General features: G+C 31.0%; 2 protein-coding genes across 7 annotated transcripts; one reads left to right on the forward strand and one right to left on the reverse strand.

Annotated features, from left to right (window-relative positions):
- Nucleotides 1-63,431: 63,431 nt before the first annotated feature.
- Nucleotides 63,432-456,025, forward strand: LOC148236572 (uncharacterized). 6 transcript variants are annotated; one of them, XM_088182114.1, is made up of 13 exons: nucleotides 63,432-63,934; nucleotides 382,505-382,816; nucleotides 385,949-386,211; nucleotides 390,333-390,379; nucleotides 412,165-412,313; nucleotides 439,691-439,852; nucleotides 442,932-442,988; nucleotides 450,385-450,451; nucleotides 452,482-453,050; nucleotides 454,117-454,309; nucleotides 454,377-454,540; nucleotides 454,615-454,993; nucleotides 455,178-456,025. In XM_088182114.1, exons 1-13 carry the CDS (start codon nucleotides 63,518-63,520, stop codon nucleotides 455,948-455,950), a joined length of 3,552 nt encoding a protein of 1,183 aa, XP_088038240.1. In that variant the 5' UTR covers nucleotides 63,432-63,517; the 3' UTR covers nucleotides 455,951-456,025. The 6 variants fall into 6 exon arrangements, with proteins under 6 accessions (XP_088038240.1, XP_088038241.1, XP_088038242.1 ...); XM_088182115.1 differs by lacking the exon at nucleotides 439,691-439,852; XM_088182117.1 differs by lacking the exons at nucleotides 63,432-63,934; nucleotides 439,691-439,852; nucleotides 442,932-442,988 and adding exons at nucleotides 111,516-111,752; nucleotides 111,838-113,196.
- LOC148236573 (uncharacterized) lies at nucleotides 307,366-310,293 on the reverse strand. Its single transcript, XM_088182261.1, has 2 exons — nucleotides 309,558-310,293; nucleotides 307,366-309,485 (listed from the first exon to the last, which is right to left on the reverse strand). Exons 1-2 carry the CDS (start codon nucleotides 310,163-310,165, stop codon nucleotides 308,918-308,920), a joined length of 1,176 nt encoding a protein of 391 aa, XP_088038387.1. The 5' UTR covers nucleotides 310,166-310,293; the 3' UTR covers nucleotides 307,366-308,917.
- Nucleotides 456,026-576,716: the final 120,691 nt, after the last annotated feature.

Raw genomic sequence — 576,716 nt, forward strand, 5'->3', positions numbered from 1 at the left:
TCATATTTACATACTAAGCGAAAATTACGTTAAAACTGCGCCAAGATTTTCGTTTCAATCTCGTATCAACGACGGCCAACTATTATATGGGGTGGGGCAGTAAGGCAGCTAAGGATGTACAAATTTTATCAATTAATAGTATTTTTTTAAATACAAAAGTAGCAAGAAAAGTTCTACAATATATTGCCCTGTAAGGTATAATAATAAAAATCACCAAATCACTGTTTCAATCATTTTGTAGATTATTTCTCTTTACTAGATAATATTTATTTTTATTAAATCTTCCATTGTAACAAGGTAGGCGTAAGCCCAATGCGTTACAATGGGCAAATATGTAGCAACTGAGTAAGTCAATCAGATATAATGAATACATACAAGTAAGTATTAACCACCAGAAATAAAGTCTAGGAATCGGTGACATATACATATATTATTAATTATTATGTGCTATACAATTTATAATCAATAGATGTGACTGCAGCTAGGGCCGATTTTATTAATAATAGAACATTTTTATAAATAAAAATTTGAGTGCCGCTGTCGGGACTCGAACCCGCAACCTTAGAGTTACTAGTCTGAGATGTTACTAACTACGCTATTCCGTCCTTGATATGTATCAAAATATCATAATTTATTCTATACTTGTCAAATGTGCTCTTCTGTTTCTGTATATAAAAAACATCTGCTGCGAATTTTAGGTCAACGACTATGTTTTATAATATAAGTAATTTTATAATTATAGTATATTGTAATGTAAATTTAACCATACATAATTTTTAACAAGTAAATTATCTCAAGCAAAAATCTACAAGTTATCTAATTGAGTTACTTAAATCAAGGTGTATTATCCCAGCACAGACCAAATAGATTTTCGTAGCAAAAAAATTAGTGTTTATATCTATATTACGCATTTGGATCCTGTGAAATTGGGCAATAGAATGTAGTTGCTTTTAATAAATTAAACACATGTATGATTGGAACTACGATTGTAACAAATACATTTAAATAAGATAATCTTTCTTACTTTACAGAGCTATATGTAAGATTAAAGTCGGAATAGCGTAGTCCACATGGTATCACACTAGTAACTCAGATGCCGCGGGTTCGAGCCACAGCAACAGACTCGAATTATTAAAAAAATAATTATTATCAAAAAGCAGCTCATTTGCAAAGTGACATATAAAAAACACTTAGTTTATAACCTTTTACATGTTTACAATTTTATTATGAGCTACATAATATAATCAAAATAAGGGTATAAAATATAACATTTGTTGTTACAAAAGCTTTACTAATCAAGGAAAAAGAATTTTTTATTTTTCAAATTTTTAATGACGCTTAAAATTGGGGAAGAATATTCGGATCATGTAGTGCACTATTCCGCTAGCGACAGAAAAGTTATATAATTAATTAATATGCCTTTAAAAAACATTTAACAGATATTTTTCAATTTGATAAAAACTTTTATTAAACTAATCGTTGGTTATATTTATTATGGAATTTTCAATCATAAAATTAACTTTACGTTATTACTATTTTTTATTTATTATGTAAATGCATGGTAATAATAATTCCCCAACGATTTTGCAATTATCCTACGTCATAACATATGCATAAACCAGGCGGTATGAGCTTCCCCTATTTCTTATGCTCCTGCAACCCGCGTAGTTCCTTAAAAGCGGAATGGAAGTAGCTCTATAGGTTTTTTGCATCCCCGGCGATATATTTTCCATGTTTATCTTTCATTTCGTTTTAAATTAAATAGCTCCAGGGTGATTTTTAGTCTCTTCTTTGCGGTTAATATCACTAAACCGAAACGGGGAATTTCCGGCGCACACATAAATTGGTATTATATTAATATATGTTTGTATATACCTTAAATAATATGTACATATAGTACGAGTGTACTACCGCTTTTGAGGAGAGCGCGCCAGAGGAAAATAATTTACATGCAGTATCTTAAGATATAGTGTGACGTAAAGGCCTGACTCAAGGATTAGGTATTTTGTCATTAAGGATATCTACAATAACCTTCGCGACCCTTATCCGAAACATTAATTTACCGCTACATTAAAAGATCAGGATGGGCACGACGTGTTCTTGTACATGGGTCTAATTGCGAAACCAAAAATTAAATTAAATTCTGAGCTATCTCTGCGCGTTTAATTATTGTGCGCATTATATAACATGATAGTAGATTGTTACAAAATAATCGATATATCTAACATTATGTAAAGTGAAGTGAAACTTCACTAACATGATTAAATATAAAATAAAAAAAAATATCGTTTTATTAAATTTAGAATGTGATAAAATAAAAAAATATTTAATAATAATACTATAAGATTCACACGATATGAAATATATATATATATATATATATATATATATATATATATATATATATATATATATATATATATATATATATATATATATATATATATATTTATATATATATATATATATATATCTTAAAAATTAAGAAATTAAATTTTAACAGCGATTGTATTGAATTTTTATATAATTTTTTAGGAAGCATACAGACGGCCTTAAGTGAAAATAGGTTAATTTTGATATGGGTCTAAAAAAGGAATAGTCGATACTTATCGCTAAGTAATTTATAAAAAATTCAGATTACACAAATATAAGTAATTCTAAAAACAAGGTTTTTGAGAAATTTATTGCTTCCACTGTTACTTTATGTAATGTTGAAAACATGCAATTTGTTTCACAGAGACTATGAAATTAGTAAAAAACAGATGAATCTAGAAACAGCCAAAATGTTTTTTAAACTTTCCTGTAAAATTAATAATAATGGAGCTTGTTGATTTACACCTAACAAGATGCGACAGGAAATTAGCACGTTAAGAATGCCATAAAAAGCTAATGCATTTTATCTATACACGTGCATTAAAGCACAGACATTAAAATTCGCCATCAGAGAAGCAAGTGCATTTGAATATTAAAAAATCACAGTAGTATAAATTAGCGATATGACGCTAAAAGTTTATTTCGGCACAATTAAGGATTTTTTATTGTATGCCTGACACGTATTTGAATGCAAATAATGAAGAAGTGTGGCCTTTTAAGACATCCAATAATTTAACAGCAACGGTCAAGTACACTTGGGAAACTAGATACTTTTACAGCATTCAACCATTAGAACAATTATCGAAATAAAAAATAAAATATTTTCTTACAAAAAATTATTGATTTATTTATATTATGCCATTATAATTGCTATAATAAATATTCTTGAAAAACTTGAATTGTGTCTAGTTAAGGCGTAACAAATGATTCCATACAAATCAATATACTCTCAACATAGTCCTGTATAGAATTATAAACATTGGGAGATGTTTAAAAACCACCCCGCTACATAAAAAAAGGAAACTCAAATAAAATGTATTTAAAAGCAAATATAAAAAAGGTAAAATAAATAACTCTTTTTAAAAAATGCTCTGTTTCAAAAAATATATTTTGATATTTAAAAACATTATTTATTAAAAAATAGAATATGATTTTCAGTTTTTATGAATATTATTTTTCAGATACGTAATAATGAAAAGCTTAAAAACGCCGAGGACACGGATAGGTAGCATTAAGTAATTATTTCGATTTACCCTCAATTGCCAAAGCGGGTGTCGTACGAACGAATTGTCATCCGGGTATCCGGCATATAAAATGACATGAAATAAAATTACCAAACCCCACTCCCGGGGGCTTGTGTAAAAATTTAATTATAAGGGCGGACCAAGGGTGAGTTTCTCGTGTATCAAAAAAATGTCGTTCCCTTCGCCGCGGGGAAAATCGTTGACATGTGCCAGAGGCACGTGGCACGGAAATGGACAAACCGCCACTTTTCCATTTTCTGCGTTATAGTATGCGTGTATTGTTGTACTGTATGGATACATATATATACGTTGCAGAAGATCAAAAAAGTGCGGTTTGACCCTAATTCGTTCGCCCCGTGTAATTTCGTCTTGCCGAATTAAAAACGACCTTTGCGAAGGAGCGGAGCTGAATTGCTAATTTTGCGTACTTGCATCGCTTTTTCTTTGCCAGAGATTTTGTTCAACTTTTTGATATTTTTTTGTAATGAAAAAATTTAATTTCGAGACAAAATATTAACATCTTACAGGTGAAATTATATTTTTAATTCTAAACTTTCGTTTTGAAATAAATTTATATTTTTTCCATTTACTGAAATTTTGCTCTTGAGATCGTGTCAATACCGAGTAAGAATTGTAGATTATATTGATTTTTTATTTATTAAATGCAATATGTCTATTTAGAAAATGAGCAGTTCTTATAATAAATATGCTTGTAGAGTAGTACTGGGTGTTACATTTTGTCAAAGGCTTAAGTTATATCTAAGAATATGGCTGATCCCCAATTTATTTAATGTACTTCTAGATAACTAGACAGGTATTAAAGTTTATAAAGTGAACGTTACATTAATTAATAAAAAATAATTTCTAAGCAAGCAATTTCAATAGGAACTTCTTACTAATAAAGCAAATTAGGAAAATGGTTATTATTATTCTAAGAAAAAAATAAAATTTAAAGTGTTTTAAATTTTTGTGATATTAAAAACTTAAATCAAGTTTTGAGGCCGAAGGGGCGTGATTTTGCAGACGAAAGACGTCTGAAAAGCTAGTAACAGTTTATTTTATAAACATATATAGATACTTGTAGATGCCGTTATCAAGCGTAGAATTAAAATGTCAGGTCTTGAAAGTCAGGAAGTCTTTGCTGGTGTGTCGAGTTGTATTATTGCCGGCTGTGATTTCGGTGAAGAAGCTGGGATCTGTCGTGATGTCTTTTCGTGATGATCTCTGGACGATCCGCTGATGTCTTTCGTGTCGATGCAGTCTCCTGGTTCATCTCTGCTGCTGTGACTTCGTGACATATATCCAGCGTCGTGCCCCCTCTGACTAAGTATCACATATATTATAATGCTGGTTCAAGACAGCTCTGGAAAATTATAAGTGAACATGTTTGCGAGCATATTACACCCCCCCCCCTCTCCGAGATGTGTTCACGTCTAAAGAGGAACGTTACAATAGCCACTCAGGCGATCGGTGACCAGAGTTGAATAACAATAGTAATATGCGCAAGGTATAAAGTATTGTTTAGCGCGTTTCTTTCCGAACATTTATATTATTATACGGCGGTATGTATGGGTAAATGACAAAGTGGTCCATGCAATATTTTACTAAAAAATATTTAATACTAAAAATATATAAAAATAAGTATGATATCATATAATCTAAAGTCAAGATTATATTATTTTCATATAGAAAAGATTTTTAAATACTACACGTTTAAAATTAGTTTTTTCAAAATAAAATAACAACGCAAAGCGATTTAATTTTATTTTGAGAAAAAATTGTGTAACTTTTTCAAAAAATAAAGCTGATCTGTTCTTCTAAATTAATATTATTGACTTCACCTAATTCAAAGAGTTAATTTTGAATTGTAATTTTGAAAGCCTTAGGAATTTTGTATATAATAAGTCACATAGCGAGTCATATGAGAAATTCTCTCGGGAGTAATTATCCTTAATAACATTATGCTATTTTATATCCCCGATGTACAACAATTCATATGACTTATATATTCACATCAAATGCTAATAATACACACAATTAATTAATTTATACACACGCATCTAAAGCAGTTTTGAGCTGTTTAATTATTGGCAAAATGGAAGGCGTTCAAAATTATATTAGGCTTGAACATCCTTGAAAAGTTTTACTTCGGTTTGATTTTGTGCGAAATTCGCGCAACAACAATTCGCATGAATATTCATACGCGTCTCAATAGTTGTGCTCTCTAAATTGACTTGTAAATTGATTTCGTAATATAGTTATTACCCTAAGCATAATTTCATCCACATGGTAAACCGTTTTCCTATTAATTAAGCAAATTTTAATCAATCCATGCGCGCCGTACGCGAATCTGTTTCATTGACTAAGCTGAAATGTACATAAACTAAATTCTGGGCATTTCATTTGAATGTTAAGTGAACAAATATGCTTACAGATTTATAGTAAGGTGACCATATTTTCAATACGATTTATTATACTAGTTTATTCACGTTGGCAACGAAATTTAAATCAAAAGCAGGATGTTAAATACAATACTCAAATGCACCTCATAAATATTTTTATACAAAAACTATATTTTAAATTTTTCTTTTGCATAAAAACCATTTTAAAATACATGTATTTATTACAAATATAATATTTAGCTATTATAAATGCATTATCATTATGCAGAATTTATATATAATTTAATATTCTTAACACTCAATAAAAAGCTGCGTGAATGTAAATGTTCAACGTGTGCAAATCTAATGTGCCTCCGGCATTTAGAGCTCTCTACGGGACTATATTTACATACTTCTATATATAATATATGGGGACAATGTCTGCTAGTACTATAAGGCAGACTTATCTAATAAATATTTATTAGTGATTTGTATTTTTGCTCATATGTTTTATGAATATGTATTTTTTTATGTCTGCTGAATCATTTTTATTCGCATCACTTAGAGGTGAATACTTTGAATAACTATAAATATATAACCTTTAATTAAGTATATTAATACATGTTTTAGCAAATATTAATTATTGATTTTTTAATAATATATCAATGACTTGAATAAGTGTAAATTAATCTAATTTAAATGGAAATTATTTACTAATGCCACTGTTCTTTTATCGTTCTGGTAAATATTCTACAAAATCTATAAAATAGGAAATAATTATAAATAAGCGGCTCGTGATTATTTTACATTGTCACTGAATGCAACAGTAAGATATAGAAATATGTATACTATATTTATCAATAATACAATTTAAATAGCAATATAAATTGCTTTAACAATAAGCAATAGCTTTTATAATACTACTTTATTTTACATTATTGGACATTTACGTGAATAAAGAAATATATGTCCTGGCCTATTTCATGTGTAGAAAATCAGGAGCAAAACATTTATTATTTTTTTTAAATTATAGTTGTAATCATCATTGTATAACGAAGTATATTACAATATTCTGAACGTATTTTAATATTAGATTGAACACTTAAAAAGCAATCAGATATCAGTATAGTTTATAAAAAAATAATAGAACGTTAATTTCTATGAGTGATTAACTAATTTTTCAATTGGTTACGGATCCATGCAAAGATGAAATTTACTCTCCATTCTTGAATAATATATGTAAATGTATATTTTAGTCGCACATATATAACACGGTGTGAAATTTTAAGCATAACATTAACCGTGTATGTAGCTTTATGTGGTTATTACTAGACGATAAATTTAAATGCCTGCCACTAATTCAATTTTGAGCAATTATTACCATTTCAAAGCATTCCCGTCTAATTGAATACGGCATCAAAGGATGCGATGACTCTGTGCGAGAAACTATTGAGAAAATGTCGCACCTACGTGCTATTTCCAAGATTATAACAATCTACGATTAATTATTTTCTCTAAACGACAATGGTGTTTAATTTGGTTAACTGTTAATAAGCTGACAATAATCTGTTATACGCATTTATAATGTACAAGAGACTTTGATGTGATATTAATTTAAATTGATTTATAAAATTTAATGCGATAATTAACCATTGCAAACATTAGCTAATTTCTACATTCTACGTCCCACGTAGAAGCGTAGAACCGTAACCTGGGGCCATCGCGTCTACGGGGACCCCACTAGGTGGTAGTAAAACATACCGAACGATAAATTGCACGTAAGTTGGAATTAATCATTCCCAGCGTCTGTCTACGTAGGTATGTATGTAATGTAGCAAAACGGACCGGCAAATATTATATCTCTTTTTTCGCAGTACATCGGTGCAATTTGTAGCAATTTGCCAGGAGCCGAATGACAAATTCCACATTTCGTGGTTGTAAAATTTTCCAGAAAAAAATGTTTGAGCCGAAGGCGAAATACGCGCTAATTGGGTGAAAATCGAAGATCGTATGAATAATTTGATTTATTCTTTTAGGGTAGCATATTTTTTTATTACTAAGAAATAAGAATAATTGTTTTTTCTGAAAATATATTTCTTCTGAAAAATTATGAATTGTATTTGTCCTTTCCTAGAACGTTTGCTTTATTTATAATTATAAAAACACTTGTGATTGAAGCTTGGTTCTATATTTGATTTGCTTCACATATTTGATTTAATTTTATTTCATGCAATGTTCCAACTATTAAAACTTTGTTCTAGTAAAAAAATTTTTACCAATTTTAACCCCTATTATACCGCAAATCAATCGTTGCTTTCAGATCTTAAAGATAACCACATATGTTTATTTGTCAGAACAACGTATTTATGGTTCAGTGACAATTGCTCTCAGGGATTATTACTCTCTTAATAATATTATTTCAAATAATTTATTTGAAACTTTTAATATGTTTTAAAATATTTTACTAAATGACAGCAATAAGCTATTGTTTCATTGACTTTTGCTATTGCGTCATAATGGTTCACCCAAAAATTAAAAAATAACCTATTATTTGATTCTGAAATCATACTTGGAACATACATACTAAATGTATATATTCAAAAATGTACATGTTTACTTGTATTTTATTAGAATTTTAAGAATGAAACATATGCCTCTTGGTGTTGTCCTTGCCTCAAATCATCCGCTCTGAAAAAGCACACTAGGGACGAAAATTCCCTTCGTATGCAAACATAAGCGCAAACAAACATCTGTCATTTTAGCGTGGGGGCGAAAATTTTAACACAATTTTCCACGCACTCTCAAATTATCATATAATTTACGTGAATTGACCATATTTTTTCAGCCTTTAATTTGCTACCTCCCGCTATGCGGCAAACCTTAATTATAACAATATAGTTAAACATATGACTTTGAAACTTTATTTATCAGATGTAACAGAAAAAATAAAAAAAACTTGGATCCAAATGAATTTTATTTAATATTTTTGGGGCTATTTTATGTGGATTAAAACCGTACAATCTGTAATATTATGTGAATGTGATTTTAATTTGGTAGCTGTTAAAATGACATATTTTAATTAGAGATGATTTTTTTTATTAAAAATCAGAATTGTCCAACATCCCTAGAGGTGGTTTTGAAGTAATTAAAAAAAATTAAAATAAAGAATATAAGTAAATAATTTTATATAAAATCAGATACTTATGTATGATGTGACATTTTTAACAAAGAGCAAAAAATATATATATGGCAAATAATGAGTAGATGACTTTTATGTTTTATTTATACAAGACAACTGTTTTTACTTTTGTTGGTCTTACTTCTTAAATATTTTTTTTAAATTACTGTTAAGTTTGATAAAAGGGTAATATTTTGTTTGAATTAAATATAGATAAAAACTTTATGTCACTAGATTGGATAACTTTGGCACCGATTTTCCCTTATCACTCTTGTGAGTGTGAGTGTTTGAGCAATACGGGTGTGTGAAACAATACGCCTCAAATGAAATACGAAGTGTAACGCAAGGCACGCCGTCGTATAGGAGGAATGGAACTACCCTCGTGTAAAACAACAATTTCCATATATTTTTAAACATATTTTCGCACTTTTGACCCGACCGTTATATTTTTTATTCACAGTATTTGTCATATTTACCTTGTTTTGGTTACGAGCGCGTGCAATATTTCAAAGTCGCATAAACCATGCCGCCGCGCCGAGTCCGGTGTAAACGCTAACCGAATAAATGAAAAAGTTTGCATGTACGCCATCATTGTAACAAATAGCCGTAAAAGGAGGACGAGGCGGCGGCATAACCGAGTTTACCTTATAAATAAGAAAGTTTTCCCCGGGCTTTACGACTTGTGTCCCTCATACTTCTTGCCCGTTCATACAGAATGCGTCTTTATATCACCTAAGAGACTTTGTGACGGACGGAAGGAATTTCACTCCCCCTACCCCCTCCACTCTCCCACACGAAAAACGCACAAAAGCTTCCCTTATTTATTTGTCATACACAGTGTCTTCGGGGACGAGTATTAGGTGGAGTCAATCTGGATATACCTACCCAGACTTATGAGTTTTGCGGCGGCTAATCTAAGAGACAGACAATGTCCGAAATGTGATATTTCCTTCAGTGCCGAGAAGCTTTTATGCGTCTAGCCAAGTCTGTGTCAAATGCCAAAAAGTGTAAGAATCGCTATCATAGAGCTTTTCATCGTTGACCGAGTGTAAGGGCTCGATAATGCTTTCGAGAGGAAAACAATAACTAAGATAGAATATTGTTTTGCTATATGTAATTTCCTTTACTTATTTTTATACCAGTTAGTTTGATCTAAAAATAAAACGTGACGAATAATAATAATTCTGGTTCATATTAAAATTTATTTTCCTGATGACGCTAAAAAATATTTTAGGCGAAACGTTGAGAAATCTCAAAAAAATCACATGTACACTTTTGTCTCATTTCTAGCATTGATGATGTTACTTCAAAATATGATAATATCATACGCGAGTAAAATATAACCAAAAATAAAAAAACATACGGCCTTTGCCATAATAATGGGGCACCCCTTAAAATGATGTGTAGCTCTTTACAAGTGCATAGTCTGACCGAAATATTTTATTAGGTAGTTTTAACCGTAATTCTGAGAACTGTGTAAAGGAATTTGTCGTTTTTAATTGCTCAATGAGTTTTAAAAAAATATTGCAGGTCAAATTGTTCAGTCTCGCTTAAGTGACCATTATGTTTAGTTGCACGATTTCAATGTTTATTTGTCGTTTTTTTTTATTTAATATTTTTTTTATAAATATTATATTAACATTTAAAAATGCTAAAAAAGAACATAATTTTATTGCATATGTCGGAAATTAATATACACAGTAATTTTTCACAACACGCTGGTGGTTCTTACAAATCAAAGGCAAAAACTGGATGAAAACGAAAGACAACTGCCCGGAAAAATCGAATGTTGGTTAGCGAGTCCCTTAAAAATCGTCGAAAAACGTATTCAAAGCTAGCTGCTTAAGTCTCTGCAAGCTGATGGCCATCCGTTTCTTCGCGGACGATGAGAATGAGGGACTCAAAGGTTGTAAAGCTCGATACAACCCGTGTTTTTTAGAAATAAATAAAACTCGAAGGTTAGAGTGAGCCCAAAAACACCGAGATTTGGCGAAAATCATTTGGTCCGATGAATTAAACTTTGAGGTAATTTTAAACTAATATTGATTAATGTAAAAAAATATTAAGAACTTAATTTATTCTGAAATTTCTAAAACAATAATTTTTTAAATAATCATATTTTTTCAATATTTTTTTTGAGATTTTACGACCCTGCTAATATCATGCGTTGAAGAGTCAGAGTAAAATATTTAGCTAATAGCGTAGTACCCAAAGTCAAATATGTTGGCGGAAATGGTCTAGGGTTGCATGGCAGCAGCACGGGTAGGAAACCTGTACATTTGTTAGAGTAGTATAAATAGCGACATTATAAGCCACTTTGCAAACAATCTCGATCAGTTTTTTATTTATATATTCACGATTTTTTAAAAGATATTACACATTTATTGGGGTGCCCCATTATTATGTCTATAGAATCTAATATCACATGTGTGCTTAAAAATGCACAGAAACCATAAGGTGATTCTTAGAAAGAAAAAAAAATATATATATATATATATATATATATATATATATATATATATATATATATATATATATATATATATATATATATATATATATGTATATATATATATATATATATATATATATATATATATATATATATATATATATATATATATATATATATATATATATATATATATATATATATATATATATTTCAATTTAATTTTTTTAAAAACATAATCATAATTGTAAATGGCCCGTTGTTGAGCAGCTGTGATCCCGGATAAAGTCATCGAAACTATGTCGCAATTGACATATTTTTAGTGATTTTTTAACTTTTATATTGTATAATGGCATTATTTAATTTCAATAAAAAGTTTGTAAATTTAAAAAAGCTCTAATTGCGCCTGATTCCCACGAATTCGAAACAACCAATTTACACTGGTAGTACTATTATAATTTCAATTGGTTATTAAAATGCACTTTTTAATTATTGTATGTAGCAGTAATTTTTATAGTTTTTAAAAACGTTTTATTTATATTAATAAAATTAAAAAGTCACATCAAGGCTGAATAAACACATCTAAGTACTCAATAAAAAACTCAGCTCTTAAACATTATCGCTCATGAAAGCGATAACATCCACCATAACAATAAACCATATGCGTTATTGAATATCAAATCGAAAAGTCGATGACCGTGGCCAATAGTCCATAAAAATGCACACATGAAAGCACATCGCCACTTGTCCGAATGGGGTTCCAATATATTATTATATAATATTATATTAGACGTTTCGTACTGTTTATGATTTGAACCCTCAAACACTAGGCAGGGGTTGGACAGGACGCGGATACAATTGTATTTATGTAAATTAATAATATGAAAATATTTTTCCTCTCTTCGCCGTTATTATTGCACATGAGCAGCCATGACAAGCTCCCTTATTATTCAAGCGGAGGGGTGAATCGAAACACTCAGAGCAACTCATTTTACGCTCCGTAAACCTAATATGCCATAGGACGGATTCAATATTCACTATTGGCCGACTGATGCGACTACAATCAAGCCATGTGGGTTCGGCCACCTTATGTTTGTCTATGATTTTAAGGATTGGGGATGGAACAATGCGAGGGGATGAGTCAGTGAATAGGTGGGTTTTCCGATCTTTGATTGATATTTTTTTTTGTTAAATATATTCAGTATCTCAGTTAAATATATTCTTAAAAAATTGACTTTAAATATATGTGAATAATAATATTTTATTATTTAATCTATTATTGTGTACATTCAAAGACCTCGATTTAAGATCTCAAAATAAACTTATAATTATATAAAATGTAGGTACTAGTCAGATAAAATTCTGTTAGTTAAATGACAAACATGCACGTATATATTGTACATACAGACTGAATCTAAACGAGTAATGACTTAAACTCTCTCATTCCCAAGACCTACCCCAATTGCACATTATACGCGCGAATAAATAACATCTTCTACCCTAGACCGAGTCAAACTCTCCCCGACGGTAATACGAAGTGAAAATCTTCATGAAAAAATACATCACCATCATAGCCGAAAAAAATCTCACTAATCTTCGCCAATATACGAGTGTTCATTTCTCAAAGGAAATGTGGCCCCTTATCTCGTCCTGTGAGGGCAAAGCCTCGGATAACGACCGAGCTCACCTTTATATACGGAGAAACTGAAAAAAAATGTTTTTCCGTTCCCATACTATTCCTTCTTTAGGTATAAGCGCACTCTTACGTATCAATCAGGCGAATGTTTCGCATAGATATCGGTACAGCTATCGAGGCTGTTTACTGGCGCGTTTTTTAGAGATATTTTCAATAAATCTACATATATTATAATATTAAAAATAAATAACTTTGAATCTAAGCTGTATTGAGTATTTATTATATGATGTCACAATTTGATTAAGCATTGAAGCTTGTAAAATGTATATCGTACTTATGAAATATTGATTTGATCGCGTAATCTCATGAAATTGTCACAAAATATCATTAAACATATCGGTAGACGAATTGAACAGCAAAATTAATACGACATAAAGAGGTACAGGGTAGTTGGTTATACGACTATATAGGTATATTATTATATTTATTAATATACCACCCAATTTGTAGTGACCGTTCGCCAAGCACGATTATATTTCTCAGAACTACTTTGAAACATATTTTAAAAAATATAAGAAAAAATACTAGTCCTTTCCGAGTACATATGGTAACTGTAATTATCAAATACAAAAAATAAAATATATACCTACAAGATAATAATAAAAAATAATAATTTACTCTTATTACGGAAAATATTTCCAAATTATGAATTAAATAAAAAATTGTTTTGTGGGTCAATGGATTTTAGCAAGGATGGACTAGGATTGCTGCGACGAAAAAAATAAATATTCTATTCGATTCAGCACCTGAAGATAATTGCCATATTGCGATTGGAAGCATTCTTGCAAATTTTCGTGTGGCAAATTCTTTTCCTTTTTTTGGAAAAGAATTTGCCATACGAAGTATAGTTAGCAATGGATAATGCTCCTGCTCATTTTCTAGATCTTAAGGACGACTTACTAGAGCAGGGTTTCCCAAACTTTTTGAGCGACGGAACACTTGGGAAATCCAAAAATTTTGGCGGAACACTTAGCTTATTTTTTAGGTTGGGTAATTCATAATAGTATAAATAAAAATAAAAAATGTTATTAAAGAAATATCATAAATTAATAAACATAAAAATACAAAAAAATAAAACTCCTAATGACTGATGATTTTGGGTTGTTAAATTATTTTTTTTTATATCAGGCACAATATTATCATTTCTGTCGTGGCATCAAGTCTATTTCTGTATTTTTTTTTTGTTGCAATATATTTAGAAAATCCCACTTCGCATAAATACGTCGTGGAAAACGGAAGTAAACAAACCAGAGCTTGTTTTGACACATTGGGGAACTCTTCAGTCAGACCATAAATCATTTAATGGCTGATCTTTATATTTTTGTTTCAAATCAGTCATTAATTAAATCAATTAAATTCTCATAATCCCTTGCGCTTACGCCCACTGGTTTAACTGTCACGGAAAATGTATTCCGAACCCAGGAATCGTCCTTACTAGTTTTCGGAAAATATTCCGAAAGAGTAGTTTTCAAGTTATTTAGGTGTTCTAAAAATATTTGTGAAACTTTTTTATCAACTTGAAAATTCAATTCATTTAAACATTCATCCAAGACAGGAAAACAATCAAAATTATTAGATTCAACTGATAAAATCCTAAATTGTATTTTTTTATAAAAAAATTCAATTTTATCTCTCATATTAAAAATTGTAATTGTAAACTTTTTCCTTGTAATGATAAGTTAACACCATTGCACTTTGTAAAAATATCCACCAGATATGCAAGATGTATCAACCAGGAAGGATTTGTTAAAAATTTGATAAAATGATGTTGCAAATTATTTTGTGCCTTCAAGAAGACTAATAATTCATTTCGAAGTTCATAATCTTAATTGTGCTTTTCCTCTGGATAGCCATCTCACTTCAGTATGTACAATTTTTATGTATTAGCAAGACTGACAATTTTTTTAATTTACTCTAAATTTTTGTGAAATATCTATTTTGGCTCCACGGAACACCTATTTTGGATCCGCGGAACACCAGTGTTCCGCGGAACATAGTTTGGGAAACCATGTACTAGAGGAAGGTGAGGTCTCCTCCTTCCATCACCAATCCATTATTCCATTATCACAGCAGGTTATTTCAAATTTCAAAAAGATTTACACTAAATAAATATTTCAGCGATGCTTTAAAGTGACCGAAGAAACAAATCTTAGTCACAGGTGATTTTGGAAAAATCATTTTCACAACGTGAGCTGCCTCAAGATCATTGACAAAGCATGGGGTTATCAGCAGACCTACCGAGAGGGGACAAATTCCCGGGGCCCGTTCCCTTTGAGGGGCCTAACTTTGGAAAAAATCATAGCAAGAATATATTTATAAAAAAGTAAAAACTGACCTGAAATAATGAATCTGAACTAAACTATAATTGTTTAAGATGCACCTCTATACTGATGTATTTCAGATATTATTTCCCTTTAGCCATTTTTTATACATATTATTCAAGAAATAAAAGGAGCGGAACATTGCCTTCAAAAGCACCCATTTTCTATGTAGTGCTTTCACAATAAACATTATTATTCAAAGGGACAGATTGTAGTTTTTTGACGTGGTGTTAAAATTTGTTGAACGCTCGTTACCACTGCGACAGCGATGGCACGATTTTATTGCTTTTGACGTGAATTTTTGACTTCTGAGAAAGGATAATTGTTTTTGCGCTCTCCTATTGGTCAAAATTTGCTTTAGATGTGCTTCATTTGATTCTCACTCGCAATATTGTTTTAAGAAGTCGCTTGATAATCGAGTGTTTTCACTGTGATGACACGATTTTATTGCTGTTGACCTGGATTAGTCACTGAGCAGCAAAAAAAAAACACGACTATTTATCAGGTAAATATTATGAGTATATATTTTTAATAATTTTTAATGCTAAATTAAAATATTGCGCATAAAACATTATTTTAGAAAATATATCAATTTTTATATTTATTTGTAGCATAGAAAGGGTTAACTCGTACATATTATTATTTATTCAATAAATTATATTACGATGTTAAAAAATACATAAATGCCATTTTTGTTATTAGGCCCGGAATCATGGTTTTCCTAGGGCCCTGGTTATAAAAATAACCATTAATTCTGCTTAAGAAAAACTATGCCTAATTGCGTTGATGGAGCATTTTCTCAATGAATTTTTGTACTTGGGGAATAATATGAGACTGAAAGTGAATGAGGACGATTTCGTGGAGGAATATGGCAAGGAGCTGACCATTGAAGAACTAATAGATCTGCATCGCAAACAACAGCACGAGGCTACAGAGAAGATCTCGTCTGAGAAGGAGGAGAAAGTGCCTGAGAAAACCGTCACATCAAATAAGATTAAGGATACCTGTTAAATGTGGAAAATAGTTCAAAATAGCACCACTCGAGTAAGGCTCTATTAAATGACAATACAATGTCATATTTCCTGCTAATTCTCCAAAGTAAGTAAAAGGAAGTAGCATTTACACAAAAAGAAATATGTCACTAACAGTGATAGACAGCAGTGATTCCGATATAAATAATTAATAAATTCAATAATTTTTTAATAAATTTGAATAATAAAATTTAATAAAACATACGTGTATTTTGTATTAATCATTTTCTGTGTTCATATATATATTTTTTTTAAAGGCGTTAGGAAAATGCGTTACAACGGGATAAACACAATAAACTACTAAGTAAATAGAAATACTAAGTGAAACGTTAGACAACAAAGTTTGTGTAATAGTGACATATTTTTGACTAATTATAAACTTTTATTGGGGATCCGACAAACCCGCGCCGGACAATCCCGCGCCGACTAAGCCGCCCCGACATAGCCGCGCAAGACAATCCCGCGCAATACAACCTCGACATTGCCGCGACGATAAAGCCGCGCTGACATTGCCGCGCAAATCAAAATTATAAAATTGAATAAAGGAAAGAAAATGATTTCTTAATTTTAATTATTTTATTTTGTGGACAGCTCTATCACTAGTGATTCGCTTTTTGAACAGTTAGTCATAGATTGGATGATGCTGGACAGTTACAAAATATACCGAAATGAAAATAAATCAATACAATATCATTAAAAAAAAGGTTAGGTTGTTTGGTTCTACAGTGAAAGTCGGCGCGAGCGGTAGCGAGACGCCTCCCTTTTCCTATATATATTTGTAATTATTAATAAATAAAAACCATGTTATAAAATTAATTTTGTTTTGACTTTGCGCGGCTTAGTCGGCGCGGGATTGTCCTGCGCGGCTTTGTCGGGGTGCCACTTTTATTAAAGCTTAAAATTGAATACAATCAGACACTATAGAAAAATCTGTCGTGCTGATTTCACATACAAGCGTTCAGTAAAAATAAAAAATGTGGTTTCGGTCGGTTTCTATCAAGAACCAAGATTTCATTAAATAAATATCAAGCTAGTTATGAGTTGTGAGTAGAATAAAAACGGTTCAGATTATTTAATATATATAGTATTACCTTATATACATATATAAATTTATTCGTTAGTGCACATAGTTAGTTATAGAGAAATTTGCAATGAGCTTATTATAATGCGCTCATTCTAAGACTTGCTGGATCGAATACAGGTAAAGATAAGTAAAGCCGTCGGGACCACTTTGGTTTAGATAGCCCTGGTAGGTAGACGCGTATCAAGACACGAAACTATGATATAATATGTTACAACGGTATAGAATATAATTAATTATAATAAACCAGTACGTTGAAGCGGTGCTGTAAGTTACATATTCTATAATATCTAGGGATTCAGGATATATTAATAATTAATTATAATTTAGACATAGAATACCTAAGATTAATATTTTATTGATATTCCTAATCTTAAAAATCGTTAATAAGATGATAAGTTTTATTTAAAAACAACATATATACAAAAGATATTCGAAAAAGTAAGGATACTGAGTCCAGAAAATATTTATGATGGATTTGAATTATAATACCCCTTTCTTTATTTTGCAATAAGAACTCAATGCACTCGGTTAGCCTAGAAGTAAGTTTTTGACTCCAACGTCATATAACTAATTTCGCGTGTTCTTTTTTTTGCACCCAACGCACGCAGATTTTTTAATAGTTAATAGATCGTTTTATACCAAAATAACGAATTTTTTTTTATAAAGAGTTCATCAGTGTTAATGAATGGTTTATCGTTCCTTTTCGCTATGTACGTCACAGCATTATATTCAGTTAAAAATACATGTATCGATGTATAGTATTATATGTATGATATTTATCAAGATTGAAGTAAATTAAGTCGAGACGAAGCGGGACAAACTTTGATGAGATTTCGTGTTGAACCCACCCTTAAATAATTAATATAAGAAATTAATTTCGGTGTTACACAGCACAGCCAACTCGGGTTGGTAATCTTTGATCTCGCATAGCCGAGCATAGTTTGAAATGCAAATGCGAAACGCTTCACTGGTTCGTTTCTGAAAAGATAATGTAATTTTTCCGAGAACTTTACAGCGTGCGCATTATTTATGTGTTTATCTGAGAGTTAATTTGGTGGTTGCTACGAACGAAATCTACGATACATCTAGTCACTCTAGAGATATGAAAAACAATTTGTAAAAATAGCAACAAGAATTTTATTCAAATTTCATCTGATATTTCAATGAATGTTACAGTTGTTATATAAAGAGTGCTCTTGCATTTCGATACAGCGATCGCTTCGTGTCTATTTAGTAAGTAGCAGAACGGACGTCTTACATAATGGGAGGGAATAAGTGCCAGGGGTGATTTCCATCGCCTTCCTATGGGAGGGTGGGTGCAATTAATCGCATGAATTGTTCCCACTTACCGTTGCTACCTTGTTTTGTTCATGCCCTATCTTACATTTTGGCCCTTCACCTTTGCTCCGTTCGAGTGATCTTCTCACAACTCTGCATTTTATGGTGCCGCCAGTGATCCAGACAGAAAGGCTTTCATTTTGATAATACAGAAAAAGTATATTCTATACATAACTATATAATCTATTTTTTGGTTTATCAATATAAACTTTAGTAACCAGTAGTAACCAATAACAAATTTAAACAGGATATTTCAAAAAGATAAGTCGCTAAAATTTATGATAATATAAATTATATTTTATGTGAATAGAAATTTTATTCAATTTACTACATTATTCTTCCTTCATTCACCGCAAGACTTCTATGCCCTCAGGTGTTCACTCTATGTTCCCTTAGCGTCTAAATAAAGTCTTTAGTGGCTTGTAAAAAAGTGCAGGGTTGCCATGTATCGAGTCCCAATGATTCAATGAATAAAAAAATCAAATTCCATCTCTAAATAAGCGCAGTTGGTGTACACTTCGAGAGGAACGTATATAAGCAATGTATTGCCAATATTCACTTCCGATAAGAACCTTCATCATTGGTTACTCCAACTTGGGACACATAAGAGTTCATTTAAAATTACACGAAGCGTCGATTAAAACCGAGAAAGTAACCGCTTCCCTCTTCACGTTGACTTTCGGAAACCAAAGTTCAACCCGATTTTCGTAGAGGACTTGGTTTTTAGAACGTCCCGTATTTATAATATTTTCATAAGTTGTTATAACAATTTAATAATAATTAATAACTAAATAACTTTACTTTCATAAAAATAAACATACTGAAAGCTGTGTCAAAACAGTAATATTAAACAGTAATATATTATTAAGGTAATAACTTAGGTTAGGTACATAAATAATGTATCACATATAAAAATTATGAAACTTATATAGTAATAAATAAAGAACTTCTCATTAATTTACTATAAAATACAATATGACAAAAACTGTACTGTTTTGAAATGTAAAATATACTATCATAAAATTAAACAAATTTAGATTAAAAAAAATACGTGTACGTTCATATTTATCTGATCTCATGTATACAGTTTTCTAACTATTTATATTTATCATGATAACCAATAATAAAATGACGGTAAAAATCATTCACAAACTTTTTTAAAATCTGTTTTTTTTTTAAAAATAAGGTATTTAATAGTTGTTATTTTGATTGGAGAAGACTACTGCGGTAAATTAATTATATTCTAAGCAAATACGTTTATTTTTAAGAACTATTTTTCACATATATGAAGCTAATTTAAGATAAATTGTTTATTAAAAACTGTTGCATATAATGCATATATTTGAAGAACATGTGTCTTTATTAAAAAATCGATAAAGGTCAAATGATATCAGGATTTTGGGTCACGTTTCTCGAATGCCATTTGGCATGATCTCCATTTCGTATAATTTAAACGCCGATGTGAACAATAGACAAATGCTAACCATCGTGTGTTCTCGCACATGGGATAGCGGATTTCAGCCAGGCGATAGTTCAATCAGCTTGTCAGGGGTAATAAATTGACGGTCGGACTCGGCTCACGTCCCCGAACGATAAACTCGACGGAATGCGAGCATATTTATCTAGCAACCCCTTTTGAAGAAGCATCTTGGCTCGACCGAAAACTTTCACCTGCAAAGTTTTCAGCCGACGTGCTCTCAAATGCAATTTTCAGCAATGAAACGCGAAAAGTGTTTGCTTTGACTCTCGTGACATTGTTATTCGTTCTTGGAGTGGTAGTAGAAGTAAGATTATAAAGGCATTATTTCTAATAAAACCAAATCTTATATTAGATAGTTTGGCAAATTCAATAGTAATAAATGCCTTAAAAGCAGAAGTCGGTTAATCTTATTTAACAATAGCAACGGTAAGAGAGGGAGTCATATTTATTTTGGTAGTACATATTGTAAAGTACAAAGTACGAGTCTTAAGAAAATTATATTAATTACTCCCTTGAAGGATCTTGATTCATTTCCAGTGCAACTTTTCTACTAACTCTGCGTTAACTTTTCCACTTTTGCCGTAATCTCAACTGACAATATTTCGAATGAAATTTCAAGGCATTCCTTTTTATATGTAAAGCTATTTTTAGGTACGAGAAAACGAATTTAAAATTTTATTTAATTGAATATAAAATTTAAAAAAATATATTTTATAAATAAAATATTATGTTCTTGTTGTAAAATGTTAATAATTAATTTTTATTTTTGTAGAAATATTCATATCCCTGCCCTTTATAATAATATATATAGAGGTCGGCAGTGGCTAAGTTTTCACTAACGTAGTCTAAAATAGGCCTGTGAGTTCATACTTATGTACATATGTACTACATCTAAATATATCAAAGGGACCAATATACTTTCTGAACAATCTGTACTAGGTGCTTTGTACCCAGACCGTTGAGTTACGCTTGTCACGTCTCTTTATGCCCGAGGAGGAAGTTTGCGAAACCTTTCTACTTTGAAAAATTACTCGGCACTTTGGTCGGTGCGGTGGTGGTCTAGTTGCGTCCTTAGACCTCTAACATACTATACGTATAATTTTTTTATATGGTTATATATGTGTGTTAGAGTGATTTCACATGATTTATCTCACCCCAGTGATGCTCATTAAAATTAAAAACAAAAAAATTAACTCCAGACTTGCTGAGTCTGAAATTTGACGATGAGCAAAATTGCGATTAATCTGAGCCGTGATTGAAGACGGCAATTTATTTCGAGCACAATTGAAATTTATAGCTCGCCTAACGATAATGCATATTCAGGCGTAATGTGAATTATTAAATTATGACTTGAAAAAAATTAGCCTCGTTTCCTATTCTCGTTAATTATAATTTGAGTGGTCTCGTCAACCAGGCAATCCAATAATGATATCCCTAGCGAAGTGGTATCTCTCAGGCGAATTTTAGTTAGTTCGCCCCTTAATGTTGCGGAATTTGAACTAGTTTCGCCCGGTTACTTAAAGTGACTAACACATTTTATGTGGAAAGTTTCAAGATCGTACCAGTAAGTTTCCCTATATATGTACGCAGGATGTATATTTTTTTCAAAGTCACTTGTTGTCATCTTTCATAAGTGTCATGAGTTTTTTTGAGGTCTCGCTAATCGAATGGCAGACGGTGTAAATTAAAGGGTTCGCGAAATCTTCGCAAGGAGTAAATTGCTCTTGTGATATTTTTTGTGGTAATGATATTATATTACGGCCGCAGAGCAAATGAACTGTGCATTGGACATGACACGTTCCCATTTTTTTCGACGAAATGTGTCGACGCAAATCCGACCACCTGCTCTTTTAATTTTGAAACTAAATAAATAAAAAAATATCATTATTAAAAATTAATAAGCAATTAATTATGCACAGACAAGAATATTTTAGATAATAAATTTTAAGCTAGCATTTTATGGTAGTATAAAGGTCATTTTGATTGATTGAATGTCTTTGTAATAAATCATACTGTACATTACGTTTTCTTCTGTAAAAATACAATTATCCTATGTTAATTAAGATATTGTCATTAGTTTTCTTCTACCACTATTTAACTTTGGTTTTGCAATGTTTTTCGTATTTTTCTTTTGATAAAATAAAAAGATTAAAAGTATACTTAACATCAGTTTTAAAAATATTAAATTGGTTATTTTTTTAATTGTTGTAAATACATATGTATGTTTTTATTTCTAGTAGCATATTTCTCTAGAATTATTTGTAAAAAAAATGAAACAAGTTATAAATTATCCCTGCTTAAAAATTTATATTATTAGATTTTCATCTGAGAATTTATCTGAGAATTTATTTATAAAATTATGAATTTATTTCGTATTTTTTAAAAGCTATTGAATAAAAATAGAAACCAAAAGATAAGGTAAATCAAGGAGCTAGTATAGTGTCCCCTTTAATGATTTAATTGCTATTTATGCTATATAAATATATGGTTATTTTTTATTGTCAAACGTTACTCTTTGTTTTCTCACAGTAAATTGAATTGATTTCTAAAATATCCCATTCCAATTGCGTACTACATCATAACACAAAAATGCGCGAAATCGTCAAAGAAACATTCGTTAAACGGAAAAGTTATACCCGAGGAAACATTATTAAGTGAAATTCTTAGACGAGAGCAAGATACATGATAAATTTATCGACGCAAAACTTTTCCTTGAGGGGGACTCCATTTGTAAGCATTAAGAATTCAAGGAAACCGGCGAATTTATTTATTATATACATACACCAAAAACTTTTCCATTTTCATTACGAGTGATTAATATGAAACTTTTGGCAGAATCGCAACCGATTGTCTGCGATCGATCAAGACAAAATTAAATTGTGATTAATTGCCGCGAAATTCGCGAGCGGAGATTTTGCTTTGTATCGTTCGATTTTAATCCCAGGCACCGATTAAAATACACCGCCGAAATATAATGGGTATTTTAACTTAATTGTTACAGTCTTTTCGAGTGCTAATTGCGAGTACAAACGTATTTAATTGGGCGCGACATAAAAGGACGTCGCGCCCTAGCGACTTTGCTTGCCCTACATTTAATAAAGACAGCTTTCGAGCTTTATACATATATACTTAAATAATGTATATATACACAGAAATTAAATTAGTAAAAAAGCTTGATTTTTCTTCTAAAAAGTTCGTAAGGGGATTATTTTTTTAGCGAGACGCTAACGATCCGACAAAAAAGGTAAAATAAAAAGAGTGCTTTACTCATTACCGATACTGCTATATGGAATTTTTGCTATTCAATTAATTAAAAACATGCTTTATTAACGTCACAGTTCCAGACACTTGTCTGCCTTGTTTTTATTTTTTTATGCTAATGTAAATAATGGTGTGAAAGTTTGAAGGTTTAAGTGTTGTCGCAATTAGTTTCATCGTGGCGTTCGAATTGAAGTGTCTAGTAGAAATTTTTGTAAAAATTTTTCATGTTATTCAATTTGGTACTATGATCGAAACTCTGGTTTTCCAATTAGAGACCACTTTTAACCTGAGCGACAGCCGAGCTTAAATTCATCAAACCGAATACATTATGGTCTGCAAAAAATGAAACCTGGATTGGAGATTAAACAAAAACATCGAGCTTTTGGACCTAACAAGTATATGATTAATGAATCATACGTTTATTATTTACATATATTATATATAAAAAAGTTTTTTATTGAAAAATGTTTTTCAAAGATACATGCACACAAATTATTTTTTTTGAGAGATTATTTAATTTGATTATTGATTTGAAGTTAATTTCTATAAAAGCTGATTTAATATTTTGTAAAAAAGTATTTTATTGCATCTAAAATAGAAATTACATATGTATTAACACCACTTTTATAATAAAATAAAAATTGCACAATTATGATACATATCAAATTACTCAAATAATTTTATATAAAGTGTCTCAAATAAATTTATTTGTCACTGATTTTAACAATGAACAATGTGTAATTTTACCAGTTTATTCGCCGACCTATCAAGTGGATAAACTGATTACAAATTATATTCCTTGTAGAAATAATAGAATAAAAAAATATTCAGTTGAATCTAAAAAATTTTGTAATTTTTACAATGATGTAATTTAAACAATATATTCAATAGATATGTTTTGTATATTTTTAAATATAGTTTAAAAATTTCAATAAATATCATGTTGATAAATATTTTCAACAATTAAAATAATTTTAAAGTGCAATACGATAAACTTATAAAAAAACTAATTATTAAATCGATAAAACTATACCCATAATTATGTATTTTTTTAAATTTTTTCTTTGGAACATCTTAAGAATCATACATTGGAGTACAGACTAACATGTTTTTTTTACGAATTTAAAACATATTTTTATGATACTAATTTAAAATATATTGTCTAGGTATGTTGATGGCATAATAAAAATGAATCTTAATTGTGATTTCACGGATTTATTCAATTCAAAATAAAAATCCATTATTTATTCTGAAAAATAAAATTCTTAAAGTTTCACTAGCCATTCAGGCATTTTTTTATCCCATGAAAGACCTGGCTGGCAGCACAAGAAAAGGCGTCGGTGTGATTCCTCGTCCATAAAAAATGACACCGCGACGCCGTGACGCAAAAGGAAACGCTCCGATTCTGGCCCTCTCGACGAAATCAGATACGATTCATTAAAGAAATGGCTTTTTAATATTTCACATGGCCGTTGATTGAAAACTATTCTAAATCTCGCGGCGCCATTATGTTCTTTGAGCGCTGAACACCGTTTTTGCTCACCTGCAATGCTTAAAAAGCGGAAATTGCCCAGCAGTTACGGGAAGCGCCATTGAAGACTGCGATAGTTTCTTTTTAAACGCCGAAAAAAAAATCAACAGCTCTCAGACACAAAGCTAGATGTAAAAGAAATGAATGGAAAAGAAACAGATAAAAAAACAACGACAACTACGAGGCACCAGACTTTTTAACTAAAGCGGTTACTAATGGTCCGAATCGGCATTAAAAATGTATTATGGATAGAGTTTCATAATATAAGTACGTAAATAATGTATGTAATTTTCTATAAGCAATTTAAAATAATCATAATATGAATCTTCATAGTGGCAAAAAATATTTAAATGCTTATATATCATATAGTTTAAGATATAAAGATATTTATCTCTTTACATTAAATAATTTCAATTTATTTCAATGGAGGAAATCAAACTTCGAAAACACGTAACTTCCCTAAATCTAATGTCATAATTGTATCATTTCACAATCGATGAATTATGCATTGTATTATAAATTCAGGTTAATTTTCCTATTATTATATATTAGACATTGTGCGACTATTCAGTGATTGCTTATATAAAATAATCACGCTTCGGCAATACTATCAATTATAAGAGTAAACAATACTATGTCTAGTAATATAGGTCTCTGTAATAATTCTGTTTGAAAAGGGTTTGCACAGTTACAATAAGAGAGCTACTCGCTTTAAAACAAAGTTGGCGCTTTGATAAAGGAAGACAAATAGACGGTACATCTAGGGATTTCTGCCTTCTATTGTTTCACGGCTTTAGTGTTCATTAAAAAATACATTATTATATTTTTGGGAGTGATTGTATTATATATAATAATTTAATATTTTATGCGTGAAATAAAACCGTTAAAAATTCTTATCGCATTTCCTGAATACCTTTAGTTGTAATTGCGTTAATTTTCTTTGAATTCCAATGAATTTTTCCATCAGCGACGCTTCGATGAAAAGCGCCTTGGAAGGAGCTTTCAACTAATGGATTTTTAATTGTGAATACGTATTCATAATTCCTGAGAATATTTTAAATTATGTATAATATAAAAATATATAATGTTGAATTTATTAAAAAATATATTTGACAACATATGTTATATATATAACGTAATATTCAGATTTTAAATAAATAATTTAATATACGTTCATTAAGAGATTGATTTAGTAAAGTAGGGGAAAAGTTAGTAATTTGGACATAGCGACTCAAAATATTGATTTAACTATATAGTTATTATATTATATTATCTTTCTCTACTAGCTTTACTTTTGATCAAGATTGTCTTATGCCATATATAGTATTCAATGTAGTAATTTTTTTCCAGAAATTGATCAAGCTATCGTCTTCTTTAAAAAGAGTTTTAATAAATATGACCAGACCGGTAAAGTCGTTTTAATAATGATTAAAAACACATTGGTCTGTTTTTGAAAGCGTAGCAGAAATAATCTGTCCTAAAATCATACAAATACTTTCAAGTATTATTTCATAGCTTTGGATAAAAGCACTGATGTAATAATATAAATGGTTTAACTTTTTTCGAAGAAATAACTGAATTTAATGTAACCGAATGACTGTTTTCAGCAGAAAAGAAGTAGACGAAGCAGAAAAAGCAACATGTAATCAAAATCAAAAGGATTAAATACCCATAAAGTTTTTTAATTAATGGATTAGAATGATTTTGATTTATTTTATGGTAATTAATGTTTACTTTATCGAAGTGGTCGCGTAAAATATTATTTATTATAATAATTATTATAAAAACTATAAGCAAATAAACATAAAAAAGTTGCTAGTTAATGATTGAAACGCGGGATAAATTAATTAGTTACCCAGGTTAATAACTCATGCCAAGAAACTGGGCAATTAAATATTAGACACTATATATAAATAACCACTAGTTTCAGGTAATTACATTAACACAGTTCACTTTGATACACTGTCTTAACAAAACCACTTAAACGTAAAAAAATATGCGGTTATAATTGCTATTTTAATATATGACTTTAAAATTTCAGAAAGCAGCAACTGCATTTCAGTGTATTTGATACTATATTATTAGTTGACATCAACATGTCTGCAAATTTGCAGATATAATGTATAGATTTGAATACAGATATGTAATTTTAAGAATTATTTAATAACGTGTCATAAGTTTATAACTTTGTAATAAAAAAATACCAACCACTCTAACAATATGCTCTGATGTTAGAATGAGGTAATAAAAGAACTTTCTAAAAGAGGCCTCATTTGAAAAGTACTTTTATTTTTTACCGTGTAAAAAATAAAAATACACATGAAAAGTAAAATTAAAACAAAAATTTTGAATGAACATTTTTTAAATTTTCTGTGTCGCTACTTATACGTTATATCATTACTAAACCATATATTTATGCACTAATATCGAAAGAAAATCTCTATGTTCACAATAAAAATAATATTAATGAAAAGTGAAGTTGTATCGACCCATTGAAAATATGAGTTACAATGTAAAAATAAATATATGAAATTCTAAACGCGACCCTTGACAATATTTTGTCGGGTGATGCGTCCAGAAGATCGAAAAGGTTAATAATAATACACCTGCTGTATATAATTTTTCAACAATTTATACAGCTTTTAAAAGTACTCAAAATATTTTTTTTTTAAATACATATAATATGATAGAGTTACGATGGGTCAAAACATGATTTTCGTACTAATATGATAAATATTATTATTACAAAAAGCGAAATATCTATTAAATCCACTGTGTTATTCATTAGAAATCTGGCATAGAAGTTTGCGAATTAAACATATCCGCGTTTTGATTTGCTCTGCGAATCTGTTTGCCATTCACTCAAATATACGTGCGTCATCATGAAATTAATCCATAATCCAAATACTCTATTCACCGAGCGCAGTTTATTAAATTGTTTGGTCATAGAACCGCGATCGATTGGTTATTGCCTTTCCTTTGTATGTTTATATAATACAATACGTGCTCTGTATACATTTTGTGCAAATTTAAACGAACTAATCACCGTAGATTATTAGCGTTTACGTGATGGACTATTTCAATATTTAACGTATGAAAACATAATATTTTACCATCGTATTATACAATCAAATGGATATTACGATATTATCATATTAATATTCTGAAATTGATTGAAAATAATTACATATTTTTTAATATATTGAAGCAGAGTTATTTTTTTAAATAGTTGTCTTGTTGTAATGCTCCCCTTACAAACAAGTGTCCCCATAGTTTGGCAATCAACGATAATAATCACCCTTTGGCTTCATCCCTAATTGTGCCCAACGAATGGTCAGCTGGGGGAATTAGCTGACAGTGACGGACACCCTTCATTATATCTGAACAATATTCCAAAAAAGACGTCGCTTTGATTATTCACTAATATGTCATATTCGCAACTCGAGCGAGAGTAGATTGACTGTAAATTTTCAAATTATAGTATGTATTCGTTAGGGATTTCGCCATCTGAATATAAATTTAAAATCACACTATACTGTGTAGTTGACAAAAAATATATTTTGGACTAGTTATATTATTTTTATATAATTATTAAAGGTATCGTATTAAAAATAAAATATTTTTTGAGACATCTGATGTCAGATTTAATTTTTTTTAAATATAAAAAAGTATGTATTTTGTAATATTTATGAAAAAAATGTTTTTTAAAAATAGGAGATGCTCTCGATTTTAATTTATATATTATATCGAATTTTAGTGATAGATTATAACTTTTTTTTATTTAATGTTTTTCTAAAGACATTTCAGTCGGTTTTTTTTATGTATAGATTTGTTTTTATTCGAGAGTGGCCAGATGAAAGATTAGATTATTATCTAGATTTAGTATATTTAGTTATTATATATTCTTTTAAATATAAATAACAAATTATATATTTAACATATATTATTGAATTATCGTTATCGCTATCATAGTGATTTAATTTCATCTAAAAATATAAGTACTGTTATTTCCAAATATTTTTTATTTTTATTTAATATTTAATATTTTTTATGTTTATCTAATTATTTTTATATACAAATGGGACATAATAATTAGATTATTTTTACTACGATTAAAACTCATAGATATAATTATTTTAATAGGTTTAATTATATATTATACATTATATAATGATAGTAAATCAACCCTCGAACAGCCTCGTAATTATTTCCTTCGGGCATATTAATGCATAAAAAATTAAGTCATTTTACCGTCTACTCGGCGGGGAATGGACATTTTTATTTTTATATTAATTAATTAATAACATGAAGTACCTCATGTGTAATTCACAATATAATGTACAAACTATTAGAATTGTAGAGTACGATCACAACACATACATGGGTTTGTTTTTTCTAAAGGTTTATATGAATTTACCGATATAGATTTTTCATTAATCACAGTCAATGTTCTTAAACTATTTCCCAAGAGCTTTTAGTATTTATCGCCCATGGAAAAATAACGGAGAGCAAAAATCAAGGGGATTCGGGGACCGACACGAATTTAATATGCTACGTGCGCGATTAGCCTAAGACAAATATTAGTATCGGCTGAGGTCCTGGATAATAGATAAGTACAATGGGACCCCTGTTAGGTTCCAATATGTTTCATTTTCGTCTGTACTACGGCAGAGGTTAAAGGGATTAGACTAGTTAAAGGGATTAGACAGGACACGACTTACGCTTGTCAATACAAAAAATACATTGAATCAAAACTCATTAACTTATCACCTCGTATATTTGTAGTATAGAGAGATATTGCTGTTTATCTTTTGTAAAAATAGTACTTAAACGTGACACTATTTTATAGCATCGTCAGTGTGAACGGTCTATAGGAGAAAGTATTTACTATAAAGGAATAGATTTCGAACTGATCTAATAATTGAAATAAAAATTTACACCCCCAAGTCTTTGTTTTTGTTGAAATTTACTTATAATTTTACCCACTAGAGAAGCGAGCGTCACAGCTTCCAATTTTTATCCAAAATACACGCACGCTGAACTAACACTATTTTTAATTTTTTTGTACAAAATGTACCGAATTTGTCCATTTGAAAGTAGACTTTTTTTTCTTTTCAAATCCTTGATCATCATCTGCGTGGACATAACAAAAAGCTTGGTCTTAAATGATTATGAAAATCAGTTTTTAGTACGCTTTAAAAAAGTAATTGCCGCACTTTTAGTCTCACGCTTAATCACAGAGTCAATTAATTATTAAAATACAGGTAATATAAAGTATATAGTTAAAAAAATATATAGTAATTAGGGATTCCAATCCCGGGCCAAAATTTTGATCCCGGGATTTCGGTATTGCAATTAGTCGATCCCGGGATCCCGGGACCAGTCCCGGGATAATTTTCATGTTATTTTATCAATAAAAATAATTTAAAATGAATAATACAATATATTTTTACATCTGTTTTTTATTACGTACAATGTATAAAGTACGTATAATTTTAGTCTTGGACTTAAAATAGAAAATAATATAATAAAAATAAAAAAGGAAAGGTCTTATATATTTATTTGAGAAGAAAAAAATGTACTTTTGACAATGTATGTACATACTATGTACAATCATAGACACAATTAATTGAAAACCTTATTTTGAATAAAACTCACGAAGTAACATCAAAGCATCAAGTGTTTTATCATTTAGCCTTGATCTGATTTTGGTTCCTAAGCAGCCTGCTGCTGAAAAAGCACGTTCAGACTCACAGCCTCAAAGATTCACAGATGACACGTGCAACTCGCGCAAGTTTGTACACGAAATATAACGATGCTGTCAATAATAATTCGATTGTGCTTGATAAATCAACCAATCCGAAAAATTCGGGATTATGTTTTATAATCCCGGGACTCATCGGGTATTGAAAATCGTCCGGGATCCCGGGATTCGGGATCCCGGGATTGGAATCCCTAATAGTAATGTATATAGTTTTTAATTAAATAATTAAAAACTATATACATTACCTAAATATGTAAACTAATTTTCTTGCAATATGAATGAATTATTTTTGATTTGCAGATGTATGCTGTAAATAAATTTAAATTTATAGATTCTCTTTATATTTGTAACAGAAACCATATGAGCGTATTACTTTCATTATCTGGTTTTTCCTTTAAGGAAAAATAAAAAAAAAGCTTTCAGATGACATCGTCACGCCCAGCTTGTTTTCCAATATCATTTAATCTTACTCCATAATCAAATATAAATTTACTAGTAAGCTGCCTTATCAAATAGCCGATTACTGGATACGGTATTTGGCAAAAGGTTTAAGATAAAAAAAATGGCAATACTTTGCGAAGCTCGGCGGTTGGGTATAATGATTTCGGTAATAAAACCGTATATTATCGGGGCCACGCAATTCAAAGTTTCGGTGTATTTACTGTTGGGGTCTTAGGGGAGCTATACCAAGGAATGGTTAGCTTTGAATGAATGCTTTGTCCAGTTATTACAAGGCGAAGCAACTCTCAGTTGGCCGATAAAACCGGGAGAAGTGATCTCGGGCTTCCTGCTCGGTCGCAGCATCCCGCGGTGGTGTACGTGCTTAGAAATATGGGGCAATCTCGCAGTGGCTCACAGTCTAGGAAATGAATTTAAAAAAAGAGAAAAAAGCAATAAGGCAACAAGTAAGATTAAACGAAGTCATTTCTCCGCCCGCTGAGGTGCCGCGAATTTATTTGAAACATTTGGTAGCGTTTTAAATTCCGGGTAGATAGTCTATGATGTAACATTTTAAATTAACGTGTAAGATACAAAATATTTATATTTAATAATTACAAAGTATATATTCATATTAAATAAAATTACATGAAAGACCTGCGTTTCAATCGAATAGGACCTTAGGATTTTTTTATGTTTTCTAATCTCACAGTTAATTACGCTGCTAATTAAAATAGAGCAAGGTCGTACATATTAGCTATTAAAAATATTTAATAATGAACCACTTCAGCTCATAAAAAAATATGATATAATGTAGATAGAGAAAAAATATGGAAAATAATATTGTATATTAAAATATGCTGCCATTTTTTAAGGCGTTACTGTCAGTAATTTTATATCTTTGCATAGTAGAAAATTACAAAATTTGTCATTAGAGAAACTAAAACGAGAATAAATATAATAATATATTTCAGGCTATAATACGCGTGACGCACACAAATATGTAAAGAGGAAATGTAATGTTTGTAGATAAGCACAGGTCGTCTGTCCCTACAGACTTATAAACTTGTAACTTGTAAACCCATTAAATTTTTATTTCTGTGAATTATCCTTTGAATACTATTACATAAACCCACACCTTTCAACAAAATTACCTAAGCCGTACTAATTTTCATTCATAACTACGTTTAAAGAATATTCCTATTAACTACTTAAGTAAAATAATTTTATCAAAAAAATCTCCTTGTAACCATAAATTAAATTGATTCGCCTTAAAACTTCCAGATGTGCAAAAGGTGTACACTAAAGAACTAAACTTATATGCTAGTAAAGTCAAATACCACAAACAGTGGATCCAGTGTTAAAATGTAATAAATCAAGCAGCCGAAAAAGCAGTCGAATAGATAAGATTGGTTTGATAAAAAAATTTCTGAAATAACAAAGCAAAAAAACTTAGTGTACAAAAATGCGCTACAAAGTCATTGCACACATAGTACCCAAAAAGCTGAGAAGCAAAACGAATATACGGGAAAAAATATATGATAATATTGAGCTTGATGTGTTGCAGTAATATTAAACTTTAATAATAGAGCAGAACTTCTATAAAAAAAATATTGAAGCTCGTAGATACTTCAAGCCAAGAATATCTTAATGCGTATCAACAGCGACATTCTGAATACACCCAAGAAGCGATTTATGAAGCAACGTTCAAGGAGGTGTTGAGAGCCGAGTCTATGGAGTAGTAAATTACCAGGAAATGACGATATACCAGGATAACTTCTGAACTACAGTGGAGGTAACTTTCTTTTAAATAGCGTCATGTACATATAATACTTTTCGACAGACTCCTACTTCACGTCTCATCGATTGTGGGAAAATATTGGTGTAGGTTTGTACTAGACCGCTCCATAAACGACCAGATTCACCCACTACGACAGATATTAGTCACATCTTTAAATTAAAAAATTATAAAATAACCCTCCTAACTCAATTTTTTAATGTGACCCGCGGCCAAATTCTCATCCTCAATGTGGCCCGGCAGCAAAAATGTTTGCACACCTCTGGCCTACACCGATAATATTGATCTAATGGGACGCTCAAAACAAGCCGCATTGAAAGCATTTAATGACCTCAAGAAGGCGGCTGAGCGGATGGAGCTAAAGGTCAATATGCAGATGACAAAGTATATGCTCATCACAAAAACAAAAATACACCAAGACCATATACAAATTGGTGAGCAAACCATAGAGAAACTGAATGCATTTCGTTGGTCAATTCCTAGAATAATGTCGTACGTATATTTTTTTATTTATTTAGTATACAAACGTATTAATTATTAAGGATAATTTTACAATTAGTTAATCTATTTTATTGAATATGCCTCGGATGACTTTTCCTAAATTCGAATCCAAGATCATGTACGTTTTAAAACCAGAATTTCATTCCATTTTTAATTACATTTTATATAAAAAATAATATGTATGTTCAATTTAAATACAATATTTATTTGCAATTACTCTATATATGTAATAAAATCTTAAGATAAACAAATATATGGATACATGTTTTTCGCAAAGTAATAATAAGAGAATAATATAATGCTTTAGATACTATGCACATAATGTTTACATTTTACTAGATAAGCATTATCTGATGTTTAAATTCGCCATGGAATATAAACATCGATATGCATGTGCATATTTAGATGTAAAATAACAAAGGATGCTTTTGTAATATTTTTGTTATAAAATTCTTCGTATATGCATTGTGCTCTGTGAATTTTTAACGTTCTATTGAAAATATTATACGCGATATAAAGAATACATAAATAAAACGCACGAAGTGTGTTAACCGTACATGTATAAAAAAACTATAATATTATATAATATATGAGCGAAAAAGTGTGATAAAATATTTATACGCGCACAGGTAGAAAAAGGCGTTATTTTTTAATTAAATTTATCATTGAAAGCATTAATAAGTTCTTGAAAGCTTTCCTTATCGCCGACTATAAAGCGCGGGAAAAGCGCCACGAAAACACAATTAACGTTCCTTAATACGAATGGGAGTGGATGGAAAAAAACGCATTAACGTAATATAAAAAGAAAATATTGGACACGTTCGCAATCTTCATGAACGTGTCTAAATAAGATTTATTCAATATATACAAATGCGTTCATATTTTTTATATTTTTAACTCCTAATTGATTGATCGGTTTTGAGCGTATAGATACGGTGGAGAGAAAGAGAGAGAAAGTAGTATTACGCATTCACTCGTAAAAGTTCAATTTTTACGACTCTATTTTGCGTATGTTGTCATATGTTTCTTGCCAGTCATTCCCTGGGGGGTGCAGGAGGGATATATCATTCATCGAGTGGACATCGAAGGACAAGAGGAGGACAGGCGATAAAAGAAGGATTTATTTCTGAGAGGATTTGAGCAGTTCTTTGGAGAAATCGGCGATGGTAAATTGAGGCTTTGAAATGGAATATTCTTTATTGGATAGTATTATATTTATCTGTATGCATACATATATTTTGTTATATAAAATTAAATTACTAATGGTATCTAGAACATATTTTTATTCTATATTTATATTTTACTACTCCATTCAATTTATTTTTAATGTGTATGATTAGTGTTTCTAATTTCTCGAAAAATAAAAAAAAAATATCGCAAAGAGTTGTATACATATATATGTAAATGTGTATAAGATAATATCATAAATTTGACTAAAAGTAAAACGGTCCCTTATCATCACATGATAATTTCCCTGGTATTTTGCAACAAATGAGATTTTATCGTACGACCTTTATAGTATTTATATAAAAATATTGCCTCTTGTTTTATTCAGCCGGCAAAGAAATTATTGCTAAAGACTTATAAATATAATCATTTCAAAGGCATTTGTTTAAGTAAAAAAAAATGTTTGGTAATCGTTATTAATAGTCTGTCATAAAACTTATATTGTAAACAATAATTTGGATTAATAATTAAAACTTCCTGTGTCTTTTCTTACTACCTGCTCTGAATGAAGCTGTGAATTTAGGCAATTAAACTAATTGTTTTAAAAAGCGGTTGTAGAGCATTTATATTTTTGTGTGTAAATTTAATTTTGATGAAAATTTTGATTTTATTAAATGAAAAATCGGAATATTAGATATATATTATAAATATAATATTTCAAGGATGATAATAAATAATAATCGAAAATTACTTCTATTTTAAAACAAAGTTTACAAACAAAAGGTCTTTTCTGATATATAATATTATTACAAAAAGTAAAAATAAACCTTGTTACTCTCTGTTTATGAATTCAATATTAGTTATATATATAATATAATAAAAGGATAACATTATTATGTACGTTTATTATGAACTTTTTCGCTAAATATAGAATTTTTATATTATTATATAAAAATAATATTTTAAAATATTACCCTTACGTGGAAAAAGCAATGCGATATATTATCAACATTGAATTATTATATTTACACGTTAACCTGATTTATGTCGTAATAAATGCGTAACAGGAAAGGTGAAAATGGGAGGTGAGGCGAAAAAAAGAAAAGGTATATGAACATAAAAATGTTTAAACCTGACATAAATTTAATCGCGTGTGTTTGAAATCCCTGGTCGAATGGGGATACCCAGTCGAGCTGAAAATAAAGCCATAGACTTTATACTTCAAAAAGTGGGTATTGATAAAGAATGACCATGGAGGGCGCCTACCCAAACTATCAAGCCGACGTGTCAGGAGTAATTTGCCGCACAACTAAGTCATATACGACGAAGATTCGATTTATGAATTTGAATAAAATATTGAAATATTGCTTAAAATTGTTTAAACATAAAAGTAATGGTTTTAAATTGTTTATTAAACGTATAATTCAAAACATTTAACCTACATATACTAAAGAGCTTATTTTTAGTAATAAATTACTATTGAGACAGACAAACAACATTGATAAATCTTAGCGATTTAGCATGTCTTTACATGCAAGTAATACTTATAATTTTCTAACTCACGATTATAAATCTCGATATTTATTTGTAATGAAATAAACTTAGATTTTTATGATAAATAAAAATATTTTTATAATATTTTCCATCTAAGAAAATAGGGATAGTAGATGATTCTATACAGAGGTAAGAGATTATGAACATATGTAAAACTAAATGCTGAAATAAATATGGGAATTCAAATTCCCAAAAAATCATAATTTAAATTATGTATAGTCCATCCAAGATGTTAACGCTCATCATCGTTGTGTTGGAAATAAGGGTGCGTGCATGCATGCATGCATATACAGTTTTCCACGAATTTGTTTACACCTAAAGGAGAACGTTACCAATACTAAATCAAGGCTGTTTTAAGGATAGGGTGACCATACGTTGGATATTGAATTTAAAATTATAACGTGTTATATTTTTATTATAAATTATTGTTGTGTTTTGTTATTTTGTAATCAATAAGACAATTCATGTAATATTATATTGGTATTTTTTTTAAATATGATATTCAACCTGGAGAGTGATTCCAAAACTGCTATCATGTTTTTGAGTTAAATATGTATAAAATAAATAAAATAAGTAAGAAAGTGATATTTTACATTATCTTCAACAAATTAAATTAAAATAGGAAAAAATAATTGATTGAATTAATTAATATTCTCTCACCAATACTGTAGCAATGAGCGTTCATATCTTGGATGGACTGTAAATGTGTATTTTAAATAATAATTAGCTATGTGCTAAAATTTAAGATAAAAATAATGTTTTTTAGTTAAATTTAAATTCCAGTTTTCCGTTTTGAGATATTATTATTAGTGCAATTAAATCAGGGTTAAGTTGCACTTTCACCACTTTTTTAACTCAACTACATAATCACCGCTTGTAAATGCAAATTTAGGTGGTGAGCGTTGCAGCTATCGATATTATCAATGCACGTTTTAATACGACACTTTGGCACAACAACACAGGGGCGTTTCCCATACCATCCTCCTCTGGTAATAGCACACAAAACAACCGGTTCGTTTTAATGGCTTCCTAACACGACTCGATGTTTGCATTGCGAACGCATGATTTATGCGGAATTACCTGCCACTTGCCATTTTCGCTATACCGAGTAGTAGTGCAAAACCTGACGAACGTTCGTGTGTAGCATTAGTATTATGCAAAACGAAACTACAATTCCGAAACAGCAGCGAAAAGGGGCCAGCGGGTGGAAAAGGAATTTTCTCAGCTAACCGATGCGATGTGTTTTCCCATTACGGGTTGTATGAGTGAAATCCCTAGAGTGGTTTAAGGACCCATTCTAAGACACAAATCTTAAATTAACATATAAACAGACGTCAAGGATGGAGATATCCCTAGTGCGTGGAAGAAAATCGCGTGTAAGACATGGGACGTTACGAGCAAGAGGCGCAAGAAAAGCATGGAGGAAAATTTATAGAAAGGGTTGAAATTTTCATTAGTGTGGAAATGTATTTTGTCGTTGCATACAGGTGCTGCTATAATTGTACGATTAACAGATGGTAACACGTTTGTGATTTAAAATTTATTTTAGGTGTAGGACATTTAAGATTGCAAACATTAAAATATTATTATATGAGGTGTGACAGTTTAATTAACACAAAGAATGCCATAATGAAAAGAAACAATATCAATGTAACACGATAAATATTTTTTTTAATTTTCATTATTATTTTCGTGGAACAAATAATTTAATTTATTAATATTTTTGTGGAACTTCAACTAGGAACCTATCTAATGACGGCTTTTGGCTCTTTTTGAGGATTTGGTAAAAATGTGACATTACAATGTCGTTGAATAAATTTATCGCTCGCACTCAGGTGGTGCTTTTTCTCGAAATTAAGCAGTTTCTCATAGTTTATAGATATCCCTAATCGTATTTATAGTGAGGGGCATTTCTCTCTTCCTCTTGAATAAAATCTTATTCATAGCCTAGTGTTGTTGCTCGCGATGTAGATCTATAATAATTTATCAAGTCTAAATTGCTTGTTTACTCACAATCTAAGATTTGATTTATTTTATAAAAATACATATAACAACCTGCTTCGATAATAATATAAATTGATAACAAACACGATGTGAATATTTTGATACGTTGTTTCGCGATCGACCGCGATTGACTTGATGGCTAGGCCTGATATATAATATACAGTATTAAAGCATCAAGTATAAAAGTCGTTTTTTATAAAATCACAACTCAAACTGTTAATTGAAGGAATTATTGTTTTCGCTATAATTAGTTTTACAATACATTTTTTAGTAATAGTTGATTTTATACATGGAATAATCTAAACAATATAAATAATTTCTAGTTAATGATTGAAACGCGGGTTTTTTATTTTTGCCCTCAAAAATAAAAAGAAGAATAATTAAAATAAATGAAATAGTTACCCAGGTTAATGGATCATGCCAAGGAACTGGGAAATAAAGTATCAGTCACTATATAATCAAGCAATACAAATATATACATTTATTATATAATGTGCAGTATATTAGAACCAAAATCATAATTTTATTATGATTTAATTATCTATTACAAATTATCATTATAATCCGTGTATGAAAAAGTTTTATTTAAAATTTCATACATATTCATATATTATGGCGGCCGGTCAAAAGAGCGTGCGTCAAATGAGCGCCGTCATATGAGCGCTACGCTATAAGAGCGTTTACTAAAGTAGCGCTGTAACAAAATAGCGTACGTCAAATGCGCAGACAGTCATATGAGCGCTTGACAAAAAAGAGCACGTCATAAGAGCGCAAAAATACTTGGAGAAAATCAAGTAATGAATATTTTAGGAATTAGGTATACAAAATATAAGTAAATTGTGAGTAATTTACAAAGAATAAAAATTCACGAGATATAGGCGGTAAAATTAGTACTTTATGTGCCAGACCGTAATGACGATTAAAATAATTAGACAATGAAAATATTATTATTTATTAATTATTACGTACATACGAAAGTATGGCTCCCCATCCCCATACATATGATATATGCGGTGACTTTGAAACAGGGCATGCGGATTAGGGGGGGGGGAACAAAAACTATATTTTAAAATTTATTTATTTTATTTTATAAACATATTATTTATTTATTTTTTAAAAATTAATTTTATTTGACGCTCCTTCTTACAAAAGTCAGCAATAAGCGCAACATATAATATATTGTCTTTCTTTAATTTGTCTAAATGTGTTATTTCGATTGATATTAATGCAAGAGCTGACAATCTATTCTCAGTTTTTAAAAAAGAATTAAATTTATCATAAAAAATGATTACATTAAAAGATTAGTCTAAAACTTGAAACTTATAGAAGATTTAAAATTAGTAGAAATAGTCTCACCATGAACGTGTCTAAAGCTGATGTTGAACGTTCGTTCAGGTCGTTGAATCGCATTAAATACATATGAGAAATTTGATTTCCTATGATGTACTAAGTGCCCTTGCTGCACTATCAATCCAGAAAGTGTATAAAATAAATCAAATTAAAAATTAAAATGAAAATTATATTGAAAAAATTGTAGAATTAACAATTTTAAAAGGGCACCATATATAAATATGTTTTAGAAACAATATTTTTATTAGCTTACAAATAATAATAATAAACTATTATGCTAATTTCTCTCAGTAAATCGATATATTATTCTATAGTTTCGGGTCTCTGGGTATCTGGACAGTAAACGGATTTCTTGGTGCAGAGGTTTTATGTTAGGTTAACAATATTTACTTGGCGCACCATACCAATGAATTGTCATAATATTAAGATTATAATAAGATTCGTATTCATTATTTGCATCAAATATTGGCATAATCCATCTTTTTTTAAGTGGTTAAACACGGTTAATATCAAATTCATCGTCACTTCCTTAAACATCCATTATTATATCGTCGTTCGTAATTATATGGATAATTTCTAAAAGTAAATCAATATATGTATTTATAAATAATTAAAACACAGATTACTAATTCTGTTTTACATAACTTAGTAATTTACTAGCTCGAAAAGACTAAAAATGTCGATAGTTGGCAATCGCTGATTTGAATAGTGCGAGCGTAATAGCGAGCTCTGCTTGCATCTCGCTCTTTTTTTCTAATCGTTTTTATTTGATAATAGACACACAATATTAAGTAAGAATTATGCACAATTAGAGCATATAGTCCCGTTTCATCCCATATCATAAAAATATAGATACCCATTGAAGGAAAAAATCAGTTTAGGACGAATAATTGGCGACGTAAAATTGTCAAGTAAGCGTTATGCGATCTTAACACGGCTCATTCCGGCCATGTTCCGATGAAAAATTTTACAATAAACTTACACTCGTATTGAGTTATTTACATAAGTTTAAAATTGAATATTACTAAAATGTGTTTACCACAAGTTTTTTTACCATTAATAAATTGAAATTGGCAAAATTAGCTTCAACACAAAGCCAATAAATGCATTCAAAGTTTTGTCGACGTACGAGTGCAACGCTTGGAATACACTCGGATGTCGACACATTGTCGACTTACTAGCACAAAGGGTTAACTATATTCGAAAGACACAAAAAATTACAAAGACATTACCTTGTCAACAGCATGATTGTTAATAGAATTGTTAATAGCCTCGCGCCTTCGGCGTCACTCTCGCGAGGCCCGCGGAAGAAGGGACGCTTCGGTTATGGACGGCGTGGACACTCGCACTCGCACACTAATTTCAATTATACACTGCTTAATTCTACACATACACTAAATTACACTATCACTTTATAATTAAAAACATCGAAAGGGATATTATTATAAACGAAAACACTTATTCGACAAAAATGTAACGAAACAATGTAACGCGCCCGTTGACGCATAGCTACTGATTTTTTTTAAATATTTCGAGATGCATAAACAAGTTCAAACGAGGCTATGCAACCATAAGGATTAAAATGTCGTGCATCTCAGATTACATAAAAAATATTATTTATCAAAGGTTGACAATTTGTCTATTTTTAAAATATTTATCTCTAATTCGAATTATTTTAATGCAAGTTGTTTGTTTATTTTTAAAATATCTATCTCTCATTCGATTTATTTTAATGCGAGAGTGACACGAAGGTCACCTTTGTTGTTGTGTTGCTATTTTGACCTTCTAAAAGTATAATGTCGATGATTTCAAGTTTTATATTATATAAATCTAATTTATATGTGCCAAATTTACCACATTTTCAAATGACGTTCTTCCGTTGAAAATAGTGAAAAAAATATATATTTTATTACATATTGATAATATGGGGGTTAGAGGTTAGGTTAATTTTCTTTATTTTATAAACATAGTATGTATTTATTTTTTGAAAATTAATTTTATTCGATGCTCCTTCTTACTAAAGTCAACAATAACCGCATCATATAATATATTGTCTTTCTTTAATTTGTCGAAAAGTTTTTTTCGATTGATACCTATTAATGCAAGAGCTGACAATCAATTCTCACTCTGACTATTCTATTGAATGTTTTAATTCTTTTCATTGTCGAAAATGATCTTTCTACAGAAACACTTATCGCCGGTATGGTAAAAAATAATTTTATTAAATTAAATACTTCCGTTAATGGCGGCCGGCCAAAAGAGCGTGCGTCAAATGCGCAGACAGTCATATGAGCGCTTGACAAAAAAGAGCACGTCATAAGAGCGCAAAAATACTTGGAGAAAAACAAGTAATGAATATTTTATGAATTATGTACACAAAATATAAGTAAATTGTGAGAAATTTACAAAGACGGTAAAATTAGTATTTAATGTGCCAGAGCGTAATGGCGATTAAAATGATTAGCCAATGGCAAATATTATTATTTATTAATTATTATGTACATACGAAAGTATGGCTCCCCATCCCCATACATACGATGTACATATATTTTATACTAAAATGAAACGCTGATTTTGAATTTAACATTAAATTTGTTCTATAATGTTAACAATTGACAAATAATTATCGACTCGACTTGCAATGAATGCGTACAGTTATAGGGCAGGTATATGGCCCGCCAGACTTCTTTTTCATTTATTTTAGACTATTATGCCTGCACTTCACTCTCCGGAAGTAGGCGATGGTTGGCCAAGGATGGAGAATATAATGTGTTAATTCGGGGTTACTTCGGTCGAGCTCGGTTCTCCCCGCTCTAAAATCTCTCGGAAGTTCTCCGAGGTTACCGCGAACGGGAGGTAAAGTGGGGGTAATTTAAGAAAAAGTATTTTACTAGCATTTTATCATACTCGGTATCGTTTTTTTTAAATATGTGTATATTTGGTGATTCTAAACAAATTTTTATTTTATTTTATTAGTACGCGATCCACAATTTGACGTTTACTGATTTTACCACGGTAACCATATTATTAAAAAATTACAATCATTACAAAACTGTATTTTAAATTTGACGTTAACACGTTACCTATTTAAAAAGTTATAATGGTTTAAAAGGTTTAGGTCCTAACTTTCGCGACTAAGCCCCGTCCCATTTTTAAGAATAATGCATTTTTAAGGTATGCAATGTGTTAAAAACCGCAAAAATCCGCAGTCAATTTTACATGTATCATAAAGAGAAAGACCTAAGCTATATATTGTATATAAAATCTAGATTAAAAAGTGGTGGGAAATATAACTAATGAACTCAAAATTAAAAAAAAAATATAGGAAAAAGTACTAAAAAATGGTACTTATTCAAAATAATATTGTGTGTTTAATATGACAGCTATTGCAAGAAAGAGCTATGAAACGTAGAAACACTTACATGCTTTATCACAATCAATGGTTTGAATTTTTCACTGTACTCAAATAAAATAATAATAATTACGCAATGTACGAGTTGCGAAAAATTATCAGCTATATAGAGCAATTTTTTTTTATCTGCGCTTAAATTTTCATAATCGATTTTAATCGAAATACCACACCGTGCGCAATTTATACATTTTGGGGGCAGTGTGGATGCTACTCGGAAGTCGGCGACCTTGACCATATTCGGTAGATCTTTGGGTTCGGTAACTTCCAGAGATTGAAGAGGAACCATAAGAAAATTACTATTGACTTTCTAGGATAAAATATTAAAAGACAAACAGCAGTGATTTGGCAATTGAAGATATACATGCCAAAGTTTATTAAACATATTACAATGGTAGTAATAATGAAAAATCTCATATTAGTGTAAACAAAAAGTTACATTTTACCCACTATATACTATCGTTTACAGTCAATTTTCAGAATCAATGAGAGATCTAATAACATTTACATATGGCAAACAATTAAAATACGACGTACAATTTATCAGTTTAAGAAGTGATGCCAATCTACGAGTTTAATCCTCTACGGTAACTTCCGTCAATTTTGTTCTTTGGTTGTCGTTTAAATTTAATTTATGGATTATATTAATAGTAATAATGTGTTCAATGTTTACTCTTATTTTTTTTTAATTATTTTTCAGAAGCAATAATGGAACATTTTGTTGTCAACAACAATTGTTGTTAGCAATTATTTGCTGTTATCATAAACAAAGATATATCATTGTTTAGCAGCCAAAAGGTTAAGCTAAAAACCTAATAAATGTCTGACAATTTATGAATGTTTTTTTCAAGAACGAGATATATTTTTCAACGTGCCATGTGTTATTTGTCACATACACATCTTAAAACTATGACCACTTAAACCAGAACACGCTATCTTTTTAATTTTATCCATCTACCACCATTGTATGATCAATGATCATATTTTGCCACTATATTTTATTTTGAAAGATCTCTTATGTTCATATTTAAAACTGTTAAATCATACTCACTACTTTCCTTAAATATGCTATTACAATACAGAATTTAAAACAGTTACGTTAGCCTAATTTGCAGTAAATTTTAGTATTGATTTATTGACGTCTTCTCAGAAAAAGCGATGTACGTGCCAACAAACTAGGCAGGAATCGACAGCTGGTTGATATTTGATTGACTATCCTATGATGATTTATATTGATAAAACTGTTATCTATCATATGCCGTGTTATTATTAGTATAACTTCATGTAGCTTTAGCATAATTCTGAGAATTCGCCAGATTGTATTATATTTATTAAAACATATATGATTTTTATATGATATTGTTATAATAATTATATATGTAATATATGAACTATATTAATATTTAATTAAAGAGAAAAGATAATGATATAAAAAAAGATCTCTATCACACTTGGATAAAATAGAATTTGGTCCGTACGTTACGGAGCGAGCTTTCTTGTCCCTTTGAAGTGCTTTCTCCCCCTTTACTAAAACCTATAGGTATTTATACGTATTTTCTGAATAATTATCGTAATAAGTGAACGTAAGAACACAGGAGAAGCGTGAGCTGAAATAATCTTTTCAATTCATATTTGTTTAAAGGGACCGTCTGTAATTTTGGGGGAACGGTTTTCAATCGTAATACGATTTTAATGCCTTTTAAATTTGCGTAAATTACACCCAAATGGCGCTAATGAAACTTCTTGAATGTAAGTATAGATTAAATTGTATTTTGTTGGGATAAGTTTAATTATTTGACACGTCGCTGTTGGAATATCGAAATTCACACTAAGAAAGAAATATGAAATTCGAAAAGAAAAGTGAAAAATGGATAATTTTTTTTATATAAGTATTATGATATAGCTAAAAACGCAATCGTTTTAAATTTAATTGAGTAGTGAGATAAGAAAATCACGAACTCTTATATTTAGTTTTTAAAATATTAACAGATTTTAATGTATCATACGTTTTCGTATGGCCACTTCTGTTGTTAGTTATATTCAGTGTTTTTTTCTGAAATAAATATATTTTATCAGATTAGATACATATGTAAAAATATTTATCAGTACAATCTATTTATTTAGGCATTTATTATTTACATGATACGTTATTTTAATAACTGATATATTTTTTCCGCTCAAACTGAGTGTATATTCGTAAAGCGAATTGTAAACATTTCCATACGTTCGTGAATAATTCATGAATACACGTTCACGAGTTTTGCGGTGTATTTCCGATATCGAAATCGTACTTTATTATTTTCCGCGAATCCAGAAAATCATAAGTTATGATTGACGTTCCAATTTCGTCAAGTTTTTTCGTGCGACGGATTTTTTTTTCGTGTTACTCACTCATTTATACGCTTTTTATATTTTCATTATTGTATAATATATACATACAAAAAATGTTATAGTGTCTTGAAAAGTTATTTTTACATAATACAAACATATCACTTTACCTTTGGAATTAAAAGTAAATTCTACCATTGAAAAATGTTTAAGAATTATAGTAGCTTGTTGAATGTAACACAATGAGAGAGTTTTAAATGTGCATGATGCCATCTCTTTTTAGGTTTTGTTGAAATATATTACGTAATAGTGATATTTTTTATAAGTGCACCATAGCAATTTGTTCAGTTCAGTTCAGGACCGGCAATTACACGACTGAGCACTGTATTGGAAGAGATTTAATTGTGCAGAACGTAGCACTTCTCGTGCAGTATATATTCAATATAGTTAACGTACTATGTGCAAAATGTCATTGTCGAATCGGTCAGCTAAAATGGAAGCTTTCGTTCAAAGACAATTATATTACGAAATTTAAATTAGTCTCGTTTGCTTTCAGTATATTTTATCGTCCTGGAATACTTTTTATAAAAGTTTCGAATCCCATGTATACCATAATCGTCTTTGTTAGATCGGAATTAGAAATTATTATATGATTATAATTTCTATTGATTAGGTTTATCTAAGTATTACTAATCTCAGGGTTGAAATGATTAATTAAAATAAATCCATGTCGTGATTTTTTTTATTAATTAGCTACTGTTTAATTAGCTTATGAAAAATATCTTAAAAGTATTAAAAAATAAATAAAATAATAGTTAACACTTTTTAAGTAAATAAACAATTATTAAGAAAAAAGTTTTAAAATAGATCCCCATCTCATAAAAATCATTTTTAAAAGAAAATATAGTTTTACTTGTAATATATATGTTAAAATTTACTGAACGTACATAAAGGTAATTTAAATTATTAAGAGATTTTTATTTATATATCCACCTAATAGTTATAATGCCTAACAATAATATTGTTGAATTTTGTCAAATCGGATATGAAGTTATTACTATATAAATAAGAATGTAATATAATATAATATAAAATAATTTAATTGTTTTTAATGTATAGTAACTAAAAATATCAGAACATTATTAGTCGAATACAGCTAATAAAAATCTCATATAAATTTAAAATGACTAATAAATATAATCCTATAATTTACTATAATTCTTAAATTGCTACTAGGGATTCTGTAATGAAATTTCCCTAAAACTCGAAAAATTCATTCTCACTAATGTATATTATGTTGCAATCAGCTTAGGTTATATTTCACAAATTAAATATAGTAAATTGCATATGCTAAAATGAAGACTGATGATTTAAAACTAGCGTTATGCCTGCACTATACTCTCTGGAAGTTGGCCAAGGTTGGCCAAGGACGGAGAATATAGTGGGTTACTTCGGTCGAGCTCGGTTTAAAATCTTTCGGTAGTTGTCCGAGGTTACCGAGAGCGGGAGGTAAAGTGGGGGTAATTTAGTTGACTTGGCCAGCTTCGAGCGCTTCCGAACATTGTCGGCAAACGGACCGAAGTCAAAGAAACCTATGTCGGAGCTGCTCTTTCGAGCGCGAGCGGTGAGATACTTCCCCTTTCGCTCTCTCGCGTGTTAAGTGACGAGAGTGAGAGAAATAATGATATGGTTTTTTACAAACTGAGATAGAATGAGTAGCTTGGTTCAATTTCAGTATGCGCGTAGGCGTCCTATGGTTAACACGCACGTTGAGCACTGCATCGTTCAAGTTATAATACCACATGCTTATCGGGGACTTCAACAGACTCTTACTTACATCTTTGAATATTTTAGGGCACCAAAAGGGATTAATTATATTTTTGATAGTATATTCTTCTAACAGATATCGTTATTATATTTTTTTTCGTATAAAATTAAATAATTAAAAAAGAATTAGTGGTACTTGATTTTGTTAAAAAAAATCGTTTCGAATATCCTTATGTATTTTTCTATGTCAGTTTATATAAATGTCACACCATAACGAATTCTTATTTAGAATCGATGACGACAAATTCTAGGATAGTCACAGATGTGGTGTTCGTATTCTGAAGTATCATTTTTATGCCTTATGGCATTTTGCAAAAGCCGACAAATATTTTGCGTAAATTGAATATTTACGACCGAAAAGTTTTCACTGATATTGTATTGGTGAGTGCCCACACAAACTTTTATAATTATCAGTAGCGTAATATTAATAATATGACAATTTAAAAATTGCGATTATTTGGCACATTTTTTGATCGCGCGCAAATATGCCAGCTTTACATGACAGCAGCCACCGTCCGGACGGCATATGAAATTTGTGGCAGAATTGTGACGTCATATGGTTTAACAAAATACTACAATATTTAACCTAAACGAATTCACTAAATGAAAGTGCAAAAAGTACAGTTGGTTTTCGATCTTTCAGAAGGTCAAGTTGGGTTTGATTAATCCGCTTAGGTCAACTGTCACATTGAGTTTTTTTAGAGCAGTATATAATTTCACTAGCGCCTATTACTTTTATGATATTTTCGTTAATAGAAATATCTATATATCTTTTCGTGAAAATTTATTTCGATATGATTTCACTTCACTTGTAGCATATAGTATTTCTAAATAATATTATTAATATGAATCTCTATCTTTTTTTTTCGGAATAATTGTCATTTTATTACTAAAATATATTTGTTTTTATGGCGAGTTGTAAAGGGTAAAGGTTTAATTGATCTTGGTATAGGAAATAAATGAGAGAAAGCTAATAATAATATTTTAATTATAATCTATTATTAAATAGATTACGATAAAATTTAAGAATGTAAGAAAGGTATCATTACTTTGCTATTTTTTTTAAGAATCCACATGATGACTCACTTTCTAAATGCTCTAAATTGATTAGATTAATTATTAAAGATCTAAAGCTATAACTTCAATGATTTTTTATTTATTATTGAGAATCCAGTTGAAGGTATTGCATAATGCAATTGAAGTATATATATATATATATATATATATATATATATATATATATATATATATATATATATATATATATATATACATATATATATATATACATATATAATTAACAACACTGAAGAAAATACGCTTTAAATAGCAATTATTTTACTTTTAAAAATAAAACATTATAATGTTAAAAATACCTTGTAATTAATCAGAATGAGTCTCGATTCTCGTGATTTTAAAAAAAGCTGAAAGTCAGAATCCCTAATTGCTACAGTAGAATTAAATTTTAATTACTCCAACAAATCAGTTATTTTAAAATATATAACAAAAACAACGCGGAAGTATATATTAGATATATTATAATATCTTAAATTGTGTTTGTAGCTATAAAGTCCACATATCAGATATCAAGAATATAAATAAAAGTTAACATCTTTATTTTTAAACATATTTATAAATTCAAGTACAAATGCTTGTATTGAAATAGGTATTAATACATCAATATGACGTGATTGATTGATAGCAAATCGTAATCATAAATCGTTTGGCAAAAATTACGTATGATATTTATTTATGGCATTGATTTCTGGTCTCCACCGAGTGGAACACTGTACAGGAGTGTCCTTTGACGTCCGATTGACACGAAGGCGGATGGAGAGCGTCCGGCTGTCATTCAGTACGATTATTGCCTCTAAGTGTGGACAATCAATCATCGATCAGGTCAATGCATTTGAAAATTTCGCCTCTCTGCGCCGAAATGTGCCAAAACGTGTCAAAGGAAAACGGCGTCAAAAGAATGCTAATGAAGGGAAGAATACTCTGCTGTGTGTAGCGTTTGAAGTGTTAAATCTGTGCTAATTAACAAGGATGTCTTGTCAACATGATACACTCGAGTGCGGCAATAAGCGTTCACGCATTAATGCTACCTTGTTTGTACTGTCTTGAAATGTTTGTGCAAGAAAGGCAAAATAAAATGTTGCTGTTGAGACGTTGGTTATTTTGAGGACAAGGAATGTCTTTTTCAATGGTTTATAATGTTTCATCATAAACATATATTTTTAAAACTGCCACATAAATTGAGAATGCAAGTAGACGTCGTATATACGGATTTTGAGAAGGCCTTCGATAAGGTTTGTCATGAGTTAAAATAAAAAAATTGTCGATACATATATGTACATATGTGCAGGAAAATGAAAATGGTTCAACAAAAACATAGCCCCTGGTGAAATGTTGAAGGATACTATACAACTGAAAACAGAACACTGGCGAAGCTGGGTACAAAAGATAATACATAAAAAAATCTACAAAAAATGTCGTGTAAATGCCAGAGCTTAAAATACACAATATATTACTAATCCAACATGTTTTATGAAGCGACCTAATAAATTTATAAAGCACCATAATTTGTCTACCCGGTTTGAAATTTTTGCCAAAGTTTAAAACGCCGTATCCGATGAATTATAATAACTTTCCGGCGTGCCCGTAACGACCCTTTGTTGTTTGACACGTACTCACAAAGTCTTTAATTATGCTAATAAATATGGCCCGCGTTAACGAAGACAGTCATGGTTAACGAATTAACGCTAACATAGTTGACAGATGGCGAGACCACCTTTGTATTATTCACATACGAATACTACCAGGTTTTATTGTCCAGTTGCACCTTTTGTCGTTTTTGTTATGAGTAATGAGATTAAACAAGGATGACCCTCTTTGACCAGAAGCGCGGTGTATAACAACATTTAAATGGAAATTTACGAACGCAACATATGGAATTAAACGCAAAAGTTTTAGAGCTTTCAGGGAAACGAGTCGCAGAGGGTGACTTTATTAATTTGCGCTATGTTATGTAATTTTAAAGGTATATTTTTAAGTTAATATTGTTATAATACACACTGTATGTATTTTACCACAAATATAAGATTTCTCTAGAATATATTAGCCGGTATACATAACACAACATTTAGCCTTTTAAATTAATTTTTGCGGTGAGCTTAAAGCTTTAACACTTTAAAGCTTAAACACCGATTCAATGAACAAAGTTAATACGAATATTAACATGATGGATTAGTATTGAAAATTAATTATTGTATCGTGTTGTATACAATCAAAACAAGATATCTATATACGACACAATATAATACGTATAACGCACGTCTCAACTTGGGTCTATTGGACCCCAAAGTTAACATTTGTACGAGACGAAATCTATTACACGCTAATTCGACGTGACGTCGTCGAACTTTTGTGATTTGTCCTAAGTTGAAATGGATTAAATGGAAATATTTCCATTCGAATTCATCTCCGGGAATCACTTGGACCTGTGGTCGCATTTAATAAAATAAGTTTTGTCCCAAAGTTGGCGAGGTGGTAGCGAAACTTCGGGAATAATCTTATTCAAACGGATATATTGTTTTCATAAACGCATTGAGGACACTTATGTAAGAATGATATCCAATATGTTGCAGTCGTCCATTATTTTTGATTTTTTACAGTTAGTACGTTATTTTGATTCATATAAATATATACATTAATAATATCTATATTATATAAGTTTATATTATAAGTAAAAAATAGTGTTTTAAACTCACTTTTTTATTAAAATTCATATGCATATTTTAATATTTTTTAAATAAAAAAATCAACACTTATTTAAAAATGATGTTTTTCGTATCATCATATATTTTATCTATTTTTTTACATATTTCATAACCAGCATGATAGACCGGTAGTATTAATCAGTGATTAATACATGAAAAGATACGTTCTCTAATTTCATATGGATTTTATCTTTCGTGTTTGTAAAATCGGAATTAGTGATTATTTGATAATTATAATTTCGATCGATAATCACAGATTAAAATCGTTCGAAATAAACATCAAACTGGATCATGTACAAACATATATCATTGATTGGATTTAATGATTCATTTAAGGAACCCAAAAGTGAAAAATAACTTTTAACAATGAATTGAAAAACTTGAAGACAATAGCGTAATATGAATCTAGATCTCAAGCAAATGATAATAAATGGTTTTTAACAATGAAAGAGTTCTACCATACAACAAAAAAGGTTTGGTAAAACAATGAACACAGAAATGTTCATTGTACAATAACACAAACTAGGAAAAGTCATTATTAATAATTTTTCTCTAGTACTTTTTTGTAACTGCAGATAAGATGTATACTCATAAGCATATATTTAGTCTATAAAATACTGAAAGAGTGTTCTTTTTCTTTTATATTATGAACAGGGTCATTATAACAGGGTGTTTAAACTAACCCATTCTTAAATTAAACACATGTCACAGAAGAGCTTATTTTGCAAATAATTATCATATGTGACATGTGTTTCATTTAAGAATGGATTGAGTCAAACAACCTGTCCCTACAAACTTGTTTATAAAAAAATCACAAGAACGTCTGTCAAAACATTTTAAATTAAATGTGACATTAGGAGCAAGTATAAATAGTATTTTAAATGGATATTAAAAAAAACGACAATATGATTAGAAGACGCTAGACTATGAGATCCTTAAAGGAAACTTCAATATTTTAATAGTAATCTAATAAATTTTACTAAGGTTTTAAAAAATAATTAAATGATATATGGAAAATGAACTTTAAATTAAAAAATAATTACTAATTTATGTGTCATTAACATACAAATACTTTTATTCTATCTTTATGGTATTTGGGTCATTATATCATCTCTAAAAACCCATTCGCCACGGATGACTCGTATGCGAGTCTTTGCGTACGTTGAACTTTGAACGTAAAAAAATCGGTCAGAGCAATATTATTTTTAAATTTTGCTCACAGATGCCAATGGAAGGATATTAGTAATAAAGAAAACTTTTTTTTACCTATTTTTATTTAAATTATTTTGATAATCAGTTTTTTTTTCAAATTGAGGTCATATTTGCACGTGAAACCAATTCTTTAGAGTATATTATTTATTCCCATATACGATCTTGTAACGTCGATATCTCAATACTGAATGTTTTTGATAGTTAATCAAGTACATAGAGGCGATACTAATGTGGGCATTTGCAATGCATAGGTCGACTTTCACGTTCAAATTCAGTCAATTTTATGTGTGGTAGATCACAGGGGGTAAAGGCAGGACAGCAGACAGATAATTTATAGGTGTATATCCTCTTTGTGGGTTTTTTGGTCTTGCTTGTGAAAAGTTTACCCGACCCTTGGCCTCTTATTTTTTTATAGCTATCTTGGTTCTACACTTCTATTCATTTAACTAAATCAAAATTATATATAACATGTGGCCCTGATTTTTTTGTACTATTGCTGCCCTTGATCTTGCTCCTTGGCTCATAAAAAACGGTGACTGACCCCAAAACATGTGTTTATTATTTGACAATATATAACTGTTTTCAATAAGGAACGAAGTCGTTGGACGAAGGCAATCCCAGCTAGATTATAAAATATGGTATTATAAATAGAATAGTTTATGAATCAAAAACCGGATATATATGAAATTTTAGTTTGTATGCAAGAAAGGGCACCAATTTAGAAAATACAACTTTAAAAGTTATGGATCCATACTTAAACAAGTGGCACTACCTTTTGTTGATAATTTTTATAACAGCGTAAAATTAGCATCAACTTTATTAGCTAAGAAAGATAGAATTTGTGGAAAAATTCGATCTTTAAGAAAACTTTGAAGAGGCCTAGAAAACTTGTTTTTTTTTGTGATAAGTATGTTAGTTTTTAAAAAGTTTTGCTAATAACAATAAACACAACTGTGACATATTTTTAAAATTAAGTTTTATCTAAAACATGTTTTTTGTAATATTTCGCGAATTTAAACCGTTTCATAATAAATGAAAGATACTTTGCATTATCAAACTTTATACTATTTTGAGAGTTTCTCCAAAAATATTCCAAAACAACATAGCTTGAGAACCATCGTTAAAGTAATTTATTTAAATGCATCAATTACGAATACGGATTTCTCAGCTTTTGCGTAAAAACTCCAAAAAGTTTAAATGCAACCCACAGATTAGGAACCATCGATAAATTGATTTATTGAAAAATATCATTTAAAAATATGCACTAAGCTGTTTGTAAAAAATAAATAAGGAATATGTATTTTTATCAAAATTTAGACTATGTTGCCATTTAAAAAAAATACAAAGCAATTTAAAAAAACACAGATTGAGAACCACAGATTTTTTATATTTGAATACCTCGGGTTATAAAGAAATATCTCTGAAATTTACGTTTTAAATTGGTTTCACAGCTTTTGCGTAAAATCTCCAAAAAGTTTAAAAGCAACCCACAGATTAGGAACCATTGATAAATTGATTTATTGAAAAATATCAATTAAAAAGATGCATCAAGCCGTTCTTAAAAAAAAGAAGGAATATGTATTTTTATCAAAATTTAGACAATGTTGCCATTTAAAAAAAATTACAAAGCAATATAAAAAAACACAGTTCGAGAAACACCAATTTTCTTAAATTCCTCGGGTTATAAAGAAATATCTCAAAAATGTTTGTTTTAAAATTTCTACTAGGTAGTTTAAAAGTTATGGGCATTTTTCAAAAACAATGCAATATTTTGGAAAATGTGCAAAACTGCCCTGTCACAGTAGTAATTTTAATACAATTTGTACCCGACGCAAAGTGTTAAAACTTAAGGTATGTACTGGACTTTATATTGAATATTGTACAAATAAAAAATACTTTTGTATAAAAATACTGTTACAGTAGAATCGACCATCCTTGTTTTTTATTTCGTTAGGAATTTTTCAGTGGAAAAAATTTCTGTGAAAAGCTCTCACACATTTTTGCAATCTGCCAATGCTGACGCATAATGTTATTTTCTTATCTAATTGTTATTATAATTCTTAGTTTAGTAAAGCAAATATAAGGTTGATTAGAGTAGATAAGAAAATCGTAAAGATTTTTTTCCAATAAAATACCGACCATTATTATAAGCTGAAGAAACATCTGGATCAGACCCACCCACTCTTATGTAGTGGTTTAAAAAAATGTAGCGGCTGTAAAACAATTAAAAATATTTGTACAAATTGAATTTTGAACCAGAAAGGCTCTATGACAATTCTCGAGAAATTTAAGTTTTTTCGTTATTCCCAATAAATCAGAATCAATAATTAATATGCTACATTAACTATTATAAATTTTAAGTCACTTAATACTAATTAAAATATGTATTCAATTTATATAATAATCATAAAATTGTATACTAAAATATTTTTTTATCTTTGATAATAATCTATATCAAAGAATTTGATTATCCATTCTGGATTTATATAGTTTTAATATATAAAAAACAAAGTCAAATAGCAACTAAAAATATATTATTTAAGTTGTAATTTGAATTACTATTAAGAAAACCGATTACTCACTTTTTAAATTAATATTTTTTTATATATTTATTAAGATAAATACACATTTCTGATATATACATAATACATACATATGTGTCACATATTTTTGTATGTACATATGTATGTATTAAATATTACCTTTATTATCCTGAATATAAAACGTTTTTTATGTTGGTAAAATATATAATATTTTCGTTAATAAGAATATACACGACCACACACCTAGTGCGCGATTTTAATTCAAGCGATTAAGTGTCATAAATCAAGGGATGAATCGAATGCCGAAATTACAACAGGTATGTATTTTACCTGTTAAAAACCGTTCGTAATATCTCGCTTAAACAAATTTATAGACGGGGCAATTTGTTCCGCATTTTGATCGAAATATGTAGATATGTAGAGATGTATGAATATATAAATGCGATTTTTTTACTCGCATACAGTATGGTAAATATAAATACGCGAAAACATAAATATTTCGATGCTAGTAATTAAAAGTGCAAATGCGGTCGGTTGCAATTTTAATTGTTCAGCTATTGATTAAACACACTTGAATAATTCATGTTTCACCTATGTAGTCAAATATAATTGTAATTACATATTATTGTAGTTCATAATATGAATAGGCATTACATATTAAATTTAATCTTATGAAGCGAAATGTAATCGAACGTAATTATATGTAGCAATGTCCATGCATTCTTTGTACATATCGCAATGAAAATATCTGCTAATTTATGTTAAATGTACTTATTCATGTGCCTAAATGGGTTAAATAAAATATACATAAAACATTACGTTTTCATCGTATCCTTTTAGGCTTTAAATATTTGATTATGCGTTGAAAAATTAGATTCAGCAATGAAAGTGAATTATTAAAAAGGGGACTACTTCAAAACGAAAATATGTATGTATGTTATAATTACGAGTTATTCATTTATTATATTTAAAATGTTCCATTTTGACATCTCTGTTATGAATCATTTTAATACAAGGCAGTGTATTTTTTATACACTGCTTTTTACTAAAATAATAACTGGATTATCGTATTAATAAAATTATATCTGTATTTTTAATAAAAACAAGATCTGCAAAGTGATTCTGATGTAGCTTTGTATATTATGTTTATCAAAATAATATATTTATTACTCAATTAATATGATATTATGATGTAATACGAAACAAAATTATCACATGTCATTTATACATATGTCTTTAAGCTTTCTAATTATATTAGATAAAATATACGACACTTATTAATGCAGAACTTCACTGATGAATCCAAGAATGTACCGCGTAATCAGAGACGTCTGGTTACCTGAGTTTAACTCCATAAACTGAAAACACAAGTGAAAAGAAAACCAACAATAAAATCAAAAAGTTATCGGGGTTCAAAATAACAAAGATTCACTCCATGCCGAGTTTCGGGTGCGCCTACACCGACCAAGTTCCGATGGAAACTCTAAGAGCCTTAGTTATATAAAAGAGGCGAACGTTCAAATCCCGTTGAAGAAAATTACACGGGAAACTTTGATTTAGAAAATTGTGGCGTTCGCAGGCCATGGAAGAACAAGAGGTGGAATAGGATTCGAGTTATATTCCCTGGGCGGTCAAAAAGTTTTAAAGTATTACATATGCTCCCCGGCGTGGTATTATTATACTGCGCCACGAGTGCTAGACGTTTATCGGGAATTTTATGTACCTAGACGTGTGGTGGATATTCGATATAAGATTAAACAATTTAGTAGTGTCATACGTGGAGTATGTATTTTACTATTATTTTGTACGTTTGGAACATCCAACTTTATAAACTCAGCCATCTAGAGGATTTGCATAAGACGTGATGGAGTTTAAAAGCGCAGTGTATGAAAGTTGAGGTTTTAATTTTGTAATTCTGGTTTTGCCAAAATAAATATTTTTGTATTTTTTAAATAGTCTTGATGTTTAGTTATCATAGATTTTACATATATACAGGCAGACCTGTATATATGTTCTAAAAACTATATGTAAAAGTATGTAAAATAAAAATACTGCATTTTGATTTTATTATTATCAAACATTTTTGAAAACTAAGAAAATATTTTGCTGATGGCGTTTAACGATCAATGTAAAGTGTATTTTTATAAAACGGTTGAAGCGTACAGGTCGTACATAATCTGCTTCTTGTCGTTAACATTTATTCTTGATCGTATGTCCCGGAGATGATGTTCCTCACTTGTATCTTCCCACCTTGTACGTTAAAGGGGATCGTAAGAATACGGGCGTAGATGGCTGCTAGGTCCGCGGGCACCGCTTGCGGTACTTCAAACGTGCGCGAACAGTGTCTCTTGACTGTCTATATGTATGAATCGCTACACGTTTATCAATATATTGTACTATCAGATATTTTTCGCACGTTGGGTGCAGAAAAGAGAGATTTATATAATAATTACTTGTTTCATTGTATGAAATATTATATAAATTCTTGGGCTGAATACACGCACCTGATTCATTTATATATAAAATAAGTTATTTTGCAACTGCTTTCTAAAGATCAAGAGTAGCATTTCTTGGTCGCGTTCGAACGGCGTTAACGACGACTTCGTTAACAAAGTAGCCGTCACGTCCCTAGCTCCTACCACGAGGCCATGTTGATTATGATGTCACGGCGCCCGGTGCAGTGGATTCGTGATTCCCGAACGGCGCCGGGACGCGGGCGTCAACTTATCTTCGTTAGTTTTAACCAAGTACGTGATTCGTGATTGCGCCCCGCTCGGCACACTGTTTGCACACTCGGATGGCACAGACCTGCAAATGCAGTCACACGTTCAACACTATCATACATTTTGCACACCGGACATCCCAGGTATTAAAAATACGTAAAATGTATATTTAGACTAGAAGCCAAGTTTCAATTCTGACCACCCAAACACAAGGGACCGCCTGCTTTAAAAGTGGAACAAATCGACTATGAATACAGTTAAATATAATTTAATTTCAATAGCATGTCATAGTGCAGTGTGAAGCCAGATAAACGTGTATAAAAGGTGTACTAATAACAATCGTGTGGGTATAATAAACATATAACCTTTCACCAGCACGATATACCAGTAGTTCAAGTCGGTGACTAATTAACTGGGTTCAAGTCCTATATGAACCTTAAAGTTTTTTAATTTCTATCGTGTCAGTGAGATCAGAACAGATGATTATAATATTTATTTATTTATTTATTAAAATTATAACCATCGTGACCTGACAGGCAAACCCAATGCGTCACGATAGTCAAAAGTACAAATACATCATAATACATACAAATATAAACAAGACAAAACAACAGACACAAATCACCTCAACAGGTGTGCATTGTCCCATACGAACTGAACCAAAACTCCATATGTGCAAGAGAAAATGTCAATATTTCTATGGACAGAATTGAGCAGATGAATAGCCTTGACCAGAGAAGAGTTGGCAAGTGCTCCAGTTCTAGACTTTACAGGCAAGAATAGTGGACGCGACCGAGAACTATAACCACCTTCAGGAGCCCACATTTGAAGCCGCTCGAGCACTGAAGGATTGTCTACGATGCCCTTGAGCAATTTCCAGAAGTGTTTAATTACATAAACACTTCTGCGAGTCGACAAAGAAACGTATCCCAGGGCTCCCAAAATAAAAGCACTGGGAAACAAGAACGGATAATACCCGTATTCCTTCAAGTATAAATATCGAAGAAATTTACGTTGTACTTTTTCCAGCTTCAATTCATTACATTGATTCATTACGTCTGGGATCCAAATGATGGAGCTAGTTTCTAGTATGCTGCGGACTAGAGTATCATAAAGAGTGCGCAATACTAAAGTATTCCTGAAGTAACGCGCATTTCTCAAGATAAAACCAAGCATTTTTAAGGATTTGCTATGAGTCTCTGCAATGTGCTGGCTAAATTTCCAACGTTCTTCGAAAGTCACTCCTAAATCCTTAGTTGAAGAAAATCTTTCCAGAAAATATCCGCCTAGATGGTATGAATATTTTGCCGGATGGTATGAATATTTTTTAATAATATTTAAATATAAATATTATTCCAATCGATCATCACAGTTAATGTAAATATAGATTTAACTAATCTTGCGGATGATTATCGTTATGAAATTTGAAATGAAATCGAGCTAGATCGTACACAGTGTTATATATTAATTGTAAGATGTAAAACTTTATGATTGTAATAGCTTATAAATGATATAATATATAAGTAATGCTGTCACTCTACTCACATAGTGGTTATTGATTGTGTTTACATCGTCGTGATGCTTCAATAAATAATTAATACAAATTCTAGTCATAGTTGCTTTTTAAACATAGGGCGGAATTTCGTACCACCTCATTAATATAATTCGTATCGCCCCGAATTGTTTACAAATATTCCAACAGAATCTTTATGGTCCTGCCCTTTAGGCAAGTTAATGATTTAGTCGCGTGTCACCTGCGATATTTTGCATTGCGCATAAGAAAACTTTCGTGCGTGAAACCCTTATCGCAGTGGGTCAAATCGAACACTGCTAAGTAATATTTACAATATTAAAACTCATAACACAACAAAACCTTCGATTGCGATTGCTTTCCGAGAGCAATCCAAGAGTCGTGCCATATCCATATATTTTTACAAAACTTAAGGGGCGTAAAAGGGTTTAACGCGTACGCGCCCGCACATAACAAGAGTTAGGCACATCAAAGTAGTATTTTGGAGTGTTCCCCGTAGAGTAGGCTTTAATTGCTGCAAGAGAGTGGTAAGATTATCAGGGTCAGACATAATGTCATCCGCAGAAAGGAGCAGTAATGGAGAAAAGGGCTGCAGCTCTCTCCTCCTCGGACAGACATCAATGAAATAGTTTTGGCGGTCTGGCTAGGGAGCCGAAATCTTGGAAAAGGGATGCCGTTCGCAATTAGAGTTTAGGATTATTGTTTCGTATATTTGTACATGTGCGTGTGTGATGGGTGTGGGTGCAATCGGAAAGTAACCCACAAAATGGGTTGACGCTAAAATTAAACGGAAAACTTGCGAAATTGTTTCTAACAAGTCGGATACCCTCGGTGTCAGTTAATATTTAATGTGTACACTGAATTCGAACTTTTCCGTTTTGGTTCTGTTACTTAGTGAAGTATTTTTACTTAAGGAAACATAAGATTTTGTTGATTACATTTATAAAACGTTTAAAAATATTCTTAAATACGATTTTATTCATACAATTATCAGGCATCAACCAAAGAAAATAATCAAATTTATAAATAATTTTATTCTATAGAGACTCATATTTTGTAGACTCCACTACACAGTGATATTGGTTTTGTAGTATTGGATTACGATGTTTCTAACGTGAAAGATATAATATAAGAAGATACAGATACAACCAAAAGTTCGTATAAAGAGAATATTACAAGTGATGCAAATATGACATATATACGGCTATATTCATTTAAAATTTATGAGAGTTAATTATTAAAATATAAATGACCTTAATCAAAGAAAACAAATTAAATGGAATTGTCACCATATTTCATAAAATAAAATGTAGATAATCGCGAAAACATTGGTTTAAACTATCACAGGCAAAACATGGCTTTGAACTATAATATATAATAAATTTACAAATAATATTCCTCCTTTAACAATCAGCTATTCAGTGACCCAAGGGACGAGAAACAGATAAAGAATTTGCCTCAGAAATGGGGGCAGAAAATCAAGAGCTCGCTGCATTGATAGTAATAAATCAATTTGTGTGGTGCTTAGACGTCAATGTAAAAAATACTATCCTGATAGCAATCTTTCATGGTTAGTCACGTTATCTTTCGTAATTATGTCATATGTATTTTGAATTGACCGCTTTTTATAATTAACATAAATTCAATATCACAGTAAGTTCATATTAAATATTAAAATATTCGTATTATTATTATTATTATTGGTTATTCAAAATAAATACACAGTATTTAAATAAAATGTTCAGTAATCAAAACAAAATGTACTGGATTTCATATAAAATGATCGATAATTATAATATTTTTTTTTTAATTATTGACAGTTGCCTAATTTAAACGATTCGTACGTTCGGGACATTTTGGCTATACCAGTTGATATTAATGCCCTACAACTATTTTTCTAAACAAAATTCGCTAGTACAGAATTTAATAATAAATGATCATTTATTATATCTACTGATATTCGCGATATCATTAATATTATTACTAAATATAAGAAACATTAATGAGCCTTGAGGAATTATATGTGACAATTAGAGATTGCAATACCGGTAGTACAGATATCAGTATTAGGGAAAAACTTGACATTCAGTACTACCGGTGTTACAAAATGAAATACCGGTAGTAACGAAAATATATTTTTATTTTTTTTTTGAAATCCGTGAATCTTATTTGTATAAAACGGTATTTCCATGGCTAAGCAATACGAAAACGACGATGTCCATATTGCTTGAAAGTAAGAGTTTAGAATAAAACGATGCTCATTGTAGGGGATTAGCCTAAATATGTTTTTTCGGGGTAAGATATCCAAATAGAATAATATTATCCCTTTTGGTTCAATAGGGCAGTAACATTGGCACACCCGGCTTATGAAATTTTTTTTTATTAAAATTAAAATTTAATATGTTTGACTTTTGTATATGCGCAACGTGTCAATATATAATATAAGGAACATATTTTATTTATCTCATGCAAATCTTACGACACCTAGCAGTTACCAGTAATTATGTTATGTAACAGATAAATGACTGCGCCCGTTTTAATGATAGGGATAGCTGGCGAAGTGAGATAAAAACAGGTATTGCATACACGAAATTCTTTATACTATTTGTACATTTTTGCCTACATTTAGACATATTTTATCCAAATATTCACGGAATATGCTTCACTAAACTTTGGTGTTAAATATTAGCGATTAGTAAGTCGCAATAATTATATTTAATTACAAAACGGGTTTAAAAAAATTGTTTTTTTTTTAAAAAAACTCTCATTGGAAAATAATGCAATGATATTTTTCTTTCTGTTACCAACTAAGGACAAGTTGTACTAGACGAAATAATTAAAATATGTTGACGGGAGTTTTTTTAACCAAACTTGCTTTATATTCTATTTTTTAGAGCAAATAAAAATGAAAAATATTTCAATTGTTTTGTTGTAAGAACTTATTATTATTGTTTTTCATTACCTCACAGCATTAAGAGTACAAACAATTTTAAAAACACCATTATGGGGTCCTATTTCTATTTTCATATAGATTTTTGTTAATGCTAAAACTTGGCTGCACTCGGTAACACTGACGTGACGGAGTCGGTCGAGTGGATTCAAATCAATGAGTTTTTCAAAAAATTGCCCATTTCATGCCAAATTGTCATGAACTATAAGGGCTATGCAGTATTTATAAATATTTATTTTATAATATTTGCATAAATATTTATTGAGCAAAATTGTAATAAATGTTTAAATTACTGCATTGCTATTCCGACACTCGCAGCGCATGAACGTCTTCATATAATAAATTTTTGATCTTGATAGCTTATAACTTTCACTATTTTATAATAAAAAATATATTAACTTTTTTAATTCGTCTAAATTTGTTCAAAATATAGAAAAGAGTAATGATAAGTATATCGAACGTATATCTGCATTCTTGTACTTTGGGGCGCACACCCAAAGTTGTCGTCTCTTTTTTACTTATGAATAATGACCTCAAAGTGCCTCTGTTGAAAGAAACAAAGAGTATAGATTTATCGTTCCAAATGAATAAAGATTTAGGGCAAGTATTTTCAAAAAAATTGCTTTAATTAAAATAATTTGCAATTAAATATATCAAAATATTTATATTTCCGAGATATTCGAATGCTTTGGTTTTGCTAATCATTAAACATGTTAAATCATGCGAACGGTACTTAGTTTATTTTTGCGGTCAATTAAAAAAAAATATATTGTCTATGCATTTAAATGACACGTGTTACCCATATAACATATTGGCGAGGATTTGGTGTGATTCAAAAAAATATAATAATACATGGGAGAACCCTAAGCTATCCATATAAAAAAAATTAAGACATGATAAGCTTTATCAAAATCCTTTTCAAAACCAGTGTAGATGACATCTGTTTGTTTGCTTGTATCGAGATTTTTGGTCACAAAATTAGAAAATGTTTCTATTTAGCACTGTAGTCCGACTTTGTATTGTTTATTTATTAGTGATATAAATATATATAATGAATCTGAGCTTCGAAAACGCGGCTTCGAAAATCTGCCTGCAACCGCGAAAACTTTTGAAAAAACCCTTGGAAGTGCGCATGCGCTCCTTGTGCTACATCCCCACCGCTTTCCTCTGCCCGCGTGTACAAATTCAGTCAGTGTAGTGCGGACCGCGGACGGGGAGGAGCGCGCGCCGCGCGAGCGCGCTCCGCTATCATACGACACACGCGAAAACATGCCGTCCAATAGCAACATCGTCGTCGAGTGGCTGCGTTCGCTGCATCTTGCGCAGTACGCCGAGAGCTTCATCGACAATGGTTACGACGATCTGGAGATATGCAAGCAGGTCGGAGAACCCGATCTGGATGCCATCGGGGTGCTCAATCCTACCCATCGCACCAGGCTGCTGGCCTCTGTGCGGACCCTCAGGGAGGAAGGAGCCGCCTCCGTCTACTTCACCCTGGAAGAAGCGGCAGCAGCCCAGGACTGGGCCAAGGAGCAGGACCGCGACCAAGAGCCCAGATACAGGGACGAGTACGAAGAGGGAAAGGCCGAGCTGGTCAAGATACCGAGGGTCCAGCTGCGCGTGCTGCTGAGGGACAAGCTCGCCAAGGACGGCATCAGGTTGAGCCTCCAGCCCTACTCAACAACGGTGAGTTGTGCCCTAGTGTTTAAAAGTGGCAAAAGTTTGTTGTTGTTGGTATATGGAACAACAGTTATGCGCGCTCGTGATTGTTGTAACCCAGATTGTTGTGTAAAAAATCGTGATTTGACTAAGCGCTCTCAGCAAATGATAAATGGAAATTGTTGCAAACTATTGTCATATTAAATTCTAAGACATTTTCTCTATATATTACATTTTCTACCGCACTTGTTAGATTCTCGTTGGAGTCTAATAAAGTTTTAAAGTACTGTGTATACATGTAGTGAAATTACCTCTCATTGCTAACAATGATCGACAAAAGTGAAGTAGTTAATAATAGCCTAGAAGAAAAATAAAATTATGTTGTAGATGTAATTTTTATGTACTTCTACCTCTTTTCGGCGCTATAACTTTCTGCAGGAATGCATCGGCATTGTTTCTACAGTTACAACTTGCACTGCAGTACCCACTTTAATAATATCTTAGGTGTAATATTTATTCCGGTAAGCTAATGTAACTTGCATTTATACACAATACATTAAAATGGAAAATCTTGACAGAATCTAAATATAAAATATAGTTTACTTCCAGAGAATATAAGGCTTTGATTTACAAATTGAGAAAAGTCGATCGAACTTATTTACGCCTGCACCATTTCACGTTTCAGAACAGCATGAATGCTAAAACTAGTTATGAAAAGCGTTAAACTATTCAAGCAAAAGAGCTCTTTCAAAGACCAATTTAAATACAGATAGAAATGATCCGTTTTATTCTCAACGTTCGCAACATTTCATCAAAACGTGAAAACTAATTAATAAATTTAATATCGGGTATAAATAAAACTTCTGGCTTTCTTTTCCTAGTTTAGATAAAAGTTTATAGTTTAATATTAATTATATAGAAATTATATAGATTTTATAACTGATTTAGAACTATAGTATACGTTCAACTTAAAAACATGAGATAAGTCGTACTTTCTACACTTATTAATTATAATATTGATTCATAAACTCCGCTATATACAGAAAAAAAATTACTTTACATGTTATGGCTATTTTTTAGTTTGGCAAAACGTTTTTCTAGCATTCATAGGATTTAATCAGAAAATTTTAAATCATTTAAACTAATAATTCTCAATATATTAACTTATATCGTTATTACAGTTGTATCAAAAATTATAGTTATTTTATAAATAACTATAATTTTTGAATTACGATAAAATACACATTAATCATAGATTTTAATGATCCGTCGGTAATTTAAAATATGTTTTTCACAGAATTTTGTAGATTAGTTTATTTTTGTTATATAGATTACTTTTTTATATTTATTTTAATTATGTGCTATATTTTAGATAACATTAACTGTACTTAATTATTAGATTAAACGAATATTTTAGATTTTATATGTAATTTAAATAATAAATTATATATTTACATATACCTATATGAATCCTTAAAAATCAATGTAAAGGTGAAGTAAAAATTATTAGTTATTTACACGCTATTTACACGCCTTTTAGACCATCCAGGTATTAGTTTGAAATATTATATTATTTTTTAAATTTTTGAAAAATCCGGAGACAGAATTTTCCATGGACATGTTTATTATATTAATTTTATAATTCTTTTGCACTGCAATATTATTTATATAACATCATATTTAGCAAAATGTTCAAGAGAAAAAGAGTGAATAATTTAGATTACATTATTTCCTAAGATCTTGTTCTTAAATTAGAACACTAGCTTTTATAGTACAACAATTTTTTCTTTATCCGCTAATTAATTGTATTTTTTTATGAAAAGTCTAGTACTCTCGATACTGTAAACTTTCACGAAGGACGAAAATCGTTGCTTTTTATAATTAATATACATAAACCGTATATTAATAATAATATCATTTATTATTTTTTTAGTGCTATATAAATTATGTATTATAAGCGTAGTAATGAGTTTTAACTTTAATAAATATTCGAAATAACTGTAAAATTGCTCTAAAATATCTTGGATTAAAATATTATTTAGGCATACTATAAATTATTTAATATTTAAAACACTAAAGCCGTTAATTTTATTTTTGAAAAAAATTCGAAGTCGGATTTGTAAAATATCGATTTTTTTATGTGTTGCACATAAGTAATACAGATAGGATGTTAAAAATTCATATTAAAAATATTTGTACGTTTTGAAAATAGTTACAGCAATTTTATACGCTCGAAAAAGGTTAATTTTATTCAAATTGGAGTAAGAGCATAGAAAAGTCGAAGAAGGTAAATTTGAAATGACTCAGCCTTAAAAAAATATTGATTATACATATTAAATTGATTTAAGGCTGAGTCGATAGATTAAAAAATCATTATCCTATTAATATACGTATTTTTAATAATCTTTGTTAAAGTATAAATTTGATGTGGAATGTATTATATAATACAATAAGTCTGGGATTCGGCTTGATTACATTTTTTTGCCTTTTTGAGATTCAATAATCTGATTTTTATGTAAAATTATGCTCCTATTTTTTATCTATACTGTTGATTTGTAATTTAACAATAGCGTGTAATTTTACATATAAGTCGATCTTATCCTCGTGTAAAATATTAAAAAAATATTGTAGTGTTATTTATCGCTAAATATTTTTCATAATACGAGATTCCGAATAAGTGAGGTCATGATCTTATAAACTTCACACGCTTCTTATCAACACAAATAATTATGTTTAATATGATAACTTGTATGTTTTCGTAACGTAAAGGTGTTCATTGTTAAATTCCAATTACCATTCTGATCCAAATTACCATAACAATACATCCATCTCTATCAATCGCTCGTACAAGACACTATAATACAATTTTAACGTTGCTCCAAATTACTCCATGCTCCAAAGGCACGATTTAAGACGTCGTCAAAGTCTTCTCCCAAACAAAAAAGAACGAGGTGTTCTTTATTGTCTTCCATTGTGACCGAGTCCATTAAGTGCCTAACTTAATTAGCGTTTATTTCTACTTCCCCGAAAGTTATGTAACGTTTTAACGCGACGTAAAAGTTTCCCTGATTAACGTTCGGATTTTTCAATACTAATAAATATCGATTCAAGGCGAAAAAATGCGATACATTGTTGGCAACGATCGCATCGGGATTAGGCAGTCCCAATTCGAGCAATTATACGTTCTCTCTCGTATTCTCGTATATGTATAATAATATAGGTATAGGGCGAGAACGCCGAGCATTTGTCCATTAGATCGGACCAGGATGATAAAGCGATCCTTCGGTGCTCAGAGAATCCTTTCGCCTATAAACGGATTTAAATTAAGCCTCATTAGTCGGATTCCTATGAAATGTCCGCTCGGCCACTCGCGAGGAAAGAGTGAATTGAGAGGTTGGTCATGCGACTATGACAACTGGTTTCCGATCTAGGTATTATTTATATTTGATTTTTTAACTACTACAATCAGACTTTATGTCTGACTATTGTGTTCAAAATAGTAACTGTCTTATATTATATTTGCAACAAATAATGAGTGAACGATGACGCGTGTATAAATAAGCTTCTATGATGCGTCAGGTAAACGTTGGTTAAAAATGAACGAGTTATTGTGTGCCTGTGGACCAATTACCTCGCCATTAGCCGGTGATGCGTTACATCCTCAATAACTTCACAGACAGGTGCGAATGAATGAAATTCCTAAGCGGACCGAAAGGTGAGGGTAATTAAAAGCTTCGGCATATTCCGAGGTTGCTGCTAGATGGTATCTCTCGGGTCGCTTCTGTCTTCTGGCAAATTTATGGGTCACTCGTGTAAAGAGCGCGCGTTACGAAACGAAACGTTAATTTACCGCATCGAAAGAAAATTTTTCAGATTATGCTATTAGCATTATGTACATACATAAATATGTACCGTGAGAAATTTATGGTTTGATTTAAAAATTCATGGCGTCATTCCTGCCCGCGCGTCGTAAATTCGTACGAAATAAACGAATTTAACTTTACGATCGTTCATAAAGCGATTCGTTGTCGATTTTTAGAAATTTTCATTCTGGCGTGGCCATTTTATGGTTGTCGTAAAAATTAAAGTATGAATAATCAGATTTTTTGCTTGCACAGCCGACGATCGGTCATGAATCAAACCGAGATTGATTCAATATTTGGTGTACAATTAATGCGATTCATTAAGAGCGGTGCGTCAGTTGATTTAGTAAAGTAAGTGCTTTGAACATAGCGGCTCAGTTAAGATTGATTTAACTACAAGGTTTTTGCTTTGTTGTTATTATATTATATTATATTAAGGACGGAATAGCGTAGTCTGTAACGCCTTAGACTAGTAACTCTGAAGTTGCGGGTTCGAAACCCGGCAGCGGAACTCGAATTTATATTTATAAAAATGCGCTATTATAAAAAAATTACCGGTCTCAGCAGCAGTGACATCTATTGATTAAAACTTGTATAGCACATAATAATTTATAATTAATAATATATATGTCACCAATTCCCAGATATTCATTATGTCTGATTGACTTACTTAGTTGGTACGTATTTACCCGTTGTAACGCATTAGGCTTACGCCTATCAGGTTACAGCGGAAGATTTAATAAAAACAAATAAATATTATCTAGTATACATTACTAGTATATATGCACAATTCGTTATTTATAGAAATAGATAGCCCCAGATCCTCGTAGCTGACATTCAATAGACCAATTTGCAGCGACAGCAGATCAACACTAAACAGGCCGGTGGCACAACATATGTACCAGGCTTAGAAAATCGTTAACGGCCGATGAGACAACATGTGTGCCATGTTTTCGCAAACAGTTAAAAAGCACATAATAATGTATAATTAATAATGTAGATATAACCTATTCCCAAACTTCTGCTGGTTAATGCTTACTTGTAAGTATTCATTATGGCTGATTGACTTACTCAGTTGGTACAGATTTGCGCGTTGTAACGCATTGGGCTTAAGTCTGTTAGGTTACAACAGAAGATTTAATAAAAAAATATTATATTTTATTTGGTATACTGACAATAATAAATACTGTATAATCTCGATTTTCCATGCTAATGCACGGATAATCTGAACTATTAATTTATATTTCGTTTTAAAATATGTATAATATATTTCCAGTATAAATTATATTTTTTTTATTTATTTAGAAAATCTATGATTCTTGTTTACTTTTGAGAATTTCTCAATGATTTTCGAATAAAACTACAATTTTTTCTAAGAGATATTATAACGTTATATTCGAATACCCTCTGGTTGATGTAGTCCAGAAAAGTTTCAACAAAAGTCACTGACTAATGTAATTGTTCGTATGTCAATTATATTCTCACTATAACCTCATTCCTTTTCTGTGTATCTGCATCATTCAAGCATTGAAAGCCCTGATCATCACGAGAAAACCAATACTCGATGTTTCCCCAAACAACAGTTTCAAAGAATTTAAAATTTGTTATTAATCTATATATTTCAGATATGACATTTGTCTCAATCTCTACAGAATCCAAAACATCTCCACATTCTCCACAATCAAATCAGTGCTACTGGCCTTATTTTGACAAAGATTGTATCATCATTTTTTTTAGAAATTGATCAATCCCTCATCTTTCTTAGCAAGAGTTTTAAAAAGACTAGCACAGTAAAGCCGTTTCATTGATGATATAACACCTTGATCCATGGGTTGAATCTGTGTTTTTTTTTTAATTTGATTTAGAACTTTTTAGTTATAATAATCAATTGGAAGATTTTTTATTTCAGTCCTCAGTAATTCAAATGCATTTCCAACACAGATAGACGATTAATAAAAAAATCCAGGTAATCGAAAGTACATTGTTCTAACGAAAAATTTAGTAACATATTTAAATTAGACTCAGTGAAAAACATAATGTTGTGCATTAAAGTATTGATTAGGACGTTTGTTTTATTAGTATTTCTGAATATAACCTCTATAGTCTTTCTAGAATGTCCAATATTCTGAAGTAATGATTTTGATTTTAAAAATCTTTTGACTAAAGATAAAATATAAATTAAATAATCTAGAATCATGTTATAAATAGTGTCGTATAATATATGGCGTACCCTATACTTATATGTGTATGCTTATGAGTCACCTTCCTCAGAATTAAGAAAAAATGACAATAAAACGCATTGAACTTTATGAGCATATTATAGAACGATCGTAAAAATTAAAGTATGAATACTCAGATTACTGTTTTTTGCTTGCACAACCACCGGGTGGTCATGAATCAAATCGAGCGTGAACTTAATCTTTCACAGGGTAAAAATGAATGTACGAGCCCATAGCATGATTACATACTATAAACGTCCAAAGCAGGGGACGCCGTAACGAGTTTATGTCGGACTCATCTCCCCAACAATGCTGTTGTGTCCTAACTGTGGATATTGGAGGCTCAAAACCAGTTCTTGACGATTTTAAAACCTCCGCTATGACGCTTTTTTATAACGCTCTGCGATCGTATATTGCCGTGCCATTCAATTGTAGAATGCGCGAAATTGTCTACTAAATTGAAACCCAAACGAATGTATACATAGCAAACATGTCTTATTGAAAAACATATACCGAGTTTGATCGATCGAGGGATCCTCGGTATTATTGTCAACAAAACGTGTCTTTTGTATACGGCGAGAATAAAACTAATCCGGGCAGTATTTATTTGCACTTAGGATTTTATAGAGCCATGTCGGCGATATTTGGTATTATTGCTCCATAAAGGGTCTTCTTTGTACTATTTTTTTATCTGTAGTCCGCGTTTTTGACGATCTGGGTAGTGTGTGCTATAAAAGCGATAAGGTTTGGTACCGTTAAACGTCAGTAATCTCACTACTCGGATTGGAGTTGTTCGAAACGTACCACTTTATAGGTCTAAATTGGGTTATCTCGGTTGATAAACTGAGACATGTATTACAGCGTTTTTGGGCGATGGTAAATCGAGTTTGTGTTTTGATGGGAAGTATCTTACAAAACAGTTCGCAAGTTAATTTTATCAAGGATAAGAGGAGCTGTCATTGAAAACATTTTTAGTACCAGTGCCAGATGGTATATTAGTGTTACAATGTTAAAGACTGCTTTTTTCTAATTAATATATATTTCAAGTCAGTAATATTTGGTTAAGTGTTAAGATGACAATTATATAAATAATTTAGACGCAGCTTTAAAATAATTAGAAATATCCAAAGATGTTTTAGATTAAACTGACTTTACTTTACATATATGATATATTGTATTTTAATCCACAGGAAGAGCTTTTTGCAAGAAATCGAGTGCGGCTTTAGTCGATACATTTTTAATTGACTTGAATGTCATAGTACTAATAAATAACAATTTAGATGTTTCAAAATATATGGATATTTTCTTCGATAATAATTCTAGATGCACATAATACTTTTAAATATTTTTTTAACATTGTGGCTTAAAGTAAAAATATGTCTTTAAATACTCTTTGAATTATTAAAAAATATTTAATTCATTATCGAGTATATGAGGTAAAGTCTGTGTGGCAGACACAGACAAATCATTATTTATTCATATTTTTTAATCAGTTTCATTTCCTTTTAACGTCATTTAATATACTACAGTAACATAAAATCTGTGCAGGAAAGAGAGAGCCTTATATAATTTAGTATCTCTCCAGACATCCGACATAATTCTAGACGCGCCATAACGGCGTTCCCTCGCAAAATTTTACGATAATCCAACAACTTACAAAGTTACAACTATGCGCGAAAATTTCGCTCTTGAGGGTCTTCTTTACGTCTTTGGACATATTTCAGGCGCAGTTGAACATCACATATTTATTCTAATAAGCCAACTTGCGCCGTCCTAATCTTGCTAAATCAGAATTTATTAGCCCAGTGCTGTGCAACATACATGAAAGTTTTTTTTTATATTTATAACGCGACACACGAGAGTAACTTTTTAAAAACTTTTGTGAAACTCTGTGGCGTGTAGTTATAGTCTTGCGTGGGTACCGCGGCACCAAAGTTCAATTTGGTTAATGGTTTAACTTGTTTGATTAATTCCGTAAAACGGCTTTTCCGTTAATGTGTCGATAAAGTGCGACACTCGCGTGGGCGGCGAAAAACGATTTTTTTTCTTACGTCGTTTAAAAGTCCCTTATTATACATAACTGGAAGTCAAATCCAGATAAATTTGATCAGAAAAATGTCGATTTAACGGACCCCCGGCGGCATTATTGTAAACGCCGTTTAGGAAATGATGTTTTTATGAATCATTTGCTTCGAATGGCGCGAGGGTCCGTGCGACTAATCGGTCCCGTTTTTATCCTATTGATCTGTAGGAATTTTCTAAATAAGCTCGGTGGGGCGCTTAGCTTTGGCTGGAGCTTTTGCCAGAAAGGTGCCAACGAAAGGTGTTGTTCGTCGCCTTTGACGAATTGGGAACAAACACGCACGTTATATATAAGGGACCGCAAGCAGCTGACAAATTGCAGTTGTATACAATGCAATTTTAGACATGCCAACTATTGTATAATATATTATTCTCTGTATAATATACAATCGACATTCACGTATTTTTAAATTGGAAAATGTAGGTTGCGGAAGTAATGGCGCTAACTTATTAAAAAAAATCTGAACTACTCTATATTTTTATATTGAAATCTAACCAATGAAACAATAGTCTTAGATATAAAATAATTGCGCTATTTTTCTAATCATAAAAACGTAAAATAGACAATAAAACATCACACGAAATTTCTAAATAGGAATGTATGTTTAGACAATCTGTCCCCATCTACAATTCTACCTTATATAATCTCTATGACAGATTACGCAGAATATTAAATTATTTTAAACATTTTCTTTAAATCAAATCAGAGCATTTACTTTCAACAATTTTCAGATGTAGATTATCTATAATAAATACATTTAAATTTTTTTTAATGAGAATGTGAGTCTGTTGTGACATATGAAACATATGTAAGGTAAGAAAACCGAAATAATTATATGGGTGCTTAAAATTAATTTAATTTTCATCCAAAAAGCGTATTACAGCCATGTGTTGCGGTAATGCATCTGGATATCATAAAATGAAACTTTTGAGATTAGGAAAAGCAAATAAACCTAGATCACTTAAGAGAACTGAAATTAAAAATCTTCTTGTTGATAATTTATTATAAACAAAAAGGAACACGTGTGGATCATCGAAGATTAGTTCAAAACCAAAAGTGCTCATGAAGTGAGAGATTTTTAAAAAAAGAAAAGGGTTGCCACTTCATGTTAATAGATAATGCTTCTTCTAATCTGACGGTCTTACAGTTGCAAAAAATTTGCGGTCTTATGTCACAAGTTTAATTCAACCCATTGACTAAGGTGTTATATTATTGATAAAATGGCTTTACCATACTAGTATTTTTAAGACTCTTGCTGAGGAAAAGGTTTGAGCAATTTCTGAAAAAAAATGATGACACAATCTTGGTCAAAACTAAAGCCAGTAACACTGGTTTGATCGTGGAGAATGATTTTTCTCATCGTGGATATTTGTACATACAATATGTTATAGATTCTGAAGAGATTGAGGCATCTAGAATATGCAGATTAATAGAAAATTTAAAATGCTTTGAAAAAAAGAATGATTCAGGTTTTCAATGCATGAATGATTGGATATTTCTGCTATTGTCACTCAATCGAAATAGGAAGGTAGTGATAGTGAGAATATAAGTAAAATATATACTAACAATTACATTAATCACAAAAAGGGTTTGACTTCTGTTAAAATTTAAAACTTGCACTACATTCTCCGGAAGTTGTCCGAACCGAAGTTCAACTGAAGTCGGCCGAGGTCGCCGACTGCCACAAATTTCATATGCCGTCCGGATGGCGGCCGTGATTGATGTCCGCATGGCGGCTGCTGTCACGTACAGCTGGCATATTTGCGCGCAATCGAAAAATGTGCCAAATAATCGCAATTTTTAAATTGTCATATTATTAAAATTACGCTACTGATAATTATAAAAGTTTCTGTGGGCACTCACCAATACAATATCAGTGAACACTTTACGGTCGTAAATATTCAATTTACGCAAAATCTTTGTCGGCTTTTGATACTTCAGAATACGAACACCACATCTGTGACTATCCTAGAATTTGTCGCCATCGATTATAAATAAGAATTCGTTATGGTGTGACATTTATATAAACCGATCTAGGAAAATACATAAGGATATTCGAAACGATTTTTTTTTTACAAAATCAAGTACCACTATTTATTTCTTATTAATTTAATTTTATATGAAAAAACATATAATAACGATATCTGTTAGAATAATATACTGTCAAAAATATAATTAATCCCTTTTGGTGCCCTAAAATATTCAAAAATGTCAGTAAGAGTCTGTTGAAGTCCCCGATAAGCATGTGGTATTATAAATTGACCACGTGACCACGATGCAGCGCCATAGGACGCCTACGCGTATACTGAAATTGAACCGAGTTACTCGTTCTCTCTCAGTTTGCGAAAAACCATATTATTATCTATCTCACTCTCATCACTTAACACGCGAGAGAGCGAAAGGGGAAGTATCTCACCGCTCGCGCTCGAAAGAGCAGCTCCGACGTCGGTCCCTTTGACTTCAGTCCTTTTGCCGACAATGATCGGAAGCGCTCAAAGCTGACCAATTCGACCGAATTACCCCCACTTTACCTCCCGTTCTCGGTAACCTCGGACAACTAAACAGAACTCGACCGAAGTAACCCACTATATTCTCCGTCTTTGGCCAGCCTTGGCCAACTTTCAGAGAGTGTAGTGCAGGCATAATAGACTACATTGACCAAAGTGGATTAAAATACAGTGATGACTTACTAGTTTTATTTGTTCTGTGATGGAGCTCGTATATCAAATTACTCGTTTATCAAATCAATTTTCCCCATTGAAATGAAGTGGAATGCACTTAATCCATATATTGGTATATTGCTAAATACACACTACCTAGATTAATGATGAAGTTTTTTTATGTTACGCAAAACGATTTTTGCTCGTATATCGAGACATTAGTCAAATTTTGTAAAACAAAATTTGCTGGTATCACAAAATACTTGTAAGTCGCGTAACTTGACTTACAAGGATATTATAGCTCTTACAAAAATTCGTACTGATTTTAGAATATAATTGAGATATTCTCAAAAGGAAACGAGAATCACATCAAATGATAATCTGATTTATAAATATATTGTACATATTTTAAAAACAAATATAATAGTCTAGTTTTGGCGTATGTTAAATTATCTGCACCTTGCCTCTTCAACATTATTGATAAGTATACTGTAGTATTGATTAAAAATAAATATTTATTATAATAACATCTAAGATCCTTAATAAAAATGACAAAAATAAGTATTGCTCTAGAAAATACCAGATTTTTTAAGTATATGCGACAATTCAAACTATAAAAAGGTTTACTGAAAAAAACCTTGAAATATATCAAAGGTGTGGCGTTAGACAAATATATATACTGTATCCGATTGATAGCAATCTACAGGTGCAAAAATGAAGCCTGTATTTATTCAGGACGCGTATTTGCACAATCGGTATTTCAAGATGTGTCTCACATTAGAACAAATATATGGCACACGCTCTTACCATATAACGTAACAGTTTAAATAATGTATTTTATCACAATACGCGTATCATGTCAACTTGACATTTAAACGTTTGACAAGAGAGAGACGTTCTATCAGTTAAACGTCAAAATAATCAGCTGATCTATGAACGAGTTCACGAGAATTGTTTAACTATAATTTATCAAGTTATTCTTTAAGAATGTGTAACATAAAAAAAATGTTTCATAAAATAATAGAGACACGTCCGTGTCATTCTTGATGGAAACGTTAGAGCCCTATATCGAATTTCGCACACGTCCTTGGTAGACCGTATCCTTACCTGTGAGATGAATTTTGGGACATGCGTTTGCTTGTGTGTATGTGTCGATACAGGATGTGGGATTTTGGTTGAAAGATGAGATTAGCATGGCCATATTTGACTCTTGAGGTATACCATAAAACGACCATAAAATATAGAGGGCTCTTCACGCGAGATTTATAGACACGTTCGTGTGTATAGATTTGATAAACAAAACGCTCGGAAAGAATAAAAAAAACACTCGATCCCACGTAAATTTCGTTTTGTTGATATTATTAGTGTTGTGGGAAAATCAAATTGATTATATATTCATGGTAATGGAAGATAAAAATAGCAATAAAGATATCGCGTGAATGATTGATTATAATATTATATATGATATACATATTTTTATAGATAAAATAACTAATGTTGCATATAATTAAATATATTAAATTGCTAATATTCGATTTAAATCAATTGCCACAGAGGTACAGGAAATCGAGGAAAACATGACACAAAACAATTCTTCTAATTCTGTTCTTTCAGACGCGATATAAATTAGTGACACTTAAGTAGCGTTACGAAAGCAATGCATCGCTATAAATAGTCAAATGCGATTATTCAACATGTCCGAAGAGCGATCACGATCTTGATGAGCTCCCATATGAATCGCATGAGGTCATTAATCGACATCATCCATACCACAGGTGTGTTAACAATCCGCATTACAAGACCGATTTTTTAAATATGCCTTTTCGAACTTATTACCACACTAATTACTCTCCGACTGCTTACCAGCAGCGAGCACGAACATTTTTTCCTACTGAATAATTAAACGCAAACCATCAATCATACCTAGTTGATACTGTAAGTCGACCTTATCGGTTAAAGATCTTTTTCACACACACACGACGGGGTGCATGTCGCCCTTGCACAAGTCTCAAGAAGGTTTACTAATGTGTTCGCACAAAATTAATTCATTCCGATTTAATAGTTGAGGGTCTTTTTTCAACCTTAGGGCTATGCCATTATGCCTTTTATCCGAAGCGGTGATTTTAGATGAAATTATTACAAATTGCCTACTTACGATTAACGTTTTAGACCGTTTGATTAATTATATGAATCTTGAATTTTGAACCCAAAAAACACACAACTATCATATAATAAATGAGGGGTAAGAATCTCAGATGCTTTCAATAAATTGTACCTGTATATTAAATATAATGTTTGTAACATATATATTTAGAAAAACTTTTATTAGCTATTTTATAAAAAAAAAAATATTAAATTGTATAAGCTAGCTGCTAAATAACTTGCCTTATATATGATATTTTATTTTGACTGTATTATTATGATAACATTGTATTAGTAAATATAATATATTAAGATACATAGTATACAAGATTCAACATATAGTTTTTAAGGGCTTTGTATTTATTAATTTAAAGTTTGTAATTTTTTTCAATAATTTTTACAAAATGTTTTTTTTTGCAAAATTAACATTTTGTCTTATTATTGTGATGATGCATAAAGCAAAGATTAGATTATGCTACATATATTTTACATATTACATTAATCTAATATATGCATATATCTTCAATATAAAAATGCCTTTTTTTTAAAGTCAATTTATTTTGCAACTAATGTATTATTTCGTATGTATATGAAACTATCCGCTTTTTGATATTTTCATATGCTAGAAAAATTAACAGCATATAAAATACAGAAAAATACATACATTAAAATTTAAGATTTTCTAATTTACAAAAGAAAACAATAAATTATAGTTTTTAAAGGTTAGTATATGTGTGTTATATATTACTTTTAGCGCTTTATTTTAAATTACTTCGAGCTAAGAAAAAAAAATATTAACTGCACATAGTTTTACAGTGTTTCTCCTCGACAATTATTTCTACAGCAAAATACTAAATCAACTAATTTTATTTTATCAGAATTTTCATAGCCTTTTTTAGTAAAAAATATTTTTTTACGAATATTTTTAAATGTTTTTCAACCTGCTGCTCAAAATGGGTGAGTCAATGCCAAATGCTTGAAAATATATATACTGGAAGCTTTTAATATAGTTCGAAAGGTAAAGATTCAGACGTTTTAGAAAAGGTAAAGGTAAAGACTATATTAGGTCTTATAATTGCTTTCGTAATCTAATTACTACATTAATAATTAAATTAGAAGAAGCCGCTTTGCGTGAGAATCGTCAGATTGTAAAAATATATGGGAGCTTTCCAAAGAGTAACGGCATACCAATCTCGTCTTTTCATTAATCCAATGAGATTTTTTCTTGTTCCAAATAAAAAAAATCTAAAGTAGCAACAGCTGTTATTGACAATTTTCCCTTCGATTCGGTTATACACATGTGAGCCCAAAATTCCTTTGTAACTCGACGCTTTGTAATCAATCGAAGTAGATCAATCTGTTCTTACCCTTTGATTATTTGCGTTCATTATAACAGATCATAGTCCTATGAAAGTTTGCTCTTTTCAACATTAATTTAGCTCTCTGTTTATCAATAATATACACATCTACATTTATATACTTATATATATAATTTTTTTTATTTATCAATATTTCTCGAGAAATGAAAAACATTGAGAAACCAAAATGCCCAGTTTCACATGTACGTATAGACATAAAAATATTTTTGAAGGTTAATTGCAAAATTGTTAATTGCGTCTGAAGGAGCCGTAAAAATGAAATAAAAACGGTAATTTTGTATAATGAAAAACTTAGCGTTCCTTTGTATATTATATTATTTAGAATATTTAATTTCTCCAATTGAAACATAAGTAATTATAACCTTGAAATTAACTAATATATATATGTACTATATAAAATAAAATTAATATTTGGAACTATTTTATAATTTATCTTTGTTGTTAGCTGAAATAATATATATTATTATATTATTAAACAATTTTTAAAAGTCGAATAATAATAATTAATATATGTAATCAATAAAGATAGCAGATAACCATCCTAAACAGATGATGGGATAAGCATATCAGATGCTCTCAACCGAAATGTGCGTACATAAATATATAAATAAATAGTCGCCGGCATTCTACCTGTTTATATTTCATAATTGACAGCTCCATTCACGATTTCGATTTTATCTCAAAGCAAATAAATGTTTCTGTTCGTGACCAGTTTCGATTTTTACGCGCGGCGGTTATGTGAATCTCATCTGGAAGCACATTCTCCACGCGCATAAGTATACACTTAGAATGTTTTGATTTTAATCTTTTACATTCGAACACAAATTTATTATCCCTGTTGATTTTGTCGTGAAGGCTCATTTTGTATGTATATATGTAGTGTGTCTATTTCTCTCTCTTTTGAGTGAGAGTGGGAGATTGTCCCGATAGAACCTTCTGAAATAATTGAGTGGTTCAAGGGTAAACGCACGCAATCCTAGGGTAAAAACACAGGTAGACAGTCCAGGTACAAAACAGTCGATTCTCATGTGGGGTTGATACAAAATATAGGCGTTACAGCTACTGCTCATCGATTTGCATAATGGTTCATAATTATTTTTTTCACTCGTAAATTAAATGTTTTAGGGGAATTATTTTTACTCAACCATTGCGTGTAACTTAAACGTGAAAACGTAATCAATGAAATTAACTACCCTAAAGTGACACAGCCAACCGCTTCGCAATAAATTGTTACTTTTAATATCTCGGCTCACGACCTTTGGTTAAAGTTTGCAGTTATTTTCGCAACCTGTGAGAACGTCTGTTTTTTACTATACTCGGAATGGTACTAAAAAAATTCCGTCGGTTACAATTCAGCGTTTACCCTTCGACATCGGTGTGCTACCATATGGTGAAGGTTGATTTATATAAAAAGTAGCGTTCCCAATATTTTTTCATGACTTTTTTTTCGTTTAAAATGTGACAACGCGGGGCGCGCCTGCCCCAATGTAATGTCTTAATTCTTAAAATACACCCGGCAAATTATTCATATTTGTCATATTTTTTTGGGGTCTAGGAATTAGAACAAATTAACAGTTGCTCGTTCATCATGTCGACAATTTTTTGTGGCCTTTTCATAAATTATAACTGCATAGATAAATAATGTTTTTGTGTAGTAGCAATTTTATCGCCCCTCTGAGATAATAATCATAAATTTGCAAACATAAATAAATTATCACGCTTTAAAAATAACACAGGTGGCGCATTATAAAGTAGCCCGATGACGTTTTTAAACATGGGATTATATTAGGTAATCTTAAAATGAATGAATCAAAATTACTTTTAAATGTTTATTGCTTTAAAATATATTTTATATATGACATATAACTTCAATCACCTTTTGATATTTTTATGAATTAAGTATTAGAGAATTCTAAATATTTTGTATAAATTGTTCATTTTGTAAACATTTTGGAAACCATTTTTTTAAATATTAGAATATGGAGTTCAGATATGCAACAAGACATATTTAGCACACTACGTACTTAGGTTTCTATGGCTAATGCACAACTGACAGTTTAAAATTAGTTTTTATAAAATTACATTTATGTTAAGATTACCTAATATATTTGATTATATCATTATGTTTTTGCACCATATCTTTTAGATACAATGCAAAAGCAAGATAGTGCAAAAACAGTTTTTGTAAAAAGTAATGATTATATCTGATAAAACTACTAATATTCGTATGCATTGTAAAAATTACCCCTAATGATAAAATAATGACATTGTAAAGAGGTTATAAAAACACGCCAGTTGCTCACTATAAATTGTTATTTGGAACTACATCCGATAATTATTTTTTTCTTCTCACTTTGCCTTTAATTCGCATGCATTTCCTATTTTGCTATTTAAGCACAATTGGCTCCAATTATGCATTTCAGTATGAGCATTGAATGTGAAAGCATTCAAAATTGAAGTTAGACGAAGCGTATCCGATCTTGGCGCTGAGCCCCATTCTATTCTTTGCACGGTTTCGCGCCGACAAATTCCAGCTTTGAAAGGATAGCGCAGAGATTGAGAATCGCTGATCCGGAGCTTAATCTCTATCCATCGGACAATGCACAAAAGGTGGTCGGTACAAAATAAAGGACGCCTGCTTCGGTAGTACGATTCAGAGCATAGGTGCTCAGACTATCTCGGTCCTCTACTCCTCTAGAAGGTCGATAATTACGACCGGGCCGAGGTCTTACCGTCAGGTTTTTACACCTGTAAAAACTTGACAGAGACCCATCGGCCATAAAATACACGCGGGGGACATTAATCACCCCAGACGTACGTGCCTGGATACGTCTCACGGTTTAATTCGATCTCGTCTCCTACGTAGGAGCCGACAAATATTTATGACGCATTAAAAAAGTGACCACTCTATTCTACGATTGACCTTTTCCCACCGGAATCTATTTGAGATTGGGCAATAAATTCACCCCCCTTTTTGATTTTGCTAGTTTGGCTCGTAATGAAAAGGACATGGACGTGACCATGATTCGTAAGTTTGCCGACATGAAAAGTAACGGTCGACGAAGCATAACCTCCACACGTTAAATTAACCCCAACTACTAAAAAATAATCTAACATTGATTTATAATGAGTTGCATTTATGTTATAACTAATATACTACCCATTAAAAATTAATATAAAATACACAAAGGATTAAAATACACAGATTAAATTTTTCCATCAAAGATGGTATTATGCGGAGCGCATATTACTTTAATAATTTATTACTGATTCGCGCTCTGTACGACACGCTTCTTTGTAGTGTCTTTAAATATGACTCCATTATCTGAAATCTAAGAGAAGTGAAGTACTCCTTGTTATTGAAGAGAATTCAAAGAAAAAATATCTCTACAATAGGAAATATGAGTCGTATTCGTATTTTTATTCTCAATAAAGCACTTTTTAAAGTTGCTAAGAGGTGGTGTTTAGCGACTTTCGGTTTTAGAGTGCCATGGGGAGAATCGCGATTGCGTCCCTAATTCTTCACCGTCACAGCCAAGAAGTCAGCGATTGAAAACGCTCTTACACGAGCCATCCGGCTTCTCAACGTGGTTGCAAAACATAAAAATGTTTTTGGCGATAGCTATGAAAAACTGAAAAAATGTGGGATAGTGCTCATTTATTTAAGGTGTGCATCATATATACATATATATCTTTTTTTTAAATAGTGGCCATCATGACGCATTTAGGAAACCCGTCAAGTTATAATAATAAGAAAAAATAAAAATACTTAGATTAACTTAAAAAAATAATCATAAAAAAATAGTTTGACTTGAGAGAAACTGTTTAAATCATTTGATAAAATGTGTTTTTTGTTAAATTAAAACACCGTAAGAAAACACTAAACGGCTTAAGTCTTAAGGTACGCGCCATTAATTAGAAAAGATTAAATATCCGCCTTGAGAAGAGTTAGCCCGTGCATTTGAGCTTATCCTCAGTACGACCGTATCTGACCTGCCTTAGCGGTCAACAGCAATTCATTAAAAAAAACTCCCCACCTTATTGTAACATATTGTCACACAAAAAAAGTTACAGACATAAAAATTTATCTTGTATATAAATACTGGAACGCGGGCAACCAGAGATGACTTTCAGGGAGTTCGTCTGAAGACTTCATCTCAGAATATTTTCTCCACCGACACTTCGCCTAAAACCTTTTTACAGGCATTCACACTTGAACATCCACATCGAAGTTCAATGCATCAGATCTTCAAAAGACCCCCAACTTAGAATTCAACAGAGAGTAGGCCGACTCAAAATTTAGACCAGCGAAGATCGCATAAGCCACCGCTTCTCTCTTTGAATTCACTGCTGCAAGAATCCAAAGCAAAACTGCAGCCTATAGACATCATCTCTGAATTGCTGCGCTATAAACTATATTTGTTTCAACACCCCTGACTGACAATTAGTAAACTTTATATCGTAGATAGTACGTGTTCTATTTAACAATATTAATATAATATTTTGCATTTCAATTTAATTATTTATTTTTTATTTAATAATACTTTTTTTATTACAAATAACGCCAATTTTATGTTGCTGGAATAATCTTATTTGTATAAAATATTACGCAAGTACTTTCTATACGTTCTGAGTCATGAAGTACACACTCGAATTGCGTATATAAAATATTTACTTTCTGCGCGCAATATTGTATATAAATCACTAAAAAGAGATTATTTTCATAACTCATTGTTGCGTTGGTATTCATACATTTATTATCGATACTCTTTTGTGCGCAATATTTATTTGAAATGATATCAGACGCATAGGAATTATACGCAGGGGTTGATGCTACCCTAAAATTTATTTTTAGTAATCACTTTGATCTCTCTACCGAGCCAGATATGGAAGCAATCTGGTGACGTATCATGAAAAACGCATCAGATACGGAACTGATTCCCATTGTGCTCCTAGATCGATGTTAAAAAAATGTCATAAATTGCCATGCGATACGCCAACGGGGCAATTTACCGCACTTTTTTACACACAAAAGATCAATGTGTCAAATGGAATGAAAATAGTAGCGATTGGAACCACTGGTGACTTGTCATATCTGCGTTCAGCTAAAATAGTAATATTCGACACACTTTTTATTAGGTTAACTCTTGACCTGTCGATACTTTCGAATCTAATTTGTCAAGTATTGATTCAGTTGGCTCGCATTCTAAAATAACAATTAGAAAAATTGATTTTTTTTATTTGACAAGCGGTCAAACTAACTGGTAGTTAACTCGACCGATGGAGCTCATCTAAGCGGAAAGGTCATCGAGTGTTTATTCTAGTTACAAACCGTACGTGCGTCCGTAATTATTGGCTTTGATAAGTATCATTCATATTTATGAACACCCTATGCAAACATAAACATGACGAGGTAGTAGGTTCAACTCAAGATTTATTCATATAAACAGTGTGTTGCGCTGCACGAAAGTGAGTAATGCAAACAACGAGGCTAATTTACAGTAACTGTTTAAAAAAGTTATTTTGGATTTTCAATATTTTTTTGAACACTTAGAAAATAAGCATTTTATATGTGCAAATACATATTTAAAATATCTAATTTCAAACAGTAATTATTCCATAACACATAACATATTTTAATCACTACCTTTATCTTGCCTATAAATTTGGTTTGATTCAGTAATAGGATTAGATCTTCACAGGACTTCCAATATAAAAAGAATATAAAAAAACCTTTTTATATTTTATTATTATTAAGTTAAATACTTTTTTATATAGCGGCGCATTTAAAAGTAACCCAAACGAGTTTTAAATCTGTTTAAAATTAACTGACGGTTCAAGGCGTTTCTAGCGAATGAATTTAAATATAAAAATCAGAGAGTCACGTTTTAAAGTTACATTATGCAAATTTATATAGCAAACTTTGACAAATTTCAAACTGGGGGGGATGGATGAAAGGAATGAAGAAAGTAGAGTGCATTTAATAGACAAAGTCGCGTGCGTCTCGGCGCTCATTACACCCGCAGCGTCTGTGTGCAAGTACCTTTACTAGACAGTCGGATATACATGCAACCGTAGTCGGCGCAAAGTCTTGGCGGTGGGGTTGGAAAAACCTCATAAATTAGATCCATGAAAATTTTAGAGAAGCAAGGAGAGAGAGAGACCCCTCGCAAAGAATAATAAAGTCTCATTTATTATCTGTGCGGGCGTTGTCGTTAGTGGGAAATGCGAGACGAAGAATTTCATAACACGCTCATTGAAAAAGCGAAAGCGCGGTACGCGTAGCGGAACGCTGGAGCTTCCCGAACGTTTCCGCGGATGAAAGCGATATTTAAAATTGACTCAATGTACATAAGATGGTCCAAATATACATGGGATTGTCTAGTAAGCAAGTTTATACATGTATAGTATTTTTAATATTTTTTCTTAAATTTAAAATGTAAAAAACGTTAAGGTGTACTGATTGTATTAATACTAAAATACTGATACATCTAAGTTAAATTATAGTACATAATTATGATAAATTTAGTTTGAATCGCTTTTTGAACACACCTGCAATATGTGTTCACGCTTAAAAAGAAACGGCCTAGATGGGCACTTAAACGATCGGTAACCAAACAGTCAACGAACGATAGTAACGTGCGCATGATAGAACATATTGTCTAGCGCGTGTCCTTTCCAAACAATGAGTAGCGATACTTATGGATGATTAACGTTTTGGGACGGATGTGCAACTAGATGGTCCGTGAAATATTTCCATTTAATGCAATTATTTGGTTACGAGAATTTACTGTGTGACCCAACTTTGAAAATGGTTTAATCTTTCTTTAGTCATTGGAATGACCTAAAAAATATAACAAATCGTGCATCTGATTAAATCCCCCACATATCGTATGAAGCAATTACATGGATTAATATATCGATTAAGACATTGATAAGATTAAAAGAAAGATATGATAATCCTATCTCTTGTACGATTGTATTAAGTAATCCAAAGATAAATGTTATTTTTGTAATTTAATCGCTCACTATAAATAAAGTTATTTTGTATGTATCGTGAAATTGGAAAGGGATTGTGCATTACAAAACTCTCTAACCTAGCCAAACGATAACAGCAATGTGATCAGATAAATCACAAGGAAGTAAAAACAGGCCTGAACTTGTCAACAGAAGTAAAATAGTTATGCCTGCACTACACTCTCTGAAAGTTGTCCAAACCGAAGTTGCAACTGAAGTCGACCGAGACCTACGACTTCGAGTAAGCGACCACACTGTCACAAATTTCATATGCTGTCCGGACGGCGGCTTCTGTCACGTACAGCCTGTTTATTTGCGCGCGATCGAAAAATGTGCCAAATAATCGCAATTTTTAAATTGTCTTATTATTAAAATTATTTTACTAATAATTACAAAAGTTTGTGTGGGCACTCACCAATACAATATCAGTGAAAACTTTTCGGTGATAAATATTCAATTTACGCAAAATCTTTATCGGCTTTTGCAAAATGCCATAAGGCATAAAAATGATACTTCATAATACGAACACCACATCTGTGACTATCCTAGAATTTGTCGCCATCGATTCTAAATAAGAATTCGTTATGGTGTGACATTTATATTAACCGATCTAGGAAAATACATAAGGATATTCGAAATGATTTTTTAACAAAATCAAGTATCACAAATTATTTTTTAATTATTTAATTTTATACGAAAAAAAATATAGTAACGATAACTGTTAAAAGAATATACTATCAAAAATATAATTAATCCCTTTTGGTGCCCTAAAATATTAAAAAATGTCAGTAAGAGTCTGTTGAAGTCCCCGATAAGCATGTGGTATTATAACTTGACCACGTGACCACGATGCAGCGCTCGACACGCGCATAGTTTGCGCATCTCAGTTTGCGAAACACCATATCATTATCTCTCTCACTCTCGTTACTTAACACGCGAGAGAGCGAAAGGAGAAGTACCTCACCGCTCGCGCTCGAAAGAGCAGCTCCGACTTCGGACCCTTTGACTCCGGTCCTTTTGCCGACAATGCTCGAGGCTGGCCAAGTCGACTGAATTACCCCCACTTTACCTCCCGTTTTCGGTAACCTCGGACAACTTCCTAGAGATCTTAGAGCGGACAGAACCGAACTCGACCAAAGTAACCCACTATATTCTCCGTCCTTAGCCAACCTTGGCCAACTTCCAGAGGGTGTAGTGCAGGCATTACAATGGGCGTCCCCATGTGGCGAAATTGACTTTCGATAATATCAAGGAACTTGACTGGAAGAACTTGGTTTTTTATCTCATCCATGAGACTCAAAAATAGAAAGGTCTCGAGACCTTTCTCTTTTTGACTATCATTTATTTCAAATAATTTAACAATAGACGGAAAAAAATTGCAGACGATGTGAAAAATGGGCTATCGGAATATTTTGCATCAAAGCCTCCAATATTTCATGCTAATGGATTAAAATAAAAGTTTACATTTTGTTTTATCAAAAAAACGATATTCTTTTCTGAATCCTAATTTAATTTTCGAATGGAAATTGCTTTATACAATAGCGAATAATCATACTTTTACAATAATGTGTTTCTACAATATCCATTTTTGGACCACTCTGCATTGTGCACGAAGAGAAGCTTTCAAATTTACCCTTTTACTCTTTTCATTCTGCGCCGCCAATAAATACACGCCGGACGAAGGAATTTTGCCGATTTATGGAATATTCAATTTTTATATTAAAATTTTATTATTTTTTATATTAATATAATATTTAAAAAAAAAGTAACTAATTGCTCAAAAATTATTTATATGTTTAAACTCTATTATAATGTATTCATACTACTTAATTTAGTTAAAAATATAATAATCTAATCGAATTGAATTTAAAACATATTAATCTAAAATAGACTAAATTTTTTCAATAAATACGTCAGGAAAAGTATGTAGAAAAAAATTTAATGAATGAAATTCAATATCAATTCTTTGAAACGCTTGAATTGATATTTGAGGGCTCAAACCTAACTTATATTAATTGATAACATAACCCAAACGTATATGAATATTTTGATTGATTAACTGTCATTCTATAGCATATCAAGGATTGGAAATGTATCAAAATAATTTTGTTGCAATATCTTATTTGTCTGAACAAATTCAGAAAAGACTCGTTGAGCACACAGAGAAATGGAATAATAATATATTAATACGCGAGGACAGGTTTAAAATAAACATGTCAAAAACGTCATAACACAACTATTTATCATTCGTGATAGAAGTGACTTGCTGAAAAGAATTTTCCCTTGAATTCTTAGACTCTTTTGTACGCTATATAAAAATAATAATAATAACAGATGTGTGCATCGTACTTTTTGCCCATAAAAAAGCATTTTTTTATCATATAAAAAATAATCCGTAAATTGGAAATGCTCATATCGTGAGCCACAGATTGAGTACAAGCGCTTCCTAATCTGTTTGTTTTAAATTTTCCCCGAGATACTCCATATTTTCTTTTTATCTCGACTCGATTATACGAGTAAAGCTCGCCGCGGTTAATTATTATTGCAGTTAACGAACGCGAAGCTGCATATTGCGAATTATGTACAGCTTTGCAATCGAGATGAATTAATATCAGACGAAAGTTCAGATTCTCACGATCTGGCGCCGATAGGAAGTTAATCAAATGCTTAAGACTTGTAATGTAAACGTTTTAAATTGCTAACGTAAATAAATACAGGTTTTTGTAGATAACAGAGATATTAAATAAACAATCGGTTACACTTATATTTAGAAATATGAATCATATTATATATGTATATATATATATATATATATAAGTAACAAAATAATATAACTATTATTGCCTAATATTATAAAAATTAACGTATGATACATAGCCCTTTATGTATGCATTCTACTATGTATGTATTAAATTGCTTAAAATATTATAATCGACCCATCAGACGTATCAATCGAACCGCCTGATCCACTTCCTAACGCATGTACGACGATGATGTACAAAAATAAAATAAAAAATAGAACGGGAAACCCGCACTGTGGTGTTATTACTAAAACCGGTTGCTACCAACTACCATTAGCAGATAACAACCGGGGTTAATTCACCTACATCGTACAAAGGATCGTCTACTACCACAGATGTATAAAGAGTATACCTGTTTTTTCACCGCTCGTGAGCATTTCACCTTGGCTATATAGAAACATCGTCGAGGGCAGTATTTCTTTAACTTGCATAAGAAGTGATAGATAACGGATGTTGCATACTTGTTAATGTATAGTGTGCATAATGCATTGTCAAAAGAAATGTACTTCAATTATACAGCAAGAAATTTACGTGTTCGTATATATAAAATAATTTATTAAGTTAAATTTATTTTAAGTCAATATAAAAGCTTTGTAACAATATATTATTAAAATATTTTTTTAAATAAATATGTAGTTAATACAAATATTTAAGGAACAGAAAAAAATAGTTAATTAAATTGTTAGCTACATTTTTTTTATATTTATATAAAAACAATAAGATTTTATGGATAGAGCACATATTTAATAAGGGAAATTATGTTTTTTTTTTATAAAATATTAAAAAAATAAAACTTGGTGCACTTTAAATAGTATGTCGAGACTGTATGTATATTTATAGCACCAACAGCGATTACTCGGTCAATATGTTTGTGCTTATTGCATTTTGCGATATGAATAAAACGAGATATCATTCAGAATGTCATAGTAAAACAAATAAAGAATGTATGTAGAAGTTATTTTAAGGTCAAAAGGGTTGTTTTATATGTTTTATTAATATTTATAGACCTGTATATATTTCATAATTGATTATCAGTAAACGAAATATATACATGTGTCTATAATTGTCGTCGTGAAAACGTCACTTTATAAGCTTGCTTCAAAATCAAAATTGTCACTTTGTAAAATGCAATTGTTTGACAAATATTTAATTTTAATTATTAAAATAAAAATAAAAATCTAGTTTGCTCGATTGATTTCTAAACTCAATGAATTCAATTCTTTGATTTTGAATGGTCGGAAACTGGCTGTCAAAATTTAAATATAAGACTAGATATTTATAAAAATAGTTTTCATGAATTTTACATGTGCGTTTGTTTGATTAGACTAAATATTCTAAATAAAAATTATCTATGATAGTTTTAAGTATACAAATTTAATATAATATATACACAATGTATGTGAAGATAAGAAATATAAATTGATACTATACAACTAATTATAAAACATACTTTTCTTCTGAAATTTTCAATTAAGAGTTTATAAGTTATCATTGTATTCGAGTTATATAAATTATCATTGCTTCCTAAAAAAATGAAAATCAAGAGCTTTATACAATAGTCAATAACATTACAAAATATTATGATCTTTTATATCATATACTTCTCTCAATACATATTTGACTTTCTTTTACTAACGTAATTTGTGCCCTATTGTGTTAACAGCTTAACGCCCGAGGACTCGTATACGAGTCTTGAAAAAAAATTATTTTATTAAAAATACTGGGATATCATCAAATTTGCCTCTATAGTAGTATATATTTCTACGTACTATCAAATGAAAAATAAATTATATTTTACTTTAAATTTTTGCAAAAAGATTCGTCTTATGCCATTACAGCCCAATGCAATGAGACGTCGCAGTTTTGGGGCGCGCGAATTTTTTTATGAAATATATGAACCATATTTATTTATTTTATATCAAAATAATATTTTATGTTACAATTTTCGAACTGAAATAAATTTCAGAGGTAAATTGTCTAGGTAGGTAAACATAAGCCAATCCAATAAAAATAAATAAAAATATCCCGGTATGTTATTGCAAAATTAAAAATTAAAATTGTTACGCTATATGTAGCTAAATTAGATAACATAGCAATGAAAGATCTTCCAAAAAATATCATCCATTAATTTACGAACATTTTTCCCGGCGTTATTTTAAAATTTCCTCACCATTAGGAAAACCGCAATGATTCACAGATTGAGAAACCAGGGGAAAAAAGCCACAATTCGGATAAATTATCGCCATATTAATTTATTGTAAAATAATTTATTGCACTTATTTTACCATAAAGATATAATTGCGCTTAAAAGAATCTCTGAGGAATAAAATCATGAACGAATAAATATGTATTTTTCATTCCTAATATTTTGTGTAAATTGAAAATGGTTGCAATGGTTGCAAATCTATAATTTATAATTTAATAGTATGTATATTTAAATGCTCCTATACTTTTTTTTATAAGCGATTTATAAAAAAAAATCCGTTTATAATATAATATAATTTGCACTCACCAAATTTTTCGGCGTCCTTTTTCTGCTTACAACTGTCATACACACACACAAATTTATTTTCACCATTACATTTATAAACCACACTATATCACTATTTATATTTATTTTTATTATTTACACTTTTTTATTTATTAAAATATTTTTCACAGATTCTGCACATGTATGCTGTAACTTTCCTTATTACATATGCAGAACAAACACATTTACTTCTCACATATATCTACACTTTTTATTTTTATTGGCTGGTGGCTTTTCAGGTTATCCGAAAGCCTTTCTGGTGGATCGACAGCACGGGCACAGCAAGATGTGGTAGAAACTGGTGAAATATCTTCAGAATCGATAGATTCTGAAAACATTTCACCAGTTTCTGCATCCATCCTTTAGCCTTACGCAAAAGAAAATCTTTGAATTTAATTTGACCGTTACGATTCAAATTTCGATAGACACTGAATCAATAAAACAATGTGCATTGAAATAAATAAAAAACAAATTCTTTTGTTTATTCCATATTTGGTAACTAGGTAATGATCGACGCAATCAACACTATATATTTATTAGTCCATTATACATTGAGGCTGGTCTTTCCATGTCTATCATCTGGCTGTATTACAAGTAGATATCGTTCTGAAATCTTTACAAATTTTAATATTAATTTACATTTTTACGTTATAGGGGTTTAAATGTGCTTACAAGCAAAAAATAAAAATGTAAAATTTATCTGATTTTAAAATATATATATTTATATATTTCAATATACTCGATTATTTTTACAATTTATAAGAAAAGTAGATTTATTTATATTAATATTAATCTCATTACCTAATAAAAATAACCCTGTACGTGTTGTATTCAAGCAAAAAAATTACGCATTCTCAACGTAACGAAAGCTCGTTTCTGCGTAAGCACTTAATTCCGAGCAATAAAATAAAGCTCACGAGCGTTCGCGATTAGGACGGATTCTCTCCGGAGCGGAGACGGTGAAAAATAAGGTTTATATCAGCAATTTCAACACAGTGTGTACCGTTATTTCTCGGCTGTGGAGAGTCGTAGGTGAAAGTGAGGATGTGGGGAAAAAGCGAAAAGTTCAAGCAGCCGTTTTATGGGACGGCAAAATGGGAACATTTAACGAAATTACCTAATCCATCAGCGACCCCGAAAAGCTCTCTTCGACCATCGAATTCTAAATGTTGATCGCACCTGAAGTATGCATGTGTATATTTAGACTATATACACGAAAATAAAGCCTAATAAAATTTATAATGTACTGACCTATTTCAAAATAAATAACTTATTTATAAAAAATGTTAGTTTTTATCACATTAAGTCCTTATCCTTTCGTGTTCGAATCCGAGACTAGAAAGCTTAAATGTCACGTGAATAAAACGAAATGTAAATAGGTTCACCGTTTCGTGTTATCGCGCCCTCCGAAAATTTGTATATAAAAATAATTACATATCATTTATTCAAAGGGTGCCTTTAGTGGACTAAGTGTAACAGGAAGAGGTCGTAAATCAGGTGTGGCAGGTGAGAGCGAGCTTTCTATTATTTATTCATTGCGTTACATTCGTATATATTCGTGTGTAAAACATATTTAATAATTTATATATTTTCTATATATGTTCTGTCTTAATCTCACCAGAGTGTGAAAGTCTTAGAACGTCAAGGTGACACTCTATCTCCAGTATTATTAAATGTATGTAGCTCTTGGGGAATATATATGTATATAGTGAGGTAAGAGTTAACTGTGAAAAGCGTAACAACTCTTGCTACTATCTGCTAACCGAATATTATGTTTCAGTTTCGATCAAACTAAATATTCTATTTATAAATTTGGTTTGTCAAGAATATAGATGTCATATATAAAATTTATAAAATGAAAGAATCTTATATTGAACGCTAGAAATAAAGTTTTTAATTGTCAATCTTATACTGTGTCGCACAACTCATTTAATTTCAACCATCAATAGTTTGGTTGAAATTAAATGTTTTGACCAAAAACTATTTAGAACATCCATTGTAAGCCCCTATGATTAATATGATAATTTATGTCAATATTATTTCAAAAGTAGAAAAAAATATGTATATAAATATATATTATAATACATATATATAATTGATATATGGAATCAAAAACTAAGTGTGCATTGAATTAAGAATAACATATAATATTATCTATGTATGTCAATTTAATTAATATATTTTTTATTTATTTTTCAGGTAAGCATCACAATCATTTCTTCCTGTAACTGCGTGAGTACATATGAAATAAATTATAACCATAAGATAATAATTAAAGTCTCTTAAGCTCCAATACAAGAGTAATAATTTATTACGCTTCTATTTTTATTTTACGTATTTATTCGTCCTTTTGTTGAATGTTTTTACCCTGTATAACCTCAGCGGGGTTATTTGTATTGAAAGCTTGTTTAAATTGTTAATTACGACCGGAGATGTTCATAAATGTATTCACATATGATATTAATGCTCGAGAGTAATCTCCGCGGGGTGTAATCAACCTGCAGCCACTGAATGCAAGGGTCTATAAAAAGCGGATCAAAAAAATATTATTATTTTTATTATACAAAAAAGGATATGTGTTGCTTAAAATTTTAATTATAACAGTATTTTTTTATTTGGAATTTTTTATTTGATTACGTAGGATTCATTATTATTTTGCATGATTGACTTTTTCAATAATGTGATAAAGATAATATAATCATATCAATGCTTCCTAATTTTGCCCTGGGCTAAATTATTATGTTCAGATATATTAGATATATATTGAACTACTTATTTAAAACACGATTCAAAAGAAACATTAAAAAAAGATCAAAAAACCTAATAAATATAAAAAAATAATCTAAATATATTATTTAATGCTTTAAATTTAATAATTAGTATTTACGTAGGTAGCATCAAAGTTTCTTAAGAGCTCTACAGAGCTTAAATCGATCATATGGTTCGCGGAACAGCCAAGTTAACGAATAATTTTCTTAAAATTTTCTTGATTTGCATTATAATGCATCTTTCGTGTTACTTCAAAGTCTCGTTCTTTTACATTTATTAAACTGTTGATACATGATTTAACAATGTGAAAATATGTAGCATATAACCAGGTGCGAACGGTGAGATACATTACCTTTCGCTCACTCGCGTGTTAAGTGACGAGTAAGTGATAATAAGTGGACGTGCGGAACGCATGTTACGAACGCCCCTATCTCTCACTCACTCTCGTCACTGAACATGCGAGCGAGCGAAAGGGAATGTGTCTCACCGTACGCGCCTGGATATAACAATATAATTTTTTTAGTATGTATTTAAAAAAATATGTTCAACATAATAAATAGTGCCACTTAACATTCGCACTTATAATCTACTACAGCTTACTTTTAAAAGGCAATCATTATTACCTTATTTTTAAAATATTAAAAATTTTAATTTTGGTTTTGCTCCATACGTGTGCCTTTATGGCACATTATATTTATTTATTTAGTATGGTTTTGTGTACTAAAACCATTTTAGAGTAACTCGCAGTATAGCGGAGAAGGCCGAGTAAAAATCAAATCGAAATAATAGTTGACAAAAAAGGTTTACATGTTGTATGTCAGTATGATTATTGCGTAAACGAAAATTGCACACAGCAAAAATTATGATCATAGATGATCAAAATACACGTACGTATGTATGTATATATACTTAAGAATACGTAAATATGTATAAAAAATAATGTTTGTATATAAATATAACAGATGTTAATTTAAAATATCATGTTTTAAAAATAGCTTAAAATTATATTAGTAATTCACATAGGTATGATATATACATTTCCTATAAATACACATTTTTTTACTTTAAAATAGGGGAAAATATAAAGCAGTTGTAATTATAAATAATCAAACAATCACCTATTTTCAGAACTTTCGCTGAGTAGAATTTTCGTGTACACAATTTTCGTTGGCGCAATAATCTGGTCACTATATACATATATATAACGGAAGAGAAAATCCACGCAACGTCCATATAATAACGACAGCATTTTCGTATCCCATAATCACTTTTTAACATAAGTTAAACGTACGTTTATATCGAAAGAGGAATCCCATTGAATTATTCCGAACGATTTTACGCCGCGAACCTAACGGCTTTTACGTGATATGCAAAAATGTTTGTCTACATCGCGCAAACGTTGAAAATTTCTTATGATAATATGCACAGTAATATTTAACGATCTTTTGTTTAAAATTAACGTTAACGGGAGTAGTTTCGGTCATAGGTTTGCGTTTATGTGATAGCGTTTTGTCGGCGGCTCTAGGGTGTGGAGGTTTATGAAGGTTATTTGATCCTTTTAGGCCGAGATGTGTGCATTGAACCGACCCATAGGAAATAAATCAAGTGCCATACACACATTATTATTTGTTATAAAACTTAACGTATTAAGGTTGCGTAAGACATGGTTATTCATTTTTATGTCCATACTCTTCTTAATTTTATTTTAAATTAACTAGTCGGTTTAATGACAAATATTTTAAAGGTTTGTTAAAAATATCACATAAGATTATTGTTTCGTCCATTCCTTTCTTTGCACGACTAGCGTAGACGATTTTCCCGTCAAAGAATTGCTATATAGCCGTTTTGATTCTAGCAATAATTTCTGTAACGGCGTTGAATCCCTGCGGTTTTTCGTTACATCGCGGTTATGTAAGGTTACACTAACGGTCATCGTTCTACGGCGATGGGGCCACATGTGGCGGTGGTGGGGGTGTTGGTGGTGGGGGTGGTCTCTTGTAACGATTCGGTCGTTTGCTTTCGAATAAATTGCAAGAAACGAGAGCGCGGCCAATGCATGATAATGATGATGATAGGTGGAAAGCACAGGATGGGGAGAAAAAACACACAAGCGAGAGACACCACAATGGCCTTTATTAGACGCCTTCATTACACGCTGTGTTAGGATATCAATTCAATTTTGCGATACTAAAGACTCGATTGTGCAAAAATATACGAATTGAATTTGAATGTGTCTCAAATTGTTTTATACATATATATTGAAGAGTAAGATCATGCAGTATATAATTATTTCGATGAAAGGTGCAGATTAGTAATGATCTGCATGGTGTCGTGACGGAGTGTTATTAGATGATGTAACGATCATATTGAGCAATTAGTAAAATTTTCAGATATATTTCAAATAAAGTACACAAAAGATTTTATTAAATATTTCGGGAAATAAAATATTTCACCAAAAAATGTATTCTAAAATGAAAGGCCTATAACGAAAAAGCTTTCATATTCGAAACATAAATAGTTCCCATATTTATGATTACAATAAAAATTATATTATTTTTACTTAATCATGCCAAATAAAATATTTATTTTTATTAATATTTATTTACTTTTAGTTAAAAAATTGAGTGCATACAATAATTCGTAAAAAAATTCGCTTTCGTAAAAAAAAATTTAGCCCTGTCACATTTGTGTCAGTTGCAATTTTTTTTATTAAGTTGATAATTGTGCTTGTTTGTTACATCTACCCATTGTGAAATGGGATCAACTGAAGTTAAAGCATGTAATTATTATCTCCACTGTCGCTTAGAATCTTAGAAATAACTTTCTTTCTTTAAAATCCAGATTGAAATCCATTATATATGAGTGTTGATAATAAGTAAAGTAAAATCAGTTACAACAAAAACATCTTTAAATATTCCTAATTGTTCTAAAGATTCGTCTAATGCCTGCACTACACTCTCTGGAAGTTGGCCAAGGTTGGTCAAGGACGGAGAATATAGTGGGTTACTTCGGTCGAGTTCGGTTCTGTCCGCTCTAAAATCTCTCGAAAGTTGTCCAAGGCTACCGAGAACGGGAGGTAATGTGGGGGTAATTCAGTCGACTTGGCCAGCTTCGAGCGCTTCCGAACATTGTCGGCATTATTTCCGAGTCAAAGGGACCAAAGTCGGAGCTGCTCTTTCGAGCGCGAGCAGTGAGATACTTCCCCTTTCGCTCTCTCGCGTATTAAGTGGCAAGAGTGAAAGAGATAATGATATAGTGTTTCGAAAACTGAAATAGAACGAGTAACTCGCTTCAATTTCAGTATGCGCGTTGGCGTCCTATGGTTAGCACGCACGTCGAGCGCTGCATCGTGGTCACGTGGTTATAATACCACATGCTTATCGGGTACTTCAACAGACTCTTACTGACATCTTTGAATATTTTAGGGCACCAAAAGGGATTAATTATATTTTTGATAGTATATTCTTCTAACAGATATCGTTATTATGTTAAAAAAAGTCTTTTCGAATATCCTTATGTATTTTCCTGAGATCGGTTTATATAAATGCCACACTATAACGAATTCTTATTTAGAATCGATGGCGACAAATTCTAGGATAGTCTAGGATATTTTTATACCTATGGCATTTTGCAAAAGCCAATAAAGATTTTGCGTAAATTGAATATTTACGACCGAAAAGTTTTCACTGATATTGTATTGGTGAGTGCCCACACAAACTTTTATAATTATTAGTAGCGTAATTTTAATAATATGACAATTTAAAAAATTCGATTATTTGGCACATTTTTCGATCGCGCGCAAATATGCCGGCCGGACGGCATATGAAATTTGCGACAGTGTGGTCGCTTACTCGAAGTCGTAGGTCTCGGCCGATTTCAGTTGTAACTTCGGTTCGTACAACTTCCAGAGAAGGTAGTGCAGGCATAAAAGATTTATATAATAGCCATCTTTATCACTATATCAAATTACTTTTTGATAGATTGAGACATTCTGGACTATAATTAAAAACACATAACACTAATTTTATTATGTAATTAACTTAACATGCCATTGAAACATAACTTTATTCCTAATATAAATAATTGCAGACTCAAGCACCCGCTGCACGGGCTAGGTATGTCAGAAATAAAATAACAATATAAAATACTTTAATAAAATATTTTAAAAAAATTAGCTGTTGTTTCAAATTAAAAATATCAAAGTAACCCTAAATTATTTTAAAAACCGTTTTAAAAAAAGTCATGTTTACCATAGGAGTTGTTAGTAAAAAACTAACGTTTAGTCTACTTAATATTAAAATGGGGTAAAAATATTTTTTTGTAACTTTTCTATTCGTAGATTAAAGATAATAATTTTGTAATTTAAATACATATATGATATTATAAATAAGTGCGTGCTTTTACCCTAATCTATAAGACATTTAAATCAAGTGTATATATTACAAGCGAGAATAAATTATTCAATACATTATTCAGCACTAATAATTTCAAAAGTAGTTGAAGTGCAATGGCTTTATTAGTATGCTCACAAAATGTCAGTTTACACTATTATGTCAAAGGACGTGTACGTGCAGTTTTATTTGTTGAATATATCTATATCTCCGATTTAACATTAAGTCAATTCAATTTCACGCTCTAACTCGACAAGAAATGCCATCTTGGGTGTATGTCTCATCTTGCAGGTGCAAGTTTAGTTTATCCAGAAACTATAATATATACGAACACGTCAAGCTGTATATGGAGAAATACGATTGTTATGTCTCAAAAGCGTGTTTCCCGTATCGTATACATTTATATCAAAACAACCATAGTAATCCAATTACGACCGCGAGAGCCGTCTTAATTAGTGATGAAAGCCATTAAAATTAATGTTGATCTTGAGGGTCACCGTCGCGGCGCAAATGTCACTTTTTCTTTCACAATTACAGCTTTTTGTAAAAGTCGGCATGATTGTAGGGTTGTACCATGCATAATGGTTAATAAACGCCGCTCAGTTTTTTGTTGCACCTGAACGGGGCCGGGATAATAACAGCATCTAAAAAATCATCATCTCTTAGGCAATCATTATTGGTCCACTAGACCAGAACACTCGGGCGTACGGCAGCGGTTGTCAACATTTGTATTGATTTTACATTGTAATAAGCGTTGAATTCCGATGAAAACTAGACGATCGTAAATAACTTAAGGTTACACAGTACGTACTGTGTAAATGTTTGTGGTCAACGTATGAAAACCGGTTGGGAAGCGCTGATCTGAAGCAGCAATCTCGTGTTTCCACGGAACGATAAGTGTTGAATCTCTAGGTCGTATTTCGCACAATCTGCTCTCATTATTTACTATTTTAAATCGGTTTTAGTAATTTAAATATTATTTTTATGGTGGAGTACTTAGCTTTCGAGTGTTAATATACTATATTATGGGCAACTTTTAATAGCACCACATTAGAACATGATTATTATTTAACAATCAACAGGTCGTGGGCTTGAACTCATATGAACCTTTATGTTTTTAAATTTATATCTATGTATAACTAGAAGATCTGTACAATAATTGTACCCCTTAATGCCACTAAAATAAAATATCTTAATATATGTGAAATTACACACAAATATATAATTTTCGTATAAAAAAATATTGTGAATTTTATTTGTAATACATATAAAGCAGAGTTATATGTTCCAGTTTGAATGATATTTTTTATCATTGTACTTGACATTTTTTTATAGATTTTTTATCGCCTGTTTATTTATATACATACATACATATTTACATCTGCTTCGATATTTATATTTATTACGGATATGACACGGCTTTTCCCGCAAAAGTGCATAAGACGTTCGATCTTCGCTGACGGACGTGGCGATCGGAGATTCCGAGTGATTAGCATCCCCAGATGAATCATAAACAACGGCCGTTCAGTGCTTATTATAACATGTATTGACAAATATCAACAGCCGATGAAATGCGGTTACGAAAAATTAGTTATTTTTTAAAAAATTAATTCACGAATCGAAAGTGAGCAGAAGAAAATAACTTTTTACATATAGACTAGTAAATATAAGCGCATACATTACGTATATAATTTACTTTTGTTTAAAATTAACTTCCAACTGTGAATTTTCACCACTGATTTGAAACACACGAGAGTTTATCCGAACTTACACCAAAGCATCAATGAAGCAGCCGCTTCCCTCTTCTCAACTTCAACTTTGGTACTAAACGCAGATAATGCTATGATGACATCACAAATTGCTATTAAATAACTAAAGAACTTTTCCTTTTATTGTATAATATACGCATGACCGTAAGGTTAGAGCACGAATATTCAGTAATATTATATAATATATTTTATTTTTAATTTAAAGTGCTATAAACTGAGGCCAATAAAAAATAAAACAATCCACTCGCTTGTCTTTATTTATTGCTTAATTATTTACAGTAAAATGGTATACACGTTAACAACATTTAGCTCCCCGGTGATCACGATTAAACATCAAACGTTTTGATACATTACCAGCATTCGTCATTCGAAACCGGATGTTCACCTTTCCGTACTTCCGTGCCTCGGTCGGCAATTAAAGACCGAGAATATGTTTTTTTATTATTTCGACATGGCAACCCCTTCATTAAACGGCAATTATTCACCTTTTGATATTTATTACACACCAGCCTTTCGTGACACCCTATATGTATCAATAAACATAAATTTTGATCGATTTCATATAGCTGTGTTCATATGTAATTTTGCTGTAAGCACTTAAGTATTTTTCCGTCAATACACTCTAATCTAATCTTTCAGCCGTGTTTGGCATATTCATATATAAATACATGTGCATGTATTTAGTTTAAATATCAAATATTATCTTTCAGTATCAGCTTTATTTTAATCTTCAATATACTTATTTGCAGAAACGACATTCTAACGATTACTAAACTAGATAACGACCGCGATGATCTCTCGCGTATTTTCAGTGTTATGGTTCTTTTACACTCGCGACATTTCAGCGACGACATTTGCAAAATATGGTGAAATTAGTCGTGAGACTATCATCTTCTATATTATACACCAAAAAGCTTTAATATAGCCAAAAGAGCAATAACTTAACATGAGTTGTGAAAAGGCCGTAAACTAAACGCGCGATATTCGACGGCGAACAAGCTTTTATACTTCTGGCGTTAAAGTCAAATTTTATTAGAAATTTCTATGAAAATTTACATTATACGAGATTGTGCTTTGTGAAAAAAAATATGTAATAACATTCGAGGCAGAAGGCGATTTTTTTCGAATTAAATTATCGAAGTCCTCTTACATAAAAATATATTTTAATGTAAAATATAAGAAAGTATCGGACTCGTTTTTTATTCTGATTTTTCCAATATCATAAAAATATTATGTGTTCTAATGGTTGAGTATCTTTTAAATCTTTAATCTATGTCGACTACTTAAAGATTACGTTACCTTGTAAATTAATTTAAACAGATTAAATTGACTTATTATATATACATATTATTTATGGTTTGATGGACAAAATTTAACCAATAATCGATACATTTTTATGCTATATTCGTCGATGTTCGCACGGTCAAAATAGCGTCGTGTTCATCTCTCAAGCGATACATGGTTTTGCTATTTATTGCAAACGCTTAACGATCGAGGGGAAAATCGCAGTTTTACTGTTTGCGCGACATCTGCACGAGTCGTAAAAACGGCACGAGGTCCACTCATAAAAATAGGATTTTAAAAATCTAATGATTTTTACCCAGCGGTGGTGGTCTTGAATTAAAATTTGCGGTCTGACAATTGAACCCTGCATAGAGCAACACATAGAATCAAGTCGTGATCGTGGCTTCTAAATCAGATATTTGCACACTAACCATATTCAGAAACAGACTCCGAGCGAAGAAACTCATTCGAGGACGAGTGGAAAGTAGGACCTTTGAAATGGGACCACAAGAAATGCTCTTTGACTTTTGACGCTTATCGAATGAGAGCTGCTAGCACCAAAGACGTAGCATTGACGTTATAGGCAATATATATATATAAATATATATATCTCACCTTTCGTTTTGAATAAATACTTTTTATATATTGTTTTGAGAAGAATCCAGCATTTTCCTAAATTTTATAATACTATTTAAAATGTAAGCTTACATTTAATTTTCATGAATTAATCTTCGATAATAATAAAAGCATTCCAATAAATTAAGGGTAAACTGTCTATCTTTACTTTTCACTCCATTAATAATTGATCTGTATCTGTTTAATGTCAGCTACAATGAGCTGGTTTAGTTTGTGTTATTTCATTTTTCTTACTACATAATATTTTTTTACCATCTTGACGCATTAGGGTAACCTGTCAGGTCATAATGGTATTAATTTAATTTAAATAAATAAATCATTCTACAATATTTTAAAATTATTTTTTCTGCATTATGTTGTTGAATATCATTAAACGAAAAAATTATCATTAAGAGCCTTAAAAACATTTGTTCGAATTGAAATAACGTACCGTAAAATATTATTCTTATTTTTTTTAAAACTTTAAAATTAACGATATAGTTATATATTATTATCTATATTATAAATTATGTACCTCGAAATTCAGATTTTACTTTTATCAATTTTAAAAAATTATGAGTATTCAATTCGTTCATAAAAGTTTTAACCATAATTTTTTTGAATTGTTATAAAAATTGCAAACTGGTACCAAAATTAAATGCTTTTGTATATTCTCTCAAATTTTAATAATGTTCTATTGTTAATTAAGCCCTAGCTTTATAGTGTATTTATATAAAAAAGTTTTCTAGCGCTTATTAAGTTAAAAGTTTCAAACTTTTACCCAATTTTAACGACTTTTGTTTCTCATTCTTTGGATTGCTCCTTTCCTTTATGGTATATTTATTTGTCTTTGTAGAATTATAAAAAGGTATTTATCCACGTAGATGTGATTTCTTTTAATATTCAATATATAAATTCACTACAAATTATCTCAATGTTTGATTATAAATACAATATTTACAATATCTTATTATTAGATAATATTTATTTATTATAATTTTATAGAATTAAAATATAAAGTTTAGAACAATGGTTAAGGTCGGTAGTCTGTATCTGTATGGTCTAGACTGGTAGCTCAGAGGCCACGGGCTCAAACCACGGCAGCAGACTCAAATTAAAAAAAATTAAAAAATACACCAATAATAAAAACCGTTTTAGAATTATAGTAACATCTATTAATTATAAAGTATAATACATATATAAATATTTATAAATTACTATAAAGATGTCATTTATTTGCAGACTAAAAAAATCGGTAGCTAATACTTTATTTTTATAAATAAAAATTTGAGTGCCGCTGTCGGGGCTCGAACTCGCAACCTCAGAGCTACTAGTCTGAAAATAACGCTTATTTATAGTACTCCTCTTTAACCACATTTAGTCAACACCCGTTTAATACACATTGTTATTAAATTAATTATTTAAAAATAAATAAGACATGAAACGCTACGTTTTGCACAAATTACAAATAAAAACTTTTTGGGGTTTCTTAACTAGTATAAATATTTTGGGGCGTCGCAATTTTTATTCAATGGCTCTTTTATTGGTATTATTTTAAGTAATTCTAAAAAAATGTAGATAAATGGAAAAAATAAAAATAAAATATAAAAGGATTTAAAATTAGATTTTTAACCTAAAACCACACGTTTACAGTCTACATTTGGTAAATTACATTTTAGTTACTTCAACATGTCTTATTTTTTTGTAAATTTTTGGAATTTATTATCGCCCGCTAAAAATTGAAAGTAATGTTTTTTCCCGATAAAAATGCAATATGATGATTACTCTAAAATTCTGATAAAATGTATTTTTTTAAATTAATTTACAACCGCGTTAATTTAAAAAAAAATCTTATACTAAATTCATAGCTGCATTTAAAGCAGGTAGTATAAAAAGGGACAGAGATTTGCGATTAACACTGAAAACATCGTTTGATAATGTAAATTTAATGACCGACTATAAAAATTATGATAAGCAAAAATTTCTTTTCGACCTTTTTCGGTCATTAAAAAATAGGAATGCAAAGATCGATGTCTTATGATTATATAATTGAGATAAAATCGCCGGATAAATGGAGCAATAGGCAATATTTTGATGTAAATGCTGTAAATGTATCATATGAATGTGTCCATAAATTAATTAAATCTTTCAGTAAAAACATTTTTAATATATCATGTATCAATTTAAAATAATAAAATAATGCTACAATACGGATTTTAATATTCTTCACGCTCGTTTATATTTTAATTATTAATTATTAAACATTTTTCTTCCATAAACACTGATCCAAATTGTTCTCAACAAAATCAGTAAAAAGATTTTCCATATTTAAATATACGTACATATATACTGTAATAATATACATATATATAAACATTTGAGAATTCTCGAGAAACTGATTCATAGTTTCTCATTTCTTGGGATGTGGAAATCACTGGAAAAAGAGAAATACTCGTTAAAAAGTTTTTTGGCGGACGAATGGTGACCAGATGAGATTCAGATTTGGCCGCTGTAGTAGTTGTTTATTGAATTTTTTAGAATAGTTATGTTTTTGTTTGTATAATGGCCTTCATGACGCATTGAAAAATCTTGTCACATCATGATGGTTAGATTTGTAATAAAAAAATAAAATTATGAATGAGATTGGCGGATGAGGCGCTGCCGGTCGTCGTGCCTTTATGGGCAGGCAAAGAATGTCTCGCCACCGCCACGTTATGTTTTCAGAGTGCCTTCTAACTTGGTCAAATAAATCGGATCCCCACAGTTTTAATATATCTTATAAGATGATTTTTGTGATGTCGTCTTTTATTTGCAAATGTTAATTGCTTTGTTTTCAGGGTTTCGTCACTTACTAAAGTTGTAATTGTAACAAATGAGATTTTATAATTATTTATTGGAATTAATTTTATTTTTTCTATGTACATTACTTGTATAAATGCTAAAATTAGAACTACATCTATTATCCAATGTCCCATAAGACAAATAATTACTATGTATGCTTCAAATTAATTTTATGACCACTTTAATCATCTTGATAGCGAAACGCTCAATTAAAACTCTGGTCTTCATCAAAAATAATTTAAAACAAGGCAGTCAAGCGTTAAGCAGCAACCAGAAACACCTAACTGCATTTTCACTAACTGTTTACACTCAGTCAAAAATAATTGAGCTCATGCAATTCAAATTAGGCAGTGTGCATATTTATGCATGCATATATCTACGCAAACATCATGTACACATGTAGCTAAATGTAATTTCATGATATGGGCATAGTTGGTACGTGCATGCGAGATGAACGCTCTCACACATTAAAAATTAACCCTTTGCGAGCGTTTGAAGGTTCATCTTGGTGATTTATTCAAGTCGCAAAGCGCCCGCAGAGGAATATTATCCGCGTGCATAATTTAAAACGGGACGCGTATTTAATTAACGACGCCGTCTGTGCAATTAATTGCGACGCGCTAATGTCGAACGCGATATTGTTTATGGACTCCCATGCAAAATTGTCAATAATTAATGTCGTTGTTTCATATTGTATGCTAAAACTTGGTGCGATGATAACAATGAACAAATTCGAGATGATACGGTCGATTTGACTTTGAACAATGGAACGGTCGAATTTTATTGTAATGTGCGAATAAGGCGATACAGGTCCGTGCAATGGGAGATTTTAAATTATCAACTCGTTATCTTGGTTGCCATAAAATTTATATATTGAGTGAAAAGGCAAGCTACGCACTTTTAATCCCATAAATCACTTTTGTAAGAAGTAAAATAATGAATTTTAAATAAGCTTTGAACTTATTTAAAATCACAAGGGTTTTAAGATATATTTTTAATATATTTTATAACTGATGATGAAAAATGCAGTCTTGTCTAATATCATGGTTTGCATCATGTCTGTATTTCATGCTGGCTCTCCGCTACGACACCTAGCAGATTGACTCGGATTTAATATAGAAACAATTGTATCTTAACTGCGTGCTTTTAACCCATTTTAAACATACGTATTTTGAGGTTTTAATTGTGATAAAACACAATTTAAAAAGTAAAACATTACTTAGATGAATAATTTAATTTAGATTTTTTTAATTTAAACAACATCTCAAAATATATGTAGTTCTTATATTTTTTTTCGTTGTCTTTAGAATCAAAGAGCATGTTTAATAGTGTATGACAGGATACAACACATTCTTTACTAGATATGTTTTTTTCTTTTTCCACCAAGTAACACATGCATCTGCATTTTTTACAAATCATCTTTAAATGCCTCATCAAAACCCATTCATAAACGATTTTCCGCCATAACACACATGAGTGCGCACCCACGTGAAAATAGACGATTTGATGACATTTGTCAACATGCGCCGCGTGTCAAAAACGACACAAAAATATCGCATATGTGCTATGTATAATAGAATAAAAAAGCTCGCATTCTCACATTTTACCACTTTGACAATAAGTCGCACACGAGGCCTTGCAGAAGATTTACGATCATAAATAGAGCACGAGGTCCTTAGCGTTGAGTTTTATAAACATCCTCACAGTTTTTATCGCCACTTAGGTCCTAGCCATTTGTCATAGCGGCCCGTTGATTTATCATTTATTGCGAAAGCAGCTTTTTAAACCCTTTTTCATAAATACAAACCTGGAGACCCACCCCCAGGCTTTATTGTAATACATCTGCACCCCCCCTATATGCACATTCCCTTCTGCTCCCTATACAAACATTGTATGTACTATATAATTCATGAGATGTTTGCTTTTTTATTGCCATACCGTACTTCCCAAGAAAATTTTATTTGCTACGGCTTAAGCGTTCAATAGATTTGATTGCGATTTGTCACACGGGACATTTTTTTCGTGTTTCAATCTGAGACTCTTTTATGGCATCTTTGATGGTGTTTTTATAATCCTTTACAATACCAGTGGAGGGTTCAGGTAAACGTTTAAATTAATTATTCACGATACGTGCGTTTTGGTGTGAATTTATAATCGCTTTTGGTATCGGGATTGTTAATAAATTTCGATGAATAATAGGACGGACTTTGTATTCATTTAAGGTTGTTCATAATTAATTTTACAACAGTTTCGTATAAATTTATTGGCGATGCGATACGGACAAAGGTGTTTGATTTGATGGATTTATGGGCCAATTATAATCCTACAAAAGCTGATAGCGAATATCCTGAATTACCCGACAATGTTATAATATTATAATGAATACATTATTAGAACGAAGGTTCTGATAATAATTCTAAAATCCATTACTTTAATTTACATAATTCATGTTTAACACAATATATTTAGATATTTAGCTGATTAATTAATTGATATTTTTGTATTGTACTTTGTCACATGAGATTCATGTTTTTTTCATAAAGCTCTTATTGTGAACATAAATACTGTATCTACTGAAAGCTCGCTTCACTATCAAGCTTTCTACGTTCTATTAATGCAAATTGCAGTGAGGCTTTTAATTATTATAAATGATTTTTATACTTGCATGTGGGTGTAGGTGTATAAGTATTTACATATGCACATATAAATATTTATGTAGGTACACCTATATACTATTTTGATGGGTTGGGCCAGTGGTCGGCAAACTTATTAGCCAAAGAACCAAATATGCACATTACAACGATTAAAAAAAATTGAGAGCCAAATCTATTTATCAATTTAGCAAACCTTTATTATAATTTTCCAAATCAACACAAAGACGTTCGAATTTAGAGCTCCATATTTCCTTGTTTTTTTAAATCTGGTGCGAATGCCCGTGGATATTTGTGCCAGAGCCGCATTTAAGGGGCCAAAGAGCCGCATGCGGCTCCGGAGCCGCACTTTGCCGACCTCTGGGTTGGGCAATTCGTTCAGGTTAGAATTGAATTCTGTCAGTCAGGTTGAATTCAAGTAGATTACTACAATACAAACTAACCTTTAATGCTACTGAAGATTTGATGTTAATAAATGTTTGCAATGGAGCACCGTAAAAGGCATTTAATTTATGTATATATTATATTTAATGAAAACGATCTGATCTAAATTTTGAAAGTCTTAAATTTCAAGTTCGCATTACCTTCGCCATGACAATTCAAAAACAGTTACTCAACAAAATGAATGATTTTATTACCGTAAATTTTATGTCGCAATGCTACTAAATAAGCATCCAAAATATTAGTGTTTTTATTAAAATATATGACTAAAAATGCGGGCGATAATTCGAATATATTTATATTTTTTAAATATAAAAGCATGACACATATTTATTCATTAAAATAAAGTTTTTGTTTATAAAAGTAGTTTCTATATTTTTACGTTCCCCTATATACAGTGTAAGTTTTTCACTTTTTAAATCGCTTCTGAGCGGAAATTGCGCGAAAGAGTGGTGCGCGGGCGACAGCGTGTGGGAGTTGTTGCGTCATTGGAAATTTAGTCGCAATAGAACGCAACACGAGGGAACAAAGTGCGTTCTAAGTAAAACAGTTTTATAAAGACAACGATTCTTATGTAATTGTTCGGCGCCTGTTTTGCGCTCACTTATCTAAATATAATCAAAATATTTTCGTCGATTACACATTTATGAATATTGTAGCCAATGTTCTACAATTAAAAATAATTACTTTGAAAGCTTCATATAGACACAAAAGAGTACAGACGTGCATGTTTAGCAATGTTAAATCAACCATTAGCCATGTCGAAGCGTACACGCACTCTGTGTGCCGCGAGATGACTCTTCGCGAAACCCACCGAAGGCTCTTCACAAAGAGGAACGCAGCACCCCGTAGCCACCATTGTTCGGTCCATTTTAATTATGGATTTCACGCTCAACGTTCATAAACCATGATATTTGCATAAATGCCCCGCGCGAGTGTGCACTTTTTTAATTACCGACGCCGGTGGGCGCCCGGGGCGGTCGCAGGACCCGTTTCTGCCCTGTCCTGGCCCGGCCGAAGCGAAAGCGTTAAACTGCTGCGAGATTACATCGTTTAGTGCTTGAAAACGCGTTGCCATGATAGAGTGTAATTTAATCACTCTATTAACGATGTCAATGATTGGTTATCTGGCCGTGATGTATTGAACCGGTGTGGGCATGTAGAGCTTTTTGTGCTTTTATATGTACGATGCGTGTGCGTGGGTTATTTTATATGATAGAACTAGGGTTCTATAACAGATATAACTTGACAAATTCATTTTTATTTTATGTATTTCATATATATAAAAAATAATTGTTTATTATATATAAAAACTAATCCTCAATTTCACTTGAACCAAAATGTGTCATTAATCGATTTTAAATACATTGCTAATGAACTATTCGTGGTTAAAATCTAAATGTAGTATTTAGTAAGTATTGGATATATTCTATAAATAACAGTAAATTTTTAAAATTGTATAAAATATACAAAGTAAAACAGGTTTGAAAACAATATTTATGACTTTTACAAATAAAAAACGTGTACTAAATAACAAAAAATAAGTGACTCATTGCTGGAACTGAATCACACCGGTTTGACCATGTATAATTTGCTTAATTGATTATTCATCATTCAGTTACACAAATTTATTTTTAGAACGCATTCTTAATGGAGATAAAACTATAAATATAAATCATAATTAATATGTAATGCATGTAACATGAACAGATCAATGTCACAAGCTCTATGCATAATCTCATTGATGAGACATGCCATGTCACGTGGACCACTAGATCCATTAATTAACGGTCAACCATGACATCCCTTTAATCGACATTATACATTTAAAGCAATAAAGGATATCCGTTTCAGCTATGAAAGCTTCAAAACAATATTTAACTATCTTTTCATATCGTATCGCAAGAGCGGAGAAAGTTTTGCGGAGATTTACATACATGAAAAACAAGGGAGCACATTCTGGTGCGTATATGAAATTATAATAACGATGCATCATAGGGGTTTTATAGTGGTATTATTTAAATTTCTGGTGGCAAACTTGAATTAATCACATACATCAAGAGCTGGCAAAGTTCCCTGGTGTTTCCTCGGGGACGCTCCACGTTGACACGTTAACTTATCCTAGTCGAACGAAGAATGTTATCCTTTAGAACCTTTCAAATCTATCAGCTGTTAAAATGTATCTTAAGAGATAATACGAAAGCTTTCGAAATTAATTTAGAGTTAAAAATATCGCGCAGTGTTCGGTTTTCAAGTGTTGTAATTAGTCATGCGTTAAGCTGAGACATTAGTTTGATTTTGTGTACATTTTGTTGTTGAAATATCTTGGCAACTGTTTTAGATAATTATAGACTAAAGCAACGAATAAAATGTCATTTTTTAAAATATCAATATACGGTTCTCTGTATCGATTAATCCCTGTATTGTAAATATAACTATAAAAATGTTTTATTTCATATTTTTCTATATATAATATAAGCAATGAGAAAATAAATAAAACCTAAAATTCAGTATTTATATTATCCAAATTAAAAAGTTTACAGTAATATACAGGGGAAATAAAACAGAATAATAGTTTATTAAATTATTTATTATTGCATGTATAATAATAGTATAAACAATAGGCACCTCCACCCCCTTCGTAGTCCGAATCCTCTAAAGTAATTACATAAGTCATTAAATTTATACAAAACAAATACTAGGCACCTCCATCTCCTACCTAGTCCAAATCCTCACCTTTACTATATTATGTAAAATGAAATCTATATTAAGTAATTACATAATATAATTAGTCATTTAATTTATATAAAACAACTACATACTTCAATATTAAATGTATATACAAATACATTAATTTTATTGTATTAAAATATAGCTAAAAATGATATGTAGGTTTTTGATTTACATCAGCTAAGAAAAACCAGCCCTATAATCGGCGAGAGTCTGGCCTTTGGTAATTACAATACTCAAAGGCACAGCCCCCACACTGCATGGTGTAAGAATGAAAGTAATACAATGATTTTGTGCATCGCATGAAGCGGTGCTATCCACAAATACTACATCAGAAGCAAATGGCAACTGATGTGCCCGTTTCATCAACGGGGTTACCACAACAACTGCCAACGGATGGATCCTCCTGTGTTTTAATTATATTGCCTAATTATCTGAAACAAAAATGTTAATTTGTTAATATTGTAACAGTTTTATAATATTTAACAATAAGTACCTTCAATGTATTTCCAGAACGTGGACCTAAATGTGTAGATCTCCATGTTGCATACCAATACAAAACAGTTCTATATTTGGGGTTGATAGATGAATTAGCCATTTCTGTTGAATTCATTCCATATTTTAATTCTAATTTCTTTTCATGTAGATTAATGGCCTCTGTGATGTCTAAGATAATAAATATTTATAGTTGTATCATGTTTTTTGAAGTAATAAATATGTAATACCTAAATTGTCGTTGAAATATGATTTAAATACAACTCTAGTTTCAGAACTAGGTTTTAAATGATATAACACTGCAGCAGAATCAATAGTATGATTGTGAGTAAGATCGAGCTTCATAATAGCAGGATAAACATTCTGTAAGATATAATATATGTATTGTACATAAATTTATATTATTATAATGTATACCTACCTAAACATGCACAAATACACACCTTGACGTATTTATCACTTTTTTTGTATTAGCTGTAGTAAACTTGATACGAATATCGTTGCTAAGCAGTTTGTTTTTTTGAACGTATTTGTTATCACAATTTTCCGATGGTTGTTGTGATGGCAATAAAACAATTTCCTAGAGTTAATATGTATGTTATCCAGAGTAAATATATATATCATATATTAAATTTGATTATTATAAAAATAAAAACCTCCAAAGGATACGCGATTGCGTATTCGTCTTTCGAACGATCGTCCAAGCTGTCATGGAATTGTCGGCATATTCCTTCATCCATTGATCCAGGTGTTCAGCATTTAACAAATTAGCTCGATAAGTATTATTTTCGAGCTGAATGTGTTGAAAAGAAGCGGGAAGAGCGTTCATATTTGCGATGCGCGAGCGCAACGCGTGCGAGGACGTCGCGTCCCCACCCCCGCGGTCACAGCGGCGTATGAAGCGACGCCTGTGAGCATTTGTGGAACTAGTTTCGGCGTCGGCGTGAACCGTTATCGCGACGTCACCGTGGTGCTCCAACAGTTTTGTGAATTCGCGTCCGGTGCAGCGGGGATGAACGTAGACATAGTGCGGGGCCATGGGGAAGGACACGCGCAACCCAACACAAGCTATTTTGGCGCCGAGCGATATGGGGGGCGCTGCGAAGGCGCATCATCTTCTAGCTGATGCCGTGGAGCCGTTCTCCGGAGACGGCGATTTCGATAGGTGGTACCGACGCCTCACCACGAGGACGACGTCGCCAAGTGGTTGGCCACGTTTCTCCGGGGCCGAGCACTCGACATTTTCGGAGCGCAAGCAGCGGCCGCCCTGAGCTTGGCGTTCGTGTCGTATGGTCGGTTCGTCCAGCGGCGTTGGGAAGCCGACGAAACCGTCAATGTGTTCCAGTGCGAGCTGCTCAAGCTCTCGGCCTAGGCCGGTGTAGAGAGTGACGCGCTGTTGGCGACCCACTTCATCATAGGGCTTCCGGAGCGGGCATCGCGGGACTACTTTTCAAGTGACATAGTGATAAGAGCGCGAGTGACAATGTCGGAAGAGGCCGATGAAGATTCGCGCCTAACGGTTTCGATAGTCGCGAGACGCGAAAGTGCGAGTGCGAGTGCGAGTGCGCATGCGCGTACTACAGTTTAGATGCCATCGGTGCGTCGGTGGCCATTTTGTTCGCGAGTGCAAAAATCCCGCGTCCACCCCCCACCCACGCCCTCGACTGCTGGGTGTCCGTTCGTCCGGAAGTGTGCGTCGAACGGATGTCAAGACTCTGGAAGATTTGCGGTACGGAGAGTGATGACCGCGTAGTGAAAAAATTGTAGCAAGTGTTTCGGAAACGCGGCTCGCCCCGAGAATCGCTCATGAATGGCACCGCGTTTCGATCCCGTGTTTTCCAGGTTTCGGGCGGCCTACAGACCGGTAGGCAATGGTATTGTAGAGCGGAACCACCGGACGGTGAAGCAAATCGCTGCTAGGAGCCGAATTTCACCACTGCAGCCAGTGGCGTCATCCAGCAGATAAAACAGCTGTTCAGACAATGTTTTACATATATTTTTGCATGGCCGAATAAAATAGTGTTACGGCCGTGCATGGGTTTTTTCTGTGACAGATGAATCGGCGCGGCGCTGACGGCGTGTGGTCGTGCGTCAGCGTAAGGAGTCTGAGTATGTAAACTCTGATAATAAAGCGTTTCAATAGTTCTTGAGGCGTTTAATTCTCCAAAGGGGAGAAGTCGCAACAACAGCGAAGATGCAGCCCGTGGATGGGTGCCCGTTCCGAACGGGAGACGCGGTCTTCGTGAAGCTGTTCGACGGAGTGGCTCAGAGGACGCGTCGACAGCGTGGACGGGATGCCCAGACATGTGTTGGACCTGCGCAGAGTTCCGGAGCAGCCAAGAGAGTTGGCAGTGGATCACCAGGATCTGACAACTCTGTTCGAGACAACGGAAGCTGCAGAGCCAATGCAGACCGAAGGGGACCCGCCAGCAGCAGAGTCGCGTGCAGCGGACCAAAAGGAGGCCTGCGCGGTTTCAAGATTTTGTGTTGTGATGTGGACATCAGTGGAGTGTGTGGTGTGATGGTAACCCCGGTGCGGGGGAGAAGTCAGTAGCAACATCCGGTGCAACATACGCACGTGGACATAACGCAAAGTAATGGGGAAAGAGGTAAATAATAAACTTAATTTTAGTTCACTCTATTATATTTTATATTAAAATAAATAATAAAATATATTATCTAATAATGTACATATAATTAATATTTTTATATTTTCTTTGTTTCAGGTAAGAAAATTTGTATTAGCATCCTACAACCACCCTAATAGTAAGTATATTTGAGAATATTTATAAAAGCATCATTCTTTTTTAATCATATTTTTTTCATAATTGACTTATAAACCAATAATGCTACGTAAAATTAGTAACAATTTTAATTATTTTGGTGTACATATAAAATATTAAAAGTGAAACACAAAATGTGTATTTTTTCCATAAATATATTTTATTAAAAAATATTTTACCATCAATTAGTAATTTACACTGCTATATTACAATTCCTTGTAATTAAAAAGCAAGAAATTTTGAAATTGTATTGATTTTCAGATGGTTTATTTGGTTAAGACAAAGTTTTTGTTATGGTTGGTTTTGCAAAAGTTGAAAAATGTTTTCCGTGGGTACGTTTATAGGCTCTGTGGAGAGAAGCGGCGGCTTCTGCGATCTTCGCTGGACTGAAGTTGAGTCAGCCTCATCTTGATTGTAGTCCAAGCTCTTAAAGTTCGGATGATTTGAACTCTGGAGTGAAAGTGAAAATGTTCTTAGACAAGCGTCTGAAGGAAAGTGAAGACAGGAATTTATTTATTAGTTGCTCACGTCTCCGTATTATTATCCATAGTCCTCCTTCAGGGGAGATGCTGTTCTTTTGTCTCTTTTTCGGTGGAACGAGCAATGAAAAAAGGTGGCGAGTTTTTTTTAAATTACTGTTAGTCGCTAAATCAACTTAGAAACTGCTTGAAACTTAAAAAAGTGGATGCATGCGTTATTTTTCTGAAGGCGATGGATATTTTAATCATTTCTAATATATAGCGTATACTTTGCAACTTGAGCTGTTAAGAGGTTTCACACTCATCAATTTTTTTATAGAAAAAATGCATATTTTTGGTTCTGTTTTTGATGTTCTATATGCACACTGAGATGTTTCAAGATATTAATGAATAATTTGAAATTACCGCATTGTGTAATATTTTCTATGATTAATTTATGCTGTGTAATTTTTACCTGAGTTATTTCATCATGTTACGGTCTATTTGAATCGTTATTCGTTTAACTTTACTAATATATTTGAAATAGATTTAAAAACATTTGATTCAATGAGAGAAAATTAAAAAAATTAAATTTAAAGAAAGAATAACTTGTAGATTTAAATTTATTATAACACACTGATGTAAAGCAATATATTGTATAGACTGCTGCAAAAACAAAGATTACTTATCAATTTATTTAGTAAAAATTTATCTTTTCTATTTAAAAAAAAATAAATTAAATTAAAACTCAATTTTACATGATTCAACACGTACTTTAAATCATTTTTAGACATCGGCTAGTATGATCCTTGTTATGTATTTATATTATCTGAATATTTCAATAAATTAAAAATCCCACACAAATCATTGTGCTATTATGCTTTAGTTATGTACATATATAACAGCTATACTAACTAAATTGTAAACAAGATTGCTCATATAATCCACACGTAACAGATACACAGTTGCTTCGCTTTCACCCTATATGCATAATCCAAAACTCATCTATGTACCCCACATAGTTTGGAAGCTAATAGTACTACTTCGAATTTGCCGCCGACTCGCTGTCACAATCTGCCGATGTGTATCGTTTTTATTAGTACAGCACTATAATATGTGGTATTTGTTCGTCGCCGATCTGATGGGAGGCTACCACTTCTATGTTCCTATCTTCCTACGCTGCTTTTGTATTTCTATCACGTATAGTGAAACCTTTCCTTTTGTATTACTATGCTGCTCGACCGCAGCGATAGTTTATAATTATGGCTGGCTGTGTGATGCTGCGGATATGTGTTTTGTATTTGAAGAGGAGATGCATCTCTCTCTTCCATCTCTTGTGCTCCGCCACTCCTCGATCTTTTGCAGCTTTCAATAGTCGCATTATCATAATGCGCACGTTGAGCTCGATCGGCTATTAACAATTGATTTTGAATACAGTCTTATGGATTCAATACAAAAGATACAAAAGAGATTTATTTTATCGTGTACTTATTTATAATGTATTTTTTAACCTTATTTATAAATTTAAAAATATATATTGTCTGGCATCTAATATCGAGTAATCGACTAGTACTTTTTACATTATATTAATAGATACTAAAAATGGTAAAAGTTACACCAAAACACTATTAAACGAAACATGTATGAGATAAAAAATTCCAACAGCTAGGAATCGTTCATTCATCCTTTTATTTTGATACTATACAACGATAATGAAAACGAAACGTGTCCACGACAGGTGATTCACGAAATCTGAATCACATTTTATTACATCTATAAATTCCGCCAGATTGAAATCTCTTTCAAAGGTGAAACAAACGTATACACGCGTATGTATTATACCTATATAAAAACTCCTCTGGCAATTCGTAATTATTATCTATGTGTCCATTGTGAGCGAAGACATTAACATTTAATAACACGTTCGGAATAATTGTGTTGCTCGTCAGTTGGCATTATGTATAACATTTTTTACTTTCGTATTAGTCTACTAAGTCTTTTGGTGTGTTACAGTTTATAAAGGCGGAGCTAGAGCTGTCAAATTTTATTGGAAATTTGCATTTTTAAATTGATACGCCGCGTCATGGATTGCCTTTAATTCGTTTAATGGTCGCGCGGTTATATTTAACGGCGAAAAAAATGTGTGGGACTTTTTTGTGGACCATGGTGATGAAACAGGAATCAATCGAAGCGGCAATACAGTGAAAGTTGATGGATAATATGGATGCGCCGCGTAACGAAATATTGCTTGGATTAATTGATTGTATCCGTTTAAACACACAAATCAATAAAATGTAATCAAGTCATATTTACATACCACCGAGTATCAGTAACCGTGTTTTTCGATTACAATTAACTGTGGATTAATTATTCAGTTGTGAAATGCGGTATGTGTACTTTATTGTATAGACTTTTTGCGTGCTTCACGATATTGTGTATTAGTTTTATATATTATTTATAATCGTGAAACCCTACACACGTGTTAGATTTTAATAGATAAAAACTCGCGTTTTCAATATCGCATGTTGACTTTTTACTTTCCATAATTTTAATTAGAAATACCATATAAATTTAAAAATTGATTAAACCTGCCATTAGTTTCACATACCGTTTTTTTTTGTGATTTTTTAGTCGGATAATCTAGATGGTAGTTGTTTTTAAATAAACATCTTAAATGCACTGATGTTAAATAAATAGTTACAATATATTCTTGCAAAAATATACTAAATTTAAAATTACCTACAAAATTCTGTTTTTGAACAGAATTAAAATGGGCGACTGTTATCTGCATTTATTTATTTACTAATACAAACAGGGCCGCTGAGAGCGAACCTAGGCGACGCGCCGACACGATTTTATTGCTTTTGACATGAATTTTTGCCTTCCGCGAAGTGATAATTGTTTTTTTCGCTCTCCTATTGACCAAAATTCAGTTTAAATATACTTTGATTAGCCCTCTTATATTAGAAGCCCATAGTAATATCGGTAAGGATAGCTATCATATTTTTAAAACATAGTGTAATATTGAAATGCAGATAAACTGTGGAGCAATACGTGAGATGCGAGGTCTGTTTGTACTTATTCTTCCGCTTATTTTCCCCATATGCGTATAAATCAAACATGTTAATTAATTTTTAATTTTTTTTTCTAAAACCGTGTTATATAAAATGTGTTGTACAAAAATATGCCACAATTCATCAACCGTGTTATATCAAAACAGTTATATAAAACCTTGTTATACGTATATATTATTACATATAGAAAAGTTGAAAGTATATAATTTTATTAGCACCTGTCAGAAAATTTATATTTTTACTGGTAAAAATATATATCTACTGTTAAAAATGTATTCCGATATGATTTTACTGAAATAATATATGATATTTTAAAAAATATTTTCGAGATTGTTTTTTCTAGATTTTATTTTAGGAATAATCATATGAAACTGTATGTTTTATTTATTTATTTTGCTGCAATGAATATATAGTTGTCAAATTACCGATAATATAATCTATAAAAACATTAAATTTATAGAATTCAGCTAGTGCTGTTGTTGATTTTTCATTTTTTTGCTTCTTCCTTAAGTATTTGATCTGAATTATCAGATCGAATACCTAAATTTACTGTTACTAATTAACATTCGTTGAATATTTTCTCTCGTGTCTAATATTTCTTAACCATTCAAAAAGCAAAAAAGTCAATAATAATTTGCAGTTTTAAAATTTTAATACACACGGAGCAGTGTCAAAAAATACAATCTGTCCCTTTGAATAATAATGTTTATTGTGAAAGTACTACTTAGAAAGTGGGTGCTTTTGAAGGCAATGTTCCGCTCCTTTTATTTCTTGTATAATATATATAAAAAAAGGCTAAAGGAACTTATACCTGAAATACATCAGTATATAAGTACATAGGTACATCTCAAACAACTGTAGTTTAGTTCAGATTCATTATTTGAGGTCGGTTTTTACTTTTTTTATAAATATATTCTTGCTATGATTTTTTCCAGAGTTGGCCCTCTCAAGCCCCCGGAAATTTGCCCCCTCTCTTGGCAGGCCTGAGTATAAGTAGCATAAGCTCATAACTGATTAATATAAACCTTTCATACATACAGGAGAAAACCGAACCAAAAGTTGTAAACATAGTGTTGTACAATGATTTGGCGACAAGGGATGCTTGCTTGCCTTCAATAAAATTATATTTATTGGTTTAATTTAATTGTTTTTAAATGTTACAATTTCTATGGGGAGTGTACATCATCCAACAGAGCACGTCAAACACAAGCACCATACATCTTAATAAATAAATTTCCACAGTTTCACGCCATAAACGAATATAAATGGCTACGTGGCGAGTTTATTGGTATTCCACAGTGGTAACGACGCGTTAAGACCGTAGCTGTTTATACCATTCCGATATGTGCACACATACGTGTATGCGCCGCTTTACCTGGTCGATATTTTACCCTTACCCCATGGAACACCACTATCCATCCACACTACCCATAATATATACCTCTGCGTCTGGTTGTTCCGACTCTTCCTCGGCTGACAGGGAAATGATTATGCGCCTTTGTTGATCTTACCACATAATAACTATGCAAATCATTTCAATATTTCGGTTGAGCGATTCCGTTTTATGATGAGTGATGTAGATTCGCCAACGTCAACAGCCATGGGGCGAACGCCAGCAATCCTCGGGTTCTTTGGATTGTGCATGGTTTGAATACGTATAGGTAGACTGCATTATCGGTTGACTGGTTGTGTATAGGGTTATTGTCGCTTATTCAAAGACTCAAGCGTGACCGTGATTGTGGCGGCGCACTTAGCTTATAATTTTACAAAGATATGCTAAAATATTGGTAGACTGAGGTCGCGACTCGTAATTATATTTTCAACTTTGATCCTTCTATTGTATCGCGTTATTGTTTTAAGAATTCAATTTATAAGTAATTTGAATAATAAAGTTTATAAGTTACTTATAAAATAAATGCGAGAGATATTTGGAAAGAAAATTACCAAGCCTCAGTCACAGCAACGTTTGACTTTTTGCGACCCGTTTCTTCTGCGTGAAAAAAATAAATTGACGCAAAACTTTATCGCCAAATTGTTACTACTTATAAGCAGGCAAAGCGTAGTAAAATATTAACGTGAATTATTAATGAAACCTCGCATTTAGTATCAAAAAGAGAGTAGACGTAGTAAGACCTTTTTTTTTACATATTTATCTATTGTAAATCTTTAATTGCAACGTAACAACGTGGCAAACAAAATTCAGTGGCTTAACTGTTGTGATAATATACCAAGAACACTCTGATAGATGATTAATGGCTAATAGACTAAGTGATTTTTTAGTCAATAACCAACTCTACTAAGCTTCAGTAGCTGCAATGTTTAGCTTGTATTGTGTGTTTCAAATAGACATTTTTGAAATGGAAAAAACTTCTGTCGGCAATGACCTCATAAAAAAATAGAAAAAAGTGTTTAGAGGATCTGATTTAGAAGAAGTGACATTTATGACAAAAATGCTAGAAAATCGTCCATTGCCACCATAAACTTAGTTTTGATAGGCGTTTAACGATCAATGAACGCCATATATAATTCCAAGATGTGTCTAGAATTGTTCTTTATGAAACGGTTATCGGAAACTCGGCGTTCTAATCAATAAACTCGTCCCTTGATTTACCTAAAGGTCTATATTAACTATGTTCAAATTAAATGAAAGGTATTAAGATTTATTTATAAGGCAATCCCGAAAGGAAATATTACAAATAAAATAATATTTTGCTTTTGTATCTTTACTATTTAAATATTCATTATTGGAGTAAAAAGGAATATGCAGTAGTTTACCGACTGTTATTTAATTTAGGAGTACATTTTTTGCATTTACCGCCCCTTAAGATGGCTTTCAATTAGGCAATTACCCAATTCGCCGCAGTTTTTGAGCACCGTCGCAATATCGCCGGATAATGCAATTTCGCCAGGGTATTGTATATTCCTGTTGCGCTAGTGGAAATTAGTTAATTTAACATTTGCGACAGACGGCTGCGATACGTGTTCAGATTTACAAGGCACGGTAATAGCTAGCTGAAACTGTGGGGGAACTGAACTCCGGCGCCGCCCCGTGAAGAAAATTAACGGTCTGGGACACTGGGTGGTGGAGAAGAGGGAAAGAAGAACTAGAGAGTGAAAAAATTAAATTTGACCAAAATTGACTCGCCTTTTTTGCTTTCAATCAATTACTAGGCCACGTTCCGGGATAGGCCTAAGGTTGTCATATCGGCGAGGGCAACAAACTGCTAACGCCCGTATAAAATCGCCGGGATAAAGTTTTCCCGTGTTTGCAAGGACGTGATGAAATTTTGATTTAGTGCTTTTTTCCCACCTCTCCCCATATATACGCAGCCGTTGTATAGGGGTAGGCAGCTCGGAGACTGGGTAGTTTTGTATCGTTTTTATGGTGCACCCTCCCGGTTTTTGCGCGCTCGAGTGTGGTGCACCCTTGTGTGTGCGTGGCGATTATTTTGCACGCCTTTACGCCAAGAAATTTACACGTGCTCTCTCGTCATTAAAAATAATAAATATGTTAGCATATAATAAAAATAAAATATTATAGCTCAAATATAAATAGTAAAACGCTCTTAAGACTGTAGCGAGGCAACCATATTTATATTGCTACAATGATGTCTTGTGGCTTGTCTACACTGCAATGACACATCGAGAATATTATCGATTTAAAGAGCAATATTAAATACGATATTTAGTTGTTTAAAACAATATTCAAAATTGTATAAAATCATTGAACCGTATCCTACTTATTTGTAGAATATAATATATAATAAATAGTTTTGATCACATTCTTTTCATCACTTTTGGGTTTTAAGGCCAAAGAAGTGTGACTTTGCAGCCAAATAGATGCTAGAAAAAAATAACAGCTTATTAATTAGTAAAAATTTACCGCAATATCGAAACAGTGTCGTATCATAAATATGGTTCTTGGAACTCAAGAGTATCTTCGCTGGTCTGTCGAGTCGTATTTGTCAACTGAGTGTTCGAGTGATACTTGTGTCTGTGCAACTCTCAATGAGTCTACCTCAATGCCTCTCCAGAGACTGCCCTAATATGACCAAGAGGTTATTTTTTTTAATGACCGTGACACGAACCAATTGTATCGCTTTTTGCTTGAATACATTTCTAGAATATGTTGATGCCTTAAAATAAACCACAGTTCGGATGGTTACTTTGTCGATCGGTAACTAAAGAATTTGAAGAACAATGGCAATAGACGTAGTCAAATTTACTGTCGTTGCCGCGCGTCTTCTTATACAAACGATTTTGCTATCCATGCAATATTTTCTTTGTTAATACTCATATTTTTGTGGTAATAAAATCTTTATTCCGTTGTGTGATATGTGGTCTAAGCTTTCGTAGTCTGTGGGAGATTTCTCTTTTCGTTGTTCAAGTGGTCATTATAGTGACATTTAAATTGTGACTAACGTTACAGGTAGTATAAACCAGGGGCGTATATTCAGGGTGTGCTAGGTGTGCGGCGCACACCCGCAAAACCATCTAAAATATAAATTTAGAAATTTAGAAAATTTAGGGCGTAAAGCGACATCATTTTGCATACAGTAGTATGCAAAATTATAAAATTTTAATATGCAGTGTATAGTATGCATTGGTATTTGTTATTCGCTCTGAAAGTTTTCGCGCGAGCGATCGTTTTGGAACAACACATATAACGCGCCGACCTTGCACGCGGCCGCTGACTAAAGTAAATTGTTCCGAGATTTAACGGCTGAAGTCGATCTGTCGGCTGGCAGCACTCAGTAGTAAAATTGGTCTCGAATTTGGTGCGCGTACTTCAAAAACTCTTGCGTCCGTCGCTGCTTTTTTATTACATTATATCACAATAACAGGTCACTCATTTTTTATATTTTGGCGTAAAATAGTTAATTATCTTATTTACATATGATCAATATTTAATTTTCTATTCTAGATTATATTTTTTTATTTACCCCAATAATGATGAAGAATACTGTTGAAGATATTCTGAATAATCCATTTTCAAAAAGAAGTTGTGAAATTAAATTGAAGATAATCAAAATTGCCAAACCACGTCCACCTCTTCCCAATTTATTTATGAAGCATAAAGACAATAAATGTGAATATACAAGACATTTTTCATTTTCATCATATGAACGAACTGAGTGGTTAACAGGCTGCGAACTTCGATCTAGATTGTTCTGTTGGCCATGTATATTGTTTTCCAAAGAAAGAAGCGTGTGGAGTAAAAGTGGATTTGCTGACCTTAGTCATCAAACACAAAAGAGCGCAGTCACACGTTCAATCATTTTTTTCTCTCAAAATGTTTGGAAAACAACGAATTGAAGTCATGATTGACGCTCAACGTAAAGCTAATATAAGTCAACATAACGAACAAGTTCATAAAAATAGAGAAATATTAAAAGGAATGATTGACGCAGTAGTATATCTAGGAAAACAAGAACAACATTTTCGAGAGCACGATGAATCCTGTAATTCACTAAACAAAGGAAATTACCTTGAATTTTTAAATGCACTTCGAGAATACGATTCTGTTTTGGATACTCATTTAAATACTGCAACGGTGTTTCGTGGTACTTCCCCATCCATACAGAATGACATAATTGAAGCAATTGGTGATGTTATTAAAGATCATATTAAGGAAGAAGTAAATTCAGCAAATTTTGTCGCTATTATTCTTGACGAAACTTCAGATATAATGACGAACTCTCAACAGTTTTGCGTTTTGTTTATGAAGGTAAAGTTTACGAGCGGTTTATTGGCTTTACATACGTTAGCTCTGATAAAACAGCCGATGGCTTATTTTGCCACGTTGTAAATATAATTGAAGAATTTCAAATTCAAGAAAAATTAGTTGGACAGACTTATGATGGGGCGAGTGTAATGAGTGGGCATATTAATGGTTTGCAAGCCAAAGTACTCGAAGTTTATCCATTGGCCATTTTTACACACTGCTATACTCATGTGTTGAATTTAACATTACAACAAGGTCTTTCCAATATAAAAGTGTGCAAATCATTCTTTCAAACTTTAAATGGATTGTCTGCATTCTTTTCGAAATCTTCCAAACGAATAAATGCTTTACAAGAGTTTGTAGGTAGAAGACTTCCTTCTGTTACACCTACAAGATGGAATTACACATCACGGTTAAGTAACACAGTGCAAAAATACAGAAATGAATTTACGGACTTTTTTCGAGACGTCGTGAAAAATTGTAAACTATGGGACCCCGACACTGTAATAAAAGCACGAGGTTTTCTTAGCTTTTTGGAAGATTTTGAAACAAGAAAACTTCTCCACATATTTTCAAACCTTTTTGGAAAAACTGATGTGTTATACAACATTTTACAATCCAAATCTTTTGACATATTATATTGCTGTAAGAAAGTTACCGAAATTTTGCAACAACTCAGACATGAACAGGAAAATAATTATGAAACATTATGGGATTCTTATGTAACGGAAGAAAATTATCCAAGACTGAGTAATGATTTGCTTGTTGAAGAAAAGCACGCGTTTAGCCAACTATTTAATACAATAGTTGATAATATATGTAAGCAAATTGAATACCGTTTTTCTTCAATGTCCAAATTGGAATATTTTCACCTTCTGGAGAAAGAAAAATATGAGCAATATAAAGGAAAATTTCCAAATGAATTACTTACCAAACTGCAACAATTCTATGGAACATTATTTGATTATATAAGTTTAAAAAATGAGCTTGCTGTTCTTTATCATTTGCCTGAATTTGCAGAGAAATCTGTTCATGAGCTTGTACAATTTATGAACACAAATAATCTTGAGTCAGGTTTTCAGGAAATAGATAAATTAGGCAAACTAATATTAACTCTTCCAAGCAGTACTGCTTCAGCAGAATGTTCATTTTCTGCTCTGAAACGAATTAATAATTGTTATCGAAGTACCCAAGGCCAAGAAAGGCTATGTGGCCTTAGCGTGATTTCAATAGAAAAAGGGATCCTTATGGACATTAAAAAGAAGAGCACTTTTTATGACAGCGTGGTAGAAAAATTTATGATTAAAGAAAGAAGATTAGATTTTATATATAAATAATTATAATTTGATGTTTATTGGAAATTTGATATTTTTATATAATAATATTTTAGATTAGGTTTGATGTTTATTTATTTATTTATATATGGGAAAAAGCTGTAAGGCAGTTTAGGCATGCCAAAACCTCGGCTGATAAAAATGAAAAAATGTACGTTTTTTTTATTTTTTATAGTACACCCAATATTAACACCCACCGTACGCCACTGGTATAAACCCCCGCAAAATTAAAAATATTCATTATTTATATATTTATAAAAAGTTATGTGTAATTTTTTATTAAAAAAAGTGATTGATTTTTTTGATGGGGCCAAGTTTTTTGTGTCAAAAACCTGTGTTTTTTTAAAATTTCAATTTTTATTAATGCTGATATAAGATCCTTAATAATGATACTATATTTGCATTAACACAGTAAGTTCGAGAGCTATCCATTTCACCATTATTCATAATTTAGAAAGAGATAACAAGTTTGGGTTTACGCCCCTTCTACCTATTAGCACTGAAGCACACGATACGAATATACGTTCGATGTTCTTATCATTACTACTGTTTAAATTTTGAACAAATTTATAATAATCATTACTACCATATTTTTTTATATTTATCAATCAATCAGAGTAATGAGTATCGAGCGTATATCCGTATCGTGTACTTTAGATGTAATAGTAGGGCGTAAACACAAACTTGCCATTATTTTTTAAATTATTTACAATAATAAATAAAAAATCACAATATAATAATAATGCAATTAAAATTACCACTACATATAACTATTTATTTTATATAAAAATGAAAATAATAATAAAAATTTACACGGGAAAAATACCAAGAATAAAAGTTAAGCATGCATTAGATACAGTTCAAAAATATAGACTCCATAGTGGAGATTTTGCTTTATTATTGTAGTATAAATACCACGAAATAAAATTTACATTCATGCATAATGTAGGCAATGTTTTCTTAGTGTCTCCGTTCCTGTTCATAATTACTTAATACTTGTGCTACTTCTTGTGAATTTAATTTTAGAGAAAAATGACATTTTTTTGAATATGTAATGACCCAAAAATATATTTATTGCGTTTAGCAACGTGAAAACTCAATATAACGTAATTAATAAACAAAATTTATTACACTTTTTTGACATGGAAGGAAATTATATTTACAACGACGAACGACGTTGATTAATATTTAATTAAATACTTTGAAAGTAACGAACCCTCGACCCATATTTTAATCTATGTATCTGAAACGAAAAAAATATTTCTTTTAAATACATAATATTCATATTTTGCTATTATACTTTATTGTTACAGTAATCTTCAACCCTTCACTTTACCAAAAAAACGTACACTGATTTAGTAAAGGATTATGCAACTACACGGTAACTGCGGTTGGTCCTGTGATTTTGCGCAAAACCCAGAAAAGCTTTTTCAACGAACATAAACTACATTATCACTAATGCGCGATATCTGACGCGAATGCCAGAGGGGTGTAGAGAATCTTAGTAAAAGTAAATTCGACGTATCCTACTTGGGCTTGTTCTCCTTCTTCTCCCAAGTTCCAAGTCTACGACTTCGCCAGAGGCTATCGGCATTTAAATGCAAATACCCGTGCAGTTCGTACAGCCTTAATCGCAGATAAGAAACCTATACGGAGCCGGCCTAGATAAAATGTATTCTCAGCCATTCCTTAGCTTTAGCTCTTTGGCTTAGCTCTTAACTAAAACGCAAGGCATGCATTCGCAAAAAAGAATAATAAATATATCGGTGTTACTGCATTGGTGATTTTTTTTCAAATACTATTTTTTAAAAGTAGATTGAAAGATTCATATTGATATCAAATGTAAGGTTAGAATGTGAATTATTAAAAAAAAAAATATTAAATAGTTAGCTGAATATTATTATTTGTGCGTAATTATTAAATTTCTTTCCTATGTTTATGCTGTGTTTTCGTCTGACGAGTTTCCTTTGTATGCCTTCGGCTGCCTAGTGAGTCGAGTACAAGAGAAGCAAAACGCATTTGGTATTCCGACTATGCTCTTGTCTTCTCATCTTCTTTATTACGTCAAACCGGGGCATTTGATGCTAAGATGCTTCAGAGATCATCTCGGTGAGGTTGACATTCATGGGGGCGCGCCGCAGAATGGAATTAACATTCTTTCCCTTAATTCGCGAAGCCCTGCGAAAATTGCATTGTAAATAAACGAACGGCCCTTTTTTGCCGTTCGGTACGAGACTAAAATTCATTACTGTAAAGGTGTGTTGTTCAGATAACGAATTAAGTTCTGAAAATTTATTTCAGAGCCCTACGAGACGTTGCGAATGCGAATTATCATCTTATTTATGGTTAGCGCACATTCATGAGACAACCTGTTAATTTACGTCCGAAGGTGCCGTTATCTCGGAGCGTACATCACGCGGATATAAACATTTTAATACACTCTATTTTAATTATTCAAGATAAGATTGTAGTTCAGGGAAGTCTTAGAGAGAAATTATGGCGACTATATTTTTTTATTGATGTCGCTTCAATGAGAGTTTGATTAACGCCGAGACAAATTAGAGGGATTATATAAGCGTGCCATTTATTATTACTTGGAATTAAGAGTTAATTTTCTACTATAATATCTTTATTGCGATATTAACGATAAATAAATAAGGAATGGTTAATGATGAAAATAAGCTCAAAATATTGTATACCCTTGAATATATTACAAAAATTTAAACCACTGTTCAATAAAATCAGTCTTTTTTTGCAGTTTTTTGGTTGACCTTTAATCTATTTTTTAAACAACGTTGCTTTTTCTTTTAAAAACATTTATAAACTGTGGTTTAAATGGCTTGATATAAACTTCTTATGTTTTTTCTATCTCGTTTATTACAAATGTTTTTTGAATCCTCAGAGATTTTTAATCGCTTACATAATCAAATCCATATTCTTAATATAACTTATAAAAATGTTGTTTTGTTGCTTTTTTGAGGGATAAAAATTGGTGGTAACATCTAAGGGTAAGATCTGACGAACACAGAACATAAGAAAGATTTAAAGTGCTGGTTCTATCCTAGTAAGTCTTTCACAGTATTGAACATTTTCTAGACATTATAAAGAAACTTTTGCATAGTGCTATTTTTTTACACTAAAGACCTGAAGTAGCTTATTGTTTAAAAATGAATACCTTATATGTATGATTTAGCTCGATTTAAAACATTAATTTTGCAAAAACTATAAATTTAAAATTTATTTTTTATTTTTCCTATTTATATATAATTATTTACTATTATAATTTCCAATAAAAAAATATGATTTTTTTTGGAACACTTGGCAAAAAAACACCCGCATGTTAAGTGATTAAAAATCAGCATTCTTTCTCTCTCGTTGTATGGTAATACACTTGCACAATGAAAGGACCAGTAATAGTGGCTTACCTATATTCATAATCAATTTTTGTCGTCGGCTTATAACATCTAAAACTATATTGTGTAGTATAATACAAATAATGCATAACCATACTTTAATTAGCGTCTTATTTTGGTTCACGTTACATAACCTATACGATACAAAAACATATTCTTTGCTATATGTATTATTTTATATAAAAAAACGAATGTCTTTGTCGTAAAAAGGGTTCAACTGCAATACAATTTTTTTCTTATCACAGTCCATTTTTCCACATTATTTTTTTATTGTGAAATTACCGCCGCCATTAAAACAGCATGTATCGTAAATTATACAACACATTTTTGACGACTAATATAAATATTTTTGATTTATCGCCAGAGCGATGTGTTTTGGCGCGGCGTCGGCGATAGCGGGCACGCACTCCAGCGCTTCTAAGAGCGTGTCGCTCGCGCCACAGTTTTGGAGCCGATGCGTGCCGATATTGGCAAAGGCCGCCGCGGAGCGTGCACATTTATCTTGGCACGGTGTGCGGAAAGGCCGCAGGATATTTATGATCTCACTTCGGCATCCAAATATCAACATGCCAGGCCGCAATTGCGGCCCACGTGCACACATGCACCGATCGCTATCTGCGGCCAACGGGGAGGGAAACTCGCAGAATTGCTGTTAAACAGGCATGAAATTATCACTATAGGTAACGACTTAATTTTGATTGAATAGACCAGATGTGCTGGATAGGAATATCAATATGGTTTTAGGACTCTATAAAAAGTATTAGCCGGTCCAGATATGCAGGTCAATTTTTATACGGCCTCGTTAATTTGATGAGGTCAAGTGAGCTCCAGCAAATTGCTCATACTTTATTGATCGATCGTAATCTGATGTGAAATTTGTTGAAGGCGGTATATAATTTTGAACAATTTATGTATCGCTACTAGTGCCAGAGTAAATTGCAAATTTAATTAAACAAAATTATCGAATTAAAACATCACAAATTATCAAGGCTTTGATACAATAACTATAAAAGCATATCCTCGATGTTATACATGTGGGAATATATTTGTGTTAATCCTTTAACTTATGTGAGGATATTTGAACACATACAATTACATTTACTAATTATTGTCGGTTAAATAAAGACAGCTGTTAAATTATATTATTCTTACATACTCTATTTATTTTTAGTTATGTTAGCTTTTCAATAAAATATCAACGTGCTTAATTAACTAAAGTACATAGTTTTTATTTGATTTTAAATAAGTATAAGTATAGTTAATATAAGTAAGAGAAACGTTGCACACATCACTAAAATAACCAGAACATAGAGAGGCTTTGATTTTTTTTGTTTCACAAAAGTTGAACTGTATTGTGCAAATATTATTCGATTGCTTATACTGCTACTATTCAGTAAGGTTTATACTAAATAAGTAGCTTTTTAATTTTTATATTTAAAAAATAATAACATTGTTCCAGGAAGTCTGTTCATTTCTTGTGAAATACATATTATAACTTATAGAATACAAAAAACGATGTTTTATCAAGAAATAAAAATAAAACTCGATTTAAACTTGTACAGCATGAATTTACTTAGAAAATACATTTTAAATAAAACGATGTACACGAGCAAGAAGCGCACTAAGAAACATAATAAGAATTTCTTCTGAAACACTCTTTTGTACACTTATTTTTATAAGCCTTTTAAATGTTACTGACATTCTTCAATTTTGCCCTTAAGAATATTGCTTTTAAAAGCGACGCGTACTGAGAATATTTATAATTTAATTCTATTTCCCTAGAATACTGCTTATTTATCAGTATGAGTGGAATTTAAAACTTTGTTACAACTTGATAAAATCTGTTTAAATATCTTACAATTGAATCAATATGTGACAACTCATACAAACTTACTTTTAAATAAAATAGCTAATATATATATTGTGCTATATTATTTTTTGATACATAAAAAACATGTGTATGTTAGTTTTTGACTTGTTTAAATTTGATAATGTCTGAAAATAAAATTAAACAGTGATAAGCAATTAAAAAAAAATTATACGATTTTTTCTTATCTTTTACGGTGAGATACATTCCCTTTCGCTCGCTCGCGTGTTAAGTGACGAGAGTGAGTGAGAGATAAGGGCGTGCGGAACGCATATAACGCACGCCAGTATCTCACTCACTCTCGTCCCTTAACCCGCGAGCGAGCGAAAGGGAATGTATCTCACCTTACGCGCCTGGTATATACATACGTTAAAACAAGTTGCCGACATTTGTTGAAGTTTAATCTTGCGGCATGTATGTGTTAAAAATAATCTTGACTAACATGATACATAATTCGAAATCGGACGCAATTAATGAGAATAAATCAAAAACACATATTAAAGTATTTACTATTTATCAATGTTATATATATATCCCAAAAGCACTTACATATAACTTAATGTTATATATATCTCAAAAGCACTTACATATTTCTACAATATTATACACATGGGTTTTTGGCAGTAAAATAAAGTCAACCGTCTTCGGTACATTTGCACATATAAGACCCTCTTACAAACACCGCATCAACAGGGCAAACAATGAGGCATATTTACATAATAATTGTGCGTAGTATTGACTTTCTTAGCTGAGCTCGTGGCTCAATTTGCAATATTCGTAACTCGCTGCTCGGCGACATTAAGAGCCCTGTGATGTGTGCAATAAATTTTGCCGGAATTGTTTGACCCTCATTGTTAACTATACCGAGTACATATTCTTGGGCACACAGTCAAGTGGATGTACTTGCCCAAAACCACAATCTTTCCCTAGCCAAACGTTGCTAGAGATTAATTTTCGTATTACGCACACGCGAAATCTTCTGGGTGTGTTTTGGATTAAAGTGATACACACTACGTAATTAAGTTTATTGTTTATATAAATTCTAAATTAGTCTATTAATTTATGCAAATTTAAAAAATGTGTTATCATTATAATTTATATTAAAATCATATATTTGTTTATGTATACATCATTGTTAATTGTATTCGTAAAGGATGCTTATCATTTCTTGTGTTAATTCGGTGCAGTATTCTTTCATCACCTGTCGCAATGTAAATAACCGTTTCCTATTCTTTGCTGCTTAATATAGACGTTCACAGGTAAATAATTTCCAATATTAACATTCTAACCATTGATTTCTATATACGCTGTATTTTTGTGCCTGTTTTTTGCACTTTTTCCTTCTATATTTTTAGCTTATCATTGAATAATATTTTCTGTCTAGTTAACTCGATAAGCTTAAAGCTCAAAGTCCTAAAATTTTATCGGTAACTTTGATCGAATTCAACAAAACATATTTGTAAATATTTTATAGGAATAAAAATTTTACATCATAAAAGTTGTATTAGTACGTATAATTCGTATAAACACATGATAAAATTACGCATTTATTTATGGACTATATTTTAGTGTTGTACGATATACTGACCAGTCGTTTTTAACTCCTAGATTGTCCTTACATAACCTTTATTACAGTGTGCATACATTTGTATCGGGACGTGTCCTTTTACGTAGCATTGTCGCTTCGCGGCAATTTTATTATCTTTCCCTTTATATTTGTATACGGTATGTAACGCAATCTGCCGCGATCGGTAACCCAACCACCCATTGTACTACCCATGCAGTTTTCTAAGTAACTGGTTAAAAACAAACACGTGGGCCGGTAACGAACCGAACGAAGACCACCGAACGGTCAGCTCGCTCGCATAATTTCCATGTGGGCGGACTAACTAATATGGCACCGAAAGGGTTAACTGCGAAGAATCGTATGACCTAATAAATATGCATGTCCACGGATACCACATACAAATTGTTAATTACGGATGAGCAACGATATTGTTCGATGCACTGTGCGCTCGCGGGGGCTTCTGATTACCCCGTGCTGGGCGTTAAATTTTCAAAGAGATGCCTACTATAATCACATGCATATTTCATTGCCGTATTGACGGTTTGGATATGTGTGTATGGATATGGATGTGGACTATATGCGTGGTGTATTGTGGTGTATCTCATAAAAGAGTAACGTGACCGCATGTGGATATAAATATTCGTTTCTACATAGGGTTGGGTGCTATTTTCCTTGAACGAATATGCCGAAGGTAGATATGGTTAAGCTGACCGATATCATAGATGAAATATCATGGGTTTGAAAATTTTACTTTGAGAATAAAATTCTTGAATTAAAATAATATCAATGTATCTATAAAACATAACAAAAGCATAGTTTTGAAAGCTTTTAGTAAAAATATTGTATAGAAAAAAAACTTACAATATGTATAAAATGAGCGTGATATTTTACATATAAATCAAGTATTATATTTGTCATCCGACCAGTTATTTCATATGCCTCCCCCGTCTGGGGAGGTATACTTAGTCGTAATTATTCGAAATCACTACAAACGCAACAAAATATTGCGCTAAGAATGGCGACAAATGCCCAATGGTTTGTCCGAAACTCAAATATACATAAAGATTTAAAAATAGACACTTTACGCGATTATTTCGATAAACTTAAAGTAAATTACCATGACAGAAATAAAAATCATTCTAACCCATTAGTTAAAAACCTTAATAAGGTAACATGAATATTTGTAAAAAAAAGTGCTAGCTAACATAATAAGAAACAAAGTTTTTTTTTTACTTTTTTTTTTTTTTGCCCTAAAAATAAATAAATAAAAGTGAGAACCAATTAATAGATACCCAGGTAAATGGCTTTGGCCAGGAACTGGAAAAAAATAAATATTAGACACTGTATTTGTGTCATTGATATTGATATTATATTTATGTTTATTAAAATAGTATTCAAATAATCATTTACACATTTAAAAGTTCGATTTATTGGTTACGAATATATCCTAACCTTGAGTTAAAAACAATCTGTTTATATTAACCAGATGCTCTTCGCTTAATGGTAAACCGACATAAAGCAATCGAATAATATTCATAATGAAGTCATTCGACCTTTTGACTCTTCCCGTAATTGTATCCACAATTTTTACACAATCCAACAATGAGAACATTGTAAGACATATAATGAAGATGTCTGAGCCGAAACAAAGTATCATATGTACATAAATACATGCATTATTTATGGGTTTTTAGCATACAGCGGCGTCGCATAATGACTGAATTACGCATGCTCTTTGCGTAGTACCAAAAACAAATTACCACCCTGTACGTATATTCAGAGTTATTGTAGTAATGCACTTGGATATTGCCAATGGTTAGGATAATGCATTTAGGAATTGACCGTGAGCACACTCAAAATGGTGCATAATTGAATTAAAACCCACTTTCGTTTGGGACCGGGACTCCCCATTCGAGTACATCACCAATTACCGGTTCAATTATCGTGATTCGTCTGTTTTGTGTCAATTGGTAAGATAGGCGAGCGAACTGTGTTCGACTGTATGTTTTTTAAACATTAACGAAAAGGCTAATGGGCAAACATGGTTTAAAAATGTGTCATTAATGATTCATGGCACTTCAAAAGTATGTTGCTGTTTTTTAAAACAAATAATTTCGAAGTGCTTGATTGGATGTTATTACTGAATATTTCAAAAAATATTTTACATCTACAAAAGTGTCTTTGGATAACCACATTGTCACCGATAGAAACACAGTAAATTTCCTAAAATAAAATTAAAAAATATCAGAGACTTGAAGTACAACATTTATTTATTTTTCCTTCCTGTGAATTTTACTATATTAGGGTTAGACAATTAACACATAAAGCCATCGTTGCATTCGAAAGTTTTCACTTAGTTAAAAATTTGCCTAATCATAAATTTGACAACAAAGCAGGGGTCGAGAGCAGAGAGAAACCGCCCGTTCAAGTTTAGAGACGGCCAACTTGATCTTTTAATCTCCACCGCTTTATTCGACTCACAAGTTTAACAATCGCACAACAGAAGCCCCGGGATTCGCACCGGCCAGGCTTCATTAACAATGGCCTTCTTTGCGAGGTAGCAGCTATGCGACCACTCTTTGGCAAATATAAATTAAACGCCACTGCATTGTGAGCACAATCTGACGCCTTTTGTTCTCCGCGACACAATGCAGTGACCGCGGCTGATTCTCCAGAGACAATCACACCTCGCCCACGGGATTCGGGATTCGACCGCGGGGATTCATACTTTGGCAACTGTATATGTATTCAAAATTGGTCATATAATATTCATTAGAGCGACACGCGGACGCGTGCCGGTCACGTGTTGTCGGAAATTTACCGCATGGGGTCAATTATATAACGAGATACTTTGGCACGACCCCCTGCAATGTGTATAATTGTGTTTAAACTGTTGTGATCTTGAGTAAAGGCTGATTTACGAATATGGCTACAGAATGAAACTTTAACATATTGTCTATTGTATATAAATAAAATAAAAACAACGATATTCACATTTATTTTTTGTAGCAACGTTCACATATTACGTATAACGGAAGTATGACTTGAGTTTCCATGTGTTTTGAATATTATTCGCATTATATAGCGTATTACCGGTACTTGACATCTTCGAGTGCTCTCGTGTGGGCGACGAGATCATCCCTTGTACTGAAGGGCAATTAATTACACTAGCACTCAAATTATATAAATGTATGTGGGATATTCTAAAAATAAAGAACCCATGTCCAGAAAATATCTCTAAAACATTTTATTTTGAGATTCAGAACACACTATTATTTATTTGAATATATCTCGATATTGTTTACCAAGTATAATACATCGATCATTGAACATCTATAAAATCGACAAAACAAAATGTAGTTCTGACAAATTCTGCCTCACGCTAACACCGAAAAAAGCCTTATATATTTATCTTTGAAAAATTTTTTTTGTATATACTTTCCAAATGAAAATTCGGTCAAAGTAATACGCACATAGCTAGGTAGCTAAAGATTTTTCTCAAATTCGCTACGCGCAATTTTAGAACTTTAATTAATTTTATCTTTAGAATCTTTTGTTAATAAATCGAACTTTATTTATTAACCCTACTTAACAATAAACGCAAAACTTTTAATTGCAACTTTTTGCGATAAGACCAGAGGTGTCGATTTTTTGTTGCTTATAATTAATTTTTAAGCGATTTTATAAAAATTTTTTTAAGAAATATGTATTTATTTATATATTCAATATAAAAGTAAGATTAATATTTTAAGATATCTGCAATATCAAAAAAACATACTTTTATTTATAGTATGATATAAAAAATATATAAACATGTAAAACATATTTACGCTTAGTTTACCTACAAAATACTTTTAAATTAAACTCTCAGTGATTCCCAACTAACAGGTTTATTGTTAAATTTATTGAAACGACAAAGTATTTTTTATCGCGATATGCTAGCTGTGACTCGGGATCGATATTATCAATATCCTAGCGGACCATATGGTACGGAATGATATATGACATATCTCTCAGGACAAAAGGGGCTTCTATATATATCATTTTAATTGAAAATCTGATGAAATCAAAGATACGTTATTCATTGTCTTACCGTTTTTAAATGACTATGTAGCGTTCGTTTCCCCTAACTACGTACGACTTATATCCAGTATAATCTCGATTATCTGGGCTAATGTAAAGGAAGAAGGGCACTGATAAATGAAAAACTTAAATTTTCATTTGCTTTTAAAATATCTATAATATATTTACAATACGGATTTTTTTTTTTAATCTGTAATTATCGTTTGCTTTTAAAAATCTCTCAATACTTTTCGAATATCATTAAAAATGTTCCTATATGAATCTCATTTGGTTGATATAATCCAGTCAGTGCCATCTTTTAACTAATGTAATTGTTAGTATCTTCTTCTTTATTAGTATTCTCACTATCACTCCCTTTATTCTGTTTGAGTGACAATATAAGCGATATAAATAATAACACAAAAAACATTCCTTCATGTTTTGATCTTTTTTTTGCATTTTAAAGCATTTTATAATTCATATTAATCTGCATATTCCAGATAATCCCTTGCCTCAGTATCTTCAGAATTCAATACATATATTTTCACGTTGGATAAATCTTTCTACACGATCTAAAAGGTGTTACTGGCTATACTTTTGAGCAAGATTGTGCTATTTCATGTATATTGTATAACATCCAATGTCGTCATTTTTTTGTCGTTATTAATATTTTTTTTTTTAAAATAATAATTTTTTTTAACATTAAATTATACAAAATTAACGATGCTTTAAGTTTCATATATGTTATCACTATAAATAATCAGTTATATAGTTGCTACATAAACGTTTATGAATCACCTATTCTAATTATACATAAATGTTTTACGTTTAAAATAAATGTTCATTGTATAGTCATTAGATCGCCCGTCGAGCATAATAAAGTCAATATAAAGATTCGTTTACAATGCCACTTATTTAAACTCATGTTTGTCGTGTCAATTTATTCTACATTAACCATTTATATGTTCAATAAAACAAATTAACCCATTTAGACACACACACACACATAGTGGATGTTTTATTAGCCCTCTCCCTTACGTATCTCATACTCAAAGTCATACATTTATTTACCTCACTGTTTTGAACTGCCCGTCTCCCTCAAGAAATAATGAAAAGTCCTACGTCTGGTGCTCGTGAGATGGATGCATCCATATTTGCATCACCACATGCCCCGAAAGAGCACCTGCTGCTAAACCACTTGCAACTCATCATATGGTCGATGCCCACGGTTTTAATTAACTACCCATATGCTCCGGTTGTTATTTTTTACTCATGTTTTAGATTAATTATGCACATTGCGCCAAAATCGTTCGCATGTATAATATAATAATATGTTTTTCTTCTCTTTTGTTACAGGTGAGTTTCGATTACAAGCGGCCATAAATTTCCAAAGCTATCCATTCTATCCAGGTGACATTTCTAAATTCTAAGGCTTAATTTAAATGGACGAGATTGTATTACAAGGTGAGTTTTCTTTTTACATAAATTGTGTAGGTTTTATATATTGTTTATACTATTACTTATATTTTATGTATGTACACTAAATTATAGTGATACAAAAATAATAAATCATGAACTCGCCAGTCATAAAATTAATTTATAGTATCAATCTATCAGGTAACTCCACACATTCCCGCGAATTACCTAACGTGTATGATTTTAATGAAACGTGTATTATAAAAGTACAGTAATACATGTTCACCTTTACTGAATACATACACAAGTATTTATTATAAAACTACACGCAATTTTGTCATTCTACATATTAAACATATCGCTGCTCCGATGAGTATTTCTATCATTATGGAGTACCACAGGGATTCGATCTGGGTCCTGTTCATCAACAATAAACAGGCAATTAAAAACCCGGAATATGTATTATATGCTGATGATGTCCTAAAATTATTTTAGAGTATCGCTGTGGGGATGGTCGATCGAGAGTTGATTACTTTTTAGCATAGCCAAGTGTCACGTTGTCAATTTTTTCAGATCCTATTGACCGTCGAAATTCTCTTACAGTTTAGACAGACGTGCTTTAAGCAGAAATTCTTCCATTGATGACTTAGGATAACAATTTTATATGCACATTGCTAAAGATGCTCGTTATGCGGAGCGCGTGTATTTTTAATATTTTTTTGGCGATTTACGTTCTGTATGATACGCTAGTTCATAGCGTTCTATAATATAACCCAATTATCTGGAATCTAAATTAAGCGAATTATTGTTGCTAGTGAGAATTAAAAAATATAAGATATTTACTAGTATGTAGTGTTATAATACAATTTATTGTATGCTAGGCGTAGTTTCTACTCAATTATGCATTGTTTAAAGTTAATAAAGAACGGTGTTGATAATTTGTTATTACTCTGTGACTTTCATCTGCGAGCTTTAGTGCCCTAGATAGTCTTGATCGCGTTCCTTATTCATGCTGTCGCGGACAGAACGTCAGCGCTTGAGAACGCTCCTCTTGCACGAGCCATCCGGCTTCTCAACGAGTTTATCAAACATAGGGATGTTTTCTCTGCCACATTTTTATGAAACAGTAATATTATCATATTATAAAAGCCAATTTTAATAAAATATTTTTAATGTTTTTGCCCTTAAGCCGCACTGCATTCTAACGTAATTTTCTTTGCAACAATACGACTCAAATCCTACTGTAGTAACAAGATATACAGTATCGGTGGCATTTTCCGGTGAAAATGTCTTCCTTCGCGAATTTAATGTGTGATAAACACGAAAGGAAATCGTATATTTTTCACTGAAAACTAAACCGCCTCCGTCACGCGAGCAACATCATTGAGATTTCTACGTTTACAGTAATAATTAAACCCGTCTCGTTATTTTTTTTATTAAGTATCTACAAAAAAGACTCAGTCCAAACGTTAAAATGACTGAATTTTATCGCGTGCTGTTACCTATCACTAATTTAATAATCTAAAAATATTTCATAAATTTAATTCGAAGCGCCTGAAGAAATAAAAATTTTATTATTAAAAAAATCGCATGTCAATATGACTCATATGGAAAAATTTACCCAAAATCTATAGGGCTTATAAAGTAAACGGCGAACCTTTTTGAATATTGGCTTATTATTCAAACAACGAAATTAAATTATTGTTTTCGTTTATTATGTAAACACAACGAATACATAAATGTAATAACGATTTACTTGAAATTTATTTTATATGCGTTTTAAGAAGTTCAAAGTTCACGTGGTATAAGCGAAAGAATAACTTAAAATCTAAATTTGACGTCGGTCGAAAGTTTAACTAAATTTGGACCATAATGAAATAAAGGTTAAATATTATTATTATAACGATATTATTTCTGGTGTTCCCTATTTTAAATTAATAAATCGATAAATAAGTTAATATTTTTTGTCAAAAAACTAGATAGAGAATATATATACTAAGCCTCCTTCTGCACCGTTGTCCTATATAAAACATTTCCTTAGTGATTTGGTCCATGTTTCTTAAATGTAGATTAATTGCCATAGTTGTGATTATGTTTTTTCAAAATCATATTTTAAATAATATGAAATAAATGTGATTTATACTAATCTTTGTATGTATTACTTTACGTATGATATTGTTGAAGGTCAGTATTGCTAAAAAATAGAATTAGAAAGTATAGTTTTGACAGCCGTCACGTCGACGTCAACGCTGCGCACCCACCTCAATTCAATCCACGTCAAAACACGCCATCCTACAATTTCGACCACAATTCAATCGAGGCATTAAATGTCCATTTACATGAGTGACGGACTACACGTAGCGTTTTGTTATTATTATTTTTTCACCGTGTACCTATCAACACTTCCTTTCGCTTTCGCCGCTCGACAAAGCAGCGCCGACACATTTATCGTTCGTCAAACGGCCAATATTATAAAAAAAATAATGAACAATGCATGTCCAAAAAATTATAAACACTTTCGCCAGCAGAACAATCGCTAAATGTGACGTCGCACCTTTGCATATCGCCAAACACGGTTCGGTTCATAATCAGAAAATTACGACCGCGCCGCACAAAGGTGCGGACCCCGGGCAGGAAGGAAGACCTTTATTGCCATGTTTTTTACATCTCCTCTACCTCACTCTCCACACGATGTATGTATTATGGTGCGGTGGAAAAGTCCCTGGAATGGTCCACTTACGATAGTAGGGGATAGTCAAATTTAGCACGTTTTTCATAGGTGTGTTATATACCATATACACATTTAATATTTAATACGTGAATAAATATGTTTTGCCATAGTGCTTTTTGTGTTGTCACAATGTAACCTTATTATATATTAAAATACTACCTTACCTTAATAATAAGATCTCAGGGTTTTTTTAACATTTTTTTACAGTATAAGCTTTTCAGATTTAAATGTCAATGGGTGTGTCTTTGCAGCCAAAATAGACGGCAGAAAATATTGAAAAATAACCACATATACATATATAGATATATAGCTACCGCTATTTAGCAGCGGAGTCAACATAGCAGGTCTTGGAAGTCGGAGTGTCTTCGCTGGAGTGTCTAGTTGAATTATGATCGGGTGTGTTCTAGTAATTATGCTGGACGATCCGCTGATGTGTCTCGTGCGGTGACTCCTTGGCATTTCAGGTCTTGTCTTGCCCCTCTGTAACCAAATGTAACATATTTTAAATTGCTGGTAAGAGGCAAATAGTGATGTTAGAGAGCAAATCGCAAATAATGATGTTACAGGTTTTTTCATTGTTTCTTAAACACACCCACGAAATGTGTTTACGCTTTAAAAGTGGATCTGCACGATGACCGTTTTAGTGATTGTTAACAAAAGAATAGAAACACAATAGTCTTTTTGCGAAGAGTAAAACGCATCGTCTATTGCGCATCCTTTCCAAACAAAGAGTAGTTTATATAGTATTTATGTATACTTACATGTGATTTAAGGCTCAGAACAAATGTATTAATATGTTGTCCGTGAAAAATTAACAATTATTCAGGCAATTGCTTGGTCCCAAGATCTCTCTTCCATTTTGCGATTTGTTTTTTTTTAGTAGATATTTCAAAAATCTATAGTTACTGTAAATTTTAGATTTAATTTGATTCGTTGTCTTTTGAAAATTTAAGATGTGTTCGACTAGTTTTAATTTATTATTTATAAGGAAGTTTGATACTATAAATTTTAGCTAAAGCAGTATTATTTAGTATTAGTATTACTTAGTATTATTTGTTTAACAACTTTAATAATATAATTATATAACGGAGAATTTCATCAATACAATAATAATTTATCTGGTTAATAACATATTTATTTTTTATCAAATTTTACAGGCTTAATAAACATATAAAACAATTATGGTGCACACCTAAAATTGATGGGTATCATCCCACATATTTTTTTCTAGCTCCTCATATCTTATCACCAAAAACATCCTTGTGTTTTGTTAGCTCGTTGAGCAGCTAGATGGCTCGTACAAAATGAGCGTTCTAAAGCGTTCTGACGTTCTGGCCACGAATAAGGGAGGCGATCGTGACTCTCTTGGCTCATAGCTGAAAGTCAGATTGTCGACACCGCCTCTTAGCAACTTTAAAAAGTGCTTCATTGAGTAGACGGTAGGTCGAGAATGTAACGCTAGCAAAGTTTATAGCAAATAAATTAAAATATTCTCAAGATAGAATAGCACAAGGACTTTTAAGGACTGTCTATTAAAGCATATTTAATATTTCTTGCTAATGATAGAATACATATTTATAACAAAATGATATTTTTTTCTACGCTTCAAGCTATGCTACAGTTAGTGTAGATAATACTTAATTAAACATAACCTTTAATTTATATTGCTAGCTTAATTTTAGTGACGTGATAATTTAATTGTAACCGAATTTAATGGCCTTAATATAGATGCTCTAGTTTGATTAAGATATAATTAGACGATCACAATTCGGTGAATGATTTCAAGTAAATACTTCCACGAGTATGCTTAGTCTCTATCTGAAAGAGGCATTTATGTTACCCAAAGCGGCAAACCCCTACGCGACATTATCACTCCAATAACTTTTCGACGATACCACCCGCAATCATACATACATACATACATACCACATATGCGTGCACACGCCGTGTGACCTTTCGGCTCGCATTTTTCGGCACCGTGGGCCGGTTTTGTGACGATTACGTCCGTGAGCGCGGCCCGCTGTAAATAAATGAAGCTTCGGGTGGTCCTGTCATTCGGAGGTGCACACATACCTGGGTATAGCGCGCACACGCCTTATGTGATTCCCCGATACAAAACAAAACCGCTTATCTCGCATCGCTTTGTTTTCGAATTTGCGCGCTATATGAGTAAGTTGACCGAGTCACACCACACACCATTGTGTGTTGTGTGTGCGGCCGATTTTCGAATCAGATACCGAATCGGCGGCGGTCACGGTTTATAATTAACGCTCAGGTAGCTTTTCGATGGGCGACCGGCGTGGCGTTGGAATTAACGTAGAATCAGAGGCGTAATTGATTAATTAACGTCAGAAAATAATTTGAAGACTTCATAAATGGAGTTGGGAGCGCCTATATATAATGTGGGGTGTTTGCTCTCTCTCCTCTACTTGGATCATGGTCAAAGGCATGTCCCATATTCTACTTAAAATTTATCATGAAATGTAAAAGATTTTTTGCGCCGTTTACTCCCTTATCTTATATCTGCAATCATGCGTTACCTTCATACAACCTATTAACGTATTCAATTGGGAAAAAATTAAATATTTCTGCCAATTTACATAAACGGACGATCGAATAGTCGACAAAACGCTTTTATACAGGTTAGTGCAAAAGTCACTTTCTGTTTTAAAAATTGAATATTTTTTTTTTAATTATATTTATTATTCTTATTTATTACTCTTCGACATTACTATAAACTTATTGTGGAATATAATAACCTTTAAAAGCCTTTCGCTTTCAGATTCACAAAGTCGTGGTCTTTCTAGGCTTCAAATGATTTTTTTATGTTATCATAATTAATTATAAATTTTACATTTTTTTTTAAAAATACGTATAAAGCCATTTCGTAATTAAACAGGTAATGAAAAAAATTGTTTATAAATTCATCAGGGACTTAAAATCATGATTGTCGTAATTAATGATAATTGCTTAAAATATGTTATTTAAGGATGTTTTAGAGATAATATATACATAGTTCTCGTAAAATAGCACTCGTTCTACTTAATTATTTATATATTACTTTTTACTTATTGATGGTAGTAAATATTTAAATTATTTTTGTAGTATAGTGAATATTTATATTATTAGCATATCAAAATATCACCACATCACCATTACAATATAGTCATTGCCGTTTTTTATATACTGCATATTTAATGGATATTCATAAATTTTCAATTGAATATCCATTAAAAATAATAAAATTTACACAATATAAATTAAAATAATTTAATAAATTTTAAGTAACAACTAATAATACGTTTCAAATATACTTGGTATTTATATATTATCCAAACACTTATTTATTAGATATATAATTTCAAATACCTAAGACTTATTGTATTTCTTGGAAAATCGCTTAAATTATTCAAAACTCCAAAAATCTTGCATTTAATACATTTTTTATGAATATTCAGCATCGGATTCGAATCTTAAATTGATTTCTTTATACCGACTTTCGTAGCGAGAGAGAGAGAGTGGAGTTAACGCTTCGTCTTATTAACGCTTTGATTGATAGCTTGTGATTGATTATATTATTACGTTCTAAAGCGCATTTCTCAATACGTTCATAAATCAAAATTTCAATTATTTTCGAGCTCAATTTAAACGACGAAAGCTGCCGAATTCGAACACATTAATATGCAATCAGTGAAAGAAAAAAATATGTATATTTTTACTCTTGTTAAGTATGTACATACATACATACCGCTTCTAGTGTTAATTCACTGTAACTATTAGTATGATCGTTAAATTCAATACCGTATCATTAAGAGGATCGTCAAGTTAATGTGTGACATAGAGGATATGTGTACCGTCTAAGGATGAAAGGGTTTCAGTTCCATTATCTCCGCCCATTCATATCCCTTTGTCATAATACCCCCATACGCAAGTTTGACCCTTTCAAGTCGGCCTTTTTATTTCCGATTGCAGTAGTTGGCTTAGTAAATACGCAATATTAGAAGACCTGAGTTGCAATTAATCTTGGTTGTATAATCTCAGTGTTTACGTAACCTTTCAAAATTGTAAAGGTGAGGCACGTACCGTACAAATAAATGAAAATATTTCCATGTCAATTATCGAAGTGGAAGTGGCTTGAAAGTTAAAACTTTAATTGGAACAAATGTATTTCACGTTCTTATATAGAACGCATAATTCGCTAATAAAATAATAGCTATTTTTAATATAAATATAAACTTAATTCGGGTTTTGAGACCGAAGGGGTGTGATTTTTTAAAAAAGTTGGTAACAATTTATAAGTATTCATAAAGTACCACATATATGGAAAAGTAGCTGCCGCTATCAGGTAGTGGAGTTGCAATGACTGGTCTTAAAAATTTGAGTCTTCGCTGGAGTGTCGAGTTGAATTATTGTTGGCTATGATCTACTTGTGTGTTTTGTGCAGTCACTCTGCCCTTTGTCTTTTATATTGCTGCATTGAGACAGCTCTGGCATCGGCTCTTGAACATACTCACGAAATGTGTTTATGCCTTAAAAGTAAAACTTCCAAATGGCCGCTTTCGGCAATTATTAAAAAAGGAGTAGAAAACAATAGTAGTGCAGGATAAAACGCGTTGTCTATAGCGCATTTTTTTCACACAAAAGTGTAGTTTGTTACGGTAATTCTGTTTCTGTACTAATGTGCTAATAGGTGAAATATTTACAATTAGTAACGCATGGCTTTATTTTTGAGACGAGTTTGTATTTATTTTCATTTGTAAGAAATGAACTTTAAATTAATTGTTGAAACCCTCACATTTATATGCAGTGTTTATCAATATTTTTCTATTAAATGTTTGTAAAAATAATATGTCTTAGAAAAATACAACAATATTATTCTTACGCGTTATAATCTATTGGGCGCAGCAATTTCGTGTTAATCTAATCTTTGTTATTAGTTATATTATATATTGTAATACTGCACTATAAACTATGTTTATGTTTATTTATTTATCTGACATAAGTATCTTTTTAATTGCATCATCGAATTCACATCGAAAGAAACATTCATTTATAAAATATGATTTTAATGTCTGTATAATTTAGTAATAAATAATTCTAAATTCTTAGCATATACAATTTTAATGTATATATCAATTTGTTTCTTGCTTAACAACCCTATTAAAAAATAAAAACTTCAACTCGTGCAACAATTTCACTACCCATGTTCAGTCTGTGTCGTTATTAATAAACTCTTTTGATAGTAGACATGTTAGAAATTGTTAATAATACTTATTTAACGATTTGCTTTTTCGTTTCTAACGGGACTCACTTATACCGCAACATAGTCGTCTGAACCTTAATAGCTGGCCATACACGCGCGGATCTGTCCGTCGCGGGTGCCTGGCGAACTAATCCAATCGTGTGTGGTGAGAAAAGACACTGTCCGCCGTCTGTCCGCTGCCAAATGGACACGCAGATCCGAGCACCCGCACCCGATGGATTCCAATATTTTTTTGTTAAAACTCGTCCCTTAAATGATTTAATGACCTGGCTCATTTTCCCTCGCTTTTATTAATTTGCGCCAAAGTTGCCCCCATCGGTAAACGTCAAAAATAATATTTTGGTGTTTAAGTTTTATTACTTTATGATCCATCGGTCACTCAATATTATTACCTAGTACTATGGGGATAGGGATGTATAATTTACTTGTTTAGTTAAAATGCAGAATCACATAAAATCTGATATCCGAGTGTGTGGCGAAGCTCGGACAGATCTGTCCTGGTGTCCGTCGAACATATTTGTACGTGTGTGCTTAGCTATAGTATTCTACGAGTCTACAAACGAGTTTCTTAACTTTAGTCTCGCTTATGCTTTTTTTGGATACCAAACTAAATAAACATTTTATTTCTGTAAACGTTTCATTAATAAATTTACATATTTCTTAATATTGTTTATTAGTAACTTATATTAATAATCATGAGTAGCATTTATTCTTGTTTTAGTCAGCCGTACATGAGCTTGTTAAAAATGAATCAGCATCAGTTGTACTTTCACAGAAAATTTGAACAAGCTATGTATGATATATAAACTAGCATTTAACCGACGGGTTAGGTAGTACCTACCCGTCATGTTTGCTGAAAGTAATTCACAAAATAGGTAGAATAAACCATTTTCTAGCGTTTAACAACAAGTTCTGTAGTATCTACCCGCAAAAATTAAAGCTTTTTGTGCTGACAGCTATGGAATATTTTTTATTCGTTCCAGACACTAATCAAACCCATATCCATAAAAAAAAATGAGAACTTAGTTTGATTTATTTCAAAAACTAAAAATATTTTTATAAAAATATATATTGATTGAATTTAATAATAATTTATATTAAAATCACTGATGGCTCAATTAAATATTTTTATTTACGTATAACTTCAACTAAGAAGCAATTCAATGGACACTTGATTTTGCCGTCTTTTGAGGGTTTGCCGAAAATGTGACATTGCATTTTCGTGGAATAAAATCATTGCTCGCTCTGCTACAACCTTACTCGAGTGGTACTTTTCAACGAAATTTTCTACTGTTTTACAGATATCTATTTTCATTTAAAGTGAGAGGTTTCTTAGGTTCTTTCTCCTCCTCCTCAGACGATATTTTCTCTGTAGCTTTGTGATGTTTTCGTGATTCAGATATATTAGTTCTTCAGCTCCTGGACTGTTGAATATTGTCTTCATTCACCTCCAGTACATGTTATTCCCTAAGGTTGCGGCTATCAAAATGTTGCGGCTTTCGTTCATTAAAAATACTTAATCTCACTGAACATAAATTTCTTCAGTAAGTATTTTGAGGTCTGAAATATGACAAGGAGCATTATCCATAAACAAAAAGAAGAGAGAAAATTCTTTGTCAAAATGAATGTCTTTATAGCAAAAAAAATCATTGACTCAGTTAAGAAGAAAGTGACACAATACATACTGCTCATTTTCCAAAGATATAATTTTTTTTTCTTTCGTATTCGGAACAGACGAAATACGAGGTTCCACTGTATATGTAAAAAATATTATTACAATATAAATGAGTTATTTTTGTATCTTTAGTTTCGGAAAATCCTCCATATTTGATAATTAGATATATTATAATCAAATTAAAGTGTAGTAAAATGTGAAGGGAAAACTGACGTGTCAAACACTACGATAGAAGATCTAAGCCGCGATTAGTCTCGGTCGTGGCGTACAATACCTTCTCTACTTCGTGATTTTTTCTTCTTCTTCTTCCACTACTCATTTCGGTCGTGACTGTTGCGAAGAATCGTTCGATCCGCTTTATTTCTGGTCGAGTGCAAAGAACTTGATTTGCAATTTGTTACGACATTTCGCCGTTTTGAGCCCAAGATTTATTTCCTCTTCAACGTTGCGTGCCACTCTCTTTTGCAAAGAGACTCGTAAATATATTCCGTCTTCGAAAATGGCAAACGATATCGGTCGTATTTTCAGTGTTGATGTGTTTCGAGGAGAACGGTGATAATAAATTCAATAAATTTCATAAGGCACGCCTATGAGTGGTGACATGGCGTTGTTTTGTAACTGGAAACCGTAATGTGCAAAAATAACCGTGAACTAACTGACTCGAAGGGGAAAGCGTTTATAAATATATAAACGTCTGGCGAAATAGACAATACTTTTGTGGTTTCTAATAAATGTTATTGTTAATTGATTATTTAAAATATTTACTCATTGAAGTAGTGACACATTGAAATTCTTCAAACACAGATTGTGGATCTCTGATTTGTAACTTAAAATAAACATATGTATATTAATATACTTTAATCAATTTATACGTAATTAATACGCAAATCTTTCGATTGTATAAAACCTATAGTAGTTGACAGATTTTCCTGTTGATGTTTTAATCTACAGGGGACTTACAGATACAAAATAAAACTAAAAAAACTATATTCATTAGAAAAATGTTATATTAATAATTAAGAATACATAAAATTATAACTAATTTATTAATTTAACGATATAATTAACATTTTTTTATTAATAACCAATCAATTTTATGCACGTACAGCGTTGACCTTTATCGCCATACGTACAGTGTGGTCCAGCGCGTCTAAGTCCGGTTTATTCGTTAAGAATCAATCTCTCCAATGGACCACTATGCATAATATGTAATCGTAACGAGCGAAACATCGTCACGATTTTTAACGAAAAAAAATAAAACTTAATGGACGGTAGTGTGCACGAAACGCCCGATAACTGTATTATGTTCATTATATGCATATACCTCGTATGACTGTATTTTTTACTGTTAAAAATATAACATATCGTTATCTAATTGTTATTTATGTCTTTCGTTGATTTAGCGCGATCGTTTATGTCTTCATAATGGAACTTCACTAAAACAAAGGATCATTGTAATTGCCGTTAATATGATTAATGGTTATCCCGTATTTGCGATGCGTACGTTGACATTGTCGAAAAATATGCTCGTTTTATATTATCTAAATTAAAATATTACACATTCATGGTTTAACCGCAAATGATAAATTGTTATTAGTTTTTAAACGCGCTATCGCCGTTTAACCATCTCTTTTATGTGCATACAAATGCGATAATTGAATTGCCTCGCGTCCGTCCAGTCGCATTATCTTGATTTGTATGCGAGATCTTTTTAATAATGTCGTATAAGAATTCGTTCGTAGGCTAGACATAATGTGCTTGATATACTATAACTACTTGTTAGTGCTAATCTAAATTTAAAATGTGTTATAAATATTTAATTGCTTAAATTTAACAACAAGTTTATTTATCAAGCTTTTATCGCTGAAGGCATTAATTAAAGCGTGTTAAATTTTATGCATACTATTTTAATAATCTATTATGCTTTCAAAAAGTTTTAGTAATGTATTTGTAATTATCCTATTTTGCAACAATAATGTGAAATACATTTTATAGATTTAATAGCAATTTATAAATATAACACAAGCTTTCCAGGGCTTTACAACTTTAATAAATCGTTTGATTCACCATATTTATGATAAAAACAATAGTGATTTAGGTTGTGTAAGGCTATTGAATTCTAATTAAGGTTTTTTAAAGATTATTGTTCATTCAATCGATAATCATTCCGCCCACTTTTTGTCAAATTTGATAGTCTTTTACCTAAAGTAGCGCAACTTACACGAGCGATTGTATGTTTAATCGTAGTGTTTCGTGTAAACTAAAATAAATTCAAGCTTTTTTGAAGTTTACCACTTTATTTAATTAAAAACACTATTATTTGATTAAATACTATTAAACACTAACGATTTACGCTACTGAGAACACGGGTTACGAAGCACATTTTCGGGAGATGCAGATCCTCGGCGACGCGTCATTTTTTAGGGTTGTGATCGGCAACGCGCGCTCTAATGTCGTCGTCCTTATAACGGGGGAGACCGGCCAAGGATGAAAGTTCGCGAATAGGGGCTCACTTCTGTGAAAGGCATGATATAAAGCATTCAATGAAAACTTGAAACTCTTTACCGAGACCTTAGGCCTTGGTTTCGAGTCAAAGTAAAAAAGCTTGTCAAAAAGGTGCGTGCCATCTGCACTGGTCGATAAAACAATCAACCGTTTCAGGGTATCAAGAAACTTCGTTATCTTATTTAGCGCAGCAACAATCGCCGCTGATGATATATTATGTTTTGTTTTAGAAGTTTGTTTTTCGATTTGGCAACACTTTTTCTAGCGACAGCTGATCTGTGCTCAGCTTTCTTTGCAATTTCACCATGAATAGGCTTACTATTTATAGAATAATATTTTATGAGTTAAAGTATATATTTACATACATACATTGCATTAATGTAAAGCTATTTCAGAGCTCTTTTTTAGTATAAAATTTAATTAATTGTGACGATGCTTACAACAAAATAATGAAATTATATTTTAATATAATTTGATGTATATATCATATAAGTCAAAATATTGTTTTAATTTACATTTTATTTAAAAAAATATTAAATCAACAACAAACTTTTACACTTCTGTTGCGATTTTTAAAGCAAAATGTGTGCACTGGTTGACGCGTCAAGATCCACTGCTCCAGGATCCCATAAATGTTGTTATCTTATTTGGGGTAGCAACGGTCGCTACTGATGATATATTATAAGTTATTGTACATACATTACATTACTCTTTTGTAGTGTAAAATTCATTCAATAATGACGGTATTTACAATAAAATCAAAGGGTGATATTGTTTTTGAGGCAAAAAAGATAATTCAAAATTGGCAAAAACAGTCAATTTTTTCGGCTACACAATTATTTTTTTCACGTTTTATTTTACACTAAGCTTCAGCAATTTGCCTAATTTAATACCCAAATAATAGCACAAACAAAATTAAATATTTTATTAACGCAAATGTATGACGTTGAACTTTTTACATATAAAGAGAGATATATTTTCTTTAACATTAACATATTGTTGTATAGTAGTGTTAATAACCAACTTTTGATAATTTTAGTGGTTTAATTTGATTATAATAAATTCTTAAAATTAGACCCATTTTTATGTAAATACTCGTACGTTTATGTAGTATATATCTCTATTAAATTCTAAAACTTTTTTCACTTATTTAGATGTAAGTATTATCGATATACATATAGTATATATAATGTATGTATATTCAGCCGACCGCCACAGTTTTGGAGTTGCTCACCTTCCCAGCTTTCTTAACAGTTAGGAAGCACTTCTTGTCGTTGTGAGTCACATTTTATCGCATTCCTCGGGCGCCTGTGGCTTATGGCCATAATTTATGGCTCAGTCGGCTTTTCATAAAACAACAACCGCCAATTAACGGCTCCGGCACCAATTCAAAGTTCTGTCTTATCAATCGGCCGAGCCTTTTGTCGTCAGGCTAATAAAGGCCGTTTGTCCTTACACAAAACCCAAAACACACACGCAGCTACACAAAATAGGTCAAATAACAGAGCTTTAATTTTGAACCCGCTGTAAATAAATTTTGATTATAATAAGCAGAAATTTGTATGAGATTGTTTGTACATCTGTATTGTGAATGAAAATATTATATAAGCAATTAGTAAATTAGTGTTTTTCATATTTATATACTGAATATTTTATTTAGCAGTGCTTTCTGATCGGTTCATATTAACCTTTTTGTGTGTATTTTACATGCCTGTATTAACTCCTATATGCGTTATAAAGTCTCGAGTTTACGAACCGAACAATGGCTTGACTTTTTTCGTTACATCATCGCCGAGACGTAACATTTTAACCTTTCCGCTATTGTTGCTCCACTGTGATACAAATAATGTTAATGTCGGGTAAATGAACGCACTGGGCGTTTTGTAGTCATTTCTGCGGTTAATTTTCGTTCCTTAAGTACGGAAAGCACACAAAAGACTACTTGTATATAATGTTTCGTGAAAAACGTTCATTAAAAATATACGTTTGTTTAATTCTTGGGCAGAAATAGCTGTGGGCTCTTTTTTTGAGTAATGAGGAACCTTTTGTATCATTATGTTAGTGTACGGTTAATATACAGCCTAATTTAATTATTTCGATAATTTAAACTGTCAAGGCTTTTTAAAGCTACATTACATCATCATAAATAATTTCATGACATTTTATTTTAATATGTATATTATGTGTACATATAATTTAAAAAAATAGTTATATCTCTTTCGCTTAGTAATTATAGCCAACAAATCTTATGTTGTTAAATCATGTTTATAGTGCCTTCACTATCACTTTCCAGAGCATTTTAATTGACACAAGAGCTACCAGTAACACTCGGGAAATCAAATCGAATCGTTCGCCTCGTTATCGTTTATAATTGCCAAAGATCGGCAATAAACTCACTTTATCGTTCGGGTTTATTGCGAGAGAGTAATAATTACAACGGGACGGCAGAAAACCACAAAAGAAAACTCTGCTTATTTTCTTTTCTCTCCCGTCTGTCATTTTATACGTAGGGTTCCTGCGGGTGTCAAAACCCTCGGCAGATTTGTCCGTGGAACGTTTCAATCACGACGTTTTATATCGGATTTAAGTCGGCACACTCGACTACGTAATTTCCACATCGGTGATTTCAAAATGAGCTACCGCTCAGTTGGAAAGAGGAGATGAATCTTCTTATCGGTATCAATTTAATGGTCGTTTTACGATCGCTCCTAACGCACTTATTTAGGTAGGTACCTACGGCGGCGTGCCTCGAATGTTGAGTTTATTTAAAGGAGAAAAAATATATGTACATATTTTATATAATAAAATAAAATTTTATATCGCTATGGTAATTTACCGGTATTGGAATTGGTCGATCAGATTTTTTTATTTAAAGGAGTTTTGTGTCTTCATTTCGCCGTTGAATACGCTATATAATTTATTAAATCACGATTTTTTATTGAGACTACGTGACGGTGTATCAAATAAGTTGGGTTATGCCAAAAAGCAATATGCATATCAAGACATAATATATAAGCTAAAATTAACATAATATAGGACAGCAAAGCTTAGATTTTCGAAAGAATAAATAAATTGTTAGCTATAAATCCACAGAATAGTTGGTTCACAAAATTAGTTAAAACACTAAAATATTTAGTTTTATCAATGTTTAAAGTTTGGTAACTGGGGATTCTGAAATTTCGGATTTTTTCAATTCCCGGAAACACGAATTTTTCAAGTCCCGGGAATTTCCGGGACTCGAAACTTTGATTATTTTTCGTTTAAATCATGATATTAAAAAATTCATATTAAAAAATTAACTTATATTATTTGTTGACAAACATATGTGCGATAGGTAAAAAATTATTGAAACAAATTAAAAATATTTTATTCGATATTTATTTAAATTTAATTTATTACAAATGCTTTAATCGAAATTATATCTATATTTTATAAAAACTTTTACTTTTATATGGCAAAATATGTTTTTAAAAACACCAAGCCATTTAAAGACGAATAACATAGCCTATTCCTGGTTTTGTGACAAATATTCCAGCCGTAGAAAACACTCGCCCGCTTTCTATTATTTTTTTAAATTCCCGGGACTCAAGACAGCAAAATATGAATAAATTCCTGGGTTGTCAACCCACAGAATCCCTATATGTAACCTTAAGGGGTGTGACTTCGTAGCCAGTGAATTGAACGTGTATTTCCTATATCGGAAAAAAATTGGAGTTTTAAAAATTTTAGAGTAAAATCACAACGATGACATATTAATCTTTTATAATAAACTTCCTTATATTTTAAAAGCTTAAACAAAAAGTAGTCTTTCACATTCAACATGTAACTTATGATCTTATCTCATGTTTTAATTTTGTTGGTCTTTAATTTGTCGTGTTCTTTAATCGATCTACATTTTTATTTAAAATTTGGAATTCCCAATAGAGGGATTAATTTAGAATCCAAATAATATGCTATTAAATTATATAAAAAAAAACGGTGATAAAGCCAGTTCAGGTGATTAAGGATCGCAGAAGCTGCCGCTTCTCTCTTTACATCACATGGTCTAGCACCAACGTCCGGAATCTTTAGAGAGATTTATCCGAACGCACCACGTATAACTAACAATTGCAAACTGTGTCAACAAAAATTAAATAATATAGAATAACGAACTCTATACCACAAAAAATACGAAAATAAATACCCTCAAACATTTCATAAGGCCCTAAATGGCAAAAAAATCTGAATTAAATACTTTATAAAAAAAAGATTCCGGTAATTATATTTTTTATATTCAAGTATCTACTGATATTTCAGTATTAAAACACTTCTTGGAATATTAGTATTTAAAGCTCTAGTTTGGTTTATATTGACCTAATTCTACGATTGGCGGCAAAGTGACTAAAAATACGCTGTGGCGAGGTTGTATAAGAGTTTATTAATAATATATTATGCTTTTATACGATGCTAAATATAGCTTATTATACTAAAATACAAAGTATAACCATTGCAAATTAGTTAATCGATGATTGCTCTATATATGGTAGAATTTTATGAAAATACAGTATTAATACATATGTAAGTAACATTCTGCAGAACATAGTATTAATTTGTCTGCATTGTCTTTACTACATTAAATCTTTAATAATGCTGTTCAGGTACTAGAAGCTTGTTCAATCAACATTTATAGACTTCTATATAGCCAACAAAAAATATCATTTTCTTATCCCAGACATTAGAGACGACTCATTAATTTTATAACGCCGAAATACCAAAATCATCTACGTTCCTTTTCGCTGGTTATTGTCATATCTGCGAAACGTTCGCAAAATCGCCAGTCGCCCAACAAACGGTCGAATCTCGACTGTTATCCACGCTCTTTACGGCAATCTTTCGAAATGCTCGGACCTCCGGAACGACCCTGGCAGTAAAATGAAGAATATCGAAACGTGAGAACGGTTTACACTCGGTACGTGGGCATAACGGGCCGGGTATTTTAACGCTCAGCCCTCGTTGGTGCTGCGGGTCAGTCCGAAGGGTTTTACGGACTGGTAATCAAAAGCGAACCGGCAATTTTCGGCATAGCGAGTAAATAACGCTTTGTGGGGTGGAAAAAAGTGTCAATAGTTGTATCGTTGCGACCCTGTCGCCGCGTGGGAATAATTTTTGCACGGACGGCGTAAATCCGCATTCTTACGGTGGCTTATGTCTGTGTTTACGGAAGGTTTTATGAAGTGGATGAACGTATATCCTGGAAAAGAAATTCACATACAACCGCCAAGGATTTCTGGTTAGGGGAGACAATAGCGCAGTTGATAAATGCCTTTTGTGTAGTAGGAAAGGTCACATTCGCTCTAAATTGTTCACATGTATGATACATATACTAATACTTTTTCTCTGTTTTTTTACAGGTGAGTTTCGAAAACAAGTGGTACTACATTAACAACGCTATCGATATATACATTATAAACCCTATATTAATCATGGACTATATGAGGGTGAGTTTTTTTGTAGCAATTTTTTTAGATTTTTAAGATTGTTGATGCATTGATAATGATGTATTAAGAGAGCATTAGAACAATTTACTAGAGTACTGCAAAGATCCAATTTGAGTCAATTGTTGTTTTTATTGTTTATTAATTACATAGAGACGTCTATAAATTGTTCATCTTTTTTATATGCGGACGATTTTAAAGTGAAAGTGCAGTCGATCTGCAGGAGGATTTCAATTTTTTATTTATGAAAGTGAACTTTCGATAATCGATTGTCTTTCAGTGTCATGAAATGTCACACAATTTCATTTTTATTGCCCTTTTTTTAATACTATTTTTTATGGTTTTTATTTTGAATGACTTGTAATTAAGAAAAAATAGTATTACTGGTGGCATATGTTAAAGTGGGACTAATTATTGCCTTATAAATTATTTTTTTCCATAGTTAGCGCGCTCTTTCTATTAAATATCGGTCTAAAGGTCGCAATACCAGCAAGTCATTCAGAGCGAATTTCCAAAGTATGTTTATTAAATTTAAGCTTGGAGTCCAAGAATAAGCCTAGGTGTTTAACGCTGGTTTTCCATTTAACGTTACTGCAATCTTCATTTAGGATTGGCTACGACAGAGTTTGTCTACGATTTGTACAAATAATCACTTATGTTTTGATTCATTATAATTTTCTACCTATCAAAATATTTTTTCAATTTATTTTCGATTGCTTTAAGACCGCAAGCACTTGATAAAATAGCAGTCGTTGGCATCATAGATAAACGTGTATATTTGCTTAGGGTATTTTTATATATACAAGATAAAGAGCAAACTTTCCTAAAAACTCCAGCTGGAATTTAACGTGGATCGATAAAACTGTGATTTATTACATTCTTTATGACTTTCCAAATTAATTTTGGTTAATGTATGAGCTTAATTTAATACACAATATATCTTACATTATAATAATAAAAAAAATTAAAAAATAAACAATTTTCTACGAGCCATAATTTAAAATAAAATATTACCCAACTTCAATATTTTATAGTGTATTGATTTTTTGAAGTAAGATAAACGATAAATATTCATCAAGTACATAATAGCTTTTTTGTTTTTAACTCATGCAAACCGTTAAACACATATCGTAAAACTTTAATAACCACATAAAACTTAGTACTAAGGTCTCCCACATAGTATTTTAACAATATAGTAAATATATATTTATCAGACTTGCATTGAAATATTGCAAAATTCTTGATTTTAAATGCTTTTACCATAAATTTTTAATACATGCTTAATAAATATAAAATGTTCACTGGCATATTTGAGTTTTAACAAAAATGATCTATTGCCGTAACATTTATGTTTAATATAAAATAGATTTTCTAACATTATATTATACATACCGTTTAATACAATTAATTTTACCAGATTAGTTAAACTATCAATTGTGTTATTTTAAAAATAGCTACCATTCTATTCTCTCAGCTTTCATCGGCACGTATTCCAAGTTAAATATCGAAGATAAGCTTCCGAAGCATTTCTGCTTCGACATTTTTCAACGCGTTCGTTGAATACGAATTCAGTTTAACTTTGAGGCGGTTAACCACTCGGATAAATCGATTTACAAACTGCACCTTGCGATAGTGTTAAGCCTGTGAAAACGCATTGGAGTGTCAAGCACGAATGCAATAGACAACACAGACAGATATTGCATTCCAAACTGAACAGCGTTTTTCCGGCTTTAGAACTATAACACCGCTTTTATGCTCTATGTACACACGGAACTACTAAAGTAGAATATTTAGAACAAAAATTTATTGTTGAATAAATAAATTGTTCTTAGTGAGATTTCTTCGTTGTTTTCCAAATATAATTTATTTATAATCGTAAAATGTATTAATTGCAAAAACGTAATAAAACGTTTTATGTTGCTCGTATATAACATATTTTATTTATTAACATAAATCGTATACGATGTATGTTTCATTGTAAAATAAATACGAAATGTTATGAAAGGATTCGCACAGAATATATTTAAAAAATCATAGTATACTAGAAGAATTGTTATTTGAGGTTAATTCCCGGGATTTCTCCATAAAAATGATTCAAAAAACTAAGCTTTTTGAGAGAGTTATTTGAATAAAATTCTCTTGAGTTGTAGTTTTTTAGGAAAAGTTTTGAAAAATATTTTAAAAACTCATTTTGCTGAAATTTTATATTGACACTTAATCATAAATATGTGCTAAAGAAATGATTAACTTTTAAATGCTATTATATGTTCTCCATTACAAGTAGTCATTTTTAAAGAGCTTAGAATTAATCAATAAAGATGCCTTTTGATCTAAAAATAAGAATTATTACTATATTTTTATTATTAATTAAATAATTTTCCGTTCGATTTTATTAAACCATCTGTGACATTTACGGATATTTATTTTAATAATTCTCCTACCACTTCACAAATGTCCCGTAATCACAATTTTTTCAAAGATATTCATACAACATGCAATCTCGTATAAATTGTTTACTTGGTAAAAATTCTGTCATTGTAAGTTTTGGTTGCCATTTTTTGTTTAAATATATGTATGTATAGTTCAGATTAGAGTCTCCAATTACTCGAACCATCAACTACTCGAGTATCGAATATTAAAATTTTAAAATACTCGAGTACTCGAGTACTTTCGAGTATTTACCAAATGTACCAAAATAGCTATTATTCAAATTCGTGCACATATAAATAAATAAATAAAATACTTAGTATGTTAATTTTTACAATTATTTTAACTTCACGAACATACTTTTTAAAAACAATAATGCAAAAAGTGTCTCGAATTTAATATTACTGCTAACCTTTGGTTTTATTATTCCCGTTATGGAAAAAACCCTTTCCGTTGCTGTTGATGTTGGTCTTATTGTCATTAACGCGTTGGATAAGGCTTCTAATTTATATCTGTTCGCTTTTTATAGATATAAAATTTTTTGAACTCTCTTTTTATGTTCTCTTCTTTCATTCCCTTCTCTGCTTTTCTCTTATTTCGACTATTGACAAAATAGTATTTTGTAATTTTTCTTGAATAGATTTTTTTTCTTTACAATATACAATATTCTACTCCTTATGATTAATGCGAAGAATTTAAATCTATATCCTTCGAAGATGTATTTGGGTGAATCCCTTTCACTCTAGAGCTAAACGGTTCGCAAAGAACTGACTTTACTTTAAATGCCTTTAAAACACACAATTGTTTTGATTTATATTTTAAGCTGAGGGATCAGTATAAACAATTTACAACACTTTACGCTACAACTGCATAGTCATAAAACCTAAAATTTTTTTTGTTGATATTTCATATTGTTCATTGCCATAAATTAGATAAGTGGGGACTGTCTAACAGAAAACACAAAAGAAATTTCTCCGTCGTACCCACTAACATAGCCGACGACCGGAACTATGCAACTATGGAACTATGAAAAAATTATACCTGATAGTAACCGCTCTAACTCGAGACTTCGGGCATAAACGCCAAATAAAAGCAAGACGTTAACCTTTACCGGACCGAGTTAAAGTTATTTTTGTTTCTGAAATATTTCAAAATTTTTTAATTTCGAGTATTAATCGAGTAATTTTCAAAATACTCGATTATTAAATACTTGGAAAATAGACAAAAATACTCGAGTATCGAGTACTCGATTACTCGAATTGGAGACTCTAGTTCAGATGTACACAGATGTACACAACTAAAGACATACTCAGGTAGCAACGGTCAAAGCACGATTTAATTGTTAAAACTAAAATCACATTTATTTCAGAACTACCTATTTGATAAAAAAAGTAAAATATCTGAAATTGTAAGCCTCAAAGCACTAAGAATCAGAGTCTAGTTAATATAAGTATTGAAACACCTTTTTCATAATAATAATCACTGGACAGACAGCGGTATGTTGCACCCCAGTTTTGTAGACACAGTCTATACAAAACACATAAAAAAGAGTGGAAATGCAACAGTGGTTCGTTTATTTACTTTTGAGCTTCATGAATATTCATCAGCCGTCCATCATCAGAGCGTTTCATGGGTCCCCATCGGCATTTTTATTAACTCCTTTGTTATAATCGCGGCACTGCCCATTGTCGGAGGGCAGCCAGCCACTGTTAGGGAAGAGATAACTATTTGGTAATTTTTAATTGCCCCCTGCGTACGTGTTTGATGTGTAGAATTAGTGGGTATGCTAAAGTGTTTTATAGCCAGACGCTAAATGCGTGCCCTGAGTAGTAGGCAGGAGAGTCGGTGCATAATAATTATTAACATCTGTCGAAAATTCACACATTTATGTGAGTACACGTAAATGAGGTTATTAATATCGCAGATATTATAAATTTCCTAAATAACATATATATTTAAAAATATAGGACTTGCTATATAATAAATCTACTACTCAAATCAATATTTTATTAATTAATAATAGTATAATTCACACATGTTGTTCTATTATTTCACAACTAATTACTGTTATCTTATTTTAGAATATGCTTTGTTAACGTTATCACAACTTTATTTAAAATATTTTTGTCTGTATTTGTTTAATGCAGACTATTAATGGTAGTTAATTCTTTACTTAAAACATATCAATGACTCATTGAATAAATAATGTGCTGCAAACCAGTAACTAACTGTTTACATATGCATCTAAAAATCGTTACTTACCGTTACTATTTTTTCGCTTTTTCGCAAAGTGCACTATTTACAATTTGACATTGAGTTCCTTGAAAATTCCTGAATTCTGCAAGGGCGCCGAGAATCGAATAAGTTAATGAACCACTGGATGAGACCGAAAAAACGAACTTATTTGCTTTGCTATTCAATTGACTATTGATGTTAATCGCAATGTGCTCAACTCTTCTAACTATTCTCGCCGAAAGAGTGATAGAATGAATTAAATAAATTTACTTGATACACATTTCTAGAGCTACAAATTTCAAACATTACTTAATTAATTTACCATCGATAAATGACTTTTATTTATTAATTAATAAATAAGTAGCTGGAACATGTGATGTGTTCTCGTGGAAGATCCAATAAGGTATATTGTGTCGATGCAGTTTCCTGGTTCGTTTCTTCTGCTATGACTCCTTGTCATCTCTCTTTTACTGTGACGAAATGTCACATATTTAATAATGCTTGTTCGAAATAGTTCTGGCGAATCGCACGTGAGTATGTGAGCGAGCCAATTGCATAGCTTCATGGACACATCCACAAAATGAGTTCACATCTTAAAATGTATACGGTCCAGCTGTCAAAAAGTCGGGCGATCGGTAACCAAAGAGTTCGATGAACAATAGTAATGTGCGCAGCTTACAATGTATTGTCTAGCTCGCGTCATTTTATGATCATGTGCTATTAGAAGGTCCGTGCAATATTTCCAATAAGTAACGAAATTGGTTACGTAAATCTTTTTACCGTCGTGTTGTGTATATACAGTGTAACGATCTAATTTCGAGACGGGTTGATTTCCCGTTTTGTCTGTTTGAATAGTCGGGGTGTACAGGTGGTTAAAACCCTCACAATGTAATACTAATCAAGTATTTATTAGCAGAATGTTGTCAAAATGAGTAGTTGAGTTTGATGTTAAGCAAAATCATGATGCTCAAAATAAATATGAAAATTAACGTAAATATTGCCTTGCTTGTAAGATTTATTCATATTTTGTGTTTACTAATGTGTTCTTTAAGATCATATAAATCTAGTTTTATTGTAAGAGATTTTACCTAAAATTTGACCCGTAATAAAACGCTATTGTAATGCTTGTATTATAACGATAAAAATTGGTTAATAATACATATATTTGAACCGCCGTTGCTTGATTGCTTTGTCCTTTGCAGGTGTTTTGACGCGACATATATCAAAAGAAAAAGCTATTTCTGACGTACCTCGTCGTAGTTGTTTTATGGCTCTGTGTAGTTTGGCAGGTCAGGTCGAAAAAGGACCTGATATCGGTTTTTCCAAGAATCGATATACTTTTTATCGTGCTAAACGAAATATTTGGGCTCAAAACTTTTAAAGCACGCCATTTTTCAAGATTAGGTAAAGGACAGTCTCTTCTAAAAATAATGCGGACGTTGTAATTATTTTTAGCTCATTTACCTCAATTTATTTAAATCAACTATATTTTCTCAAGAGGTCCTCGAAATAAACGATATTTTCTTTAAACGTTTTATACACTAAACAGCAAAAAAATAATAATACATTTTGTGGTATATGTATACTGCGATTTTTAAAAGTCAGACTTAGCGAGGAATTAATCATCACTCAGCAATTTTATACGCACACGGTTAAATTGAGCATTATATAATGTCCGTGACGTTTTTGTGCGCAATTTTCGTTAATTTTCTCGAAATTTCCAAAATTACTAAATGGGCGCTCCGCACTCTCAACTCCCCCAGTATTTCTCCTTACACTCCCAAACTCCGTTCAGCCAAGGATATAATAAAGCGTTTAAAATTCTGAAATGCGATTTAACGACGGAGCCAATGAGTTTGTGGCGTTTGCACGATACTTGTGTGTATCCATTCTCTCTCTCCCTCCACAAAAGTGGAGTTTTTAATGACTTCCCTTTGAAATTCAGGCCATAAACCGAGAGACGTCTTCCCAGAACACTACTGACTCGGGAGATTTATTTCACCGCAAGACTCGCCACAAAGTGTCGTATGTTTTTATTTACAAACACGTATTGCGATTATAAATACTATATTTTGGCTATAAATAATGTTTTGAAAAATTAAAAAGCGTGTCAACATTCTCTCATTAAACGAAGATATTAAGTGCTGCTGGTTTACGGTGAGGTTGTCGGAGATCAAAGGTCCCATTAGCATTATTCATGTCCTTTCTACATAATAGCCATTTTCGTAATATTTCTTTGCTTATTCTTCAAAGCGAAAACAGGAGAAAGTGCTACATATTACAATACAAAGATCTGTGTTTGTATATGTTTTAATGTATTAATGCTTATGCGTACATTATCCGCATTATGTACGTTATATAAATGTCATTTTGTGTATTCTCCGGGATTGAAAATTTCGTCATGCCAACACCAAATAATGAACTTGTATTTGTACAGTTAATTAAGCAAATACGAAACCCAATTCGCGGTATTGCGAGTTTATTTTTGTCGTGCAGATTCTCAACTCAAATATTCTGAAAAAAACACGATTTATAATTTTATTTTAATTTCCAATAATTTGTCATATCTACGCTAAGATAATAATATATTATTTACAATATACATACATTATGATTTCGTTTTAAAATTTAATAGAAAACCTCAAACAAATATGAAGAAATATAGAGTTAATAGAAATCTATAAAACTGTTATTTTTAAATAAATAAAATTACCCATTACTTATTTCAAGCATAATTTTTAATTTCAAATGTTGTTACAAAATAATAATATACATTGTTTTGTCAAGTGTTGATTGTTTTCATGACAACGCTGGTTGTTATATCGATCGTTTTCTAATCAAAATAAATCTAGTTAAGTTGCATTAATATGCATTTTTCTATTTGGGTGGTTACGTGACATATTCACAAAAAGGTAAATAATAGAATTTCTCATTTTTTTTAAATTTAGCTATTAAAAATGTAATAAAATCACTGACCAATCTATCTGTTATCCTCAATCACAAATTTAATCATGCGTTATTCATTTTTGTGTATTCGCCTTACGCTAGATTAAAGCCGTATCCCACCCGATCGGAGATACGCATGGGTGCTATCTCAGCGGCCTGGAGCTTTCAAAAAGCTTTCAGCAAGACTATCTCGCATTGACTGGAGAAATCTGCGGAAGCTGACACCTTTCATCTGCACGTTTTAGAGGTCCATAAGCCGACGACCCTGCGCCTTGACGAGGGTCCGCAAATGCCGCAGTTTGATTAGGTATTAATGAGATTTTTACTGACGGGCTTTAAGTTGCCTTTTGCTTCTAATACGGAAACTTCCAGCTTTCACCGAGCATCGAATTACGTACGACCTCATTCTTAATGGGATTTTATATCATGATCTTTATTCTGGCGCGCCAGCCGGGTAAGAATCGTCGTGACGGAAATTCTGTCCGTTTTGTTAGTAGTACCACTCATGAATATGTAACCGATCGATCTGCTCTTTGGTCGCTTCACGACTCTAATTACGGAATCCCATCTAAGCCTCCGTTATTTCCACGGCTAGATAGAATTTTATTTTGATTCCAGTCGAACTTTCACATTAAGTAAATAGCGACCAATTAAAAATAGAATCAAAGGCCACGTTACGGTTAAAACGGCACTCGGTTTGAAAGGTTAACCTTTAATTTGATGCTGAATAGTGATTTAGAAAATATATCTCATTTATATTATATGTACGTATATTTGCTTTGTGTAAAATGGAATAAATCAATATTAATATCACTACTTTTAAAACACAAAAATAAGATCACTTATAGTCAAATATGTATAAATACTGATAAATCATATGCTTAATTTTGCTTTTAATATTAAACATATTGAAAATTCCTGCCAAAATTATTTTTCTAAATATCATAAAAATATAAATCAGTTTCAATGACCTTATTTTCTAAATGATGATATGGTCTATGAAAAAAATAATACAAAACAGAAAAATATAGATTCTTTAGATTATTACATTAAAAAATATCTATTAAACGGAGAGATTGTTATATGTGAGATTTGATTACTACTAGATTATAAAATATGCATAAATTAGCTTTCAATAAAATTCACATTTTTTCTTTGTTGTACAAAATATTATATTTAAAAGCTTTGTTTATTTTTTGAGTTAATTATGCGGTACAGTAAAAACTTTTCAGTCAGTGTTTTAATGGCGTCGTTAAAAATATATCTATATAAATTTAGATATAATTGATCGTTAAATTCAGAGAGTAAATCTTTACAGACTTAAAGCCCCTGATTGGATTCTATTTTAATAGTTATGCTTTAAATTATGGCTTATATTTGTGTTTAATCGCGCCATAATCGCTCTAAATCAGTTGTGCTCGTAATTTCGCGGGTTTATAGAACTCATTAGGCTTGCCATTGTTTTCTTTTATGACTTTTTTTAATTACATTTTAATCTATAGTGCTACTTTACATTTTTTATACGCACCACTGCGCATAGATTATTCTTTAAGATTAAATTCGCTCTACAAAGTAAATCGATTGAAGGTCAACTTAAAGTTTATCACAATCTAGAAAATAATATTAATGATTGAATCATAAGCCGTATGTAAACGAATTCTACAAAGATACTCCGGCACGTGGCGTATCCCAAGGGTGAAAAACCAATTTCTCAACTTTGCATATATTGTATAATACATTCTAATATATTGCCGATGTGACATTTATAAAACGTACGTGGTTAAAATACTGAAACGGGTGAATTTGTCATCGCAATTTTTTAGAGATATCGCACAAACGATATTAATTAAAACCGAATGTATTAATCATCATCCGAGTATTGATTTTTAATTATATAATAAGGATTTCGATCGCACAATCCCTTAACGATAACCAATTAATTTCTCACAATAATACGGACTTTTGGCTCGGAAGCTGGACCAAAGCTGGATGTAGGCATTAGCATATTCATTTATTTGTCAATATTCGCACAGTCGAGCTTTTGGACCGTTTGACGTTTAATTAAAAATTTTAAATGGCGAGCTTGTGGTGCGATTCGGCAGTTATTTGCGGTCAGAGTAAAAATCGAATGATTTTTTATTGAATTTAAAAAAAAAATTGTAAAAGTTTAGATAGATTACTGATATTTTTACTTTACTCTTTGAAGGAACAATTATTGCTTTTGATCATTGTAATATCTCGTTCAATCTAAATTGAATATTTAGTCCAATGTTATATTTTAACTCTTACCGAATGACTGTGAAGCTTATTTTAAATTAGTAATGGATATGTTACTATAAAATCTATGTGATATTATAGGTGCTAGGTGTTAAAAAATCTTTTTAACATGTTATATATTTTTAATATTCAATTTAGCTTTGTAAAAGTAATACGAGTTTTAAATTTGTAGTTTATGTGCACTTTTCAAGAAAGCCCCATATCGTGATTTATAATATATTATAGTATGTACTCAATCGTTAAAGTTGATGTACGTTGAAATTTTAAGTAATAAAATCAATCACTATGTATATAATAATTAAAAGAAATGACGAATACAAATACAAATTTAAATATTCATTGGAATATAACTAAAATATAACCTTTATTAACATTGATTTTCTGGTTGATATTGTTATTTATTTATGGACATAGAAAAACTTATATTGAACGTTTTCCCCGATAAATATTATAATGTGAATATTTTTTAACTTGCCTCATTGTTTTATTATGATTTGTATTCCTTATAAAAAAAGTTTATAAAAATACCAACAAATGGCATTAAAAATATGATACAAATTACCATTCATAAATAATTAATTTCACTCTTTAATTATACATAATAGTTTATCTTAAAATTTTATACATAGATTCTAACATCATTTTTAAATTTCTTTAGCTGAATTATTTATTGTATTTTTTCGTTCAAATATAACAGAAGTACTAAGTAAGTACAGACTGAAATCAGTCTGTAAAACAGTGATTATTTTATTGCTCTCAAACTATTATTACAACTTAAAATTAGTATTTGTACGATCCATGAATTAAGAAAAATCTGGAAAAGTAAAATCGATAAAAAATATTATTATTAATAATCACTAATTTCGATCTCAGACATAAAATAGAAACTGGATAACACTGGTCTTATTGCATTTATTATAGTAAGTATTCCCTAGGTTATCTCTCTTCTGCATCAAACTATGTCTTGTTGTATTTTATCTGAAAAAATGAGTGATTGGTACGCAGAATATTGCTGATGGTTTTGCGCTGTATAAGTTTTTGACTTCCTTTAGTCACTTCCTTCTTCAGTATTGTCCACCAAGAAAACTGAGTGCTTAGAAACTGCGTATTTCTGGATTTGATTTTGATTACCAATTATATTTTAAAGGTTTGCGAAAAAACGTATTTTTGATCTGATTCTCAAGCTTGTTTATTTTTTTAATTTTTGGAAATGCACAAAAGTCACCTTTATTTATAAAAAGGGTGACAAATTGTGCGTAAATAACAATATACCATTTACAATGCCTAATAATTATCCATTACGTATTCAATTATTTTTTCAGACCAACATCCGTTGGACCAATAAATTTCTGTATTTCACCTAAACATTGACAAGATCTCTTATACGTATTTTAGGAAGGCCGTTGATTATGTTTTTAATGGGTTATTAATAGAAAAGTTATCGAGCCTCGGTTGCTCAGAAAATTTAACTTGGTTATTCTCGAGTTATTTGAGCGATCGTCGACAGTTAACCTATGGCAACTGTTTGAACCCTCTGCTCTTCACATTATTTATTAATGCTATAAATACGTTTTTTTTTTGTTAATTATGTAGATGCATTCGATCTGTTGTAAGCACTTCTCTATAGAATGATTTAGATTCTCTATGGTTTTTGTTAACCGTCTGCCTGTTAGTGTTAGAAAATGCCATATTATGTCATTTTTTCAATCTCATTCGCCGTCAGATTATTTCTACGATTTTATTGGTAACGTTTAAACTGAAAAAAGTCCATTTTAGATCTCGAAATAACTTTTGAGAGCACGTGGAAATTCTCTCTACAAATAAACGACGTCTGTGAAAAATTTTCTAAAATACTTGGCTTTGTTACAAGGAACTCGTTTAATTTGACGATCTGTCAGTTAATTCTTTATCACACTTTAGTTTGCAACATTTTTAATTAGGATCTATAATTCAGAATCATTGAATAATCAAATAATAGTTCAGAAAAAGTTGTTGTATTCGAGCGTCTTTCTTTTAGAAGTGTTAGGATACGATTCAGTAAGTTCTCACAGAAATTTATATGTCACACAGCATTTCTTTTAACTATTGAAGGTTGACAATCAATTTTTTCTAGAGGAATTCCAGTCTTTGAGAATCATGATCGCGTTCTCTTCTGATTGATGCCAGTTAACGCCATGTTATCTGGAAGATGAAGCAGTTTCCATCTGGCTTTTTAATATGTTGGTATTGCACATTGATATATTTTTGTTAACTGTGAGGAGCTGGTCCGTTTTGTATATATTTTTTATACTATATTGTAATTATGTAATGTATTGTTTTAATTCAAAACACAATATATCTTGCGGTAAAAAAAATATTTTTTGAAATTTTAACCTTTAGAAGCACATTTGTCTTATGACATGTGGCATCATCTTGTTGAATTGTACTCACTAAATCTTTTTAACCAGAGCTAAAAAAATAAATAATCCAAATCCAAATAATAAAATATGTAAAAGTATAATATATAGTATTACTTTAGCAGCTGGCATTGATAGAAAAAGCAATATCACAGAAACATAGATGTTACACCGCCAAAATAAATAAACACAAAATGCAGCATGTACTGTATTATAGTATATTGATTGCTATTGGCGGTAGTTGTAATTACATTTTTCCAATAATATACGTTCTCCAGAACAATATGCTAATAAACTTTTATTATCAACGCGTTCATATTGACGAGAGGTTATCGACTGTTATCGTCCGCGCTTTTCACGACAGTTCCTAGAAATAGCTACGCGATAAACATTTCGCTTTTGGTATATGCCAGTTCGCCTAATGTGTTGATAATACACATTAGCCGTATCGATCTAGGCACGTCGGCCGTTTATTGTGTTACTATAACGGTGAAATTGAATTGAATTGTCGTGCGACACGCACGACAGCAATTAATGATTTATTCCCTATTCGCAAATGAATTAACCGTCACTCTGTTTGTAGCAAGTACCTAGATATACGCACAGCATCTGCGAGCATTCGTGAGATTGCGCTAACGAGCAACTCCCGTGAGGTTGTTTCAATCTTTAATGGATTGATAACTCTTAGGTGGGAGACATTAAATGTGTAACTCCACGAGCCAACGGTCATCGCTAATGGACCGCATTAACTTAATGACCGGGCCGCTTCGCTTGCTCTCTTTGTGCCCTTTTGCTTTTGTGAACGACTAACAGAGAGATCACCTGTCTGCGGTAGGCTATTTTTTACCCCTGGACTTTGTGATCGGAGCGCTTTACGTTTTAACTATCGGATGAGTTTAAGTGTCGGTGCAAAAGAGCGATGTTAATTATAACATAAAACGTTTTTGGTGTATGTTTTTTATGTATTTAATTACCTTACATATCTGAGTGTTTGTGATAAAGATGAAATACGATGTGTGCTGGTATATCCAATATACATAAAATACTGATGTGACATTATTGTATGCATATGTATCTAATACCTATACATAAAATTAAATTTTAAATTTGCGTTGATTATACAACCTTTGCCATAATGGTAGAATGCCTTTAAAACAACATAATACAGTTATTGTTTAGTATATTCATAAAATATTGCTGTCTTATGGTACAATTTAGAGAAAGCGGCCGTATTTTAAATAATTATTATTATTGTAAATAAAAACATTTTTTAGTCTGAGTAAATTTAAATGTATTGGATTATTAGGGATCAAAACAACATCAGTAAATTAATTAATTATGCGTAATTGCTGTTTGAAATATATAACACACTTATTTGGATTCTTTTCAATATATATAGTCTAAAATTTACACTTTTATTTTAGATATTTAGGGAATTAATTACAAAGGATGATAAATTTAATCTTGCTAGATTGGTTTCCTTTTATATCTAATCATAGATTCAAGTACAGATTAAGTCTATTTTAAATGTGGCTATGGTATCTTTTATAGAACGTTCATTTCAAAGGCAAACATATAATTTCATTTTAGTTTTTAAAGCTTATACTTTAAACTATAAATTTAATACTGTGCATCATAAATTTAATAGTTTCTACTATTTTAACTTTGCACTATAAATGTAATACTTTGAACTATAAAAATATCCGGCGCGTGTAGCGTGCGCTATATTTTTTGGAATTTGGTTAATTCGTTTGGGCTAGGTTTTGGTTTCATCATAAAATGAACGTTACCCAGATATCAACAGATGTAAAGGTAGGCCGCATGCGAAAGTATTTATAGTGCAAATGGAAAATATATAGCGCAAAGTATTCAAGTATACAGTATCAAATTTATAGTGGAAACTATTTTAACTAGAAAGCAATTAATCCACACTTTTTTAAAAACAAACTTATTACTGGTTAAAGGTGAATAAACTATAAATCCTTTAACAATTTAAGAAAAATAATAAAAAAAAAATGGTTTTAGTGCTGATGTAGGTATATTTATCTGAATATCTGGAAACATTGAAAAGTGTTCTTTAGCCTTTAAACTTTGAAGTCTGAAGTAATATGTGATTTAGAATATTGTGCTTATATATATCAATTAAATGTTGATTATTGAATCTTATCAGTTCTTTATTGCTATAAATAATATTAAAATACTATGATTATAAATATGACAGTTTTGATAGGAACGTGATTTGGCTTAGGTTCACATGTTAAAAATATATTTTTTACATAATACTACAATAATATAAAGCAATTTGACAGTTTTTTTTAATTCGTTAATCATTAAATCCGCTGTTTTTAGAGTACTCTTAATAAAATATTGTTATTGAATTTTTTTGTTAATCAACTTGAAACAACACTCGTGTTCGTATAATTGACTTTGAACAGTTTTTTCGTGTCTTACCTTTGATCTTCGCTTCACGTGTATTTCGCAAATAGAAGCAAACAAGTTCTTTACATTGTTATAAGAACATTACGCTCTCTCTCTCTCTCGCTTTTGAAACAAAGTTCTCACTTTAAATGCTGTAATTAAAATAAAGCTCACGTTTCTTAGCTTGTACGTATATATATATAATTAAACTTATAAAACACGGCACTAATTATTTTCTTTGAAATAGTATTATTTATGCACAAACTCACGTAGCGCATTAACGTTGTAAAGTTTTCGAGAACCGTCCTTGATTTAATTATGACACGTTATATCACAATAAAATTAATTTCTGCGACCCTGTACATAATTATTATTGCGGTGAATTGAGCTCAAATTAACCCAAACCACTAAAAATGCCGTATAATCAAACGCTATTGAGAAAAGGAATATGAAAGCTTGCAAATTAGGACGTGTTTGTGTTAGAAAAAACGTCGTGAGTCACACGTCTGAGAAAATTTGTGTTACACAGAAACATTTTGAAAATTCTGAACAGTGCCAGTGTGCACTGAAGATCTTAGTACGTGTTCTGAATTATTCAAAACCGAGGGCGACCTTTCGTGGCTGGGGGCTAACAAAAAAGGAATGTTTATAATGCGCCTTCCAAATATTTAAAGGGGCAAATATGTATTTTAAGGTCAATAATTTATAATTTTGTGAATAATCTTTTTTTTTATTGTTGCAGGTAAGCCTTGCTTTAAAGGTACTTTTTGAATGAAACGCAAAATATTTATTTGTTAACGGGTGCTGAGTATTTATTTGTGGTATGTTGAATATATATCTTTAATATTATTATTTTCGCGCCCGCCCTCCATATGTATGTTATATTATATATAATTAAGATAAATCTTATTTAAAGTATTTTTATTATTAAAATATATTAAATGTCATGATCTGAAGATAGATACTTATTTTTTCTCCAATCTTCTATAAGTTTGGAAAAAGATTATAAAAAAATAATTTGTAGTTATAATTGATAATTATAATAGGTATGTTCTTTACTGTATTCTAAATATTAAAAAAAAAACACTGCAAATTTAATATAAGAATAATCGTGTTGTTTGCGTGTAAAATATTATTTATGATTTCTCCACTGATGCGTATTCCTATTGTTTGAGTCTTAGGCGCTTCATTGAATCGGGTACAAACTAATATGTTCCTATATATAAAATAATTAAATGCTGCCGATTGTAACGCTATCTACATATCTGTATCCGATATTTTTAAACAGCCTTAGCTACATCAAGCAATTGTGGTGTTCCATTATATTTTAATTATTAACAATTTCGGGTAATGTGACATTTCTTCCGCCATAATGCGTGCCCGCCTCGGCGTCCTTTATTATAGTCGTAGCGTCCGGTTTTATTAGTTCAATTGTGAGCTGTGAATTAAAACTGACGTTCAATATATTACTCTGTTATTGCTTCATTGCTTTATTATACCAAATTGTTTGAAAAATAAAAAAGTCACCATATAATACTAACAGCGTCTTCGGCTGTGCCCTTTTGTGATTGCGTCCAAGTTATTCACGAATTCGAGTTGAAAACTAATTTACTCCACCCCCATCCACCCACAGCCTTCTATTTCGTCTGCGTTCGAAATAAAAATGTCCCGGCCGCGGGTCTGGCACGTACTGACGATTTTTCATAAAAAAGTCATTAATTTCTACCTTTTCTCCCTTTGTCTTTGTCTTCGCGGAAAACTTTTAATGCAAACTTTATTTTACATGGCGATGTTGGTACGCTTTACAGCCCGCGCGCCCTCTTCGGCGAACTTTAAAGCTTTTTGCATTTATGTGGCAAGAAGAAGAAAAAGTTGCAATATCCATTTTTGCCCTCTTCGTCTACTGCAGAACGAAACACTTGAATGACCGCCTAAATGCCAAAAGGCAACTAACAGAACTTTTCGGTTTACAGCCTGTCACTCGCACCAATTTGTCACTGGACTGACAAAAGCATTCTCATCAATACAATAGTTATTTAATAAAAATATATATTTATATTTAAGGTAACCAAAAACGATGAACAAAAAAATAAGTAAAGCAATCTGATTTTCTCTTTAAAATAGTTTTAATTTTAAAATGCTAAATTAAATTCAATGCAAATAAAAATATATGACCTTATGAATTAAAACTACATAATATATAATATTACCTGTCCGATAGACTATTGGTAAAAGTCGGTGACAAATATCTGTAAGACCTAGGTTCGAATCCCATATGGAAACTAGTGTTTTTCATTTTTTATCGTATCTGGAAGATCAAAATTAATGTTTATTATAAATTATAATTCTAATCGAACACTACATGCTTAAATTTTCCTAGCTTGTTACAATCTCACAAAAAATAAAAATAGTTGTAGGTCGTGCATACTGACATATTTTGATTATAAGCTGTAATAATAGTTAATAATTTTTACGATATGTGTCACTTTTTACAGCCTTTGATTTTAGTCTGGTGTCTCACTATTTATTTAGTAGTTGTTTATTTCGTCATTTTGCATCAGAGTAGATATATTAATAATAAATAATCTGTATTCCTTACCATTGGTTATTTTGTATATAAGGACGGAATAGCGTAGTCCGTAAGGTTTCAGACTAGTAACTCTGAGGTTGCGATTTCGAGCCCCGGAGCGGCACTCGAGTTTTTATTTATTAAAAATGTGCTATTATAAAAAAAACCCGCCCCAACTACAGTGACATCTATCAATTATAAATTATATTACTCATAATAATTTAAAATTATGTCTGCATTTTGAATTTTTTATTAAAAAAATGTTGCATTTTTCGAAATAAATGATAGTCAAAAGAAGCATGGACTGGATAATAAGATGGATGAGATAAAACTTATTTCTTGGTTTAATTTATGGTCAATTTCGCCATATAGGGGTGCACATTGTCATGTTGCAGTACTGTTCGACTTATTTTGACAATTGCAAGCCTATTTTATTCCACGTGCATCCAATCCAGCTAATCGCAATATAAAATTACTTTTACTGGCCAGGTTTAAGTGTTTCTTAGTGCACAATTATAAGTTAATTTGGGATTTTAGGTGCATTTAATTATTTAGCCTTTAGATAAGCTGTCATTCAACGCCTAATTCTCCGATTACTATATAATCTAGAAAATACCCAGCTTCAAGAACCAGAAGCTCTTGAGGTGCTGATTTGTTTTCTTCGCTCAATTTGTGTGAAACCCATACACATTGTCTCCAGGTCTTCCCAATCTTCTTATTATGTCTTTGCACTATTGTATAGATGTGGCTTAGATTTAGACAAACTGATAAATAGTTATAGTAATATTTACTTCCACTTCAACAACCAGAATTATATTATATAGGTCATTAACAATTGCTTTCACTTACGTAAAACAATTCAAAATGTCTTATAACACTCATATTTTATACTTTATCAATAGTTTAAAGCAGGGGTGACACACCCAAATAATCTTGCGGGCCACTTTGGAAATGCATCATAGCTCCGCGGGCCATATATACAATTATTTATCCCCATATTAGATTTAGATTTATGACATTTTTTTGGAGTGAAAAATTGTCTAGTATATTGGCGATTAAAAAATTATTATATTTTGTAAAAGTGTGATGAATCTCGCGGGCTAGAAAAATGTTCAAGGCTTATTAGGTTTAAAGTTTATATGATGTACATGAACGTCACAGTTTGTAAAATCACTGTATCTTCCTGAGCGCACCCCACAACGGCACCTTGCATATTAATTCAGAATTATTGTGAAAACAATTCTGTCTGGCCTTTGTATTTGTAAAATATATGTTAAATGTATATGTAAATAGTAAAATACCCATTTAAATACTGAAAAATCCTTATTTCTTAATCTTATACATTTTTTCGAAAAAAATAATAAAGGTCTGTCCCAAATGCTGAAGGGTCAGATTGCCTTATTAAAAAAGGGTATCAATCGATATCATAAAATATGTATATGCATATTATTACGCGAATGGAATGTCACTATATTTATTCAACAACATAACAATTTTTTTGACTACGTTTACATGTACATATATTCGCTGACCCATATACATATGTATACTTATTATATGCCGAGTGGGGTCTATGGAAAGCTCTTCAAGATGTAATATCCAGAAATCACTCTGGAAACCCATCGTTGCGAAATAGATGGAAAATTTTCCGTCCAATACTCTTATCAATACAATGAAAGCCTTTCAGAAGTTTTACGTGTATTAAGTCCGCGCGAGCTGTTCACTTCAACTAGTTTTTTGTCATATAATAAAATTTATTTAGGATAAAAAAAATATGAATAAATTATGTGTATAGGATATATTTTTGGTGTATCACTAGTGCATAAAACTCCCCCAAAAATAGAAGAACACGTCTCTCGTTAATACCTCATAACGAAGAGTGCTAAAAACTTTCATAATTACGGTTTGTGGTATAAATATAAATAAACGATGTTTGCTCGCGGGACATAAAACCCCGCCAAATAGGTTTGTTAACAAAATTATTTATACATGTTTTGTGAGCAAGGTGCGACACTTTGCAAGTGTAGAACCCCACGACTTTCAAATTCACCCCCCGCCTGCTTGATTAGATTATGAAAATCATTTTTTTTTCGTTACATTTAGAGGGCACGGTGATTCGCGGGGTTAAAAAGTTATTTAAATGGCTATTTTGTTGCGTCGAAGGGTGTCACTCACTGGGGGGTTTCTATTGATAGAAAAAAATGCCGATCGTTCGGATGAAGGCTAGTTAAAAATTCACTCACGCGTCAAATCCGAGCTGACTTAACATTTTTTTAGAAGATTATAGGCATTTTTTGTCGATGATGATCGTTTGTATGTGAGACGTTTATTTTAATAGGTTAGGATCGCTTTTCAATAAAAATATATTTTTCATAATAGAATAGCAAAAAATTACAATGTATTCCCTCGAATCTACTATTTTTCTGCCGTGCTTTTAATTTTTTTTTCTGCTATTCTTTATGAACATAATTCATAATTATTAGTCTTAAACTATGTTTTATTATTAATAATATGAATGTCCATTTAAAAAATTGCGAATAATATTTTTTATATAGCAATTATAAATTATGAACTTTTCAATTCATTTATTCCCATTTATTTCTCGGTATTAGAGTGCCGAGAAATAAATATTTTTTTTTTTAATATATTTCTATAGTTATATAATTATCGCTCTTGCGAATATAATGTGTCACCTTAGGTTTACATTCTGTCTTGTGTATCTTCTCGAGAATTTCTCAGTAAAAATGGCAAATCGAGAATAACTATTTCTCGAGTATTTTCATATAACCATTTCTGTTTAAAATTAAATTTGTACAAATATTTAATTGTCTTACAATCGCTGTATTTTTTATACCGCTGCATAAAAAGACTGGGTCCGTGCCAGATGTTTGAAAATATGCATGCTTTCTTGGAAGCTTTTATGGAGGTGGGAATCACTAGAATGGCAAAAAATGATTCACGATGATCCTAACTAATATTAGCTTATCTTATCTTCGCTTTTGTAATCTCGGAATAACATTATTAATCAGATAAAAAAATAGAAAATTTATGGGGGCTTTCAACAGATATGCCATGAAATTTGCTTGTCGGCGAACTTAAATTTCGTTTTTTTCAATCATTCAAAGAGGTTTTTTATTTTTACCTATTTCGAAATATGAATGCATCTAGTAAACCAAATCATCATCATATTTAAGTTTCTTCTCTTCTACGGTAATTCAGTTCTCTGTTGAAAGGTCATCGATAATATATAGATATCTACAATAATATACTCTATTTTTGGTATCACAAAATTTCGTTCTAAAATCGAGTAGTAAAAATAAGAATTCATATTTCTTGAAAAATTAAAAATATAAATGTCATTATTTATCAGAGTGGAGTATCTAAGATATTCTAGATTCATATGATTTACCTGTTTCTTTATATGCAATTTTTTAATCTTGAGTTCTTATTTTATGGTCATGACTTTCCAAAAGTTTCTTTAAATATTTTTTGTTGTGTGTAAATGTGCGATTTAAATTTTATGTATATAATACAAAATAATGTATCTTACAATTATTTAGTATTATTTACTTACATAAATATATTTTAATATAATATATAATAAAATTATATAAATATATATTTTAGAAAAATATCATCAAACAGAAAATTCCTGATAAAGGCGAAAGTACCTTTATTAATTTCAGCACAAATGGAATAAAAGTAAAATTTATGATGGTATACAATCTTAGATTTCATGATAAAAATGCTATCTGTAAAATGATTAAAATTAATCTTAAAAATTAACTCTTTTTATCCTTGTTTTCTCTTTTGAGTCAATGCAGATGACAATAATATAATATATACTAATTAAAACATATATAGTTATTATATCTTTATACATGTATTGTATAGAATTTAGTAACTAAAATAATCATATAAATAGTTATTATACAGGTGATTACCTTAAATATTTTAAACACCTAATCATAAATATTTATTATATGTTAATTTAAAATAAAGTATCGTATTACTGCGATATATAAATATAATTGTTTATTTAATACATTTATTATTTATATATCGCAGTAATATGATAGTTATTATATATAATATTTACAAATGTATCCCTAATTCATTTACTTACTGCTACTAAAAAAATAAGTTTAGTTTATTAAAATTATTATTTCAATATAGATATGAGTAGAAATCTTATAATACTTAATATTACAATCTATATTAGGTTTATTGTCTTGACCTTGTCTCCTGTTGAGAATATTCTTTATTAAAAAGATGAAAAGGGATTGTAATCTTCCTTGAACGTCACGTTCGTTTTTGACTGATGAAAATAATTATTTTTCGTTATTTCCTGTTCTTTTAGGCATAACATATGATAGAATAGAGAAAATCCTGATAGGATATTTCGGCTACAAAATAATATCTGCAAACAAAGCCAAACCAGGCAATCTATTTTATTCAAATGCATTCGCATCACGACTATACACATTCCCTTTGAGACAGCTGATGTGTGAAAGCCACAAGGCGAAGATTGCATCATGTCTCCCCCACGTCCTTTATATACATATTATTATTTTTTCTCCGTCACAGAACCTTCCCAGAAGGAAAAGAAGACATTATTATTGTCGGAGGTGTATTGTAGGGGCGGAAAGGGCTCTTTATTTTAGTGCAAGGGAAAGCCGAGACGTATGGCAATTCGACGTGTCTCCGAATTTGTAATAAATGGCGTGCAAAGATTTCGTCCTGGGGGGAATCGGATAGTAGCTATGTATAACTTTCGTCACGCTCTATAATAAACTTTATGACATTGTCGCCTTAACCCCTTGCAAATACACTTGCGTCGAGCCGACAAAGGATTGGGCTTTTTAATAAAATTTGCACGCAATAAGATAAGATTCATCGGAATGAATAGGACGCCACGTCCTATTTTGCTAATCAAATGTTACCGCCCCAGACCCTCAGTCGAACAAATGCAACTGGCTCCTTTTATTATGTTCGTTTCGTATCCTCAGGGATCGTGTCCCTCTTTAGGCCAGGGGTAGTAAAACTTTATCTTATAAAAATACAACGGTTGTTTAGAATAATATATATTCGTGCCTAATAATTTTCAGTGATTCGGTCCTAATAAATCATAGTTAAAATTTGTCGCTTATCTACCCTTAGTTCGGGGTAGACGCGGAGGGCAAACTTCTGGGTTATATATTAAATTGTGGTCAGCTTAACTTAGTTCGGTTGTCGATCTCTGTCCCGATTTCTAATAGCCCCCAAGTTTGTCGCCGCAGGGCCTGGAAGGACCCCACAAAGGCCCCCAAACCTCGCAGATGGTTTCTCCCTCTCTAATTGTCCGTCTGTCTGTTAGTTTAGGTCCACCAGGAGGATTCAACTATAAAATTAACGCATATAAATTAGGGGTCGTCCACGCTTGCCCACTGTAGAGGTAATTGTAAGTAAATATGGAAAATCGACACGCTGAATAAATATAATATATGTTTATTATTAAAAAGCTTAAGTATTTAATAATAAGCCTAGCAGAAACTTTAAAGGTGAAAATTTAATTTCTTTTATTTGCGCAGACATCGTTTGTTATAAAAGTTTGCCGGTTTTAAAGTTAAAAGTTTTGATTTCGTTCTGATTATATTATGGCGAGAGTTATGGGTTTAACGTGTGTCAATGCAAAATTTCATTATTATTTTTTATATTATTAATATAGTACCTGACAATAAACAATTTATATTTAAAGCTAATTTACCTTAACTGACCTAAACGATAAAATACTTAAAAAAACAATGATCATAATTATAAATTTTACACATAGTACAAAACGTAATGATTTGATTTAATTTATTGCAGGCACAGAACTATGTCTATTTATATCTATCATTTTTTTTAAACAGATCTGTGAACAAAATTCTTAAGTTATTTGTAGGTATTTTGCAGGGTACCATAAGTGACTTTGAAGTTAAAAAATTGCTAAAAAGAATTGCTATTTTTACTATTATTAATACTAGTTTAGGCAAGGATTTTTTATGTAATTTAATACTAATTTGTATTTAAGGCAATCGATCAAATCAAGTATTAATAAACTTCATTAAAACATATTTTTGAATCAATATTTCTTTACAAATGAAACGTCATTCTAGCGTTAAGGTTTGGGAATCCTAAGGATGTGAGACGCTTGGTAGAATATAGTTAGAGTTTTATTACATATGTTACGAAAGACAATAAATTGCGGGATGTTTTCTCCGAGCGGTGGTGGAGAAACTGACGGAGAGATGATGTCAGTGGACGATCCTCAGAGTTCTGATTGGTGTGGCAGCGACAGTATATTCTCCGAGCGGTGGATTATCAATTTGGTCACAGTAAATTCACGTGACTTTTGAGAATAAGACCATTTCAAATGTGCGCATCTGTGTGTAGTCGCCACATAGCTATTAATTAGTTATTTACGCGATTATTGAAATCTAGTTAAAAAAAATCATTCATAATACAGTATATTATCGATTATCCGGACTAACGCTACGAAGGAAGGGCATGGATAATTTAAAAACATGGATAATCCGAACTATCATTTTATTTGTATTTTGAATATGTATAAAATATTTACAATACAGATTATTATTTTTTTTAATTATTAGAAAAATCTGTGATTCTCGTTTGCTTTTAAGAATCTCTCAATAATTTTCAAATAACAGGACAATTTTTTTACGAGCTATTATATCGTTATATTTAAGACCCTTTTGTACGACGTAGTCCAGTAAAGTTTCAAAAGAAGCCAGTTTCTTCTTGTGACTAATGTAATTGTTAGTATCTTCTTTACTTGTATTATTACTATCACTTTTTTCTATTCTGTTTGAGTGATAATACAAACTATATCTGCATAATTCAAGCGTTGAAAATCCAGATCATTCGAATCGCGATCAAACAATTCCTTAATATTTTTCCGATCAACATTTTCCAAGCATTAATCTGTATATTACGTACGGATAAGAAAGAGTATTATCTATTACCAATACTGATTTCTATGGCAACCCTTTTATTTAAAAAAAAAACACCAAAAGTCTCACCAATATTCAAAGATCACTCTATTCACCCATACTCCTATTTGTTATAATAAGCAACAAAAAAAAGTTTTTTAGTTCCCTTGAATTATCCAGGTTTTTAATCACCAAAAGGTGCATTTTCACAACAAATGACACAATATGATTTTATCAAGTTGCAATTGCAAACATTCTTAAAATTCGATGCAGAATTTATCAGCAGCTACAAAAAATCATCGTAAACGTTATCTATGTATTGAATTTAATTATATTAATATTTATTTTTAGCACGGATAATCGATAGTACATTAAAATTACTGCAATTTACTACATTCATATAACTTTTTATTTAGTTCATAAATTACTGTCAATGCAGATAAATTTATTTACGGTATTATATTTGCTGGGTCATAGTTTTTGATTATCATTATAGTTTGTCTAATCTCATTATGTTTAATTATTAAATTAGTATAAGCCTATGAAAATTAGTTTAAGCTTATAATTGTGTCTATTACGGCATTGTGTAATTCCACGATTTTCACATACAGATATAATATTCCTTCAGTTTAGAACAATGCACGCATATGAAAATAATAATATATCATAATACAGTGTCGAACCATTTTGCATAGCGTCACGGACGCGAATAAATCTCTCACGTTCGCAGGTTCCCAACCGCCGGGCCACAAGCAGGGCTAACAAAACAGCATTATGCATGTTCATAAATTTCGATCGAGCCGCGATAATATCATAACATCTGTTGTGCCACGGTCAGACAACGGATTAATTCTTATCATAAATATTTTCAATGGCAGGTGGGTGGGAAACGAATCACCAAAGGCATGCACAGAATGGCTAAAATGGCGGATTCGGTAATTACTAACTGGCTATAAATTACGTTTTTAATCAAACTAACAAAATTTCAGTTAATAGCCACAATGAAAGCTAACTATCATACATCGCAAAGATCTCGTGGAATTTCCGGACATTCACACACATAAAATTCCTCTTTAATATAGTGGAATTTACCTGTTTCGAAATAAACGATGGTATCCTAATTGGCTTTCATTAAAGTTGATAACTGACAATCAATCAAATTTTTTTCTTCACATCCTCTTGATACTATAATGGACGCATTAAATAAATTGTGGTATAGATCTAATATAAAAAGCGTATAATTTGGATCGAAATATATTGATTTATATTTTGGTTTTAAAATATATGGTTATAATATCATATAATAATGCATATATGTATACTAAATAACCCTTCCATAAATTTGCGGTTTCAGACAAACGTGGAGATTTTGTCCCTAATTTTGCGTTCACGGACAATGAAAATGATTTAATCACTTTGAAATAATATTGAATATTTGAACAGGACAAAGTTAATATAGGACTTGGACATACTGCGTTTATATTTTCTTTACATATTGAACCAGAGTAAGGGAGGATTTAGAAATAACAGCTTTGCGCATTCAAATTTCATCATTCGATCTAATTAAACCGCAATGGTTATTGCAATCTAAAATTACGACTGACAATTTTAATTATTTTCGCTTATTAATCTATTTGTGTGAAAATATTCAATTAAAAGATTGTCATTCGCATTATACAAAAAAAAATCATCCATATAGAAATATAATTGATTGTCAAAAAAATAACTTTGGCTTTGGGAACAATTGTTTAATTTTAATTATTTTGTCAATTTTCGGTCTGGTGCCTTTCTGTGTCGGTATTTGAGTAAAAGTGTCGCTGCAGCGGATTCTGTGCAGTCGTACGAAATTTCGCAGGCCGTTGCTGAATTAATTCGCCAACATTAATCCAGGGGTGGAAATTTAACGAACCCCTCTCGGTGGTCACACATATTGTTTGGCACAAATTCACCGAGACTTGTGGTGTGAGCCATCAATGGATTTAACATTATTCTATTTAATATTTGACTCTACAAGATTATTTTATTATTATTATAATATAATAACAGTCGCATCTTACAACACGCTTGACATTTTAAAATTCAAGTTTTATGTATTTGCATATTTGAACTAATATGAGTCAGTGTATTTTTGCAATAAGACATTGAACGTAAGAAAATAATTTCATACCTTATTAATTAGTCCAGAGAAGGAATTAAATATTTTGTATTAAATATAAATAAATTTAATTTAATCTTTGAAATTCTTTCTAAATGCCCATCAAAATAACCGCAGTTTGATTGGACCTTAAGTCGAAATTGATCAAAGCGCTCAACGTAGTTAATGGTTTTTGGCTCGAATACGTGTGAGGGGTACATAAGAACGTATCAAACATAGGGTCGTTACACGAAGCCCTAGGGCCCAGGGCTGCATCGGCTTATCAAGCACGAATATGAGGTATAACGATGCATCGGCCTTCGGGCATGTGAGCCCTAAACGATCGGCAATAATAGGAAAGTCGGCCCTTCGACGGGCAAATTCGTACAAGGGACGATTAAAGCCGAGCCGAGGTATAACGACCGACGTAGTACCTAGGTATCGGGCACGTCGATGACGCCGGCTGTAAAATACGGGCTCCGTCGAATTTAAATATTTGATTAGGGCCGGTCGAAAATTCGCGTAAATTCAATATATCAAAAATTAAATTTGCATAACGGCTAACGGAGCCGATTTATTGAAACGCATAATAAATATTTATGATTTGCGGCAAAAGGTTAATTGCGTGCCGAGAGTATATTTTTTTTGGTAGAAAAAACTTGACTGAAATGAATAAATAAAAAGAAGAATACTGGCGTTTGTTTAAGGTTCATTAAGACGCTGATTTGACAGGATAAATTATTGATGATTCATTTGGATAAATTGAAACGAAGAGTAGTGGGCTTGAGCATTGAAGCTTAAGCAATATTACACTTTTATTTTATTTCATTACAATATTATTAAATAAAAAAATAGTATCTAAAAACATTTTATTCAAAGTATTATATACTGGCACGATAAACGGGTGATGTAAGTCTGAAAGATCTGGGTTCGAATCCCATATTAACCTTAGTGCTTTTTTTTTAAATTCCAATCGTGTTTGGTAAATCGAAATTTGTAATTTTTATATAATTTTAATTCCTAATATTCATCACAGGTTTACCAAGATTTTTTTAAGCTCATAGATTAATATCGTGATGATTATTTAAAATCGAGCTAGATCGTACATATTTGGTATTGAAAATTCTCTAATCATAAGCTACACTCAGTATTTAACAAAAAAATATGTTACACTTTATTCATTTACTTGAACGTCAATTCCTAAATTTAAATTGTAGATAAATATATATATATATATATTGAGTACAATTAATATTCACACATTTATTATACTGTTTATTATAAATAGTTTAAAGCGATACTTATAAGTTTAATAAATGTAAGTTGTCATTTTACTAGTTAGCCATCAGCCGCAAGGCTTTAATTTATATTTTTTTATGTCTTTTCCGGTAGCGTCTATCAATTTATGATATTATAGTTATATATGCTTATTATACTAAGCATAAAATTTAACTATTTTATATTGGCGACGTAACTATGTTGTATATACTATGTTGAAAAAACATATCGTATTTCTATTTTACGTCCTAATTTGTCGAACCTGTTCCTTCTGCATGCGTTATGCTAATGTAGTCTTTAAATTATTATTGAATTTATTTGGAAATAATTAAAATGCCTATCTCACGTCCGCTCGACCGTTAAGATTTTTTCTCCTAACGAATCACACCAACGTCAAAATTTACATATTCGACATTCCCAAATTGATACTTCCACTGTTATATATTTATTAAATCTCACGAGACGACTTTTCGTTCGCTCTTATAAATTTTAAACACCTACCATTAGAAGTAGGGAAAAATTTAATTCAACCAATAACTCTAAACCCAAATCCTAAATTCACAGCTTCATTTGGATCGTTATTCGGCAAAATGGCCGAATAAACAATCATGTGCGATTATTAGCGACCCAGCGGCTAATGTCTGGCTTATTTATCATATAAATAGCTTATTAATCTTAACCGGCCGTGATTATTTATACGATAAAACCAATGGATATAGCCAATTAACCGGACGAGTTAACCGTTTAATTGGCGTACTCGGTATGTCGCTAAATATTTACAAATGCAATATAAAATCTGTTTTATTGTGGACACCGATGTTATTATTTAATAAATCGATGTCATTGTTTTAGTATTGAAAAATCGGAACGTATCGTGAATCATGTTTAAAAATGGCAATTCTACTATATTAATTCGCTCGTTTAGCATACTCAAACATTTATTAACGTTGTTATTGTATCGTTTATGTGTTTAGAATCAATATTTACTTATCTAAATGCTCATATCTTAATATGGCTAGATAAGATCTGGCCGGCGAATGAATGAACTGTTGTGTCGCGCGTGGGACGCTAACGAAAAACTATTTGTACGTAATAAAAACGAGTTTGTGTAATTAAGATTGTTATCTCGAGTCAAAATAATAATGAATTGATTATCAATGATATATTGAACGTATCAAATTACGTTTTTGAACAGGTTTTTCCTACGGCTACCATGGCGAATCAGAGTTAAACGGTCCGACTGTGCGGGCGCATACCGATCGCCTCGGGTGACCTATTATAACAAACACTAAAGTTAAAAAAAATAGTTAAAGAATACACGCACGAATTACTATTATATGTAGTGATACTCGAAGGTGTATATCTTAGTTTTTGACCCGAATAAAATATTTAAAGGGAGTAGTAACGCATGATTAAACTAACAATAACCTAAGTTAATATTATTAATTTATAAATATAATAAAGATAAATAAAGATAAAAAATATATGTTTTTTTTTCAAACTTACATTAATACCTTTATATTTTAACATTACCATGAATATTATTGCAATTAATCTCATGTCTTTTCTCTTCTGCGCACCTAACACGCGCAAAGTTTATATTAAAAAAATATTTTTTTTAATTTCCTAAAAAATTTGAATATTCTTTTATTTTTTAATTTATTAGCATCGCATATTCTTTCTTTAACACAATAAAGTTAAAATAGGGATTAACACAAGCATTTTGATTAAACGTTGCTGCGGCTGAGCGCTGGTTAAATTTGCTACATTAAATGTTACCAACCAATTAAAAAATTATTACATGTTTATTTAGTTTTATAGAATTTTGTTTATAACTATACATACATTTTAATTATAATTACTAATATCTGAAATTTGATAACGTGTCGCGTTTTCACCGAGCGGTTAAGTGTTACGTCGCCGTCCTACTTACTTTACTATCTAAACTATGAAAAACATTTTCTCGCGTGCCTTTCCCCAGCGAGTTTCTAGAATTCCTCGCCCGGTAATACATAAATTAAGCGTTAATTTAATATAAAATAGTATAAACGCATTGCCGGCAAACGAGGTTAAAATTCGCGCTGCGGAATATTCCCACGTTGGTGTTATATAGATTAAAGTTTCCCGTAAGATAAATAGTTTAAACTTAATATTTAGATGCTTACTGCGTAGTGAGTTTATTAACGGACTTATTTTAAAAAGTTATGCATTTTTAATCCAAGTGAAGAAAAAATTAGTTTTATTAGATGTTTAAAAACACAAATTATCTAGAGACTAAAAAAATATTTTGGTGTTGAAAATCTGTGTGCTTGGTTACGTGCTAATATATTACCTATTAACATCAAAACAATCTTTCCATGATCTATTCTAGAGCAAAAACAACACTTAATTTTGATTACAAAATGGATTAAAATGTTCTTCATCGCAAAAAAACAGTTACCGATTAAAGTGTGCTATTTCAAAAGCACTATATTTTCCTTTAATTTATAGAGAAGATAAGTAAATATTTGTCTTGCGATATTTGCATCAAATAAGGAGCACGAGGGCACTGTGTACCTTGTGTAATCACGTAGGGCGCAGTACCCTGAAGCACGCTTCTCTAGTCTGGCTTCTAAATAATGCAACCGACTCACTTTTAACAAAAAAAATTATAAATATTATCACTTTTTATTTCTTACAAAATTCCTACAATTTATGCTGATTCCCTCGATTCGCATCGACAAGTTTACTTGAAAAGAACTTTGTCATGAACATTGTTTTTTTTTGCCACATAATTATCATATGTATGAAAGAACATGCGCATGTAAGAACAACCCAATTAACACAGCTATCCGACTATCGGATAGTATTGATTTGTTTTCATCCAGTTACTCACGGTTGCTGTACTCGTATCATATATGTCTTAATTGTCCTAATATTTTTTTTTCTATTGTTGTGCAGTATTTAAATAAATAAATACATTGTATAAAATATATTCTACGATAAAAATTTAATCGTAATGTTTGATAAAATAAAATGATCTTTTAAACAGGAAAAATAGATCAAACACTAAATGTTTCGAATGCATTGTTTCATATCATTCAATAGTACATAGTCTAAATAAACATTTCGTGATCTAAGTTAAGGTCAAGCTTTTTCTTCCCCTAGCACGATATCATATTTATATTAATACAGCAAACACATCCGCCATAAATCAAACAGATAATGGAAGTTAACGTCATGCTGAGACTTTTTCTGCAACACACACACATACCCAGAATGCCAGACAGCCTCGGTCAGATAGAAAAACTTAAGTAGTTTGTGTGTGCATCTTTTTTGCCGACGGGCACGTTTCCGGAGAACCAAAACGAATTTACAAAAAAAAACAATTGATATCAGGAGTAGAAGAGTCGCCGACCCGCTCGGAATATTAATCGGGACAGGGTTCTACGCCGTAGCGGGTCTACGCTGCTACGCCGACGGAATACCTTTGTCGCCCTCAATAAACCTCATTTGGCAGGGGGTTGGAAGAGCAGCCGTAAGGGTGGAAAGGTGAGTCTCTTTGTGCACGGAGCGCGAATTGTCTGTGAAACTGAAGGACATACGCACTCTATGCGTATCGCATTAAACGGCGATAAGAGCCGAGACGCGAATTCGCACACCTTCCAAAACACAATATTGTATTACAGGAAAATTTCGAAACGAAACCTAACAAATTGCGTATTTGTGAGGGCGTAGTAGATATAGTATGTAGATTTGAGCGCTGCCATTTCAGCAGAATTCTTCTCCGATTTAACGTATTTTTTATCTTGATACTTTATTTTATTTTGACCCTGGATTTAGTGCTCTTTTTTATTTACCACATGAAAATTTAACCCTTTGGTCGTATTTTCATTCGAATGGTAGAATTCAAGGCTGCTGCTAGGAGAGGTCGTGTAATAACTATATTTTTTGTGGCAGATCTAAGAGCATTGTTTGAATTTATTTATTCAAGGATTTGTTTTATTAAATAAAACATATAAGTAGTATCGAGTTGTAAATTTGCGATCTCATCGTGAAGCAAAGTCGGAACACCAAAGATTGATTAAGCTTTATAATTGATTTAATTAAATTAAATTGAATTAAACTGCAGCGAAGAAGCATAAGCGATTTGATATATAGTTTCAAATTGAAGTGGATATATTCAAAGCTTTGATGTTCAGAATCTTCATAATTGATTGACCTATTTACCCAATTCAGATTCGGATATATTAGCTTTATTTAAAATATAGCAATGCGTATTTATATTTGTAACTACATAAACTAATGAAATTATGTATTTATATTTACATATACGCACAATAAAAGTGCGCTCGATCTATTATCAGAATCGTTAAAAAAATAGAAAATTTTATGTAATAGCCATTTATTACAGGTACGATATTTATGAAAATAAACTAGTAAATATTGCGATATTTTTCATACCTTCTTGGAAAAATAATAGTTATTGCTGATGAATTATTGATTTTTATTTTTTCTAATAAAATTAATATAATGTACTTTTACTATTTATTATCAATGATGGTCTATTTACAGATATTAAATTGCAAAACACCATTATTGATACAAGGAAAGACGTAGAAATCTAGTAATTATATTTTAAAATGCCTAAAATATTTGAAACCTGAAATTAAACAGAATGTTTACTGCTTTTTTATGTGAGAGTTTACTATACACCAAGAATGTGTTTACATAGGTAACATGTTGTTCCCATAAATATATTTTGACATTTGGCGTTTTTATAAACGTGTGTTTTATCGACAATTATTTCAGAAGATATATTTATCTGAAAAAATATGATAAAAACATCTTACAAAATGATCGTTAGATGCTTTAAATAAAACATGGTATTTTACATTAAAAAAATACCTTTGCTAATTATAAAATAATATGATATTTTATATAATTGGGCTATAGTTTTGTGTTAAGCAACTGTTTTTTCTTCAAAAATATATTAAAATGTATATTTAGAAAAGCAAAACATAACTAAGCATATCAATTTGTTTGTTTTAGCATTCAAACATTCACCCATAACCGTTGTATTTATGTTATAAATTACATATAAAACTACTGGTAAATTTGCAAATGTCTAAATATTATGAAACTACGTTTATGTCAGTTCAACATGTTTTTGCCTTGGGGTATTCATATAATATAATATAATATATATTTTATGACCTTGCTTAATTAACGATAATTTCGTTAAACAAATTTACGGATCCCTTATTTATATGTACGTGTTTTTATTCATCACTGCATTTAAGCAAATAGTTTCGATGATAAATGCATTAAAGCATTTTAAAACTTCAGTGATAACGAATTATTTTTTTAAAGACAAGCGACACCTCTTTGTCAGTGAGTTTCATCTGCAGATTCTCATTTTGTATATATTAAACATATCATTGATTAAACGTCGCACATGATAAATAAAATATATTTTTTATAATATATATATAAATAAAAAAAAATATTTCACTATTTTTTATGCAAAATATTTGTTACAATGTTAAATGAGTTTGTTTTTAGGCATATATTTTATTTCTTTCCATTAGTTTTGCTTACCATTATGTCCTATTCGCACTTATAAATTGATTATTAATGTTGAAGAGACGCCTGTTAACGCTACCCTTCCTGTCTCTCGCGACAGCCCAAGTAGGAGGTCGGATCTAGTCATTGTCCTAAAGCAAAAGCCTAGGTAAAGGTTATATTTGTTAATGGGCCGAATCTCATCATTCACATCGACAGTCATTTTAAACACACATTACAAAAACAATATTGCAACTGAATAAAACGCAATTTGTATTCTATCATTACTTTTCAAATACTCTTGCCATGTTTTATTTTGTTATATATCTGGATTAACACACTTCTAAATCAACATACAATGTATCAATCATATGTATGTCCACTACTCAAATGTTTGAATTCTCTTTAGGCATGCGATTAATTAAACATTATACAAATAATAATCATAACCATGGCCTCAAGACACAACAACGTTTATATATGACGATTTTTTCGATCAATACTTATTTGAGCGAAGAAGCATCTCTACCGAATAACAAAGACGTCTTGAGGCCGTTCCTAAGACACGCGGCTTTCGTCGGAGTGTCGAATCTCGAAGAAGCCGTCGTCAGTTGAATGATAAATTCGTCTAGAATCGGCTCCCCGTTTATGAAGGCGTTGCAAGACGGTTACGTGTTTCGAATACGTTGCACGCCTCAATGACCGGTCCTTTTTATTTGAGCAATCATGGGGTCCGCGCGAGGATCCCATCCCATGGCGCGGACCGCCGCCCCCGAGCACGTCGGCGGTGGTATAAATGACTTCGGAAAAGGGTGGAAAACCCATCAGAACACCTCAATAGAATCCCATTACGGCGGGACTACAGTTTTAGTGCGTCTGCGGGTTCTCCAGCGCGTTTTCCCGGCTTTATCTGGGGACGGCGATATTTCTTTCCGGAATAATGGCCAGCGCGGAGAGATGTAACCTTTTGCTATATTCGCGCGGCCGTCGTAAAATGTAGCTGGAATAAAATTCAACCGTTTTAAAAGCGGGACGTTCGGAGTGTAATGAGTCCGAGAATGTTTAACCGGTTCGGATTTGAGCTATAAAAATATTTTTCATAGTGCCGTTAAGTTACGTCTGGATACAATTTTCCGTTCCCTCCGTCCAACATTGTAAAACGGAATTGATCTACCTACCCGTAAGTGTTTTATTTTATTTAATGTAATATGCGATTGAATGTCTATATATTTTCAAAAGCATTTTGATTTACAAATAAGTGTACTTTGCCATAAATATAAATATAACACTTACTAACTCAGTTTTCATTATAATTGCTTAAGGTTAGAATTTCCAATTATTCGTAATTTTCAATAAATTATTAGAATATTCGAATATGTTCCTGAAATAAACGAATAATTTTAAATAATAAATATATACTTTAAATTTATGTTTTATAAATAGTAAAATTAATTTAAATATACATATTTCTATGTTCCTAAAAAAATATTGCTCAATTCATTATATTGTCAGAAATGTTTTATATAATATCTTTTTGATTGTTTTTTTTTAGAAAAAATCAGATTAAAATCTCAAGTGATTTTGGATATTATCTGGCTTCAGTTAATAAAAATAACAATGTAATAAAAGATTAGATATTGAATATAAAATTCGGTTAATGTTTCTCATATTTCGATGTTTTTATATTATCGAAAAATGGGAATTTGATGAAAAATTATTCATAAATTCTCGAGAAATATGGATATATAAATAAATATATATATAATATAAAGTATATATTTATATTATTACAGTGTATATATATATGTATATAATATTTGTGAATGGAAAATAGAGTTGAGTCAATATTTTTACATTTAAATTATATTATGGTTTACGAACCGAAATAATGGTAAAACGTTTATTAATACAAACGTAAATAAAACTGTCACAATATTTATCTATTTCATATTTTTATATGAGATATTATCAAGATTCTGACTTTTAATCACATACTATTTTATTTTGTGTTCTGATAAAATAGCCACTTTTAATCAATCGTATACAATAATTGCTGTTTTATTTATCCGGCAAACAAATCCGTGCAAAATACTTGAAAATATAATTATTCTTAAGTCATCGATTATTGTAAGTGTTACTAATCGTACTTCTTAGAGTCGGTCATAAAACGTATATTGTTAAACAATGTTTTTGTCGTGTTTAAACATAAATTCCTACCATTTTTGTAAATATCAGCTCTGAATAAAGCTGTGAATTTAGTTTACTTAAAACTACTACTTGTTTTTAAAATTGCAGCGGTTGTAAACATATATTTTTTTTACAAATAAACGCTTCATGAGATTTTTTGACTTTCTCAAAGTAATTATCTAAACACCCCACAAAGCATGAATAATTTGTATATTATTATCAACGCTTTGCTTTGATAAAATTTTCATTTTTATGTTATAAAATATATATTTTTTAAATAAAATATTTAATGATATATATGTTTGTCTAATGATCATCATGACGCATTGGTGAAACTTGTCAAGTTATGAGGGTTAGATTTGTAATAAAAAATGATGCGTTATAATAGCATTTTTTTTTAAATAAACGTTATATGAGAATTTTTGAGAAACCTTCGTCCTCACTGAGGACTAAGAAATCATCATTTTGCATTTTTTTCGAAATATTCTCAAAAATAAAAGTTAGGCATGAACACTATGATTTGTTTATTATCGTTTGTTTTCGTTTTGCTCAGATGAAATTTTAATTTTTATGATTATTTGAAAAAATATTTAATGGTACAATTATTATTTGTTATTTGTAATAAAAAATAATTAATGTTCTATGTTACATATGACATTTTAATTTATTTTATTGCATAATTCTTAGCTCAATATTTTAGTAATGTATTAAGTATACTGTTATACTTAGTTTTGCGTTACATGTGATTTTTTTGTAATAGCAGTTTTTAGCTATATGGAATTTTTGCTTAAATCAGGCTATTATTTAACAATTATATGCACTTAACTGCATGTACATTTGTTTGTAATTTTCTTAGCATGTAACTATATATCAGTTTATTATTTTTACGATTGTAATACAGTACTATTATTGTATTTTAATTAGATCATTATTAACAAAATACACGCTTAATCATAAATTAATCATCGCATAATGATGTATTTGGGCAAATGATTTCAATCATTTGCCTAATTTTTATAATTTATAGGTCACTCTAACGACTTTAGATTTCGAGACTGAACAATTGCGTTAATAATTGTTGATATTTCACAGAACACTTATTAGCACATTCACCCTGAGACATTAATCACTCGTAATCACACATAGGAACCGGAAATACTACTCTTTGTGTGGAAAGGATGCGCGATAGACAATGCGTTCTACCCTGCGCAAGAGACTTTTTCTTCTACCCTTTTGTTAACAATTGTGTCATCCGGGATGTTTTATTTTTATGCCATAAACACATTTTGTGGGTGTGTTCTGGAAAATACATAATCCACTGCTGTCTCGAACCAGCAATTTAAAATATGTGACACTTGGCCACAGATAGGAAGACAGCTGACAATAATTCAACACAGCATTCCAATAAAGACTTTTCGGCTTTATAACTCCACTACCTGATAGCGGTATCTAAATTTACATTTTACAATTTCTGCATTTAAAAAATAATGTGTCACCTGCTTTTCCAGCATCCATTTTGGATGCAAATTCATACATTTTCAAGTCACAAAATTCAAAATTTTATAGGAAAAAATATAAAATGTTTTATAAAAAAATACAATTTAACTCACATTTAAAAAAAAATATTTAAAACTTTGTTAAAACTAAGAGTAATGTTAAAAAATGAATAAATTCTATCGATTTTTTAAAATAATAAAATCGAAAATGTCAATACATACACAAGACCGCATTAAAAAATATGAGGCATCTTGTAGTTTTACGTACATATTATATATTATAGATCGAGATAAATTATTTTTTGGTAAACGTCTTGTTATGTAGTTTAATCTAAAGTGTACATATTTAATGGTACCATGAAAAAATAATCCCTAAATAAAATAATAGTCACTATTGCTAAATGAATTATTCGCCTACTATTTTCATGTATAAGTCAAATTTAATTGAAATGATATCGATATATCCAATATCAATTCTGTTTTGAAACACGTTTCAATGGATACGTAATCGAATTCGTATACACTTTTTTTCACATGCCCCGTGTTATTATTGTATTTCGTACCTTTTCAACTTTCATAAATAACAAACACGCTTTAGCGCTGCTACTGCTGCTGGCTACGCGATCAGGTTCAATTCGCTTCGCGAATCGTTGACCCAAAAGAGCGTTTTAACGTTTTTTTTTGTTTTATTATATACTGCCTCGCGTTCCTTTTTTAACCTTATTGAAAGGTAACCGCGAGCGCATTAGCCATTTACTAACGTGCTACCATTCAGCGTTTCGTAAAAAATTCGATTCTGAAGTGCACCAACGTTTCATTTGGCTCTATCGAGTTAAAATGTTAAAAATTTTATACAATTTTTATTTCAAAACCGTATGAACAATACAGATTTTTAAAAAGTAATATCTTGTTCAGAAACAGTGTATTAAAAATGTATAAAATTTGCCAATATTTTGCCTTTCCACTATGTATTTACTAAGTCATTAAATATATACTTTTAACAATATTTGCGCTAATGCACTCCTTCTGTTTAATTACAAACACACGTATGGTGTAAATATCCAGAAAATTATTGACTATATAATAAATTCTGATTATATAAGAATATTTATAACATAAGTGTATATATTCACAGATTGATTCATTTCGCCCGCGGGATTTCCCTCGAGTGGTAATATGATAGTGCTGCAGCCACTTGCTCCAGTCACTTACCCCGTCACTAGTCATGTCTCCCACTGTTAATTACCCCGTGAAAGGGAAAGCGGGCTCGTCATACACACATGTGGAAGTGTATGTACCTCGTCGACCGAGTGCACATAGTATGTCATACCTAGGTATATGCCCCATCGCCCCCCAAGTTCGAACAATGGCCCCCGTGTTCAACCCCTAGCTGTAAATCATCGTCTCCGCGGAGCGGAAACTTGGTCTGCTACTCTTCGTTCCAGCACCGCATCGCATTTTCAATAGACATTATTATTATTTTTTATTGCGTTCATAGATCGAATTTATAGACATTTGATTATAAAATTTTTGCACCTGCTACTAGTGAATCATGTAATGAAATGTATCAGTTAAATAGGGTATATTGATACCCAATACTAAATAAATATTTAATTAGTTTATTATAAATGATTGACTTATTCACCATAATTTAATCATAACAAAAACATTTATTTTTAAACAGCTTGTGAGTGGTCACGTCCTTTACGCTATTGTCTTGTTTCCTTGTTGATGGATGCCCATTTTGGTCACAGTAAATCAACACGAATTTTAAGAATAAGACCCCAAAAACGAAATCAATATTTTAAATTTTTTTAATATTTTACATTTTAAAATAACGCGGCGGAGTGAACTCTGTCGAAATATTTATATAAATTTCTAGATTAAGTTTCATTCACCATATCATTAAAACTTCGGTATACATATATCGTGTCCTTAAAAATTAAGTTAAATAATTGAAAAATGTAAAAATTATATTTTATTATTATTTTCATTTAATTTTGTACGTTTTTAACAACTTTATTTTATTTTATATTTTTCAACTGGGTTAATTATTTTTTTTTTTTATCTTTTTGTTTTGAATTTATTTTAATCTGAAAAACCGCCATTTTGAAAAAAGGTGGCGAATCAGACTGGCTAATGAACTTAGCCGAAATATTTACAACATCCATTTTCGATATAGTTTTCAATATAATATCATTAAAACTAATTTATCGTTTCCTCAAAAACCCACATGAATGACTAATGTAATAAATCATATTTTTTAATTTTAATCCATTGAACGTATCTTCATTTTTTCACTATGATTGGTTCAATGGAAAACATGTTTATTTTTTAAATGAAACTACTAATTTATTAGTTAACAAACTTAGTCGAGATTTTTACGTGTTCTTTTTCTAGAAATAAATCAGGTCGATATGATAAAATCTATAGCAGTTATTGCGTTCAAAAATTTCGTAGAAATCTATCTATACACACTAGAAAAATCTGTATTTGTGTCAATATTATATAACAACAACAAAAATAACAAAAATATATTCTTGCTATGTAATGACTTTTAAAATGAGCGCATATTTAAAAATATGAATTAGGCTATTTAGTTTTATTTAATAAGCCGTTAAAAAACAATGACTACTTCTAGCAAAACGTACATTAAAGCATAAATAGTACTCAGATTTTTTTTCTAGTGATTTTTCTTTCAAAATTAAAATTAATATAGTTGCAATAGCTTTAAAATAAAAAAAGTTTTTTCAAAACTATGTGGACGATATTTATTAAATCAAAACTTTTTAATAATGGTCAAGGAGCGTAAATTAATTGTCTAAATTTTATCGATTCGTGAACAAAATGGTAAAGTTATTCTTAGACATATTGCAGTGTTGGTTTTACTGACATTGGAGTCTTATTTTTAGTTTTTTGCGACGCTTGTTTATTTATGCTTTGATATTTTGAGAAATGAAATTTTCATAGCATATATGTACATATTATATATATAATATGTACAATATATCAAAACAGTTTAGTATAATGATATTATTGTCATTGACCACTATAAATAAAATTAGCTTATTTATTTAATACTTAAAATCGATATTATTAATTTAATTAAAATACAGCTCAATGCAGCATATAATATTATATATAAATTAACTTATGTTGTTGTTCATTGTACTCGCAATATCGAGTTACAATTGAAACTCTATCTCTTCCATTAACAATCGACATTGTGCGCCGCTTCATTATTTTTAATACGATTGCAATGGATGATTTCCTCAACTGGAGAGTCTCTCTTGAGCTAACCAGCTTTCATCCGTTCACCTCAAACCCACTACGCCCTCCTCTACACGACGAGCGCCCCTTTTCCCTCCCAATGTATGACTTTTATAAGCTCAATGGCTTTTGCATATTAATCATAATATCCGCCCCGGATCGGATAAGGGACTGCAAATATTCGCGCAAAGGGCTTATGCGGGCCCGTTTGATTTTTACCCCTTTAATCGTGCAAAGCACTTTTGTCTACCCTCCGCGGTGCGCGTTCAAGTCAAATAATCTACAAAAGGATTGTTTTTGCACAGGATAAGGCTCGCGATCGTTGTGTTTGAATATTTTCAGGCAGACCCTTCTCCAGCATTGTGTACAACTATGAGAATCACCGTAAGCGATACTCGTTCGCAAACAGCAGGACAAATGAGAAAAACGTGAGTTCGGAGCCGAGTGCGAGTTTACGCCCAAATCCATCTCATATAGCTTGAAACGTTATTGTATATATACATAGTAAGGGGATGAAGAATTGTTTTTCGCGATTTGACCCCTCGTGTCCGTGTTTAGTAAGGGGGGGGGGTCGTTAAACGGTTCTAGAGAATGGAAACTATTCGATCGTTGAATAATACGTGATAACTTGCTCAATTATCGTATTAACTCGTCAATATATGATTAGCCATTAATTAACTAGTGGTTTTATATATTGCCAAAAGGGGCTTAGTAAAAAAATAACTAATAAACGATTTGATATAAAATTATTGATATGTGGAACACATGCATTGGTACTATATTCCATGCTTTCATTCTCATTCTGTGTTCCATATATAATAAAACAAATTCTAATAGATTGTTATGGCTTATTAAAAATATGTTTTATATGAGACCTAATTATCAATAAACATAGTGTTTAAATCTGTTGTATGCAAAAGCTTTAACTTTATTTTACTACACCAGGTGGGTTCAGTGTTATTTACGATTTTGTACCGTCGCGTCGGCCGTCGCGAATCTGTCGTTTTACGACGGTGTTGCACAAACGGCCGCCGACGAATGGGCCGCTCTATCTTTATCGCATCTCATTTTCCATTTTCCACATGTGATTGCTCACATGCAATATCGTCAAAGAGAACGGACGCATTACGACGTGTGCAACCGGCGAAATGCGGAGCTTTCGCGGCGCCGTAAAAGCGACGACGCGCGTCGTTTACGAAAGCTCACCGTTATTTGTTTCCGAACGCTACGTATTCGCAATATTCACGTTCCTGTGTGCTGCAATGTATGTATAATATATCCGACTCGAAAGCTTTCAAGTTGATTTTTCGAAAAAGTTATTCGTATCATAACTATAAAATCATATACGATTATGAATTATAAATAAGTCGGCGAGTGGTTGACGTTACTATAATTTTACGTCCTATTGATATGTGATGACTTAATTTTGATAATGTGTGTATTTTAACGTATTTTTTTACATATTATTCATATACGTAAACATGGAGTAATTTCGCTTGGGTAATGATGGGAATCAAGCTATCTAATAATTTATAACTTTTATAAATAAATACTCCCCAGATGTATAAATTAACTAATCAATAAATAATGAACTTATTTATTGCATATAAATCCAATATGTAAAATGGAATGTGGTATTTCTTAAAATTGGTAATTTTTCGAATTTGGGTTATTGTTAAAAAATTGTGGTTACGAATGTAATAAAACAAATATGTGTCTAAAATATTTTATTTTGTGTTTGAACGCCCTTTTATTTATTTAACAAAGACACGATAAGACATGAAACGAGTCTCTTGATTTTTAATTTCATATTTGTTTAAATAAACTGTATATAAAATTTCATGTTACTTAAACTGTCCTTATATTATAAAGCGAAGCGTATATCGAAATATTATTCTATCATATGTCATTGGAATCAAGAGACTTTAGGAGACTTTTTCAATAGGCATTTGCCTATCACAACGATTTGAATATGTGACAAAAATGCCCTACTATTATTCTTGATCATGAATTTGCATTATTTTACAGTCATAAGCAGAAATAAGCTAACAATGAATTTTACCAGCAGACTTTTCTTTAATTCGTATATAAACATCTACTTTAAACACACAATGTAAGGGCTAGTAAAACTCCGTTAAAAAGTGAAAACAGAAGTGTCATTTTCACTAGTCTTGTATCTATACTTTCCTTATACCTCTTGTTTATATAAAGATCGCACTAAGTTCTAATATATTAATTTCTAAAAGTGGTATTGTGACATTTCTCGTTGTCAATCTTCGTTATATAGATTGGCCCAAACGAAAAAGTAGGTGAAAGGAGCGATAACTTTGCTCAGAAGTTTGATAGATGGGGTGAATGAAATATTAAGTTTATTAATAAAGTTATAGTACCAAAGAGCCTTTCATGTTTTTACCATATTGTTTTAACTCTTTCATATATCTTATATATTATATGTCTAACCACCTTGAATTGACGTTGAAGTTTCCAAAATTCGTTTCGACGATATTTATATATAATAGGTTATCTAATTTTTTTATAAAGATACATGTAATTAATTATTTTGTAAAAAAATTTAATGCAACTCATCTAGTATTATTTCTCAAAAAAATCGAGAAAAATGTCAAATCAAGTATTCCCAATTTTCAATTTTAAATATTACACAGCCGCTCTATAAGAAAATGCCAGATGTTTAAAAATGCATGAAATTTGAAAACTTTTAATATAAGTCGTAAATATTTTAATATTAAAAAATTGTTTACGATTTTTCGATCTTGGTTATCTAACAACTACATTTATAATCAGATAAGAAGAAACCACTCCACGTGAACATCGGCAGATTGAAAAAATGTATGGGGGCAAAGAGTTACGTCATAAAATTTATTTAATGGCTAACTTAAATCTTGTTTCATTAATAATCCAAACAAGTTTTTTTATTTTTATCTTATTCAAAATATGAAAAAAGTAGCAACAGCTGTTATTGGAAATTTTTTCTATGATTAGAGACGATTACGGGAGCTTGAAATTCCTTTGAAACTCGACACCTTATAATCAATCAAATAGATCGATTATTCGCATCCATTGTAACAAATCATCATACTATTGAATTATGTTCTCTTCAACGATCATCAAGTTCTCTCTGTTCATCAATGATATAAAGATATATTCAATATTATACTGTAGTATTATATTAATATATTATATATATATATATTCCATGCATTATTTTAAATATCAGAATTTCTGATCGTATTCCTTTTTCGAGAAAGTAAAATGGCTATGCATACCTAATAAATATGTGTATCATCTCACATATTTTATTCCAGCTTCTTATCATCGAAAAGCTGGCTGGCGGGGAGCATTTTCGAGCGCTGATATCCTGGCCGTAGCTTCCATAGTAAGGGACGCAATTGCGACTATTTAAAATCACTGAGCATTAGCGGATTATAAATATTACTTTAAAAAGTGCTTTAATAAATATTCGCTGCGTTGATAATACGATCAATTATAGCCCAACCAAGATAAAAATATGTAAACTTTTTTTTGAAAAATATCTTCTTAATCCTCAACAAAAAAATACTTCTCTGGGCTGGGTCGCCATACAATGTAAACATTTATTTAAAAAAAATTACGATGATAATTTATTTATTTATTTATTATAAAATTATAATCTCTAGACATTGCTTCTGGTAATTAAATTATAAATAAATTACATATTATGTATCAGGAAACATAATTATACGGTTAATAAAATAAAATAAAACCTTATCAATGAAAAATTTGATCACTAAAATTAAACAAGGACGCTAAAGTATTGTATTATACAATTTAATTAAAATCCATCCACACAAGTTCCAAAGCTAAATCTTTTAAGAATATAGCATGTCAACCGTTCAGAGCCACAGATTTAATTTAACGAATGACAATTCACTTCCACGAACACAGAGTGTCCGACAAATGCATTTGGGGCACGCGAATTGCATATCCCTCTTTTGTGTTTGCCACGAAATCGGCTTGAGGAGGATTAGTTCTAATGCACGTGTACTTTAATTGAATTTCTCTTACTAAAGAGAATTCACTACAAATACATAATAATAATTATTTATTTTTTCTGTTTCAGGTATGTCGGACACATATGATATTCATAACCCATCGGTTCAAATTTAACGCAATGTATCAGGATGTATGCGGTAAATATTGATTTTTAAAGCATTTCTTTGTGTATATTTTTTTGTAATTTCCGTATCGGTGAGCCTCAGGCAAGATCCTTTTCATGGTATTTTTATTAAGTTCACAATGCACGGAGGCTTTTATATATTTATGATAAAAAATACATTCATTAAAAACCCTAATTTTTTTCGTGTTTAACAAAACGAAGCAAATCCCACGTTAATCATCGGCGATGAATCTCATAATTGGCGCAATTATTTTCCACTCATCCCTGATTGTGGACAGTCACGCGATATATTTTTTACACGATTAACTTTACATATCTAGAGATCAAGATGTGCCCATGCTGAATGGGGTCTAATTACATTTTTGTACAACAGTTTTGTTAATTAAATTAGGGTGTTAAAGAACTCGATTCACAATGATTAGTTGTAAAAATATTAATCATACATATTTATTGATTAAACTATAATCAATTTAATTCGCCACATTATATATATATTATTATTGCTGCTTGGTTCATATTTAATCTAATTTTATATATTACTCTCCCTGTATTATAAAATAAATATATCAGAGGCAGTTCTCGCTGCGTGCTGTGTAATGTAATTATGACGTTTTTCGTACATTTCGCGACACGTTTTTCGAATTTATGACGCCACATTATGAGCTCGTAACGTCGTTCTGACTAAAATATTGTCCCTGTAGCCCTTTGATCGTTGGTGGATGTGTTTTTTTTTACCCATGCTAGGGTGAATTATAGTTCTTCGGCAATGTGCCTTAATAGTATTCATGATTTAATATCAATACTCTGTTTTTGCTATGGTGTGTGTGTATGCAACTCTTTTAAACGAGCGAAAAAATATTATACAAATACCCAACAAAAAACTGTTTTCATTCAATTGTATACAATTGAATGAAAACAGTTTTTTTTTAGAGGATGTTAGAAATAGACCTAAATCACATAATAGATAAATAAGCGGATACTTTTTGTATGCACTTTGATCCAGACTCACCCTCCGTCGTTTTAGGATTCTAAGGATATATTTTTGTATTACGTAGATATAAGTTTTTTATTACAAATATTATTTATAAGCAAAATAATGCACTTTTGATAAATGTATATCTTAGGTTATACATACATAATGGTCACTCAGTTTCATTACCTTAAAATAAAATAAAACGCATTTTTAATTTTTAATCTAATTTAGCGGATAATTTTATATATAAACTTTATTAAACAGAAATATTTTTAAATTATTGCAGTTAAGTCCTTAAATTGCATACCTAATAGTACTAGGCGCTTTTAAGAAATAAACAATGAGAATTGGATTCTAAGCAAACTTCATAAGACCGAACAAACTTGTTAGCCGCTAAATTAAAAATACTTCGAAACCCAGCTTTCTTTTTCGTGTTAATATAAATCAGATTAATATCGTTAATGCAAAATATACTTAATTTAACGAAAAATAAATTTAGATACTATTTCGGTATAAAAGAGTTTCATAGTTAAACGGTAGCGTAGCGAATAATGCTAATGGAAAAATAAAAAGCCAAACAATAAGGGAAGGAGGGAATATAATGTTTATACATTTTTTTTTAAATGAAAAAAATATAATTTTTTACATGTTGAATGCCAATTAATTCTTCGGTTGCCTAAACCTAATATATTGGCTTTTTTATTCCGAAGTAATCAATAAAGAAAAAAAGAATCCGACAGTTTTATGGCGTAACTTTGTTAAAAGCCTTCATTCATTTTTGCAATCTGCCGATTCCCATGCAGAGCGAATTTTTTACCTGATTATAATTGTATTTCTTAGATTACCAAAAAAAAGACAAGGCTGATCACAGTAAAGAATTTTTTGCCATTAAAATACTTTTAATCTATTTTAAAAGATTTCAAGAAAGCGTGCATATCTTTGGGCTCACCTTTAGCGACCCTATAAAAAATACAGCGGTAGTAAAAAATGAAAAATCTATTAAAAATATCGATAAATCAGCAGATTTTTTATGTAATGAGAATTCTTGATTTGCCATTTTGGTCGAGAAGAAACACTAGTTATAAACCAATAATTTTATTGCACTACACAAATCAGTAGTTTGGATTATACAAAAATAAAAAATGTATTTCTTGTCAATATTTTTACTATCAAATAATAATAATATTGACTGATACATTAATATCGTAAATATCAAGGTTATAAATTTAGCGTTTATATTATTAATTCACATATTAAATATTTAATTTTCAAATAGAGTAGAGAGTTGGGACCACAATAAGTGACAGAATTTAACAATCGTGTCTAAAAGCCCACCTACCGTACGATGATTGATTGAATGTTTATACAGAAACATAAGCCAATAAAATAATTGAATAATTTCATCAAAATCACTCATACCTAAAAGCTTTTCGCCACCCTTGAGCGCTGAATTAATACTAATAATAACGTATACATACATAGATGCACTCGAGCTGGAAGCATTAAAGCCTTTTCAATAATCTCGTGCACAATATAACCACGGCAGATGCATTTAATGACGCTTTCTCCATTATACCCCGCGCCCGGCTGGGCCTTTTTATTTACTCGTAAGATTTTCGCATTACCCGCGCTAATCCCGCGGGCTTATCCCGGGATCCGCCGTTACGCCGATAATGAAATAACCGAGTGTTGCAAATGGTTCTTTTTCGGCTTTTGTCCCACTTTTCTTTCGCATAAATGCCATCGAATGCTACCCCGCTGCCGCCCCTAGCGCCGTAGGAATTTTCTTTTAATAAACCCGCCCCGAGGAAAAACCCGCCCGTTCCGACCATCGATTGCCGCCTCCACCCCTAGATATCTTTCCCCAAGAATTTCCCCTTTTTTTGGTTTTTCAACTCGGTGATTCCCGCATCCGATACGAGATATGTATACGTATGCATAATATATGCATACACCTTTTGACCCATTTTTTTTTAGTTTTTCTTTCATTTTATTACTAACACTAGCTGTACCTGACGTGACGTACACTACCAGTTACCTATGCTTAAAGTTTTTGATTAAAAAAATATTTTCATCAAAAGTAAAAAACCAACATACATGTATATATAACACATTCGGAGGATTTAAATCTATAGGTTTAAACTTGACATTATGGTTTTATAATATTACTGTATATTAATTTAATTGTATCTTGTATTTTTTAATATTTATATCAAATTTACTACTGTTTCTAAAATTTTTTTAATTGTTAACCAGATTTTTGAATATGCAATTTTGAGACTCAATTCCATATATAAAATATTTAACAAAAAATGCTTAACAAGTAATATTACAAACTAGATCATATTTTTTATTTTAATTTTGCTAAAAAGTTAAAAATATCTTTTCCTTCCTCATAATGATTCTCATTTTATAATGCGGCTCATAATACTTGTTATAAATCAATTATTTTTAAATGTATTTTTTAGCATTATGTTTTTGACATTATCTCCTAATAAAACTGATGAAATTGATATAAAGAATATAAACAAAGAGAGTGGGACAAAAAATAAAATATGAATAATGCTATGTAAAATACTTAATTTCTGTAAAAATTATGTTTCATTGTTCTCAAAATTTAATAATTTGCAAGGAATGTGTTGTATAGAAAACATAAATAAACATTTCTTATGTATTAGGCAAGGCAAATAATGTATTAACAAATTTAATTTCTAAGCTGATGTTGAACTTATTAAATAATGTCTTTAAAGCGTAGAAGAAATAATTTATCCTAAAAAATTACAGATATTTGCTTTGTTTTATAACTTTGGGTGAAAGCGCTGATGTTACAAATACGTTTCAACTTCTTTTGTGGAATTGACAACGAATTTAATACCGAAAAACCGACTTTCCTAGTGTCACTAAAAGACACATTTTTTCACAGATTTATATAAAACAATAAAAGCAGCATTAGAAAAAGTTTGCTCAACCAATAAATATTATTCGTATTTTATTTATTCTAATTGAATAAAAAAATGCTGGCAAATTATTTATTTAAGTGTCTTTATTAGACTATACCCTGCACTATAAAAAAATATTCTCTCTATAGAAAATCGATAGAATTAGAATATATATTGTATATATTAATTATTGTTACATTTAGTAGTCAATTTGTTGGAAGAGGTGTAATATAATTATTAGAGCTTTCACTTTGAGGCATTCTTGTTAAGGTATATGTTGATTTAATATCATGGCAACGGCTTCAGTCGCAGAGTACGTAGAAACGGTTTAACATTGATAGTTCTGTGTATATGTAATAATGCTGCACGTTTGGTTTCCATCAAAGTTACATTAGGAAACTAGTTAAGGCATTAATTAATTTCTGTACTTTAATTTTTGCTACTAAATAAAATTGATATACATATACATTATACATAAAAAGTCCAATTGACGTCATTGTTTATTATTTTCAATTTTTAATATATTTTTTTCATCATCTTATGAATTATTTGGAAACTTTTTGCGAGCGGATATTTTTTAATTATCCCTCCTTTTTCATTCAAAAAGTTTCATCGTGGAGAACTTTAATTAAACAGCCACCGGAGCGGGGAAAATAAGCCATTATAAATTTGTCGTAAATACATACATACACACATAGTTCACAATATACAAACATACATTTAAAAAGTTTCTCTCTCTCGCTCTCTCAGCTCTTTCGAATATTTTTAATCGTTGAAATCTTCTTAAACCTTGACATTTTAATTTATACTCCGGCGCGCTGAGAATTTACATATTTAAATCCGCGAAATTAAAAAAGTTCATCTCTCGAGTGTATGGGAAGACAAAACGCGGCGTGCGTCCGATTGCTTTTATGAATTTTAAATTCCAATGAAAATATCAAAAAGTTTCATCAACTTGATCCGGAAATCTTCAAAAAGTTTCACCTCTTGAGCCACGATATTATAATTCATCAAAGTAGAGAAAGTAATAAATATTTTAATAAAATCTAACTAGGATCGCGGCATTTAATTCGGTATGAATTAAAATCTAAGGATGTCACAACAAAGTGTCTTAAATTATTTTGTATTTTTCTTCTGAGAAATTTCGAAAAATATAGTAACTTGAGAATTTATGAACTTAACAATATGTATTTTTATACAGGCCGATGATAATAAATATAACATGGATTTTTTTATACAAGTACGCCTTTCCAATCGATAATGTTCTGATACAATTAAAATATTTTCCTATTTTAGCAACTAAACACTGATAATGCGTTATAAATTCGTCTCGCCTTATCTCCAGGCGCGAATTGTTATTTATTTGGCACGCGGCCGTTATTTATTCAGGGATTCAATTATATGGCGCCGTTTTGTGTTTGCTCAGTTAACTAAGTGCGGCGGAGTGACTCAGCAATTGGAAAGTACTTAAGATGCGGATTAACGGACTAAATTCAAACTAAATTGAACTAAGCCCGCACCTTGGTCTTTCCATTGTGAGCGTTTGTCTCCCTTTGCTGCCGCCATTGCGAGGGGAACACTATCCGGTATCTGCCCTTAAGCCTTTTAACACTGGACCCACTCTAATCGGACCCCGCATTTATATTTGATTATTCACTAGTGCGTTTGTCCATCATTTTTGATTTGATTAAAGTGAGGACGAATGCTTTGGATAGTCGAGATTGTTTACACAAGAGAATATATAATACATATGTATGTACACTTTAGGGCAAACGTTTTATTTTAATATATTTAAGCGCTACAATATGTTTTTGATCAATATTTTTAATATAAGTCAAATCGAATCTGTCTGACCATTTGAATGCGAATATTGAATAATTATTTTCGAGGAACCTTTTTATGCAAATGACATTCGAACCTGACCTCTGAAATTAATAAGAAAAAAATATTTACATAAAAGTATTCAGCTGGATTTTCAATTAAACATTTTTAATATTATTTCTAGGTAGTTAATTTAAATATTTATTAACTTGTATAATATAGAAAGTAAGTGTATAACATTAGTTTTGTTATAACTTTAGAATCATGATTTAAATAATAGAGTTCAGAATGAACACTCATAAACTATGAGTTTAATATTTCTTCTCACGATGAGAGAAAATATTCAACGAATGTAAATTAGTAGCAGTAAATTTAGGTATTTGATCTGAATTTTCAGATCGAACACCTAAAGAAGAAGCAAAGAAATAACGAAAAATCAACAACAGCATCAGCTGAATAATATAAATTTAATGTTTTTTATTTTGCATTATCGATGATTTAACAATTGGATTTAATGCAGCAAAATAAAAAAATACAAACTAAGCCAAATCATCTCTCATGAGTAAATAAGCGGAAGAATAAGTACAGACAGATATCGCATTTTGACTTCTGAGAAGGGATAATTGTTTTATGTGTATGTAATAAGTCAATGCAATGAATTGCGACACGTAATAACAATACAGAATAAATTCTTTTGGTATTTATACTTATATTTTATACTATACTTACCTTCTCAGAGGCGTAGTTGACAGTCATTTTGTGCTCTAGCAGCTCCAAATTGGGCCCCAGAGAGCGATTGTGGTTCTTATCTGCGTCCTCTGTTCTTGTCTGTAAAGGCTAGGACTAGAGCACTTGTCAACTCTTCTCTGACATTAACCGTCCGACTTCTCATGCGCATACGATGAGTTGGTTTATTTCATATGTTGAAAGGATTTGTTCCTGTCTTTTTTTGTGCTATTAATTAAGTAATAACATGAACGCCTACCCTTTTGCGCTTAGGGCCACTAGATCTTCAGACAAAACTGGACTTTTGATCTCTCGTCTAAAATTTGTCTTAATTTGAAATTTATCTTAATTTTTTAATCAGGCTAAATTATACTTAACAATAATATGATTGAAAATCTGATCACGTAATTTTATTTTTTTGCTTCTAAGTATGGTCAGATTTTTTTAAATTTTATAATTTAGTAACTTGTGAGTTTGCTGATTTGATATAACATAATAAATTATATCTGTATATGGCGGTGTTGTTTTAACGTAATACTTTTTTTGCTTAATTTTACACTGGATTTAATATACATAATTTGTTTTACTGTACGGGGAAATATATGAATTGCTAATAATCGTTTGGTTTCTTCATAAATTAATTAAATTCTCTCAAAGACTACCTACATATTATGCAAAATCTATATTTCTCTAAATTGTTTATCTACCTCTACTTTGCGTTGTTAATTTTATCTATCAGCAATCCTAGTTATATTTTTTTATATTTGTTTACAAATTTTTTTTGGAATATCAAGGTTGTACAACAAATTAAACCGAATCTCATTAACCCACAAGAAAACACGCGTGAATATTTGTCCTCGAATAAATGATTGTTATCGCGTGTGTATGTATGTATGTGCTTCATTAATTAACTTTCATTTGAACCCTTTAAACGCCGGTCTTATCATCGCCGCGCTAAGGTCTCCCTCTCGCCCTTAAAAGGGCGCGCGTTTGAGTAAATTTTCGCCGGCTATAAAATGTAAATAACACGTTAATTATTCAAATTTAATTAAAGGCTAATATTCTTACGTTTAATAATGTATGTGTGGAATTAATTTCGTATGTAGTACATCAGAGTGTGTAAATATACAAATGTATTGAGTACACATTGTGTTTAAACATTTTAACAAATCAGATACTCCGAAAACAGAAATATACTCGTATTACTTAGAACAGGAATGAATATAAATGCGATTGATTTAATTTAATGATTTATTTGACCGGAACGAAATGTTCCATTATTATATATTGTAATTCTCAAAGTTTGCCCGTCGTACTTAAAGCTCACGAATGGAACAATCTAGTGATATAATAATTTAAATAATGTTCTCTTGCGAATTTGTAGCTTAACGAAACATATTTACAAGTTTTTTATGTAGATAGATACCTAATTAACTATTTAAAATAAATAGTATGTATTTAATAATGATCTTATCGAAGATTATTTTTGTGATTTTTGAGTTTTCGCGGAATAATTTTAATTATTTTTGCCTTAGCTTCTCAGAAATGTATTCTCATTTATAAAATACGACTTACAGAATAAAAAAAGAGTAAAAAAATCCATGTGTAACTCAAGTTAATTTCGAAGGTTTTAGGCTCAAAACACATGTAAAAGATCCCAAAAATATTCACATAGTATAGATTTTTATATTAGCCACAAAAGTCCACAAATTTTTATGAGCCTTTTATAATAACTTTTTTTTTAAATCATATAAAAGTTAATTTTTCATAGCTTTTTATATGAGCTTATGGACTTTAAATATCCGCAGAAGACTTCAGAATTCATTACAGTTTTTAAAAAGTATTGCTTTTGAATTTAATATGGTAGTACAAATATATTACAGTGAAACCTCAGATTGCGAGTTATTTGGTTTACGAGTCATCGAAATCCAAAAACTGTGTTACTTTATTTAATATAATTAACTTATTGTTAATATCTTGAAACATTACCTGTTTATTTTATATAACATGTTTATTGTACGTATTTTATTAGGCTTACGCAAATAATGGTGGAGTAATTTTTGACATTTTATAATGTTACTTTCAGTAACAATCCAGTTGTTAAATTATATATGCCCGCTTTTTATAATTACTTCATTTTTTTACACGTAAGATTTTAATAGCGTGTGTATCAGAATTTTAGTAGAAAAAATAATAGGTAATTCTCATTCATAAATAGACTTTAATATTATGAAATAAATTCCCTTTGTGTGGGGTAAAAGCTAATTGTAAAATTAATTAAATTATTTAATTTTCCAACTTTAAGCTCGGAAAGCCAACAGCTCGCCCGACCACGAACCAACGAGTGATGGATGGGGTTGGATTTTTGGTTTGCTCGTCGAACCCGGCGACTCTGATTTAAAACGACCGTGACTGACTGGCTGACAAATCTCGTCAGTCAGGGAATGCAGGCACTTTTCACCCTTCGTTCGTTATTATTAAACAGGGAAACGGGAAAGAACCATCGTACGTACACGTGTAAGCATAATCCTACTACCGGTATTATTACAATTCTGTCCTCTCGTTAAACAAAAGAGTTTCCACGCTGAATCGCACATTCACACTTGCATAATCTCATTTGACATGATGAAATCGTGTTTTTCGAAGTGTAACGTACTTATGGTAGAGTCGCGAATTATAACAAATGGAAGTAAGATTAACTTATTATTTTTAACAAACGAAAACCTTGATTTACGATTTCAGTTCGTCGTTCAAATTTTTTTAAAATATCAACACGTGACTTTATATTTAGCATGCATGTTCATATTAATAACATAAGATATTACAAATGACCCAAATTTTCAGCATTTTTTTAATTTTTCGAAACACAATTTTTAATCACTCAGAAATGAATACCAACTTACACCAATTTTAGGCTCTAAATTTTACTTATGAATTTCCAAAGTTGCCGATTATTATTGTTTTGTGAATAACGAAACATAAAATTAGCCTAAATAAAATATATATTCTAGCATGAAATTAAGTGACGTAATTGTCTTCCTACGACTACGAATATTTTTAATCAAGCGCTATGGTGACCACATAAAAGTAATAAATTTGAATATTACCTTTCCCTAATAAATTATCAACGAGATTAGCAATTTTGGTTGATTTCACCCTCGTATATATTCATATTTGTAAACATTTGTGTTATTTTTGGTTTTCCAACATTAGTACATCATTAAAAATGGCCATTCGATTGGCGTTCCCCCTCAAATAGACCCTAAAAAGAAATGGATAAAAAATCTAGTATATTAACTAGTGAAATATAGTGCTAACGATAGTGATAACAGTTATCTGTTGCGACAAAGGGGTTGCGATCGAAGGGGATGAGAGTAATTACAAAAGCTCTGTATTTGCTCCACTTCAAATAGGCGCTAATCTATGAGCATAATCCTCTTGAATATAATAAATTAAATCTAAATATATACAACAAATATAAATCAGTCTAGAAAGCGAATCGTAAAATACTATATTATACGTTGCAAAATCAATTTTATAGCTTCAACAACTTTAAACACAACATAGTTTGCAATTGCTCTAAATCACGACCTTGTTTGACCTGCAACGGTGCCAATTAGTTACCTAAGGAATATTGAAGCATCATAACAATTAACTGCGATCATGTTCGATTGCCTAGCGTCTTAGTGCGCGGTCATTAGCCGAGCCACGTCTAACTGCATGAATAATGTTCCGAAAACTTGAATTTAATGAGCCAAGTTGGGTCAGTTACCGCGCTCGTACCGAGATACAACCCTTCGGAATCTTGGTACTAAATGATCGTTAAGTGTGTCCACGTTCGCATCCCCGGGCATTAAGATTAATACGCTAAATACCAAAGCCCCGTGTATTATCTGTATATACCTACATAATTGAACATAGTGTAGAAATGGTGAACCCTTTCATAAGTGTGCTAAATAAATGTATATCCAATCCTTAAACAAAATTATGCTTATTAGATAAATATCTTGAAAATTAAATTAACATGAGTATGATTCTCTTCGAATAATTTCATTTCGGATTTAATTTTAATTTGGTGCTTGTTGAGTTGGCATGGACGAGAAATCCGACTGAATTTTGTTCTCCAACTTTTGCACCAATGATCGGGACTGCATATAGTGATTAATTGTTTCTTCTAAAATCACCTATTTTAGATCGTCAGCTACGGAAGCTTCCATATTTGTATTGAATATTAATTTTGTTGCAAAGCTTTCAATAACATTTGTTATCGCATTTTTTGTTGGTCTAGTGGACGATTTAAGAATCTCACTTTTTCCACCGTTATGTAAATATTGCAGAGTTCCAGACATATTTGATTGTCTTTTAAGTTGTGCTTCAACTTTAATGAGAGCTCATCAGATCGAAAATTCTCAAGCACAAGCATCAGCTGAGAGAAAATTGGCATTTTTTTCGACAAAGGGCGTCAACAGTAAGCTTCACTGGGAAAAGTGCAGATATAATGTTTTTAATCGATAAATTATCTCTCGTTATCTCCCTTTAAATTGCTTATTGTTCTGCTTTCTGCGATTACTCTCTGTGTAACCGTCAATCTCTGATCGTAATAATGTTTTATTTGTATATATTTTATATATTTATAATTTGGAATTCGAAATTATATTTATGAGTACGATTTCCGGTATTCGCGAATTTCGTATATGCAATCCCTACTGTATCTTTATTTTAAATATGATTAAGGGCTATTCGGAAAGTATTTATTCCAGAAAATATTTCTGTCTATTATTCGTTTATTCTAATAATATCTTTAACCATTTGAGCCGTATTGCCGTACATGTACGGTGATCGATTTTTCACTGTTTTGAGGTACTCAAAATAGTTATATATTTACATTTATAATTGAAGTAAAAATAAATAAAAAACATTTATTTTATACTTTTTTTAATTTGATTTAATGTAAATGATTTCTATAGAAAATAAAACCAATAAATAAAATGTTATGAAATAAATAAACATTTTATATAAATTTTATAAAAAAAATATTGAGCATTACTATTTTGTAACTATTTCATTGAATTTTTTCGTTTCAAAAATTGAATACAAACGCACGAAATAATTACTTTCACTTATTTTACTTGACCTACATCTGGAACCGCTCCTACTGTCCATATAGTGTGTCCTGCATTTTTTTGGAGTACATGCATGTCACTGATTTTTTTCTACTTTATAATAAAAACAAACGGTTAAGCGATTGATTTATTACAATTATAATTTACGCAATATTTCCTGGAAAGCGTATATATTATTTTTTTAATATCTTTTATCGTGAGTTTTAAAATCTTTCCAATTATTATCAACCATTTTTTGACAAGCGATAGATAATTGATTATATACGCTTTAACGCAAATTTGGTTAATTATTTTTTGTTGAAATAAATATTTAAAAATACAATTAACCTAATCGTTTTTTTAATGATATATTTTTCTATAATGAAGTAAAAAAGACAAAACTTAAAAAAATATTCTTAATGTATTTACAAATCCAATGAAATAAATATTGTGTATATTTAATTAATTGACATAAATAACAATATTAAATAATAAGTTCGGAATTTCTTCGTTAATTATTTCATTACTGTAAGTTTTTCACTGTAGTTACAGTCAACTCATATCAAAGTATAGTTTCACTGGTGGATATGTATTTCTAATAACTAATTTATGATTGTTAACCGACAGTTAAATTATATACTGCTCTTAAATGTCCATAAAACTTTTTGCTATACAAGTAAAGTTTTGAAACTAACTTTTGCTTGAATTAATTTTAAATATTGTATAATTTAACAAACGATGTGGCGTCACAATTCTGTGAATCTTTGCTCATGTGGAAATACGAAAACCAGATCATCCATTAGTAAACAAATACAGTCGCTGTACATTTTAACTGGCTAAGTTAGTGAAATTATATTTATACTTTACTTGTAATATATGTTCAATGTAACATATATAAATAGAGGTTAGAATCTCAATGAACGATATTTTAACTTTACTTTCTACTTATTTTGATATTCTTTTTATTGTGAAAACTGTATTTATGTAATTTATGTGATCTTAAAATTTATTTATGCGTATAAAAGCATGTTTAGCTCTTCGAGATGAAATCAAATTTCAGGATATACTGAATTTCCAGAGCCAAAGTTCTTTGGTGCATGGAAATTCACTCCAAGCTCGTTGGCGACAGCTGTGTGTCGTGGACATACCGACGCCAAGTTAGGGTTTCCCGGTATGAAAATGGAATGGGGCTTAAGCCCGGATAATGCCGACAAATATAGCCGAATTTTGAAAGCTTGGTTTAGCAGACACACCTCTGCTTGTGTGTGACGTCAACTGTAACGCGATAATCTTGTTTTGGTACACCCTGTACTGTATCGATCTGTTGCCGCTTGAATTAAGCTGCGTGTTGTTTCGTTAGGGATGTAATCCGTCGGTCAGTTTCGTTGCTGAACTTTCTAAAATTGTTAACGTTGATATTATACATCTTTCTGTCTATTGTCCGATATCTGTAATCAGATGAAAAAATCTCAGCGTCGCAAGTAACCGGTAAAATAATTACATTTACCATACCAAAAATCTATATGTGTGTTACTATTGCAATATAAATCGATAGTTGTGTGAAAAAATATAATATAATTTAAAATAAACTTGGATTTTATTATAAATATTATTAATATAAGACATATGTATATTACATATTTTATAACATTTTTTACAACATTTTGCCACTAAAGTACGTTTAATGAAAAATACTTTTAAATGCACTTCTCGCTATTTGTTTGACAGGAAAGCTTTATATCCTTCGAGTATGCAAAAAATGTTTGCGCATACCGGAATCGATGTTTTTTTCAGTTTTATTTTTTACTCACTTCTCGATTGTTATCGTATTGTTCGGCTCTGCGCTCAAATCAGTAGTAGTTTTAAACATGTTGAAAAACAATCGAAACTAAGGGAATCGAACGGAAACTTTAGAACAAATCGAATTGAATACCTCTCGAAGCGTTCAATTGACAACCGAACCGTTTGTTGGCTTTGAATAGTTTTTTTTTCATTCCACTCTATCCTACGCAAAATTGAACTCGTTCCGTGATTAATTGCTTTTAGTGACGCTCTCTCGGTGGATTTTTATTGATTTCAAATCCGTTAAAAAAAATGCCTTGTACAAACATAAAACATCTTAAATGTGTTGTTTGTTAGCTTAACGGCCATGAAATTTGTGTTTGTTTTTATCGGATCATTAGATTAATATAATTGTAAATCAAATGTTATATACCTCCACATTAATTTTAATTATTACATACACTGTAACGCCTTAGTAGACTATAAACTGTTCCACATTGAACGCTCTCCAATAGTTTTATACGTGACCGACGATCTTAGAATCTCGCTTTGCATTCACCTTCTTTCGCACGTGTAAAAACTGTACTACTATCGACCAATGTAAGAGGGAAATTGTTTCATGATTTCTATTCCGCACAACGTGCACCGATACATACACACTCGTGGGTGTTTTGGTGGTCTGGAAGTCCCCCCTAGGTGTGTGTTCGGGACCACGGGAACGGCGTCACGTGTCGGCAAGTTTACTGTAGTGACCATGGCATGCCATACCGGTGGGAAGTGCGGGCAACTGGATCTCTCTTAACCGGTAAACATTCGTAATGGCCTCGGGCTGACTGCGCTGTTTACTGAAACGTTACCGGGATCGCATTAAAGTCCTGTCTCTTATTCTTTTGCTCAAACGTTGCGCAGACGACAAGTATTTGCCATGTTTTTATTACTGTAATTATTTGAAATGGGAAATCGAAAATCTATTGCTAAATATAAGTTATGATTTTTTGTAGATTATAGAATCATGCATAATTCTGAAAGAATATAACATCTTTTCTTTGGCAATGCAAAATAGGTTATTCTTACAAATATATTTATATGAATATCTTTTTTATATTTATTATAAAATGATGAAATTTAGGATTTTATCTATTTTTAGTTATATTTGATTAACTTTCATTACACAACATTAAATGAATAGTACACGTATATAAATAATATCTATTTTTTTTTGCTAATTTAGTCGCTTTTATTATTTTGTAAATGTGACTTTGTGTAAGATTATAATTTTTTTGATTTGTTAGATTATAATTATGTTTAATTATTCGGCACTTTTTTTTAGTCATCTGTCATTGACGTTATAAATTTTGCCATTTAATCGATAGTAAGAAAAAACTACGAGTGCTAAAAAACTTACACCGGATTTTAAATTAACACGTCACTCACATTAATAAATCTTTGTGACAAAAAAGTGATTAATGTCTGCTAAATAGTGAGTATAAAGATTCGCAAAGTGATAGTTGAAATGGTATAAAAACTATAACAAAATATCTATTGATGCTATTTAAAACAAAGCTGTATAACCAATGTGATTTATTACTATAATATTTTTTTTCTTGTAATTTATTGTAAAAATATTTAAAAAAAATTCAAAACTATGGAATAAATAGGAATCATAATTTTAATTATAACTCATTTTCTTAAAAAGTTAAATACCTAATTAATTTAATGGAACTTCAATTATTTTTATGGACTAGAAATTCAAAAATATTTCCCTTTAATCATTTTTTAAATTAACATAAATATTTTTATTTTTAATATTATTTATAACGGATGTTTATATGGACTTATTTAATTTATTTACTTGGGCGCTAATATTTATATTTTCACTTGATTATTAAAATATGCCATAAATAAAAATGATCATTATTATGTTGATTTTATTTTAATGTATTAACTTTATAAAAAACATCCTGGGCTAGAAATGCAAAATTATTTCTATAAGCATTATTTAAATTTTCATATAATATCATTGTATTATTATTCAAATCGTGCCTTATTTGTTTATTAGGTATCACCAAAACGATGTAATAAATTAAATATATTTATAAAATTTCTATTATGGTTTATATTGAGCAAAATTCACTAACTCATATCAAATAAACCTTCATATATCAGACAATGTAATTAATTTGTAACAATGTCCATAAGCATTGTTTTGTCGATGGTTTGTTTGGTGTCCGATTTTGACACGTATTGTCCAGACCGGCCACCATAATACGAATATTTTACATAGCCCCATTACCATACGTCGGAATATGTTATTGCTAATACGCTCAAACTTATATTTATGCCCTCGCTTTCGATCGAACAACACAGCCTCCTCCACGTCCCACGCGACCTCACCTCTTGATCTCGCGATCGAGAAACACAATTGGTTCGAGATGTTATCTGCTATGTATAAAAATGTTTGCTTAACACCGAACACGCCATGTCCGACTCGAAACGAAACGACTTTACAACGTTGTCTGAATGAAAATTTACAACAAAACGTTGTCACTATGCAACTGCATTCGGGAATTAACTAATTAAAAATATCACCGATAGATCAAGTGGCATATCTTTTGATTACCACTTTTTCAAAATATTGAAGACCTAACAAGGTTTACATAGCTACAAAATTCAGTAACAATATTGTTTGTATATATCATATTTTTATGTTTATCATTAATTTATTCTTTGTAATGCTTTAAAAATATTCGCTTCAGTTCATTTTCTTCTGGATTTAATAACCTTAAACGCTCGTCTAATTGCATGACAAAATATACCCTTACTGGATTTTTTAGGGGGCCATTTGTCTAATTAGGTGGCTATCGAATATTCGAGGCTTGAAATGATCCCGCACGGTGCATTACCATACCGTTTTCGAATGCGAGATGTAAAAAAACCATAGAGGGCCTTCACCGCGATCATCAGACCGTGCCTGGTTTGCGTTCGTCAAAAATACGAAATTCCTTCCTGGTAAAAGTATGCATGCGGTAGGAAGCATTCCCTGTAATCGGCCATTCGCAGCAACCGTACCGTGCACCCAAACAAGCGCCCCCAAACTGTTTTGCCTCCAAACACTGCCATTTTTTTCATTTTCACCAGCCGAACGGGATTACCAATTTTCTGGTGATTTTTTTTCAACTCCGACAATCCCCGATTGAATCCCATGCATTATTGGTCGTCTGCGGTTTTTAGAGTTTGTGCCTTCACGCTCGATATGCCGCGCACCTGCTAAATGATGCTTGCAGCACGAATTCCTTTTTCTATTATTGACCGACGAAAAAGTTTCAATTATGCGTCTAAAGACGCAATTTCGGAACCGTCACGGTGAATTCTATTGTGATTCATCTCTGCGTTGTGATTTTGTTTTATAAATATTTTGTAGAAATAAATTCACTATTTAATAAAAATAAAATACCCACTTGTAACTAAAAACTGATCTGAACGCGTAAGCACATGTGTGGCTTCTTACAAGTTCTTAATGCTCACTGAATACCATTATCAAATTTATGGGACGTAAACGTAAAAAACGAATTCCTTATTCTATTTATTTATTTCGTTTAGTAGAACTGTATTTAATTGATAACATTAAAATAATTAACATTGCATTCTTTTTCAATGAAAAAGTTTTTTTTTAGAAACATACATTTTGCACAATTTTTCCTAATACGTTTTTTATTTAAATATAATTTTTTAACACCAATGTATAGTGAAGCATATTCCGTCGACTATTTGGGTAAAATTATGTCTGAGCGGAATTAAAAATGTACAAATAGTAGAAAAAAAATCGTGTATGAAATACCTGCTTTTGTTTTCACTTCGCCAGCCATCCGTATCATAAAAAAGGCGCAGTTATTTCTCTATCACATAACATAGTTATTGTTATATTTTCCTGAGATAAAGCAAATGTATTCCTTTTATGTTGATACGTCGCGCACCAAAAAAATATCGAAAATGTTTAATTAAATTTTAAAAATTTGCGCCGGTGGAATTTTTCATAAGTAAGTTGAGCTGATATTTCGACTCTTTTGGACTATTTAATTTTGTAATACCGGTAAAAATCAAGGGTTAATTTTTTTCAGAATACCGTTATTCCCGGTATTGCGATCCTCTATGATTCTCTATGAAGCTCATCTTCATAGAGAATCAAAATCACTCTGCAGTCCGCAACAGATCAAATGCATCTAAACAAATTAAATCGTTTGCATATAAACAAAACTTAAACGTGTAACGGCCGTATTTATGTCATTAATGAATAACATGGAAGCAGAATCAGGTTGGGCCGCTGAAGAACCCCCGAAATATATTTTAAAGATATGATTCGTGAACAATTTATGAACTTTCATACATTTATAAATCTCGTACATCCCGAGACAAAACGAATGAGATACAACACGCGCGAAATACATCCTCAAAACGCGTGTCGCAATTCACGCGTCGAAACAAAACGAAAAGCTCTGGAAAAGCTCACCGGCAAGCTTTCTCTCCTATCTTGCCTTGCGAGTCTGTCGCGCAGTTCTCATGTATTTCCTCCATTTCTTCTAAGAAAGCACACGCGTCCTTCTTTGCATTTTCCATCTAGAAGACACCGGCTGACAGATTACGCCGTTTATTCACTGGCCTGTGACCCTTGAAGGCTCTCCCAGACACAGCCAGCGAGCGCAAAAGGTTTAAAGCTTTTTGCGACTGCGACAAATGAGCCTTGGACGCCTCCTCGTTTATCTAGTTATCCCGTACACAGCTAGAATATTTATTCTTGCTGTGTACGGGATATAACCTCACGTATGCGTTAGCCGCTGTATTGAAACACCAGATTGCACTTATTTATTTTTTGTGCTTTATATATTCGCGAAGAATTATATTTTCCATTTTTCAATGACTATTTGTGTTGTGTTACTACGAATAGAAGGTTTTTTATTACTTTTCTTTTCCTTTCTTTCTTTTTCATCGCACATACAACACGCGCGATCTGCCGTAATAAGCTCGCGATAAATCTAATATGATTTTCTGACTATTGTTTTTATATGTACGTATATCTTTAACGCAATATGTTTACCGTCGGTGGATCATTTATTTTTTTAGTTCTCACAAAATATTATTTTATGAATGTATTTATAGAAATACACAATTAGGAAAAGTGATTACATAAGCAATTGTTTCGTAAATAACATTTTTGTTAGTTACGATAGTAGGTCTACGTTTATTTTAAACGATTGAGTTGAAACTTTAATTTATTTTATGTACGAGTTATCTTAATTTAAATCTTAATTATCTCATTTCTGTTTTCTGCGTAAAAGGCCATTGTATAATAGCGTAGAACGCTTATGAACTTTATTTTATTAGAAATCAAAGGTAAAAAGTCATTATCATTCAATATCACTAGCGATTAATTAGTTGCTGTACTGCTGTTATTATATAAATACATAAAATCATAATGTATAGATCATTCTAAAGATCATTTTAATAAACAATCAGGGAGATCAAAAGTTTTTACAACAATAGAAAATAAATTTCGTGTCCAAACAATGCATAAATAAAGGACGTCCTGAGACGTTACTTGCCCATAGTACTGGTAAAACACTACTATTTGTTTGGAAAGGATGCACGTTAGATAATACGTTCTATCTTGCGCATATTTTTTTTATAATTCTACCCTTGGTTACCGATCGCCGAAGTTACAATCTGGACCGTATATATTAAACAAATTTTATATTAAAATAATAAATGCAATTGAAAATTATATGCTAAATATGCTAAAATGAGACCAAAGTTTCAATATAATCGTATTACACATCGGACTTAATTCCATTACCAAGAATTTTATTGTTAATATTACCACACAATGCTTTTAGCTAAATTCAATTAAAATAATTTAAAGCTGCGTTTTGGATTATAAATTATAATATTGAAAATTTACACGATATATAGTGCTAATTATAAAGTGAAACAACATAGCTTGAACCTTCTAGGTAATAGTTAATAATTCCTAGCATAATTAGTTGAATCAATAATTGAAAATTCTATGAATATGATGTATCTGTGGTTATGGTTATACTACATGACACGTTATACTAATTTGCATCAAAACGATGTCAGTGTTTGAGATTATACTTCATGAGATATACGAGGTTCATCCAATTGTAAATTGCGATAGAACAAATGTGGTTATAAAGTTTAGCGTAATTTTATTATGATGGCTAATCCGTTGTTGGAGTAAATTGAAAATTATTTCGCATGTTTACACATTATTATGTAAGGCCTATATTGTGAGTGTGTACGTAGTTGTGTAGATTAAATATAATCCTAAGCCTGAATTAATCCATTATCAACTGAAAGATCCAGCCTCCCCCACCCCGGATTAGTTGGTCAAAGTATTCGATTTTATTGTAAATTATTTTGTTTATTAATATTTTTCAACGTTTACTATTTCAAACCAGAATTGTGAGCTATAAATAAAATCCCATTCGTATGCAAATGCTTTTTCATAAAAATGGGACCACATAAACACAAAAGAGACTTATTAAAAATTAAATTCTACTCTACAAATTAATGAAATATAAATAAAAATCGCTTTACGGGGAAAAGCTCTTCGTTAAGTACGAAAAATTAAAATCTTTGATTTCCTGTAACATATAATGTTTTTCTTATGTTCCATAGTTATCAACGATTCCAAATATTCGACTCTAAACCTGCTCAGTATTTTCTACTTTCACTGTTGCAAAATATTTCAAAAATATATTATAGATCTTTGCGGTTAAATTAGTAAAACTCGAGAGTATCCTAGAGTAAAGAGTAAAGGACGGTGCACATTAACAAGGGATAATATTCCCATGTTTAAAATTATAAATACTCAAAAAACGTTTCTTGCTCTTTACTTAGTCTCACTTCGCATTATACGTTACATTTTTTCTTTAAAGCCAGGTTGTTTGGCGGGGAAAACTCTCACAATTGGAAGCTTAGGTACTCTGTTTTCCTCGTCGGAACGACGATTGGGTAGGCCGAAAAGGGAAAACGGCGCCGGGAAAGTGCGCCGTTAAGAGGCCAATTTGCATATAACAGGATTATTACATTAACCCCCGACCTGAGAACGCGGTAATGAGCCACTTGTCGAAAAATTGTACATAAAGGACATAATTCCGTCTCAAAAGTCGCTTCGCAGAGACGTCGGCTGTCTCAACTTAAATTTTATGATTGCCTCATGCGAAGCCCCACTCCATCCCTCAGGTAAACAACAGCTTAATAGTGAGCCACGCCCGGGTAAATTTTTCGGGTGTTTTTTTTAAAAAAGAATCGAGTGAGATCCTACATTAGGCACAAGGGTAGAAATAATCTACCCTTAGTATGCTTGTCTTATCCGCAAAAGAGAGAATCACGCGCGCGCAAGTACGTTCTGCATTTTCGCGCTGTGTGTCGAAACAACGTTTGAAGAAATACATATAAAAATAAATTGGTTTTATCAGAAACATAGTGATTGTTTATGTGAATATATCTGTGTCTTTATTATGAGAAACATACAAATGTTTTACATGAAAACAGACAGCACTTGAGCTCTATTTTCCCATTGACTCAATCACACATGTATCTAATACGACACAATGCCATCTTATTTTTCTGAGTATTCTGCTAGATATTTTTGTAATAGTGCCTTAAAACTGAGCTTTATTGCTCTAGCAAATAGCAATATCTATATAATAAAATTCAGTTCATTTTAAACTTATATGATCCAAAAATCCATCTTATGATTTTTTTGAATCTGACATTGGCGATGCTTCGGAATTATTTGTATTATTTTTTTTAAGAGTCATTTTTACAATATTTACATTATATACAAAGATGATTTTATAGAAAGAGTACAAATATATAACCTTGCTTAATATCAATTAATAATAAGTTAGAATTATATGTTGATTTATATTAATTTTGTTTAGATTATAAAGAGTAACTGCTTATTAAAAAGTTAGTGCATTAAGGAAAAGCGCGATGTTAGGATGTAGGTAACTCAATTTTGCTCAAAGTCCTTATCTGTGTTTTGATTAACTATGCAAAATATAATTTAGATCTATTAAATGGTATACAATATATTCAATTGTATTGGCACAAAGGCGCTGGAAATGCTAATAACAGCTTATTTAATAAACATACATATATAAATCACCACACATATAGGTAAATAAAAATGCCGATTACAAGCGGTAGAGTTGAAAATGCAGGAAATGCAGAAAATGCAGTCGGAAAGTCTTCGCTGGCGTGTCGAGTTGTATTATTGCCGGCTGTGATTTCAGTGGAGCAGTTGGTATATATTGTGATGTGTTCTCGTGAAGCTCTCTAAACAATCCGCTGTTGTCTTACGTATTGATGCAGCCTCCTGTGACTCTGCGGCATGTCTTCTTTTGTGATCACCTGTCATATATTTTATAATGCTGGTTCGAGACAGCTCTGGTGACACTTAATAGCACTTTTTCACTATTATAATTAAATGTAATTTGTACTTTTTTAATTTTCATACATATTTTTTTTTAATTTATTGCTTATACTAATTTTGCTGTAGTTTGCCTGAATGAACTGTATAGAACTACAGCTTCAAATATTTGTAAAATACATAAATCATTGACGTATACCAACAATATTCATACAAACATATAGTTTTTAGTGTCTCCTTACGTTTTATTGATAATATTCTACCATATCTGACCGAGAGGCTAGGATCCTTTAATAGGATGATGGATAGGATAAGGGTATCGTAGCACAGAATCATATATGTAGATCTTTCGGCGTGGAAAAATAATGAAATTATTAATAATAATAATTTCTAGGAATAAGTTTGCTCTTGCGTGATTAATTTTTTCTACTATTTTTATAGAAAAATCTTTGAATACTTGTTACAATATTTATCTTATAATATTATTGTACCTTTTATATTGCCTAGCCATACTATGACTATACTTAAATTGGTCTTTGCAAGTTTGATTTCGATAGATGATTTCCAGTGTGGTCTTCCTCTGTATTGCATCAATACGTATAAATAATTATAAAATATACTTTGGACACATTTTCTTAAGGCATCAAATGATTAAAAGGTTTGTCCACTTTGCTATCTTCAGCACAACACATCTTGATTATTTATCTCTCCATTTTTATAATAAATATTTTTTTTAGCAATTCCCTCAAAATATGTTAGGCTGTATTGTGTATTAAAATATATTCACTCCTTTCCTGTAGATTACACCGTTTGTGTTTTATGCTTTCGGGTCAAACGATGTTTTTTCACAATATCTGACCTCAGACGGTCAAGTTAGTGTTTTTTTTTTGGTCCTCGGTCAGTTGACCCGCACGCCACTTATGCACTGGGTTTATCCGGGTCTGTTTAGTCATGCGGGCTATATGAAATCACACAAGATAAAATAAGAGGGTTAGATATAAACACTGAAAAACACAGGACCGAGGATGATTGATTGCGACTCTCGAGCCGGTCCGTGTCAAGTGGGGTCGTTTCTTGTTATCGATAACATGATTTTCACCCCCATTTAAAATTGTATATAATAATATAACAATGATTAACTGTTTGTATATAGGGCTCAAAATAAATACGAACAGTATAGATCAATGATATAAATCTGAACTTAACAATTGTAAAGTTTTGGGTTCAAGTCTCACATAAGCCCCGGCGCATTCAATTTGTAGATTATCTATAATTACACTGTACAACAAGATCTTCGTCACAAAGATAAATATCATTCCATCCACATGCAAAATTAGATGCTAATTTTAGCGTAAGTTTGTCATATGAATATATCGTAGATATAGGTTTTTATTATTATCGACAAACTTTGCAGATTTTCAACAAATTTGACACAGTTGACAAAACTATTTTTATGATTGATTAATTCATTTAAACCAGACTTATAGTCTTAAAACAACAAAAAAAACCACATAGTCTCACATGAATTATTTTATTGAAAAATATGTTAATAAAATTTGTACAATGATAAAATTCTGATCCATTTGTAATTTCATTGTTAAATATATAAGTCTAGATTATATATAACGTAGTGCATGTATGATTTTACGTGTTCTAATAATATAAATGTGTATAAAAAAATAGTAAAGCCATTTTTATTTTTTTCCATAATCCAAGGGTAATTTTTATACTTGATTAGGTCGAAATATCAAATATTTCTAGAATACAATATAATATAATTCGGTTCTTGCTCGACTTTGGAACAACAGTTTTACGCTGTAATGGTCCCTTTGTTGGTCGGAAGCTCCCACCAATTACTGGGCAGTAAATTTTCAATCTCTTCACGCCATTAAGTCTTACCAAACTTTGTCTCTGCTATATATATCTACCTACTACCAGCGCCCTCTAAATCAAGTTGATCACAATGAATTTTATAGATCGACACAAATTTCCTTAATCAATTAGATAGATATATTGTATATTACACGCCCTCTAATGTAATGATTTTTAAATGAGGCAAACATAATAAACGTATTGTATTGTCGTTTCATAACAATGAGTTCAATCAGAGCTTTAATTTATCTTGATGATCGTTGTAATCAGCATAAGATTTATTACATGTTTCGTTGTTTATAATACACCATAAAAATACATGTCTCGCGCAAATGGTGTCTTGTTGTCCTCGTTTTCGAAAATTTCCAGACGGGTCTGCAAATTCAGCTACTCCAGCTGAATAATTTATCTTATTTAACTTAGCTTGCGGTAGATATAAATGGCTGAATCCTTCATGTCTATATACGCTGCATAATAAATTACATAGTCAGCGTATGCCACATTTTGATTAAAATGGATCGCTGTGTATTTTTTTAAAGTAAAAAGCACCAGTTGTTTCCACAATATATAGACAATTCCATTATAAATAGTAACATGCAATTTATTATTGTTGGCGGTGCGGTGCAACTTGTGACCCGGAACGTGTGACTAAAACCCGGAGATACACTTGCTCTCTCACAGCATCCTTGCAATTAATTAAACACCCCTTTGGAGTGGACGTCCAATACCTGCGCAAGGTAAAGGCTCTTCAATTAAACTTCGCACCTGAGACACTGTCGGCTGGCTATGTACTCTAAAATCGATACGTATCCATCTTGGTGCCATAACTGAATAATCCAAAATTGAATCACGACAGACGCGGTGTCAATCAGTGATGATTTATATTGTATTAATAATATCTAAAAGAACATAACATAATTTCAATCATTTTAGCACTTAACCGATGGGCCGGGTACTATCTACCGGCTTCCTCCTCTGATAGGCGACAGGACTGGTAGTGGCTACCTTTTATGATTTCTGACTTTAACGACGGGTCCAGTAGTATCTACTGGAAAAAACTAAAGCGTTTCGTGCTGCCATCTATGAATGAATGTTTATACTTTAAGAAAAAAAATATTTCTAAGCATAATTATTTTTATTGTCCTGGCTGAATTCCCATGTGAGGGACAATCAAAGAGCTCTTTTTTTATAAACAAAAGATGATAATAAAATTTGATTGTAAATTATTTTTAAAGCTGACAGCTATAAGCATAAAATTTTTAACACATGAAAGACCGAAATTCATAATTCACATAGATCATTTAATTCACATAATTAATTATTATCTATTTTTTAAACTAAAGATGTAATAAAGTAGAAAAAAGCAAATTTTATGCAACCCACAGATTGAATACCACTGATAAAATAATTTTTACATATGAACCAATACAATGCAGAACATTTGATAAATTTTTGTTTTTTAATTCCGTTTAATTCAAAAGTTAACATATCTTTTTGTTATAAATCTGTGTTGTGCAAAGTTCTCGCGAAACAGCCCGTTTTTGCAGATCATGCGGGAAAAAAACGACCCGTCGCGTCGGCCAAGTGTTATGCTTCCACTTCACTCTCCGAAAGTAGGCGACAGTTGGCCAAGGACGGGAAATATAATGTGAAAATTCGGGCTTACTTCGGTCGAGCTCGGTTGTCCCCGCGCTAAAATCTCTCGCAAGTTCTCCGAGGTCACCGCGAACGGGAGGTAAACTGGGGGTAATTTTGGTCGAGGCGGCCGACTTCGTCGCCTCCGAAAATTCCCTCGCTTTCCGAAAGTAATACCCGAAGACGCTTCGAGCGCGAGCGGCGAGATACTTCCCCTTTCGCTCTCTCGCGTGACGAGAGAGAGAGATAGAGATGGTTTATCGCAAACTGAGATAGAACGATTCAATTTTAATATGGGCGTCTTCACGATCGCGCCACTGTTTGGTATTTTTGCCCGATCTGGACGGCCAAAATTATTTCACCACTGTAGTTGATTCCATAAGTGCTCTTAGTCAAATATATAATATTATAAGTGCTAAAAAATACAATTATTTAAAGTATTTCTTTAATTGTAGGCCCGAGGAATAGGAATTCCGTGTTGAACGGTCGTGCGAATTTCGCCGCGTAGCGTAAAAAAAAAAATTCGTATATGTCACAAATTTGCTGTTTTTTATTAAGAAAAAGTATTTGACTAGCATTTTACCATACTCGGTATCGTTTTTTTAAATATGTATATATTTAGTCATTCCAAACAAATTTTTATTTTATTTCATTAGTACGCGATCCACAATTTGACGTTTACTGATTTTACCACGGTAACCATATTATTAAAAAATTACAATCATTACAAAACTGTATTTTAAATTTGACGTTAACATTTCTTTAATTGTAGGCCCGAGGAAGAGGAATTCCGTGTTTAACGGCCGTGCGTAGCGTAATAAAAAAATTTAGCCGCGTAGCGTAAAAAAAAAAAATTGTATATGTCACAAATTTGCTGTTTTATATTAAGAAAAAGTATTTGACTAGCATTTTATCATACCCGGTATCGTTTTTTTTTAAATATGTGTATATTTGGTGATTCTGAACAAATTTTTAGGTCGTAACTTTCGCGACTAAGCCCCGTCCCATTTTTAAGAATAATACATTTTTAAGGTATGCAATGTGTTAAAAACCGCAAAAATCCGCAGTCAATTTTGCATGTATCATAAAGAGAAAGACCTAAGCTATATATTGTATATAAAATCTCAATTCAGCAAATTGACTTTCCATACTTTTCCTTAAAAAATAATAGAAATTATTCATTAGTTGCACACTTGAACGTTTCCTGTTTATTATTTATTAGTGACAGTGAAGCCTCGATTCAACATAAAATGTCTTATTTACTAACATTGATCTATTCCGGTGCATTGCAATCATCCACCATCTCCTTTTTCTCCATTTGGCTTTAATTTTTTTTGTGTTTAAAACACGCACGTAGTTATAATACGCGAGGTTGAGAAGCGTGCACGCGTATGAAATTCCCGGCTGTGCGAACGCTATTCGAAAAACTGCGACCTTGACCGACTTCGGTCGAGGTCGAGAGTGAAGTGCGGGTATAATACCCCGGGTATTATACCCGCACTTCACTCTCCGAAAGTTGTCCTAGTGGAAGTTCGACCGAAGTCGGTCAAGGTCGCAGTTTTTCGAATAGCGTTCGCACAGCCGGGAATTTCATACGCGTGCACGCTTCTCAACCTCGCGTATTATAACTACGTGCGTGTTTTAAACACAAAAAAAATTAAAGCCAAATGGAGAAAAAGGAGATGGTGGATGATTGCAATGCACCGGAATAGATCAATGTTAGTAAATAAGACATTTTATGTTGAATCGAGGCTTCACTGTCACTAATAAATAATAAACAGGAAACGTTCAAGTGTGCAACTAATGAATAATTTCTATTATTTTTTAAGGAAAAGTATGGAAAGTCAATTTGCTGAATTGAGATTTTATATACAATATATAGCTTAGGTCTTTCTCTTTATGATACATGCAAAATTGACTGCGGATTTTTGCGGTTTTTAACACATTGCATACCTTAAAAATGTATTATTCTTAAAAATGGGACGGGGCTTAGTCGCGAAAGTTACGACCTAAAAATTTGTTCAGAATCACCAAATATACACATATTTAAAAAAAAACGATACCGGGTATGATAAAATGCTAGTCAAATACTTTTTCTTAATATAAAACAGCAAATTTGTGACATATACAATTTTTTTTTTTTACGCTACGCGGCTAAATTTTTTTATTACGCTACGCACGGCCGTTAAACACGGAATTCCTCTTCCTCGGGCCTACAATTAAAGAAATGTTAACGTCAAATTTAAAATACAGTTTTGTAATGATTGTAATTTTTTAATAATATGGTTACCGTGGTAAAATCAGTAAACGTCAAATTGTGGATCGCGTACTAATGAAATAAAATAAAAATTTGTTTGGAATGACTAAATATATACATATTTAAAAAAACGATACCGAGTATGGTAAAATGCTAGTCAAATACTTTTTCTTAATAAAAAACAGCAAATTTGTGACATATACAAATTTTTTTTTTTACGCTACGCGGCGAAATTCGCACGACCGTTCAACACGGAATTCCTATTCCTCGGGCCTACAATTAAAGAAATACTTTAAATAATTGTATTTTTTAGCACTTATAATATTATATATTTGACTAAGAGCACTTATGGAATCAACTAAAGTGGTGAAATAATTTTGGCCGTCCAGATCGGGCAAAAATACCAAACAGTGGCGCGATCGTGAAGACGCCCATATTAAAATTGAATCGTTCTATCTCAGTTTGCGATAAACCATCTCTATCTCTCTCTCTCGTCACGCGAGAGAGCGAAAGGGGAAGTATCTCGCCGCTCGCGCTCGAAGCGTCTTCGGGTATTACTTTCGGAAAGCGAGGGAATTTTCGGAGGCGACGAAGTCGGCCGCCTCGACCAAAATTACCCCCAGTTTACCTCCCGTTCGCGGTGACCTCGGAGAACTTGCGAGAGATTTTAGCGCGGGGACAACCGAGCTCGACCGAAGTAAGCCCGAATTTTCACATTATATTTCCCGTCCTTGGCCAACTGTCGCCTACTTTCGGAGAGTGAAGTGGAAGCATTATAATGATTCAAAAAAATTTTAGAAGCTGTTTATTTCAATTAGAGTTCAAAATTTGTACTTAAAATGCAAATAATATACGTATTATATACTACCATGAAAATGCAATTAAAAGTAAATTCTAGCATTTGGTCAAAAATATTTTAAAAGTTAATTTTCGATATCTCAAAAAAAAAAAAAAAAATTTTTGCATAAAATTAATAAGATCGATTTATCTTTTGCCTTACATGGTGTTATTATTTTGCCTTTATCAATTTTTTTATTGGAATTAGTGTATTTACATATTTAACGGTTGATCTAACTTTAAGATTTTCCGTCACTTTGTAGAAATCTCGAAAAAAATAAAATATTTACTCTTAAATTAGTGCTTTAATATAATTATAATTATTGTTACAATACTTATGTTTTATTATTTAGTTTGGAAAAAATATATTTTTAATCAGTTTACTATTATATTAGTAGTTATTATTAGAATATGTTTTTATTACAAAAAATCATATATAAAAATTAACTTAGCTTTTGTATTAAAAACATATACAGCCTTCTACCCTTTCATTCAAAAAATTCCCATAATTATCGTCGTTGCATAGTTTGGTCGAGACTCTTAGAAACGCGCGGAATTGCCGCAAAATTACTACCACTGACTTCACAGAGATAATTTCGCTCGTAATTAAATTCCATGACAAATTTGCCATACAAGCGGATCATAAAATAACACAATATGCCGTTTTTATAACTCGATTTTCCACAACTTAATATACCGGTGCGTGTCTCGAATTTGCGATTTTAACACATCAATCGAAACCACGCATACCTCGCTTTATGCTCATTTTTATTTTAAAGCTGTGCATAATATATGTTTTTAGTACATAATAAGTTTATATAAATATTTCGTTACATCCTTAATATTTAAAATCGCTCGATTGAATCTTGAATCCAAGTCGCTAAATTAATTTGCACCGCAAAACCGTGAAGTGTCTATTGTTTGTGAGATTATTTTCTATATATTCAACTTACGAAATTTAATTATTTTACATGAAATTTCATCACAGTATAAGCCGTTTATATCGCATCAAAAAAATAATAATACATGCCTTGTCGGAATACAAGAATTCGACTCAATCTATCGCGAGATAACCGAAGTTATGAACCGTGAAACCATTGTTGTTGGATTCGTCGTACAAATCGCGATGATGGATCGTTCGCTCGCCTATGAAATCTAGATTTTAAAGCACGACATTAATCAAGATTGTTTTTTGCAAGTTGAATCCGTTTCCTGCTATCAATCAGACGGAGGAATGAAACACAAAAAATATGCACATAGTGTTTGGCGCTTGATTGCGAAAGCTCTTACCGTGTTTTTGGCGGATGCCGGCGAAAATAAAATATTTCGTCGTCGTCACCTTTCGGATAATTATTCTTTCCCTTTTATTTAATGCCGCCGAAACACTAATGACGAAAGACTCAAATATAGATGCTAAGTGTGGCTTTCCGTCTTCCAATTAGGGGCGTCCATTACCGTGACATCTGTCCCCAAATTACGTGGAGCAGGGCTTTCCAATTTTAGCTTATATCTTTTACATCAATTATTTTTGGACATAATTTAATTACTTTTATTTTAACTTACATATAATTGAGGTTATTAAAATATGTCTTCACTACTAATACGTATCGATGGTTTTAATAAAATATACATACAAAAAATATTTTTGCTGCATGTTCGCTTTCACATAATTCAAAATGTATAATTATAATATAAAGCTACTTCTTACAACACCATTAATTACATCTACAACTGAAAACACAATTTTAACTTCCGTTTTTATGGAAAAAAATATATAAAACCATGCACCATTACAAATTTGCATAAAACAGCCAACAGACAAAGTTATGGCTCAATTCACTGAGATATTTAGTTACAAAATCACTCATTATCTATACTAGCTTTATACGTTATGTTTAATGCCATGAAGTCCAGTTATTTTTGCTGCTGCATCACGAACATTAAATTTTACGACCATGACGTCGTTTCCAACTATGACCGAGTACATAAAAACTGTATATAAAATATTTATCATAACCGACAATAAAACGAGTTTTACTTGTGTACCCCTGGACCCGTCAGATTCTTCTCCTTCTTCCTCCCGTTCCTTTCTGGCACATTGTTGTGGAATCCTCAGACGTGTACGACATTGATTGGGTATTACTGTTGACTAAGATAGAGTATCGACCTTTTGACGTGACGATTTGGGAACATAGATAAAATTCTAATGCGACCCCGTTCGCCGCTGAATTATTTGATGCCTGATGGCGTCGTGCCGATAATAATGGGGAATGGAGGAAAATCAATAAGACCCAAAACCCTTTAGGGCACCCTTAGACCTACATATATAAGAAAAAAGTTGTACTACATTTTTAAGAAAGGGTGCCGCTAACGAATTAAGAGAATTTTACGACCCATCAAAGCGATAAGCGTCGATTGGGTCGTGGACTTAATTGTGATATCAATTTCTTTGTTATTTTTTTGTCAAACGCTTATACTGGGTGTCACAGAATCCTGTTTATGTATAATTATTTAATAATATTTACAAATACAACGAAATTTAGTGTTTCTTAACTTGGTGTATATCATACCAAAATATAATAAAAAGCTATTAACTCAGTGCACTCCAAATGTTTTATTAAAAGGTTTTTCAGTTAATTTGGCAATAATTATTTGTATTATAATATAAGGTACAAAAACAGTTTTTAATATATGTGTATAAGAGACGGTTTAAATTCTTTTTAAAATAAAGTAATCTTTGCTACGTTTTAAAACAATCCCTTGGAAGAGAGCCAGATATTTTTCAACAAGTTTGTAATAATACGTCGATTTTCGTCTTCTTCCGCAGCTCTAACGGCTCAAATTCTAATCCGAGGACGTTATTAAAATAGTAAATCTGTTATTGTATATACATATGTACATATATTAAATAAAACAATTTAACAAAAAATGTCATTCTGTAATGAAAGGCCAATAATTGAAACAAGTAATTTCCGTATTTATAATTACTCTATAATTTTGACTTTGAGGCCATCTGTCCAATTATGGCAATTAGAATATATATATAATTGTTTTCCAGTGCATACAAACTGGATTCTTTAAGAAATCTTACAGACTATGGTATTAAGTACCCGCTACATCGAACGTATAACCCTAGGCAGATTTTTTTTTAATTACAAATGTCGAATAAATTATTATTTGGTCGCTTAATGAAAAAATGTATTTTGCACCGTTAGCTAATGTTTAAAAAAAAAACAGCACTAAATTATTTAGAAAACAGCTCGAAAAAAATGTTGACTTTACCTAGACATAGGAACTCGAAAGGTTTATCAGATAAAATATATTTATTTTTTTACGTGAAATACAAAATGTGTAACATACTATTTAACCTGATATCGATTTCCATGTTCTCATATTTACGTCTTTACGACAGTCAATGATAAAGTAACCACCTGTGTGTACATTTTAAGACAGGAGAAAATAGTATGACAGTGCATTATTTTACAAACATACTAATGGTATAAATACGAACATTATGGACTGACCTGCTATGTTTGAAACTGTATATTGTGAGTAAAACATATTTCGTAAATAATATTACATATTCTATTTCTCTAGATGAAGTACACGAATTCTTTGATAATTGCAATGCTTCCCACTGTACCGACACTTCCCATATAATATACATCTTTTTTTCACAAATCACGTTACACGATTGAAGCCATTGTGAGTCGCACAAAGCAATCTGTTCGTAATTTATGGAAGCATTGTAATTATTTTTAAATTAAAACGCGACACTTATCAAGATCGCATCCGAATAATATAGGAGCGATTGTTCCGCAGAAGATATCTTATTCTGACTCGGATGTTCTCGTTTCGGAGGCAAAATTTTCATTAACGTTTTTGGGTTAATTTGAAATTCAACCAAAAAAAAACGAAGTAAAATAATAAAGTAGATAGAGATACCAAGGCGAAACGCGATAAGCGTTTCAGATAAGCTTTATATTTATTTACATTTTGTGTACATATTATTATGTGGATATATACACTTCGCGTAATTGTTTCCGTGGCCGCCGGTCACACGTATAGAAAAACTCTAGGGCTACGTAATCCCTGGGTTTAATGTCTACGAATGAATTCAGCGTTTTTTTCTGTGTTTTGGTTTTTCCTAGACTCATCACCATAAATCCTATTAAGAGGGTTGTGAGCTGCAGCCGGCAGTTCTCAACCATTTCACATCGAATCGGCTTTGTATTCGCGCTCGTAAAGATAGCCCTTTTTTATATATTTTTAATGAAAAATATCGGATTACAATTTTTGCGGATTAAAAATATAATAAAGTGTAACAATAAAATATTTAAATTAGTGTAATTTATTAACATTGTTTCTGTTACGATTATTCAACTATGCGTAAACCATTATTGTTTGTGCAAAAGTTATGTCATCATGCAACTTGTATATTTTGAGTACATATGTAATAAATTGATAACGTTTAGTTTTTATTACGTAACTCCATAATAGTATGCTTCATAGAAAGAACAAAATTTTTATGTTAAATTTAATTCGTTGAAAAATATATCTTCTATTGTTATGTGGTACTATCCCTTAACGTTAATTCATTTTATAAGCAATTATATTTTAAATACATTCTATTTTTAAAAAAATATTAGCACATAGTGACTTTTTATGATTACTTGCAATTTTACAGATTAAAATTAAGACTAATTTTTTTAATTTTTTTTTTGAATTATAAGAATATAATTTAAATCAATACAATGATTAATTAGACTGTGTAGTTAACTGTATATTTGTTTAAAAATATCCACTGATATAATTAGCTTTTTGTATAACCACTTCACTTAAACTTTTTTTGCACGGTCCCACCCTTTCCTATGCAGCGGTATAAAAATATTCAGCTTTTGTAAATTATTTAAAAATAATCGTAAAAAGCTATACTAATTTTTTCGAAAATTTCGCTAAATTTTTAGGATCAGAATTCACAGAATACAAAATTCTGAGTTAACTCAGGCATGACCAGGAATAGCTTAGAGCTGTTTTATTTATTTTTTACCGAGATAATAATCTAGAATAGGTCGCGTAGTGATGGTTTTTGATGATTTAAGATCCACTTAATATTTGAAAAAAATCGTGTTATTTTATCAGATATGGCAATCTTCGCTCCGATGAGTATTTCTTCATTCTGGAGTACAAAAATCCTCTGCTAATTTTGCTCTTCATCGACGAGACATACATGTGGCAATAAAATATTTATTACATGTTGATGAGCGGAAAGTGTTTCAGAGTATTCGCACGAATTCGGATTTACTATCTTTACAAAAATACCCGAAGTGGCTGTGGAGGTGGTCGATCGTCAAGTGTCACTTTGTCGCATTTTTCAGATCCTCTTGCCGGCAGAATTCTCTTACAGTTCATGCGAAAGCGTTTTAAACATAAATACTTCCGTTGATGTCTTGAGAGTGACGTATGAGCAGGGATAAAGCGTTGAAGATACTCCGCTTCGTTACGCGGAGCGCGTGTCACTTATTTATTGATGAAACTCTAGTTTGTAATATCTTAAAATATGGGTTGATTGTCTGGAATCCGAGTGAAACAAAGCATTTCTTGTTAGATTATTCAAAGAAAATTTCTGAGATATCTACAAGACGTACGAGTCATCTTTGTATTTGTACCTTAGTGAATTTTTCTATGAGCATTAGGAGCAGTGTCGCTTTAGCTTTAGATTGCCCTCATAGAATCGCGATCGCGTCCCTTATTCTTGCCCGTCGCGACCATGACGTCAGCTCCTCTTGCAAAAGCCATCCCAGCTCTCAACGAGCTTGTAAAATACAAGGGTGCTTTTGATAATAGCTGTGAGAATTTACAAAAAATGTGGGATATAAATTGTTTTGAGTATTTAATGCTATAATTCTTGTTTGTGTAATGATGGCTATTATAATGGCCATCATGACGCTTAAAAAAATCCTATAAGCTATGGTGATCAGTATTTTAATAAAAAAGTGATTTTAAAATTAAATGTAATATTTTTTACCAGTTATAGAATATTTTTGATGAATTTGATATTAAATTTATAATAAAACAAACATTTAGATACCGTATATTATATGAATCATTTATTAGTGTGATACCACATTCATAAATATTTAAAATGTCAAATTTTTTTAATCTTAGAAAATAAATAGCAATTAAGGAACAACTTTTATAAATGGTTTAATAAACACACCCTAGAAATTTGTTTATTTAATTATTTTTTTATAATATTGAAATATTATCATAGAATCAAAGAATAAAATTATTGTTATGTTTTTGAATTGATGCATAGCAATATAATATATTTATAACATGTGTCCTAATTAACACATATAATTTTAATAAATCACAGAGCATTAATCTAATGTAAATTATATAAATATTTATATAGCTATTAAAAAAAACTATACATAAATATTTAAGTAATGTATTGTTTATATAATCATCACCACACAAATGCGATATAATAATCGCATCATATTAAAGCAATAAACGTTTCATATATTTAGTTTTATGAGATAAGTTATTTTTGTGTATTTTAACGCTTACATCTTTTTTTATTTAAAGATATATTTTTTTTAAATATATTGCACCTTATAATTTGTATTTTTTAACTAACTTTCTCAACAACGCTAACCACAATAAAAATAATAAACCATTTTGTCGATATATCTCTGTACTGAAATTTTGTTTTGAATGTTTTTGTACGTGGTGCCATTTTGACTGCTGATTCGCAAGTTTTTTGTCAGTATTCCCCCATTTCGGCCGGACGCTAGTTACCGCCTGATGGATTATGTTCCGCGTATACATTGTACGGACTCAACCCCTGGGGATTAACCCCACGAATCGGTATATTAGTATTACGTCATACTCGTTTTTAATTAAACACGAGAGCGTTTCGAAAACTTGACATCCGAATAAGCCGCCGTCCGCGTATGGTGAAATATATTTTTAATTAGGTCTTAACTTATACGAGAAATGTATGTTACTAATTTTCTTGTTTATTATTTTAACTAATGCGTCTTTGTTTTGTCTTTTCAGGTGAGTCTTGTCGAGGGGTAAAACGAGCGTAACACAATGTCCGCATTTAGAGACGAAAGGGGCCAATTTCTCAAAAGAAAAGGGGGTAAGTGTGAACCGTTGTATCGCATTACTTTGACGCGGCCTCGTTACAATATCCTGTTCTCGGGTCGGATAATGCCTTTAAAGGTGTGTTGGGTACAAAACATTAACATAAATATATTTTTTAATACAAAAGAAAAATAGCGAAGGAGGAATCATATTTTTTCAATTTGAACAGTATATCAATTATTATTCTTGAGCCAGAGTTTCGGGATTTAAATATGCTATTATCTTATTTATTATGTCTTATTCTAAAGCTCACATGTAACTCCAGTTAACTTAATTCAATAAGAAATATTTTTTTGCTTTTAATTCAGAACAACTCTTATGCAAATCATAAAAAAATCAATACTCATGCAGAATGTTCCTAGAATTTTCAAAAAAACATCGATATCTGTAATAGATTTCATTTACACATAAACCAATCGATCTCGTGTAATCTTTATCTTGATTATTTCATATCTCTATAAGTAATGCATTTACATTATTTATAAACCAAATTTTATACCAAACGAATGGCAATTATTGTGAAGCTCCTGTATTTACACACATATTATCCAACATCATTTACTTTGCCAGGACAATCTTGTTTTGCTCATTGGCTCTAGCGTTAATGACAACTGAACCCATTGGACAAAATGTCTACCACATTTAACTCCAGAAGCTTCAGTAAACGTTAAACTATGAACATTGCTCTGAATGCCCGAGTGATTTGATATTTTAACACAGTAAAGTACACTAACCATATATTTTAAGTTGTTATTGTTATGAGTTCCTAACTATTTACTTAGATAATTGTACTTGAAAGCCATTGACATTTTCTCGAAAAACAATTTTCGATCGCGGTTAGACTTAACCGTCGGATTTCTCGCGACTCCTCCTGGAGTAAAACCCCGTGCGCGCACTCTCCCGGTGCCTTCCCTAATCCCGAGCGTCATGTCGGGATTAATACCGGCTTACAAAAGTAGTTTGGCCTATTACCTCGGCGGGGTTGAACTCGAAATAAATTTCTTAATAAGCGGGGCGAAGTTCGAGGCGCTCGCGATCAAACTTTCCGGCAATTCCCAGGGGCGGTGGCGTCGTCAAACGAACTTAGCAGTCATCCATAAGTTAGAAACTGTTAACCCGGTAAATGCCAATGTTGACCCAAAACTGTCTACTTTCATTTGCTAGGCAAAATATTAAAGAAGTGCGACAAAACATGTTATTCAATTTTGAATACATGGTAAGAGACAAAACTGTTTAAACCACAATATTGTTTTAATTGCAATTAAAGATAAACATTTGTGATCTAAATTTTTATTTATTATTCAAATATTGTATAGTTAACTATGAAATATTTGTAGTTATAAAGAATTAAAAAATACAGTTTTAATAATGAATATAGAAGTATGCAGTATACCCCAAAATATATTTCTATGATAAATTACTTTAGACTAAAAATAACAATTATTTGTTGATTTAGAAGAGATAAAAAATCGATACTAATTATTGAGAAATTCTACTGCTGCACAATGATTTCTAAAATTTCAACAATTATAAAGTGTATTCTCCTCTTAACTTTTTTGTTAGCTATTAGTTATTTACCATAAAGATAAGTAGATAAATTTCGCAAAACAAAAAAGGGTAAAATTCAGCTTTAGATAATGCAGTAGTACATCGCAGTTAACATCAAATATTTAAAAAAATAATATACAACTGTGTTTTGAGGGCTAGTTAATTTTTAGTAATTTTAGAAATACATATATAAAAATATGAATAACGAATAGTTAAACAAAACTAGTGAATTTATTCGGTATTTAAATTTTCGGATTAGTCTGGTACGAACCATTTCTATGATATTTTAAAATAAACTAGTAGTTATCATTATTTTTATTTTAAAGATACAAATTGTCAGGTTTTTATTATAAATATAATAATCCCAGTTAATATTTTATATGTAATTTACAAGTCTGTAACTAAGAACACTTTTTTTAAAGCCTTTTCTGCTCATTTTCATATCTTTATTTATTATAGTGAGCCAGAGAACGAGATTTTGATTCTAACTTTATATAACTCTCTATAGGTTCTTTTTTTTTTTTTTTGATACCCACTGGCTTTACTTTTGACCAAAATTGAGCTAATTCCATGTATAGAGTACAAAGTCGTCATTTTTTTTCAAAAATTGGTCAAGTTATTATTTTGCTTAACAAGATTTTTAACCGTTTGTATGCCACGGATGCTTTATGAATCTCTATCGAGACACGACCGTATTGCCACGACTTTCTACGAAGCTCTTACAAAAAATCTCATTTATGCTTTGAAATGACATAACAAGACTTTAGGTATTTAAAGCCATATATGGAAAAACGCTCAAAATTATTACCACTCTAGCATAAAATGGTTTAAATTATATGTTAACTTTTCAATGTCGCCAGGGCTGTCAAAAACAACTTGACCCTTTGTAATTTTTATTAATAATGGTTGGAATTACGGTCGTATATTACACCAAGGTACTTTTGCACATAAAGGTAAACTAGTACGGAAAAGCCGTTTTATTGATGATATAACACTGTTTGTTTTTAATATGCTTTTATTAGCATTAAAATGAGCATAATTTCTGTGGCAAATCTCCCACTTCGAGAACACATTTGGTTTTGAACCAATATTCGAAGATCTAACTCAAAAGCGTGACACACCACACCGTTTGTTTCATGTCTCATGTTTGGACGGAATAGCGTCTCAGATTAGTAACTCTGAGGTTGGGGGTTCGAGCCCCGGCAGCGGCACTCGAATTTTTATTTATAAAAATTGCGCTATTATAAAAAACCGGCCCCAGCTGCAGTGACATCTATTGGTTATAAATTGTATTATATATAATAATTTATAATTATTAATATAGATGTCACCGATTTCCAGACTTTCAGTCTAGTGGTTAATACGTACTTGTAGGTATTCATTATATCTGATTGACTTACTCAGTTGGTACAGATTTATCACATTGTAACGCATTGGGCTTACGTCTCTCAGATTACAGCGGAAGATTTAACAAAAAATAAAATAATGTCTCATTAAAAACATTGAATTTATTTCAAGCACGGATAATCTGCAAACCGGATAATCGAAAGTACACTGTATATTTAGAATTAACAGCGAGATAGATGTGGACCGAATTATTAATGGCAAATATTACTTTTTTTGGTATCTTTTAATGTCGACTTTTAAAGATATAGTACTTTAAATGTTTAAATATTAAGCTAGATTATATTATATGCTTTATTATGAAAACAAAGTATTTATGTAAATGGTAATACTTATTTTTTTCAACCGTAAAATAAGCAATGCCTTTTCAGAATTATGATATAAAGTAGTGCCTTGACGTATAAGTTTAATTCATTTCGTGACAGAGCTCGTATATCAAATTAATCATATTTCGAGTCAATTTTCCTTATTGAAATGAATCGAAATGTCATTAATCCGTTTCAATGGTTAAATAGAAATGCATTAAAAGAAATACATACTACCTAAATTAATAATAAAGTTTGTTTTTATGTTACGTAATACATTTTTTGCTCGTATATCGAAAAACTCGTAAGTTAAGTCACTTGTAAGTCTAGGTTTCACTGTATATTTGTTTATACAATATTATACAAAATTAGATTATTTAAATTATTTTGTAAATGTTTTCGCTTAATAAATATACTCGTTGGTTACGATAAATATACTATGGAAGTACGATTTATATTGTGTAATGCAAAGCATACCATAATTATTGTGACACATCCAGGTCACCTAAAAGTATAGCCACTCTCGTGTATATAACACAGCATGAATTACACGAAATGCATATCTAACATTCAAACTGTATACACTCGAGTGATACATTTATTCCATATACTTACTAAAAAAACACATACATCTTATTTTAAACATTTTTTACCCCTAAACACAAAATGGTAATTCGAGCTATCTCCACATCTTCCCGCAAGTCGTTATTTCCGCGCAAATTAACGCCGACGTAGCCAACGTAATAGTTAAGCCTTGATATATTGTTTGGCCATTTTAACACAATAAACACATGCGCTCGTCAACGCCGCTACAACGCGGGCAAATTGCTCGGGCTGCGCGACGCGGTAGGGGCACGCGTTAAAAATAAATATTTTTTTATCGCGAAATAACAAGGCGCACCCCGAGTGTGAAAAAACGCGGGCCATACATCTTCGCCGTAATCCAACCTAAATATATCACCATAAATTGCGTTCCTGGGGGACTTCTTTTTTCGGGTCCCCGGTCGCGCGTACGTGCTACGTAGTACGTACCTAGGTACTAAGGGGCTGGCCGAAAAGCCGACCTAAGTGGAGGGATGCTGTATCTACGCCATGCATTATGTATCTCGGGGCTGTGTAGTCCATGACAGCTTATCAGCCGAGACACCTATATATATATATGTGTGCACACTAGTCTAGGTGTATCTACCGCTATTCCTCACACTGCTGTTTACCATGACGCCGCAACAAGGCGCCGCGACGTCCTCATCATGTTTATGATACCTCTATTACATTGAATTGTTTCTGGTATAGTTACTCAATAAAACTACTAGATACTCTCAACTGTATTCTTTTTTTAATTTATATTATATTGCTCGGAACGAATGCCCGGTTGAGCAATTAACAAATTACTCTAGTTAAAATATATATTAATTATAATTATCACTAAAATAGCTAGTGCGCTGATGTTTTATTAATCTGTTTATATGTATTCATAATAATGCATATAAAGTAGTTTTATAGTAATGTTATTTTATATGCACCAAATTAAAATTATATTATGTTGTATTTACTCATACTGCATAATTTGATTCGCGTACCGTCTCTCTGGATTATTGCGGATTTTGTTGATGAAAGGGGTTGAAAAAATACAAATTTGCATCTGAATAACACCAGAGAGCGAAAAACCACAGATTTAATTCTAGATAGTTCAGAAGCAACAGCTTAAACCTCTCTTTATTGATCGAAACCTTACCCCCGCTCTTTCATAGCTTATAATGTTATTTATACATTTTTAAAATCATTATACAGTTTTTACTGTAATATTTATTCCTCCGATTTATTAAGACACCAATATAAAATGATTAAGGACAAATTTTGTGTTACCAAATTAGGTGGAAATCTGAGAAAGACCTGACGTTCATGATGAATAAATTCCACTTGATTAATTTGTAATAAATGTTGACACTAAGGACAAATTTTCCGTGTATTATTTATGAGAAAATATATTTTAAGCTACAGCAGCATTTTTTTTTATTTATATTATCGTTAAATTAATATTTTTCTTTCCTTGATGCTTCACTTTTTTAACTGTATAATTTAGTGGTGAATTATATTAGGTAATAATCTTTATTGAGCATCCGTAATGAGATAAAATAATCTTATTGAAACATATTAGCATTTTAAATTAACTATATGATAAAGCTTATGTCGCATTTATATGTATGTACATACGTTATAATTGTCATCAAGGGAGTACGGTGTTCGGGGGTAGACAGGTTCGTTATGCATTCAGCTAACATAGCCGAAGAACCGTATGCAATATAAGATGATGACTGGAAACATTTATAATTATGACAGTGATAGATGACAAAGAAAGGTTGGTTCGAACCCCGGCAACTTTACAAATGATCCGCGGAGAGTTTTAGAGTGGCCTCGGCGAAAACTTTCGGACAGAATATTTATCGGCTCCGGTTGCACTCGCAAAAGTTTTACGCAAACATTAATTTTATACAGTTGTGACCGCCTTTTTTCGTCCTGCTCTCTCTCACTCTCACTGTGCTTTTTTCCATATCAAAAAGACGATTGATTGATCGCTAGGTCGCTTCTGTATAATCGACGTTGTTTTATAACTTTTGCAATTATGTGCTTGTCAAAGTTTGCTTACATAAAAAATGGTAGCTACGAAATGAAAAGGGATTAAGGAGAGCTTTGAAGCATTGTTAATGTTTCATTTTTTCAATGGATTGTAAATATAGTGACTTCGCGAAATAAACATAATTTGTTTTCAAGAAGAAAAAACAGTCTTAATAATTAAGAAAAAAATATATTAAATTCTTTGAAAAAAAATAAGCTTTCCTTAAAAGTTTATATAAAGCTCTTAACATAACACATTGAAACGCTATAGAGCTTTGACAAAAATATTTCAACGACACGTTCTTATTGTCAGTCTTAAAATTAACGCTTAATAAAATAAATGTAATGTGGTTTATGACGATATACGATATATTTTAAATTAGGGTTGTAGATGACACATTTAATCGTTCTGTTTTGTTCAATAGAAGTATATATTTGAAAGTGAAAATATAATATTTTATATAAATGTGCATGCATGAAATATCCTTATTTTATATTTCGGTTAAATCAAATATAAAGTAAATAGATTCTCTTTCTTCAATATTCTTATACATATTTATCAAACAACTTTTTTACATATTAAATACGTCACATTTATGACAAGAATATGTTAACTAGCTGAAAAATTTAAATTAATGACCATACGTAGCTTAGCGTAGTAGATATTATAACTATTTATTTATCAAATAATAGTGGTAGTATTTTTAATAAAATTTATATTTTTAAACGTGCAACCATAAAGTATTATTACCATATTATAACTAAAGTATATTCTCGATTATGCAGGCTAATGCTAAAGAGGAAAGGCACAGATAATTATAAAATACATCTGTATTTTATAATTATTAAAAAAAAAATATGATAGTTTGGACTATCTAGTCCAAACTATCATATTTTTTTTTGCTTAAAGCGAAGAAGAAACTGAAAACGTTACATTTTTTTATATTAAATAATTTTTCATTTGCTAGTAAATATTTTGCTAACTCGAGATTTTTTTATATTTTGCAGAAGTCATATAACGTTATTCAATCAAAATCTCAATTCAGACTTAACGTTATTCGCGTCGCATATTCAATTACTAAAATCTGTGATTCTCGTTTGGTTTTAAGAATCTCTCAATATTTTTTTAATATCAGTAAAAAAATTCTAATTGCTTCTATAATAGTTCGAATCGCATACGAACCTTAGTGTTTTTAAATTTCTATCGTGTCTGGGAGATTGGAATTAGTGATTATTATATATTATAATTCCGATCGATCATCACAAATTAGGTTTACCTAGATTTTATAATGTCACGGATGAATATCGTGGTGTAAAATAAAAATAAAAATATCGCTATATTCGAATCGTCTTTGGTTTATGTAGTTCAGTAAAGCTTCAACAAAAGTTAAGCTGTCTTATGACTAATATAATTGTTAGTATTTTCTTTATTTGTATTCTTACTATCACTTTCTTCCTATATTGTTTGATAGACAATAGACATTCAATAATTAAAACCCCGGATCATTTGAATCGTGATCAAATCACTACTCAATGTTTTCTCAATTGACAATGTATTTTTAATTTTCCGATAATCTGCATCATCCAGATACATCATTTCAATATTTTTTATACATATATTTACACGTTAGAAAGAATCTTTTGATCAGGATTGTGCTATTCCATGTAAGCCAATGTCATCATTTTTTGATCAAGACATCATCTTCTTCAGCAAGTCTTGAGAAGAACAGCATGATAAAGCCGTTCCATTGATTATGTAGCATCTTGATCCTGATGAAACTTATAACGTTTTCAATATGCTTATATTCGGATAAGAAAGGGAATTATCTATTTCTGATACTACTTTATGTGATAATTCTTTACTTTTTTAAAAATTCTCACTTCAGGCATCAATTTTGTTTTGAACCAATCTTCGAAAATGTCTATTCATACATGCTTTTTTTGCTTTTAATAATCAACAGGATTTTTTTTATTTCAATACACTAAAATTTAGGGCATTAAAATAAAAAAAATGCTTAAAGTTTAAGCAAAAAACTTTTATTATCAAAAGTTTTATATTATGATTCAAGTGCAATTTTTCAACATTTAACTGTAATACGCCTGTTAAATGATTTTCAAAATAGGAATTGATTTCAAAAAATATGTTTTAAGCACAGATGCGAGAGCGCACTGAATCTAACTGAAATTTAGACATTTTTTTAAATCCGACGACAAATAAGCATCATTATTTTATAATTTATTTTTATGTAAATATTCAACAACGTATATCCATACAAAGTACGCATTTTCTACGTATTCATAAATTCACTTTTCACGTTTATATGCGGCGACTGTGTATTTACTCTAAACTTATTATTTACACCGGCGTCCCGTTGAGAATGTGACAGAATTTATTAGCTCCTAAAATCTATAAATCAGTCGCTTGTACATTTTTCCTTTAACTAAAAATACACATACACCAAAATATGAATAATGCAACAATACCGAGAAAGAGAGTTTTAACACAATTTTCACTTTATTAAAATAAAATCTTCGATCCATTGAGTTAAGCTCTTAAATCATTCCATATGTTGCCAATATAAATATTTTAATATTATGTATATATAATATTTATCATATAAGCCGCTCATTGTGTGGTAATATGAGTTTATAGGCGTATGAATACAATTTTCCTTTTGAATATTTTATTACCATATATTACACATATATTCGTATATGTATGTATGTATGTATATATTTAGCAAGCTTCAATGCGTTCAGATATTCCTATTATCCCCATTTCGTGTATACTTTTCCCGGAACACGTAAGTGAATTCTGTACAAACCGTGATATGTTGTATGTAATCCGAGATAAAGATAATTGATGTCGATCAATCCATGCGGCGTCGGAAATACGGCTAGCCCATATCGGAGACCTAACCCATAAGGGCTAATGGACAATTTTGCTCGTACGGCCTAAGGTGGCCGTTCAATAAGGCGAAAAATGACCTACATAGTGCGAGATCACTATGACGACCCATCGGGAAAATGGAAAAGCTCTACGGTGCGTGTGTTAAACTCTAAAAATGTGACCAGCAATGATTAACGAGGGAATCACATGATGTGTTATGAAACGAACGGAAAATATAAACACATATTAGGATTAGGGCATTAGGGCGCTTTAGTGTTGATTTTGTCGAAATTTGGTAAACGGTGCTGTAATTTCCGACGCCTGCGTGTTTGTAAAATTATCTGTTCATTATTTCATGTATTATTCACAATCAGCTGATAAATTGTTCTGTCAAACTGTATCAATATTTAAGAAATGGGTTCATAACTTAAATATCGATTTTAATTTATATTGTAGTACTTCTTACAAAGAATAAGCAATCAAATTTTTGTTTACATACACATATATAATCTACATGTTAATAGTTAAAAGCTTATCATTGAAGACTCTTATTATCATTAAAGATAATCATTTAAGACTTTTTATTTTTCTTCTAACCTTTGCATTAATGCTGTTAATGTTTTGTGTCGTAATTGAGATTGTCTTGTACAGTTTCTATATGTTAGTTATACGTAAAGGTGCAAATATTAAGCACTTCCTTTTTATTTTTATCGGAATCTATTTTTCAATCAAATAATATTTGCCTTTTACTATTATCTAAACTTATAGCATAATCAATAAAAATACTAAATAAGTATCTGCACAAATCGATTTATTGCATATATAGAATAAAAATTAAAGAACCATTTAATAATACATCGATTTTAATCTTGTTCATGCCTGCCGAGAGGGAGGGGGGAGGTAGCAAATTCCCAGGGTCCGTTCTACTTGAGGGGCTTAACTCTTATTTGTCATCGGATTTAAAAAAATGTCTAAATTTTAGTTAGATCTGGGAGAGGATTATCTTTGTTTAAAACATAACAAGAATATATTTATAAAAAAAGTAAAAATCGACCTCAAATAATCAAATAATCTGTTTGAAATGTATATATATAATTTGTACTGATATATTTCAGGTACAAGTTCCTTTAGCCCTTTTTATACATACATAATATGCAGCTCTAAAATGTCTGAAACTTAATTTGACAGTTGCGAAACGTCCATTTGCTGTTCAAACCCAAAGCTAACCAAATGAAAGTTTTAAAACTAATTATAGTTTTAGTACTTTTATTAGATCAAGTCCGAATTACAGACTAACCCAACTCATCTCTCAGGGGAAAATAAGCGAAAGAATAAGTACAGATAATGTCGCTTCTCACATATTGCTTTTTGTTTGTTACAAGTTTGTCTTCATTTCGATATTGCACTATGTTTTAAAAATATGATAGCTATCCTTACCGATATTATTATGGACTTCTAATATAATAGGGCTGATCAAAGTATATTCAAACCGAATTTTGGTCACTAGAAGAGCGCAAAAACAATTATCACTTCTCAGAAGGAAAAAATTCACGTCAAAAGCAATAAAATCGTGTCGGGGCCGTCGCAGTGGGAATGCTCGGTAACGAGCGTTCCCACTGCGACGGCGACGGCATGATTTTATTGCTTTTGACGTGGATTTTTAACTTCTGAGAAGGGATAATTGTTTTTTGCGCTCTTCTATTGGGCAAAATTTGGTTTAGATGTGCTTTATTCGATTCTCACTCGTAATATTGTTATAAAAAGTCTAATAATAGAATATATTTATTTTTATTTTTATGTTTATGCATTTCTTTAATCTATGTTCTAATTTTTTGTGTATTTTAATGCTTTCTTGAATTTTGCATTTAGTGTATTTATTTATAATTTTTCAACATTAACATTAATCGTCAATTTAAAAAACATATATTATTTGATTTTGTTATTTATGACAATTTATTTTACCGTCAAAGAGGACAATAGGTTTGTCAGATGTATATTTTTGTGCTTTTACATATTATATATTTTATCTTGTGATATATTCTTAAAAAAATATGTCTCAAAATAATATTTATAGATTCCAAAAATAAATTGAGATCAAATTTAAATATAAACGAGCATTCTTGACTAAAATTTCTCACGATTCCAATTGAAGCATCTGCTTCATCGCGTAATGCACCAGCTCACACAGTAGCACACAATTTCTTTATATTTACATTTCATTGTATAACTTTTATTTTGTATTTATTCCAGCGATTTATTCACGCGGCCGTTTCTAATTGTAATATTTATGATCTATAATACGTTTTTCAAATATTTATGCATATTTTTGCAACTAATAATAGCCATTGCGACCAATGAACCTACTTGTCACACGAATCGTTTCGGATTTTTTTGCAGTGCAAACAAATATTACTTTTTTTTATTTATTTTTTCTTGACGATTTTTCTAGAAGCCATCCGCGGTGGAAGGGTTAAAAACCTCGTTAACTATAATTTTTAATTAAAAATATTGTTTATATATTTATTTATTTTATTAATTTATTTGGCTAATATAGCTAATTTTTACATAACTGAGTCTGCTGTAATAATATTAGACCAAAAAAGTGGAAATTTAAATGATTGTTTTGTCGTTTTGTCCCACAATAACATCTGCCATTGAGTGACAGGCATCGACAATAATAAAATTGGTTCTAATATTTCTTTTCAAGTAAACACTGTGCAATTTGTAGGTTAGATCGGTAAAGGGCCAGATATCGATTGGTCTCTAGTTTAAGATCGGCAAAATGTTGCATCATCTCACCTTAGAGTCCTGTGTTTTGGTCATAGGTTAATTAAATGTGTGATGGTCATTATAGTCAATTGGACTCTCAGCTCCAGAGTTGTATTGCTGATCTGTTAATGTGCTTTGTAGCCCTGAAACAAATTTTAGTTAAAACACTATTTCATAATTACGAAGATATTTGCGCAATGTGATTTTACACACGTTTCAGCAATCAGAATCTTAAACGAAATATCTACAGAGATAAAATATTAGTCAAATACACATTTTCACGTTTTTTTCGAATGTGACTTTTGAGCAGATAAACAGAAATTTTCCAAAAATATAAAATTATTTTTTAGATTTCTTTAGCGAAGGGTTTGAAAATATGTTTTGTGTCCCGCATTGATATCTATAGTTGAATATAGCTATAATTTTAATCTTTAAATGGGCGTACCATCATTGCCATAAACTATATTTGAGCACAAATCCCGTGATCCTTTTCTCTAATCGACATTTGACATCTGCCGACGTCTGCGGGTCCCCGTCACTAATTCACGCCGAGTCCCCCGGCGTCACGTCAACATAAAGATTAGAGACTCCTCAGTCACGAGTTTGACAAGTCATTCGTAATCATTAGCGGTTCGAGGAGTGCGAGCCCGCCGGGTATTTCCGGATGACAAATTGTAAGCTTTTTTGTCACGTTTATGATTTACTCTTCCGTTTAGTTTTACGCTTGTAAAACATCACCTCTTCTTTTTCCGCTTATTATTTATGGAAGAGTAAGCTCTCACACACCGCGGATGATAGGATTTTCACGTCGCGTTTCGTGAGATTGTTTATTCGACTCTCTTCGCCGTAATAATTTTCATAAGTTATTATACAATTATCTTTACTTTTTATACCTTCTGCCGTGTGTATTTTTGGGACGGATGAAGTTTGAATAATAAATATCGGAACGCGGCGTAAATCATACGTTCAACTGCTACTTCTTATGCCTGGGCGGATAATAAAAAATATCGTTAAGGTGCTATTGGATATTATAGGCACATATAACGACTGTTACCCGTCGAAAGATATGTTATTGCTTTTGAAATAAATTTCAGAACATCACTGAAATTATACCAATTGACAGGAAAGGCGTCTTTAAATAGATTGCGCTTAAACTTTATTTTGGGACAACACACTAGATAACAATAAAATTTTATTAGCACTCTAATCGAACAGTATTTATTAGATTATTCTATAACAGCATCAAACTTAAAAATATCCTGATCGATATAAATAATATATAAAATAATATACAAACATACTTAGAAAACGGTAAAATTTGAGGATCTTGCTTTACATTGAATTTGTATTAAAATTGCTAAGAATAATACATATTATTTCCCTCTCATAACAACACGAGAAAATATGTTTCTTAGTGCATTATTCTACCAACATACATTTTGTGTTAATACGCACAAATTTATGAGCTTGTCTGATATATTTATATAAACATACGAGATCAAAGATAAACCATGTGATTTATACTCCAGGATGATTTGTGATATAAAAATAGAGCAGCATCCCCATCCTTAGATAGTATCAAACCATTCCTAATTAGTACTAAAATAGAATTGGTATCTAAAAATAATATTTCCGAATCTTATTAAAATATAAAAATCTCCTTACGTTTCGTCACGGATTCGGCTGCCATAATCCGTTATGACATCCAAGAAAAGCTCCGAACCGCAAAGGGAGACAAAAAGTGTAGCCGTGTAGCGACTTTGGAATGTTTTCAGCATTATAAGAGAGCGCCAAGGTAAACACACATACCCAGGAGCATGTCTGAAAATAAATTCGGTCCGTATGCAACGGGCATGTCCAAATTGTAACGAATGCGCCGGTGCGCAGCTAATGTGATTTATTTCTCCAAATAGCTCCATGCTGGGTTTTCAGTTTGTTGGTAGATATTGCAGGATTCGTATTTTGCGACGAAGAACGCACTTCTGAAGAAAATTCGCCAAATCGATTCCGAAACAGAAAATCTGATTATTGGGTCAGGACTTACCTGGCGCTATTTCGTTTATTGTAGAAAAAGTAGGTCAATTCTTAAATGGATGTCAAAAATGATAAAATATAGATGACAGGTGACAGTGCCTGACGCAAATGCGACACATGCTTATCAAATGTGATAGTTACGTTGTAAATTATAAATTAATACTGCAAGATAAAACAACATACAAATATATAAAAAAAAAATATTGCATCAAACTCCTCGTATTTTATTATTTATGACATATCCGTTAAAAACTCAATGAAAAAAAATGATTTAAAATAATATTGTTGTAATTTATGAAGTTATTTTTCTTAAGACATTGAGTACAGCAATCTATGTATTTATACTTTTCTTTGATGCAGCACTGAATTATCTACAGCCTATTTGTCCCCTTTTTTGTTTTGTGAAATTTATCTTATTATCTTTATGTAATAAAATTATATTAAGATGAGTTATTGCAGTGTGGAATTGTGCGCTCAGCTGATTCACAAGATAATTGCAGTAGTATGCGATCAACATGTGCTTAGTTCATAAGCACGAAATCTTGTTAAAGTTTGTAGACTTTTTGAGACCTTCCAAAGTTTTTGACAAGTGTCTCTTTTTGAGTATCTCTTTTTTGTTTCGAAAGTTTTATAGTTTTTATCATTAACAAAATACGTTTCCGTCAAGCATTATTAGTCTATGGCACAACCCATTTTTTATTGAAATGAAGGAACTTTAAACCTGTATTAAAATTATTTTATTCAAATATTTTTTTAATAATGTTTAAAGCAAGTTTACTGCGCGGACTTGTGTAAAGTGTTAAAAATTCATAAATTTAATTAAGTACGCATAATTATATTTTAAACGAGTTCAGCATGTTTAATGAATTTTATCGTATTATTTTAAAAACATAATTGATAAAATTAAATTTATTTATAATACCTGAAACCAAATATTTTTTTCTTAAACTTCTTTCATTCGTTAACATTTATTAAAGAAAATATTTAGAAACAGATTTGTTTAGCAGATGTATTATTTTATTTCTAGCTACAAATTACATACCATAACTATATTCTATAACACGATAAAAAGTATAAAAAACAAATATGTGATAGTTATGCGTCTTTACATCATCTTTTCTTTATTGACCCGCTAGACCGTTTCTCTGGGTTCCTTTGAAATGCCAACAAGACGATTTTTCTTCTCAGAAAATTTAATATATATATCCACGTCTATTTTTTGCAAAAAATTTCACATGTCAGCGTTTCAGTCGAACACGTTCGAGCCAAAGAAAAGCGTCCGCCGCGCGTTTATTGTTTCAAAACGTGTAGTAACACAATAAACGTCTCTCTCACTGACACGAACTTCAAACGGCGATATTTCTGCCAGACCCTAGTTGATTTAACACGTCGTTCAATTTGCGGTGCTATCAAAATTTCAGCAATGCCGATTTGCGCACACATACACATACACCATAGTACGTTTGACGCGTGCGAGTGCCTCGATGACGTATGAATGCTCCGACTTGACGTATGGGGCGAAAACTCTAGTTCCCCGAACGTGTGCGAAGGCTAAATTATACGTGATGGCCTGTCTTTCATTCTATGGTTTCGCCCTAATTTATAATCGAGGTATGTACGCTTGCGCGTGATGCCAGCCGGCGAAAGCTCGTTCGAATTTGGGAAAATTCGGGAACAGTTACTGTTGAAATTCAGCAATTAGAATTGGCACATGTGAATTTTTACCGATCTTTGACCCTCTCTAGTATATCTTAAATTACGTTAACCACATTTCTTGGTCATTTCGATCTATTTTAATCTCAAAACTAAGGACTGTTGTTACTCGATATTAAAAAAGCTTTTATTATTACGATATACCGCGACGACGTCCGATTATCTCGTCGGCGTCCGACTATAATCACTGCACTACACTCTCCGGAAGGTGTCCGAAGTGAAGTCGGCCAATACCTACGACTTCGAGTAAGCGACCACACTGTCGCAAACGTCATTCACCAACGTGAATGACGTCCGGACGGCGGCCTCTGTCACGTACAGTCGGCATATTTGCGCGCGATTGAAAAATGTGCCAAATAATCGCAATTTTTAAATTGTCTTATTATTAAAAGTACGTTACTGATAATTATAAAAGTTTATGTGGGCACTCACCAATACAATATCAGTGAAAACTTTTCGGTCGTAAATATTCAATTTACGCAAAATCTTTGTCGGCTTTTGCAAAATGCCATATGGCATAAAAATGATACTTCAGAATACGAACACCACATCTGTGACTATCCTAGAATTCGTCGCCATCGATTCTAAGTAAGAATTCGTTATGGTGTGATATTTATATAAACCGATCTAGAAAAATACATAAGGATATTCGAAACGATTTTTTTTAACAAAATCAAGTACCACTAATTACTTTTCAATTAATTAATTTTATATGAAAAAAATATAATAACGATATTTTTTAGAAGAATATACTTCAAAAATATAATTAATCCCTTTTTGTGCCCTAAAATATTCAAATATGTCAGTTAGAGTCTGTTGAAGTCCTCGATAAGCATGTGGTATTATAACTTGACCACGTGACCACGATGCAGCGCTCGACATGCGTGTTAACCATAGGAAGCCTACGCGCATACTGAAATTGAACCGAGTTACTCGTTCTACCTCAGTTTGCGAAACACCATATCATTATCTCTTTCACTGTCGTCACTTAACACGCGAGAGAGCGAAAGGGGAAGTATCTCACCGCTCGCGCTCGAAAGAGCAGCTCCGACGTCGGTCCCTTTGACTTCAGTCCTTTTGCCGACAATGTTCGGAAGCTGGTCAAGTCGACTGAATTACACCCACTTTACATCTCGTTCTCGGTAACCTCGCACAAATTCCGAGCGATTTTAGAGCGGGCAGAACCGAACTCGACCGAAGTAACCCACTATATTCTCCGTCCTTGGCTATCCTTGGCCAACTTCCAGAGAGTATAGTGCAGGCATAACACTTAAATCTTAATCAAAGTTATATTTTATATTGGTGCAGAGTAATTATATAAATTATGATATTGCGCCATTAATATTAAATAGAACGGTGGCTCAGTTCTGATATATTTGTATAAATATTTAATGCTATTTAATAATACTATTATTAGCCGGATTAATGTATCGACATGTTAATAATAATATGTAAAAGTTTTATTATATTATATTTTTGTACTGAATGACCCTTAATTGATTAATGATATCAATGGGCAATTATTATTAAATTACACTCATCCATTCAAAGCCACGGCGTTTAATTCGCTTTGTAATTAATATAATTTAACGTTTTTTTTACCTCCCACCCCCCACGAGCGCGTTAATTCATTTTTCATCATTACGAATTTGCATACTTTAGCATTTTTCGCATATTTTCCCACCGCGTAGGCTTGTTCGTTTCGAGTATTAACAGTTGGCGTATTTTGCCGTTTTAAAAAAACTTTTTTACTCGCGCCGGTCCTGTTTTATGACCGTCGGTTGCGTTTCGTTCTCTACCCTAATTTATGTATTTCTTTCATTTTTTTGCAAGTTATATTTTCTGGCAAGAAACCGCGGATTTGCAGCGCCATATTTTAAAACAAAGATAGGGGAGAGAACCATATATTGAAATACCTTTCATTCTTGAAACAACATAAATTATAAGCGCCCCGCGTGATCTGAGAAGAAATTCTTTCTCTCAATATACCTTGTAAAGAATGTACCGAAAAATGTACACGCTATTAATGGCATAGTATTTCAAAAGACTGACTTACAATGTATTTACATTTTTTAACGAATTTTATGTAACTTAATTGCTGTATTACACAAACACCAACTTGAAACGCATTATAGATAATTTGACTCAATTTTAATTCGCTAAAATCTGTAACCCATATTTTAAAATACGAAAATATACGCCACTCTCTTAGTGCTTATAACTGTTTACTCGTCTAAAAAGATTTTTTTGTTATGAAAACTCATGAGAAAAAATACGTTTTAAATTAATCACACTTGTTGATCTTCAAACACGAAAGACAGTTTTTTTATGCTTTGTAAATCTTAGTCACAAGCTGTCTTGATATCTAATTAGCGAGACGTGGTAGCAGTTTGAGAGTGACAAATGTTTTTTTAATTAGAGCACGCCGACTTTGTTTGCTGTACAAAAGCACAATATCTCCTCAGCTGTGCAATAATAATATTTTGACGTTTAATTTTGCTCCTGGAAGATTGATGAGTCTAATACGGTCGTTGTTTTTTCCCTTTCGCTCTTTTGGTGCCCGCACATGTCTCTATAGTCTCTCATGAACACGATGCTTTTGTATATATATATATATATATATATATATATATATATATATATATATATATATATATATATATATATATATATATATATATATATATATATATATATATATATATATATATATATATATATATATATATATATATATATATATATATATATATATATATATATATATATATATATATATATATATATATATATATATATATATATATATATATATATATATATATATATATATATATATATATATATATATATATATATATATATATATATATATATATATATATATATATATATATATATATGTATTAGTTACTTTCATTTTTGTTACTTAATACCAATTAGATACTTGTAATTGTACGCACATATATTTTACATTGATTTAAGTAGATCTAATTAATTTCATGTAACTTAAAGTAAGATCATTAGTAACGATTAATGAATTTCACATCTTTTGAAACAACACTTAAATTTATACTGGAAATACTTCATTTTTTCTAATTCTCTTCCATTTTTAATAGTAATTATTATACAATAACTAATATTTTATCTCTAATAAAATAATTTATTCTGTATCAAAAATTTCATTGCAGTATTAAAAAAAAACTGTTCACATCTCATGCTAGAAAGCTAACCATCGACCGATGGATAAAGAGATAGATATATAAATTATTGACGGTAAATAATAACAATGTTTTTGGTGTATGACCATTTTTGCAATTACTTGCATTTAAATTTTTTTGTTATACGATAAATGTTTAAGGATGCTGAAACTAAATGTGTTATGAAACTAAACTTACGTTATGAAACAATACTTTCGGACTGTTAAATAGGGATTTCCTGTCCCTTTACGGTACACCGCTATCACTACCAACTTAATCTCTAAATGGGTTTGCCGAAATAGAGGAATAGCCTGAGAATTTTAGATCTTGAAAATTGTGAGATATTTATTTCATATGTTGAAATCAAATATTATATTGAAATAAAAATTTCCAGGTTAGCTCTATATTATAACTATGATTTTTTATTTAGAAAAATAGTTTTTTATTAAATAAATATTGTTACAAAGACGGTTTAGAATTTAGTAGCAATATCAGTTTTAGTGTTTTTAATAATAGTTCATTTTATTATATTAAGATTACATATGACTAGGGATTCCAATCCCGGGATCCCGAATCCCGGGATCCCGGGATCCCGAACGATTTTCAATACCCGATGAGTCCCGGGATTATAAAACATAATCCCGAATTTTTCGGATTGGTTGATTTATCAAGCACAATCGAATTATTATTGACAACATCGTTATATTTCGTGTACAAACTTGCGCGAGTTGCACGTGTCATCTGTGAATCTTTGAGGCTGTGAGTCTGAACGTGCTTTTTCAGCAGCAGGCTGCTTAGGAACCAAAATCAGATCAAGGCTAAATGATAAAACACTTGATGCTTTGATGTTACTTCGTGAGTTTTATTCAAAATAATGTTTTCAATTAATTGTGTCTATGAATGTACATAGGTATGTGCATAAATTGTCAAAAGTACATTTTTTTCTTCTCAAATAAATATATAAGACCTTCCCTTTTTTATTTTTATTATATTATTTTCTATTTTAAGTCCAAGACTAAAATTATACGTACTTTATACATTGTACGTTATATAAAACAGATGTAAAAAAATATTGTATTATTCATTTTAAATTATTTTTGTCGATAAAATAACATGAAAATTATCCCGGGACTGGTCCCGGGATCCCGGGATCGACTAATTGCAATACCGAAATCCCGGGATCAAAATTTTGGCCCGGGATTGGAATCTCTACATATGACCCATACCTTTTCATCCAGATTTTATGATTTGAAATTTTTTTTTCATAATTCACTATAAATTTTATAAATTATTTGACTAATATGTATAATAAAATATTGCGGGTATTTTGTATAAATAAATCTTAAGTTCAAAGTTTATTGAATATGTTTTTGCTGTTTTCTCGGTAATGAATAATTTTATGTTTTGCTTATAATACATAAATACGATTTTTGACGTCGTAATTGCACAAAGGCAAATAAAATATCGTTCTATTCAAAAAAATATAAAGAATGAATCCTACTTCCTTCGCACAAACCTGTAGCTATTACCTTATCGCGCAAAACTTTTTTACGCGCCGATGAATCCTTTACACTACCTTAAAGCACACGTACACCATTATACGATATATTTTTTTGTTACCATAATATATCAATGTTTATTTCACACATAACGGCGTAAAAACGTACACACTAAACTCGGCGGAATAAATTCGGCAAAGATTTACAACACGACGATTCAAGTTCAGCTCACGCGCTCGCAGAATTTTATTATACAGGGCATAGTAGTAACAACGCCAATTCTGCGTAGGGAAAGGAATATGAAATTCCAAACTTTGTATTCAATTACGGCGAGTCGAACAGGTGCCCGAGCACTTTGTTTACGGAGCGGCACAATGGAGGGCTCCAGGTAACATCTTTCGTTCAACAAACGACTCTCCGGAAACGGGGGTCCTTTTCAATGAGACGGCTATGGCACCTTCCTGTTTGTCGAATATATAATATCAAAGGACAATCGCTTGTATCCTTGGAGCAGGGAGCGTGCTCAACTAGGAACGTCACGGATTTTTTTTAAATTTATTATTCGAAACCATTCATTGTTAGTGGTATGATATTCGTTTTACGGTCGACTTGACTATCGCAGGTAATTGAGACGTACGATCGCACGGTCGTATAATTTGTATTAAAATGGGGCCCTTTAAAATATTGCGCTGTTATGTGGGATTAGGATAATGTATGGTGTCGTTAAACGCGTCGTTTCGGTTCGTTGTATATTTTATATTGTTGGATACTGCTTTTTGAAGCGTTAGTTTATTTATTTATTTGCTAGTCCGAACATCACAGATTACCCATTTTGTCTAGAGGTCGCTAAACTTTTATAATGGTGAAAATTTATTATGCATACGAAATAATGTATATATTGCTATTAATAGTTTTTTATGATTGGCAAATATGATATTTATGATTGACGATCGGAATATTTGACTAGTATTTTATTTTCATATTTACTTTTCAAAATATACATGTTTTCCGTAAGGTAATCATTGCTGCAAAAATATGGATTCAATTTTTGCAGGTGTACCGAATTTTTTTTAAATAGTCAATGGATAACTGCTCTTATATACAATACAGCATAGCTATAGGATCGCACAGTGAGAAATTTTATACATATTTCATTAGAAACTGATAGCTTATATTATTAAAATATCATATCAATGTAAAATGTATAAGATTTGTAAATTATGTATATATGTTTTTAATGAAAACTACAATTGTGACACTACAGCGCTACGCAACGAGAAATTTTATTAGTATTTACAGAAAACGAAATGGATTTTTTGGTCTTTATTTTCAACTGCCAGCAAGTATGGTCTTTATTTATTATTTATATTTGTGGGAATAATAATATTGTATACGCGAAATCCTCATATACGTTTCTGCATTCGAAAGATTCAGTCACATCCGTATTAGGTTACATTTTGAATTCCAGACGTTTAGCTAAAACAGAGTTGACTTGAAGAGAGAAGCAGCTGCTTTTCTGATTTTCTCTGTCAGTGTCTCTGTCACTTTGCACGAACAAGTTTGCACGAACTCAGTGAGTCCAAGAACAGAATTTTTGATTTGTTTTAAATGCTTAATTAGTGACATTGCGACATACTATTTTCCATAAGTGAATTATATAGCTCTTTAATTTTTGCATTTAAAAGTAATAAATTCGTTGTTCAATCATTTATCAACCAACCGCGTTCCGTTGATTCTAAATTCCTTAGCAGAATATTAAGTAGCGAGTATTCAGAAACTTGAATAATGAGCTCAATAATCTTATTTGTGCGTTTTATTATTATTTGGGTAAAATTAACGTGCTTCAACTGGCATTGTATTTTAAATCCGTGAACTTTTACATTGATTAAAGAAAGTGTTGCTCTTATTTGAAACGATTCATTACATTTCGAAAATAAGTAATGGATGAGATGTATTTTTTAGATTTTTACCTAATAACGTCAATATTGTTATTTAAATTTTAATCTGAATACAAAAAAAATATTTATTAAAAAAACTGCATTGGTGAACTTTCTGTAAAAAAAATCAGAGTTATAGTGATTACTCTAACTATATTAATCATCATGTATGCATTATATAAATATATAAAACGAGATAGTTTTTGCTACTTGTATTATAAATATGTTTGACATCAAATATTGACTCTTTACCCGCGACTTTGAGAGCAGCTGATTTATTCACATCGACTATTCTGCAAAACATCACATAGTCACACAAACACACTAGTGAATGTCCGACCATTGTGAGCAGAAAGAGCAACTTTTGACTCGTTCCACAGCTGATGTCCGGCTCGCTTTTAACCGCTACCTGCTTAAATAAGAATCAAGGTAGCAGCAGTATGTACCATCCATTGTGATTAATATTCCCCGATGGCGTCCGACAGTTATAAATGACCGGCGGCAAGTCCGCGTGCATCTGCTTCACTCTTTCCACCTTTTTCCTCCGACTTCCTCAATTTAATGTCCCCTTGTTTTTTGGCCGAGACAATAACGGAACTGTATACACGTGGACCAAGTACGAAACACATTTCTGCGGTAATAATTATTCATGATCCCAACATCTAGCATCCGAGAGGCAGCTTGATGAGTAGGCATTCCCCCATGTTTCCATTATCTTATGCCGTCTTATCACTCCATTAACTTCCGTAATTACTGATAGTTTCGTACGAGCTCTTTCGGAATTGGAACCGGTTTGTACAATAGGGCGCGAGCATTTGGCACGTAAAACATATTTTGCTTTTCAACATTTTTGGCAGCGGTCCCCTAGCCACCGCAGCGATGGAATTGTGAGGCTCTAGCGCATATTCGGAAGGCTTTGTGTGTCCCGACGTTTTCTATTTCGATAAATCTATATACGCGAATTTGGCGAGGACTGCTTGCCAGATGTGTGTTGTTATTGTTCAATGGAAATTTGCTGCTTTTTAATAAATCCGTTGATTCACTACAGCACGCTATTGAGAAATCATTGATGGATTCCTTTATGAGGTATCCAATTTTTTTTTTGGAATGGAAGTATTGAAATAACTTAAAACTTTGATTTCACTAGTCCTCTTTAAAATTTATTATCATATATATTAGATAATCTAGTATACAAAAGCCAGTATTCGTATACGGCGTAGGTAGTAATTTTCAAAGCTCTACTGTCTTAATGAATAAATCTCGACATTTGCTCTAGTGCAAGGAAAGCTAATTGACCCGATTTATCAGCTTAACATTGAGAATTTATATCACATGGTACCAGCATTACCTACTGATTTTAGAGATAAATATTATGAATAGGCAATTTTATATACATATATTATATATAAGCTGATATTTTTGTTTGAATTAGTAGTGTACTATATTATTTTATACATAGTATATGTATATTACTACAGTACTCCCATGAGCTACATTTACTTCATATTTGAGCACGTAATAGCACGACTTTGAGTTATATAATATAAAATTACCTTTATGCATATATACATATATCTATTTATAGATCTATATATTCACTTCCAATCTACGATACGAGGGGCGGTTGATAATTAGTCGGCCTAGGCAAGAAAACACAACTTTTTTCGTCAAAACTAGTTTTATTTCTCAGCATAATCTCCATTTGGCTCTATATATTTATTTAAACGATTCTCCAATTTGTCGATTTTCTCCAAATAATACGAGTTCAAGAAGCCGTCAAAATATTCAGCGATGACCTCCTCATTCGACCCAAATCTCAAGTTTTGAAATAAATAATAGTCTTCGTAGCGCAATTCGTGAAATATTGCCATTGCAACTTTCGATTTGTGCGCCAGTGCGTTGTTCTGGTGCAAGAGCACTTTTTTATTCAACAAATTCGGTCGCTTTTACTTCAAATCTGCGTCAAATCGGTCTAAGAGCTCTGCATAATGTATCCTTTTTCCCTTTTCAAGGTAATCGATGTGAATTATATCGTTCGCATCCCAAAAAACTGTGGCCATGATCTTATTGGCCGACAAACGAATTGGCTTCAATTCGTTAGGAGCTGTCCACTGTTTCGACTGCTTTTTTGTCTCTAGTGTGTTGTGATGTATCCATGTTTCGTCCACGGTTACGAAAAGGCGTAAAAATTCCGTATTATTGCGATTTAACTTGACGAAACACTCCTTCGAAATGGCCAGATGATCGCGTTTGTTATCGACAGAGAGCAAATGCGGCACCCATCTGGAAGAAAGCTTCTGTATTCCCAAATATGTATGTAAAATGTTGAGTACCCCTTCGGTTAATATGCCCATGATCTCAGGTATCTCGCACTTAGTCACTCGTTGACCGTCAATTATCATTTCATGGAGTTTATCGACCATTTCTGGACCTCATTTGGACGACCTAGATGCTCATCATCAAAAATGCACGTAGCAGTCCAGTATTTTATTGTTGATATTGTCCCCATAAACATCGTTTAATTCGGTGTTGATTCCATCGTTCATTTTCTTTTTCAAAACCAAGTATCTAATCACTACAATATTCGATCCTACGAATTTTTAAAAAATTCAAAAGTTGTTCGCTTTCAATGATTGTTGAACACAAATTAAATGACGCAGCAGACTGACAATTGACAAGTAGAGTACGCTCGGGATAAGGATGCCGGTTTGTTATTGTGTGCGTGTAAATGTATATGAGAGGGAGAAGCGATGTAGCGTGTACTTTGTTGTCTCGCTTTCTCTTTTAAGGACAGTCGCTGATTTGTCAACGCTGGTATTCGTCATTAAAGTGCAGTGTGGCACAGAAGTTCGATCTTCTCTTGTGATTTATTTTAAATAATTTTGAGTTGATATTAGTGTAACCCAAATATGCTCACTGTCCCATGGGTAGGTCACTAAACTCGTGCCACTGTTTTTTTTATTTATAAATGAAATTTTAAGAGAACAAAATTTCTTGGGCATATCTGGGTTAATTGATATCAAGGCTTCAAATATACACTGTAAGTTATTCGTTCTCTTACCCGTGGATTAAAATATTTTAATTATTTTTCCATTAATCCGTACATTGTTGGTTTTTTTACACTATTCTCTGTAAGGCTTAAAAATGTTATTATTCTTATCGTTGCGCCAATGATAATTTTTTAATTTATTCAATGGATTCTAATAATTTAATAGAGTCGTCGAGCCATTAAGCAATCTGCGAATAATTTCTTTCCCCATTTTATATCTTTTTGCTTTTGAAGAATAGCTAAAGACTTCATTATTTTTTTGACTAGTGAAAGATTTTGAATTTTGCAAATATTTAATTAATGACATCAATGTCTGGTTTCTTCGATTATATAATATATTTTTAATTGTCTGTTGAAATTTCCAACTTAGCTCAGATATATGTATGTTAAATAAACATATATTAAAATAAAAAAATTAAATATTCTGAGCGAAATTGTTTTGAGTCACACAGTTCACGCACACAATAACAAACTGGAATCCTTATCCCGAGCGTACTCTAGACATGTAAAGGTTGGTGTTTATGAATAAAACCATTTTGGTGATACTGGTAGCGACACCTCTTTTTTAGGCCGACTAATTATCAATCGCCCCTCATATTCCAAACATGATAAAAAAATAAAATAAAATGTGCTATTTTAGCTCAAGATTTTAAAATTAATTTTACTTTGCATCCATCATACTACTTTACTTCGCTGAAAGATTTACAACCGGGATACTTTTAATTACCGTATTTTGTATGTTATTCTATCATAAAGATAGTAAATCCTTTTCTAAATACATACTGAATTTTCTAAACTTATAATAACAACTAAACTATAGCACGCTACGCTGAAATTGCATTACACTCGGGGCGTGCATAAATTCAATCGAACAAGATTCGATGCTAATCTCACGGCCCGTTTAATAATAAACACACTCAACTCGTTATTAAGTGGTTATAAGCCAATGTGAAATTTTCACCTTTGCTCCGCTCAACCGCTTTATTATATTATATACACATAGTTATTATTATGTATTCCATAATGCGGCGTTACGCTAACGAGCGTTTTCTTTATGAATAATGACCCGCGATACGTTATATAATATTGCTGTGGCGGCCGAGACGAAATTGATAAATAAATAAATAAAATGGCGGACGATGATGATAACGAGGTTTGGGTCCGATGGTGAAATGTCCGATTTTATTTATTGAAGCAATGGCATGCTCATTAGTCGGACACAGCTCCTGCTGTTCTGCCGAGCCAGCCTGTACTGCTGAGCCGTCTCTCGTGAGATATTCGAAGATCAAGCAATTTGACCTCGGGAGGGTCCAGACACCGATGACCGAATATGATACGGGCGTGGAGGTGTATAAATGAAAACAAATATGTGTACAAATGGCTACTAACGGTTGTTGAAATTGATTTTGATTTTAATTATAACTTGGATAAGAAGCGTTGGAATCAATTTGGCAGTTTCGTAATAAGTTTGTGTGGCCAATGCTGGTAAAGTTCGGGTTAACATTTCTATACGAGAGAAGCACATAAGCTGTAGTGAAGCAAGTTTGCTATCGTAATTTGTAGATCAAATAAAATAATAGCCAGATCAATACATACAAGTAGCATATATTAATTTTGTATATATATAATATCAAATTTAAGTACTATTTTAATATATGTTTTAAGTCTTTATATATAAACTAGATCAACAAAAGTTAAACTTTCTATTTTTAATTAAATAACCTTGGGTTATATATTTATTATTTAATGAGGAAATCTAATTTCAATACGTTTTTTTCTATTTTTATGTAGCTTTCCTCAATAGATTGTATATATGTCTGAAAAAGTTCGTATCCACAGTTTATCGCTATATGACATTAAAATGAATAGAGAACATATAAATTAATGCATAATGTAGATCATAATGTTTTTATAATTCCTATAAATATTATTATTGTAACTAGATTAAATATTTTATAGAATTTTAAAGCTTGTTTCTTACAACTGAACATAAGAGCCTAACGTTAATAAGATTAATTTTCGCGATAATCTCATTTCTCACTTTAATATCTTCATGGAAAGATAACCCAATTACTCGAACTATAATTCCTTTAATTACAGTAAAATTAATTTTCCAGCTTGGAATCTTGATCCATATTTCACTTTTAATATAATATGTAATGTGCGAAAAATATTAATGCCACCCTATTTTTACATTTATAATGCGTCAAGTCATGTTAAATAAAATAAAAGTTTAAATTCAAGTGGGAACGCCATTATTTTTTGTGATAAACCTTTGCTCCTCTTGTGGTGTAGTTAGTCAAATATGTTGAACAAATACAAATATTTACATGTTGTGGCAATAAGACGCGCAAATAAACAAACAGATGCAACCGTGCGCAATCTGTAGGTACACACACGGCTGCTCATAAATATGAAGTGAATTTAAAACGCAATAAATATTTAAGTACAATCAAACTACGATTTGTCCGGGAAAAAGTTGTAAAAAAACCATAATACAACATGAAATTAATTTGCAATTTATATTCAATAACGCGGGTGAAAATATATATGACGAATATTAATTATTGAATTCGCTTCAACCGTGATGTGTTTTTTGGTTTGGTGTATATAAACGGGTTTTATTTTGAGATTTCTTAATTAAATCTTATGATATTTATGTTTATGGTTTGATTCAATAACACACATTACTCATTTTTATATGAATAATTCATTTGAGTGTCATAATTATACCTGAATCTTATGATTTATAAATATATGTATATGAATATACTAATATAATAAGAGGAAAATCATATTTTATTACCAAAAAAAATTTTGCTACGAGAATTCGATATTTTGATCTATAAAATATATGTATATATATAATATATATCTTTTAAATATCATATTGATTGTATCGCTATAAAATAAATTTCTGTTCTAACGTGTAATGAGTCAATGTGTTCCGCCACTTGAGATTATCTATTATGCTATAGTTCACAAACACTTGACATATCTAGTGGGGATCTAAAATCATATATCTGAGTGGGGATCTAAAATTTCAAAAAGCTCACTTTGTACAAGTGATATTATGTAAACTCTTAAGAAATATTCCTGAATGAGGAAAAATAAACATACTGAAGTTATGTATATTTAGGTTGATATTTAAATTATTTCAATAGTCTCAGAATACCGCATTGTATTATTGATAACAACTGATTATTTTATACATTAGATAAAAGTCTTTATTAATATAGCAAAGCAATGAGTCAGAGAAAAAAAAATACTAGATCCATCCTAATAATCCCAACTATAAGTATCAAAAGATATACTATTAATTTTACCTTTGAAAATTCAGCTTGGTGTTGCAAAATCACTTAATTTATCACAGTAAAAACCCAAGGGTCTTTAAAAATATTTACAATACATATCTGCTTTTTATATGGAAAACTTATCTACTAATACATAATTTTTAAATTAAATACAATAGTGGTCTTTTAAAAAGATTTAATAAAAAAAATTACAAAAACTATTTTAAAACGATAATTTTTTTTAGAAAACAACGAATTAGAAATTAAAATCGTTACATTTTTTTTAGATGAAATAATTTTTCATTTGCTGGTAGATATTTTCCCCATCTAGTTATTTTTTATATTTTGAAGAAGTTGAAATAAATTCAGACTTTAACGTTATTCGTGTCACATATTCAATTTACTATTTCATTGTTAGTTGCTAATGCTAATTAACAATATTAGGTCATTCGCTATATAACTACAATATAATAAAAACATAAAACTAATGCTTTTTGCCCCAAGTACAACCTCCATTATTTAATCAATAAAATTACAGTGGAACTCGGGTTTATGTGCATAATTCGTTCTAGAAACGTGTTCATATTTTAAAACACTCGTATATCAAAGCAATTTTTTACAAAAAAAAGTTGATTCGTTCCGAAACCCTACTTGCCTTTGCTTCCTATTGAGGATTTGGCGAAAATGTGACATGTGTACGAAATTTTGCACTATTTATCATATTTTACAGACCACCTAAATATCATTTAAAGTGACAGGATTTTTAGCCTTTTTCTCCTTTGCCTCAAACGAGATCTCTTCTTTAGTCAACTCTTGGTAGTCAGCTCCCACCAACTCTTAAATATCGTCCCTATTCACCTCCAGTCCCATGTTCTTCCCTTAAGCTCCCATTCATGAGTAAACCCTTCAACGTTCTCTAAGTAAGTAAACCCACCTCACGCTTTATCGACGATCTTAAGGCAGCTGACGATGTGGAAATGATTTTTCAAAAAGTCTCTTAGACTACGATTTGTTTTTTTGATTACTTCAAAGCATCGCTTAAATAGTAATTTGTTGAAGATTTTTGAAATGCGATATATTTTGGATCATTGATATTAATGAAATTTAATTTCTCTAGTAAATCGTAAAAGGTCTGGAAGATAAACAAGATTATTATTAATAATCAGCATATTCCTTTCCAAAACGTATGTCTTCACTGCAAGAAGAATCGTCGGCTCAGTTAAGAAAAAAATAAATGCTCGTATTGCAAGACATGTCTCATTATCAAGTTACTCGCATTCCGAGGTTGTATATACTTTTGAAAAGTATTACCTAAGAACCACATTTAGACAAAGAGAGCTATTGATGAACAGAAAGTGGAATTGTTATCGCAATTCTAGAAAGAATATGACATTTATAAAGCTTTTAAAAATATTGATAACCACTGAAGTGATATTTAAATATCTACGACAAATGAATTGAATATGCTAGTTTCAATTTGCATAGAACTGGATCTAAATATGAAAGAGGAATCTTTTTTTAACGGAGTTCTGATGAAACTTGATGATCAGAAAAAAAGAGACTTATTCAGTAGAACAGCAAGAAAATGTGCAACGGAAGTAATTTAAACAAAGAGTAGACTTACATTTGAATATGATCGAGAATGATTTGCGAAAATGTAAAAAGCATTGATAGCTTCTATTGAACGTTATACTTTAATGTATAAAGGAAAGAAAAGTCAAACAAACTATATAATACATACGTTTGTTTATAAAATACGAATTACTTTTATGTTTGATTTCCCTAAGTGTAGGTATAAAAAAAACATTTTATTTTCACCTATCCTTTGAAATATTATATCGAAAAATTTTCAAATTATTTTTTTGCTTATGCTATTTTTCGACTGACACGAAAACCTTTAGAGTTTAGTACTAATTAATCATGTCAAATACTGTATCTGTGTGCTTTACTGTATATAGGTACATACTTACTGCGTTACAATAAATTAAAGCCGTACTATCGAATGTATATTTTTAGTCTGATTCAATTACTAGATATTTATTTTTTTCGTGTGTATATATTTAACTTATTTTTATTTGTATATATAGTAGCATTATATTTTATATTAAATTATTAAAAAATAAAAAAAAATACTTATACAATTTTTTGACCTTATCCATAAAATAATCATTTATATCTTACTATTGTTAAGATTTTTTTATAACGGTTTCACTGACAATCATACAACAAACACCAAAACGGTCCAGTACAACCTATTAAAATCCATACCGTACCAATGTTTCGTTATTAAATCCAATGCAGCATACAATGTGAGCTTATGCGCTACTACAATATGCCGTCCCTCGACGCCAGGGCGCATTTATTGCCGTACCGAAACATAATGCCCCTGAAATTTCTGGTCGTTATTGTTACTATTTTTCGACCATACACACGGGGGCTAAACTAATGGATGGGCCATTTAGGATTTTTGACACATATGGGCAGCGGCATGGACGAAATTGCCACCCCACCTCTTCGAAATTATGTGTTATTATGGGAATTGCAGTCGAGTGATTATTATGCACTTTGTTGCGATTGTTAATCATTTGCCAATTTGAGGATAGTGCTAAAAAATAGTTAAAAATGAACAAGCGATTTTAATTTGGTTACGCTGGAGCCGGTGCCGGCTGCCGGTTAACACACGTGCTCGTTAAACCGCTTGAATCAACTGTGGAATGTTTCGCGTGTTAGAACTAACTTGGTTAAGTTATAATTTAGCGCTTTCAAAAAAATAATGCCATGTATTTTTCAGTAAAATATAAGAAATTAACATATAAACCTACTAATCATTGCGTAATTAATTACCGAAATACCACTAGTATACGAAACACTTTGTTATATTTCTCAATTAAATTTCTCACACGTGTTTTTATACATACATATTGTAAATAATATTTTTTTGAACATTAAGCTCTTTAATATAAATAGAGTTGCAATGTATCAATCAGGGAAATGGTTAATATATGCCAAAATTAGTTACGTTTATTATTTGCAAGTATACCATACACTATATATTTTTACAATGCGTTTAAGGTCTCTTACTGTTTCTCGAAAGTAAGAAAATATAACTATATAGTCCTTTAAACCTATGAAACTATTCAGTATCGAATTTATATATTTTTAACAGACAATACACTATTTTTTGTGCCGTAGAAAGTTTGTATAGATTATCGATATGCATTTTATAATAGCTCATATTCACTACAAAAGTACATACTATACTAACCACCTGTTTGTGCATATCAAACATTTTTTTAAGAGAGTAACGTGATGTTTAAGACATGTTTATTCATACCACTTAACGGACGTAATTTTTTCTCCTTATTTTCGCCCAGAACATCTCATTTTTGGCGCATGTATGCGAATAACTTAGCAGATTTTTTTCTCACAATAAACGGCATTGTTTTCTTCCTTCTGTCTGGACTGATTGCTCCCGGCAACTCCTGATATAAATCCTTTCAGCAGTCAGTTCGGCGAGGAATGTCAAAATTTCTCGAGGCGGATCGGCATTTCCGCAGGAAACTGCAAGCAAGTACACCGTCAGCAGGATATGCGCAGCCTAGAAATACCCCGGAGCTTTGGGGCTTAAACCTCCAGAGCTCCTTGGCCAGACGGACATTAATTCGGATTTCACTAACAGGTGTTCTCCGGGACCCCAGGCAGAATTCCTGTCTGGATAATCCGCGTTGAAATTCTGCTTTATAACCTCGTGTGCGGTTCGCAACAAGGAAACATAGCAATGCTGCTAATTGTCAAAGATCGGACGGTTAAAAGTACTTTGATGCGGTTTAACAACATTTTTGTCAAAAAACAGATGAGCTATCAAGCTAAAATGTTAGACACCGTGGACTCAAATACATTGCGCCCCTACGATAAAATTAGCTTTAAAATACATATAATTTTAAATCCGTAGTAAAATTTAAACTTTACTAAGCGGCAGTAGAAAAATATTCACCATTCTCAAGTTTCTAATGTATGCAAAGCTGCTAGAGAATTTGCATGCGAATTGATATTAAATTATGTAATATCAACAGAGAATGCAGAAAGCAGTCCCAGGGTGCAGTCTGCGCTCCAAAGAACACCAGAATCAATACACATTGTTGGTTCGTAAAGAGGAACTTTAATAATATCCCGACGGCGATATTCAATACACGAAGTCGGACCGCTGAAAAGCTATCCACCTTTAAGCGCATAAGTTAATTACAAGTTACTACAACGAACTATTTAATGCATTTCGACGAATTCCGTATTATTAACCATAAATTCAATGGTGATTTATGCTTAAAACATCGTTGAATGTTTACGTTCTTATAATATATACAATAGTTTGCGTTTCTACAATAAGATAATGTATTTTAATGTCAGATTATATTCAATATTTTGATTATTTAAAGCATTAATATACTATTTATGGATTATGATAATGCTTTTTAATTACGCGCTACATTCTATGGTTAATTCTCTCATATTGTTTGAGACATGTTTTTATTAAAAATTAATTTTTCTATTATTAATAAATACTATTATCAAATTATTACGGTATATATTATATAATTGAGATATTTTCTTTACAAAATAATATTCGTTTCGATTTAAGATAATATTACAATAATTATCTGACAGCATTAAAATGTATATTTATACTTCTAATTTTATTGTCGTGCTCTATGAAAAGCCCTCATACATATTTGCAATCTGCCGAATATTTTATTTTTATCTGATTATTAATTATTTTAGTTTATTTTTATCTAAATATTAATGTAATTTTTAAATTACCAAAGAAAATATAAAACCGATTCGAGTAGTGGAAAAAATCGTAAAAACATATTTGCCATTCAAATATTTCCAAATTCCATTAAAAGCTTCCAAGAACATTTTTTTATGAATAAATATAAAAAAATTCTACGGTTATAAAAAAATTATATTCGTAAAAATGTAATTTTAAATTAAAAAGGTTCTATAAAAATTCTTGATTTGGCATTTTTCTCGAGAAACTCTCAAAAATATTTTTTGAAAAGAAACACTTATAATTTTTTTGTAAACATGTTTTTACTTTACAAACCTTTTACTAAATAAATAAATGAATAATTTGTTTCCCATGCTCCCATGTTTCATCATATAAAATCCAATCAAACCATTATTATTGAACCTAGATTTCTTAATGAAGATATCTCAGTGTCGGCCAAGCAACAAAAATAGCCTAATCTTCCGAGGGCGATAACACTTCGTAAAGCGGGATTAGTGGCCGAAACCCTAGGCCAAAACAAACTATTCAAGGAATAAATCTCGTTTCTATTTCCCAACAGTGTTCCCCGACGAAAGTAGCAAAGGTCGAACGGCAGCCAGGGGTCTGCAATTTATTATGCGATCGACAGAATTTGTCAGAATAAATGATGACCGTGACTTCGGAGGGGCGACGGAGCAAGGAAATGGATTTGCAACCGTTGCGCTGCTTCGTGATATCCCGAAAAGGAAAAAAATAATGGGGAAAAGGGTCAAAATAATTATTATATACTCTGCAATAGGGTGAGGGTCGATGATAGTAGCCAGGACGTGTCGCCCCTCGATTTTTCGATTTTAATCAATTTTGGATACCTCGTAAAATTACAGTTTAGAAATCAATCAAAGGATCGTTGATATGCTCGGTATGGTAGTAATAAATTTTCAATTGAAAAAATATATGAGTTCCAATCGAATGCATTTTATGCGTTCCAGATTCCAGACGCAAAAGCATCTGCGGATAAAAACACTAATAGCTGTCTTATAAAAATAAATTTAAAACGATATTATTCTTTATATTTAACAAATTTAATTACAGCCATATTGTTTAATTAAATAAATAAATTGGGACCATTAAAATAACTTCATAATAATTTTAAGTGAACAATAACACCATACTAATATTTTATAAATATTTTTTACACGAGTCTGTCCTCAATGTTGCGAGTTTGTTACTATTTTATTTTCAAGATCTTCATTGCGTAATGCATACTTTGATACTTTTCAATTCCCTATACTTCAAATAAAGGCTTAGAAAATTAAGGATCGAATTTTTTAAATCTTCATTAATGTAATGATATATTTTTGATAGTATTATCTTTAAATTTTACCATATTTTTTAATACAACCCAATAAAGTCAACATACTTTTTATACCTCCTGTATAGATATACTTTAAATGCTTATTTTATATTTCATGTCTGTCGTAAAAACTTTATAATTTGTCTTGTAATAATTTTATACAACATAAGCATAGTTTTAAACCAAGGTAATAGTTTTAATACTTAACTAGTGAGCCACAGGTGCCAATAGTGCGGTTTTCTCTTGAGCTCGCGAAATTTATGCTATTGAATTTTCACAGCAAAGTGGTTCTTGCTTTCCATTTGCAGCTTAATTTATTTTATGAGCAAAGCACAAACTCAAGGTGCAAGGGCATAATTTGGATACACGTTGTGAGTGCTTCTCAAATACCAAATTATCTATATAAAATTTCTCAAAAGCATTGCAAACGTCATCTAAAGTATTGATTAAATAATTTTAAATATTTACTGAACAGTTGCACTCTATTTAATGGACTATCTAAATAAGTTATAAATATAGATTTTAATTTGCATTCTTATATAATATATAACCCTTCATTTCCCCTACTCTACATATCTAAAAATAAAACGTGTGCATATGCAAAATGAATCACTATAGCCATTGATTGACGAGATGGCTAAGTAGGCACTAACCGGGCTTATGAATGATTTATAATGAAGCTTTTATCCATAACAAAGCTCTCGAACACCTGTTTAATTCGACCGGCGTGCTTACTTGCCTATTTAGTGTACTTCCTTATTAATGAATTATTCATGATGTTCTTGCTCCGATCGTTCAGGTGCGATAATGAAATTACTTTAATATTTTTCAAACATTATTCATATAATGCGTCTACCATAAAATAATAATGATACATTTGGGACGTTAAATAGGGTTAATAATATTATTCATTATGTTATATGTGATGTATAGGTACAAGCATCTTGGGCGGCCACTAATTATATAATAAAATAGAATAGGTGGACAACATGTCCATTTAGTATTTTATAATTAATGGATGGGTTAAAATAATTTTTATTAATTAATAAATTTTTAATAAATATATTATTATAATGTATCTAAGTATGTATTTTGTATACTTTTGTATGTCAGAGAAGGTCTGAATCAAATTTATGTAATACATAATATCCCAAGGGATATATTGATATGAGATTGTATTGAATCGACGTTTGTGAGATAACAATGGTTCACAAATGGTATTCAGACGTTTTGACTATTGTATTATGTACAAAGGTCCTTAATTTTCTAGGTCATGTAGCAATCTATTTTTTATTTTACTTTTAGTGATTTTATTTATATAACATTTATTTTTATAATATACTATTTGAGAATGTTGTTTTAATAATAAATATTATATTTTGGCTTACATCAGTTTTTTTAATAATATTTCTTAACTTTTAAAAACGATGAAAAAATGTGCATTGTTAATCATTTAAATAATATACTATTTTATGTATTTAGTTAATTTATCACTTATTTCTAGCAATAATTTTTTTATATATGAACATGCGTGTTTTTTTTCTCGATGTTTTTTTATGTTCGAGAAATGAAAATACTTATTTTCACATCTCAATTTTTATTATAATTCTCTATAAATTGATAAATTAAAAACAGATATAGAGAGAATATATATAGTATGTGATTATAATAATACAGTATAATATTATAAGCTTCCGTAAATATCAGCTGGTGTTACTTTACATTTTTTATATTTCGGTAAAAAGTAAATAAATCTCTTCGAATTATTTGAAAAATCGAAATTTAAGATCACTGACGAACTCTGTGGAAAGCTCCCCATTCATTTTTGCAATCTGCCGATTCTCACGTGGATTAATTTTTCTTTTGATTATTAATGCGGTTCTTAGATTTACAACAGTAGTAAAAAATCGTAATCAATTTTTTGCCATAAATATTTCCAAAAAAGCATATTTTGATGAATCTAACGAAGGCACGAAGCGGTATAAAAATAGCGATTGTTAAACATTTTAAAATATTCGTACACATTTAATTTAAAAGGCGGACGTGTCTTAATATCAAGTATGGTATAAATATTGGTTTTATGGTTGCCTTTTTAAGAGCAAGTAGTTCGGTAATTTGAACGCGTATATTTCAGTTAAATGTAAATGTTTTATTTGACTAAATATAACTTAAACAAATCTGGGTGACACAGCACGTATTCAAAATAGTCGGAAAATCGATACCCTTCTAGTGACCTTGAGTCGAGGCACACAGTGCTACAATTACGACTTCCTCTCGATGTTAATTGTGGCGTAATCACGCAAGACCATTTTAACCTCCTCGGGTTAATTTAACTCTCGCGTCGTCTTACGATCGATTAAACCGTAGCACACCCGTGTGTGTTCACATTATCGTGTTTTGATTGAAAAATAATCACACATGCCGCGACGGAAACTGCGTGACACGTCATGTCGCAAACGGTTTCATCCGTCGATTCAGAGGATTAACGGCCGGAAACTTTTATCCAGGATCCCGTGAGACCGTGACACTCACTAATCGCTTTTCCGTGTTTATTATTTTCGAATCACACGCGTAGTAGTAGGTAGATACAATGTCACGTAGCGAGAGGATGAGATTTCAACTCGGATGCTGTAAAGATAACTGTTAATGAGGCTTAAACAGGGCTGCTTATCCCCGCACGGGATACGGGGGTCACTTGTGCGGCGAATATTATAAGGACGGGCAAGGGTCGGCATATTAATGGGTCGTTTTAAAAACGACGGGTTATTTTGCGGCTTAGGGCTAGGATTTTTGCGCTGGAATTTTATTTGCATAGTTTTGGCTCACCGGTAATGTACGGATATATTTAAGGAAATAAAAAATAATGCAACAAATTTAAATAATAAAACAGTGTTTATATATGTATATTATGTATGATGTGACTATCATTTTTCGCTAAAATGTTCTTCACAGAATTTTAGCACATAGTGTTGATAAAATTACCTATCGCCTGTGTAGAATTTCAAAATATAAACCAGTTTTAATGTATCTGATTTCACACACCAGATTTTCATAACACATGTTAACAATCGTGTGCGAATATCAGTAAAATAAATAATATTTTCTGAAAATTTAATATTTAATTCTGCATTAATTGTAATATAAAAACATAGAAAATTGAGATTTCTAATAATAATTCTAGATCTTACACATACGTAAATGTTAAAAATATTAGCTATACCTCCTAAAATATGTATCACAATTTCTGACTTTTATTCAGGCTTAAATAAGTGATGTTTACATCTAAGCAATGAAGAAAGAATAAGCTAATATCATTCATAAGGGAAGGTATTGAAACAATACATTTTCCTAAACCACAAAAAGTATCTCAAATGGGTGTATCTTTGAGCTCAAAATATTTATTTGATTTTCAGTATTATTTTGTCTATTCAACTGTATTTTTTATAAATGGAGATTAATATCGTTGAAAGTTAAACGGCGTGCGTCCGGTTAATGTGTATAATGTTTACATCCGCCTGTTGATATCTACAAATCTATATTTTAATATCAATAATGTTTAGAAATGAGAATCGAAATTTACATCCTTGTTTAATATTTAATAAAATGCTAATGTGTTTTTATCTTTTTTTTACAGGTGAGTGACATTGATTGAACAAAAATAGCATCTGAAGGGTTCGTACACTTAATGTATTTAATTTATTCGTTCATTAATTAATTTAAAAGCATGAATGGAGTAGATGGATACGAATCAAAATTATAATATTAAAAGGGTTTTTAGAGTGGCTCTCGATAAGTTCTTGTTAAAATAGCTCGTTTTGATTCCAAATAATTCATGGAACCTTTCCTTGTAATATATTTGTTTTGCGGACGTCTTGATGTTTTATTTATTTATTTTATGGATTACATTACGGATACTTCCGCAGCAGCTTTCATTTATTAGAGAAAAACAAAACATCCATAGTCTAGTTTTATTAATTATTTATAAGGTTCGATATTAAATATTTTATATCATACGTGTCACTACCATGTATTATTACAACTGGCAACGATTGCTTCGAACAATCTAATTCTTTAATAAAGAAATAAATTTAATTAAAAAATAATATTTTAAAACAGCTATAAGATTCTTTATTGAGCGAGCGTACATGCATATCGTTATCTCAAAAAAAAATATAATGATTCAATGCAGCAGCTCCAGAACGTGCATTTCGCGTTAACCCGACTTCTATGATTACCTACCATTTTCTGCGCAATTACCTCCAGCTTCTAACTCTATCATCATGCGCCAACTATTGAAAAACGAAGCGAAAGCCTCCGGATAATTCGTTGAGCGATGCAAAAACATATTAAAAAAAAATACTTAAACGTGATCGTCGGTCATCTCGTGTCAATCTGAAGACCGCCGTCTCAGAAGTATCATTTGCAAACACGACACGTACGACCAGGTAGCTGACTGAGATGCTTGCACCCAGATACCTGAGAGGATCCAGAAGCCTAACAAAATATTTACATTATATATGTACAGTATTCTGTATCAACAGCGATCTGTGTGTAACGTATCATTATCGCGTTTCTGATCTAAATTCTCCGCCGGCGACTCGGTCATCACGGGGGTAAATTGGACCCCGTTTGTACTGTGCGATATTTGCGCGAGTTGCTTTTGATGTGTTGTAATTATAGATTGGACGACATATTGTAAAATATATATTTTACCTTATTTTAAATTATACTGTTATGTATAATATTATGTCTTGGCAAAAGTGATCTGATACATAAATTTTAAAATCAATAGGATGTCTAGACAGTAATTTTATGTACTTAATACAATCGTGACATTTGCATAAATAAATAATATACTATTCAAATTCATATTTTGAAGCTTGCTATGTAACAATCAGAACATCAGAAGTGTACGTACCATGTACGAGAGAAATTCGCAAAGTAATTGTACCGATTTATAGGTTAATCTCAAGTTCTTAAATGTGAAAGACACGTGATGGTAGAGTAGATAATATTTATTTTCGCAAAATATTACAATTAAATTGATTGTTCATTTCGTAAAAGTAGGTCAATGGTTTCGTATGTCTTCTCACAAGCTGATGTTGAACTGTCTGGAAGACGTATACATATCAATACATCAGCTCGAAAGTTTCATTCTGACATCGATAAGCAGCGTATGTCAGCTGTTCAAATGAGCAGATTTGTGGTCCATTTGGTGAAGACCGAATCAACTGACTGAGGTCGGTAGACGACAAAATTAATTCCTTGTCGACCGATAGTGGTGGATCGCGATGTTAGTACTAACGTAATGCAAAGTTGGCAAATTTTATAGTGTTTCTATGTTTTCGGTTTTTCTGTTGATGATAGATTTGATAATAAAATAATCAGTGACTTATATTATTGGGATTTAATTTCTAGTTTTGCCTAAGAATTTCAGCTAAGAATATTTTTCCCAATAGCTAATTTATTTTACACAATTTTATTTAAGAAAATAATAATTTTTAATTGCACTATTTCCGCGAGACTACTCCTTTTAGTCGTCATATTTATTTGAGCAGGTGCTCCCGTACAAAAATGGTGAATTTGATATGAAAGAATGTCTTTAATAATATTACTAATATGCTATTGAAACTACAATGATTTGATTTTTAGCAAATATTGTTTTATAATAAAGTCCTGGATATTTAATCATTATAAATTATCCTCTTTCAAATTTATGACACCATTTTGACTCATTTTTTCTGTTTATTGCATCGTTGCCATATAACAAAAACATGTTTGAGATTAATCACTTAAACATATCCGTAGTTAGTGCGATTAACACGGTCAAGTTAGACCCACTGAGAGCACAACATAGTTGCGACTGACTAGTAAAAATATCTCTGACTTTTTCTAGTATTTTAAATCGTATGAAATGTGAAGGATTCACAACAAGTTAATTTTTTAATTTTATTTTATTTTCGCTCCATAAAATACAGTAATAAAATATCTATATATTTTAAATATTCAATTCAATTAAAATACTGAGATTCTTAAAATGAAAAAAATATTATAATATATTGTAAATCTTTGTTTAGTAAACTAACTAGGAAATATATTATAATGGTTTGTAAATTTGCTAATGTTACGTAGTTAGTCTAAAAAAAAATGACGGCACTTATTTATGTCACTAGAAAATATATTAATCTAACTTTTATAAAAGAAAATACTTACTTATATTTTTTCAAATAGTATGTCGTTGGTAATAAATATAAATTATGTATGTATATGTAGTATTCTATGACTATTTATTTTACCATATTGCCTAAATTTCTACTTAATAATAATCCGCTACATAAATGTTACTTTTAAATGTGATACTTGTTAAATATATTTATCGTATGATTTTCATTAGAAAAATATTTGATGACAAATAAAAAATATGTGATACATATATTTATAAATAAATCGGATCGGAATTCTATCCTAACGTATTAAAGTATATTAAATCTTTGAACAAAACTGGAAATTCTGATATTTATGATACAAATTCTATCGTCCATTTAACCAGTTTCGCTCTGGAGATATTCTCAAGACCGTTTACCGCTTGTAACCGAATCATTTGAAGGTTAATTATCATTGCACATTAGTGCAAATCTAGCTGCACTTATCTGCAGAATGCTGGAAGCGTACAAATGCAGTTTTGCATAATCTCTTCCTTGCATCTCCACAAGCACCGCATGGCAAATAGAACTTATCATAAAATACGTAATTTAAACAAAACATCAACATGTTTTGCAACTTAAATTAACGCATAATAACTTAATAGCCGATACGTGTATAAAATATAAATATGTTTAAACAAATTTTAGTATTATTTTATAGATTCACCAAAAAAAATCGGTTAGCTTATAAAGGAATACCAAAGAAGCTTAAAAAGTAGAAAAAATTACATTACATAGCTTTTCTATTATATTTTATGTGTCGTTATATTTTTATGACACATTTAGAATATGAGACATTTAATTAATATTGTATCTCAGTTCGTTTTATTTGCTCATTCCTGAAACTTTATTGTCGAACATGCGTATGTTAATAGCCAACGATTGGTATCGCATCCTGGCAAATATGGCACATTGAATGTAAGCGAACCGGCGTTTTCAATCATCCCTACGTATCTGAAAGCGGTTAATATTAATTTAAATATTTGAATAACTTACTGAGTGTGTATGTAGTACATACCTATGTATGATATGCCGAACACGGTTAACGTGGAATATATTATATAATAAGATACGGCTGTGCGTGTCCATGCGAGATAACCTAATACGGCGGCGTAGTGAGATAAAGCGAAAAATTGCGTTTATTTTATAGCATATGTATATACCTAGGTATGTGTAATACCTGCGCTACCTTCATAGCAGTGTTTGGGTATTGTTATGTACGTAGGTATCTCTTTTTAAGATTTTATTTGCAACGAGAACGCGTGTGTTCATACAAGGGTTTCGTTTGACCTTTTTAACTGCATTGGATATATTACATACAATGAATACTTAATTTATTAATTTTATAATCGTAAGTTATGAATTTATCAATACAAAATATAGTAACAGTTTTTTAATTTTTATATTTATATTTAATAATGTATTTTTTTATTTTTATACGTAGGACTAGTTTATGAGATAAATTTATTTTAGATGTTCTTCATTCATTATAAAATTGATCTTTGTATCAAACTATATGTACTATATGTATCATATATTATACTATCATATTAAATTATGGGAGTAAACGCAAAAATATTAATAGTACTCAATAGAAAAAAGTATGTAATATTATATTTTATCTTAATATCATAACAAAATTATTATTATGTAGTTTTAAGTAAAACTCTTTCACTAATATTTTTAATACAATGCAATGAAATAAATAAATATATTTTCACAATATAAATAATAGTCGCTGTTGCTCTAATATAGTACAATATTAATTCAAACTGCACCCTTATAATGCGGGGGTGCGTTTTGACGCCGATCGGGGATAAGCGGACAAAGGGTCCGATATTTTCGAAATCGCATTTTTCACACAACCCCGTGACAAAAGACCGGTGTCAAATTTTGAAAGACCTCGTCATTGTAATCCACGAGTTTGGCCGTAAACGAGGGGATTAAACAGTGAACTGTTTCGGAAGAATGGACGGCCGATCGCTTTCGAGATTAAAAATTAAATGGGATTTCATATACACAGCATACTATGTTATATATATATATATATACATTGGTATGGAGTATATTTTTTCATTCTCACGGTACGGGATTTTTTAAGTTTCAATGAGCGCCATTGACTTTTGGACCCTCGGATGATCTGCGGTCAGAAAAATAATATCCGGAGCCTGACCGCAAAACATGTTCAAAAAATCGACCATTAAGGTAATAGCTGATTTATTTTATATAAAAAAATGTATATTTTGACTGATTGCAGCTATTGAGTAATAATCGTATACACTGAATCATTATACTGTATTATAAAAAAAATCGAGATTTTTGGTCAAAACCGAATGTGCTTCAGTTCTGGTTTAAACCAAAACCTGTAACAAAACGAGTACGTTACATATTAAAAAAAAGCAATGTATGTATCATATATGAACTCTTAAAAAAAATTAAATACTCTGCAGCTATTTGTTCAGCTGAGCAAAGCAACTGTTTTCTGGTGGTCGTAGAATTTGGACTAGAATTTCAATTAGCATATATGTTAATTAACGATATATTTATTAAGACAGAAGCTTATGATTGTACACATACATTATATTTCAGATAGTTGTAGAGCTATCATTTTAATCTTTAAACTTGAATCAGGTTTCTGAATTGTCTGAAGAGCGGCAGTTGATTTTGCTGCAAGATAATCGCTAAGATATAAACTTGCTGCTGCTGTCAAAGATGAATATAATATTTTGTTTTTATCTGTTTTAATCACATTGGCATTCAAATATTTGGGCTTACGTTTTAAATTAAAAATAGTAGATGTAAAACGATCAGAAGTATTTTATATAAAATAAAATGTTTATTATAAGTATGTATTTATTGAACAGTGTCTCGCATCATTGTTAGTGGTTTTCTTATGTTCTATTCTCAACATAATATAAGGTGGAATGATAAGCATAATATGTTCAATATTTATTAATATCAATATTTTCATATACGTTTTAATTAACAGTTTTAAGCACATATGAGATTTATAGCAATATTTAATTCAGGTTGTCAGTGTAGTTATTTACGATTTCATCGTGTTTATTATATATACATTAAATTAGGGAATGGCTTGAGTAAGCAAAAGTATAAATGCGTTTGAATTTTTTTTTTTAATTGCATCTAAGCATCGCGTATCGCAAGATAAAATATATATGTCACACAGTATTTGGCAGTAAATTGATATTATCAGTATTGTCTCCGAATAAATAATCGAAAACTTTAAGAGATCCACTCTAGACCATCTAGTTGAATGTATGATTAGAAAATTAAATGCAAAAATCAGTATACATGTCAATTTATAAAAAAAACAGTCTAATTATTGATTTATTCATCTTTTCGAAAGTTTCGCGCGAAAGCTCATTTTCGCAACACATGTATGAGGCAATCTCGCGCCTCTTTGCATAATTTACGAGAACAGTCTTATGTGTGCCTGTGGGAAATTCGTTTTTACGGTTTATCGGTGTCCCGGTATTAAACATCGCGCCCGAGGGCCCTCCCTAATTATTTTATTCATGTCCGCCGCTATTCGAGCCCATAAAAATAATTTTAATACGCAAACATCGCATAATGAATGAAACAGTGTCGATACTTAAGCACGACTTTTGTCTGAAAATAATTTATATCTTTTAATATAAATACATTATTTGTACTGTTTTGAAATGATACAAAAGGAAGCAGAAGAAATGTCGCGTAGCGGTACAATGATTATCTGATATTGTTAGGATTCAGTCGTCGGTTTAATCTGTGACGACGTTCGAGACGTGCATTTGCAACTTAGTTGTCGTACACGATTTGCGTTTTGATTAAACTTCAGCAACGTTGCTGAGTCGAGGGTGGCGCGCTTATAAGTAGCCCAGATATCACGAATTATGAATAACTGTGTTAGTGTATTTAATCGTGTATTTATTTATTTGAAACAGCACAATTAATTGTGATTAGTATTGGGTTTAAATCTCATGTAGATCCTAGCGTCTATGAAATCATAATAATTTTCATCATAACTTAGGTTTTCCTAGATCTTCCGAATCTCACAGTTGAATATCGTGATACCTATTTGGAATAAACCAAGCTATCGAATTTAAGCCGTAATAATAAATAGTTTTAAATCAATAAAATATTAATCTTATAAAGTCTCACTACTTACTTAGTAGTCGATGATTGTGTTTACCTGTGTATAACATATTGGGATAACGCCTGTCTTGTTGCAACGTAAAGCTTACGTTATTACGATTTTAAAAAAGCTGGGAAAAAAATATCGTAGCGCTAAATTTTTCTTTTCTCCTGGTGTATTGCAATTTTATTGATGTGATTATTACTGCATTCATGCATTTGACACGCGCTATTTATAGTCGTTATATAAATCGAAAGAACCATTTTTATTCCACGTCTAATAAGTTTTTGTCTTTGTACTTTGATGGCGAGAAAGATCAGTCAAAAGACCAGACGGTTGACGGAAGCCTATTTCCATAGAGAATCTAAATCACTATGTAGAGAGAAGTCCGCAGCAGATCAAATGCATCTAAATAGCTAAAAATTATTTGCATACACAAAAATATTTAAATATTGTAGAGGGCCTAGGTTGGACCCTTGTAGAACCCCCAAAGAAATAAATATTTATAAGCAAACAATCCTTACTCAAACTTATTAGATGTTAAATATAGTTTGGAATAGTATAATCCGTAAGGGTTCAGACTAGTAAATCAAAGGCCGCGGGCCCGAGCCACCGCAGCAGACTCGAAAAATGCACTATTGGTAAAAACCAGCCCCAGACGCAAAATGTCATGTATTGATTATAAACTATATTACATATAATATTTTATAATTAATTACATAGATCGGTTTGATGGTCAGTACTTATCTGTATGTATTTATTATCTTTGATTGACTTACCCAGTTGGTACAGATTTACTCAGTGAAACACATTAGGCTTACGCCTGTCAGGTTACAATGGCAGATAAAAAATATATTAATACTCACTGTAATATCATTCAAATATGTGTTATCATAGTTAAGTTATTAATATCTGTGAACATATTATGTTTATAATGAAAATCTGTATTCATTCAATATGAAAAAATGAGTGACGAGACATTTACATGTAACGCGCTCTTTGAAATTTTAAAATTGTCGCATTTTTGTAGTTCAGTAGTATATGTTCATATAGAAATTAAATTTATTGTTTATTTTTATAAATAAAATAGTACAAGCTTGGTGTATCAGTGCAAATAATTTTATTATGCACGAGTAAGTACTTTATGTTATTTATTGCTCCACGAACATATACCTAAACAATTTAATTAAATATAAATATCTAGAAATGTTTGGGTTTAATCCGATGATATATTGTCTTTATACGCATTTTAAGAATATCTTACAAAATTTTGCGTGCAGGAATGTTTCGGTTAGGGCACGATAACAAGCTTAAAGGAAACATTAAGCAGGATTAAGATTTTTGATCCGTTGCCGCAGCCTGTTTTATCTAGAGCTTTATGATAAAAACAAATTCTTAATGTTTCCAAATATTCTTATTTGAAACATTCAGAATATGTATTATTTTTTTCTGTAAATTTATCTCTTAGAGAGGCCCCAAAGTGCTCGAATCGCTCAATTCGGGAGGACCCTCCGTGGCGCCTTGCACGGTTATACGAACGTGAGCTGGTACATTTGTGCGGATTAAGGTTCTAAGGTTTCGTGAGTCGAAGGTACAAGTGAAACGAAATCCCTTTTTGTTGTGGCTAATAAAGAGAAGGAAGCCGGCGAGAAAAGGACAATAATTCACGGCCAAATAAAATTACATGGGTGAGCGTACCCACTTGGCCCATTTTGGCCCCAAATTACAAGCCGCAGACGTTAACATTTTTGCCTCTGTGTAAATATTCTGAACGTCCATTTTTTTCATCTGGTCGGGCAATATGGTTAAAAATTAAACTTTTTCTGTACGTGTTCGCAAAGTTAAAAATTGATTATTTCGTATTTTACGGCCGCCGTTAATGATTTGCTTTTTAATCGGTTGCGTTATGCGAAAAGTTTAAATTGAACCAAAAAAATATACATGGGTTGGCTTCGTTTAATTTTATTATGTTGTATTATATGTTTGTGTTCGGCTTAAATCTGCACAAAGCGCATATCCTGTTTGTGCGGTTTGCAGGATTTAAACGTCATCCTTGTACTGAAACGTGTCATGTAAATGACAATGCACTTTTATGAACAAATATACCTTGATACATTATGTTACATAATACATGTATATTTGTTTATAAACTATGACATATGAAATTATTTTTTGTTAGAATAATATTTTTATTGTGATATGTTTTAAAAACTATTATTTTAACTTCAAAAATTAAACAAAATATTTCGGATACGCTAACCCTTTCATGGCTTAAATCTCGTTTTTACAATAATCCAAAGTGGTTTTTTATCTTTATACTGTACGATAAATGAAAAATGTAAAGGAGCAACAGCTGTTATTGACATTTTTTGATTGATCACTTTCATCAATAAGTTAAAGATATACTTTATTATTATAATTAGTATATATTATTTTCGCATACTATTTATAAATCATATATCTTTCTTATTAATCAAAATTTCTCTAGAAAATCGAGATGGCAAAATGATAATTCTCATTTCTCGAGAAATGAAAAACATCAAAAAATCTAAATGCCAACTTACACGTCAAATTATTTTTTCTGCTCAGTGTTGCCATATAGTGAATTGCCAGTCTAGGTCAAAAGCAATAAAATTATTCTATCGCGGTGAAAACGCTCGATTAATAAACGTTTATATTAAGAATTTATATAACAATATTACGAGTGAGAATCGAATAGAGCACATTTTAACCGAATTTTGCCTTCTCAGAAGTCAAAAATCCACGTCAAAAGCAATAAAATCGTGTCGTCGCCGTCGCGACGGTACTGGCACCGACACGATTTTATTACTTTTGACGTGAATTTTTGCCTTCTGAGAAGTGATAATTATTTTTGTGCTCTCCTATTGATCAAAATTCAGTTTGAATATACTTTAATCAGCCCTCTTACATAAGTCAATAGTAATATCGGTAAGGATAGCTATCATCTTTTTCAAACATAGTGTAATATCGAAATGCAGATAAACTGTGGAGCAATATGTGAGATGCGATGTCTGTCTGTACTTATTCTTCTGCTTATTTTCTCATGAGAGATTAGTTAGCTTAGTATGTATTTTGGACATGACCTAATAAAAGTTTTAAAATTATAATTAGTTTTAGAACCCCTCGTTAGGTTAGGTTTTGGTTTGAACAGCAAATAGACGTTTCGCGACCGTCAAATTGAGTTTCATAGCTATTTTAGAGCAGCATATTAGCGCGTATCAGTTAAATGATATTTTCGCTAGTAGAAATATATATTTACTGTTGAAAATGTATTTATACTTTACTTTACCTAAAAATACACATTTACTGTAACATTTATACATCGGATGTAAATAAATAATGATAGTTATATATATATGTACATTTATATATAGAAAAGTTGCTATCATATAATTGTACTAGCACCTGTTAGATAATTTATATTTTTACTGGTAATCATATATACATACGGGTGAAAATGTATTCCGATAAGACTTTACTGAAATGAGATATTTTAAAAAATATTTTCGGGATAGATTCGAGACTGTTTTTTCTAGATTTTCTTTTAGGAATAACCACAGAATACACTGAATGTAGCATTTATTTATTTTTCTGCTTTAAATCAAGTTGTCAAATTACCGATAATACAATCTATGAAAACATTAAATTTATATAATTCATTTAGTGCTGTTGTTGATTTTTTGCTTCTTCCTTAGGTACTCGAACTGAAAATTCAGATTGAATACCTAAATTTACTGCTACTAATTTACTTTACTTAAATATTTTCTCTCATGTCTAAAGTCAACAATAATTTGCAAACAAATTTTAACTTTGAATAATAATGGTTATTGTGAAAGTATTATACTACTTAGAAAATGGGTGCTTTTGAAGGCAATGTTCCGCTCCTTTTTTTTGTATGTATAAAAAGCGCTTAAGAAACTTATACCTGAAATACATCAGTACATATATCTCAAACAACTGTAGTTTAGTTAAGATTCATTATTTGAGGTGGGTTTTTTCTTTTTTTATACATATGTATATTCTTGCTATGATTTTTTCCATAATCGGGCCCCGGGAATTTGCCCCCTCTCCACCCTTTCTCGACGGACCTGTGTACATATATTTGTGGCATCAATCTATATGTACTTGTTATTTTTCTAATCAAATTACTTTAGATAATGTATTTTTCTATAAATTTTAATATGGTGGATAAAACTTGAAAGTACCCAACATAATAAAATTGTAAGTTTTTAATTACTAGATTTTTCTTATAATGACTTTTTAAAGCTTAAGCTGTTTTTATACCAATAAAAATATTTCTGGAAAGTAATTGTAGCCTCACATTAACCCTTGTATAACGTAGTTTAAAATTTGTACCCGAATAAAAGGTCAAAACTTTTGTACGACCTTCCTCAAACATCAAAAAATACAACCATCGCACCGTACGTACTCCACATGTGGTATAATTAAAATTGACCCGAGTGTAATTTATAGTTCTCACGCTTAAATAAACTTGGTACCGTCGAAAAACACACGACTGTAGGGCAAATTTTAGTGCGTAATTGAGCCTTTGCTACAATAAAAGGGTTTTCTGTGTACCCACCCCGTAGTAGGTAATACTTTCATGAACACAATGAAACATGAGCGCTCCGGCCGCGGAGGTTACGAGACCTTTGTGTTCCGTTTTGTGTTCGGCCACACCTCTAAAAGAGAAGAATCCATCCGCTCTCATTATTCGTAATTCTTGTCTTCTCTGACAATGCCTTGGCATAAAGAAAACGGTGTATATATCGTGTATATGACCAACCGTAATTTTTGGTACCTAATAGCCTACGTAATACCCACCGTGTCACGTCCCTCTAATTCGACGGCGACGAGAAGCCGTTCCATAAATATTCTATTGAATGGTTATATAGATACCAGATTAGTCATTCATAGTAAATGATGAGTCAATTTTAGTTGGATAGCTCTTCCACTGATGGGAATTATTTATCAGTAAATGTTTGGATAACAGTGGGGATCAGAGTAAGGAACCACACTTTCAAGTACATGAATATAGAATTCTTCCCTTAAGGAATTAGGAAGTGTTTAATAAATACGCAGGTGATGTTCAAAGTTTGAAGTTGCTTAACTTAATTAAACTAATTTAGGGAAATAAAAAAGTCTTCTGAATGGAATTATATAGTAATACTGCTAAATGTTGTATTATGGTAAGGATTTTTTTTCCTATAAAAGTTTATTTCAAAAATATACATATGTACAATAGCATACCGACACATTAAATTCACAATCCAGGTTCATAACAAATTCTAATATTAAAAGTTGCTAGTTATTTGTACCTATGAAGAAAAAAACACAAAACTATTTACAAATTTAAAGATACACATATACAAAATTAAATAATTATAAACCTAAACCTATAGACCTGAAACTAATGAAAATACAATATGTTTAACTGCATTAAAACAATATGTGTTTAGGCATTTTATGTTTGTATTTGAATCGAAGTTTTGTTTTGTCGTAATCACCGATTTTTGAGTTTAGTGGATTTGCATGTTCTCGCGTGATACTTTAATAGTATTTTTTAGTTCGATAATAACAATGTTATTTAATTAGTTAGTATAAAACGGTGTACTATGTATTATTTTTATGTCTTTATTTTGGATAATTGGAAGTTAGTATTACTCTCGTTATTCCACACTGAATAATAAGGGTTCATTATTTTTGTTAAACCGCAGGGATTACTAATTAGCTTTAAATAAAAGGTTTTATAATTGATAAAAAATATTAATGACGTCTTTAACGTTTTATCTTTAAGCATACGAGGTGTGATCAAAAAGCACGGCAAATAAATTTATTACGAAAAAAGTAATAAGCTTAGATCAAATTTGAATTTATCTCCTTTAAAGTACTCTCTTTCGCTAGCGATGCACTTATCCCAGCGTTGATTCCATGATTGGAAGCATTTTTGGAAGGACCTTCAGTTGCTTCGTCGTGGCCCTTTCAATGTCGGGAATGGTGGTAAAACGTTTTCTTTGTAGCACGTTTTTATTTTTGAAAAGAGCCAAAAGTTCATTGTGCTAAATCCGTAAAGTAAGTTGAATGTGGACAGAGAGGAACCTTTATTTCGGCTAAAATTTGCGGTTCGGAAGCGAGATGTGGCACGCACGTTGTCGTGATTTTCCTTGGAACGAATTTTGATAGCAGTTTGCCCTCACTATAAAAAAAACAATTAGCATGAAGTTGAGGTTCGACTTTGACTGACGTGCCTTCTTAGGGCGAAGAGACCCACTCGTTTTCCATTGTGAATCCTGCATGTTTATCTTAGGATCATAGCCATGCACTCAACTTTCATATTCAGCTATAATTTTGACCATGAAGTCCGGATCTGCATCAAGACGAACCTTCAATTCCGTGCAAACTGACACACGATTCTTCATGAGCTTCTTTGGCACGTTCGAAATCCATGATGCGCGACATACACAGTAAAAATGACCTCACTCTTCCGGCTCTGGAAGCCGGCTAACAAGTCAAAACTTGTTTAAACTTGACACTGACTATCTCAACGGCAGCAGTTGTTGCTGTAAAAATTCAATAACCGTACTTTTTTATCACGCCTCGTATGACAGCGCAGACTTAAACCGATTATCTTACCGAGATAAGTATATCGTAAAAATCGTTATTTCCATAATAATCTTATGGTATTCTAAGTCCTTCCTCAAAATATCAAATTCGGTTTAATACAAAAATCAACTAGTAGAAAGTAGTATTAATATATCAAATTATGAAAGCTTCTTGCAATTATAGTTATTTTTTTGTAACACATATTACCATACATATTTTTTTTGTTTGAGTTTCAAAATGTTTTAAAATATAATCTCAGCAAAATTAACTATCGAGCATCGCTTGGTTTATAATTATTGGTCATACATATTACTGCCATGCTAAAACTGTCATATGCATAAACATTTATACAGCTGGAAGAAATATACGTATATGCGTATTATTCTTCCAGCTGTTATTAACATTAATTATTATATAATACAACCCAAAAGTTCACCCCAAAGAACGCATCACACACTGGTTAACTTAAAGCGCCCAGTTTAATCTACGCAACATAAAAGGAATACCAAAAAACTACACACTAAATGATAATTATTCGAACAATTAAAACCGCGCGAGTTTAACTTGGCCGCAAGCCAAAGCACACCGTCTTACGGGCCTAAACTAAAATTAATCCTTTAATTTTATATGCGCGGTTACACGTGAATGTTTAACTGAATATGTCCGCAGCATCTTCATCATACACACAAACGCAAATGCCGCGCCGAGATAAAATAGCGTTTACTGTACCGAGCGTTCCTGATGTGTGCCACTTTGAATCGGTTGTATTGTTTTGACAGTCGTTCGGTCACTTTGAAGCGGGGGAGCTTAAATAGTTACGGCACATTTCGGAGCTTTCTCGTTGAAAGTTGTACAGGGCGAAGATTAAAAGCGAGTCGTCTTAGTTTCTCGAAATATCTACATGACGCGCGTATTTATAGTGCGTTCAATATTTATAACAATGTATCATCGTACGATATGAATTTTTGTGGTGCACACAATGGAATTATATAGCGTGGGCATTCATTCACGCCATTTGTCGGTTACAAGAGAAAAAATATTAAATTAAATGGTAATCTTATGGTCAGAGTTGTAATCCCCGCCGATGTGGGTGGGTGTATTACTCGTAAATATTAAATTAGAAATATCATCGCCATGATAGAATATAATGTCAAATCGTATACGACACACGGTGATGAAAAATAACTTGGGTGAGATGCGGCGTGGGCCGAGACACTATTTCCCCAACGAAAAGATTATTAATGTGATGTGTGTTAAATGTGTACACATTTTATTCTTAAGTTTTGTAGTCAGTATGGTACTTATAAAAAATGGCAATAATTATTTAATGCATAGATAAAAATTTAAACTCTGATATAAAATATGGACATGTAAATTAAAACGTACTTAATATAATTTATTCTTTATACATAATTTGATTAAAAATAGTGTCCAGTCTTTAACATAATTTCACGAATTCTTTATTCCAATATGTTTAGAATGTTTCAGTCATGTTTAGAACTATTCTTAACCTTCATCCGTCCCTCTGGTCTTTTTCGACCCGAAGCGATTTTGTTTTGCAAATATATCTTAAAATATTAATACTACATATCTGTAATTTCGTGACTTTGATTTTGTTGAGATAATAAACTAATTTTTGAAAAGAAAAAAATAATATGTTACCTGGATTATCTCTTGTAAAAAAGGTAGCACTCGGGTCGAAAATGACCCAAGTCTATTTTAGGTCAAATTATTGGAATTCCCGGCGCAAACAGATGTTTATTGTTTATCACCTTCTAAGAAATACTCTTTTGAAGTGATTATAATAGAAGATAATTTACTTGAATTTTCATCGGGAAATGATACCTGCTCAGAGACGTCAGATCATATTGAAGAATTGACTGAAACTTCTGATAGTGACATAGATGATGTACCTCCTGGATCTACATCATATCTTTCTAAAGATAAAGGTATTAAATGGCGATCAAAGCCTTCAACATAGCCGTCAATCATCATCAAACATGATTCGAACTACCCCTGGAATCACAAGGTATGCTGTTTCTCGCATATCAACAGAACTCTGCATTTCAATTATTGTTTACAAATTCTATAAAAACTATTATTATTCAAAATACCATTTTGGAAGGAAATCGTGTATAAAGAGGATTGCAAAATATTGATATTATCAAATTGGATGCATATATTGGACTTTTGTTGTTAGCTGGTATATATAAATTGAATAATGAGGATTTGAAAAATTTATGGCACGAAACAAAGGGTCGACATATATTCAGGGCTACTATGTCACTAAAACGATTCAAAATTATATCGAGTCATTCGATTTGATGATCGTAGTACACGAGCTGCTAGAAGAAATACTGACAAATTAGCCCCAATTCGAGAACTTTAGAAATATTGGGTTGAAATACTACCATACCATTATAATCTGGGCGAAAATGTAATAATCGATGAGCAATTGATTTCATACAATTCCGTTTCGACAGTACATGCCAAAAAAGCCGGCTAAATATGGGATTAAATTTTGGGTGCTAGCAAAAATAGTTATGTTTGGAATATAGATATATACACTGGAAAAGTAGCTGGCGAAGCACCTGAAAGGAATCAAGGAAGGCGAGCGGTTTTAGATTTGTGTCAACAACTTGATGGGAGAAATGTAACAGTTGACAACTTTTTCACTTCTTATGAACAAGGTCAAATGTTACTTATAAAAAAAAATACTATGATTGGCACTATTCAAAAAAATAAAACGTCAATTCCACCCGTATTGCTCGAAGTAAAAGGCAAAGCAATTTTTACTTCAAAATTTGCATTTACAAAGAATACATCTTTAGTGTCATACATTCCTAAAAAAAAGAAATGTGTTGTTCTTCAGAGCACTCTTCACATAACGAAGGAATTGTCAGGTGGTTCTGACAATAAACCTAACATTATATTAGATTATAATGCAACGGAAGGAGGAGTTGATACCTTAGACAAAAATAGCCAATTACAGTACTCGAAGAAAAACAAATAGATGACCAATTACTTTTTTTGCCAATATATTAGATATATCTATATCAAATGCATTTATTATATTTACATGAGTTTATCCAGATTGGAATATAAAAAAAAATTATCAAAGGAGAATTTTCATTGAAACCGTGGGCAAATTATTGATTAAAGACAACAATTTATATTAGAACAAAAATGCACAACTACATCTCTTTTAGAAGTACCAACAGCAAGGATACGTGTTCAAAAAAAGGTAAATGTCACATTTGCCCAAAATCGGACAATAAACATGCATTAGAATGTAAATATTGTAATATATTTATTTGTAAGGCACTTTCCTATAATGTATGTAATAAATGTAATAAATAAATAATTAACCCATAAATCGCTCTTTATTATTCGTAAACAGTCAACATTACCGTTACTAATAATATTAATTTAATTAATTTGCATTTTGTTTCTTTTAAGTCAAAAATTTCTACCTGGGTCGAAAAAGACCCGAGGGACTTTAGTGTACAGTCGATTTGAGGGACGGATGAAGGTTAATAACCACAGGCCCTAAGAATAGGGCATTCTGGTTTCTTGCTGTTTTTGATTTATCAATGAATGAGAATTCTTATTTTCATTTCTCAATTTTCTCGAGAAATGTTGACCAATAAAAATGGTATGTTATCCATAGTATGTGATTATAATAAAACAAATTAATATTAATTAATTTGTTTTATTATAATCGATCTATGTACTTCAGGATTCCGTATTTAAACCATAATAGAAAACGTGTTATTAACAGCTATTGCTACTTTACATTTTGATAGTTCGGACAAGATAAAAAGTTATTGAATAACCAGATTTAGGTTTGACGATAGGCAAATTTTATCGCTTAACTGTGTAGAACGCCCCCATACATTTTTGAAATATGCTGATTTTTTTTATCTGATTATTTTTTAGATTACCAAAGTAAAAATAAGGCACATGATAATAGTTAAAAAATCGTAACATTTTTTTTCAATTCAAATACTTCCGACTTTTACTAAAACCTTCCAACAAACCATACATATTTTCAAACATCTGGCACGGACCTACCCTTTCCTATGCAGCGGTATAAAAATATTGTGAAACATTTATGTACATTACCACATTGGAATTTGCAATTTTAATTTTAAACAAAAAAGGCCATATAAAAATTCCCGAGAAAGAACTTTTGACTTATCATTTTTCTCGAAAAAATCTTGTGAAATTATTCTCGGATAAAATTACTAGTTTCAGTGAGTATCGATTAAATTATTCTACATAGAAATATGTTTAATTACTAAATCACTGTATTGATTAACACATAGATATACAATGGTTTTAAGAAATTTAATTACATAGGTTTTTGCTAAACCATTGAATTTTATTGAACAAACGGACGATCATAAAGATTTTCAAAATTCTTCAAGAAATCTCAAAAAAATTGTTGTTTATTCTTATTACTTTTTTAAACTTATGATTTTAAAATGCGCATACATTAAATATATATCTGATTTTTATATCTACCATATGATTTATATTTATTCTGAATATAGACTTTCATACATTAATAACCTATTATTATTAATAAATGGCAAATTGTATATTTTTTTGGCAAATTGTAAGTATTAAAAGAAATTGATATAATATGAATTAATGATAAAAGTGTTGTTAATCAATATCAAAAGTTGTAAAAATATTGTGTATTAATTTAATTAAGTGGCGCATTTAAAATAATCTGACTATTCACATATAATTACATTAAAATCTATAGTATAAAATAAAGTAATATGCAATTATTCATTATGGCGTCAGTGTTTTTTTTCTCGTATAATTTCTTTCTTGTTTAATTTTTAACGTAATTTTGTCACCTAACAACTGATTATCTAATTATTATTAAATATTTGCATTTTAAAAGTAGTATAAATTAATTAAAAGCTTTTAATACTTACCAATAAAAAATATTATTTTTAATATATAAATATAATGGTAACCTAAAATATTTATAATATTTTAAAAATATTTTACCTTATACGTTTTATCTAATTATATTATCTATATTAATAAATTAACCAATTTTAATGTCTGTAAATTTTTTTCCCCAGTTTATAATATATTCTAAAAAAAGTTATTACTTACTAAGTAAAGCAAACAAACTAACATATTTTTTATGTTTTAAATAATTATTTAATCTTGTTTAATAAAACGTTTATGGTCATTTTCAAAGGATTATTACATATAAACCTTATTATTGTTTAGATAAGCGTAAAAAATATGTAAAGAAAGTAGTACTTTATAAGTTAGTAAAGAAAAATATATTAAAATTGTATTCTTTTGTACGTGAATTTTTTTCGTGTTTGCTAAAAACAGGCAATATCTTTATTATTAACCCTTTTAGTGCCAAGCGAAATCTAGCGGTTTATGCTAAGAATGCCAAGCATTTTTTTTGCAAATATAATGATTTTTTTTGTGTGAACCACTATCTATTATAGGAACAAAATTAAATCCAGTTAATACAAGTGAATACACAAAATGTATAGAATAAAAATATTTCATAATTTTACAAAAAAAATACAACACTTGAAACGGACACACGTGTCTACATATTTGTCTGTCTATCACAAAATCTTCCCCAAATGGTGAACAGTAGCGACGTGATATTTGCACATGTCATTCTGGCTGCCACTTCTTTGTCACTGTGATATTTAAATTTTCAAATTTTAAGTTAAAATTGAAGCTGAACATCAATCTGTGTTTTATGTGTTATACTGCAATATGTACCAATAGAACCGCTGATAAAAATTTAACAGCGACGTGCTACTGTGCAATGAAAAAATGAGTTCATTTGTAACTTTTATTTAATCATTTTTGCTACGAGAAAATTATAAATGCTTTTATTATGAATGCAAACTACTGTTACATAATCACCCTTTTCTCAAAATATTCTTAGTCAAATCCTTGTATGAAATTCATCGAATCATCTCTATAATGTAGTTAAGCTAATCTACTATGATTCGGAAGTCAGTCGGTGATATTTTATAAGCGTTTTTTATGATCCATAGATCATTGAAATGCAGAATTAAACATTATTAGAGTAATCTAACAATTTTAGCTATCAGTCATATGAAAAAAGTATCCAGTCATATGAAAAAAGTATCCAAATATATTTTTCTTATGTATGTTATTTTCTGAGAAAGTAAACAAATTTGTGTCAAAACCAAATTGCCTATGTAACACAATATAACTGATTCCGCGCGACCCAGTTTGACATCCACTATATCACATTAACCTTCTCGCATTTCTTGACGCACACAGGCATGCGCGTTGGCGCCCGCGAAGCACATGTAAAAGCAACAACAGCAACGCCTCCAAGACAAAACACGATATCCTACACGAATATTTTGCAAATACTGTATCAAACGTGATAACGGGTCGTGTATGTAAATGTCCGCGCAGCCACGGGGGATACGCCGAAACAGCCTTCGTGAAATACTAGTACCTACATATAAACCATAAGCGCTGTTGTCGTGTGTATGCAAATAAATAATAACAATCGCGACCGCAATTTGCCCTTTGCACAAAAACACGAATCGAAACGCGCGGGGAGAATTGCAAATTCGCACGAACAGAGCGAAGAGTTCTTCTCCGCTAATTAAAACTCGGATGGCGTCGTTCTTTGGGTTTAATATACTGTTTCCATTATACGCATACGACGCGGATTTTGGTGGTGTTTTTCTCACGAGACGTGACGCGAAAAATTTCGTTTACCCTGCTCTTTGGTTAAATACACAATAAGAAAATTGTTTGAGGGTCGTTGAGTTAATTTATATTTTTCTGATCAAATCATACACAATATGCATGATACTATAAACAAGATATAATACTGCATTGTTATTAAGATATATATTCATAGTTCACTCTTGTTAACATTATATCAATATTGTCGCTTAGATAATTTGCAAGACCGGTTAGTTACACACAATCTATCCAAGTTAATACTGTGGACTATGATAATTAGTGCCGAACCTCCGCAAGAAATTACATCCTTCGACGAATCCATAAACCTATCTAGCTTACCCAATCGTAAATCTAACCCCCGATATTGAATATCAGATGGGAGCAAGCACTTCTTGCGCTTTAGGGGCTTGTATAAATAATAAAAGTCGCACGTCCCCCGGGTCGGCGGGTAAGATGGATGGATAGATCGCATACTTCTTGTATGCAAGTAGAAATTCCAATATTATTTAATGCTCCACCAGCTGGATCATATTTCACAACTGCTTGACGTATTGTCTTGCTCTGGGGCCCCCAAAGAGGGCTATAACTCTCGCGGCCGTCCGCGCCGACGCCGAGCGAGCTTTACGCGCGAGCGCGTAAAGCTCGCGCGAAACTTTATACGAGAACCGATAAAACGAAGCTTTTAATCGATTCTGGACGCGTTTAGCGCCCAACAAAACAATAAATGAGACAGTTTAACGCTGGAATAAAAGTTTAAAATTGACGTCCGTGGGGAACTGATAGCGTTTACATATTGAGTTACATATCGATAATAAAGTGGTAATATATTGATGTAGTTAAATAGGTGCACTGCTATTACGATAAATAATACTAAAAAAAACATGTTAAAATAATCGTTAAAAAGGCCTTAGATTATTGACTTATTTTTATATTTTACAATACATAATATAACGATGATTGTCATTAATATTATTATGAATGATAGAGCATTTAAGCACACTAAAATATAACATCATTCTGTTGATTATTTTGGCCAAAAATGCAATATATAAATTGAAGGATCTTCCAAGATTAATTCAAAAGCAAATGCGTTACTGATTAAAGAGATATTTTAAAAGTAAATGGTTGCCACAGATACAGAATAGTAAATAGATGATGCTGATAATAGAAGTCATTTTTGCAACATCATTTTATTTTATTTATTAAATATATATACTACTGTTGCACAATAATTAATGGGGCAATATAATACTATTGTACTTTTTTTGTGTTAATACTAGATAATGTACATATTTTTATACTATTTTTTTTAAATTTGTAATTACAATGTTCCTTCAAATTTATTTTTTTATTTACAATTTTTCCTAGTTATTTTATATTATTAAATAGTTATATAATATAATTGTCTATTACTATCTAACATATTTTTATAATCAATAAACATATTTTTAGTTTTATTTTCATTTAGTTCATTATTTTTTAACCATATTTCTATTATAGAGTACCGGTTTGTTATTGTGTGCGTGTACATGTATATGAGAGGGAGAAGCGATGTAGCGTGTACTTTGTTGTCTCGCTTTCTCTTTTAAGGACAGTCGCTGATTCGTCAACGCTGGTATTCGTCATTAAAGTGCAGTGTGGCACAGAAGTTCGATCTTCTTTAGTGATTTATTTTAAATAATTTTGTGTTGATATTGGTTTAAAACCCAGATATGCCCACTGTCCCATGGGTAGGTCACTAAACTCGTGCCACTGTTTTTTATTTATAAATGAAATTTTAAGAGAACAAAATTTCTTGGGCCTTTCTGGGTTAATTGATATCAAGGCTTCAAATATACATTGTAAGTTATTCGTTCTCTTACCCGTGGATTAAATATTTTAATTATTTTTCCATTAATCCGTACGTTGTTGCTTTTTTTACACTATTCTCTGTAAGGCTTAAAAAAGTTATTATTCTTATCGTTGCGCCAATGATAATTTTTTAATTTATTCAATGGATTCTAATGATTTAATAAAGTCGTCGAGCCATTAAACAATCTTCGAATAATTTCTTTCCCCATTTTATATCTTTTTGCTTTTGAAGAATAGCGAAAGACTTCATTATTTTTTTGTCTAGTGAAAGATTTTGAATTTTGCAAATATTTAATTAATGACATTAATGTCTGGTTTCTTCGATTAAATAATATATTTTTAATTGTCCGTTGAAATTTACAACTTAGCTCAGATGTATGTATGTTAAATAAACATATATTTTCTTTTAAAATAAAAAAATTAAATATTCTGAACGAAATTGTTTTGAGCCACACAGTTCACGCACACAATAACAAACCGGAATCCTTATCCCGAGCGTACCTAATTCACTATTTAAATTATCTACACCTGCTTTAACATGATCACCTATGCAATATATTGATGTGTTGTCTACAAACAGATGTATTTTACATTTTCTTATATTATTAATTATATCATAAATATATTATATTATAAAAACAGCAATGGTCCCAATTCAAACCCCTGCGATACACCGTTTTTTTCTCTTTGGAATATGCAATTTTTTTATTTATTAGGCCATCTAAAAACTATTTCACTTATACCGATATTCGCTAATTTTTCAACACTATTTTTCTCATTCAAATATCTGAAAAACCTGAATTAAAATTCCATATGAACTCTGGTGTTTTTAATTTATTTTCTAATACAAAAATCTAAGTTTATAACTATTATATAATAATAATTTTGATTGATCGTTAAAGGCTTAAGTTTATCTAGATTTTTCAATATTGCAATTTTTAACGTTAATTAGATTTTGCTGTTTTTAAATATTGCAATTTTTAACGTTAAAAATTTTGCTGGTTTTGAATAACGAATAGATAAATATCCGAGTAAATATAGTTAAAAAACGAGCAACTTAATATTCGGATTAAAGTTTATTTTAATCAGATTTAAAACAAAAATTCAGTACACTTAATAATTTAAGAAATAAAACTTTATTAATAATAAAATAAAATAACAACTATAGTCTTGTGGTTGTTATCGAGTTAATTTAAATATATTAAAAGGTATAAACTAAAATTTAGTCACATCACATAACTTTGGTTTTATCGACTTGTCGTTATTGCGTGGATAAGACCAACTTAACTTAGATCTTTATTAACTTTCTATAGTCTTTCATCATCCGTTTAACATTCAATATTATCATTCAACTTTAACCAGCCGTTTGCCTAACAAACTTTGCAGTCGAGCGGCTGTCAATGTTTAAGTTGTTCCGATTGAATTTTCAACGTTTCCTCAAATCTGAACTGATTCCGTGTCCGAAGCTAAATAAATTAACGAAATATTTTCCTTCAATATATCTCACTTAGACTACGGATGGCTTACATCCGTGACTTTCTCGAGACGGCAAATTTAATTTCCACGCCCGAGAAACAAGCCCCGTTTTCTCACCCCCCGCGTAAATATTTTTCATATTGACACGGCGAAAAATAAAATAAAACGGTACTACGTGTGTATAAAAAGAACCGGGAAATATTTATAATGTCAGAGTGTTTTTCAAAGTTGTTGTGTGGAATGAGCATTTTCGCACGGCTGCGGTTTTCACGGTGATAACCATGCGAATTTTCACAACGTGAGACTTTGTATTCAAAATAGCACTCGTCCTTTTGACCCGGTACCAAAATGCGCTCGCGTTTCATATTAAAATTGAAACAAACGCTTTTTTATTTTATTTTCTGGCAAACGTGCGCGATGAGAATTTGTGTTGTGCTTTTTTTCCTCATTGCCATATCTCACGATGTTTCCAAGAAACAATACGTGACAACTTTGCATTGAATATCTATTTTTACCAATTGCGTCAATGTGAAAGCGTAACTAGTTTTTAAGACCTAGACTTCCGTAAACATATATAATAGATGCATTTTTCAAAAGCTTTAACTATGTAAAAAAATTTTAAGCGCATTTATTCTGAGTATATTTTGATTACATTAATTCAAAAACTAAATATAATGTATCTCTTATATTCCAAAACCCTTATTGGTTTAAGCAAGGTCTGGAAAACATGGCTGCTTCATACCATACTCTTTTTCATACTAATCGTAATCAGGAACACACCCTTTTTTAATTATAGAACGATATTAAAAGTAATTTGATACGATTAATAGTTATATTAATTTAATAAATATGTATTTTAATCAGTGATAATAATTTTTTATCTATATATGAGAATATTTATTCCATCTCTCTTTAGATATAAAGTATGTATTATATAATATTCTGCCATGTTTTGTAATGACAAAATATACGAAAAACGTTTAGATGTGATTGATTAGTTTAGCTTTAGATGATTCAATAAAGTTGTAATATATGATATTATATAACAAAAAGCTGTATCGTCATTTATTGATTTTGCTTCACTTTTTTTATATAATATATACGTTTATTACAAGATACAGGAAAATACATACTTTTAAATTAAATACAAGATGCTGGTTTTAACCATGTTCTAATATAGGACTACTTTACACATTATACAAATTTTGATTGCTGATATCTTAATATTACTATTAGAAAATTCATAAATATATACATAAATCATTGAACATGTAAATAACACAAAAAAAAAAGTTTTTAAAAATACCTTTCAATTTAATCACTATATATTTTTTTGAAGACAACATAGTTATATTTCATGTAAGCTAATTGATTGTGTTTTCGGAGTCGTTTACCTTTTTTATTTTTGCTTGTAAGCGAAAAAAAAACAAACCATTCTGACCAGTTTTATTTATTTGTTCGATATAAATACGCGTGTTAGTAAAGTAATAAAAACAGACATAGGAAGGGTGAGTGTTCTTGATGGATTAGGTATTTTTGTTATTGTTCGTTGGATCTAAAACTTTTCCCTTAAAAAAAATTACCCCAATTTTATTATTATAGAGAAAAAATTAAATATTAAATGAATTTGCCTAAATTTGGAACAATTTGATGAAATTGGTTTTGAGTATCAAGATACGTGAGCTGATAATCCAAAAACGTGTGTACTTGTATTAATATTTCGCAAGTTCGACATATTTCAACCGTTTCGTAAGTTGGTTGGAGCCGACTAATTGTCAAACGTCAAACATTAACGAACGCATACAACATACGAGACGAGTATAATAATTAGTATTATATTAATGGTTTTGTAGTTTCTTGAATATATTTATTTATTGATGATACTATGTACCTAAATAAATTGAATTATCAAATTTCCAATAAATAGTAAGCTTATGTATAAATTAATGTTTTAAAATGTTTTAGTATAAATTGTATTTTTAATTTATATTAAATATTAAAAAAAAATCGGTCAAATTATAAAACCTTTATTTACTCAAATTCGTTAAGCTTTGAATTAATAAGGTAAAAATAAGTTGAAAGTCATTCATCTGAAATTTCACTGATAAAATCATTGAAAACATTGAAAAAAAATTAGCTTTTATGCTTTTAACAACTTGTATTGTCTATTAAGCTGGGCCTTTCTGAAAAAATACGTGGTCCAGAGCAACTTATATTTTGAAGGCCTCAAAATTAAAAAAAATTAGGCAACACAATAAAATCAATGATATTAGCTATTTATTTCATTATAACATTTAATTATTTCACAAAAGCCTTGCGCGCTTTTTCATTTATTTTGGAACAATCTTGTAATTAATGCTAAGTGTTGCCTGTTCATTTAGTCGCTCCTGATTCACTGTCGATCGTATTTTTTTTTTTTTTAGAACACTAAGTGATGTTTCACATTCTACTACATTCACAGACAAAATTAAAAAAAAATCGAATTACAATCGCTGTATTCAATAATTTCTTGAAGTATTTCTGCCGGTTTTGTGCTTAGTAAAAAATTGGATTTGTAAATACGCTTTGGCAGTATTAGTTATTTTAAAATTTCATCACTTATTTTATTTTCATATTTCTTTAACAATAATTTAGCATCTTCTTTCTAGATAGTACTTTCACAATAAACATTATTATTCAAAGGGACAGATTGTAGTTTTTTGACGCGGCGCCGTTTGTGTTACAATTTGTTTGCAAATTATTGACTTTATTTATTTTTTAACGCTTAAGAAATATTAGACATGAGAGGAAATATTTTACGAATGTATTAGGTATTCGATCTGAATTTTCTGATCGAATACCTAAGGAAGAAGCAAAAAAATAACGAAAAATATAAACAGCACCGGCTGAATTATATAAATGTAATGTTTTTATAGATTGTATTATCGGTAATTTGACAACTAGATTTAATGCAGCAAAAAAAATAATAATATATTTAGTTTCATGTGGTAATTCTTAAAAGTAAATGTTTTTTAATATATGTAATTTCGTCGCAGTAAGTACGCTCGTTACCGAGCGTTCCCACTGCGACGGCGTTAACACAATTTTATTGCTTTTGACGTGAATTTTTGCCTTCTGAGAAGTGATACTTATTTTTGCGCTCTCTTATTAAACAAAATACGGTTAAGATGTGCTTTATTCGATTCACACTCGTAATATTGTTATATAAATTCTTAACCACGATGGCACGATTTTATTGCTTTTAACCTAGATTGATAATTCACTATATGGCAACACTGAGCAACAAAGAAAACACGACTAATTATCAGATAAATAATATGAGTAGATATTTTTATTACCTAATTAAAATTATTCGCATAAAATATGATTTCAGAAAATATGTCGCAACGGTGGCTAATTTTTATATTTATTTGTAACATAGAAAGGGTTAACTCGTACCTATTATTATTTATTCAAGAAATTATAATACGATGTTAAATATATATATAGTGCATTTTTGTCATGAGGCCCGGAATTATTATTTTTCCAGGGTCCGAGTTCGCCCTGTTTACAACTATTTTTATTAAATGCTTGTGAAAAGATTAAACTATCGAATACTTCCGATAGACTTATATGGCGTTGAAATGAATGAAATTTAATGACCTTACTTTGACCTTAAAAAATATACTTAGAACCACACCTTTTGCTTTATCATGGTAACGTTCCGGCTCACACCGCAGCACGCTCAATAGTTTTATTTTGTATTTAATTTTTATGTAACCCTATATAGGATGTTTTTACCAGTGGATACGTCTTATAAAAAATAAATAAAAATAAAAAGCGTTTGTCGTCTGTAAGAAGAACCGGAAGAATAGCACCGCCCCGACGGGATATGTGCACTCGAACGTCGCAGGAACGGCAAACATTTGGCGCGCGAGCGATACATAAAAATATACTACTGAGACCGGTATCCATTGTTTGTCGAGCTTTACAGCCGCGCGTCATATTTGTATACGGAAATAAATTTCGTTTTGCGAAAAGATTCAAACGGAACCGCGTTCGCGGTTTCAACAACTTTGTTTGAGATACACTCGACGCGGCCGTGTTGGTAAGTAAGAGCCCTGCTGAAGAGTACCGAGTGCGATGAATGGTATTGAAATGTGGCAAGAAAGCTCTCTTGATATACACAAACATACAATTTCATAAATATGTGTACATATATACACAATTTATTACAATAGAGCTGATCAATGTGAAATAAGCGAGTCGCCGTTATGCAGATATTGCATTAACATAAGGTTACTTATTTTATAAAATCAGTGCTCAACTTCAAACGCAAAACTGAAGTTACTTTTGGATATCTGCTTTATAATGTAATAGTTAATACAAATTCTACATTATCAGTATATTTATTAATAAATTTAATAAAATCCACTTTCCACTGAAATTACAAAAACTATTTTTAATCTTTGAAACGTATCGAATCCCTTAGTACACAAAATTTTATCAGCGAATCTCTAGAATAACACCAAACAACTAAATGCTTCCGAAAATATAAAAAGTATAAAATATAATTTATCATTAATTATACGGCGGCAATTTACAACCAATCGACGTGAATAAACCATCGCTGAGATTTTTAATCGAGCTAAAAGCCGATTCGCCGATTTTTTTGGCAATATCAGGTGCAAATGGCTCTCTCTTCTCAGCATCCATGATACAAAATCTATTATGAGCAAGACTTTCATTTACATTTCCCCGTCCGTCGCTACGATCCGAATTCGTTTCTATCCCTTCTGTTTACTCACACGGGATTCGCTAGGTATTTTTTTGCATACGCTCAGATTGAAAGCTTTCCATATAGGAATATTTCCGCGGAAAGCAGGGATATATAAGTCGTTTAGTTTCAAAAATGTTTTTGATATTATTGCACCTTTTAAAAGCAAATTCTTTATTTTACAATAATTGTTCCAAGTACTGCATCTGACTATTATCGTTGTAAATAATGTGGTTCATGATTAATGCTTCGATAACATGTTTTTTATTACATATCTCATATTTATATACCTCCAGCTTACAACATAAATTTCAGGAACAGTGATATCTAAAATATAATTAAAGAAACATGGGAAATAATAGGAACTAAATTAAATTATTTAATAAATAAAGCACTCTCCTTAGGAGAAATGCCTGAAAATTTAAAGATTGCTACTATTGTACCTATACCTAAAATAAAAAATAGTAAAAAAGTTGAAGAAATGAGACCAATCAACATGCTACCGTGTATAGAAAAAATAATAGAAGAAGTAGTAATCAAACAATTAAAGGAATTTATTACTTCTCAAAACATAATATGTGAACAACAATCGGGATTCAGAGAAAAGCATTCCACTGAAACTGCATTACAAGTAGTGATAAATGATTGGCTGTTGGCTAAGGATACAAACAAAATCATTGGAGCAGTTTTCTTGGATTTCAAGAGAGCCTTCGAAACAATAGACAGAAAAATAATGTTAAAGAAATTGGAGAGTATAGGTATAAGTGATATAGTTTTAAGATGGTTTAATAATTACTTATATAAAAGAAAACAAAAAGTTAAAATAAATAATGTATATTCTGAAGAGAAATTAGTGTCTTATGGAGTACCACAAGGGTCTAAATTGGGACCATTGTTATTTGTTTTGTATATTAATGATATAGTTAATAACGTGAAAAAATGTAAAATTCATCTATTTGCGGATGACACATTAATGTATTGCATAGGTGATAACATTAAAGAAATTGTAAATAATTTAAATAATGAATTAAGTATATTAGAAATATGGTTAAAGAATAATGTACTTAAATTAAATGAGAATAAAACTAAATGTATGTTTATTAATTATAAAAATGTGTTAGATAATAGTACCAAAATAGTAATAAATAACTCTAGTATAGAAATAGTGGATAATATAAAATATTTAGGAGTAATTGTTGATACAAAATTAAATTTTAAAGAACATTGTAATTACATATTAAAAAAAAATTAGTAGAAAAATAGGTTTATTATCTAGATTAAGAAATATATTAAGTATAAATACAAAAAAAAAAAATTACAATAGTATAATATTGCCTCATTTTAATTATTGTGCAACACTATTAAATATGTTAAATAAATTAGATAAACAAATGTTGCAAAAATTACAAAATAGGGCAATGAGAGTAAACTTAAATAAAAATAGATTAACTAATTGTAAAAGTATGATTGATAGATTAGTATGGTTGAATGTTCAAGAAATATGGAGTATGAATGTTTTAGTATTTATATATAAGTTAGAAAATAATATGTTACCAAAATATTTTAATAAGTATTTAATAATAAATAAAGATGTACATAAATATAATACTAGAAGTAGAGAAAATTTAAAGATAATTAAGTATAAGAAAACGAGTACGGCTAGGGGAATTATGTACGGAGGTTTTGATTTATATAATAGTCTTCCAAGAGAAATCCGAAACAGCAAAAATATAACGGGTTTCATAAATGGAATAAAAAAACACCTTCGTACATATAGAAATAAATTATAATATTAAGACTTTATTATTGTATATTTTTATTTTTTCTTTCTGTTATGTGTTTTTTATATATTTTTATATATGTTTACTAAATTTGTTAGATGTAAAGATTAGCTATTAAGCTAAATAAATTAATAAAATAAAAAAATAATAATAAATATTAAAACATTGAATTTTCAAAGATGCACGATGTTCAAGTAGCCTATAAAACGAATACAAAATTGACAGCAGTGGAAAATGTCTATTGCTTTCTTCTGATATATTATTGCAACCACTCAATAGGTAACTGATAATATAAATAATAAACAACATGTCAATTTAATAGTTTTATGGAGCATATATACGCTCATTTTAATATGAAAAGCTTTGTTATGTAATATATAGAAAAAGCTTTTGACACGATGTGGCATGGCGATTTGATTCAAAAACTGTACAACTATCCCTAGAATATCTGCTACAGTTATTACGCTCATATCTAAAAAGTATAAGTTATGTTGCTTCACTAAATAATGAACACCTGATTTCGCAAAAAATTGCAGTTTGAGTTCCTAAAGAAAGTTTGTTTGGACCACTTACTTTTATCTCGTATACGATCGTTCCCAAAATGAAAAAATACGTGTTTAATAACTGACAATACAAATAAGCTGGCATAAGATCGCATTTTTAGATGACTACCGAATTTAATTAGATAAAAATTCTCATGATCGTTTTAATAATTTTAATTTAATTTAGTACATTTCAATAAATATATTTGTAATGTCATTTTTGAGGTTTGACGACTCATACATAGCAAAATCGGTCCTATGCGACACTGAATTCGATTATGCTCGGCGACGGGCTCCAAGAATCGCTAGACGCTTTTACACCGATCCGGTTGAGCCACAAATATAGACAGCTCTCCAGCGGTTGTATCCGATTTTATTTCATTCAATATCCCCAAAGTGTATGGATTTATGCAGCTGATGCATACGATGTGCCGGCTCCTGTTGCTTGCAGCAGGACGCTTCGAGATGTGTACCGACAAAAATTGCTTTCGTCGTATCCTCACGAGCTTTCCTTTAAGGCTTCCCATTGGGGGGTGAGTTGGCTCATTCGATTGCCGAATCGATACAGATTGAATGTGTCAAGCGAAATATTTTCATTAAATAGACGCAGAGCGTGAAATAAGAATGGTAGCTTCAGTCTGAGAATTTCGTAAATTTATCTAATAATAAAAACTAATAATCAATTGTGAGAAAACTGGAGCATGTATCATATTGCATAATTTATAAATTGCCTAAAATATTAAATATATATATTGAATACAAATTCAATGTATGAATTGTGTCAAATACTTCTCTCATAAACCACCGTTCGTTTTTTTATATCTGTATCGTTTAACGCATAATTTAAGATTTATTACCCACCAACATTTCGATAAAGTGTATCGCATTTATAAATATGATGTTTTTTACCAGCATAATATTTTACGGTATGATACATCCCATTACACATTTTTGCATGAGCGAATTTTGATATCGGCATACATAGGGGTCATATATGTTTTCTTTTTTTAAGATCGACACATACTGCACATTCGAGCAAATGAACCAAAAGAGTTTTTATGCACATTTCACACATTCATGTGTATCTATAGATTGTGATAAATTTTCATGTGAACAACAGGTCTTTATTTTGTAATTATTATAAAGGGAGGTTTCCGTAAATTATTATTATCTTGTACATGACTAATGATCTTGTGAATCAATTAATCATCAACTGTGAATCTCAATGCTCATTTTCTTCTCTTTGTTTCAGGTGAGTGTTGCTTCTCGTTGGTGTAGATCAGAAACGAGGATAACTAATAGCATCATCACAATGGGTTTTTTATACTCGTAAAATATTATTAATAATTTGATAGTACCGATGCGCTCAAGATATCAGGTATGATTTAAAAATTTAATGGAAAATTTGGCATTTTTTACTTTTGTACCTATGTTTTATTTCGCAACACGTAAATGTATATATATATCATATGATTTAGTTATACGTAGTTCTTAGGTTCGAATAATATATTTCCTTTTTCGCTAAAGGGTCAAATTGGGCTTATAAATTATGACGCGGGTCGCACGTTTCACTTTTTTGCCAGGTCAATTGGTATTGGTATAAAAAAATATCTTCGGAAAATTTTATGCGTGAGCGTTTCGGACATTAAATAAGGGCATATATCGAACCCTTAGTTAGCGTGGATGACTGGTTGCAAAGTTTTATGAAAGAGAAATCCCTGGAAATTTACGATACATAAAAACGAATTTTATCCATTTTTTAACACTTAAATATATGATTGTCTGTTTATAGAAGAACCTATGATAACACTTACATTAACAATTTTGCCACAAATATATAATAATTATAAAACGATTTTGTTTTTGAAGTTTTTCAGCAAAACTATCACTTTTTCTTTAACAATATTTTTAATAAATAAAAAATATATTAATGAATAAAAAAACTATAATACATTCTTTATTTTAAAATTATAAACTGCATAATTTTAGTTGCAAAATTAAAATTTTAGTAGAAAAAAAGAACCATTTCAAACATTTTATCAATATTATGCTTTAAGATGATACAATTAATATAATTTAGAACGCAAAATTTGCTCTGTACTTTGTGTTATTATCTATGGCAGGGATCAGCAAACTTTTTTGTAAAAGGCTAGATTGTAAACATTTTAGGCTCTACATGAGAGGAATTGAACTCTATTATGTTTATATTGGTAAATCAACCTATATATATCGTCTTTTTCCGAAAATAAGACACTGTCTTACTTTCTTTTTTTGGTCTGAAATATGAGCTAGGTCTTATTATCGGGGGAGGGCTTACTTTTCACGTACAATAAGTAAATTTATATATTTTAGATTAATATTTATTTTTATATAGGAATTTTACATTTATTTCAAATTTATTCAAATACAGTCATTTCATTTTCTTTTGAAACATAGTCATAACTAATCAAATTCTGAATTCCATCCTGAATTTTAATCGCCACATGTTGGCGTTAATTTTATTTTAACTAGGGCTTATTTTCGGGGGAGGGCTTATATTCCAAAAACTCCTGAAAATCACGCTAGGGCTTATTTTCGGAGGATGTCTTATTTTCGGAAAAAGACGTAATAATAAGAAAAAAAAATTGAACAACATATGTAACATTTCACTTACAACGTAAATTATTTATTTATTTGAATTAAATAAAGACTATCGTGACTTTACTGGTTACTCCAATGCGTTACTATGGTGAAAAATAAATAATATTTTATATTATTACGATCTTTGTTTATCTGACCGTCTGTGTCTAATATTTGAAACAGCTTTTGCAAATAGCGGGCCAATTGCATCGCTTTTTGGACACACCCACGAAATGTGTTTACGCCTTAAAATATAAACAGTACATATGGCTATTCCGGTGAGTTATGAGCAGAGTAGAAACCTTGTTTATCGCTAATCCTTTCCACACAATATTTTTTCCTATACTTATGGGTAATTACAAGTGATTTATATGGGACAGATGTGTTAATATGTGGTCCTTGAAATATCAACAATGCAAATAGTGATGCAAATGTAAAATCACGGGATCTCTCTTCCGTTGTTAGACTCCACTTTCAAGATCAGTTAGAATTACATCTAAATTATTTCTGTAGGTGTATATAATTCCCACAAGGTTGTTAAAATACACTTTTTTACAACGATTTTTTATTTTTTTTATTTTACTAACTGAATTAGAATTAACAATACGATATGCAAATTACTACAAAAATCGTATTTTGTTTTAAAAAACTAAGTCTCCCATTTAATACGCTGCTCCAGAATTAAAAAAATCCTATGTAAAAAATAGAGATATTAAATAAATCAAATATGAATCTAGACACAACACTGACACATCGTATTACTTATCTCTTTGATTATTTCATGTTTTTAAAGATCCTGTTTTTTTATGTTTTTTGATGTTTATAAGATATTCTTTATGAGTTGAAGTAGTTCATTATTAAATAATTTGTAGTACTTAAAAATTTTTGACACGATAGTAAACGCACAAAAAAGCTTTACATAATTTGTAACTCAATCAAATGAATTTTATTATTTTTTTTTTATAAAAGTTTATTTCTTAAATAGACATAGGTAAAATAGCATACAGATATATTAAATGCACAATACTGGTTCATAACCATTTACATTGTTTACAAATTGTTAAGTTATACAATAACATAAAAAGAATAATAAATTATACGAGAATATACTAAATTAAAGGAAAAATACATAAAACCTTTTACAAATTTAAAAAAAAAAAATCCAAAAAAAAAAAAAAAAAAAAAAAATATTTTGGAAAAGAATGAAGCAGATGAGAAAAACAAATTATACAAAATACATAATATACAAAATAAAACACATACAAAGGTAAATAAACCTAGCCCTGTAGACCTGAAACTGATGACACTGTGATGAGCTTAACTGCATCAAAGCAATATGTGCTTAGGCATTTTATGTTTGTATTTAAATTTAAGTTTTGCTTTGTCGTAATCACCGATTCTTGAAATTAGTGGGTTTGCGTGGTCTCGCGAGATTTTTTTATAGTATTTTTCGGTTTGATAATAACAATATTCTTTAATGGTAGGAATTAAATGTTTGGTGTGGAGTTTTTTAAGGTTAGTATAAAACGGTGTATTATAAATTATTTTTATGGCTTTATTTTGAATTACTTGAAGTTTATTAAAATTACTATTACTCGCGTTACTCCACACTGAACAAGCGTAAGTTAAAACAGGTCTGATTAATTGTCTATAGACTAGAATTTTATTTTTTATTGTAAGCGCACTTTTTCTATTAAATATTGATTTTAGAGCCGCAATGGCGCCGAGCCCTTTCGACCGGAGTTCAGTTATATGTTTATTGAATTTTAGTCTGGAGTCCAGGTGTATACCCAGATATTTAACGCTCGCTCTCCATTCAATGTTATGCCCTTGTTCACTTTTAATGGGTGCAGGCAAGGGTTGTCTACGTTTAGTGAATATTATTGCTTCTGTTTTGTCTTGATTAATTTTAATTCTCCATTTCATAAAATATTTTTTTAAGTTTTCAAGGGATTTTTGAAGTTTAACTGCAATAGGTTTAAGACCATAAGAACTAGTAAGGATTGCAGTGTCGTCAGCGTACATTGAGAGTTTAGTATTTTTTAACATTGGAATATCATTAGTATATAGAATGAAGAGAAACGGGCCAAGTATACTTCCTTGAGGAACACCAGCTGGTATTTTACGCGGTGTCGAAAATGTATTATTTAGCGAAACAACATAGCTTCGATTTTTCAGGTAAGACCGTAACATGTGAATAATGTAATAGGGAGTTTCATATTTTAAAAGTTTATACATTAATCCATCATGCCATACTGTATCAAAAGCCTTTTCCATATCTAATAATAAAAGACCAGAACTTTTTTTCATATTAAAATCGGCAGATATGTGCTCTGTTAATCTATTAAGTTGATGCGTAGTCGAGTGATTTTCGCGGAAACCAAATTGCTCATTAATGAGTTTGCTATTAAGAGATTCTTTTAATCGAGATAATATAATTTTTTCAAATAATTTGCTAAATGAGGGAAGTAAACTTATCGGGCGGTAGTTAATTGGTATGTTATCTGCTTTGCCAGGTTTTTTTATCGGATGAATTTTTGCCGTTTTCCAGATTATTGGGAAATATCCAAAAGATAAGCATGAATTAAAAATGTTATTTAAGTACTTAAAGCAAACAAAAGGAAGGTTTTTAATCAATATATTCTCTAATTTATCTATACCTGGAGCCTTTCTATTTGATAATCGTTTAACAATACTAAGAATTTCTGATATGCCGACTTGGTTAATGGATTTTTTATCTATTGGAGTTTTACTAATATCTTTAATTGCCCGGTCTACTTTATTTTGGGTTTTTTGGTCAATGTAATTTTGCGTAAGTTGATAAGATGTAGAAAATGTCTCAGCTAAAATCTCGACCTTCTCCTGAGTCGTGTTAGCTACGTTGTTTCCGGTTTTTAAAGGTGGTATATTTGAGTTTTTATTTTTAAGCGATTTCGTCATTCTCCATAAGGAATTATCTCCCGGTTTCAAAGCTTTTAGTTTACGCGACCACGAAGCGTTTTTGATGTTTTGAATTTGAACGCGAATTTCATCAGTTAGTTTGTTAATTAGAGTTTTAAGTTGGGGCGATTTATTTTTGTGCCATTGCTTTCTCATATTATTTTTAATTTTAATACGTTTAATTATTTCTGGGGTGAGTTCTATGTTATTCCAAATATTTTTACGCGACGGAATTGATGATATTTTGGCCTGCTCGATCACGGATGTTAAGTAATGAATATCATCGTCAATAGTTTTAGTGTCATTTGAGGTATAATTCTGTCGTTTAACCAATACCCGAGACTCTACTATGCTTCTGAATCGCTTCCAATCAGCCTTTGCATAATTGAAAACGACCTCAGACACCATCTCGACCTCACCGTCCAACGTAAAGAATACTGGAAGGTGGTCCGAGGACAGAGCCTGGATGCAGTGCATGTTTGAAATCCGGGAATTACCCTTGACCAACGTTATGTCCAGAATTGACGGAGTCGTGTGGTTGGTAGGATAATGCGTTGGGGATTTCGGAAAATTTACAGTAGTGTCCGTATCGTGTAAATAATCAAAGATTAATTTACCGGATCGATTCGCACCGGGGCAATCCCAATGCATGTGTCTCGCGTTAAAGTCTCCAGTTAATATCACGGATTCTCCAAGACGAAACACATCATCAAGGTCACCTCGAAGCAACCTGTCACCGGGAGAATTATACCCCGCGACAATTATTATTAATTTATTATCGTGTTTAATTTGTATCGCGACAGTTTCAAGATTAGTCGTGTTTGTTGTAATGCGCGCGTGTTTAATTGATTTTTTTACAAATATCGCGACCCCTCCGCCTGGCCTTGAGAGACGGTCCCTCCGGAGGCAGACAAAGTTCGGTATAAAAACGTTGACGTGTGGTTTGAGGTAAGATTCGGTGATTACGACAATATCAATTTTGTACTCACTGATCAGCAGTTCCAGTTCTCCAGTTTTATTTCGGAATCCGCGTGAATTCCACGTCAAAACGTTGAGCCCCACCTTAGAAGAGCACATCGAGATATTCGACCATCATCAAGGCGATCTCCATTTTGCTGGCACACTTTCCAGCCTTGGTCCTGATTTCTTGAAGGACGAGCAACATCCTGCGTAGCTCTGAAGTTGGCATTGTGTCTGAGAGGGGCTCCTCAGGCTGCCTGGTTTGGGGACGTTGTGGCGCCTTGTTTATTGGTGCTGGTGCGGCGCCAACCTGGGCGTTCCATGAAGTGGCTGATGAGATCACTGCTGGGGTGGTTGAGGTTTTTACCAACGCTGGTTTCGTTGGTTTCAGTGCAGGAAATTGCGCTTGCTCGAGGTTGAATATGTTGTTCGGCTGCGACGAGTGAACAGTGGGAGTCGGTCTCTGTTGTCTCTTCTGAGTTTTCTGTAGGTATTCTAACCTACGAGGGCAGTCCTTAAAATTGGCCGGATGGTCTCCTCCACAACCAGTGCAGATGGCGGGTGCTTCTCGGTCCTTCTTAGAGCACTCGTTCGTGGCGTGGTTTCCGGGGCATTTGACGCACCTGGGAGCTCGTTGACAATTTCTTGCAGCGTGGCCGAATTGTTGACACCTGAAACATTGCGTTAAATGCAACTTATTACGCTTGTACTTTTCAAGCGTGGCCTTGGTGAAGCAAACGTACCGGATGCTTCTTATAGTGCTCGTTGTTGTATTAGCCGGAAACTGGACAAGGTAGAGCCTAGAGTCTCCTTGTTTCTCGGTCTTGGTCTTCATTGCCGTCACCTTGACGACGCTAAGTCCTTGACGTTCGAGATCTGCGGCAATGTCTTCGGTGGGGACCTCTGGGAGCCCTCTCAGCACGGATTTCACTGTTTTATCGTCGTCGGCGGTGAATGTGTGAAAGGCGCGTTGGCCCTTCAGTCCATCCATTAACAACGCGCGTGCTTCAAACGACGCGCAAAGTACTGACACATTGCCACTTCCCGTGTATCGCAACGAGAAGTTCGATGTTTTTGTGATCGACTTAATTAAGTCGATCGTCTGGAGGTGTGTTCCCGTGATCTCTACGATCACAGGCGGTATCCTCTGCTGCTTCCTTTCGATCACTTCGGGAAGCTTTTCATACCTGTTTTGGCTCGTGGTCGGAGGCATCTTAGCATCCTGGGAAACTTTCGATGTCTTTTTGGGTACCTGCCACTCGTGGTCTGGCAGGCCTGAAGTTGATTGTGAGGCGTTTAGGTACGCCTTCAACGTTCCAAGAGAACGCTTGCGCGTCTGCGCCTTCTTCATGGCGCTGTCTTTGTAGCTAATTGCAGTGGGCGTGTCTATCGTTGCAGAACGGTAGCGGGGGTGTCCTTCGTACGATAACGGAGCGAAGCGCGAGTGCGACCGCTCGCGTCAACAGCACAGAGTGGACTGAATTTTATTATATAAGCACTGTTTCACCTTGTAGTTGCAAGTTGAATAAGTTTATAAATCTTATAATATCTACAGAAAAGTTTAATTTAAAAAATAATTCAGTATTCAATAATATTAACTGCGGGTGAGTTTTTTCATTGAGTAAAATTTCAATAACTCTCCTTAACTTAAAAAATTATAATAAAACTTTATCGTGGCTTAGCCATCAAACTAACGAAATCAGAACATTCGGCTTCTATTTCTGAAAAATACAGAACTGACATGGTGAAGTACATGAAAGCGAATAAATTTCACAGCTGACTAAAGCTCGATAACACATGATAGAGTGCGATATTACTCACAAAGAACCTGCTGGTAAATAATACAATAAATTTACAGCAGCTTGAATTCTCACAAGCCTCATCAATATTTATACCAAGCGAAATCATTTACCTTGCTTTTTAATTGGCTATTGATGTTACTCACAATGTGCTCAACGCTTCTAGCAACTGTTTCCGCCGAAAGATTGAACTCTATATATTATATTTTCCCAGTACTATTTTATTAGTTAATAAATGAGCTACTCATAAATTGACTATGTATAGATTCATTTTCCTTTTTCTGGCTTTGACAGTGACCAGTAACCAATTAACCGAAATTTTCATAAATATAATTATTAAATCTATAAATCTAAATTTTGTAAGAGCATATATTTATACTGTCATTGCGACCAAAAAGTGCATAAATATTATACATAATTAGATCATGCTTTCCTGAAACGTTGTGAGAGTTTTTTTAATATTTATTTTCTCTTTTACTAGCACCTGTAATTTACAACATTAAAAGTATCAATTACTCCGTCAAGTTGGCACTTACGTCTTGGAAATGAATAACTAAATTATGAATTTAAAATAAAATAGTAAAGTACTTCAAATTTCAAGAAGTGGATTTGTTCATAAGTCCAGAACATACCTCAAACATAAAAAAAATGTTTTTATAATTATTTACACGGTTGCAGCACAAATCGCTTTTTAATAGTCGTTCAAACACTTTTGGTCCGTATGTAACGAATGCTTGGCAATTATTTCCAGTGTCCCATTCTGTACGGTCGTCTGGCCCGCGGGCCGCAAATGCGATGAGCCAATTATTAGCATGAGAAACGGAGCAACAATTATTTGTGTGTGTTTTTTTTATCATACACTTCTGTTTGTTTCATGCACTTGTCATATAAATAATTCCATTCGGAGAATCCACCTTATCCGTAGTAATTTATCATCCGAAGAGACATGTTGCTCCTTCTCCTTAAATTCTCTACGTTTTCTCTCGTGTCGCCAATCAGGGCTGTCGCTCTCTTTATGGCATGCGTGATAAAAATCTGGCAAAATTAAATTACACCTTTGCGACATTGGGATTTTCTTTACGAAATTTGCATAGCAATATTTTAAGTTAGTATTATAAATTATTTATAGCTTAAAAAGTACATTAACGTTTTATTATATTTTATTATTATTGGAGCTCGTAAAAGTGTATTATAAATATAGCACATTTAAGATTATCTTAATAGTGAAATAGTGCAGTAGTGTATAGAAATTCCAAAAATAGCTAAACAATATTTTTGATATCAATAAAAGTCGATGATTTAAAGTCTGGATCTAACAATTTATTTAAGGATTTACTTCTTAAGCATTCTTGACAAAAGCCAATTAGAATAAATTTAAGTTATAATTATTGTATTATTAACATTAATTAAAATTCAATTAAATTGCTTTCAAATCCAAGAGAATAAGTATAGCATTGTTTTTCACACATTGAAGGTATACAATAAATTCTTGGATAATTATCATATGTAATTAATATATATTATATTAATGTTAAACTAATAATTAATAACGAGAACGAAGTCACATGAGTAATAACATAATAACACAAGCTTTAAATTACACCTTAGGTTATGAAGGGGAATACACGTGGTTGTTAGATTAATTAGTTTTCACTTCTCTTATATTATTGAAAATTAGTTTTTGTTCTTAAACTAGTATAATTATAATATTAGAAATACAAATATATCCAAAAATTATTTTAAAAATACAAACGTGTGCTATACCTACATATTTAACGACAAACGTAAATGATTGTCCTCGCCGGCATTTTATTTCACAAAAAAGGGTCCGACCGGCACAATGGCGTAACTTTCATTAAATAAGTACATATCGCGTTTCACGTGGGCAATTTGCACACGCACCGGTGCATTCTGACTGAAAAATAAAATAAATAAATAAATAAAAAGAGGACAATCGCATGTTGTATGCACAAAAACGAACCGAAGAAGTGAAAAAAAAATAATCACTCCCGGCAGCAAAATTACAAAGACAAGAAGCAAATAATGTGCAAAACGTAAATTAAAACTTGACGGAAAGCCTTTTGATAAGGTAAAAGAAAAAACACACACATAAAATAGGCATTTCAATGGAGTGTGGTCATGACAAAATTTAAGTGGGTGCCATTTTCGGCGAAACAATCTGTATATTTGGTTTAGCTAAATATAGATGTAATGTATTGCCTTTGACATTTTATTTAACCCCTGAACTTATCAAAGGTTTCAGATTGATTGAACACATGTGGTGGAACAGTAACTAGTTTTATTAAGATGATTAATAATAGCTTAAGACCGTATATATTTACCATCAATCATTTAAAATATAATCTTAGATTTAAATTGCTATCTAATGTAGTTAAAACATTATATTCAATAATAAATATGTAATTTAATTTTTAATCAAACTCAAAAAGGATTAAAATTAAAATATACTATATGATATAACAACAGTTTTAAATGTGGTATTATTACATTCCAAAATTTAAAGCATTCGATCAATATGTATATTTTTAATAAACGTTTACCTGAAAGTTCAAAGATTTTCTTGCCATTAAGCGGTGAAATTAAAGTTCTTGTAATATACCCACTATATAAATAATATAGTATACGACAAACAATAAAATGCCCCTTCTTTGTCATTCGAAACACACCTACCGTGCAATTAATCACGAACTTGATGTTCTTCGGTTTGTTCAATTTAACAAACAGCAAGTTTGTTCCAAAGGAATAATCGTTTTCGTACCGAGTTGCGGTTTCAAAGTATCTGTTGTACCATTGCGGCGAAAATTTTAATTGATTTTAAGGTGAACGAACCCAAACTTTTTGTCTTTCGATAAGGAACTGTGAACATTTTCAAACCTCTATATCCATCTATTGTATATTTAAATTTAATCCGTACAAAAAATTGCAGGACTACGTCAAGCAACCTGTGAAAATGGCTCATTTTTTACAGATATGAAAATAATATAATTTCTTGTAGATGTCACAATTTCATTTAGACTCTGATTTTGAGCTAAAGCTTTCATCTGTACAGAGAAATCATGTATTTATATTATATTATGTTTCCTGAACAAAATTGGATGATGAATAGTTGGCTAGGAGGTTTTATCTTTTTCATCCTATTCTCCAGACCTTACTCCTTCCGACTAATATTTATTTCGATCGATGCAACACTTCCTAGATGGAAAAATCAAAATGCAGATGAGAAAGCCTTAAACGTTTTATGCAGAAAGTTGTATATTTAGATTTTAAATCAATAAAATAAAAATCTAAAAGTTTTTTTTTTGCTTTATTAAAAATACATTTATCTCAGAACTTGCAATAACATAAAATAATAGAAGTCACAAAATAGTGAATATATAGTATTTTAGAAATGCGATTAACATTAAATATATTGATATTTATAGTACCATATTCTCCATATATTTATTATCTTTTAATAAATAGTATCAATGAAATTCGTTCTGCATTAATTTTTAATATTAAATATTTTTTACGTTTTTCAGTCTCGGTTCGCTTTTCGAAGTCAATATATTAGGTCTGTACTTTTTTCTCGTCGTTTTTTTTTATCAAATTCACGGTCTGATTTTTTTCAACAAGACATTTTCATACTGCAGTTTTGACAGTAGATTTATTTCTCGCCGTGATCGCAAAATCTTCTGGGAGAAAATTGCATTGGAACGACGCCAAATAATAAACGAATGGAAAATTCGATATTTGTTTCAATCCATTCTTTCATATCATACGAACACACACAAACACACCTTATATACTATTATGTTACATAATAACTAATTTATTTTTTATACCCCAACCGACACAGAGGAAAAAAGTATAACTGTGACGAATCTCGGCGACCGAACCTGTTTCTAGTTCGGCGTGCATTATTCAATCAGAACCGTGATTGACACGTTATCTTAGTCGCAGAGATCAAAAAAATTATCCTCTTTTAGAATACACGTACATAATACATATACGTATACCAGTTTAGACTTTGTCAACTTTCAATCATCAGATTACATTAACTCGGACGCTTTACGAAAGCGTAAAATTCATTGGACCGATTTATGACTTTTTTATTTTGTTCTAGGTTAATCTCTTACATGCCTTTCTAAACATTGCTTAAATTATTTGAATATAATTTTAGACAATAGGACAATCTATCTTAAGTGTGTCTAAAAATATCTTTATATACTGAAAGCTATTGCAGATTGTTTTGCACTGATTAACATAATCGAATCAGTCAAATAATTTTAGTAACCTCTTACTTGATTCTGGCAGTCTGTCTTTAATTGTAAAGTTTTTTTAATGCACAAAGTATATTTAAAGGTCATTTATTTTTTTTAAAGCTTGATATTTTAGATCTTAACTATATGTTAAACCAAATACTAATACATAGCTTAGTCATATAAATTCGGACACCACAAATCAGATCATTTATTCCAAGCTCTCTCTCTCTCTCTATCTTTCGGAACGTGTCGACGGCCGATTTAACTCGTTATTCCAAATTATTATATATCACTTTTTGATCGACTGTCAAATTTGCATAATCCGCTAATGCCGCGACAAGATTTACTGAATCGTATACAAAACGGCGCACCATATCGGCCTGATCAAACGAATCGATTGATATATTATATTTATGTGTATCCAATTTTTTATGCCATCATATAAATTGCGTATACGTTTTTTCTTCCGACCGGCGACGTCAGGTATGACGACTATGCAATTTTTCGTCTCATTATACTTGCATAAATCGTCCCATACACGCTGAGCATAATATGCACATTGATGAATTATTCACGGCGCAGGCTTTTGTGTGCGCGGGCGCAGCCTCCGGCCAAGGAACACTTTATTATCCCTCGGGAAACGTCTTTTGTCTTTATTTGGGCGTGAATAAAATTTTTCGTTTTTGTATAAAGCTCCCTGTACCAAAAGAGGGGTCCTATTATTCTCGCAGAGGCATTATCATGGGAGCCAATAAAGCGGTGCAGCCTGGCTAATTCTTTTCTATATGTGCAAAATACACAATACGCAAATGTGCATGCGTGTAAAAAATTAATCTTAAATATTAATTACAGCATCAAAGCGACGAGTGGAGCGTGAGTAATACTAAAATAATGGAGGGAATACATAAAATTGGCCAGATGAAAAATGCATATATATAAAAGCACTGTTTTTGATTGAAGCCATCGGATCTTTTTTATGTATAAAAGAGTCCGATAATTTATGTTTTTTGTATTTTTTCTTTTAAAAAAAAGATTTTTTACTATTAGTCATATCTGATCTTAGACTAGAAAATGGTTATAAGCCAGCAACTATTAATGTATTTTCTTGTATTCCTGATCTTGTAATAAAAGCATTATATATATCGACCAAACACTTTATATATTATGTATTCTTAAAGGAATGTCGTTTTTTAAAAAGTAAAAATCACCTTTTAATGTTGGTTTAATATTACAGTTTTTAAACATACTTTTATTTTAAAGATTAAACTTTTTCCTGCCTCGCAGTCATTATTTTAAATTTCATTAGCATAAAATATCGGAGGCTTTGATTTAAAAATTTCTGATAGCCCCCTCTTTACATCGTCTGCATTTTGATTTTTTTTCTATTTAGGAAGTATTGCATCAATCTAAATAAACGCTAATCCGAAAGAGCAAGGTCTGAATAATGAAGTGTATGAGATACACTTTAGCCAATTTCGCCACATATTTCGTCATTGACAAGTGCAGACCTTTTTTTAACTTCCTTCTGCGAACGATTATGTTGATCACAAAATAAGCTTGCTGTTATTGTTTGAAAAGGTTTAAGAGTACGTTATGCACAATCACTTTGCAATCCCACCATACACACGAAATAACTTTTTTACAGCGAATCTGGGCTTTGAGGTAAATTTTGCTACTTGCCCTTTAGATAAAGCGATTAGCTTTATGATCCAGAAGCTCTTGGGATATGTAGATACGCACCGACTATTTTTTCACTCAATTCGCGTTGAACCCAAAAAACATATTTCCAAGCCTTCCCAATGTTCTTAATGATTCTATGCACTGTTAAATCGGACTGGTTTAGTTCCTCAGCCAGCTGATGGATAGTATATGTATCGAAATATTCAGATAAATTTAAAAAATATTATTTATTATTGTAACATAGGTGTATATATATATGCATATAATATAATATAAATCAACACAAATTTAGATTATTTTTAATGACTCTAAAATCTTCTTTCATGAAAGCTGTTGCTTTTAGATACCGTTTTAGCTTTGAAAAAAATATACAAGGGCCGCCCATAAAATACACCACCGCGGGCAAATTAACGCGCTCCGCCCTAAATCATCGACCCTGCGTAGGTAAGTGGCTAATTAAAACAAAAGCTTTCGCTGGGCGAGTGCGTGAACACACCCCTTGGCGTTAAGTACGAAACGGGGAGTAGTTTGTATAACTAAACTGTACCATGCGTGTGTGCGTATGTGTAATCATCCAACAAGGGATGGTATGTTGACCTCGTCCATCACTTGAAAAAGTATAATTTAATTTGCCATGAAAGGTGACTGTTTAATTTACTTTTTATTTAAGAGATAAACGGACCTTTTTTGGGACATATATACAAACATTGATAACAGAGTGTCTGATCAATTTTATTATTATCAATATATCTTGTTTTTGACGTTAATTAGTGATGTATGGTCTATTAGCTCTAAAAATACGACAGCGATAATAAATCATTTCAAAAAAAATAATATTATTATCGATACATAGATCTCTTACTTTACTATATTTTATAGTGTATCTCTCTGCAACTGCATCATTCATTTCCTATTCTCCTTTGTTCCGTGCTGAATTTGCGACGCACAAATTGTTTCCTGTAACGAGACTGACGGTAACGGCGCCTCGTCCTTTCAGTATTACCCATCGTTTTATGGACGCATCAATAATATCAAATTTCAATTTACTTCCGTCGCTTAGTACGAAACAAGTTGAGCGCATCTCCACTATTCCATCGAGGATGATATTCAAATGCAAAACCAACCCGGTAATAGTAATGTCTTACAAAGTAGACCACATAATGTAGGCGATATAAATCAATGTTTCTCATGTACCAAAAAGCATACATGTCAAAAAAATATCATTAATAAACTTAATAGCTGTATGAAAGGTTAGCAAATCTCTAATCTTTGCTTAGTTGAAGATGCAACATTACTGGTCAAAACCGGAGAAAAAATAATACTGTACAAGGATTAAAAATAAATAAATGAAATGTAAGACTCATGGTTAGTCAATTGACAGACATAACCTATCAAAAAGAGAGATTTTTTATTTTGGTGCAACTTTTCTAATATTAGATAAAGTGAGCCGGAAATAATAAAGCAAATTGAAATTGGCAAAAGCGCAATTACTTTGCGTTAAAATTATTTAATAATGCTACTTAGCTTTCACTATTGATACATATGAAAATCTCATAACTCTAAAACCTAAATTAAGAGTAGTCTGTAAGAAAAGAAAGTGTACTTAGTTAGATAAACCGATTATTTTTTTTTGATAAATCAAAAAGATTTAACCATTTAAGAAAAAAACTCATGATACGGTTGATATTATTTTATACAATTTTTTTTATAATGAAGTCGACACTATATATGTACCTAGGTCGTGTTAGAGAAGAATACTCTAAAAACATTAGATAGCACAATAAACTAAATATGTGCTCAGCCTGAGCACATATTATCAAAAATATGTTGAAAGTAAGTAATTTGGTTTTGCCACATGCTAACTTAAAAAATATGCAATGTGAAAAAAATATTCACAAAAAATTGAACTCTTCAAATTAATTAATCATAAAACTCTATAAATAAAAAAAGTAGTAATGTCTTATAAAGTAGTCGACAAATGCCACCAACTACCCATTGTAGTATAGGAGCGATAGAAAAACGCAATAATGTTTGTCTCTCGCAAAAAGGTAGGTGTCTAGGGTGGTTTTTCATTTGAAATTCAAATTCGTCAGAGTTTTTCCCTATATATTTTTTTCAGTTAACTCTCACGTGCTGGGCGGTTTTCCACTCTCAACGCTCTGTGCGCATTTAATGGATTTGCATTTCCCTTTAATATCTCTCCAAACTCGCACCTTCCGTTAAATGTGTTTGCAGACATCAGGGCAATAAAGGTAGCGGTGATATATTTAAAAAGTAAAAAAATATTTAAAAACAATAAAAATTTAACTTGTTTAAGATTAATTAATACAAATACAATTCATGTAAAATAAAAACATTTAACAATTTAAAACAACCATTCTCTCATTATAAAAGCTATTGTACATAGAGTCAAAATATGTTTTTATTTTAACAAACACTTTACCCAATCGAAATGAGTTACTTTATTATTGTTGTAAAATCAAATCTGTCTTTATTTTTATTAGGCTTAAAATAATTTACAGAATATAATAAATAAACAAACATAATTCCATACAATAACGTAATAAATTATTCACGTTCGATTTCTCGTACACTGCGCTCTGTTTTTAGTTGAATAAAAAAGCAAAACAAATATGCCCACATGAAATTTGTCCCCGAAGTCGTTTATACAAAATCGTCAGTCATTTGTTATTCAGACTCCGTAGCGAAGATAAAATCTCTATGTTGCTCGTGTGCTCTTTGGGTTACGTGTTATCCGTTCCTATTTTTATACATCATGATTATTTATCCCAGCGTGGGCTGGATGTCCTATCTGGGCTCCTCTGCGGGTATTTAACGCTAAAAAATAACAATAATGATATCATTAATCATTCGGAAACAACGCCGGCTTGACACGCCGGAATAACCAAGATTTGCAACGCTTCTAAAAATTAATCTTACGCTGGACCGAAGCAGCGACAAATTTAGATGGATTCGCTTTGATAAGAAGTAAATATATTTTCTTCCAAAACAGTATTATTTTATTTTAATAATATAATTAATCATAATAACTCTGCATATTAATTAAGATAAAATATAAAATTACTACATAGTATTTATATAGCTTTTTTATATAAAATACATATATAGCTAATACTGGGAATAAAAGGCACGGATATCTAAACCATAAATTTTATTTGATTTTTAAATATCTGTAATATAATCACAATACAGATGATTATTTTTACCTTTTTTGTATCAATTAAGAATTAAGAACCAAGATTATTCGAATCACGGCCAAACCATTAATCAAAGTTTTCCCGATCAACATTTTAAAGGATTTAAAATTTTTCTCTATAATTCAGATACATAACTTGCCTCAGTCTCTTCAGAATCCATCACATTTTTTGAGGTTCGAAAGAATCTTTGCCCAACATTGAATAAGTGCAAGCACAATATTCAATATTGAAGCCAGTAAAAGCTTTAATTTTGGGCAAGATTGTGTTATTCTATTTTGAGCATCCAATGTCATCATTTTTTCCTTAAAATTGATCTAGCCATCATCTTTGTTAGAAAAATATTGAAGACGACCAGTACGATAAAGCCGTTTCATTAATGATATAAGAAATTGATCCATGGATTGAATTAAGCTTATAACATCAGGCGGTAAAAATTTTGCAACCATAATTCCATCGTTCGTTTTTAATATGCTTTCATTCGTATGTGAAACAGCATGATCTAATAACAATACGGTTTTCTATGCAAACCCTTCACTTTTTAATAAATCTCTTACTTTGTGATTACTTTGAATAAGTTTTCAAGGATTTTTCTGTCCATCCATGCGGTTTTTTGTAATAATAAAATTATTTATTTGAGTCCCCTTACCTTACCTCACCGTTTATGTCACAAAATACGCGCATTTTCATGCAAAAAAAATTAAAATTACAATTTTTTAAGTACAGATAATCCGTACCTATATTACCAAAAGTACACTGTACTATTATTAACTAAAAAAATATTTGTAATAACATTTTTATTTTATTTTATATATTTTCTTCCAACTAAAATAATTTTGAATCGATTTCTATGATTATTAATAACTAAGTTTTTGTTGTAATTTATATCGTTTTATATCTCAAAATCTTAATATAGTCATCATCGGTCAGGTTATGGATGTAGGAAATTCAAAACGACCTTAAAAGGTGAGATCCGCCGTGATATGTGTCCACTTACCATGACGGGTACTACACCGTGAGAAAATTTCTGTATGACATATTATTTCACACATGTGTATTATATGTGTGTTTATTACAACCATTCTTTGACGCCGCAACACGATTTGTTACTATGATACTCTTGCACTAATTGCACCCTGCCAGATAAATTACGTCTAATTGCTTGATCGTATCGCGTAATAATTTATAATATATTATATACATTTTTGCAAATTACTCGAGATTCGCCCCCTTTCTTGATTTTATCTCTTAAAACGAAAACGTGACACCTCCTTCATATTGCATATTTTGTAGCTCAAGTGTGTGTGAGTTAATATTCTTGAATTAAAATAATATTATACATAGCTAAGGAAAAAATAAAATTAACTTTATTTCAAACTGATATTTTGTTGCAATCCGATAAATATTTTATTTAAGTAATTAATATATAAATATTATAACAATAATAATATATAAACGATTTAAATTATAGCATATATCTTAAACCATTGGTGATACAGAAAAAGTACGAAAAATAGCTCAATTCAATTACATTATACTAATCGTTGACACGATTAAATACATGATCGATTTTCAATAACAGTCGATAAAATGATAACGCTTTTATCTTGTAAATACTATACACAAAGACAGTTTTATTATTTGATTTATCTTGAAGCTTGAATAACTTGTTTAAATATGTAAAGTAAGATTTATTTTTTAAAAGAGCTTGATATGAGTTTTTTATTAGTATATTGGTTTACGAGTTATCGGCATAATATATATGTATATATATATATCATTCTTTTTTTTTGCCTAACCTGTACATATTCGATTAAAGCGACTCTACATTTGGCCGAAAGGACCTCGGTAAAAACTCTCGAGAAAATCCGACGAATTGACCCTGGATTATCTGGATAACCGAAGGAAATATCTATTCTAAGGGAGAAATTGAATTTAATGCAAAAATGTTAAAGGTCCGCGGAAAGGTCGAACCGTTGGCGTAAACCCTCCTATCAACTTTTATTCCGTACCTAGCACTTTCTCATATTTATAAATTTCTTTTGATACATAAAAAGTCACAAATATATATGAGGAAAGAATCAGCGTCGGATATGTAATTAATGATGGTTTCATTATTTGCGGTCGGAGCCGTAATTAAGGACACGGACGTGGCGATAAATTGGCGATAATTGATTGGTTTGCGAGGAAGCAAGAAAATATGTTTCGTCGTGGTAGGGGTGAAACGAAATTAATTTGAAAGGTGGGGGTACATCTTAACAGATGTTCTCGATAACAAGTACATATGAGGGGTCGTTTCTGAAATCTTTGAAATACCGCAAAGCAACTATTTTTTCTATTAGTTAGGTTACTTAAAATAGAGTGTTGTATGTAATAGAAGGATGAAATAAAAGGCAAGCACTAGATCAAACATTAGTGAAGATAATAACTTAAGAACTATCCTAAATAATAAATAGTCTAAAAGCTCATACCTTCTTCTGACTAGAAAATTGAATCTTTAGCTAAAATTTCAATTCCGGGTTTTCGGAATTTTTTTTTGACGACCCCCAGATTTTTATTTTGTATTTTTATATACGTATATTATCAATACTGATATAAAATAGATGTTAACATTATTATACAAATGTTAAAAAATATTTTTTTTGTTACATGTTTCTGCTCCTTCATTGTCATTTGTTCAATTGAAGAAAATCTTATAGACGGAGTTTAGAGTGGATCTAAAATTTGTAGCATATTTTTCTTATCTTTAAAGATAAGTTCTTCTTGTTTCATTAATAGTTTAGTAGCTATTAAAAACATTGTATTTTTATTATATTTTTCATGATCAATTATCATGTCTTTGCTGAATGCAGATTTATGATAGGTTAATCGCTGGAATGCACATTTCTAAATTGTATTAGGTAACATAAACTAAGATAATATCTGTAGGGTTATTTGACAGCTACATTTAAGGGTTTTATAATTATTTAAATTTTGCTTATTGCATTAACTCATTTTCGTTGAATATTTTTTAATCATAAAAATTGCTTTAGCATTGTATAAAGACTAATTCACATCACTTAATTGGCGATCTTTTAAATTTACTAAATATAATATATAGCTGTAACAGTGATTTTTAGACAAAACTAATATTATTATATTTCATCTTTTTTTTCTTTTTGATAGACACTAGTGTTTCTTCCTAAAAAATATTTCTCAAGAAAAATCACTCATTTTTCGAGAAATTTATTAATTTCTCAAAAATTTGAATGTAGCCTTTTTTATTAAAAAAATGTTGGCAAATTTAAATATCGTTTTTTCAATAATCCAGAAGGTATAAAGTAGCAAAAATATTGATAACTTTCTCTACGATTTAGGTATAAATGTGAAAGCCCAACGCTCTGTAATAAATTAAAATCGATCAACCTTTTCTGGTCCTTTGATTATTTGCGTCCATCATAAAAGACCATTATTCTATTGAGTTTTTTTTAATAACAGCACAATAGACAAGTGGTATGAGTCTCTAATTATTGACCTAAAAGACATGGGTTTTAATCCCATATCTACTTTAGTGTTTTTAAATTTCTATCGTATCTGTGATATCGGAATTAGTGATTAATATTATAGCTCTGATCGATCATCACAGCTTTTTTTATTTCATGGATGATTTTCGCTATGATTAATTATAATCAAGCTAAGTCGTATATATTATGTATTAAAGAAATGTTTAATAATGAGCTACTTAGGCTCATAGAGAATATCTTATATCTATTAAAATTTAAATTAACTAAGTAAAATAAACATGCTGCAACTGACATATCCATTTAATCTGAGAATTGATATCGTATACTTAATTAAATAAATTCTAAAAAAATGTTGTTATTATAATAATGATAATTATATATGTGTGGTAGTTTGCCATATTCGACTCAATACCAATCATTTATAGTTAAAGAGGACATTTGCCGGTATGAATCTCTGAAAGCACCGAAAGATACGACCGACGGAAGCTCATCGCGAAATAAGGCTCAGATTGAATCTGATCGGGGCCGCCGACGTTTCGGCCGTTAAAACAAAAGAATGAAAGAAATATGGCTTCCATCCTCCCCACCATATTCTCCTCCATTCCGCGTCACGTGACGTGATTAATGGCGGGGGCCAATCGCTGCGACAGCAAGCGGCAGCGACATGGCGGCTTTGACTTTATTCAACCCGCGAATGACCGAAACGCTTTTTTACCCCACCCGAGTTACGCGTGCACTCAGCCAATCAATCCATGAACGAACACATGCCTGGGTAATGAGCCTAACAATGGTTAGGCTCTTTGGAACGAATCGAGGATGAATGAGTAGGGTGTTTAGGAAAGTATTCATAATTGAACCAAGTTTATAAATATTGGCGAGGAAAGGGTTATATCTGATCGGGCGGCTTTGCGAGGACATACTCCTTTGAATTAAGGAGAGATTTTGCCATCGGACGTCTTGTTCACCTCAGACTCAATAAGAAGGTAAAGGAGACAATGGAATTGCATTTAATTGAAAGGTGAATGCACTCCAAACAACAATGTTAATATAATGTGTGTGTACATAAAATACAGAGTGGCCCAAAACATACTTAAAATTTGATTCTTAATAATGGTCATATGGATCACAATAAATTTTAATATTAAACAAAAATAATTTACTAACTCCATTGTTACGGTTACAATACTGCAATTTGCCTAGAAACAAAAAAACTTCTGAATTATCAGTCTTGTACTTTATGGATCACGCTATTCATGCTACCTATTTTAATATTTGATGAAAGCTATTTATGAAGATTTTTTCGGAAGTGAATGATATGCATTATGCTTGTGCTCATATATGCTTGTTCAAGATGGATGCGGTTTTATTATTGTTACTTTTCTCAATTAGAATTAGATTTGTTTATTTTCGTTGTCTTTCGTTAATTATAAATGGTTGCACATGTGGAGATTCGGCAACACTATAAACATATTCCATGTCTAGCTGTCGGTACATATTATTTTCATGCATTTTTTTGTTTGTAAAGGCACCGAACGTCCATTTTAGGATGTAAATCCACTTGTTGGCATAATAATTTCATTAATCTGTGCGTATAACGCGCATATGCAACAAGTCCTTTTCTCACGGTCAATACGTCTTTGTAATAAGTAGTTCTCTAAGTTTTAAATTTACCTTACATTTAAATAATAATACTTTGTCACATTTAGTTGTTTTCAATACGTTGACAGTTTTATTTAAACTCCCTTTATTTGAAATAAAGTTTAATAATGTATATCTATTTGCAACATTTTACATAATCTAATAACAAAGTCAAGAAAACCTTAAAGAATATTTATATAAATTACATAAAAATAACATGCAAGCTAATATTTAACTGTAACTATAAAATAATTTTAACCAAACACTTGATAGTTGTGAATAATATGTCAGTACTACATTGAAATCTCTTTGTAACGAATACCGAAATAATTAAATTCGCAGTATAACGAATCTTCATTTTGTCCCCGAAAAACTTTCATACAAAATGTTTTCATTGTAACGAACACTGATCTCAGTATAACGAAATATTTTAATCCGAATTTAAGAATGACGTTACATTTTGACACAATATTTCTCCCAATTCAGTTGTCCTTGACTTGGCGTGAGCCGGATGTGTTCACAAGCGACATTCAAGGTGTTTTGCCAACCCTCAAACTTTTTTTATAACACATTTTTTTAACAAATTTTATTGTGTTCATTACAGTGTCCTTAAAAATGACCTGTTAATCTTGTAAAATGTTATTTTGATGCTGTAGTAATATGGTAATTAAAAATAAAATAAAATATGTTATCTTCTCTACATTCAATATAACGATTTTTTTTTTCGGTCCCATGAGCTTCGCTATACTAAGATTTCACTGTCTTAAGTTTTAATCCGTGTATTTTGCTTTAGTATAATATAAATAGATAACGTTTGCACTCAACATCGATTGATAACACGATATTTGCATCGTTTTAAAGCTCTATGGCTTAAGTTTCATATAAATATCTTGATAAGTATTGAGCAGAAAAAAAACATAGATAAGAAAATTTAAGAAGTGTAATGAATTTCCTTGCCTATGTTTAAGGCACGTGGATAGGCACCGGGTGATATATTGTTATATAAATTATATCTCGGCACGGTGCCTTCCCACCTTTGGTGGTCATTTCGCCCTTGAGGCTCGCTTTTGAAATGAGATTACGAAGATCATCGATCTCTTTTATTGCTCCGTTCGGTTCATTTAATGGCTCGAACGAGGCTCAATTGTCGCAGGCCGTTCTAGCACCATTATGGTATCTAATAGACGGTCAGTTGTTGTTGGGGAACGTGGGTTTTCGTGTCTGAATATACTGTATTGTGACGTTTTAAGTACTGGCAAACTAAATACTAAAATCTAAGAGAAAAAACGAGACAGTTATTTAAGCAATTAGCTGTAAAATTTATATAAGATAAATGCTAGTTTGTGCTTTAGGGTTTAATTACTTAATGGAATTGATTTAAGCTTTAGTTGAATTTACTTAAAAGGAAAACAAAAAAAGTTGCTGAGATTCATTTCGCTTGAATGTTTATTTTCAAGCTTTTTAATTATTTAATAACTATAAATATTATTTAAGTGCTTTTTAAACTTTTCGATATCTGAGTATAATTTTTTTTCCATGAAAGTAGCGTATTTTAATATAGTTTTAATATATTTATAATATAATACATGCTTTTAAAAATCAAATGTATCGTTGTATAGCTTTAATTTAATAGTTGTTTCTTCTTTTTAAGAAAATGTTAATCAATTCTCTTTTTGAGATGCTCTTTGGGCCCCTTTCAGCTTCCGTGAGCCTCCTTTGAAATTGAATCGCAGCCAATCACGGCCTAAGTTTCTCCCCCGAGAACCCCCGCCGGACCGGACGTCCGGTATGGCGGGATAAACGGCCGGATATACCGTTTCGCACCATTTTACCGTCTTATACTTCCAACCGCATCTTTATTACCGCATTTACTTTAATTTTTCTCAATGCGCTCCAACGACGTTATATAAATTGCGGAATAATTCAACGTACAATGCACTATAAAACGCGAAATTGAAGGCTATTTATAATTAAATTATATATAGTGTTACCGTAAAATTTGTAATAGTAAATATAAGAACATCGAGCGTTTCATGTTTAATTTTTTTCGCTATTGCAAGAGAATTTTGCGCCTTTTACTCTTCACTGCTACTTAATTAACTATTTTTTAATTACAAACTATCGCTTAATATAAGTTTAAATTTGTGCATGTAGGTCGAATCAATTCAATGTAGGACAGATATACTTCTTAATTAATTAAAAAAATATTTACATTTCTCTTTTAGCATATGTACATCAGTCATGCCAGAATGTTACAGTGCTTATTACATTTTTTTATTTTGATTCAACTTTGAAAATGTCCTCATATAAGCAACATGAGAGTGGTTTACATACATGTTTATAGGACATGGCAAAGTTCAAGGTTTCACAGCACGTCTTGCGTACAATTTATTTTGAAATATTGTCCACTTCCGGTGTTAAGATTTTTTACTTGGTTAATGTGTATACTTTAACCTCATTTTCTGAAGTACATAATAATATATAACAATTCATCAAATTCGTATATTTAATAATCGCAATTAATTAAAGTCTCGAATTGCGTGGAAAAAATATGTTTTGGTTTTTACACAGTTCTTGGTCGGTTTCGTATAATTTGCTTCTCTCTTACGTATTGTAGATATTAAAGTAGGACGAATTGCGATTCCGTGTAAGTACTACCATGTGCCACCATCGTGTTCTTCAGTTGAAAAACCAACGGATGACGTCCATGAATTTTTCAATGCTATATTCCCGAGCGTGTACAATTTCTTTGTCATGTTTATCTTGATACTTTAATATAAGTTAGTGTCTACCATGGAACATATATGTTATTGCTACGGGTTCTACAAGATATATTATATTACTCAATTAATCTTTCATTGATTAGAAATTAATGCAATTAGTACTAAGTGGTGTCAGTTTATAATAATAAATAAACAAGCCGCAATAAGCAAATTAAATAAGTACCTTAGTCTGGATTTTCGGATTAATGAACGCGATATGCAAATTGGAGATCAACATATTAAATCATCTCGTAGGTGGGTGGGTGGCTACCACAAAAATCCATTAGAGATTGTCTCGTGAATTTAATCTTATTATTCATAAACGAATTTACATAATGGCTTTAACAGACCATCGATAATACTTTCTCGTGTCTTTAACGCAATTAGCCAACCGCTCTAGGTCTCAAAAGAGCCTTCTTCCAGAGATTTAATGCGGCATCCGTTTGCCGGCACTTCCTGTACCGGAAGCTCAAGAAGTAACTTTCATTGAGCTACCAAACGCGAAAGTGTTAATTTTCACCATGACGAAATACCAGAAAATGATATTTTTATTATTAAATCTATGTAGTAGATTTATTATTGTGCGATTTTGGCATATTGGTCTTGCAGAGAAATATATCGTTGTTTAGTGAGAAGGTTAAGGAGAGGAAAGTTTTTCATTTCAGATAGGGTAATTTATTATCGGTGCCACGTCTGTGGATTCCAAAGGTCTGGGACCCCTTGTCACGATGAACTACAAGGAAGTCGGATCAGACAGCAAGACGAGTTTCTTCATTAGAATGTTTTGACGTGGACAAGCTGTGAATTTGATGCGGCGTGCTAGTTACATGAGAAGGAAACTTTCAAAGTAGCGTTGATTTATGATTGAAAAAATAAGCACCATATATATATAGTTAAATATTAGCTATAAAGATATATTAATATGTAAGCTTTATTTTAATATAATGCGAAAGTATTTATATATATATAATATTTTGTATGTGATACAGTTTCCGAGTTCAACATAAACATTTCGATTCTTCAATTTTGACAACCTGTACTACATTGCAAGTATCGAAAACTGTCAATATCATCGGCAGCCTATTCGATCAATGTCGTTTCGATTTCGGGTATTTACTTACACAGTTTAGTAATGTCCGCCAATCGTTCACGTTAATTCGCCGTGACCAGGTCAAACAAGCGGACATAAATAATGTTTTTAATCTGTGTTCGTTTTCGTTATTAAAAATATCCATGATTAAATTTAATCATTTTAACGCGCCCTGTGTTTAAAGTCTGATTTATCGCCACCAACAATAAAATGATGTATTACATTTTTGACGCTACATTTATATTAATTTCGTATTATATTATCAAGCAATAAATCATGCTTTTAATTTTTAATTATTTTTAATTTGATATAACATAACAACTAGTGCAAAAATGCAATAATTATGTAATATAATATGATGTATCATATAAATATGAATTACAAAAAAAATTATCTCCCACATTGATGTCATATTTTAAAACTTTTTTTAAATTCATATTAAAACAGAGCTGTCTTTGACAAAATAATTTTTAATTATATGTTTATGTGTTATGCCAAAAACATTTTTTAACAGTAAATTAAAATAATAAATATGTGTTTTTTAATATATTATAGTAACACAAAAAATGCTCAATATGTTCAATGTATACATTTTTTTCTGTATTTAATATTTTTTATCCATATATCATATTATGAATGAAACTTAGCTATGTGCTATACAAATATAACATCTTATATATAATTGTTCTAAGCCGCTTCTGTATCCGGACTCACATAATTTAAATGAAACATTCTCCATTAAATTCTTTACTCTGTAAATCGTATCGCTTTGAATGAACGGTGTATAATAATACACTTAAACAAAGGAAATATATTTAATTATAATAATAAAAATTGAATTTGCTCCGATTGATTTTCGAGCCGCCGGTAATGCATTCGGTTGTTTCGACCAATGAAAAACAAGCATTCAAATATAAAACAAGATGGCCGATATCCACATGACAACAGTTTTAAATAATTATTATTTATAAACAAAATTTTGCTACGCGACAAAAATTTTCATTAATTCATCATGTGCGTTGTTCGACTTGACTGAATATAAATTATCGGATTGCAAATTAACTAGGTATGTTATAACTATGAAAATGAAATATATACATAATGTGTGTAAGGATTATAATAATACATTGATTAAATTAGATAAACGATCTTCGTAATGAAATCTTCAAATTTTGAATTCCCGTCGATAAGCTCCGAGGCCGAAAAGTGAGTTTTTCCTTTTATAATACATAAACATTATCATTGCTTCTGATTTAATGCACATATACGTTAGATTTTACTGTACTAGATACGTTTTAAACGTAAACATGTATTATATACTTAGTACGTATAAAGATTGGGGTTAATGTCGTTCAAACCGTAAAAATGCTAATAAAACGTATTTTTTTATCTATTGATATTTCGGGATACTATCTTTTACGACGTGATGCAGTCGTTATTTAGCTGAAGAAGCTTGGTTACAGCAAAATAAATTAAAACCATTATTGCAGCAAAAAAAACCACCTAGATCGTTCCGTTCCGAGTGACGACTCGCAATATACATATGTGTAGTTTCTTGGGTGTTATCTAATATATGTGATTTCATACCTGATATAATCGATAATCAAAATATCTAAGAGTGGCTTATTTTTGTGGCAATATATGTATGTATACGTCACGGTTTTTAATCAATTTTTGTTCTGTGCCATCATTCCTCTTTAGGAATAGCCAAATTTAAGATATTCAGTTACATCAAACTTATGTAGCATGTTCTTTATAAAAAGATAATACTTGCTGACAGTGACTTCAACCATATAGGTAGCCGTATAGGTCATCTAATTATTCCATCATTCCTTCTGAAAAATAATTAAAAACAATAGGACCTTTATCTAAAGTTAAATATAGAACACATTATTACTACTAATATAATCTATAAATTAAATTTAAATGACAACCGAAGAACAAAATTGACAAAATTGAAAAACAATCGTATTCCAAATAAATCTGTCAATTTTATCTTTGTAGTTAAAAATGCATATATAATACATGTTTAGATTTTACAAAAAGTCGTTAAACATTGACTATAATATGAAATATTATATCTAAAAACTAATTAAAATATTATATTATATTTGTTACAGTGAATGTGCAACATATTACTAGTGAAGTTATATTTTCACTAGCATAAATATAATATCATTAACCCAATCAGTTAAAATATATCAAAATAATGATTTACATTTTCACTGCTTAGTATCAGTAAAACTGGATTTTTAAATAAACTAAACCCTAACCAAACCAAAACAAGTCAACCTATTAACGTTCTAAAACTATAGCTAGTTTTAGAACGTTCATTGGATAAAGTTGGATTTGGTTAATTCGTTTAGGTTAAGTTTGAGCTTTAACAGTTAATAGGTGTTTTGCAAATATCAAATTTAGTTTTATACATTTTTGAGCAGCATATAATTTTTCTTCGAAAAATAAAAATATGGCTCAACCTTAGTCTTATGCCTGTAGTACACTCTCTGGAAGTTGGCCAATGTTGGCCAAGGACGGAGAATATAGTGGGTTACTTCGGTCGAGTTCGGTTCTGCCCGCTCTAAAATCTCTCTGAAGTTGTCCGAGGTTACCGAAAACGAGAGGTAAAGTGGGAGTAATTCAGTCAACTTGGCCAGCAACATTGTCGGCAAACGGACCGAAGTCAAAGAAACCGAAGTCGGAGCTGCTCTTTCGAGCGCGAGCGATGAGATACTTCCCCTTTCGCTCTCTCGCGTGTTAAGTGACGAGAGTGAGAGAGATAATGATATGGTTTTTAGCAAACTGACTAACTCGGTTCAATTTCAGTATGCGCGTAGGCGTCCTATGGTCAACACGCATGACGAGCGCTGCATCGCAGTCACGTGGTCAAGTTATAATACTACATGCTTATCGGGGACTTCAACAGACTCTTACTGACATCTTTGAATATTTTAGGGCACCAAAAGGGATTAATTATATTTTTGATAGTATGTTCTTCTAACAGATATCGCTATTATATTTTTTTCATATAAAATTAAATAATTAAAAAATAATTAGCGGTACTTGATTTAGTAAAAAAAAAATCGTTTCGAATATCCTTATGTATTTTCCTAGATCAGTTTATATAAATGTCACACCATAACGAATTCTCATTTAGAATCGATGGCGACAAATTCTAGAATAGTCATAGATGTAGTGTTCTTATTCTGAATTATCATTTTTATGCTTTATGGCATTTTGCAAGAACCGACAAAGATTTTGCGTAAACCTAATATTTACGACCGAAAAGTTTTCACTGATATTGTATTGGTGAGTGCCCACACAAACTTTGATAATTATCAGTAGCGTAATTTTATTAATATGACAATTTAAAAATTGCGATGATTTGGCACATTTTTCGATCGCGCGCAAATATGCCAGCTGAACATGACAGCAGCCGCCGTGCGTACGTCATTCACGCCCGCCGTCCGGATGGCATATGAAATTTGTGGCAGTGTGGCCGCTACTCGGAAGTCGGTGACCTCGGCCGACTTCATTTGAACTTCAGTTAGGAAAACTTCCAGAGAGTGTAGTGCAAGCATTACATATAACCCAAGCTTTTGACAAGTGTGGCACTCTGGAGTATTCTACAGATTAAGAAACTGCTTTCACACAACAAGTGAAAATGTTTCATTAAGAAAGTCACTCATATTTCCGAATAAGTATACGATATTAAATGTTAAACTAGAAATAAACACTACATAAAAAAACTTTTGATTGAAAACACCACTTGTGGTAAATGAATGCTTTATTAATACCCATTACTACACCTGAATGTATGTTAATAAAATTAAAATTCATAATAAAAAAGTATATTTCTGATACTAAAAATAAACGCTACAAAGCACACACGCTCACACACAATGTATTCATAACAATCTTCGTAGTTATCGCGACTGAAATCGTGACAAACGATTTTCGCCGGGCCATAACTTAAAACACCAACAAAACCCCGAAACGCCGCGTGCGTTTTGAGAACTTTTCACCGTGTGAACACTAAAACGCCCAAGTTTTATCCCTATCGTATTTCACGAAACACAATAAAAGGGCCGTATTAATAAACAGCCCATAATCTCGGCGTCCATAAAAACATATTCGCCATCCAGTTTTCCCCAATAGATTAAAGTCGCAATTTATTCTAATCAATGGCAATTAAAGTAGAGAAAACTTTGGAATAATTTATTATCGTTTTCGAGCATTAGTCGGTAATTTGTAGAGCACATTGCGAACTGCAGCAAGTCGTGGTAGCAGCGAGTAGAATCTTCAAGTGCTACACGCGAGCGCAAAAAATCCTATATATTACAAGCAAGAATCGCTTCGAAAATGCGAGAGCCACGTATATAGACCTCCAGGGACCTATAAGGAGCGCGGAACTTGTCAAGGGAACTTTTTACCGGTCATTGTCAGATTTATAAGGTTGTTACGCGATCAGAGTTGAAACATGGAGGTTGCCCCATAAAAATGTATACACACTTGCGAAAAATATTAATATTAAAACAAATTAATAATTAAGAACATGTCTATAAATACATCACACAAGTCACATTTACTAACTTTTGCTTTAAAATATTTACTGTTTTCATAAAAATAGTATTCTAAAATGTTGAATAAACGTGAGTCGTGAAAATTGACTAACTGAACTTTTACTTTATGTATAATATAATACATATATACCTTTGTCACTTTATTTCTGGATCTGTTAGAAAGGAAATGATAAAAGTAGCATATTATTTATTAACCATTTAATGAATTTAAGTTAACCACACAGATTATTTTCCTTTCTTTACAAAAGTTGTCAATTATATAATTAGCCATCAATATGTGACATTAATCCATTAAAAAAATCTCTTGAATATTAATTTTAGATATCATATGTTACTTTTCAAAGTTATGGTTTATAATGAGTGCTTTTTAAGCATCAAGCATGAAAACATCCGTTTAATTACTATGCCAGTATTCCATGACTCCATCTATCTAGACACGAACGTTAGCGGAACGAATTTCAAACGGCTTCGAATCCTCAATTACGGTTTTGATCCGCGGTTTCGACTCGTCTGGTGTCTTCATTGTAGCGCAATTACGGTCCGTCTTAATTTCATATTGGTAACGTAGGTGGCAACCGGGCGTTTGATCAATTAGCCAGGGCAGTCACGCCACGGGGCGCCCGGGGTGGCGTGCCCATGCCCTAATTTATCACCCCTGCCTCGACGGCGAAAAGCGGTTATAATGTCCAGAAATACGAGATTTGGAGAATTATTTCAGTGGCTGGCCATGCGACTGTTCGTAAAAATGTCATTCATTTACGCATTCCTTATTGTCGATAATAAGGGTAGTAAAAATAGGAAAGAAACTCAATATTTTTATTTAAGTTTTAGTTCCGATGCAGAAGAACTATGTTTATGATTTATTTTATAAAAATAACTTATCAATAATAAGTAACCGTTATTTTGTCTGAAAAACTCCGCTCGCAACGACACCTTGTTGACTGGTTCAATGTGAATAACTTACCATTACATTTCTTGTGATTTTTTACATTAATTCTACTGTAAATTTATAATTCATAATAGTTATAATAAATAAACTACCAGAATCTCATGATTTCGCTATTCTTACATAACTAAACAAATAAATATATATAGTATATTTTGATACGAGATATACAATATATTTGCAAAGTAAGTGCAGAAAATATTTTTAGAATTACTATCATATTTATCATATACTTTAATGAATCAGGCATACCAGAGAATGCTATAGATGCTTTGCTCTATTACTCTTAACTTAGTTCACAAAAAAGCTCTTTTAGCAACTGTTTTATAAAAAAATATTACTAGCCTCTTTTTATAAAGGTAATCAATATCTTTCAAATAATTTTATCAATGAAAATATGTCTCTTTTTATTGTTTATTTCTTCATCAACGTCTACTATAACGTTTCTAATTCATAATAACATTGCTATTAATAAAAACCAAATTGTGATGAAGTTTTTTCTTTTGCAAAAGAGATTTTTTTTTAAAATCAAGTATTAATATGGATATTAAAAACACACAATTAAGGACAACGTTACTGCAATTGTCTGATCATCATGTGAGTTATATTTCAAAAAATATTCATTGTTCGCATAAAAAAGCGTAACCTAAGCTTAGTTTTAAAACTTTATAATTAGCGTTTATTATCACACTTCCGCATATAATAATAAAACAATTATTATAGAATAAGCAAACCTATATAGTATATACTTATAATATTGCAAATGTTAATACGTATTATAAAAAATCATATTCAGCTGTATATATTTTGCTTTGACCTATTCACTTCTTTTTATATTATTCGCAATTTTCTTTATGTGTTATGTAATACTATAAAAAATGTATTATTTCACATTGGCTATTTTCTAGTGATTCGAAATATAATACGTCTCTCAAAATATTATTAGACTCACTATTATGTTAAATGAATTTTCGCACAACAAAAGCTCTAAATAGAAAACCTATTATTTTTACGATATATCACAACTTTGCATAGAGTGTGACGCTTGTGAAATATTTGACAGGTGTGTATATATAAAAAAAAAAACACAGGCGTGAATTATGAACACGCGTTATCTCAAAAATGGGTTCTTAATGGCTAAAGTTGTAGGTGCAAAAAAAATACCGTCTGAAAGCTCCGACGGCGAAAGCTCGCCTTTCCATACACACAAGATAACGAAAACTCGCTGCCTCGCGTCGTTAGTGTTAAACTCTAAATAAAATTTGCCAAGAGACAGTTTTCAGCAAAGCGAGGAAAGCCGAAAGATTTCCTTCCGGGCTTTAATGGACTTATAGTAAATAATAGTGTGACGCGCGTCACACCGGTGTGACCGAGTTGCGTGTAGACAGATCGTATCCGCCGATAGCATATTCTCGAAAAAATAAAATATTTACTTCTGTATATGTATGATAAGTAATGAGGTTGTGAACCTTTTACGTACTGCCATAATTTTTGTCTTTGGCATTTGAGGGGTTGTTGAGTGTTGTGTCAGGAACGAGGTTAATGCAAACCAATTTGTGTTACGGACTGTGCACGTTTATTTATGGTTTCATAAGCTTGATATATTGCTAGCGCCGAAAGGGCTAATTCGTGCCCTTAAACGTTTATCTTCAGGGTAACTCTAAAAGTTTTGATGAGAATTTTAAATTTATTTCGTGATTTTATTTCATTTTTATTACAAATTATTCAACGTATAATTCAATATCTAACATATCAGACTTGGATAATCGCATTAAGTCGATAAAACCTTAAGCCTTGCTCTATTCTATAATACAAATAATCCAATAATATATATATTCTATTTGATCCATTCAAAGTAAAAAAATCAATGAATGAAATAGCTCAGAAATTAAGTGTATATATTAGTTGAAAATAATGTTTTTAAGAATGAACCTATTTTATTAAACTACAATTTTTTTGCATGTGAGATTAGCTTAAGAATATTATATTTATAAAAAAAATGGTTAGTCGTTTATTTTGTCACTGACCCTTGTGCATTATTAATTGCATCGTGACGCTTAGGTGACAAATGGCATTTATAATGACAGGAAATGAACGTCATTAATTTCGAGTAATTGTGAAGATCTTTATATGTAAGTAGTAGGGTGCTCAAAAAATACTTAGAGATCTCGGTTAAGATAAACGCTCAGTCCGAAACATGGGATGCGACACATATCCACGTTGATGTCATCGAACAATTCCATTATTATGTTTATATGATATTAATTACTTTTTATGGTGTTCGTAAATCGTGAATGCCAGCAATATCCCGTCCCCATCTGCCTCCTCGAACGCGTAATCAAAAATCTTCGTCTCTGCTTCGTCTGAATGGAGGGCGAAGATGAAATAAGAATAAAGCCATTCTTATGAGAAAGTTTATTCATCTTTGAATTTCGAACAGATATTCAGAGTCGATCTCCCGGCCGAAATACTCCCGAAGGACTTTGTGACGGAGTTGTGGAAAACTTTTTCCGTATTGCAGCCCTGGAACGATGCAGAAGTAACAATAAACGTCTGCTGGCAAGTTTTGCATAGACACTGACGCGATATTTAATACTTTTTTCCTTATAAGTGTAAGAGTTACTTCAGCGAGAAAACAAATTTGTTAATCTAAAAAAGGAAGAGACAAAAAATATGTATTATCATCACAATTTGATTATTACTTAGTAAAATATATTATTGCTATATAAAATATATATATATATATAATATATATGAGCCGTTGATTTTGAAAGTGGAGCAAGTCCATATTATGATATTGTTGAATAATTAATGGTTTACGTTTGAACTGATTTAAAAATATTAGTTAGCAATAATATACTTATTTTATGGTTTTTTTTCATAAAAATTCATATGCAATAATTAAATTCGTGAACAATTTTCATCTACATTAAGGCCAACTATCTTTTGCATAGTAAATTTTTTGCATCTTTGATATCTAAATAATAGAATATATAAACTGCAAGTCTTTTGTGTTCCCCTGTAATTTCTCGATCGCGTTCTTCTCTTAGCGCACTTCTGTGTAAAACGATTAGTCTGTAAGACTATAGAAACTAACTAACCTTCCCCGTAACTATAAAAACTAACTTACATGGCACGCTTTTCAATTTTTATTAAAATTATTTTATGTTGAGTGGACTTGTCTCACTTTCAAAATCAACAAACAAATAATATCATTGATCAAAATAAATTACTAGTATACAATTTACACTGTTATTTATATATATGATTCTGAATTGAATAAAAACATACATTTTTAAATGATTTATAATAATACTTAGCTCAAATTTTATTTTTAACAAAATGGACTTGCCCCACTTTCAATATCAATGGTTCATATATAAAAGTAATTTTGTGTACTCTGGCGAAAAATACGATTATTTTTACAAAATATAAAAAACAGCAAATCCACGATGTAAAAAATTAGACTAAACAAGAAAAAAACATTGATTTAAAATCATATACAAATATATCGACTCTGTAACAATTTTTTCGTTACAGAAGAGTGTAGTTAATTATTATTATTAGAATGTTAAATTTGCTACAATATTTCAACCAAAAGTATTGAGTAAAAAATATTACATACATATTTTCAATGTTTACTTTGTTAAAAAGTTTGCGAAAAATTCTCTCGTGGCTCTATTGTTTTCGCTATGATGAAAAATATGCATTTTTGTCCTTTCTTTTTTACATATGTTATTGGTTTCTACCTATATTTGTATACCTTTATGCCTGCACTACACTCTCTAAGCTGGCCAAGGTTGGCCGAAGACGGAATATATTGGGTTACTTCGGTCGAGCTCGGTTCTGCGGAAGTTGTCCGAGGTCACCGAGAATGGGAGGTAAAGTGGGGGTAATTTAGTCGACTTGACCAGCTTCGAGCGCTTCCAAACATAGTCGGCAAAAGGACCGAAGTCGGAGCTGCTCTTTCGAGCGCGAGCGGTGAGATACTTCCCCTTTCGCTCTCTCGCGTACTAAGTGATGAAAGTGTGAGAGATCATGATATGGTGGTTCGCAAACTGAGATAGAACGAGTAACTCGCTTAAATTTCAGTATGCGCGTAGGCGTCCTATGGTTAACACGCACGTCGAGCGCTGCATCGTGGTCACGTGGTTAATGCTTATCGGGGGCTTAACAGACTTACTGACATCTTTGAATATTTTAGTGCACCAAAAGGGATTAATTACATTTTTGATAGTATTTTCTTTTAACAGATATCGTTATTATATTTTTTCCATATAAAATTAAATAATTAAAAAATAATTAGTGGTACTTGATTTTGTTAAAATAAAATCGTTTCGAATATCCTAATGTATTTTCCTTGACCGGCTTATATAATTGTCACACAATTCTTATTTAGAATCGATGGTGACAAATTCTAGGATAGTCACAGATGTGGTGGTTGTATTCTGAAGTATCATTTTTATGTCTTATGGCATTTTGCAAAAGCCGACAAAGATTTTGCGTAAATTGAATATTTACGACAGAAAAGTTTTCACTGATATTGTATTGGTGAGTGCCCACACAAACTTTGATAATTATCAGTATCGTAATTTTAATAATATGTCAATTTAAAAATTGCGATTATTTGGCACATTTTTTGTTCGCACGCAAATATGCCAGCTGTACGTGACAGCAGCCGCCGTGCGGACGTCATTCACGGGCAGACAACTTGTAGGGAGTGTAGTGCAGGCATTAAACGTGTAAAATACTCAAATGCCTTCTTACAAAATATTGTAATTTTTAATTTAATTTGTTTCCTTATAATAACTATCTTAATACAATAGTTTAAATAAAATTAGTCTCATAGACATTTTTAACTAAGAATATAAAATAAATAAGGACTCAAGTTAACTGAGCTACTAATATAAATCTGAGATTAATCATAAATAAATTAAGTTAACGGTGATTAAAAAAAATAACAATGGATTTTCTAGAATGCATCCATATACATATGTATGTATTTTCTGGAATATTTTAGACTTTTATGTTACACTTTGTTATATAGTATATAAATAAATGATATGTCTAATATTATTTCAAACAAGTTTGTTTGATAAAGAGAAAAATCCACGCAAAAAGAATTAAGATAGTATTAGCCGTTCGCCGAGACAGAAGCGACATTGATTGACGTCCAAAATGAAAAGTTAAAATTAACTCTGGAGAAAGGAAGGAGCGGCTCGAGTGAAGGAAAGAAGGGAAAAAAGAAGTTACTCCAAATAGAAGAATAATTATTGCGCAAAGAAATTCAATCAATTTTTAAATTGAAAACCGGCGAGCGGCTCATGGGCGTTTCAAAAGCGCGAGACAAGTATTACAAACATTTTCGGACGTTATTTTGCCCCGGAAAGGTCTATCGTTTGGATTTTTAAATCTTATGCTCTGGAAGGTCTTTGCAAAGGGGCGAAGGATGAAAAAACGGGGCGAAAAGATCGGTTCGCTAATGAGATTAGTTAGAAAATTCGTCTCAGTGACGGAAAGAGCCTATTAGACGGTTAATCGAGATTTTATATGCAATAAAAAATCTTATCTATGTACCTTGAGTTTCAAATATAAATTAAATTTCATTCTAAACCAAATCAAATTTTATCATTAATGTTTCATTTCGGTTAATGGCAGTACTCGAAAAAAACTATAGAATCATTAAACTGTCAAATTAGAAACGGATGTCTACCGCTAGTGGTTCTAGACACAAAGAGAACCGCTTTGAATTAATTCTCATAAAAAATATTATAAACAAAACGCATTCAGTTTCGATTTGCTTCGTATTAGTCACCCTTTTTGTAGTTATTTATTATTATATAATATTATATTACTGTATATTTTTCAGGCATTAATTATGCACCATGATAAATAGAGACATCTCGAATTCTCCCCTACTTCCTCGTCTTTTAGACTTACCTAGGGGGTAATATATAACTCAGTCGATATTGCACCATTTAACAAAATCACATTACGCCCTTTCGCCAAATGATTAATGCCAACACTTCGAATGAACGGCGGAAAATCGTAGCTAGGGCGACAAGTCTACAGAAAGTTAGCGAAACTGCACTTCCTCCCCCAAAGTCACTTCAGGAAAAAGCTTATCTAGATTTTAAAATAAAAAATGGTTCTTAACCCACGAAAAGGTATTATATATTTTTTTAATAATAATAAAAAGTTCTTTATTTGAGTAAGGGAATACGATTCGGACATTTGCGTGAATATGGCTCTATGAAAATTGTTTAACTTTGTGAAGAAAGTTTGCGCGATATGAACTATGATTATTTTGTCGTTTGAACTGTTCCTGTATATAATAGTGACACATGGCGTGTTTTTAGTCGCGAAAGCACATAATTGCAGCAATTAGTATGATTACAGTATACGGAAATAATCTAGTTCTATATCATGTGTAACTGAAATGTCAAATCGTTGGTTTCGCTTACAGCTCAATTTGCACAAAGATAAATAAATTATTATTGTTTTTTTTATGTAGTATATGCTTTGATTATATGTCAATAGGAGGGAATTATTATTAATCTATATATTCGTATTAATATTAATCATATGTATATAACCAAAATTTAATTCATAGGAAAGTGCATATTTTTTGTTAAAAAAAAATAGAACTACCTCACAGAAACTTGTAATACAGTCTGTTAATTTAAAAATGAGCATTAATTATTTTTTTTTTTTTTTTTGTTGCAGGTACGTCAATAAAACTTATAACATCGTCGCAGCCACAAATTGTGAGCTTGGTAATTTAAAATCGTTACTACATAGAAGCTGTTGTTAAAGGTAACACTGTAACTTTAAATTAATCACCCAACCACACATCTGTTTATAATCAACTTTAGATCTTTATCGTTTGGATAAACTTGCGAAACCAAACTGTCGACGTGGTATTGAATTTCGCGAACGGGAAGTGCGCTTCGAAAGCTCTGACATTATGCAACTTTTCGAGTGACGTATTTTTTTCAAAATAAAACCAGTCACGAAGCGATTCGAAGCTTTTTAAGCTCCATCGCCAATTTGGTGGTGCCTCGAGTCTCAAGAGTCACAAGTGGCGAAATTATCGCTCACGTCCTCGTTTCGAGCTTTTCGCATATTAATATACATAGGGTGCTTATTCACGGGCCGGCGATTAATTGCCGGCTTAGTAATCGATTAGCTTTTGCGTGTTCAATGAGCTTTTGCGGGGGAATACACGCGCAAAGTGTGTCTTGGTAAATTTGCCGCGTTGTGTTTCATGTCAGTGATAATCAATCTTTGGCGTCGGACGCCCTAATGAACGCTAGGTAACAAAAGGTAATATTTATTGGACGGAACGTATCTCAGTTGTAATGAAGGTTATTATTAGCGCGCTCGAACGAAGATAATCTTTTATATCGGTAATTAGGGTTCTTGATTACATTATGTTTGAACAATGTTTTTGCCACAAACATTATAAGTTTTTTAAGTGCTGTTTCCAATGCTTTAATAATACGAATAGAAAATATTTCCTAATTGCATTCAAAGAATCATATCAAAAAATTGTTGAAAACAATAATTACTGCTTTATTAATTTAATAATTTTAATTAAAATAATTGCGTATTCATTAATTGAAACCAGTCAAGACAATGACCATCGTCGCCTTTAACTTTCACGTCTCTTTAAATAAGGCTCATTTAATTATACGGCTGAGTTGCTCGCATGCTTTCCTTGAAAATCGTAAGTTGATACCACCAGATCGGTCCTCAAGTTGAAAGAAAAAAAAATCGATTATTATCGCGGTTGAGCAGGTATCGGGGATACTGTGATTTCGATGATAACTCACCGACGTTTGCGGTTAACGAGTCTGCGTTGATTGACAAGGGAAAATTAATTGAAACCATCGCAAAGAGTCAAATCAATTTAGTGAGTATCATTTTGCATCTGTGTTACTGATATCAATTAAAAATAAGCCATAAAATTAATTTCAACGTGGCAAAATTTGGCTATGGGCCTGACATGACGATTGTATTATGTCGCACAATATAAACGGGGACCGGCGCCAAGGACAATATAATGTAATTTAATGGGAATTCCGAAATGTCAAAACTCGGTTATTGTCAAAATTATATAAACGGTATTTAATTAAAGCATAATCGGCCGGTCGCAGTTTAAATTGAAACGTTGTCGGTCGATGAAAATGTCACCGCGCGAATAAAACACCATCAGATAACGACTTGATGGGCCCCGTAAAGTCATAAAGTCATCGTCGTTGCTATTTTATCTTTATTCTTGTCGTGTATGACTTTACGCATTAATTTATGACTGTTTCAATATGAAACAACAGCATAAAAACGCGAACAGTGATTGTGCAACGGTTGACGGTGTGTTCATTATAATTTAAAGCTTTAAATAGTATCATAATTTCATATATGACCCCAATAAATTAATCCAATATGATTTCATATTTAGGAATACAAAGAAAATTCTTAATATATTTGCATCTCAAAAATATTCATCATTTTCATTAAAATATCAAAGATAGTTTTCCGTAGAAATATTTACGTAATATAACATGTATACAATAACACGCATTGTACTTCTGTACCCTATTAGGCGAACTCTAACATAGTGATATAAAAATTACTACCAAAGACCGTAATGAACCGAATTGCACTCAACTCAATTGTAACGTAAATCTAGATTCATACAAGGACATGTAGTGATTTTCCTTCAAGTATTATTTGTATTATTTGAAATCATAATTCATTTTTGCTTCAAAACTTATCGTAGAATACTTGAAAACTCGTTTTTTCTAATATTGTAGCGTAAAATATCAATAAACGGTAACACGTTGATGTCATCTTTATTCAATTTTAAAATGATTTTGAGACAATTTCTCACCACTTAATTTAAAAAATGGTATCCTATTTCAAGAGGACTTAAATTTCATCAAAATAGAAAACATATGCAATAAAATATCAAAGATTAAGCAACTTATGGTTACTGTGTTCTTTGTATAAACACACAACGAGTTACACTTAAGCATACCTTAGTCTAGTTTTTAAATATATTTTTTTTATAATTTTTCAGATTCTGCAGGAATATAAATTATACATATTTTTATTTTCCATAAAATTCTTACAAGGTATCCTTAGATATGATTCTCTCGAGTCTCATCGACGAGTGTTCTTGGAAAAGCACTTATTTAAACTGCTGATTAAGAATATAGTCAATCCGGAGATTTTGTAAGAAACTTTATTTTTGTGTGGCACTCAAATACCAGTGCTTGCATTCCGGAGTATTGTTTGAAGTACCGCATGCAAAAACAAGTATTTTCCAATACTCCAATAAGCAGTATGGGTCTGTTTTCATTCAAGTATTCGCAGTTGGTAGATGTATGGTAGTAATAATGTTATCATTATATTTTTTCTGTGCAGAGTGCATTGACGTAAAGCTTTTGTGCCCTACTCATTTATTGTCTATTCAACTTAAATGAGGACAGGTTACTCCAATGCGTCACAATGGTCTAAAAGCATTCATAGTATAATTATAAAACATAAAATAATAAAATGATATGAACCAAACCAGATCCTCGTAGCTTACAATAACCCTTTGTAGTCCAAAGTTTTTTTAATAAGTGTTGCCACAAGTCCAAGTAATTTTGATTGAATATATTTAATTGAATAATTTAATGATACAAATAAAAGCTATTTCTTACAGAATTAACATTAGAAGTTAAATTGTATATTTGTAATATAAATATTATTTTAGTAATTTAAAAAAAATATATTTTTTTTACTTATTTTATTTATTACTAAAATAAAAAAAAATTGTATTGAAATTTAATTTTTATTATTGAATAGAATTTAATTGATATAAATTTATGAAATGTACTAAAATTATTATTATTAGAATCTAAAGGCTTATTATTTATAAGAATTATTTTATTAATTTATTTTATTATTATATAGATTATCTACATGTGTTAAGGACGGAATAGCGTAGTCCGTAACATCTCAGACTAGTAACTCTCAGGTTATGGGCTCAAGCCCCGGCAGTGGCACTCGAATTTTAATTTATAAAAATGCACTATTATTAAAAAGCAATAGATGTCACTGATAACTTAAATAGAAGGTACCCTTGTAAAATCCCCAAAAGATATAATACATATTTAATAAAATGTATGTTAATTAAAGCTCATTTAAAATATTGCACTCAAATGATACATTTCTTTTAAGTATTATAGTGCTTATGAAATGAAAATGTCAACGATTTTATCTAATGTAGAATATCAATATTTTATTTGATTAAAAAAGTTTTTTAAAAACTCCCTATATTATATCCCAAAATATATACAATATTAAGAAAAACTTGCTAGTTTATTAGTCAAATGTTAATTATTACTGTATAGTGTTATTTGATCATATTGTAGCACAGAGGATATAGTTAATGAAACTGATTAACTATTGCGAGTTGTTATCATCATACAACACAAGTGCCATCTCCATTTACGAGTTCAGCTAAGATATTAATTCAGACTAGCTTTGAGCTAGTATATCTCACACATCGCTTTATTCCGCTCGTCTCGTTACAAATGGCGACTTTGTAATCCAAATGTAGCATATCTAACGGTTACTTGAACGTTTCGGTAGTACTGCCCGCAACTTGGTACAAAACACAAAGGCTGTACCGCCGAAACGTCACCGGCAGCGGTCGTAATGCGTTCTCATTAAAATGAGACGGGCCATTTGGCCGGTCTTATCTCAATCCAACCCCAATTAAAATAACGAAATTCTTCCTTCAAGATAATAAGAATGAAAAAAATACACACACATACACATCGAAAACGGTAACGAAAGATAACGACCTGTTCGATTTGCTCTCGGTAATGAAAGGATTTATCAATCTCTCTTGGTGCTTCCAGGCCGGTGGGCATCCTGATCCGACGGGACACGGGACCAATTAAATATTTTATTATTCACAATATCGGCAGCTCATTGTGCCTTGTATCGCATGTATATTCATACATAAACGTGAATTGAGTTGGGGGGAAAAAATAAAGTGATCGACACACAATGAGCGAGCTGCCAAACGGAGTCACGAAACGAGCTTTTCGATAAAAAGTAATACCGTTAAAGGTTTGCTGAATTTAAAAATATTTTTATACTCATTTATATGTAATATAATCTGAGACATTCTAAGATATGGACAATCATTTACTCAATTTAAATGAATTATTATCTTACGGTTGCAGAGATGTTAAACTGAATTTCGTTAAGTTCTTTGCAGTCAAATATCTTGTGGTTTTAATTTTATGTCACAATAAATAAATTATATATTTATTTATTGTAACACATGTGCAGAGCATAACAGCTTTATGTTAAAGCACCATGAACAGTAAAAAACTACACATAAAAGAAAACATATTCGCAGAAACAATTTGATTAAATTATATGCAATTATGGCTAGACCACAATGCGTCCAGCAACTGCGAGTATCTGAATAAAAAAAATCAATACTATTCGACTAATAGTTAAAAATTATATTACCGATCTATTTTTTTAAGAATTAATGCATCAATTATTCAATTCAATTAATGAATATAAATACCACAATAAATCTTATATGTAATCAGTTAAGATAAGAGTTTTATAAAATAATTTTAACTGTTAAATTTAAATACTGAACCGTTTTTTTTATTATGTAACAATATTTGATTTTGTATTTTTTTATTTAATTAGATTATAAAGGTAATAAAATTTAAGCTAAAATTCTACCTATATAAATCTATGTAGTAGTTCTTTGTAGCTTTTTATATTAAATTTGTTGATATTTTTTATTCAGAGACATTTTAATCAAAATTTTCATTAAATAATTGTTAAATAAACTTAAAGTAATTGATTATTGCAATTAGAGTAAGTCTCTCTGTTTTTTAATACTTTTAATTAAAAGCACAAATTATTTGCTTCGAATTCTCTCCCCACGTAAATCGAGAGAGCTAAGGAGATGGTGTTGCAAAAAGGTAATTTATTTAATATAGCATTTATTTTTAGCTGTTTTATTAAAAGAAAACGATAAGACTAATTAAGCCATTTTTAAATTTGATTAAGTTAAAATTTTTACGCACCGGAATATATATTAAATTAACAGTAATTAATCGGTTTTCTGAAAGCAGTTACTAATACATTGCAAGATTAGAAAACCAATTTTTAGCACACAATTTACTTAGAAAAACCGGTTATTTTTAGGTAAATTTTAGATTACGCATTGAAGTAAACTTTAACACTTTTTTATTCGATTACTCGATATACAATATTTATGAATTTCGAGCTGAGCGATTTATTAAATATATCCAAAATTTTGCCAAATTATAATTTACATATATTCTAATATATATATTCGTGATTTTTTAGGTATAACTTTATTTGACTAAGATAAATGTTGTATGTATACAGATATATATTTTAATTTATCTCTCTTTCTATCTATCTTATTCTGTAAGCTTATGAAAACAAAGCAAATAAGTGAGACAATAACGGGTTTAATTTACTTAAACTAAGTACCTCATATTCTAATAATTGTGAATTATTGTCTTAATTAAGATTTGTTTGAAGTAGTTGTAGGATTAAATATCTTAAATTATTAATTTATTAACTGTACATTTTATGTGCATGGATAATTGTTTTTACGTTTTTTTTACTAGCATGCAATTTCGTATTAGCATAATTACTATAATTATTTTTCTAACCTATGACACGTAGGCATTTTATTTTACACATCTTAATAATTATCTATGTAAACACAACAACTTTGATACATATCATTTTTCCAACATATTTTCATATTATACAATAAGTATTATAATAAATAGTTCATACCGAGCACGTATTAGAATTTACTCGCAGCATCTTTCTAAATTTATAATTTGTTACGTAAAGTATAAGCTCCGTTCGAAAAGTTTCCCTTTGTGCTTAACACAAGCGGCCACAGTATGCGGGTGCATGGAAAACTTTAATTTGAAAACAAACACAGGTCCGCACTGGGGGGTGGGGGTGCGCAAGCGAATTCAATTCGCCGAAGCGCAATTTTTCAATTTCGATACTATAAAAATAAATTTATACCGCACAATATAGTTTAACCCTCTTTGCCCGACGACGGTCAGTCGACCCCGTTGGATTTTTCATACACAAACCGTGAAATTGCTTTATTATTATTATCATTTGCTTCTGCCCCCCTCGTTTGTTCAATTTCGAATTAATGAGGTAACTTTTTGTTCGTCCTGTGTGTATGTGTGTTTGTGCAGGAACGGCGATGAGATCCGACAAGCGTGAGTGATTTACATTTGACCCGTAATGAGATGCTGGAACGGCGAAAACCCTTCCTGCACACACACCCGCCATATTTATCATTCGCGCCGGAGGCTGTTTGTTTGTTTTAAAAAATCGTAATGCGAACGATTTAACGCAATAATAAAGGCTTTGACGAAACGTGTCAAGGGTAGAACGCATCCGGAATGGAGCGTGACGGATCATACAAAATAGATCATCCTCATAATATTAACATGATTTAAAATAATCTTATATCACACTTTGCTATTTGGATTAATGAGAGTCGAATTTATAACAGTGCAGAGTGACATTACCGTAATTAAAAAACTTAGCACCAGAGAGAAAATAGCCATTTTTAACTAAAAGTTTAAAGTGAAGGTTCACGTTACTCTCACTGGAGAAATACATTTGAAAGAAAATGTTTATCTAGGCAAGTAAAACTTAGTATCTGTAATCGGTTTTATCTGCCACAAGATCAAAAGTTTATATATTCAAAAGAAGTTTCTGCATACAGTTAAAACTTCACTATAAATAAGAGGAAATCATTTTCTGAAGATCGTATAGAGAGAATTGGATACAATATAAAATTAAGACATGTGTATTTATAAATAATAATCGCATTCACTTAATTGTAATGATGATAGTGTTTTCTATGCAATTTATTCTTTAACAACTGATTTGTTAATAGTAGTAAAATAAGCATTCACAAATTCCCTAATTACAGATCATGCTTTCCTGTGTTATAAAAAAATAACGAGAGTTCTATCAACAAAAATTTCTTATATGGATCTTTTGATTGGAACAATATTCACAGTTGTGTAATAATTATAGTTTGTAAACAACAATTTTTTTAATATTTAAGAATAATTATAGAAAAAAGTATAATATTGTATGAGCAGAATAAGTCATTTTTTAGAAGTAGTTTGATCTGGTGATAATAATTCGTAAATGGTTACACTGTCAAAATAAAAATAATCAGTAAGAGAAACCTTAAAATTCGATTGAACTTGCCGTGCTTTTTAGTTTTAGCTCTTTAGACTGCTCATACATATTGGAGCATTTCGTATCGTCAGCACTTTTCTTCAACAATTTCTTAGTAATTTATTTACTATTCTATTCTTGTAACAAATTCAACAGTTTTAAACATTTTTTACTACATTCCCAAAATTATAGTAAAATTTTGCGTGTCTTTCACATATTCAGTGATTATTTAGCACAGTGTGCATATTTTTTAAACGTATTTTTTTATTTTTGAAGTCATCGTAACTCTTGGCAAAAATTATCTTTGGAAGTATTTATTTTATATTTGATAACAAAAAAATATTTAAATATATTTTTATTTTATTATATATTTATATAACATACTGAAGCATAAAGATCGCATGTAGTTACTTTAGTTGTGTCGGTAGATCCTTCTTAAAGTCGTCGGTCCTTGTTCTAGAACGTGTGTCCTAAGGGTATTGTTCAAATAAGAGGCGAGGCGTAAAGTCAGTGTATCGAAGAAGTTTTAGGAGCGAAGTAGTAGTCTGAGCGTCAATGTGTAGTGGAGTCGATTGTGTATAGTCCGGTTTTGTGCCGCGTAATATTTACCGTCGTTCGCATAAGCCATATACCTACCCAACATGTTGGAGGGAAAAGTATGAATGCGGCGTGCTTCTAGCTGCTAGGTTCATGGGCACAGTTCGCGGGACTCCAAACTTGCGTTTGACTGGTGCTCTGTCGCTACAACGTAAACAATAAACTTGACGCCAGTAGGAACACAATTTATAAAGCACGTTATTTAACGGCAACGCGCCACATTAAGGCTGTGGCTAATAAATGACGCAGACTTATTGCTGACTAATGAGAATTTCTCAAGGCGCTGCTAAGAACCATTCTTTGAAGAATGCAACCCAACTGACCTTATAATGAGGACTAGCACCGTAAATGCAGCTCTATATACTACTTTTTTTCAAGTGATGCTTTAAATAATGCCTGACTAACCAAAGTTAAAAGCTCGACGAGTTTTAAAAGGACGAAAGCTTGGCAAATAGTGGCCCGCTGTGGTGCTGGCTTAGAAATATGCTCGATAAGCCAAAAGCAAAAGACACTGGCTTCAGGCCAATAAAAGCAATGGTGCGCTAGCTTCTTTGATATACTAATCACAAGATATACTGTCCTGTTGAAGGCTCAACATTGATATTTCTTGACCCTTTTGGAGTTGGACCCTTGTTGGTTTTCAAGAAACTGTTTAAAAACGCGTGCCTTCTTTTATTGCAATGTTTATCCTTAAAGTGATTCCAAAAATCTTCAGTAGCGCTTTTGAATTGCAAACAGTCGCATAAGTACTATTCGTTAACCTTTAGTATTACTGCTAAAAGCCTAAATTTACATTTTGAAAAAGGTTAAAGAAGAGCCTGACAAAATGCGTCGTCAAGCTTGGCGTCAAATACAAATTACTTTGATATGCGTAAAAATATGCTCTCAAACAAACAACACGGGAAATACTTTATTTAAGTCTAAAGTATTTTATTTTCAATTGCCCTTCTGCTTCAAAACAAGAAAATATAACATGATTTAATATTAAAGTAGTGACGTAATTCTAAATACTCCATCGTTCATCCTTATAAACATAGATTGTTTTACATGTAGAGTTTACCGCTGCTTTCAATTATGTAATCGGTTTAAAAGCTCTCGGTGCTTAAATATTGTTTACAAGTTTAATAGATCATAACATTTTACAAAAAATATTATTTATAAATTACATAATCCATAATAGTTTTTTTTTTTGATATAGGATCCAATTGGGAATTTTTAAATTATGAAAATAATTCAAAATTGTATTGCTTTGAGATTAAACTTCCTTTGCCACTAATATTAAATATATTAATCATAAACTACCGTTGAAATTTCTCCATCTCATTTTTTATAAATGCAAAGATTTTAATTGAACTTTTAAATTGTTTATTAAGCACTTCCCAAGCACACAATTTCTCCAAAAAATATCGCAAAACAACTCACATGTATGTACATACAAGCTATAAAGATAAAATTTTACTTCGGTTCAATTCGGGGCTATGCGTCCGGCAATGGGCTCGCAAGCGCCTAATAAAGCCGTGAAATATGCATTTCATTTAGGACAGTTAATGTTTTACACCTGAGCCGTTAAATTTAACGGCAGTCTCGTAATTTTTGGCGTATCTTCATTTGCATCGTACGCGGGTTTAACTGCAAAATCTGGCCTGAGCCATTATTATATAATGTTGCTGTGTTTTCTATGTAGATATTTACGACCTTGATAATGCTTAATGCGCTTTTTATTTCGCGTTAAACGCTTTTGTAATATTAATTAAGCGTTCGAACCAAAACATAATGCTGTACAAAAAATATTGCGTATTAAAGCGGCACTCTAATAAATTTTAATATTTTGAGAAATATTATTTTAATTATTTTACCGACAGCTCAACTTTTGTTAAGCAGCTTTCATCCTCAAAATATACCACAAAAGCTTTATTTGATTAATCTTTTAATGGCTATAGACCAATCTAAAGGTGTCAATCTCTTCGATGTACCTCAACCTCTGATTTATCTCAGAAAATATAAAAAGGAGCGTTGCGATTGTAAAACATAAACATACTTTTCACCTTTGCTGCAGCCATGAAAACATACACCTTTATGTTTAAACATATCATAAATACGATCTAATTTAAGAACGATTATTGCAATTTTCATATTACAATAATTATTAATATTAAATTATACGAGATAAGTTTTCTCGATATCGACTCATTAAACAAAAGTCACAGCCTTGACCCTTTTACTCATTGCTCTATTTACAAACATTTCACCACTTCAAACTATGCAACCTGTCTTCTTGATCGGCTCTTATTTATTTTTTGACAGTTCTGGTGTTGACTTATTTATACAATACCATATTTCCTCAACGGCTTAACGTATTTTGTACTGCGTGACATAAACAATTAATTTGACTGATGTTGATCTGATTCAGTCATGCGAATCTAATAACATTATATTCGCTCCTTGACCTTTAATTGAATTGCGGTTTCTTGACATTTATGAAATGTTAATAAAATTTGAAAAATAAATAATGTTAAATGAAAATATAAAACACATTACTTAATGCCTGCACTACACTCTCTGGAAGTTGGCAATGGTTGGCCAAGGATGGAGAATATAGAGGGTTACTTCGGTCGAGTTCGGTTCTGCCCGCTCTAAAATCTCTCGGAAGTTGTCCGAAGTTACCGAGACCGGGAGGTAAATTGGGGGTTATTCAGGCGACTTGGCCAGCATCGAGTGCTACCGAATATTGTCGGCAAAAGGACCGGAGTCAAAGGGACCGAAGTCGGAGCTACTCTTCCGATACTTTACCTTTCGCTCTCTCGCGTGTTAAGTGACGAGAGTGAGAGAGATAATGATGTGGTATTTCGCAAACTGAGATAGAACGAGTAACTCGGTTCAATTTCAGTATGCGCGTATGGTTAACACGCACGTCAAGCGCTGCATCGTGGTCACGTGGCCAAGTTATAATACCACATGCTTATCGGGGACTTCAACAGACTCTTACTGACATCATTGAATATTTTAGGGCACCAAAAGGGATTAATTATATTTTTGATAGCATATTCTTCTAATAGATATCGTTATTATACTTTTTTTTCATATAAAATTAAATAATTAAAAAATAATTAGTGGTACTTGATTTTGTTAAAAAAAATTGTTTCGAATATCTTTATGTATTTTCCTAGATCGGTTTATATAAATGTCACCATAACGAATTCTTATTTAGAATCGATGGCGACAAATTCAAGGATAGTCACAGATGTGGTATTCGTATTCTGAAGTATCATTTTTATGCGTTATGGCATTTTGCAAAAGCCGACAAAGATTTTGCGTAAATTTAATATTTACGACCGGAAAGTTTTCACTGATATTATATTGGTGAGTGCCCACACAAACATTTATAATTATCAGTTGCGTAATTTTATTAATATGACAATTTAAAAATTGCGATTATTTGGCACATTTTTCAATTGCCGCCTTCAGTTGTAACTTCGGTTCGGACAACTTTCAGAGAGTGTAGTGCAGGCATAAAAAAGCTATGATCAGAAAATAAATACATTTTAAGGGTACAAAGAGTACCAAGGCTAAAGCTGTGTCACTTTTTTACAATCTTGATTATGTATCTATACTTTACAGTAATGCCCGTCATTATGAAGTTTAGGTAGTAATATGAAATAGATTCAGCACATTTTAAAGATATATTGAATCGGGCAGTTGTAATCTGTTTCCATTGAAAGGGGTAAATCGGATTCATCATTACTGTTGTTCTCGTAATTATTATATAAGACCCGATACGTTTACGTCCGAGTGATTTGATTTATACGAAATTTTCATTAATATTCATTATGTCGAGCTGTCACAGGCCACGACAGGAACGGGCCGCGCGAAAAGCGAGGGCCGTCGCCCGGGGCGTCGGGTAAATATTTTCGTACACAACTCGACGATCGTTTGTCAAGGAGCGACCGCGGAGAATAAATTTGTCACCGTGCCCGATTTGTTTTTGTTTAGCCGCGGAGGCGGAGATGATTTAAAATTTTCACTGTAGGGGAAAAAAGAGTGTTTCGTCGACAATGACCGCTATTTCGGGCAGGCCGTATATTAGCCGAGAGGACGGCAGACATATTGCTCGCGCGGATGCGTTCCGTAAACAAAACGCAATCGAATTTGTACCGAAGATTTATTGTTGTGTGAGCGTATGTTTGTTTTGAAGAACCCAATAACCGCAGACACATAATTAAAACGTCCGCATTATGTGGGAATTAACCATTCTGTAAAAAAACCTACAAGGATCGTCTCATTCTCAAAAGGGGATTCAAAAGGATTATTGCTTTTTAATACTAATTAACAATAGTCATAGTAAAGCGTCATTTTCTTATTAAACTCAAGAAAGATATCCAATTGACACATTTTATTTAGTATTGTGGTAAAGAATTTAACTGTCGACAATATAAGAATAGCATGCTAAAATTCACATTTAGTTTCGTTAAACATACAAGTAAAATTTTACTTTAAATTGTTTAAGGCACGCGTTTTAAAATGTAGATTTACGTTCTATCGTTCTAAAACCGACAATTATTGAAACAAAACGTTGCTTTCTACAATGGATAACATTTTTTGTGAATTCCAATTTACGTCTCTCCTTTCATTCCATTCTATCGTACATTTTATGCGCCCACGATTTTAACTCAAAATTAAGTATCATTCATAGTCGACGCGATCGCTGTAACTTACCGTCGATTGTGTACATACCGAAGTATATAAACATTTTATACATACATACATTTGATTCCACGTATTTTAGTAATATACATTTTATTTAAATCGCGCGATAAAAGTCAACATGACGAAAGACGACAATAAAAATCAACATAACGAGTGCGAGCCGCAAGGGCCTATCTCCGGTTTTATAAGGGAATTTATGAGCCCCCTTGTTATATAGCATTGCTGCTATTTGCAATGGCTTTCGCCCCTGGCCTCGGATTTATGCTCAATAAATAAGAAATGCATGTTGCTCGCCTTATATTACACCCTGCCGGTAATGAATCTCGTCGTAAATCTATCAGTTAGCCACTCTTTCGCCTCGTGTATTTCCACAAAAACCTAGGCCAACCCTCCAATTACCGCCAATGATACGAAAGCCTCCTCCGAAAGCCATTAAAGCCTTCCGAATTTAAAACAAGACCGTTTTTCTATCTCTGACCCTTTGGCATCAATTTTGCATGTGGAATTTGCGACAAATGACATAAAATTGTAACAGTCTCGCTAATTAAATTCAGACGCCTTCTTCTTAAAGCATTTCGCTTTAATTTATTATTTGAGCGTGAGCTTTATTTGATTCATTGCGGTGATTAGCGTCCCTTAAATCAAGACATTTTATTGCTCGTAAGTATCGAGAATGTAAGGCAAAGCATGGTGAACTGATTTGACTAGAATGGTAGACATACTTTGTAATAAATATTCAACAACACGAATATGAAAACATGCTTTAACCTTTATTACTTAAAATTATATTTATATAAACATTCATATAATCAATAATTTTATTATTTTTAAAGTAAGCATAACAAGTTTATGTATATTTTTTTTAATTTAAATCAACATCAAAGTTAAAAAGAAGTAATTTATTTATTTTTATATAATAGTTAATTGCCATTTTTTAACATTGTTCCAAATAAATTTTCGGTAAGTGTCGTTTAAAATAATTGACGTCGCCCGTATGTCGCAACGTTCGCAGTTAAAATCCCACGCGAGCTTAATTTATTTATTGTATCGATAAATTAATTAGTTCGGGTGTTTCGATCGTTGCTTTTATTTATTTTTTATTTAAAGCCACAACGACAGTTTGCGTTTAATTAATTGACAGTGTAACCTCCGTGTAATTATTTTTTATTTTATCGAAAGTAAAAGTGAGTAGGCGCAAAAAGCTCGGACAGGCTCGTTACTGTAACTTTCTTCCCAACACACCCACACTAGTAAAACTATTTACTAGCAAATATTATTTTGATCAAATTAATTGCTTCCTAATCTGTGTTGTTATATAATAATATTATAATCCTATCTTAATCTTTTGACCTTCATTTTGAACTTAATCAAGTTTGTATGATTTTTTAAACTATTTTAAATCTCATGTATTTAATATTAGTATTTTAGATTTTCTAAGTCGCCTTTTCACGATCATATCATAACCGGACACGAGAAATGAGTGTTGTACGACAACTTATTTAAAGGCAAAGTAACTAAATCTTTTCGAAGCCCAGACAACTGTAAATTATGTTATTTTGTCTATATAGTGAGACTAACAAAATAATTGTGCATTACAAAACACTTATACCTGGTCAAATAATAACAAATTTAAATTTTGTATGCACGAGTAATTAAAAAAAGACCTGCAATTGTCAAAATAAGTAGAATATGATAATGTGCGCCCCCATGTGGTAAGATTGACTGGATGAAATCAAGGAACTTGACTGGAAGGTTTTATCTTATTCACTTTATTCTCCAGACATCCTTTTGGCTATCATTTATTTCGATCTATGCAACATTTTCATTATGAAAAAAAAATGCAGACGTATTTTATAAAAATAAAATTAAAAACTTGATTAAGAGGTGAGAAAATGGTATATTTAAGCACTATGGTATCTCGGTGTTTTTTTATTTCTCGAGAAATGAGAATTCTCATTTTTTTTTGCACATTCTCGGAATTTTTTTATAAATAAAATAAATATATTTAATATCTAGTAAGTGATTATAATAATACAGTGTATTTTTGTAAATATCTTTATATTATGATGAACAGAAAACTGGAAGTCTGCTAAAGAAAACAAACTTAAGTGAATAATTATTTGTTATAATGGACCAGAAAGGATCGATCTACTTCGATTGATTACATAGCTTCGAATTTCATAACTCTGCGCAAAGCCCCCATACATTTTTGCAATCTGCTGATACCCACACAGAGTGGTTACTTTTATCTAATTAATAATCCAGTTCTTAGATTACCAAAAGAAAGATAAAGCCGATTAGAATGTTTTAGAAAATCGTAAAAAATTTTTTGCTATTCAAATATTTCCACTTTTTAATAAAATCATTTAAGAAAGCATGCATAACTGAAATTTAAAACACCCGGCACGAACCCACTCTTTTTTATGCACCAGCTTAAAAAAATTAAATAATTTGTACAAATTTGGGTTAAAAAAGGCTAAAAATAGGAATTACCAATTTTGCATTTTTCTCGAGATACTCTCAATCAAGGCTTGTGTTTTCGTATCCAGTGAGAAGTAGGTGATTCTAGTTGGAGTTTTATTAGATTATATTATAATTGCGACAGACGATAAATGGCGAGATGTTTTCTCCGAGCAGCGGTGGAGAACCTGGCGCAAGGATGATGTCCATGGGAGGTCCTCAAAGGTCTTGTAGGTGTCTGCAGCGAGTGTCTGGACACAGTTCCTCTTACTGCGATGATCGTGTTCTGAAGTCTCAGTGGGGGTGCGTCTGCCAGGCGGGGTGAATCTGCTGGAGTCTGCGAGTGACTGCATGTGACTGCATTCTCCTAATCGGAGTCTATGCTTAAGTATCCAGGGCTGCAAAGCTGGATGATCGCATTTACCGATCATCCAGCCAATAGATGTAGAAAGCGACATTTGCTGGATGGGCATTGTCCAAGGTCATTTATATAACGGAAGATAAACCTAGATATATCTAGAAACGAAAGCACGCTACTTTAAAAAAATATTGTATTATGGTTATTAAATATGCTGATAAAAAATCTAGCAGTGCTATGAAAATGTTTAGGAAGTGCCGTTCAAGATCAGTCTTTCGCGCTCAAGTAATTTGCGCCTGATTTATTATTAATTTAACTGCGCAGTTAACCAGTGTTGCCCTTATAAAGGACTTATATTTGGTTTGGTTAATTTACGAGCTGTTATCTCCGGCACTACTGAAATATCTTACTAATCCCCCCTCCCACGCACACCCCTCTGTGAGAATTATCGCGTCCGACTCACAATGGAATATCCACAAGTGTTTAATGCACACCTTTTCCGCAAGTGTTGGACTCATTAATCTACCTGTAACCGAGGCTCGCGGCATATCTTGTCGGGATCTTGTTTAACCGCTGTACGTGTAACACGAACAACCGCTGACCGGGATGAAAAAGCTATCGACGATTTTGAACGTGCGTAATGGCGTGTTTGCGAAAATTTTATGGTGTAATTAGCTTTTAACGCTTTCGGACACTGAGGAGGTGATACATGCAAAAATGTGACGAAATGTTATAATCAGTTAAAATTTTGACATGTCAGTCAAGTTTTCTCGCCACTAATTTGACAGTAAGGTTAGCCAATCATACAGAAATTTATTTATATTTGTCGCGTATTATAAATGAGCTTCAACTACTGTTGTTTTATTATTTTTATACAACCAATAAAAATATTTTCATTGCCTCCTTGAGGGGTTCTAAGATGTGGTAATAGATAGAATTGACGTTGTTTCAGATCTTACATGTACACTTACTTAATATTAAACATTTATTCATAGATTTATTTGGATAGGTTTCACTACTTTATCGATAAAAAGCTTCGTCAATTACAATGAGTTTTGTTAACGTTCAACTGATTAATACTAACGATACTACCAACCTATAGATCAATGCTATGTTACTTTTAATAATTAAAGTTTATTTAAAAAAAAATGTTGAAAATATTTTACAATAAAATAAAATAACTTATTTATTACTTTAAGAACTTGCCAAAATATAATCGGATCGAAATTATTTAACACTAATACTAAATTCGCTTGACAAGGGTTGAATGTATACATATTTTTGTATTATAGCCAATACAAAATTTTAACACATAATCTCAAATAATTTATTACTGAGCCATCTTCTTTAGCAACATATAAATTTCGTTAACAAAATATACATTCTCCTCAGTTTTTTCAACTGACCCTATAATATTACAAGTTATTATCTTAAAAATATTTATAAAACAAAAAAAACTATGTGTAATATTTACCTAAACTTAACAGTTTGATATGATGAGCGTAAATATTTATTCGATAACGGCGAAACCCGTATCCGCTTTGATCCGCCGAAAACCTCGCCGTTATTTATCTAGTGCTAGTTAATAATTACCGTCAAAGGATCATTGGTTTAAATTGGAACACACGCGCGTTATTTCTTTTGCACCTAACCAGAAACTCATATCGCTCCTTGTTTGTCGAACTGCATAATACAAGATGATTGATGGTAGACATGGTTTTTTCGACGATTTAACAGCAGGCATCTTTGGTTCATACCTCGATGATTTGTAAGACTGTGTTTTTAAAAATATATTTTATATATACAACAACCATATACACCATAAAGTTTGATAGCATCGGTAATTATGCAAGATACGCCTACTATCGAAAACATCATGCGGGCTCGTTAGAATTTTACTCATTTTATAGCCGATTACTGGAATAAACATTACTGTACATTGACAACAAAAACAGTAACTAATAGAAATCGATACATGATACGAACTACATCTCTGATAAAGATAAGATCAATGAAGTATTATTTTTATGTGATCAAATTAAATTATTATTATATATCTACACCTGAGCATAGACATTCTTATAATATTTTTATTTTAACCAAAGCAATAACCTCAACAGCTCATATTTGCTTTATTTCTCTGTTGATCATTAGCCTCTTGGTCTACTCAGACCGCAATGGAAATTTTCCTGCTGTTATTGCTTATATTTAATCCCGATTAAGCTCTAATCTAGATAAATCAAATTTTATTACATTTTTAAGCTCGCTCGTAAAATACGCAAAGATTTTACTTTTTTGTGTATTTAAAACGTTAATTTATTACGTCGGATTTTAGTAATAAGATTTTTATCTGAATTTGTGTTGCCGTGTGTTGCGTTTCGTTAAAAACAACATTAACCAAAAAGTATATTCGATCGCAAAGTGATAACTAAATTTATGCATCATGCTCGATTAATTATTTTTATTAATTATATATTTACTTGAATATATAGTTATATCAAATATATACATATAGTTTAAAAAATCCAAGGGTATAGTGGGTGAATTATACTCGAAAAATCTGGGTTCATATCTTATCTTAGCCTTTATGTTTTTCTATTTATATCGTTAAGGTCCTAATTAATGATCATTATATATAATTAATAAAATTCGGATCAATAATTACAGTTTTTAACTTCCTGGATAAATATTGTAATGGTTATTTTGAATCATAATAGATCGTACATATTATTTGTAAGACATCTCTAATGAGCTATTCCAGCTCATATGAAATATCATACAAAATCAAAATAAAGGGAAAAATAGTATGTAAGCATATCTTGAAAGTATAAAATCATTTTTAATTATTTTGTGCTGTTATTAATTCATCTACTTACATATTAAAATATAGATTAATATCGTTCAAATAATAAATAACATCTTATATATAGATAGTCTTAACTGTAAATTATCTAGCTCTATTATTTTTAATTTAGAGCACTAAAAATTGTTTGGCTTATACTTTTTTTTTATAATAACCATTTTACAATGACAATGGAGTTTTCTTAAAAGATTGAAGATTCATAGTGTACATATCTGTGCTTAAAAATAAGAATTGTTAAAATTAATCTCAAATTTAAAAATTTTAATTAGTGCGTAATATGCTACACTCTCTGGAAGTTGGCCAAGGTTGGCCAAGGACGGATAATATACTCTCCGTCCTTACTGTGGGCTACTTCGGTTGAGTTCGGTTCTGACCGCTCTAAGAGATCTCGGAAGTTGTCCGAGGTTACCGAGAACGGGAGGTAAAGTGGGGGTAATTCAGTTGACTTGGCCAGCTTCGAGTTCTTTCAAACATTGTCGGCAAACGGCGTCATGCGTGTTGACCATAGGCGTCCTATTGTCAACACGCATGACGAGCGCTGCATCGTGGTCACTTGGTCAAGTTATAATACCACATGCTTATCGGGGACTTCAACAGACTCTTACTGACATCTTTGAATATTTTAGGGCACCAAAAAAGATAAATTATATTTTTGATAGTATATTCTTTTAACAGACATCGTTATTATATATTTTTTTCATATAAAATTAAATAATAAAAAAAATAATTAGTGGTACTTAATATAGTTAAAAAATCGTTTCGAACATACTTATGTATTTTCCTAAATCAGTTTATATAAATATCACACCATAACGAATTCTTATTTAGAACCGATGGCGACAAATTCTAGGATAGTCCCAGATGTGGTGTTCGTATACTGAAGTATTATTTTTATGCCTTATGGCATTTTGAAAAAACCGACAAAGATTTTGCGTAAATTGAATATTTACGACCGAAAAGTTTTCACTGATATTGTATTGGTGAGTGCCCACACAAACTTTTATAATTAGCAGTAGCGTAATTTTAATAATATGACAATTTAAAAATTGCGATTATTTGACACATTTTTCGATCGCGCGCAAATATGCCAGCTGTACGTGACAGCAGCCGCCGTTCGGACGTCGTTCACGGCCGCCGTCCGGACGGCATATGAAATTTGTGGCAGTGTGGCCGCTACTCGAAAGTCGTCGACCTTGGCCGATTTCAGATGAACTTCGGTTCGGACAACTTCCAGAGAGTGTAGTGCAAGCATTAGTCATGTGCTACAGAAATGCATCTGTGACTCATAAAATGAAACTTTTGGTAATTGTAAAAGCCAAATAAACTTGATTATTTAATGAAAATATTTTTTTAAATTTAAATAAATGGAATATGAATGAATAAAAAAATTAAAACCAAATTTGTACGTAAAATGAGAGATTTTTAAAAAGTATTGCTACAGTACTGTTAATATAAAATGCTTCTTCTCATTCGAAAATGTACAACAACCTCGTGATTTCAATATTTTTATCGTCTAATGTGACAAGTTTAATTCGCCCCTTGGACTATATAAGCAAGTAAATGGCTTCTCAAACCTCTTGCTGAAAAGAGGCTCGAATAGCACAATCTTTATCAAAATTAAAGCCAGCAACACCTGTTGTACATGAAAACATATGTATTGAATTTTGAAGAGACTAAGGCAAGTGATAATTAGTGTCAATACGAGTATAAAAGATACTAACAATTACATTAGTCAGAAAACGGTACTGACTTCAGCTGAAATTTTAATGGACAATCTCAATCAAAAGATATATAACGATATAATAGCTCTTGGAAAATTCATCTTAATATAATTCTTAAATTAATAAGAGAATATCATTTTTTTAATAAATTATTAAATAATTTTAAAACAAAATAAAAGTTGATAGTTCGTTATTTAAATTATCCGTGCTCTTTCTTTCCTTCTTCCCCAGTATTTTCCCAGATAATTGAGATTACACTGTATGTATAATTGTGGGAGCAAAGTAGAATTATAAGAGGGAATTTAGCCAATTGATATGTTTTTGTCTAATATGTGTACAAAAAAAAAAAATTGCAACTTTTTTTGTTGCAAAAATACAATTTTAATTTGAAGCTAAAAACTTATTAACAAAAAATAAATTATCAATGTTTAAAGAAGCGTGATTTAATTGAATAATTAAAATGTATTAATTTATTTTTTAATTAATTACAGTAACTTCAGTATAAAAAATTTTGATTTTGCATATTATTGGTAATTTATAATAATTCTTTAAATAAATATACATACAATAGAAACATTATATAGTTGTATTAAATATTTCATATAAACATTATAATATTGCTTTCCTATTAAATCAAAATTTACTTATTGGATGACACATAGTTTTGAGACAATATTTAAAGAATAATAATTATGTAGAAATATGCATATAAATTTTATATATTTAATTCTATAAATAAATAAAATAATAAATGTATATTTCTCCATAAATTTACTTTATAATTAATTTTACATCCTCCACCACTTTTTATTATCGAATTAAAAAATCTCGCAAACCGCAATTAATCAAAGATTTATAATACCTTGCGAGAAAATCCAACTGTTGGGACAAGAAGAAGTCATAGGCTTCATTTTTTAATTTTTTTACCAACGAGATTATAATACTTTTTACCGAGAGACCCGCGGTTAAGTTATGACCGTCATTTTTAGGCGGCATGCCGTACGCTTGCATTAAAAAATTTACATGAATATTTATATATTCGATCACTCTCCCTGCAGCGCCACTTTTCGCCTTTTCTCTGCTTTATTATACTCTTTTTTTCTACCGAAACCAACGCGCTCGCTTTACCATAAAATTTGCATAGGTATTGCCGGAGCACGTAGCTATTTCGCTGCAGCGGCGCCTATTTATAAATCTACATGTCTGTATATAGTGTGTAGTATACGTACACATCAGAGGTTTAAGGACAAAGCTAGTAATGTCCTAAGTTCTAGAAAATTACTCTAGCATACCAGAGTTGTATCAGGAACAGTATATAAATCCCAAGTATTTTAAACGTCGATCATTTTTCGTTTTGTGTATTGGATGGAATTAATGACTTACTAACAATCTAGTTCAATGTACAAAGAGAGAAATGTTTCTTGATATTCAATTAAATTCATTATTAAAAAACCTGTTATCACTGAAAAACGTTTCAATATACTTTAGAAACAATGTTAGTGTTTAGAATTGCTCTTTATCAAATGATTACTAAAAGCTTTTAAACCCAGATTCACGAAATAGGCGAGCACCCATGATGAAAATGTCAATCTCAAAATAAATTACTTATATAATTGTGTTTACCTTTCAAATATCCCTCGTACTTAACTTAAATCTTATTTTATCGCAGAGCTTCATTGATCTCGTAGAGAATGTTACGCGTGATATATACTATTTTTTATTTAAAGGTTACCCCCGTCACATATCTGATATTCTCACATCAGCATCCCATTGGACAGACGTGAAGACTTGTCTTGAATTCCTCTCGTGGTTCTGAAAGACAAGCGTCTAATTCGCAACAAAGCCGAACGCGTTTTCCACCGTCGAAATGTGACTTCATTAAGCGAACGCAATTAAATATAACTTTGTGTACAGATTTAGCTACTCGGTACTTACCTACCATCCCATTCGCCAAAGCATTCTTGCTTTTGGGAGCAATTTCGGCAACCGCACATTTCGCCCGAGACAATGGCGAAATGCACAAACTGCGAATTCTAAATATGTAACCGAGACAATTCACTGATAAACTGCGCTGCTAAAGTAGCTGCTACTGTTAAGTTTTATTGAAAACGTCACTGTAAAATGATGGTGGAAGTTAATTAATTTTCCATTTGATTTAATATTCAATCATATTAATTATTTACTTTGTAAACAGAGCTTTTAAGCACATACATATATATAAATATCTTAAACTTAGGATTAAATATATAGGGAACATTCGTATGCACAAAGAGGGTTGAAAAACTATTTTTAGATTTTCTATAGTACGTAGGAGATTAATACAGATACAAAAACCAGAACAAATTTGTAAGCATTTTTTTTAGGATTGACTTATGATACTTTTAAAACACCCTTTCATACAGTCATATTGATTTTAAAAGCCTGGTGAGTCTGGTAACGTATTTCTAGATAAGTTTTGTAGCTGTTATTTTTAAATAATGTTTTATTAAACACAGTTACGTATTAAAATATGCAGCTAATAAAATACATTAATAAATTAATTCCACAATGATGGTGAAATTATTTAACTTGAATGTTTTGCTTTGTGCATAAACATTTTCAACTCATAAACAATTTATATTAACGTATTTCCACCAGTCTGCATTGTTTACCTCCATAGAGGTAACATAAATTTATTCAAGTTTGCACAGTTAATCCGTAGTAAGACATAGCCTTTATATTACACCGATTCGTCGTTTCTTAGCATTATTAATCAATTAAGTCATCGCATGACAAGAAATTGTATTACTCAGAGTTACATAGTAAAAGTTCATCGAAAATTTAAACCTCATCTCTTTAAATATTACGGTACGGTTAGGCTTAGCCTTGCCAGTTTCTTTAACAACGTTCGTTACAATGTCGTAATTATTTTCTCCGACAATGGCTTTAGCTTGATGGGTTCGTTTATTTTTTCATAGCGTAATTAAACGATGTTAAAAGGCAAAAACGGGCGGTTAACTCGCATAAACATCGAGAATTGGTAGTAAAAGTATTTTTTCGTCTCTTAGCCGACGTTGTGTCGTTATTGCTGTGTATTTATTACACTGTGTATTATAGTAATGCGCGTATTCGTTTACAACACCCAACGGACAGTGGACCCGTGTTGTTTTGTGTTCGTAAATACCAACATTACCTCTTTTCCTCGTTAACTTTACATAATATTTCTTCATTTCGCATCTAATTAATATTGCGGGACCTTTGGCCGCTTGGAGTTTTGGCAAACAATAACTTCTTTTTAAACGCGAACATAGAATTTCACTCTGAACTTTGGCAGTGAAAGCTTTGTGTATTATGCGTAACTATTGAAAAATGTTTGGGTTACGTTTTAATGGCTCTAATGTTTTTTTTTTAAAAACTTTATTCATAATTAATTTTACATTTTTTTACCTAAATAATAAATAGCTTGATTTATCTATACACAAAAATACACCTTGCTTATATACATATATTAATAACACAACATAAACTAATATTATTCAAACATTTATTTTTGAGCTGATTATAAAGTCATTCATTTTGATTAAAAGAGTGACAAATTGTGTATTGTGATAAAAACTCTTGACGTGGGAATACAAGTAGATATCGTATATACTGATTTTGAAAACGTCTTTGACAAAGTTTGTAATGAGTTATACCTAATAAAGAAAAGATGCAACTTGATTTTTTATGAATTATTTGAGCGATCGCAGAAAGTTTGTAACCATGGCAATCAATTGTCGAAAAAATATTTTACACTTTCAGGAGTAATTAAAATGTCCAACCTGAGCCCTCGGCTCTTTTAATAATTTAATATATGATTTAAATTTTTTAAATGCTTTCGTTCTGTTGTTAATGCTTTATTTTTACATTGTGATTTAGACTCTCTGCGAAGATAGGCTTCCGATAATAGTCTATCTTTAAGTGTCGAAAAATGCAATATTGAATCATTTTTATGATCTTATTTATAATAATGGTACTGTTCTGGTTAAAAACCTTTAATATAAGATCTTAAAAACACTTTTAAATAAAGTGGAAGTTTTCTTTGCTTGGCCTTATGAGGAAAGTGTTTAATTTTGACAATCTGTATGCTATACCTGTCCTTTGTGATACTTTAGTTTAGCAGCATTCTTGAACTGAGATCAATAATTTGGAATCCAAAAATAACAAAATATTATTTCTAGTTACTTAATAAAAGGTTATTAAGATTCTTTATTAAAAGCTTATTATCAGTTATTGTAAAATAATTACTTCCAAAGAAACGTTAGGATATGATTTCACAATCCAATTATTTTCGAGGAACTCAGTTTTGGGTTCAGGATTGTCTTCGAAAGTCACGATCGCGTCTTAAAACGTTAGCACTAGAGAATTCCCTTATGGTTTTATCCAAATAAAATGATGTAGTATTGTGGCGACCACACACAGATAGATGCCCACGTTTGAAAGTGTCTAATTCTCAAAACTCACGTTAATTTACTGTGACCAAAATGATCATCCATATACAAAAAACAATACAATAGCGTAAAGGATGGACCACATAAAATCTCCCGTTACGACTACAAAAAATAACACGCAAGTGTTTTTACTGTATATATTCTCCGTCATTTCTTTGTTGCGAAACGCGGATATAATAAATCACAGGACCTACCAGATTTTCGTTGCAATGCAATACGAGCTTGGACAATACCCATCAAGCGAATGTCGCTTTCTAGAGGCGTATACATATTTCGCTGTTCTGAGAAACTAGATGATCGCTGCATGATTGTGATTGATCAGCAAGCTTTGCAGCCCTGAATATTTATGTTTATAAATTTGGGCTGCTAAGTCACACCCATTCGGCCTTAAAAATACAAAATACATATGTAATTTTTTTATTATTTTTATTTCAATTAGGAACCAAACATTTATAAATTTGAACACAAGAATAAATGCACGGAGTATATACTAATAATATTTTCAAAATATTTAATATTTATAAACGTGCACCCCCAACATCTTCAACTGCATCCTGGGGAATGTAGCCGTTAAATATTTAACTCTTGTTTAGGCAGGCATAGAATTTTTGCCTCTAACAGTACAACGCCTCCAGCATAGCTAGGCTTCAATATCGAAATGCGTTTTCCCACAGGAACACGCCGAGGAATTTTTACGGACGCCAGACTCTCTTGGTACATATAAATTCGTTCCCTTATTATATCCTTTTGACCGAACGAATGCTATAGGGTTTATTGGAAGAAGCGTCCAAAACCGAGTCCATCCATACACTATCTAATAGTACAATCATTACTCTGTTTCCTCATCGGCTTTATTTCCATGGTACACATGTCTGTACACTCCAGTGGATGGTTAGTTCCGTAACTCATTTGCAAATACTTACACGCGATCTGAACACCGCCGTTGATAATGGGCGTGTAATATTTCATAGGAAACACACGTATGTTCGTGTAAACGCTTAAATTATTTACGAATGTATTATAATGAACAACAACGTATAAGTATGAGTACGTCGTATATAATTCGCACATATTGTAGCGTGTCTTTGGTGTGGAAATATTCGACCCCACTTCCATTTATCTTAATTTTATACAATAATGCGTATGTGCTCTTTCGGGCCTGTGCGAAAGAACAATCGGTCGTGTACACCCGAGAGTTTCGAAATCGTGTCAATATTTAATATTTATGGATATATCGCTACAGATTTATGGGTATGTAATGTTTATGATATGAGTGTTTTATTGTGTTTTTTAAAAGTTATGTTATATGAGTATATATGAGCTCTTAAAATGTAAACATCGTTGCTAAAAGATTATTTTCAATACCCTATTAACCGAAATTACATAGTATTCTAGATGTATTTCACTATGTCAAATATAGGATACTAATTATAGTGTCAATGATTTTATATTGTTTATTTTAGACAATAAAATAAAAATAACGACTACGAATGGAGTGCCAGGATAATGGTACAAAATAACGGCCGACACTCTTTTTTATTTCCTCCAAAGATTGAAAGCATAAACTAAACTTACGAGCGCGACCGTAAAGAGGCGTCCCGTAAAATTATACACGCGAGTTCTTATTTCCAAGAAGTTATAACTGTCACATTTGTATTCATGTGAATAACCGCGGTTAAACATACGAGCCGGCGGCCTTAGACTCTTCTTGTTTGCTTTCCTTATTAATCGTTCATAAGTGGGGGTCCTTGCGAGAGAAAAGAACCAACAACAATTATTATTATAATGCACGGAGCTCGTCAAGAGGACCCGTCAGTGCTGTATGATAATTAAGAAAGCGAGGGTAAGACCACCGCTGGGCGCACAATAAACAACGGTCATAACGAGCCATTAGTCAAGGATTTACCTGTGACCGAAAGCGTTAAACAAAAGTGGGAGTGAGAAAGAACAGAAAATCAACAACGACTTTGTGGATGAAAAGTCATAAATAAATATTCCTGTAAAATTCGACATTATGTGTGAAATAATTAGTAACCTTAATTGTATAAAAATACACATATCTTACGAATGTACCTTCAATTTAGGTGTACAGTAAATTACTTTAAAAAGATAGAAGTATACTAAAGATGATTCTCTTTTATAAAAAAAAAATGTAATATTTTTTCTTTGTATTGATAGATTAATTTCATTACACTTCGTAAATTTATTTGCCAAATTCGCTAGATTTATTATATAGAACCGTAAAGGATTTGTTGAATATTAATTAAAAATTTGTCTTTATTGTTTTCATCAAGCTTCATTAATGTTTTTTCCTCTGAATAGCCATCTTATTTTAGCATATGACCAATTTTATATTACAAAATTTTAAATACTCTGGATTAAAGTGATCAAGATTTTACATAGTTTATCAATTTTCCTGCTTCATCCATACCCATTCTGTGTACATATTTGAAAAAAAAATTGTCACTTCAGGAAAATTGTACAAATTTTGTCTAGTGCTTATGCAAAATACAATTAATGTTGGTGACTCTTAAGCTACTTACAGAATACGTGATACTACTCCCTTCATCTTTCCTACTATTGCTCGAGCCTTATCTGTATAAATATCAATACACTATTCTCAACCTATCTCATATTTTATAATGTAATCAATAATAAAATAACCGAATTTACCATCTTGGCAACTGTCGGCAGACTAATAACAGTCGGTCGTCGCGTTGGTTGGGATCGGACAGCCGAACAAAAACACTATACGTCATCTCTTTCATGCGCACCAAATATATAGTTTTTCCTTATCATTTACCTGTTAATATGAGGTCAAACGTGTTTGACCTCATTAACTTTCCACGAAACATTAGTGTTCCGCAAAACATGTTTTAAGAAACCCTGCTATACAGCAATACGGCAAAACATTTGTTAACCCTTTGGACGTGTTAATCAAAAATAAATATAAAATTGTTTTTTTTTTTAATTAAAATTTTACCTTTATACTGTGCTTAAACGTTCTAATTTTTTATTTTTTTTATTTAAAATGATATTTTATGTTTATTCACAAAAAAAAGTTTTTTCTTAAAAACATTTTATTTTACTGATTTTTGCGTAGAGATAAAAAAATTAATTGGGCGACTTTAGTCGATTTCCGCGTCCGCGAAAGGGTTAAAGATAAAGTGCATCGTTTGATATGAATATAAGTATTAAAAAATACTCATATTCATATCAAACGTTGTTGAAGTTTGATTTGATATGAATTTAAGTATATAAAAATAAGTATTAAAAAAAAATTTATAGAAAAAAACAGTTTTAGTTATTTTATTACAAAAAATATTTAACATTATTGTTTTATAAAAAATTATAAAAATATTGTAAATATGTGTTAATAAAAGTTTTTAATATTAAATTGCTTCAAGTCTTTGATATAGAGATTTTTCTTTGTTAAGTTTCTGAATTTTAAAACGCTTATAGCAGTCTATTATTTAATATTTTAAAACATACAGTTTTCCAGGAACTAAAAATATCGATCAGCACGCTTTCATTTTTACGATCGAGTTATATTTTTAAATATTTATTTCCCCCTTACTTTAAAACTAGTCCATAAATAATGGCACAAGTCTACACTCGTAATTTACCCCATAAACGTGTACAATATGCAAACAATCATAAAGTTAAAATTTTACGTTTCGCAACTTTGAAGCCATAAATATCGGCGCTAGTGTTATACGGACCGTTTAGATTTTATTGCGAAACTTTACCGAGATTTGAATTTTAAGTAAAATAAATCGTTTAATTTCGCGTATAATTTTTATGACTTGTATCTGCAAAGGAGCAAGTACCGCATTAATATAATATTCGCGTAAAAAGATAATGTCTAAATTAGCTTAATGTAATATTTTTAATGGCGAAGTTAAAAAATATATTACACATGAACATATTTTATGAAGCATAAAAATATATACTCATACATTGATCATAAAAAATGTATTAAAAAATATATATAATAAATAGAATAGATTTAACTAAAACTCACTTTTACTTGAATGAACGATCCAAGTTGAGATTCGCAGAATAGTTTGCTTTCGAGCGCTTCGTATGACTTTTTAAAGTTTAAGTTTGCGAACACCTGGTTTGGATAGTCGTCTTTTGTTCGACAGTACGACTTTGTACAAAGGGTTAGTTTTTCACCCTTTGCATTCTGATTGTATATGATTTATCAGTCACTTTAAAATAGTCTAAAATATTTTCCTTATGACTGTTTTTTACCACAAAAATAAATTCAACTTATTTTTTAAAGCAGAAAAATATGCCTATTTTTTTGGTAAAAATTATGATATCAAAAATATAAATTTTTCGTAAATAAATAAAAATATACTACGGCTGAAATCTTAACAATGATAAACATAAGTCAAATTACGCTCCTGTCTAATCTTGTTATATTATACATACAATACATATTTATTCTCAAATAATGTTTAGTAAATCTGCATGTTGATATATTTTCCGTATTTAACACATTTGCTGTAACATGCACGTTGGTCCCTCTCGCCCAAATGACTTTTGACTCAAAGGATAATTGTATTCCAAAAGTTGAGAAACCATCACAGCATCGCATATAAAATTTGCATGAATCACAGATTCAGTACCTGTTTGTGGCACCGCGAATGCATATATTTGTTGTTCGCCAAAAATAATTTTCTCACCTCGCATATATAATATAATATATAAACACAAATAATTTTGCATTGAGCATAATGAATACCCTCATCAGTCCGACCTAAGCAGAAATGCAAGTTGATTTCGGAGCATAATGGAATCTAATACAAATTTCGCGTTATCGCAGAATCTGCGGGGCGTATTCTCGCGAGGGGTGGTACTTTGGTGGGAAGGGTGAATGGATATACACGAGATCAAGGGGGCGCCGAGTGGGCGTGGGTGGCGCATCGGTGGGTGGTTTAAAGAAAATCCCTTTAAAAGCCCTTTGTCGCAACGATAAAAGAATTTACTTTTGTACCGAGGGCTTAGATCCGGATTGCTCTTCGGGCTTGCCGGCACGCGCTCCGCAGATGAATTGATTGGATTCCCTCCGTACGATTGACTTAACACGAGACAGGCAATCGATTGTCTATCCTGCCTTTGTACTCTGGGGCCTTTTTATTTTTTCATCGCATACGATTCAGATTTCGATGGTTAAACTGTGCGAAAAATTAAATGCTCTACGACAATATCCGAGTTGCGAGCTATATAAATAATTACTGTAAAAAACCCATGTGCGAGTCCTGCATATCTATAGTTTCTTTAATATTAGTTATTATATCCACTCTAAAAAACACATTGAACTTTTAGATTAAAACTTAGAGGTCCTACTTAATATTATAGTTTTAATCTAAAAGTTCAATGTGTTTTTTAGAGTGGATATAATAACTAATATTTAAGAAACTATAGATATGCAGGACTCGTAGTTTTGGTTCTAATGTAGGATCCAGTCGTCTTTGAAGGTTCGGTTGAATCTCGAACGTCGTAGTTGGACTAGTTTAAAAACAAATAAAGAGGAACAGGTATTGTTAGTCAATACTAATATATATAATACTAATAGATAATTTACAAATATTTTACGATGTGTGTATTTACTTTTCGAATATCTAAAAAAAATATGTATGAGTATATAAAAAATTTGATGTCTGAGAATCCTAGGGGGTGAATCCTAGCTTGTTGGAATCTAGAGTTTTATTAGATTATATTACAATTGCGACAGACGATAAATTCTTCGAGCGGTGGTAGAGAAGCTGGCGCAGGGATGATGTCTGTGGGAGGTCCTCAAAGATCTTGTAGGTGACGTGGCAGCGACAATTTATATGTTTAAATATGTTTTAAATAAATCTCTAAGTATTAAATTGTTTAAAAATATTATTAGTACACAATTTTATATTAAATATTAAAAATTATCATAATATAAATATTACATAATAGATATTTTGCTCAAAATACTAGTAGCTATGTAATATTAAAAAAAAATATTCGACTGCATACAATTTTCCTTGTTACAAAATTTATAACATTTAACTTCATGGCTATACTCTGTATGTATCTAAAAGTATGATTATTTTTAAAATGTGTAATATTTTATTTGGTTCCTAAAGTTTTTTTCGTGTTTTTTGCAATAATATCATGTTCCTTCTCACTTTGTGTCAAAGCGCCGTAAATTGTTTATGTAACGAGCCTATCTGCATTAAGATACACCATCTGGGTATACAAAAAAGGATTCCAAGGACCACCAACACCCTCGGCTCGTAAATAATGTATAAATTATCTGTGGATTTTTACGGCGGAATGTTTGCTTTAAAACGGTCGGCCCCGAATAATTATCCTAAAAGTGTCAAAAGTGATATATGAAACAATGGGATAGTTTCTACTAGAACAAAAAGAGTGGTGAATTATGCTAATTGAAACCCAACCCTATTGTTTTTTTTCTCTTTTCACATACTTAATGGATATTACAAAATACCGCTTATATATTCATATTCTGCTTGGATCAGCTGATTATGACACATTGAATTGAATCTAAATAATATTTATTATCAGATATTCAATTATTCTTTAATAGCTTAATTTAAAACTTAAAATAGTTATAATTAAATAAATAATGTCAACTGATTTTGATTAACAGTTGTCATTTGCTTTTACTGGTCCCAAAAATATATTTATAGCAAAGCGATTGAATAAATACTGCGAATAATAATTTTTTATTTTATTTCTTTTCAATTTCAATTTTCCATCGTGTGGATTTTATGTAATGCGTTGCACGCCTATATACACTTTCTTATCATCTTAGTAAGGGAATAAACTTTGGTTGTGCGCTTGAAAGGGCATGTCGCAATTATCCATAGCCGCTCGCGTTCCTTTTAAAGTGACATTCCTTCCGGGTAAAAAGGGCTTCACCCCTCGCCCTTTAAACGTTTTCATAATAATCACATGGGCGCCTTTTAGCAACGGCGACGCCGACGCCGGTGCCCCTTTATACCGTTTTGTGTCGTATATGGGTTTATTTACAGTTATTATGCCTTATTCATATCTTCATGACTTCAATCAATGGAATTCGATTAAATATATTACTAGCAGTATTATGATGATACGCTTCCGTCATATTGACTAATTTTTAAACAATTGGCTTAAAGTAAATTTTTTTTGCTGTTTTATGCCAAATCTTTTTAGACAAATACACGCCAGAAAAACAGTTTATTTTATAAACATATATAAACTACTACATGTATATAGAAACGTACAATATATGCCGCGATCAGGCAGTGGAGTTGAAATGAAAGATCTTGGAAGTCAGAGAGTCTTCACTGGCGTGTATAGTTGTATTATTGTCGGCTGTAATTTCGTCCAGCATCATTCTGATGCTGGACGATCCGCAGATGTGTCTTGTATCCATGACGTGAGCGTTTCTCTTTCTGAGACCTAGTGTTATATTTTGTTTAATGCTGATTCGAGACACTCTATCTAATTGCAGATAAGGATGTTTGCGGGGCAATTTCATTACATATTTGACATATCTACAGAAAGTATTTAGGCGTTAAAAAATAAACAGTTCATAAGTCGACTACAACGATCGGTAACCGAAGGGTAGAATAACAATATTATCCGTAGGATAGAACGTATTGTCTTGAGCGCAAGGAGTTGTTTTTTTCAACGGTGCTTATATCTGATTTACGTTTTGGTACAGATATGATATTAGGTAAGCAGTGCTATATTGTTAATTAATAACGCAATATCTCTGTGGCTCGACTTTTTATTTGCGTAAATGTTAGTTAAAAATTATAATAAATTGTACGGATATTTGAAACCATTACAAATTCATTTATATTATACCTGAATATCAACTTAAATTATCTGCTAAATATATTTTTTTTAGATTAGCCATATTCTCATAACACATTATTCCTTGGTTAACTAAGCTGTATGTCGGACAATGAAGCTGTTCTTTTAAATATCAATAGTTATACTACGTTGTATCTAATTTCCTAACATAAGATACTATGCTTTATACTCAAACCATATAAATTAACTAACGTCCTATACATTGGACGCGTGTGATAAGCATTTTTGACGTGTACACCCTACCGGGTTAATATTACTTGACAATCGCGATCAGACGTTTTCTGCGCCATTATGTAGCCGTCATGTTCAGCTATTTCCTCGCGATCGATTCTAAACCTCCGTCAAAACTAATTGTCCCAATGCTTTGCCACTTTGGGCCCCGAAACGAACAACAACCATTTTTGTGTGTGTATTTATACACAATTTGAATAAAAAACAATTTACATTGCAAATTTCTTTATGCGCTCAAATGTAGCCGCCGACCACCCGCCCGAGTTTTCCGACAGAGTTCCGAGGGACTTAATCCACTTAAAACGGCAGAATTTAAAAGTAGCCGAAGCTTTTTAAAGTCTCCCCGCAGCCTGGCGTGGAATTAAGAGAGATTTCTACTACTTATAGGGGACGACGATGGACTTTCGCCGATACGACACGCACAAATGGAAACGGATGAGGGAGTGTTTTTTTTTCGTAGAGGATAAAAAAGCTTCTTTTCTTCCCTTTGAGACCTAAGACTTAAAAAAATAAACAGCAATTGAACAACGTTGTCTAGTAATCAAACAAATATGCTAGTGATGTACTACGTTAAGCTGGTATTAAGGAGAAGTTAAATAAACACATAAGAAATAGTTAGCTCTTTCTAACCCACCGTAAAATTAAAAAATATTATTTTGCATTTTCAAGGTTTATTTAGTAATAGCTTTTCAAGTCAATGATGTAAATATCTCTTCGTTCACTTTATCACATATTAAATTATATCGCAATGTAACATGTATATAAAAATAAAGCGATATACGATATTGAGTTCATATGTATGTATATAAAAGGGGAGCAAATCATATCTAAAAAATGCGTTCAATATCATGTTGTGCCATAAAAAATGTAAAAAATGCGTCAACTCTTTGATACAACGTCGAGAAGTCAAGCGGCAATACATCACACGGTATATAAGGGAAATATTTTCATAGATTTTCCACGCCGCAGAATGTCTGAGGCTTATACCCATAATACCGAGGCTTTCCGGCTGAATGGCGGGCAATTTAACCAAATTAGACATGACAAATCGTCGCAAGTTATTCAACGAGTTATTGCGTTCAGAGCTATGGTTTAAATGAATAATCGAGCGGATCTTTTGCGTTAAGGGGTTGTAATTTTCACGAGATGCGATTTTTTAATCCTTTATATAATTTATTTACTTAATAACTATAGTAAAATTAATTTTGTACGTTTTTCTATTAAAAATATTACGAATTATGATTAAAATTACACATTGATTTGTACTGTCATTAGTTTTTCTCTTTACGGTTCAATGGATATAGTCATTAGATTTTCATAACTTATGCAAAGTTATTATACCAATTTTTTATTTTATTAAAAGCGAGCTGCGAATATTTGTAATACATATTTTATTAATTCAAAAAGAGGTTTTAATTATCATAATTCAATTATTAAATAAATTTATTCTTCTGATAAAACAAAAATTGCTTAGCGACAATTTTTTTATTAGTTAGTTTATTATAGTCGATCTTATTGTTTTCAAGATTACTTCTGACTGGATATTTTGCTTCACTATAGGAATACATATATGTAAAACTATATTATATTTGGTAATTATTAATTTTTATATAACGTACGTTTTTTGTAATCAAGATTTTATTTAATAATAATACTTATAATAACACGCATCAGATAGAGTTATTGATTTTTTTGATAAATATTAGATAGATTTTTGTATTTAATAGTGTGTAATTTTATAATTATTATTATTGTTATTTTGATTATTTTTTATGATTCTATAAAATTTAGAATAACCGCTATTGTGAAACAATATAGCGGATTTGCTTGACCAAAAAAATTAAAAATTAAAATATTTTTAAACAGGTTCATAACGATATGAGCAAAATTACGGTATTTAAAATCGTGTCTACAAATTTCCCTCCTTCCACTCAAATGCCAATTTTTTTATATTTTATAGTAAAACTATTTAATCTGAGAAGATTTTTTTTCAATGGTACGATGTTTCGAATATTCGGTATTTAAAAAAAAAACGATGTCATATAACATTATTATATTAATATATACTATATATACAAGATTAAAGTTTTAATTAGTTTCAGTATTTAAAACTGCCTAAATGACGCAAGAATGTATATATATATATATATATATATATATTATATATATATATATATATATATATATATATATATATATATATATATATATATATATATATATATATATATATATATATATATATATATATATATATATATATATATATATATATATATATATATATATATATATATATATATATATATATATATATATATATATATATATATATATATATATATATATATTTTTCTTTTTTTTTTGATACCATTTTTGTCTTTTGTATTTTTCTCTGGGATTCACAGTATCGTTTTTTTAATTACTGCCATTTTGAAACTAGATGGTGGATCAGGATTAAATGTTTTTAATTTAATTTAATAATCCTCAAAGTCATGATTTTTTATTATTTTTTAATAACTACTATATTGAAACATGATGCCAAATCAGGCTTTAATTTATCTTTAATTTTAATTTCTGTCTGAAAACGGGTTATTTTACACTCTTTAGTAAAATTCTTTCAGCGGAGTTCAATTTATAAATATAAGCTATTTTTAAACAAGAAGTCGAATCCGGCTTCAATTAAATTTTATTTTTATTTCTATTAAAAACCTTTTTCTCTAAGATGAGTACCAATTTAATTTTTCTTAATAACCGCAATTTAAGAACAAGATGGCATATCTGGTTTTAAATTTACATTTGAATTTTAAAACACTTTTTACCTGTTCACATTTTTTCCTAGAATTTCTTAACACAGTCAAAAAATCCTAGGGTGAATTTTCACTAAAATAGTATTTTTTTTATATTTTCATTTCTACTGTTACTTTTTTTATATCTCTACATTGCTCTCTAGGATTCTATAACACAGTTAGGAATTTTCTTAAATTTTGAATAACCGCAATTTTCTTTTTAATATCAAAATTTTTTCCCTTTTTACTATTCTTTCTGAGATTATTTTTGTAAGTTAAAAAAATATTTTTTTAATAACCGCAAATTCACAGATCAGGCCTTACATTAATTTCATTTCAGTTTAAAACATTATTTTAAGAAGTTAAAAAAAATTATTAACCGCCATTTTGTCGTGTCATAAGTTTGCCCCTGCAATATGTATATTTCTTAAGAAATCTATCTAAATCATTACTAGCATATCTATGTATATTATATTTCTCTTAAAATTATAGTAAAATATACACATAAAAGCTAAAAAATATAGGAGTACAAGAATAGACTTTTGCGAAATAATATCTATTTTGTAAAAAAAGTATTTTGTTCAAATAAATATTTTTACGCATTTTTTGTAGCGTAATCTAATATACATATAAAATATATTTACTTATATAAAAACTGTTTTCACTTTAAAACTATATAAATCTATATTGATCTATAGTCCAAATCACGGTAGTAAATCAATTTAATTTTGATAGATGATTATCTTAAATAATAATTCAAACTATCTTGTCAAAAAGTCCCGATGATATTAAAAAAATGAGGTTTTACCTGTATATCTATTGTAAGATTCATACATTGGTAGTAATAAAATCATTTGCATTATATTTTACTATAGTATTGCACGAATTAAATATGATAAATTCTATATCTATACCTTAAGTTATCAAATGCATTCGACCAGATGTTTGTCTAGATTTGAACGGTCAACCTTTGCGATCTCAACCTTTGAACCTTGAACCAGCATCCGACATTCGAACGTTTCGAATCAGCCCTGTGTGCACAGACTCTAGGTGGGAAGAGGAATCGCTCTGGGCGAAAGTAAACCGTAAAGCTATTTACAAGTTAAACTGTGGATAACACACGGTGGAGGAGGAGTGGAAGAGATCTCGACGGGCTTCTTGCGCCTGCAAACAATCTCCACGGGGCGTAATCGCCGCGCCAGAGTATCCAGGAAGTCATGAAGGGGGCGTCGAGAGCGTTCCGGGAAGTCCCGGATGAAAAATGTGTACCGATTTCCACAGTGACGTAAATCAACTTTTCCCTCGGCTTCAATCGCAACTTCTACCACCCCGTTCCGACAATTTTCGTTCTTCAGACGTCTCAAATTTAAGCTTAAACATTTTCAATCAGACAAGGGTTGAATAACGATCAAACGTTATTAATTTTGTTCAAAAGGATTTTAACTACAGGGTGTGTGTTTTAATGGGTTGAATTATGTTTGCGCGGCGACGAGCGAAGACTTGAGTTAATTCGTATGTTCACTGTAAAAGTAATGTACAGGTGGCGCATAAGTCAGAAAATTATTAATTTTGGATAGTATTAAGGATTTTTAAAAAGTTAAAATACAACTCTAAATCATTCTTATTTTGAAATAAAATACAATAATTTTAATTTTAAAAGAACAACTTATTGCAAATAATGTTTAAATTATTTTTAAATGTTTATTTAATCTAATTGTCATTTGCTCTTCAAATATTTATATATTATATTTTAAAGATAATATTATAAAGCAGACTTATCTTATACAAAAGCTACAAAAACATCTACGTTCAACCACACAAAATTCACAACTGTATTATTTATTTCTCGATATTAATTTGTCGTCGTATCGCAGCGAAAACGTTTTTCCGTCCAATTGAAGTTTTCCGTTTTGCCCCGTTTGATAATTGCGATTTTCTTGTCTGTCGTGTTCTTCAAACCGTGTTATCAACCCCCTACACCACAACCACCTCCCATTCAGGGTGTAAGAATCCCACCAGCCTCCCTCCATTCGATTTTCTCTGTTTATTCATTCATCGCACGGAGCACTTCCCCAGCGTTGATGGGGTGAAATTGTTTAATACAATTCAAAGTCGCTAATCATTGATATATACTTAAAATGAATTTTATAACATTTTACAACAAAACGGCACGGGGAGAAGAAACCTTATTTAAATGATTAATGGATACGATAACTTTGTTTTGAGCCTCTCGTCTGGTGACAAGCTTCAAGTTCTCCATTATTCCACTAACTTTCTTAAGCAGTTGAACTAACCCAGTGCGGTTACAACCGCGCTCCGATGTCTAAGACTCTTCAAAATTACTATAAGGACTCGAATAGCAGATTATATAACTGTTGTTCAAGTATTGATTTGCAGAGAGTGCTTTCCGGTGTGTTTGTTCTACTTATTTGCTATATGTATATCTCAACGAAAATCGTTTTGATTAATGCTTGATATATTTTAATATGCGTATAATAACTTTGATGTGTTTGCTCTTAGTTATTATACATGTATAAAGTATAATATAATATATTCAATATATCCTACTTTATATTTATCTCAGTCAGATCTCTAATACGCTCGAAATATGAATCCAAAAATAAATCTCAAGGCTCAGATATTGTTACAAAAATAAATGGTAATCTCCATCGTTTATTTTTATTAAATTTTATCAAACTTGTATTATTATAAAAATATGTTTTAGACTTGTACATCTTACTATTTTTCTAAAAATAATATTAATCAGGAAAAGTGACTTTTAAAAACGCTGCGTTTCATATTTTTTTGTGTTATTTTTATTTAATACACTAGCTGAGCTTTTGTATAAATTTTACTGCAAATTCTCAAAATATGTATTAATAAAATAGTTTAAGATTATATTGTAAATATATTTTTATTATAACAAATCATAAAAAATAAACATTAATGTTTTTGACTGATTTAGCAAAAATTTGTATATTGGTATTTTTATAATACAGCATTTTATTTTGTTCTAAAATTAGAGCAACATTCTATATGATGTAATAGTATTAGATCCATACTTTTCTCTCTTATTATATACATATATATATAATCCATGTTTATTTTCTAACTTTTTTTATATTGCCCAATATTATAGAGGAAACCGGGTGTTTCCTACACATATAGAGAGAGTAGTGCGGCGAGAAAAGTTAGCAATTTTCGTATTCGAAAAGACATTACTCATTTTTATGTTGCAAAGTATCGATTACTCTGCATTAAAGCATTCCGCTAGACGCATTTATACGTACGAGATGTATCGATATGGAGTGTCGTAAAATTTTATTGCCGTTTTTTTTCTTATTCACTTTCACGGCGTTATTTCCTTTAACGGTTTTTATAACAAATAAATTATGCATATGAGGGTATAAATTTAGCCAAGCGCCCGTCTGAACTATGTGCATTTATACAATTTATATATTTATCAAAGCGTATTCATTGGGTACTTTTATTGATATTGTCGAATATTGACGATTTTCGATTTAGGTTTAATTTAACGGTTTCCCCCGACGGATGTTTATAATCGAGCAAATTAAAGTTTCGCCGCGAGATGAAAGCTCGCGATTAACATCGTCGGAGTTTTGTTTAATTTTTGAAAGCTCATCTCCGAAATTTCGCATTTATTATGTTTACACTGAATATTTCAATTTGAGCTTCGTGCTCTGTGATCATTTTTTTATAATCTAAATATGAAATATACTTCATTTTGGGAATTGTTCTGATTTATGCAGATGCTAATTTTTTAATTGCTTGATAAGATAATTGAGTAGTTTAGAGAATGAAGTGTATATGATACTTATCTCAAATTTAGAGCATCACATACTAACTTTTGTCTGCAAAAACACATACAGATTTTATACCGCATATATTTAACGTCATTTAAACAAATCGGTTGTAACTTTATTTAGTAGCACGCTTGTATCTTGAATCATATTTTGTATCGTTAAAAATACATATTCGTTGTATCCATGATCAAAATAATGTCGTACAATTTATTAATGATCCTTTAGTAATCAATGCAGCCGCAACTATTTTTGCTAATGATAGATGAAGCATACTATTTCCTTCACTTTGAATTTATTGTTGTATAAGTCAACTGTTTTTAATATACTATTGTATATATTCAGGTTACTGTAAAAATCAAAGCAAAGCCGTAAACTCCATCTACGCAAATGAACCCCTGATTTTTCACGAAGCGTGACAAAGAGCTTTCTCTATTTATAATCCAATGGCCTTCGTCTAATCTTCAAGTGTCCAGTTACTGTATTTTCGAACTCATTTCAGCTTTCTCTTTATATTTTATCCTGAAAGCTTCGTATTATACAGAACTTTTCAGCCTTTGATTTTCATTTCCTTGTGATGAAATGGATGGACTCTCGTTTGATGATATTTTACTGGCGATGCATTTATATGTATATTATTTACTGTGATGTTTTATATGTGTCTCTTTAAAAAATATATTTTGATATAAATTTATCAATTTTAATATTTTTTTTTTATTTGTAACTTTTTAAAGTTGTCAACCCGTGAAAGCCTTCCCATTATTTTCAACTCAGACATGAACACAGAATAAATGTAATTGAGCTCCGTATATAAAAAAGAATGAAGTTGACTCGAGTGCACCTTAATGACTGCATATTGTGTGTAGTATACGGTCGCATAATGAAAGGAGTTCGGACTTTTCAAAAGAAAAACTCGACTGAATGAGTCGTTAGCTTCTTCGCCAGGTGCGTCGGACTGCACCATCTCTCTAATGCACCCCCAAGATTCCAAGTATCGATGTTTTGTGTACTTGTGTAAAGCACCCGGATCTTGCAGTATCGATATACTTGTAAAGAAACGGCCGAGAATAATTGTACATATATTAATATAGACGTTAACTTTGAAAGTTTTCACTCGGCGAGCTTTTACATTATCCGAGCTTTTAGGAATATCGCAAAGTTTGACTCGGCGGCCGCCTCGGGGGCAAAGTCAACGCGGTTTTATAATAAGTATAAGAGAACGAGTAATTGGGCATAACGAGAAAGTAGCACGAATGAGCTCGGTGAGGAAATGTCTGTCTGGCTCAACACTAAAGAGCTTTAAGTATTTCCTGGCGCGGTGAAAGGAAAAGCCGGGAAGGACGGAGAAGGTGTTTTATTCCGCGGTGCAAACAAAATAAGATGAAAAAAATGTGCAACTGCATTCGAATGGAATACATCTGAATGGATATTGTGGCGCCGAGATGAAAACCTCTACAGTTCAGAGTATTTTGATTCAGGATGTCTGAAATAAGACTTTTCCTGTGAAAGCTTTACTCTGAGAACGTCACAAAAGTCATTTGCAACGGATACGGACAGTGATTAATTTATGAGATTTACCTTCAACTTAAATAAATAAAATACTCTGTTACATTTTATACACAACATAATATGATACAAATTTTTACATGGTTATCTAACGCCAAATATATTTAATATGCTTTTTAAAATAATTACTTTTTTGTGGTAGATTTTTTAAACGCAAACTTCCTAATGGATCATCGTATTATTATATATAAAGTATGAGATCGTTAATCGTCACTAAGCGAAAAAAGTTAAACGTTTCACTAAAACTTAAACTGAAACGTCATTTCATATTTCCACATTTTTTTAGGCAAAAAGAGAAAGAGCGCTAACTGCTAAACTTTTAATCCTACGTCGACCGCTGACTTTCAAACTTTTCTATTTCACTTTTGAGCGTTTTCTTTGTCTTTTTAGTTTAACCCTCCTAAGTATTTTAGTTTTAAATTGTAAATGTATTTTAACTTATTTTTATTTGTTTTTACAGGACGGCGATCGTGGATATTTAGAAGGACTTGCCTCTAGATACGCAGATCTATTCTCCACGCATTACGGAGATGTTCTTGATCATTTAGAAGAATTAAGAAGACACGAATGGGATGAAATGTCGCCCAGAATTAGAGTCCTCGGAGCTGGAAGCAGTAGTGCAAGTGGAGGACCCGGAACACCCGGAACTCCACCATCGGGTAGAAGCCCATGTCAAGGATCAATAGCTGGACCTGCTTCTGGACATCACGGGGCACAAGGAACCTTAACAACTTCACTCTCTCAACCTATATACGTCCCTGGAAAATATTCTGTAAGCATACTTGCCCTTAAAATAATTTTATTAACAACTTCAAATTAAATTGTAATATATATTCATTATGTTTAGATAGTGGGTTCTTTATTCGTATTAATGCTTTAATATTATAGATGATTCAAAGCTAACGATCGCTTTTCGGAAATGGAGAGTAGTGATTTATTTTAGCGTTAATAGCTTAACGTGATTTATATGAAATAAGCCTTCGGCGCGAATTTTCAACATTTTGCGAGCTTTTCGCGAACATTGATCTTAACGATATTAACTTGTTAGCATAATCAATTTCTTATCGTCTGCAAAAGGCATATTGTTCTTCGACTCAATGGGTTAATAATGAACATATTTCATAAATATAATATAAAACGGCTTAATATACTCTATTACTGTAAATATTTAAATAACATCTGGTTTCATTATTTAATAAACACTTTTATAGGTTGTACTCTCTTATAAAATAGATAGTATTATTTCTTTACATACATATATCTCTAATTAACAGTTATTGTGTACTGTATCATAAATAATGGATGATAAAGGTAGAACTCTTAATCTTGACAGCAATTAAAATGTAACTATAATTAATGTCTTCTTTTTAATTCGCTTTTAAATTTTGCTTTAATTTTCATATCTAAAATATCTCTCCCGCCTTTGTCTAGCTTTGCCATTATAGAGTTTTATTTCTGTTCGAAAGTCTATTACATCTTATGTTCATTTATGAGTTATAATAATTGGTGCAGAGATTTACATTTTCCATAAAAATTAAGTTTTAATAAATTGCGTTAATGCTCACGAAGTTTTACTTGGTACTATTCTGAATTTTATAATTATATAACCTATTTGATACGTCAGAAAATGTAACGTAAAAATTCTGATCAAAAGCGTCAATATAACTAGGATTTGTATATGTTAAAAAAACAAGTTTTTTGTTATACATATAGAGCAAATTAGATAAAACTAGTCTTATGCCTGCACTACACTCTCTGGAAATTGGCCGAAACCTACGACTTCGAGTAAGCGGCCACACTGCCACAAACTTCATATGCCGTCTGGACGGCGGCCTCTGTCACCTACAGCTGGCATATTTGCGCGCGATCGAAAAATGTGCCAAATAATCGCAATTTTAAAATTGTCATTTTATTAAGTTTGTGTGGACACTCACCAATACAATATCAGTGAAAACTTTTCGGTCGTAAATATTCCATTTACGCAAAATCTTTGTCGGCTTTTGCAAAATACCATAAGACATAAAAATTATACTTCAGAATACGAACACCACGTCTGTGACTATCCTAGAATTTGTCGCCATCGATTCTAAATAATAATTCGTTATGGTGTGACATTTATATAAACTGATCTAGGAAAATACATAAGGATATTCGAAGCGATTTTTTTTAACAAAATTAAGTACCACTAATTATTTTTTAATTATTTAATTTTATACGAAAAAAATATAATAACGATATCTGTTAGAAGAATATGCTATCAAAAATATAATTAATCGCTTTTGGTGCCCTAACATATTCAAAGATGTCAGTAAGAGTCTGTTGAAGTCCCCGATAAGCATGTGGTAATATAACTTGGCCACGTGACCACGATGCAGCGCTTGACATGCGTGTTGACCATAGGTCGCCTACGCGCATACTGAAATTGAAGCGAGTTATTCATTCTATCTCAGTTTGCGAAACACCATATCATTATCTCTTTCACTCTCGTCACTTAACACGCGAGAGAGCGAAAGGGGAAGTATCTCACCGCTCGCGCTCGAAAGAGCAGCTCCGACTTCCGTTCCTTTGACTTCGGTCCAATGTTCTGAAGCGCTCGAAGCTGGCCAAGTCGACTGAATTACCCCCACCACTCGGACAATTTCCGAGAGATTTCAGAGCGGGCAGAACCGAACTCGACCGAAGTAACCCACTATATTCTCCGTCCTTGGTCAGCCTAGGCCAACTTCAAGAGAGTAGTGCAGGCATTAATTCTGATATTTCATGAAACGATTAAAGCTAGAGAAAATATAAAAACATACCTTCATACATCTCTTGCTATTATCATGTTTTTTATATTATAGCATTTAATGGGATAATATATTTAATAAAAAGAGTTTAAGCTACCATTAATTTTAACATTCGATTGTATTCATTATTTTATAAACTCTATAACTTTTAATTGCGGGTAATATTAATGTATATTCTTCATTTTATACTTTTAACATCATATTATTTAATTTTACAAGAAAATTACAAGATTTGTTTTACAAGAGTTATAATTCGCGGTAGATGTTATTTCAAGTAAAATAATTTGATATGCTACTGTATTCAACCTATTTAAAGCGCAAACATAAAACAATGATGTAGTCTAGAATTTGCATTAAAAAAATCTTATATTTTTCTCTTAATACTTACTCATGGAACGCTCCGTTTAAAATGTCATTATTCACAGAAACCGCAAGCAAGTGTATTCAAAATGTCGTTATTCACAGAAGCATTCCGTTAAGCTACAGGTCTTTTACTCGGTTCATACTTTCTTTGTATATCTTTCAAAATGAAATTCCACAGAATGTTATTTAATTAAATATATGCCACTATTCTTTTACATTAATTTTATAAACAAATTGAATTATTATCTTACATACGTATTTGTGACGTGTACGCTAAATAACAAGGACAAAGGCAAGACCAGTATACATTTGTATCCTGTACAAAGTATAATGGATGCAATTTGCTGTCTCCAAAGTAGGTCAACTGTTATCATTGTTCATATTACAAAACGGAAAATGTTTCGGAGAAAATTGCGAATGCTATCTGTTCTTAAGCTGAAGCGAGTTTCTTTTTTTCTGTGCTTAATGAATACTAGACCCTTTGTGCATCTAGCATATAATACGAATATTACCTTTTTAATCTTTTGAATACGTAATGCATCGAAAATTGGATACGTCATCAATTATACGCTCCCGTGTGTCGTTTAACGTAAAACGTTAAAAGCTTAACGAGCGTAAGGGACACTTTTATGTAGCTTGAAATTTATTATCTATTTGAAATACCATTATAGTTTTATTATGTGTTACGTAATGTATATTTAAACTTTAATTATATTTATACTTGAAAGTGAATGTATTTGTATTTCCTGTTTCAGCCATCGAGCTGTTTGACGGACAAGGAGGAGGATGAAATTTACGGTTTTGGTTATGGCGTTTTTGGAAGACACATGGCTGCTAGACAGCAGCAGCAGAGAGCCATAGTCGGATCAACGCCTTCACATGCTCAAATGCAAATGCAACATCAGCATCAACAACAGCAACAACAGCAGCAGCAACAACAGCAACAACAACAACAGCAGCAACAACAAGCAGGACATACACAGCCTCTGGTTCATCATCATCATCATAATTACCAAACGTAAGTCAAAAAGATTAAATTAAATTTTCTACTCTAGTTACTTTAAATGCGAAACGAATGGGAAATTATTCGATTATTGGATTCGCTATTGGAAAACGTGTCGTTGATTGCATTCCTTACTGTTTAAACGCAAATCGAATTATTAACTTGAGCGTCGCGAATGCACATTCGTTCGAATGATTCAATTACCATAAAACTTCCACTGCCAATTTCATGTCGGTATATTAACAGTGTAATGGAAAAAACGGTAATTTACTTATGTATTTATCAATCGTGAAAACTGAATTGAGTTTTCTAACTTACGTGGAATAAATATTAAATAATATATGACGCTAAAGCTCAGAATAATCAATTTGATTAATATATTTCCGATAGATGTATTATTTATACACTTCTCTACAAAACTCAAAATATAAATTTGCTGGTGTATTTAAGGAATTTAGTTCTTAACAAAATATATGTATATATATATATTATGTTATCTACATATATAAATAATTATATGGTTCGCTTTCTAAGGCTCGACTCATTATCTAATATTTTGCCTGTGTTTGACTTTAAATAGCAATTTTTCATTAACGAATAATTGTTCATTTTATGTTTATGAAAAAATATCACGTTTTATATTCTTTATCATTTCAAGTCAGTAATACGCAGTTAACAACATTGGTAACAACATTTATCGATCAACTTTAACTTGGGTTATTTGGTAGTATGTATATAATTTAAATTGTCTTGTAATACATTACTTACAGCTGTTTGTAATTTAAAAATGGTGGTTCTGTAGCTAATTAAATGAGTCTTTATTTAAAAAAGGTTCTGTGAAATGAGCTTAATTTTAACTTTTTAAATAAAAAAATACAGTTAACAAATATACAACTAATTCAATTCGTTAGATTATGCAGCAACGTCCCAAAAACACAGCCATGCGGCAGTCGTGAATTTGCAGTGCTGGTTTGCGACCGCTGGCATTGCAATTTATTGCAGCGAGACTTCGTCCCGACAATAACGAAAAGGCCGGCCGCCCGGTCGCAATAATATAATAAAATCCCAGCGCCGGCCCTGGGCGCAAACACCTCGCGAGCTTTCGGTTTGGCCAATCAATCCGCACGATTTATGCACTCATAAAGCGGCCCGCAATTAAAAACCGATATCGTTCGAACCTGACTCGACTTTCTTCTTCTCTCCTCTCGACTCTTAACGCGCAATCGTAAATTCAGATTTTACTATGCCTCCAGACGAAACGGTTATAAATTAACTGCGCGCGTTTCGTTTACATACAGTATGGTTATACACGGCTAATTAAGTGTAGGAGTTTCATGTCCGATTTCTCTCGGATTTCGTGGACTTAACAGACCTTACGAAATCGGTCAAAGCAAAAACTACACATTAATAGCAGCGGTATTAATAAGATAAATGTGGCAGCAATATTATGTGATTTTCGATTTTATTTAGAAACACTAATGTGTTTGTAAAAAACTCTTTTTTTTCAAACCTTTTTATGAGGTGCAATTGAGGCGAAACGCAAGTATTTAGTGAAATACTTTATCTTAGAGGACATCTTAAGAATACATAGTGAAGCGCAAGCCCTCTGATAACGCATCGTCAGGGAGCTACATTCTCTGTGAGCCACTTTGTGACAGTATAATTCAGAAAATGTCTGTTAAAGGTAGGCGATCTGATATGGCAGTGAGCGTCACACTATCCAATTTTTACACACATACATTCGCGCGTGCTAGAGCCCAGTCACAAGAATAAGGTCGTATACGTCGCACGAAAATACGATTGTGTGTTGTTTTTGTTTCTATCTGCACTGCAATAACGGTCGTTACCGAAAAACTGCAGCGTATCGGCATAGTTTGGAGAGTTTAGAAAAGATCGTAAACACTTTTACACGTATGATATATTATTTAAAAAATGCATTTTAAAACATTTCAAAAATTATTAAAATATTTTTGTTATATAGTGATACAAATTACATACATATAATAGATATAAATTTACATACATAGAAAATATATTTACAGAAAATTTTAAAATGCAATTAATTACATTTAAAAAATAAAATCACTGTTAAATTGAAAGTCAGTTTTCTTTGGTTTCGCTTCAACCAAACTATCACTTTCTAATGATGTAGAAGAAGAATCCAAAAACAGTTTGCTATTAACTGATACGTCAATAATTCGTAATGCAATATTTTTGTCTACGTATACAGATGTATGCGAGAGAGAAGCGCGTAAGAATATTCGTTGTCTCGCTTGTTCTTGTTAAAGCGGCAATGCTCATTTCAAGGATTTTCGTCTGTGTCACATCCGGCTTTTAAAGTAAATATTGCGGTCTATTTCGCACGAAATAAAATATATGTAACATCAGAGTTGGTTGTTAACTCCTAAAATACGATTGTGTGAGTAAAGCGTATGTGTGTTTTGGATAAAAAGTGGATAGCGTGATGTTTACTGCTCTATGGGGTACTGATTTATTATCTTAGGAGACATGAATATCAAAGGGCAGCACCCTATGGTGAAACCATCGCATGTTTTAAAATAACATTAAGAGCACCTATCAATGTATTGTAGATATACTAAAAAAATAGCCAATTACACTAACTGACATTTGAAATAAAATAATAATAAATACGTTACTTGCGAACTTAGGTATATTTTATTTTACTGTTTTAGTAATGAGGAAAATATTGGAAAGCATACCTTGTGTTTTTGTATACGGTATCCTGTGGAACGCATCTACTGCATAAAAAGAAAGTGTTTCACAGAAATATATAATTCTATGATATCTAAAAAACGAGACTGAATCAAAAATTAAATTACTATTTAAAAAATATAAATATAAAAAAAATTTAAAAATTACTATTTATATGTAAATGTAGTTTAATTTTCCATATTCATTGCTGATTATTATCCTCGTAGATTATTACACAAATATAATTAAAAACAATAAATTTAACAAACATCAACGGTATCCGAAAAATAAAAATCAGCTTGTGATTTTGTACTTCGGTTGATTTATTATTTTTAGCGTAATTTATACTTTTTTTTTATTAATTTTTAAAATGTTAACTTCAACATGAAATACATAATACTGTAATTTACAGCAAGCATTATGAGTCCACGTTGTATTGAAGACAATCTAATCGCGCATTCACACGAAACGTATCATTTTTAAAAACGACACCTAACCGTAAAGTCCGAGGCGTTTCGTATCGATATCCATTGCGGCGGCGGCGATCGTTAGTTAAATTAAACCCGGTACAGGTTTAACGGTCAGTTAGCGTGTGACATAATAACGCAAACAGATATTGAGTGTCGGTCCGTTCGCGTGCCACATAATTCAGTCCCAGAGACTGCACAATGTGAATTTATTATATACTCTTTAAAGATTTGCTTCGAAAGCGTATCGAAAGCGCTTCATTAGCGCAATTAGCGTCGCAGTTGATATTTTCGTTTTTATTTTTCGAGCATACCTAAAAGCTCTCGGAAGCAAAAGCTCGCGATTATTCATATACGCGCGCGAATTTGCATGCGGCCCGGGGAGGAAACGCATTGCGGAATCCGATTAAACGTACGTAATTGCCGGTTTGCGGCCGCCAGATGCAGAATATTTAATGCTTGATTATCGAACGGCGTTAAGCCGCATAGCGTTGTGCGGAATTTTGAGAATCCTCGCTTTATTACGTCAAAAAATGCGTCGAATCATCGCGCTGTAATGCGAGCGATTCTTTTTGCGTGAATTCTCGCGCAAAAGTGGCGAATATCACTTTGGAATGTGTGGGAGTAGTCCTTGAAAATTTTTAGATACTTAAGGCGTACAATGTCTATGTTCATAACTTCTTAATATTTTATATAAATTATAAAATATAATGTAGCTAAAAATAATCCGACCTTAAACCGCTGTTCTCTTAGATAGTTTGATATTTTCGTATAATATTATATCAAGGCCAAAAAATATTTTTTTAATATAATATATTGCTTGAGAATCTTTTAGTTTCTTCTTAAGTATAATAATAATTGTTTGCTGACAAATTACTTTTAGCGATTTCTATATTACATATATTTCACATATTTTTAAATAGTCATGTATGTACTAATATTTTATTTTTATTTTAGATGCCTCAGTCCTAGATCAGCGTACTTTTACGAATTTCCTCCAAGTGGTAAGTAAATCAATTTTTAAGTATTTATTTTGAATTCTATATTAAAAATAAATAATGATGAGCACTAACGAGGAAATCTAGTAAAATATTCATCTCAAATAGCCGTACGTTTACTATGGCCATATCCTTATGTATCCTCGGATGGATGCTGCTACCGGACCACTTCCTTCCGCCGCACCGGAGTTTCTTATTTTTCCGCTTTATAAAGCAAATAAAATTTCTTCTCATACAACCCACTCACTCGGCTACATTATGCTGACAAAACGTAAGGGCACTTTCAGGCGAACGTCTTTCATAGTTACACACATCTCTATTTATCTTTCATACCAGGTAAAGAAAACATACGTTTCGTGTTCTTCTCAGAATTTTTATTTTTGTTACACACAAAAACTCTATTTAAAACGAGACACATACAGCATGTAAATTATAAATCAACACAACTATTACCAAAAAAAGTATTTAATTTAATTATTTACCAAAGAGAGTTTATGCTTCAAAATATTAGGCGTTTGTTGAGAAACGCCAATATAGGTGATTTATTAGCAAGACGTTAATTAATTTACCCGTTAGCAATTGCCATTCGAGCGATTCGTGCACACTCCATTAGTGTGATTAGAGAAATACAGTCTGGAAAACATTATAATTGAATTTTATTATAATTAAGATGGATCTTCAAGAGACGCGCCGTCTGATGGGCAACTCTCGAAAACTCCTCCCAATTAATTGATTGAGATTAGTTCTGCAGCACCTATATAATATAAATCTAGAATATTTCTCTAAATGCAGAATTTCTTTGTGTTTCTAAATGCACTTTTTTAAATGTCACAGACTCTTTTAAAACAATCCGTCTACCAAGATGAGTAGAATTTCTACGGTTTGTACTCGTTAAAATGGCGTATGTACCTATGCCTGGTATAATAATCATTATTGTAATATCACCAGACAGCTATGCGGATACGTATAGCTGTGTATGGTGTCTGGGTTGACTGAAGTGTGTGCAGGCATTTTTTCGACGTACTAGACACAGGGAAGAAATTAACGTTGAAACAACGACTGTCGGGGGTGGTGGAGTAGGGAGAGAGCTTTTAAAAACTGCACATGGGAAAAGCCCTAGCGGAAAAATATTTCTCTTGAATTTGTTTCATGACATAGTACTATGTTATTTTCTCAACAAGCGACACGATACTGTTAATTTTGATGGTTATTAGTTTTACGTGTTATGTATGACACAAAAAATAATATACTATAAAATTTTAATATAAAAAGTGTACCATGAAATGATGCAGATTTATCTACATAAATTTGTAAAACAATGTATTTTTACATATTTTTTGTGTTAATTTTAAAAATATATTTTGTATATTCAAACTAAACATAAATGATTTTAATAAAACATTTTAAATGTTTAATCTACAAATAATAATATATTTATTACAAAAAAATATTTTATATTACTGTTAATTCAATTTCCAACTAATTATATATTGATCAATTCTTGGATCAAAATAATTTATTATTTTTGAGGTATCTAGAAAATATGTATTAAAATCCAAATTTAGTCAAAACATATTAATGATATTACTATATAATTATTAATTTATATCTAAAAATTTTGAACGGTTATAGTTAATATAATTTATCTATTAGATTAATATGAATTTAACTACAAATAAAATTATTATTATGAACTGCAAATAATGGACAGTTAATATAATTTATCTATTAGATTAATAATAATTTATTTTGTAGGTATTACTGTAACATTTATGACTATAAAATAATTTCCACTAAAATATTATCTTCTTCTTTTTTGACTTTCACTGAATTCTTCTCTTATTTTTAGTGCGTCACACCAAGTTACAATAGCACTTACACTTCAAACGTAATAAAAAATATTTCCCGATTCTCTTCAACGGGGATATTAATGGAAAATGGATTTTTAAGCATAGTGTTTTTTTAAACAAGATAATTATTGCTTTGTTTATTTTGTCATATTATAACGTTTTAAATTTTATAATATTTAAAAATAGGTATTTTATGGTTTTATCCCACTAAATGACACAGCGAGCTATTCACATTAATATATGAATATTTACACCGCTAGGACTAATACCGATCTTCCAAATTAAAAAACGTTGTATGTTTATGTGGGATTCAAACCTGCAATTTTAATGAAATTTTATGAAAGGCTGCTCTTTTCTGTTTGTTTTAAAGACGAAGCTTTTAGTTTATAATTTATTATGTGCAACAGTCCGAGTCACGTTTACGTAAAGTTGTATACTTAGGTTCGTGTATACGTTAAGCTCTCTTATACGTGTCTGCGTCTGAATGATTTAGTCTTCTCCAAAGTGGATTAAACTCTGGATTCTGAACGTCAACGTGAAGAGAGAAGCGGTGAAATTATCAATACTCGCTGTCTATCGTTTGTCGGCAGCTTCACTTGGTTCGCGTTTTAACGAGCTTAGTGACTTGATATGATCTAGATATACTTGATTTGGTGTTTATGTATTATAATATACATGCATGGATAACCCGAGGGAAGTTTAGTGCTCGCCTACTTTTTGCTGTCACGAGTTACGACCAATAACGGTGTTTGAATGCTTTTTCGTCATAACATCCTATCTTTAGATTTTAAATATCCCTTTAATTATTTTTTATCATGACCATTACTTCGGTTTTTGTCTATCAATTCTAAAATTTTCTTAGCCTTTCATTACTTGATGAACCCATCATTACTTGATAGGTTTTTTCATGTTATACATATGTATATGTTAAATACCATTGTTGATAGGGTAAATTATTGCCGTACGCTTTTTTAAACTATATTTGTATTGGTAATTGTATTATATATTATAAATTTATTTTTCAATAAGATATCTTATATTTTTTTGTAGCAAAAAACTACGTATTTTTTACTATAACTACTTTTGTATCAAAATTTTAAATCTTGTGTAAGAAATTATTTGAAAGCTTAAAAGCATATTTTCAGTGTGAATATCTGCGCACTAATTAACTTTTTGAGCATCCGACGAAACGCGATACCCAACACCAGCTGTAAATTCACACGGAAAAACACATATGATTCGCTTTCTGCTCATTTTTCACACAAAGCTTTGCGAATTAAATCCTAGCAACACATATCATAAAACGCGAATATTTGTCGCTGAATATAACAGGCAGCCGCGATGTTATTTTTCACGAGAGTGTCTGGCCACACCAATTAGGCAGCGTCGCGTTTTACCAGTATACATAATTTTTACCGGCTTGATTATGTACGTATACATACATATGTATTATAGTTTCTTTTGTGCGACGGCCGGAACTCGATTTTTTTTCTTTAGTTTCTCGGTTTCAGTCATTTTATTAGTGTGACAAGGGCCCCGGCGCCAGATGTGTGTTGAGAGAGCAAATCCCCTTGATTGTGGGCGTCGCGACGCCACACCAGGCGAAACTGGCGTCGAAAGGGTAATAAGGGTGGGTGTGGGGCGAGGGAGAAAGCTTCACGATGACGCGACGACTCGAAATGAAAAGGCGATAGAAAATAAAAACTTTGAAGTGCTCATTAACGAAAATGCCTTCGACGGTGGTGGCGTCTGCTGGGCGCACAGTATCCTTTTGCATCGAGTGCATAATACCAGATTTTTTTCAACTGTTAAAAAGTCTATATATTCTATAATATATACATATTTTTCTAATTACATATAATTTGGAGTTATTTATAACAATAAATAATGAATATTTATTATTTTTGGTATGGCATGTCTTTTATCTTGTACGCCAACAATTAGTTCTAATAAATTAGAGAGCTCGATACTAGTAGATTATGAAATAGCAAAATAACAAGCGTGCATGTCCGCATACATAATTCAATGAAACATTTTGACATGCATAGTATAATACTGTTGTTATATGTTATAAAATAGTAGTTGTTAATTGCATAGTATATATTATGTTTTCGCTAATAAAAACACCTAAAATAACTGTTTAACTACAAAAGTAAATAAATACATTTACAAAATAGTATTCAGCGAAAGGTTTATACTAAGATAATACATTGATATATTTATTGTGCGAAAGCTACGACTTTGCTCTGCTTAGACCACATAAAAGTTCAAAGAGTAGCTTATATGGATTTGGTACTCTTTATGCTTTATTCGTGTGGGTTTTAGATAGATATTAAATGCGAAATGTGTCTAAGGCTACGAAAGGAACGATGACAATCAAACTAAATATTATTTTTTAAACCAAATTTTCATAAAATAAAACGAATAGCTTATACAATTATTAGTTACTTACAAGTAAACCAATAAATATATTACCAGATACACCCATACCTCGCTATACGGCCGCTCTTTATACGGCCTTTCGCTATAACGGCCCTCTTCAATTAAGGCACGTTTTCGATTTACGGCCTAAAATGTTTCGCTATAACGGCAAAAAAACTTTTTTTCGATGTCGATTTTTTAAAAAATTTAAAAATAAATTTAATTTGCATAATTTTAAAATCAAAGGTGAAGCAGCTAGCGCCGTTGAGGCCGCATCTAAGGAATATCCCAACATTTTAAAGGGAATTATTGAAAGAGGTGGTCTTAAACCTGAACAAGTGTTTAACGTAGACGACACAGGGCTTTATTGGAAGCGAATGCTTGATTGCACGTACATTTCAAAAACCGAAAAATCTGCGCCTGGTTATAAGGTGTCTAAAGAACAATTAACTTTGCTACTTGGTGCAAATGCCGCGGGTGATTTTAAGCTAAAACCACTTTTAATATATTTGTCCGAAAATCCAAGGCCTCTTAAAGGACTAAATAAAAATCAATTACCCGTCATATGGAGATCCAACAAAAAAGCTTGGATGACTAAAGCTACTTTAGATGATTGGTTTAAAAATCACTTTTGCACAGAAGTGAAAAAATATTTGCGAGACAATAACTTAAGCAACAAGGCTTTGCTAATTTTGGATAATACACCAGGGCATCCTACTAATTTATCCGAACTATCTGAAGATGTCATGATTGAGTACCTTCCGAAAAATACAACAGCTCTGATCCAAAAAATGGATCAGGGTGCAATAGCCACTTTTAAGGCATATTACCTACGCCGATATAAGGGAAACTGATGGTAAATCTTCAATTAAAACATTTTGGAAAAACTATAACATCAAGGATGCTGTTGACAGCATTAGTGCATCATGGAAGGAATTAAAATTAACAACAATGAACCATGTTTGGAAAAAATACGGCCAGAATGTGTAAAAAGTACTGATGCAGAAGTTAATTGCCTTCCTGAAATTAGGCAAAACATTTTGGATCTAGCACATGATCTCGGCTTTGAAGGTTTGAACGAACGTGATGTGCTTGATCTACTTGATCTACTTGAAGCTGATAGGGAACCCCTTTCATATAAGGAACTCATTCAGTTGCAAGCAGAACCGGCATTTAATGAAGATACAGAGCCTGTTGTATCCAAACAGCTAACATCAAAAAAATTGTCAAAAGCTTTTTCCTATTTCGAACAAGGAATAAACATCTTCCTTGAAAACGATCCTGACGTCGAACGTAGCGCTAAAGTTATTCGAGAAATTAACTCAGCCATTAGCTGTTATTAATCACTGAAGAACGAAAGAGACAAAAAGGCAAGACAAACAACGTTGGACAATTTTTTTAGCCAGGCTCATCCTTACCAGCAAAAAATGAGAACGACAGTGATCTGCAGGCTACCATTTCTTCATCGTCTTCAGATTAAAGCCATTTAAAAAAAAATATGTATGTATTCATACATATATTTTATGTAACATGAAGTTGTTTAATTTTTGTTTATGGATTATTGTTGGTTTTTGGAGTCTGTTATTATTTTATGTACAAATGTATGTACTTGTTATGTATGTATTTTTGATTTAAATGAAATAAAAAGATAAAATGCATTTTAAATGATAAACCATGTTACATATTTAACAAATTTGGAACCGATCTCATTGAATTTGTATGAATTTGTATTAGAATAATTGATTCGTTATACGGCTTTTCGCTTTGCGGCCAAGTTTCGTGGAACGTATCTAGGCCGTAAAGCAAGGCATGGGTGTATTTTGCATATTTATTTACAAAGACATAAACATAAAAAAATATTAAATTTTCTCTTGCTAGAATATCTACTAATATATACAATAACATATTTTTCGATTTTAAAAATACAACAATATTATTCTAATGTATTTCAAAATTTATATATTTATTCAAACAGTTTAAGAGTATTATTTTTTTACATTAAATTATATAAAAAAAAAAAATATTATTTTTTCCTTATTTTTCTCGTATTGTAGAAATTAAAAAAAATCTAAGTTGTCAGAGATTGAAATTTTTAACTTTCTTGATATATTACAATATACTATTCTCAAAAAAAATCACAAACCTTTCTTCTATTAATTTAATTCAATAGCAGGTTAATACATATACTATATATACCTATACTATCTCATAATTATAAACTAATTTGAAAAATAAGTTATGTACTTAATATTGACTATTTCTATATTATATATTGTACAAATCAAAAATTCCTATATTTTTTTAAAGCCATTATATAATTTTCAATATAAATCTCTTAAACTTGTTTAATTCTATACATTGCTTTTAGAACTATATACATTAAAAATATATGAAATATATTTTATTTATAAGTTTCAATGGCTCTCTAAAAGTAATACTTACGCAACAATACAATACAAATATATATGTATGTATTGTTGCGTTACGTTAAAAGCTATAAAAAAAATCATAAATATTTAACTTTTGCGCATCGCATTTAAACTTTGAAATTCTTGTTCAAATTTTACTTTCAACACTTTACACACCTCTGAGCTTTATTTTTTATTTTTACTATAATTTCAAGTAGTTCATTACCTAACTTATAATTTTAACATAAATTCTTACTTTTTTTAAATTCATATTAAAATATATATAGTATATAAATTGCATTTTAATACTAATTTGTAAAAGAATTAAAAAAATGTTTGATTAGGATATTAAGCCAGTGGTCGGCAAACTTATTGGCCGAAGAGCCAAATATGTACATTACAACGACTCAAAATAATTCTGAGAGCCAAATCTGTTTTTTAATTTAGTAAACCGGTAATATAATTTTAGACCTTCATTAAATTACGGGTACACTGAATAAAACTTGATTTCACACTTAATAAAGATTTATTCGTTGATAAAAAAATATATGAAAGTAAGGTATCCATAAATTTAAATCATGGCAATGACTGACAAACACTTAATGCGAACAATGTCCTTGCATCTCCTTGGAAAGTTTCAGTAAGTCAGGTTTATATGTTGTTGTTTTTAATTTTAGGCATGATTCCAGGTTCTCATCAATAATACGACTTCTCAGTTTACTCTTTACAGTTTATGCTTGAAAAGGATTATTCGCATGAATATGTAGAACTAAAAAGGGAAAGAACAGCAAACGCAAGTTTTTTTAGCTGATCGTAAGAGTCAGGAATACTATTCCAGACGTTGAAAATGATCATGTCTTCATTCTTCAGGTCTTTCAAAGCAGACTACTTGTGTTGTGAACTAAGATCACATTCGTTCTTCTCCATATTTCCAAATCAATACAGAAACGTTGAAATTTGGAGCTCTATATTTCCTTGTTTTTTAAATCCTGCAATTGTATTTCAAAGTTACCAATGTCAATGCCAAAAGGAGAAAATTTCAACTCAGTTATTGTAGCATTAAGAGGATTTTTGACGAATGAAACCTGCTGAGAAATGCTTCCCTCATATTTAAAATTATTGTTTTGAAATGGTGTTTGTCAATAGAGAAATTATTTTCTTGGCGATGCTTCAGCAGGCTCGGAAAGTGAAACAAGGTTGGTCTTTCAAAATCTTGATCAAAAAGGCATAATTCGTTTTCGAATGAAATGACTTCTTCTAACATCGAAAAAATTGGGTTTCCTTTCCCTTGTAGTTTACGGTTAAACTGATTTAGATGAGACGTAACGTCTACCATGAAATGAAGATTGTCTGTAAGTTCTGGATAGTGATCACCCTTCTCAAGGAGAAATGCTTCAATTTCTGGCAATAGGGACGCGAAATGTTTTAAAACGTTTCCTCTTGATAACCATTGAACCTTGTTATGAAGCAGAAGATCAGCGTACTCACTCTCCATTTCAACTAAAAATTCTTTGAATTAACGATGATTAAGAACTTTAGCTACAATGGAGTTGATGATCGTGATCACTAATTCCATAACTTTACTAATTTCTTCCGGTAATGTCTGCGCACAAAGCGCTTCTTGGTGAATAATGCAATGATAAACCAATATCTCGTGATTCATTTATTCTTTCAAAATGGCAACAAACCCTTTTCTGACGCCGGTCATACTTTTGGTCCCGTCTGTAACCGCCAAATACGCAGATTGATAACTGTCATACTACTACGCTGCGCTGCGCCCCTACCGAACGAAACAGGTACTACGTCAACGCTCACGCACACATTCAACGTTGCATGGAAAGGACACTCAACCAAAATTAGCGCCCGGGCCCGTGGATATTTGTGCCAGAGCCGCACTCAAGGAGCCAAAGAGCCGCATGCGGCTCCGGAGCCGCACTTTGCCGACCCCTGGGTTAAGTACGTCGAAGCCAACTCATGCTTTTTTTTCATGCTTTTGGTATTGTAATATATATATTATATATATAAACATATAGAACAATTTCCTATGCGAACAGATTCTTAGAAATAATAATTACATAATTGTTTCATCTTTATTTATTTTATTTAACAAATAATGCGCTTCAACGCATAGCTTTATAACGACTGCATATTTTCTTTATTACACAAAGGCGTTCACAAGCTTTCAAATAAAAATATTTTTTAAGAAAAACCAATGCTTTCGCATGCGGTTTCGCCGCTAAACGTTCAAGCGAATTCTTGCGCATTTTCACACGTACTACACACACTTTCCAACGTACTCAACCACAATAAACTCGCACATGAGACCATTCCATTTTTTTTAATATGATTTTTAATCCGCTTTGGCTTTGCACGCTGGAGCGTTTCTAAGCGCGGTTGCAATTGTCTATTCCTTTTAAAATTATTAACACAACCGGTAAATACGGATTAAGCTGACCGGTCTAATCCCCGACTGCAGTTAAGTTTTCTGACCAAAACACGTCCGGTCGGAGCTTTTACGTCTTATCACCGCGAAAAACCATTTTGCTCCGGAGCTTTCGCTCCATTTGTTTATGTCTTCATTACGTTTAACGTTTTAGCCGGTTTCTGGATTTTTTGCTAGTGGTTTTTAGCTGAAATGCAAATAACTACGTTAAGCCCAAGACTGCAACGTAGTGCTTGCTCGGATTTATGTTTGGGATTTCGTACGTCTGAAGACGTGAATAAACACGGTCATTTTTAGTGCCACCTCTAAGCAAGTATACCACTTGAAATATGGATAAATGTATGTATTATATAATACATATATAGATGCCTACTCGTTTATTCTTAAACGAGCACGTAGCTTGAAAGCGTAGCAATTTGCTTTCACACAACAATTGGCGGTTGAAATTTTAAAAGAAACACTATAATCCTGAAGTGTATTTAAAACACAATAAAAACTAGTAGTGCTAAATATAAAACTTTACTAATAATGATCACTCATTATTAGATATTATAATGTATGAAATTTATTATAATTGCTGCATCATAGTCACGTAAATAATACTGTTATAATTTATAGATCTATAAACAATATCACATAATGCACCTGTATATAACATCTACGTTTATACATTTCATGTAACATATTGGGTCATGTCGCTCCTTCTCATTTTGACAGAACACGTTCGCGCGCTCTACACCTGCGATTTTTTTTCACCTGCTCTTATATTATATGTATTGTAATATTATTGCTGTGCCGATTCAATATTTTCATCATTCCGATCACGTCATACGGTTGTCGTGTCATTTTCCCGGCAATAATTTCGAGAAATCAGCTTTTCGCGGATAAATGTGATAAATTGTCGCGCGGACGTGACGCGACGTGAAATCTATTTCGCGACGGGTCAAAGGTCGTACGCGAAATCTGCCCATCTACCATACGTCAGTTTTTGAATATAATGTTAAAGGATCCTTTGGACTAACGAGCGCCATTGTTGCATAGAGGATATTTTTTTGGACGTCTAGCCGGGGCGAAAATATTCTTCAGACGCCACTCTAGAGCAATTATGAGCTTAGTGTATCGCATGAGCTTTCGCGTATATGAAGTTGCTTTTAAAAATTAAAAACGACGAACCAGCGAGAAAGAGTGACTAAGCATATGGCACGGTACTCACATAGAAACGTATACTATACTATTTTTCAGGTGGTCTGAAATTTAAAATTGTTTTAATTTTATATTGTCTGGAATATAGGGGAAATATCACTGCATCACTAAAACTGAACTATTGTGCAATTATTTACCATAGACAGATATAATCAGTATATTATTAAAATAAAACAGATTTACTAATTATTTTATAAATATAATTTTTCAGTGTTACACTAAAGATTTTTTCTTGTGACGATTTAAATAATTTCTATCTGAGCATATGTATGTTTAATATAAAATATGCACTTAAAATCGTCTATTTAAATTTGTATACAAAAACTTATCATCTTAGCTAAGCCATATACTAATATATATATACATAGACATGATTTCGAACATTTCGAAGTTCTAAATGTAATTGCATCTACAATTTGCTCTCTTATAATACTAAAATAATTTAAAATACGATAAGGTAGAACGAAACCTCTTTATTGATGATTTAATTATCCGGAAACTCCAGCTCGATCTAAAGTGTTTCCCCGGAGGATTAGCCGAGTTCAATAAAATCAACGTTTCATAGGTCCACGACAGCATCCCCTGGGTCTAGTGGTAAGTTTGCGAGACAAAACTTCGCAGACTCGCATATATCATTCCGCTAATTTTGGTTTTGGTATTCGCGAATGGAGTGTGTGTTGTTTCGCTGTTGTGCCATTCGCTGAAATTGCTACCAAAGTTTTCAATTGTATTAATTGACTTTCAGCGGTATTCTTAGCCGCTTTTGTATTACCTTAAACAAGTTATAGGTATGTTTAATTATTCGATTGCGTACTTATTACAATATAAATATAAGTATGCTATATATATGAGCTTTTCCGTTCAAAATTTGCTGTTGAAAAAATCACTACCTTTTACTTCTTTGAAAGTATTAAACGTAATTTATAGCCCGCCCTTTCGGTCATTTATCATCAAATGTACAATCATAAAAGGTTTTAATGGTTATAATAAACGATAAAAGTATTTTTATTATTATACTTTATGTATATTATTATTATACTTTGATCATATTATTTATTTCTAGCTAAAAGTTTTTGTATATATTAAAGTAGCAAATAAATTGATTCATTTTCCTATATAAGAATTATGGCACGCGTACTTTTATTTTTAATATATTTTATATACTAAAACGTTAAAATGAACTTTGCACTTTAAAAGCTTTTATCAGCGTTGATTTTTTGCATAAAATGTACGTAATAAGGTTATGCTCTGCATATATTTTGTATAAAATATAAGTATTTAAATATTTTATGCAATAATAGTTAAAAATATTTCTTACTAGAAAACGTTTTTAATAAATCATTAGTAGCTAAATAATATATAAAAGCGCAGTAGACGGATTTATATTTCAATTTAATTTTTATCTTATTAAATTATTATTATTAAATAATTTTGATCGATCATCACAGATTAATAGCGTTATAAATTTATAAAATAAAATCAAGCTATCTAACTGTACCAAAAATCACAGGGTTTGATTTAATATTATAAAAATAACGTACAGTACGATTTTTATTTATTATATACCAAAATTTAATTAAAATTATTTCTTAAATTATGTATCGATAAGGTTTTTTTTTATTAAATTGAAAACTATTTTTTTAAGATACGGCTATTAAAGTATTTAATATTAACTTGACGTTTCATTCTAATTTATTCAAAGATTCTCAAATAGTCTTTTGTAATATAAAATATATCATTTCGAGATATTTATTTTATGATTTTTTTAACCTTTACTTTCTGTATTATTCCTCTTGTTGTGTTATATAATCTTTAAAAAATAATTTAAGTATATCAGTTTTCAAGTCATATTTCTAATTGATTTTTGGTATCTTAAGATTTTTTATAGCAGCTAAAATAAAATGTATATTAAAAATGGTTATTATATATAACAATACGTTTTTCTCGTAAACACAAACAGCATACCGGTCATAAAATCTCAGATAAAATCGAAAATGCCTCCCACGTCGTCCCCTCGATTTTCGGTCTATAGACGATAGTGTTTTCTTTAGCGATAAACGACTGAGAAAATTGCAGTTATAGTATCTGGTCGCCCCTTTTTATCTGCCTGCAGAATCATCTCCGTGTACCTTGGATTCGGCCACCGGAAGTGCACACGGCTCCAGATCCCATCTGCAGGCGGATCTTGGAAATATTGCTTCCGATTTGTTCTTCTAATCTGGTGCCGTGATCTTGTCGGCCCCTAGTCCCATATTATTACACCCCTGCCCGCTGGGTTATGGATGGCTGTGGATTTTTCACGCAAACGATGATGCGAGTCCCCTTTGCTCTGGGGCTCCAAGGGTGGCAATAGTCCTGAGAGCCAAAAAATCCATATTATACGGACGTGCTTCTAAAAAATGAGACAAATAAACACTAGGCTTTATAGCAATGTAATAAAATTGAAAATAAAAAGCAACATTGGTTCACTTAATACAAGTATTGTGAAGCAAGAAGACATGTTTTAAATACTTTACTTATTTTTGGACAAGTGCGATAAACTGTTGTAAGTCATGACGTCGTTATAATATGAGACGTAGTCCTCATTTATATTGTTTTAAATATTGTAATGTTAACTTACCTTACTTTTTTGGCTGATATTTATGTTCAGAACAGATTTTAAATGAAGCTACCCATAAAATTTTGGCAATTATGTACATAGCTGTACATAAATGCAATGATATTTATTTTATATATTTATAATATAATACATATTGTCACTACATATTATATAAGTTTTCTAATGAAAACCTTAAATTTTCATTAACAGAATAAGGTGTGTTTTATGATTAACCATTTAAACCACATTTCATTTAAACCACAATAAAACATTGTTAATAAAAAATCAGGGGATCAAAATTACGAATTGCAAAATATGCAACAGCAATACTAATACAGTGTTTAATATAAAAATGTCGTGCTTAAAACAGCTGGTAGATTTAATACTGAGCTGAGATTGAAATCTTTGTTGTTTTCGGAATTATGACTTTATTACATTTAATGTTATCAACAATATTTTTGTAAACTAAATAGAAGTTGTAATTATAAAATATAAAATTGATTGAAAATGATTAATTGTTAATTGAATTATTTAAAAATATCATAATGTTCACACTTACAATTACAGAATATTGTAATAAAAAAAACGTAATAAATATACTTACGTGAAAACGTAAAAACATAAATAAATAAACCTACGAGATATATTTTTAGAAACTCCTTTTCTATTTTTTTATATAATATAATCATTCATATACTGGTGTATTATATTATATTAGATACGTGTACGTAGGAAGATGCCTTATATATCGATATGCGATTTCATCACCATTTTTCTTCACCCCTTACGTTATTGCACGCACTCCCCAAAAGCCCAAAGTTTTTTTAGCTTCGGGGCAATTCAGAATGTTCACTGGTAAATTGCGTATTATATTCCATCTTTTTGGAAAATTGCGAGAATGATTGCCTAAAAAAAACAACTTTTATTTATCGTCAAATTTTCAATCTTATGTAAAAACATTTAAAATCTTATTTTAAATATATCAATATGTTTTATTAAATAATATAATTTAATTTATTATTTACTGTGCAATCGTCGAAGGTCTACACAATTTCTAGATTATTATTACCTATAACTTTTTTCATTATATGGAGTGAACAAAATGGTTTGACACGCTTTCTAATAATCATAAACATTGTCTTTTTAATATTGTGAGATTCCATATAAACAGTTTCATGGGAATGTTTAATAAACTATCAAGTTGTATGGTTTGCGTGCGTGTACGACGGTAATATAACCCGTCAGAGGCGGCATCCCTAGGGACGAAAAAAAGCTTCTGTGCCGTGATGAAGACGCGGGAAGAAGAAATACATTTCCAGAGGGCGTTTTTCCTAGAATATATTTATCCTGTATCGTCACATTTTACCGGGTCTAGTATTTCTTTCTTAAAATTGCAAATGTGTCGTTATTGAATTCGAAGTTATAAATCTCGAGCTTTTTTCTGAATATCGATCGTATTGTTATATAATACATTCTTACAGGTGCACGACAATGAGGGTCAAATAAGTTTTTGATAGGGTCATTATCGTGGTAACTCTTCGCGTGCTCGACCTATTTGGCTCTGATAAAAGACGCTCATTTGTGTGCTTTAATTGCGATTTCGTGACTTTGGAATTTTGCCTTTTCAATATCCTTACGCACGGCCTACTTTCCTCGTCTATTGTCAATTATTGCAGTCAATGGAGACTATTGAAATGTGGTAACAGAGTGCGGCAGATAAACCAGATATTTTTTTAAAATGTAAAGTTTTAATACAGACAGTAACAAAACCTGTATAGTGATAGTCTTATAAATAAATATTTTCATTAGTATTATTAGGACTTTATTTATTTATAAATAATAGTTAACCTACCAACTTGTATTTTATAACAAACATAATTTTATAAAAATTGTAAATTAATAAGAAAAATATGTACCCACTACCCACATACATATGTTTTTACATACATTATTTTAATAAACATGCGTTGCCATTTGGCACAAATTAATTATTCAATTAACTAATAAGTTATTACCTTATGCATATTTTAATGCGTATTGATTTTTCTGAGATAAGTTTATTTTTATATTTAGGCAATTATATATCAAAGTTGGTATATTGTATATTAAAGCCACTATTAGGTAGTTGTATAATTCCCTGTCTACACAATAGTCTATTTGTATAATTTCCTGATTATCTGAAAGATTTGGGTTCTATTCGCATATGGACCTTGTTGTTTTAAAATTAATATTGTTTCTGAAATAATTAATTAAAATCGAACTAGGTCGTACATATTATGTATTAAAATAATAATAATGAGCTACTGCAGCTCATAGAAAATATCTTATATGTATTAAAAAAAAATTTTCTTAATGTTTTACGGCTACTTGAAAATGCGCTACTTAATTCATTGTAAAGCATTGGAAATATTTAGTAATAAATTTATTTTATCAATATTTGTAATTATGACTATTTATAAATTTCACTATGTCGAGTACAGGCGGCCCTCGACTTTCGCACATAATTGGTTCCTGAAAATGTGTGCGAATGTTGAATGTACGAAAGTCGAGGGAAGTAAAAAAAATTGAAATTGTGTGTATTTTAAAATATTTATTGATCAAGTAAATATAAAATGTTTAAGATGCGTTTAAGAGACACGTTTAAGTGGGGTTTGCGGGTGTTTCCTTTGAAAAGTTATCAAGATTTAACTGTTTTCCACTATTCTTTTTCTTTTCTTCATATAGTATTTTATAACATGCTATGTTTTTATTGATCGCACCACGCACTTCAGATATGCGTTCTTCATTGAGATCACAATCTTCCGTAATATTTAAAAATTCGTCAATGTGTGTGAAGGCTTCATTAATATATTTCATTGTTAAAGAGCTTTCCAAAATAAACCTGTCTCATCTTCATTAAATATTTGGCTAGAGGAATATTCTACATCTTCAATAATTTTGGATAATTAGGAAATAAATTCTTTTGCAGCATCTTTATCCGCATCAGCCGATTCTCCAGTAAATTTAATATTATGAAAAGAATAGGTACCTTATTTTAAAATTGTAAAACCAACGTTACTTGCTTGAAAAACCGTGTTAAAATATTTTTTTAATCTATCCTTCCAATGTTTGTGCAAACTAAGAGCTTTTGCTTGAATAATTGAAATACTCAGAGGGACATTTTTTTGATGTTGGTCATCGATCTACGATGACAAAAATTTTTTATTTCATCTATGTTTTTTTTTTAAACATATCATTAAAGATTGTGGAAATATATATTTTTTTCCACAATTTTGAACGTATTCTTTAATTATATTTTTAATTTGAAAAATTGAACGTATCGTAGACCTGTTTGTATCATTTGAACGTCCGATTGAAGCAAAAAATTCACCGCTATCAAAACGTTTTTTAAAAAAAAAATTAAATTAAAGAAAATGTTTTTTTTAAATGTGCGAAATAGCGAATTGTGCGAAAGTCGAACGTTCGAAAGTCGAGGGCCGCTTGTATATACTAAAAAAAGGCGTTTGAATAGATAGATTTACAATATAAAGCAGGATTTTTTTCTTTGTTGAAATTTGTATTTAATTATTATTATCACAATATCAATTATCGCGTTCACTACAGGATTTTTTGTTATATTTGTCATATTATAATATGATATTGTTTCGAATATTTTATCTTCAAATAGGTGATTTTTTTCCAATTTTAAAATACATTTTAGATCAAAGAAAATTAAACTTTCACACAGCAATATATAGTATATTTTACATTTTCTTTTTATAACCTAATATCATATATCAACAAAAGTAGATAAATACATTTTTTTCATACACGACCTTGGTCAAAAAATAACGCCTCTCGTTCTATATTTATATACCACACATAAAATATATTATGCATTATGATAAAATATTATAATCCACTTTTACCGCATTCATCGCCTTTATCTCGTGCTTTATACACATACAATAAATTTCTTCCACGTATATTTTTTCTCTTCTCTTTTTACGACCGCAAGTTTAATAACGCGACTTGGTCGTCCTTTTTATCGCAGATCGATGGCGGCGGCCCTAATCCAGCTTCGGTTGCCCGTACGATCATCTTTTATTTTCATCTCCCGATATTGAGTCGTGAAAGTATGTTTACGCATCCTACCCCCTGAAAAACTACCCCCCTCGCATAATGGAAATTAAACGCGGCATATTTTTCCTTATCTGCGCCGGGACGCCTTTTTACAGCCGCAAGGGCTCGAGGGTTCCGCGGCTCATCCGACGAAAAAGCGTAATAAACATGTATGTAATGGGACTTATGGCCATCATAAAAAGAGACCATAAAAACATCACACCTCGGCGATACTTGAAACCACCCCCCACCCACTTGTGTATTTTTTTTTGTATTTTTCAATGTACATATCCTATCCATGCATATGCGTATATCCTCCCAAAAGGTTCAATGGGTAATAGAAGAAAGTCCCCGGTACAAATAACAGCATCGCTTACGACCGGCTTTACGTCTCCTCCCCATGTAATGCAATAAAATATTATTTGTATGTATTTTTGCGTTATGCCTGTTATGCAAATAATTCGTGTTTTTGTACTTTTCGTAGGGATATAACGGGTGATGCACGAATATGGCTACAAAAAGAAATGCTTTCCATTTATTTTTATTTTAAAATTGTATGATTTTTATAAACTAAAAATAATTGCTGTTTATTGTACCCTAAAGTATTACTTTAATATGCTTTAAATAAGTAATATGTTAATTTATTCTTAAAAAAAATAAAAATAAAAGAGCTGTAAAGTGTGAGATTTAAGGGCTAAAGATGCAGATATTTTTTTTTGTGATTATACTGATTCAAATGGCATTTTTGTGGTATATTTATAGAGTAAATATACAAGGCAAGTAAAATTGAAACGAATTTCAATCAAATCCTGCCAAGTGCGGGGTTCATTCAGTGATTCTTCTGTGTGAATGGAGAATCTGCTGCGGAAATTCATTGCCAGCTTATTTCTATTGAAAAAAATATTTTTAATAATTCTATTATAAATGTGCAATACCGTAATTATGTTAAAAATTGTGATAATAATGTTTTAAAGGTATAAGCTAATCCCAATATAAAATATTGATATTTATGGAAGTAGTATCTTTGCTTTACAAATATTTTTCATAATATTTTGTAAACATTTAGTTACAATTGTAACCCAGAACGGTATTTAAATACAATAAAACATTCACATATAATTTCCCTGCACATTCAACGCTGGGAAATGTAACATTGAACGTTTCACGTATAATTCACGTGTGCCAGAGGATAGAGCTTTTTGAAAATAAATAAAGCTCAGGGGGTAGAGAGCAGGTGCAAACGAGCATTAGGGGTGGGCAAACAAAGAATGTATGTCAGCCGGAGATACGGTTGTGTGGGCATATTTATATTTCACGGAGACGATAAAACAAACATTTTCGTACTGTGAGAATCGAAACAAGAGCGGTTACCTTGTAGCAATTATAAACAACTCCAAAATCATATTAATAAAATGCAATGCAGCTTCTCTATTGTAAGATTTTAAAGCTCATTTTTAAACCATCCTCAGATTATGATCCTGATTCATTCTTAACATAATTCATCAGTTTTCAGAGAAACAAAGAGTAATATTAAATAGCTATTTATTATTTTACAACCATATTGGTCTCTTTTCTTTAATGCATATATTTATCTAGCCCCAGCACTTTAAACCATAAATGTCAATCACAAAAATATCTAATGATTCAATTAAATCACATAAATGCTAAAATATAATACATATATTATAAATTGATAAACACAGTAGTTCATTATGTTAAACAATTAACTAACCTGAAACTTTATTAACTAAGCGATTCAAATTATATACTATTTTACACAAATACACTTCATAATTAGCTTTTCCGCGTTTTGTCTCCAGTGTTAACTGTCAGCACATACATATGTACATATATAATACATACATACATGAATATTTTGGATACTTTGCTTGTGATATAATGATATAAACTTGTTCTTCCACATGTAAATTCCTCGTTCGTGGCAAATCGCTAAAACTCAATGAAATTTTGAGTTTTACAGTTTTAGTTGATCTAAATTCTTCAGCAACATAATAGGTTTACATCATTGAGAGCAAGTTTGTGCAGTAGTAATCCATTTCTATTTTTATAATTTAAGAATTAAATTAAATATCTATCTTAAATTGGCATTATCTCTTAATCTCATATTTTCGTTTTAAAAATATAATATTATATATAGTATTATTTAACAATAAATTGTTTATGACATTCGAATAATTTTTATTTAAATACCATTAAACTAATAAATACACTATTTTATTTATTAAATATTACAAACACCCAAGACGCTTTTCCCTTAGATTTTCCCAAACCTTTTTCTTCCTCCCGTTGCCATGTAATATTTATCTACCATGTGCTTGTTCTTACGAGGCGCCAGATTCGACCTAGAGCATAAAAAGCTTGCAGTATCGCCGCTCTCGATGCATTATTCAGTCGCAAGTGTTCGGAAAAAGTCCGAAAGCTCACGGGATCACGCACCAGTAAACGTAAAATACATAGTAATACTCCAGTTCTGAATTTTAATTAAACTTTCATTAGGCAAATTAAATATACAATATTTTGAACACTCTACAAACAATTGTTAAATATTCAGTTCGTTAGTTGCGTTAGTACGGCCGCCGACGTTTCACACTAAAAAGCTCAATAAAGCTCATGAATATTTAATAATAAAGCAACACAAGATTGATGAAGAATTAATGCTTAAAATACGCTCACTAATATTACCATAGCGTTTTATTCTAGGTATCTAAAAACTTGATTAATATATTTTCATTTATATAATTTTATATAAAACAGTTTATTACATCTCTCTGATTTTTCGCATCTATCTTCATAGATGTATGAAAATACATACGCCATAAACGCCGCGATAAAAATTGAATAATAAATTCGAAGCTCAATTTTCTCCAAAGTATAAAGTATCAAATTTACGAACGTGTATGGCTCGATTTTGACACACGGCGTCAGCTTTTCTCTTCTAAGCTTTCTTCGTTATTAGCTTCGATACGAAAAAAAACTTTCTGCACTTACGATTTCGACACGAGGTCGCAACTAATGAAATTTTATTTTTCACTGGTTTAATATTTAAGAATATTAGAACAAGTTTTTATTATTTTTTTAATATGGGCTTTATAACTAACTAGAACACATGACGACTGAGATCGACTTTTGTTAACTCCTCGTTCTTTTAGTCGATGCTTACTAATTACAATAACGATATAAATTATTATATGGAAAAGCGGAAAGTAATGATAATTTTTTTTCACACAAATTTATTAAAAAAAATATATATACAATTTTAATCAGTAAAATAATTTCCATTGTTTTCTATTACTTTTCTCCAACGATCAGGCAGCTTTTCAATCCCTTTCTTATGGAACTCTGCAGGTTTTTCGTTAAAGAATGATTCTATGTGATTTTCGATACTGTCAAATGAATTAAAAATTTTATTTTTAAGGGAATGCTCTAAAGATCTGAAAAGATGTAGTCAGAGGGTGCGATGTCGGGGGAATATGGGGGATGCTGTAAAACTTCAAAATCAAGCTCCCTGATTTTTTCCTGCGTGATCCGTGCCGCGAGTGGTCTGGCATTGTCGTGCTGCAAAATTCGCCTTTGATTGTTGACCAAAACTGAACGTTTTTTCAACAGCTTCGCTTTAATTCTGACTAATTGACCACAGTATACCTCTGCAGTAATTGTTTGACCAGGTTTTAATAACTCATAATGGATGACGCCAATCATGTCCCACCAAACACAAAGAAAGACCTTTTTTAAGGTCAATTAGGGTTTATCCTTCTCAGAAATGATACCGTTTCGTGCCTAGACAATAGCGACGAACAGGTGGTAATTCGCTGCTCAATGGCCGTTTGCGAAAGTTCGTGCGGTACCCAAATTCCTTGCGTGTGTTTTTTTCCAATGCGCTTGAGATGGTCTTTAACGGTCGTCCAAGGGCAGCCAAGCTCGTCTGACATTTCTTTGTTGGTTTTTCGGTCCGCTTCCACTGCTGATTTTAACACGTCATCGTCTAATTTTGTAGGTCTTCCCGATTTGGGGGCATTTTTCAACCCCTATCACCACTTTTAAATTTTCTAAACCACCTGTGACATTTTTGAAGATGCAATACGTCTCCATAAATTTCACAGATGATCTGAGTGGCTTCTTTTGCTTTCTTTCCTTGATCAAACAAAAATAGCATATAATAACGCAAATGGGTCTCCTCGATTTCTGGCCTTGACATTTTTTTCTATAGGGTAAAAAAAACCTTCTGAGTAATAACAAAAGTAGACTAACAGAGCTACAAAATAAGATCAAATCTTACGTGTTAATCGTCCCTTTAAAAATTATCATTACTTTCCGCTTTTCCTATTATATTAATTCCAATTTTTAAATACGGCAGTGCTTTAAACATGCATAGAGATATATACAAAGCTTATGCATCATAAATAATATAATAACGATAGATTATCACAAGTCATCTAAAATTTATTCAATCACATGGGTGAACCTGTAATATGATGTGATAATAAAGTAATTGGGTCGACTTAAAAGCTTTCATCGATAGTCGGTAAAGTGGCAATCTATTTATTCTAAAGTATACTTTGAATATATAGTAAGCCGCAATGAATTTCTACTCTTTTTATAACCATGTTTGCCATGCCCTGAGCTTTCTTACTTTCGTTTGGTTTTGAGCTTTAATCTACCTTTTTTTAATTGAATTGATTATTTTTTATTACAATATTATTTTTCTGTTCTAATCAATTAAAATATCCTGTTAATCATTGTTTCAGAAAACTGTTTGAACACAACCAAAAAGAAGGCGACTACGTTTTCGAGACTTTTGCGCGGTTTGAAGACGTCCCATCGCAAAGAAAAGCACGGAGGTTGCTCGCCTAAGCAAGCAAGGCAAGCCAGGACTCAAGGGATGCCACCGCAAAGGGTGAGTTTGAAAAAAAATCAACCGTCTCTATATATAACATTTATGTACCAAGCATGGTTTTATGTGTTTTAATTTTTAAACCACACTTTCACGATCACTAAAATATTATTTAACTATTTTTTAACGTAGACGTTTTAAAGATGTTCTCACTTTTAGAATCCAAATTGAATTGAGATTTACCGTATCCGCTGGTCGAATTCGCTAGGTATGCGCTAATGATTCGCGTTTAATTCTGGACGAAAGCAATAAAGGCAGACACGCGTTAAATTTATCCGTCTCGCGTGTTTACACGTAGATATTCAGTTATTCTTGGATAAGTGTATGTGTGTGTGTGCATAAGAAGAGCTTTATTGCAATCTTAACGACACTATCTCACGGGACTTTCCCAAGGCGGGGAGAGAGTTCTGTATGCAGGCTGTAAGAGCCGGGGCGCTTGAGTAATTTTCCCATTAATTCGTCGTCTACCAATAAAACCTCGCTTTTCGAGCTGTTTCTGTAAGAGTAACGGCTGTAATTTTAACTAGGCATAAAATCCGTCAAGCGTCTGTCTGTCTGATAGTTGTGAATTATTGAGATAAGAGGTAAAATAATTGATTAAGCAGTTATTAATAAATATCGTTTATTGGAATTTTAAAGCTCTTAAATATAGATAATATTAATATTAGAGGTTTATGTAACAGTGAGTGTAATTTTATTTACATAAAGATGAAAGTAATAGATTAGGCTTTTCTAAATAAATTATATGTCTAGACTTTTTTAAGCTTCTTATCATAATACATTTAAATTAATAAAGCGTTAAATAAATTCTTAAAAATATTTTTATGAATAATTATAATTAATTCCTAACAAAAAATTCAAGTATTTTTATGTTGATTTATAAAATTAGTCATTAATGTATTTTACATTCAAAATATATATTTTATTAAAAACCGAGCTTAAGATGAAGTGTTTATATTAATTATTACTTTTAAAACAAGAATAACTATAATATTTATGTTCAAAGAAACAATCTTTGCGTTAAGTTTGATAAAGTTTATTCTTAGTATAATTGTTTTTAAAGGCATTATATGAAATTGTTTATTATATATAATATCTAGTTTAAGTGGTATTTATTAAATAATTACCATTGTAGAGGATTTCAAAGTAGTCCACATTGTACATATTTATAATGCAAGTTATTTTTATAATCAAAAATATATATTACTTAATTATCTTAAAAAGCAAAATATAAACCGCCATACCTCTCTGAATTAATAAGTTTGCTTATTGATAAGTTATAATGACTTAAACCATAATTGCTGGCATAATACTTTGCTTTGCAAACATAATTCATTATAGGCAATGTAAAAACACTAAACTGTTTTTTAATTGTACATTATTATCAATTAATAATAAAGCAACATTGAATCAATTAGTTAATCATAATTGTAAATTATTTGACCCCGACATGGCTTAATTCATAAAAATCACAAAAAAAATTTTCTTGGTTTATTATTTTATAGAAGCTTATAGTAAAGTTTAATGAGGGCTAGATAAAATCTTATAGACATAGTAATTAAATAAGCGTATGTTTAATGTGAAATTAATAGCATTCTGATCATTAGCATATATTGTATTTGTCCACCTAAAAAATCTTTAATTTAAATATTTTTACAAAATTATTTATTATTCGCTCACGAATTCGTTGCACAAAGATATAAAAAAGAGAGAGGCCATAAAAACAAACATTAAAAACAACAGCTTCGAGTTTTTGAGCTTTGTGAGCTTTTGGCGTTCATTATGTATTGCCGTAAAAAGCGCACAAACACGCGCTTTCAAATTTATCTCTGTTTGTCCATCCGTCATCCTCAAAAGCTTCTAATTTTAGCCGCACCGTACATCCGAAAGTAATAAAACCGTTTGTCGCTTCCTCGCAAACATAACACAACATACACAAAAAAATATCTGGCACATAATACATATTAATATAACCCGTTGCAATTGCTACATACCAAACTTTGTCGCAAAATTTAAGACCTTTTATCTACGTTATGAAGTTAGACGTCCCATTGTCTGTCGTCGAGACGTTCGGTAAGCGGTTCTCGTCTTCTCTTGATCTCCTTACCCTCTCGAAAGACACCCGCTTCCTTCGGCCATACCTTTGATAACATTAAAACAGTCCCGCCAGCCTCCGTGTAATAATATTCCCTCAAACCGCAACCGTTCCTCTTGTGTACTCGTACCGGGCGCCGCAAGGAAGAGCTTAAAGCTCTCGGAGCATTATTTGCGCTCTATTCTTCGAATATGTGACCGCAAAGTGCTCGTGGAATTCCTCTCTCGTCCCCCAAAACCGACAACAAGTACCTAGTAGGTACCTAGGTGGAAATTTTAATGCCGAATCTATTATTTATAGCTGAATCGGGATGAGCCACTTGCACGCGTGTGTGTACTAGTGCGAAATCGTCCCGTTTTGCGGTCGGAAATTATGCTCGCCGCATTGTTTGTCATTTATTGCCCGAACCCTTGTCTCGTAGCTTGGCGGTGATTTAATGTTTTATTGTGAGGGTGATATACAGGAAATGGCTTAATTTCATTCAAAATATTACCTTTTGCGTAGATTAAAATCGAATTTATATATTTGTGGGAAAATATTGTGCAGGTAAAATATTATTACATACGAGTTTCAAATTCATATTAAATTAGATATGCATATAAATTAGCACATATAAACCCAGTTTATAAATATATGATAGTCGGCGGATATTTAATAGGTGATGATTTCCCTCAACTTATGTCAGTCATAGATACAACTATTGAATATTATAGTATGCTGTAAATTAGGCAAAACAATATCTGTTTATACAGCTTAATTCATAACCAGGCGACAATCAAACATTTTAAAATGCAGACTAGATTAAAAAATACCAAAAATGTGTGGCAAATGATTGCTTAATGACACTTCATATAATAAAAAAAAAGCTGGACATTGAGTTGTTGCTTATCTTCTACTCAGATGTTGCTTATCCTCCACTAAAATTTTAGCTCTTGTTTTTTTTCTAGAATTTTTTGAAAAAAAATCCAAAATTATGATTTCTTAATTCTCGAGAAATTTGAAAAGTTCTTGAGGATACTTTAAAAATATTTTTTATTAAAAATTAAATTAATTTGAACATGAATGCTATTAATTCAATGAATGCAATTTTTAAGACAAGTAGCTTTTAATCCGCTATATTCACAGCTTCATTCGGAGCAGGTAGTATAAAAAGAGACAGAAATTTCCGATTAATACACCAAAAACATTATTTAATAATATGCGTTTCATGACCGACTCTATGAGTTATGGTTATTTTACAATATGTTTCGACTTTCTTGGTGTATTGTAAGGATTTATGACTTAGAAATGGTTTTAATATTAAGTATTTGCCAAGGATTAGTTAGCCGGCTAAATTTATTTATGGTTATGTACATCATTTAAAAAATAAAAGAAAAAATATCATGCAAGAGAAAGTCACCATTAATTAAACATGCCATAAAATATGCTAATCAGTTTTATAAGAATATCTATTCGCTGTCTATCTATATGTGCTTTTAAAGTCAGTCATAAAATCAGTATACTATCCATGAAAACTGTTTAAAAAAAGTACATTTTAATATCTCGACAACTAAAAATAGTGCATAAATTAAATAATTACAATTTTTTAGTTTTTACTGCCAGTCCATTGACGATATTCTATACTGATTTGTTTTCATTAAACATATTAAAAGTATTAAAGATATTATTTTCAATCAAAAATGTAGTTAGACTCATGCATAGAATTATCATAATATTTATTAAAAAATCAACAATGTGGACACTGTATTTCAAAAAAGGTTCAGTAACGAAGCAAACTGTAGAAAATCGTGTAATTAGGCGATAACAAATTTACAAAGGCTGATTGCTCGAATCAACAATAGCCGCTGCCGCGCTTACGAGAGAAAGATAAAATGAGAGAGCTTTACAAGAAAAGCTTCTGATCTCTGCTTGTAATTTTTGGCTGCGCTTTCGGTGTTTGCTCTATAATTTGCGCCTTTCGCTTTAAAGATCCTGGCTGACGTCACGGAGCGTGTCCCGAACGATGCGGGCGTCCCCTTCTTTGCTTCTTTCTTTTTATCCACCCATTGTGCTGCAAAATATGCTGACGACACTGCCACAATTTGGCTCACCACTCCCCGTACAATGGCTACAGCCACTCGATACATCCCCGAACTCCATAAGTTGACTTCCGCTCGCTTGAACTTTAATACGCCACCCAAAGACTGTGTGTTATTTTTTATTCTTCTTCTTCTTCTACCGTAGTATATTTCCCTTCGAGTCTCTTTCTTTTTTTCACCAATTTTTCAACAAATTGAAAGGGCACTTTTATGTTTCGGCGCACTTCCTCCTAAGCCGAATAAAAATCACACTAAAGCCGAGTGTTTCTTTTTTTGTATGTATGTATGTAAAAGTTCCGATTTGAGTAGTTTCACCCCATTTTATAGTCAAACTTAAATTATATTTTTTTGTGTTATGACATAGCACATTTATTATTTAATACCACTACATAAATAATATTTATAAAAAAAAACACTACGAGAAGATTGACTCTCGTTTTCTCTTTTACATCATTTCATGTATACGTTGCTCAAGAAAAACTGATTTTCTTTCTGTTTATTTTACAAATGTATTATTTATTTAATAAAAGTATTAAAATAAAATAAAATATCACAAATTCTATATTAAATCGAAGGTTCAATGCACAAGTGTTTCTTTCTTTAAATTAATAGCTGAACATTGTCTTTTATCGCACAACACCTGAGCTACTTTGTCAGCGCTCGTCCTTATCCTCTTCTTTCTATTATTAACTTTTAGTTTCCTTTTGGGTCTCTCGCGAAACCCTCAAGACATACAGCTATCCCTCACGACCACATGGGACGTAATACAATATAAAATATGATATATTTTATTTATTTTCATCCGACACGACTGTTGGCGTTAAAAATGCAAATTTATTTATTCTCTTTCCTGTATTATAAACTCGGATGATACGCCGATTTTGTTAATGTGCTACAGCGGTAATTTTGAGGTACATGTTCGGCGATGCGTACAGGGTCCGTTTATCCTTTTCGCAAATCACTTCCGAGGCCCGTAACGAAATCCCCGAAGAGGTCCCTTTTCCCTCCGAGAGGACTTTTTGTCTGCTCCGCGCGTGTTTATATATTTATGTGTGTATAGAGAGAGGTGTACGGTTAGTTAGTCAGGTAGTTGTGTTTTTAGTTTTCGCCCTCGGGGCCCTGCGGGGGAAATTCACGCTCGTGTAAAAGCTCCTGACTTTCTTCTTCGATTTCCCAAAGCTCTAAGAACGGGGACTATTTCATTAATGAACCGGCGAATGCTCTCTACTTGTCGTGTTTTCTATACGTTTTATTGTACACCCACATGTCTCTCTTATTAGGTTGCACGTGAAATGTTCCATTTTATGTTTCTGTAATAATCTGATTATATAAAATAGAATTCGATGAAAATTAATATTAACGTATTTCGATTCGCATCGGAAAAGCCCCATGTCAGATAAGAGACATCCACTTTCGTAATAGTTGATGTTATCGTAGAGGGAAAATTTATTTCTTTATTGTCAACGCCACAGGGCTTGGCTAAGACGCGGCTTATCTGAGGCGGTATAAACAATCCAGACTCATATCGGTATGTTCTTCTTATCTTCTAATGGCTTTTGAAAGTTCATCTAATCTACGACGGCAATTATCTCGCTTATCGTCATACGTTTTGCTTCATATGGACATTTGCGATTGTGGATGCAGGCTTTTTATATGTTCAAATCCGTAATAGGTAAAGTGACTTAAGCTTATTCTTTGGAAAAATACATGAGAATATAAATATTATTGCTATTTATTTTATACAATATTCCTACAAGGTGTGCTATGATATTTTATTTTTCATTAAAACTTCCGTTGTATAACGCATTTTTTATATTTAAAAATTCAAGTGCTGCTCTGGCGGCGCTCGAACCCACAACCTCAGAGTTACTAGGTTGAGACGTTACGGACTACGCTATTCCGTCCTTATATGATTATCTCAAGTAGCGTTGACGAGTGTACTTCTTTAAGCTGCTAATAGAAAAACACTTCTTTTATCTGCTAGTAAATAATATGCACAGTCCAGAGATTCTAATTTTCAACGTTTCCAAGTATTGTTTAAAGTTTAAAACGACAGGATTGCTGGATAACTCTCAAATAAGAACAAGTATATTTTGTTTTTATCCAGGTATTCACAGTTGGTAGGTAGACTGTTAATGTTATTATTGTATTAGCGTAGAGCTGTTATGCCCAGCATATTTATTTAAAAATGTAAATAAATAAATATAAATAGATTGATACCCCTTTCATTTAAATATTAATTTAGTTACATGATACTAGTTTTATCAACTCTCTTTTGATATTATAATCTACACAGAATTAACATGTATGTAAATTACAAATTTACAAGAGCTAATAAAATCAAATTCAAAACTACTTTTTGCATATAAAAATTCGCCTATTCATGCTTGCTTAGGACAGAGCCTAATATTTGCAATAAATTATTTTTATTCTTTGCGAATATTCTCCCAATGCTTAAATATGTAAAAAATGTTGTTATATGATACTCTTTCCGAAAACGTATTCGTTATCAAAAATACTCGTATATCAAAGCATTTTTATACATTAAAGTATTAAAACTCTTATAATAAACATAAATTTTAGACATGTGCTGCAAAAGTCACTAATCTGCAGCGAGAGAGAAAAAAACCATTGGCTCAGATGTGATCAAGTTATCCATTACGTACTGTTCATATTAAAATTTTTGCTTGTATTTCGAAACACTTGCAAAGCAAGCTACTTGCAATTCGAGGTTCCAATGTATTTGTTAAAATAAATTTCTACGTCGGTGAGAAAAACTTGTCTTTATGTAGAGTCATTAATAGTAAATAAACATAAAGACTACTTGATCTTGAAACAATCCGTATTTTTAAATCAATCGTATATGATTTTAAAAGTAGCATTCTTAAAGATTTTTGAAGTATTGTGAAAACGCATCATACATGGCAAGTATGAATACCAACCCATAAAAGTCCTCATTCGTGCATTTTGGCGCATTTCGCAAACGATCGTTCGGTTCGTTCGTGCGCAAAAATACATCCGCATCGCAGTACTGTACGTATAATAATACGTTTCGTGTATTCAACCATAGGAATTCGCAAAAGCAACACATCCCACACCGGAAAGCACATCCGTCGTACTGTACGTATCCGAAAGCTCGCCATCTGCGTGAACCACCCCTTAAACCACCCCCACACCCGGTTGGAAATTTACACCGGAATGTGCGCTAAATTTCCACGTGTTAAAATTTAACACTCGCCCGGCGGTGCCCTTCGAAAGTTATTATTGCCGGCTGGGATTGCTCCGCTCTGGCCCTGTGCTCCCAGAGTTCGAACACACGCCGTTTAGTTTCGGCACATTCTGGCAACCCCTAAATGTGTTGTGCACAGAGGTGGTGGTGGCTGTTCGAAGCGCTGAAATCGTCAGTTGGTCCAAATTGTGCAAATTTGTCTGACTGGGAACGGAAGGGTTGCGTGCGACACACGTGCGCGCTCCCCAAAGAAAAAAAAATATACATAATAACCGAACGTGACTTTTGAACGATGAAGTAAATATTAAAATAGTTTTGGATAGATGAAATAAAGAAACTTGGAATTTTGATGAAATAAAACACTTTACTTAATATAATAATTTAACTTTACTAGTATATACATATAGGTGGATCTGTTATACAAATATCTCATTCCATGTGTACTTGTAAATTTTTTTTGCTATTTTAGCGACGGGAGGTGACGGGTGACAATTATTAGATTGAGCCGTTGCAGTAGTATTAGGATTGAATTGTATTACAGTATACAAAATGACGAGGCGCGAGCCCACAAAGGCGTGCGAGCCCGCCAGAGTTTGCCAGTCGAGAGAGTCCGTCACGCCAGTGTTACCAGAGTGCTGTGTATAAATAGGCTCTCTAAAACATTAAATCATGAAAGTTGGATAGAACTAGATACATCTAAAATATATATTTAATGATAAATAATATATACCTAAGCAATGTCTAGAGCTATTATTTATTCATCTAAAATTTAGGAGTTAAAAAATAGAGCAGTCCAAAAATTGACTGCCTTTGTAATTAAGAAACTCGAAAGACATTGAGGTGCAATGCGACTATGTTGTAAAGTATATAAATGAGTATTATAAAGATTTTTTTATTATGCAGTTTAATTAGTTTTCGAGTAAAATATTTTCCAGAAACGTGCTGGTATTTTAAAACACTCGTATATCGAAGCATTTTTTATATTATAAAATAAATAATTTAAATTTAAGTTAATTCGTTCTAAAATTTTAAAATAATCATATAAAAATATTTTATATTAAATTTAATATATAATAATTCAATCAAGTAATTATTCATTGCAAAATTAAACCTTTTTCTTTTCGTTGAACTTGAATTAGGAACCTATCCAATGACACTTGCTTTTGCCTCCTTTCTAAGATTTGGCATAAATTGTCATACAATAGATTTATGGCGCGCATTGCTACAGCATCTGGTGTTGCTTTCAACGAAATTTTGAACTGTTCTTAACATTTTACAGATATTTCAAATCTTAAGTGATGAGTTTTTCAGTCTCTATCTCCTGCTCCTCAGATGTAAATCTATCCTGATACTCGCAATGCATCAGATCTATTAGTTATTTGGTAGACAGCTCCTGGCCATATTTTTCCGACAATTTTTAAATATGGTCCCCATTTATATACAGTCAAATGCTCTTTCCCAAGGACACAATTTTATCGACAATCGGCGACTCCTGGTCATGAGCAAAAAAAAGCTTTCCATGCTTTATCGATGATCTTGAGGCAGCTCAAGATGTGGAAATGATTTCTACAAAAGTTTGTGAGAGTAAAATCTATTCCTGTGGTCACTATGAAGCTGAAATAGTAATTTGGTATAAATCTTTTTAAAGTTCGAAATGATTGGGGAAATGAAGTGCTATTAGGAAAAATAAATTTTCTCTCAATGAACTCAAATTCTTTCTTTAGTCGTCCTCAAACATCCGAAGGAGAATCATCGACTCGATTAGGGAGAAAATAAAGCAATGTGTACTACTCTTATTGCAAAATATCGCTCGTTTATCAAAGCATTTCTTTAATGCTCTTACTGCGAAACACAATCAATAACAACTTCAGATACATTGTTGTTATTTTATTTTTATTAAATTAAAATATTTATTACAATATTTATCTCACAAAATTTTATTCACCAAATTAAAAAATAATAAATTTACTAGTACGTCATTTTTTAAAGTATGTTTCTAGATATATAATAAATATTTTAATTATTCCCACACTTTGCTGCTTAAATTATTATTCTTATATATTAATTTTATTTTATTTACGTACGAATGTAAGTGATATGTAAGTAAAATTAACCATATAAACATATTATCTACTTGATCAAAGCTTTTTATTCTTAGTTTCCCTGCGACATAACGACGACGTAAATCAAATTAGCGAAAGGTCACCCGTCTTGTTCATCCCCGTCGTGTGTGTGCATTTTGCCTCATTTTGGGGTGGTTTTTCCGAGTCGACTAAGCGAGAAAAAATTAACGTCGTTAATTTCGTAACGGCAATTGATGGCGTGCGTGCGTGCAAAAAGCAAAACGCGATACGAGAAACCAAAAAGCTCCCGCGTGACTAAAAGCTCCCGAAAACCATTACTTCCCGCGAATGCCATATCTTCATTTCTTCAACAGAAATAATAAAACGTGCGCATTATATCACACGTTATTAATAACGCGGCGATTTGTGCTCGAATGCCGCTAAAAGTATAAAAATAGTGACCCGTATAAAAAAATAACACCATAGTACAAACATAAAATGCTTCGTGGATTTATTTTTCATCAACGTTGAAGTATTTCCTGGTAAAAATTGCTTTTTAATAGCCATGTGAGTAAATTTCAAAACAACTCAGTTTTATCGTAAAATCTATGATGTAATCTGAGAATCAAATTTTATTTAATTGTATTTGTTTGTAGGCTCGTAATCGTTTTACATAAATGTGTATAAGGAAACACTGAACATGTTTATGTAATTAAATAAAATGTGATGTACGAATATTACTACAAAAAATGGATATTTCACAACATTTTCACAACATCTGCTTAAAATAAGACTATTGCATTCAAATAGCAAATACTAATTTAATTGCATTAGAATGCATTAATCGATAATAGTCTTGGCTTATATAAAACTGTAGTAGTGAATTGTAACGACTATACAAGCCATTTTAAACGAAAAAATCTATCGCTTTTTTAAGCTTAATTGAAAACAGTATTAAAAAACAGTTATGGTCAATTCACTAAATTATATTGAATATTGTTTTTAACAAATTTTAATTTTTTTTATACAAAAAAACATATGATGCAATATAATTAAAATGATTGAATAATATCCAATGTACACATGCGTCATACGACACAAATCATACACGAAAAAATATTCCACATCCAACGCTACAACATTATACATATGCAAATACAACATGAACTTTTATAGTATGTATGCTATTAAATGAATAAATAGCACACCCTCGTATTATTTATTTATATTTATTTTTCCCCACATAGAATTCTTATAATAAAATAAAATGTAACGCATACGCCGGGAGCGTTGGTACTCTTTTTGCATGTTCCATTCTCTAATAAAAGTTTTTTTGTATGTTCGTATATTGCACATTCTGGTGTAAGTAAGTGTGTTTGGTATGGCGTTTGAGAACAAAGCAAAAGTGAAAATGTCACCAAAACATGCCAGTGATCCGACACTTGGAAGAGGCATAAATTCGCTAAATGTTCGTCCGTAAACACTACGTGTACGTTGTTGTACGCTGTATTGTATACAAAACTAATATTTTTATTGTACTGTTTTCTTCTATATAAAAATTTTTTATTATACAGTAAAACGTTGAAATGTCGCGAATAATATTACATTTATTGATCCATTGTAATCTAGGCATTTTTTAGCTTATACAAGTACTATTGGGTACTATAACCAAATAAAATACATTGTTTTAATCATTCAACATATTTCTCTCACCTCTCGGCCAATTTTTCATCTTCATTAGCATAAAATGTTTTGCTTTAACATATTTCGATAGCCCCCTTATCACATTGCCTATATTTTTTTTCCGTCTAGGAAGTGTTGCATCATTTGATCAAAAATAAAAAGATCTGGAGAATAAGGTGCATTAAATAAAACCTTCCAGCCAAATCCTAGATTTTTTAAAAATTAAAATGTGTGTTGTTGTGGTGATAATATTATTAGATTTATGTTGAACAGCGAAGGCCTTTTTTCACTTCATCGTACAAACGATCCATCTAAGTATTATTAATTAGGCTTGGTTTAACCATTTAATCTCCAGCGATTCATTGGTGAGTCACTTTCTGAATATTTTTTTAAACAAATTATTTTTTTAAAACAAGCTAGAGTACGCTCGGGATAAGGATGCCGGTTTTCTATTGTGTGCGTGTAGATGTATATGAGAGGGAGAAGCGATGTAGCGTGTACTTCGTTGTCTCGCTTTCTCTTTTAAGGACAGTCACTGATTCGTCAACGCTGATATTCGTCATTAAAGTGCAGTGTGGCACAGATGTTCGATCTTCTTACGTGATTTATTTTAAATATTTTTGCGTTGATATTGGTTTAACCCAGATATACCCACTGTCCCATGGGTAGGTCACTAAACTCGTGCCACTGTTTTTTATTTATAAATGAAATTTTAAGAGAACAAAATTTCTTGGGCATATCTGGGTTAATTGATATCAAGGCTTCAAATATACACTGTAAGTTATTCGTTCTCTTACCCGTGGATTAAACTATTTTAATTATTTTTCCAATAATCCGTACGTTGTTGGTTTTTTTTTACACTATTTTCTGTAAGGCTTAAAAAAGTTATTATTCTTATCGTTGCGCCAATGATAATTTTTTAATTTATTCAATAGATTCTAATGATTTAATAGAGTCGTTGAGCCATTAAATAATCTGCGAATAATTTCTTTCCCCATTTATTATATCTTTTTGCTTTTGAAGAATAGCTAAAGACTTCATTATTTTTTTGACTAATGAAATATTTTTAATTTTGTAAATATTTAATTAATCACATCAATGTCTGGTTTCTTCGATTATATAATATTTTTTTAATTGTTCGTTGAAATTTCAAACTTAGCTCAGATGTATGTATGTTAAATAAACATATATTTTCTTTTAAAATAAAAAATAAAAATATTCTGAGCGAAATTGTTTTGAGCCACACAGTTCACGCACACAATAACAAACCGGAATCCTTATCCCGAGCGTATTCTAACGAAATATTTATAATTTTTTTAATTGGTAATGATTATTGTACTAGTTTCATTTATCAATAAACCAAGTATTTTATATTTATTTTTAGAATAACTGACGCGTGAAACGTAAAAATAACAGGTGACTCACTAAAAAGTCGCTGGTGTTTAAAGGGTTAAGAGTTTCGTAATGCACACTCCATTTGTAATCTCACCATACAAACAAAATATTTTTTACAGTAATCCCGGGCTTCTTGGTAGGTTTTGATACTATAATTTTGATAGACTTTGTATTATACGACAATTATAGCTGTACAACACCCATTTCTCATCTCTGGTCAACAAAAGATCGAGAAATGGCGATTCAACTTTAAGATTCAGAAGCTCTTGGGTTATGCGGATACGCGCCGACTTGTTTCTTTTCGCTCAATTCGTGTGAAACCCATTCACTTTGTCTCCATTCCGTTCCAATCTTCTCAATGTGTCTATGCATTGTTGATCGGACTGGTTTAGTTTCACGGCCAGCTAATATATTGTTTATGTAGGATTTGCTTCCATCTCCGCAGCCAGAGCATCATCGTATATCTTTGATGGTCTCCCACATCCAAGACTATTATAAATATAGTAACTTTCTGTTTAAAATTATTTATAACATCCTTGAAATTTATGGATTTTCACCTAGCACTTTCAAATGTTTTAAAAATTTAGACTTCTGCTATCATAAATTTGGGGCTAAATTATTTTTTAAATATTACAATGTGGACTATAGATTTGCACCAACACAAATATATTATAACAAAATATCTAATTAAGTATCAACGAGCAAAACACGATTAACTGTGACACCTTGAGTTAAAAAAATCGGTTTTATTTCATATTAAATTTTCTGTAACTATTTCTTATAAATAATATTTGTCCTCTGATTTAATTTGAGATATAGTGGTTTATCCACATATTTTCATTGCAAACAATAGTCGTTTTTCTGCACATTCCATTACATCCTTTCATATTTGTTTACACACACATGCACAACCACATTCGTACGTCGGAATTATTCAAATGTCGACGCCGAGCACAAAAAATGTTTTTCCCCGCGGCACGCACCGGCGGAATGGAATTGGTTGTTTTTCCTTGTTCCAATTGACTCTCTCTCTCGCATAGGTGTAAATATACATGACACGACACTTTTTACGAGCCGGGCTCAACTGCTCTGGCAGACGACGGCGCTTTTCTTATTTCCCACTTGGATATGCTTGAATAAATTTGAAATTCCGCCGTGCACTTGTGCACGCCCCGGGCGGCCGCTCTCCTCCGGCCGACATCGGATCTGGCGCTTCGCTTTCTTCTTCTTTACGCCGACAATTTGATCAAAGGATTGACGCTAGGGTTGGTTGCTCAGCATGAAAACCCTCGAAATATTTTCAATGGAATATGGAATAGACGCTTGCAGCACAGCAATTTCTTCTATTTTTCTACATGGTAGCATTAGAATAATAGCAATATACTTTCTTTAAAACTATATAATACCGCAGTCTTCATTTAGACTCGTCTTAATTAAATTAAATAAATTTAAACTCCCAAGCAAAAATAATTATCTGACATTTCAACTATAGCACTAATATTCCGAAGCAAAGGGCTTAAGTAACAAAAACAAACTCTTCGTGTATTTACCCCTGATACGACCGCTTTATAAATGCTTAGTAAATATGCATTGAAATAATATGAAACTAGCTTCCAACCTTTTGTTGAAATGTACCTTTGTTTATCAATATATTAAATTTTTTAAATATTTAAAATAAAAATCAGTGGTTAATTTTAATTTTTAATCTGTTATAAAAAAATATTGCGCTTAGTATAGAGTAGGGTATTATAAATTATTTTTATTACTATGTTTTATTTAAGCCGTAATTGCATATGTTAATACTGATCTAATAAATATTTTATCTGTTAAAACGTCAGAATAGCGTAGTCAAGACTAGGCCACGGGTTCGAGCCCCTACAACAAACTCAAATTTTTATTTATAAAAATGCGGCCCCAGCTGCAAAGTGACAACTAATAATTGTAAATTATTATACACATGATAATTATTTATATTACTGATTCAATAGTCACCAGTTAGTACTGATTTATCCCCTTTGAAACGTATTAGGCTTACGCTTTTCTAAGTAAAAGGAAGATGGGGGGGGAGGGAATATAAGTATTGAAACGAGAAATTATTTATTACTATTTGTAATAAATTATTATTGAATTATAGTTAATAATATAATAGAATAACGAACAAAATAATGATAAAACATTTATTTTAACATACTTGTACATAATTACTAGATTATAAAGTAATATTTTTTTGTTGACTAGCAGTTGTGCAAAGAATAAAATATTTGCTTGTCGCAATTCATAGTTAAATCATGTTTTTAGAGTACTAAACATAAATGCTTTGAATTTAGCGTAGTAAAACCAATAATTTTTTTAATTGTGACAGTTTTACACCATGTATATTGACAAGTGGAAATTAGACACATATTGGACCAATACAATATTAGTTTATTAAAATTTATAAGTGGTTAAATGTTGTTATAAATGATATGAGAGATCGGCGGACGAGGCTCTGCCGGTCGTCGTGCTCCCGTCGTAGTCACCAGAGGGAAATAAAGTGTTACTTTTGTCGCCGCCACGTCAGAATGTATCAATTGGCTTCCACAACTATGCAAAAACATTTTTATAAATTTAATTAACAAAAAAAAAACATTTTTTGTAAAGTAAGAAAACATATTTTTGCACTATTCTGGAAAATTTTCAAAAAGAAACACTAGTTTTATAGGTGAAATTCTGTTCTTATAAATTATTAACAGTGTTCTGAAATTTTTTTTACGAGTTGATATATGTATGATTGAGTTTTTATTATTGTAAAAATAATGAGTTTCTTTTTGGCAATATCCTGTTTAATATTATTCATTATACACATAAAAAATAAAAATAAAAACAGTTAACAAATATTCACATATTTTATTCAGTACTGTATATTTAACGCAAATGTAAGGTTTAAATTCGACTTACCCTATCTTTTTCCTAGATTTTTGTTCAAACATAGCTACTACAATCTAGTTGAAGCAGTAGTTAAAAAACTTATTACATTATAAGAATTTTCACACAATTCCAGGAGCATCCACTAATTCCAACTATCCTTCCCGACGACCTAGCAGCGCAAAATGAACCCAAAGTCATTTAAGCCCGGCGATGTTTTATTGTCGCGTCTCTCCAGTGGCGGTGTACGTGAAAAAGCTTCATTTTTTAATTCTAAATTACGAGCACCTGCCTGTGCCGCCGCCGCCGCCGTAAAAGATTACCGTCTGCATTTTTTAAAAAGGCGAAAGAAGAAAGTCTGGCGATGGTGACTTTTTTTTGTATGTGTGTGCGCGAGGGGAACCCGCCTGAGTCTCAAGTGGCGGCGCACTTGTTATTAGCCCCTTTTCATCCGGCCTCGTCACTCTCGCTTTTTACCGGAACAAAAGGGTTGTGAAGCCTGGACGTCTGGGAGTACCTTTATCTTCAATCTGAGCACAACTTTGTGGCCGCGCCGCCCTGCCTCTCCTCTTCTTCTTCTTCTTCTTCATAATGCGGAAACGAATCCATTATGCAAATCCCATTTATTTAATTTGGTACCCTAAAATATTTTTTCTTTTCTTTTATTTTTACCTTTTTCATGCTTCTCTTAGCTCGTTTTTGGCCCCCGAAGGTTCTAATTAAATATATAAAAAAAATTATAAATATGCAAATTGGAAATATTCATATTTTTTCAGTATTATGCTATTAACGATAAGAATCATAGTATTTTTTTTTATATAAATGTAAAACATTAAAATTTAATTTAATAAAAAAATAATAAAATGAATAATAAAATATGCTTTACATCAAAAAATTACGTATAAGTTAAGTATAATTTTAACACTCCGATTTTATATACCTACCTATAATTATATTACATATATAATAATTTAATTATATATGTTTTTTCCACTTTTACGTATTTCATATCACTAATTTTAATCGATATGTATAAATTGCTAATCATAATATTTTTTTTTGTTTAATGCGATGAGTGAAAGTAGCTCATTATTAAATAATTTTCCATACCTAATATGTTCGACATAGCTCGATTTTAATTATTCATCACGATCATCATTTATTGGTGGAATTATGAATATGTAATGATCTATTGAAATTAAAACTGTTTAATAAATATTAATTGTAGTCCATAAGGGATTCGAACCTAGGTATTTTAGATCGATAGTGATCGACTTACAGCACTGGTTATATATTGTAATTATAAAATATAAAAGTAAAAAATGAGTATATGTACATTAATAAATAGTAACATTTTATAGATTTTTTCTGTTGTTTTTAAAAGCAAATTTACATCAATGAAATATTTATATTAAGGCATTTTTCATTATTGCTTTCAAATTAGCTTTTTACTTATGAATCGCATGAAAATATTTGACATACAAAAAAATAAATAATTCTTAATGAATTAAAGAACTTACTTTTAAATGTTTATTATTTTAATAATTTAAAATAATATTTCTCTCAAAATGTTGAAGGATTTTACGCGAAATATTCCGATATCCCCTTCTTTACATAAGCCTTTCTAATATTCTAAATGTATCTGTTGAATCAAACTAGTTTAATTTTTTGACCAGCTAATAAATAGTTTGAGTAGGATTTACCTTCATGTCTGCAGGATTATTCTTGATATCGTAATTTCCCGGTCAAAATTGTTTTAATCATTTTTCCCATTTATTGATATTTATTGAATTACGATGTTTTTATTGGTCGTAGTTGCTTATTATCTTTTACAAATTTATATTACATATATTTTCGTACAACGCGTTCATTTTGTAAAAATGAACGTGTTCAACATTTTTTTTTTTAATTTTGTTTTTATTTTAAACGTGCACTTACACATATATAATAAAATACTTACTCAAGTTATAACGCCCAAAACACGACTGACTGTTAAACCTTAAATTAAAAAAAATTGAAATTACCTAATAGTAACATTTTATGTACAGTCGTTAAAATTATATATTTTCACTTTATCGTTTGCTATGTTATACATTTTTATCACAAATTATATTTTATATCAATTTATAAATTATAGGTTTATATCTTTCATTGTGCACAATAAATCAAATTTTATATACGATATACCTTTTGATAATAATATAACGTTAAAAATAAGAATAACCTAAATAATTTACATAGAATATATAAGACTAAAAGATAAACGTCAATAATGTAACGTTTAACCTCCGTTATTGTTATATAACACGCCCAAAAAAAAACGCAAAGGGCAAAGGGACCGAGTTTAATCTTCATATTAATTACGAGACTAACTTCAGGGTCCCTAACATTCATTAAACGCTAAAAGTCGTTTTTCACGAAACGCGCTTTAATATTATTCTTCAACAGAGAGGAAAAAAATCGCTGTAATACATGTCTATATATTTTTAAATATTTTATACGCGTAAGCCGCACTGCGCGTCGCAGATAAAGGATTATATAATTTTACGAATTACTAATAGCAATAATCCGGTGACAAAGTAAGTAAACGTAAAAATGCGCGTGTCTTATCGAGAACCTAAGAAAAAATGCTTATAAAATGCTCATATGAAACTCCAGACTGGCTTTTTTCATTAGTGGGATTATAAAGTAAAACTTGAGCTATAGGATTAGTTACTTAATATATTTTTTTATTCTAACATTCCCTGAAAGAGCTCGAGGCACTCCCTAATAAGACTGACTGATGACTGCCGATTTGCTACTTTTCTATGTTGTCAGCAAAGCTCATTGCTTCAGGTGATTATCCATGAAGATGGATTACGATCTTAGCGAAGTTATATTTAAGTAAAAAATATGTGCGTATTATTAATGATTCTCAAATATTTTGAACAATGTTTTTTTACGGGCTGTCGGTCTACGTAGCGTGCTGAATAATAATCCACGGAAAATCAATTAAACATGACAGGTAAGGGGGTTGTTCAAAAAGGCATGATTTATAATTCACATTAGTCTAACAAGTATTTCGTTTACTAGAAAATCAATATGTGAGTTGTCCTAATTTTGAATGCAGTCTAAAACATGTTGTGATTTTAAATAATGGAATAATGCATAAATCGGTCCAAAAGTATCCTAACAGAATAATTTAAATGAACTTTTTACAGCTAGAATCAGGGCTTTTTTTTTGCATAAAATTGTTGTTACATTTGCGTGACTTTATATTTACGTTACTATAATAAAATACAGTTAAATATAATGGTTTTAATACCTAATATTTTTTGCTACTTGAAATTCATAATTTTAATGTAGAGCTTTTTAATAATTTATCAAAATAAATTGATAAAATAATATCGACTATATTTAATAGGAAATGTGTCATTGAAAAAAGCTTGCTGTATAGTTTTTTTATATTAGGTTTATATGGATGTTACATTTTATTTTTTAAAATACGTAAAAAAGGTACTTCATATATATGTATATCAAAACTTTTCATTTTATCACATCTCTATCGCACTTTGCCGGATACTTTTTTAGTTCAATAAATTCGAATCGAAATTCACAATAAAGTTTAAAACTCTCAACTTTTCACAGCTTGCGCCATTTTCTCTTGCACTTAATCATTTTGATATATTTTCGTTGCCTATTTTATTTTCGTAAAAATCGACTACCATGACGGATTCGACCGCATTCGATTCCCTATCCGCAATTTAGCATTAGGTTTCAAAAGCCGCGCGCGGTTTGGCTTCTTTATCATACTTCGAATAAAAGTTTTTTGAGAAAGCTCCGGATCCCTGTGGGAACTTTGACAATGTGGGCGCAAAGCTCAAAAGCTCGAAAAGACGACGCCAGTGACGAAATCGAGCGAAGCGAAATGGTGACATTGCAAAAGGGAGTGTCGACTTGATTTAATCCACCCATTAACCCTAATAATTTCAAACGCAACTAAGCAATTACTTGAATTGGTCAAATTAAATTGTTTTATGGAATACAAAGCTTACAATAGTATACTTATTGAATATGTTTATTATTGGGTTGAATTCTTAAATTTATTTCTGTTAATCAGATCCAAACATATTTATTTTATTATATGCCTGTCGATACTTTTCTAAAATTTTTAATGTCTTAATTTAACACCTTTCTTTAGCATGAACGTCACTTTCTTCTGCTTTAAATTTACGTCATAAACAGAAACATGTTGGTGACAAATTTTATCAACATTTTCACATTTTATATAAAGATAATCACGGAATGAATTGTCATGTCTTTTAAATATGCAATGCAAGCACAATGTTGTTAAGACTGGCAATGATTGAAAAATCGCTTCCATGTTTAATTTTCAAAACATTCTTCGCATGAAGCTTGTTGAGAATCGCCTGTTCGTATTATAAAACCCACCAGAGAGACAAACAAAACGTTTGTACTCCCCTAACGAAGATCAATTCTATTAATACTTAACGAAGTCTACATCGTCGGCATCCCTAATGTACCGCCTCCGAGATTGAATCAATCTTTTACTTTTTTATTTCCTACCCTCTCGCTTTCTCTCTTACCAATTTACCTTGAGTGACCTCAAGTATATCGGTTATATTGAATGTCTTTTACGAGATCAACAACACAATTATTTTTATTATTCATGTTTTTGTACGCGTGGACAATTTTAATTTAAGGACACGTGCGACACTGTCCATCCCATTCACCCTAAAGAGCCAGATCCGTGGCCAAGTACAAGGATACATCCATGGTAGATAGAACACGTGCAAGCTCGCCGACACTAGAGACACCCTTATAAAATTGCGCGACTTTTACGAACCATTTCGGACCGGTAAAACCGCATTCAAATAAAAAAGGGCGTTACAGCAACACTTTCAGTCTTTTATTGTGTTCTTTAAGAGGGGCGCTTCGAGGGTCAATCTCGCACTCGTGGTCAAAGATCTGGCACAAAGATATAATAAAGACATTCTCCTGAGGGTGTGTGTATATACATACATGAAAAATTTATTTCAGAAAATAGTACCTTAAATAATAATCGCAGAAAATGTATACGCTCGTGCATTTTAGTGACTAATAGTGCAAAAAGTATCGCGTGTATTTCTCGAATTGCATTGTAAGCTTTTTCCGACAATATTAAAGCCGATTGTTATTTTAAATATTCTTTTGAAGTCCCCTCGTCGGCTCGTTAATAAAACTCATTTCGTTTGAGCGAATGCATGATCGTCCCTTAGTTTCGAAAGTTTTTTGTTTAAATACAGTGTGACAAAAATCAAGAAGAAAGAAATTAAACATGTCACTCCACTAAATAACCCTTTAAACGCCAGCGACTTTTTAATGAGTCACCGGTTATTTCTCTTCACGCTCAATATCTCTTTCTAAAAATAAATATAAAATGCTTAGTTTACTGAAAAATGAAACTAACAATCTTTAATATATTTTTTTTTTTAAATAATTCGTTACTTGTTTAAAAAATATATTTGTTTATAAAAATAATTCACAAGTGACACACCGGTGAGTCGCTTAAGCAATGCTTGCGACATTTTATGTGAAATATTTTAATTAGGCATTAAAAATTAATAAAAATATCTACTTATGATATTTACCTGATAATTGGTCGTGTTTTCTTTGCTGCTCAGTGTTGCCATATAGTGAATTTCCAGTCCAGGTCAAAAGCAATAAAATCGTGCCGATTATCAAGCGTTTATATTAAATTTTTATAAAAATCGAAAAAAGCGCATTTAAACCGAATTTTGACCAATTAAGAGAGCGCAAAAAACAATTATCATTTCTCAGAAGTCAAAAATCCACGTCAAAAGCAATAAAATCGTGCCGTCGCCGTCGCAGTGGTTCCCACTGCGACGTCGCCGACACGATTTTATTGCTTTTGACGTGAATTTTTGACTTCTGAGAAATGATAATTGTTTTTGCAATTTCTTATTGACCAAAATACGGTTTGAATATACTTTAATCAGCCCTTTTATATTAAAGATTCATATTGATATCGGTAAGGATAGCATAGTGAATGTGTCTACAGCTGATGCTGAAAGTTCTGTAAGCTTGTTAAAATGCATAACACTAATGTGAGAAATGAAATTTTCCAAAATATACTAAATGCCCTTTCTGCACTATTAATCTACAAAATAAATATAAAATAAATAAAATTAAAATTAAAGTAAAAAAGTAATTTTAGGGGTGAAATATTTATACAAATAAATTTGTGTTAATAACAATATTTTAATAACTTTTAAATAATAATAAAATAACTTTCAGGCAATTCTTATCATATATATGTATGTATACATATTTTTTGTTAAATTATATTAATTGATTTTTATATTTTATTGGTTAAGGCCTTACCTTTTTTTAAGGTCACGAGCCACTTCTGGAAATTTACATATCATATATGTTTGAATAGGGAAAAGGAAAAACATAATTCATTGCGAGTACGAATAGGGTAGTAGTTTCCAAACGTTGAGTTCTGTGGAAAACTCTTTTCACTGAGACCTGCACATCTATATTTGTAATTTTCACCTAATCTTGCTTTCAAAGATTATCACGTTCATTTTTTGAACAAGAGATTTTGAGACTGTGAAAAAGCCACATGTCCTTTTTTAAAGGTACCTAATGCAATGTGGCTTAAACTGATACAGTCAAGTGCTACTTTTGCTAAAAATAATGTTCAAGTATTATAATCTTCTCACCCTTGTATTATACGAAAAGTTGATGTATAGGATTATTAAATAGCATTTTCATGCGACACTCTGTATCTTTCCCAGAAGTTGATATCGAAACACGCGTAAGGGGCCTTAACGAGAGGATTTGCATAAAACAAAGAGTCGGATGTAAAAGCGATTGAAATTTTCGTCGTGTTGACTCGCCTCTCGTTACAAGCCGTGTGGATTTTCGCGGGCGTATACCCAGGTATTGACCTTTGTCCCTCGTAAGCTCCCGACCGCCGGCCGAGACTGTGGGGTGGCCCCGGCTGATACAAGGTTTAGCTCTAAGCCCTAAACAGCATACACTTTTACACCAAAAAGCCAACGAGATAAGGATATTTGGGGACGCTTGCTTTCGGATTTATGACGTGGATCGTCACTCTTAGATGCAGAGCTTAAAAGCGAGAGAGCTTAGCGTTTTTACTACTCTGAAACTAATATAGATCTATTCACTGCCACCAAGCAGACCTTCCATTAGGTTTTATTTGGTAAGATGCAGTTGTATATATTGCATAATGTATTACCACAAAGATCTTTAAAAAAAAATTTGATAATTACAATTTTTTTATAATTCTTCTACAGTTTTTTGCTTATCATTAGAAACGATGAACCCACAAAAGCTGTTTAAATTTTATTTTTAGAAGCATATTTGTATCAGGTACTTATTAAATTCAGATCCAAAGAATGCTGTCAGCTATTATATATTATAAGTTGAAGATATTAATCTACATTTTACATGCATTTAAAAATGTTCGCATGCGAAACCTCTCAACTTAAAATTCCCAAATACGTGGGCCGAACAAGACAAGTCTGGACAGCGAAAAAAGAAGCGTGCGCTTTGACATTATTCCAAGCAGTGCCGTATCTTTATTGTGCACACGTCGCGGGCTCAGTTTTCAGTAGGCGTCTCGCATGACATTAAGATATATAAATGACGTGTATCTCTTAAGGAGCACGTGAAAGGAGGTATATAGAAAGAGGAGGAGGTGGTGGTGGAGGAGGCTTTAAATTATAACAAGGCAATGTCATCCGAGACCGAGGGGTATCATGATAAAACATGACAAAATAGTCAGACAAACGAATAAATCAGGCGACACACGGCTAAGCGTTTCGGTCGAAAGGGTGGAAAAAATGTACACGTATAATATATTTGTATAACTGAGTAACCGAACAACGCAGGGGTTATAAATCATGCATGTCGTTCGCTTTATTATGCTGTTTCGCAACCGGCACAATGCTGAAAGAATCGCTGAAATTCTAATACAAATGTTAATGCGATTTTATGTATGCGTAAAGCGATTCATTGGGCAAAAAATAAGTAAAAATACTTCGACAAGCATTTGTATGGTTGTATGATTCTTCAATAATATATTTTTATCTTGATTTTTTTTGCTACTACACGCTAGGGCCGTTTTCACGCAGCTTTCACTCATAATCTACTGAGTACCAAATTCATATCCGACAGATTGAATTTATTAGCAGAGATTTTTGTGTATATGAACCAAATCTTAAAAAATGAAAATGCTGCAATTCTTTTATTAAAACATATGAAACGTTTAAAATTATTACCACTCTATAGCATCCATAAAATGGCGAAAATTAAATGTTAACTTTTCAACGTCGCCAAGGCTGTCATAAGCTACTTGTGCCTTTGTAATTTTAATAACAATGGCTGACATTACGGTCGTATATTACACCATGGCACATAAAGAGTTAAGTCCTTAGTTTTGAATAACTAATATAACTACTCTTCATGATATTTATTTACAAATTCAGTATGCAATATGACGCACAATGCCTTCCGAAAAGCGATACTTCTCAAATCATTTATTTGCCCTTATTTCCACGAAACGGTGCGCAGAGCGCCTTAATAATCCGATTCCGTACATTTCCAACGTTTTAATTTATAATTATTTAATAGGATTCGCCGTCCAATAGCTTTAAATGTATATTCACGCCTGGCAGTAATGCGATACCTCAAATGCCCTCATACATACAAACACAATCACGCATCTTGCGAATAATTTCAAAACCCTCGTCTTTGGCATCGACAAATCATGCAGAATAACGCAATTAATCAAGATTGCCTTGAAGTTACCCATTCTGATGGTTGTTAGTTTATTTAATGCAAACTGTTGCTGAACCACCGTAAACCATCTACAACAACCTAATATTCATCTCTACGAAGCGGTTTATGCACACCACACATTTCGTGGATAGTTTCAAAGTTTGATAGAGCCGAATGAGGTTGGATGCATCGTCCGTTCAATTTTGAAATGTTTCCAGATTAATCTCGAGTGAATTAACCACTTGGTTTAGTACTTACATACAGTTGCTAACGTAAATCAGTTTTGATTGGTATGAACAGTAGTATACAATAAGTTGTAAAACAATTGTTAAATAAATGACTAAGTAATATTTTTAAATTATTGGCTACTGATCATTGTAAAATGGTGTTATGATTTTGAAATCAACATATATTGAATTGGAATTTCATTCTGTATGTATAATACATTTTTTTATTTAAGTGTTACAAATATTATGAGTGTATCAATCACTTGGCAAACTTCCATTCGTATATAAAAAAATGTTTATTATAATGATTGCTTGTACTTTAAATCAATTTAGTTTGTATGTGTCATATAAATAAATAGCTAATACTAAAATGCTTCGAAATCCATCGAGTGTGTAAAACGTATGAAATAAGTAACGAGTTTTATAAAGTGAATGAGTCATGAATCGATATAACTGGATATTTAATCCAAACGTTCAATATTTTGCTTTGTAATACTGAGCATTTCCATATAATGTATAAATACAAATAACATTTTATTTTTAACAAAAATAAACATTAGTGTTAAAAATAAAATGTTATTTGTATTTATAGATTATATGGAAATGCTCAGCATTAAATTATTAAAAGAAGTAGTAATTTTTATGGTTAATTTAGGTATTATAATATTTTAGTTGTGTATTAAAAAATATTAGTGTTGATACATATATTATATCGTAAATATTTTTTGCCTTACTTATAAAATAAAAATTACCAAACAACATAATAATCCCCAGGATTACGACATATGCAAAGGCATTTTATTATAAAGTCCAGACGGGAAAATATTGTTAATTTTAATGTTAAATTGTGTTATATTAATGGTTTTTATATTTTTTAAATATAAAATACGTAAATAAATATTTTTACGCGATCGAATAATTAATCTTCTAGGATTGCTACATATGCCAATTATTTTAATAAAAATATTTGTTTTGGTATGGTGAAATCTTTTATTTTTTTTAATATTGCCAATTTTCTTAATATTATTTATTTATGCATATATGTGTTATCTGCTTAATTAAAAATGACAAAGCTAGATTTGAATTAATCATCGTATATTTTTTGTTATAATAATTAAATTACGTACGATGAAAAAATAATAAATCACTGAAAACCATCGTAAATTTTAACAAATAAATCTTTCTCATAATTTATCAAAACATATACAATATAATAAACGTGAACTTTTTATTATAAATCGGTTTATCTAATATTTGTGGCAAATTGCAATTTTTTAAACAGTTATTAAATCACTAAATGTTTTTTTATACACTCAGAGAGTAAAATATAGCTGTCAACCCAAAGCTTAAACAAATTCCTGAATCTATCAATACACAAGCTGCTATGTACAATATATACAAATACAGCATTCTATTATGCATTTTTGTCCCACCACAGTTGTCCCGCCCGCGTGATGCATGTCCGGCATAATGGTTATTTATTGGTGCGTACACCATGCCCGATTATCGTATATCACAGTCGTGACCGTTTTGCATCTGACCGGAACAAACATATGACGATTGATTCGGTGGCCGAGCCCTTTTGACCTTTATGGAGGGAATTATTGTTATTTGGAACCGATAGCAAAAAATATGCTGGTCGATATATCGACCAATTCGCATTTAAGCTGATAATGTGTATTAAAGGACTTGTAAGTTTATTATACATATATGTATGTATTAAAAATAGATTGTTTATATAAAATGATCACCATTACCATCAGATAAACAGACAAAGACTGGTTATATTTTAGTGGTGGTTGCGATCTTTTAAGTTAAAACAACCTAATTTGAATTTGCTACATTTTTTGTAAATTGTTTCAACTTATTTCTGGTTTTTTAAAAATATTTATTGAAATGATGTACATTAAAAAGCAATTCCATATGGGATTCGAACCTAGGTCTTTTAAGTATTAATTCCCGACTGATACAAATGGTCTATCATACTAATAAAATCAATATTTTATAATTGTTTTTAAGTACAATATTTTAATTTTTTTAAAAATACATTTTAATCAATGTTGGAATGGCGCAATCTATAACGTCTCAGACAGATCTTTGAGTTAAAGTTTCGAGCCCCGGTGGTAGCAGATCTGATTTTTTTCAGGTGCAATGTGACATATATGGATTATTAAATATTTCACACATAATAATATGCTAATTAAATTTTTAATGCGATTAATTGACGCAGCGGTAAACTGCTAGCGATTAATGGCTGGCGGTAAATTGCTGGTGATGAAGTACGGGCAATAAATTTTCCTAGACTCATTTATTATGTCTTATTAACTTACTTATTTGGTACAGATTTACCACGTTAAAAGGTCAGATTACAACGGAAAAATAAAAAGGTTCATCTTTAAAAGATATGTATATTCAGTTGGTACCATAAAATGAAAGGCATAGTTTAATAATAAAAAATATAAGCTTGCATCACAAAATTAACTATCTAAAAAGTTACCGACGCATCACAAAAAGACTTGGGTTTAATTTGTTTGCGTTGAGAATACATCGTGTTACTCCCAATTCAAAATCAGTTAACTGAGTCAAATTAGGGCACGCAAAGGATCTGATATATATGTGACCTTAAGTTTTAACTGGTTTATATTATATGTATTATAATAGTATTTTGTAATTATATTTGCCCATTTAAGTGTAATATAACGAAAAATACTGTATTTTTAAATATTAGGACCTTAAACTGTTTCGGATGAAAATGGTTACTTTTTATTGCCCTTTAAATTTCCGGGGCAGCTTTATACATAGGCAGTGATTTGTTCAAAGCTAAATTTGGACACTTCCAATTGCCTATATTTTACATGAACAGCACCATTAGTGTGTATACCATTGCGCCCTCAGGTGGACACTCCGGACAGCGTCTTGCAGAGTGGCTTGTCCAACTTCCAAGCGCCCAGGGACACTGCCCTTCGCTCGATGGTCGACCCCAGAGACTACGACAGGCTGAGGTATCTGCAGATGAACGGTGGAGCGCCCAACACCTTCGAAGAGACCATCCACCGGGTGAGACAGGGACTACCCTAAAAGCACGCTTAAAGGGACATATAATGAATGAATGCCTATATATTCAATACGACACAAAGAAAGTGTATCTCAATCAATAATCCATGGAAGCCTTAAGATCTACAAAAATATAGTTAGCCTTAATTAATCTATATTAATAAAATATCAATAATATTGACTAATAAGATTTTTCTATTAATTGATAAGTTATAAAATAAGAACTAGCTTAGTTTTATGATTTTGTTATATTTTTTAAATTTAACAAAATCATAAAAAAATATTGCTATATTTTTGGGGCTCCATGGAAATAAGAACTTGAGAAACACCGCAATACGTATACTCAAAGAAATACTTCATCTACAGATTGAACACAGCTGCTTTTTTATATATCTTCGATTTTATTTTATTTTGTGCGCATAAGTGTTTATGGTATTATATCAGCATGTGATTTACATACATATTTAAAAAAAATATATGTTAAAGGGACCGAAAATTTATCAAAATATTTTACATTTAACTTGAAGTTGTCTTAGATAAGTCTAATAAATTTGATTATGATCTTTTGACTAAATATTATAATATTTTAATTTATAATAACAGTTTATTTTGATCCCCTTAATTTATATAAATATAATAGTATGTACTGAGCTTAATCATTGTCTTTTATAAAATATACATATGTACAACAAACATTTGCAATATTAAAAATAATAAATATTTTTAATTGCACGTGTTTGATTTACAGGCGAAATTGTCAAAAATGCACTGTGCGCTATACAGCTAATAGTTAATAATTCGTTACTTGAATATTTACGCTTTTTACGCAATCGTTTATTTGAAGCTTTGTCAGCATTTTACAATTAATATTATAATGTTTAAGTCTACGGAAATATTTTTAAGTAAATATGTTAAGATAAAATTTAATAGGTTACACAAACATAATCAAATATTGTCAAACATAAACAAGCTAGTTTAAATTTTGTAAATAATTTGGAATTTAGAAAAAAAATTAAATAAAATTAATTTAAGACGCTTGCTTTTGAATGCACGACTGTGATTTTGTATACGAATTGCATGTTTTTTTGGTACTTGAAAAGTATACGAAATGTTGGATAATGGTTATTATGTGGTTTTCGAAATTGTTGTATTGTTTACAAATGTCTTAATTAAGTATTTAGATAAACAATAAAAAATAATTAGGAATATTTACATAAAAATAATAACTGCATGTTTCTAAATTGTATTCTTCAATTTAAAAAAAATGTTACATCTAAAGTGGTTCGGATTTTTGTACAGGATTAATAATTCACCATGTGCATGCTATTTTATATTAATATATCAATACATTTGCATACTTTTTACTCGTATTAAATAAATATTTCTCAACACGAAAAATGTTTCATTTAATATTTCACAATCTTGTCTGTCGATCTGTCTTTTTCGTCGGTTCTCTTCGTTTCGCTATATGTATATAAATATGAATCAATTATAAAACTATTTATAAAAAAAATTGTCATCTACTTTTAGATATCTCTTTTAACACAAAAAACTACGATGTGTTCAGAACGAAACAACATCAAACTTTCACGTGGTATAATAAAAATCATTTTATGAACGAACTGGGACACATTTTGTAATTTCATACACGGTGTAAAAAAGTGCGTTTGGGACTTCTAAACTAGATGGAATAAAATATATTATTGCAAGATAAATAATAAATATTGCTATAGCTTAAAAATCAAAAAAATATAACATCTTTTTCAATATTTTTAGCTAAGCTATGAGCTTTAAAATTACATATCTTTTTATACTATTTAATTTAAAATAATTATCTTCAATAAAAATAAAAATGTTTATTTCTACATAATATATAAAGAGGCTAAAGAAATATAAGTAATATATTAAAATACGTATATATTATAAGCTTTAAATTAAAATATGTATAAATAAAGCTTTATTAAAGTATTTTTTGGTCTATAAAATAAATATCATATGATTAAAATAATACAATTTAAAAATTCCCATAATGTAAAAATCAATTTCATAGAATATTATAATAATTTACAATTTAGTTTTTATTAAATATTGAAAATCATTAAATGTGGGTAACTAAAATATAAACAAAATTTTATATTTTTTAAAGGGTATACATGTTAATCGAGTTATAAAACCACCCCTTAAATATACTTGTATATACCATCCAACGAATCCACGAAAAAATCATCCAATCTGATTTTCGTCTCAAATTTTGATGCAAAACGGAGAGAATTTCAATCGAAACCCTCTTCACGTTTTCTTCAAAAAAACAAAAAAAACACACCAGGGAAGCTTTTTTGTCGTGGCGCAGCTTACAGAGAGAAAGAGAGATACTTTGGCTTTTTCGGATTATATCTCTACGCAGGACAGATTTATGGGATAATCATCTGTTTTCCGCTCAACGCTTTACGACCGTAATTTTTAAAGCTAAATATTTATGACTTGGGTTGAAAAAAAATACGTTTGATATTTTCGAGAGACCTGGCGGATAATTGAATTTTCGCTTTTGGCCCTTCGACCTGCTTCTTGTTTCGTCGATGTTTTATATAATATGCAGACTGTCTCATATAAATACATACGCATACATTTTAGTTTTTATATATATGCACATGTATACATTTTTATGGGAAAGTCTGTAATTGATCATATTTAATTTGGGCGCTCTCCTCCTTTGTCTTGTTTTTTTTTATTTAATCTATATGTGTATTCTCCCTTTTATTTCATTTTTGCATGACAAGCATGGTTCTTTACATATTTTTTGTTGTTGTTGGTACTATGGAATGTAACGTCAATTTTCTCACTCAAACAATATTAACAAAATGAAATTGTATTTATACCACATGAATGTAACGCACACAAAGGGTATTCGTACTTCATTTATATAAAAAAGATTTATACGCATTTATAACAAGTATTTTTGGTTAAGAGAAAATAATGTGGCTTTTGGGCAGTGTAATTAATTCGTGGATTTGCATGTCAAATATTTTAACATAATCAATATTTGACCCGCGGTCTAATTTGCATTAATTGTGATTTGTTTCAGTTAAAAGTTCAAGAGGCAATGAAGAAAAAAGAGAAATTTCATAGGGAACACGAAGAGGTACGGATATTCTGCAATTTTTTGCATGATACCTTATATTTGATTTATGATCAATATATATTTTTTTGTTAAATATAAATAGCTATATGAATATTTTTATAAAAATGTGAACCCCTTTATTGATATTTTGGTCCTTTTTCTAGATGTACAATTGCTTATCACAATCTATAAAAATATCTAAATAAATTGTAAACATTATATTTTTCTTATAATTAAGGCAATTATGGTTTCGATAGTTTTCACTTTACATAAAATACATACTGTCGATGCTTTCGCTAAATTCAGATTTTCCCAGGGCGTACTATATTAACTTATATGATAATAATTATACTTTGGGAAATAGGAATATTTTGTATAAATAGAGAGCTAGGTAAAAAAGCAATATGCAAACAGCTAGTAAATGTGTGAGTTACTTGTTTACACTAAAAATTATAAGCTTTTGCAAATTCTATATACAGAGGCTGTTTAGAATCAGCGGAGTATAATTTGAGGATTTGGATACTACTTATATTACTGCTACATATTCAAAGATTCGACGCTTTGCTTAAAATGACCTCTAAATTGACCATGGAACAACTACAGATGAAAATATTTATAATAAAGTTGTACAGTCAAGGCCTAGTTGTGAAAAAATATGGGGCTTGTGAAAATGCACGTTATTTAAAGCTTCTAAATATTCATTGTATTATTGACTAACATATCCTTTGAGGGATCTATCTCAATCCAACAATTTGCGATAAATGCTAAAATGTATATATAGATTAAAATGGATATGCAAATAAATGCTAAAATTTTAGAGAAAAATATAAAATATATTTTTTAGCTCATTTTAATTTTGCTGTCTAGCTGACGAGTCAAATATTTCCAATCCAGTCCTTCACAAAAAAGTTTGCCGACCCCTGCTCTTATGACTCAAAAACCTGATGAATAAACCCATTGGTTTGACTGGCCCTTTGTATTCTAAAACACTTAATTATCTAGAATTGTGAATTTAGTAAGTTCGCCCTTAATATTATTAATATTAAAAATAAAATTAAAGATGACTAATTTTTTTTCGAAGCAAAATGATATCTAAATAATAATGTCAACAGTAAACCTAAACTTTTACTTATAAATTGAGCTACCTTATCTTTGCTGCAAAGAAGTGTAAGATTATAGTGCGGTATATGTTATCCCAATATTACAGCTATCAAAACATGTTTTAGTAATATTATTTAAATTATTTAGTACATCGTGGTTGTACAGAAACGTTTTTCGTGCAAAATCATAGCACAATCGGCGATAAGCATCGCCTAATAGCGACGCATGCATTCCCACGGGACGCTCGCGCGCAAAATACGAAAAGTGCGGCCCTGAAGGCGTTGCCGAGGGAAAATCCCATTAGGGTCATAAAATTTTCCAACCTTCTCTGGACTAAAAACATTCCGGCCTACACAGAAATATGCCACTCGAAAATGTACGATAATATCGAAGCGGGCAGGGCGCAATATCGCGCGCTAGGTGTCCCATTTTGGTTGCCTAATTTTCATATTTTAGTCCGAGACAGAATGCTTTATAATATGGTTGCACAAATTAACCAACAAAGACGTCGCTTCAATCTTATTACTATTTTTTAAGTTTTTTACATTTTGGAAAGAGCCAAATTTTTTTTTAAATATACCAAAAATGCTCTTTTGGATTTGGGCTGGCAACTGTAAAGATCAAACTAAAAGAATGGTCGTATAGACCATATAAATAAAATAAACTTGAAGGTTTTGAATGAATTTCATCATGTAATTTTAGAAATTGCACTCGATTCTTATCTTTGCCATTCAACAAAAAAATAATTATAAATAATATATAGCTTTAAAACAAACCAAATGACTTTCGTCCAATCTGAAAGTTTTGGCTTAAGGTGACAGATTATGTATGCTTTTAATTTTTTTACTATTCTACTCTATGAAATGGATTACATTTAACAAGGATTTAACCAGTCAGACGCCTTTCAGTATTTTTTAAGGAAGTCCTAATGTTACTTACTAATCTGTTTTACTGTATTTTCAATATCTTGACGTAAAAGCATAATTTAGACACTGATGTTGGTTTGATTGGCTTGCAAATCTAGTATAATACGAATAATAAACATAATTTTTAGTCACATTTATTTTATTTTATTTTACAACTTTACTCATATATGTACATAATGTTTTTTTTATTATACGCTCTCAACCATTTTTTTTTTCTAAACTAATTTAATAACAGCTCGTCTGAAGCTCGAAAACACTGGGAATGTCTAGATTCTAATTAATATATCATATAGTTTGGGGTATTCATAAATTGATATATCCATATTGCAAACCCTTATATTAATGTTCTATTTTATGGTAATATTGACAGAAACAGTCATAAGGCATATCCTTGTCGCACTCTTTTTAAATTAAAAAAAATGTTTAAATACGTATTAGATGCTTTCACGATTTTTTTTATTAAATAGCATAATAAGTGAAAATAAATAATAATGAAAATTTACCCTATAATTGGAGATGGTTAAAACGTACACTCTCCCCACTTTTTATACCCGAGTGTGCTCTCCAAGCGGTAATTGTTAGATACGGTATCAAATTTCCCGTTTAATATGCATTAAACTTTTTTGTATGAAATTGCCAAACTTCGTTTTGCTCCTCTCGACCGTAATCAAATTTGCGAACAAAAATTTGCGTCGACAAACAAGCATTATTTAAGTCGTAACGTGTCCCAAAACGCGTTTATGCAAATGACCCTGGCAAGCATTTTTCTTGGACAATCACCAGAAAGAGCATTGTTTGGTTAAAATAAAAATAATAACGAGTGTTTAACTCAAGCCGAAGAAACTTTTGTCTGTACCTCGTGGAAATAATGTTAACTTGGTTAACTTTTTTTATTTTTTTAAAGTGTTTTGAATGTGTTTTACTTCAGCTGTTATCATAATATAATACTGTATGATGTGAATATATAATGATTATTTTCAACAAGTAGTTATTCAACATTTAATATAGCACAGATTAAACCGTTTATATATTTTAAGATCACAATATAACCAGAAGTCTATAAATGCTTAAAAACAGATGTTATTATTAATTAGTTGAAAATGTATAAGAAGACATTCTGCATCAATCAAATTATGGAAACCAATATATAAACTCAAAGTAAAAAATTGATCTTAAAAGGCAACTATTTCTTACAGTAAAATATAATTTAGGAAAACGGTAAACAGTGACTCTTTTTCTTCTATACTATAAAAATGTTTGTCTGTCTTAATTATTAATTAGCACAGTTCTGCTGTAGAGTCTTTCATTTAAAGTATATTATTTGTGTTGGTAATTGAATTAAAATATAATATAGATTAATTAAGGAGCATTCCTAAACACAATAGTTGTTATTTAAACGTACCTTTAATTATTGCTTTTAAAAACGAACAGTACTTGCACATTCAATATACAGTTGATGAAATATAATTATTTAACACGTTTAATTTATTTACTTGCCAAGGTAATAAACAAAAAAGGTAGCCATTGTTCTGTTATATTATTAAACTGTCTAAATCTAGGAATATTGCTTTCGCAATTCTCAATTTATTTCTCGATTTTCTCGAGAAATTTTGATAAATAAAAAAAACATGTAATATATAATATGTGAATATAATATTACAGTATATAATTGTATATGTTTTTATATTATTAATGAGCAGATAACTTAATGATCTTTAAAGACTTAATAAAATGATATTTTTTTAGAATGAACTTTAGTTCTTAGATCACCGATTAGAGTAGTTAAAAAATCTTGAACAATTTTCAAGTATCTGAAACAGACTTACCATTTATTATGCAGCAGTAATAAAGTTATTTTTTTAACATTTTTTTCGAGAAATTTCCGAAAAATAATTCTTGAGAAGAAACTCTTGTATTATCATAACTTTGGATCGCGTTTGCTTAAAATAATATTTAACACACATGTAATTAAGGCAACGATTCTTACACGTTGCTCACATTTGGGTTCGAGTGTTTATACACAGAATTTAACTGATACTTAGCAATTTTATTTAATTATCAACTTCTATTGACTTCACCAGACAATGTTAATACAATTTAAAAATTATGTTTCTTCTGTGGTAAATTTCATTCTGAAAACTACACTAATATTTGCTGGCAGAGTAATATTATCATATAATATATATCAACAAACGTAGTAAAGCATTCTTATTTACGATATAACTTGAAACAAAGTTTAGATAGTAAAATATAATTTTTAAATAATAATTGACAATGTAAAAACTTGATTTTATTTAATCTATACACTTATTTTTATTATTTTCAATACATATAGGATCTTCTCTATGAGCTGTATTAACTCATTATTATAGAATTTTCAATACCAAAAATATACGACCTAGCTTGACTTTTGGTATGAGAGTATTGATCAAAGTTTATTCAAACTGAATTTTGACCAAAGGGGGGCGCAAAAACAATTATCATTTTCCAGAAGTCAAAAATTCACGTCAAAAGCAATAAAATCGACGCAGTAGGAACGCTCGTTACCGAGCGTTCCCACTGAAACGGCGCCGATTTTATTGCTTTTGACGTGAATTTTTGACTTCTGAGAAGGGATACTTGTTTTTTACGCCCTCCTATTGGTCAAAGTTTGGTTTAGATATGATTCATTTGATTCTCAATTTTGTTACAAAAAATTCTAACGATTATCTCATAACATAAAATTTGTTGTGGCGTTATGAGCATATATAAATAATCATCCTAACTTACAACGGCTCAGCTATCATGCCGTTTTTTTACCGATCGTTCGACAGAAAAAGCGCAATATTCTTCTCGATGAAAAACCTAACCGTGGAAAATCGACTCGATAATGTAAACTTTTTTAAAACTTTTCCTTCCTCGCCCACGCCTTGTTATCAATGTTTGCCAAAGTTTTCTGTCGCTTCCACTCTCCGCGGCTTTCGTTTGTTTATTATTATTCTCATCCTGGATGTTTCGTTGTAATTTAGGATCAAAGGACGAGATAACACTTACGGGGCCGGGGGAAAGTTTTCCGCGAGCAGAGATGAGTAAAAAAAGCGTACGCCGAATAAAAACTCTTTACGACGGGCACTTTTTTAATATCGGTGCTCTTTTGACTGTTGCTAGCGCCTATGTGGACCGTAAAGGATATGTTTGTGCATACAAATTGTATGAATCGTTATAGATATATATTTATTTTTTCACCGAGCTCCCTGTTTCCTCTCTCGAAAGATTAAACGCCAAAGGTCTTGCGCTCTGCGGCTTCGGGAACCTTTGGCCCGTTACGACAAATCGATTTCGCTCCTTGGCCATAAAGATAAAGCGTAGAGATTCGAATCCTTAGTGGAATTACATGTCATGATCTTATGTGCGTGTATTTATTTTCGTCTTTGGAATAACGAAAAAATGACGATCGTATCGCGATAGCGCTCAATACGTGAACTGCGTGAAAAGAACTCTCGAAACAACAATTGTTCTTTATCTCAAATACAATGGCAGTTTTATAATCCATACCTATACATGAAATCCTTATTTGCCGAATAATGTACATGCTATTGTAAAATAAATACAAAGAAAATAATTTCTTATAGCTAACAGCAAATATAGGATAACTATCCTAATATATAATATGCCAATATAATAATGATTTTTTTTGTTATAAAATAAACTAATTATTATTTAATAAAATTAAAGCTTCTCTAAATTTTAGTTTCGCTTGTAAATATTTATATTTCATTTCCCTCTTTTAGTCGAGCACGTACGTAATAATTCGCTTCTAAAGCGCCTGTTTTATATAAATAAAAATATTCGCACATAACCGTCACATTTGTGCACCATCCAAAGTAATTTCGCATAAACTTGCACCGCCAGACGTAGCAGATAATAGTTTGTAATATTTCAAAGCTAAGCCAAACTGCGACCTACTTTAGTTTTCAGCGTTTATACCACTTTTATGTATACGTACATATATTCAAGACCAGGACTGGGCTAGCTGGTGTTTTGGCTCGTGAGCTGTTTTAAGGAATTTTCATTTATTTTTCCGCTGACTTGAAAAGTGGAAAGCTAGTGAACGTCGCATGCATCCAAAAGGCATTATCCTTGCATCCAATTCGGCTTTTTCTGAACTGTGTACAATTTTCTAGAAGGCATTAGAGCGACGTTATGTGCAGTTCTTTAGGTCGAGCTAAATTTAAATCATTGCTTAATAACAATAATTAAATTTATCAATATATGCTTTATCTGTGTTGATGAACCAAAACCTGCAAGACCTATGTTCGAATCCCATATGAACACTAATGTTTTTCAATCGTGTCTTGGAGATTGGAATTAATTATTGTAGGTAAATCAGAATGAAATTATATTTATTTTTACTTATATTATCAATCCATATTTTTACTTATATTATCAATCGTTATGAATATTTAAAATAAAATCGAGCTAGGCCCATTGGTAAATTGTAAGCTGTAATAATGGTTTATATTCTATAAAATTCACTGATTTCTCAACTTTGATTTCAGTCTGTGTTTTGTTAGTTATTGATTGTGTACCCCGTTAAAATGCATAAAGCTATACATGATAAAAAAACTATAGGATCAAAACACTGACGTAGTGAGAATGGCAACTGATTAAAAAATGATAAAAATAATATATAAAAGTTAATTTTAAGCACTTTCAACGCAATCTATTCTTTCTACGTCATTTATGCTCCATCAGTTAAAACTAGAAGGGAATCATACTGTTTACCATTTAATATATACAAAGGATATTTGCTGTTAATTGTTTATTATATACAAAGTTAAAAGAATATTTTTAATTCACTTTATTTTATGTGTTATATATTTTTAATAAAAAAATGTTTAATAATGAGCAATTAATTCAAGCATTTTGCACGAAACATGTAGTATAAATTTTAAGTATATTTGTTTACATGTGAAGAGAAAATTGTAGCGTTTATGTCTCCATCTCAATCTTTTAATTAATTGCAAAAACAACTTTATCATACCACGAGCCGAGAGAAAGAGAGAGGATACGATACGAAATTAAGCCGGTCACAGTTTGTGTTTTCTATAACAGTTTTCTCCGTGGCGCTTTCCGTTTTTTTTACTAGCCATTTTTCCTTTTTTCAATTTCCATTCGGCAATATTTCTTCTCTCTGATCTCTTTCGCTCTCTTCTCTCCGACTTTGTCCCACCCGCAGGGCCGTATCTTTGGGTCACATATTTTCCTGTTGAATATTTTATGTATCGCCCGGACCGGCGTATTTATTACTTATCGAGTTCCTATTTTAAAATAAATTTAAAACATATTTATTGGATTCCTTAGTAATCAACGATAACTAAATTAAGCATTTTTTTTATTTTTCTTTATAGATACTGAGAGACATTAGGCACGGTCTGCTACATCTTGGAAGGGAAGGCGTTAGAGGACCAATGGGAGGTAAGATATATCGTCTCTTCGAATATTTTATTCCAAAATAGGATATAAAAGCAAAGAATGCAATCTTTGATTAGTATTTCTGACTTTGCTTTTATACTCCACCCATGTACGTATGCTAAAAGTTCAATGAAAATACAAGAAGTAGCACATAAAGTTTTTGTCGTGCGTCGTTAAATTTTTAATCCTACGCCTCGAGTGCGAAACGTTTCTCTTTTTTGTGTCGTCGTCATCTGAAACAATGTATTTGAACCGAAATATTTTACGTTTTTTTCTTATACACACATGTATATTTTAAACGCGTATTTTGCGTGTGTGTCTGTGTACATTTGATGCTCTTGATACTCCAGACGGCTGATAAAAAGCCTTACCAATGCTCGGAACAAACGTATTTCAGTTCCAGGCGATATCCTCTTATTTATATATTTTTAATTTATTTTATATATGATAATATTAATGTTTTGTGTATTTTTTATCAATTTAATTTATGAACGTTGTATCCCCTTCCCCTAATTTTTATTATTGTCTGTATTTAAGATTGCCTTATACCGGACTATATAGGTAATTTATTTTATTTTTTATGCGTGTAATACTGTCGTTTAAAAGTTTAGTAAGAAATTGAATAAAAAAACTTATATTTATATTAGTATATAAATATAATATATTGCAGTACTACGAACTTTTTGAATGGCCTAATGTTACACGCATATACATTATGGTATACTCTTTATTATTTTACACATACGCTTGTATCATACCGCTTAATATTTTTGAACCGACCCGTCCGTCGATCGATGTTGAGCACCCCTGCTCCCGCAGTATAGGATTTTGCACGTTCGGCGGTAATCGGCTTAGCCCTCGCCGCCGTTCTAAGCCTATCGATAATATTTGGAAATTACAAACGCCAGCTTCGACGTTCGTTTATATTTATTTCGATAATAAGTCGTAAAAAACAATGCGCATCCATTATATCATAATCAAACTCGATACTCGATACTTGATACTAATGCCATACACGATCCTTTAATATAAAATACTCAATTTAACAACTTGTTACTCAAAATATACATTTTTCCTCGAATATAACATTTGTAATAAAATTCACATTTACTCAAAAATATTTTACATTATATTATAAATATGATATTTATAGAAGCGTAAAATATGCAATTTTAATATATAATTCATTAGCACTGATTCCCTTGAAAAATCATATTTTTATTACAAACTTGTATTTTATGTTAAAAGTACACTTAATCATCCCTTGATTTACGCGATGAAATATTGCGTAAATCGAGGAACATATTGAAATTTTTATTAAAATGCTCAAATAGTCACTTGTACGTTTCTTTAAATTATAAAGTAAACGAGAAAAATATTCAGCGACACACTACATGGGCAGTGAGAGAGGTTCCAGATGTAGGTCAAGTGCGTGAAGTATGAGTAAGCCACGCTACTCGTACAGAAACAAATATGTTCGATTTTGAGTATTTAAAAAAATGTTTTTTTTTTAACCTCATAAATTGAGGGATAAGTATATAATATATTATTCTAGTGACTAGTTTTAATTATAATAAATATTATTATAAAAAGGTATGCAAATTTTAAAGTATAATAAAAAGGGAGTTATTGCAAAAAATAATAACTACTAATTTATATATAAAAATATTACGTAAATGTTAATAATTAGACTTAATTATTTTTATATGTTGGTGACAAAAGACTATGTAGCAAATATAGTTAGATGGCAAAATATTATAAATTTAGCAAAACATATTCATGATAGTAAATATGTTACAGTGAAATGGCATTTGAATGAAATCGTATCACTAGTGGATATGTATTTTTACTAGTGAAAATGCTGCTCTAAAATGTCATTAGTCAAATGTGAAATGTGTGAAAAAGCAACGTATCAATATAATATTTTCAATTTAAGTATCGACAGAGTATCGAGGTATCCATCCCTATCACGAACGCATGTAATCACTTAATTGCGCCCTGTCTGCGTAATGTAATCTCAGCGTGTTTTCCAGATGACACCTACATGTACGACGAGGACGCCCGCATGATGGGTCTCGCCCCCGGGCATTGGTACGACGAACCTCCTTACGAGAGTGATCCGGAGGATTTCCTCATGGGTGGCGGCCCCGTGCCAACCGCGACCATACAAAATGGCCGCGTGTGCTTCACGCTCAATTTGCGAAACGAGCCACGCGGAGAAGGTGTGATATCGCTGAGGAGCGCTGGTGATATATCACTGCCCAGGGAGGGGTCCAGGGGTGCCACCAGGAGGGGTCTCATCCTGCCCCAGTCAGGCCCCTATCCGCCGACCATAATACCGCTCAGGCCGGCCAGGGACCGGGAGAGCGGGGATTACGCCGGATCTGACATTCAATCAGTGAGCTCTAGGTTGTCTGGCCTCTCTGTGGAGAGTCGCTCAGAGCATGCCGAGTCCGGGCACAGGGTCAACCAATCGGGATACAGGCAGATGAGCGGTTATAGGATGAGAAGGCCCGAAGACGAACTGTCTCCGCATAGTTCGGATTACGAAGATCAAGAAGAAAGTGAGCCGGACTCCCAACATGTGGCCACCATACATAACGTAAGCATGATATGTAGATACACTTTTATACTTATACTTTAATAATATTTAATACTATCTGCTCTATTATAAACATCCTAACTGTAACATACTTTCTATGTTGCTTCTGGCTCTTTGGCTTCTATGTCATATTTTTGTACTGAATCATACCATAACTAAGACTTTCTACACTTCAATAGATCCATTTATGAATGTTCATAAATAAAGATAATTTCAATCAATCCAGATTTTGACTTTGAATATATTTTAAACTAAATTTTTTTTTTTTGATTTCAAAATAATAAGTATACGGATTACACATCGACACCTGAGTAATTTTCCAAAGACTGCAACTCTAATCTTAGTATTAAAAACTCGCAGTACCTGGGAGAAAAATATAAATAAAATTTTAAATATTTATACGGAACATGATAGATGTTGAGATTATAATGCCTTTTTTTAATATGATTTTTAATTAACATAACATTGCTCACACACGTTTCGAACTTAACTCTTGGATTTTTCGTTTATTACCTTTCGCCTGAAAACTGAGTTGTAATGGGATTAAACTTTCGACTTTCTGGTAGAATACCAATATAGATAAGTTTTTTCACAGTAATAAAATTTATCTAAATTGTTTGGAACATGTTTTTAAAACATATTATTTCACCGTCAGTAACTTTTCATGACACTCTGTTTTACTTTCATATTGATGCTGTAACCTTTATCTTACATATGTTTGCAACAAAAACATACAAAAATCAATATTTTTCTAATATAAGGCGTTAAGTTTATTATTATGCAAGAAGTAAATCAAACCGAAAGTGTAGTTTTTATATTTTATTTCAATTTATCATATTATATATAGATAAATAAAAACTAAATTACATTATCTATTCACACAAGTATTTATCTTAATTAAATAACATTAAACATATATCAACTAATGGCAGTTTTTATGCACATAAATAATCCAAAAATGTTTACCCTCACTATTATTATTATTATTATTCTATTTTCTTATACTTGACAATTTAAATATTTTTTTTTCTTTTCGTATTTTTTAATACGTTATTTTATTTTGCAGTCTGCAGACGATTGCGAAGGCGTATCTAGTCTGGTAGGTCGTGTCAGGGGTCTTAGACAAGACGTTCAAAGGAAAATATCTAGATTACGTCAAGAACAACCAGTAGATCCACCCACGAGGAGGCCAAACAATGAACAAGCTTTCCCATGCTCCAACAGCTCGTTCGAAAGCCTCCCCAGTGGATCAGGAAGCAGTAAGTCTCTCTAAAACAATTAAAAAATATTTACAATGACACGACATAATATGAATACAAATCTCAGGCACTCAAGCATTAGTTCGAGCTGGTAGCAACCACTCTTCAATATCAGCCGAGGACAACAGAGAACTGAGTCCGACTGGTCATGGACCTCAGATTTTGTGTAGGGCAAGAGCGGTAGTAGACTATATTCCGAATTCATACGATAAAGATGCTCTGAAATATAAGGTTAGCGTTGATCTATCTATAATCTAGCTTAAACAATCAATGTAAATAAATTACATAAATTTGTAAATTTACAGAAGGGCGACATAATTGACGTTATAAGCATGAATGCCTCTGGGCTTTGGAGAGGTATAGCGCATAATAGGGTTGGCAATTTTAAATTTATCAATGTTGAAGTTCTGCCAGACAGGATTATGATAAACAATTCCAGCAATAAATGGCTGCATAAAAATGCCGCAATGTATGGTTTTCATAAAAGCAGACCGGCTTCTGTCGAGGAACTGCTTCATAGGATCAACATGCACGAATATGCATCAGTTTTTGTCATGAACGGCTATGAGGATTTGGAATTGTTCAAAGAGATCGAACCGTCCGACTTGGATTATTTAGGAATCATGAACGCCGATCACAGAGCAAAGATTTTGACTGCTGTACAATTGCTACACGACTTGGATTGTAAGTAAAATTATATACAAACACCTCATTTTTATCACCGTTGCCAACACTGTACATAATTTATATTATGGCAATAAAGTTATGTTTTGTTTACTTTCATTCGTCTTTCATTATTGTTTCAAACCCTTTGTGTTAATTTGAATATTTTACACTATTAATATAGTTTAATTTATGTTTAACGCAGGTAGCGAAAATGACATTCATGGATCGAGCTCAGAAGGTGACGATTCCAAGAGGGTCATCTCCAATCAAGTTGATTCTCCTTTCGGCAGGAGGCAGTTCCCGAGAGATTCCGGATGCTACGATGCTCCTCTTCACATCAAGACTTCTCCGCTCATCCATCGGTCAGATAATTCTGATCATGAGCAGAACAGCAGCGATAATGCGTCCAACAGTCCAAATAATTTAGACGCCGTGGTTCAACAGTGCAACAATGAAATACTGAAAAGAGTAGAATCTGCTCAGCAAGGTCATAAGTTGAACACAATCAAGGACGACAGGATCGAACAGTATCATCCGAATATACCAGTGCCAAACAGTATAGTGTCGGGTAGCTTAAGCAGTGATAAGTGCGTTAGGACTATGGACTCTTATGTGGTCGCCAGAGGGCAAACAGTGTCAGTGGAACCTTCCCGCACCAGATCCAACATAATTAGCAGAGCAGCCTTACGCAAAAACACCATTCCATCCCTGCTCACAAAATCCAATAACACTGCGTCTCGTAACGCGACCGCTAACAACGCCCATCAGAATCAAACGGTCGTAGAGGATATTTGCGAGTCTGATCACAAACTCAACGTTGTCAAGTATGTGGTGGGAAGTGGCAATAGTAATATCCAAGAAGGGTCCAGTTCGAGTGGCGGGTGCTTATCTGAAAAAAGTAGCGATTCTGGAGTCAGCAGCAGCTCGTTAAGCTCGGCTCCTAGGGAAACTTGTGCAAAGCCGCAACCTCTATGAAAATTGCTTCAGACGGAGGTAGTGAAGTCTAAAAAGAAACTATCAAATCCTGTGTCTAGTGAAAAATAAAATAAAGTAAACATAACATCACACCAATCATATCTCAACAGATATACATTTTTATAGTAATACATATAAAAAGATGTGATTTTTTTAATAATATATATGAGCGAACATCGTTTTTTAATTTAATTATTAATTAATTTTTGATACATACTTTATAACACACCAAAAATATATTTCACTGACAATATTAGGTATATGTATATATATTTTATTTTTATTTTATTTTGTATTATATTAATTAAGTCGTCATATCATATATACACACACAACTTTGCTAAACTTATTTTCTACTGAATAACCAATGTCCAAATCAGTGTGCTATTTTATTTATTATACGATTTTTATTCTTGTACTATGTTGACAACTTACGACTTGTGATGTTAATTTTTAACATGTTATCGTGTACATAGTTGAAAAATATATATTTATATCATGTTCTTTCTTTGAATCTAAATAAAATTGAAAAAGCAATAATATAAAAAGCATTAGTAAAAAATATATAATTACCAAATAATTTATGTAGATTACATAATCATTGTAAATAAGAGGTAGATAGTCCCAATTTATCGTATGTTCATAAAATCCTTGCAACATTTACATGCTAAATATTATTTTGGATATTTCAGAATATAAAATTAATTAACATAACACTGGTTACGACGAATTCTAAATAATAAAGTCCTCATCATGCGACTTTGTATTCCTAAGTAGGAAATGAATCGTTGGTTTGTTATGTTTTAATATTTTTATTAGTATATATTTATGAATATACTAAGGCAAAGGTTCTAAAATGTCCAATACTAAATGTATATTTTTCAATAAACTATCACAACATTTTCAACATAAATATTGTATGTATTTTATTAATGCAATACATACATCATCCAATTGTGTCAATCCACTTTATAATATACGCTTTAATAATGATTGTGCTGTATTAAAAAAATATATAATTTTTGTAACATATATTATTTATATATAATATATTATTATACGAATAGAATAGCATAATTTCGACTGGCTAACATATTTAAATTCATGGATAGACACTTATCAATAAATCGAATGGTGTAAATACATATTTGTTAAATTATTTATATATTGTGTATAAAACTAACTTTTTTATTTGATACAAACAGTATATCGGTTATATTTATAATTTATTTAATTGCATTGAATAATGTAGATATTTATGAATATATATAAAAATTATATATTGTATGAATATAATTCAATGTTAAACAGAATATCTTATGTGTATTAAGGTACTCCTTGCCAATTTGTTTTTCTTTGATACGAACGATTGAATGGACGAAGAAGATAGTAGATTTTTTGTATTAACCGCAAAGATGTGTATATTGAAGAGTTATTAAGAAGAATAAATTTATTAATTATTTAACAATGCATCTGTTTTATTTTTAACCTTTTCGTTATTAATATAATATAATACAAATTTCATGACTGAAAAAGTTTAATGCATTTACTAAACACTCACCGTAATGGCAATCAAAGTAGCGCTTTTCAAATGTCAATTATTTTTTATATGAAGCATAAAAAATATTATTAAAAATTCATGTTATATATTTTATTAAAAACAATTTGACAACTCAATCACTAAAAACATTTGGAAAATCGTATGTGATCCATTAGATATCCGTAAATGATCCGTAAAAACGATTTAAAAAATCAAAAGAAAAAATAACGACATCAAGAATAGCACTGGATGTGGAAGATTATACGATATAGACTATGATATCCTGGCTGCAAAAATGAAAACAAATTCTACATAATCTATTCATCCGCTGGCTGAGAATTTAAACCAGTCCGATTCAACAGTGCATATTTATTAAATATATTTAAAAGATTGAGAAGGCTTGGAGGCAAGGTGTATGGGTTCGACACGAATTGAGCAAAGAAAACATGCCTAAGAGTTTGTATTTCTTGGAGGTAAGTTGATTTTCTAGATCATTCAATAACCGAAGGTAAGAAATGGGAGAAAGATTCAAGGTTCGTTAATACAAGGGGTTTATGACCATGCGGTTTTTATGCAGGATAGACGCATTATTTGTGGTGCATCATTTACGCACAGAAGGGTAGTGTTTACCGGTGCTTACAAGTAGTTAACGGGACAAATATACTATCCTGGGTGTTCCGTAACATTATTCAAATATTACGCAATTCTTTTGCGTTGAGCATTCTCTTATATTGTTAGATTTTATTTTATTTATGTTTCAGTCATTTATATGATTCATTAAATATGTTTTATTGTAAATACATTTTATCCACTATTTTATATATCTGAAGATAAACTAGTGGTTAAAACGATCGTTTGAAAACTAAGAATTACGTATTCACAAGTTAATAATACAATAATAAATATATTTATTTTCCCCTTTTACATTACAAACAACTTTTATTTTAGCAATTTTATTTAATACGCCTACACACTACTGAAACATCTTAATCCACATAGAGAAGAACGTCTTTATATATCTTGCGCTTCCTCCCTTTTTTGCGGTTATTTACACGAGCAACAGGGTGTTCCCGCCCTTATTGTACCGGTACTTCATAGGATGATGTATCACCGGAGCAACATACTACCGTTTTATCGCACTATATCGCCATATATCCAGTTAGTGTCCGGCTGGGTTGGGTCTTACATGAATCATTTGAACTACCTAGGGTCCAAAATAGAACAAGAGCTTAATTTCAACGCAAAAATAATTACATATATTATTAGTAAGATAATTTAACAATAAAGTTATTTTAACAAATTACCCTTGGGTGAATCTTAACTTTGTAATCATAAAGGTATGTAGTAGAAGTTAGTATTAAGTCGCTAAATGTTTCATCATAATATTTATTTTATACGAAAATCATCTGATTTAAAATACAGTTGCTGCGCATGCGAAGCTTCTGATGTTTAAAGATAATAAAATACATTCAACCTTCAGATCATTAATTAACTGTAAAAGCAGTTCAACTCATAAATTAATCATTATTAAATATATAATTAACAATTAAATGCTCGAGATATATAGCCAGTGTAATATTCATTACCTCCCAATTTGATCGTTAGCTTTAATTAGATATTATTTGAACTCATTGAGAGATGATATTGGTAAATTAAACGAAATTGCAACAATGGTAATTAATTACAGGCGAAAAGACAAATTCAGGTGTGGAATCGTTTCATAGGTGATTTATTAGACCCGCCGCCCCCCAAGCAATTAAGTTTTATTAATGACCGAATGGTACTTGGGCACAAAAAAGGAATTATGTTGGGTAAATAAGACACGCCCTGCGTTTTCACGATATATATAGTAGGTATTTACTAGTATGTGTGTGTGTGTGTGTGTATTTACTTTTAAACGTGTCTCGCATTAATTATTTCTCAGTTATATGCTGTATGTGTGTACGTTAACAAGCCCTTTCGCAGGAAACCAATCGTGTCTGGAAATCAAAATTGCGTGGGCCCTCTGTCAAAAGTAAAGTTTGCCGAACTTGTTCTTGAACTACATCAATCATTAAGAGGGTTCTAAAATTACAGGTGTTTCGAATCATCGTCGTTTCGAAAGTTTCGATAACGTGATATGAGCACGGGCGTTGACGTGCGAAATCTTTAATGCTTTATGAATGTACTTAAGAAATAAATTTATAATTTATTATAGAAGTTATTGACATGCATATCAAATGGTATTTTTATTTATGTTAATAAATATTCACTAATGTTCACGCGAAGGTCAATTAGATCATTCGCAACAATTATTGGTATAAATAATAATAAAAAGATATACTATAGTAAATAATTTTCAGTTTTTATTGTGTCTAGGAAATCAGATTTAGTGACTAATATATAATTATAATTGAATATGATCACCACATCCTAGGCTTACTTTGACTCAATGAGAATAATATCTATCTAGGTCATGCTTTGTGACATCATTGATAATAATTTATTTAAAAAAATATAATATATGTCACAAATTCACAGACTGATGTTAGTATAATATATCCCTACTTGTAAGTGTTAATTATGTTGACCCAGTAGTAGTACGTTTTGCTAAGGCCTGTAATGTTACAACGGTAAATTTACAATAAATAAATAAGTGGAGGTTCCAACTACCTGCACAATAAACTGAAATGTGCTCAAATTATCACTTTAATTATTGTATAAATTATAACCACCAACGTTTTATTTTATATTATTATTTTTTATCAAAGTGTAGCTAATAACAAATTGTAAACATGGAAATGGTTATAAACCAGTAATTATACATATAATAATTATTAAAAAGCTTATGATGCTAATGGTTTTTTGAAATATGATAATTTAGAGCTAAAAGCAAAATATAAAGAAAGGCAAAATGAATTAAGCAGTATATTGTATTAAAACTAATATTTTAATATGCCTGAACTACACTCTCTGGAAGTTCTCCGAACCGAAGTTACAACTGAAGTCGGCCGAAACCTACGACTTTGAGTAAGCGAACACACCGGTGCAAATTTCGACGTCTGGACGGCGGCTTCCGTCACGTACAGCCCGGATATTTGCGCGCGATCGAAAAATGTGACAAATAATCGCAATTTTTAAATTGCCATATTATTAAAATTACGCTACTGATATTTATAAGAGTTTGGGCACTCACCAATACAATATCAGTGAAAAGTTTTCGGTGGTAAATATTCAATTAAACCAAAATCTTTGTCGGCATTTGCAAAATGCCATAAGGCATAAAAATGGTACTTCAAAATACGAACACTACATCTGTGACTATCCTAGAATTTGTCGCCATTGATTCTAAATAAGAATTTGTTATGGTGTGACATTTATATAAACCGATCTAGGAAAATACATAAGGATATTCGAAACGTTTTTTTTTAACAATATCAAGTACCACTAATTATTTTTTTATTGAATTTTATATGAAAAAAAATATAAAAACGATATTTGTTAGAAGAATATACTATCAAACCTAAAATTAATCCATTTTTGTGCCCTAAAATTATCAAATCAGAGATGTCAGTAAGAGTCATATTGACCACGTGATCACGATGCAGCACTCGACATGCGTGTTGACCATAGGACGCCTACGCGCATATTGAAATTGAACCGTGTTACTCGTTCTATCTCAGTTTGCGAAGCACCATATCATTATCTATGTCACTCTCGTCACTTAACACGCGAGAGAGCGAAAGGGGAAGTATCTCACCACTCGCGCTCGAAGAGGAGCTCCGACGTTGGTCCTTTTGCCGACAATATTCGGAAGCGCTCGAAGCTGGCTCGAAGTTGACTGAATTACCTTCACTTAACCTCCCGTTCTCAGTAACCTCGGACAACTTCCGAGAGATTTTAGAGCGGGCAGAACCGAACTCGACCGAAGTAACCCATTATATTCTCCGTCCTTGGCCAACATTGGCCAACTTCCAGAGTGTAGTGCAGGCATTAGGCTTTTATCTGTATAAGTAATTTTGTAGAAAACTAAAAAAACGAGCTAACAATTTCTAATATCCGAGACATTATTAAAAAAAAATAAGAACTGCAACCAAGTTACCTAACTAAACTACCTTATTTTTTTAACGAAAATGTACCCATAAGTAATTTTGGCTTTTAAAAGTTACAATTCCTTGACTAGTTTGCGATACATATTGTGTTAAGTAAATTTATAAAAAAAAGAGCTCGACCTTTTTTTGATAAATAAAGTTGAAGTCAAAATTAATTTCTGAAGTATCCACAATTTATGAATTTGTGAAATATGAAGTCAAACATTTATATACATAAATTATATATTTTATTGCTTCTTAATACTTTTGCAGAAAACCGTCATAATATATAATATAAATAAAAATCAAAGCTAGGATCAATATAGTGCAGTAAGAAAAAATATACAATAATTTTTCGCTTATTAAAACTTTGATATAGTGTTTAATGCAAAAAAATTATACACCTATAAAAAACATTTTCAACTGTTATATGTAATCGGATTTTGTTCATAAACACCCATTATACTTTTTATACATATTCCATTAAAGGATTAAGTGGTTACGAAACTGAAAATAAAAATATATTTATTATAATAAAAGCTGTATTTTTTAACTCTGAAAGGCGCCGTGGCACGAGTTAAGCCCTGTTCGATGACAAATCCTCTGCAAACTGTGTCAGCCGAAATGTGCGTGAGCAAGGATTTATAGACATTTCGAGGTACAGGCGTATAACGCGGAATACCTGGCAAACACCTGGCTTCCACCCACCTGTCCCAGGATTATCTGATGCCACCGTCTGGGGAGGCGCAATCTCTCAGGCCATCAGTTCACTTAAAGGCCTTCGTCTCTGAGACACTTCTTTTTTACGCCAAGACTATAAATCGCTCTCACAGCGAGGTAAACTAGAAGTTACCAAGTTGAAAAAATAAAAGAAAACATATTTGCTACCGAGACTCACTTATCAAAGCGTCGCGATCTTTGTGTATTTCCAATCGAACAATCAAAGCTTATTTTGGTTTAATATACCGGTTGAAAACGTCATTAGCGACGTTTGATTAAAAGGCACAAATCACATTGCAGTATTCCCTAAGCGAAATTGTAGTGCAGAACTTTGTACGTACATGTGAGGATGCTCCGCTAAACTTTCTCTGCACACCTGTCAGTAAAGTTTAAGAAAAGTTTGCGTTAGTCTGAGATATTCGGATGAAATGTTCTCTGAAAATGTTTAGATAAAAAACGCATTTTAGCTTTGCTATTGCGCGAAAGTTTAAAGATCATTAATAATAATAATAGAGATCGACAATATAAGATCTCTTATTTACATATTATATAAATAATATATATTTAAAAAAATATAAAAATTTGTATGAGCTGAAGTAGGTAATTTAAAAAAAAACTGTAATGATCAATCAAAATAACATTTTTTAACTTTTCTTACTTGCATCTCGTGTGCTGACATTTGACCACCGACATTGAGGCTATCGTCTTAGGCGTAATTTTTCTCTTATCCCAGCCGCCGCAGACTCTTAAGCTGTGACGTCTTTGATTCGATCTTGTGTTTTGTTATTTTTCTGTTTACTTGTTACTAAGGGAACAAGTGAATTAATGCTGTTTAAATAAATATTTGTATGAGTTTTGGTAAATTTAATTTATTTGTTGCTTAATCAGGTTGCTACATTTGCTTCTTGGACACAGCCACAAAATGTGTTTTTCCTTTAAAAGAGTATCACAAAAATATCAAATAATTTTTCTTTTTAATGCAGTTTAATATTAAATAAAAACATGCAAATACACGTTTACAGCACAGTGTTCGTTGTAATTGATATAACTGACACTGCTGAAAGGAGGAGCAGTAGCGTTCGCGGTGCACGTGTAATGTGCTCATTTAGTGAGGTGAGGTGAGGTCCGTGATATTAGTTGTAATAATAGGGGCAAAAGGCGAAATGTCGAGCGCACTCCGTTCATAATCCAAGAGACTCATTGTTAAGGTGCCTCCAGAGAGATTACAGGTGCTTCTGAGTCGAGAGCAATTACACTCAGATAGGAAAACCCAGGGATGTTGTTTCAGGCGCTTGTGTATTGCACAAGGGCGTCTAGAGTTAAACGCTCGCCCACATTCTGCCAACGTTAATCTCTATGGACTAATTGTTATTATGCTGGATTCTAAGTGATTAAGTACTATTTAAGATTAGTTTAATATACAGTAATATATTGATTATAAGAAACATAAATTGAAGAGTTAAATAATGCAAGCTCTGCATTTGGATGCAATGAACTTATTCTTATGACAAAGGTAATTTTACACCAAATTTTTAGCATAGTTCGTTTCAAATCTTATACGCAGTTGAAAAGTAAGAGATGGCAATTTTTTATATTGATGTTTTCTATATATAGTTTACTAAAATTTTACAGCAAATCAATTTTTACCCACATGCAAGATTCTAGGCTAGACGATACATTTCATGGCTATTAAAAGCCTTTATAATATAAAAACAATTTTATTTTACTCCCTGCTCTTTTATATACGAATGCTAATATACTTTTCTGTACTTACCACGACCCAAAATTCACTGATGATCATTTGCATAATTTTGTATGTTTTCTTTATATATTTAATAAAGCTTTACACACATACATTTTTCTACGTCCAAGGTAAGAGAAACATCCTGTATATCTGAATATATCACATATCATTATATTATACGATCCTCGTTCGTTACGCTGCGTTCCTTTCCAAAAATTGGATCATACCTATTACCATATAATACTTCTTTGGGGCCCGACAAGGTGAGTCGGCAATAACTCTAGCGGCACGTAAGCGAACTCCTCCACCAGAGTATCTCTAACTATCCTAACTGAGGTCCCTTTAGCTTTCGGTATGTATCTTTCTCTCTCCCTTTCTCCCACGTCGAAGCGGTATAAGTTCGCAAACTGAATTCCGCGACTTGGCTTTGGATGCCGAAGTAGATAGAGCCGAGCTAAGAAAGTGAGGGCTAAAATGAAAATTATTACGTAAACCGCTAAGATCGATTATATGGTATGAGCAATTATAGATGATTTAAATTTAAGTAATATTAAATAAATAAAAAGTAGTGCCTAAAATATTATTTTGTACTTCTCATATTTTTTTAATTTGTAAACGGAGCAAATGAAATTAATTACAATATTACTATAAAAATATAGTATATTAAAAACACGTAGAATATATTAAAAAACACGTAACTCTACGCGTTTTTTATTAAAAAAATATATTTTATATAAAAATGAATACATTTCATAATATAGTGTGAAAAAATTACGAAAAAGTCTAGTTATGTGGTGGATAGAGTCTCCAATTACTCGAACCATCAACTACTCGAGTATCGAATATTAAAATTTTAAAATACTCGAGTACTCGAGTACTTTCGAGTATTTACCAAATGTACCAAAATAGCTATTATTCAAATTCGTGCACATATAAATAAATAAATAAAATACTTAGTATGTTAATTTTTACAATTATTTTAACTTCACGAACATACTTTTTAAAAACAATAATGCAAAAAGTGTCTCGAATTTAATATTACTGCTAACCTTTGGTTTTATTATTCCCGTTATGGAAAAAACCTTTCCGTTGCTGTTGATGTTGGTCTTATTGTCATTAACGCGTTGGATTAGGCTTCTGTTCGCTTTTTATAGATATAAAATTTTTTGAACTCTCTTTTTATGTTCTCTTCTTTCATTCACTTCTCTGCTTTTCTCTTATTTCCTTCGACTATTGACAAAATATCATTTTGTAATTCCTTTTGAATAGATTTTTTTTCTTAACAATATACAATATTCTACTCCTTCTGATTAATGCGAAGAATTTAAATCTATATCCTTCGAAGATGTATTTGGGTGAATCCCTTTCACTCTAGAGCTAAACGGTTCGCAAAGAACTGACTTTACTTTAAATGCCTTTAAAACACACAATTGTTTTGATTTCTATTTTAAGCTGAGGGATCAGTATAAACAATTTACAACACTTTACGCTACAACTGCATAGTCATAAAACCTAAAAAAATTTTTGTTGATATTTCATATTGTTCATTGCCATAAATTAGATAAGTCGGGACTGTCGAACAGAAAACACAAAAGAAATTTCTCCGTCGTACCCATCCGTCGTAACATAGCCGACGACCGGAACTATGCAACTATGGAACTATGAAAAAATTATACCTGATAGTAACCGCTCTAACTCGGGACTTCGGGCATAAACGCCAAATAAAAGCAAGACGTTAACCTTTACCGGACCGAGTTAAAGTTATTTTTGTTTCTGAAATATTTCAATTTTTTTTAATTTTGAGTATTAATCGAGTAATTTTCAAAATACTCGATTATCAAGTACTTGAAAAATAGACAAAAATACTCGAGTATCGAGTACTCGATTACTCGAATTGGAGACTCTAGTGGTGGACTAGTAAAGAAATACCTAACCTTTTTAGAACAAGTGCGCCAAAATAAATGTTCAGTAGCTAATTGCCAAATAAATAATTCGAAAATAATAATAAAAATCGAAATACTTTTTTTACGTAATTTTTAAAATTTAATAGTTTTATAAATTTTATTATAAAAATTTAATTTTTAACAACAGTTATAAATTACAATATATATATAGAAATTTAGATGTTACTAACAGATAATTGAGTTGAAATCGTAGGTCTTAAAGTGTTCGTGGAGTGTCGGGTTGAATTATTGTCGGCTGTGCTATTGTGATGATGCTTGATGACGAACCTCCTTACTGTTGCGTATTATTCTTATGTAACTAAATGTTACATATTTTATAATGATCGTTCGAGACAGCTCTTGCGAATCGTAGATGAGGATGTGTGTTACCAAATTGCATTGCTTCTTGGACATACCCACAAAATGTCCTACCGCCTTAAAGATAAACTTGTCAAATGTCACTTCCGTGTAGATGACAGTTGTAATATGCGCAGGATATAACGTAGTGTCTATTGCACATTCTTGTCACACAAATAGTAGTTTTTGGGGGTATATGGACAGATGTGCTATTAGCTGGTCTGGGAAATATTTCTAATTAATAACACAATAGCTTAGCCCCAAGAACTCTCTTCCATTGTTAAGCCTCACTTTCAAAACGGGATGGTTTTTCTTATCAGTTGTTTGAAATGGTCATTAGATGATTTATAAATTATAGCAAGAATTGCAGGGGTATGTAAATGTTCGGAATTTAGTGAAATTTTTTGGTGTTTTATATGATTTAAGATACTAATTTTTAATTAAAAAAAACGATTTTTTTATTTTGATTTAGAATTATAAACTGATGAAAATAATTATTTGGACATATGTTTTCTTAAGCAAGCTTTCTCTCAAATAAAGTTTAAATATATTATTTTTATTATATTTATTATTTTTTATGGTTTTTGCAGAATTATTATAACTTAAATTAACTCACAATTTAGCAAAAAAAAATTAAAAATATGGCTTTTGCGTAGCTGCTATATTAGATTTTTTAATAATATTTTAAACAGACATTAAAAAAACACTCGAGCCATTGCACTTTTTACACAATTAAGTCTTTTGCCTAATTACATAAGCATTATCATGGTAAAATAATAAGGTTTTACCCTTATTTACCAACAATATTTTTAACATTAGTAATTATTAGATTAAGCCACAGATATCCATATGTACTCATACAAAATTATTTACATAAAAAACACGTCAAAAATTAAACCAAGCGGAAAATACCGTTCAGCAAAGACCGCAAGAATAAGATAGATTTATGTATATGAAAATGTGTAAAAAAAAATTTTTTATTTTTTTTGTTCTCTCTATTGTTTTTCTTGAGATATTTTATCGTAGCTACAATTTCTTTAATATATATTATACATATAATTTTTTATTTTTTATTTTTATTAATTAATTTTTGATTTTCTTACATTTTTTCTCTGAAATTTATTAACGGAACTACGAAATTAAAAAAAAACTATTAGTCAGTATTTTAAAATATTATTGCAATCTAACTATAAAGCTCAGCCGAAATATTTACAAAATCTGTTTTTAGCATTAATTTAAAAATGTTGATAAAATAATAACAACAGGAGTTAATGTTTTCTCTAATTTTTTATATACTACAATAAAGACCAGAACATACTATTTTTTGTATTTATTTTATTAAATATTTTTAAGAAACGTTTTTTACCTTTTTACTTTTTTTTCTAAAATTTTAAGGAGTTTTAAATGTTCGAAATATCGAGATATCGAAAGTCTGGTTGGCTTCTGTGCAAAACTGTTTTTGCAGCTTTCTGAAGGGCCATTAATATTTTTTTATATGAAACATAGTCAAACTTTAAAAAGACAGTTCAAGGGTACCGCCTTTTAAAAGTTAACTGATATCGAATTTAATATCGAATCGAATTCCTTAAATTACTATTTTTCTACTCAATGGCAAAAAGACAATTAATACCATTCAAAGATTTTTTCTTATCAAGTTTTGTATAGGTTCTGTAGCGATTTATTACATATTTACTCATAATAAATTTAATATTATCCTGAGTATTACGTCAATTTGACATAAAATAAAATTTAACTTAATATTATAATAGATAGCAAAACACGTACAAAACAATAAACCGTCGATTTCGTCACGTTGAACTTTCTCACAAAGCGCCACGTCAAAAACCTCAAGGCAAAGACGACTCCGACGAACTCAAGAGTGTTTCAGTAATTGTATTATGTAGCGTATAAGAGTTAAGAGCGCCATAAACCGAGCCGGGGAATTTCCTTAGTGCTTTCTTTCCCTCGGTTTCATAGCATTTCATTATACGTGTTTCCCTTTTTTCCGACTAGCCAACGGTCTTTGGGCGGGATACGTGCTACGTAAATAGCTCATTACGGCCAACAAATGGAACACTCTGCACCGACTGTTACTGTTTCTTCTTTGCCCGTACGCTTTTTGTTGCGAATGCACTCAAATGTCGGTCGTAATTTCGGATTCTGCGAGCTCATAACCGAAAGCTGAAGCGAAATTGCTCACATTGTAAACGCGAAAGTCGGAAACGAGGGAGAGTTTAATTCTGTTAATTTGTTTATCCACTAGGTGCGAGTTAATTGTTTTTGAAATTTTAATCTCAAACTGAGCATGTCTAAATAATAATTAAACACTGAAAGTTTAACTAGGATGATATAAATAACTTTACAGACATACTAATTATTAATATATACTATTGCTTTATAATGTCATGTTACTAATTTGATAATAAAAAAATAGGAATATTAAATAAAACGTTAGTGGTTATAATTTAAAGAATAAACTTAAACTATTTTACAATTTTAGCGTAAAATATAAGTGATAATTTGAGTACGTTTCACTGAAGATCTGGAAATGTGACTAAAATGTGACTAAAATTTAAATTTAAGTTTATTTTTATCGTAATAACCGTTACATGAGAGTAAGTTAGTTTTTTAATATATTTTTTAATTAGGGTGTAAATAACCAATCCATAATGCCCTTAAATACTATCTTAAATATCAAGCTATGAGCACAATAAACCTTAAAACAGTCACAATTAAAATTAAAATTCGGTTATTTTTACCGGAGATTTTAACGCGAGACACATGCATTGGAATTGTACCGGCGTTAAACGATTGGACGACGCTTTTTAACTACTTGCACGACACAGATTAAATTTCCCAAAACCACCAAAGCATTATCTTGCTAACCGCATGATGCAGTAATTTTATATATTGTGTTCATTAAGGGTAATATTCATAACTCAGATATTCAATGCTTTTGAAAAATTGTCAAGTCTCGTTTAGTAGTTAAACGTCGTAATGCGTACTAAAACAATCGACGAAGATGTTCCTTATTTAACAACTGTAGTCGAACGAAATAAAATATCAGTACCTATTCAAGAAAATATACATAATTAAATTGAATTTACTTTATCGATTATGAAAATAAAATGAGAAAACAGTGGCAAAAAAATAAATCTCCGCTATTAAAAATTTAAAAAAACAAACTGACAATTAGAAACCTAAAGTTTAACAAACCATTAAGCCAGAATAAGTTTATCTATATGAGATTTCAACAAAAGTTTAGAATCTAAGATGTTTATGTTTATTTTGCCAGTCTAGAAAAATTTTAATTTTTACTAATTTATCGACAGTGAAGACTTTCTTTCTTCTACGAGATAACATTTCTGCGACGCTTTTAGTAGGATTTGCAGTGACTAGTCGTCATTTATCGAATAATTTTTAATGATTTTTATTCTGTTTTAAAGTCTAGTGCTTTATGGGGATTTTTAAAGGAACATAAAATGTCTGTGTTGTACGCAAATAATGCGGTAATATAATTTCAGTGATGTTTAGAAATCACTCATATATATTGTGAATAGCAAGGGTCCTAAAATTGAACTTGTCCAGCAAATAAGGGTCTGGAAGCTGACAAATAATTTTTAATTTTAATTCGAAACTTTCCACCGCTTAAAAACGAATTAATTATTTTAACTAAAAAATAATTATTTAGTTAGCTTAATACCTGCGTGCCAAACGCGATTGAAAACTTTTGCAATATCAAAAACACTGTTACTGTAGTAATTTTTCTGACAAAGCCCTTTTGAATATATCTCACAACTCTATGTATTATATAATAGCTGATCCGTAGCAGAATGATCATCAGATGCCATATTGCTTATCGGGTAAGATATTATTATCATTATACATTTATATTTAATTTAATTTTGAGATCCTCTTGTTTTCCAGAATTGTGGAAATGTTCAAAGTCACTCCGATTCATAAAAAGGGTCCCAAATCTCAGATTGACAATTACAGGCCAATAGCTTTGATCTCATCACCTGCAAAATTGTTTGAAATTGTTTTGCGTAAATACATTTTTAATCAATGCAGGTGTATGCTTCTCGACCAACAACATGGTTTCCGTAAATCTCGATCCACTGTCACTAATCTAATGGTTTTGTCTAACTATGTTTCAAAATCATTGGACTCTGGTGTACAAGTGGACGTCATATACACAGATTTTGAAAAAGCATTTGATAAAGTTAACCATGCTTTACTTGTAAAAAAGTTATCTAATTTCGGGTTTTCTGAAGATCTCATAAATCTATTCTCAAATTACTTGACCAATAGATATCAATTCGTCAAGTATATTAACTCTTTTTCAGAACGATATAAGACCCCTACTGGAGTACCTCAAGGATCCAATTTGGGTCCATTGTTGTTTTTATTGTTCATTAATGACATAGAAACAGCAATAGAGCATTCAGATTTTTTATTATATGCAGATGACTTGAAAATTTACAAGAAAATGCATTCGATTTCTGATTCCCTCGACCTACAGGAGGATCTCAACTCTATATGGAAATGGGCTTGCTATAACCAATTGCCTTTCAGTGTAAAGAAATGTCACACAATTTCATTTTGAAGGTCGTTAACGCCGGCAAAATATTCATACCATCTAGGCGGATATTTTCTGGAAAGGTTTTCTTCAACTAAGGATTTAGGAGTGACTTTCGAAGAACGTTGGAAATTTAGCCAGCACATTGCAGAGATTCATAGCAAATCCTTAAAAATTCTCGGTCGCGTCCACTATTCTTGCCTGTAAAGTCTAGAACTGGAGCACTTACCAACTCTTCTCTGGCTAAGGCTATTCATCTGCTCAATTCTGTCCATAGAAATATTGACATTTTCTCTTGCACATATGGAGTTTTGGTTCAGTTCGTATGGGATAATGCACACCTGTTGAGGTGATTTGTGTCTGTTGTTTTGTCTTGTTTATATTTGTATGTATTATAATGTATTTGTACTTTTGACTATCGTGACGCATTGGGTTTGCCTGTCAGGTCACGATGGTTATAATTTTAATAAATAAATAAATAATAAATAAATTAATATGTTCTAAAAATCAATTTTAAAGCAAGCCGATAATTCATTATTGAAAGTAACTGAATCACTCAAAAATAATTAAATATAAATTTTACCGTTAAAAACTTGTGATATCATAGCTGATACAAATTGACCCTTTTTCTATATCGTACGAACTCTATGGCAAACAACGATTTAATTTGCAAAGTTTGACCAGGATATAATTTCAATGTCATTAAAATTTCCCACAAAAAAAATATAAAAAAAGTCGTGGAAATACCATTTAAGATAACATAGTAAAATTAGACTATCGAGAAGTAAAGATGTGAAAAACATCAAGTAACTAAAATGCCTAATTTTGAGAAACTAAAAGATTACAATATACACTTTTATTCATAAATAATATTTTTATACATTACTGCATAAATTATGAGATTGAGTCGAATTTATACTAAATGTAGTAGACTTCTTAACAGTATACTGTTGTTTTTAATCACCATATATTATAGATTTATGTAGATTTGCCTTGCTAAATTATACGATAAAAATCCATATTTCTTCCCATACAAATATATATTATTTTTAATTTTCTTTGTATGTTATCTTAATGTCAAAATCATGGTGTACGGTGTTATAAACTTTCAAAGCCACCACACGTGCCAAACTAATCTATGAATATGTTAAACGTGCATACGAGAGTTTAAAATGCGATTAAAGCTATAAATACATCTTATGAAGGCAAAAGAAAACAGCTCAAGATTTTCCTCGCGAAATTTTCACTTCAGCTCACGTTACTTCCGCTCGAAAGTCATCCCGGCGCAGCGTGAAATTTTACCCAGATTAAAAGTAAACACCGTCTTAAATAAGCCAAGCATTGAACGGCTTTAATGTATGTGAGGCGCTCGTTTGTCGGGAATTTAATAAAGAAATTAAACCCGGCGGAACCATTGACGGGCTACAAAATGGCCCGGGTAAAACTTTTATAGTGCTCGGTGCATTCGTGCTGCACCACTAAAAACCAAACGTGATGCCGTTAAATTCCCTACCTTCGGACTTTGCCATTACTTTTCGTAAGATACATATGTATTTCACGAGCTGAATTCAATTTTGACCGCTAATTATCTTGAAAGGAATTTTTGTGTGTGCTCTAAAGATTTAGAACAATCTACGAATTTTGCAGAGGTATACATTTTTCAACAATTGTTATTGTATTACATTTAAAAATATATTTTTGTTTGCTCACTGTTTTGCTACTCGTTAAGTAATTGTATTAGTTTAAGAGATGAAAAACAAGAGCCGTCACAACACGAAAACATCGACTAATGAACTGTCGGTTCATTTTTAATTGTTTTGAAAGCCTATATTTTATGGAGTTACAAATCATGTTTTATAAAAAAATAAAAATAAAAATAATAGATATTAAATTTAAACGTATTAAGAGATTGTGTTCTTAAAACATTAAATATCTGTCACATTAACTCATTTTTATTTTTTTATAAATATCGAGTGATTAACTGTGTTAAATATCTTATTGAGATTAATAATTAAATATTTTACAAATATATTACATTAAAACATAAATATCACACTTAGGATCAATCAAAAGTAGATACTTAATTATTGTATAAAACCAGGTTTATGTTTAACGATTCTAATATGGGTCAATTAAAAGGTTCGATTACAACTTGAAGTCGAACAACGCCTTGCTTGTATCGCTCGCAATCGAAATACTTTAAAGGTAAACGATATTAATTAAAATACGCTTAATTAGAAAGGTTCCGTGAGAAGGGTAACAGTTGAAAGGCATATAACAAACTGCCCTTTTAGAACCGCTCCTATCTAAGTCATCGCGAATTCCTTCCGTAATTAAACGTATTTATTTCAACAAAAAACACCTATTTAATTACGGCTATTTCACGCTGAATAAATGCCGTACTATATATTTTAAGTAAAATGGGAGAAGTTTAGATTAAAACCATCTTCATACTGTTTATAAAAAATATTAAGAATTTTCACGTCGTGAGTAGGGAGCAAGCGAGTAAATCAATGTCACGCGAATTCGGGAGTCTTCATTCAAAAGGTTATAAATTTCGCAGGTAAAATGACACTTTGACATGCAAATTTGTTACGAAAAGGGAGTGACTTGCCAAAAGTGCTCGTGTGATTAATAGTGGAGAAAAGATCAAAGGGGAGGACCTATCGCGATTTTGCCAGAGGTCGATCTCATATTTCATACAAAGACTGACAGAGATACGAATTCTTCGAATCCCTGCCTCAAATGCGAAAAGCAACGGATCTGCCGAGAAAAGTTTTGTATGTGTGTTTTATGTAATGTATATGTTAGCCTGTACGGTTTTTGGGCTAAGCTGATAAGCTATTTGCATATGTATATAAATTATAACAAAAACAAAATAGTACTTTGTACTAAAAAATGAAAATGCTATTTAAAAGTCAGAACATATATTGTAAAATTTAATGAAAAAGGGCATTTTACAATGGGAAAAACTAGGATAAGCCTTTTTTATAAAAATATTATAATGTAATAAATATCTTTTATAAAAAACTTAATACAAAATAATAAATTATGTATTTATTATACAGCATATATATAACCAATTTCCGAGCACAAGTCAGTAATAAAGTAGTAATCTAAATCCCTAACAATTTTCTCTGAGAGGATACAGAAACACTAAGATGTATGTATAAATACTTTTATAGAACTAATGTATTTCAGACAATAGGAAATTAATTAATTTTTAATAATCGTCATAATCGACTATGCGAATACTAAATCAAATTTTATAAATATGTACATGTGTACAAGATATGCTATTTTTTTATTCTAGGTACGTGAACATCAAAATATGTTTTATAATGGAACATAAGATCGTATATTTATATGTTTTTGAATGGATTGTAGATATCTGTGATGTATAGAAAGAAAGCCGAATTCACCTAAACCAAATCAAAGTTTTTTCCGCGAATTTACCCCTTTGTACCGATTCGTTAGGGTTCGAATCACGTAGCGGGAGGCCGATTCGTGACTGCAATGGATACTTTAGCCGGAAATCGAAGTGTCTACCACCATCTATAACGGCGAGTGGTTAAACAAAACCATCCTAAATACCAAACGAGGCCGACCCATCACCTGAGTTTTCAAAAGAAAAGTTAACGACTCGAACGTGCACTGTTAGGAGAGATTTTGCTTTAGGTGCTTGAAATGATTTTACATGATTGTGTATAGCGACTTATTTATTTTTTATTAATTTTACGCGACATTGTGTTTTTTCTATTAAACAATATATATAATAATAAATTTAATAATTTTAATAAATTGAAAATATATACTTAATGCGGAATTTAATTACGTTGAAAATATAATTAAATATTAAAAAAAAAGATATGACAAAACAGACACGTTGTAAAATGTATGGGTCGATGCTTGGCTTAGCTCCGCTTGGTGCAAATTCAGTGGCTTAGGAAACGGGTGAGAGTAATTGATATTTTTTGCCAGAAGTAATTAATAAATTCAAAATGAAAATGTGCTATGAATGGTATAATATAAGCTTGATTAAGATGAATATGTTTTTTTTTGCTCTGGCTCATTTCGACCCGAGCACCAATTACGTTGACTTGAGAGCGGATTAAAAATATGTTTATTTTTGTTGGAGTTTAAACAGGTGATGATTTGAAAACACTACCATTTCACTACTTCCAATACATTTGTAATTGTAAAAGTATCAAAGATCGTTGTTAACGCATTTGAGAAGGTTAATCTCTCGGAATATCTGAAATGCATAACTATTATGCCTACACTACACTCTCTGGAAGTTGTCCGAACCGAAGTTACAACTGAAGTCGGCCACACGGTAAGCGACCACACTGTCGCAATTTTCATATGTCGTAAATGACGTTCCGACGGCGGCTTCTGTCACGTACAGCCCAGATATTTACGCGCGATCGAAAAATGTGCCAAATAATCGCAATTTTTAAATTGTCATATTATTAAAATTACGCCACTGATAATTATAAAAGTTTGTGTGGGCACTCACCAATACAATATCAGTGAAAACTTTTCGGTCGTAAATATTCAATTTACGCAAAATCTTTGTCGGCTTTTGCAAAATGCCATAAGGCATAAAAATGATACTTCAGAATACGAACATCACATCTGTGACTATCCTAGAATTTGTCGCCATCGATTCTAAATAAGAATTCGTTATGGTGTGACATTTATATAAACCGATCTGGGAAAATTCATAAGGATATTCGAAACGATTTTTTTAAACATAATCAAGTACCACTAATTATTTAATTTTATATAAAAAAATTATAATAACGATATATGTTAGAAGAATATACTATCAAAAATATAATTATCTCTTTTGGTGTCCTAAAATATTCAAATATGTCAGTAAGAGTCTGTTGAAGTCCCCGATAAGCATGTGGTATTATAACTTGACCACGTGACCACGATGCAGCGCTCGACATGCGCGTTAACCATAGGACGCCTACGCGCATACTGAAATTGAACCGAGCTACTCGTTCTATCTCAGTTTGCGAAAAACCATATCATTATCTCTCTCAATCTCGTCTCTTAACACACGAGAAAGCGAAAGGGGAAGTATCTCACCGATCGCGCTCGAAAGAGCAGCTTCGACTTCGATCCCTTTGACTCGGAAATATGCCGACAGTGCTCAAAAGCGCTCGAAGCTGGCCAAGTCGACTGAATTACCTCACTTTACCTCCCGTTCTCGGTAACCTCGGACAACTTTCGAGAGATTTTAGAGCGGGCAGAACCGAACTCGACCGAAGTAACCCACTATATTCTCCGTCCTTGGCCAACCTTGGTCAACTTCCAGAGAGTGTAGTTCAGGCATTACATTTTAAAGTCGTGAAGACATATTACATTTTGTTAATTACTTATAACTTTTTTCAGACGGCCTTTAGACCCGTAATGCTTGGACTATTTTAATTTCCCTGTGCCTAAAAGTTAATTAATCGACATTAAATGTTTTGTTAGGTCGATCTACGTCTTAGACGATCCAATAAAACTTGCATCAGGGACAAACCAATGAATCAAAATATTAGTCAAAAAAAGTGTGGCAGCTAGTATAAAAGTAAATTAATTTGCAAAAATGTATTTTGAATGACACTGGTGTGAAATACTATTAAAATATTTTCAAAGCTCACATTTTAACAGTTAATACATTGTTTTGACATATGTATTATATTTTTATGACGTTATTAAATATTCTCTTAGCATAGGAGTATCGTCTGCTTTTAAAATATTTTTTTGTATGTTCCTTTTTTATTATTTACTTTTTGCGGAGCCAGCAAATAATACAAAGCCTTTGAAAAATATATAAAAAAAGAGGGAAATTTATGTTTACTTTATGAACTTGCTCGAGAAAGTAATACGCAACGCGACAACTAAAAACAATTGTATGAGTTCAGTATAAATTTAACTAAAATTCTGAAAAATGGCAGATTTTAATAGGATTTATTTAAAACAACGTTATATAGCGATTCCTGTTTAAAATGACAATTATTAATACTAATACAAGATTCGATAAATGATCTATTTTTTAGATTTTGACTTCATGGATATATTATAGAAGTAAGGTGAAATGGTGTTAAAAAAATATAATTTTATATGATATAGCAATTTTTTTAAAGATTGCCGAAAAATAAAACAAGAAATTTGTTCTCAAACTAGCACTGCCATATATTGTAATTATATTGCTACTTATAAAATATTAGGGGTATTCTAGTGACAATATTAGTTAATACTAAAATAATAATGAGTATAAAAATTTACTAAAATTCATACCATGGCTTTTTTTTAACAATTAGTCTAGTTTGCTTTTAGGTTGTTCATTTAATAGATCATGCAAGAAAAAAATATTTAAAATATAATATGTATATAAACATATAGTCATCATGGAGAAGTAAAATTAAACGATTCCAAAGATTAACTCTACAAAAAATTGTATCAAAATAACTATTGTGAACAATTATTTATACACAACCTTAAAAGTGAATTAAAATGCATTCTTCAGTACTTGTTTCTGTCTTTCATGATTAAAATTTTTAATTTTATTAAGGATCTTCTATAAAATATGGATATTGTTAAACATTTTATTGAACAAGTATATTTTGTAAAAATATTGCGCTGAAGCAAATATATACTTAAATTTTACAGCTGCAACAAACCTGGTACGTCTTTATCGCTCATAAAGTGTATATAGTGTTTCTGCTAAATTTTTACAAAACGTTTTTATGATTCCAACTTTAAGCAGAATGCACATGCATAAAATATAAAGGATCGACATCGCGAACAGGTGAAAAACTTTCGATTAACGATCGCTCGTAAAAATCTCGTTACGTCTCCTCATCCCAGTTCTGTTTGACGACAAACGGTCGGAAAGGGTTGAATTGCTGAAAGAAAAAAACTATAACGATCCGTTTTAAACTTGCAACGGTCCAATATTGAATATCGTCGCGCTTTAGTCGGTAATTTTTAGTTAAAACGACACCGAGGACCGTTTTTATCGGCGCGGACCATTCGGCCGTGTGCCACTTTCCGTATTTGCAGAATCACATTTGGAAAACGTTCATTTCGACGTACGGGTACTAATACATTCGAAACGTGTTAAATGAAATTCATTGAACAAAACTATCGGGGATGCTTTTTATACAGTGTTTGCCGTAATGTATTTTTGACAGTGACGCTTTTTGTTGCGATTGAAAATCAGTACCGAATCGCGCGTTGCGCAAAATGACTGTCAAATTGGATTACAAGTGAAAAACACTCACATGCGCTATTTTTTAGAGTAATTTAATTAAATTCTTAAACTGTAATATAGCAGCAATAATTCGGACACAATGATAGATAAATACATACATATGCACATCAGTGAATGTGCGTATAGTAATGGAAAACTACGGGAAAATCGTCGCGATTCTAAATTTTACCTTTAATAAAATTAATATGCATAATATATAACTGTTTTTAAAAGAAAATTTTAGATTTAATCTATCGAATGAAAACTAATTTTAAATCAATATATCTTAGTTTGTTATAAAAAAATTGGATGTGCTTTTACGGTGATTGACTTTTAAATGCAGCGCCATTAAGTCATTCGAATATTATTAAGAAATGCTCTATTTTTCAGTAATAAGGTCAGTTATTAATTAGTATATTAATTGGCTATCAGCATTTTAAATAAATTACAGCAATATTATTTAAAAAAGAATTCTTGTAATACAACTTATTATTACTTCTCAAAACATAATATGTGAACAACAATCGGGATTCAGAGAAAAGCATTCTACTGAAACTGCATTACAAGAAGTGATAAATGATTGGCTGTTGGCTAAGGATACAAACAAAATCATTGGAGCAGTTTTCTTGGATTTCAAGAGAGCCTTCGAAACAATAGACAGAAAAATAATGTTAAAGAAATTGGAGAGTATAGGTATAAGTGATATAGTTTTAAGATGGTTTAATAATTACTTATATAAAAGAAAACAAAAAGTTAAAATAAATAATGTATATTCTGAAGAGAAATTAGTGTCTTATGGAGTACCACAAGGGTCTAAATTGGGACCATTGTTATTTGTTTTGTATATTAATGATATAGTTAATAACGTGAAAAAATGTAAAATTCATCTATTTGCGGATGACACATTAATGTATTGCATAGGTGATAACATTAAAGAAATTGTAAATAATTTAAATAATGAATTAAGTATATTAGAAATATGGTTAAAGAATAATGTACTTAAATTAAATGAGAATAAAACTAAATGTATGTTTATTAATTATAAAAATGTGTTAGATAATAGTACCAAAATAGTAATAAATAACTCTAGTATAGAAATAGTGTATAATATAAAATATTTAGGAGTAATTGTTGATACAAAATTAAATTTTAAAGAACATTGTAATTACATATTAAAAAAAATTAGTAGAAAAATAGGTTTATTATCTAGATTAAGAAATATATTAAGTATAAATACAAAAAAAAGAATTTACAATAGTATAATATTGCCCCATTTTAATTATTGTGCAACACTATTAAATATGTTTAATAAATTATATAAACAAATGTTGCAAAAATTACAAAATAGGGCAATGAGAGTAATCTTAAATAAAAATAGATTAACTAATTGTAAAAGTATGATTGATAGATTAGAATGGTTGAATGTTCAAGAAATATTGAGTATGAATGTTTTAGTATTTATATATAAGTAAGAAAATAATATGTTACCTAAATATTTTAATAAGTATTTAATAAGAAATAAAGATGTACATAAATATAATACTAGAAATAAAGAAAATTTAAAGATAATTAAGTATAAGAAAACGAGTACGGCTAGGGGAATTATGTACGGAGGTTTTGATTTATATAATAGTCTTCCAAGAGAAATCCAAAACAGCAAAAATATAACGGGTTTCATAAATGGAATAAAAAAACACCTTCGTACATATAGAAATAAATTATAATATTAAGTCTTTATTATTGTATATTTTTATTTTTTCTTTCTGTTATGTATTTTTTATATATTTTTATATATGTTTACTAAATTTGTTAGATGTAAAGGATAGCTATTAAGCTAAATAAATTAATAAAATAAATAAAATAAATAATAACTGAGAAGCCATTTTTATAGACGTACCATTTTATCAATGTACCACAAATGACGCCAAAATAAAAATAATATAAAAAAAAATATTGGCACGCTAACTTAATTTTTACACATCGCACATCCGCCAAACCAACGTCAAAATAAAATAATGGCAGCTTAAAAATTTTAACGATCAAGATATCCGACTCACTTTTATGAATACTAAATTATCAAGAAATTACAATTTATATACATCCGCGTATTTTCCACATTCACTTTTAAATTACTTTTTCTCGATAGCTCGTCTTGGCGAAAATTAAAAACGCGTCTGCAAGAAAATGAAACAATGCGTTGTCCGTCAAAACGAGTTACAGCTTAAACGGAAACACTGACAAAAGGAGGCTGATATCTCTCCGAGAGACTCGAGAATAATGAGATATGAGGCGCGATATTTTCACATTTGCGAAACAAGAAAGACGTACTGCTTCATTTATACAACATTACATAATGTATAATATAACAATAATATTATATAAAACTGGAAACAAGGAGAATGAAGAATAAACCTTTTGTCCGCGCTAGGCGCCGCCTAATAAACCATGGCGAAGATAATAAAGAGTGTAGAGAAAAAGAAGTACGACGGTTCCGAGTGCAACTTTGCTCACAAAAGAATCCAGTTCATCATGTACCGCCGGGGCACTATCTCATCGTGTCATACTTGCTCTTAATATATGGCTGTACGTGATATAAATTGGCCGTGCCGAACTGAATATCTTCGAAAATACGGCCACTTTTATATTATGGTAAGGAGAGGTTCCAATCGTATTAAATTTGAGAAAAATTCTACGTCAAAAGCCAAAGTGCGAAAAGACCGTATAATTTTACGGCGGTACAATAGATACTTTATATGAGTTAAAGGTTAGATGATAATTTAAATATATTCACATCAGGATCACCAATTTAAAGATCAAGTATCTACATGCAGAGTAGCGCTCTCCAGAAAACCATTATTTACATTAAGAATTGAATTGAGAAACTTTTTCAGTTTACTAACCAAAAATACATTTGAGAAGAACTTTTATACAAAGTGGAAACTGATTTTTCCGATATTTTTAGATTAATAATATTAATGAAATAGTATTTAAAAAAATGCAAATATTTTTAATCACAACTATCCACATAAATCTAAAAGAGAGATTTGCCAAAGGTATGGACTGCAAACATTGTTATCTAAATTAATATTGGATACCCTCATAACACCTCATCTCATTATGATTACCTTTACACATTTAAGTATATTACTCTAAAAATATTAAAATACAATTAATCACCTAAAAATAGGGATAATAATGCCAAAGCACATATTGCTTTAATGACTGAAGACAACATATCAATGATTCAGATCCTTAGTTATATGTACTTAAATTTGTACCTAATTAATTGATTTTTAAATATTTTTTTATCTTTCTGTATTTCTTTTTTTTTAATTGTAAAATGTTTTTCTGTTTTTTCCTCAAAAAATAATCACCAACATTTTATTTAATAAAAAATTGTAGCTAATAACAAATTGTAAATATTAAAATGATTATAAGCCAGTAACATGTTTGGTATGTTTGTAAAATTATTTATATTAACGTTTTATGTAAAAAAATTAAGAAAAAAATTATTCCAATAAATATACAATTGATTATGGTGTTTCTTATGTAATTTATAAAATAATATGTATCTATTTCATAACATAATAAGTTATATTTATGAGTAAAGATCTATTACAATTAGTTTATTTCAGATTTATTAGCAAAACAGGTTTTTAAATATTTTTATAACATGAAATTAACTTCAATAAAATAATATGCAACAAATAATTGCAGCTTTAGTTTATAAATAAATGTATAATTAGTTTATAATCAAAACTTATAATTTTAAAAAAATTACAAAAAATCATTTTTTTGGCGATTTTTATAACAATATTTTTTTTTTAAATTTAATAGTTCATTATTTTAACCTACAGTAGAATATCTTAAGCTATTCTTTCAATAAAAGACTATGTAAATCTTATTTTTTTAGGAGCAGCATTTATTTTGTAGGGTAGGTACTATACATAATTTAAATTTAATTATCTATTTAGTATTTATTCAAAGCATAAAAGTTCTCATTGACTTTAATTTTGGGTTATTTTAATAATAAAAATAATTTTACAGACTAATTATATACATATACTATATATGTACATGTTACTGGTTTATAATCATTTTTGTGTTTACAATTAGTTATTTTTTATTATTTAATTAAAAAATAAGAATATAAGACAAAACGTTTGTAGCTATAATTTAAGGAAATAATTAAAAAACCTTTTACAATTTAAGCGAAAGTATAATAAAAATTCAGAAATTTTACGATAGTTTGAGTACATTTCATGAAAGAACTTTAGAACCTCTAAACTCTAAAGCAATATGTGCTTTGATTTGGTTATTTAATCTTGTTTTTATTGTAGTCACCAAAACGTGAGATTAGTGGGGTAGTGTGGTTTTGCGATCTCTTGTAATGAAAATTGTAACATTGTTTAATAAATTCATTGTAATGTGGATACTATAAATCTATTATGTCGTGGAATAATTTTCGCGAAATACGAACTGTTTGTTCCACAAAAATTATTTTTGATATAGTATAAAAAAAATTCCAAAAGTTTACTAAAACGGTAAAAAACTGATGGGGCGATTACTAATCGGAATTGTGGGATCCTTGGGTTTCAGTGGTTTTTCTAATATATAAGAAACGTCAAAAATATAGACTTTTAATAGGCGTGTCAAATGAGTGCAATTTTCAACAAAGTGTTTAATCAAATGATTATCTAATCTAGCAATTTCAGGACTTTTTTATTTTTCTGCCTTTTAATGTCATTCAAAATTTATAATGATGTAATTTTGCGAATTAAATTCTCATCTATTATTTATTTAATTATTTTATTAATTTATTTAGTCTAATATACTTCATTTTGACACTAAACATAAATATACAAAATATAAACATAAACAGAAAATAAAAAAAATAATATTATAAATTATTTCTTAATGCACATTTATTTTTGTGGATTGTCCTGACCCATGTCAGCTATAATATTTTTAGTTTTTAATAGTGGGGTTTGAGTGGGTTTATTTTTACGCGATTTAATTACTAATTATAATAAAGTTCAGCTTTATATGTTAGATTTGATTAATACTATTTTTTATATTATCTAACAGCTAACACACTATATATTGTACCTTTTTAATTTCATTTTCATTACTATTTATTAAAAAATTATACATTAGATAAATAATATTAATTGCATATTAATTTGAACTTCTCTAATTTTTCAAGAAAATGTACCATAAATTTGTTTCAAATTTTACCGTGTTATCCTAAAAATTTCGATTAATATTATTTATATAAACAATCAGGTTGTTGTCAATATATTTGCTACTAGTGGTAGCCAACATTTCAAATTTATTTCCGTTCCAGCTCAGTTGTGCTATTTTTTACAAAAGACGTTAAAAAGACTAATACAAAATGAACAACGACAATAAAAGCCGAGGTTTTGTGTATATTACAAAATAATTATTTAAGCATTTTTGATTGCCCCCAAATTTTATAAATGAAATATATAATCTAAATATCATATATAATATGTATTGTCTTTGCTATTTTGTTGTTAAACAATACTTTAAAAGCAGTTTATAATACGAGGTTAAAATTTGCATATTATTTTATATTTTCAGTCAAACGTATTAAACAGTAAAAAGCGTTAAACGAAAGAATAAATTTTCTTTCGAGAACGATGAATTTTAAAATAAAATCACTGCGACACCTTCATTTAAAGTAAAAATTCACATGACTCAAAAGCGAAATGTTAAAAATATATATTTCTAGACAAAAGCAGAAATATGTAGCATCGCAATAATGTATTGTGAAGCACGAAAACGGAGAATCTTTTGTTCTACAATAGTTGGTTTCGCAGACCGGCTCCAGACATTTCCCATGAATTCTTTATATCAACATAAACAAACGGTATTTTAAGTCTAAGCGCACAGGACCTTAAGCATTTAAAATTCTAAATAGATGACCAAGGGTTTTATGTTTCGTTTTGTGCAGCTGCATGTGTTGCAAAGTGTTTTAAAAGAGTTATTTTTTTAATCAGAATATTGTATCAAACGGCTATTTCCTAAATGTCCAATGTAACGTCGTGATTTATTGAGGGTGCGACACAAATTGCTCTACAAATGACCACTTACTCTCGCTGAGGAGCAATTTCTTTAACCGCCGATCGTTAGAAATAATTTCCGTTCTAAAATTTTGTCACATTCTTATCACGCCGAGGCTGTATAAAGGATATTCCTCGCCCTTTGTCGCATGACTTTGGGGTGGGTCGGTGGAAGGTTGTCCTCTTATTTGCGCCAAAGTTCGTCTCTCCTCCCTTTGAGCACAGCCTCAGGGGTGTACATGGCAAGACACTTAAATACTTCTGTCAAAAATGCTTAATGGTGTCTTTTTAAAGTTGATGACAAAGAAAAATTAAGTGAACAAAGAACGGAATTACACCGAAAAAGCGAGAGGGTTGAGACATCGGCCGTAATAACTAGCGCGACTAATTATACCGAATTTCGAGACTCGTCTCTCTTGCTCTCCCTGATTGTCGAAAAAGGAAACGGAGACACCTTTTCACGAAGAAATTGGCCGTTTTGTTCATAAAACTTTTTTTGCCCTTTGACCTGGAAAACTTTGTTAAAAGTTCGATGTTTAATTTTGAAGTAATATATAATTTTAATTATGATCATTATAATCCTTGCTTGTTTTATAGCAGTCTTAATTAAACTGTACTGTTTTAATGTATCGTAAAGTATAATATATTTTGATTAAATATTAATTAATACTTAGATATATTATGTAATTTAAAGAAACATCAATATTAGAAATTTTATTTAAATAAAATTACCAACAAATTTTGTGAGAATTATCAGTTGTTAGAGAAAATAAAATTTTGGAGAAAAATTAAAAAAGTAATATAATATAATAATATCAACGGAACGTATTTTTAATATAATAGTTAGTTTCTTTTAACGGACATTGTACAGTATAAGAAATTAAATTAGATTAAATCATCACAAGATATTCACACTAGTGTAAATTGTACTTTATTTATATTATTTATAATAAAAATTTAAAATTTAATTTGAGAGATTGTTTTTATTTTAATAAAAAAAAAACAATCTCTCAAATTAAATTTTTGATTTTTAATATAAATATTAGAAATAAAGTACAATATACACTAGTGTGAATATCTTGTCAGATAACATTTTTTTACTATATTTTTTTACAATATTTACTATATTTTTTATTTTATTATAAAAAAACAATGGATATATAAGTATTTTGATTTTTTAATAGAGTTTTTTTTCTGAAACTGTTTCAATTAAAAACACTGTGAAATTATTGTTAAATCATATAAAATATTAGTTTTTTATATTTAACGAAGGGCTTACACAACCTCAAAATATTTTATGGTAAAATAAAATTTAGGATTAATAAAGTTTATCTTAGTTTTCAACAGATTCATAATGCAAGCATTTTTCATGTTTCCAAAATAATTAAAAGGAGAAATTATTAATATAAATAGATAAAACACATTTTTGACAAAAACAATATACCAATAACGTATTTGTGCTTTAAAAATTGCCATAAAGTCAAATTTTCAGCCGTTATCAAGCGGTTGGAGCTTTTAAATATACACATAAATATATCTATATATATACAGTGAATATTTATTACAAGTAAAATTATATTTTCACTTGCGTTTTAGTAAAATTGTATCTAAATACATTTTCACTGGTAGATGTATTATAAAATATTTTTTGTTTTATTGAAATACCTTTTGAATACGTTTATATTTTTTTACTGCCGAAAATTTAATTAAACTAACAGGCTGAAACAATATGCTGCCTAGAATGTCTATAAAACGCAATTTGACAGTTGCGAAACGTCCATTTGTTATTAAAACTCAAACCTAACCTAAATTCAGATTGACGTGATAATAAAAGTTCTAAAACTAATTATGTTTTACGAACTTTTATCAAGTAATGATTGGGTTAGGCTTAGTCTATTTTAAATATTATAGTATTTTGTCGAAAAATGTGACGTCACAGTTTTATGAATATCTGATCATGTAGAAATACGCATACCAGATCATCAGTTTATGAGGAAATACAGTTTTACTGATACTGATCAGTGAAATTGTATTTTTGTTCATACGTTTAAGCGGTTCTAGGACACTAACACCCTGGACATTTACCCCCCGGACAATAACCCCCCGTCAAAACCCCCCTGGACATTAACCCCCCGTACAAAAAACCCCCCGAGCAATTAACCCCCCGTGCCAATAACCCCCCTAACAACTAACCCCCGCCACGTATAAAGATAATACAGATATTACTTTACACGTTTCGTGACGCTCTGTTATACTTAATAAAAAATATAATAACGCCATTACCGAATTTTAGCTGTATTATACATACATATGTATCTAGCCAAGGGCTTCTTAAACTTATTTCATTCACGACCCCATTTATGATTGTGAGCTTCTTTGCGACTCCAGATAAATATAAAATAAAGATATATAGATAATTTGTGTTAATTTATTGATTATGTAACAACATACATATTACATACATATGAAAAAATATAGTTTTAGAATTTGCTTAGAAACATACAAAAATATAAAATTAAAAATTGCACAAAAAGTTGTAAAATTATATTTATTATAGTTGCAAAAATTATTTGCCTTATTTATCATCAAAACTGCATTTTTTGCAATAACATAAATAAAAAAAAATATTGAGCAATATATATTGTCGCTGGAATATATTATAAGTATACAAAAATTAAAGGGAAAAATCGTTTTTTAATGAGACGGATGTGCTTGTTTTTACTGCATAACAAATTAAATTTTGGTGCAATATTTGACACTGCTGGACGTAAAATCTCTTTAACATTTTTTCGCTATGAACGATATTAGAATTTAATATGGGTTAAAGCTGAAAAAGTAATTTCACATAAAGGTGTTAAATGGCAGAATAACAATTATTGCCATATCAGAAATTGTGGGCAATTCAGTTTTATTTCCGATCCAGAATTCAGTCAAGGGCTTGTTTGGAAAATCTAGTTTTAAGTTTGAGTAACTCGAAAGCTCAGAAAATTCCTCTTGGGCTTTATATGGCATTTGATCAATCTAACTCAAGCCATCAAAAATGGTTTTTGAATACAAGATAACTTTTTTAAATCAATATTTGATATAAAATATTTACTAAACTGTGTTTCTAGCGCTTTTAAGTGACCTATAATAATTTTTGCGATAAAAGTTTTACAATGATTTTTCGCGATTATAAAATTGTTGATACTGAAAAAAATTTCGAACGAATCCTTTTCCACCCTACTTCTCCAAGTGTTGATCTTTCTATTAAAACTTTCAATTTTATCATTTGAAGAAAATATATCGCTTTAGTTGATATCGTTTAATTTCTTAAAAATATCTGACAGATAACGCAGTTTGAATAGCCATAGGTCATTTTGAAAAAAAAGCCGCAAGATCACATTTTTATTCAGTTGAAAATATTTGATACTGCCCATTCATATTAAACACTATTTTATTAAAATAATGACCATTTATTATAAATAGTAACAACTTGTATAAAATACTTATCTTTATACGTGGCGGGGGTTAATTGTCAGGGGGGTTATTGGCACGGGGGGTTAATTGTCGGGGGGTTAATTTCTCGGGGGGTTTTTTGTATGGGGGGTTAATGTCCAGGGGGTTAGTGTCCTGATACCGTTTAAGCTGGCAGAATTCGTAAAATTATATTTAAACTAGTAAAAATATAGATTGTATAATTGGTAATACAAATTTACTGTAACATATATTAATAAATATATTCATTAGTTTTACAATTATTAAAAATGAAATTGCTTATAAAATAAATTATTTTATAATATATATATATAGAAAGGTAAGACCTTGAATTGGTTAAGAACTTTAATTTCTACGTTTTGTGATACATGTGAATTTAGGGTGCAATATTTTATTAATTTCTCAAATCCTTAACTCGTAAAGATACAAAAGTTTTATCATAATATTCTTCTAAAAAATAGATAATATATTCTAAAAACAATTATAGATTATCAGACAGAATAGAAACCATATTTTTTTTACATAATTATAATAAATAGGTTATTTCTATTACATATAATAAATATATAAATTTCCTATTTTGTACGTTTAATTAATGTAAGTTAAATTAAGAAATATGAAATAATATATTTCTTTTTCTCTTTTTTGTATTAAAAATATTTATAAATAAAAAAATAGGTATTTTAGAGAATTTATCACAAAATTTTTATATAATTTTTACTTTTAATTAAAATATAGTTAATTAATTTCAGTTGATGTATTGAAAATGTTGTATAATATTATATACAAATATTCGATAATGACCTTCAAAGTCCACCACTGTACTACTCAATTACACATTATTGTACTATACGTACATCTGAATTCAACAAGAGCCATTCTCGGTACAAACTCAGCAGGTTGTTGTGTTTTCTACAAAAACCGCTGAGTGGACGGAACGCCCAACAAAATTCCTTACATCCTTTGGGTAGAGAAATACTCCCCTAAAGATCCATTTATCAGAGCGCGTTTTATATGCCGAGCTTACATTAAATTAAACAGTTCCATAATTGCATCGTCCCCGATTTTTTTCTTTTATTCAACCCGAAATTTATCTTTGGGGAGGAAAGAAAAAAATATATATATAAATAAAAAAAACGGACGTACCCTTTGGGCGCATTTGATTATTCCGCGCTCGCTCGTTATTATTCCTTTAAAGAATTATCACTTTAAATATTTTTTTCATTAAGTCGATCCTCGCCGAGAGCGCCGGCAGATATGAATATTTATCTTGGAGATGTTAAAAAAATGTTCGCTCAAAAGAAAGTTATTTGGCTCGCATTGAAAATACAACACGGTGACCGATATAATTATTCCGGGCACCCGGGGGCATCCAATTTCAAAGGGCGCTCTCGACTCGAATCTTCGAAAGATATCTGTGATTTGAATAACAAACCGTATTTAGCCTTTGAAGTGAGACATTGTTGTGCTGTGTGAACTTGGCGAATCTTAACTTTGCAGCAGTTTTAGGCTTAACTTTCGCGCGCGCTACGGGACTCGTCGAATTTCATTTTGCGATTTTAACTTGTAACTTAACTGTCGTAATCTTGAACCTGAGGCACACTGAATGTGTAAACTCAAAAATTTAATTATATCTATATTTAGTAAACTAATATATTCAACAAACATCGGCAAAAGTGACTGTTACGGCCATAGCACTGTATTGGTCAATGCGAGTTTGACTCGAGCTCTGCTTAGTTATGACATAAAATTATTTGTTAAATTAATTAATTAATTAATTAATTTCCAAAGAATATATTTTCCTCTACTTGTTTTATTTTTTTAATAGTATAATATATATATAAACCAATATGCCTTAGATATTTATAATTTTCTTAATACAGATTCGGGATGACCATTTTACAAACAATTTATTTTTATCAAGGATTAGAGCTTTGAAAATCTGTTTACTTCAAGCTAAAGAAATACAAAATAAATATTAAATATATTTCTCTTATCTTTTTCAATTCTTCCAACATGTCGCTAGAATATATTCTATAGGAAATCATATAAAGTAAGTGAGTGCACCGACGTATGCGATTTTCCCAGCGACACAAAGGAGATCCGTCGGAATGCTTTGGCGTAGATACCAATAGATAGTGGTCGACGAAAATTTGAATATGAAACTTAACTAACCGAATTGATATTCAATGTCCAATCCGGCCCCCGCAAACTGGACAAATCGATCAAAGAGCTCAAATCGTCCGTAAAATGACCGAGGCATCTCTGCAATCTGTCCCTTTGCTCGTGAAAAACGTTTTCTCTTTTTACGTTGCAAAGATAAGCGCCTCACGTGAATCTGATAAATGCGACTTATATAACCAAAAGTGGGATACGGTGGTTGAGTCGTTTTCTTACCCACATACATTACATGTATATTATGGTATGTGTTTTAATACGTTCAAAACGTAACTGTATATTTTTATAAGGTTAACGTTGATATTGTAATATGTATTATATAATAAATTGTTTGAAACAGCGTTTAAAATAAACCACTAAAAAACAAAGAAGATACTAAGTTTTATTGTTTATACAATCTGAAATCTTGAATACTCTTAATTGTTTACATTAATTAGATACATTTTTTATTTTAGACGTTTCTTCGCTATTGAGAAAAGCGTAAAGATTCATTTGATTCAAAATCGAGAAAAATGTGACATTATATTTTATTTTTAAAAATAATTTTATCATGTAATCTCTTCATGATAAAATTATTAATAAACAATTAAGTTTTCACGAAAGCACTTATCCCCTAAAAAAGCACAGGCTTACATAACACACATTTCCGCAAATTATAATAAAAAGAACTTAAAACGAATTATTGATACTTGGCATAAAAAATATGGAACCACGAATTAATGTATAAACTGTTTTTATATGGAGATTTTGACATATTTTTTTACATAAAATGGTAACCCGCAGAATAACAAATATATATTGTTTCGCCAAATTTTAAATCGCAGGAAAAATATCCTGATAAAGTAACGTGCTGTTGGCAACCATTATAACTATTTATTAGAGTACGCTCGGGATAAGGATTCCAGTTTGTTATTGTGTGCGTGAAGTGTGTGGCTCAAAACAATTTCGCTCAGAATATTTAATTTTTTTATTTTAAAAGAAAATATATTTTTATTTAACATACATACATCTGAGCTAAGTTGGAAATTTCAACGGACAATTAAAAATATATTATATAATCGAAGAAACCAGACATTGACGTCATTAATTAAATTTTTGCAAAATTCAAAATCAAAAAAATAATGAAGTCTTTAGTTATTCTTCAAAAGCAAAAAGATATAAAATGGGGAAAGAAATTATTCGCAGATTGTTTAATGGCTCGACGACTCTATTAAATCATTAGAATCCATTGAATAAATTAAAAAATTATCATTGGCGCAACGATAAGAATAATAACATTTTTAAGCCTTACAGAGAATAGTGTAAAAAAACCAACAACGTACGGATTAATGGAAAAATAATTAAAATATTTTAATCCACGGGTAAGAGAACGAATAACTTACAGTGTATATTTGAAGCCTTGATATCAATTAACCGGGATATGCCCAAAAATTTTTGTTCTCTTAAAATTTCATGTATAAATAAAAAACAGTGGCACGAGTTTAGTGACCTACCCATAGGACAGTGGTCATATCTGGGTTAAACCAATATCAACACAAAATTATTTAAAATAAATCACTAGAGAAGATCGAACTTCTGTGCCACACTGCACTTTAATGACGAATACCAGCGTTGACGAATCAGCGACTGTCCTTAAAAGAGAAAGCGAGACAACGAAGTACACGCTACATCGCTTCTCCCTCTCATATACATGTACACGCACACAATAACAAACCGGCATCCTTATCCCGAGCGTACTCTACAATCTTAAAATAATTATAAATAAAATAAAGACAAGATAATCAGAAAATCATTGTCATTGCCCCTTAAAAGTGAATTTCAAGAGTTAAATACTAAGATTATACGACCGATATTTGATAGAAAAATCCCAAATAAGAAAAAATAATAATAAAAAAATAATTAATAAAAAAAAAGTTTTTAAATATCTGAATAATATATAAAAAAAAATATGTAAGTCAGTCGGTAGTTTGATATCCTGTTTATTATTATGTATTAAACTGTGTCAGAATATCTAGAATTTAGAATTAACTAGGGCATGAAAAGACCATAACGTAGTATACCCAAGTCCGCTTTAAAACATGGAAAGGCATTAAATGAAGCAATTGACCCGGCTGATTTTTGCCCTAGCCCATGGCAAGTTTGTTGTACAAAACAACGGTTAAGTTTTAACGATCCGCCCGAAATTGTCTGATTGGCAATAAAATTCATTAGCGCTGGGTCCATGCGCGAGTTATAACCCGTTTAAGGCCTAACTCACGCCCCGGCCCAAAGTTTTGTGCAAAGTTTGAGTTGTGATTAGAGAGCCCGGGCTGAAAGGTAATTTGCGATCAACTTTGCGGAAACGCCAAGAACTCTTCGCCTCGCAAAGTATTCCACGTTTCAATGACGAAAATACTGGCAAAGATGGCAATTGGTGGAAATTAGCGTCGCTCGGACGTACGCCGCTAAACGTCGAAAACGCCAAGAGTTTCTTCGGGAATTGAGTGGAATAATGTTTGTGTTTCGCATTTAGGCACTAATTCAATTTAAATGTATATAAATAAATGTTCAGCGCACAACACAAATAGTGCTTAACATACCGGATAAGTAACGACAGTATTTACAAATTATAAATACTTAAGTTGGATGAATCTGAGGGCAACTCTACAACCGTCTTCTCTTTTGACGCTCACTAAACAATGATATTTCTATCCATCTAATAAAAATTAATAGTATGCTAAAATGTTGCAGATTAATTTAATGAATTTAATTTAAATATAAACATATTGAGATATAACCTAATAGTACTCAACTCCTACAAACTATTATTAACTTCATGTCTTCCATTGATCATAGGTATAAATCAAAGCGTCAGTACGTGCACAAAACCACTGATTGCCATACAATCACCACCGTGCATAAGCTCTCGCGTTTCTATCACAAATTGAAATTTATAGGCGGGGTGAGAAAATCAACCTGCTGCAATACTGGGGGGTGTACAATAAGTTTGCTAATTTGGTTTTTATTGGATATGACAGCCATCAGATGTAATTTAGAAGTCGTGCTTGGCGAAAGGGAGCTGGTAATAAATGTACTATAAGCAAACCTCATACGCAAAGCGCTCCCTCGCACCATGTTCGTATTAAATATGAATACTCTAACGTAGTAATTGATGTTAATTGACGCAAATAACTACGCCGACTGTTTTCATTTGGCGTTAAACGCTGAAAGTTGTGCAAACTTAGAATATAAAATTTTATTTTCGATGTGTATATACATTTATTTTCACATCCAAGCGCTAAAATAAAATAACTACACCCAATATATTTATTAATTATTTTATAAAGAAGCAAATATTATACGGCTTTTTTCCCCTCAAATTAAAATAACAACCAAATAATCGATTTCGCCATATAAACTAATATGCTTGCACTACACTCTCTGGAAATTGTCCGAACCAAAGTTCAACTGAAGTCGGCCGAGGTCGCCGACTTCCGAGTAGCGGCCACACTGCCACAAATTTTACATGCCGTCCGCACGGCGGCTGCTGTCACGTACAGCTGGCGTGTTTGCGCGCGATCGAAAAATGTGCCAAATAATCGCAATTTTGAAATTGTCCTATTAATAAAATTACGCTACTGATAATTATAAAAGTTTGTGTAAGCACTCACCAACACAATATCAGTGAAAACTTTTCGGTCGTAAATATTCAATTTACGCAAAATCATTGTCGGCTTTTGTAAAATACCATGAGACATAAAAATGATCAGAATACGAGCACCACATCTGTGACTATCCTAAAATTTGTCGCCATCGATTCTAAATAAGAATTCGTTATAATGTGACATTTATATAAGCCGATCTAGGAAAATACATAAGGATATTCGAAACGATTTATTTTAACAAAATCAAGTACCACTAATTATTTTTTAATTATTTAATTTTATATGAAAAAAATATAATAACGATATCTGTTAGAAGAATATACTATCAAAAATATAATTAGTCCCCTTTGGTGCCCTAAAATATTCAAAGATGTCAGTAAGAATCTGTTGAAGTCCCCGATAAGCATGTGGTAATATAACTTGACCACGTGACCACGATGCAGCGCCCGACATGCGTGTTAACCATAGGACGCCTACGCGCATACTTAAATTGAACAGAGTTACTCGTTCTATCTCAGTTTGCAAAACACCATATCATTATCTCTCTCACTTTCGTCACTTAACACGCGAGAAAGTGAAAGGGGAAGTATCTCACCGCTCGCGCTCGAAAGAGCAGCTCCAACTTTGGTCCCTTTGACTTCGGTTCTTTTGCCGACAATGTTTTGAATCGCTCGAAGCTGGCCAAGTCGACTGAAAAACCCCCACTTTACCTACGGTTCTCGGTAACCTTGGACAACTTCCGAGATATTTTAGAGCGTGCAGAACCAAACTCGACCGAAGTAACCCACTATATTCTCCGTCCTTGGCAAACCTTGGTTAATTCCCAGAGAGTGTAGAGCAGGCATTAATTTATAAATTTAAAAAAAAAATTAATTTATAAGTTAAAATATGCTATGTTTGTAGCTATAAAAGTGTCACAGTAACGTGTTCTTTATATTATGCCTGGTTTAATTGAGTCAGTAAGTTTGTTTTATTTTTCACAGTGACCCAAGCGTTGAGCTAAGAATGCGGATTATTCGTTTTTATTTTTTTCTTGTTACATATTCTATATCGAGTAAAACTATGAACCATAAAACAAGAATTAACCCTAAAACAAGATTTAAATTTATATATTCTACTTATGCTCAAAATTTCCTAGGTGGATAGAATTACGAATATTGAAGTCCTCTGACTTATGGCAAAAGAACAATACGTGCTGGGGAACTTCAAGATAAAAAATATTAAATTAATTGACCATATTATGAGAAAACCTAAATAAAAACTAAACCATCTCATTATTCAGAGTAAAATATGCGGAAGAAAAATTTTCTACATATCTCGTATCTCACGGCTAGGCAATTTGAAAGAATAAAATATAAAATGTCGTACGGCAGTAAACAAAGTCAAAAACATTAAAATGATAGATTACCTCCGATAAAATATAGTACAATTAGCAAAATAAAAATTAAGCATATTTGATGCTATGTCTATGGAAAGATCCATACATTTTTACAATTTTCTGATTTACACACAAAGCTGTTTCGTCATATATGATTATTAATGTAGTTCTTAGTTTACCAAAAAAAAAACTGTTCAGAATAGTTAGAAAAATCGAAAATAAAGTTCTGCCCTTCATATACAATAGTTCCAACCTCTATTTAAAGCTTCTAATAAAGCATGCATATTTTTAAAATCTGGCTTAGGCCCACTCTATCATATGCAGCGGTTGTAAAACATTAAAATGTATTAGTAGGATATGTCGTTATATTTTTGAGAAGTCAAACAAATTTCTCGAGAAATAAGAATTCCCATTTTAGCATTTTTCACAATAAAATCTTGAGAAATAATTCTTAAAAAGCAACACTAAATGTTTTCTTACGCAGTTTGAATGAAAATACATTTTTGTATATCATGTGTGTTAAATCAAATAATACAATAGCAGAGCTTAGATATCTTACAGAAAAGAGAGTAAGAAAAATATAATCGATCGGTCATACATGTCCCAACTAAAAAATCTTTATAAGTTTTAGAGTACCTAAAGATAGGTTTGAGGTATGTATACTATTTTTATATGTTCTAAAAATGTACAGTTTTTAAAAACTACGTTAATTTCTTAGTATACCGGTGATTACTATAATACATTTGAAAAGCTCCGTATAATTTTTAAACGCATATTATAAAAATGATAAGGTGATTTAATTAATAAACGATTTTGTTACAAAAAACATTTCAGGATCACCCCCTGATACGCGTGTTAAATACTAATACATTTTATCACCTTTCAGCCCGCTTCCAAAATGATATTTATTCTCCCGTACAACCTTGTTTCTCAATACATATTTTTACACTCTTTCATCGTGATTTACACGCCCATAATCCATATACGAGTATAAATAAGCAAAGGGTTGAAAATTACCCTTCGCTTATTTATGACGCCATTAAACTCACCCACACGCTTATATCTACATTTTATACATATACAAACACACATTACATCGATTTTTATACGAGTGTCAATACGATTTTTTTATACATATGTTTATACAAGTATAGTACTTTTGTATAATATATTCATTCGTACAGGACCATGCAGAGAAATTAAAACAGTAATCAAAGCACGCGTTTAAGTATTTTGGCATGCTGCACAACACTCCATTGACAGTCACTGTCTCAAGTGAGTCTGGAACTTAGTGCTGTGTGTTAGAAATCCAACATAGACCGTCTATGCAGGGATTCTAAATCGCGATAGTCATTAGCAAAAAAGTATGTATTATACATATTATTTTATGGTTATAAACAGATAATTTTAACTTATATGAATCTCACAGAAGTTGCTTTATTTAACAAAGCAGGGTTCAAAATTTGAGCCCATATTGTTTATTTTGTATAAAAATTATATTTACCAAATATCGAATCAATGCACAAGTGGTATGAGTTTTTAGTTTATAATATGTTATTTTATTAAAACAATCGCAGGAATTTAAATAATTTATTGATAATAATCGTATAAATTACGACTACCTAAATTGTATTTGATATGGATGTTGAAAGAGTTTATGATTGTTTTTATTAGATATTAGATTTGGATCATAATTTATTTAGATCACATATAGCAGATTTATTTTGTTCCTTAGTTACTACTTATCTAGAAATAAATCAGAAAATATAATCAACATTAAATATGTAATAATGAATAAGAAAGATAGTTTTGTAGAAAGATGTAGATTTATATATTCATAATATTTGTTTGTAGAACGTGACAGATGTTAGTCCAGAATAAAATGGTATAAACACAATCAGCAACTACTAAGTAATGAGTACAATGCTAGACTGATTTCAGTCTATAAATTAATGACAATATTAACTATTAAAATAGCTTAGAATAAATATATATTATATTACTATGATACCTAATTTTATTTTATTATTCAGGATATTCAAACGTAAGATTGGGAAAATCTATGAAAACCAAGTTCGTTATGATCGATCGAAATTAAATAAGGACAAATCGAATGAATATATAAACTAATTGTTTTCATAAAACGAATTCTGAAATGCACAAACAATTTGTTTTATGGAACAAAGTATTTATTTGAATGCACATGTCTGTTAAATAGCACTCAATTTTACCAATTTAATAATCATTAACTACAATTACCCGGATACATTAAAAATAAAAAAACAATATAGTTTAAATAGTATTCAAAAAAACATACTTGTAGCTATGTAGATGTATAAACATAGATATTATTATATAGTTTAAAATGAATACAAGTATGTCTACATACTATGTGATTTTTAGATTTTAATTACCCATAAGCTAAAACTATCAAATTAATGCACATCTCAAAGTTCTTGGTTAATTTATTGATAATTTTCTTTTTTGTATCTGTGTTTCCTTATTTGTGTTCACCTAATCAAAATCTGCATTTATCACAGTTACACGTGTGACACCTAAATTTATTGCTGTTTATACGTGCAATTTTTCAGCGAGTTTATCTCACCTGCTCCTTAGCGCAACCTCACACCACACATGGACTGAAACAATAAAAAAATCCTACCCGCGAGCTTTTCACGTCCCTCTTGTACTGAGACGTGCACCAACACACCCCAGACCAACTAAATCCTTTACATGTCAATATGTAAATGTCCTAGTTCAAACTCGACGCTTTTGCGGGAATAATTTACCAGTAAATTGTTTTCGTTTTATTTTAATTTAAATTTACAAAGCACAAACTCAATACATATACATATGCCACAAATACAAATAAAAAGTATGGACAAATATTTGTATCATTACTTTCAATGCATACTTGTATATATTTAGGTATAATATCTGTATTTATAAACTAAGAACATTTCGCATATTTTTATACTGTATTTTGTAAGAAACAATCTGAATAAACCTTTTGCAATTTGATCGTTCCATTTACGGATGATCCTAAAGCTTTTAATTTAGATCTATTTCTACCTTAAATTTTATATTTTATTAAGAGCTGGAAGATTTAGAATTTTGTAACATGTTTTTAATATCTAAGTGACTAGCTAATTGTCTTTTCTTACATATTGGGTCCAATTTAAAAGACTGTTGGGAAAAGTGTGAGAATATCGGACCCTCAACTTTTTGGCTTTTAAAAATTTTTTTTGCTTCGTTCAGATTTTTTTAATCTATTTTTAAATTTAATGTTTGAAATTAAACATTAATATTTAAGATTTTGAATGATAGTCGAAATGGTACAATCTATAAAAAACTACTTAACATTTTCAATTCATTTGAAAATATGTAAATATTTCCGGACGAAAATATTTTATATAATTTAAAGTTAATTTGAAACTTTAAAATTTAATAAAAATAATAAATATTGTATATCATTTAAGATTAGGTCTAAAACTTAGCTAGATAATAATAAAACTATACAATGTACAGTGAAATCTCAGTATAGCAAAGCTCACGAGACCAAATAAAAATTCTTTATACTGAAAATTCGTTATATTGAATGTTAGGAAAATAATATATTTTTTATTTTTAATTAACATATTACTACAGCAGCAAAATAACATTTTATAAGATTGACAGATCATTTTTTGTTCATTTTTAAGGTTATTGTAATAAACACAATAAAATTTGTTAAAAAAATGTTGAGGATCGGCGAAACACCTTTAATGTCGCTTGTGAATACATCTGGCACACGCCAAGTCAAGGACGAACTGAATTCGGAGAAATATTGTGGAAAGTTGTAACGTCATTCTTAAATTCAGATTAAAATATTTCGTTATACTGAGATCAGTCTTCGTTACAATGAAAACATTTTGTATGAAAGTTTTTTGGGGACAAACTAAAAATTCGTTATACTGGGAATTTTGTTATTTCGGTATTCGTTACAAAGAGATTTCACTGTATTACGTTTTAAAATAGGTTCGCAATTAAACTATTTATTAATAAAAGAAAAAGAACACCAAATAAATAAATAATAATAATAATAAATAGCATCAGTTACACATCCGCTCAAAACTATCACTGATATTAAAAAATATGTTGTTACACCTTACTGACGCTACAACACAAACACAATAGCGCAATGTGAGCGATTATAAGTCATTGATTGTGTTTGGGGCCCGTTTTGTTTAAATAACTATATCAATATAAAAAATAGTTTTCTATATTACTATGTGATATAAATAATATATAACATAATTTTATCATAAATTTCAGTAATAAGAACGTTTTTTAGTTACACCATAAGTAACTTTATAATTTTTTTTTTTGAATCGATAAAATCAATTGCGTAGTTTGTTCTAAAGCGCGCCCAAAACCGAGATTTCCATTAACTCTCAAATTTGCATACACGAGACTATACTTTTGTCAACTGTCTCAAGCGCTCGCTGCGCGCAGTTCAGTGCAATTTAATAAACAGTAAAATATGTCATAATCACAGCATCTTTCTTACAAAGTGTTTATTGAAAATGATTCAAAATGATGTAGCATTGGAATTATAGACAATATAATCAACTATGAGTGTGCCAGAGTGTTTGGTTATATATGAATAATATATCACGGTTATTTTAACATAATTACTATTGACTTTCTAGGATCAAATATTAAAAGACAAACAGGTATGGCACACAATTAAAATATGACATATTGCGACAATTTTGAAGAAGATGAAGAGATGCTAATCATTGTCACGCGATCGTCGTGAAAGATAGTATCAATATCAATAGATAAAAAAATACGTTTTATTACCATTTATATGCTTTGATCGACATAACCTCAATCTTCATACGTACTAAATATTATATATATTACACGGGTCAGCAAATCTAACGTATATGTGCATTAAATCGGAAGCACTGATAATGTTTATGTATTATAAAAGGAAAAACTCACATTTCGGCCTCGGAGCTCGTCGACGTGAATTCAAAATTTGAAGATTTCATTACGAAGATTGTGATTGTTGTTGATGATTGTTTATCTACAATAGTTTAATCAATATATGCTTATAATCCTTAGACACATTATGTATATATTTCATTTTCATAGTTATAGCATACCTAGTTAATTTGCAATCCGAATATTTATATTCAGTCGAATCGAACAACGCAAATGACGAATTAATGATAATTATTGTCGCGTAGCAACATTTTATTAATAAATAATAATTATTTAAAACTGTTGTCACGTTGATGTCAGCCATCTTGTTTAATATTTGAATGCTTGTTTTTCATTGATCGACAACAAAAGAATATATTAGCGGAGGCTCGAAAATCATCGCGGTAGCTCTATTTTAATTTTTATTAATTATAATTAAATATATTTCCTTTGTTTACGAGTATTATTATACACCGTTCATACAAAGCGATACGATTTACGGAGAATGTTTAATTTTAAAATATTTATACTTACTGCATCAAGATACAACTTTAACATACATACATATGTATATGACACCAAGGCAAAATCTTTTCAAGCATGTTTGTCAAAAAAAATTATATTTAATAGAAAAATTTTGTATGCTTTTTAAATAAACTGAATAGCAAAAAATACGATCAATAGTCAAGAAAACAACAAACAAGAACACGTCAAACTACACTTTTCAATGCGAGGTAAATAATTCATAGTATTAATTTGAACAACATACATGTATGTGCGAAATATGTCTTTTAGATTTTGCTACTAGGTTTACTCATATTCTAAATATGAATAATTTTACCGAATACATATATTTCAGATTATTAAACGAAAAATTTATTCTTCTCAATAGATGTTTGCTCCCAAACCCCTAAAAAAGGATGAAAATTTGTAAACTTACTATTTATATTTATTTTATTAAATATTTAGAAACTGTAAAGAACTTGGTTCATACAAAACGTTATTATACAAAAATTTATTAATAAAACTTCAATTACACAAATTAATTTAATAAGAATGTTCATTGTTAATATAATATTTACACATTAATAAAAATTACGCTACTTTACCGTCTAACATGACAGTACCATTCCATATTTTCCATTTTAAATATTATTAATTTTGATCTTAATGAAGAACAGCCGCATAAATAAATTAGGTGTGGTTTTTTTCTTTGGCATACTTAGGAATGTATTTATTAACATTTATCATTATCCGAATATTTTCGTTTTATTTAATGTTTTATTTACTATCGTATGTTGTTAATTATTATTTTGTGCAAAATATATTAAAAATTATTATATGTTTTTTTAAATTATAAATTAATATTTAGAGAGAGATTTATACTAATAGATATATTTCAAGATTAAAAAGAGCAACTTAAAATGAAGTTTCCTATCTTAATAAGTAACATATTTTAGCTAATGTGTAGATTTTACAGGGTAGAAAAATACGAGAACCTAAAAAAGGGGTAGTGGAATTTGTTAACTAAAAATGTAAAAGTAGAGACAAATTTATAGGTTATATTTTTTTTAAATTTAAAGTCTGTTTTGAAGAAAAATTAAAAAAAAACTTTACAAATCTACAAATATATAGTCTGTTTAATATATGTTTGTCCTCAAGAACTTTTTAAAATGGGGTGAATTTTTGAACTAAAATTTGTGCACTCAAAGTGAGTGAAAAATATGTTCTAAATACGTAAAAAAAACGTTCTTCATTTGAGCTCAAAATTACATCAAAAATAATTTCTTTAATATTTTAATATTTGTGGACTAGTAAAACTTTTACTTTTTTATTTTACTTCTCTTTAAAACTACATTTTTCATATGCAATAATAATAAATTAATGTGTTTTTTTTTATTTTACTGTGTCAAAACTTAATTTACTTTATGTTTTTATTGTATTGCTATTATACTTATTTTATTATTAAAATATTTTTTTTGTAAACTAAAAAATGGTAACTTGTACTTAATTTAAATGCTTATATCTTTCTTTATTCTTGTCTTGAATAAACATTTATATAAAAAAATAGTAAAAAAATTAATATTTTATTAAGGGTGCATTTGCGTCAATTTGTTAAGCTCTGTAAATATATATTTTCAAGCTCTAAAAAATATAATTTTACTTTTTGATATACAATTCCAGTCCTTTTATTGTGCTGTAAATATAAAAATTAAATATGAATTTGATTGTGTGAGTTTTGACCTTTTAATTGTTTACCAGGCGTATTTTATCTCCGCGGTTTCAGTCTGTCGTTCCCCGCCGCAGACGTTTTAATTTTAAATTTGACCACTTACAAATCGTGTCTTTGAAGGGACTATTTGTTTTCCCAGTTTCCCGTCAGCCCCGGGGGCACCGCGGCTGCAACCGGGTTTCTTTGTCTGCCCTCAAGAAAAGTGTTGTGCGCCCCGTTTTGTGTAAGTCGAACGGTAAACAACGACATGGCACATCTACCCCGACTCACCTCCAGGGTTAAAACACCCCCCTACCCATCCTATGAATCACATAATATAATAAATATTAAATTTTTTCATATATGTATTATATATTGTATATACGTCTTCATAATTTAAATGTGTGGTCCAGAGATCCTTACGTTAAATATTGATTAGAATGGCCACTCTTGTTTGAAAGCGAGTTTTGACCACTGCGACTAGTCCTAAGACGCCAATCAAACCTTTCCGGGTCTTAAGTTCTAAAGTACGGGTTTAACTGTGATTTATCCGAAAGCCGCAACGTTTGACATCCGTGTATGAGACTGATTGAAATATTATAATTATAATTTTCAAATAATATAAATTTATAATTATACTGCTTCGTCAAAAGATAATATTACACGCTACCAGTGCGTTAATTATGAAGCAGGACGAGCATTAAAGGATACAAATAGCTCATAGTGTGCTTTATTAATTCTTATGACGTAATATTACAAACCTGATAGTAAACCACATAGTGGTAGTTAGTTTTAAAATTAAATCATATAATGTACACTGACATTTTAGTGTTTGAAAATATATCCTCAATTCTGTTTATTTATTTATTACGTAGCGACCAATTGCCGCTCCTTAGCAACGGGTAAAACAACGAGATAATTCATTTTTTTACAGATCGTTAAAAAGTCGGATAGTTGGATAGGACCAAAACTTTCCCACCGAGGTCGTAAGAATAATCTGATGGCAAATTACACCACATGGCACTTTCTGACAATGGTTGACAAAATACCATCTCTGAAGAGAATCCAGATCGTTTTGTGTATATAAAGAGTTTTCAACAGATCGAGAGCATCTAAATACCTTTCAACCATCGGTATGTAGAAGAAAACTGGAGCTTGTAAGTACCGTATTTATGTAATTAATAAAAAAACGTGAATAGCATAGCATGGCTTAGACAATGACGAGCCCCCTAAGTAGTGAAATATTATTTTGACACTCGGCTGCAATAGGCTATGAACTGTCTACCTTAGCAACATTATCAGGATTTGATACCATTCAAGTTCAGCCGCGTACGGTGAGATACATTCAGTAGAAGTGGGGGTGCGTTACATGCGTTCCGCACACACACTTCTTCTCACTCACTCTCGTCACTTAACACACGGGCGAGCGAAAAGGAATGCTACTCACCGTACGCGCCTGTACAAATTACAATCCCTTTTAAGACTAACAATTTTTTAACATATTATTTATTATTTTTTTTGTTTATGATTGCTTCTAAAAGTTGTAGCTGCCTCGCCACTCCCTTATAATCTTAATTATCATTACTTTTCAAGCATATGTGTATCACACAATCAAATGGTTAAAGTACACCACTTGACAATTGTAGCATAAATGCAATTCCATTATTACTGTGCTTGTCGCGTGCGGTTTTCCGATACGTCCATCGATAAATGGTTGGCCGTCGCTAGCTGGTATTTGTGGCGAATTGTTGAACTTTGAACGGTTGATCCGCTTCCGGTCGCCGTTTCCACACACGACCCGCTTTATTGATAGTTAATTTGCAATATAACACACACCAGACACACAATGCGGATGTGGGAGGGTTGTGAACGAATTTTATATCAACAAACCGGAATTTACTGCCGGACGCTTAATTAAAGCCCATAACGACGCAGTCAGGGTGGGTATAGTGATTTAACAATGCAACACCCCAAGTCGTTCGGTCGCTGTATATTGGCGAGAGCAAATTTATAAATGTGCTAATAATCTTATTATATCATGCTATTATAATTAGTGTTTTTATATGAATTTTTGGGTTTTTGAACTTGAATATATACTCCATTTATATGTAACTAGCAGTTTATTTTTAGAGTAAATACATTTTACACTGAATCCTGAAATATTAAAATAATTCTGTCTTTTGAATAATAAAAATTGATAATGAAATAAAATTTAAATTTTACACATATTCAGAGAAGTTCAATTTTAGGGTGCGTGATGTGACAGATTTTATCAGCTATCATCCAAAAGGAAAATTGCTGTTAAAAATCATCGTTAACTTATTTCGTTTATAACGTACCTAATTACAAATATTGTACAATGTGGCAAAATGATGTTTATGTTGACTAAAAGAGTGAAATTCTGTCCGTTGACAATAATGAACTTTCTCAAAAACAAATATAAATAAAAAGTGATTTTCAGTGACTTAGCGTTTTATTGCTTTGATTTATTTTACTATTTTTTTGTATTTTAACACTTCTGTTATTAAATTATATTAATTTATTTTACATATTTTTTATATTTATTTCGTATACATTGGTATTATTTTCTATAGAAATCATTTACATTATTTTATTTATTATTTCTTCATTTAAATATGTAGGGTACCTCAAAACAGTGAAAAAAAATATTTAGATTTTTTAATAATCGCGCCTTTTCTATTAAATATATGTCTAAGGGTCGCAATGGCGGGAAGCCTTTAAAAGCAAAGTTCCAAATTTTGTTGATAAATTTAAGCTTGAAGTACAGGTGTTATACCAGGTATTTTACGCTAGATTATTATTATGCATAACTGCTCTGTTTACTTTGAAGAGACAGTGACAAATTTATTTTTATTTTTTGCTTTAAATTTCTGGAAATATTATTTATATTTTTTTAACGATTTTTGTAATTTACTGTTTTAAGACCGTAAGCAGGCCCAAATCTAGAGGGGACAAACATGGAATTTTCCCTGTGGCGGCAAAAATCGGTGAAAAGAAAAAGTAAAATTTATAAAAACAAATACAAATTAAGAAGTTGGGCGATCTTTCGATGACATTGACAAATTACTGATTTTATAGCAAATATTGTATTTTTTGTTACTAATTTTCATTAATTTTTTTCCTATTTTAGTTAAACGTTTAAAATCATATTGTATTTTTTGTTAATATTTTTATATACAAATTTTATTTTTATGACCATAAGAACTTGTTAAAATAGCGTAAACTTTAATTTTTGAATATTTTGAAAGATAAAGAGAAACGGCCCGAAGAAACTTCCATGAGAAACTCCAGCTGGAATTTTACGCGCTATTTAATGTTCATTACTTAGTAAAACAACATATATTCTACTTTTCAGGTATGAGCATATAAACTTAACAGATATTCAGGAGTTTCGTATTTGTATAGTTTGTAAATCAAACCGTCATGTTATACTGTGTATTTTTTTTTCATATTGAAATTAGCGGAATGTGTGCCGTCAAACCATTAAATTGATATGTTGGCAAAATAGTTTTTTTTTGAAAGCTGAACTATTCTACTATATAAATACTATAACAATGGTTTATCTAATACCTGAAATTGTTTGCAAGTATTTAAGTATCACTTACTTAATTCTTTCTTAATTTAATTCGTTGCTTATTTCTATATTTGCTTTTTGCCTTTTTGCGATATTGCAAGTATTATATGTTCTGATCTAAATATTCTATTTTAATTTATTACATAGTATATTTATTTATAATACTGTTTCGCGTGACACTCCTATTTATGTAATAATATAAACACAAAATCTCTTTATCATATTTGAGTTCGTGCGCCCCGACAGTTTGGGATATAAATAAATATAACTTTGTAATGAATTTAAATTTATTTTATGGAGCTTTCGATTTATTATAGTTTCTTCGCCTTGGCTGCCACGTCTGCGCGCGCTTAGGTTTAAAACCATTGTTCAAGTTTATAGACAAGATTAAATGTAACAGATGGAAATCCGAAGAGAGCGGCAGCGAATGAAGCGTCTGAAGTTCTTAATCTACTCATCTCGGCGCTACGCTGAGGATAAAAGCTCAGTGCTTGGATACGATTAAATATATAATATTTATTGTGTTTTCATCTGAGATATCGCCACATGACGCGCTTTTTATCAGCTGTTGCGTTTATTATAGGAATTATTTTTATAACAATTTTTATATTTACCATAAATATTACTAACGTTTAATTTGAAATAAGTATAAAATTTTAAGTAAATTTGCTATAGTATATTCTAATAAAAAAATAAGAAATATATATAAAAATGATTATGAAAAACTTAGACACGCAAGATAGGTCTAAAGTATGTAGATACTATTCCTTGAATAAATACTATTCCTACTACTATTACTATTCCTTGTCAAACAAATCCATGATAAAGATTCGATCTTATAAATAATTATAAATCATAATCATTGCGTTCTTGTTTTTTGTGCCACAAAATGACATCCGTTGTTTTAGAGTAGGCTTTTAAACTTATAATATTAAACAATATGCTTCTGTCTCAATATTTACTACCTGCTCTAAATTCAGCTATGAATTTTATTAAATAAAAATATGATAGCATGAAATAAAATTAAATATGTGTCAAGAAATAACCTAGATAAAAGTATATTTCTATATGAGACAACTTGTATGTGTCTTAATATATCTTGCAATAAGCTATATAGGAGGGTAAATCGTCTACAATATCGCTAAAGGAATCTTGAAAATATCACTTTACTTTCTGTGGTGTATTTTTCCTTTTTAGTTCAACTTCAAATGTGTCCATAGAACACAACCTCTATTAAAGTGTTTATACGCTTTTATGAGACACTATGTTTTATATATTATATGCAATAATACGTTTGTGGGTATACATACATATTTCAGCCCGAAGCGCGTGGTGTTTATCTTTTAAGTCTCTTTCTCGAAGGCCGTGGGGGCTGCGAAGAGAAAAAGGAAAACTCATCCTGGTTTTCCAGAGTTGGACAGCGCCGAAGTGGGCTATGCAAATAGTATCGCCTGTGCCCATCTCCCTGGTGGGCCATAAAACTACGCGAAGGTGACACTTAGCTTTTATTGTAATGCTTGTTTTTACGCTCTCCGCCGATTCCACTTCGATTTTGTTGGCTATCGCAATAAGCAACGAGAATTCATTATGCATTCAGAAATTATAATTCGGAGAAGTGCTCTCTAAGTTTGGGTAATGGAGAAAATTGTTTTAATTCTATTATTTTAGGGTATATTTCGGCCAGACTTCCGAGTTTTGTTTTAAATAAAATATTTCAATATATTTGTATTTAATAAAATTAATTTAGTAAAAAACAAATAATCTAAATTAGGTGCGACTAAAGTTGTTTTTAACCCTGACTTGACATTGTCACTAAAACACCCTTATATATAATTAACAAGTAGAGTTAATTGTGTAATAAAAATATTTATTTAATGATCCCTCTCTGCTACGGTGGTGCTCGTATAAAGGAGTTCCTTTCGGTATGTGAGCGCATATGACAGTATTTTGTCCGCGGGCGACGGGCGTCTGCTGGTCTCTTCGCGTGCCTGCTTATGACTGCCTTCTCCTCATCAGAGTCCAGACTTAAGTATCCAGGGCTGCAAAGCTTGATGACTAATCACGATTATGCAGCGATCATCTATCCAATCGCTGCAGTCGCTTCTTAGGTATACGCCTTTGGAAAGCGACATTCGCTTGATGGGCATTGTTCAAGGTCGTATTGCATTGCAACGTGAATCTTGCAGATCCGGTGATTTATTATATCCGTGACCGTTTCGCTAGAAAGAAATATTCTCTCAATGAATATTTATGTGATTTGAGGGCTTTTTGTGTGGTCCATCCTTTATGCTATTGTCTTGTTTTTGTCACTATTATTATTTAATAAACGATTTAAATGTATGAAATAAGTGATCGCAATAAGCTTCAGCTTTTTCTGTTAATAAGTCTGATTAGAGGAGAGAATTGATGAGGGTTTCTTTGTTATCTTACAACGCGAGTATTCTGTGGACTCTGTAGCAGTAAGGCTTTTAAGATATTCTTGAATTACCTCGTTATTTCTTTTAGTGGTTATTTTTTATTAACTTATTCTGTTGATTTAATTAATTAACCTTTGTCGTGAGGTGATCACGTATACTGCCAAAGTGGATTCAATACATAATTTTATTACCACATAAAACATTTAATAATCACTATCAGATATTAACCGCTAAAATTCAATACACCATGTATATTTAAATAATGCATACTAGCATCTTAGTGATACGGATTAATTTATGCAAATCGTATTATTTTATCGATACTGTTATCGCTGCTCAAATAGCTATCGAACGGCCACAGTAAATTCTCTTATCGAACTCGAGCATACAATCCGAGCGTTAGATTTAAGTTCACGTCCAAAGATCAGGGCGCCCAGTGGCAGCGCTTTAGAGCAAATATTGTGGTTTTGACAAACAGTCCGACCAGCACCAACGGCGGGCTTATGCAAAATCAATCCCGTACATTTTAAGGCAAAATGCACCGAACGTGTTAGCCCTTTACGTATGTATATACCCCCGAGGGCGAACATTTCAATTCACCGGATTTCGAATGTTTGGTTTATATATATAAGTTCGGCTTTTATAAGTTCGAAATAGTCTTGTGGTCGGATGCATTCGCGTGTTGTGCAAAGACGAAACTAGGCATAACAAGTTGTTCTTCTTATGCTCAACTCAATTTGGAAAGTTTCGGAATATGTGGATTGTTTATTTACCTTTGTGCTATTAGAGCGCAGCGCGAGAAGACAACGATCCAACTATTTGAATATGAGCGCTCCAATACAACTTCGAGGAATTAGTTCTAAGATCTTGTTGATGTTAAATATTGTTTAGCAAGTAGCGTATTTCTATTGAGTTGTAACATATATTCATCCCATTTTTTAAGATTTTTAAAATCAATTTTCTGTAAATAAATTAATAATAAGTATATTGTTTTTATCATTGTAATTTTTTGATTGATTTTTGATGAAAGAAAATATATTTAAATATAATAATAAAAATAAAAATTGAATTTGCTCGCTTGAATTCATTTGTTTCGATCAATGAAAAATAAACGTTAACATATAAAAAAGGTAACAAATAGTAACGTAACAACAGTTTTAAATAATATTGCTATGCAACAATAATTTTCATTATTTTTTCATGTGCGTTGTTCGATTTGACTGTATATAAATTTTTGATGGCAAATTAACTAGATGTGTTATAACTATGAAAATTAAATATCATGTGTGTGAGGATTAGAAGAATATAGTGATTAAACTAATGTATATCATGTGCGTGAGGATTAGAAGAATACAGTGATTAAACTATATTAACAATCTTCATGTTGGAATCTTCAAATTTTGAGTTTCGAGGCCGAAAAGTGAGTTTTTCCTTTTACAATACATAAACATTATCATTGCTTCCGATTTAATGCAGATATTCGTTAGATTCATACGTTTTAAACGTGAACATATACTATATACATAGTACGTATAAATATTGAGGTTAATGTCGATCAAACCATATAAATGCTAACAAAACGTATTTTTTTCTCAATTGGTTTGGATTTGATTCTCTATATATATTATATTAAATCTGCCGATTCTCACCTAAAGCAGTTTTAGCAAAGCAAAAATAAGGCTGATTAAGTCGTTGAGAAAATCTTAAACAATTTTTTGCCATTAAAATATTTCCGATCTTTATTAAAGGAGCGCATTTTAATTTTTAACATTTATCACGGACTGACTCTTTCTTATTTAGTAGTTTTAAAACATTTAGAAATGTTTTTACAAATTTATTTTTAACAAAAAATCATTTATAGCTCAATTAAATTTCTTGAAAAATCAGCAAATTTCTTTCAGCAAAAAATGGCATTTTTAAAAGATTGTACAAAACCGACTTTTAAAAAAAATAATTTTCAAATTCCAGTGTTTCCAATATTTTAAATTCCAATATTTCCGTATAATAGAACTAGTTTGAAAATGTAAGTTCTTTTTGGTGAGACCAGCTTTAAATTGTAAAAATTGGTTTCTAGCAACTTTGATGTGGACTTCGTTGGGGTCCATTTAATCATTTACCTGTGTATTAAAAATGATTTATTATTTTAATTTTATCTTTGTTAAATGATAAGCTAACCGGGCCCACGGGAAGCATGCTTGTAATCATAAATGTTATTTTATCGATGTTTATTCGTTGGCTCTTATTTTAACATTTTTTATTTCTACTATCAAGGGATTTTTAAAGGTCGTCAACAGTCTCATAAATTATTACCGTGTCATCAGTACAACAAATATTGTTAATTGTCTATCCTCCGATTTTTGTTCCTTTTTGCCCCTGGAGTACTTTTTTAATACGATCGTCACTTCCCCGTATTACAATATTTTCGGTTTGATCTTTCTCAATACTTATTACTGCTGATTGATTTCAAAACAGGTTTTTAAAAGTCTTATAGCTTGATATAACTTAGGCCTCCTATAAGATGATCACGTTTTACTCGATCGATCTTTTTTCAAAATCTATGAAGCAAATGTAAACAACTTTATTTAACATTTGCATAAATAAAAGCGCTTTTCGTGTACCTTGATTTTTCCAAAATCCAAAATTTTCTCTGCTAATAACTTCTTCGCAACATGTGTAAATTTTTCCTTGTATAATTTTTGACAAAATTTTCAGCGAGTGACCGATTAAACTGAATTAGCTGAAAACGTTTTTATTTTTAGTAAAAATATATATTTATTGCAACTAGTCGTGAGATATTTTTATAGAAAAACATATTTTAATAAGGAATTTCGTGTAAGTTGTGTAAGTTTTTCTCGCTTAGATTTTTCAAAAACTGATATCGAATCAAGTCCGGTTGCGTTATTGTTTTTTTTTATTTTTTTTCATGGCATAATTTATTTTAGAATATCTGCTGTCCCGTTTCAAGTTGATTTTCATTTCCAATGACTTCTCTATGATCCTAAAAATATAAACAAACGCAAAAAAAGTAAAAAGTTGCGCAAGACAATGCCACGCCAACAAGTCTGCGCGAAACAACCCCGGCAATGATGCGCCGACAAATCTGCGCGGACAATGCCTCCCAAAACAATACTAAAAATTAAATTAAATGAAAAATATAAGTTTTTTTTGGAATTATTTAATTTTCCATACTGCTCATCAATAGTTATTTACATAATTATTATTTTACCAAAATTACGTCAATACGTTCAGGGGTCATTAGCATATTTGCGATTACTCGGTACTTTCAAAAACCTTTCCATACAATTATATCGATTAATATTGTGAGTGATTTGTGGACTGCTCATCAATAGAAATTTACATACTAAATATAATTATACATTATTCATTTCTTGCTTCTTTCGCAAACCTTACAAAATTTCTTTTATTCCTAAGGAAAAACTACAAACATTAATGCCTTTGTAAAGTAATATAAGTAAATTTTAATATTAAAGAATGGTGGCATTTAAACTGTTTATTAAGTATGTTTTAATTTTTTCTAATATTTTTTTTTTATGTTATGCTTATGTTTTAATTTTTATTATATATAAAATACAGTACATTGGAATAAATGTCGTTTACTATTGCGCGGATTTAACGGGGTGCCATAATTATTACAATATTAATTTATATTTAATTATTATATAATATACTAATAAAATTCGGACTAAAATATTTAATTACCGGTCACTATATAATATTATATTAAATGAAATTCTAACTAAAATATTTGCTTACCGGTCACATTCTTCGTAGTATAATATTAAATTATATTTTCCTCGTAGTCTGAAAACAATAACCACATCGTGTTGTATGATTTGTATAGCATGTTTTTTTAGGACGAGCGAGTGAATTTCCATTGAATTTTTAAATTATCGATTATTGCCAGTATTTTAATAGAAATAAAGCTAATTCTGATTAATCGTAATTCCTAAAATCGGTCATAAAACTTATTAACGTTTTGTGAAACAATGTTTATAAAGTGTAATCAGAAATCCCTGTCCCTTTTTTACTACCTGCTCTGCATTCAGCCATGAATTAAGTTGATTAAAACAACATGTTTTTAAAATGTTAGCAGTTCTAAACGATTTAAATATATTCATAAACATTTTTAATTTTAAAGAAACTTTCCCAAGAACACAATTAATATTTTGCAAAAATATTTTCATTTTTTTATAAACACTTCTTACTAAAAACATAACACTGTTCCAAAATAAAACTAGCCGAGAAATAAAATTGCTATTTGACCTCAAACACACTTCTGTGTGCAGAAATAGGCGCTAAAATCTTCTACATTTTTCCCTCCATTGTCGGAAAATATGATTTTTCAGTGAATTTATTTTATAAAATTAAACGTTGTTATAAATAAAGATTGTTTATAACTAGTTGGTAATAAATTATTCAGAATATGCAAAAAACATTTTGGACGTCTTTTTTTATGTGATTTATGAATCATTGATATCTTTCAACCTATAAAGCAGATTCATTAGTTGCACAAAATAATAATTAAAGCTTGATAAATTTCTTTATAAAAAAAATTATAGCGGTTAATGGAAAAGTTTAACTGTACGTTATCAATATTGTCGTTGAGAAAATGCCTAGTTTTCCTCTTTAGTCGCTAAGATAATGCAATAATTATGTATTATATATACACACATAGCTCATTCACAATCAGCTTTCCATTATTGCTAGAAATGGATATTTTTGCCCGAGTAGTTGATCCACTTGCTGTAAATGCTGTAGACGTTAATTTTTGTGGCAAAATAAATTTTGTCTATAAAAAATCATTTTTTAATCCAAAGTAAAATATCTTGAAAGTTTCCACAGCTGTATTATATAGCAAAATATTTTTTTATAATTTCCCACTTCTTATTCCATAGATTCATGTTTTAGTTATATGAATTATTTTAGCTATTAATTTACTTAAATAGTTATATTAATATAACTATGAAAATATTTGCATAATATAAAAAAATGGCAGTCTATACTATTTATATGTAAAAATCTACTCAATGGACATTGTTTCAATTGAATAATAGCTGCACGAGCTTCGTCAATTTTTCCACGTCCTGCCAGCAAAGGAGTCATCCTGCAAACAAACCCTCGTCACCATCGAGGATCGGTTCACAAATAAACCCGAAGTGGGGTAAAGATTTACGGCGTGCGGCCGACTGTTTGTATTTGAAGACGTTGCGAATTTATGTTGCGCCCTTTGGTTTTGTTTAGTATTCATTTGCATTTAAATTAGTTAAATTATGCTCCGATATGAATTTTACACACCAAACTCGCTCAAACACAAACCGACCACAATACACGTAGTATGTACACTTTCACTTATCTAAACCGAAATCGTTAACTAACTAACAAACGCCCCTCAAACACTATTTGCACAGACGTTACGCAAACTACGCGCGAATAATTGTGTATGACAAACGTGTGCGGACAATTAATAAACTTTTAATGAGAGTAATTATTTTTCTTTGCGTTGTGGGGAGTCAAGGTGTCATGTAACAAACCCGCATTTTAGCTCGGGGCAAACAATCTTTTTATTTACGCGTCCATATCCCAATGGCAAACACGAACCAAAAAATCCCCTGAATCCTCTCTGGGGGCGTTGGCCTCTCATTATTTGAAATCTGTTTACTCTATTGCCTCTGAGGGCTAAGGCTCTGACCACCCTTCGTTCCACCCTTGAGCAGATCTATTTTACCCCTGTCAACCCCTGTACTCACTTCAGCGAAGTTTTTAAATTATTTCAATAGTGTACAGAAGATCAATGACAGTAACAAATATTTTTTTGGATTGAATTACCCACTCTAAATAATATCCGTTTTTTATTATAACTGTAATCGAAACATCAATAAAAAAAAATATGATCCAGTGTGCCAAAAATGAATTGTCGAAATATTTTTTTTCTATCTATACTTTTTGTCATAGTAAGTATAACGAGTAGTTTTACAATACTTCTATTAGCATGCCAAAATAATCCATTACAACTATTTTCTATATTGTAAGTAAGAATAATAGAAAACTTTTTAACTACAAATAGACTCTAATCTGAATATATATTCGAATATTTGTAACTACTTGTTCATGTTTGTAACGATTATGATGAATACTACATTAATTATAAAAACAATTTAACAACGCAGTTAGTAAACTTTTTATCCCAATGTACCGCTCTAGCGTTTTTTTTTGTTTTGCGATATTTAACTTCTAATCTTTAAGTTATTTACGATAGACAATTCTAAGCTGAAAGCTGAAAATTACCTTTACTTTAAAGTTACTATTGTGCAGCTGACTTTTTCAATGACTAGTATTAATCTTAATGGGTTTTTTTGTGTCGACAAATTAAAATTAAAAAAATATTTATATTGCCTTATAAGAGATAAAATATTCAATACCAGCCATTGAGAAAGTCCACAGCTGCACAATATTAACTTTGAATGACGAGTAATTTCTGAAATTTTGGCTATTACAAAGTTTTTTTTTACGTTTTGTCGGCATCTGTTATAAATTATACAGAGATATGAAAAAAGTTCGCAAATATACACAACGTGTTTTTTATAATTAGTCGATTTTTGGTGATTTAAATAATTTAAAATATTTTATACTATAATATGTTTGGTATTTGATTATTCAAATATTTAGATTGCAGTATCTAATTGTGTCCAAAGGTTTTTGTTATTTTATTATAGACTATCTATATTTTATAGTTAGCAATTATGTACTTAAAAAACTTTTAAGTCTCGTTTTGTCTTGTACTAAAAACACGTACTTTAATAACTATCCCAATGTGATGAAAACTGCTCACCTCAAATTTTATTTTTAATTAAATCTTCCGTTGCAACATGACAGGCATAAGTCTGGGAAAGAATGTCTGGGAATCGGTGACATCTATATTAATAATTATAAATTATTTTGTGTAATATAATTTATAACCAATAAATGTCACTGCAGCTGGGGCCGATTATTTTATAATAGCTCATTTTTTATAAATAAAATTTTGAGTGTCGCTGCCGGGGCTCGAACCCACAACCTCAAAGTTACTAGTCTGGGATGTTATGGACTACGCTATTCCGTCATTTAGATGAATATTTTATTTATATTTTAAACGTAATATTCATGACGTTTATCAATTATTAAGTATTTAGATTTTTATTTTTGCGAGATAGAAAATCGTAACTACAATGTGGATTATTAAAAATAGTTTTAAAATTTGATATGACCTCTTCCTTTCAAACATACTTAATACCATTATTTAATTCATACTTAGAATCTTATCGTATCGTTCAGAAAAATGTTTGTAATCAATTTAGTATAAATAGTTTATCTTATACAATTTGATTCGAATGAATTCAACGTTTCTTTTAACTGCATCGTTATCCGGCATTTTGCTCAAATGTGCCGAAGGAAAATATCTTTGCTTGTACTTAGTTCGATGGCCGACACACTAGGATCAGAAAAGATAATAAGATTACAAAAACCCTTTTCGACGAAGCCCCTTTCGATGCTTTGTCCTTTAAGAGCGAAAAGGCGAATAAAGCGTAAAATTAGCGTACCCTACATTAAATCAACAGCCTACCGTACCATCTAAAATGTAATCTAATTGGACTTCTACACAATGACGTGCAATAGAAATAAAGATAGATATATTTTTATTGAACAAAATACAATATTGCTTGAGTATAGACATATTTGAAGGGCCATAAATTTTGAATGACCCTTTTAGAGATGGACCACGTTAACTCGCAGGCAATAGGCAATTCAAGTTCGTCCAAATCCGAGTGAACGAAATAAAATTTTCATCCGATCCGGACACGTATATTAGGGTTTCCTTTTATTTTTAGTTTGCTGAGTGTTTTTAGCGTTGCTACTCTTTTTCTCTACTACATACTAGATCTATTGTTAGTCGTACACAGGTAGACACTAGAGTTTTCCATCCGTACATTAGTGAATTCTATGGGGAAAGTTTATGAATAAAAGCGGACGAGGGCGAATTGAATGAAGGCACACTTTGTACAAAAGCGCAAACAATCCGGGCGCCCCGGTGAATGGTGCAAAAGAGCGAAGCTTTCCGTCTTATCTAATATAGGTCATCGGGGAATGAAGCATATGGGAACCCGTGATGTACACGCGGATAACGAGGATATATTTCAATAAAGTTATTCTTGGATAGTCGAGAGCTGGCGATAAGGAGAATGGGGGAGTAAAACAATTGTTGCATTTTTATTTGAAAATATCTAGTAAATTTATCTGGGATATATATATATAACTTGATCTATCTGTGCTTAAAATTTAATTAATTATAATTACTAACGTTTCCAAACCGAATACTACAAAATCATTTCTAATTGTAGTATATTCGGAACTACTTAGAATGCCTCAATTTTATTATTCAATAATATTCAATTAAATAAAAAGTGTTTTTCGGCACGTCTCTTTAAGATTACGATTTTATTAGTTTCGCTATGATAACATATACTAAATAGCGTTGTTTAATTGCAAAATTCTTTATATTTTTTTTATTTGTGCTGACCAAATTGCTTTTTGTACGATTTTGCCGTTACGGGTTTAACATGGCATATTAGTCTGGTAGACCTCAAGGGTCACCCACAGACTATTACGGTAGATCACCTTTGTTCCTCAGACGCCAGCACAGACACCAACATCGAAGCCAACGTAAACATTCAACTAGACGTAGACCGTCTAATGAAAGCCACTAAACTCTGAACGAACCAAAATAGACACACTTCCAACTACCCCCAACCAGAACGTGCAGATCATGTGTAATTTGTTATTTAAAATTAAAATAAGCTCTAGTAAATTATTATATATTAATATATAAATACATTATTAATTTGCTGACAGCTCAAGTAACTATTTCATATCTCGCGTGTTTTTTATTTATGTATATTTAGATAGATGCATAGGGAGTAATGTATTCTGATTTAGAAACCCCATTACAAGACCGCCATGTCCGAGAGACGTGAGCAGCAGAGTCTGCGGCGATAACAAAAGCTTCCTCTCCGCCTCGGGACAAGAAGACGTCTGTCGGATCATCCCCTCGATATAAGCCCAGTTTGCTGAAGAAAAGGGTGCATAAAAGAGAGCGCGTGTCTGCGCCAGAACAGATCTTCGGAATACGTATGCGGTCTTTGCTCAACTAAATTTTTCGATTTGTTCCTGGGATTGTGATTCGGACTGCGCTCCACGTGCTTTGTGCCTGATGTCCACTTTGTCAGGGGATAAAATTGAAATTATATGTAAATATTTTCTATCCGAGCCGCATGGGAGGATTCAAAAATGTGTCTGAATGCAATATGAAAATGTTGATATATTATGTATCGTGAATAGACTTTAGATTGAATATTTTAAGAGTACAGGCGGCCCTCGACTTTCGCACATAAATGGTTCCTGAAAATGTGTGCGAATGTTGAATGTTCGAAAGTAGAGGGAAGTAAAAAAATTTGGTAATTGTGTGTATTTTAAAATATTTATTTATCAAGTAAATATAAGATGTTTACGAGGCGTTTAAGAGACATGTTTAAGTGGGGTTTGCGGGTGTTTCCTTTGAAAAGTTATCAAGAGTTAACTATTTTCCACTATTCTTTTTCTTTTCTTCATATAGTATTTTATAACATGCTATGTTTTTATTGATCGCCCTACGCACTTAAGATATGCGTTCTCCAGTGGGATCACAATCTTCCATAATATTTAAAAAAATTGTCAAGATGCGTGAAGGCTTTATTCATATTTTTCATTGTTAAAGAGTTTTCCAAAATAAACCTGTCTCATCTACATTAAATATTTGGCTATAGGAATATTCTCCATCTTCAATAATTTTGGATAATTAGGAAATATTTTTTTTTGCAGCATCTTTATCCGCATCAGCCGATTCTCCAGTAAATTTAAAATTATGAAAAGAATACCTCATTTTAAAATTGTAAAACCAACCGTTACTTGCTTGAAAACCCGTGCTAAAATCTTTTTTTAGTCTATCCTTCCAATCTTTGTGCAAACTAAGAGCTTTTGCTTGAATAATTGCAATACTCAGAGGGACATCTTTTTGATGTTGGTCATCGATCCATGATGACAAAGATTTTTCCATTTCATCCATTTTTTTTTGTCGTGTTTTTTTGGAAACATATCTTTAAAGATTGTGGAAAGATATCTTTAGTTTCGACAATTTTGAACTTATTCCATAATTATATTTTTATTTTGCTAAATTGAACATATCGTAGACCTGTTTGTATCATACGAACGTCCGATTGAAGCAAAAGATTCACCGCTATTTCCATCTTTGTCTCGAATCGTGTGAAGTTTATGAGACCTTGATTTCTTTTTGTTCGTATCAACACTGAAGGTTTTCCGTTTCTCACTCATGTTTATAATTTTTTTTTAAAAAAATGTTTTTTTTAAATGTGCGAAATAGCGAATTGTGCAAAAGTCAAGGGCCGCCTGTACGTATAAAATTATAAGTAAATGCCTTATTTCAATTGATAGTATTTTCAAAACGCTATACTAGTTGTATCTGATCAATGAAATACTATTTATTTTCTAAAATGTATTTATGCTTCGTATTTTAGATGACAATAATAAATGACTATTTTTATAGTGTATTTATTATAACGTCTTTCATTGTATTCAATACATTTTTTATAGTATATCATATTTTTGAATATTTCTGATTGAATATTTTTCAATATATTCAACCCCTATTTCAGAATATAATGAAATCGTCACCTTACCTCCCGAGGCAGATGCATTCCCTTCATGCCACGATTTTTTATAGTGAATCTTCCTCGTCCAATTATTTTTGAAGGAGACCCGTCAAGACCATTCCTAATGTGAATTTCCAAGCCCAGCCATACACTTAATCATATTTTATTATTATTCAATACTGTTAGATTGTTAATCAAAATAATAATTTAACTTTAATCTTACCCGTTTATTATCAGACTTCGCCATCTGATTTTCAATCAAAACTAATTTCAACTTGATCCTATGTTTGTTATTATGGATTTGTCATCTGGCCATAAATTTGCGGCGGCCGCAAGACGTCATTGTCGCCCTGTTTGTCTGCATTTCGCACACGTTTAAGACCGAACGCAAATTCGGGCCGGCTGTTTGTTTTCGAACACTGTTTTGTACTATTAAATTATTCATGAGTAAAGCAAACAGACTGGTGGCTGCCTGCCGTGTACCAACTTCTCTCTCGACAACACCCTCCTTCTCTAATGGACAAAAGATGGTGACAATATTGACTGCACCTAGAGATGACGACACACGCTTTCTCTTGACATTGTGGATAATATACAAATCGAACGAGATTCAAAGCGGTTAACTGTCGAGTATCGGTAAATAACATGCAACGCGTTATAGAATATAATTTTAAATATATTTTAAATAAAATAATGAAAATGCATATGTAGGCTATTGACTATATTAAAGATGTTACATATATGTACGTAATCGTTAAGATTGCATAATTTATTGTAATTTTTCGTAACTAGTATATCCGAGTTTTCGGCTAATATTTTAATAAATATTACTATAGGCTAAATTATAAAAATACATATATGTGTTTTATATCTGTAATTACTATTGGAAAACGTATCGATACGATGAAACGTATGACAAAGTTCGCGCAATCCGAAAGTGTCAGTGTCAAGACCATTCTCATTAAAATGTAAAGTTTATGAATACTATTCGAAAATTTCCCACGTGACTCAACCACCTTATAGTTAAATAATGTAAAAACTTTTTCTAATATAATTAGAAATATTACTTATTTTCCATTATGCTTTACATTAACTAAAAGTTCTGTTGATCATTAAATACCATATATATTATAAATATTTAAAAATAAAAAATAATATAATATCTTAATATTGAATTTATAAATAACGTAGCTACAAATACCACTAACTTATATATTTACTCAATTAAAAAGTAAAATTACGTTTAAATTTTCATTACAATTTTCTTAAATTTGGCAAAAATAAGACGGTTATTAATTAATTAATTTTATTTAAAATCGTACAACAAAATATATTTATTTTTTCTCACGTACATATAAATTTATTATTATTTAAATAACATACTATTTAGACGGACAAACATATATTATATTTAAAGTAGCTTACTTAATAACTAAAACAATCCAAAATGTAACATAAAATAAATTGGAGAAGTAATTAAAATATTCGCCATTAAAATATTGGGTTAGCAAAATAAAACAGCTATTAAATCATTTGGATATCATATTTTTTTGTAGGCAGTGAAAAAATATCAGGCTCAATATGTTGCTAGCAAACAAACTAAATTTTATCAGCAAGTGACATTTTAAGTCAACTTATGATTTATGCGTATTTAAATGAAATAAGTCATGAAAAGTTATTAATTAATCAGTAGGATTATAAAATTGATTAGCAACAAAACAATATCCATAAGCTATTTAAACAGAAAAAATAGAATAAAATTAATTTTACAATACGCCAAATTTTTATTTAATTTAATTTAATTATTTCTATAAATATCTTTAGAGCTGCTTAATATGACATTATGTGCTAATCAATCATGTTCTACTTGCTGACTACAAGTGGCAGCTCAGCTGACTATATAGCTGACTAAAACCTCAATATTATGCTGACTGTTTAAATGATATTATTAACAAAAATAACCGCTGCAAAAATACATAAAAAAAATTTACTGACTGCCTACTCAACATTTTTATTTTTACAACTAATATTTAGGCTATAAAACGATTATTTTTTATTAGTAGAACTCGGTAATAAAAAAAAATGTTATTATAATATAAAATTATTACTTATAGTATTCTGATGAATATTTAAGTTTCAGTTTTACGTACATCGATGAGAAAAAATATCTCATTCCACAATTTATTATATGCGGACAAAAATTGTCTAATATCGCGATAGTTCCTACTGAGTTGAAACGCCACTTTATTACGATGCACGCCAATCTTGCTACAAAAACTTATTTTAAATAATTATTTCAAACGATTGTTAGACATGCAAGCTAAGCAAGTTAAATATTTTGAAAAAACTGTAAAAAAATCCGTTAAGGCATATAAGTTTGTTGAATTGATGCAGAGCCTCTAATTTTATCTGCATGTTGTGAAATATCTAAGCTTTTTTAGGCGATGAAGCAAAACGGAAAATTATAAAAATTCGTAGCTTAAATGATACTTAAATAATATACATAATATTTTGGATGATATGAAAAAAATAGTAACCGATAAGGTTTTTGCTTTGACGACATTTTGCTTTGCAAATTGATGAGTCCACTGATTAATTAATTTTTTAATAATTATTTTTTATGGTGCAAGCAGCGTACCGAGCGTTCGATTTTTTTTTAAATTGTTCAGAACAATTTAAAATATCATGGGAGTTATTTGTAGGAATTTATACGGGTGGTGCTCCATCAATGATAGACTTATTAAAAAAATTTTTTACCCTTGTCAAAAAAAACTAATATTACACCTTCTCACTGTTTTTTTGCACAGAGAATCTCTAGTGTCAAAAACAGTACCAGCAGTATTAAAACCTGTACTAGACCAAATTGTAAATATAGTAAAAATAATATAAATATATAAAAACGAGATCTTTAACAACACGACTTTTTAAAACATCTTGCATCTCTATAGAATCAAAGTAGTAGCAGAGTTTTTGCTTTTGCACAAGTGAAGTGGTTATCCCAAGGAAAGTCTTATGCAATTTTTTAGAACTTAAGAATGAATTATTGCCCTTTTTCTAAAATTAGGGTATGTATGATCTTGTATAATGTCTTTAAAATGATATTTGCTGTGCTACAGTGCCATATTTAGCTAATAATGTTGATTGCTTAAATAGCGTAGAACTACATTGTCAAATTGCGTCTTTCGGAAAAAGACTCTTTGAGAAAATCGCATATTAGAAAACCGTAATGCTTCCTCCACACTCTCTGGAAGTAGGCCATGGTTGGGCAAGGATGGAAAATATAATGTGTTAATTCGGGGCTACTTCGGTCGAGCTCAGGTCTGCCCGCTCTAATGTCTCGGCGACCTCGACCGTATTCGGTAGACCTTTGGTTCGGTAACTTCCAGAGAGTGTAGAGGAAGCATAAAGCAGATTGTGTTTCCTTTTTTTTCGTACCAAGAATAATTGGTTACCTTGTGAACTGATTGCGCTCTAAAAATATAATTCTCTCTAATAACTGAAAAGGTATTTTGGATTTTTATCCAAGACGAATACCCACCTCTTTCCATTAGGACACTGAAAATTGAGTTACAGTTATAAGGTTTTTTTTTGACAATAATCAATAAAACTAAGAAACGCGAGAGACTTATTATATTATACTTTACTTTGATGGCTCACAGAGCCTAGAGTAAAAAATGTATTTAAGTACTTTTTTATTTTATTTTTTAGTTTAAATTTATTTATATTATTTATTTATTTATAATTAGCTATATTAGCTAACTAAATTAATAAAATTAATAATAATCTATTATTACCTGAATAGTAAATAAAATTATCAATAACAGCTTTTGCTACCTCACAGTTTTTAGATTTCGAACATGATAAAAAAAAACTTTTTGGATTATTGAAAAAACGAGATCATTTTTTTGCGTAACTCTGTAGATTCCCATGCAAAACGGTTTCCAGTTATCTGATTATTAATGTAGTCCTTAATTTATCAAAGATAAGGCCGATTAGAGTAGTTGAAAAAATTGTAAGTAATATTTTGCCATTCAAATACTTTTGACCTATATTAAAATCTTCGAAAAAAATATGCATATTTTCAAACATCTGACAAGGACCCACCTTTTTTTATGCAGCTGTAAAAGTATACAGCGGTTGTAAAACATTACACGTGTACAAATTTAATTCTTAATAAAAATCACCAAAAAACTCCAGAAATGAAAATTCTTGATTTGCCATTTTTCTCAAGAAATTCTCGAGAAGAAACATTATATTTGATACATTCAGCCACGACAGCTGCTTTAGTGAGTACATATCGATAAGCAGCTCTTACTGAAAGATATGCTAATGAACTCATAATACGTTTTGCCAATAAAATGTTTTCAAGTAAATGTAATAGACTATTCAAAAGAATAAAAAATGCAATAATTTAATTTTGATATATTGCTGTACATCGCAATAAGCCATCATAAATATCTCAAAAAAAATTATGATTTGTACAAAATACTTTAAGCCCTTTTGTCGCCCTGATATATTTCACAGTTAAACTTTTGATAGTATGTATAAATATTATAAAATTAAATTTTTACCACTAAAACTCAATAAACAAACACTCACTTTTACGCACATGTTGGCTAATATCGGACCACGGGTCCGTTTCTTTAATACGCCGACTAGTCAAGGGGCATTAAATAGTTTTACGACTATTCCAAAAGACACAGGTGTGTCGGCGCCCATTTGCCCAAACTTTTACTGCCATATTCTATAGATTATACGGCCCATAATGGGATTCGTTTATAATGTTACACCAGTACGCCCGCAAAGTGATAAAACTAATCTGACCGAATAAATTGGACCGATTGGCACAACAAGTTGACCCGAACGCTTTGTCTAACGAATTGATTTAATAAGCGGCTTCCGAGGCAAATCCGAACGGCGCTGGTGTTTTGGCAGAATTCCCACACCTACGTACTATACATTAGACAGAGTCTGAGCTCTAAGCTTTCAATTAACTAAGCGCTGTTGCTTAGCCCTTAGTCTTTCTCTTACAAGAGTTGTCTGTCTGTGTCCCCGCGGCTTTAAGTGAAATTTCAACTCGAAACTTTGAGAGTAATATTCAGCAAACTGATTTTTGGCGTTTTTATTCGTTAATTATTTAGGTGCTCGTGTAATAAGCAGACGGGAAACGATTTCAATTAGAGTATGCCGTGTCATGACGGCAATGCCAGACTTGTTTGAAAAGCGTCGCACTACTTAAATATCACAACTGTGATAGCGTTGAAAAAACCTACAGGTATAATGATGTCAGTGAAAGAAAAATGAAGTAAACTATGTTTATTAAATTATATTTTAAATAAATAATTTTAATAATATAATTGTACGTGACAACTATAACTTTATAAGCTTTTGGTTTTCTTTTATCAATTCACCTCTTTTTATCAACATCACAATTTTTAATTTTACAGGAAGTACAAAACGTTCGTCATTAAATAACTTTGTATAATTATATCTCATGGTTTTTTTTCAAATCAGAAGGTTCATTACGTTGTATTTAAAAAACATGTTAAAAGTGTCATTTTTAGCTTAAGCATTTTTTTTAAAACAGTGCAAATAAATTACAAAAAAAACTTTTTACAATATTATTTGAACCATTCCAGTATTTATTTTAAAATATCTAATTTTCTCTATTACACTATTTGATATCTTTTTTTATATTTTAATGATGTTTTTCAAGAAATAGTATAAATACTTATAGTTGTCGGTATATTTTTAATTAAAATTTACACCGGCTTACACGACACTAACACTCGAAAGTGTTTTACAACTTTTTTAAAGCGACGATTTTTTTGTACCCAGAGGCGACCGCGTTTGTCTAGCCGCATTTCCAGTTTTTGTTTTCCGATTTCGTTTTTTTGCCTAATTATTTTCGTGCAATGGTGTTTATGCCGCAAAAATTAATTGGTGAAGTTTTCGGAAGCCTTCCACCTGCCTAGTACACTCTTCTCTACCGGTGGCAAAAAATAAAACTACGACGACCTGAAAAAATCCTCACCTAAAAGACGTAAACTTAATGAGTGTTTTAAAATAAATATATTAAAGGAAAATATTTACACACAGGCGCGCGAAAACCTTGCACTCTGCACTTTTACTGGCGTTGGTATTTTTTCGTTTTAATTTTAAATTGAAACGATGTAATTTTTCGGCGAGAGCCTCTAGGGATCAAACGGACCAAATTAATTCTAGCAAAGTGGCGCCGAAATAAACGAAACGAAATGTTAATTCTAACTCAATGTTATAAATATATACGTACATATATAAAATTATACTACCTATGTTATTATTGGGCATAAGTGATTTTGAGTGAAGTTGTATGCGTGCGTACGGCTCGGCGTCGGTGCTGCCCTCAAGCGGCAACGACGCAAATCTAGAGTGGGGGTCGCGGGGCAAGCGACGCGCCCCCACTCTAGATCTGCGCAAGAGTTACACCGAAGACGCGAGGCCCCGCGCATGCGCATCTCAATATTTACCACCCAGCAACAATAAATGTAGGTCAACATTATTACAAAGGTGACCTTCGGGTCACTCTCTCATTAAAATAAATCGAATAAGAAATGAATATTTTAAAAATAAACAAACGAACTTGCATTAAAATAATTCGAATCAGAGATAGATATTTTAAAAATAGACATATTGTCAACCTTTGATAAAAAATATATTTTTTTGTAATCTGAGGTGCATGACATTTTGTATTTTTAATCCTTATGGTTTATTATCCATGAAGCATGACCTTCAACTAGTCTGGACGCGTTTAGAAATATTTTAAAACATCAGTAGTTTTGCGACATTTCTCGTGTAAACAGTATTTCGTTACATTTTTCCTTAAGTGTTTTCGTTTATATTGTTTATAATAATATCCTTTTAAATGTTTTAAATGATTGTGTATTATAAAGTGATTAGTATTTTGTGCTGTAAATAAAAACAAATATAAAGAATTAAGCAGTGTATTATTAAAAATAGTGTTTATAGTAAATTTTAGTGTATATAACTATATAATTCAGTGTATGTGTTAGAATTAAGCAGTGTATAATTAAAATAATAGTGTTTATAGCTAAACTTTGTGTTTATACACACAATATATTTATCGTTATGAGCTACTTATTTAAACGTGAAAAGTGATCAATCTGTTCTTTGTCTACCATGTACAAAAATATGAGGCGCTTGTTTCTGGTGAGTGACATTTTTAAAATATTCTTAGATTTTAAATATATAAGCATATACACAAGAGTTAGTTAAATAATAAAACGAATTGCTAATCAACCGACTTTGAAATTTTAATCAAATTCGCTTTTCAAATGCTATTTAGAATTTATTAATAAGAAAAAGTTTGAGAATCACCTTTAAATTTGTGTTGATTTTTTTAAATAATCGTAAATATTAAATTACAATTATATACTTCTAATGAAAAGTGAATATACAATGATTCACTTTTCGTAATGAAAAAAAAAGTTTAAGGGTCGTTGTTGAATTTTTGACAATTTTTTGGAATAGTCGTAAACTTTAAATTACAATAATATACATCCAATTTAAGGTAAATAATAAAATAATTCGCTTAGAAAAAGAAAAGAAAAGTTTTAGTATTTTATATTTATACTTTATTCGAGTTTGGTCTAGTCACTGATTATAATAGTATTTCTATTAGCAGTCTACTTAAATTATTTATATTTTATGTATATTTTATAAAAAGTTATGTTATATTTTATTTGTACCTTTATTTTGAAGTTGTCATTTATAAGTTGAAATTAATTACAATAGCTGGTATTACCTTATATCGGATAAACGTATGTTATTATAATCATTTTAAATTATTGTTTTTTTCAATCTGTTCTACAAACATACAATTTCACACAATACTTGCTATAGTTTTATAGCTTTTTTTATGTTTACAAATGAGCTATAACCTAATACAGGGTTTCCCAAACTTTTTCAGCGACGGAACACTTGGCAAATCCGAAAATTTTGGCGGAACACTTAGCTTATATTTTAGGCTGGGTAGTTCATAATAAAATAAAACATGTTATTAAAGAAATGTTATTAAATTTATTTAATAAACATAAAAATACAAATAAATAAAACTCCTAGTGACTGATGATTTTGGGTTCTTAAATATCAATTTTTTTTATATCAGGCACAATTTTGGTTAGTTGTATTTTCATATCTGCCGTGCCGTAGAGTCTATTTCTGTATTTTGTTTTTGTTGCAATATACTTAAAAAATCCCACTTCGCATAAATACGTCGTGGAAAACGGAAGTAAACAAACCAGAGCTTGTTTTGACACCTTGGGGAACTCTTCAGTCGGACTCGCCCAGAAATCATTTAATAGCTGATATTTTTGTTTCAAATCAGAGTCATTAACTAAATTCTCTTAATCCCTCAAGCCCACTGGTTTTACTGTCACGGAAAATGGATTCCGAACCCAGGAATCGTCCTTACTAGTTTTCGGAAAATATTCCGAAAGCGTTATTTTCAAGTAATATAGGTGTTCTAAAAATACTTGTGAAACTTTTTTATCTCCTTAAAATTCAATTCATTTAAACATTCATATCCAAGACAGGAAAACAATCAAAATTGTTAGGTTTAACCGATAAAATCTGAAATTGTATTTTTTTATCAAAAGATTCAATTTTATCTCTCATATTAAAAATTGTAATACTTTTTTCTTGTAATTATAAGTTAACATCATTTCACTTTATAAAAATATCCGCCAGATATGCAGATGCATCAACCAGGAAGGATTTGTTAAAAAATTTATAAAATGATGTTGCAAATTATTTTGTGCTTTCAAGAAGACTAATAATTCATTTCGAAGTTCATAAAGTCTCAATAGTACTTTTCCTCTGGATAGCCATCTCACTTCAATATGTAATAAAAGTGCTTCATGTTCACTACCCATTTCATCGCACAAAATTTTAAATAATCTGGATTGAAGTGGTCTAGATTTTACATAGTTCATCATTTTCACGGCTACTTCATAACATTTTTTTAAATTTGTGGAAACTTTTTTAGTCAACAGTGCATGTCTATGCAAAATACAGTGACTGCTAGTAGCATATCTAGTCACATAAATAAAATTCGTATAACAAGCACTAATATCGTGTGATTAATTAACAAAAAAAATATTGTTTAAATAGGATCAAATTTTAAAGGTAAAAAAAACCACACCGACTTATGAAAATTTTTCCTCCAGATTTTATACACATCAATGTTGAATATTTAACACATATTTTCAAGCTTTTTTATCAGATTTATGAACAATTTTTATGTATTAGCAAGACTAACAATTTTTTTAATCTACTCTAAATTTTTGTGAAATATCTATTTAGGCTCCGCGGAACACCTATTTTGGATCCGCGGAACACCAGTGTTCCGCGGAACATAGTTTGGGAAACCATGACCTAATATATAAAAATAATAAATAAAACAAGGGTGTTTTATTGATTATTTTTTTTTTATATTTGAATACTACTGAGCTAAGCTTCGATTCTACTGATGATTTGAGTCCAAAATCTCACAAATATTAAGTTTTTTATTTTTGGCTTTTAAAAGAAAAAAATAAATAAAATCTTAGATTGTTCACAAATATCTGATTCAAATAAAAATCAGAAAATATTTATTGGTAATTTAACCCTTCGTGCCCGGTGGAAATACGGTTTCCCACTTTCGAAATTGCCCTAAAAAGATCAGTGGGAATTACGTTTCCCAATTTGATTCACTACTGCCATCTAGAATTATTATTGGGTATTACGATAAAACATTTACCTACTTCATCGATTGAACTTAAAGTGGCAGTTAAGTTTAAAATTACACGGGTTGCATTATTTCGAGTGTCGTGTGTTAGATAAGTTGAATTTGTAACAAAACTTTAAAATTTTAAGGACAATAAGGATTTTGACGGTCGATTTGAGTTATAAAGACATTTTTTTACTGTGCGATATATACATTTGGGGTGATTCGATCTGAATTTTAAGTTAGCCTTTAGGATATCTCTAGAAAATCAGTTGATCGGCAAGTTTTGTTCGCTGAAACGCCGTGGCAGACCATCAAGCTTTTTGGCTAATAATACCCGAGTACTATAGAATATACCCCTAGAATCTGTAGGTAAACATATGCCTCTAAAAAGTGAAACTTACAGAAGGTAGAGTAAAAAATAAGGCGAAACAAACTAAATGCATGTGTAGAGATTGCGATGTACCACTATGTACATATTTCACCATTTTTTGATCTTTTTCATAAGAAATGATTTTATTTTTATTTTTACCTTAATAATATTGTTCTTTTACTTGAAATAAATTAAGTAAATAAATTAATTTCTTAAAAAAAAAAGTTTTTTTTTTGCGCACAATAAGTACTCTACCAAGTATCAGTGGGAAATATAGATCCCAGAATTTTTTTATAAGTTTCAATCGCTTTTTTTTAATATTTTTTTTTCTTTATTTCTTAATAAATAATAATGACTAAAAAATGCAAAAAACATTTTTAAAAAAATGCAAAAAAATAATTTGAGCACGATAGGGTCAAGTCCAAAAATATATATAAAAAATCAATTTAATGATTTTATTTACAACAATCCACGTCAATATTTATATGTATACGTAAATTATATTATAGCATATTAGCTATAATATAATTTAAATACATAAATATAATAAAAATAAAAACAGTACATAAATATAAATATAAAAAAATACATAAATACAATTATAATAAAAACGAACATAATTATCACATTAATAATTTGCGATAATTCTTAATACTATGAGATATTATTATGATTCTCACTAAAATATTTAATGTATGTTTAATTGGTGATCTTTCATCACACTTTTTGTATTTTGCAAAAAATGAGAACATCTATCGTTTGATTTATATAGCATCGATTTACTTCTGTTTTATTTACCAAATACTTATTGGTATTATCATTTTTAAGTCACATTGATTCTTACATTCTTTATATTTTTTATATTGACTAAAAAATGTTTTTCAATCATATTCAAATTTTTTGGCAATTTAGTACATCGTTAAACTAATATTGTCATACAATCTTTTCGAATTGTTAATCAGATATCCCTGTCCCTTTTTTACCTACCTGCTCTGAATTCAGCCGTATATTTAGTAAAAATAAACGTGCAGCGGTCGTAATTCATTAAAAAAATAAAACGTGTAAATTTAATTTGTAAGAAAAAAATATTTTAAAAACTTTTTAATTTCTCAAATAATGAGAATAATCATTTTGCATTTTCACAAGAAAGTCTTATTACTTTAATTTATTTTTTACAATAAAAATAAGTTTCAAGTTAAAGGTATTTATTTTTTATTATTAGGACTTCCTTTTCCGAGTAAAACAAAAAGTGTTTTACGTTCCCATAGATGTGATATTATTTATTATACTTTCTATGTGTAGATTTTAGCTGCCTCATTTGCCGCAAACTGCTGGATGAACGTCCGTACAAGTCCGTAAAACTTAAATCTTTGTTGTTACATTCCGTTGCTCATTATTTTTATACTTGAATAGTTTCCCATTGAAAGCCCTGCCGTTCACTTGAAAAATAAACACTGAAACTTTTCTTACACGAAACAAAATTTTATCCTGCACGCTATCCTCTTAATACGATACGCGATGAGCAGGAGAGGAAAATAAACGACCGCCAAGAGAACTACAACCGATAGATGGTTTTTGCACGTATAATATATACAATTTTAATTAAACGAATATATAAATGTATATTGTATCGAATATATAGCGTGTTGTTACACAACACTGCGCAAATATAAATAAATCGTCCCGGAGAATATGGCGTTGAAATGTTCCAGCCACTTTCTGTTGTGTGTGATATATATATTTTCCGAAAGAGTACATGTAAACTAGCTTCGTTCGCGAAGAAAAGCGAAAGTTTGGCATTCTTCTTGGGGAAATCGCGAGGAAAAGTTTTCCTCCTTTGTATGCCCTCTCCCGTATTTAATATCCGAAATAAATTCGTTGCTGGTAAATAATTTGGGGTTGCGGTTTAGCTGTAAGCCAAACATTGCTTGTTTTGATTAAAAATAACAAATTAAATTTTGGAACATGTTAATATGTACATACATACAAATTCTTCAATAAATATTTACTGCCTTTGTTTTATTATTATGTAAAAATGTGCTATTTAATATTCATTAATATTTGACGCAAAGTAAATCAACTTTTCAAAACCAATGTTTTATTGTTCTTATTCAGAGAGCATACAAACATTGTTTCCAAATAATATTTTATTGAAAAAAATATTGATACATGCTTATATATTTTCAGCAGTAAACCGTGTTGAATAAAAATAACGTTTGACCTCAAATACTATAAAATATTTCACCTAATTTATATATTATTAAAAAACAAACAAATCACGTCAAGTTCAACAATGTTTAAACGATATTTGTATTAAAATGGTTTATTTTATCTAACTAGTCTTACAGTCGTAAGATAGAGTACGCGTATTTTATAAAGTAAAAACACAGTGATTTTTTTATATAAACAATAGGAACTATATTTTTTATTCGAATATTGAAATAAGTTATTAAAGTCGTACGACTTACCCTGCTTTCGCAGTATCTTGTATGGTTCAGAAGTGTATTATACAATATAAATACATATAAAATATAGATGTTTGTTCAGATCAATTTTATTTGTAATCGCATTCGGAAGATATTCAAGTGTAAAACTATGATTTATCACGCAGAGAATTGAGGTTGAACCAACATGTTTCTGTGTGACTTATGTGTCTGGTTTGGTCGATTGAGCATCTTGGTAAATACGCCGCTTTTGGCAACGGAACAGTTTAGCAATATGGGAATTGGTACCAACGGCGTCTAGACTTTCCTTTTTCCGCCTCCTTACTCCAATGCCATAATTTAATATTTATACTATTTCCAATTTCAAAACCCGTCTCCTTCTATCCTATTCTTCGATCGATTTCGCGCACTTTTTGCACACGTTCAATAGACTAATTTTGCGCTTAAGCGTAGTAGAGCAATCCAATTCAGGCTTGGTGCCAAATTCGGATGCTTAATGAGGAATAAATGTTGCTAGTTGCAATTGTCTAGAATTGCAATAACATTATTGTAGCTTGCGACGTTTGAATAACAATTGTTATGTATAATGTATATATATTCACAGACTACGAAGCTAAGATAAGCCCTTTGATGCAATTGTACATTGTATAGATAAGATTCGGCTTATTGTGCATTACTTGTACGCTTCCATATTTGAGACAACTACCGCCAGCTGCTTAATTAGTACTTGTTTAAAATTTCCATAGTGGGCTCTAGATTTAATTGTGGTTGCTCTACAATGTAGAAATCTGTAAAGATCAACTACATAGAGTACTATCGACATTATTTAAATAATCTTTATAGTATAATTTTTAAATTAACGATAATTATTAATAATATAATACTTCCATTTACATTTTTTTATATTTATTTATTTGATGACCGTGAATATATCTTATGAGACTAAAAAATGTTACATATATATGTATATATATTACTTTACAATCCACTAAAACAAAAAAAGATTGTAAAATATCATTTATACGAAAAATGTATTTTTAACTTTTAAGCATAATAATATCCTGCTTATAACTATTTTAAATTTAATAATAATTTCTACAAAAAAGTAATAGCTATATAATAACAATATGATAGGTATACAGTTACCTAGCTTGTAATTTAGTTTAGAGTTTGAAATTAATAATAAAATTGGTCCTAACACAATATTTTATGACAGTTAATCAACAGCTAACTTAATTAAACAACTTTCCAGAGTGGAAATTTAACACGGTAGCCCAAAAATACGTTATTTTTAATTTGTAATGCAACAGAAAAATAAAAAAAAATTAATCCCTTTTTATCAATACATTTTATTTTAGTGCACAATCCGTTATTGTAGCCAGTCATTCTGCTCTTTCCAAGCCACTGTCATGGGTCCTTTAACCAATGCATTATTTATTATTTTGCTTTTTGTGAAAATTATTATTCGCTTCTATTTTTTTTATAAAACTTGTTTTTTTCTGGATTAATTCTGTCTCATCAAAGACACATCTTCTACATTTTTCAGTTTGTTTACCTAACTGATTAATTTAAGAATGAGAATATTTAGATGTTGTATATCCTGTGTTCTGCTATAGGGAGTATAAATTGTTGTTCATTGAATAGACGATCATAAAAAAGCTTTTAAAATGTCCACATTTTAAATATTTCTTGCAAACAAGCTTAAGTCGTACCCATTAATAGCCTTCTTCATTCCAATGTGCAGGCACAGTCATTGTTTTGATTATATCTTAAACATGAATTGTGTTGTACTATGTAATAGACTCTGAGTAGCAAATAAATCAGTCTCTCTTGTGCTTGCATAAGCATAGTTATTTTTAGAATTTAATTTAAGGCTGTATCTTTTACTCTATTTAAATTGCAAACTCTTTGATTATTTACTATGACCACTGTATCATAAGCATATTGCTTGGTATTGAGTTAGACTGTGTATTTATATTCCTTTGTATTCAGCAGTACATCAGTAAAAAATATATACTATATGTATATGTTAAAAAAACATTCCAATTATGTATTACACCTTATTGTGTTTTAATATGATTTGATGATTGCTCGCCTATTATTTTATTGCTCTTAATATTTATATATATTTTATTAATATTTTCATATATTTTTTATTGTAATCAATTAAACATACAAAATAATGTTGCAAGTTACATTCAAAACTGTATACTAAAATTATCTTATCTTGTTCTTTTTTCATAATTTTTCGTTACTTTTTATAGCATATTTTAAATGTATATAAAAATATCAGTAAAACACTGTTCATTCAATGCTTATTGCACTACTTTGTATTTTACTTGAGGTTGTAATAAAAACAATGATTAAAAATATAGGTACATGATATATGCATATATCAGTATTATTTAGTTTTTCTAACATTTTCGTTTCCGGACTCCACGTCCGACCTTTTCCCGACTCCGACTCCAAACTTAAAAATTTCGATAAGATAATCTTAAAATATTAAATTTATGTTTAATTATTTTATTTATTTATTTTTATGTAAATAACAACAAAGAAGAAAGAACAAAAAATAATTATAATCATATTTCTTAGGATTACTGCCGCGCCATTGTAAGTGTCTACGTGTGACCACGCCGGCCGGTGGCATTTTTAACATTTTCGTTTGTATAAATATGCATTTAGCAACATTTTTTTGTAGAGGCATACTTGGATGATTGTTGTAGATGTTTCCAGATTTTCATGTATACATCTGTTAATTTCTTATAAAAATGATTAACAAAGTCTATAGAATGTGTGTTTTTATAATGTAAATAGCATACATCTACCATAATAATCAGGGCTGTGGAGTCGGAGCATTTTACTCCGACCGACTTCAATTCCTGTGTAACCCTTTCCACTCTGTAATAATAATTTTTTAATTGTTCATCGTGCGCCATGCGTTTGAAGTCGGTAATATGAAGTAAAAAAAGGTAATATGCACTTAATCAAATACCCAACAACACCCGACAGACCACCGGCCGGCGTGGTCACACGTAGACACTTACAATGGCGCGGCACTAATCCTAATAAATATTTTTATAATTATTTTTTGTTCTTTCTTCTTTGTTAAAAAAAAAAATTTGAAAATAAATAATTAAAAATAAATTTTTAATAATTTTTTTAATTCAGTGCCGGAGTCTGAAAACGAAAATGTTAGAAAAACTAAATAATACTGATATATGCATATATATAAAATATCATGTACCTTTATTTTTATTCATTGTTTTTATTACAACGTCAAATAAAATACAAAATAGTGCAATAAGCATTAAATGAAGTGTTTTATAGATGTTTTTATATAAAATTAAAATATGCTATAAAAATTAACAAATAATTGTGAAAAAAAAACAAGATAAGTTATTTTTAGTATACAATTTTTAATGTAGCTTGCAACATAAGTTGCAACAAATATAGTTTTAAGATGGTGCGAGAAAAACATGTTTCCACACTATCTCACATTATATTTATAGTTATTATTTAATAAGGATAATGGCTCATCTTACGCTGTTTTTATGTAAGTTAAGGGTCTTAACAATTTGACTACGGATTTATATAGGTAGTATTTTACTTTAAATTTATTTAAATACTAAAACCACTAACAAGACAACAGAGTGGAGCTGGGTTGCAAGTTCGCGATTCGCGTCCATTTGTTTTCGTTTCGCAAACGCGCTCGGGGTATTTGCACAAAACGTCAATAAAAAAAAGGTCGACCATTCCCGGTTTGCCCTCCGCATAACTCTCCGGCTCTTTGCGGAGGGCCACATCTTCTCCGGGGCGCTAACCAGGGCCGCTAAAGCGTCTCTAGTTGAATTTTATTGGGGGCAATTAGGCGAGGCGGGAATAAGAATGGCCCGGGAAAGCCTCCTCCCTCCCGTTCCAGGGCCGCCATTTGCAATTAGCCTAAAACGTCAGGTTCAAATGTTAATTTTCGTTTCCGTAGTTAATCAATATTACACTCATGTTTTGGCGCTGCCGCCGAAGTTTCACCCGGAAGGGTTCGCCCGCCCGCCCGACCCGTGAAATTTAATTAGTTGATTAAGACCGCTCTTCATTGGACATCAGTCTTCAAGACGTATCTCGCCGTATTCAAATTCGTTTATTCGAGGGCAAAAATTTACGCACCCTCTGACTTTTCGGACCCGTTGCCCAATTTAAACAGTCAAAGGTCGCGCGCCCCTGCTTTAATTCAAACTTTAAATTCAGTATCACTATCATCAAATGTTTAATAGTATAGATGTACTAGCAACGCTAAAAGGATCATTTAAATATAACAGGATTATAATTACACTATTTGATTATTTTAAGGAACGACAAATAATTAGTCTTACTTAAACTTTATATAACTCATTATTTCTTATAAATTATTTTAAAGTCACAATTTTAAAAATGGCATACAATAATAAAACTATGATTCTTGCTATATTACTGCTTTGTTCCGAAGATCGAACAGAACTGTTGTATTAGATTAGAGGACTCTTGTACCAGTTTGAAGGTCGATTAGTAGATTAGAATATATGAAAGCTCTACCTGACATGAGTTCGGCTTAACTCTCGTTAATTTAAAGCAGGAGCAATGTGATAATTCAAATAAAAGTGAAGTGTTCAATGAAAGTTTAACTTTAAAGTAGCATTCTGTCTTATATGATTTAATCGAAGGAATATGAGGATATCAACTATTTTTTTCCTTGACTATAAATTATTTAAGTCAAAGCTTGAATTTATTTTTGAATAACAAATATATTATACTTTCAAGCTGTCTCTACTAGCGTATTGATCTAAAATGTCAAAATTCGACAACATTGTTCTCTACCTCTTGGCCTATAGACAATATTTGCCTCAATTGCTTACAGCAAAAATGTGCATAGATTTGTCTTATTTTGATAGTCAAAAACCATTATGAATCTTTACATATTCCCTTTTAACTTGTCTTTTACAACTATTTTCAACGACGATTATGGGTAGTCTCACCAGTACCTCGACATAAGTGCACAGCGTCCTATGCGGACTAAACATTTGCGCGCCGACATAATGGCGCGGTGTCATTTGCGCGATAATTGAAAATATAAAAACAGAATTTGTATAAAAATAAATATAAATTAGGGTATACCTACTGCCAAATATGATATATTTTATATGATTTTTATTTTATTTTAAGGATTTAATTGAACATAGAAAAGGTCACTTATACATTATCTAAATAACAATAATATGAACATTTGTCTTATCTACGTTTATGTTGTCCTAACTAATTCTAATTTCTATATATTATAATTCTAGAATCCATTAAAAACATATACAAAAAATAAATTTTTGGTAGTTTCACTTGATTTGTAGAGTGTTGAATTTAATTTGTAAACTGTTTAAAATGTTGCTTTTACCGCGTTCGTGTCTTTTACAGTCTCGATATTTCGCTAAATATGTCCTTCGGCATACTCAGGAGACAATTATTTGTATTACATTTTTTTTATCATCGCACAAATAATTTTACACACTTAGCCAACTAAAATATATTAAACAATTTTGCTGCTCAGTATTTTTTAATATAATAAAAATCATCAAGGTGTATAAAAACAATTAATTAAATTAAATACATATAAAAGCGATATTTGTAAAATTTAAAACCCAAATTAGTTTGTTTTTTTCATATAAATTAAATTATTTTATCTATTTTGCAAAAATCTTGTCGTATCATTAAGAAATGTTTAACATTAATTAAATGAAATTAAAACAGATTCTTCGTTACACAATAAACAAATGGTTAATATAGATCTTATACAAATAAACAAAGGTATTAGATATTTTATATAAATAAAAGCGTTTCAGATAAATACGCTCCGCGCTGTTTTTATAAATTAAATTATTTTTAGTTAATTAAAATTTTCATTTAAATAAGTACAATCTATATTATTCAATTTAATTTTATGTGATACAATGAGACATAAAAAATAATTATGCACCCTACTTAAGATGTACAAGAATTGATAATAAGTTCCCCTCTAATATTATGTAACAAAAAATAATCTAGTTCTTCTAAAGTAAATATTTAAGTCAACCCTATATTAATAAAATTAAACTTTTAGTTAAATAAGATAAATTTGATGTTTAATTAAAATACAAATGAATAAATTGCTAGTATGAATATAAAAAATAGTATTATCTATATTATTATATTATTTTTATTTTGCTAGATAAGCTTAAATATTGTAAAACAAAGGTACTATAGTCATTATGGGAAAGGTCATAAAAATATATATGCGACACATTAGTCTCTAATATATATAATTTTATTTTGCGATAGTAGGTTATAAATTGAAACATCCAAACGAGAAAGTATTTTCCTCTGTTAATTAATGTGATATTTATTTATTTTTTATTTTCTTAAATGCATCTAAATCTTTTAAAACTTGCATTTAATAATATTTTAGGTTTATTGTGTATATCATAATTTGTAAACTGCTAAATTTCTAATTATTAACAACACATTGAAACTAAAATTGTTTGCGCCTTTATACTGGATACAACTTAACATACATAAATCGTACAATGGAAGGGGAAAAAATATTCTTACTTTTCGAAAGTCTTAGTGTGAATAGTTTTCTGACTTGTAGCTTAATGATTTCGAATAAATTTATTACGAATACTAACTAGATAGCGGCTCAAGCAGACATAATTGACTGCATAATCCTAGTGAAGCTGGCTCTGTAGCATTTGCCCACTGACACATTTCTACTGTTTATTTATAGTGCCATATCAAGGAAAGAAATAGAAAAAAAGTTTTAGAATCTGAGCACAACGACTGGGGTCGGAAACGAGTTACTCGGTTCGTCACCACTTCCCCCGGCAGACTAACGCAATTTAACTTTTGCATCCATTTGTCATCATGCGGCACGCTCACCCCATCTGGAAATATCTCTTTTTTACTCCTTACCCTTCCGCATTTTTACAATGCTGCCGCTGTTATCTCGGCGCCTTAATGCTTTATCGACAGTGTTAAATGAAGGCTGGTTCATTGTTGTCAGAGCGAAAACTGGAAACAGTTAGAATGTTTTACTTATTTTATTTTAGTATTTCAAATAATTATAAAAATGCATAGGGGAATCATTTACTTTTAAATTATCTAAAATTGAATTTTATTCTTCATTCTTTATCTGCACCTATTTTAATAAATATATTTACAATGTGAGATATTGTTGCTGAATACATATTTCATAATCAATATTTTTGCCGAAATAGTACGAGTCACGCAAGACATTCCAGTCAAGATTTAACTTCTATCGAGGGTGAAATAGTTGTATCTTTATAAGAAGGGCATATGTGGCGCTAAAATCAATATTAGACATGCATTATATGTATTTCTTTTTGTATGTATATACAGATATTTATTACAAATAAAACATATCTCGTGATCCTCTTTAATATTTCGTATAAATATTTCTTAGTTATAATATTTGTATATCTATGAAAAATATTAAAATCATTTAGATATAAATATACTAAGAATTAAATTTGTACACCCATACCTCGCTTTACGGCCTAGATACGTTCCACGAAACTTGGCCGCAAAGCGAAAAGCCGTATAACGAATCAATTATTCTAATACAAATTCATACAAATTCAATGGGATCGGTTCCAAATTTGTTAAATATGTAACATGGTTTATCATTTAAAATGCATTTTATCTTTTTATTTCATTTAAATCAAAAATGCATACATAACAAGTACATACATTTGTACATAAAATAATAACAGACTCCAAAAACCAACAATAATCCATAAACAAAAATGAAACAACTTCATGTTACATAAAATATGTGTATGAATACATACATAATTTTTTTTAAAATGGCTTTAATCTGAAGACGATGAAGAAATTGTAACGTGCAGATCACTGTCGTTCTCATTTTTCGCTGGTAAGGATGGGCCTGGCTTAAAAAAATTGTCCAACGTTGTTTGTCTTGCCTTTTTGTCTCTTTCGTTCTTCAGTGATTAATAACAGCTAATGGCTGAATTAATTCCTCGAGAAACTTTAGCGCTACGTTTGACGTCAGGATCGTTTTCAAGGAAGATGTTTATTCCTTGTTCGAAATAGGAAAAAGCTTTTGACAATTTTTTTGATGTTAGCTGTTTGAATACAACAGGCTCTGTCTCTTCATCAAATGCCGGTTCTGCTTGCAATTGAATGAGTTCCTTATATGAAAGGGGTTCCCTATCAGCTTCAAGTAGATCAAGCACATCACGTTCGTTCAAACCTTCAAAGCCGAGATCATGTGCTAGATCCAAAATGTTTTGCCTAATTTCAGGAAGGCAATTAACTTCCGCATCAGTACTTTTTACACATTCTGGCCATATTTTTTTCCAAACATGGTTCATTGTTGTTCATTTTAATTCCTTCCATGATTCACTGATGCTGTCAACAGCATCCTTGATGTTATAGTTTTTCCAAAATGTTTTAATTAAAGATTTACCATCGGTTTCCCTTATAAGTTGTCGGAAAGTTCGGCGTAGGTAATATGCCTCAAAAGTGGCTATTGCACACTGATCCATTGGTTGGATCAGAGCTGTTGTATTTTTCGGAAGGTACTCAATCATGACATCTTCAGATAGTTCGGATAAATTAGTAGGATGCCCTGGTGCATTATCCAAAATTAGCAAAGCCTTGTTGCTTCAGTTATTGTCTCGCAAATATTTTTTCACTTCTGTGCAAAAGTGATTTTTGAACCAATCCTCTAAAGTAGCTTTAGTCATCTAAGCTTTCTTGCTGGATCTTCATATGACGGGTAATTGATTTTTATTTAGTCCTTTAAGAGGCCTTGGATTTTTGGACAAATATATTAAAAGTGGTTTTAGCTAAAAATTACCCGCGGCATTTCCACCAAGTAGCAAAGTTAATCGTTCTTTAGAAACCTTATAACCAGGCGCAGATTTTTCGGTTTTTGAAATGTACGTGCAATCAGGCATTCGCTTCCAATAAAGCCCTGTTTCGTCTACGTTAAACACTTGTTCAGGTTTATGACCACCTCTTGCAATAATTCCCATTAAAATGTTGGGATATTCCTTAGATGCGGGCTCATCTTCGCTAGCTGCTTCAACTTTCATTTTAAAATTATGCAAATTAAATCTATTTTTAATTTTTTTTAAAAATCGACATCGAAAAAAAGTTTTTTTGCCGTTATAGCGAAACGTAAAAAAAACGTAATCGTAAATCGAAAACGTGCCTTAATTGAAGAGGGCCGTATACAGAGCGGCCGTATATCGAGGTATGGGTGTATAGTTTTTATTAATATTATATATTTAATCGTAGACAGATTTTATAATGTAATAAAAAACATTTTCAAAACCGCAGTACAATTGCGGCTTTAAAAGTGTTGAGGCTTAGATTGAAAATTCTAGGCAACTACAAAATGTAGTCAAATGCTTCGTATGCTCTATAGCAGGGGTGATAAACTTGTTTGTTGTCGGGATCTACTTCTTACATAAAAAAATAATCACGAGCTGATTATTAAATTCCTTAAATGGGCAATGAGTGGGGGTAGAAATTAATTAATAGTTAATTGTTAAGTAAAATTTGTTTTTTCGTGTTGCGATCTATTCATAGATTCTGTGGTTGGTTAAATGTAATTGTACTTTATTTTTTTGGACAATCAACAAAATTATGAAAATAATTTCATAATGTTGACCTTCGTAAGAAGGAATCTTGGGTGCGATTATCAAAATCACAAGACTTTTATTTTTTATCATTTTAAGATACTTTCACAAATATGTATTTTATAAAATTGTAGCAGAACAGTTGGACCAAAAACATCCAATAAAAGCTTGTTTTTTGTACTAAAGCAACGTTTATTGCACTGTTAGAGACTATTGAATCTATAAGTTAAATTACAAATAGTCCTTTTTGACTGATTTCTGATTGTTTCTCTCATTTCAAACGTGAATCTAAGTGAAGATCAAAGTACTTGACCTAGCTCACTTAGGAGATTGCCACACCGTTCATCTTTTTACGTGAGGGAAAAGCTGCTTTTGGTCTACAAGAATACATAATAATTTTCTTCGCAGTCATTCTCATTGGATATTATTTAAAGTTTAGAAGACCACTGTTAAACATAATACCAACTATTTTACTTTCTCTAATAAATTTAATAGGATTTCTATTTTTTATTCAGCGAATTTATTAGAGCAAAAAATAATTATGTTGCGTGTATTATAAACAGCAGCTACTGCTTATAATACATATTTTCTAATTATTTTTTTAATGAAAATTATAAATTGCATAAATAGCGTTATCCTTAAAAATAACTATTATGCGTGCTATTAATAATTTAATAATTTTGCCACAGGAGTTGGCACATTCTAAGACTGCCTTTAAACGTTCCAGCTGGTTAACGCAGCAGTTATCCAACATTATAAACATCTCTGAAGCAAATTTTGCGAGCATTACAATTTTCAAGGTGTAATTTTATACAACGAAATTAACCGTGTTGTGTTAGCGCAATCCCCAAAGACAATTTACACGGGAACATCGCCCGCACCTGGCAGTCGATGATGAAAAGCGAATATAATTTCAAGGAGAACGTTAAAAAAATACACGGAGATTTTCCCCCTTGAGCGAAACCCTCCTGGGTATAAGTCTAGTGACAGAGAATGAGCTATAAAAAATCGTCAACCGGTTTAATTTATAGGCGTGCGACTGCGTCGGGAAAGATTTATTTTCATCGCCGGCGACAGCGAGAAAATTAGAACTTGCTTTAATTATTATCCGGCACAGAGAGAAAAGTGCCCCGAGATTGAAGCAATCAAAACACCGTTTCGGCATAATTGAATTTAGCGACGTTAACCGTGTCCGGAATTTGACGTGGCTCGTCAAGCCGAAACGTCCAACTGCCGTCGCAATTTTGAACGATATCGACAGTGGAGAAGGATATCCGGGACAGTAAAACTTAACAGACGATAAAATGATAGGACGAAATGTAAATTAGCAAAAATAACTATTATTGGTCAAGACCAAGCAAAAAATAAGAACATTTTTATTCATAAATAAAATTGGCGAATCTTATTAAAAAAAATCTAATCCGCTAATAAAAAATATTTTTACAATAATAATGTAACATCTTAAATTACTTTATTTATGTTATATGTAGAGAGAAGTTATATTGCATTCTAAATTGAATTTGCGAATCGTAGGTACAATGGTATTTTTATTTCTAGTGCGGCAGCAAAACGTGCTAGTGTCTCTCAAACGTCACGGCAAACTCAATTAAAGTTATCCGGTCTCTAAGGTCAACAGACAGTTACTGACAAAACCACTACAAACGTCCCATCGAGAGATTGATATGTTGCTGTTGCGGAAAAATGTAGTGTTGATGTCCGTAAACGATTTCTAACTTTTCTCGTCGAACTTTCCCCTCTGCCGCGAGGGTCAATAAAATTGCTTTCAGCTATCATATAAAGAAAAGGAATAAGATATACACACGTATAAAAAGAAAAAAAATCACAAAAAGTTTTATTGGAAGCTTTCTCATTCTAGTTTTATTTTGTTTTGAAAAAAGTCGAGATAGGTTATTTTATACTTCCTATGTAAGATACGACGTACAATCCAAATGTACAATAATATATTATAGGATTACATTTTTAATCATTTCTCCTCAGGCGTTACTTGTATAATCGAAAGTCTGTTGTGATATTTAATCAATTAAAATAACCGAAGCACATGATTAAATTAATTAGTGAGGTCTTTAAATTTAATTTTACTACCAAGATTTATAGCAAACTTTGCTGTTGGAAAACTAATTTAAATAACGATTACATTGCGGTGCCGTAACAACTATAAGAGTTTCAGTGAGTTTGCCATTAACTGGAAACTATTTTATCATAACTGTCTTGTGATGAAATCAATTTACTGAATACAATATAATTATAAGACGGGGATAGTGAATACAATAATGAAGCATTGAATTAAATTAAAAATATACATATATTAAAATATAGTAAAGGAAAATTTTTAAATATATTTACAAATAATTTTATACTCTTTGTTTTATCATGACTACCTTCTTATTAATTATATATTGTATTGCTCATTAAAAAAACTAAGAGCTTAGATCATTAATATGGCTCTGATAAATTGCAGACAGAAAGTATTTATATTATACTTCCCGATTATATTTTGAAATGTTGCGAAATTATTATTGCTGCTCCTCTGCCTCATATTTTTTATTTGATTCACTAGATGTCATCATTTTCTGATCTTTTAAAAGTCACCTCTATTTATAAAAAGGTTGACAATCTTTTATCAAGAGCAAGGACTTCTGCTAAATTATTAGAAACAATTATCCATTGACTTTTTTCACTTTCGATAAGTTTTGTTAGACAAACTTATAAATAACAGCATAGTTTTTGTTCTGCTCGTTCCAATGTAACAAATCTCCTATATTTCACCAAAACAATTACAAATATTTTGCTGCGAGATTACAGGAAAATGTCGTAAATACTGATTTTGAAAACGCTTTTGACAACATTCGTAAATAATATTTCAGTTACTACAATTAGAACTTTTTTGAGTCATTTGAACGATCATAAACAGCTTGTACCCTATGTCTGTCGATTGTCTAAAGCATGGTTTCCCAAACTATGTTCCGCGGAACACTGGTGTTCCGCGGATCCAAAATAGGTGTTCCGCGGAGCCTAAATAGATATTTCACAAAAACTTAAGAGTAGATTAAAAAAAATGTTAGTCTTGCTAATACATAAAAATTGTTCATAAATCTGATAAAAAAGCTTGAAAATATGTGTTAAATATTCAACCTTGATGTGTATAAAATCTGGAGGGAAAAGTTTCATAAGTCGGTGTTGTTTTTTTTAACTTTAAAATTTGATCCTATTTAAACAATATTTTTTTTGTTAATTAATCACAAGATATTAGTGCTTGTTATACGAATTTTATTTATGTGACTAGATATGCTACTAGCAGTCACTGTATTTTGCATAGGCATGCACTGTTGACTAAAAAAATATCCACAAATTTAAAAAATGTTATGAAGTAGCCGTGGAAATGATAAACTATGTAAAATCTAGATCACTTTAATCCAGATTATTTAAAATTTTGTGCGATGAAATGGGTAGTGAACATGAAGCACTTTTATTACATACTGAAGTGAGATGGCTACCCAGAGGAAAAGCACTATTAAGACTTTATAAACTTCGAAATTAATTATTAGTCTTCTTGAAAGCATAAAATAATTTGCAACAGCATTTTATAATTTTTTTAACAAATCCTTCCTGGTTGATACATCTGCATATCTAGCGGATTTTTTTACAAAGTGAAATGATGTTAACTTATAATTACAAGAAAAAAGTATTACAATTTTTAATGAGAGATAAAATTGAATCTTTTGATAAAAAATTACAATTTCAGATGTTATCGGCTAAATCTAATAATTTTTTATTGTTTTTCTGTCTTGGATATGAATGTTTAAATTAATTGAATTTTCAAGTAGATAAAAAAGTTTCACAAGTATTTTTAGAACACCTATATTACTTGAAAATAACTCTTTCGAAATATATAGTAAGGACGATTCCTGGGTTCGGAATCCATTTTCCGTGACAGTAAAACCAGTGGGCTTAAGGGATTATGAGAATTTAGTTAATGACTCTGATTCGAAACAAAAATATCTGCCAATAAATGATTTCTGAGCGAGTCTGATTGAAGAGTTTCCCAAGGTGTCAAAACAAGCTCTGGTTTGTTTACTTTCGTTTTCCACGACGTATTTATACGAAGTGGGATTTTTTAAGTATATTGCAACAAAAACAAAATACAGAAATAGACTCCACGCTACGGCAGATATGAAAATACAACTAACCAAAATTGTGCCTGATATAAAAAAAAATGTTATTTAAGAACCCAAAAGCATCAGTCCTTAGGAGTTTTATTTATTTGTATTTTTATGTTTATTAAATAAATTTAATAACATTTCTTTAATAACATGTTTTATTTTATTATGAGTTACCCAGCCTAAAAAATAAGCTAAGTGTTCCGCCAAAATTTTCGGATTTGCCAAGTGTTCCGTCGCTGAAAAAGTTTGGGAAACCCTGGTCTAAAGAATATTCCACCCCTCAGTGGTCTATCCTGCCCCTCTGCTTTTAGCTTTATTAATTACATAAATATGGCAGTAATTAATTACAATTCGCTTTTAATAGCAATGATTTCAAGTTGCATAGAATTTGATCAGTTGCAGACTTATTTTCTATTCAGATGGTTGAAAATTTTCTTCAACCATCCCACTCGCCATTATTGCTACGATCTCGGTGGAAATATTTTGGATAGAAAAATGTTCACTAAAAATTTCAGAATCACTTTTAAGAGCAATTCAAAGTTCTTTCTATACGTTAATGCCGTCCGCGAATTTTTTTACGAATACGTTACGTTACGTTATAATCTATTTTTGTATTGTAACACCTTTTTTTAGCAGCGTTGGGATACGATAAGTTGCTTTTTTTTTGTATGTCGCTACATTATTATCTGTTGCGTGCACCACCGCAGTTACCAGTACTTGGTCCATACGAGTCCAACCCTATGGGCGGGCACCCAGCTTTTGACGGACGAATGAGCGGGTCTCATCTCCCGTAGTATTACCTATTTTTATTTTTTGTTTATTATTTTTATTGTAAGTTATTTAATTTTTAGTAATTAATAATTTAAATAAATTTAAATAATTTGGTTATTTAAAAAATACAAAATAAATAAATAGCACACCTATAACTACCCCTGTTTTGTCTCATAAAAAGCAGCTTAGAAACGAGGGCGTTTCAGCAAAATTTCATTCAGGGCGACAAGGTAAGCGACCTTTAAGCGCGAAATACCTACGAATTCTTGTACAACAAACAGTGCGCAGTTAAAAGGATTTGCACTGAAGGATTTATAGTTGTACAAACACATCTAGTATGAGAAACGTAAATATAAAACGGATTGTGTGAAACGTCTACAATGGGGTGCACACCCACTCTCTTGGCGCTTTACGCAAATATATAAATGCAAGAAAGACCGTGGAAATTTCTCGCTTCAGTCTCGCGACACATCAGTTTTCCGGCAAACGTCTAATTTAGCATAAGAAATTTCACTTGATTATATCCTGAGGAAAAGCCTCGGCGAGCTTTGTGTGCGAAAGTTCCGTATGGGGGTCGAAAAAAGACTGGCAAGAACCAAAGCCCCGTCGAGAGACTTTCGCTTGTGGCGTAATCTGGGATGTGCCACAAAAGAGACGAAAACATTTCATTAGACACCCGTTTTGACCCATAAAATAATTGCTTTTTCATTCAAAGCTGTGTGTGTATAATAAGTGGGGTCTTTTGAGATTCAGTGTATTATTTGTGGTATTGAATGATAATTAAATAAAAATGTTCGTCGTTGGTAAATCAGATAAATAGTACAAGTAATAATATTTTTTTATGTAGAAATTTCACATTAAAAATTACTCTTTCTTATTCATATTGTTTGCAAAATATAAAACAGGTGTAACATTTTTTTCTTAATATGATTCAAATTAGAATAAAAATAATATTATGCACTAAATTCGTCATTTTTTAATCGTTTACTTGAATAAAAAATTTGCAACATATTTTTATTTATATTTTTGATTAATATATATATTTTATAATCTATTAATGCGTTTAATATATTTAGTTTAGTCTTATTGCTTGTTTTATCACCTATCATCGAATTTAGTGAAACCACCAAATATACCAACTTAACTTTTCGATTAGCAAATTAATTTTCAAGCAGAGGTATTTTATATGAAAAATTAAATAAAATAAAGTTTTGAATGTAAACAAAATAAAATAAAAGTGTAATAATCGATAATATCAAAAATAAAATAATAATCAACTTATTATATGCGTTGATAGATATACGTGTTGTCCATAAATATTTATAATTTATTAAAAATTCTAATGTAGCATGTCAAAATATCAAATAAATTCGTAGAATAAAAATAGTGTGCTCGTACCAGTACGGCCATTCTCTATTACTAGAGTGTCGCCGTACCGGTACGGCCATACTTCTTAAAGGGTTAATACGCATAAATTTGCATAAAAAATATTTGTGAAAATATTTAAGATGAATGGTGTATAAAAATAATATATAAATAATCAATTAAAAGTTTATGATATACTGTTTCGCTTAACCAAAAACACGGTCGCAGCTCAAGGATCACTTATAAAAGAAACGCCGCGCCGTTGTAAAAAAGAAAATAATAAAACTTTTTAAAAAGAGTGTCGCCAACCTTATTAAAGGTGTACCTGACGTCTATAGAAAAATACTAACTTTCATTTTTTTTTGTTATTCACCTTTATTATTAAGAATACAACTTTGTATTTATATACACAGAAAACCCCATAAGTCACTTTGCTTAATAAAAAATATATAGTATACACATAGTTATATCATATTACATTTTTTTTCGCATTCTAAAAATACAAGTTTAAGAAATATTAGTGAAAAAATACGACGTGGAACACAAAAATATTAGCTTTTTACTACAAAACAAGCATAAATTTGTAAAAGATATTTCATGAAGCAAAAGTCTACTAAATATACTATAAAAGCTTAAAATCAGTCTCATTATTCTTAAACGCATACTAAGTAGTCTTAAAATCATTTAATATTAAGTCCAATTAGTATAAGTGTTTTTATCCTGATCTCACGGTTTTTTAATGGATATGTTTGCCAAACTTTGCTTTCTTCATGAATTAAAGTATAACATACTTGAATTTTTTTAGAGATAGAATCAGTTATTTTTATGCAGTTATGAAAAACATTTGTATTTTACAGATATTATTTTATGTATATGATAATAAAAACTTTTTGCCATATAGAATGCAATGTAAACTATAATTTAATAAAATAATATATTGGCTTTTTCCCTAACTCATATATGTATAGTCTGTAAATATTTTTACATTTTATTTAAAATAAAAAATAGTGCTCTTAAATCTAGCTCATAAAGTAAGTTTGTGTAACAGTCGAAAAAATATATTTTTATTTCTAACCTTAATTGTGCATCTGCCTTAAAATATCATTATGGCGTCATTAAATATATATTTTAACATAAACATAATATATGTGGTATATATACATGATGAAATTCAATTCGAAAGAAATTTTCTCATCAGATAGACTTCCATTCGCATTCGACTCGGCAAAGAGAGTTTTTCTTATCTCAGCTTTTATGCTTATTCAAGGCGGCAGGTCTCGGTGTTATCCACTTAATTCCCTATGAAAAAAATAAAAAAATCAGAGAGTGAGATTGATTGTTTCATTTTTTATCATGTCAAGTGAAACAATGAGAGAAAATAAAATGAATCGTTTTATGTCTCAGCCCCTTTTAGAATTTAACCAGCCGGAGGAGTTGATTAAAGTATAATGCATATATTTTGTTATCAGATGTTATTTATTGTTTAATAAATAATATATAGTAAATAAGGGTAAAAAAAATTAAAATTAAAATTATTTATTTTGTATTGAATAGTCGATAAAATTGTTTTACTTAATATTAAGTGAATATCGGACGCAAAGGAGGCTTTGAAATTCAACAAATTATAAAATTGCACAGAAATGGAGTCTGTGTAGGTGAAAATTTGCATTTTTATGAAAACGTTTCATTACGGAGACGAAGAAAAGTTTTCCTTTGGAGTCGCATAACGGCGGTATAATTTTAAATATTAAGTGACCTTTTTTCGACGAAAAAAGAGATTTCATAAAACTTCACCCTTAAGTGTAATGTATACCTTGAAAATAATAGTGTACAACATTCGTAAATTGCGGTTAGATACACACAGTATGTACACGTATATAGGTGCAATAAACGCCTTTTTCAATTTGTGTTACTGTTATTCGTTCAACCCTTTCTCGGTGAAGAGTTATGTATTGTAACGATCACACATGATAAAAATAAGGTGGATTTCTATCGGGCGTTTTCGTTTTTCATTTTTATTCGGTCGACTCAAGCGTGTGAACGTAATTCTTGAGAACACTTTTGTACATGTTTATAGGTATTTTTTGCTTTAAAATAAAACAGGGTGAAATACACGTTTGTCACATGATAACACCCCTCGAGCTTTTCAGGAAACAATTTCTTCTTATTTATACGATCCAAAGCGAAAAAACGTTAAGCGTTCTCAAAACGCCCAAACAGAAGAAATATATTTACTTATATAATGTTTTATATCTCGGTATATTACTCTTAAAACCCGATTTTACTTAAACATTTTTTTATAAGGCACAACAGAATTAATAAATTAAATTGCATCATTGATTATACTTGTTTATTATTATGTTCTGACTTAAATCATTTTAAAGAATAATATTATAGACTTTTAATAATGATACTCATAAATTATTATAAAACAGTTTCACATATATTGTGAAATATAATAAATCATATTATTACAAAAAGGTGCTGCAGTTAATTATTTAGAACTTTTTTATATTCTACTGAAATATTTTACAGCTGGTCATTAAATTTGATATTGTCAAAAAATCGCAAATTGTCCCAAATATTTTTATGATTTTGTGCATATTTAAGGTTTACATATCCTATTTTTATTGAAACATATATTATAATTACGTAACAAAAACAGAATAACTCTTTTCTTTCTATTTAATTTTTATCAACAGAAAAACACGTGCGAAAATAGCCAAATACCATTTTAATTTTGCAGTAAATTATATATGAATTAATATTGCTTTTTGCAGATTTTATGTATAATTTTGAACAAATATCAGTCTATTAATAAAACAAATATTATAGCTTATTTTCGACATAAATGTAGTATTGCTTTTCAAAATATTTTAATAAACTTGTATTTAGTGTGCCTTGTAAAATTTAAAACATTTAATTGTTATTGTTATTTTATAAATAATTGGGCAAAAAATAGGTGATATTGAAACGAAGTCGAGTGTTAAGCCATTTTACTACTTTATTAAAATTACTTATTTAGACATAGTTCACTGTATAAGATTATTTAACTATCTTTTCTATAATAAATGTTGGTTAAGTTTATCTGTGAGGTTTCGTGAAGAAATATGCTTAACTGCTGTAAAAAGATATGCTATGTGCATAGGTTTGAAATAATATGACAATATTTTTATATTTCGCTTTAAATATTGCTTAAAAAAATATCTAAATTCATTAAATTGTTAATGACAATAAATTTATTAAAATGCTAATAACAAATATTAAAAACAAACTTTAAAGCACACATTTTATTATATAGTCTCGATTTTACTGTGTGAAATAAATCATCAAAATCTGAGCTAATATATGAAAAAATCATCAATTTTAAATATTTTAATCACTACCTCTCGTGGATTTTAAAGACAATAGATTGAATTTTATTTATACACTTACAAAATAATGGGATGAAGCCAGTATTTTAATTATGATAATTAGACAATGCAAGTGTGTCTAAATTTCGCCGATAACGATAACAATGGTGTGCACGATAACGTTTTGTTATATTAAATAGAAGCCGGTGATAAGGATCGTCTTTGTGTGTAATTCAAGGAAGGGGTTGGGAGATGACTATAAACAAAAACGTAATTAGCCTAACTACATCTACCCCAAACTAGCATTATAAGCCCTGAGGCTGCGATATTACTGCGTTATGATTCTTTATTGCACCCCCGGGCGACGCGCTTCTACATGTACCTGAGAAAACTTTTGCGATGGTCTCGCACTTGGTACTTCTAAATCTGAGCAAATGTCTTGGGATTATTCAAAACTCGTTAAATTAATATATACAGGATGAGTCTATCTATAATAAATCGAAAGATATAAAAGACGATTTAATAAATTTATTGATACAAGGCTAATAAAAATAAAACTGAATTTTTATTTACTCGTTTGATAATAATTTCCATTTCCATAAACTCAGATTTGCAGTATAAATGTGTGCAAAAGACACATTAGAAACTTTTTTAGAAATCATTACATAGTCAGGCTTCTGCTTTTGCTCTAATAAAATTATTTATTATTAAGAGATATATATAGAAAACTTTTACGTACTTTTATGTGTTGATTTTATAACTGTATACTAGTTGTTAAATATACTCTCTGAAATTAATATTTTAATTAAATATGTAATTGCATCCAAAGGACTTAGCCAATAATTAAGAAAACTAAATTATTAGAATATTAAAAATCGCAATTAAATTCCATTGTACTGTATTATTATTTGAATGTGTACGTGTACATAGAAATTTATTGTTGAAGCTTTTACGTCTGCCTCACTTTAGTGAAGCGGGAAGCAGCCAATCAATGCTGCAATATTTCAACCCCAGAGGCGGTCATTTCCTGTGGCACCGGAAGTGCTTTATGTTGCACCGCCATTGGACGGCGGTGTGCCTCAGTCAACGTGATGAAAATCTGACTGCATTTTCTTGTCCAAGTCCGATCGTGTCTTGTGAGAATGCCAAGTTTTGCAATACGTTTGCATATATGTATTTATGTACATATATTTAAATCATAAGAAAATCTAAGGCAAATCTCTTTAAAAGTGTTGTAAGAATTTTTTCGATAATAAATTTGCCCATAAATCATTTAATGTCTGATCATTATGTTTTTGTTTTAAGTCAGAGTCACTTATTTAGTCAAGATGGTTTAATTAATAATTATTTAGCTATCATAAAAAATAAATTCCATTAGTTTACAAAAATATTGCAAAAGAATTGTTTTTAAGTAATGTGAGTGTTTTAAAAATAAATTCTAGCAATTGAAATAATACATTTAAACCCCAAATAAATCATTTACTATACATACCTTTTTATTAGCAACGAGTCGCATTATGTTATTAGCGTCGTGAATCAGGTTTCGTGAATTCAGCGAAAAGCTCTTTCGCCGATTTAACGTCGCAAAACAAGTAAATAAATTTAATCCGTACGTCAGAATCGATACTCAAATAACCCATCCGACTTTATGGCTTCCTCCATCGTAGATGTACCTAAAAAATAAATAGGAAAAGAGAAAAAAAAACAATAAAGACGTTGCAGTCGCGCTGATCAATTCCGCGAAACGGAAAATGATATCGCTTTGTCCACTTTGGCAAATTGGATTTCGCTGAGGGTAAATAAGATGAAAACAAGGGGATAAAACATTTTTTGTGGTAATTAAACAAAATGAGGTTAGGTAGGATGTTTTTTATATACATACATACCTATTTATTCCACAGGTTTCGTGTATTTATAAAGATAGAGAAGTGATCTAACTTTTCCCCAAGAAGGTTTAATTTAAGACTACCCAAAAGTTAACAAATAGTAAATCCGTCTCTGAAAAACAGTAAATCAATACATAAAGCATCTCAGACTTCATTTCCCCGAAAACATTTATTATGCAGTAGGGTGTAAAAAACGCATATAAAAAAATCATATTTCGTAACTAAATTCTTATAAAATAGTTAAACATAAAATATATAATAAATATCCATTTAATAAATACAGATATTAAATTTAATGCTAGAATAATAAAATTAAATCAAAAATAAAATCTATATTGAATTGTAAAATTTTTATTAAATCGAACTATTTTACTAATAAACAGTAATTACATAAAATAATATTTTTTGCACCCTAGCATTCATTACTGCAAAAAAAATAGAAATTTATCAAATATGGTTTAATTCATCATAGAAAACTACTATATTTTTTGTTGTCCCGTTGAGTTGTGAAATCGATTTATATTTTCTCTGTTTAATCAAGCACTATTTCAAGTTCAATTCAAGAACTTATTTTCATGTTTTTCCTTTATTTTTAAATATTTTTTGTATCATCTTATTTTAATTCTTTAATCTCGCTTTAAATGCATTACTCAAATTAATAAAAATAGTATATTAATTGTTCAAACCTGATAAAAAAATACAGACAAATTTGGGACAAAGAAATAAAATTCATAAATCACCATTTTAACTTATCCGTCTGTAAAATGGATACCTTCTATTCCGGAATATAAGAAGCACCCCAAGATAATTCTGCTCTTAAGTTTGTACAGTTGCTTAAAGACATTTTTCGCTATAGCCATATTGACGAAAAACGCAGTGCACCTTATCTGAAATTAAAAGAATATATTTCATTTCTATAAAAATTAAAAGAGGAAAATCTGCGTTTCTGTAGCAGGTTGACATTTGATTACATGATATAAAAGTAAATTAAATTATATTAAATTCTGAATTGCCAATATTATAAGACTCTCTCAAAACCTTGATCATGATACATATTTTTCTCGGTTATCGATAAAGATTTACACTTGGCTCATCGTTCAATCACTGACATATTAAGTGCAAGTTAAATTTTAAAAGCTTTCCAAGTGCACATGATAAAGTGTAGGCACTATATTAAGTTGCCAGCTTTAGTCTCTGTGCAAATGCAACGCGCCGTATAACACGGTTATAGAAACTGTGTACACCACCGATGAAAACACTGGCTAACTTTTATAATGAAAGAAAAATATTTATTTACTTTTCACAAGTTCTGCACTTTCTCTAAAAACTTAACAAAGTGTGCGTTTCTTTTCATATAAAAAAACGTTATTTATGCTCTGTTTAAATTTCTAAAGTACTCAGTATTATTTTTTTATTAAACAATTATCATTTAAGGAATTGTTTAATCTTTTTTATATACTTATATAAAATATGAATTATCTTATATAATATATATTGCACGGATCGTGTGTCGGCTGCATTAGTTATTATGATGGCAGCGTAATTTATCATCTTAATAATTCAATTAATATTAAATTAGATTCTAATTGAATTTATCCGGAGAGAGCGCGGTGGCTGAGCTCACAAACACCCTCTCGTCGAACTTGCTTCTCATATAATTTACAAGCCGTATTGAACTTTGGTTCCTCTGAGTAAGAACTTAGTAATAAGAGGCAATTAATAACTTCAGTCTTATTTATCGTGGTAGTACATTTAGCACAATAATCTGCGACTGAATCTGAGGGGTAATGAAGAAAAAAATACGCCTATATAGTGATGATGAAAGTTTGTGTACTGAGAAAACAATTGAAAAAATGTTAGCTTACCACATTAACAGTTTAACGCCCGTGGTTTTTTTGCCGAACTTTATTTAGTGGCCAGACAATTTCACTGAAAAATGGCAAACAATTATATTTATTAGTAAATTTCCTATAACTTGTGAATCAAATAATGTGATTTAACCAGTGTTTCTAAATCTGTAGATCGCATAATTAGGTGATACAATGAAAAAAAAACTTGTATACAAATATATTATTATATATAAAAATTTTAAAATGATATCTCCTTTTTATAACAGCCAGTTGATAAGACACGGAAAAAACAAACAAAACCTCAATGAATAATGAACTATAATAAATAAATGAAAGTTGTTGATCACGCCAATCAATGCCTAGTTACCTAATATTTAGAAAAAAACAATGGAATAAACAAAAAAAATTGTTTTTTATTTATATCAATACGCATTGTTTTATTCTTTCAGTGTCTATCAAAATTTGCATCGTAACAGCAAAATTAAATTTAAAGATTTTCTTTTGAGTTAGGCTTAAGAATGGATGCAGAATTTAGTGGAATCTATCGATTCAGCAGTCATTTAAACGGTTTCTACCACTTATTGCCGTGCTTGTGCTGTCATCCATCAGATAAGCTAAAAAACCACCAGAAAAAAAATAAAGTGTCGTGTTTATTCTGCACATGGAATAAGGATAGATACAGCATACATGTGCAGAAGTTGTGCTTTATATTGACGAGTGTTTTTATACGTATCAAAAAATATTGAAATAGATAAAAAAAAGTGTAAATAATAAAAATAAATATAAATAGTAATATAGTCTGGTTTATAAGTGCAATGATGAAAATAAATGTGTCTGTGACAGTTGTAAGCAGAATAAGGACGCCCAAAAATTTGGTGAGTGTAAATTATATTTTATTAAAAACGTATATTTATTTTTAATCGTTCATACAAATATTTATTTAATTATAAATTGGTTTGTAACTATTGCAACTATTTTTAATTTACACAAAATATTAGGAATGAAAAATACACATTTATTCGTTCATGATTTTATTCCTCAGAGATTCTTTTAAGCGCAATAATATTTTTTTTCAAATATTTTACTTAATGACTGTAATAAACTAATACAGCGATAATTTATCCGAATTATAGATTTTCCCCCTAGTTTTCTTATCTGTGAATCATTGCGGTTTTCTAAATGGTGAGGAAATATTAAAATAACAAACCCAAGTTAATGGATGCTGTCTTGAAAGTTCTTTGATTTCTGTGCTATCAATTTATCTACATATACCGTAACATTTCTATTTTTAAATTTTGCAATAAAATACAGAATTTCAAGTAGAAAAATTTTGCTAATTGATGTGATGTTTTAATTTCTTTTAATTGAAATGTTTCTATGTTTACTTAGCCAATCTATCTTGACCCTAAAGTTTATTTCTGTTCAAGGGGTGTAAAATAAAATAATATTTTTTAAAGGGAATAAATAATTGTGATTCAAAGTCACGTGCCCGTAAAAAGCGACTTTTTTTACAAAAATTTGATGAAAAATATAATTTATTTTTATTTTATATTATGTAGAAATAGTATACTACCATCTTTCATTATCATATAGAAGCAAACTTGATAGTATCCCAGTATTTTTTATTAAAATAAAACGCATGACGCAGGAATCAAGCCTGAGTCCACGGCCACTATACAATGTTCTTTCAAGACTCATACACGAGTCCACGGGCGCTAAGCTGTTAATATAATATATAAGCTCTATACCATGGTGAGCAATAAATAAAAGTACACTCACTTACTAAGTCCAAGGTTTCCACGTATGCATGAATTATTACCATTTACTTTGAATGGTGCATTATAATATATTATATATTAAAATATATATTATATTTGATATATTATAATAAAAATGAAAGTTAGCCAGTGTGTTTACTGCCCGTGTACAGTCGTTAGCCAGCGGTCGTAAATCTGCCCACCTTAGGCTCTTTTGCTAGAAGCGCAGCCGCAGGGTATTAGCCACTATAACTACATTTCCCTGTTAAATTGCACGTAAAGCCATTTCGTTTTAACATTGAAATCTTAAATGGGGAAAAAAGTGGCCTCCCCTCGAATCCCTGGAAAACAAAGCCCCGCAGTCTGGGCGGGATTCGCTCGTAAAATTCGCCAGCGAGCGGCGTTAAATCTTGTCCCGTTTCTAAAATGCATAAGACGTAATCAAGACCGTGGGGATAATAAATAAAAATTCATTGTTGCGAAATATATACATTTTTAAATTAAATACTTAAAACTAAAAAATTGGAAGGTTATAAATATATTACTACATTTTTTAAAAATCAGATAAGCGATCTATTAATCTATCTTCGTTTGATGATTCAAATAAGTTCTTAATATCATCCGATCATAATGAGAATTCGGCCATAAGAGACTCTTACATAATTATAAATGTTTTACCCTTTCAATTTTATCTCCGTCTAAAAACCACGCTTACTAGGCTCACGAAGAACTTGCTTATTACTATAAATTTTATTTTATTTGTAGGCATTTTTATGCATTCCTTCTTTTCACTATCCAAGGATCTTTGAGTGTCGTCAATTATTGCAACAAATTTTGCCGTGTCATCAGCATAACAATGTCATGAATTGTTTCAACGTCGATTTTAATTCCGTTTCTTTTCACACCGATCAAGTATTTGTTATTAACAGTCAAATAAATTGTTTTTATATTGCTTCTAGAGCCATTGCGACCTTGAGGGTCTGTCCAAAAATTAGGTCAGTCAGGTATTCCGCTAGCAAATCTTTTGGGCTAATGAATTTAAGCTTGACCTTATACCCTGGTATTTACGCTTGAGCAATGTATGGCTTAAAAACACTTTTAGTCTCACAGCTTACCATAAAATACTTGACGAGCTACTTTCAATCTATTTTTTAATTACTTATTATTTTTTTGAGGATTTTGACTGAACGCTCAAAGCATAATCAGCTAAATACTTTTTATATATTTAATAAATAATGAATATAAAACTAGGTATAGATTGCTTAATAATTTGGCGAATTTCAGCGTCTCGGAAAATTCAGATGATATTAAAGCGGCTGGAAATTTCGCACGTCTCCCGGTGACAGATGTTCTAGGACATGTTTTAAACTATGGTTATAAATTTCTAGGTGGGTTTTGCGGTATGTATGTGCGGTTCGAAGGTGGCTGAAGAGGTAATTGGTAACGAGCTACGTGATCTCATAGTGGTCGGGTGCAATACCATGGCAAAGAACGTGATGGGGTTATAAATACGCAGATTAATATTAGATGCCTCCGTCTCGAAGCGGCTTTAATAAAAGAATATCTGCAATTTTTGATTGAGTATAGTGTTTATAGTTTGACCACATTGACAGTGCTGCCGACTTGCATTAAATTACAATAACACGTCGGTAATTAGCCAGTGTTTTGCCCACAGGGACCAGTTTGATAATTATCCGGTGTGTTATCATAATTTGGTTAACGGTCCATGGACGCCACTGGACCCTCGGTTAAACGTATCGGCTGTATCGTGATTGTTAACCACTGTAGTAGTGTGTGGTAACATGGTCACAATTCATGTTATATGTATTATGATATTTTACAATTTTAATGAAAATATTTAACAAAAAAAATATTTTCATTAACATAGAAATTTTCTACTGATTAGGTATTCTTCTAAAAAACATTTAAACGGGCATTTTTTACTAACTGCTATTTTTTTGTAATTTTAATATACAGCGGCTCTCGACTTTCGCACATAATTGGTTGCTGAAAATGTGTGCGAATGTTGAATGTACGAAAGTCGAGGGAAGTAAAAAAAAATTGAAATTGTGTGTATTTTAAAATATTTATTTATCAAGTAAATATTAGATGTTTAAGAGGCGTTTAAGAGACACGTTTCAGTGGGGTTTGCGGGTTTCCTTTGAAAAGTTATCAAGAGTTAGCTCTTTTCCACTATTCTTTTTCTTTTCTTCATATAGTATTTTATAACATGCTATGTTTTTATTGATCGCCCCACGCACTTAAAATATGCGTTCTCCATTGGGATCACAATCTTCCATAATATTTAAAAATTTGTCAAGGTGCGTAAAGGCTTCATTCATATTTTTTATTGTTAAAGAATTTTCCAAAATAAACCTGTCTCATCTACACTAAATATTTGGCTAGAGAAATATTCTACATCTTCAATAATTTTGGATAATTAGGAAACAAATTCTTTTGCAGCATCTTAATCTACATCAGCCGATTCTCCAGTAAATTTAATATTATGAAAAGAATACCTCATTTTAAAATTGTAAAACCAACCGTTACTTGCTTGAAAAACCGTGTTAAAATATTTTTTTAATCTATCCTTCCTATCTTTGTGCAAACTAAGAGCTTTTGCTTGAATAATTGAAATACTCAGAGGGACATCTCTTGATGTTAGTCATCGATCTACGATGATAAAGATTATTCATTTCATCCAGGTTTTTTTTTGCTGTGTGTTTTTGGAAACATATCATTAAAGATTGTGGAAATATATCTTTATTTTTTCACCGTATTCTTTAATTATATTTTTATTTTGCAAAATTTAACATATCGTAGACCTGTTTGTATCATACGAACGTCCGATTAAAGAAAAAGATTCACCGCTATCAGAACGTTTTTTTTTTAAAAAAAAAATTTAATAAAATTGTTTTTTTTTTAAATGTGCGAAATAGCGAATTGTGCAAAAGTCGAACGTTCGAAAGTCAAGCCTGTATATAGTTAATTTAGTGGCAAGAAGCTGACTATTTATTTTTAAATATTTATGATTTAACAAAATTTTTAATCCTAATTACATGAAAAAATAGAGGACGCGCCCTTATTAATTACAAACCTGTACTATAACGATTTATGAGACGGGAAGGTCGAATGATAATATATTAAAAAATATAATTTTTAATTCATTTTATTATAATTATTATATTACCAGTATTCAAAAAAATTATTTCTCACAATACATCTGTTGAAATATTTTTCACAATATAAATAAAAAATATATAAAATAGTATTACACATATATAACGACGGTATTCTGAGGGTTTCTATGTATTATAGGCAATAAAACTAATTTTACCTTAAAATTTTTAAACCGATTTATCAATGACTACTATAATAGAACCAGGCATATCATATTTCTTAAAGTATTTTAAATATAGTATAATTTTTTTAATTATATTTCCTAGATCATAAATTATTTAATTTCTTTAAGATGCATCATCTTAATATTTGGAAAGATTCATCTCGCTTATGAATATTTTTACGGAATAAAAAATATTAGTTATTTTTCAATAACATTTACATTCTTTTTTTCTGTTTTTCCATTCATTGGTCCACTGTCCAATAATTTTTCATACATTTTGCAGGTCATATTATTATTTTAAATATAACTGCAAGAAAATAAGACATAATAAGTGCCATCATATTGTCCCTTAAAAGTATTTTTTTATAAAAATAAAAAAAAGAGTTATGCTAAGTTATGCTACAGTATATTGAAGCCTAACCTAGCATAACCCAATATATTTTTCTCACCGCATGTAAATTTGTTTCACTCATATAATAAGAAACATATATACTCGATTATTTCTTCGCAGAATCCTGTTTCGGCTGAATATATTTTTCTTCGTTTCTAGCTTTAATATGTTCGGCCTTTTTATTAGGTACTATTTTAGTCGTATCCTTATTAAGTGCATATTGGAGCGTAGTCAATGTTGTTAACCGAAACCAACATAGTTTATATCGACACATCGGTTTATAAATTTTCCGGCTTCCTTCGGCCGGAGGTGGTTTATTCGGTTCGGGATTGTTTGCACGGCGGCGGCGCAAATTAACGTCGGGAAATCGTTATATATTTCACCAGGTCATTTATAACAAAGTTCGCCCCCAGCCGGAGGAAACTGCCATTACTGGAGCTTTGGCCGGCATATCTTGGTACCGAGGGAAACTGCACACGCCGACTGCACCCAACCAACAAATTTCCAACATAAATCGTCATTATATTCGTCTGAGTTGCCCCCTCTAGTCCCATTGTTGAATGCACTTCGTTCCGATACATATGTAATTAAAAACTAATCTCGCCAATACTAGATTTTATATAAATTAATATTTTATTATTTTAATGTAATCCGGTTTGCTCAAGATGCGCTTAATCTTGGCTCCGTGGAAAAAGCTCTCAACTGAACCGAAACGAGGGGTAGTTCCGGGGATGAACGTCTTCCCTAGAGGTCGCGGTTGAATCGCGGAAGAAGAAGGTTCTTTGAGACATATTTTTACGGTATTTTAACAATTTTAACGAGTCTTCTTATCTATTCGACGCGGTTTACATAACAAGGTCCAGTCCATTTTCCAAATATATAGGAAAGTTTGTTGGGTTCGTTTCTCAGCTCGTTCTAATGGCAGCAGCTGCTGTATATACATATAATAGTATCCAATTAAAGCTTGCAGGGTTCTTGTGTTTTTTTTTGTACAATATACATTTAATGAATTTACTTCTTGTTTATATCAATGTATATTAAAAACATTATTCTAGTATTATATTTTATTTAGAGATATGTAACACTTTAAATAATATTATTTTCAAATAACATTTGTACCGCGACAATAGAATTATTTACGAACTTCATAATAATAACCAAAATGTAACTTAGTATCTCTCTCGGTTTTTGACCACATGCTTCAAAAAAATGTTTCCATAATAAACTTTGCAAATAGCTAATAATACAAATATACTAATATGAAGTGCATAAGAAAATCAATAATCATGCAACAATTGGCAAAAATAAAAGGCGATCCGATTAAACCATGCCGTCAAAAGCACGCAAAAAATTAAATAACCTTTATGAAATGATTATGAAACCTTAAATTAAAAATAAAGCAATTCTCAATTGTCTATAATATACAATAAAAATTAAAGTACTAATGAAAATATAAATTATTAAAACAATATTACAATAGTAACGTGCTATAATTAAAATACATGTGTCAAAATTTTAGTTCAAAATAATATATAGGTGGACCGAAGAGTAATCAAAATTTTTGTTTGCTTGCAAAAAACATTTATTTACAAGATCATATCCTTTTGACAACATGTAGGTAAATTTTCAAATACTTTTTTGCAGAACTATTTTGGTTATTAAATAAAAAACATTTCTAATTTTTTTTTTATTTCGCCAACATTTTAAATTTTTTTTTCGTATAGAATTATCTATTGACTTAAATAGATAGTTATCATTTAGTGCAAAATCTGGTGAATGGGGATGATGGGGTAAAACTTCCAACTCAACCTCCCTTATTTTTTCTTGAGTAAATTTTGCAGCATGAGGCCTCGCGTTGTCATGATGCAAAATTATTGTTGATTGATTGAAGATTGTTCCTTTAAAAGTCATGTTTTTAACCATTGTTTTCAGGACATCATCATCTAATTTTTGAGGTCGTCCTTTTCGAGCAATGTCCTTGAGGTCCTTATTTCCATTTTTATTTTTTAAATAATGATGACACTTGTTAAGTTTTAAAACATCACCATAAGTATTTTTGATTACTTGCGTTGCTTTTTTGGCCTTCTTTAATTGATCGAACAAAAACAGCATTTAATGGCGCAAATGCATCTCATCAATTGTTGGCCTCGACATCCCTCTACCTTTAGGTAAAAAATTTTTTTTCAAAGGAACCATAAATTTACGGTTTTACTTAAATATAATGATAAAAACTTATTTGATTACTAGAGCGCGTATTGAAATAAACATATTTGGAAAAAATGTTTTAAAACATTTTGATTCTTTGATACACAACCTTTATTACCATTCAATTAAATATTTTATAAATAACTCATATAGCATACAAATCTATATTTCGGTGCTCTTTTATTGTAAATTTTTATAATAAGGCTGGCTATTAATTTTAATTTTATTTTATAGATATTAATTTTTTTAATGGGAAAAATATGTACACAAAAAAAAAATCTTAAAAGTGTATTGCACATAATTTTAATAAAAAATAAAACTTTTATTTTAAATTTTATTTACTTAAAAATAGTTAGTACAAAAATACAAAAAAAAAATTTTGAATCAATACAGAGTAGATCAAAACTTTAGTGGTTAAATAAGTAATGATAATCAGATAAAATTAATATTGATATGTTTTCCACATTATAGATATAATAAAGATACGTTAAATTGACTATTATACACCAGATACAGTTTGTTATAAATACATACTTACACAGATCATTAAATATTCACAAACTCCGCCCTCTATCGTCGAAGCTCCACAGAGACAACACTTGTTAATGCAATAATGAATTTTTGATCGAGGCTAATTGCGCAGACCGCGACTAATGAAAACGCCGCCGAGAGGCTCTCAACGTATACATATATTTCCAACTACATATAATTTTGCAACAATTCAAAAGCACACTCTGAAATTGGGGTCTGATTGATCAGCATCCATCAGCATCTCGCGTTGCGGCTTCCATCGAGGACGGCCGCTTAATAGGGGAACGGCCTTGTACGAGTGTCGTAAAACGAAGGGCCAGAAGATGGAAGAGAAGAACCCTTCGGACCGCAACCGCAGCCTCCTGCCTCCCCGAGGATCCTCGGCGGATCCTGGAGCAGTCCCTTGCTTCCGCTGGGCCCAAGTCTAATATGTTATCGTTCGTAGCTAAATTCACGTCCCACGAGACCCGCGTTAAAATTTTACGACACGGCCAGACTAGGATGATGATTTAACGGCGTGGGTGGGCACAAAACCACCCCCTCAAGTTTAACGCTATGGCAGATCGATACGGTGTGCATCTGGTGCGTGTGCGTATGATGGTGCTGTTATTTTTTTATTACGTATCAAGTGTTAATAAGCGTATGGATTATGTTCTATTTAATATTTTTGCCAAATGATCAAAAATTGTTAAGTACGAAGAGGAATTATCATTATAAAATATATTTGTAGAGTTTCAAGAAGTATTTAATTTTAAGTTTTTAGTGTTTGAGAATAATGATTTTGAATAAACTCATTAGTATGAATTTTCTTAAATACTTTGTAATGACATATTGTGATGTGTGATTTTTTGCAATTGTAAAACTCCACTGTCTAAATTAATTCTAAACTTTCTAAAGCTCATTTTATAAGTAGTATTTAAAAATATTTAAATTATTTTGTGTATTTGTAAATTATGTAATAGAAAGAATGTCTAAATTAAAATACGAAAATCATATTTATATATATATAATTTAATATGAAGCAATAATTTTTTGCATTTTTTCTAGACAAGCGATGCCTTTTCCTCTCTCAAAGGACATTTTCATTCCGCGCAGAAACAAACAATACAGGGGTACCGCATTGTGCAAATATTTTATCTTGTTTGAACGACCAAATGGCAGCAAGGCTTTGAGGGCGGTGACGGATTCCTTTATTTGCTCACCTAGGGCTAGGGACTTTGGATACTTGCCATTGTTCGACTAGTTTTTCCTTTGGGCGCGACATGAAAAATGGATTTTCAAAGGGGATCGCCAGACACAGACAATCACTTGCTATGACACAATGCAATTTCTGGTGTAGTTCCCTAATATAGCTTCGTTATTTCTATTTTTCCACCCGGGTAACTATGTATATACATGTGCATACATGTATGTCTGGAACAGCTTTACACCGTATTATATTGCTAATGAGTGTATATGAAACTAAACCCGGCCTTTTGTGCTTGCATGCTCGATTGGATCACACAATGGGACCCAAGTGTACCGCCGAGATGCTTTGCGGTATACGAAACTTCACTGTAATCTTGCTAACTATCAAAGCAACAGATATTTGAGAACTAATGCATTTCTCTTTGTAAAATAATACTTTTTTACAAAAAAATAACAGGAAAATTGTTTTGGTTTGTTGATAATTATTTATTTACTTAAAATGCTTACAATATAACATAAATACTACATATATTTTTTAACTACCATTGTAACCTGACCCTAAACCCAATGCGTTACAACTAGCCAAAGCAATCAGCCATAAAAAAAGTCTTGTAATCGGTGACATTTTTATAATTAAATTATATAAATTTATTTATTTATACAATTCATAATTGAAAAGGATAAACTATAACATCTTATTTATTTTAAAATCTCTATTTATATATCACAACACTGAAGTAGACTGTGTAATACTGCAATTAATTAGCAAAATGTCATAATATACATTTTTAGACTACATAGGTAAATCATCTACATTTATAAAAATCACATTTCAAAGTAAAATATCCCATAAAAAATACATAATAATAAATATTATACATACTGTTATAAATTAGATGCTGTTATTTTTTTGATTCTTTACGAATCTATTTATAAACATGTTAATGTCGATATATTTATATACAAATATGTCAACTTATTATTATTAAAATACATTTTCAAACACTGCCATAACTAAGCACATAACATCGCCTGGAATATGCCATTCTACGATGTAATATGTATGTAACACGTCATAAAATAATAATACGCTTTTCCCTTTGAAGGAACAGACGCTCGCCTTACACACCTATCCACCCGTACCATTTTCACCTAAACCATGTGGCCCCCGAGCCGCAGGCGACTATGTCTCTGTGCAAATATAAAAAATCGCATGGGAAATTAGGATGCAAATTTCTCTGCGCTGTGTACGAATCTTTGTCTTGACGACCTGCGCTTACATACCCAGGGATGCTGGAGAGGGCGGAAGAGTACAAGATGGTCCCGAGCGGCCGGGGATGCTCGTCATACCCCACTAACCGCGGCAAAGATATTCTGTACCCCCGGGACTGACGGTCACTGACGAAAGAATCAAAAAATTTGCGCTTCTCCTCCACCATGTTTTTGGACGTGTGTATAAAATGTAAAAGTTGAATAACCCTTGTGAATACAATCATGAATTTCATTGAATATTTTGATATGAAACATCTTTTCGAATAAACTAAATCATATTGTAAGGAAAGGTTAAAACAGTATTTGTTATAGAACAGATAAGGCTAACTTTTTTATTTAAAAAATATTTTATGGTGCACTGATGAATTTTGAATCTCACTGTCTCATTTTAACTTACATTGTTTATCTAATTTTTTGGCATTAGTTTTGCGCTCGAATTAAAAAATAAGGACTATCATGTGTGCGAAGCGTATTTTCGTATTTGCGAAACTGAGGGGATGAATTAATACAATTTAATTGCATAATTCATCACGAGAGCTTGTGCATTAAGAAATTAAGATTTGAACATGTTATGAAAATTTTTTATTACAACAGTAAATTCTATAAAATCAAGTGACCTTAATCATAAGACAATTTAAACAATTTCTCAAAGAAATTGAAAGTAAACATGATGACTTAATTTTCTATACAGAAGTGAGGGGGGTTGATTTGTGGAAAAACATTAGATCGACTTTTATATTCAGTCGACCAAGTTTAAATCTTAATAAAAAACAAAACTATTCCATATCTAAAAAATCTAGATTGGTTATGCGACATAGCTTTTCAGGTTGAGTAATTATCATTTTTTTTAAGAAGCTTAATGTAAAATTTAAAAGTATATTTGTGGAAGCAATTGTCAACTTAACAATAGCTTTGAGAGATAGCTTTTCTGATGTTTATTAAATAAAGCAGTTGCTCGATTTACTTTTAGCAAACCTTTTGTCATTTTTCCCGAAAAAATAAAATATGCAAATTGACAAAAATCTTTTCCATAAATTTAAGAATAGAGATTTGTTAAATATCTGTAGAAATTAATATTTCTCTTTATGCTTCTTGCAGAGAAACGTGAGTACCGCCAATATCGATTCACTTTTACTAACTTAATGTTTTCTTAAACTTTGTTTCGAAATCATTTTATATATTTTGAAAAGGTGTTTCAGAAAGTTAATTACGATTTACTTGTTTGTATAACAATTATCTAATTTTTTATTTTCTGAAGGTCTCACAAAGTTATTCTTAAATTACTTGACCGATAGATATAAGTTTGTTCCTTTACTTGAGTACCGCAAATATTCAACTTGGGTTAATTTATGTTTTTATCCTTTTTTTATGACAATGAATCACTCATGTTTAACTCATATGCAAACGAACTGAAAATTTTCAAGAGAGTACAGTCGATTTTAGATCTGTATGATCTTTATTCTTCATGGACTTTGAATAACCAATTGCCTTTAGTGTCATGGAATATCACACGATTTTATTCTGAAAATACTCGATGCTAGCAGAAGAATCGCACTTAATTACTTATAATATTCTTACATTGTCTAGTATTTTGAATATTTTACATATGTTTAATTTTACAAAAGCTATCTTAAAATCTAGAAAAACTGCTCTAAAAAAATTGTTTTGGCTATAAAGTATTCTAGTGAGTCGCAATCGCAACCCTTGCTTTTCACCGTCGCTTGTGAATGCTCTTCTTATATGACCCACCCAGCTTTTTAATGAGCTCGCCAAATATTAAAAAAATATGACGAGATGAATGCGCAGTTCAATATTTATTTAATTATTAAAAAATATATATAGTTATAGGTGAGCTAAATGCATGTGTATTTATACGTATTAATATGCATATGTATATATTATCAGCAGCATAGGTCAGTGGCTAATACCAGAAAGTCTTGAGCTCGAATCCCATATGGAGTTAAGTTTTATTTAACTTTTTATCGTATCTGGGAGATCAGAATTAGTGATTATTTTATGATTATAATTCTCTATAATTAATCATATCAGTTTAGGTTTTTCTATATTTTCCTAACTTCGTGAATGAATAATTAAAATAAAATCGAACTTTTTCGTGCATAGTGATATATATTAAGTGAAAACTGTAATAATAGTTCATAATTCATAAAATAGATGTTTTGGTCTCATTACTAAATAAAGGTTGATGCTTAAATTAATATATGATATATGTATGTATGTATGTATGTTAATAATGTGTTAATATTAACGTCATCATGACGCATTGGAAAAACCTGTAATGATTGCCAGATTTTTATTTCAATTTTTTTGAGATTTCATACAATTTTTAATATTTCTTGAATAATGTTGATAATAAATTCGTCAATATTTTTTTCTTTTCTATAGAATAAATTATTTGCTTTAATTTTAAAATCATTTTAATAATTTTTACAAATAAACCAAATCAGACATAAACTCAAACCGCATATCTAAAAATCTTACACGTTTTTATAGAAATATATCTGATTAATTATCTATATTTTTTTCGTGTACTGTAATATAACGTATTATTTTTTTGTATTGTGTATTTCTTTTTAAACATCGTGACGCATTGGAGTAACCTGTTCACGATTATCGTAGTTTAATTTTAATATATTTTTTCAATTTAATGTAAATTAATACGCGGATTAAAAATGCATTTTATTTTTAAAGCACATGTAGTGTTTTTCAGCATTGCTCAGAGAATGCAAGGGGGTGAATAAACCTTTGTTCTTAAATATAAGCTTGAGACATGCAACATACAACAGTAATTAAGTATATTTAAAAACAATCAAATACTGCAAATAACATAAGACAGTATGTTTTGCTGCCGAGCTGCACAAGAGCTTAAGCGGTATTTTAACGAACAGAAGCTTAATTCATTCATTACAACGAAAACTTTAAATAATCCACTTAAAACAATTTGCATTGTGTGGGGCTTTTGAAGAAGATATACCACTATGTGTAAATAGCAAGCTTAAGCATTTTATCAGCATTCTAGTACAACGACCGTTTACCTTCGCTTAGGGAATAATGAAATAATACAAAAAAAAAAAAACACTCCCCTAAGCAGAACAACGCGCCGGTGCATAGTTTATGATGACGTAATTAAATTAGCAGACGGAGAGATATAATTAATAAATATAATATTCCCTATACAATTATAAATATTTTAACGCGACCCGAAAGCTCTCCTTTGCCCGAAAGTTCCACCCCAGCTGGTAAATGAACAACCGCCCGCCTTCCGGGGAGCTTTCCTCTTCTTATACTTTAATTAATCCTCGAAAAATAGTTGAACAAGAAATATTGAGCTGAGGAATTCTCCAACAGTACGCACAAAACAAACTGGCTAATTAAATTCACCCGAATATGTATACGTATTTATTTTTTCTTCGCAATAAATTAAAATAAAATAGAATTACAAGAATATTATTAGAGTAAGCCTGGCATAATCGCCACGTATCTGAAAAATCTTAAATATATTGAATAATTATTTTATTATGTATTTAACAATACTATTAATTAAATTATTATTATAATAAATAGAAACTATATTTTTTAAAAACATGATATATTTTTGTATAAATTTAATTTCAATAATTATTTTATGCTTTAAAAAAATATATAATTTCTCATTAGGAATTCTTAAAAGTTTATTAAAAAAAGTCACATCACACATTGTTTTTTATTGCGATTTAAGCCTACATACAGTTTAATATCATATTTTAAAAATGCGAAATATGCCATATTTTATATATAATCTTAGAATATTTTTTTTTAATTCCATGACAGCTACATACAATATTATACTATCATACATTGATAATATTGTCGTAAGTTTGAATTATTCTTAACGATATTTTTTTGATAGAATAGAAGTGGTCTTGACCATTTTTTTTCTGTAAAAGTAATAGGGTTAACATCTTATATATATATTTCTTTATAGGAGTGATAAAGTGGATATATTTAATTGAATAAAATATACTGATTACCACGTAGATTCATTCATAAGATCTTATTACTTGGAGTAAAGCAAAATAAGTGTGTTTATTTGTATAAATCTTTTCAAGCTTTTAGCTTGTCCATTCGCCTCAACTCCACCCTATATATCATATAAGCTAAAGCTCTAAGACCACAAAAGCTCCGCAGTTAAATAAACTTTTTTCTTCCCTTCTCTCTCATGAATCTCGTATTTCTTGCCCCGTACTTATTTACTTGGCCACGCAACTGTTATGCTTCTTCGAGCTTGAACCGTGAAACTTGTGCATCCGGAATATTTGGTTATTGCGTCTGGAATAATGGAGACTTAGTACGTTTTGAAATAGGACCATAAACGTTGCGAATAACGAGCCAAACGGGACTTCGGACGACAAATAAACTCCGACGGGACGGCTCCATAAAGACTTTAATACCTGCACTAAACAAGACTTTTAGCAAATCTATAATTATGTACCTATGCAACTCTCTCCCCTTTACAGTATTATAGATCCTTATAATATTATAACAAAATTTTAATATTAAATAACTTGGAACAAGTTTCAATAAATAAAACTACTTTTATATATGAGTTGTATATAAACTTAATTATGAATAAATCATATTTTAACTATTGATTGCCTGTCTGTATAGATTTGTCTAGTTGAGCTAAACAACTATTTACTAGTGATGCTTAACGTTGCTGCTAAGAGATTGTATTACATTTTAGATAAACATATATAAACAGGACTAGCGAAAGTGAACCGGACCCCTGGGAAAATAAAGATTCTGGGCCCCATGTCAAAAAAGCATTTAATGTATTTTACCGTCGAAATATATTTTTTAAATTAATATTAGTAGGTACGAGTTAAGAGGGACTTATTTAAAAGGATGTGTGGTCGTTTTTTAATTTTCATATTTTATTACATGACATGGCCAAATTCAAGGGGTTTTAGAATCCACGTCAAAACCTAACGTTCATATTTAGGCTTTTTATTTTAAAATTACGACTAACAATAAGTAAGAATCGAATGAAGCATATCTAAACCAAATTATGGTCAATAAGAGGGCGCAAAAAACAATTATCCCGTTATATAAATAATTATAATAATTATAACATAAACTCGTTACCGAGCGTTCCCACTGCGACAGCGCCGACACGATTTTATTGCTTTTGACGTGAATTTTTGACTTCTGAGAAGTGATAATTGTTTTTGTGCCCTCCTATTGACCAAAATTCGGTTTAAATACACTTTGATCGATACTCTCATACCATAAGTCCGTAGTAATATCGATAAGAATAGCTTTCATATTTTTGAAACATAGTGTAATATCGAAGTGCAGACAAACTATGGTGCTATATGCGAGATGCGACATCTGTCTGTATTTCTTTCGCTTATTTTCCTCTGAGAGATGACTTGGCTTTGTTTGTATTTTAGACTTGAATTAATAAATGTTTTAAAACTATAATTATATTTAGAACTTTCGTTGAATTAGGTTTGGGTTTCACATATTAGAGCATATAATTTTACCAGTGCCTATCAGTTAAAATATATTTTCGATAGTAGAAATATATATCTACTGATGAAAATGTATTTGGAATTTACTAGTGAAAATATAACTTTAATGAAAAATACACATTTATTGTAAAATTTATACATCTCATGATATGTATCTAAATGTATATTAAGTCATATAATTTTACTAGCACTTGCTAGATAAATTATATTTTCACTGCTAAATATAAATATATGTACATATCTACCGGTGAAAATATATTTTGATTTGATTTCACTGAAATGGTATTTTTAAAAATATTTTAAGGATAGCTTTTAGACTTTGAGGGATAACCTGAGAATTTCTGATTTAAAATCAAGTACAGCATTTCAGGTAGGGGCAAAAGTCAGTGGTCATTTTTTTAATATTTCAATTGCATTAAGATTCATAGTATTTCATTATATGACATGCATTTTTCTGGCAAAATTCAAAGAGGAGCAAATGCTCCCACCTGTCCCTCCCCCATAGGACGTCCCTCACAATTACTGGTATTGTACAAAATAATCTTAAACCAATAACAATATTAATAAATGATTTATTTTATTTAGCAACTGTATTAGTAAATATTTTTTGTTTCAATATTTGCATCACATATTGATTTTAAATGTAATATTTCTTTAGATAACAGCTCACCAAGATCCACTTTATATTTGTTTCATAGTTTTTTTGTATCATTATTCAAGTCACGAAATAACCACATGAAACCACATTTCTCACAGACCTGAAAAATTGCACCTATATTGTTTATCTAAATAATAATCTTTCAATAGCACGTAAAATTCTATTTGCAGTCTTGCAAGGTAGTTTGCCCTTCATTCGAATACAATAATGATATTTCTATCTTTAGAAATACTGACTTATTAATGTACGCTGCAAATTACAATAAAGTTAGAAAAATCTTTGCAAAATTTAAAATAAACCAAGAGAAAACTAAAGCAATAGTATTTACAACACGCAGACAACCCCTATATCCACTTCTTAAATATCTGGCGATTCAGTCTCAAAGGTTAAATTAAATAATATCGCGAGGCTTGCTGTCATTGCGATTCTTGCTGTCAATGCGATTCATACTAAACACAGTGATTCTCTTGCTAGGTGTGAAGTAACACTAGTAATTCAATATTTCTAATCTCCAAGACGTTCAAAATAAAGCAATATAAATAATATATAATACACATTTTTATTAAAAAATATTTTGAAAATTAAACAATAAATATTATAAAAATAATATATACGATCAGATCAACCCACTTATAGTCCATCCAAGATGTTAACGCTCATCATCGTTGTGTTGGAAATAAGGGTGCGTGTACGCATGCATGCATACATATACAGTTTTCCACGAATTTGCTTACACCGATAGGAGAATGTTACTAATACTAAATCAGGGCTGTTTTAAGGGTAGGGTGACCATATGTTGTAAATTGAATTAAAAAGTATAATTTGTTATATTTTTATTATAAATTATTATCATGTAGTGTAATTTTGTAATCAATAAAATATTCTATTGGTATTTTTTAAATATTTTATTAAATAGATATTCAACCTGGAGAATGATTCCAAAACTGCTATCATGTTTTTGAGTTAAATATGTATTTAAATAAACAAAATAAGTAAGAAAGTGATATTTTACACTTTCCTCAAAAAATTTAATTAAAAAAGTAAAAATTAATTGAACTTGTAATTTCACATGGTCATCCTATTATTTTTTTCTCACCATTACTGTGACGATGAGCGTTCATATCTTGGACGAACTGTACTTAAGTGTTAATATGTATGTTTTTATATTGCCAAGTATTTTTAAAAAGTTTGTATATGTGTTATGGAAGAGTATCCTCACCTCTTCTTAGCATATCTGAAAATACTAAATTACATAACCGATATATCTTTCAGTGTTTTCTAATCTGATTTTTAGAAGCAACCATCGCATTAAAGCGCTGACAGGAATAGATATGAGCCAGAACCGCTGTCGTCGCGCAACCATCCTATATTAAAGGAAAAGCCAAACGAATCGAAATCAGTGCCAAAATTTGCCGACACATCGCTGTCATATTTCCCAGTCGCTAATGGAAGTTGTGTCAGGCCATTGTTGGCGTCTTGCACCGGCCATAACCGCAAATGGTTAACGATGCGATTTATATGCCAACGAAACCAGTCACGAAAAATAATAGGAAAATCATTTTCATATCCGTCATGTAGCCGCTGCTACTATGGTATATTTTCTTTTGCGAAATATCCCATGAGGAAGTACATCGTTCATACGCCAAAGATGCGGAGATGAAACACAAATTCAATACAATTTTCAATAAATTTTTAAACCCGTAAGAGAAAGCTTTAAGAGATGTATCTATAGGATGCCTTAAAATACAACAATATGTAAAAAAAGCTTTTGCTAATTTAAATTTAAATAAACGTCACCCTTTCTATAAATACAATATCTCTATATCCAAAGTTTGCGCGAAGCAAATAAATTAATGTATAAAGTTAATTCAGATATTCACTATAATACCCCGTATGTAACCACTCAAATATTTGCGTAGTTTAACTCGCATAATCAAGGCAGGTACATATTTGTCCTTAAATAATAGTGATCCCTAAGGTACGTATTTATATATTATTTAATAATTGTAGAACATTCTAAAAGTAACTTTTAATTTTCTTAATGTTTCTTTGTTTTAAAGCATGGTTGGGATGTCGGAGATTGTTTGATCTGTAAGACAACCCTTAAGTGATGGCAAAGAGCCACTCTGCCGCCAAACATACGTTCTATCAGCCGTACCTTGATTGCTAATAGATATTTCTAGCTATTTACTCAAGAGTTTCCTTGAAAGCTTAGTTTGAAGTGAATCAATAAGGCAGTATAAAATAATTCAATAATATTTTAGTGACAATTATTAGTACTACATATTTTTTAAATATACTATTTAAATGATTTAAAATTAAATGTCTTTGTATCTACTTGTTTACATTGTATTTATGGTCTGGAATCGATTGCCATGAAACCTTTTCGACGGCGATTTTCACCGCCGTCGTCCACATCAAAGGTAACCACCCGTAAAAGTGACCGTGGAAAAGCGAGGCGCTTTCTGTGTTTCCATGCCGTTTTCCAGAAGCAAATTGCACATGATCGCATTTTTAATAGAATTCAAGGGTCGAGCACGCATCGTTTCACTGTAATATAAAAACTATCTCGCTGGAAAAGTTGCACTTGCATTACGAGCCGTTTGCATGCAACTCGGCGATCTGCATACTAGAGATTTTCTTTTTTTTTTAATCTCGACTTCAATTAAAAATATATTCAAAAAATCAAATTAGACTTGTTTGCAGTAGAAATGGAAATTCCTCATACGGGTGAGAATTTCAGAATTGACTAAAAAAATATAATTTTAAATACGATGTATAACACATTTCCATTGGCTAAAAAAATGTAATCCGTTTTGATTATTATTTATGTATCCCAAATTAGGATTAAATAATTTAGTTGTGTGTAATATCTATTTATTTTATTATATTATATTATTATATAAAATTTATGTATCCAAATATAGTTGTGAATGATTTGTAAAAAAAACATTCGTTATATTTTCAGACATATATTTGTATATAAATCACAAAAGAAAAGCTACAACCATAGAGTAAAATATGTATATATATATATATATATATATATATATATATATATATATATATATATATATATATATATATATATATATATATATATATATATATATATATATATATATATATATATATATATATATATATATATATATATAAATATATAAATATTGTATATATAATAGAGACGGCGACATAGGCCAAAATCATGCCAAGTTTCGCCTCGCGTGGGCGCCTGCGCGGTCACATTTGTAATTTCTTAATTTATATTTTTCTATATTAATTCACTTTTATCACCAATAATTATTATATCCTTACACTCGGTAAGTTTTTTAATCGCGATTTCATCTATAACTAAATTGTAAACTAGTTTATAATTTGTCGATTGAGATTTTATTTTTAATGCTTCAAATGCTTCAAACGTAAACCCTGGATCTCCATTCAAGTTCTGATACCTTTTACCGATGTTTCTTGGGTAAGGCAGGTTAAAATTTAAAGTCTGTCGAACATATTGATAAGCTTCGAAAGAATAAAAACTTAAAGTTAATGCAAGCGATCGAACTCGGGCTGAATACTTGGCTACTTTTGAATTATTTTTTTCTTTTTAGAAAAGCTAACAACTCTTTGAATCAGAATCAAATATTAAGAGTCCTTTGTCTGTTATTGACTTAACTACATTTTCCAAATTAACTATTTTTTGTTTCTATGTGTATTATTTTTTCACGTTTTTTTTAAATTAACCTATTCGATTTAATTTTCGTAATAAATTTATTTTTCTATGAGAATTGTAAGCATCAGTATTCAAAATTAACGTTGACGGGAGTGGAGACGATGGTGGGTTTTGTTAAGGGACTGAGTTGGGTTTTAATCGTTTATATCCACCTTTTATAATAAAAAAGGAATCTGGGTTAAAATGGTCCGAACAGATGAAACTTCTCACGGTTGGCTTCCATGAAGGACGTAAAATATGTTCAAGCCATATTTTATGCAATTTTGCTTCTAAAGGAAATCTAAAAAACGTGTATAATATTACTTACCCTTATATGTGACAAAAATATTTACTAATGAAATATATTATTTTTTTTAATTATTATTTAATTTAAAAATAAATTAAATATAAACTCGAAGAATGGAATGCACAGCCTTAGTTGGCACGTGTAGAATGACGTGTCACTTTTAATAAAAAAAAATCCTAAAATAACACAAATAATTGCAAAACGTAACCTGTGAAATGATAAATTGCAATTCCTCTGCTGTTTTGCACTGTTTTTACACGATAATACTGAACAGGAAGCCATATTTGAATAAGTTTGTCGAAAGCTTGGAGAACACGTGCTCGGGTAGAATGATCTAGAGACGAGGCGAATAATATTTTAAAGCACGCTAAATTCCTTTCTATAGGCCGCTCTGTTATATATTATATTCTTTACCCTATGGCTACAACCTTCAAACGATTTTTTAATCAAAAATAAATTGTTATATTACTAGTATCATCTATGCCTAAATCCATAAAAAAAATATAGCAATATGTTAATCACGATATCAGCAATGAGGAAATGATAAGAAAAATTAGCTTAAAATTTCATTAATTTGGTTTTAAGCCACCAAATCAAATTTTACTATTAATATTATTATATATTTTTTATTTGTTTAGTGTATATACATACAAAGCAATTATAATAGGAAATTGAACATAGAGCGTTTTAATTTTGAAGTGAGCGCGTCTGGAAGTTGCTTAAAACAATTATATATAAAATAAATCTCTGCATTACCAACACAGCTCCCAAAATTATCCTAAAATGTTTCACATCGAACACAACCGCTAAATGGTATCCTGCATGGTCCCTTTCCATGCAAACGCGTCGCCGGGGAATAGGAAAATTTTTGCTGAAAATTTACGAACAACCTTTTCATATTCGATGCTTTGGAAGCCCCTGTGTATTACCATCTCCCGCACAAAACTCATAACAAACATTCGACAGAAAAGGTTTACAATTTTCCTTCCGACGCAAATTCTTCACGTGACACATCGTGAAATTTAGCTTTAGTGTTTACGCCGTTAAACGGCACGAAAGCGCCGTTAAATTACGCTACCCTCCCGACGGGGGTATGGACCTTTCACATTTAAATGACAAATGGTAATTGCTGAAAATAAAATAAAAATATACATACATAGGCATGTAAGTGTACACTAGAGATTCATGTAAGGATGCAGTGGCGGTTTTTTGAGTGAGGTGAACTTTTTCTCCTAGGAAAACTCCCCGCGGCGAATTAACGTAAATTACCAGA

This window comes from Plectrocnemia conspersa, unplaced genomic scaffold (genome assembly GCF_051122295.1).
Source record: "Plectrocnemia conspersa isolate PC_06_02 unplaced genomic scaffold, ASM5112229v1 ptg000003l, whole genome shotgun sequence".
Taxonomy (NCBI): Eukaryota; Metazoa; Arthropoda; class Insecta; order Trichoptera; family Polycentropodidae; genus Plectrocnemia; species Plectrocnemia conspersa.

Excerpts from the sequence above, each read along its gene's own strand:
- LOC148236573 (XM_088182261.1), bottom strand. The coding sequence starts at position 310,165 with ATGAAGAAGGCGCAGACGCGCAAGCGTTCTCTTGGAACGTTGAAGGCG. Across the intron at positions 309,486-309,557 it reads AGCACTATAAGAAGCATCCG|GTGTCAACAATTCGGCCACG; the intron begins GTACGTTTGCTT and ends GCAATGTTTCAG.
- LOC148236572 (XM_088182114.1), top strand. The coding sequence starts at position 63,518 with ATGCCGTCCAATAGCAACATCGTCGTCGAGTGGCTGCGTTCGCTGCAT. Across the intron at positions 390,380-412,164 it reads TTACGAATTTCCTCCAAGTG|AAAACTGTTTGAACACAACC; the intron begins GTAAGTAAATCA and ends TCATTGTTTCAG. Across the intron at positions 442,989-450,384 it reads TTCATAGGGAACACGAAGAG|ATACTGAGAGACATTAGGCA; the intron begins GTACGGATATTC and ends TTTTCTTTATAG.